The sequence below is a fragment of the Lepisosteus platostomus genome, chromosome 3 (genome assembly GCF_059453375.1).
Source record: "Lepisosteus platostomus isolate fLepPlt1 chromosome 3, fLepPlt1.hap1, whole genome shotgun sequence".
NCBI classification, from domain to species: domain Eukaryota; kingdom Metazoa; phylum Chordata; class Actinopteri; order Semionotiformes; family Lepisosteidae; genus Lepisosteus; species Lepisosteus platostomus.
In genome coordinates, this window is record NC_142613.1 from 2,226,585 (window position 1) to 2,795,443 (window position 568,859).

The 568,859-nt window shown below is 48.0% G+C and overlaps 23 protein-coding genes, 6 long non-coding RNA genes and 8 pseudogenes across 35 annotated transcripts; 9 read left to right on the plus strand and 28 right to left on the minus strand.

Moving 5' to 3' along the window:
- Positions 1-26,338: 26,338 nt before the first annotated feature.
- LOC148674045 (uncharacterized) lies at positions 26,339-46,603 on the minus strand. 2 transcript variants are annotated; one of them, XM_088623797.1, is made up of 4 exons: positions 45,965-46,603; positions 44,395-44,574; positions 43,838-44,063; positions 26,339-27,337 (listed from the first exon to the last, which is right to left on the minus strand). In XM_088623797.1, the coding sequence occupies exons 1-4, from the start codon at positions 46,442-46,444 to the stop codon at positions 27,120-27,122; spliced, it is 1,104 nt and encodes a 367-aa protein (XP_088479923.1). In that variant the 5' UTR covers positions 46,445-46,603; the 3' UTR covers positions 26,339-27,119. The 2 variants fall into 2 exon arrangements, with proteins under 2 accessions (XP_088479923.1, XP_088479924.1); XM_088623798.1 differs by lacking the exon at positions 26,339-27,337 and adding an exon at positions 39,114-41,531 and having other exon boundaries at positions 45,965-46,601.
- Positions 29,852-39,193, plus strand: idh3g (isocitrate dehydrogenase (NAD(+)) 3 non-catalytic subunit gamma). The gene is made up of 13 exons (XM_088623796.1): positions 29,852-29,985; positions 31,297-31,344; positions 32,501-32,598; positions 32,931-33,046; positions 34,181-34,241; positions 35,111-35,243; positions 35,412-35,545; positions 35,640-35,742; positions 36,434-36,580; positions 36,785-36,879; positions 37,603-37,663; positions 37,960-38,072; positions 38,206-39,193. The coding sequence occupies exons 1-12, from the start codon at positions 29,905-29,907 to the stop codon at positions 38,062-38,064; spliced, it is 1,182 nt and encodes a 393-aa protein (XP_088479922.1). The 5' UTR covers positions 29,852-29,904; the 3' UTR covers positions 38,065-38,072; positions 38,206-39,193.
- On the minus strand, positions 34,522-37,520 carry LOC148674047 (uncharacterized). Its single transcript, XR_015934018.1, has 2 exons — positions 37,341-37,520; positions 34,522-37,283 (listed from the first exon to the last, which is right to left on the minus strand). It is a non-coding gene; the product is annotated as an uncharacterized LOC148674047 (long non-coding RNA).
- Positions 46,604-59,938: 13,335 nt separating the features above from the next.
- Positions 59,939-152,774, plus strand: iqsec2a (IQ motif and Sec7 domain ArfGEF 2a). 4 transcript variants are annotated; one of them, XM_088623802.1, is made up of 15 exons: positions 59,939-62,539; positions 84,105-84,134; positions 133,224-133,473; positions 133,586-133,945; positions 135,224-136,296; positions 136,612-136,773; positions 137,021-137,143; positions 137,677-137,843; positions 137,998-138,137; positions 139,111-139,236; positions 140,486-140,585; positions 141,318-141,479; positions 142,153-142,341; positions 143,321-143,370; positions 143,855-152,774. In XM_088623802.1, the coding sequence occupies exons 1-15, from the start codon at positions 62,154-62,156 to the stop codon at positions 145,121-145,123; spliced, it is 4,587 nt and encodes a 1,528-aa protein (XP_088479928.1). In that variant the 5' UTR covers positions 59,939-62,153; the 3' UTR covers positions 145,124-152,774. The 4 variants fall into 4 exon arrangements, with proteins under 4 accessions (XP_088479928.1, XP_088479929.1, XP_088479931.1 ...); XM_088623803.1 differs by lacking the exons at positions 59,939-62,539; positions 84,105-84,134 and adding an exon at positions 112,376-112,956; XM_088623805.1 differs by lacking the exons at positions 59,939-62,539; positions 84,105-84,134 and adding an exon at positions 122,041-123,022.
- A 2,884-nt stretch (positions 152,775-155,658) lies between these two features.
- Positions 155,659-318,240, plus strand: kdm5c (lysine demethylase 5C). 3 transcript variants are annotated; one of them, XM_088623800.1, is made up of 29 exons: positions 155,659-157,195; positions 157,492-157,681; positions 160,704-160,781; positions 160,875-160,997; positions 161,085-161,255; positions 161,519-161,674; positions 163,287-163,346; positions 165,915-166,038; positions 166,484-166,662; positions 167,324-167,482; positions 167,638-167,757; positions 168,100-168,258; positions 168,794-168,975; positions 170,630-170,792; positions 171,274-171,393; positions 171,956-172,150; positions 172,412-172,593; positions 173,563-173,687; positions 173,938-174,085; positions 174,178-174,262; positions 174,405-174,784; positions 175,268-175,406; positions 175,698-175,877; positions 175,973-176,119; positions 176,776-177,564; positions 177,680-177,734; positions 178,033-178,232; positions 179,590-179,781; positions 318,102-318,240. In XM_088623800.1, the coding sequence occupies exons 2-29, from the start codon at positions 157,538-157,540 to the stop codon at positions 318,108-318,110; spliced, it is 4,764 nt and encodes a 1,587-aa protein (XP_088479926.1). In that variant the 5' UTR covers positions 155,659-157,195; positions 157,492-157,537; the 3' UTR covers positions 318,111-318,240. The 3 variants fall into 3 exon arrangements, with proteins under 3 accessions (XP_088479926.1, XP_088479925.1, XP_088479927.1); XM_088623799.1 differs by lacking the exon at positions 318,102-318,240 and adding an exon at positions 179,987-181,129; XM_088623801.1 differs by lacking the exon at positions 318,102-318,240 and adding an exon at positions 179,987-181,129 and having other exon boundaries at positions 155,660-157,195; positions 161,537-161,674; positions 174,405-174,772.
- Positions 186,260-191,066, minus strand: LOC148674050 (uncharacterized). The gene is made up of 2 exons (XM_088623819.1): positions 190,947-191,066; positions 186,260-189,978 (listed from the first exon to the last, which is right to left on the minus strand). The coding sequence occupies exons 1-2, from the start codon at positions 191,044-191,046 to the stop codon at positions 186,296-186,298; spliced, it is 3,783 nt and encodes a 1,260-aa protein (XP_088479945.1). The 5' UTR covers positions 191,047-191,066; the 3' UTR covers positions 186,260-186,295.
- On the minus strand, positions 200,780-231,129 carry LOC148674051 (uncharacterized). Its single transcript, XM_088627034.1, has 3 exons — positions 230,952-231,129; positions 227,406-229,983; positions 200,780-201,863 (listed from the first exon to the last, which is right to left on the minus strand). Exons 1-3 carry the CDS (start codon positions 231,049-231,051, stop codon positions 200,780-200,782), a joined length of 3,762 nt encoding a protein of 1,253 aa, XP_088483160.1. The 5' UTR covers positions 231,052-231,129.
- LOC148674052 (neoverrucotoxin subunit alpha pseudogene) lies at positions 202,187-205,434 on the minus strand (annotated as a pseudogene).
- Positions 211,028-222,096, plus strand: LOC148674053 (uncharacterized). The gene is made up of 2 exons (XR_015934121.1): positions 211,028-211,107; positions 220,952-222,096. It is a non-coding gene; the product is annotated as an uncharacterized LOC148674053 (long non-coding RNA).
- Positions 211,057-216,580, minus strand: LOC148674054 (SRSF protein kinase 3-like). Its single transcript, XM_088623811.1, has 6 exons — positions 216,340-216,580; positions 216,047-216,144; positions 215,844-215,951; positions 213,264-213,333; positions 213,034-213,126; positions 211,057-211,520 (listed from the first exon to the last, which is right to left on the minus strand). Exons 1-6 carry the CDS (start codon positions 216,467-216,469, stop codon positions 211,336-211,338), a joined length of 684 nt encoding a protein of 227 aa, XP_088479937.1. The 5' UTR covers positions 216,470-216,580; the 3' UTR covers positions 211,057-211,335.
- On the minus strand, positions 238,491-241,922 carry LOC148674055 (uncharacterized; annotated as a pseudogene).
- LOC148674056 (stonustoxin subunit beta pseudogene) lies at positions 242,980-245,546 on the minus strand (annotated as a pseudogene).
- On the minus strand, positions 254,367-258,440 carry LOC148674057 (uncharacterized; annotated as a pseudogene).
- On the minus strand, positions 260,321-261,996 carry LOC148674058 (verrucotoxin subunit beta-like). Its single transcript, XM_088627142.1, is given in 3 exon segments — positions 260,321-260,754; positions 260,757-261,126; positions 261,940-261,996. Coding segments are annotated over 3 exon segments (861 nt in total).
- On the minus strand, positions 270,868-274,948 carry LOC148674059 (uncharacterized; annotated as a pseudogene).
- On the minus strand, positions 276,829-278,504 carry LOC148674060 (verrucotoxin subunit beta-like). The gene is given in 3 exon segments (XM_088627143.1): positions 276,829-277,262; positions 277,265-277,634; positions 278,448-278,504. Coding segments are annotated over 3 exon segments (861 nt in total).
- On the minus strand, positions 287,362-291,441 carry LOC148674061 (uncharacterized; annotated as a pseudogene).
- LOC148674062 (verrucotoxin subunit beta-like) lies at positions 293,322-294,997 on the minus strand. The gene is given in 3 exon segments (XM_088627144.1): positions 293,322-293,755; positions 293,758-294,127; positions 294,941-294,997. Coding segments are annotated over 3 exon segments (861 nt in total).
- Positions 303,871-311,525, minus strand: LOC148674063 (uncharacterized). The gene is made up of 3 exons (XM_088627145.1): positions 311,448-311,525; positions 310,090-311,106; positions 303,871-308,696 (listed from the first exon to the last, which is right to left on the minus strand). The coding sequence occupies exons 1-3, from the start codon at positions 311,523-311,525 to the stop codon at positions 306,654-306,656; spliced, it is 3,138 nt and encodes a 1,045-aa protein (XP_088483271.1). The 3' UTR covers positions 303,871-306,653.
- LOC148674064 (uncharacterized) lies at positions 314,917-315,357 on the plus strand. Its single transcript, XR_015934139.1, has 2 exons — positions 314,917-315,059; positions 315,164-315,357. It is a non-coding gene; the product is annotated as an uncharacterized LOC148674064 (long non-coding RNA).
- Positions 317,023-434,443, minus strand: LOC148674065 (uncharacterized). The gene is made up of 2 exons (XM_088623812.1): positions 433,568-434,443; positions 317,023-317,913 (listed from the first exon to the last, which is right to left on the minus strand). Exons 1-2 carry the CDS (start codon positions 433,884-433,886, stop codon positions 317,780-317,782), a joined length of 453 nt encoding a protein of 150 aa, XP_088479938.1. The 5' UTR covers positions 433,887-434,443; the 3' UTR covers positions 317,023-317,779.
- On the minus strand, positions 323,019-328,402 carry LOC148674066 (uncharacterized). Its single transcript, XM_088623813.1, has 2 exons — positions 328,066-328,402; positions 323,019-327,315 (listed from the first exon to the last, which is right to left on the minus strand). The coding sequence occupies exons 1-2, from the start codon at positions 328,163-328,165 to the stop codon at positions 323,642-323,644; spliced, it is 3,774 nt and encodes a 1,257-aa protein (XP_088479939.1). The 5' UTR covers positions 328,166-328,402; the 3' UTR covers positions 323,019-323,641.
- LOC148674067 (lysine-specific demethylase 5C-like) lies at positions 337,388-344,325 on the plus strand. Its single transcript, XM_088627146.1, has 10 exons — positions 337,388-337,405; positions 338,702-338,772; positions 338,898-339,036; positions 339,329-339,508; positions 339,603-339,749; positions 340,412-341,194; positions 341,304-341,358; positions 341,657-341,856; positions 342,763-342,954; positions 343,172-344,325. The coding sequence occupies exons 1-10, from the start codon at positions 337,388-337,390 to the stop codon at positions 343,178-343,180; spliced, it is 1,794 nt and encodes a 597-aa protein (XP_088483272.1). The 3' UTR covers positions 343,181-344,325.
- On the minus strand, positions 352,915-358,275 carry LOC148674068 (uncharacterized; annotated as a pseudogene).
- Positions 375,177-376,360, minus strand: LOC148674069 (uncharacterized). Its single transcript, XM_088627148.1, has one exon. The coding sequence runs from the start codon at positions 376,358-376,360 to the stop codon at positions 375,704-375,706; it is 657 nt and encodes a 218-aa protein (XP_088483274.1). The 3' UTR covers positions 375,177-375,703.
- LOC148674070 (uncharacterized) lies at positions 377,941-382,580 on the minus strand. The gene is made up of 2 exons (XM_088623808.1): positions 380,731-382,580; positions 377,941-379,605 (listed from the first exon to the last, which is right to left on the minus strand). Exons 1-2 carry the CDS (start codon positions 381,965-381,967, stop codon positions 378,122-378,124), a joined length of 2,721 nt encoding a protein of 906 aa, XP_088479934.1. The 5' UTR covers positions 381,968-382,580; the 3' UTR covers positions 377,941-378,121.
- Positions 394,371-395,275, plus strand: LOC148674071 (uncharacterized). The gene is made up of 2 exons (XR_015934111.1): positions 394,371-394,860; positions 395,233-395,275. It is a non-coding gene; the product is annotated as an uncharacterized LOC148674071 (long non-coding RNA).
- Positions 397,242-404,428, minus strand: LOC148674072 (uncharacterized). Its single transcript, XM_088623807.1, has one exon. The coding sequence runs from the start codon at positions 403,962-403,964 to the stop codon at positions 400,755-400,757; it is 3,210 nt and encodes a 1,069-aa protein (XP_088479933.1). The 5' UTR covers positions 403,965-404,428; the 3' UTR covers positions 397,242-400,754.
- On the minus strand, positions 410,791-413,629 carry LOC148674073 (uncharacterized). The gene is made up of 2 exons (XR_015934128.1): positions 413,305-413,629; positions 410,791-412,398 (listed from the first exon to the last, which is right to left on the minus strand). It is a non-coding gene; the product is annotated as an uncharacterized LOC148674073 (long non-coding RNA).
- On the plus strand, positions 414,332-419,258 carry LOC148674074 (lysine-specific demethylase 5C-like). Its single transcript, XM_088623809.1, has 7 exons — positions 414,332-414,536; positions 414,637-414,783; positions 415,452-416,234; positions 416,343-416,397; positions 416,678-416,877; positions 417,728-417,919; positions 418,105-419,258. The coding sequence occupies exons 1-7, from the start codon at positions 414,429-414,431 to the stop codon at positions 418,111-418,113; spliced, it is 1,494 nt and encodes a 497-aa protein (XP_088479935.1). The 5' UTR covers positions 414,332-414,428; the 3' UTR covers positions 418,114-419,258.
- Positions 423,073-427,437, minus strand: LOC148674075 (stonustoxin subunit alpha-like). The gene is made up of 2 exons (XM_088627149.1): positions 427,368-427,437; positions 423,073-427,276 (listed from the first exon to the last, which is right to left on the minus strand). Exons 1-2 carry the CDS (start codon positions 427,435-427,437, stop codon positions 424,380-424,382), a joined length of 2,967 nt encoding a protein of 988 aa, XP_088483275.1. The 3' UTR covers positions 423,073-424,379.
- A 7,076-nt stretch (positions 434,444-441,519) lies between the features above and the next one.
- Positions 441,520-447,334, minus strand: LOC148674076 (uncharacterized; annotated as a pseudogene).
- A 26,814-nt stretch (positions 447,335-474,148) lies between these two features.
- Positions 474,149-476,885, minus strand: LOC148674077 (uncharacterized). Its single transcript, XM_088627169.1, has 2 exons — positions 476,204-476,885; positions 474,149-474,988 (listed from the first exon to the last, which is right to left on the minus strand). Exons 1-2 carry the CDS (start codon positions 476,382-476,384, stop codon positions 474,855-474,857), a joined length of 315 nt encoding a protein of 104 aa, XP_088483295.1. The 5' UTR covers positions 476,385-476,885; the 3' UTR covers positions 474,149-474,854.
- Positions 476,886-478,378: 1,493 nt separating this feature from the next.
- Positions 478,379-479,726, plus strand: LOC148674078 (uncharacterized). Its single transcript, XR_015934143.1, has 2 exons — positions 478,379-478,684; positions 478,814-479,726. It is a non-coding gene; the product is annotated as an uncharacterized LOC148674078 (long non-coding RNA).
- Positions 479,727-485,182: 5,456 nt separating this feature from the next.
- LOC148674079 (uncharacterized) lies at positions 485,183-490,427 on the minus strand. The gene is made up of 2 exons (XM_088627184.1): positions 490,320-490,427; positions 485,183-488,967 (listed from the first exon to the last, which is right to left on the minus strand). Exons 1-2 carry the CDS (start codon positions 490,417-490,419, stop codon positions 485,183-485,185), a joined length of 3,885 nt encoding a protein of 1,294 aa, XP_088483310.1. The 5' UTR covers positions 490,420-490,427.
- Positions 490,428-521,871: 31,444 nt separating this feature from the next.
- On the minus strand, positions 521,872-526,964 carry LOC148674080 (uncharacterized). Its single transcript, XM_088627185.1, has 2 exons — positions 526,857-526,964; positions 521,872-525,656 (listed from the first exon to the last, which is right to left on the minus strand). The coding sequence occupies exons 1-2, from the start codon at positions 526,954-526,956 to the stop codon at positions 521,872-521,874; spliced, it is 3,885 nt and encodes a 1,294-aa protein (XP_088483311.1). The 5' UTR covers positions 526,957-526,964.
- Positions 526,965-558,419: 31,455 nt separating this feature from the next.
- Positions 558,420-563,512, minus strand: LOC148674081 (uncharacterized). The gene is made up of 2 exons (XM_088627150.1): positions 563,405-563,512; positions 558,420-562,204 (listed from the first exon to the last, which is right to left on the minus strand). Exons 1-2 carry the CDS (start codon positions 563,502-563,504, stop codon positions 558,420-558,422), a joined length of 3,885 nt encoding a protein of 1,294 aa, XP_088483276.1. The 5' UTR covers positions 563,505-563,512.
- Between the last annotated feature and the right edge of the window lie 5,347 nt (positions 563,513-568,859).

Sequence of the window (568,859 nt, forward strand, 5' to 3'; positions counted from 1 at the left end):
GTTTTTAAGTACAGTTCACGCCAGGCTGTACTTAGAGACTAAATCTGGACGAAACCCAGGCCTGCGTGTATTTAAGGCTTGTAGCGGCATTTTAAAAATGCAGAATCCCGCCCAGTCACCGTGTTTTTAATGTTTGTTTCAAAATAAAGGTTTAAGCGCGGGGGGATGAATCCAAATGATCTCATACCCCTGCTAATGCGCGACTGTTGTTTTCTTTAGAGACAGAAATAATTATTTTCAAGTGTAATAAGTGTTTAGTCGGGATACTTGTTGAAAACGAGATATCATTTTTCTGAACGCACTCCCTTTTCTGTTGTTTTCGAGAGCTCCTCCGTTGTGAAACCCTAATTGTATTTATTCCTGGATTACGAAGGTGGCGTCTTTGTTCACTGCTGGTTAACATCATAATGACATCGCTCATAGCGGGACGGAATGGCTCAACTACAGTACGAATACATATTCACACTAATAGTGGGTAAAGACATTCCCACAAACTTTTGGAGTGGACTGAGAAAACAATTCACATTGGAAAAAAACCTACAGGGCGAGATTCTGAATGTCTAAGGAAACCACAAGTACTGTTCCAGACTGGTATTCCAGTTCCTGTAGCTCCAGAGAGAATTTATGACCATTCCGGATACCGCACAGTATATACTGTACTTAGGTGTTATGCATATTGCTATTGTAGTAACTATCCCGATAGCCGCTCATTTCCAGGCTGGGAGTCGCCCGTTTCCGAGGGGACACGGTGTGTGGCCAACAGCCTGCTGACAGAGAGGGATCTGCGGCGTGACGTCCAGCCAGCAGGTGGACCGGCCCTCGCGCCTTTCCCGTGACCGGGTGGTGCCGGTTCCGAACACGCGCCCGCAGGCTCGCAGGCTCGGTCACGAAATGGGAGGGAGAAGAAAAGGAGGGGAGGAGGGGGGGGGGGACCGGGGTTCGAATCCAAACGCGCACGTTATATTAACGTTGCAACACAGCTTTTCAGGGCTATTAAATGGAAGCGATTACGTCCAACTACAGAAGGAAATTTTTTTTTTTTCAGGTATCGCAGTGAGGCGCTCCCTTGTCTTTGCTCAACAGTTGGAAGTGAGCGGCTGCTTCTTTAAAATAATCAGAATAGTTGTGGCAGTAAGCGTGGCGAGGCGGTTAGCACCGTGCGAGGAGCACAACCACGCAGAGAATGCGGAGGCTCCGTCCTATTAATAACGTCCCCCCCCCCCCCCCCAGCCCGAGCGCGCAGACCCCCCACGCCTGGTCTGGAGGCTGTCTGCGGGGGCTCCACAGCCAGGGGACAGACGGCTATCCGGAGAGAGAGCCTGGGCTGCCGATGTCCCTGCCGGGTTACCCCCTCCCCATGTTGAACAAGGCTCTTCCTCTCTCCCGGCGCTCTCCCTAAGCTACACCCCCAGTGGAAGAGTGGTGGGGGCGATGCGGGGGGGAGGCAGGTTCCTGTTTTATATACCCGATCTGTATTACCGCCTCTCACACACACACAAGCTCAGGAACCGGCGCGCACACGCCGCGATTAGCTTGAACCCTGACACTTTGAAATACATCCCCGGCCCCTCCAGCAGGTCCCGAGCCATTTGTCTCCCGCGAGATACGACTTGACAGCTTAGCTGAACTCCTGCAGCCCAGGCAGGCTGGGGAGACACTGTGCCGCTCCGTCCCACCTCAGCGCGGCCGGTGCGGCCGGCGAGAGCCCTGGGCGAGGTCGGCCACGTCGATCCCGGTCAACGAGCCCGGCGCGTTTGTTAAATGGAACCCTCGCCTTTGAAACATGACGCCAAGCTAAAACTTCTCCGATCTTATCTAAGGTATGCCCTTTCGAGCCGCTCTCTGTTCAGATAAAACGCGTGGGGAGTGTTTTTTTGTTTTTCGTTCATCTGTGATATTCCTGCTACTATACAATTGAGGACGACTACAACAGCGCGGGCTGACACGTGTATTAGTGTTCTGACTGCAAGGCGCAGCCAGTGACGCGGCTGGTTCAGGTACTTCGTCGGATTTGTCAGTACTTCCCAGCCCGTGACTCTAACCAGAAGGATTTCTGCCGGTTGAGACGGTAGTTTTTCAGTTTTATTTCTGTAGCCCCAGGTCTCAATCTCGGAAAATCACTCACTTTCCTCTTTTTTTTTCTCGCTTTTCTCATTTTTTTTTCCCTTAGCGGACTGAAGTTATTCGTCTACATCCTGCCTCCGGATGGGAAGACGCTTAATCAATCAATCCCGCTGATCGATCGATAGGCCTATCCATCAAAGACCGCCGTCTCACCGGGTTAGGTCCTGCAGGAGAAGTGTTTCATTTCCAGTCGTGACGCGAGGACGGCCTGCAGACTGCGACAATTAAATTAAGTCGCAATTAATTAAGAGAAGACGCGAGAGGGGGGTGGGGTGGGAACAGGTTTTGCCCGTGGTGGGGGGTTCTCTGTGCAGACAGTCAGAAGCACAGTCTGAAAGTCTCCGTTCAACCGAAACCGACTCTCTTGTCTGAGACCCACCCGCCCGAGCGGGACACGGGCTCTGCTATCGTGACTTCACGATAGGATGAAAAGTTTAAGGGACCTCTTCTTTTCCCAATCAGCAAATACTTGTCTCCGCCTCCGATCACTCTGTAGCGTGCGCCTTAAGGTGTTTGTTTGTTTTCAATTAATTGTGCAGCCGTCCCGTATCGGCTACCGACACCGGGGTTGGCCGGACCCCCGGGGGCCGCCGTAGAGAGCGGCGCTCCGAGACAAACTCACCGACTCTCAGGGAGTTACAGGTTTTTGATGGTTAAGGTACTGTTTAACAAGCAGGTCGGGGAGGGGGGGTGGGGTGGGGTGCATCGATTTAATTCTGTCGCCAGTGGACAGAGACGTCGCAACAGATAAGCTGGCCTTATGCTGCAAACGCGACCGTAGAACTGCTCATCAGAGGAAGATTTGAGCCCGTGAAGGAAACTGAAGGAACGGCTGCGCGAACGGCTGCGCCACCTGGCGGCGATGCGTGGTACTGCATCCCTGCCGCTGCGATTATTACGGATCAACACAGCAGCAGGGACAATCACAACACACTCCAGATGTGGCCAGATGACCACCTCGAAGTGTTGCTGGTGTTAACAACATCACTAATGGGTCTTAATATTCGGGAACACCAAGTTTTGAGCCGAGTGGCATCACCCCCGGTTGCCATGGTGTTGTCACGCACGTTTCCCCACCTGCCCCCGCCGCGAGCCTCTCCTTGCCCCGGGGGGGCGAGTCCGAGAGCTGCGCAGAGGCAGAGACCGGCGGCCTGGCGGTACCTGCAGCTCCGCTGTCGACGCCTGCCCTCGGCTCGCCGTTTTCACGACGGCGTGTGGAAGCGCCGGATGAGCTTTGCTCCACCCCACAAAAGTGGCCCTGTTTTTTAATGCGTTTCACGTGACGCGCGTACGTTTCCAATTACCCTTGTAACCCCCAAATATGCGAGGGCGTATTTTAAGAAGTCTGCAATTTGCTCCACTCGGGTTTGAAACTGTGTAAACCGATACGGCGGCGCCCCGTGTCCTCGCCTAAATACAGGAGAGGACTGCATTTAAAATGTTCCCCGGGACGCGAAGTCAGGCCCGCGTTCGGCGCGAACGTGTAATTAACTGGCTGGCTGGTTAGAAAGTAAACAGTTTTGCTTTGCTTCGACCCTGTACTTAGCGTGAGAGGTCTGTTTGTCGAGCTCAAAGAAACTGATCAAGCAAAAAACGAAACCGTGGCGGCGGAATATATGGGTCTTGAGCGCTGAGGAGGCCCCACACGACAGCGCACAGCGTGTCCCGGCCCCTGTGTTAGAACTCTCTGGTTTAATAAACTTCAGATCTTCCTGCACCCAAAAAGTGTCTGTGCTTCATGATCTAGATGACTGTAGCTATCGATGCTACGGTAGGATGCTGAAGGAAATTCCTCACGCTATGATGTCGTGATGGGGGGGGGATGACACCAGCGTTACAATTTGCTACCGACGGCACCGGGAGAAGAGAACTCCGGTTCATGACGCAGTCCGCGCTCTCCTGCTCAAGAAGAGCCGACCAGGCTCGGCAATTCAACTTCAATCACTAACGTCATTACGGTGTTTTTACAGCTGGGGGAGCGCTCAGCACCACGGGGGGGTTGTTTTCTGGTCCTTTTCTATTGCTCTTTAGTTTTTGACTTAATTCGGTGTTTATTACTATTTATTCTAAAGCTTGTCACGACGCCCCAATGATATATATATATAATTGCAGACCCCCTATCTCAGTAGGGCGTTTGGCCAGTCTAAGACGTGAAATATCCGTTTTAAAATCAAAACCACGATGTGTCCAAAAACGTCTGCAAACGTCTTGATCCGCTATCTTCCACACCTGGCGTATAAAGGGGGGATTCGTGAACACGCCGGATTATGATTTAAATATTCTTTCTCCCCTTCCTCGTCCTCTCTTGTCTTGTAAGCCCAGACAGCTACAGAGATAGGATTCGAGCCTCGCGGCGCTGCCCCATTGTTCAACACCGAGAGCCGGAGAGATTTGCTCTTGTTCGGGAGTCGATAAGAGTCTTCAATTCTCAGCCATTGTGGAGAATGAAGGGCGCGGGGGGTGGTGGCGTTCTCGGAGCGTGCGGCTTCAAACACAAGCCGCTGGCTGTCACAGCTTCATTATCAAATAGCGCGCTTGGCAGCCAGAGAAAGGGAATTCGCTGCTGCAGTTTCCTTCCTAGAGCCTCCCCAGGGCGTGAAGCATTCCTCCTCCTCCGTCACCGCTGGGCTCCGGGCGCTGGGGGCAGACACCCCCAGTGTGCTGGCCTGATGGGATTCTGCAGGGGCGACTGGAACACGGCTCATGTACACCTCTCTGAGCAGTGCTCTATACAGAGTTTACACAGTGTCAGGCTCAATACAGAGTTCAAACAGTCTCAGTTTCAGTCCAGAGTTTACACAGTCTCAGTACAGAGTTTAGACAGTGTCAGTCTTATTACAGAGTTTAAAATGACTCAGTTTCAGTCTTAGTACAGAGTTTTAGCAGACTCAGTCTCAGTATAGAGTTTACACAGTCTCAGTCTCAATACAGAGTTTACACAGTCTCAGTCTCAGTACAGAGTTTACACACTCTCAGTCTTAGTACAGAGTTTACACAGTTTCAGTAAAACAATTACACAATAGTGCAATTTAGGGGTATTTGGATACTGTCAATGTGCTTTAAATAAAAACAAAAACAAAGAAGCACTGGCTATCAAAAAGACCTTTCATCTGAATTCCCTGTTTTGTGTGGTCTGAAACAAGTTTATTTTTTTTTATAATAGCTAACATGATGCACCAGAACTATAAAGGAGCAAACCGGCACAGTAAGGGAAATGCAGTCATGATAGCTGCACACTGAGCAACAAATCACCTTTGATCTAAACCCAGGAACTAGTTTTCCCTGTCTTGCTTCTATACAGAGGTAGAACTGTACCAAATAAGGGTATTTTTTATGGAGCCCTGTGATTTCATTCAATATTCAAATAACAGGTTTCCAATTTCAACAGTCAGTACTTGGAATATGTGGTTTTTAATTATAGCATGAGACCGGGCGCTCAGATGTGAGCGCACACACAGACGCAGACACACGCAGCAGAGATGCATATGCAGTTTGGTACACTGACGCCCTTGGCTTTTTGCTCTGCCTGCTGAATTTCTGAACTTGTACCGAGGAGTCATTTGCATCTGTCTGAGGTGGGATTCAGATGTCGAGCTGAAGGAGCGTTGTTTATCCCTGCAGTTCCTGTGACTTACTTGAAAGAAACCCCAAGAATAACGCAGGACACACAGGCTACAGCAGGAAAACTGCACTAGAGTTTAGTGAGCGAGAGAGTCTTTGCTTGCCGGTGATTTGAATTCTGTTTCTGACTTTCACGACTCTTCCTCGCTGAATAACATCTCCGTTCCTACTGTTAAACCCGCCAAAAACTCACACTGGGCCCTGTCCATCGCACACCCCCCGAAGCTAGCCAGTCAGCAGACCTTTTCACACTGTCAGTGCCCAGTCCAGCACGTCGTGACGTAAATCTCTGTGCCGTCTCTGCAGATCAGGCCTCGCTTGTCACTGAAGTGTGCGCAAGTCTGTTTTGTCTTTTTTAAATCGGGGACATGCCTTGGCAAAGCAGAGACTGCTGAAGCCGTGCTGACAGCTGCCTTGCTTGTGCAGTAAGGGTTCTGGAGTTCGGATTGTGCCCAGATGTGTGTGCAGATCTGCAGACAGCCCTGGACAAGGGAGCATTTATGGTATCCCTATACAATCTCCACAGTGTTCGTGTATTGATATTCACAAGGCTGGAGGACAAAATCTAAACCAAATTAAAGGCAATGAAAATATTATTCATCAGGAGGGCCCATCTTCTTTGCAGGAGTCAGGACTTATTAGGCGAGCCCTCTGTCATTTGCCGGTAATAAAGTTTGATGCAATCCACTCCAAAGAGGCGAAGCAATCCACTTATTCTAATCGCACGCCGGTAATTGCCTGTTTGGGAAAATGACACTCGCAATTCCCTGTCCAGCCCTTTTGATCCGCCAGCCACACTGGAGACGCATAATTTCGGATAAGGATTGTGTGTTTGGGGGGCGGTGTGCGCTCGGCAGGGGGGAGGGTAGCTGCGGGCAGGGGTAGATTTAAACTTCATAAATTTCTAATAGCTGTAATGGCAGGAGGGAGATTTGGGGTGAAGACACTCAGACTCCCTTGGTCTGTTGTGGGAAGAAACAGCAAGATCCTGCTGGCACCACTAGAGGAACATTGACTTTTTTTGCATCGCTATTTGTGGCAGTGACTAGCTTTCATTGAGGAATTAGAGCATTTTTTTCCTTAAAAAGATATTTAATATGAATCATTTACATTTGTATTTCCAGTATCTCAAAGTGCTTTATATGAAATGAAATGCAGCCCCCACCTGAGTGAGATCAGGGGCCAGATCAGGGGGGCAGCTGAGGAACTGCATCACCAGTTGAATTAAGGGGGGCCTTCAGGGGGGCCAAATGTGCATATCAAAGAGGAATTTAGCATAGGCACCAGCAGCTCTTAGCATCAGTTCCCTGGCATCCTTCATGATCTTAATTTAACATCTCAACAAAAGGATGGCACCTTCTAAAGCATCATTGGTCACCATAAGGGGGCACTGGTTTATAAATTCTGGTTCAGAAGAAAGAGCACCCCCTACTGGTCTACCAGCAGCACTTGCAGCAACCAGCTGGTTTTGCTAACATAGGAGCATTGCACAAATGGCCCAAGGCCCACATCTGATTGATGTGTTTGATCTGTGTGGCAGGTGTGCTCAGAGCCCTGGCCAGGATTCAATTCGCAGCTTGTCTGAGCGCACAAAGCTCACACACCACACCTAAGCCGTTTCGTACACACAGCTCTCTCGATGGTGCTCTACCTCCTTCCACTGGCGGTGTCCCCGTCTGATGATGTCACGGATCTAGTTAGACAAGGGGTGCGTCTTACACACAGGTGCTAATGCTTGTCCTGATACTGTCACCCAGGCTAAGAAGAAGGCGCCTGGGTCAGAGTGGGTTCCCACAGAACAGTGTGTTCACACGCAGCTCAGAACCCCAGAGTGACCAGTAGAAGCTGCCACTTGATGTCCAGAGTCGTTCCTGGAACTATAAACGCAAGCTAGAGAGAGAGAGAAACGTCCTGAAAGAAATAAAAAACGCCGTCGCACGCGCAGAGAAACCAGGGGGACGATGACTGTCTCTCCGTCTGTGATCCACCAGAGCAGTTCCACATTTGAAGGCAGCGCTAATTGCTCTCAGAGCTCTTTAATTGAAGCCACCTGGAGGGCCGGCCTCCCCCTGCAGGGCAGTCGACCACATCTCGGAGTAGTGCTTCTCCTGCGAGACGCTGGAGCAGAGGCTGGGGAGTAAGGGAGAGAGGGGGAGGGGGAGAGGGCGGGGGGCCTTGTGGGGTCTCCTGAGGGCACGGCCTCCAAGTGTGGCCCCCACCGTCCACCGCAGCCACTCCAACTGACCAGCTAACCCCCCAGCGGACAGGAGGTCCCTGATGGAAGAGCTAGAAGACTATTTAAGACTATTTGAAGGTCATGCTCACACCATGTAACACTGGAGCACAACCTCCTGTGGATTTATGCTCGTTCCTCGTCACCACATTAAAAGAACAATAGCAGGGCCCTGGAATTTAAACTGGAGCCTAAATTGTCCCAGTTGTGCAAACAGTGTCTGAAGCCTGGCTGGGTTCTTTTCTCCATAAGCTTTCGGTTTTAGAGAAAGACATCCTTGTGTGGCTTCTGAATCTACCCAGTCTCCACTCACACACCTCTCTCTGGGCTCCTTTAGAAGTGTCGAGTTTGAAATAACAACAGAAGAAAGGTGACAAACGAGAGGAGCCATTCGGCACAACTACCATGTTTAGTAGTTATTGGTTAATTGATCCCAAGATCTTATCCATCTGTTTCTCGATAGCCACCAGGGTATGGGCTTCGACCACATGGGCAGCTTGTTGCACGCTCCCACCACCCTCTGGGTAAAGAAGCTCTTCCTGTCCTAAAAAAAGGGCAAAGAAAGAACAACCACATGCCAAGCCTAAGAGTTAGGTTTCATGCCTACAGATTGTGACATGAGTTTTTAACAATTTTTGCATAATTGCAATATAACAGAAATATACAATCTAGAATTTCAAATTGTCCCCCACGTAGGAGGGAATGAGGCCTGTGGGCGCTCTCCTCCAGCACACCCACCTGTAGAGCCATTCGCTATTTAACACTCAAGGAGCTCCACAGCGCCCCTACAGGAAAAGAGGGTTACGCATCTCTTTCAGAAATAACTGCAAGTCAGCAGGTCCCTGGCAAGTCACAGGACACACAGTTTGTCAAAAATCCCAGAGAGCCACTGCTGACTCTACCCAACTCCCTCTACAACAGTGCCTAGCCAGCTGTGCACAGACACTTACGAATCCAGGTTACAGTCATTTAGCAGCCTGATCCAGGCTAGATCTCACAACATCTGGGCTGTAGGGCTCTATGGAGCTCTGACCGTGGGACTGTACTGGCTGAGTCCCCTGCGTGACCTTTTGAAAGCTTAAATGTTGCTCGTGTAGTTACTTCAATGTGCAGTCATCTTTATTTAAGATCAGATTAGCAAAAAAAAACGGACAGGTCTATGAGTCGCTCGATGCCGTTTGCATTACTGACTCATTCTATTGATTAAAAAAGCTGCCTTTGCATAGCAAAAAAACGGAGGTTTTGACCCACAAGGTCTCGTGTCAAAGCTAATTTGCGGATGGTTTGAAACGATTGAATGGTTTTTGGAGTGAGAATGGGGGGGTCCAACTGAGGTGTTCGCAGTTCTGTAAAGGAATTGACGAACTCTGCCCAGACCTCAACTGCTCAGCACAGGAAGCAAGTCCAGGGGGGCAATTCAGGGCAACTAACCCCAGCAATCAGGGTGCCCCTGTCCAGTCACTGACCAGTCACAATGCGGACAGCAGCGAGGCTTGTCAGTTCGGGAATCCTTGAGCTGCTGGCAAACTGGTAAGTGACTGTGATCTCTCTAATGTTCTTCTGATTGTTATTGTCAGTTTATTAGCCTGATACCTGCTCAAGAATATAGCAGACGGGGGATTCGTACCCACGACTCTCTCGCTTGGAGTTCAGAGTACTATCCTCACCACTTCTGATCAAACAGGGAAGAAACGCTAACACGTCCCGTACAAAACGCGCAACGACACAAACTGCACTTAAAGCGATTTGCGGTGCAATTGAACATCACCACTCGGTTCTAATTCATTGCCGTTCCACATGATAAATCTTCATTACTGAATATCAGAGGAGGTTGTTCAGCTCATCTCGCCTGTTTGGTCGTCAGTAGCTAATTGATCTGAGGATCTCATCCAGCTGTTGCTTGAAAGAAGCCGGGGTACTGGCCTGAACAGCACAGCTGCGTAGCTTGACCCAGACTCCCACCACCCTTTGGGTAAAGAAGATCCTCCTGTTCTCGGTCATGAATGTACTTCCAAGCATGTGATCACCCTCTATACAATACCTCACTGCTCTACTCCCACATGTCCATCTAACAGGTAGATATGAGGGCCGAGGCTTGGACACCAACACGTCCGCCTGTCAGGATGATTCAGAATTTGACTCTCAACAAGCTCCAGTAGCCCCAGTGGCTCCCCATCCTGGTCCTGGTGACCCACACCGGCTGGCCTTCCCTCCAGCCGAGCCCTGGGTGGACTTAAGGACAATACGATGGATCTGAAAATGTTTGTTTCCAGCTCTTAAAACATGTTGGAGCTTGAAGCGTTGTATATTCCGAAAACCTGTGACAAGAAACAAAATGCAAATATGCAATGGAAGCAGCTTCTTGGATCAATTAAGGCTTCAAATGATCTAATTAGGGTGGGATAGAATGAAAACCGGATGGATGGTGCTTCTCTTTGTGATGTGGCTGCTGCATGGCAACCTGAACACACTCAGCAACTATTACTAGTTCAGGTCTCACTCAGGGCTGATGCAGCCGAAAAGCAATATATCCAGCAGCTGTATCACCCTGCAGCTCACAGCTGGCAGCCCCCTGAAGCTCAGCAGGTGTGAGCCTGGCCAGTACCTGAATGGGAGACTCCTGGGAAAGCTGAGACTGCTGTTGGAAGAGGTGTTAGTGGGGCCAGCAGGGGGCGCTCACCCTGCGGTCTGTGTGGGTCCTAATGCCCTAGTATGGAGACCAGGACACTAGACTGTAAAAAGGCGCCATCCTTCGGATGAGAAGTAAAACCGAGCTCATGATTCTCTGTGGTTGTGAAAAATCCCAGGGCATTTCTTGAAAGGAGTAGGGGTGTAACCCCGGCGTCCTGGCCAAATTTCCCATTGGCCCTTATTAATCATGGCCTCCTACTTACCCCCCTGTCTGAACTGGCTCCATCACTCTGCTCTCATCCCCACTGAGAGCTGGTGTGTGGGGAGAGGACTGGCGCATCATCCAGGTGCTACACACTGGCGGTGGAGGGGATCCCCAATAACCTGTAAAGCGTTAAGTGTCCAGAACAGCGCTATATAGATGATCGCTATATAAATCATGATCAACTGCTGTAAACACTGAATATCATTCATGTCTGTGCATGGAGATTTAGTCAGGATAAGCCAAAAAAAAAAGCTTGAAATATGCAGCCCCGATAGCTGACTAACACAAGAGGTCTTAAATTTCACAGTGAAACCCAACAAGCATCAAAGGGCTGTGCAATGGCAGTCTGCTTCATTGCTCTGATCTAGTCAGTCACCCTGTTGCCCCACTGCCCACCTGGGTAGGCACTGTCATCTCTCCCTTTTCCAGGCATCCGAAGAGGCCCAGCCCGACCGCATCCCGGAGAGGAGCTGAGCTAATGAGCTAGTGCCTCCGGGGCGCTTTTCTGCAACAGGAGCCTTTTTTGATTATTTTGCAATGCTGGAAAAAAGGACATCTGATGCACGACTAATTGGCACAGTAGCGCCGCGTATCTGTGCTTAACCTTGCCTTCATTAACCCCAGCCCCCAGGCAGCAGAAAAACGGCTGCAGTTCTAATCCTCAGATCACGTGCACCAGCTCTGCGCTCCAGTGGCCAGGATCCCTCGTCAGGAGACACATTCCCATACACGGCTCCCGCTCCAGCGCGCTACTGCAGGATGGGATCCCCATCTGCAGCTGGCAGGCTCCTGCTCTGCCTGGATTGTCCCAGGAATGCAAGACGTTCAGTTCGATCCACAACACGCACAGTGCATCTCCCCCGTCTCTCTCCCATACAGCCGCCTCTGAACGCATTCACACCCAGCAGGAACAAAACGTGGACATTCGGCATTTTTCAAAAGAAATAAATCAGAAAGTGAAAACTCAGATATATCTTGAACATCTGTTAAAAACGGTGACATTCCATGCATCAACTTCGGTCCTCTAATCTTCACAGGAGTTGTGGCAAGACATATCTACAGGTATTTCCAAATGTATGGTGATCACATTTATTCACAACCTGGCAGTTAGGATTTTGTGAATCCACCTTTGTCTTTAATATGCTCCAAGATATGGAGACTTTTAATAGGTGCTTTGTGTTCCTCATTAAAGAACATTTGACCCCTCCCTGCTGTACAAATTCTCCAGCTCCACCTGGTTGCACAGTTTGCCCTTGTGATTGGCTCTCTGCAGATCACATCATCAAGGGGATGACCAATCAGGAACACCGATGTTAATTCAGTTTGACACAACACTTTCTAATCCATCTGTCTCTCCCCGCTGCAAAACCAGAGGACCCCAGAGGAGAACGGATGCATGTCTGTTTCTCACGGAATGGGTGGCACACGTCAAGATCAGCTTCACCTTCCTGTGTTAATCACACAGCTGTGGAGACCTTCTCCAGTATCTCAGTTTGTCCTTCACTCAACCACGTCATGAGGTCCCACTTGACTTTGGAGGTGATTAGTTCCTGTTTGACAGACTGATGTCATTTCCTCTGATGTTGCCGTGGAAACACCGATTCAGGAAGTTGGCCTCGGGGGCTGGTCTCGGAGACGTCGTGCCGCGATGATTCCAGAGCGTCTTGGAGGTTCTCAACGGCTGCCCTTGGCGTGAATTCTGGGTGACCCCTTCTCCTGTCCTCCTCCCAGCGGGGGAGTGACTGTGTCCTTCAGCCACGATCTTGCTGAAGTCAGGACTGGGGTGCCTTCGGGGTTTCTTACAGCCGCCCCTGGGGGTGTGGAGGAGCATCCTTTTCCTTCTCTGACCTCCCCCAGTGACGGGGGCCTGAGCCTTGCACCTGTGTGTCCTGGCTGTAGCATCCAGTGGTCGTCAAGGGAGGTGCTGTTGAAGTGTTCAGGATTTTTCATACTTCTATATCAGATTTTAAAAGGCAACTGCAATGCCATTTTTAGATTTTGGGGTTAGTAAAAATCAGCATTGATGAGTACATTTCAAATGAAAGTAGAACGTACACAGTAATGTGTAAAACCTCTGATTTATATCACAAAATAGATTCCCTGGTCCACGCAGGGCCATGTTCTGTAATACAGAACGAGGCAACAAAACCTCCAGTGACATGAAGTGCCCTTATTACACTGTAAACAAGCAGGCTTGTGACTACATCCCTTTTAATCCAATAGAGATATTGATCTCGACTTCAAGACGGTTCTGCCAACAAATACGACTTGATTGTTAATTCTGCATGCAGATCACGCTGGGATATTTCTGTGGCAAAACGTCTGCTGCACGACCTGTGCTTATCCGCTCGCTCATCCCATTCCATGAGTCAATACAGGGACTAGGGAGCAGGAAGGGCAGCTTCACAGTGCAATTTGTGCGAACTCTCGCTCTCGCCCATTGCAAGACTGGGGGTTTGCGAGAACAACGGCGAGTTTCACAAAGTTCAAATGACAGTGCTTTCACAAAGTTCCACAATTTTGTGCCTCATTCGGAATCTGTCAAATTTTGCCCTGCCGTCAAGTAATTTATTTTGCTGCCGAGATATAAGAACTGGTCTGAGAAACTGGGAGTGCAGTTCCTCTTTAATTTGCAAGCGTTGACACATCTTGGCACGCCTGCATTTTCCTTGGCCAATTGACATTTCGCTACAGTCCCTCCATCCGTTTGCACTAAGTGTTTCGTCGACAGGGGGTCACAGTGAGCCAGACCCCAAAGCAGGGGGCGCAGGGCACAAGGTGGTACCTCACCCAAGAGTTGAGCCACCCACTCACACGCTGGGCATGTTAGAGGTAACGGCCAGCTTGGTAAGCCTGCTGGGAGGAAGACAGAACTCCCAGACAAAACTCACCTGAAGGGGGGGGGAGAACATGCAAACTCCACACAGACCTCCGACCTTCCAACACAGGGCCCTGGCAATGAGAAACGCCACAGCACTACCCACTGCGGCGCCTCGTGCCCGTTACAGTCTCTCAGGGGCGTGAATACATTTCAGAGCACCTGGACATGGGGAGAAGAGGCATAGCAGGAGGTAGCAAAAGGAGGTGCAGTTTTTCTCAGAGGCTGGCAGTGCCAACGCGCACACTGGAATGCTAAAGCCTCCTCTCTCAGCCTCTCTCAAGCAAGACGGGTTCAGGTGTTTGAGCCATTTCTGCAGGAACTGTCCTGTGAACCATGGGCCTGAGGTCTCACAGTCCATTCTTCTGGTTTCTGTTCCAACCTGAGTCCTCAATTAAACAATTAACCCGATTATATTGGTAATTAGGCATGTGTAGGAGTCGTCTTAAGATTTTTCACAGTTGATTACTCAGAATTCACTTCCTCAAAGGTGCTGTTACAAACAGAATCCATGGTAGTCTGCTTAAAAGTATTAAATATGTAGCTCATTAATCAAGTCAGCTATGTAACAGCGAGGCTGTGTGGAGCAAACACAGCATGTACAGGATGTGCGAAAAGCACTCATTACATTAGCAGGCATCACAGTTCACACGGCTGAGCCTCTTACAATCTACCGCGCGTTTCCGAAGACCAAACAAAAGATTACAAACAAGAAAATCTACAGCTCCATCCCGACAGAAACATGCAGGAAAAACCCCCGATTAATCTCATTTGGCTTGTTTTCTTCTGGTAGGAAATACAGAAAATAACATTCAAGCATTAGGCTTTTGTTCCATTGCAAATTTGAAGGCGAGCCTCCTCACCCTGGCGTTTCTTTGTCGAGGCCCTTGCTGGTGCTCTGCTGGGTCCGTCTGTACTATATCAACTCTGATTCTTCCACTGGCACGCCGACGTCTCTGCTTGTTCACTGGGGGCTTTGAGAAGTCACACTGTGTGCTTGTATGCTTTAACATCTTGTTGTTCAGGTGATATTTATAGGGGCTCCAGTATGCATGTATGCCTCCATGCAAATACTTAATGGAGCCGCTGTGCATTAATTTGACCGCCTCTGTTACGCTAGTGAGAGAAAATCAAGCCGAAAGGGACATTATAGGTGTCTGTCAAATGAGCTTAAAACCCACAACCCACACAGATCCACCCTGCTGAAGACCCTGAGCAACATGCACCTGCTCTGGGAGATGTCTTCCAGGTTTTCCAGGTGGGTTTTCTCCAGCGCCGGGAACATTAGTAGCCGAAAGGTACGAGCTCTGTGTCTCTTCCTCTTCCACAGACGACACGGCGACAAGTTTGACTTGATGGGGAAGGGACTCTCTGCAGAAATAAAAAAAAAGTCAGATGAGGTAACTGGGAAACCAGAACCACGAGGAGGAAGTACAGCCGAGGAGGGGACCACCGGCTTAATGCGGTTTGTGTGGAAAGATTCTGGCCGTGGCAGAGTGACAGTGCGCTCAGGATTAAAGCCGGAGTGTTCTGGTACCAGTCTGCCCCTGCTGGGACTGTGAGTAGTACCAGAACACTCAGACATTCTCATTTTTCCTATTTATATGAGCATTTCTTACTCGGTTTTTAATACGCATTGCATATACATCAAATCTGATCTTTGACGTTTCTGGCTGTGCAAGGGGTTGTGGGACTATGGGAGCCTTGTTGTTGAAACTGATTCCCTGGTTTCTGTCAAGAAACAGCTGGCTGAGATCCCAGGACTGATTAACTACTACTACTAATGATAATTCCTTACACATATAGCACTTTCCTGGATACTCAATGCACTTTACAGGCAATGGGGAATCCCACTACCACCACCAGTGTGCAGCCCCACCTGGATGATGTGACAGCAGCCATAGTGCGCCAGAACGCTCCCCACACATCAGCTCTCAGTGGGGAGGAGAGCAGAGTGATGACGCCAATTCATAGAGGGGGATTATTAGGAGGCCATGATTGGTGGCAGGACCCCGGGGTAACACCCCCTACTCTTTTCTGAGAAACACCCTGTGATTTTTAATGACGATGGAGAGTCAGGACCTTCAAGGAGGAGATCAGAAGGATGAGGTATTCATATTCATAAAGTCATATTCATCCCTGTAATAAAGTGAGATGTCTAGCAAGGAACATTGTCCTAACACGGTCATTCTGCGGGTGTTTTCGTGTGTTACAAAAACAGGCTTTGAGAGAAAAAAAACTTGCTGAAACCCAACTGAAACGATTTCAGTTTCTGTTTCCTTAGTGTAGATTGTCCGGTTTTGGTTTTATAAAGAATCATTTTAGCGTGAGTCGCGGAAGAACTGACGCTGTTATGGATTGGACAGCTGCTGCGTACCCGTGAATTTCACTCCCCCAGAAAAAAAATAATAAAACTATAATAAAAATGTCAAATAAAATCGGGGGAGACGGGCCACGCCAATTAAAACTTTCAAGAATTATACAGCGAGTTATTCAGCGAAAAATATGCGTGGAAAACTCCTCTAAATGCGCTTTAATTCGCACAAATCACCGTGAAAATACCCCCAGCGCCAAGCGTGACGACACGCCCTCTCCGCTTTCGCGGCTGGTATCGGGAAGGCTTGAAGAAAATCGAGCCCCGTCTCCGTGTCAGCGGCACATCTGGCTCTTATAAACCCCTGCAGCTGTTCGTCGAGTTACATTTTAGAGGCTACCGACCGCAGCTGCTCGGGCGACACCCCCTTCCTCTGAAACCGCACGGGGGAGTGGTGCAACAGCGCCCCGGCTTCGGGCTCGCTGGGCTGCTGCTCAAGATCTGCTCACAAATCCGATCGCACCTCCAGGGCAACGCGGCACTGCCGGAGTCTCAGTCGTGTCGTTGTGCGTTCGGGTCCGGCTTCAGTAGCTCGTTTTCTCGGGAGTCGCTGTCACAGCGCTCCGTGCTCCCTGCGTTGGAGGTTGTGGCTCACGGCAGGCGGCCGCACTGCGGACAGCTCTCAGGAGCTGAGGGGGGGGACGTCGGAATTTCATGCTTATGGACGGGGTCCCCAGTCCTGATCCTGCAGGACCACACACCTGGCTTTTGCTCCAGTCATGCGTGGACTTAAAAACAGGACTAACGTGAACTTTTTAAGAGCTGAAACGTGTTGGAGGTCGCCTCCATTTTTCATGAATTAGAGAAAAAACGTACAAATAGTCCAATCAAGCAAGTTGTTAGTGCAATTACAGCTTCAGTTAGTTAAAAAAGCTCAGCTGAAATAAAGGGCACCAGGTGTGTGGACCTCCAGGACCAGAACTGGGGACCCCCGCAGTAGAGACAGCGCCCCCCACCTCAGAACCAGGATTGGGGACCCCCGCAGTACAGACAGCGCCCCCCCACCTCAGAACCAGGACTGGGGACCCCCACAGTGCCCCCCCCCCTCAGAACCAGGACTGGGGACCCCTGCTTTAAGCTACACTATATTTAAAGGGGGCTATGGAGCCAGGGCCTGAGGTTTCGTATTAAGTGACGAGGACTGAGTACATGGAGGGGGTCTCAAACCCCAGTCTGCCCAGTAGCTGCTATCCTCATGTCCAGTGTGACTGTCCTCTACAGCCCTTCAGCTGAAAGGCCCTTGGTACCCGATGGTCCAAAAGGAGGAGCCACTTTACTGAAACTGCAGTTTGACTTCATTTTACAAAGCAGTACTGAAACTGCAGAAGCCCAGGCTGTGAGAATACACATAAATATTTCCACTGCAGACACCCAATCTGCAAAAGCAGAACCTCTAATTCTCGGAGACTGGGGAGAAATTGCATTTTTCTGTAGTGTAATCACACACTCTCGTTCTGCTTCCCAGAATGCCTCCAGGCAAATTATCGATTGGCATTTGCTTCTCAGAGTTGGATTTCGGGCCTGGCTAATGGAGCTCTGCACCAGGGAGCAGCTGTTGCTGCAGGTTTTCGGCAGGAGGTCAAATCACCATCCTCACAAGCTCCACAACAGCGCAGAGCCACGCAAGCAAAATGACAAAGAAGGCAAGCTCCGTCCGCAGGGCACGCCCGAGGACGAAACAAGAGCTGGCCCTGGCACATCCTGGACCACAAGCGGACTTGTCCACTTGTATGTACGGTAGGTACATACCGCCGCCCTGGCATTCAAAAGTGAGCATCGCGGACAAGGTGGCGACAGAACACCTGGCGCTGTCCGGCACTATACATCATGCAGGGCCAGATGCAGACGATCAGGCAGGCCCTGCCTGTATTGTGTGGAGTTGTGCAGCTGTTGCGATCTCTTGCTCAAAGACCCAAGCAGCTTGTCGAGTGCAGCACCATCTTCTGAGCAGCCAGTGTTGCTCCACACCCTTCTTAATTAAACAGAATTTAAGCGTTTTAGCAATTACTGTCACCTAGCAACTGGAGAGAGGAGAGCCTGGGCCTCGCTGTGGAATCTACACTCCTCTGGTATCATGCCCAATGTCCACGGCGGAAGACACTGACAGTGCTGCTTGTGACATATTTACTCACTTCCTCATTTCCAATCACCTGTCATGGCCGCTGTGTGTTCTGGCAACAGATGGGGAAGAGATGTACTGTGTGGAGATTGTGTGGAAGGTACAATGGATAAAAGAAGAAGGAAAGAAAGAGAATAAAAAAGGTCTAATCCATTCCTATTTGACTTCAAAGCTTATGCAAAGCCCAGAAGGAAGAGTAATCGCTCACTGATTGCCCAGGAGGAAGCATAATCGCTCACTGATTGTAGGATGAGTGAAAACGCCATTCTTTGAAGGCTGAGAGGGGGCTGGGCAGCAGGACTCTGGGCAGCGACTGGCAAGTCTCAGTGTATCTGGGAAAGAGACTGTGCTTGCAGTCCCTCTGCCACGGAGCCCGGGGCCAGGTTTGTGCCATTGATATGCAAACACTTCCCACAGAACAAATGTCCCAGTGGCACCGGCTTCATTCCGAGCAGAGGAGACGAAACAAAACAAAAAAAGGAGAAGAGATTCGGATGAGGGCCGCAGTTACCCGATGAGTTTCTGCAGAACTTTCATTTCACCCCCAACCTCCCCAGCTCTGAGGGCACATCAGGCTGTACAGGCACATCCTCCCTCCCTGACATGCATGCTGGGATTGAGCGAATCCATGCCAACCCTCATCTAGAGACAGAGAGAGGGAGAGACCTGTCATCTGTGTTTATCTGCAGAGCAGGGATAGAGCACTACCACTGCAGAATAATAAGAATTCTTCTGATTATTGTTATACTTTCATAGTCCCAGGTAACGTCTGAGGTTATGGCTCTATGTAGCTCTTGCATTGTGCTCACTTTGACAGCTCTGTAATTGTTTCTAGCATGAGTTGTCTTGGATAAAGACATCAGCTAAATAATAACATCAAGAATAACAGCTTCCTCGCCGAGTTCGAAGCTGGTGTTTGGTTCATCTTCTCTACTCCTCGAAAATCTCATTCAAAACTCGCTTCTTCTAACCAGGCCTACCTGTTCTACACAAGAGAGCCTGAGCGCCTTTAGGATATGAGAACAAGAAAGGTTACGGATAAGAAGGTGCCATTGAGCCCACCTGGCTTTTTTGGTAGTTAGTAGCTAACTGATTCGAGGATCTCATGGCTGAGTCGCTTGTTCCAAACTCCTACAGCCCTTTGTGCAAAGACTGGCCTCCTGTTCATGATGTTAAATGCACAAGTGTCCACAGAAGAAGACATAAAGGAAATGCATTTTAGCGGAGGAGACTGATCTGTCTCCCAGCCTTCGGTCCTGCTGGCCAGGTCATCAGCTGTCCAGTCTTGGGATGTCAAGGAGGGGCTGTGCTTCACATGATTGCTGGAAAGTGTTGTGCTCGCCTCCACTGGAGCACTATAGAGAAAACAAGTGTTAAGCAGCCAGCCTCACCTCTGCTCACCTGTCACTTAGCGTCTGTTTCCTTGGGTACACAAACAGAGAGTAAGCCTGATTCACCTGTGGGCGATTGTGATCTCCCCTGTCTCAGGTGGAACAGACTACTTAAGGTCTGATCTGGCGTTGCTCTGTGCTACGTGCTCTGCGACAGTGTTTAATTCAGAGCCTTTCGAGTTCAACAGTTCCCCGTGCTTGGATTCTTGACCTTGCGTGGCTTTGACCTCGACTCCAGGAGATTCTCTTTTACTCCGGGGCTGCGATTCCCTTGGCTGCGAACCTTGCTTGCTTGCACCAACCCTGCCTTTTGGATTGACCTTTTGTGCTTTTGAACCCCGCTAGCTCTGACTGCGAATCGGGACTGTGCTTTGCCTGTTTCCCCTCTCCTGCTCTTGGGTTCATCTCACGACGTTCACCCCCGCATGATCAGCAGCCATTACAAGCAGACAAGAATGCACAGCACAAAGCAAGGTTCTTCTTTGAAGGTTTGACATCTTTTTCTGGCGCAAAGACACAAACCCGTTCACACGCCCTGATTGCGGCGGGGATAAAGAGACAGCAGGAAGAGGTGCCTTGCAGAGCCAGGGGCTAAATCGGGCTGGGGAGGGGGAGGGAGCATCCCCACTCTCTTGGCTGCGCGCTCGTGTAACCGTGGCGACGGCCCCAGCTGTTCTGCGATGGCGAGGAAATGTGGCGGTGTCTCTAATTGAGACGTGGGGCCTGGCACAGAGCGGAGGAGCCCTCTGTAGCTGACAGACGAGGGGCTGCTTGGCACTGCTGTCTAGCCACGCAGGGAGTAGCTGCCTGCAGATCCCAAACTGGGCTGGCAGGTGTCTCGGATCTCCTGTCTCGTGCTGCACAGAAGCGCTCCTCTCCGACGCTGGCATGACGGATCGTCCCGGGAACTGGAGAGCCTACTGGAAGACGGCTCACTTAGCGTGGTAGCGTGCTCAGACAGGAGCAGGCACCTCGTCATACTGAAGTAACAGGCAAAGGAATAGGACAGAACTAAATATACAGCGCTTTGTATGACAGGTCTCGATTAGAGACACAGTCTGGTTGGTAGAACCTGGTTTCAGGCCAAGCGGCCTCCTTCTTGGCAGGAAGTAAAGTTTCGTTTCAAGACTGTCATGAGCCTTCTGCCTTCAGCGGGCTTCCAATGGGCTTCGCTGATGATCAGGAACATGATTCATTTTCTGAGTGTACCTCCCGACTTTTACAGCTAATAGTTAGGTCTGTGATCTTGGGTTTCAACATCGTATTTAAGAGGGCAGAGCACAAGGCTGAGATCCAGTGACCTTAGTGAGCAGTGAGTCCAAGGCCAGACCCGCTCTTGAGCTGGGAGACTCCTGGTAACAGGGCCTGTACCGTACCCGAGCCACCTGTGTCCCTCTAGCCCAGACACCTTGCTTAAATCACCAAACCGAAAGACCCTCCAGTCTTCTGCTGTAGAGGTACAGAGGAGGGCCGGACTTGCTGCCTGACAGCTCAAGCCTTTTTAGGGTTTGCACTGGACTGTGGGCTCTGGTATATAAGCCTGTGCCAGGTGCTGGGGATTTTAAGCTCATTACCTTATGTTGTGTCAATTTGCACAGGCGGACATGTGGAATTGGAGTCATACCGGCTCTTCTGCTTTGTCAGCAATGAGCTCCTGGTGATAAAAGCCTGCTATGTACCAGCTAGATGAGCCGCACTTCAGGGGGTTATGAACTGAGTCCCCTTCTAACTCAATTGCACTTGGAGCTCCTGTGGGATAAAACAGGCTATACGGGCAGAAGCCGTCATCATTATTATTACTATTATTACAAGACCGTACAGGATGATGCAGCCAGAAAGGGATTCAATGACTCTGCCAGGGGAGATCTGTTGCTTTCGGAAGCGCACATAAAAAACCAGTTGATATCCCACCATGCAGATTTCAGAAAATGTAAAGAGTTCGAAGATGACGTCCAGCAAGCACGATTAAGACAGAGCCCCACCTCGCCGCTCGAGCTGACGCCCGGATGCGAGGAGCGCGGCTGAGCACATGCTGCACGTCCTCCTGCCAGAGAGGAGCCACGAGGGCTCAATTAGTGCAGCTGGACTAACGAGTGTCCGGGTGGGCAGCTGGCACTTCGGCGCGGCTCGTTTGGGAAGACCCCTCCAGCTCCTGGGCCTGCGTGCAGAGTCTCTTTATCTGGGGGGGGGGGGGCGCGATGCTCTTCACAACGAGCGCCATCAGAGCAGATGGGGAGAGAACTGGAGGGGGGGTGAGAGTTAGCAGCGGATCAATGGCGATGACCAGGAGACTCGCACCTCTCCCTCTCTCCGGCTCCTCTTATCTGGCCTGATCTGGCCTGGGGCCACGGGGAGACACCCCGAGGTCAGAAAATAGCCCAGAACATCTGCTGAACCACACCGCGGGGCAGCCTGCCAAGCGCTAACAGCCCAGGGTCCTAACAGCCGAGAGGGCTGGCCGGGGCCCCTAACAGGCTGTGCATATTCCCTGGGACACTTGAGGGCTTTCTATTGACACACAAACACACACACAGAAAGATATCAGGTTCCAGCAGAAATCATTTCTTTTGCGAGCATCGTACATCAGAGAAATCGTCAGGCAGTAGGGACGAGGGCACCGGATTCTAGACCACAGGGTTATGGGCTCAACTCCCAGGTGGGGCTCCTGGGCAATTTTTCACACAAAACTGCTCCAGCAAGGAGTCGTGCTGTAGGACGGGATATAATCTCCGGGCTGTCAGAGTAAGTGTGCTTTTCTTTATTGACTGAGCCGGTTAAATAAAGGATGAAATAAAGGTCTTTGAAGAGCGCTTGGGGGGTCATGGTTATTTCTAGATTGTGAATTTCTGTCCAGATGGGAAGGAAAGACCAAATTGCAGTCACATGGACTCCGAGCCGCGTCCCTGGGATCAGGGCTGTTTCGGGAAGAAGTCCGGCACCACGCCCCCGGAAAGACCCCCATCTTGAGCCACTTGTGGTTTTGTGCTCCCTTTTTTTTTTTTTTTTTTCGATTTTTAAGAACTTTATTTCCTTTTCACAAAAAAATACAGGACATCACAAATCAGAAAGCTTTACATTAATATACATACTTAAAACAGTATATATGATCACATCTCATTACATTTTGACACGGTAACAGTTACATAGCAACAATTTTCTTTTTTTCTGGTGCAAGTCACATTCTTTACTTAAACATGATCATGTTTTTCACAGTTTCTTGAGATATTGACCTATGCTCTCTATTTCCCACAGATTTTCTGCTTCCTCCCTCCCTTCTCTCCACAGATCTCTGAGGTAATAGTTCTCTCGGGTGATGGGCAGGGCCAGGCTACCTGCTGCCTTGACTGGGACCTCGATGCCTTTGAACAGCCCCATGTTCCTCACTCTCCACAGGGCGTCCTTCCCACTGTTCACCACGGCCCAGATCCTGTCAAACACGTCAGGAGGAAGTTTGACAGGAGAGATGCCGTATATGACGAAAGCAGCGGTCAGGGTAAATTGGGGCGAGAGAGCCTGCAACCAATCTTCAAACTGTGCCCAAAAAGCAGGACCACAGGAGATGGGTCACAGTCTCCTCCTCACCGCAGCCCACCCTAACGCAGTGAGGGTTTTGTGCTCCCTCTCTTTTCCCAGTGTCAATGAACTACACGTGTGTCCTCAACACCATCAGACTCCCCGAGGAACAGAGACACCACTGGTAGCCCTGCAGTCATGGAGTCATGGTGGAGAGACTTCGCCGAAACATCCAGTCTGAGCTCTGAGACTGAGACTTGAAATTAGCTAAAAAGATCAAAGTCAGCTGGATGATTAAAGCCCCATTGTAGCCAAAAATCGGCCCGTCCGCCCAGCAGCATATTGATCACTTATTGGCAATACCCATGCTGCCCTGCACTAGCCAGATCGGCAGCAGATACCAGGAACATGGGACCCAGGGCTTGGAGAAAGCAGGAGGGAAGTGTTTTGGGGATTTGTATCCAGGAAGAAAGAGCAGCTGCTTGGGAGAGACGGAGGCTCGGCTCAGCTCTCCGGCTCTGGTTTTGACAGCCGGATCGCGGAGGAGCCGGATCCGAGGGCGAGCGGACGTGGGTGCGTCTCCGCGGGCTCCCCCGGCCTCTTCAGCGCACGGCCCACTAGCTGCATTGCGCTTCTCTGGGCGCCGACCCCGCTCTCGGAGAGTCGGCCCTGGCGCAGGCCTGAGGAGCCACAGCAGACGGCCATTAGCATCTCGTTTCACATTAGCATCTGCTCAGTGGGATCGGCAGCCAGAGACAGCAGCACAGACGGGCTGCCATCGCATCACACAGGCTCTGGGGTCATGGCGCGGGGCAGGACATCAGCAGCACTGCTCCCCCACAGGCCACACAGGCACCCACTCACACAGCAGAACACACTCACACACACACACACACACACACAGTCACTCACACAGCAATACACACACACACTCACACAGCAGAACACACCAATACACACACACTCACACAGTCACTCACACAGCAGAACACACTCACACACACTCACACAGTCACTCACACAGCAGAACACACTCACACACACACTCACACAGTCACTCACACAGCAATACACACACACACTCACACAGTCACACACCAATACACACACACACTCACACAGTCACACACACAGCAATACACACACACACTCACATAGTCACACACACACACCAATACACACACACACCCACACACTCACACACACACCAATACACACACACCCACACAGTCACACAGCAGTACACACTCACACACACACTCACACAGTCACACACACAGCAATACACACACTCACACAGTCGCACACACAGCAATACACACGCACACTCACACACACCAATATACACACACCCACACACTCACACACACTGATACACACACACTCACACAGTCACACACACAGCAATACACACACACACTCACACAGTCGCACACACAGCAATACACACACTCACACAGTCACACACACATCAACATACACACTCACACAGTCTCCCACATACACTCCAAAACACAAACACTCACACAGTCTCCCACACACACACCAATACACACACACTCACACAGTCACACACACACCAATACACACACACCCACACAGTCACACACACACCAATACACACACTCACAGTCTCCCGCACACCGATACACACACACTCACACAATCACACACACACACCAATACACACACACTCACACAGTCACACACACACCAATACACACACACACTCACACAGTCTCCCACACACCAATACACACACACTCACACACACCAATATACACACACACCAATACACACACACCCACACACTCACACACACCGATACACACACACACTCACACAGTCACACACACACTCACACTGTCACCCACACACTCCAAAACACACACACTCACACAGTCACACACACACCAATACACACACTCACAGTCTCCCGCACACCGATACACACACACTCACACAGTCACACACACACACCAATACACACACCCCAGCACACACACACACCAACACAGATACTCATGCAATCACACACACACCCATCCACACACACATACTGACCCAACCACACACCCTCACACACCCATACTCACTCCCTCGCCCATACCCTCCCTGGAGCTCTCGCGGTTAGGACTCTCTCTGGTGATCTCACTGCTCGGGGTCGATCCCCGGTCAGGGAGGAGCGCGGCCAATTCTCCTGCTCTGTCCTGCAGCAAAATAGGGTTGTGGGGTTGTTCTCACATGCAGAGAGCAAACTACACAACCCACCCACCCGCCCCCAGGCACCTACACACACTGGCCCACTGCAGTGTTGCACTGCAGTCCAGCCACAAGCAGCCAGCCTGTGCTTCTATAAATCAGAGACAACAACGAGTCTCCCTTTGCTCTGCAGTTCCCTCCATCTCACGTTTTACAGCTTGCTGTCTGATTGTCTCAAGCTCGGGCTGAGCAATAGGACCACAAGGACACATCCCGCACTGAAGATGGCAAGCAAACAGGAATCTGCAAGCGTCCAGTAAGCTGATAAGATGATACTGCAATAAAAAACACATCCAGGCACTAATAAGAATCTGCGGTGCACAGATTGGACCCCGAGACCTACTTCTGAGGACAGATCTTCAATCTGGTTTTAAACACAGAAGCCATTTGACTGTTTCTAATGGGTTTGGGGGGTGAGTTCCAAGAAGAGCACATTATGTGCTGAATCCAAACTTTTCATTGCCAAAGGAGGCACTCTTCCAGCCAGGACCAAGAAAGAGGCTGTTCTCCCAGACTGACACAGCTCCCACGGTCCCTAATGCATGGAATGAGGCAGCCATCTGCTGGAGCACATGGACACTGGCGATCGGGAGCTCCGGGGGCAGATCGGAGTCCCCCCCACGGGCTGTGTGACGTGGGACACGACCGGGTAGTTCTGTGAGTCAAGGGTCAAGGGGGACACAAACAAGGGGTCACAGACAAGGGGTCACAGACAAGGAAAAACAAACAGGGGTGCTGTAGGGTATAGAGCAGTAAGCGCTGTAGTTGTTAAGAGCAGTAGGGTATAATGACAAAGGAACCGTAGGGAATAAGGCTGTAGGTGCTCTAAAGAAAATACCAGAGACTGGGATGAGCCATAATGACATTACAAGAATTGCTATTTAGATAGATCATAGTGAGATTACAAGAACTGCTATTTAGATAGATCGATTAGATAGACAGATACTTTATTGATCCCGTGAGGGAAATTGCAGTGCAACAGCACAGTCAACACAGCACAGTGTAACGCAATGCTACAACGATACAACAACACAATACAATCAGTACAGTCAGTGAGAAGTGCAGTAAAAAACTGAATATACAGAACCACACACAGTACAGAAGATACAAAACAAACCAGGATGCACAGTACACAAAAAGATGTACTGCACATTATGAATATACTGCACAAATTGCCATCACATATTGCACATCAGTTGTGAACAGAAAAACCTGTTTTTTGTTTTACAATTCGTACAGAGAACCTGTTTTATTCTCATCTGACTCGATTACACTTATCTGCGTGACTTAATTTAATGACGTCTGCCTTAATTTTATCTCCAAACACACTATAGATAGGATATAGACGGACCTGTAGCCTGCTCTCGTCAGGGAAGGTAGGGCCTGGTCAGACCTTGCACAGGACACATCCATGGAAATCCAGGCTGCTGCTGTAAGAGGTGCTGTCTGAGCAGTAGGTGGTGCTCTTCTAAATAAAAATATCTAAATCAGTGCCCTGCTATGGTAACCAGGGACACTGCGTGTGGATGACACCTTAACAGTTTTTGACCGGTCATAAAGACACATAGCACTATTCGGAAGAGTAGGGGTCTTTAGGCTAAGTTCTAGTCTGGGCTCGGACAACCTCCCAAACGTAGCCCCTTAATTCAGCAGGTGCAGCAGCTTCCCTGTCCTCCCCTGATCTGCTGTGCAGTGGGGCTGCTGAGTGTCACCCAGGAGGGGCTGCACCAGTGATGGATAAAGTGGGTTCCCTTCTATGCTCTTCTATAGGGTATATGGCTTGGGATCCTTTGGAATAGGCAGATCTCCCCTGGAAAAGGTTGCATCTCTCACAGGCTGTGAATAGAAAACCTGCACTGCTGGTCCTTGTTAAACAGCGGAAGCTGTCTCCCACGATCAATTCAGTTTCTGAAAGCGTGCATGACTCTGTTAAGAAATGCAAATGATAGGGTGAGAACAATTATTCAAGTGTTAATGTGTGAGCTTCAAAACTGAAAAAGGAAAGGGTTGATAATTATTATTCCAGTGCCTCTCTAAGGTGTTTCTGGAACGAGCTAAATACAAATTGTGCGTGCCGAAAATCTTTTTATCGCAAACGGAGTGCATGGTCTTTTGCAGACACCTTTGAATGCAGAAGCAGGTGTGTTAAAATACAGAGGTGTTTTTCAAAGCTATTTTTATAAAACTATTTTTAACACAGTGCAAATTTTACCAAACAATGAAACACCTGTGAAAGAATATGGGCAAAAAAAGGAAAAAATAAATGAAGGAAATAAACTTGGGCACTCCTGGGTAGATAGTTCCAGACACCCACAACCTGTTGTGTAAAAAACGGTTTCAATAAAATCATAGGAAAAGATCAAATCGCCTGCTTGATTTAGTTATCTGGTGATGATGGGCAACTTCTTAAACAGGACACCTGGGATGACATTTTGATCAATTCCAAATTGTCAGACATGGTCTAAAAGTGCTTATGGAACCAGCAGATGTTTTTTGATGTGGCGAACAATGTCACTCAAAGTTAACTTCATCTTGTTGTTGTGTTGTGATTGAAAATATAGTAGGACCTAGAACATCACTTCTCATCCCTCCACTATTGAACCGTTTTATCCAATACAGGCTCATGGGGGGGCTGGAGCCTATCCCAGCAAGCAATGGGTGCAAGGCAGGGTACACCCTGGACAGGACACCAGTCCTCACAGAGCACACACACACACATACACTCACAGCAGGGCCAGTTTTCCCAGAAGCCATTTAGCCTCCCCATATGCCTTTGGACTGTGGGAGAAACCCTCACGCAAACACTGGGAGAACCTACAAACTCCACACAGACAGCACCCCAGGACCCAGGACCTAGCGCAGCGAAGCAGTGCCGCCCACGCTTCACTTTCCAAATGTTTTTTTCTAAAACAAAGCACAGTGTTCACCATAAACAGGCCCCTGGCAGTCACCACCGCAAACAGGAAGTGTACATTTTCCAACAGGCCATCGTCACTGCAAAACTATTTCGGCCACCCCTGCGTAGCAATAACCATAAAATATCCTTTCCAATTCGTGTTGCAAATACACCCAAGAACACTATGCTGTAGTATCATGTGCAAAGCTAGTCAGACTTTGGTATACTGTAATGAGGTGAATGCGTTTTCCCACTAGAGGGAGCTGTTGCCTACGTTGTTAGTGGACATGTTCAAGACAGGTGCATCTGCAGACAGGACGCCTAGCAGAATGAAGGTACAAGGTACGTAAATTAGAGGCAAAGACAGGTAGATGTTAAGACCATGCTTCCCAAACTTTTTCAGCTCACGGCACACTTTTAACTTCCCAAATCTTTCCCTGCACACCAAATGATTTCAAACCAATCAGCACTAACACGCTAAGAAATAACATTGATTTCACAGGGGAACACTGAATACAATTTTAAAGACAAATATAGTACGATCATGTGGAGAAGAAGAATCTTCGGCTTTCGGCACACAGTTGCAGTGTGGGCTTGTTTCAAAGAACAGAGCTCTTTAATACTTGGTTATGTTTGGTAAAGAGCTACACAAAACACCTGGGCCACACCTTTTGAGTTCTGATTCCACAGCACACCTGAGACCTTTCCACAGAACACCAGTGGGCAGTGGTCCACACTTTGAGAAGCACTGTGTTCAGGTGCACATTTCCATCGAGTGACAGGATAAATCTTCAGTGAAGCTCTTGTTTGGCACAATCCACACACAAGTGATGTGACAAGTCAAGACAGAACAATAATAATTCCTTTCACTTATACAGCGCTTTTCTGGACACTCCACTCAAAGCACTTTACAGGTAATGGGGATCCCCTCCACCCCCACCAGTGTGCAGCCCCACCTGGATGATGCTCCAGTCCTCTCACACACACCAGCTCTCAGTGGGGAGGAGAGCAGAGGGATGAAGCCCGTTCAGAGAGGGGGATTATTAGGAGGCCATGATTGGTAAAGGCCAGGGTGGAAATTTAGCCAGGACACCGGGGTTACACCCCTCCTCTTTTCAAGAAACGCCCTGGGATTTTGAATGACCACGGAGAGTCAAGAATTCGGTTTTATGTCCCATCCAATGGACGAAGCCGTTTTTTTACAGTATGCTCCCCACACACCAGCTAACAAAGAACATATTTTCAGAGCCAGGACTCCTAGGAAATTAGTACAAAAGGATCTCAGTTAGAAAACTAGACAGAGCAGTGCCACCAGTCTGTGGGTGACAAAGAGTAAGTGTCCTCGGATAGTTTTGGTGGAGATGTTCATGAATTTTAGTTATATAAATAAGTATCTCTTACATTCATATATGTCCAGCAAAAATATGAAATATCGGTTCATAAACGTTAGCCCCCGTAGCGCTAGGTTCAGCTTCATATAATAATGCAGCCTCCCGGCGTCAGGGGGCGCTAGACTACCGGGGGCGCTGTTTTGTCACCGGCCTGCCCCGCTTGACGTTTGAAGACGCAAGAAGCCCAGTGTCTCCGCACTGTCAAGATGGCGCTCTGCTGCTCCGTGCTCGCTGCCTCAAAGCTGCTCAGACCCGCATTAACCGGGCGAGTGGGGGGCTCGGCGAGGGTAAGACGTTGCTCTTTTTCTCCGCCGCGCTTTGTGAGCCGGTGAACCGTGCCCGGGCAGGCGATGGAGCTCCCTGCGGTAGGATGCGACAGTGAAGGCAAGGTCAGGGAAGCGCTGAGGATGTGGGGGAGAAGGTAGAGGTTTAGTTTTAATTCAGCAGTCGTGTGGTGTTTCGGGAGTGACTTTCAAAATGCCAGCTGGCCACAGCGAAATTATACTTTATTTTTCTTCCCCCCAAGCGAACTAGAAACGCCTCCGGTGCCTTTCTGCGTGGGGCTGGGCTCTCGCTCTCGCTGCTTCTGCTGCGGTGTTGGAGCACGGTCCTCTGTGGTGCTTGGTGTTGTGTCAGTGCCTTTCCTCTCAAAAGCTTCTGTTCTGCGGTTGTGTCATTGTCTCTGTGATCGCGCTAGATCTGTGTGGTACTTTTTAGTGCTTCTTGAATCTGTTCTCTGTGTTTAATAACGCCACAGATGACATGTTTTTTTTATCGTGAACTGGGACTGCACTGAGACGGCAGGGGTGAGAGAGGAGCAGCTTTCTCTTGAGAGTTGATGCGCTCTGCTGTGGCGGAGGGGTTATTGACTCCTGCAAGGGAGTCAAGGGGAAGACATGGAGGAAGAGGGGCGGTGAAGGGACAGGTTGTCTCCGGTTCTTCGTCACGCTGACCCCTGACAGATTTGCTCGTTATTCTGTTCTACACTCGCCATGCTGGAGCTGCCCGTGTGCAGCTGTGCAGTCCGACTGTGGAGTGTCTTTATCGTGAGTTGCGTGTGGTGTTTCAGAGTGCAGTTGTAAGCGCACAGGGCCCTAGTAAAGTCACTGACAGAGCGGTACAGTATGATGTTCAAAGATGTGCCCAGGCTGCTTTGAATGCATAGAGACGTAAAAATGTGCTAGCTAGCTGCCTACCTGTTCATTATTAGCAATGGACCATCTCTTCCTTTACAGCCTGTGACAGTACAACCAGCACCGTTGTTCCCCTGAAGAGGATCGTGAACCTTTTTTCTCTCTCTTTAATTCTACTGTTCCTCTTGTCCAGTTTGTCTGTGGGACACCCATGCTGCGTCTTGCACGACGTTTCTGCGCAGCTCGTTGCTGTGGATTTGTCCTGCGGTTTGGTTGAGCGCTCTTTTCCGTTACCCTCCGTGGATTTCTGTGGTTGTCTGTTGAATCTGTGCAGTGTGTTGAGAGATGGCTGCTTGGCCTGTCCAGCCTGATCTGGTTCTGGTAGTTATCTGATCCTTGGGCTGAGGTGCTTTGTAGAAGTGAGTTATTAGTAATAACAGCCCGGTGGTTTCCTTGTCTTTGCAGGTGTTAGGAGCGGCGGTGACCAGTCAGAGGGAGAAGTCGACCTCCTCGGTGAGTAGTCTCTCTGCAGAGCTCCCTCTAGTGGACAGGGAGGGTATTAGCAGGACAAGGCTGTCCTGCCTGAAGGACAGCTGCTGTGTACTATATATACAGTACACGTTGATCCAGACTCGGCTAATGGCCCGTTTTCTGTCCAGCGCTTCTGAAATGTGTTGAACTTAAAATTTTGAATTTATTCTCTCTGTATCTCAATAAATAATTTCAGCAGACCCAGGGGGAATAAGACCCCCATTGTATAGCTGTTTGAGCCAGCAACCTTTAAAGATTTTCAGTCACTGAAGCACATTATGCTGACAAACTGGATCAGGAGGTGGTCTTTTCCACTTTTCACTCTTTGTCTGTGCCATAGGTCCTTTTTCTCAACAGGACTAATATACCTCTTACTTTAATATACCTTTTAACCTCATCTTGTCACATCTCAGAAACTAAGACTGAGGAAAACCAGGTTCCTGCTATAAGTGGTGCTGGTGGACCAGTAGGTGGCGCTCTGCGCTCTGGACTAGAATTCCAGTATCCCGGCATGGTGCTGCAGGAGATTCTGTCCTTTGGATGAGACGTTAAAATCAAGGTCCTGAACATCACGTGACACTGTTCCTTCTTTATCGTGTTGGTGAGGTCATTTCTCACTCCTCCCCCTGATCAACAGCTAACTGCGTCTCCTCTCTTATTCCCTGCCTCCTGCTTTCCTGCGCCCGCCCTGCGCTGCTGACCGGAGCCAGATCATAGTGAGTACGGTTCTTCCCTTGAGCCTGCCTGCCGTGCGGGGCTCAGCGTCGCACAAGCACACCCGCAGAATGCCTGCAGACACGGCGCTGTGCTGATCTGTCTCGCCCCGGCATGCCGAGCCACTTGGGCTCACGTCCTGTACTGAAACGGACGAGGACATCCGGGCTTTGAAATTGAAGGAAATGTTGGAATTGTGCTGTAGTGTAAAATGGCCAGCGCTGACAGTGTTCCTTGGTGATTCGGCATCTGTGACGTGTAAAAGACACAGAATAATTTAAGGAGCAGCAGAGCGATCTCGAGTGTGCGCTGGTACATCAGTGGCCTGCAGTGTTTTCGTTCACAGGGTTGCGTGTTTTAGAAATCACACCCATGCCCACGCAGAGCTGTCCTTGTGTGTCTCACTCGCCCGTCTCCTCTACAGCCCCCTCCAGCGAAGTATGGCGGCCGGCACACCGTGACGCTGATCCCAGGCGACGGCATCGGGCCCGAGCTGCTGAACCACGTCCGCGAGCTCTTCAGGTGCACAGACCTGCCTGTCGCCGCTGCAGGCACTGACCGTCCTGCAAATGTACTGTCTGATGCACGCGCAGACTGACGCTAATCTGCTCTCACTGCACAAAACCGCAGGCGTCGACTGACGATGTACTGCGCACTCTGTGTGACTGCTGGTATACACTATCGCTTTCAGACAGTGGCTGTGCTGTCAACAGTGATGCATGCACCCTGTGCTGCACACATTGACCTGTATGTACACCGCACGCAGTGTGTGACATTGGGCTGTAGACTGTTATGTAGAGAGGGGGCGTTGCACAGTGCGAACAGGAGGTTGTACCGTGTGTCTTGTTGCACAGGTTCTGCTGTGTGCCTGTGGATTTCGAGGTCGTCAATGTGAACTCGTCTCTCACCGAGGAGGATGACATCAACAACGCCATCACCGCCATCCGCCGCAACGGGGTGGCGCTGAAGGGTCAGTGTGCGTTTCCTGTTGCGCGGTGCATACAGGTATAGGCAGTATGAGTGTTCTGCATAGTTCGTGTATTCAGTCCAAGTAAATTTACAAAGGATTCCAATAAAGAGTAGAGTATGGCCAGCAGATATATCATCCTGGAACTCAAAACTGGCAGTCCGGGGAAAAACTAAGGCTGCTGCTGGAAGAGGTGTTAGTGGGGCCAGCAGGGGGCGCTCAGCCTACAGTCTGTGTGGGTCCTACTGCCCCAGTATAGTGCAGGGACACTATACTGTAAAACAGGCACCGTCCTTTGGATGAGACGTCGTCCCCGGCGTCCTGGCCAAATTTCCCATTGGCCCTTGCCAATCATGGCCTCCTAATAACCTCCAACTATGAATTGAGTGTACTGGTGCACTATGGCTGCCGTCACATCATCCAGGTGGGGCTGCACACTGGTGGTGGTGGAGGGGATCCCCATTACCTGTAAAGCGCTTTGAGTGGAGTGTCCAGAAAAGCGCTATGTAAGTGTAAGCAGTTATCATGAAGAGTACACTGAGGTAAAAACAACATGAATGGCTCAGTGACATGTGATATGCATTGTCAGCAGTGCAGAAACCCAGCCTGTAGAGGGCAATGTGAGTCTGTGGGGTGAGGGGGCAGGAGCACCAGTGTGTGCTTCAGAGCGGTCCTGACCGAGGAGGTTAACAGCCACACCTGAAGCACAGCTGAGAGAGTCTTGGTGATGAATTTTTGTACAACAACATTGCTGGGCTGTATTTACTGCTCCGGGTTAAAGGCCAACCTCAACGGAAACTGCAGTATTTCTCTCGGTCTCAGCCAGCGGGTGCTGAACACTCGCATGGTCCTGTTCCGTTTGTCCAGCTAATCCCACACTTGAACAGCGTGGGAGATCAGCTCTTTCTCCAGCTTGTCTGTCCCAGGACATGCAGACATAACCATTTTGCAGACCACCTTGCCTCTCCACACATCTAATGGAGATGTGACCTTTAGTTTAATCACATTCATTTTTTTGTTCTCCTTTGTGACTTTTCAGAAATTCCACGACACACCCATTTAATATCTAAAGGCACGCAGGTTGAGAGAGACTGAATAATCCAGCGACTCCGTTTCTTTGTGCGTCTGTCTCTCCAGGCAATATCGAGACCAACCACACCTTGCCTCCCTCCCACAAGTCCAGGAACAACCTGCTCCGGTGAGGCTGGTCCCGAGCCCTCTGTGGGTCTCCGAGAGTCCTGGGACAGCCGGGGCATGGCTCCCCACAGTGTGGGAGATTCAAGAAAGAGCCTGACACTGGGGGGCCCTGCCAGCGGTGGGGTACAGATCGCACTCCCAGTGCGCAGCAGACGGGTCCAGCGCAGGTCTTACTGAGAGCTGCGGGCTCAGTTAGGCTCGTTGATGAGCAAGGTGCCGTGAGTTTATCGTGTACGCATGCAGGAGTTGATCAGCCACAGAAGCAAAAGGCAGTTCAAAGCACCAGCTGGAACTCTTCTCACTTATATAGACAAGCAGTTACAAAAACAAGCACAAAAAGGAATAGATAACACATTTGTGCTGTAAAGGGTAAAGCAAAGATATCACAGGACAGCTCCAAACATCCACTCCCTACTCGTCTTTGAACATTATCTTTAAGTCCAGTGCAATTTCAGTTCAGTCTGTTGCTCCTGTTACTTCTCAGGCAGTCCAGACAGCTAAGAGCTACAATGCGCTCTTAACCTTTTCCTTCAGAAGTGAGCTATCAAGTGCTGGATGTCTCAGGCCTGTTGGTTGCTTTTGATTATGTTTGTAGGAACAGTGACTTGGGAGTTAAAGCAGTGTAAAAAATCTCTGGGGCTTCCTCGTTCCCGTTTGTGCAAGAGCTGTCTGTTAAGAGGCGAAACAGACTGAAAAGCTATCCAGGAGGCATGCCCCAGTGAGGCACAGCTACAGTTATGTCTGGTCTATTGTAGGATTTTATTTTTTGGTTATTCGGTCAAGAAAAAAGTTGTTTTTGCGCACTTCGTAGCAGGCGGCTGCCTGCCTGCGTGTGTCTCGGTGTTGATGTTGGCGTCACCCCCCCCGCAGCACCAGCCTGGACCTGTACGCCAACGTGATGCACTGCCAGAGCCTGCCAGGGGTGCAGACGCGACACCGCAACATCGACATCATGATCATCCGGGAGAACACTGAGGGGGAGTACAGCAGCCTGGAGCACGAGGTGAGAGGGGAGGAGGGAGGGAGGGAGAAGGAGGGTGGGAGAGCTAGAAGAGGAGGGAGGAGGGTGGGAGAGCCGGGGAGGGAGGGTGGGAGAGCTAGAAGAAGAGAGAGGGAGAGGTGTCGGTCAGTGTTGTCAGTATCCCTGTCCTTCCCTCTCCCCGTCTGGCAGAGTGTGCCGGGGGTTGTGGAGAGCCTGAAGATCATCACCAAGCTGAACTCGCTGCGCATCGCCGACTACGCCTTCAGCCAGGCGCGGCAGAAGGGTCGCCGCAAGGTCACCGCCGTGCACAAGGCCAACATCATGTGAGCCGACCGCGTGCCGCTACCACGGCGACCGGCGCGTGCGGCCCTGCGTGCACTCCCTCTGCACGCTGACCCGCTGACTCTGTCTCTGCAGGAAGCTGGGCGACGGCTTGTTCCTGCAGTGCTGCAGGGAGGTGGCGTCCGGGTATCCTGACATCACCTTTGACAGCATGATCGTGGACAACACCACAATGCAGGTAACGCGCTGCCGTCCTCCTTACGGAAAGCTGCACCCTGGCAGGGGCTGGCAGGGCATCGACATTCCTGTTGGGAATGGGGCATGTTACGCAGAGGGTGGTGGGAGTGTGGAACAAGCTGCCCGGCCATGTTGTTGAAGCTGTTCCCCTGTCTTCTTGAAGAAAACAGCTGGATGAGACCCTAGAATCAATTAACTACTGTAGACCAAATTGGCTAGGTAGGCTGAACGGCCTCCTCTTGTTGGTAAGCCTTCCCCAGCGGACTATCTTTGTAGAGCAGGGTCTCTGAATCCTGGTTCTCAGGTTGCATTGTCCTGTCGTGAAGTTGTGTGATGATGATGGAATATTTGAAACGGTGGAAATTCCTGTCTCCTTTTTTAACTTCTTAACCCCTCTGCCTCTCTCCCAGCCTCAGAGGGCAGCAATATGTGTGTGTATTAAGCCCTCTGCCTCTCTCCCAGCCTCAGAGGGAAGCAGTATGTGTGTGTATTAAGCCCTCTGCCTCTCTCCCAGCTTCGGAGGGCAGCAGTATGTGTGTGTATTAAGCCCTCTGCCTCTCTCCCAGCTTCGGAGGGCAGTACTCTGTGTGTGTGTGTATTAACCCCTCTGCCTCTCTCCCAGCTTCATTGCAGGCTTGCTGTGGAACAGTGTGTGTACTAACTCCTGCCTCTGTCTGCCTCTCTCCTCCCAGCTGGTCTCCAAGCCTCAGCAATTTGATGTCATGGTGATGCCCAATCTCTATGGCAACGTGGTGAGCAATGTGTGCGCGGGGCTGGTGGGCGGACCAGGCCTGGTGCCGGGGGCCAACTACGGGCGCGACTACGCCGTCTTCGAAACGGTGAGTCCGTCCCACTCGCAGGGGAGAGAGGGGCGCAGGGGTGGGGTGAGGCGGGACGGGGGGAAAACGAGAGGAAGAGAGTGATCGAGCTGGGGGTAGACCGAGAGAGGAGGAGAGAGAGCCTAGCCCACTGGGCTGAAGGAGTCTTTGGAGTCCTGACTGCCCAGTAACTGTCTGTCTCGTCTGTCTCTTCTTTTCACCAAGGCCACTAGGAACACAGGAAAGAGCATCGCCAACAAGAACATCGCCAACCCCACCGCCATGCTGCTGGCCAGCTGCATGATGCTGGACCACCTGAAGTGAGTCAGACGTTGTGGAGTGACTGCGCTGCCGCTCACTGCCCCGTGCTGTGTCTGAATGTACAGTGTACACTGCCTGCCCTGCCCTGCCCGGTGTCTGAATGTACAGTGTACACCGCCTGCCCTGCCCTGCCCTGCCCGGTGTCTGCATGTCCCGCAGGTCACTGCCTGCCCTGCCCTGCCCTGCCCGGTGTCTGCATGTCCCGCAGGTCACTGCCTGCCCTGCCCTGCCCTGTGTCTGCATGTCCCGCAGGTCACCGCCTGCCCTGTGCTGCCACTCCAGTGCACTTTACTATTTTTATACTATTTTGGTACTGGGTGAAACATCCTACTTCTGTGGCAGTGGAGAAGAGTGTCTCTTTAGCTGAGCTCTGTTCTACCCTTTAGGTAGAACAGATTAGGTTCTAATTAGGTAGTAAAGGTCACACCCCAATCTGCCCTGGGAGAAAGCCCTTTACTACCTAATTAGGTAGTAAAGGGCTTTCAGTCGCTTTCGACCAAATGGGACCAAAAGTTCAGATTTGTCCTTTTAGAGGCGTCTCCGGTAGTATGAAATGTGGCTCTTCCTCAGGTAGTCCTGAGGCCAGTGTTGAGGCGGGGCTGCTGGTCAGGGACTGGTTCAGGCGCAGGGCCAGTAAGGGGTTGGGGGTCACCGTCACTCACACAGAGTCTTGCTCTTTCTCCTCCTGCCTCGCCCCCCCCACCCCGCGGTTCTCGATCCAGCCTGCACACCTACGCGGCGATGATCCGAGGCGCCGTGCTCAAGACCATGAACGAGACCCGGGTAAGAGTCGCCCCAGTGCTGACCCTCGACCCCCATGTGGACTTGGGGGTCCGGGTCTGTTCCACTTCCTGTTTCCTGTGTTTTGTAGTGAAGGGCTGGCGGGCGGGGGGGGTGGCTGAGTGTCCAGGCAGGTGTCTCCGCAGCTCTGGGCTGCGCTCGCCGAAAGAGCGTCTCAGCCGTCCTGTGCTGGACTGCGCCCTGCTGGAAGAAGTGCTTCAGCTGAGCTGAAAGACTCCGGGCCCCCCGCGCGCTGACATCCGCACCCTGCTTTTGACTGTGGCCTGTTGTTTCCCCAGCTGCACACGGCGGATATCGGGGGTCAGGGCACGACCTTGGAGGTGGTCCAGTCCATCATGAGGCTGATTCAGAGCAACGGACCACAGACCACCCTAGCCTACTGAGTCCGCAGGTAACACTGAGCCTCCCTGACCACACAGGGGGCTCCACCTGAGCCTCCCTGACCAGGCTAGTGCTGCCCCCTGCACACAGGCCGGGAGTCCTGCCCCACTCCCTCACTCTGCACCTCTCCACTCTCCTTCCAGGAGGAGGGCTCTTCGACAGCAGTCTTCGGAAGACCCCGTCGCCCACAGCGTGTGTCTATTTCTCCTTGCTGCTCAAACCTGTTGTCTTCTAAAGTCGTCTCGGAGAGACGGGGCTACTGGGGGGGTTTGGGGCTCCCCCTTCCCCCCCACTCCCCTGCTCTCCCGGGCCTGGCTGCAGGAAGCACTTTGCCGATGAAATCCTTCGCTTCCTGTACCCAGACGGACGCTCTTCCCCTGCGCTGGGACTTGTGGCCTGTTTGGCTCCGGGAGTTCTGCTCCTCCCAGGGCGGGTCGGGGAGCGTGTTGGTCCAGCCCCCCGCCTCTCCTCGTCTCGGGCTGCAGGAGCGAAAGGAATTCTCCGGGAGCCGGAGGAGGTTTCCGTGCGTGCCTGCCTGCCTGCCTGGAGCGCCGGGGAGAGCGGCCGGCTCTTCTTGGTTTCACTGCGGAGCGACGGCAAATCCCGGGAGTCAGGAACTGCATCCCGTGTGGCTGAAGGCACGCAAGAGGAGAGGGGTCTCCCGTGGTCCGGCGCTGGAGCCCCACTGCTCGGCCGTGTCGGCCCTCGTGTGTACCTGTGTACTGACCGACACGCTGGCAGGTCGGTCCTGTTAGGGGATACTCCGAGACTTGTTTTCCATTCCTTACTGCCTTGGTTCCCTGTCTGTTTTGCTCCTATAATGTTTCTGCTGCAGACGTTTGGAGACAAACATCCCCAAGAACGTATGAACCCCACAACAGAACAGACCACACCAGCTGGGATGTGCTGTTCTGTTGAATGTTCATTTCTGTTTTCACAAATACTGTATGTGGCTGTTGAGAAGGGTTTTCCCCTGTTAGATGTTCTGACCATATGCTTCTGTGCCAGAATAAGATATTTATTGTGGGTTTGTGTTCATTATGAATGTTACTTCTCGCTGTTCCCTGTGCATGCTTCACGATTAAACAAGCCCTGCACTCTCCCGGCAAAGAGGAGAGTGGGCAAACCATCCATTTTGTCTCGTTTTTGCAGTAATACAAAGTCTGTTGTCCCTGCAGGAGGAGCAACTCTTAAATAGTTTTGAAAACCCTCCAGGAAATAAAGGTTAAGTAGCAGCTGTGCTTTAATGATGTGACCTTCTCCACCTCAGGGTCGTGCACTATAGTAACACTTGTAACAGCGTCACGGTGCACAGTACTGTCGCTTAGAGCTAAATTCAGACCATTGCAGTAGCTGAACTTTCTGTTTCGGTTCTTGTTGCATAATCGTTCGTGTTCGTAACACAACAGCGGGAGGAGTGCAGGGGTGTTGTGAGTTTCTCTTCCCTCACGGTGGCACCCCCTTTTGAGTTTCCAGAAATGTTGTGAGGATCACCACATCCCAGTGGCCAACTTTTACACTCGGCTCCAACCCGACAAGAACCGCGACCCTGTGAAATATCCATGATTTGTAAACAGTTTTAATGCACATGATTTTTTGACGTTCTTTTTCATTACCTCAATATATATAGACGAAGCCCAGGAGTGCCCGTATGCATGTAGTAGCTTCACGAGACCGCTGGTGTCGTTTCGCTGACTTCAAAGACAGAATGTCAGGTTACAGCTGTGACCGTTGTATCCTCAAACCTGATTCTGCCTTCCCTTTTCCTTGTCTGTGAACCCCTGTGCTGGTGTGTGACCGGGGTTTGTGATGTTTCCGGAGTGCTGTTGTGTGATGGAAGTATTTTGTACTTTTCAAAAATACCAAAAAGGACTGGAGCTCTTTAGAGTTACTGAGAGCAAAAGAATATCTGCGCTTTGTAAACTCTGTAGATCTTGATTTTATATTGGGTGACACCGTGGCACACTGGTTAGCATTGCTGTCTCACAGCGCTGGGGCCCCGGACTCGGCTGCTGCGGTGCTGTCTGTGTGGAGTCTGCATGTTCTCCCCATGTTCACATGGGTTTCCTCCCAGGTGCTCTGCTTTCCTCCCCCCAGTCCAAAGACATGCTGGTAGGTTAATTGTCTTCTGGAAAAGTTGGTCCTGGTGTGAGTGCGTCTCTGTCTGCCCTGTGTTGGACTGGCATCCCACCCAGGGTGTACCCTGCCTTGTGCCCATTGCTTTCTGGGATAGGCTTGGTCTCTCCCGCCACCCTGTACTGGACAGAGCCGTTAGAAGATGGATCAACGGATGAAATGTCCCTGTGAGCACATTCTACTCCGTCATCATGAAATGGGGCATGCACAGTACTACCAAGACTGCTAGCTCAGCTCGTCTTTCCAAACTGAGCAGCCAGGCAAACGGTACTGGTGACAGATGCAGCTGTGAGTCTAACAATAACAACGCTGGAAGAGCTACATGATCAAATGCAGGTTTCAAATGGAGTTACTGTACATACTAAGTGGTGTACTAGTTAGTACAGTGTTAAATCGCTTAGTCTACAGACTATGACCCAAGAATCAAAGAAATGTCACAGAATCTTTTTTTGGAGGCGGTTTCATAGCACCTAAAAGCTCCTAGAAGCCAAAGGAAGGATTAGCAGCACTCGAGCAGAGTGTGTGTCGTCAAGATTAAATGTGTCAAGACGAAAGTCACTTTTTATAAAAGAACATGTTTTTTGACAGGTTTTTTCTCGGCTCTGCTGCTGTGACACCCCAGCTAGTGGGAGCTGGCGGAGACCCAACTGCGCTCCTGGAGATTTCCGGCGGTGAACGGCGAGGCGGAGGGGCGTCGGAGACGGCGGAGGAAGAGGAACCGTGGCGGACAGGGCTCAAGCTGTGGGGAACAGCGGCCGGAGACCCCGCCGGAGTTCTGGGTCCAGACTGGCTTCGGCGCTCCTGGGAGAGGACGGCTCCCAGGTCAGGGCTTTCCGGATCTGTCTTTCTGGCTGCGGGCTGAGCCTCTTCACGGGACGGTCCTGGACTCGCACTGCTGTCAGAGCGCCGTTCCCGCGGCTGTGCGGGGCGTGCCGAGACCCCCGGGACGGATGCGATCACTCATGTGATCCTGCCTCCGTGTCCCGGGGAAGCGGAGACTGCCCGCTGCAGCCGGTGACTGCAGGGACATAGCTCCATCTCTCCATGTTGTCGCAACCCAGTAATAGAGACTGTCCTGCCCTTGGGGTGCAGGCATTCCCTCTGTCAGCGTCCCGAGAGGAGGCAAGGGTTCTGCTCTTTCAGAGTATCCCTCCTCAAGGGAAGCTCTTTACTGGGGTTCCCGAGGGATGACAACGAGCCCCCCCCCTCCTGCTCCCCCTCTCCCCTCTCTCCCAGTGCAGCTGGATCTCACCTACATGCTCAATAAAAGCTCCTTCAGTGCATCCAGCTCTTTGGATACGGTCCTTAAGTCGGACTCCCAAATCTGTCACACCTAAAATAATTGAAAAAATAAATATTTATTCCTATGAAGTTAATGTCACGATCGTTACTCCTCCTCTTAAGGGCGCTCCAGCCCTTCCTCGTTCTGTCCCATTCCCCACACCTGTTCTTATTCCAGCCCCTCTTTAGTTCCACCTTTAAAGCCAGACGCAGGCGTTTGCCCGGGGCTTCTCATTGAATCCCGTTTCGTGAGAGCCCGGGGTCCTGCTGCGTCTGGCTCCGTCATGGTTTTAGTTTCCTGTTCCTGATTTCCTGTCCCGCCGGTCCCGACCCGGTTCTGGTTTTTAGTTACTTCGGATGGATACCTTGGACTTTGCCTCCCGTTTTGGATTTCCCTTTTGGATTTATGCTTGGATTGTTTGCCCCGGACTCACTTCCCCTGCTCACCTTCCCCTGACACCTGCTCACCTCGGACACGCCCCCCTGTCTCCTGACCGACTCCTGCATGATATTTTTCCCTATTGTTTCTTCACCTTTCGGATCGTGTCGTCCGCATAGGGCCCGGAAAGAACTGTTTCCTGACAGTTAAATCAGTCGACCAAAGCTTGGCCAGTGTGTTCCCTGGATTCAGAATGTGGGGGAGAGGGGTTGGGACACTGCTTATCCACCTGGGGCATGCACCTTTCTGCTGGTGCTCCCCCTCTGGACACCCAGGAGTCTTCTTCATCCCTTCCGCGCAGTGCAGAAGCAACCTATTTTCCCCTTTAGTCTCCTCTTCCACTCTGCCACCCTCGTCTCTCAGCGTGAGACAGGTCTTTCAGGTCTGCTTCTGCCTCATTCAATGCACAGAAGACGGGCCACCATCTGTCTCTGGTGACGGGAGGTTCTCTTGTGACATCTTTCTCTCCTCAGGGAATCTTTGGGCTGCAAGTAGCATCTCCTTTGTCCAGTTAGAGTTGCCCTGCTCCTCATAGAGCCTTTGACACAGGATTTGTCCTTTGGCTTATTTTTATTTAATCGGTGAAGCTGCTCCTGTAGCTGCTTGACCATCTCCCTCCTCCGGAGCAGTACCCCGTGTGTGGTCTACAGTTCCACCGGGGTTTGACTCAGCTGAGACTGTAACTGCTTGAGCTCCATCCCTCTTGGTATCTTAACACCCATTCTATCCAGCATCTGGCTCAGGTGAGGTCAGACTCAAGCCAACTCCACACATTTTCTGGGCTTGTAGCCTGGCTATCCTTAACTGACTCCTAATCTTTGACAAGCCCTTCACCTGCATTTCTGTTTCAGGTTCGGCTGACTTGCTGGCTCCACAAACCAGCACCACACTCCTGCTAAGCATACTTTGAAGATGTGATGGCATCGCTGCTGAAATGCTGCTCAAAGAGACTTCATCAATCAAGAAAAGAACCACAGACTCAGACTGAGGAACTGTATTTTTCCTTTAAGAAATCTACCTGGGATGTTCATTTGTGATGTGAGTGGGCTGAAGGTTTCCCATGCTGACCAGGCTATCTTGTATACACACAGTATATTTATCATCTTCAGATTTGTTCTCACTGATGCGAAATGATTTTCACCAACTCCGGTAAAATCTATCTTTACTTCAATCACTCACAAACCATTCAGAAATTCTCCCTCTGTTGTCATGTCATTTTGTATTGTACCAGCAGTGTTAATTAGTAAAATGGGAACACAAACTACAATGCTAAATATTCGAAATCTTGTCATTTAAACTGTAGCAAAAAAAGTATGTTATTTGTTATAGCTGAAAAAGAAAGAGTAACAAAAAGGATAAGGTTATCATTTAATTTCAATACCTCAAAAATGCATCTTAAATTATTATGCTGATGTGATATTTGTCAAGATAACAATTCTGGTCCCCTGACAAACACAATTTGGCAAAGACTTGTATATTTGACTTTTCCACACACATTCTGCAAGTACTTGATTCACATTCTAATTGAACTCAATGCAGACATTTTGTATTGTGAAAAGCAGCTGTCTTTCAGCTGAAGAGGATGTTGTGGTTTGATGACTGTCAAGAATGTACAGTATGAGGTAGGCACTACACACTGAAAATGTTGATTGAGTATATGATTTAGGTGTACACTAACCGTCAATAACTCTTCTTATTTTATCAGCTCATTCAGTCCCATGCTGTATGACATTTTATGTTTTACAGAACGAATCTTACTAGCAGACATTTCTAGACTCTGGACTTCTCATATCTTCACCCAAGCCATCACTTTTCAAATCACAGTCTGCTGAAGTAGAGAAATGTGCCATTGGAACAGAACTCTTATCCAAAAAAAAAAAACACTGGTTTGTTTAAAATGATTATTCTTGAAGACATACCTCCTCTGCAGGCTTGAACGATGAAGACTTTAGGTTTCTTCCGAAGCTTAGGGCACTTGTCATTGTCAAAGAGCTTGATTATGCCATTCAGTTTCACTTTCTCTTCATCGCTGCCCACAATGATGCCAAGATTTCCATGACTAGCCGTGACAACAAAGCAGCAGCTGATGTCTTCCAGGGAGCTGCTGATCCTGTCTCTGAACCGCTGGACAGCCTCCAGGATTTCCTTCAGCAGAAACAAACTCACAGCTATAGGGATTATCCAAACCCGATTTTATACAAAGATGCAAAGTCCGCTGATAAGCACACCGCGCACTGCCACAAATATTTTCGCAGTTCAGGTTTTCACTTTCAGATTTGCAGGCTTGTGAGAATGAGAAACTGTTGAGCTCATGACATTAAATAATGGCGTATATGGAAGTTCCTAACTGACGTTCAGGAGGGATGATGACAGCCAAGCCTCTTGTGCTCCAGCTGTTAAAAATCCTCATCACTGCTGATGACATCTCTCCACTGGTGTGTATATATATAACTGATGCTCCCGGTGATGGACTTACCTTGGCTGTAGGGTTGATCTCAATGGTGTAATCAAACCCATACGACTGGAACAGGGTCCTCATTATTCGAATGTCATTCAAGGCTCCTTCCCTCCTGTTAAGGACGCACAGCATGAGAGCCAGGCGTTTTCCACTCATTTCATATTTGTGCGGGTCAGAGGAGACCAGCGGGTGCCCCCACTGCAACACAGGTACGGCACCATTAGAAACCAGTGCAGGTTTCACAGGGACGCACGAGTGCACAATTCTTCACTGAATCGTGTCTTGTCCACATGGCCTAGCTGTCACCCCTACAGCCAGGCAGGCTGAAGTAAAAGTAAAGACATGCTGCACACCAATCCAGAAGCCGTTATTTCTTAGATCCCATCTCTGAAGCACATTCTGTAAAGGATTTACTTCAGCAAAGACTTAGATCAACAGAAAAAGGGTCTCACACTTCTCTGAACTTCTCTTCTAAGCTGTCGCCTGAACAACTGTTGTCTAGCAACTGGTCAGGTGACTGAGGGTGACAGGGCCTTCTGGGAAATGTGCTTGTGGTCCGAGACTGCGGTTCCCTCACAGTTACTGAAATACTTTGTTGGATCTGCAGGTTATTTGGAAAGAGATAACAATGGAACTTTTCAAAACTCCAAGTAGATTATACATAAGCCTTAAATACTGAGCTCTAAATAGCTTTGAAATGCTTCGATGTAATCTGAAATGGCATATAATGGAGTTTGTAACAAACATTTGGGAGGGATGACAACAGCCAGGTTCAATCAGACTCAGCTGTCAGTAGTGTGCAATCACCCCTGAACTTTCCTGATGGGTCCTCACCAGAAACACTAAAAATACCGGGCGAGATCCCCTTCTCTTGTATACAACATCAGTTGTGGAAACTCCCTGCTGCTGGCAGCATGTTCTGAGGGCTTTGTGCCTTCTGCTTGGGGGATTGGAGGGATCCTGAGAACAAAACAGCTCGTTTCTCTGCATAACACTGACTTTTCTCTGCCGCCTGCCACAAGTGTTAGTCAAGAGTGTGAAACCATCAGAACAAAAAATATAAGAATACATGACTAACAAAACCAAAGTAAAATTTTCTTAGGTCCAAATATATGTTTGCATTTTCCTGACAAAATATTGTTCACCCAGTAAATTTATTAATAGAGCTTTTTAGATAAATGAAAGCTCTGTCGTATTGTGTAGTGATCACTTGAACACAGCGGATAAAAAAGTGGCTAGAGATATTTACAGGAAAACGTTTCAAGTAGAAGAATGCCCGTGAACCTCTGCTCGCTTAGCTGCTTCTGCAGGGGCTATGACTTCGGATCGTGTTTGAAGAGTGTGGAGATGTACTGGTTTCATAAATAAGACAAGCATCTCGTGTCGAAGTGGGAAAAAAAACCCGAGGAAGGACATTTGTGCTACACCGTTCCTATTGGTACAGCGTGTTGTTTTTAGTTTATTGACCTACACGAATGCGACACCGGCTCCCACACCTATTCGAGCTAGGCAGACCTCCTTTCGTCTAAAACCTTTATTCCGTCTGAAGTCGAAAAGATTTACCAGGACACGTGAATAAAGTACTTACTTGCGATGAATTATAAGACTGACCAATGGCCATCTTGGATAGTTGTTTTGCACATATTGCTGAAGACTTATCTACCAGAGCTCGTGATTTTATGTAGGTGTACTTTGACTTTAAAATCGGTATGATAGGAGTCTCGTAATGTTTCAAGCGGTCGCAGCAGATTTCCAGTAGCTTACACCGTTCCATGCACAGTTCCGCCAGTTCAGTCTCCAGGTCCGCAGACTCTCCTTCAGGCGTCTCTGGATTCAGTTTTGTCCGAAGGGAAGTGTATTCTTCTTTCAGGACGGAAGATTCATTTAGCAGACACTTGGTCCACTGTACATCATCGCCATTCCGTCTCCTTCTTTGCAGGTTTTCTAGTGTTTGACTCAGGAAAATCTCATCCTCGTCCATTATTTTCCATCTGACGTCTGTCCTTTCACTGTTCAGTAAAATTTCCCACTTTGATCTGATTTCTTGTTTGTCCTGCGCCGAACCCATTGAATCCAATTCCGCAGCAAGTGCAAGAGACGGGAAACAGTTCAGTATTCAAATCGGCTTTCAGGCGCCGGAAGAAAAGCACTTCGCCTGGCAAAGCCGGCGGGTGGCGGAAGAACCGGCGCATCTAGCAGCCTCGTCAGTGTTCAGAAAAGGCGTGTCATTTCTAGGAACCGAAATGCGAGTATGGTGCTTCCCCCCTTCATTAAAAGCTTACACTTTTGAGGTTGTTTTTGCATTTCTTTTAAATCTGTTTCTTATCTGCTATTTCAACCCTGATCGCTTTATCCTTGGTCATTTTTTTATTATAGCATTTTCACCTGTACTGTTAATTTCACCTGTCTTCTGTTTCCTTTTTGAGCGCTTTGGGTCCATTAATATGGAAGGACCTCTGTAAATGAATGAAGCAAATGATTTAAAGAGTGCCACAAATCTGATCTTAAACATAGAGATCAGTAGTTCGGGTGGGGAGCTGCGTCAGCATGCATTGGCTGCAAAGGAACAAGTAACAGGTTTATTCCCTGCTGAAAAGAGAAGAGAGAAAACAACGTTTCGGCCGTGGAGCCTTCTTCAGGAAGTGGCATGTCCAGAAGAGCGCTATATAACTGTTAGCAATTATTATTATGATTATTAGTCAAGCTGGACCGCAGTTCTGTCACAGCCTACACGAACCAGCAGTGCAGACTCCTCTCCATCGCCTGGTGTACGAGCAGATGGGTCAGAGATGAGAGGAGGAGGAGGCTGTTCGGCCCATCTGGCCTGTTTGGTAGTTAGTAGCTAATTAATCCGATCTTCTTCCCCAGCTGTTTCTTGAAAGATGTCAGGGTATCAGCTTCAACAGCATAGCGGGGCAGCCCATTCCACACTCCCACCACCCTTTGCGTAAAGATGCCCGCTTCTCTGTTGCAGAGGCAGTTCCAAGCTCTTCCAGTCTCCTGCCCGTGGCAGGTTCTGTCGGCTCAGGACAAGTCCGGGAGGCAGTACTTTCTGAGGACTGCAGAGTGCTTTTGAAATGGCTGTGCCAAAGGAATTGAAGCAGGTGGTGCAGCAATCTCCTTGATAAGTAATCAAGAAAGGTTACATTTGAGAAAAGACCATTCAGCCCATCTCCCTTTTTTGAAAGAAACCAGCATATCAGCTGCAACGAGTAGCTTGTTCCACACCCCCACAACCCTCTGTGTAAAGAACTGCATGTTTCACTGTTTATCCTGAAGAAAACGTCTAGGTTGACTTTGTCCATGCCTATACTGTGTTCACTTGGTTTGAAAGAGCCATCCAGGTTAATTACTGTCTCTTACAGTTGCACAGTTGAGAAAATAATAAATGTCAAGGCTCTGTGCGATAAAACAAACCAAAGAACCAGATTTACACATAGTAGAAAATTAAACAAGATTAAAGGCTGCAGTATGACATTGTTCAGAGTTCCCCATTCCCCAGCACTGGAGTAACAGAACAGAGAGTGCTCTCTTCCAGTGTTCAGAATCTTGTATTGGGAACTGAAGGAAAGACAGAGTCTGAAGAGAGTGTGTAAGCATATAGGAGGATAATAAGGCACTGATGTGTTCAGCAGCCAAACTGCTCAGCTCCTTAAATATGAGCAGCACTGTCTTGATTTTATATACTTAAATCCACAGGGAGCCAGTGCAAATAAGCGAAAATGGGTGATTTATGCTAATCTATTTTAATTGTGGTTAAAATCTGAGCCACAATGTCCTGTAAGTATGCTGTAATTTGTCAAGACTGTGTTTGGCTTAGAGATCGCACAGACTGAGGGGTACACCCAGTGTTACAAAGATGAAAAAAGAGAAATTTTCACAATGCTGTGAACGTCAGCCTCAGTACAGGACTTGGTTTATAAATGACCCCTAGACTCCTCGCGTCAGTACTTGGGATTGATTCCAGTACCAGCAAAAGCCAAAACAAGGCCGACAAATTTGCAGAGTTGATAAGGAAGGCCAAGCCACACAACATCGATCTTGGCAGAGTTCATATGTAAAATATTTTGTTGCATCCATTTTTATCATCGTGCAAGCAGTGTAAATTGGTTGTTAAAATGAATTGATGTCCAAACATTTTTAAAGTGCTCCCTGTGCCTGTGCTTCCAGGACCAGACTCTGGGATGTTGCCAGGAATATTTCAGGGAATGGCTGGGTAGATGTCTCAGGGCAGTTAACTAATATCTTCACTATCTGCGTCCCCAGACGAAGGGCAATTTCAGTTCAATGCAATGATGGCATTTGTCCAGCAGAGGACGCTATTGAACAAGGAAGGGTTTTTTCTCGTTCTCTTCTCATTCATTGCCAAACTGTACTCGGAACGCGTTGCAGAATATAGAGGAATATAGAGAAGGGAGTTGCCCCCAATGAAAGAGGTCCTGGCGTCTCTATCAGGCTCCAGCAGGATAAGAACATCGCCTGTCTTTCTGGATCACAAGCCACATGCCATCCTAGCATAAGCACGGGCAAATAAATGAAGGATCTGATGAGTTTGTAATTGCTTGTTAATCTTCTTTATGTAGTGTGGTTGGATCCCTTGAGTCTGCTTTCATATTACAGATGCAGAACTCCTTTTGGTCTGGGTAGCCCCCTGAGGACTTCCACTTGTTTGTGCATGAAGTTCCTGCCAGCAACCTTGAATTTCAGCCTGGTGTTACCCTGATGAAGTCTGGGTCACAAGATCAGGAGGAGATTGAGACCACCTGACATGACTTGAACAAGACCGTTCAGTTCATTGTTATATATTTTTATTCAGGGCCCCACACACGCTGGGAAAGAGCCAGGACATGTCAGACTGCGGACTGGCGGTGAGGTAGACCTACAGTGCGAAGCACAGCCAGGCTCTGGGGTGTTTTGTGAGTACGTCACCAAATCACGGAGGCTGCCTGGTACCCCTGTTCTGCAGTGGCAGCAAGGTTTCTGAAGAAGTGGGTCCAGGGACGACAGCGATGTATAATAGGATCTATATGTTAAATGACAGAGGAATTATTTAACAGCTTCACACCCACACAGACACCTACACACACCCACGCTGCAGCTCTGCTGCACAAGACTGGGTACCTCAGCAGAAGAGACAGACTGATAACACTACTCCTGCGCACCCATGAACCGTGCACACTCACACACACACACATGAAGCGTGCACACTCACACACACACACATGAAGCGTGCACACTCACACACACACAGCATGCACACTCACACACACACATGAAGCGTGCACACTCACACACACAAAGCGTGCACACTCCCACACACACACACGAAGCGTGCACACTCTCACACACACACACGAAGCGTGCACACTCCCACACACACACACGAAGCGTGCACTCTCACACACACACACACATGAAGCGTGCACACTCTCACACACACACGCACGCGCGCGAAGTGTGCACTCTCACAGACACACTCACATGCTCACACGCGGGCGTGCTCGGAGGGCTGCAGCCGGAGCCACCCTTCTCCGGCTTTGACACAGGCAGTAATTTCACCGCCGTTACGGCTGCTAATTGCTTTCTATTAATTACAGTTCTAAAAGGTCGCTGCTGGCTGAGAACGAAGGGGGATTTTGCAAGGAGCTAGGAGAGGATAAAAACGATAAAATAAAAGGCCCTTTCCTCTTTAGTTTTGTGAGCCGAAGAGGAGACGGCTGCTTGTCAGAGCCTTCTAAGGAACAGGGAGATTCTCAGCTCCGTGAACCCCTGTCAGAATCTCGAGAGGAGAACCTGCGAGCATCAGGGGTGCAGGAGAGCACAGGGAAATCAAGAAAACAGTCTGCTGAAGTGAAGACAGCGCTAGATTACCCTGCGCATCGCCGCAGTAGTGTGTCCATGGCACTGCAGTGTTGTTAAACCACAGACAATCACTGTGTTCAGGATGTGTGTCCCTGCCACCGTGTGCATCCACACTGACTGCAGACTCAATCAGAACTGGGAAAAAATACTTACACCAGCAAGTGTTTTCACAGCTGTGTCACCCAATATCTTTCCCTCTCTCTCGGCTCTACCCACTGTCCCACACTGCCTCCCTCCCTCTCTCTCAGCTCTACCCACTGTCCCACACTGCCTCCCTCTCTCTCAGCTCTACCCACTGTCCCACACTGCCTCCCTCTCTCTCTCTCTCAGCTCTACCCACTGTCCCACACTGCCTCCCTCTCTCTCTCAGCTCTACCCACTGTCCCACACTGCCTCCCTCTCTCTCTCTCTCAGGTCTACCCACTGTCCCACACTGCATCTCTCTCTCTCGGCTCTACCCACTGTCCCACACTGCCTCCCTCCTATCTCAGCTCTACCCACTGTCCCACACTGCCTCCCTCTCTCTCAGCTCTACCCACTGTCCCACACTGCCTCCCTCTCTCTCAGCTCTACCCACTGTCCCACACTGCCTCTCTCTCTCTCTCAGCTCTACCCACTGTCTCACACTGCCTCTCTCTCTCTCAGCTCTAACTACAGGCTCAGACCACCTCTCTCTCTGTGTTCTTACTTCCTCCAATCCCTCGTTTCTTGCCAGTAGCCCACAGCCCTCCCTCCCCCTCTCGCTGTAGCTAGAGAGGAGTGTAGGCACTGTGCACATTTGTTTAAATCGTCCTTGCTAGTGAGTCATGCTTGCCCATATTTACCCATGTAAATTTCTGACCTCTACCGCAGTGCTGATGGCTGAATGCTACAGGGCTGGGGAATGGTAGATCTTCTGTATGTTCCTACACAAAGACATACCAGAGGAATATTGTGCACTGACATCCTTTCCATATCCTGTTCCAGCCGCCTAATGGGATTGCCTGGTGTTCTTCATCGTATGAAACTAAACCTGCGTGACTGTGTCAGTCAGCCCCTGCGTGCTGTAAAACTATACCTCATGTAACTCAAGTTGGTCTCTCTCTCACACACACGGCAGTGGACAAAGGCAGCAGAAGAAGGGACAGAGACACCACAAAGAAATTTAAAGGGGCCAGCACTCTGAGAAACCACCCAATACCTTCTGACACAGTGTTCCTTTTCTTCAATGGCGCTAAATAGAAACGCACAGTAAACCACTCTCACACTGCCCAGAGGAGAAGCCTGGAGAGCAAAACTTCTCAGCGCAGCCCAGCTGTGCCTGTGGCAGTGTGGTCAGCTTCTCTAAGTGGTCATCAGTGGTGCAAGTCAGCCCCTCAGTCCCTTCAGCACTGTTCTTTTGTGTGTAGGGTTTATGAAGCAGCAGGTCAGTCACCTTGCATCACTGAGCTTCAGGCCCTGTCTGTCAAGCTACCCCTGACAAGCTACAGTCTGCCTGACTGTAATATATCCCAGTCCCCCTGTTTGACAGACTCCAGAAAGCAGGTGGAGGCTCCAGAGGAGCAGCACACTTAGCAAGACTGATGCTACAGGGGGCTAAAAACATTCCTTCCTTGCCATTCATTGGATGTGTCTGTCAATGAAAGAAAGAGTGCCCCCTGCTGGTCTGGCTGAGCAATGGCATTTTATCGTAAGTTAAGAGAACTGGCACGGCTGAGCTTTAGTGCTGGTGTGGTCAGTTAGAATGACCACACATTACCATCTCTTCACTAGTTTGCTGTCCTGCCGAGGAGTGGGTGTCTTCTTGTGATCTGTGTGCTGCACGGCAGGGCTTTGCATGACTGGTATCTCTAAGCACACACGTGCAAACTACAGTAGGGGATTCCTGTGGTCCGGGGTGTGTGTGGTGTGAAGTAACTGCATCCTCTGTGTGGGGTAACCACAGCCCTGACTGTAAGCATGGTGTGGGGTAAGGCTGTGTGTTGTGTGTGCGTAGTGTGGGGTGTAGGGTGTGTGTAGTGTGTGTGTAGTGTCTGTGCAGTGTGTGTGTAGTGTGTGTGCAGTATGGGGTGCAGTGTGTGTAGTGTCTGTGCAGTGTGTGTGTAGAGTGTGTGTAGTGTGGGGTGCAGTGTCTGTGCAGTGTGTGTGTAGTGTGTGCAGTATGGGGTGCAGAATGTGTGTAGTGTGGGGTGCAGTGTGTGTAGAGTGTGTGTAGTGTCTGTGCAGTGTGTGTGCAGTGTGTGTGTAGTGTCTGTGCAGTGTGTGTGCAGTGTGTGTAGTGTCTGTGCAGTGTGTGTAGAGTGTGTGTAGTGTGTGTGCAGTGTGTGTGCAGTGTGTGTAGTGTGTGTGCAGTGTGTGTGTAGTGTGTGTAGTGTCTGTGCAGTGTGTGTAGTGTGTGTGCAGTGTGTGTGTAGTGTCTGTGCAGTGTGTGTGCAGTGTGTGTGTAGTGTCTGTGCAGTGTGTGTGCAGTGTGTGTAGTGTCTGTGCAGTGTGTGTAGAGTGTGTGTAGTGTGTGTGCAGTGTGTGTAGTGTGTGTGCAGTGTGTGTGTAGTGTCTGTGCAGTGTGTGTGCAGTGTGTGTGTAGTGTCTGTGCAGTGTGTGTGCAGTGTGTGCAGTGTGTGTGCAGTGTGTGTGCAGTGTGTGTAGTGTGTGTGCAGTGTGTGTGCAGTGTGTGGTAGCTGCAGCCCCATATTTCCACTGTGTGTGTGAACACGTAGAGCAGCAGAGAGGAAAAGGGCAAACAGGACAGAGCACTCCTGCCACATCTCCCCGCTTGTGGAAATGAATTAAAAGTAAAAATATAATAAAAAATGTGTAGGAGTTTACAGAGGCTGAGCGCTACTGAAAGCAGATAGTTTGTGATACAGAAGCATTTTTCCAACAATTATCTTTGCGTTCTTTACCAGAGATGGCACCACGTGTTGCTACCCTGGAGATCTCCAGGGGCAACTGAGGGGTCTTTCTCCATGGCAACAGTGCGAAAGTTGCCCTCTCTACTAGCAAAAAACAGAGGTGTTTTCAACTCAGAATGTAGTTATTGTGTTTTATGTATTTTATTTCTTCCCCGTTTCTTCACTGACAGGAGAGAGACGAGATGCGAAGGCACCTGTTCTCTGACGCTCCGGGTCACATGTGACGAAACCAAACCTCGTGTCTCTGAAGACAGCGATCCGAGTCCCGCGCACAGCAGGGTGATGAATCCCAGGTCTTGCCATGGGCTGAGGGCTTCTGGGTACTAACTGAATTGCTTACATTCACAAACACAGACGCGAGGAATCCCGTCGCATTGACCTGCCCGTATTTTGCAGTCCGGATCGGACACCTGCTCAGGATCTGCTTCCTGCTCTGTGATCCTGGGTGTCTTATACGGAAGGGAGGGAATGCAAAATGCTTTTCAGCACAGGACTGCCTCATCTGGTATACAGTAATTGGTTGTTGTTTAGTGTAATCTAAAACCCAAGAGAAGAAGAAGCCAGGTTATTGCCTTCAAGAGCATGGCTTCATAGTTTGTTCCATACTCCCAAAACCCTTTATGTAAAAAGTACTGTACCTACAGAGCTCAGTTTTAAATGCACTTTTATATGGTTTCTTCTTGTGTCCTCTGGTTCATGACAAAGTTAACACATGGATCACCATTCCACTGGACCACCTAGCTTCAGTCTAATCAAAACCCCTCCCAACAGCTGTGTGTACAGCAGCCCTGTACTCATCAGAGAGTTCTGGTTTCCTGTACACAATGGAAAGCCACCATTGAGGACTGGGTTTGGGATCAGGGATTGGCTGTGCGAAGGATGATTTAATCTAGCCCCAGCCTGCTTATGATGTAGACTGCGTTTCACAGTTTCAGCGAGAGGTGTCTCAACACATTCTGCACCAGCGGTTTTGAAAGTCATGTGATGGGTGACGTGGGAGATGAGTCATGTGACGAGGGCTGAGTCAGCACTGTCACATGGCGTTAGGGCTCACTCTCCAGCCCAGGGCTGGCTCTCGCAGGGCTGTCTGTCTCACCTTCGGGAGAACCTGCAAAGAGTCTAATTGATCAGACTAATTGATCCAACGGTGAGCTCAAGTGGACATTTGTTAGAGCTGTGATTTTTTTTTGTTGGAGTAATAATCTGGTCTTGGTGTCTGGGGAATGCAAGGAGGCTTCTCCAGGAGTTGTGTTTGACCCTTAACCTCCATCAAGGGGACTGGCGTGACCCTAGTCCTGCTGTCTCCGGCCCCTGGTCCTGAGCGGCAGGCCTTTCTGATTTTCAATTAGCTTGATCTTTGATTTACCCATCAGAAAGGCAAGGCCTGGGGAGCTCAGGGTCAAAGGTCAGGCATGCTGTGCCATGAACAGGTGTTTTTTGCAGCCTGTGGCCATGAACTGCAGGACCTCTGTTCTACATAATACTGGAATTGCAACCCTGCTTATGAGAGACAAAAACACACACAATTCCTCGGAGGGGATCGACTCTCTCCTGTCAAGTGTCAATCCTGACGTTGTCCTAGAAGTGCCTTTTCAATGAGCGTGGAGCTCAGCAGTGTCTCTCTCTGTCTTTTCCCCTCTCTCTCCCTCTCCCTCTCCCTCCTCTCCTGGAGTCTGCTGTGAGCGGAGAGCGCCTTTGTAACTTCTGAATGTGAACCTGCGGGTGAATTGATGGAGCTAGCGCTTTTGCTAAACGTTCGCACTGATTTTCTTTCTTCCACTTCAGCTGTGTGACCCATGCAGAGAAGGAATGTACCGTGCCGATGGAAGAAAGGTCTTCTGAGAGTCGCGGGTCCCGGCTCTCTCCCGGCGTGTCTCTCAGCCGCGAGGAGGAAATTGTTTCTGAAGCGAGGCGGTGCAGCTGACTGGTGCGCGGTGTGGGAAGGGAGTGAGACTGTCACATCTTCCTCTCATTAAATAGGAGTGCCATATTATTCAGCACAGGAGAATAATATTTTGACATTTCTGGATGGCAAATTTGGAAAGCAGTGGTCCTTGGTGGAATGAAAAGGAATTGTCTTTAAAGGCTGCTTTAAATTGCTTTTCCGGGAGCGATTTTGTAAGGATTCTTTAATAAAGAGGCAATTTAAAAGTCAAAGCCCTTCTCCCCCACCTCCACCACACACTTTATTACTCTCCCTTTCTGCGGTTTACGCTCATTCTGTTATCTCTGCAGGCAGGGTTTCTCAGGCGGGTCTGGAACACAGAGAACTGGGATCTCGGATCCTCATCCAGCCACTGAACCTCACCTTGCTTGCTTTTCGCAGTGGGAGGGCAGGAGGAAATTTGCTTCCTTCGCAAGTGAGTCCTGCAACCCAGTCTGGGAACAAGCAGCCTATGCTCAGTGCCGGAGAAATGGTGACACAACACCAGTCACAAAAGGGAGCGGAATTAATACAGCAGGATCTGCTCTATGCAGTGAGCTGCCGTGATGTTCATGCTGAGGAGTGATATCTTTTTTATGGCTAAAAACGGGGGGGGGGTGGATTTATGTACATGTACTGTACATTTTGCTTATGGCTAGATTACAAAACATGTTTAAAATAAATACCGTAAGAAGACAAAATCCACACTGAAGCGATAAACGGACATTGGAGATGCAGAGAGAGAGAGACTGGGAGACCAGAGGAAAGACGGAGAGAGATCGTTTTGTAGCGAATGAATAATTAAGACCTGCTGGTGTGTTACACTGTGTGGGAGATCCGGAGACTGGCATCTCTCTCTCACTCCCCCTCGCGCGCTTGCTGTCTGTTGAGGCAGTATGTGCCGCATGAGCCCTGCTCTGCGCACGGTTTCCATCTCAGCTGGCTATCGCTCTTTGCAGAGTATTTATTACTAATTCATATTCGATTCTTCCGATTGTGATCTTTCATATTTTTTATTGCTGATCTTCGTTTAGCTGTCCCCGTTTACAGGACAGTTATGAGTCCCAGAGCCATGCACACTGTGCCACACTGATGCCCTGTGCTCTCAGTCTGCCATCACTGCACAGCTGCGCACAGCTGGAAGAAGACTTGGACGCCTAGCATCTGGTGCGATTCCCATGGACAGCCCTGCCGGACTCTGGGGTTGGAATCCCGACGTATTCCTCCACCTACCACACTCCCTTGAGAATCCTTTGTTTTGCCTCCAAAAGGATATGTGCCAGGATCTGTAAGGATTCTGCTTCCAAGATCCTGTGGGATTTGTATTTCATGCAGAACCTGCAGATTGATTGTTTGCATGTGGGTAGTGAATGCTTCAAACAAACAGGCATACGAAGCCCGTACAGTCAGTGAAACGCGCACACAGACCCTTCACACGCACGATGATGCAAACCCATTGATATTCTGTGCACACAGCAGCCCCGCCGCACATAAAACACCATCCCGTGCACAGCGCTGCGCGCTGACCCTCTCGCTGTGCAGCGCAGGGCAGTCGCACCCAGCGTGTGTTCAGTGCACCAGGTCCACCGAGCTGCAGTGCGCTGAACTCAGCTGGAATGATCTGACATTTGCAGAGCGCTGTGCTTTCAGCACAGAACACACACCTCCAGGTCAGGTGTCACCCAGGCTGCATTCAGAGAAAGTCATTTACACCAGAAGCACCCTCCTGCACCAGAGCTGCAGGCCTGATCACCCTGGGGTCCTGCGTGTTGTTCCAATACCAGAGTACGAAAAGCAACCAGGGCTCAGAGCATGAGAATACAATATATTCGCACACAGGGTGTTACGGATAAGTAGTGTGGATCCTGTGCAGAATCCTGAACGATATCCAGAGACGTTGTGGAGCGAGCAAGCCGAGGTCCATAAGCCGTAGGTAGTCGAGCCGGGTGGAAGCACCAAAGTAGGAGCAGAGCCGGAAGCCGTGAGGAAGCCGAGGGCCAAAACTGGAACAAACAGCAGAAAGCCCAAACCGAAACCAGGAGACGTAGCCGGGAGAAAAACCAGGGTCAGGAAGCCAAGATCCAAATAGAAAGTCACAGAGATTTAGGAGGAGTAGCTCTCGCCAGGGTAAACCCAATACTGAGCAGGGAGATGTGAGTAAAGTTGCCTTCAATAGGCCGAGGTTAATTGACTAATTAGGGACAGTACTGGAACCACGAGTCCTCCAGAGCCGTGGCGAAGCATGGGGGGCCGTTGGGCATATCTAGCTCGTTTGGTAGCTAGTGGCTAATTAATCCGAGGGTTTCATCCAGCCATTTCTGGAAAGAAGCCAGGGAACTAGCTTCAATCACATGGTGAGGACATCTTGCTCCTGACACCCCACCACCACCACCCTTTGTGTAAAGTCTGGACCAGACGGATTGGGTAGCCATGCCTTGCGATGCGGAACTTTACCGCGGTGAGTCGGTACGGTAACAGCCCTGGGATCACGCCGATTGACACTTCTCCCAGCATGCCAGCTGGGGGTTCTCCAGCACTGCGCTGGTGTCACGCCACGATGATCCCCATAGGCAGAGCCTGTCTGGGTTTATCTGTCCTGCCCTGGATTCTGCACCAAGCAGGGGACACTGAGAGCGTGTGGGTAGTCTCTAAGACAGGATGGCAATGCGGTAGACACAGGGAAACACACAGAGAATCATTCTGGAACATTGCAGGAGAAGTGCAGAATTCCTAAAATAATCTAATTTGGTAATATTTCTTTAGAAATATTTAATAGATTTCATAGAAAACCATTTTAAGTACAAATGACATTAGACAACCCATCATTTGCAACACAAATTTGCAAATACACTTCATACTGAGAATGTAGTCTATTCTTATCTGTTCCCTTATAATATTTTACAATTATTTTACTCACTCGTAACCAAACTATATGCATTCAACATAAGGAAGATGCAGATGTTATGATTATCAAGAGAGAAAAGCATGTGAATGTACATTCGTAACTCAAGCTTCAGTTGTTATGAATCTTGATAAATTCAGACTTTAAAGACTGAATGTACTCCACCCATCTAGACCAATATTTGACAAAATTATTCATCTCTAATTTAAGTGAAAGGGTTCATTTTTCCATTATATATATTTCATTTATTAACTTGACCTAATAATTCATTGTTGATAAATCTAGAAGCCACTTTCCTGTTACAGGCTTTCTACAGCAGCAATGTTTGTAAGGCTGCTGACAGTCATGTGCATGTTCTTCCCCATCCCTCGGCACTGCTGCTGGCTCCTGTGTGCAGCCTGCGCTCAGAGATGCCGTGTGCCCCAGCTCCCTCCTTGCTGCACGACACCGGCGCGCGTCGCCTCCGCACCTGCAAGCTCACGCCAGGCGGGGGCGCCGAGGGCAGGCCAGAGGCACACACCGGCCCGCGACAGGAGTAACGCTCACCTGGGGAGCACAGCAGGACTCACACAGCTGCCCCTCGCCCGCATCTCCGCCTTCTTCCGCCGTCTCAGCCAGTGGCGATCTGCCCGGATGAAACATTCTGGGGACCGGGGGGAGGAGGACCGCAGGGGTCCTGAAATCACCTGCATCCGTCATGGAGCCTTAGCGGAATTCATCCGATCTCAGATGATAAGAACAGTTACAAACGAGGGGAGCCATCCGGCCTGATTGCTAGTATAGTTGTTAATTGATCCCAGGATCTCATCCAGCTGGGTCCTGAAAAAATCCAGGGTATCAACTACAGCAACATGGCTGGTTAACTTGCTCCATGCCCCTACAACCCTTTGTGCACGGAAGTGCTTCCTGTTCTCAGGTTTAAATGCCCTTCCACAAGGTTCCCACTTGTGTGCTGAAGAAGTCCGACTGGCTGTTTTTACACAGGATGGGCTGAAGGTCCCCTTCTCGTTTGTAAACTGATGACGTAAACTTCTCTGACGTAAGCTGTTGACGTTTGAAAAGAAGTCGGGTTTCCTGCAGTCAGGCTGTCCTGCAGGATCTCCTCCACGGGATTTCCCAAAAACAAGGAGGATATTTGCAAGAAAGCAGGAGGAGTCTGTCCCCCAGAATCTGAAGATGCTGAAGGATTTGTGTTAGTGTGTATGTGGGGGGGTGCTATATAAGTGTCAGCAATGTAACTGCACTGCACAACCCATCACACCCCCTGACACAGAGCTGTCCCTGAGCGCACACACAACACAATGCACAACCAGGGCTTCATGATTCTCTCATTTACATGAACCCCAACTGAGAACAAGTGGCCCATTTTTATCCAAACAGCCCGTGTACTTGTATGAAGACTCACACCGCTGCCTCTCCCAGGAGGGAGTTGGGGACTGAGAGAAGAGGGATACTCCCCCGAACCCCGAACTTGTACTTCTGTGAAGTCATGCGCTGTACTACCTTGACTGGAGACAACTTATTAACCATGACGGGACAGACGAGCTCCAGAACCCGCCCGGCACGCTGCCTTGTAACTGGACCCACGGCATCACCCTCACGGGGCTGACTGCAGTGGCGGACCGTGCAGCTCAGACCCACGGAGCGTGCGGGCTGTTACATAACTCCAGCGCCGTGGGGCGAGCGTCGCTGCCGAGTCATGACAGTTACCCCGGCGCTGTGCGAGTGCGTGTGTGCGGTTCTTCTGCAGCGACAATGCAGCACAGAGCCGAGGAGTCTTTTTTTTCCCCTCTCTCTTCTCTAAAACAGTTGTTCGATTGCATGGGGAGGTGTGCGCGCGTGTTGGGATGGGGGGGCTGACACAAAGTGCTAAGCAGTCGCCATTTTGGCTCCGACTCCAGGGATGACAGGGCTCATTAGAACCCGTTGTACCTTAGAGCCAAAATGGCAGGGAAAGGTTCGGCCAGTTTCACGGTCTTTTTTTCCAGAGAGGTATTGAGTTGGTATTCAGCACCAGGCAAAAAAACACACACACACACACGCAGTTACCCTCACTGACACACAGGCTCTTAGATACAAGCGTCCACCTCCCCCTCTCTCCTCCCACCCCTCTCTCTCTCTCTGTAACTAGCTGAAGAGAAGGGGGGACGAGTCAATAAAAAAACGCATTTTAGTATTTTGCGGCGGTGCAGAATGGCGGAGGTGGACAGCGGGAGCCGTAGCCCGGCTGCCGCCAGCAGGGACTTATCCGCTTTCCTGCGTCGGTTCCGGGGATTGTACGGCAGAACCTGACCGGACCGGACGCGGATATGAACTGCGAGGCGGACGACGAGGTTGCTGCGGGAGAGGCTGTAAACTCGCGTCGGGGAAGACACCCGAATCATCTCACGATCAAGACAGGACTTCACTTGTGCTGAATCCGTAAGCGCTGGGCTCTCCGACATCCCTGCCTTGCCTACACGCTTCCCGGTCGACACGTCCCGATTCCGTGCCGTAATCTGTACGCTTTTATTTCTGAGAAGCGGGGAGAGACGGCCGAATTCACGTCCAGCACATCCAGAATCGATATGACTGTGCGTCTCGGAAGGGCTCCTCGACGTGTGTTGTAATTCTGGATCGACCGATGCATTTCGAGCGCAGTTAGCCGGCGGGTCTGGCGTCTCGGCCAGCGGGCAGGCGGGCTGGACAGTGCCCCCCGGTCCCGGGTTTCTCCGCGCAGCGTGAATCCGCAGACTGCGGGAGAAGTACCGCGGCGCCGCTCTCTCGCCCGGGAGCATGGAGACGGGCGCACCGGAGCGCAGGCGGCTTTCCTTCACGGCCCGGGGTTAAAAATTCACTAAATCGCTGAGTTGGCACCGAGACGCGACTGACAGGACGGAGTCCGCTCGCCAGTCCCGGGGCTGTTGTGGGATCGGCTCGGGGGTGCGGGTTTGGGGGTTTGGTGGAGAGGAGTGAGGGAGTCGAAAAATAAAAAGTATCAGCCGTACCCGGGGAAGAGACCTCTTCTCTCTCTCAACTGTGTTCTCGTTGACTGGCGTTCTGGTTTTGGGGGGGTTCTCGGTTATTTTTTTTTTAAAGAAAAAAAGGATCCGCATTCAGACAGCGTAAATTAAATACGACTGCAAAAATTAAGAAGTCCGTCCACCGCCACCACCCCCCCAAAAAAAGGGAAATTGGGGGGGGGGAGGAGGAGGTGGAGGAAGGCTGGACAGTGAAGAAGGGGGTTCATTGAAGGAACTTTTCAAATAGTCTTTTCTTGGACCGTCTCGCAAGTTTCTCCGAAGGCGCTCGGTGTGTGTCCGGCGGAGGAGATTACAGAGCCAACGGCGTCGGCGGGAGAGCATCCTCCCGGTATGGGAGGGGTGGCAGAGGGAGTTGGGGACTGAGAGAAGAGGGATACTCCCCCGAACCGCCCCCCCGACCTGTATGGGGTGAAGAAGAGACGGGGCTGCCGGACGGACGGACGGACTGTCCGCGAAGCGACTCTGGGGGCGAGGGAGCCGCGCCGCTCTCTCGTGAAATGCGGGGGTCCCGCCGCCTCCGCTCGAGCGCCGGGGAGAGAGCGCCTCCCGTGACCCCGGGGACCCCGGGCGGGACAGGTGACCGAGGAACCGCTTCTTAACCAGCAGGGCACCGGAGGAGCCCCGAGAATTACAGCGCACACGCACGGACTAACTGCCTCACCGGCCAGCTGACCGAGCGCTTCCTGTCCGCTCGCGGGGCCGTCTACACCCCCCCCCGCCCTTCCGGCGCCCCCGCTGCGGGAGGGGAGGGCAGGGCAGGGCGGGACGGGACAGGTGGGCTTCGGCTCCGGGACCCCGGGTCGGATTCGCCTGCCTGTCGCTTTGGGCTCTGGAGCAGCAGCGCCAAGGCGAACCGCCCACCTGATCTGGACCGGCTTGACCTTTGAACTCGCCCCCCACCCCACCCCCCCACCAGCTGTCTTTGAAGTGTCTTGCGAGTTACAGGACAGTTGGGGGGCCGAGAGGGGAGGGGGGAAGGAGTAATCGGGGACCCCCCCCCCACCCCTTTTTTCTGACTGATTTATTTTATTTTCTGTGATCGACAACTTACCGGCAGAGGCCAGCCAGGGCTCCCCTTCACCCTCCCGCCCCCCCCCCCCCCCCCCCCAACAACACCACCCCCTCACCCTTCCTCGCGGGGTGACCCTGGGGTGCGTGCCGGAAAGGGGGCGGCCATGGAAGGGGGCCAGGGGACCCCCGAGAGCCCCAACAGGGCCGTGGAGTACCTGCTGGAGCTCAACAACATCATCGAGAGCCAGCAGAAGCTGCTGGAGACCCAGCGGCGCCGCATCGAGGAGCTGGAGGGGCAGCTGGAGCGGCTCAGCCAGGAGAACAAGGACCTGCGGCTGGACCGGCACCAGCAGCAGCACCACCCCGGCCCGGCCCGCGCCGAGGCCCAGAGCGCGCCCCCTCCCCCGCCGCCCCCCGCCCCGCCCCGGGACCGCCGGGCCCATGCCCGCCTGACCAGGGGGCTGTCCTGCGGGTCGAACCCGGGGGCCGGGGACAGAGAGAGAGCGGACCGGGGAGACGGCACCAGCCCCGCTGCCACGCTGCACAGACAGTGAGTCCGGTCCCGGTTCCCCTCGCGCTCGGCCCTGCAGAGCCCCCGCCGTACGCACCCTGCCCGCTGGTGTCCGGCCTAGGCGACCCTCAGGACCGGCCCGCGGCTCGTTTCCAGCTCTGGGTGGGGGTGACGCGGCGAAGCGCGTCCTCAGGGGGTCAGAATGTGACCCCGCCTTCCTGTCCAGAAACGGGCAGCTGTCGGCTCCTGACAGGCCGCCTGCACCAGCGGTCATGAGGCCCTCCGGCCAGGTGCTGCAGTGTTTGTGTCCTCTCTGATGCGTGCTGCGTGTTTTCACGGTCAAGGCTGCTCATTTTAATATGGCGGGGGCTCTTGTGCAGGTGGCCGGGACGGTGTTGTCGTTGTTGCTCTGTGAGGTCGAATGCACTCGTTACTGCTCGGGGGCTGGAGCTCGATCTGAAAGTTAAAGGGCTACATTTTTTGTGTGCGTAGTTTGTGCACCTCGCTCGATCTGTGGGGAACCCCACATATTGGTGCCCTCATGAGGCAGCCGAGCTTGCAGGGAGGACATGTAGTTAGAGAGCGCCTCCTGCTGGTCAGAAGAGGCAGGGCAGCTGAGTGGCACAATAAGCAGCCACTAGTGGCACAATAAGAATCGCCTGATTCACCACCCCTTGCAGGCTGGTCTGGCCCCGGGGTGAAGTCCGCAGAGCCGTGGAGCAGAGTTCAGATGCTGGGGAAAACGTTTGTGTGTGGTAGGAAAGGCTTGCGCTGTTGCAGGGCACAGTTAGAGATCAAAGGGGCAGAAATCACACTCCTGTTGTGCAGCTGATTGTTCCAAGTGCAGGTCCCTGGGGCTACAAGCTCTTGCACAAGTGAGCGAAGCACAAACACAAACGCACTTGTGTGCTTAAGTGACCGTCAGTCCAGATTGATTCAAGATGAGCTAACGAGCGCAGGCTGTTCGTTTCCTGGTGCTGGCTTCCTGACAGCAGCCTGCGGCTCATAGTAAGATGTGGACTGGCTCAGCCTGCTGCTCAGTGGCAGAGTCCAGTTGCTATTGCCGGTCGATTGTGTTTATTTTAATGTGCCGCGTTGGTTGTGGTGCAGGATTTTGCTCCTGTCTGTCTTGTGGGTTATGATTTCTCAAGTATCGAGCCGTCGATGCCTGCAAAGCACCCCTCCCGTCAGAATGTTATAATTCATAGCTGACATGTAGCTCTTGTGCTCTTCAGTGTACAGGCTCCCGTTGCACAGCTGTCCGGTCCGTTTCAGGTTTTGCCGAAAGCTGCGCACTCCCGCACAACCTCCACAAGTCCGCCTACGTGCTCATTTCCTCCATGATAGTAGGTTTGTGAAATGCGGCTGCACCTGGTGTTGGCTTACAGGAAAGTGCCTGCCTGCAGCTCCCAGCAAAACCTGGAATGGATCACGCAGCTCTGCACTGGGAGAGGTGTTCCTCCAGCTGTCCGTCTGTCCTAGCTGGTGCTTTGTGCTGTGCTGCAGTGGAGGGGCTACAGCGTGCCACATGCCCACCTTGCAAGTTTGTGTGTGTGTGAGAGTGACAATGCATATGCCCTGATCTGCGTGGTGCTTCCTGTTTTGCACGGTGAATTTAACAGCCTCATCCAGTGAACCGGCTCGTGATTCAGTTTTCCCAGCGTTGATATATTGAACAAATTAGCCTAAATAGTCTGTTTATGTGCAGCTTAGAGTTAATGTATTCCTCATAGTGTTCAGGCAGGACCGGCACACAGCATAAGCAGAGCTCTCGCCTCCTGGAGTCTGGGCTGTACCGATGAACTGGCACAGCGGCAGTCCAGACGCAGGCTGAGTTTCCATTAAGGGTCTTAAGATAGACCAGTGTCAGGCTATATTAATACTGCACAGATAACCTCCAGATAGTTCAATAATCCTTGTGTTTTACTGGGGATTGTCACATTCAGAGAGTTTGTTCATGCGATTGTTAATGCGCTGTTTGCTTGATTGTTAGAGGGTTGGAAGTAAGACTCCCACTGCACAGCAGTCTGAGCCGTTCCAGGTTTTACAAGCTGCGTGGCTCTTGTACATAAGCCAGTACCAGTTGCTGGAGATTTCGAGCTTGTTAACCATATGTGGGTTCATGTACGTACTGTACCTAGGCAGGCAATGTTAAAGTACTGCTAATACAGTACGGTACATACAGTATTTGCCCCTTTTGTTTTTTATCACAGCAAATCTGAGCTAGAGCCCTCAGCTTGTGAAAGCTGAACTGGGTCTAAGCGGTATGCAGTGGGAGTCTCACTCCCAGATGGGCTGGAAAACGTCTTGCGAATCCCAAGCGCTGTGACTCACCGGTGGCTGTTACGAGCCAGTGTGAATTCGGTGTTGTTAATGGAGCCCTGGTGAACTAGGGGTTACAGATTTAAAGGTTTTTAAGCATCAGCCATGTCATAGAGAGAAATGAAAGGACCTGGTGTGAGAGAGGAAAGGGTTTCCTTATGTCGCAGTGTTTTCACTCTGTATCGATTCTAATGAGGAGCAAAGCTGTTTTTTAACTCAAACGGTCATTTCGCTTGTTCACATCAGAAATGCCCGACACTCGTACACAGGAAAATTGCTGTATTGTCTTTTCCTGTGCGTTGTTTTTATATGGTCTTTTATGCCCTGAAACCAGATAATCGTGCAGCTCTAACTAGTGAACTCTAGTTTAAAGTGTGAACGTGTGCAGTTTCAGTCCGCCCTGTCGTCCGGTCTGGGAACAAGCTCGTGGGGAGGACTTTTCGGGTCCACAACAGAATGATCTCACGAGAGTGCCAAACCGTCTTTCGTTTTGAAAGTCGAATTTGTTCCCTGGAAGTTGATTTTCCCACAGACGAACAAGCTCATTTTTTGTAGTAAACTTGTCTTTTCTTTGTGTGAGCTGTTCAGTCAAATCCCAGAAAATGACAGCTACGATCTACTCTTCAAAATCAAAAGGCAAAAACGTCTAGATTAATTTATAATGATGAGATTTTAGATTTTGGAAAATATGTGCAAGATATAAGCAGATATCCTAATTGTTTTGAAGGCTTTATCTGGTTAATGAAATAATGCTAACATATGGTCTGTAGCTCCTTCAAAGCTGCCGTTTTCTGAAAACCATCAATGAGGGTGTTTTATAGAGAGCAGGTCTCAAACACCAGGTGTAGTGAAAGTAATTGTCAGGATAAAACATTCAGGACAAGTTGCTGATTCCCACCTTTCGGGAAAATCCCGGATGAGATTTTGGGATCATGTTCCTATTAACAGCCATTAACTAAGATGGACTTCATTGACTTAGACAGTCGCCTTCAGTGTCCTCTGATGGTGAAGAGAACCATCCCATCCCAGACTGCTTCCAATAGGATTATCTCTGCTGTTCTGTGTGCCTCCACAGTTAGAATGAAGCACTTTACACCTCAGAGGACTCTGCTTCACATCGCACTTTCACATCACATCCCAGCTGGGTGACACACAGCTGCCGTTCTGCACAGCAGATCCAGATCAGGGCGCAGGAGTGAGAAATTACTTCCCCAGCTGAATTCAGGGGGAGCTTTTAGGGTACCAGAAGTGCATTTATCAGGAACCCCTACTCTCACTCCCAGGAGCCGGAGTGAACACCCCTACCCTTATGAACAGTGTCATGGTATCTTCAATGATTATATTGTCTAGTCAGGGCATCGGTTTAATGTCTCATTTGCAGGATATAGTCTCCTACAGCACAGTGTCATCCTATTTGAGCATTAGTTTGGGAATTCTGGTCCAGATGGAATAGTGCCACCTACTGGTGTACGTACACCACTTGCAACAGAAGCACGACTTTCTTGGAGGTCTTCCATCTGAGTACGAACCAGGCCCAGGCTGGCTTAGCTTCTGAGATCTGATGGGATCAGACTTCAGGGAGGTGCGGCCCATCCCACCTACTGTTAGATGAGACAGTGCTGTCTGCCACACCCAGCAGTGTTCAGACCCATAATTAATAATAATAATTACCTTCAAATAATAATAAAGACCCATGATGCTCTTTTGCTGCAGTACCGGCAGCTTCGAATCCTCTGTGGGCAGAAAAAAAACCACAGAGCACACTTTCTCTCTTGGTGCAGAGCTGTGCAGTTCTGGCCCCTTGTCATCAGAGCAGAAGAGCTAGGCGCTGAAACGCTTAAAAAAAATCCCAGCCTTCAGCACTTCCTTCTGATGTCTCAGCCAGCAGCAACTAGACAAGTTTAGGTTTGGAGGAATTGTCATATGGAGAAGCTTTACTGTGCTGCCATGGAATTAGACCATGATAATTCTGTAAAGGTTTTATCGTCTAATTTGATAAAAGACATTGGCCTTGTGCTGCCCTACACTTATGAACTGTTCCTACCAGAACTCAGTGTGCCAGATAGTCTGCAGTACAGCACAGGGCATGCTGGGAGTCCCGGGAGGGCATGCTGGGAACCAGCAGAAATGGGAAGAAGCTGGATGAAAAAGTCCTGCATGGTCTGGCCGATGGCTGGAAGTCTGAGCAGGGTCAGGTGTGAGTGAAGCCACGGTGGGGGGGTGGAGGGGTAATTCAGGGGGAGCTGTCTGGGCCTAGGGGGGCAGAATCGACTGGATTTCCGCCAGCGTATCTACACCTTCCGCAGTGGGGGGGTGTAAACTGTAGGCATTTTTTGTGAACGTGCCCGTAAAAAAAAACAGCCAGTCCTGCACAGCTCTGGCAGAAAATCCTGCAGGACTTGCAGAAAGATTCTCGTGCCAGAAATCCTCACAGATTTTCCTGCAAGAAAATCAATCTGTTATTTTTCACGTTACCAAAAAAGAGACCTGAAAGATCGTCCCTGTGGAATTCCTGAGGGGATTCTACAGGATATTTTACAGAAATCCTGCTGTGTTTGTGCATCTGTGTGTATGTGTGTGTGCATTGGTGCAGGAAGGCAGTGCTTTCTGTGTAGGAGATCTGTTTAACATGCCAGAGAGAGAGAGTGAGTGTGTGGGTGAGATACAGTAAGAGAGAGACCCTGCAAGTTAAATAAGTTCTTTTTTTTTTCAAATTGCAATAAGCCCAAGCCTCCTGTTTGCTCTAATAAATGAGGTGGTTTTTCTTCCTCTTAGGGCTTGCATTTTCTAATAGGCACCGACTCAGAGCTGCGTTTGAAATCCCCAGTCGTAGCTGCAACTTTAACCCCTTGGGTTCATTAAATATCCTATATAGCCGTATTAACAAAAAGAAATTGAAGGTGTTTTTTTTAGCTGCGCGATGAATGTTCTCCCATTCCCCCTCTGGTTAAAATAATCTCATCTTCAAACAAAGTCATCGTGAAACCAAGGCAACGTGCGTGTGAGGAGAGGATTCTGGGCCCAGTGAATTGGGCCAGTGCTCTGGGGTGGATGGGGCTAATTTTCAGGCCCCTGTGGCCCCTCCTGTCGCTGCCCCCAGCCGGACTCCACCTGCAAGAGCACCTGTGGAGGTGATGGACACAGGAGAGGGTTAAACAGAGGTGCAAAAAGATGTAAAATAATGTCGTTCGTGGGCAGCATGGTGGCACAGCAGTTAGCAGTGCTGGTGCCCTGTATTCAGTTCTGGACCTGGGGTGCTGTCTGCATGGAGTTTGCATGTTCATGGGAGTTTCCTCTGGATGCTCCAGTTTCCTCCCACAGTCCAAAGACAGGGATTCATTTTTTCCAGGCCCCACGATTGAGACGCCAAGACCTCATTCTCTTCTTGTACAGCCTATCTTAAGGGTGCGAGATGTTCTTCACACGAGCCAGCCAGGATCTGACGCTAGAATCTTCTGCTCCAAAGTCAGACGCCTTGTCCATTACGCCACTGGTCCCACAGTCCAGAGACTGACAGCTGGGAAAGCTGGCCCTAGGTGTGAGATTGTGAGCGTCTGTGTGTGTTTCCCATGCGATGGACTGGCGTCCCATCCGGGGTGTACCCCGCCTGCCTCCCATTGCCTGCTGGGATAGGCTCTGGCTCCCCCTCACCCCTGAACTGGAAGCAGTGGTTAGAAAATGAAAAACAAATCTTTCATTTGGGTTGAAGCGATTCTCCTTCCTGTATCTTCTTGCTGGTTTGGAGCTGTCAGACGTAACCCCGCTCATATTTCATGCCAGCTCGGGAGAACGCTGCCCCCCCCAGGGCTCCCCCACAGACGTTCACGCGTCAGTGACGTGTTCCTCCGACCGCCCTCACACAAGGGCCCCCAGGGTCTCTTTTCAGGGTAGACTGAGGATGCCCTGATACTGTCCCGTCAGTGTGCATCAGCCCTTGGGGAGTCCTGGTCCCCACTGGCCAGTGGCATCCTGCGGACTCGAGCGAGCGATGATCCAAACAGAGAAGCGCTGTTTAAGTGGCCTCGTATATCAGCACAAATTCAGGGCTGTAGAGGTAGTGGGAACATGGCTTTGCGGCTCTGTGTCATTCAACAAACTGCCCCACGGTCTGCTGAAGTACTGATAAGAACTGACTTTGTAAAAACAGCAGGAATTGGTTTGCGCCTAACGAGGTTGTTAAGGGTAGAAGTGGTCATCTTCAGGGAACAGGGTGAAAACGACCGGAGCCTGAAGCTCACGGACCTGTTCTGAAAGGCGGCACATGAGGCTCTACTGTATAAAAGGGTTCGAAAACTGTAGCAGTCAGTCTGCTCTGCAGGGCAGACCCAGCACAGCCCTGCTGAGTGCACTGAGCTCGCAGTGGCTGAATCTGCACAGAGCCAGATCCTGCTCCTCTATTGACGGGTTCATATTGCATGGAAGGCCATTCAGCTCGTCCTGTTTGTTGGCTTTATCTGGGTGTTCGTTCCAGAAACCCCTCCCTCTGTGTCAAGATATTCTCAATGCTTTCTTTATGTGCTTACATGTACTTGGGTCTTGATTTGAGTCATTATGGTTGACTTTATGAATATTGTATGGGATTTAAAATTTCTGTTGCTTTTGTACTTGACTTGGGGTCGGTATCAGTCCAGGATGGGACACAGACACTGGGACTGGGGTATCAGTCCAATACTGGACACAGACACTGGGAGTTGGGTATCAGTCCAGTACAGGACACAGACACTGGGAGTGGGGTATCAGTCCAATACTGGACACAGACACTGGGAGTTGGGTATCAGTCCAGTACAGGACACAGACACTGGGAGTGGGGTATCAGTCCAATACTGGACACAGACACTGGGAGTTGGGTATCAGTCCAGTACAGGACACAGACACTGGGAGTGGGGTATCAGTCCAATACTGGACACAGACACTGGGAGTTGGGTATCAGTCCAGTACAGGACACAGACACTGGGAGTGGGGTATCAGTCCAGTACAGGACACAGACACTGGGAGTGGGGTATCAGTCCAGTACTGGACACAGACACTGGGAGTGGGGTATCAGTCCAGTACTGGACACAGACACTGGGAGTTGGGTATCAGTCCAGTACTGGACACAGACACTGGGAGTGGGGTATCAGTCCAGTACTGGACACAGACACTGGGAGTTGGGTATCAGTCCAGTACAGGACACAGACACTGGGAGTGGGGTATCAGTCCAGTACTGGACACAGACACTGGGAGTGGGGTATCAGTCCAGTACAGGATACAGACACTGGGAGTGGGGTATCAGTCCAGTACAGGACACAGACATTGGGAGTGGGGTATCAGTCCAGTACTGGACACAGACACTGGGAGTGGGGTATCAGTCCAGTACTGGACACAGACACTGGCAGCTGATCTGGCATTTAGTTGCTTTTGTCTGTACGTCTTCAGCTGTGAAGAGTGAGTTCAATCTAATCTCCATCAAGGCTGAGAAGACTGTCTTTATTTTTAGACGTACTAGAAAAGCAAGCAGAAAGCACAACACTTCACACAGACAGGGGATTGAGGTGTAAACAGCTGAGAGCCACTGGAGGAGGGGGTGGAGTGGAGAGAGCCTGGAATGGGCGAGATGTGTGTGTGCATACAGTATGTGCGTTTGTGCAAGTGTATGTGTGCGCATGCGTGTGTGTGTGCGTTTGTGTGTGTGTGTGCGCATGCGTGTGTGTGCGTGTGCGAGCGTGCGTGTGCATGTGCATGTGTGTGTGTGCGTGTGTGTGTGTGCGTGCCTGTGTGCGTGTGTGTGTGTGTGTGTGCGTGTGTGTGTGTGTGTGCGTGCCTGTGTGCGTGTGTGTGTGTGCCTGTGTGCGTGTGTGTGCTTGTGTGTGTGTGCGTGTGCGTGTGTGTGTGTGTGTGTGTGTGCCTGTGTGCGTGTGTGTGGTTGTGTGTGTGCATGCATGTGCACGCACGTGTGTGTGCTCCCCTGCCCTGTGGTTGGACAGACTGGCCTCCACAGTGTCCAGCACCGTGGTGTCTGCAGGAGCAGTATTAACCTGCTGGAGGTTTCATGTTAGAAGGTTGTGTGGAGACGGTGCTGGAGCCGGGCTGAGAGGCAGAGACAGGCGTCGCTGTCGGAGACGGTGACATCGGTTCTCAGCACTGCGCCCGGCTGTGGGTCCAGCTGTCTCTCCAGCGAGCTGCGGGACATCACTGTCCCCTTTCCCGCTGGGAAGAGAGCGAGTGTGTGTGAATGTGTTTGTACGTGCGTGATTGTGTGAGAGACGATTGTGGTCGAAGAGTGAAAGTGTGTGACTGCTCAGATAAGTGAGTGTATGTAAGGGTGTGTAAGTCACTGTGTGGGAGTGAACCTACATGTATGTATATTTGTATGAGAGCTTATGTATGTCTGAGTGTGTGACTGCATTTTTAGGTGTGCGTATGTGTATGAGAGACTAAATGTTTGTGCAACAGTGTGTGAGACCGAATATGTGTCTGTTGTGTTTCAGCTTGTGTGACTGTGAGTGTATATGCTTGTGACTGCCTAAGTCATGGTGTGTGTAAGAGTGCGTGTGTGTGAGTATATATTTGTGTGCACTATTGAGTGATTATAAGTGTGTCTTTTGTGCTGTTTTGGTTTCACATCTGTGAAGGTTTTGAACTTTATTTTTTTTAAATAAAAAGTGGGTTTTTCTATAGAGCTGTTGACAGAATGACGGTCGTTCTGTTCAGGGGTTGTCAGAAGTCGCTGGAACGTATTGGTTGTACTCTCTAACGCTGGTAGTCGGTTCTCCTCCTTTCCCAATGTAAAGGTTTTACGAACCTGCCCGGGAACATTAGGATTGTCCCAGGTCCGTACTCTCTCTGTGCTGAGGGTGGGATCCCTCTGGAAGTGCCTGGATAAGGTCCTGGGCTCACTGAGCTACTGAGGCACCTGGCGAAGCCGAGACTGGCTGAGTCGAGCTCCCGTCATCCGGCACTTTTCAGCTCTTCCAATTTTCCGGTTTCTTCAGCTGGGGAGCTTTGTGTCGGCGCTTAGTTTGAGATGGAAACGGTGAGAGAGGGAGGGGAGAGGAGGAGATGAGATGAGGGAGAGAGGAGGAACTGCGGCAGGGAACCAAGTGGGACGCTGTGCTTCTTTAATTAATGTATTAATGGAAATTAAATACAAGTGGAACGAGGCTGGAGAATAGGAGGCTGCTCCTCTTTAAAGGGAGGGTGAGAGAGCTGTGTGGGAGCACATTGCAGAACAAATTGTCCGGCTCTGCTTTTGATGGGAAAGCTCCTGTGCCACACAGATCCACGCACAAGTGTTTAGGGATGGCTCTGGGACCGACAGTGCTTGCGAAATGGAGTCAAGGTGAAGAGAACAAGGCAGAGTTCTTCATTCCCTGGGCATTTCACCTGTTTGACCACGAGCCTGTAGAAAGAGAAACTGGGCAGGTGAAGGATAAAATAGATTTCAGGCTTGTTTTAACCGCGCACATCTGTCTATGCAAATCTACTTAATACGAGGAAGCAAGCATGAAATCAAAAGACCCACTGTGCTGGCTCGTGCCCAAGGCTGAGCAGGGGAACCTGGGGTTTCTGGGCAATTATTTAAGTTTAGCTTGTCTTCCGCAGCAACTGTCAGTAAGCTTCAACCCCCCTGAATTTCTGCTGCTGCTTCATTACTGCTCTGTGCTGGTGCAGGGAGGTAGTAGGACTCCCGTTGCATAATAATAGTATACTGGCATATACTTACAGACAGAAGCAGAGCTGCCAGGTGTCCGAAACAAGGCTGTTCACCAGTTTCTTAACTGCGAGAAATATTGTTAAACAGGAGCACAGTGACAGAGAGCGTGGGGTGGGTGTGTGTGTGGTGTGTGTGTGAGGAGCAAGGAGTGTGGTGTGTGAGGAGTGAGGTGTGTGTGTGGGGTGTGCAGTGTGTGAGGAGCAAGGAGTGTGGTGTGTGAGGAGTGAGGTGTGTGTGTGGTGTGTGAGGAGTGAGGTGTGTGTGTGGGGTGTGAGGAGTGAGGTGTGTGTGTGGGGTGTGAGGAGTGAGGTGTGTGTGTGGGGTGTGCCGAGTGTGAGGAGTGAGGTGTGTGTGTGGTGTGTGAGGAGTGAGGTGTGTGTGTGGGGTGTGAGGAGTGAGGTGTGTGTGTGGTGTGTGAGGAGTGAGGAGTGTGTGTGGTGTGTGTGAGGAGTGTGTGTGGTATGTGAGGAGTGTGTGTGAGGAGTGTGACGGGTGAGGAGTGTATGATGATGTGTGTGTTGTGTGTGAGCAGTGAGGAGTGTGTGTGGTGTGAAGCGAGAAGTGTGGTGTGTGTGAGGAATAAGGAGTGTGAGGAGTGTGTGAGGTGTGTGTGTGAGGTGTGCAGTGTGTGAGGAGTGAGGTGTGTGTGTGAGGTGTGCAGTGTGTGAGGAGTGAGGTGTGCAGTGTGTGAGGAGTGAGGTGTGTGTGTGAGGTGTGCAGTGTGTGAGGAGTGAGGTGTGTGTGTGAGGTGTGCAGTGTGTGAGGAGTGAGGTGTGCAGTGTGTGAGGTGTGCAGTGTGTGAGGAGTGAGGGGTGTGGGGAACGAGGAGTGTTTGGGGTTCCCACAGAGCAAATACCCCTCCCTCGTTTTCTCTTGCCCTCGCCAGGCCCACCTCTCCCTCCCTCGGCCCGCTGCCTCTGCCTCTCTGTCCCTTCAGCCCTCCTGCTCGCCCCCTCTCCCGCTGCGTCTGTGGAAAGCGGCCAAATGTTTTTAAAGGCAGTCCGCTGTGCGTGTGTCGTTCCAGCCCACCTCCTCTCTCCCATCAGCCCTCCTGAGCCAGCGCCCCGCTGCCCCCCTCTCTCCCTCCCGCGCTCGCCCTCCTCGGAGCGGACAGATGGCGTGTCAGCGTGCGCGCGCTCCTCCCCCTCCGCCGCACCTGCGCGGCCTGGCGCTCGGGTCAGGTGAAGAGGGGATGGAGGGGGGCGGAGAGGAGAGCGTCACTGGCCAGCAGGGGGCCGGCCATCTCTCCTCCGCTGACCGGCCCCTGCCAGGGTGCGATTCATTAACGGGCGCTGTGAGAATTACTGTTCCTGGCTCCTGAAAAAAAGCACCCTGTCTCAGCCGCTGTTGACTGTAAGCTGTGTGTGCTGGCTCAGTGCACGCAGTTCAGACTGCGGCTCGTTAGCGGCTTCTGTTTGTCGGTTAAGAACATGAGAAGGTTTAAAGAATGAGAAGAGGCCAGTCAGCCCTTCGAGCCTGTGTGGTCATTAATAATTGATCCAGGATCTCACCCAGCTGTTTCTTGAAATAACCCAGGGCATCGGCTTCAACAACACGGCTGGGCAGCTTGTTCCACACCCCCACCTCCCTTTGGGTAAAGACGCGCTGCCTCCTGTTCTTGGTTTTAAATCCACCCCCACGAAGTTTCCACCTGTGCCTTTGTCAGTGCGTTTGGTTAGCATTATTTATGCGTTGTGGCTGACGTCTTTATCCGAGATGAATGATGAGGCTTGCAGGGGATATATCCGGTGCATTTTGATTCCGTGATTACAAATCATTGAAGTGTCATACGCCCACATGGTCCAGAAAGCTAGGCAGGCACACACATACACAGCTGGAGTGCGAACACAAATGCAGCGATAACGTGTGGCGCAGGGGCACAGCGGGGGTCATCAGGAGGGCCCACCGCTGTCAGAGTGAGCTGGGGAGTGTCGAGGAGGTGGGGGCTGCTTCCCAAGGGCACCTCACCAGGGAGCAGGAGAATATACGAAAGGGGCACCACTTGGCTCGTCTTGCTCGTGGTTGGCTTGGAGGTTATTGGTCTGGCCTCTTCAGGAAGGATCCCAGCGGCTCTTCTTCCAGCGGGGTAACTTGTTTCAGACCCCCGCAACCCTTAGCGCACAGACGTGCCCCCCCCCCGATCGCAGTCGTAAACGAATCTTCCCGATGTGTCTCTTGTGCCCTTGGTTGCCTGTCTCACCGCCGGCTCCGGTGTGATTCTGGGGTGTTGATTTCGTTGATATTTTAAGTACTTGCCCCGCTTGCCCTTGCGGGAGGGGCAGGGGCAGGAGAGCGTGGGGCAGATATAGAGGGGTGAGTTCTGGAGGGGGAGCAGGCTAGGACACAGGAAAGTAATGAAGGAAGTGCATCCTGTCACAGAACGTATATCCACACCACGTGCCTTAAGAACAGGGCTGCACCAGTGAGTTTCATATGTAGCGTTTAAATCGTCAATATCTAAAGGCCTGGAGCAATTTAACTGTGACCAGTTAAACATGTAACAGGTGTCATGCTCAATTAAGTGCTTTAGACACTATGTGGAACAAAAAGCACAATATCCTTCAGTCCTCAATGGACCAGTGTTCCCTTCGTTGAAATATTACAGTACTTGCGACTTGATCAATTTGCCTAAAAAAGTGTTCCTACTCCCTAAGTAACAGGTGATTTAGGGTGGCCACTTAGAATAACTGGATTGGGGCTCTAATGGGATCAGGGTCGGAGACGCCTGCACTAGAATTGTCTGCCACTTTCTAGGAGTATTGAATACAAAGTCATTTATATGCTGTATATGATTATAAAGCCATACAGCTGCCAGATGTGTACAGAGTTTGACATACTATTATTCTAAGCAAGGAACTGTTGCTGAAGGAGGATACTTCTCTTTCTCTGAGAATTGATATGCAGCTATGAACAGCTTTACTGCATTCCTCTCACGAGGTCATGTAGTATGGTACTGGTCTCTCTGAGACACCAGCAAGTTCCCCCCTGTCCTAGGAAGCAGGATAAAGTGGACAGCCCCAGAGCATTGTGGGAGCATGACCACACACATGGTATTTCCTCAGAGAGCCCTGCCCCCAGGGCATGGGGCTGGGAACCTGAGCCCCAGTGGGTTATTGATTTCAGCTGACATGAATGCAGGAGCTGTCCTGGGTTTCGTATTGACGTATTGATTTGTTGGCTCTGTGGAGTGACTTCCTCAGGAGCCTGGGAGCATAGCTCTCATTCGAAGACGATCTGGGGTGCTGTAGTCCTCAGATGTGTCCCAGATCTGGGCACCCCTCCTGTCTGTACACACACATCTGTTATCTGTTGAAACTGCGGCTCTGTCCCACTTAAGCTGATGCGGTTGTCTAGTCTGAGCACCAGCGCCAAACCACCGTTCCCTGTCTGCATATTCCGGGTCTGGGAGGCTCCCACTAAATGGAATTAGCCTAATTTTTAATTGATCTTTTTATCTCAAACCGCATTTTTTTTTCCCCGAGAAACAAACAAGTAAATTAGTGCTCCACTTGAAAGAATAGCGATTCATTCAAATGAGTGGAAGAGGGACAGAGAGAGTGGAGGAGAGAGACAGAGACGCAGAAAGAGTGGGGGATGAGGAGAAGGTTAAGAGGGGGTGGAGGGATGAAAAGAAATGAATGTACAGAGGTATCGATGGAGAGAGCGAGAGAGTGAAGAGACCGGTTTGGAGGAGGTGGCTGAGAGAGGAAGCTGCACAGAATGTCAAATACGGGAACGATGGGCGAGAGGAGGAAAGAGCAGGAGAGGGAGGTGGACGGTACAGCGAGGGCGGTCATGCCCACCAATGTCCAGTCTTCGCGTCGCGTCCAGTCGGAAGGATGGACAGCTGCGAGGGCTTGGTCATTTCTGCCGTCTCTGTCTCCTGCTCTTCATGTCTCTGTCTTTCCGTTTCCACCTCTCTCCCCCTCCTCCGTGTCCCCCTCCCCACCTCTGTCTCCCTGTAGCTGCCAGTGTCATGAATCAGTCCCCCGGCCTGTTCAGAGATTGATGTCCTTAAACAAAGAGCCCCTCTCTCCTCCCACCTCTCCACTCTCTCTCCTCCCGATCTCCAGCCCTCCACTCCGTGGATAATGACCACACTGCCGCGACCCCTGCTCTGATAATGATGTCAGCCCCCCTAGCACATCCTGTCAGGCAGTGTGAGTAAATATGCAGGGCTGTCTTTAGAAGAAACAGCCTTCCTGTTATTGAAGAAACAGTGGGTCACGTTTCTCCGTGTTGCTTCAGTGCTGTTTGCAAATGCTGAACTAGTGTTACCCCAGTGGAAAAGGAACAGTGGCCCACTGCCTCCTGGGACCTGCATTTGTGTGCTGTAGACACCGCGGTACAACTGTGAACAGAGAGTGTCAGTGTGAGACACTGCAGTACAACTGTGTACAGACTGTGTCAGTGTGAGACACTGCAGTACAACTGCACTGACACTGTACTGCAGTACAACTGTGTACAGACAGTGTCAGTGTGAGACACTGCAGTACAACTGCACTGACACTGTACTGCAGTACAACTGTGTACAGACAGTGTCAGTGTGAGACACTGCAGTACAACTGTGTACAGACAGTGTCAGTGTGAGACACTGCAGTACAACTGTGTACAGTGTCAGTGTGAGACACTGCAGTACAACTGTGTACAGACAGTGACACTGGAGACTTTGCAGTATAACTCTATACAGACAGTGTCAGTGTGAGACACTGCAGTGTAACTGTATACAGACAGTGTAGGTGTGAGACACTGCAGTACAACTGTATACAGACAATGACACCAGAGTCACTGCGGAACAACTGTATACAGACAGTGACACTGGAGACACTGCAGTACAACTGTATTCAAACAATGACATTGGAGACACTCCAGGGTAACTGTATACAGACAGTGTCAGTGTGAGACCATGCAGTACAACTGTATACAGACAGTGTCAGTGTGAGACACTGCAGTATAACTGTATTTAGACAATGACATTGGAGACACTGCAGTAAAACTCTATACAGACAGTGTCAGTGTGAGACACTGCAGTACAACTGTATACAGATAGTGACACTACAGACACTGCAGTATAACTGTATTCAGACAATGACACTGGAGACACTGCAGGGTAACTATACAGACAGTGCCAGTGTGAGACACTGCAGTACAACTGTATACAGACAGTGACACTAGAGACACTGCAGTACAACTGTATACAGACAGTGTCAGTGTGAGACACTGCAGTATAACTGTATTTAGACAATGACATTGGAGACACTGCAGTAAAACTCTATACAGACAGTGTCAGTGTGAGACACTGCAGTACAACTGTATACAGATAGTGACACTACAGACACTGCAGTATAACTGTATTCAGACAATGACACTGGAGACACTGCAGGGTAACTGTATACAGACAGTGCCAGTGTGAGACACTGCAGTACAACTGTATACAGACAGTGACACTAGAGACACTGCAGTACAACTGTATACAGACAGTGTCAGTGTGAGACACTGCAGTATAACTGTATTCAGACAATGACATTGGAGACACTGCAGGGTAACTGTAGAGTATTTGCCAGTGAGTGACGCTAGTAACTACAGTATACAAATGCAATTTTTATGGAAGAGTAGATTACTGGAGTGGGTGACATTAGGTCAGAAGTGCATCTAGCAGCACCAGCATGAATTGTACGAGTTATACTGCCAGTTTTCCAATCCCAATTTCAGAGTGTGCGACTTCAATACCCAATCCCTTTTTCTCCTCTGTTGTTGACGATACGCTTCATTTGTTTAGCCTGGGATTAATTAGTATCACCTGAGTTTAATTACACATGCTCCAGGAGCTGTATTAATTACTATTAGCCACATGGCTTCACAGTGGGAGCTTTGCCAGTCCTCCTGGGGGAGAACTTACCTACGTCTGTGAGGCTGGAGCCGTGTGACAAAAAGCATTATTAATACGAATTAGAGGGCTGGTCAGACGAAAAGGCCAGTCTGGCACAAAAAGGCTTTAAGTCTGAGCGACAGAGACAGGACATCGGCAGATCACTGTTTTTCTTTACACAAAGCGGTGAACATGTCAAATCTTCGATGACTAAGAGGCTGGTTTTGCATGGAAGCTGCCAGCAGGACTCTGTTTGATAGCACCCCTGAAGGACAGAGCACAGGGGGAGCAGTAACACACCCAGGGTGATGGGGCAGAGCTAGGATGTGAACCGGGAACCTCCCAGTGTAATGGAAAGGCCTCTTTTATAGGCATGTGTGAGGTCACATTCCCAACAGGGCTGGGTAGCTTGTTCCATTCTCCCACAACCCTTTGCATCAGGAAGTGCCTCCTGTTCTTGCTTTGTGCCCTCTGGTTCGTGTCGGGCTGTTCCTTGACTTTGTCAGCGCCAGGAGATTGAATACTTGTAACAGGTGTGCCCAAGACTAAACAGGGGAAGGTCAAAAAACTGAAAGTTCAGTTCCTTCAGCCAGTCAGTGAAGGACATTCCTTTAAGTACTGGAAGTTACCATAGCTGATTATGATGGTAAGCATAATTCAGCTTTCACATTTTTAAGGTTATACTGCTTTACCACTTTAAGACATCATCTTATTATAGTCTACTGAAAGAGATGCTCAGTAAACGCATGGAATTCAGTTAACTTGAGAGGGCAGGCATGGTAAAAATGCCAAATCAATGCATGTTGCAGATGCAGTGTTATTGAATCAATATTACTGATGCAGTGTATGTTATAGATACAGTGTTATAGCCCCAGTGTTACAGGCACAACATTATAGACCCATTGTGACACTGACTCAGTGTGTGTTATAGATACAGTGTTATAGAAGTGTTATAGACCCAGTGTGTTACAGACGTAGTGTGTGTTATAGATACAGTGTGTGTTATAGGTACAGTGTTATAGAAGTGTTATAGATCCAGTGTGTTACAGACCTAGTGTGTGTTATAGATACAGTGTGTGTTATAGATACAGTGTAGATAACTGTGTGTCATACAGTGTAATAGAAGTGTTATAGACCCAGTGTGTTACAGACCTAGTGTGTGTTACAGATACAGTGTGTTACAGATACAGTGTGTGTTATAGATACAGTGTTATAGAAGTGTTATAGATCCAGTGTGTTACAGACCTAGTGTGTGTTTTAGATACAGTAAAGATAACTGTGTGTCATACAGTGTAATAGAAGTGTTATAGACCCAGTGTGTTAGAGACTTAGTGTGTGTTACAGATACAGTGTGTGTTATAGATACAGTGTTACAGACACAGTGAATGTTAAAAAGGCAGTGTGTGCTGACAAACAGTTTGTGTCACAGATATAGCATTGTGGACAAAGTGTGTTTTAGAGACACATAACACTGTAGCTGTGCTGCGCTAGCCCTAATACTCTCTGCAGCTCTATTGCTCTCTGAATGCAGTGTTTGTTACAGATAGGGTATTATAGACACTGCGTGTTGCAGGCACAGTGTGTGTTGAAGATGCAGTTTTAGGGACACAGTGTTATGGATGCAGGGTTGTGTGCTCTGATCAGATAATAGTTCTCAGCCTCTCTGGGCTGCTCCGCAGTCATTTTGTGTCCCTTTTGCTGCAGATATGAGTCAGTGTTGCTGCTGTAATTAGATCGGTGTCCTTCCGCCAGAGCTGTAGAAAGGAATGCGTCCCCCGTCCTCACCCCTCCTGTGCCGGCTCTCCCTGGTCCTCCTGGGCCACACCGAATCCGCAGGAAGGGACGTGGCGGCACAGCCCGAGGTCTCACTTCACACCACTGTCCCCCGAGTCAGAGTTCCGCTATGTGTCAGCTGTAGCCGACAATATTTCTTTAGGAATTTAAACACAATTAAACCTTCCGTACAGGTTGTCAGCTGATGACAGGATACAGTCTATAAGATACGGTGTGTGTTATAGATACAGTATTGATATTTGTGTCATAGATACAGTGTTACAGAATAAGAATAATGATGGTGATATTATTATCAAAGTACTATATCTTATTATTATATGAGGTGTTGTAATTATTGTAATAGCATAGTATTAACAATAGGCAATAATATTAAAAGTAATCTTTTAATAAGTCTTATAGTAACAGTAATTGTTGCTACTAATATGTGTAGTGTAATGGCCGTTACAAATACAGTTGTAAGACCAATTTGTCCTTTTTTTTGCTGCGATTTCAGCGTACTTCACTCCTTACCCTGATCGGGGCTAAATTAATTCTTACCATCTGAATTGGATGACGACTAATATCTATTGACGTTTTTTCGTAGGTTTATATTAAGATGCGATGATGTGAACTCTATGCCAATTAATAATCCCGCCACTCACGCAATACAGACTCCTTTCTTGACAGGCAGAATAAACGCTGCAGCCCTCTTCCTGCAGTGAGTTTAAATTACCCAGAATGTGCACCTTGGGGGCAGAACAGTGGGTATTTGTGCCAGAATGGAGAGGCATCTCGAACACGAGGGCGTCCCGACATTTTGGGCTCAGTCAGTGTCTGTGAGAGGACATCTGTTCCCACCCTCACACCGGCCCGTCTCCCAGAATAGAAGAGCCAGACCCTGCGGCGTGCACACACGCATACGCCCGAGCGCACGCGCGCAGGCACCAAGCACCCGCTGGTGCAGACGACTGCTCACGTGCACGCGCGCACAGCCGCAGGAACACACGCACACACACGCTCACACCTGCACACACGCACACGCACACACCCGCACACGCGCAAGCACACACACACGCTCACACCTACACGCACACGCACACGTGCAGGAGCACACACAGACACACACGCACACATGCAGGAGCACACTCACACACATGCACACACCCGCACACAGACAGACGCACACACACACATATGCTCACACCCGCAGGCACACGCGCAGACACGCGCAAACACACACGCGCACACACTCACACACACACGCACAGGCACACACATGCACACACTCAACAACACACGCAGCTGCCAGGGCCTGTTTGTGAGCGAGAGCCCTGTCAGCACAGAGGACACGTCCCCTAACAAGGATGCTTCTGGGTGTCTGTCCTCATTCCAGGGGTCTCTCTCAGCCTCACCCCGCAGTGACAGCATGTCAGAAAGGCAGATCGTCACATGCTCACACGTGTCCCTGACTGTCTGTTAGGAGGCAGTCTTCCTGTATGTCTGGAGCCCTTCCTGAGTAGCACAGGAAGTGAGGCAGGTAGTGTGCTGTCACCCGTGCTGTTTGAGAAGGAAGTGTTTCCGCACTGTTCTATCCACCTGCGCTGCGTGGAGTGGCTGGGCATTCCTCCTGTTTCTACACCCTCACCAAGGTGGTCCAAGGGTGTTTCAAATGATGCTCCAGCCACTCCTTGCAGCCCTGTTGACTGCTGTCAAGAGAGAGACTTACAACCCCCCCACCCCCTCCTGTCCAGCTCGTGTGTGAATCTGAGGACCCTGAGCTGGGTGCTGGAAACTGCTCAGTCTCACATTGGGCTGACAGATATGCACCAGTCGTAAATCGCTTAGCAGACATTTTTTATCAGAAGTGCTTTAAACCGTGAACTAGTGCAGGTTCAGTGCTCGCTGACAGCAGGACCACGGTTTTCTGTCTGATCAGGAGGACAGAGCCCAGGGAGGGCCAGTATCTCACCAAGGCTCTGTCCTCCTGATTATCTCACCAGTGTCTCACCAAGGCTGGTAATGTGCCGAGAGAGTGGCACAGCTGGGCTTCGAACCCACAAACCTGCTGAACGACCTGGCGCTCGGCATGTTCCTGCATGTCTCCTGTTGCTTTGCTGTTCTCCTGCCAGGGTTGTGAGTGCCGGGGTTGTGAGTGGAGCGTGATGGTACAGCAGAACTTCTGTGTGGGAGTTTTCTGTCTCTTATTTCCTCCCACAGTGCAGGCCATGTGTGTGTGTGCGTGTGCACGTCTGTGTGTGCGCGCGTGCGTCTGTGTGTGTGGACTCTTGGCAACTGCAGCAGCGAACTTCACGCCAAATTAAACATTCAACAGTTCCATTTCTTTGACATGCATTCTTAAATTACTTCTATTCCTTCTGTGTCTCCTTTCCCTGTGTGTGTGTTCATTACTGAGAGACTGTCACTGTGTCACCTGTCCTGTTGTGTGTTCATTGCTGACTGATTCTCATTGTCTCTCCTTTCCCTGTGTGCATTCAGTACTGAGAGATTCTCACTGTGTCTCCTTTCGAGGTGTGCATTCAGTACTGAGAGACTCTCACTGTGTCTCCTTTCCCTGTGTGCATTCAGTACTGAGAGATTCTCACTGTGTCTCCTTTCCCGGTGTGTGTTCATTACCGAGAGACCCTCACTGTGTCTCTTTTCCCAGTGTGTATGTTCATTACTGAGAGACTTTCATTGTGTCTCCTTTCCCAGTGTGTGTTAATTACCGAGAGACTCTCACTGTGTCTCCTTTCCCAGTGTGTGTGCTCATTACTGAGAGACTCTCACTGTGTCTCCTTTCCCTGTGTGCATTCAGTACTGAGAGACTCTCACTGTGTCTCCTTTCCCAGTGTGTGTGTTCATTACCGAGAGACTCTCACTGTGTCTCCTGTCCTGCTGCGTGTTCATTGCTGACTGATTCTCTGTTGCAGTTTGTGCTGAGGTTGTCATTTGCCCCCTGCTGCTTACTAATAAAAATCTACTTCTGAAGAGACTCTTGAACTCTGTGAGTCGGGACGCCTGCAGGGAGCTAATTTGCTGTGCAGAATGAGCTCTATTGTAGTGTCGTGTTCTTCCCTGCACTGGGCTGCTGTCAGGGCTCTGGACTTGTGGCTGAAATGCTGTGGGTGCAGATCACATGGGCACACACACACGCACACGCGTCTCAGATCGCTCACTTGTATTAACAGGCACAAGCGCAAGTCACTTTGAATAAAAACATCAGCCAAAATAATGTTAATGCTCTACTCTGAACCATGCCTGCTCGCTAGCTAGGAATTGAGAGGCAGTTCTCAACTTTTAACGGTTCATTAGGCTTTACTTACTGTAAGGTGTTTGCTGGAGCCTATTGTGTCATTGTACTGCCATACTGGGCTATGCTGTGCTCTCCTGGTGGAAATTCCAGTAAAAATGTCATGTTAGGTACTGGTGACAAGTATCATCCAGTTCAGCAGGTTTCCAAACCCAGGAAACCCAGTTTCTTACAGCATCGCTTGTAAAGATCACGAGATTGCCGGCATGGATACTGGCAGAAGGTAACTGGTGAACAGTTTAAACCAGTTAAAGTACCAATGAATACCAGTTCAGATCACTAGAAACCAGTTGCTAATTTCTGCAGGAACCAAATGTATGTTCCTCTCGGGATGTCTTCCTGGGACATTCTTCTTTACAGCTTCTTGACAACAGGAAGGGACACATTTTGGGGTTACACAGTCGGAGTGCGCTGAATATTGTTTGTGTAATGTCACAAAATGACGTAATAGCTCGAGCTGACTGTGAAATGCCCTTCCCAAAAGAGGTGAAAATCAGAAAGCAATGCTCTTTTTGCGTTTCGTTCCAGCTGTGCATTTGGGATAATGAGCTGTGAGGCAGGATTGGTTTTGTCTGTGTCAGATGTTTTGAGATTAAACTAATGACCCCCCTCTCTCTCTCTCTCTGTTCATTCCCAGGTCAGATGGGGACACGCCCAACCAGGGGAGGTCTGTAACTCTTTATTCCTTTTTTATCTTTAATCCACACATCAAATTCTCGGGGACTGAGGTCCGCTGGGCTTGTTTTCAAAGGGAAAAGGAGGGGAGGTGGAAAACACGTTGAGCAAATTGGTGCAGAAATAATGGATAAACCACCCGTTTTCAACAGTTGCATGAAAAATATTTTTTTAAATTAATTTTACTTGTGCTGGTTATCACATTGCGATCTGCTCTGATTTCTGTTGTGCAGTACTTGACTTCAGAAGCTTGGGGCTGTCTGTGTTGATCTGTTTTTGATGCCCTGAGAAACTGCTTTGTAACGCTGCCAGAAGACTAAATAAGTCCGGTCCTTCATGGGCCTTACCTGCACAACACTCTTCCCAACCTGCTGATGCCCTAGCAGTTGCCTGGCAACGCGGTCCTCCTCCGAGTACACAACCCAGCTCCAGGCAGTGTCCAATCAGCGTGCGCACAGGTGTCACATGACCCCGCCAGCTCCGGTCAAACATGAAGGCGCAGGTTTGCGGGCTGGTGCTGGTCGCTCTCGGGAGTTTAGAGGCCGGGAAGATGTGTTCCGGTTTCGTAGAGAATTAGAGCTGTGAAGATCAATGGCAGATTTTGTTTTGTTTTTTTTTTTTCCCAAAAGAGACCTCTCTGAGCCCGCTACGTCGTTGATCTATAAGCGATAGCTTGCTGACACAAACAGAAAAAAGTAGAAAAGTGCCGTCGTGGGGGGGGGGGGGTTGTGTCGTGTACGTGCCCGCGACTTTACTCGGGCGAGCGGGGGTCTGTCGTGCGGAGGGGGGCGGCGGCGGCGAGCCCTTCGATGACGTCACGGGTAGCGGCAGCGCGTTGCTGCGGCTGCGCAGTGACCCTTGTGACCTCCGCAGACGGGACAGGCACTGACCGCTGCTGTGGTCACTGGCAGCACTGGGATGACGGTCGTTCCTGTTACTGTCATCGTCCTTCCTGCAGTGAGGTGGCTGTTCCTCCTGGCGGAGGGGGTTGGAGGGTTATTGTGAGGGCCGTGGTCGCTATGGAAACTGTAAATCTTCCCCCCCTCTGGCTATTCCATCCAGTGAACCTCCCCCTCCCTCCCACACTCTCACCCCTGGGGGGGGCTCTTCTGTGGCTGAGCCCACTCCCAACACTATTCGCTTTCTGCTAAAACCTCTGGCAGCTCAGTGCCTTTGCGCCTGTGCCTGCTGGAGCTGCAGCTAAACACTTCAGCACTTTCACACTGCATCCAAATCACGTGTGTAACACAGTGCTGCCACAGCCCCAGTTAGCACTTGTTGGTAGGGGGTGGGTGTTTATAGTGTCTAGCTAATTATACAGCAGTTTCTCCTGGATTTCTGCTCTTGCTGGTGTCGCTACAGCAGCACGAGGGAAAGGAGAGGCCGATTCGGAGTTTTCTAATGTCGCTGTTGGGCTAGAAAACCAGACATTTCACTGGTGACGCTGGGAACTACCCGGTAGAGGGACAGTTCGGGGTAGCCAGTCAGACCTGGCCGGCAGGTCACCGAGAGGACAACGGGAACACCCTGTGCGAGCACACAAGCACATGCAAACTCCACACGCACAGGTGGACTCAAGCCCTGGACTTGTGAGGCTGAAGTGCTCACCTCCACACCGCTGTGCCGCCTCTTGAAATAGATAGCATTTCTGTGTGCATACAGATGTGGACCAGATGAATGCCACAGCGGGTGTGAATGGCAGGAGTACAGGAGCAGGGTGCCGTTTTTCTCCAGTACAGCAATCACTCAGTCATTACGTCGGCGCAGGTCCACTCTGTCTTGATGGGACCGTGCCTCTGGGCTCTCGCTGGCCCCTTCAGGGCGGGGGGAAGCTGGCGCCCCTCAGTAGCTGGGGGAGGGAAAGTACCCCCGCGCCCCTCCCGGTGGCCCTCGCCTCCCCCAGTCACCCCCCCGGGGTGGACCTGCAGCCCTCATGTCCGTAGGGCTGCTGGGGTTCGCTGTGTCCGGTCAGAGGAAGGCTTGTGCTCGTGCCCGAGGGGCTTCAAGCGACTGGCTGAGCTGTGTGGTGTCGGCTGTGTCTCATGGGTGGGGGCTCATTTGGTGTTTTCTGACCGCTCCTTTCTGACACCCACGACCTGCGTCAAGGTTTCTGAGTCTGCAGGGAGTGAGGGGATGGAGGAGCAGAGGTCAGCCACACACTGTAGAACGTCTGACTTTCCAGGAGCTCTTTCCATTCCCTATATAGCGCCTTACTGCCCAGTTGCTCTGCTTGTTCCCTATATAGCGCCTTACAGCCCCAGTGCTCTGCCTGACCCCTATATAGTGCCTTACAGCCCAGGTGCTCTGCCTGTTCCCTATATAGCGCCTTACCGCCCAGTTGCTCTGCCTGTTCCCTATATAGCGCCTTACTGCCCAGGTGCTCTGCCTGTTCCATATATAGCGCCTTACCACCCAGGTCCTGTTCCCTGTGTATCTCCTCAGAGCATCAGACCAGATACTAACGAGAGGAGAGATTGGCTGATAGTAGTTGATTGGTCCAGGGATCCCATCCAGCTGGCTCTAGAAACGGGGTGTCAGCTTCAGGAACATACTGTAGCTGGGCTCCCACGAACTTTTGTGTGCAGACGTGCCTCTGGGGTGTTTGGTGTTCCTTGGAGAGATACCGCACTGGGGTCAGGACTCGTGACCCTGGTCCCCACGATTGTGTTGGAAAACTATCAGAATGGGCGCCCCTCTGGGCCGTAGCTGGGGAGTAAAAGACAGGGGTTTTTAAGAGGTGCTGAGGTGTGGTTTCTGTTCTGCTCCACTTGAGAAGCGAATTGACATTTCTGGTTTTAGAGCAGAGCTCTCCTGTCACAGCAGTTGTCAGGCACATGCACCAGATGTTTATCTTTTTGTATGTGGTTAAATTGCATTTTAATTCTATACTTTCATTTCACTCATTTTCACTTAACTTACCTACGACCCTCTTGGTGAAAAAACTTTCTTATTAATATTATAATGATATACAGTAGATGATGACAAGCACTGTTTCTCTTTATGGCGTTAAGTTTGAATTCTTCAGGCCTGGCCTGTCTCCTGTTGTTACTTCTGCTCTATTTGTATGTCTGCTGCAAATGATAAAAATAAGCCACAAAACTTGTATCCCTCTTGGCAGCACTTGGGCTTTCTCGTTAAGAGCCTGCAATTGCGTCTGTTACCGGAGCAACCAGTGGCATCATCTGTATAAGATTGCTTTAAGCAACAGTGTGCAAGGAGCTTTTTCAGAAGGAAGTGAACAAGACAACAGCAATAAAGTCATGTCATCTCACAGACCTGGGGGGCTCAGTGTGAAGCTCGGGGGAGTCTGGGCGTGAGGGGGGGGGGGGCGTGCTGATCCGCTGTCGCTCCAGAACTAATGGCTCAGCCTCCTGGGAGACGGTTAAGACATTCCACAACCCTTTGCGTGGGTCTTGGCCGGCTGTGCTTTACTCTCTCCCCAGGCTCAGTCTTCCCAAGCGGGATGTTTCCCAGGTCCCGCTCTGGAGTTCTGGGTCTTTCCCCTCCCCTGCGCAGGGCTGCAGCTCTCGCAGCCGCAGGGGTCTGAGCTGCGCAGGACTGCGCAGGAGAGGCACGCGCACTGCGGCACTGCCTTCCCAGGAGCCGCTGCGCAGAGAGCCGACTCCGCTGTCCAACTGACTGCCGCGATTCTGTCAGCTCCCCGGCTGAATTCCTCCTGTTCCACATGCTGCCCTCACCGGAGACCTAAACCTATGTGTTTGTGAGGTGGGCTGACACGGCTAACATGCAGACTCCACACGGACAGGTGCCCCAGCCCAGACTTGGTCCCCAGTGCCCCGTGAGTCAGCAGCGCTAACATGCAAACTCCACCCAGACAGGTGTCCCAGCCTGGACTCAACTCCGGAGCAGTGCTAACATGCAGACTCCACACGGACAGGTGCCCCAGAACCCAGTGAGTCAGAAGTCCGGTGTCTGACCCTCTGGAGAGAAGGAAACTGGGGGCCCTTCCATCACGTCTGCCCCCTGTGGGCAGCACAGGGCTTTAGCCCCGCTCAGTGAGAGCTGGGCCCCCCCACTCTCTGCGGGGGGAGGCGGGGGGAGGCGGGGGTCACGCTCTCCCCGTCTGGTGTGTTGGGGTCAGATGAAGCCCTGGGCAGGAAGGGGTTAACGTCAAAGAAGGGCCGGGGCGCTCGTGCGCGCGCTCTGCTCTGGCGCGGCGCGGGAGCGCGGTTGCCGTGGGAACGCGGCGATTTATCACAAGTGTGCATGTGGAGAACAGAGTGGGCGTGAGGGAGAGCAGGAGAGAGGGAGAGAGGGAGAGAGGAAAGGGAATCGGAGGAGGAGGAGGAGAGGGGCTGGCTGGGGAGGTCGAGGGGCGAAGAGAGAGGAGGGCAAGGGGAGAGACCGAGGGGCGCACGTCGTGGGCTGTGCGAGGGAGGAAGAGCGCGGAGGCCCGGCGGCCCGGCTTGCCTGCTTGTGAAAACACTGCGGAGGAACCTGCCGGCAGCGGTCCGGCCCGGCGCTGACCTCTGCACCGGGCCGTCAGTTCCTGACCTCTGGGACGCCCCTCAGTGGGGCGCCGGGAGCACAGCAGCCTCCTGACTCGACGGCCCGGCGCAGGGCCTGACGCGGACGCTCAAGTGCACACAGTTGCACGGCAGTAGCGCACACTCTTGAAAGCTATAATCTGTCCTCGTCAGGTCCTCTCCACCCCCAGCTGGCAGGAGAAATCTGCTGAACCCTGACGTGCCGCCATCGTTTTCTCCTCTCCCTGTTAGCCCTCATCTCACCAGGAATCACCACACACAAGAAATAAGGCTGGAGGGCCACCCACTGAACCCACCTGGCTGAGGGCCGGAGGACGAGCAGGCTGGGACCCCCTGCGGACTGAGGGGGGCCCAGGGGCGGCTGCAGGGGGAGGTGGGGAGGAGGAGGGGTGCAGGAGGCGTGTGTGAGGGAGAGGGGGGGACCTCGTCCGGTCTTTATAGTGCTTCAGGAGAGGAAACGACATCAGGAGCGATCGCACTCTTCGGGAACGGTTGAGCTCTGGCGTTGTCATCCCTCCTGAACCTTCACTGTGAATTCCGTTTGGAACGAAACGGAGTGGAGTCCCTTCGGAGTGGAGTCCCAGTCTGCGGCTGTGCAGCTGCTGTGGTCAGCAGTGAGGACCTGGAGGGGCTCCGTGTGCAGGCAGGGCGGCGCTCTCGTGGGCTGTAAGTCAGGATGGAAGTGTCAAGCCAGAGATACGGTACCTTCTGCACACCTGGCCGTGGAGCTGCGGTTGAGCCCGTTTCTCCAGGGGGACTGGGGTCAGAGAGGGGTTCTCTCTCGCCCCCTCAACTCTGTGACCCCAGTGCCGGTTGTGCATGCCCTTCCCGCATACGCAGTGACGGAAAAGTCGATCCCCGTCTTCCAGAACGCTTGGGCAACATTCCTCGACCTTGGATGGCCCCAGCGGATGGGCAGGTCTCACTGGGGTATTTTGCCATCTTCCATTTTCATATTTCCGGAGCACATTCCTCTGGATGGCCACTGCGGTGATGCGCCTCGAAACTAAACAGAGAGAAAAGGAAAACAACGAAGAAAAACGCTCGAACGAGGACCAGAAGACTCCCATACTGCCTCTCCCCTACAGCTGCCTCAGCCCCCGCCTGACTCGCACACACGCACAGCCTCCTCCTCTCCTCCAGTCAGAGGCCAGCTCTGACAGCAGAGCCCGCCCACTCTCCATGCAGTCCACACACCCCTGCCTCACCCCTCTGTCCTCCTCTGTCAGTGCCTGCCTCTCCTCTCTCCGCTCTCTCTCCCTCTCTGGTTTCTGTGTGTCCTCTGCTGTGCTGTGGCTGTTGTACTGTAGCAGTGCGGCGCTGTTCTGATGTGATTTGGCTGTTGTATTTGCTCAGTGTTGTCGTTGGTGTGAGCCATCGTGTGTGCAGTGGTCGGCGCTGGGGCCCAGGGTGGATGGCAGTAACTGCACTGTGAATCAGAGAGCAGAGCTATTGGTTAGACTCCTGTTGTACAGCAGTTTGATCCATTCCAGGCTTTCCTGTGAGCTGTATGTTCTCAGGTACAAGCCAATGTATGGCGCTGACTGCACCTTGCAGGCTGGTCAGCAATATTAAATATATTTACAGCAATATTAAATATATTTGCTTTTGTAGAAGAACGTGCAGCTCAGAGTAAAACTTGAAAGAGTCAAACTGCAGTCCTTTTGTTTCAGGGGGCCCACGGCTTGCATCCCAGCTTTAAAATTGTAGAAATATCAGAGGTTACGTCTTCTAGACAATATTAAACGTCATAAAAAGTGTGTGTGTTTCACAGAGAATAGTCTGTAAACAAATGCAATGCTATTTCATTTTTATAACAAATTCCTCTTAGTTGTGCAGTAAGTCTGTGCACAGTTCTGGCGTATTACCATCGACAGCCTTGACACGGGGCGTGTAAATGTGGAGTCACAACACAGAGAGCAAAGTGAAGCAGCAGGGCTGTGTCTGGTGTGCCTTCGTCCCGTGCAGGGCCTGACGCAGACGCTCATGCGGAAGGAGGCCAGCTGAAGATGCGCTGTACTGTGTTCCTTTTAACGAGCCTCCGAATGTGAGCACGGCTCTGGATTGGCTTCAGACACGCGCCTCGTGGTTTTTAAATCCGCTCTTGATTAATGGCACTGATGTTCAAGCATGGACCCCCTGTGCAGAGAGGTGCTGGGGGAGAGATTTTCTTTGCATGTGAGACACAGTCCTCTGGATCCTCTGGTGCTCCTGAAACACAGCAGAGGGGCCTGCCTCAAGTGTCTTCTCTCTGTCAGTGTATCAGTCGTCAAGACGTTGCATGAGATACACGTTGAGCCCCATGTCAGCAAACATCCTCTTAATTAAGCCACTGAATGGGCTTGACTGACTGATTTATAACACTCCCAAGTCTCCAGCCTCTCTTGTGTTCTTGCTTTTTTATAAGTAGCGTCATTTGTCCCCCAGAAACATTGCACAAAAGGGGGAGAATAGAGCAGAGAAACGTAGCCCTATTTATTCACAATTGAAAAACCACAACTCAGGCTCGTCCATCACTTCGGACTGTCCATCATTGGACCCGAACCACACCAAAGCCAACGTTCAGAAGCTGGGTGAACGAGAGAGAGGGAAAGAGAGGGCTGTGCCTTATTGAAGTGAGCTGCCTCAACACACAGATTGTATAACGGCACCAGGCACAAAAGGGAGCAGGCACAAACACCAGACGTCACCGCAGGGCTTGACGCACATGGTCACACAAAAGGCTGATAGTTCCTGTCCTGCCAGGGCCTCAGAGGTGTTGTGAGAAAGAGGCGGGGCTGTCCCGTTACAGTTACAGTCTAATAATGATAATAATAATTGCTTACACTTATATAGCGCTTTTCTGGACACTCCACTCAAAGTGCTTTACAGGTAATGGGGATCCCCTCCACCACCACCAAATGTGCAGCCCCACCTGGATGATGCGACGGCAGCCATAGTGCGCCAGAACGCTCACCACACATCAGCTATCAGTGGGGAGGAAAGCAGACTAATGAAGCCAATTCATAGAGGGGGATTATTAGCCATGATTGGTAAGGGCCAATGGGAAATTTGGCCCCTACTCTTTTCGAGAAATGCCCTGGGATTTTTAATGACCACAGAGAGTCAGGACCTCGGTTTTATGTCTCATCTGAAGGACGGCGCCTGTTTACAGTCTAGTGTCCCCGTCACTGTACTGGGGCATTAGGACCCACACAGACCACAGGGTGAGCGCCCCCTGCTGGCCCCACTTACACCACTTCCAGCAGCAGCCTGAGCTTTCCCAGGAGTCTCCCATCCAGGTACTGGCCAGGCTCACACCTGCTGAGCTCCAGTGGAGGCTGCCAGCTGTGAGTTGCAGGGTGATATGGCTGCTGAATACTAGACAGTCTAGACAGACTGTAGGTCGGTAACGATAGCCCCTCGCCCGGTGAAGAAGAGGCCTGGAAGGGACCACACAGTTTGGTGCTCGCTAGAGCAGCGCAGCTGTCGCGCAGGGGAACAGAGCCAGGTGTTCGCCCGAGGCAGCTGTACCTCTTGTCCATTCCATGTGCCTGAGCTTTTCTGATGTCAATGTTTTCTTTTTTTTTTTTTTAGTTTACATTTTATTTCCTCTGCTTTTGTGTGCTTTCCTTGTTGTCGTATTTTTTTCTTTCTTGACTTTTTTTTCTTTCTTTTTTCTCTATCTGTTTTCTATCTATCTCTATCTCTCTCTCTCTGTCAGGTCTCCTCCTAACTCCACCTCTACTACTACTACTACTACTACTCCTACCAATCCTAGCACCACCACAACTACTACTCCTGCTTCTACCTCCCTCCACACCAGCCTGCCTGCAGCTCACAGCCACTCGACCCAACACCAGTACTGCTGCCCCGTCCGGCTGCTGCTGCCCCAGCTGCCCAACTCCCTCCCCACAGCCAGGCACTCCGAGCTGGCAAGGTAAGGGCCAGAGAGACCCCTCCTCCCTCACTCTCACCCCCTCACCGCCATCGCTGCCATCTCTCGCCCGCTCCCCGGCATCTCTCTCCCCCAGGGCCTGGACGGACACCCCCCTCACGAGGCAGCCCTGCTCCCTCGCTCTCCCACCCCCCCCCCCGCCAGACAGCGCCCCCTCTCCTCTGGCCGCCCCCTCCTCCACGCACCCCGCTGGTCCTCGCTGCCTGGCCCGTTCCCGGCGGGAAGCTCTGGGAGTCGGGATCTGGGCTTGAGGTTTTCCGGTTTCACACCTCCCTGTTTTCAAAGCAGAAGAATTAACGGCACCGGGGTCCGGGCTCCGGGCTCTCTCCTGCGGCCGGCGAGCAGGGCCCAGGGCCCAGGTCTGGGGGGACAGTCCCTGGGGAGGAGGGGGGGCGTGGGCTCGGACACGAGGTCAGCGTCACATGTCCGCCACGCTCCCACTGCGGGTGAAACAACCCGCTCTTCCGTTTCAAGGAGGGCGGTTTTCAGGGATTGGAATTCTTCAACCCAAACGGAGCAACAGTTCTCAAAATAAACACAGAACTCCAAGCCCCAGTTTTGACACCGTACCGTCCAGAGTACAAAGATAATTGGACGGCGGTCTGCTGAGTTAAAATGACTGCTCAAAGTAACGCAGTTGCTGCCTGGCGGGAGTCTGTACAGTTCAGGCCTGCTCCGGATCTGCCATTTTACCATGGCGCCCCCTGCTGCTCAGGATGTTGAATGACAGAACAGGGAACAGCACACCTGTCCTGAGAGTGTGTCATCTGTCCAGCAGATGTGCCAGTCTGTCCTGAGAGTGTGTCATCTGTCCAGCAGGTGTGTCAGTCTGTCCTGAGAGTTTGTCAGTCTGTCCAGCAGGTGTGTCAGTCTGTCCTGAGAGTGTGTCAGTCTGTCCAGCAGGTGTGTCAGTCTGTCCTGAGAGTGTGTCATCCGTCCAGCAGATGTGCCAGTCTGTACTGAGAGTGTGTCACCTGTCCAGCAGGTGTGTCAGTCTGTCCTGAGAGTTTGTCAGTCTGTCCAGCAGGTGTATCAGTCTGTCCTGAGAGTTTGTCAGTCTGTCCTGAGAGTGTGTCATCTGTCCAGCAGGTGTATCAGTCTGTCCTGAGAGTTTGTCACCTGTCCAGCAGATGTGTCAGTCTGTCCTGAGAGTTTGTCAGTCTGTCCTGAGAGTGTGTCATCTGTCCAGCAGGTGTATCAGTCTGTCCTGAGAGTGTGTCATCTGTCCAGCAGGTGTGTCAGTCTGTCCTGAGAGTGTGTCACCTGTCCAGCAGATGTGTCAGTCTGTCCTGAGAGTTTGTCAGTCTGTCCTGAGAGTGTGTCATCTGTCCAGCAGGTGTATCAGTCTGTCCTGAGAGTGTGTCATCTGTCCAGCAGGTGTGTCAGTCTGTCCTGAGAGTGTGTCACCTGTCCAGCAGATGTGTCAGTCTGTCCTGAGAGTGTGTCAGTCTATCCTGAGAGTGTCATCTGTCCAGCAGATGTGTCAGTCTGTCCTGAGAGTTTGTCAGTCTGTCCTGAGAGTGTGTCATCTGTCCAGCAGATGTGTCAGTCTGTCCTGAGAGTTTGTCAGTCTGTCCTGAGAGTGTGTCACCTGTCCAGCAGATGTGTCAGTCTGTCCTGAGAGTGTGTCAGTCTATCCAGGGAGTGTGCCAGTCTGTCCTGAGAGTGTGTCAGTCTGTGCAGCAGGTGTGTCAGTCTGTCCAGCAGGTGAATCAGTCTGTCCAGCAGGTGTCTGTCAGTCTGTGCAACAGGTGTGTCAGTCTGTCCAGCAGGTGTGTGTCAGTCTGTCCAGCAGGTGTGTCAGGTGTGCTGTTGCTGTTGGTCAGGTGCACTGTGCAGTATCAGCTGATAGAGGCAGTGGTGCCGCAGGGAGGTGCTGCAGTTGCTCCTGGGTCACATGAATGTGGTTTCAGCTCTTGCACTCGCACACCGGTCCACTGCACACACTGTCCTACCTCGCCTCACCCCATCCTCTCCCTCTCCCCCTCAGCTCCCTGTCTCTCGCCGTGTTCCTCCGCTCGCCCGTGCCCTCTGCTCTCTCCGTCTCCTTCTGTCTCTCTCTTCCTCTCTCCATCCGCCCGCTGCTCTCTCCTCCTCCTCCTCCTCAGGCTGTCACTCGCTCCAGAGACGCACTGAGCTGGCCGCAGCCCCACTGCCCCGACTCCGCGGTCAGAGAGATGCCAGCCCCCCAGGGCATCGACACTCACAGCCACATCTGCCACATGAAAACGCTCGCCTCCTCGGGCAAATTGTTTCGTTCAGGCTGACTTTGACACCCCGCTAATGACTTTCTTGGCCTGACTGGCGGCTGGGGAGCGTCTCGGTTTGAAGAGATAACTGTCCATTGATTAGCTGTTCAGCTTTTCTCCCTGCGTTAATAGCTTGTCAATGCCCAGCTCCCGGTGCTGAGCCTGCACCGCTGTGCTGTGTCTGCTCTGCAAACTCCCTTCTTCCCGCAGAGCGCACTTCTTAGCCACGCTCTCCTGCTGAGATGTCCCCTGTCTCGTTTCAAGCTCACCCTGACTTGACCCTGGCGGATCTGCTTCGTCCTGCGGACGTGAAGTCCGATGTCGAGGAGCGCCCGACGGCGCGTTCGTTAGATCGCACTGCTGAAGGCGTCGGAGGGACTGCTCCGCCTCTTCCCATCGGCTGCCCCTGCGCAGATGGGCCTTGAGCTGTGGCTCGGAAAGCAGCATAAATCTGCATAGCCTCTTTGCAGCTCAGTGCGCCCCCTGAGAAACATCATGCCCCAAAATAAAATAAGATAAAGGACACATAACCTTTAAAAGGTGTCTCAACACAGTACTGTACAGCAGTGCACTGGAGTTGTAACTGTGCACAGAGAGAAGTGACCACTCGCAGGCTGACCCCACGTCGCTGTCCGCACAGTTCACACCTCGCCCCTCCTAGCAGTGCACGCTTGATGCTGCTCCCCAAGGCCTGGGAACATCCCTGCAATGTGGCACAGGAAAAGAGCAAAAATCACCTTTCCTCTCAATCTGAGTTCCTTCAGTTTCCCTAACCTCCTGGAGACAGTTCATGCACGAGGGTGCAACTGGGCGGCACTGTCTGCCATCTTGGCTCGAGTTGGCTTGGCGGTGCTGATGGAGGAAAGCTGTGTGAGGCTCTTGTCTTAGTGCTGCAGTGGCGCTAGGTTCTGCTGCTGCGGGCTCTGCAGTGGGCTCCAACTACGGTATCTGTGGGCTAAGGCTGACACCTGCTGGACAAGTGCTGCATTGACAGCTTACATCTTGATCTAGTATCAAAGCGTACAATGCTCCCAATCCGTCTGAATGATGTGGCGAAGTGTCAGGTGACAACACTGTGAGGCAGAGACATTCACAAATGATTGGTTATTATTACAGATGATTGCAAATGGAAGGAGTGCATTTGACCCCTCTAGTTTCTGATTGGTCTCAGTATCCCATACAGCTGTGTCTGACAGGACTCCAGGGCTCCTTGTTCCAGGCTCCCACATCTCTATGTGTAGGTCAGTGAGCCCTGTTACCAGTCTTCAGTTCTACTGCTCTTGGTCTCTGCTTGTGTCCTGAAGATTTCCTCGGGTTGTCTTCATCAGTCTGTTCAAGACTGAAAAGATTCAGTTCTTTTAACCTGTCATGGGAGGTCTTTACTTCAGCCCAGGGCAGTGTCTGCAGCTCTTCTTTCTGGTCTGGGCCCAGAGCAGTTATCTCTTCTCCTGTGTGGTGGGTCTTCTGCTCGACAACTGGCTGTTTCTGCTGTAAAATTTCCCCTTCGCTTGCTTTGAATTACTTCACCTGATTTCAGTCCTGTGCTTTTCTGTAGGCTTTATCCATTTTATTCTCCTTTTTTATTGCTTTCGTACTGTGGAGATATTTAGATATACTGTATAGTCTATGAAAAACATCAATAATTAGATTGATATCTCAGGGAAGACATGAAGAGCCCTCGTGGAGAAGGTGAATCTGAGTGTGTACGACTAGCAGCTTCTACAGGACCACCTGTGTAAAACACCCACCCCTTTTCTGGGACCTCTGTAACCCACACAGCGTGCAGGACTGACACATGTCCTGAACGGGACACCAGTCCGTCACAGGACATTCTGGGAATGTTGCTCAGGAAAAAGTAGTAGTTGTAGAAAAAGCAGTAACAGCAGTAGTGACAGTAGTAGTAACAGTAACACTAACAGTGACAGTAGTACTAACAGTAATACTGGCAGTCACAGTAACAGTAGCAGTAACAGTCATACAGTGACTGTAGTGGTAAAAGTAACAGTAACAGTAACAGCAGTACTAACAGTGACAGCAGTACTAACAGTGACAGCAGTACTAACAGTAACAGCAGTACTAACAGTGACAGCAGTACTAACAGTGACAGCAGTACTAACAGTGACAGCAGTACTAACAGTAACAATAGTACTAACAGTAATAGTAAGACTGTCCGTAACCGTAGCAATAGTAGTAACAGTAACAGTACCGGTTCCAACAATTATAAGACAATGGTACATTCAGTGTTTGCTGTCTAAATAAATAACCACATGGAAATGTTAAGGCTATCAGTATTGAATATAGAATAAACAAATCTGTCCAAAATAATGTATTTTTCCTATAAAAATGAACTTTTCACCCCCAAACCCTTGGACTTCTTCACAATCTGTAAAGTGATTGAAATGAAAACTGCTACAGATGTACTCCTGTAATGTGTCTCTGTCACCTGGGAGGCTGTGATATATCCAGATGATTTACAGAAGCTACTGGAGGTCACCTTGGTCACCACTAAGCACAAGTGTTATATTAAAGAGCCACAGGCACAGGGCTCGGGCCCCCGTCACTGGGGGAAGTCAGAGAAGGAAAAGGATGCTCCTCCACACCCCCAGGGGCAGCTGTAAGAAACCCCGAAGGCACCCCAGTCCTGACTTCAGCAAGATCGCGGCTGAAGGACACAGTCACTCCCCCGCTGGGAGGAGGACAGGAGAAGGGGTCATCCAGAATTCACGCCAAGGGCAGCCGTTGAGAACCTCCAAGACGCTCTGGAATCATCGCGGCACGACGTCTCCGAGACCAGCCCCTGAGGCCAACTTCCTGAATCGGTGTTTCCACGGCAACATGACAGGAAATGACATCAGTCTGTCAAACAGGAACTAATGGACTCCAGGGTCAAGTGGGACCTCGTGACGCACACACGTGTTCAGACATCTTCACCCTTGGGGTATCGGGGACAGTCCCCACAGCGGTGTGAGTGACGCAGGAAAGCGAAGGGTGTGTTGAAAAGCACTCTTCCATCCCTCCAGTGAACTGGGGAGAAATGCGAAATGAGAACCCAACATACAGCAGGATACTTTGTCTCAAAACCTGGTTTGAACAACTAAGGAGCTCAGATGTGGTCGCGAATGTGGCGGCTCTCCAGCAGGATGGCGACTCGGAGCACAGCTCCAGTCAGCTGCCACATGAAAAGGTGAAAATAAACCAGTCCACTATGGTCCATCTTTTCCTCCAGACTTCAGGCCAATAGGATATGTTTGCCCCGGTCTGAGGTGAAGAAAGGGGTTGAGTCGAGCAGCAGCTGGAGGAGCTCTGCCTGCAGGTCCCTGCTGGGAGGTGTTTGTAGGTCACAGGACCTGCCCTCTTTCCAGCTGTCGGAGCCTCTCGCTGGGGTGGTGAATGATTCTGAACACCATGAACGTGCGGGAATCATCGATTACTTTGGACAGATTTGTTTTGGATGTTCTTGCAGTTTTTCGTGTTTTCGTTTGCCTGTACAAATACTGCGTTTTTTTCCGCTAAAATCAAATTTCACTCAGATCCTGTGAATGGTCTGAATGACCCACTGTAGTTACTGCTCGTAGGAGTCTTAAACAGCAGCACGTGAGACCAGAAGCAGTTCTGAAGCAGGAGCTTGTGTGTCTGGGTGTGTTGGGGTCCTGTAGTCTCGATAATTCTGCCTGGCCTGAATTACCCTGCTTCTGTTTACCCCTGGAGGTTAATCTTCTCTGAATTGGGAGTAAGAGCTGGTTCCTGTGCACAGAGTCCTTCATCACTGGGAACAGAATCCATATCCTCGAAAAAAGAGAAAATGACCTTCAAGCTGCCACATTCCCCCGCCTTCAGCTCTGACTCACACACACAACACTCACTCTCGCTCTCTCACTCCTGTCCTGTCCTGGCAGCTCACTCATTGGTTCTGGAGCGAAGGACAGACCTCCACCCTCTCTTCCCCCTCTCTGTGTCTCTGCCCTCTCCCTCTGCTTCTGCCTCTCTCCCCTTCTCACAGCCCTGCCTTCTCTCTGTCTCTAGCTCACTCTCTCTGTACATCCATCCCTGTCTTCATACCTGTTGTCAAAATCTGCTTTTTTAAAAAAAATTCTCCTTTCTTCAATCTTTTTTCCTTCTCCCTAAACCTCCCTTCCCTTTTGCTCCCTGTGATTGTTCTTGCTCTGACGTCTCCCTGTCTCCATCCCGTTTTCCCTCTTTCCCCCTCTTTCCTCTTCTGCCCCCTCCTCCTCTATCTCCCCTCCCCCTCTCTGACTGTCTCTCTCTCTGTCCTTCCTCCTTCCCCCTCTCTCAGAGAAGACGAGGACGATGACATCGCCCACCAGTTTTGTTGCCCCGCCTCTGAGTGCAGTAGCCCCTCCTCCAGGTAACCTGGAGACGATGCCCCACCCTCCTCCAGATCCCTCCCCTTGACCTCTGACTGACCCCCATGGGCAGAACGGAAGGGGGCCAATCGGAGACCAGCAGCTTCTCAGAACGTTCCGAATGTGGAGCACGGAGGTGCAGAGAGACAGTGAAGAGAAAGAAGTGAACGCATAAAAAACAGAAGTTAAAATTAGGATTGCAAGCTATGTCCATGAGTTAACCTCAAACCTCAGCATGCACAGAGATGCCTACCGCCATCACTTTTTTCCTATTCGAACTCGATGACCTCTTCTCAAGTGTCTGGGGTGGAGATGGGATAACTGTGGAGGGAGTACCCCGTTCTATGCTGTCCCCCGAAAGCAATGGCAGAGACTGTGGGCAGAGACCTGTAGAGATTTCTGTGCAGGAGGGGGAGAAAGTATCGGGGTCACCCTGCCCCGTCACCTCTATGTACCTGCCGATCGGCGCTGCACTGCTGCTTGTAGGAGCCTGTCACTGGACGACGGACCGACGGACATGCTCCCCCCTGCCGGTCCCTTCGCTCGTGGCGCCTGTACCCTCAGACTCACTCAGCCACCTTCTGCGGCCGGATCGCACCCTAGACAGCGCAACGCCGGCGCGCTGCACTCCCGAGCCTCGCGTGTGTGCGTGCTCTTCGGCGGGCGCGTCTTCGGACCTCTCCGCCCCCCCGCTCTTCCTCGCAGCGCCGCGGTGTCAATGGGAGACTGTGTTAACCGGACACCGGGACTGGAGCGTGCTCCCCGCAGGGTGTGTGTCTCGGCGTGGCGGGGCTGTGTGTCTAGGGGTCAGGGGTCAAGGTGTGGTGCGGGTGTGTCTGTGACCGATGGCCCCGTTGGCACGGCGGTGTCTGTAGTGGCGCCCCGCCTCCCAGGCCAGGGTCAAGAGCTCTTCCCCCCGCGGGGCATCCTCGACTGAACTATCCGACGTGCTCTGGAGCGCGCTGGCCCTCGGAAAAGCTGTGGTATTCCGTAAAGAAAGCGGAGTAAAAGTGTTGTAAAACAGGGTGGAAGCGTGCTAAAGGCCTGGTCAAAACAGAGGTGTGTGGAAATCATTAGGAAAACCTGAGACTCATGGCAGAGTAGAGTTAAATGCATGTTAGAATCAAGATACAGTTGTGAGAAATCGACAGAAATGTAGTCAAATCGGCTTGACGGTGGTGGTCAGGGCAGTAGCTTGGCCATCTGGACGGCGCGCAGTGCCCAGGTATGAGACACACACAGGGAGCTGGCCGTGTTCAGGATGACACTGAGCTGGCTCTGTAGCTCTGCCAGCATGTCGTCCGTCAGTCGGCCCTGCTGGCGGGCATCGCTGTGCTGTGGCCTGGCAGTCCAGCAGTGTGAGAGCAAGCTCGGTCGCAGCATGGCCAATGACCCAGCCAAGCCCTGTGTGCTGCAGTGGAGAGTCATTGCTGCTTTGCAACAGAGGGGTGTGGGTGGGCGGAACGAACTGCCCAGTCCCGTTGAGGGTGCTGAGTCACAGTGGAGGCCCTGCACAGAGAGCCTTCAGGGTGATGCATCAGAACAGCCCCCTCGTGAGCTTGCTCACAGTTCCCGCTGCCCCCCTCCGTCCTGGTGTGCTCAGTTCAGCCAGCTCACCCAGACGTGCTGAGACGCGCAGAAAGCCCTGAGGAGCGGGTTCCTGCCTCTCTCCTCCTGCGCCGCCGGGCCGCCAGGGGCTGTCAGGGCTTGTGGTCGGAGAGAGGGCGATTGTGATTTCCGGACAATGGATGTCAGTGGTGGCGGTGATGAAGGAGGCGCAGGCACAGGCGACGAGGGGGAGGATGGTGGCCAGACAGGTGCCTAGGTGGGCTGCAGTCGGTCCTGCCAGGCTGGTCGCCCTCGTCTGCCAGCTGTGTTCGTCGGCACCTGTTCGGCCTGTGGCCATTGCTCACGCCACCGTGCTCTTTCTGCGAACCTGTTAAAGAGTTCAAGAGTTCAAGAGTTCAAGAGTACCGGAGAGGATCTGCACCGCAGTGCTCGTCTCCAGCTCCCCGCCTCTGTCCGAGCTCCTCACGCTGCCCAGCTGGAGGGGCGGCGCTGAGAGAGCCCACAGCGAGGGCCGGTGTACGTGCAGGAGTTATGCGTTATGGAGTTGTGCTGGAATGTTGCGTTCTGATCACCTGAAGCAAGCTGCAAGCGAAGCACGTTTCTCTCAGGAGCCCCGGGCCAGAAAGACACGGCGGCATCCGGCCCGTGTCTGCAGCTGAGCCCTGACTTCAGTGGGTCGGTGAATTCGTTTCCTTATCAGGGCAAGGGCAGGAAATCCCACTTGTCAAGCCCAGGCTCCTGCAGGAGAGGGGCCCAGCAGGGAGGGGGGCCCAGGCTGTGGTCATCACGTCCCGGCCGACCCCACTGGGCCTGGGGACAGTGCTGCAGCTGGACAAGGAGCTGCCAGGGAAGAAGACTCTCTCCTCCGCTGTCTCGTCCTCCGACAGTCCCCGCTGGAATTATGTCATTCAAGCCCTCTCGACACAAAGGCACCTCCTGTTCTGAAAAACACAGTGAAAGAAAAATGAGATCTATAATGTGATTACGGAAATATCGAAAATTATATTATACATACAAAAAGGGAGCTGTGTTCCACGAAAGAATGTTTCTTTGATATGTGATGATGATGATGGTGATGATGATGATGAAATGGAGGCTAGGAAAAAATGGGATGAATAAAGTATTCTGGGATTCTGATCAATGGCTGTGTGTCGTGAGGTCTGTGTCTGAATGCCGGTGTCTGTCAGTGACTCGTTCACACTGCTGGAGTAACAGAGCCCCCCAGACTGAGACCTCCCACCCCGCCTCTGGCCTGGCTTCTCTGTATCCGCCGGCCTTGCCCACCGCTGTCTGAGCGGGGGTCCCCCTGAAGAGGGGGCGATCCCGGTTCACTTCCGAACCCTGCGGAATCCCGCAGGCGCTCACTGCTCCTGAATGAGCCTCATCCAGCCCTGCTCGGGGCACGGTGCGACAGACACCGATTTCCACGATCGCGATGTAGAAAGAGCGGCACAGATCCGAGCAGGCCGCCCGAGCCCGGAATTCCGGGCGACTCTTCTCCGGGTTCTGGAATCGGAGCCTGCCGAGAGCGGCAGACAGCGAGAACAATTCCGCGAGTTATTGTAAATCAGTTTAGACGTGGAGCAGCACCTGTTGGCTCATGAAGGGTGCGGAGGAGGAGCTTGTCTGTGGCTGAGTCCTGGGCTTACAGTGTCCGCCCGCCCTAGAGCTCCCCCTCGTTCACCTGGGACAGCAGCTTCTCCCATATCACACTTCAGCGTGGAGTTCCTGAATTAAAAGTGCTATATAAATGTAAGGAATTCTTCATTCTGTCACTCACGGTCTTATAATATACTTGCTTTGGTGCCCCTTTTTTGCTTGTCTGTTATTGCACTTTTAGGCCACTAGGTGATGATATCTACACTCCTAAAACGTGCTCATTCACTGAGTCAGCCATGGCCTCCCTGATTTAATATAACATGATCGAGTCACTTAAAATATTTGTTGTTGTTTTTTTGTGGGAATCGAACACCTACTAATGTTGCTGTCCTGGATGTAAAATAGTAGGCTGGAATTGTTTCAAGACGTGGAGTGTTGTGATGTATGTAACTTCAGTATCGATATTTAATTGTGTGATTGTCTTTTAGCTTCTCAGAGATCAGCCTCAGGTCAGTGTTTTCAGCAGCAGGGCAGGGGACAGAGGTGGGCCTCCAGGGTGTGGGGATGGGGCAGGTGTGTGCAGTGGAAGCTCTAGAGAGTGTGAAAGGACAGGCCGGTCAGGCTCAGGCCCTGCGTGCTGAGAGAGCTGATGACGCAGGGAACGGCACCCCTCAGCACTGCCCAGCATTCAGCTGAGCTGCAGGCAATCCGTCCCTTTGGCACAAGTCTTTTAGTTTCGTTTTCTGTGATTGGACTTCCTGACAGCATTACCAACCAGCCCAAGTGCTCAGAAACAAGTGGACACTCCCTCCCCTTCCTAAGAAGGGTGAAAAGTTCGTCGTCCACTCAGCTGTCTTCTCTGGGCCTCCTGTCCTGAGGGTTTATCTCGGGGTGCAGATTGATTGAATAGGCGCTCTAGCAAGGATGCGCTTCAAACTCTTCAATCTACAATAATCGCAATCAGGTATGATTAACATCTAACACAATCAGACAGTCCAGGACACATCAACACAATCAGACAGGCTTGGACACATCAACACAATAAGACAGGCTTGGACACATCAACACAATCAGACAGGCTTGGACACATCAACACAATCAGACAGTCCAAGACACATCAACACAATCAGACAGGCTTGGACACATCAACACAATAAGACAGGCTTGGACACATCAACACAAACAGACAGGCTTGGACACATCAACACAATCAGACAGTCCAGGACACATCAACACAATAAGACAGGCTTGGACACATCAACACAATCAGACAGGCTTGGACACATCAACACAATCAGACAGGCTTGGACACGCTGGCACAGTGCCTGTCACTAGGGTGCATTGAAATGCCCTTCATTGCCTTGACTTGACTGAAAATTTCGTCTCATTATTTGTTGAACCCAGTACTGTTGTTTACGGTCTCAGGAGGTTTGAGGGTGGCGCTGATAGCGCAGCTGCTGGAGGAAGGATCTAGGTGGCCTGGCTGGTTGGTTATGGGCCCACACCTGCGTGTAGAGGTGTGTGCGCTCGTCTGTGCTCACGCCTGTACAGATGTGCACACCAGCTGCTGCACAGACAGCGGCGCAGGGCTCCGGCCCCGGCGGAGTGCTTCTCCATCAGACAGTCACAGATGGTCTGAGAGCAGGGACGAAGCACTGGAGCTTAGAGAATGAGCACGATGGTGCTGCAGCATGAGTGGGGGGGCAGGCCCACTACTCCTTTCTCTGGAGAGAACCTGGAGCACCAGAGGTAGCACAGCTGCTTTTAGGCATCATTCAAGATGGCAAGAAAGCATCATTCCAGTTTGTTTTTGCATTTTTTGGTTATCTCAGTGATTAGGAGGGGGGCTCAGTCACTGCGACTGGCATGAGGCATGGAACTGGGTGCCAAGCGTGTGGGTTACCTGGCACTCACTCGTCATCCCCAGTGCTTCTGCCGGAGGATTCCTGAGCAAGCTCCAGCTGCCATATCACCCTGCAACTCACAGCTGGCAGCCCCCTGGAGCTCAGCAGGCGTGAGCCTGGTCAGTACCTGGATGGGAGACTCCTGGGAAAAACTAAGGCTGCTGCTGGAAGAGGTGTGAGTGGGGCCAGCAGGGGGCGCTCACCCTGCGGTCCATGTGCGTCCTAATGCCCCAGTATAGTGACGGGGACACTAGACTGTAAACAGACGCCGTCTTTTTGATGAGACGTAACACCGAGGTCCTGACTCTCTGTGGTCATTAAAAATCCCAGGGTGTGTCTTGAAAAAAGAGTAGGGGTGTTACCCCAGTGTCCTGGCCACATTTCCCCCCTGGCCTTTACCAATCATGGCTTCCTGATAACCTCCAACTATGAATCGAGTGTTCTGGCGCACTATGGCTGCTGTCACATCATCCAGGTGGGGCTGCACACTGGTGGGGGTGGAGGGGATCCCCATTACCTGTAAAGCGCTTTGAGTGGAGTGTCCAGAAAAGCGCTATAGAAGTGTAAGTTGAATTATTATTATTATTAAACGTTTTTTGCGTCGTGAGCTGCGATCAGGAGAGCCGCCGATGGCGGGGCGCGTTCTTCCGGAGCTGTGGATTAGCCGGAGGGAGCAGGGATTTGTTCCGGTGGGGGCCGAGGTAAAGCCGGGACACAGAGACTGAGCCGGTGAAGAGATTATTCAATTAAGATATCAGGGAGAGAGGGGGGGATGGTGGGATTGAGAGGGCTGGTGTGTGTTTATGTGGTGCAGCGGTCGGCAGACGGCGAGAGGACCGGACAGGTGGGCAGACAGAGGGACAGCCAGGAGGGTGGAATTTGCTCCTCAGCCTGGGGGATGACCTCTGCCCTTTGATCACTGGTTTTGCAGTTCCAGTGTTTGACAGACTGGGCCTCTCAGAGGGCATCTCTGTACTTTTTCTTTATTCAGGAATACACTTCTTCAAGATCCGTGTTGTAGCAGTGCTGTGTTTTGCGGAAGCATCGCTGTCTCTAGACTTGAAACCTAACTGCAGTATGGGCGTGAGATAGTAGCTGAAGCAGGTTTAATGATAACCTTTTTCAAATGGAACTACCCTTTTCATCTGAAAGACCGGTGGCATCTTCTGCTGCACAGCTCCCCCTCCTGCCACAGGGGGGAGCTGTTCTGGAACTTGTGCATTAGAGGAAAAAGACCGTGAAGGACAGTGTCCTCTACTGGTCCACAGCAGACAGGAGCTCTGTGATTGGATCATTCTCTTTTTCCCCTTGAGGGCCGCTCTTGAGCTGCTCTTGAGTCTGACAGCCACCAGGGGGCACTATGACTTTTTCACTACATTGCTTTTGCCCGGACTACTGGCCCTTCTTCTGCTTGAAGCCTGCGGGTGCCTGGTATCGCAGGTAGGGGGCACTGTGGGACCAGGGGACCTCATGATCACAGCCAAAATGATTATTTACTACCTTAGCCAGGACCTATTTTTTTAATCTCTGACCTTAACTCTAAACCTAACCCTAACACCACACCTAAGCATTAGTCCTAAATATTTTCCGAGTAATTTGTTTTCTTAAAAAAAGTTATTTTAAAAGTTGACCTCCCAACTCTGGGAAAGCTATACAGCTGGGGATGGTATATGATAAACAAGATTCTTATTTTTATGTGCTGTCAAATACGAATCCTCCCATAAATAATGCAAGATTTGGGATTTCCGTGCCTGGACAGTGGAGCACTAAAAGGAAGTGACTCTCCTAGCCACGAGTGAGAAGAGACACTGCCGCTTTGCTGGAAATTGGAAATAAACATGTTTATTTAATAAGCGCGGCATTAAGACGACCACTGTGGTGACAGGAGGTCCTGAGACATTTGGAGTGGGCTGCAGGTTCTGGGAATAGCCCAGCACATTAAACACGGAGGTCGGGGGGGTGGGATTTTAACTGCGCACTCTCACTTCCCCGCGCATGACACCAGCCTGGCTGCACAATGCTTCTAGCGCCCCCCTCTGCCCCCGCAGCGCCACTGCAGCTCTCTCCCCGGGCTCATACTGCACGAGTGGGGGGGGGCGGATCTCCGGCCAGCGCTGTCACTCCCTCTGCCGGTCCCCAGCGCGCCCCTCCCGTGGGAGTCCGGCCGGACAGCGGGGAGCAGGGGGGAGCGGAGCACGCGGAGGACTGGCGGGGACAGGCAGCAGAAGGGGGGTGCCCGCCCGCCAGCGTGGCGAGGGGCTGGGCACATGCCAGCCCTGCTGCTAGCTCGGGGGGCTCTGGAGAAACCCACTGGGCCCAGTTAACAGGCACTGGAGCTGCTCACTTAGCCTACAGCCGAGCTGGTCCACGTGACACAGCTCTGCTGCTGCCGGCTCTCCGACTGTGGAATTGCTAACCTGCAGGATCGGTACAGGAGCTGAGGAGGCGGCTGTAAGGAGGGGCTGGGAGGGACTGGACTCGCCGGTTGAGTAGCCCAGCCTTCATTTTCACAAGGTTTTCACCAGGTTTCTGCGCCTGTGCACCTGCTGTGAGCGGGCGCCCGGATTCGTTCCGGGTTCGAAGGTTTAAGATGACCCCACGCGGCCCCCTCCGCTCTGGTGACCCTGTTGGCGTCAACGGGTGCGTGCGCTGACCGGAGGGCCAGCCGCTGACCGCTGGGTCTGCCCTCTGACGCAACAAGCTCACACGAGCAGGAGTGACCGCAGGCTGTGCAGCAGCAGCAAACTCAGGGCATCACTGATATTTCAGAGCTGAGGCTGAAGTGCAGGTAATGCTTTAGATTTGAGGTTGCAAGTGACATTTCCGAATATTTTGTCATTGAAATATATTAATGAAGTGCTCATTGCATGACATAAATATCCTGATAACCATTCTTTACTGTAGATTAATGGCATGCTAGCAACAAAACCCTCATCCAGACCATAACCTGAGCTCTAGCCCTGACCCTGACTCTGGAGCTATTTGCAGAAGCTAGCTTGTTGCATCTATACATCTTTGTAATGTATTAACAGCTGACTTGTTAAACATTAAGAAAGTGGAGTTTCGCAACAGCTGAACTGAAGTGTGGCCCAGTTCTTGATACTGAAAGGTTTCTGTAAAAACACAGATTCTCACCTTTTCTCAGTTTTTCTTCAGTGAATGAATGATTTCTGGGAGAAGCTTGGAAAGGATTGGAAGAAAGTGTTCAGCGAGACTAATAAACAGTACATATTTCATGTGCAGCCATTGTACCTTAAGTTGAATGGACAGGCAGCAAGAGGACCTGCTGCACTGCCCCCATGCTTAGACACCAGTGTCTGAAGTGTGTGATCAGACACCTCTGTTCTGCGGTGCAGATGGTCGTGAATCTAAGGATTACAGATTAATGAGCAGTACTGCACTGCCCTCCAGCCTCTCTGTGCATGGTACTTCCAGTCTTGTGAGTGGCGCTGTAACTGTCCATGTGTGTGCGTTATCTGAGCGTGTGCGAGCAGAATAATCAGGGTGTCACCTCGCCTCCACCCAGCACATCTCTGCACCACGAGCCCTGCCAGTGGAGCCCTGCCTGTGCGCCGCCTGGCTTTCCAAACAAGCTTCCAGCCGCCTGGACAAAACTCCAGTTTTTTACCACTCAGCTTTGTTGTTGCTGTCGTGTTGACAACAGAGTTTATAAACACCCCTGCCTGCAAGGATGCAGTTTTTAATGATTGTACAGAGAGGGCAAACAGACTCCCATTGCATATTAGTTTGATCCATTCCGGGGTTTACTGGGAGCTGCAGCTTCCTGTGCTGAAGACCGAACCAGGCGCCAGAGATTCTGAGTGAACTTGCACAGGGAGACTCGTGCAGATACAACACTGATAGTGAGAAAGACACCTTAGAGAGGGAGGAAGGCCCAAGCCAGGTGAAGTCCATTTTTTAGTTGTATAAGAATTTGTTTGCCAGAGAGCAATTACTGTAGCCTCTGTTTACCCTTAAACAAAAGTAATTTACCTCATTTCACCGATTGATGATCAGTAAACAGGGTTGCAAGTGAGTGTCACAGTTGAGAGATGAAATGGTGTTAATTGTAGTGGGGCCAATTATAAATAATTTCTCTGTCTGGGATCAGTTTATCCCAAGTGACACACGTTTATACCCATCCGTGCAGTTGGGTATTTTCCTGGAGCAATCTCAGTGTGGTGGCTCACTCAACAGCAGTATCTCACCTGGAATTCAAACCCACAACCTTCCAGAGATTAGAGACTTGATCCCTACGCAGTGCACAGTACATCAGGGTACAATCAGTGCTGGTGCAGGTTAAAGGCTGGCCCAGCGGTAGGAGAGTACAGGAGAGGACAGACGTTCCACTGGCCTGTGTGCTGGGCTGTCGTCGGGCCTGCCCGGCCCGTTTCCTCTCTTCCAAGTACCTGCAGAAAGAGGAAGCAGCAAGCGATGAGGAGAGCTGAGGACCGGAAGAGCAGAGAAACAGAACTGTGCATCTTTTTCAAACAGGAAGCTACACAGGGCAGGACCGTGAGAGCAGGGGGAGAGGGAGAGAGCAGACATGCCACCACGCATCAGCATAAGCAATGAGCCCCTGTCCACCGGCAGTACCCACAAAACTGGGTCTGCCTCTGGAGTCGGGGGCACGCCAGCTTCACTGTGAAAAGCTTTTCTCCATATCTGAGATCTGAGATCACCATCCTGGGGCTGTGTGTGCAGTGACTGTGTCGATCTCTGCACAGTGCTGTAGGCTGCCAGCACCGGTGCACCTGACACCTGTGTGTCAGTGTGTCAGAGGATCTTTCTGAGAGGATCAGTGTCAGAGTGTCACTGTTGTAGTACTGGTGTCGTTAGGTCGGTGTAACAGTGTGTCTGTTGTTGTACCGGTGTTGTGAGGTCAGTGTTTCAGTGTGTCTGTTGTCGTCCCCCTGTAGCTGTGTGCTGTTGTGGTGCCGGTGTTGTCGTCCCCCTGTAGCTGTGTGCTGTTGTGGTGCCGGTGTTGTTGTCCCCCTGTAGCTGTGTGCTGGTGTGGTGCCGGTGTTGTCGTCCCCCTGTAGCTGTGTGCTGTTGTGGTGCCGGTGTTGTCGTCCCCCTGTAGCTGTGTGCTGGTGTGGTGCCGGTGTTGTCGTCCCCCTGTAGCTGTGTGCTGTTGTGGTGCCGGTGTTGTCGTCCCCCTGTAGCTGTGTGCTGGTGTGTGAATGAAGAGCTGCAGTGGAGGAGCTCATTCTGTACTTGAGGGCAGGGCCACTTCCTGGACACTTCTCCTTCTGTCACTCTGTCGCTCTGTTGCTCTCTCTCTCTGTCACACCACACCCAGCCTCACTCTTCAGGCTGCCGGTCCCTGATCCACACGCTGTTCATCTTCATCCGGTGAGTCTGACGTTTCGCCACTTTTCTCTTTTATTTAAAGTTTAGTGTAAATAATTTTAGCAAAAACCCTCACAACATTTAGTCCTAGGAGTTTCGGTAAAGAGAGAGTGGGGTACTGTACAGTAACAATGTGATACAGCACAGGGACAGAGTGACACAGCACAGTGACAGAATGATACAGCACAGGGACAGAGTGATACAGCACAGGGACAGAGTGATACAGCACAGTGACAGAATGATACAGCACAGGGACAGAGTGACACAGCACAGGGACAGAGTGACACAGCACAGGGACAGAGTGATACAGCACAGTGACAGAATGATACAGCACAGGGACAGAGTGACAGCACAGGGACAGAGTGACACAGCACAGTGACAGAATGATACAGCACAGGGACAGAGTGATACAGCACTGTTAAATGCTCTTACAGTAGGGACAGAGTGACACAGCACAGTGACAGAATGATACAGCACAGGGACAGAGTGACAGCACAGGGACAGAATGATACAGCACAGGGACAGAGTGATACAGCACTGTTAAATGCTCTTACAATAGGGACAGAGTGACAGAGCACAGTGACAGAATGATACAGCACAGGGACAGAGTGACACAGCACACTAACGTGCTCTTACAGTACTGGGAAAGAGTGATACAGCAGTGACAGTGCGGTATAGTATAGGAACAGAGTGACACACCATAGTAACAGTTTGATACAGGACAGTGACAGTGTGACATAGTACAGGGACAGAGCGATACAGGACAGTGACGGTGTGATATAGTACAGGGACAGAGTGATACAGGACATAGACAGTGTGATATAGTACAGGGACAGAGCGATACAGGACAGTGATGGTGTGATATAGTACAGGGACAGAGCGATACAGGACAGTGATGGTGTGATATAGTACAGGGACAGAGCGATACAGGACAGTGATGGTGTGATACAGTACAGGGTGGCACTCAACCAGCTGTGCGCCCTTGCTTGGGGAATCCTAGTCGCAGTCAGCTAGTGACATGACCTGGGCTCGAACCCGTGACCATTGCACTCATCCTGTGTTTTGGTGGGTGACTGGCTGAGCCACTCGTGAGGCCGCAGGACCATGGGAAGTTATGCTAAAACCGTGGTAGTGAGACCTCCGTCCGTTCGGAATATCGTGGGCAGTTCTAGTCAGCGGTACAAAGCAGGTGTTGCTGTTCAGTCCACAGAAGGGCAACCGGAAACTCCTGGGATCAAAGGAATGTCCTACACAGGCTCAGGTGTCCCGAAAGGCCTCCCCCCACTTGCTTTTCTTGACCAAAGTCTCTTCCTTGATGCTTTAGCGTGTCTTTCTATCGAGGCCACGGCGCCTGACGTCTGTCCCTTATCCCAAGACCCCTTCCTCCCTGCTCTGCGTCTCTCCTCGCTCACGGTCGCTTCCACACCTGCTCCTCTCCGGAATCATCCCGGCCAGCGGCTTCCTCGGCTCTCGCAGTTCTGCAGCGTCGTTCTGCGCGTCACCTGGGTGTAGTAAACGTCGGGGGAGGCTGCTGTGCTGCCCTCCTGAATCTCAGGAGTGTTTCCCGCGGTGTGGGATCAGTTGAGCAGTAGAGGCTGGGCGAAGGGGCCTGGTCACGCGCCATGGGATCAGCGCGAGAGCTGCAGGCAGGCTGATGACAGGAGGCCCCCGAGCAGGGCGTCGCTGGGGACAGAAAGTGAAAGCCCTGGACTGCGGTCTGCCCACATTCCTTGACAGCGAGGGCGCTCACAGGGGTGGAGCACTTCCTCCTGCGCGGCGCGGCGCATCGCGGTATGTGAGCTCTCGGCGTGTCGGCCCGCGAGGAATGCTGCCCTGCCACTCTGCCCGGGCGCAGCAGGAGCGAGTCTCCCGCCTGCGGGTGTTTCCAACAGGACGCGGACGTGGCAGACAGGCAGACCTTGTGGCGTCCATCTTCCGATACCGAGCCCTGGAGCCAAGCTCAAGCAGTGACAGGAAAGTAGGAGACAGGTGCGCGTCATGAGGAAACTAAAATACTAAAAGGTCGGAGCGCCCTCTGGAGGAGGGATGAGGACCGTGACAAAAAGGACCTGGTTTTAAAATTCTCCCTGTTGGTCCAGGGGTTAGGAGCCGGTGGTCCAGGTCCAACATCCAGTCAGGGAAGAGGGAAAGCTTTGTTTCGCCAGATGGGTTAGAGGCACCTGAAGGACCCCTCTTGTTAATGAGCAGACCTGGCAGGTGCCTCGTGAGGGAGCAGCTGCTGCAGGCTCAGAGGCTGGTCCCTGTTGTTCGTTCGTTCAGAGGTGACGTCACCGAAACGCGATGAGGCCCAGAGGCGAAGGAAGCAGAGCAAAGTGCGGGGAGTGGCTTTGCCTGCAGCCCCTCTGCTCTGTGGCTGCTCCCTAGGAACCCCTGTTTCCAGACCGCTGTGTTAGCGGCCGCTGCTGAGTGGTCTTTGACCTTTTCTCTAGTGGAAGAAATCGGCGCACGAAGAGTTAAGGCGAACCTGCCTGGGGCTGAGAGACGGGAGCGGGGCTCCCTGGGGAGGGGGGGGAGGAGGGAGGGGTTGGCGCTAGCGGGGACGTGGAGGGGGGGAGGGGGTGACATGTCGTGGCCGGTCACCTACCTGGCCTGCCAGGAGCAGGGCGAACCTGTGAGAGCAGAGAGCTGTCCTCCGCAGAGCCAGAGAGCAGGGCAGGAGCACAGCGAGGGGGGGGGGGCGGCCAGGAGCGTCGCCGAGCTGCCACCCGGGGGGCACAGAGGGGGGCTGAGCTCGGCTGACACGCTCGCGCCTGGGGGGAGGCCACACGCGCCCACTGCAGCGCTGCGTGTGTGTGGAGCCCCGGCGAGCGCACACACACACACACACACCAGCGTTCCTGCTCAGGCTCACACAGGCATGCAGCCGCCCAGGAATGCACACACACACACATGCGCGCGCGCACACACTCACACACACGCCGTCACAGCCACGCGCTCCCTCCGACAGGAGCACACACCGGGACACCTGCGGGGCCGGCCGGGACAAGGCCAGGAAGAGTGCCGGGCCGGAGCGCGGGAGAGGGAGGGAGAGAGGGCAGCCCCACTCAGTCGCGAGTGTGGAAGGAGGCAGCAGGCTGGAGGGAGCGCTCCGGAGCGGCGGAGCCGGCGGGGGGCGTCGCAGGGACAGTGGGAAGGAGGGAGCGGCGAGGTGCTCCACTGGCGTGAGGAGCAAGCGGCAGGAGAGAGAGAGAGAGAGAGGAGCAGGGGAGGCGTGGTGTCTGAAGGATGGTGGGATTCTTGGCTTTTATCCGGGATTTCAGCTGCAGCTGCCACTTCCTCTGGGTCCTGCTACGCAAGCTTTCCTCTTCCCGGTAAATACGTGACCTCACTTCCTCTCTGGGTCTCGGGGTGTATTGGTAGTTGGGGGGGGGCAGGACTTTCTAACCAGCTGAACTGTGTCTGGCAGAAAAGCACGTTAACCTGAGGCTGCAGCTCCGGCTACAAGGCTGCCGACTGAGGGAAACATCCCGATTTCTGGTGTTTTCCTGTGATTTTTGCTGTCATAAAGGCCTTAGCAGCAAACTTACTAGATGCTGAGAAGAGCTACATCACAATGAGTAAATGTTGTGGCTTCTGCTGTGTTTTTCATCACAGCACCTGCAGGACAAAACTTCTTCGAGACCTTCTGTATCCTCCGTAGTCAGTGAAGCTGCATTTAGAATGCATTTAGAAGGTCAATTTGAACCCAGGTAAATGTGCTCAATGTGAAAGCAGGTGCCCCCGAGTCTGCCCGTGCCACTAACCTAGCATTGTGGGATTGAGCCTGGGCCGTGCAGCTAGCCTAGCATTGTGGGATTGAGCCTGGGCCGTGCAGCTAGCCTAGCATTGTGGGATTGAGCCTGGGCCGTGCAGCTAGCCTAGCATTGTGGGATTGAGCCTGGGCTGTGCAGCTAGCCTAGCATTGTGGGATTGAGCCTGGGCCGTGCAGCTAGCCTAGCATTGTGGGATTGAGCCTGGGCCGTGCCACTGGGGTTCTCAAAGAGCGGTGTGTGATCAGTGTGGGGAACAGTCGTGTCGATGCCCAGGCCCCAGGCTCCAGCAGGCTTGCAGTGGCATTAGGCAGAGACGTGCCCTTCTCCAGTCGGTGCCGAGCCTTGTCCCGCCTCTCCAGAGTGAGCCACGTTGCCACAGATGATCGTCTCGGTGGCCTGGTGGTCTCTCAGAATGTTCTGTGAGAGGATGTGAACCGTACCGAAGGCTCACTGGAGCTCCAGAACCCCAATCCCAGTGGACTCGTTTCAACACGCAGGCACGTTTCATCTTGCTCCGAGTGGACGGGCCTGCAGTGGCCACCAGACTCTGTGTCAGTTTGATCAACAGAATAAGGACCCTTATTATTGTATGCTTGTTTAGAATAACCGTGACCCGCCGCTCCACCATACCTCGCAGTGCGTGCAGGTGTGGGGGTGCCCGAGGTGTCTGAGCCTGGCGGGAGAGACAGGGCAGGCCTGGCGCAGTGTGGTCCAGGCAGGGCACAGTCTCACCGTCTCCCGAGGTGCTGGCCTCCCGGTTTCCGAAGGCAGAACGTTTCGCACGGCGCAAATATAGCAACGCAGACAGCGGAGGTCTGGAGGTTCTGTGGCGGCTGTCAGGCAGGGGGTCAGCGCTGGCAGCAAGCAGGCTGAGGGTTCGAGTCCCAGGACAGACAGTGTTGAGGAGCCCACTTCTGAATTACTACAGTAAAACTCCCAGCTTCATGCTTAGATGTTTGGGGTGGGGGCTGCAGGCGAGAGGGCAGGGGGTGCTCTGTGGAGTCTAGGTGTTGGGGCTGGGCTCGGGGCGAGAGGGCAGGGGGTGCTCTGTGGAGTCTAGGGTGGGGGCTGGGCTCGGGGCGAGAGGGCAGGGGGTGCTCTGTGGAGTCTAGGGTGGGGGCTGGGCTCGGGGCGAGAGGGCAGGGGGTGCTCTGTGGAGTCTAGGGTGGGGGCTGGGCTCCAGGCGAGAGGGCAGGGGGTGCTCTGTGGAGTCTAGGGTGGGGGCTGGGCTCGGGGCGAGAGGGCAGGGGGTGCTCTGTGGAGTCTAGGTGTTGGGGCTGGGCTCGGGGCGAGAGGGCAGGGGGTGCTCTGTGGAGTCTAGGGTGGGGGCTGGGCTCGGGGCGAGAGGGCAGGGGGTGCTCTGTGGAGTCTAGGTGTTGGGGCTGGGCTCGGGGCGAGAGGGCAGGGGGTGCTCTGTGGAGTCTAGGGTGGGGGCTGGGCTCGGGGCGAGAGGGCAGGGGGTGCTCTGTGGAGTCTAGGGTGGGGGCTGGGGTCCGGGCGAGAGGGCAGGGGGTGCTCTGTGGAGTCTAGGTGTTGGGGCTGGGCTCGGGGCGAGAGGGCAGGGGGTGCTCTGTGGAGTCTAGGGTGGGGGCTGGGCTCGGGGCGAGAGGGCAGGGGGTGCTCTGTGGAGTCTAGGTGTTGGGGCTGGGCTCGGGGCGAGAGGGCAGGGGGTGCTCTGTGGAGTCTAGGGTGGGGGCTGGGCTCGGGGCGAGAGGGCAGGGGGTGCTCTGTGGAGTCTAGGGTGGGGGCTGGGGTCCGGGCGAGAGGGCAGGGGGTGCTCTGTGGAGTCTAGGGTGGGGGCTGGGGTCCGGGCGAGAGGGCAGGAGGTGCTCTGTGGAGTCTAGGGTGGGGGCTGGGGTCCGGGCCAGAGGGTGGAGTCCTGCGGTTCGGCTGCGCTCTCGGGAGATCTTATCTGCGCTCTGCGTCAGCAGAGGTTTCGACGCCTCCTGTTGTAGCGCTTTTATCGGCTTCCTGCCGGCCCCCACCTTCCTCCCCCGCCACTGCGGCCTCAGTGCTGAGCGGCTCCGTAGGGCGCGGAGCTGCTCCCTCGCACGGCCGCGGACACGGGTTCGACAGGGGCGACAGTGGCATCTACCCGGAGGTCGTGGGACAGGAAAAAAAAAACGTTTTGGAAACCAAAAGTTCCCAATCTGCTCAGAGGGAGACGGAGGGAGAACGCCTGGCAGAGCGAGCCGGTGTGGGCTCACGGGAGCGTCCCAGATCCCCCTCGCGGGCTTGCGGAAGAGGGGGGCTCTTCCCGGAGCCCCGGGCAGGGCAGGGCGGAGGGCTGGGCGCCGACGGGCCCGGAGACTCGTCACCGCGCGACGCAGGAGGCCAGGGGAGACTGTTCGCGCCATCTGGCTGGTTTGGCACCGGCGGCGCCTTGATGGGCAGCTCCGGTGTCCGCGGGGGGCTGGGCCTGCCTGGGGATTGTGGGCAGCAGCGTGGTGCAGGACCGAGGGCTCTCGACTGCCTCACTGAGAGGAGGCCGGAGCGCCAGGGCCCTAGTCCAGCCCAGACTGCTGGCGCTCGGTGAACGGAGAACATGGTTTCCTGTTTGTGTTTGTGTTTCCTGATTATTTATCATCAGGATCAACATTCAGCTGCTTCCCTAACCTCCTCACCTGCACCCAGTCTGCTCTCTGACTGGTGAGGGGAATTAGGGTTGACACCACAGACACAGGCTCTTGTGTGTGTCGTGACTAGTCAAGAATGACTCATTAGTCAAAACGATAATGACAAAAACATTTCAGAGGTGTCCAGCAGACTGTATAGCTTATTTTAACGGAAACATACATAAACAGAGTGATCGATGTTCAGTATAGGTTAGGTGGATTAAGTACAGTATGTGAATATATCAGAATGTCAGTGAGTGTGACTTTGTCACTGCTGTGTAGGAAACTTTGTGGGAGTGTGCTTAAAACCAAGAGCAGTAGGTACTTCTTTACACAAAGGGTAGTGGGAGTCTGGAACAAGTTGCCCAGTCATGTTGTTGACGCGGACACTCTGGTTTCTTTGAAAAAACAGCTGGCCTCAGCTCAATTAACTAACGCCTACCGAAGGGGCAAGATGGGCCCTCTGCGTTTGTGACTGCTCTCCTGTTCTTGCGTACGGAGCCTGACTGTTTCCGTCCCGCGGTGAGGTCGCGTGTGGGCTGTGAGGTGAGCGCGCCGAGCTGGGTGTAAGAAGCTCTCGGGGGAACCTGTCGGACCAGTGCGGACTGCATTCCTGGGCGCATGGCCGGAGAGGGGGAGAAAGCGGGAAGGCCGAGGAGGAAGCCGTGGAGACGGAGGGCGGTGAAAGCAGGGGCAGAGGCGGGGCGTTGCCTCCAGGGGGCGCAGGACGCGAGAGTGAGAGTGGGGGGGGTGAGAGGGGGGGGGGGGAGCGTTGCCACAGCCTGCGTTCCTGACCGCATTGTTTTCCGAACAGTTCCGCCGACTGTGTGCTGGACAGAAAGGAATTGCGCTGTGCTTCCCTCCTCCTTGCCTGCTCTCCTGCAGTGAGGTGTACACTGGTGTGCCCAGTCCTGCCCTGCACTGCTCTGCCCTGTGGACTGACCTACACTGGACTGATCTGTCCTACACTATATTGTGCTGTACTGTCCTGCTGTAGACTGCACTGGACTGACCTGTCCTGCTCTGTATTGTACTGTCCTGTCCTACACTATACTGTACTTTTCTGTCCTCCACTGTTGTATCCTGTCCTGCACTATACTGTATTCCCATGTCCTACGCTGTACTGTCCTGTCTGCTCATGTACCATGCTATACTCTTATTCTTTACTGTGCTGTGCTATACACTGTACCGCAGTCTGTTTTGCTGCGCAGTACTGGGGACACTGTGATGAGGAGTGTGCTGTCCCTCCCTCAACGAGACCACACCAGAGCTGGTCTGCTCTCGGGGACGGCTCTCTCTCCCTCCCCTGACCCCTGCCTTCCTTTCCAGCCTGGACTTGTCTCTGCCTTCTTTCCAAGTTTGCAAGATCGGGTTTAAATATTTCATTGGCTTGGCGGGTTGAACAAGTATTGCCGGCGATGCCCCTATCTGTGTCTCTCCCTCTTTTCGCTTTCTGTTTCTGAGTCCCTCTGCCAGTCTATCCTTCTCTCTGCTCTGTCAGGCTGTGCCAGAAGAAGGAGTGTCTTAATTATGTAACAGTACTGCAGGGAGGAGAAGTCAATTTAGGATTTCTATTTCTTTTTTTTAATCTTTCCATCAGGCACTGTTGTGGATGTGGGGTAAAGAGGAGAGAGCGGAGAGAGAATCTTTGTGTATAGTGTGTAGCATGAGCCTGTGCATGTGTGTGATTTTTACTATGGTGGTCTTTCAGATTAAAATGAGAATTCCCAAAGACATTGGAAGTTGTTTATTTTTCCCAGAGCAGTTCGCGGTTCAGTTGTGCACATATCCATCTGGATGGGCATCTGCATCAGGCCATGCTTGATGCACAAAGACTAACATATCCCGTACCATCTTATAACCATCTCTTTGTGCCAGTCACTGTGGAAGCTCAGTGCTGTGATATGCCATTGATCTCTGTCAAGACCACTCGTGTTAATATGCCAGCGCTCTGTCTGTCGCTCTGGGTATTTTTTTTATTTATTTCTACAGTAGTCACTCCCTTTTTTATCCCACTGAGCCCACAGTCGCCGAGGAATTTCGGTAACCACGGCAACCGCTGCTCTGTACTCCATCAGCTGGTCTCCACGGCAACAGCCTCTCCTCCACTCCCACACCGGTTTCCATAGTGACACAGGACCGCCCCCCCCTCGGGTCTGTCGCTAGGCAACCTCCTCCCCCTCTCGCTCTCGGAGTATTTCTTTCCCCAGATAAAGGCAGTATGGCGGGAGAAAGGGAGAGTAAGCCAGAAGTGCTTGAGAATAAATAATACATCTCTGAAAAGGGCTGAACACGCGAAGGAGGGGAAGGAGGGCTTTCTTTTATTATTGATGAGTCCTGCTTATTCCGCCAGGCGTGGGCCTGCTCCCTGTGCCTGACTCAGAGCAGAGGATGAAGTCTTCTTTCAGTCCTCAGCTGGGCTCCCCCTGGTCCTTTGTGAGCGGAGCCAGTGTGCCTGCACACGTCCCCCCTCCGGCCCCCTCGCAGGCCCAGGCCTCCTCTCCCAGCCCGCGTGTCGGGGTGTGTGCGTGGCCGGCCGGCTTCATGCTGCTCGAATCTGGTGGAGAGGCCACGGTCACTGCGGACAGCCACCGCTGTGTGCTGCATTGTTGTGACTGATTGACTGACAGCGGGAGAGGGGGCGCTGGCTCCTGGGACACTGCGCGGTGACCCCAGGGCCACGCCCTCGGAGAGCCCACGCACAGGAGCCTCACGCGCTGAGTGCTCAAGCGGCGCTTATGTTCCGCCAGGTGTGTGAGTGTGTGTGCGTGTGATTAGGAGCATGCATGTGGAGAGGTGTGTGTACATGTGTGTGCAAGTGTGTATGCACGCAGGTGTGCGTCTGTGTGTGAGTACACATGCACGTGTGAGTGTGCGCGGGTCTGTTTGCACGTGTGTGCGAGTGTGTGTACGTCTGTGTGTGTGAGTGTGTGAGTACACCTGTGTGTCTGCGCGTATGTACGAGTGTGTGACTGCACCAGAGCGCGCGTGTGTGTGTGTGCATGCGTGTGGAGAGGTGTTTGTGCATGTGTGTGTGTGTGTGTGAGTGTGTGCGCATGTGTTTGCGTGCGTGTCCGAGTGTGTGTGTGCGTGTCCCTGCCTGCGCTGCCCTCGAGGCTCGCCTGACTGTTGGGCCTGGGGTCTGGGATCAGCTGCAGAAAGCTGTTGTGGATCAATAATGCAGGGGTGCCTGGGAGGCAGAGGGGGCCCTGGGGATGAGGGGGGGGTGTCAGGCTACGGTGGGGGGGAGACAGCTCATTCATCTCTCCCCTAGTGCTGGGGGGTACAGTCACAGACATCGGCGGGGGGACAAACTTTGAGAACGAGGTCTGTTCCCAGTCTCAGGAGGACGTCTCCACTGTGTGAAGAGCCCTTCGGTTGCTGAAAATGGTGCTGATTAAAATCTGCTAAAATGAGTAACCGGGACTCGCAGCTTGTACCACACAGTCAGCACTAAGGACATCAGAAAGGTTACAGATGAGAGGAGCTATTTCCACGTCAAACCCATTCGATAGTCAGCAGTTAAGTGGTTCAACGGTCTAATTCGTCTGTTTCTTGAATGTCAGCCACATGGCTGGGTGGCTTGTTCCAGACTCCCGCAACCCTTTGTGTATGGAAGTGACTTTTTTAAATGCGCTTTCCACTTGTGTTCTCTGGTACGTCGACAGAGCAGATCAGAGTGTGCGTACAGTATGTGGTCACTCAGCCTGTCCTGTGTCAGGGTCTGCTTCTCCTTCTTGTCTCTGACCCTGCTGTGATACTGTCAGTGAGCACTGTCATTCGAGTGTGTGCCAGTGCCCACGGACAAAACACACTGACCGAGCACCTGACCAGGGTCAGAACCAACAAGAACAAGCAGCCACAGAAACTAGGCAACATAAACAACCTGGCTGCCCGGAGAGGACAGGCTCAGTGACCACAGCCTGGCCAGAGAAACTGGACACAGACAGACCTGGCTGCCCAGAGAGGACAGGCTCAGTGCCCACAGCCTGGACATAGACACTGGACACAGACAGACCTGGCTGTCCAGAGAGGACAGGCTCAGTGACCACAGCCTGGACATAGACACTGGACACAGACAGGCCTGGCTGTCCAGAGAGGACAGGCTTAGTGACCACAGCCTGGACATAGACACTGGACACATACAGACCTGGCTGTCCAGAGAGGACAGGCTCAGTGACCACAGCCTGGACATAGACACTGGACACAGACAGACCTGGCTGTCTAGAGAGGACAGGCTCAGTGACCACAGCCTGGACATAGAAACTGGACACAGACAGACCTGGCTGTCTAGAGAGGACAGGCTCAGTGACCACAGCCTGGACATAGACACTGGACACAGACAGACCTGGCTGTCCAGAGAGGACAGGCTCAGTGACCACAGCCTGGCCAGAGAAACTGGACACAGGCAGACCTGCCTGTCCGAAGAGGCCAGGAGAGAGTAGCAGAGGCAGAGATGCTCTTTTTGCTGTACAGCGAGAAATACACTGGGGCTGGACAAACATTCCTCCCTAAAGCAACAGACCTAATCTGAGATTCCCCACACCCGCCAGAGTCAGAACAGGTCCCCGTCCCTCTGGAGAGGAGACTCAGCAGAGCTGCAGCCCAGCGTGCGATCTCCGGTCCCAGCCGAGGGGGACAGAGACAGCCTGTCGAGTCATAATATTATTCTAAAAGTAGTAAATGTTGTGCTCATATCTATTGCTTTGGCAACACTGTAATTCATCTGTCATGCCAAGAAAGCTCCTTGCATTTGAATTGTTCCAGGAGAGAAGTGCTGTGACTTCAGCTAATGTGCATTTAGCTTCTTCAGAGATGAAGCTACTGTGCCAGCACACTGCCTACCAGTGTCACAGAAACGACTGCGCTGGCTTGGCGATTGTGAGGGATCTCCTGGACTGTTCAGAGGCTGTTGTCTCCAGGACTCCTTCATCTCAGTTTGTGTCTATTGTTATTGTAGTTTTGAAGTGGAAAGTCTGGTTCTTTAATTTTCTCATTGAAGTCAGCAGCATCCGTGCCCACAGGGAGAGCACACGAGAGAGAGAGAGAGAGAGCCTTGTGCTGCTGATGTAGGAAGAGGGAGAGAGTACAGTAGCTCTTTGTGCCTCTGTCACAGTGAGAGCAGGAGAGAGAGGAAGGGCGGAGGAGGAGGAGGAGGAGTACACTGGTCATCAGTGCTGTCACACACCCTGCAGGTCCAGCTCTCTGACGCGGGTCTGAGAGCCGTGTGCACTGGCTGACTCATGCCCTGCGACCGCTCAGAGTGATCAAGCTAGCGGTGTTGGAGCACCCCGTGCCCCGTCGCCTGCAGATGAGCACAGGACCCTCGCAGCGCTCCCCTCGACACTTCAGAGCCCCGAGTTGTGCATCGCAAGGCCCCGCTACTAGTGCTTGTGTCTGCTCAGTGGTGTCTCTTTCTGTCAGATTGACTGTGTTTAATGTTGGTTGATGGTTCAGAAGTTGTTGAAGTTTCAGGAAACGATGATGGCTGTTGGGGGTTCACATAGTGACAGTAGTTGGGGTTCAGGTAGTGACAGTTGTTGGGGTTCAGCCAGTGATGACAGTAGTTGGGGTTCAGGCAGTGACAGTTGTTGGGGTTCAGGCAGTGATGACAGTAGGTGTGGGTTCAGGCAGTGACAGTTGTTGGGGTTCAGACAGCGATGCTGGTGAGTGGGGGGGGGTTGTGTTTTTCATTGCTGGTGTGACAGGTATGATTATCAGTGTAAAAGGAGTGTCTGTACTGGGGCTAGCCCACCCCTGCTTTTGAAAATACATCTTTCATACAACAGTGTAATTATTCTCAGCATTTAAACTAATGTAAAGCCAGCAATTTATTTACAGCAAGGCCAGGAACCTCTTAATAACCATTGGCAACAACTCCAAGACGTCAAAATAATGATGATAATGTATGATGCAGCTGTTCCTTAGGCGCGTGAGCAGCTCAGTCTCCATGGTAACCAGATGTATTATTGTACCGTCACGTGCGCGATGCGAAAGAGGGGGGCAGCCTTCGCGAGGCATTGTGGGAAACGTAGTTTTTCCACTTTAACAGCGCCACACTGCGCTGTCAGTTATTCTTCGTATTTTTGCGGTTAGGATTACATGCATATCCTTTAAAAACACCACGGGTTGATTTATGTGTTATACTCGGGCGCGATTGCTTTCGTAGGACTGGAATCGGTACAGATTTGCAACAGAGATGAAGATGTCACTCAGACCTTTGAGCAAATTCCCATTTGCACAACGATGCGGCGCTTTTTCCTTTTTTTTTTCTTAAAGAGGTTCCTAACAGCAAATGATACCGATACGTGGCGGAAATTATTCCACCACACGCGCCGGCTCCTGGGGTGACCTTGTTGCGTGTTGTGCTTAATTGGAGTAACTTTCACTTCACTGCCATCGCAGTTCAGTTAGAAAACGAGAGGACCCTTGAACGGCAGGCTTACGCGCGTCTGTAAAACCAAACACCGCAGCAGCCGAGACCAGAATCAAAGCAGACGCCGAGAACATCAGGAGCACTTCCAGCGTTCCCAGAAGTCCGCGTCCGAGCCCGTGCGGCCGGCGTGGAGCGAGCGAGCGAGCGAGCGCGCGGGCGTCGAGTCGCGGCTCCCGCGCGCTCCTGCCGGGGCGGCTCGCGCGCGGCGCGGCGCGCAAGGGGTTAAGGCGAGTGGGCTCGCGACTGTGTGTTGTGTTGCCGTGACTGCCGTGTCACACGGGCTCGAGCAGCCCGGAGACGGGGGGGGGGAATCAAACCGCCGCGCTGGTGTGGATCCGCGAGACCGGGAGAGCGCGAGGAGGAGGAGACGGGCTCTCCGCCGTTCCGTCGTCACGGAGAGAGTCAAGAGACACGGATTGTTATTATTATTATTATTACAAGGAAATAAAAAACAGACACTCACTGAAATAATCATCTACTGAAACAAGCAGCCAAAACAGGGAGGCAGAATGTGGTGTATTAACTGCGCGTCTGACAAGACTCCGGCAATCCTCCATAACAAGCTGGTATACTGGTAAGACAGTGTTTTCGTTTTTGTTGTTGTTGTTGTAAGGTAGAGTAAGTGCTTTATTCCCTAAACCTACACGTCCCTCTCCGCTCCTCTCTCCCTCTTCTCCACCTTTCTGCTCTGCCACGTCTGTCCTTTCCCTCTCCGTGTTTTCTGGCGATGGTTTTCTCCCAAAGTCTGCGGCTGAAACTTGTGGACCAACTGGGGGGTCTGGTTTGGTCGTCTTGCGCTGCCGAGAGGAGCCCCCGTTTGTACTTCTCCCCCTCCACCTCCCCAAGCATGATCTTTTTAAACCCTGGCCAGTTCACCACAGCACAGGGGAGGAGTGTGCCGCGATGTTAACGACAAGCGCCCTTTCGGTACAAGTAGAAGCTTTTCTGGCGCTCCGGCGCTTCAGAAGACGGTAGAATAAGGACTGGTGGGTGGGAAGGGGGGGATAACACGACATCTCAAATAACGCGCGCACACACGCCGCGAACACGCAGGAACTGCGCTGGTGTCACTTCGTGTTAGGCTGAGGGAAGACGCCTACGGTACTGGCGCAGAAAACACGCGGGGAGGCTCTGCATACAGTACGTACAGTACAGCAGCAGTGTGGTCGGGGGGTGGCCGCTCGCCTTGCCCTGCTGGCCGGTGATTTCTGGGCGCAGGCTGGCGCTTCTGCGCGTCGGTGTCCGTCAGGCTCGGTTTCTGACCACGATTAGCCGAGGTGGTAGTACAGTAGCAGCAGCAGCAGCCGTTGTAAGTCGTGCAGGTTGTGTGTATCTTGCCTGCCTGTAAACAAAGGCACCTGCTGGCCTTGTGGTGTCTTTCAGCATCAACCCCCCCCCCTCTTGGGGACCTCGTGACTCTCACTCAGGGCACCAGCCCGTTTTGGCCGCGGCTTTTCCGAAATGGAACCTTTTTCCCAGTCTTCCGAGACTCCTCCGTGCTTCCAGCCCTGCTGACTAACCCTCTCCGCTTCCCTGAGCTGCCAAGCCAGGGGTGACCCTCCTGCCTGTGATTGGACCCGGCTGAGCTGCCTAGGAGCACGACTCTTCAGTTCCAGGAGGAGCTGCTTAAGAGTGACCGTGTTAACTTCACATCCTGGCTTTTGGCAGTGTCTCTAGAAGCTGTTCCCTCTGAAGAGCCGGTAATGATATATAATTACATGCCATTCGGATTGTTAGCTTGTGTGCCATCCCAGTTTTGCACATGTATACATACGAATGCTCCCATGCACCTCTGCATGGCCCGTGGCAGGAGGACACGTTGTGGAGCCCGCTGGTGAAGCTGGGTGCCGCTGGGAAGCGGACGTGCGTCCGAGTTCTTCAGGGTTGTTGTCAGTGTAAAAAGAAAACCATAAGGAATCAGACTGAGTGGGCTGCTCGGTGTGATTGCTTTGTTGCGGTGCGCAAGTGTGGGAGAGAGAGAGAGACTCCTAGTTCTCCTCAAACCTGCGGTGGCTGAAGAGCCTGAGACTGTGACATCAGAGACATCTGGGCTCCGCTAATTAACTCCGCTAATTCAGTCTGGTACCTGAGGAGGCTGTGCCAGAAGACGAGACTGTGTGAATTCTAAGGACTGTAGGTGGCCGCCCCCTTGCGGGGACAAAGACTTTGTTCTGTGCCCTTTTACTCTGTGTGCGTCTGCGTACCTGCATTATTCATCAAGAGCCCCGTCACTGGCGCAGGGGTTCGGGGAGTTCGATTTGCTCCTGGACAAGGCTCGCCGGGTTTCCAAAGGCCTGTGTCAAACGTTGCGGGGAAGTCAATGAAGCTTGAAGCAAGGAGGGATAAGACAAAGACAAAGTGTAATCCTTGTTTTCCTCTTGTTATGACCGGAATCCAGCCTTTTAGGAATTAGTCTTGAGTTCGTGGAAGTGGGCGGCGATGGGCTGGCGTCCCATCCAGGGTTACCCGGCCTGGTGCCTGTTGCTCGCCGGGACGGGCTCGGTGCCGTACCGGAGAAAGTGGACAGGAAATGGATGGATGGGTGGATAGAAGAAGTGGGACAGGTTTTGCGCTGAAGGAAAACAGCCTGGAAAATCTCCTCATAATTGTCATTTCCTGAGCCCACAGCCTAATTTGTTGTGCAGCTTTGGCAGGAGTGATATAATAGTTGGGAGGGGGGTGAGAGCAATTAAGAGAAATGACAGATGGAAGATGAAGAAAGCTGCCTGGACGGCGTCTTGCGTCCGTTTCCTTTATCAGAAGCACGAGTGGGAGAACGGCTTGCTGGGTCCACCTGTGGCTTTTCCCCTGAAAGAGTCGCAGGGTGGGGTTCGGGTCGAACCTCGGCGGCTTTTGGTTCCGGACCGCGGCGACCGGAAAAGCGATCGGAAAGCGGCACCGCAGGAGGTCCCCCTCGCCCGCGCGAGCCCCGGACGCGGGCGCTCGTGGTCGAGCACGCCCCCGTGTTGCCGCTGTCCCCCGAGGGTGCCCTGCGGCCCGCCGATCCGTCCTGTTGCGGGCGGGGAGGCCCCGAGGGCCCGAGGGACAGGCCCGGCCGGAATGCGTGCTGCTCGTGTCAGGGGCCCCGACAGGCCTGGGGCTGTCGCCACCTTTAAACCTTTCTCACACCTCTGCCTGTAGTCGGGAAGGCCACGAGACTGGCTGTTGCCTCGAACTGTCGATCTCTCTTCAGGGGCAAATCGCAGGTGAGGCACTGCTGTCGTACCCCTGAGCAAGGCGCTATCTCAGTACCACAGGCGCAGCAGTACCCAGACTGCTCCAGGGCTCTGAATGGGTGTCAGTGGGAGTAAACTCGGAATGAAGTGTCAGTCAAATACGTAGGTAGTAACGAGACCTGGGTTTTCGACCTTATGAGCAAAAGAAGGCTCGTGTAACACACCGAGCCACTGGACCGTCTTTTATTCCTGCTATTAAGCACTGGGCTTATTCCCTGTATCGGTTTAGATCGGTTTGAGGTCCCAAAAATTGAAATTGCAGCAAGCTGAGCAGTGCCACCCAAATCAGGATGCTAATCTAATTGTTAATGATTTTCATTCGACAACGTTTGATGTGTTTTTTTTTCCCCAAATTAAGTATCATACAATAAGGCCTATTCTGTTCTAACAGCCAGGCTGTGTGCACAGCTGTCCCGGGACGCTTCCTGTCAGGCCAGTGCTTCACATCAATATTCTTCCCCCAGACGCTTCCTGTCAGTCCACTGTGAGGAGTCTGTTTCCAGGCTGTTTGTACCAGAGCAGGACTGAGAGCAGCCCTGGCAGGAGCACGTTTCAATTGATACAGAACAGGCGCCTGGGGCGCACATTAACCGGCGAACCCAGTCAGCCATCCCTCAGAGCCCTGGGGCCACATCTGAACGGGAGAAAACTAGCCATGTGTGCCACTGCATCTCTCAGAATGAATACTGCAGCAACGTCTGAAACACAGCAGGACGTCCCTGAATTTATGAATTACGATTTAACCCATGTACTTGGAGAGCCTGTCTGATGGCCTTACAGCTCAGAGTTGAGTAAAAGAGTCTCTTGAAATACGAGCTTGTCTTGCCAAATTGGTAGAGGACACTGCGAACCCAGACTAGTTAAGGAATCCCAGATTCTCCCATCTGGCCCTGACTAACATAGCATCAGCAGTGCTAGAGTGCGGTTTGTTAACTTTTTTTACACGCTGTACAGAGCCTGAATTCCTTTCTCCCTCATTGTCTGGTGTCACTGTTTTCAGTACCGATTTACACAGGAAACAGTTGTTGTAAACAGCAGCCAGGAGTAATTTATGTTTCCAAAAACACAAAATGCTGGATTTCCTCCACAGATTCTGTGCCAAAAACCCCCCTTGTGCTTTTTTCACCCTTGTAGTTGTTTTCTTTTTTATTTCAACTCTGAGCAAAATTAGAACTGTCCTTTTTCCGAAGGAGCCCCCGGGAGGTTGCCTAGACTGTGGCATGGTTGCAGCTGGCCCCCAGTCTCACTCTGCCGACCTGGAGCCAGGCCCCTGTCTGTCGCGGGGGTCCGGCTTGGGGCCCCTTGTTTGTGGGAGGGTTTGATGAAAGTGCCATGACTTGCAGAAAGGAACAGAAAGCTCTGCCCGGCTCCGTCACAAACCCCTATGAGCCCGTTTCTCCGGCGCTCCAGTATTCCTGAAGAGGCCTTCGCCGGCAGAGGAATGGGCTTTCCCAAGGTGATGATCTGGTTCCTGGGCTTCCCGATTCCTCCTGGCCAGGGTGGCGAAGGAGCAGTGTCCGCCCGGAAATGTCACGGAAAGACACGCAGACACACTGGCAGCATGTGTGGTTTTCATGACAGTACAGCAGGAGAATAGGAGAATACAGCAGGACTACAAGAGGCAGTCCTCAGTCAGTATGGCTAGAGTGACACGTTCTATAGAAAGCATGACTTTGTTTTTAAAGTATTGCCACCGGTGTCCCTTGCAGTTCCAACATAAAAAGGCGGTGATCACTGTAACCTCTGTATCTCTCGGTTCAAGTTCAGTGCAAAATGGAGTCCTTTAATCCTTAGGGGGACTTCAATGTGTGACCCCTCGCTTACAGAGAGCTGCGGGGCGCAGAAACGCAGTCACAGACAGTCGCAGAAGAGGATCCTAGGTTTCATTTTAATTACATCTATAAAAATCAGACAGTAAAAGTCAAGTACAGCGCCAGCTGACCTCCGTTCTCCACACCAATTCTATTATAGATGCCCCTTTTGTTTTCCCTAATTGACTTGTCTGTTCGCGAGTGCTAAAATGAGATTGCAGTGCACTGCCAACTTATCTCGGGAGAGTAATTTTTCTTAAAAGGCAGCTGGAGACACGCAGCGAAGTGAAGGCGCTCTGATTAAAGAGGCTGTCGGTCGTGTTTTAAATTCATGGCTCTGATGCCTGCACTGTGGGACAAAGCCTGGGAGATAAAAAAAAAAAAGTGGGATCCTGCTTTCGAATGTTTTTTCGGGGAACAGTTTATGTCTCGGGGTTCTGGTTCTGGGGTTCTGCGTGGGGCTGACCACTCCCCAGAATCTTGTCTGAACCCCTTGTCGTTCTACAGTGTCACAAAACCAGCTAGTGGCTGCTGGTGAGGCATTAACTTTTAATAGTTTCTCCATCTTTCCATGTGGGATCTCTGCCTCTCTTATGTAACTGTGGTTGAAATGCTGAGATCATTCAGCCTTAAAGGGAACAGTTGTTAGCAGTCACGATACAGAAATGCTTTGGAAAAGCATTTTTTCCGGTGTCTTATTACTTAAATTTAAGGACGTAAAATGTAATACATTATGCATAGGAATGAAGCAAGCTGTTCCTACAGGAGTAATAGCTTAGAGGGGATTAGTAAGGCTTTGAGCTTCCAGCATGAGGTCCCAGAATCTGAGCTGGGCCTAATGTCTGCCTCTTCAGTGTATTACAATGTGTTACATTTTATGTTCTAGCACTGGTCCCGAAGAGCCACGGGACCTTCTGATATTCATCTGAACCAGCTTCCAATTGGCTTTTGTAGTCCAATTCTGTAGTGACTGTCTCTAGAAGACACCTATAGTATCAACCAAAATGACTGTGGCTCTCGTAACCGGGGCTTAGAGAACTTGCTAGAACGGACTAGCGTGCCCGGTAGAGGTCTCTTTACCTACAGACTCCACTCTCAGGAAGCTTATTGTGATGTACCTCAGTAAACGTATGATAATCTGAGACAGATCACAGTGAAAACATGGGAAACATGTTAAAATACAATACTCCTGTCTTCCAATGTCCCTCCCTGTATTGGGAGACTGTTGTAAAGCAAAGTAAACAGTATATGGACGAGGAAAGAAATGTTTTAGTAAACTGTAGTATTATTGTGTGCTCCTTGGGAGAGGCCTGACTGTGTCACACGCGAGCCCTGCTCTGCCCTTCCACGGGTGATTATACCAAGCGCTCTTGACTTCCCCTGCAGTGTTTGTGTCTGTTTTGTACAAGAATAACCAGCTCAGGAGTTTTGAAGATTGCAGCGGTCAGAACGAGTCTGTCCCGAGGTCAGACCAGCACGCTCTGTGTACGGAGTCAGAGTGTGTCGGGACTGAGTTGCGTGGGGCTGTGTGTGTGTGTGCGCGCGTGTGCGAACAGTATACAGTACATATACTGTATCACGGCCTCCCCCTGGTGTGACCTGACTAATCAGCTGCTGCCCGTCCTTCCTCCTGGCCTCTTAGTGCTGCTGTCAGATTCAGTCTGGACCAGTTATCGGAACAGGCAGTTCACGCACAGATAAACAATCAATGAGCTCCCCCTGGGCCACACAGCCAGACTACGGAGCTCCCAGGGCCGGAAGCGCAGACTTCTGGCTGCTTTGTAAAAGAAAAAAATGTTGTTGTTGTTGTTGTTGTTGCTTTTCCAGTTAAACATGGAAATGGTTTGGACTTTCGGCTGGGCCTTTCTTGGAAGTGGAAAGCACGATTTGCACTGGAGCATATAGTTTCAGAAGCTGTTCTGCGCTCTTCTGTGCAAACACGGAGCTTCAAGATGGCTCAGAGCTAATACACAGCAACTGTTCAGATTGGCACGGTAGCACCAGGATTAAAATCTGTAGCTCCCAGAATGTAAAACTCGGGTGTTACATTGACGCTACTGAAGCACTTTGTTCACCTTGGCTGTGGGAGAGCTGTTTCTCTGCTCAAGCGCAGTTAAAGCGCTTTTACATGAGCTTAAACTTTTTTTCCAAGTAAACACTGAAGGTCGGCGATGCTTTCTGCCTCCCGTTTGTGTAATGTCGTAGTCAACGTGTTTTACAGCAGGAGTGAGAGGGAAGATCTAGGTGCAAGAAGCCGAACTGGCAGTCGAGCAATATGTGTGAGATTTGCTTTTTTTGGCACGGTTGACCTTTTCAAGTTGCACATGAAAAGTCTGGTTATTCTGTGCAGTAAATAAAATTCAGAATGACGAGGCTCGTCATGAGTGAGTGTCCGCTTGTCTTGTTAGGGTCCTGTTGCTCTGGTGTGGCTCTTTTCCACTTGTGTTAATTAAACAGCATTTTCCCTGGGACTCAGATAACAAGGCTGTGTGTGTCCAGACTTTTACTGATATTTAATTAACACTCGTTCAATTAATCACACTACATTATCAAGCGTGTTGCATCCTGCAGCACTTGTTTGAAAGCTGCTGGGTGAAATATCAAAGACGCATGACCCAGATCTGCGGAAATTAAGCCTGCCTGGGCTTGGCCTTCATGTCCTGTGTAGAGCACTGTGTTCGGTAACGGCGCACGGTTCAGATACTGAAAATAACGGCCTGACAGGTTTGTGTCTGAAGTGTCATGGCTGCCAGTGCTTTGTTCTGGGCCTAAGTACAGGACTTGTACGCGGGCCTGGAGCCTGTGTAGGGCTTCTATACATGTGCCTGTGTTCACTTAAGTGCTTGGGCAAACTGCTTTACACATACAAGCTTTGGAGCCTCAGCGTGTGGGTCCTGTGTTGTGGACAGATCTTCTGCAGATATTGAACATTCGGTATCTGGCTTGTGGGGACGCAAAACCCTTTCTGACATGGATGGACAGGCTTATCTGAGGATCGGGGATTACCGCAAAATAAATCCTGAATAGTAAACGTTTTTTTTTTTCCTGTATCCTTTTGAAAACAATACAAAAATGTATAATGTGTGAAGGGGTTTGTAAGAAGACTGGGGGTAGGGATGTTCTCCAGCTATAGAAGTGTATCTGTCTTTCATGCTCATCTTTTTTGAGCTGGCGTGTCCGCGTTTCTGTTACCGCGAGCAGTCGTGCCATAGTTGCCGTCTGCTGTACAGTAGCTGCGCTTCGCTCTGCTGTATTATCTACACCCCAAGCGTCTGTGTCTCCCTTCCCTTTTCGTCTTCTCCCTGTCACATTCCTTTCCCCTCCCTGCCTCCCTCGCTTCAGCTGAGCCCGGACTCAGGAAATCGCAGCTGCGTGGTGATGAGAGCCCTAGGAAGAGAGACGAGAGGCAGGAGAGGGAGTGAGGGCGAGAGGGGAGAGACTGGGACTGGGGAGATTTGACAGAGAGGCAGTCTGACTGCTTTGAAAAAGTTTCTGTCACTTTTTTCTTGACTGATCTTTCTTGCTGTCTTTTTTTTTTTGTGGTGGGAATTAATTTGCCACTCTGCCTAGCTGGAGTTCTGCAAGAAACGTCAAGGCCTGCACCCTCATCTCTCACTCCTACGTACTGCAGGTTCTCTCCTCCTCTTCCTTCCCTGAAAGCAGACAGCTATGCCTGAGCTGTGCTCTCTTTGTGGCACAACTTCCAGCCGTAACAGAAAATATCCAGATCGGTCTCTTTGAAGAGCCAAAAAATAAATAAAACCAGTTTAAAGTTCATTCTCAAACTGCTGACCACACTGCTCATAGACCTCCAGCGGGGATTGTCATGGCAAGGCCAGGATATTAGAACCCTGAGTAATGTTCCTTAATAACTGCGAGACGTGGTGGCAGATGGACTGAGTGGGGCTATGTCCCTGAGGTGTAGCCTTGATAAATAGCAAGATATGTTTTTAAAATGTTTTTTTTTATTTAAATACCGCTTATTTCATCTTTCCCTCGTATTGCAGGATATGTAGCTTTTGGAAAATTTCGGTTTCCTTAGAAAATATTTGTTGTTGTAGTGCTTGAGGTTAGTGGAAAGTCCGTAGGGATAGTGCAGAACCTCCCAGAGAGATTAATACAGGTGAAATGTGTTGTTGCCAGGCTGGCGTTACTCATCGTTATCTCTGGAAGCGACAGGGAGAGGGACACAAGCAGACTGCTGCATCTCCATACGGTATCCCTTCCCTGTGCCGCTTGTGGCACGGGCCTTGAGCCCGCAGCAGCCCTGAAGCAGGCAGGGAGGGGCTGAGAGCGAGGAAGGGAGGGAGGGGACAGAGGGGCTCGAGGGAGGAAGAGAGAGAGGGGGAGAGCAGTGGGCAGGAGTGCCTGTCTTTGCTCTTTCATTTCGTTTTGGTTTAAATTATTGAGGGAAAGGGGGGGAAAAAAAAAGAAAGAAAGAGAGAGCCTGGGCGAGATGGACACGTCGGTAATTTCTCTGGCTGCGGGTGCTGCTGTTTCCTCGAGGGGAATGAAGAGGCTGAGAGAGAAAACGGAGAGTGCAGGGAGGATTAAGTAAACGAGAGTGACAAAAAGGCGGCGTACCCAGGAGGGGCAGATTCTGTCACTGTCTGTTGTCGCTGTGTGGGGTGATCTGTTTTGTTTTTCTGGGAGAGACTTAGTGGAGCTGTTGCCACTGAATTTGTTTGTAGTTACCAGCTCCCCGCTGTGAATAGATGTGTTCTGCCTCCTCCCAGGGAGCAGGGAGAGAGAGCGGACGGCTGTGTTGTTTCTGAGTGCTGGTGTGTGTGTTTTTCCTGTGCCACTGCCGCTGTTGGGGCTGCTGTCCCAAACTCCGGACTTTGGCTTCTGAGAGGCTTCCCCTGGCCATCCCAGGGACATGTGACCTGAGCACACAGACAGGCAGGAGGGCCGGGCAGGGCCGGGCAGGGCAGGGCAGGTGTGTGTGTGTCAGTATGTCTGTGGCAGACCGTGTGTGACGGGCTGTTCTTCCGACTCTGCGCTGTACCCTGCCTCGCCATGTGGACGTCTAGGAGATGCAGACTACCTCGGAGGGCACGACTGTACATGTGAGTGAGAGACCAACAGGAAAGGGCAGAGGGAGGGAGAGGGGGAGGTGATACTCAGAGGGAATGGGTTTTGAAAAGTCTGTCTCTCTGAGCTAACTGTGTGCGTACCGGAAGTGATTTACAGGAATGTGGTAAATACAAACTGAGGAAGCACAAAGTTGTTCACCGATTACGTAAAGTCCATGAGTTTTGGACCCTTTTGCAATGCTGAAAATTAACCTCAAAAACAGACGCTCTGCAAGAGCTCGATTGGTTGCCTGGCTTCTATCTGATTTTCCGTGACTGCTTTCATCTTTTTTTTGTCAATCTGACCAAAAGGCTTGTAACGGCGCTACAGGCCTTTTTCCAGGAGGTGCTTTCCAGCTGACTGACGCCCTGGGAGCTGCAGCGAACTGTTGCTCTTGAGGCTCACTGTTCCCGGTGTTTATTTTTGACTGATGATTCACTGGCCTCCGGATCTGTTAAAGAAAGCCTGTCGGGCTCTCGGCTGTCCTCTCTCAGATTGCTGTAGCCGAACCAGCTCAATTCTGACCAAAAATGTGTTGTTATCCAGCTTAAATGAAATGGTATTCATGTGTGTTTTGGTCTTTTACCACGTGGTGTGTTAAACGGATGACTCTTCCCCCCCCTCCTTATCCCCTCTCTCCCTGTGACTGCAGCGTGGAGGGGGAGCCCCAGAGCGCAGAGCCGGGCAGTTTCTCCGACAGCCCGTGCAGCCAGGGCCCGTACCGCGGCGAGCGCTACGACAGCGGGCCCCCGGCAGCCCCCAGCCCCAGCCTGACCTGGGCCCAGCGCACCCGGCACCAGCCCGCCAGCCTGGCCCTGCGCAAGCAGGAGGAGGAGGAGAACAAGCGGTGCAAGGCCCTGTCCGACAGCTATGAGCTCTCCACCGACCTGCAGGACAAGAAGGTGACGCGGCCGCTCCCCCCCGCGCGGCGCGGGCCGCCAGCCCCACGCCCGGCCCGGCCCGGCCCGGCCCGCGGCCTGAGTGTGTTCACCCGCCCTCTCTCCCTCGCCGCAGGTGGAGATGCTGGAGAGGAAGTACGGCGGGTACTTCCTGAGCCGGCGGGCAGCGCGCACCATCCAGACGGCGTTCCGGCAGTACCGCATGAACAAGAACTTCCAGCGCCTGCGCAGCTCGGCCTCCGAGAGCCGCATGTCCCGCCGCATCATCCTGTCCAACATGCGGCTGCAGTACTCGTTCGACGACCGCGAGCAGCAGCGGCAGGCGCAGGGCTACCATGCCCACCCGCACGCGCACCCGCACCCCCTGGCCTCCTCCAACCCCGAGCTCGACAGCTGCAGCCCCCCCTGCGCACAGGGGGGCGCCGGCGAGTACCGCGGGGAGCCCACCGACCTGGAGGACTCCTTTTCCAAACAGGTGAGGAGAGGGAGGGAGGAGAAGAGGAGGGAGAGAGAGAAGGGAGGGGGTGGAGAAAAAGACAGGGAAGGAGAAGGGGGGCGAATGAAGTAAACAGATACAGGTGGTCCCCAAAATATGATGGGGTTAGGGTCCAGATATGTGCAACGTATAGCAAAACAAAACCTGAAAGGGATTTTTTCCCCTTAAGAATAATGTAAATATGGAGGGTTCAGGACCTTAAGAGTAAAAGATTTACTCAGTGACTTATAGTTGGGGGTTTTCTCATAAGACATGATAGAATAGAGTCAGGTGAGGGACAATGAGTTAGATTGTGTGCTTCACTTGTAGGTAACAAAATATACTTCAGAGGGTCCCATTACAAGTCCAGGTTACGTGTCCGAAATAATGCAACTTAGGGGAGTTAATATTCATAAGGAATAAGGTGATCAGCTTGAGATGAGTTCCCAACAGTTCAGACATGGGTATGTACATTTAAAGTGCCTATAACCCATAAAAAAGCAATAGCAATAAATAGCTTTCCACCTCCTTTGGAAATTGTGGTCTCGTGAAAATCAGCCATTCTCTGCTTGGGGGCAGATTTTTTCCACACGTGGGTCGTGCAGTTCAAGGGATCGATCAGACCCTGATCCACTGGTTGGATCAGCGACGTACTGCTGGGGCCTAACGATCCACAGTCTGAGTCGAGGGTAACAGCACTGTCTACAAGCAGAAGAATGTCTGATGTTAGATTTTGCTCTTCACGGTATTTATTAATTTCTGGAACAAAATCGCCCATAGACCACCTACGTTGCCGGCTTTTAAAAACGATATAATTGTGGGGATTTCCTATGGCCTTAGTTCCTTAGTTCATCAACGGCATAAGTGTGAAATAAATGGGACAACTTATTACAGGGATCGCTTGTTTACAGAGGGGGGAGACCTGGGGGATCCTCGACATTTCATTCGGAGTTTATTTAACTCATTTACTGTATTTAAGTTACTTTCTGAGCGTGTAAATACGGTGCTAGCTGTGTTAACGACTGCTGCAGTATCGCTAAAACAGGAATAAAAATCAAACGGGCTTCTCTGCTCAACCGAAATCCCCCCTGGAGTGTTTCAAATGAAATTGCCTGCGTCGCTGTGGAAGCACTCGATGAAGAGGCATCAGGCATCAATGGGCCGGACCGGACTGGACCCGTCTTGCTTTCTCCCGGTCAGTCTTTCTGTTTTCACTGACCCCATCTCTCTCCCCCTCTCCCCCTGTCCTCCTCTCCCCCTCCCTCTCTCTCTCTCCAGGTGAAGTCTCTGGCCGACTCCATCGATGACGCCCTCACCTGCCGCCCGAGCCGCCCGGACTCCCACGAGGGCAGTGGGGACGGGGGCCTGGAGGGCGAGGATTTTGGGGAGTGCATGTGGGGAGGGGGAGGGGGCAGCACCCCCTCGTCCCGGAGAGGAGGGCCCGGCGGGGAGCGGGGCGTGGGGGGCGGGCCCCTGGCTATGCACGAGGACAGCACGGCCACCTCCTACAGCGACGTCACGCTCTACATGGACGACGGCCTGCCCTCCTCGCCCCTGTCCCTGGACCGAGCCCCCAGCAGCACCGACACGGAGTACTGGGGGATGGGGGGGGGCGTGGGGGGCCGCGAGGACAGCCGGGACACGGAGGGGGGCGGCAGCAACAACAGCCGGCGCAGCACCCCCTGCACGGAGTGCCGGGACTACCGCCTGCGCGGGGCGCACCTCCCCCTGCTCACCATCGAGCCCCCCAGCGACAGCTCCGTGGACATGAGCGACCGCTCCGACCGCGGCTCGCTCAGCCGCCAGCTCATCTACGAGCAGGAGCCCGGGGGGGCCGGAGGCGGGGGAGGGGGCGGCGGGGGCGGGGGGGGCTCCCCTCAGGGAACCCTCAAACACAACCCCAACAACAGTGGGGTGCGCCCGTCCGCGGCCCAGGGCCAGACCCGGACCCAGGGCCGCCCGCATCCCCACCCGCACCCCCACCACCACCCCCACCATCACCACCAGTACCCCGACCCGCCCTCTTCCGCGGGGCCCCAGCCCCCCACCCCCGTCGCCGCGGCGCCGCCGGGAGGGGGCCTGGGGAACAGCATGTCGGCCCTGAACTCGGGATCGGGGGAGCCGTGCTGCTCCGACGGGGATAACGACTCCCTCAACAGCACCACCAACTCCAACGAGACCATCAACTGCAGCTCCGGCTCGTCGTCCCGGGACAGCCTGCGCGAGCCCATGCCCCCGCTGGGCAAGCAGACCTACCAGCGGGAGAGCCGGCACAGCTGGGACTCGCCCGCCTTCAACAACGACGTGGTGCAGAGGAGGCAGTACCGCATCGGGCTCAACCTCTTCAACAAGTCAGTGCGGGCCGGGCCGGGCCGGGCGGGGGGGCAGAGTGTGTGCGCTCAGGGCGGGGGCAGCTCCACGGGCAGCCCCCTCAAATGAGAGGCAGGGAGGAGTATGATTGGGTGTTTTGAAGGCAGTCGTTCTGTTGAATTCCCTGGGTCTGAGGCTAGCGAGGGCGCATGTCTGTGTACGTCCGTTTGTGTGCTCTCAGTGGAGTAGCAGCGCACAGTAACACGGCAAGTTCGCCGGGTGTGTGTATTAACCCCACACCGCCTTTCTCTCCCCTCTTCTGTCTCGCTCTCTTGTCTGCCCCCCGCCGCGCGCAGGAAGCCGGAGAAGGGGATCCAGTACCTCATCGAGAGGGGCTTTGTGTCGGACACCCCCGTGGGGATCGCCCGCTTCATCCTGGAGAGGAAGGGCTTGAGCCGGCAGATGATCGGGGAATTCCTGGGCAACAGGCAGAAACAGTTCAACAAGGATGTGCTGGAGTGAGTGACGAAGAGAGGGGGATATTGTGTTGTAATCTAAGCGTCTTCTGCACACTGTGAATGCAGAACACAAGTGCTTTGGCAATGCCTGTGTAGCATTACCTGTCTTGCTGGAGAAGCTGGTTTGAGGGAATGTGAGAGGTGAAACGGGGGATGGAAGGGAGGGAGAGTGAGAGAGGGATGGAGGACATTAACCGCATCATATTCCTGTGTTTCTCCATGCCACGCCCCTCTCCCCTGTGCTCAGATGTGTGGTAGATGAGATGGATTTCTCTGGGATGGACCTGGACGATGCCCTCAGGAAGTTCCAGGCTCAGATCCGAGTGCAGGGGGAGGCGCAGAAGGTGGAGCGGCTCATCGAGGCCTTCAGGTCGGTCAGCGCTGTTGTGCGTGTCTGCCTGTGCGTGTCTGTTTGTCTGTCCATATGTCTGTGTGTGTGTGTCATTGCGTGTCTGTCTGTCTGAGTATGTTTGTATGCTTAGTTGTCTCTTCTGTCTGTCTTGTCTCTGTGGTTTTCTCTGCTTCTGTGCAGCTTTCTGCCGGACTATCATTCGCCTTTCTGTCGTCTTTTCCTTCCTGTTTGCCTGTTTCTGATGTTTTGCCTCTATTTGTGTGTCTCTGTCCACCTGTATAGTCTTGCCTCTGTCTTTCTTTTTCTTTTTTCTCTGTCTGAATGTCTTTTCCCTAATTTTTTGTCTCGGAATGCTTGCTTCTATAATCTCCTTTGTACCACGGAGGAGCAGCACCAGCGTCAGTGCTGCTGTCTCTGACCCACTCTCTCCGAGTATAACACCGCGTCTAGTGTGTTTTTCAGCTCTGCGCCTTTACCTGTTGCTGCCTGTCTCTCTCTCTGTCCCAGTCAGCCGTGCTGAGTCAAGCCCCAGTCTCTCCCTCTCTCTGCAGCCAGCGGTACTGCGTGTGTAACCCAGCCTTGGTGCGGCAGTTCCAGAACCCAGACACCATCTTCATCCTCGCCTTCGCCATCATCCTCCTGAACACCGACATGTACAGCCCGAACGTCAAGGCGGAGCGCAAGATGAAGCTAGAAGACTTCATCAAGAACCTCAGGGGTCAGTTCGCATTGTAATCAGAACCCTTCCTCCCTGACCAGCTCACTCTCTTTCTCAGATTTTAGACTGATCCAGTCCTCGCTCCTCCTCCGTCTCACTCTCTCTTCCTCTGTGACCTCCACTCTTCAACCTCCGTCTGTTTCTCTCTCTCCAGGTGTTGACAACGGCCAGGATATTCCCCGGGATATGTTAGTGGGAATCTACCAACGAATCCAGAAGTGGGAGCTGCGTACCAATGATGACCATGTGTCCCAGGTCCAGGCTGTGGAGAGAGTCATTGTGGGCAAGAAACCTGTGAGTCTCCACTGCAGCAAACACTCAGTCATACACTATACTCTGTTATACTCACTCTCTGCTGTAATACACTCACTGTCATACACTATACTTTGCTATACTCACTCTATGCTGTAGTACACTCACTGTCATACACTATACTCTGTTATACTCACTCTCTGCTGTAATACACTCACTGTCATACACTATACTCTGTCATACTCACTGATGTAATACTATCACTGTCATACACTATACACTGTTATGCTCACTCTCTGCTGTAATACACTCACTGTCATACACTATACTCTGCTAAACTCACTCAGCGACTATACTGTTATATGACATGACAGTGACTATACTCTGTTATACTCGCTCTCTGCTGTAATACACTCAGTCATACACTATACTCTGTTATACTCACTCTCTGCTGTAATACACTCACTGTCATACACTATACTCTGTTGTACTCACTCTCTGCTGTAGTACACTCACTGTCATACACTGCACTCTGTTATACTCACTCTCTGCTGTAGTACACTCACTGTCATACACTATACTCTGTTGTACTCACTCTCTGCTGTAATACACTCACTGTCATACACTATACTCTGCTAAACTCACTCAGCGACTATACTCTGTTATATGACATGACAGTGACTATACTCTGTTATACTCACTCTCTGCTGTAATACACTCAGCCATACACTATACTCTGTTATACTCACTCTCTGCTGTAATACACTCACTGTCATACACTATACTCTGTTGTACTCACTCTCTGCTGTAGTACACTCACTGTCATACACTATACTCTGTTGTACTCACTCTCTGCTGTAATACACTCACTGTCATACACTATACTCTGTTATACTCACTCTAGTGCGTCAGTGACTGAGGCGAGGTGCGTCTCTCGTGTGGTGTGGGTATTACTGTGACGGTGACTGAGGCGAGGTGTGGGCATTAATGAGTTTCTGCCCGTGTGTGAGTCCAGGTGCTGTCCCTGCCCCACCGCCGGCTGGTGTGCTGCTGTCAGCTGTATGAGGTTCCTGATCCCAACAGGCCCCAGCGGAGTGGCGTTCACCAGAGAGAAGTCTTCCTCTTCAATGACCTGCTCGTGGTGAGAATCACTGTGCCATTTACCTGACTGCACACTCTCCTCCTAGGTACTCCTGGGTGAGCTGTGGGAGCTGCACACTCTCCCTGGCTGAACTGTGAGAGCTGCACACTCTCCCTGGGTGAGCTGTGAGTACTGCACACTCTCCCTGGGTGAGCTGTGAGTACTGCACACTCTCCCTGGGTGAGCTGTGAGTACTGCACACTCTCCCTGGGTGAGCTGTGAGTACTGCACACTCTCCCTGGGTGAGCTGTGAGTACTGCACACTCTCCCTGGGTGAGCTGTGAGTACTGCACACTCTCCCTGGGTGAGCTGTGAGAGCTACACACTCTCCCTGGGTGAGCTGTGGGAGCTGCACACTCTCCCTGGGTGAGCTGTGAGTACTGCACACTCTCCCTGGCTGAGCTGTGAGTACTGCACACTCTCCCTGGCTGAGCTGTGAGTACTGCACACTCTCCCTGGCTGAGCTGTGAGTACTGCACACTCTCCCTGGCTGAGCTGTGAGTACTGCACACTCTCCCTGGCTGAGCTGTGAGTACTGCACACTCTCCCTGGCTGAGCTGTGTGTGACATTTTTAGGGCCTATGAAGGAGGGAAACACTAGTGACTAACAAAAAGACGAGCTGAAACAACATGCTTGCGATCGACTCTAGGAGCTCCAGATCAATAATCATACGCCCTCTAGCGGCTGTTCTGGAAACTAGAAGTATCGAAGTGATGGCTGCTCGACTCGCTCCATCAATCACGGGGTTCAGCATTAGAATAGTGGGGCGCCCACACTGGTCTCTTTAGCGGCTGCACCTCCCCTTAACTATGCACCCGCAAGGCAGGCTGGGGGCAGCAGCCATGGGGCTGGACTTGAGGTCAGCCTGTCGACCAAAGATTGACCTGGCAGTGTAAATAGCTAGAGAGTTTATGAGCAGCCATTGTAAATAATTGTCAGTGTTAAATCCTCCCTAATCCTTACCCTGTGTGTGTGTAACCCCTTCAAGGAGTTTCAGTCTCTGTCTGTCAAAGTCTGGGCAGAGGTAAATAAACCTGTTGTTGCTGGCACATCAGGGGAGTGCGAGCTTCATTCTGTGCAAATTCCCTGGTCAGCATCATGTCGATCGACGTAATTCAGTTGGCGTTGACCCCTCTTTTTGTACACTTCGGAGTGAAAGTGCCTAGGGCCCATGAACACCAAACCTTCAGCTTTTCCCCCTGGCCCATTGTCTCACTAGACACTGTCTCTTTCTCTCCTGTTGTCCAGGTGACTAAGATCTTTCAGAAGAAGAAGACCTCAGTGACATACAGCTTCAGGCAGTCATTTCCTCTAGTGGAGATGCAGGTGCACCTGTTCCAGAACTCCTGTAAGAGACAACACAACTTTGATTTCTCTCACCTGTAGATAAATCTATCGTGTTAATGTTTTGATCATTTCCTACACACCTGAGCACTGCCACAGGTGCCTTTGTATGCATGGGATAAGATAGAAGAGGAAGGAAAGACAGAATGGAACAGAAGTACCTTAAAGTCACACAGTTTTTCTGCATGTATGCATATTGGTCTGGGTGCATAACACTTCTCAAGACCTTCTGCAGCAAGACTACAAGCTGATTTTTATCGGAGTCCATCCTATAATGAGTATGTGCAAGATTGTGTAAAGATTTGTAATCTAGCCAGTTGTACTTGAAAGGAAATTAGGCAGAAGCTCATGGGTGTCTGGGTGCTGAAACCGCACCTGATCTAATAGCTTGAGAGTTTGCACCTCTGAAAGTTCTGTTGCACAGCTGCGTCAGAATTTCTCTATGTGTTAGTATTAAAGAATGAGCAAAGGATGCCGTTCAGTAAAATGAAGTTTTAACCCCTGTTTGGTCATGCAACATCTTCTGCGGTATCTAAATCAAAGCGTTTTCAGTTCTGTGGGAGTTGGAGCATATTTAGTTTGTAGGTCTTTTACACCAAAGTCAGATCTTGGAGAATTGAAAGTTAGGAAGTATAGTACAGGGCACCTGCTCTGTGTTTTTGTTCAAACGCTGGCTAACGAACCCCCTGTGTGTGTGCGTGCCTGTGCGGTACGGCGTGCTTTCCCGTGTCCTCAGACTACCCCCACGGAATCCGGCTGACCTCGGCGATCCCAGGCGGGGAGAGGAAGGTGCTTATTGTCTTCAACGCCCCCAGCCAGCAGGACCGCACACGCTTCTCCAGCGACCTGCGGGAGAGCATCGCCGAGGTGCAGGAGATGGAGAAATACAGAGTGGAGTGTGAGTCTCTCTGCGGTTAGGAACTGGAAACTCGGGACTCGGTCCTGGTAGTGATACAGGGGGGCTTGCAGTGCTGTTCGTATGGCTCAGATTATTCTGTGTTTGTATTAGTTCTTCTCTAAACTCAGTCAGTGCTTGAAATTTCACTGTCCACAGCCTGCACAGTTACACTGCCAGTCTCGCTCACGACATGCACACTTTCCCCTCGAAATTGTTTTTAAATTACTCTACGGGTAAATGTCTTTTCACCTTAAACTACTGGTTCAATGAATTGAGATAAGTGAGACTCTTGTGCGTTTGTATTGTGGGTTAGCAGGAAATCGTGCTCTCACATTGTGGTTTAGGACAGCAGAGAGAAAGAGAGAGAAAGGAGTTTACTTGCCATATGTGCGCGTACTGTACACTGGGATTTTTATTTGTGCCGTTCTCTCGGGACATGCAAAGTACAAGAGACAAAACCACACAATGTGCACCGTATATTACAAAACACGAAATAATGACAGTATAGTCACAGGCCGGTGTAATAGCTCTGGAGTGTGTGTGCACAACACTCAGGACTCTCAGTCTCCTTTTTATCTCTCTTGTTAGTACACTGTCCCTCTTTTGTGTCCTCTGTGATTTAACGCATTTGGTCTCGGGGGGGGGTGATGCTCTCCCTGCTCTCCCTCTGTAGCGGAACTGGAGAAGCAGAAGGGTGTGATGAGGCCCAGCCTGGTGAGCAGTGGTCCCGTGGGAGGGGGTGTGAAGAGCGAGGCTGTGAACGGCACCCTGGGAAGGCCCAGCCTGGATGACAGCTACACGGCCGGAGAGGGCCTGAAGCGCACCGCGCTCAGCTCTTCCCTGCGAGACCTCTCCGAGACAGGTGAGGGCGACGCACTCGCACCAGCCCCCCCCCCCCTCCGGCCCTGACAGGCAGGAGCCACGATTCAACATCTCTGCCTGCAGCAGAGAAGCAGGACTGTGCTCTGGCTCCACCTGGTGTGTGGTGGCAGTACTGCAGAGCACAGCAGTGAAAGAAGGGTGTATTTCTGACAACTAAAAATTCAACTGTGTGTTTTCATACAGAATCATTCTCATTTAACTGGTGGGCCTTTTGTTTTTTGGCGTGTTACAAAAACCTTTACAATCCTTGTTTTGAAACACTCATGATCAGGGGGGGTCCATCGTGAAAATTCGGTAGTTGGCAGAAAAAGTTTGCAATTCACAGTAAACCGAAGCTGGGATGACAATACTTTATATTCTTCTGTGTGCCTGCTGTCTGCGCGTTCTCCCTGCGAGTGAGTGGGGATTCAGGGAGTTCTCCGTTTTCTTCCTCAAATCCGAAAACATGCTGCCTGGACTAACTGGTGCCTCTAAATTGTCCAGTGTGTGTGTTTGTGAGTGCCCCGTAATGGACTGAAATCCCAGTCTGGGCGTATCCGGCCTTGTGCCCACACTCTGCCGAGTTAAGCTCTGGCGTACAGTGACCCCATATGGGACGAAGTGGATATTGGAAGAGGACGGTATATTAGGCCTCACGCTCCTCCTGGAGAGCTGCAAACGTACCGCGCTGTCGTGGAAACGTCAAGGAAAGTAGAACTGACAAAAGGGAGACCTCTGTACCCGAGGCGGAGCTGGAGAGATCTCCCGTGGGAACGCTGGCGCAGGGTTCAGTCGCAGGGTGGGCGCGCGGGACGGGAGGTGAAGGGCCGAAATGGAGCAGGACAGCGGCGGCTCGCTTCAGGCCGCTGTGACAGCTCAGGAGGGCGCGCGCGCGTGTGTGAGAGTGGTCAGTGTTGGCCGGTCAGCTGTGGCCCTAGAGGGCCCCGTATCCTAACCTGGTTCTCCCTGGTTGGGTGCAGGGAAGCGCGGCCGCCGGAACAGCGTGGGATCCCTGGACAGTACCATTGAAGTAAGTGGGGGGGTCCTGTCTCCCCCCCCCCTGCACCACCATAAACAGGAGCCTCCATGTTCCCAGCATGCCGTCTGGCCTGTGTCAGTGTCACTGTGCACTAGTGGTGTGGAATGACTCTGCATGCTCTTACAGCGTCTTCATTTGATTGCTGTCGGGGTTTCTGTTTCATTTGTTGTTTTTTTTTGGTTTGATAATTAACTGATGAGCCGTTGTTTTACCAGTGGTTGCCGTGGTGCTGTGATGGCTGGTGTCGAAGCTGTGGTTTGGTGTGGCATGTGTTCACCCTGTGTCTTCTTTAAAACGATTCCAGCCCACTGTGTATTCTGTGGCGGTGTCTGGGGTGGTGTTCAGGTCTGTGGGTATTAACCCTCGTTTTCCTCCTTCTCTCCCTCTTTCTTCTTCTCTAACCTTCCCGTTATGCCCTTCAACCTCTCCCTCATGTTGCTCTCTCTCTCTCTCTCTCTCGCTCCCTCGCTCGCAGGGCTCCATTATTAGCAGCCCCCGCCCTCACCAGAGGCTGCCGGTGGGGGGCGTGCCCGGCTGCTTTGGACTCGAGGAATACCGGCCTCACCGCCCCATCCTGAGCCCCGGAGTGGGGGTGGGGGGTGGGCCGGGGCAACAGTCCGCTGCTGGGGGGACCAGCAGCAGCAACAACAACAGCGGAGGGGGTGGGGGGAGCGGAACTGGGGTCAGCAGTTCGGGCTCCTTCCTGGGCTCTCTCTTTGGGACGAAACGTTCCAAACCGGGGCCCATTATCCCCCCGGGGCCACACTACCCCGCCCCCGTGCCTCCACCGACTACTGGAGGACCCCCTCCTCACTCCCCGTCCTCGCTCAGCCAGAGCGAGGGCGGCCAGTCCAAGATCCAGGCCCTGCACGCGCAGTACTGCCACAGTGGCACAGGGGGCGCTGGGGGACAGTCGGCCAACTCCAGTCAACCACCCCCACCCTACCATCATCACCACCGCTACCACGTGCAAACCATCCCCTCCGGACCCCCTCCTGGCCAGGCGCCACCTCCCCCTCTGCATCACACTATTCAAAGAGGTTCTTTGCCCAAGCGGCCCCCCCAAACGCAGCTCCAGCAGCAGCAGCAGCAGCAGTTAGCACAACTCTCCCAGCTGGCTCAGCTTTCCCAGCATGCAATGCAAGGTCGCTACGCCAACCTGGCTATGGCCAACCTGGCCGGCATGGGCCCCCCCCCCCTTTCTCCTCACTCCCCTCATTCTCCCCTCCCACAGTACACTGCCGTGTACCCCGTAGCACATTCGCAACACTCTCCACACCCCGCTGCCCTGCAGCAGCAGCAGCAGCAGCAGCAGCAGAGAGGCAAGCCGCCTCAGCCACTGGCTCACTCCCACCCCCACGCACACACCCACCCGCATGCGCACACACACCCCCACGCTCACGCACACACCCCCCACCCCCACACGCCCCAGCAACACTTCGTATTTACCTCCGCCAGCGGCCCACCCCGGCACCTGCCCCAAGCCGCCCAGCAGCACCAGTACATGCCACAGTATCCTCCTCTGTCCTCCATCCCCCCTCCCCCCCCCCACTCCCCTTTACCCCCCCCTTCCTCCCCCCTTACCCCTCTTACCCCTCTCTCCCCTCTCCCCCCCCAACACCCAGGGCAGCCCCAGCCAGGGGGGCCCCAGGGCGGGCAGGCGGTCGGGGTAGGGGGTGGGGGCACCGGCACAGGGGGCAGCTCCAAGTCCAAACCTATCAACCGCATCAGCACTGTGGTGTGAGGGGGGTGCGGAGCTGGAGCCGGGGGGGTCGGAGAGGCAGGCTGGTGGGGCCGGGGGGAGGAGGCTTGGGGTCGCTGGTCAGGGCGGAGGAAGCCCCTTCGGGAGGAGGCCGAGTTCGGAGGGGCCATTCCCAGCTCTGCCACAGCGCCGGGAGGAAGCGCCGCAGCTTGCTGAGGCTCTGCTACTTTCACATCCGCTTCCCCCAGGTGTAGAGCCAGGCCCCCGGCATCCCAGACACACGCCCACAGACAGACTCTCAGAGCCTGGCTGCTATACAGAGGGACAGAGGCTGAGAAAGAGACGCACGCAGGTGGAGAACTAGCCGTGTACAGGCATCGCTCTCCCAACAGATGTTGGCAGCGGTCACCGTCAAAAGTCCTGCGAAACGGACGTCCTGGGAGCCCTGCTCTCAGCGGATGAAGTCGCTGTCACTGTAGTCAGCTCGGAGCACACACTCACGTCGGCCGGCAGATCTGCTGGAGGTGTTGAGGGCTCAGCACGGACACATGTCGAGGCGAAGTAGGAGTCGCCATTGCAGAATGGTGCAGCGGGGGGGCAGTGTGCAAGCGGCAGCATTTCAGTGCTCTGCAGACCACAAAAGGGGTCTGTAAAACAGGTGATGCATGTGGTCAGCTGCAGTGCCTCTTGCGCTCTCTACAAACCTAGTGACCTTCAGTTTGTCTAGGTGCACTAAGTGTAGAGTACATACAGGGTATTTACAGTACTTCAGTGGACAGTGTGCAATTATAGGTTTGTGGGAAAAAAAGTGTGAGGGAGGGAAGCACTATGTGCAGGTGGTAAGACCTTCTTGAGTATAAAATGAGGCAGTGTGGGCCAATGGTTAGAGCTGAGGGAGGGAGGCACTAAGAGGCAAATTAGATGCAGCTGATGGAGGAGTCAGTTTTGCTGCTAGTGGTCAGTGCTAATTATTTTTGCTTCTTTACCTGTTTAAGCATGGGGAGGGTGAAGGATACCACACAAACATTTGTATCAAACATTGTGCCAAACCTGGAGCTCCAAGCGCGGAGGACAGACCAGTATTGAGAGCGATAAGGACAGAGAACAAGGACTCCTCTCTTCACTACCCCTGAGAGACATGCAGAGGAGGGAGAGAGAGAAAAACTTATTTTAACCGAGTTTTGGACTGTCCACCGAGGGGAAGCGATTTCTCTCCCTCTTTCTTTATTATTATAAGGACCAAAAAATGGACAAAGAGGAGTTTACAGACTTTGGGAAGAAAAAGGACGCAAAAGGAGAAAAGCGAAGCGAAGGGGTTTTTCTGGTTTTCCTCGCTGTTGCTGCGAGGGACCGTGCGGCAGCCGGTGGGACTGCATCGCTGAGCCAGCGAAGGGAACGGGGCTGTTCCGCGCACCAGACGACGCACATGGCCAGACCCGCTTGCCCTGAGCGTACCTGAGGCGGGAGGGCTGGTGCTGAGGCAGATACACCACTGAGCCACAAAGACGACAATCACACACTGACTGACGGGCGCACGTGCGAGCAGTCAGAGACGGATCCCAGCAATATGGACAGACACACAGAGAAACCCTATACGTGCACAGTCAGACACGAGGATCTGAGGCGCGCCTGCTCTTTTAGATGTCAATGCTTGAGAGAGGGATTGAACACCTTGCCTATTGAATGAGTCTAAGGGAGCAGTGAGCCTCTTTAGGGTCTGTTGGAGGCCTCCTCTCATCCCTGACGCAGAAAGACTGACAGTTGGAAGTTTTTGGCAGGGTGCAGAGGCTGCTCACACACTGAAGGAATTGGCAAACGCTTGAAAAACACACAGACCCATAGACAAAGCCATCGGACAGACACAAACAGGGAACTAACCAGCGAACAAACAGACCTACAGACTCTGTCTCTGCTGACAGACAGACTGAGACGCTTCAAAGACACAAACGCAGAGAGCAGAAAGAACAGAGCATAGCCAATCTGAAGATCACAGCCAATCTCCTTTCTCTCTGCCCCACTTCTCCCAGTTTCACTGAAGGAGAATATCCTCATTGTGCGGGGATATCTGTGGGAGAATATCCCAGATTGCTGTGCACAGAGGGGCGGCAGTACAGGTGAGAAGCCCTGAGGGACCAGAAGTGCTTTTATTTAAAAATCTGTATAAATAATGCAGAAGATCATGTTTTATTTACCTTAATGAATTTATGCTTTTCGAGTTATGAAGATTATTACTGCACAGTGTTTTTGCTGCTATGTGTCTGCTCTGCTCTGTGCACAACACTTGAATGTGAGGTTTGGCTGCTGTGCTTCACCCTTATGAACGTTTGCCATTGTAATTTTACACTGTTCAGATGTCCCCATTTATCTTGATTTTCACTCTGCTCCCCCGGATTTTGATAACACCGTGACTTTGCTGTGTTGAATGCCTACAACAGCAGAGTCACATAGGTGTGACCGGCATTTATAAGGGTTAATTACAGTGTTGTAGTCCGGTGTGGGAAAGCACCGTGAAAACACAGAGTCATAGGAAAGTAAGGTACAATCAGAAGGGTGAACCACAGTGAACATGCGCATTTACCATGTGGGCCTACCTAGGACTTTCCCAGGAGTGCTTTTGTGAACAAGCAGTGAGGGGTGTCTGTGCACTTCCCGGTTGCCCCAGGCTGCTCCATTTGCAGTGCTGATGAATGGCCTCAACACTGCGCTGCTTGCGTGGGCATTTCCCTCATAGTGGCCCATCACCAACTATCCCTGTTTATGATCCAGTCAGTGCTTCATTACAATACTTTTAAAATACTTTGCATTGCTTTTTCAAACACCGTGTTCAGGGCCTGGATCCCAGGGAGGGGACTTATTCTTTGTGCTCCCGGTTTTTTAGAAATAAAAAAAACAAACTTTTCTGTATTTTTGTTCCCCCCCCAAGTGAATCAATCTGTTCTGAGAAACTGGGTTTGGCCTGTAGTAAGTTCATTTTAGTTTTAATCATGTAAGTTACTAGCCCTTTAACCAGAGTCTGGTGAGCTCTGATGGTGTACCTCTACAGCAGGTTTCCTAATCCTTTGAAAGGGCTGGTTCTAAGACTTGTGTTGCTTAAAGTTTAATATGCCATGGTTTTAGTCACAAGCTGCAGGCACATGTACAACTTTTTACCTTGCTGTTAGTAAATTTACATAGCCAGACCTGTGGAATGAGTTTTTTTTTGCTTTACTGGTACAATGCACAAGCCAGCATCTCCCAGAAAAGCCTTGAACAGCCCAGAAGGTTGGGAGTCCTTCTTTTGTCCTTTGTAGCAGTATTAATACTCCAGTTAGTGTCTGGGGTGAGTTAATGTTGCTGTGCTGAGGGAGTGTACACACTGATAACTTTCAGTGGTGTCCTTGAAACCAAGGATGTCTCCATCAGAGTCCCTGTGATCCATCGTCTGCTAGCTGTCTTTCCAGCTGAGCTCCCGATCACTTTATCAAGCCTTTACCCACTGATGGTGAAAGTTCCTGAAGTAGACTATAACTGGACCTTTATTCTTGCCTATAACATTTTAAAGGTAGATCGGAGTTATATCTGCACATTGTAGGAGCTGAAAAATATTTTTTTAATTAAACGTAGATGCAGGGTTGACACGGTTACTGATGCACTCAGCTGGACTGGACTAAACACAATCCCCTCTTTTACTCTTCCCCTGCTGGTCAGCATTCCCGTGTGCCAGCACATCAGCCACATGTCCAGTGTGCCCTGCTGACATGGTCATTACCGGCAATCCTCTCTTTTTTTCCTGAAGCTGTTCCTGCTTCACAAAGCAGATGGACAGGAAGAGCGTTAGAGGTCACCTATTGTTGCTGTGCACAGGAAAACGCTGAAAGGCTGTGTGGGACACTAGCGCCTCTTCCACCTTCACCTTCGATTCTCTCATCATGTTCTGAGTCTCCCTTTTAGGAGCTTGTTAACTGACTGATGAGTGAATTGATTAAACGATCTGTTTGCTGCTGTTGGCAAGACAAAGTGAGGGTCTCAGCCTGCTGCTTCAGTCTTTTACCTGCTCCAGCTTGTGGTGCTTGATTAGCTACTTCTCTAAATTGTTGTGCTCAGACGAAGTTCTCCTTTGCCCTGGAATTGTGGTATAAGTCAGACCTGATGGGTGCTACAATTACAGGCCTGGCTCTGAACGATGTGCACCTAAAGAATCACAAACAAGGATTTGACGGCCCTAGGTTTTTTTATATCTGGAAATGGCATTTTCCAGGTTTAGAAAAGAGCAGTGTGCCACTGCAGGCCTCATGGCTTATGACGAAGGTAGTGCAGCCATTCCTCCAAGCCCAAGGCTGCCAGAGAAATCTTACTGTTCCCTTCCTGTGAGCCGCACTTCAGTTGCCCAGCCCTGCGCTCCTGCATGGGAGGATGGCCCTTCTCACAGTTGGCCAAAGACCTTGTCCAGAGCGGAGCAGACAAAGATTCATTTTCCTAGCTCACCGTTCGGGCAACGCTGCGTTTATTTCCTGTCCAGCCCAGGGCCTCGGAAGTCAAGCCGTGCAGCTTCAGGATTTGGAAAAATTGGGTGGTCTGGGAGAATGTGGTCCAAATTTCCTGGTCGTTAGAGTTTGTCCAGTTCCGCCCCCAAACCCAGGCGTGCATCAGACCTCCGCCGCCTCCTGCAAACAGCTTCCCACTGCCTTGGGTCCTCAGGAAATCATTCCAGCATTTAAGACCAAGAGACGTAATTCAGGAGATCAACACCCTCATTATGAGTCATTAGCTTTGTTCTCAACTCCCTGACCAAAGTAATTGAGGTTCTGTTAGCTATTATAGCCCGTCCCTGTTGAAAGCAAAAGCTTGAGAATCTACCCCTTTCCCACCCTCCAGCCCAAAGCAGGCAATACCAGGCCTCCGAAGTGAAAGGAGCCTCGGAGAGAGAGCCCTCGAGCCCAGCGAGAGTCTGGGGTGGCAGGGCTGTCTGGGGCCTGAGCAGGAACCACGCAGACACTCCTGCAGAAAGGCAGCAGAACCAGAGCAGTGAACCGTCAGGGTATCCTCGAACCTTTGCCATGGCCTTTTCCGCCTTTCACACTGGTTAACCTTCCAGTGTCCGGGGCGAGCCCATTCGGCCCGTGCCCTCTGCCGTCCCGGACCACTCTGATGCCATCCCTTGTCATGGCGTGGGTCCGCTGGGGTGGCAGAGCTCGGTTCTGGTCAGTGTTGACGGGGGAGGGTTGGGGCGTTTTGGGAAGGCATGGTGAGGAAGAAAGTCAGACGAGCGAGGAATGCAGGGGGAACTGTGGGAACGGCCAGAGGTTACAGTGCTTTCTGGAGAAGGGCTGGCTGGCTGGCTGGCTGGGGCCGGTATGCGCTGCTGCTTTAACCCCAGTGGAAGAATCAGGCCAGTTCCTTCATGTTTCATTCTTTCAAAGCAGGGGATGTGGGGGCAGGGAATTGCTGTATTACAGGGTTCAGAGATTGATATGCATTAGATACAGGTGTTTCTAAACTTATTTTCTTTTTGGAGACCTGAGTCTATTTTTTGCTGGTATATCAGTGTTACTACAATGATTATTAATATTAATATTAAGATTGAGAAAATGACTTCTTACTGCTGAACAATATATATAACTATACATATATTATATATAGATATTCTCGAACATTGATTGTACATGAGAGCCTGACGATGTGTGTGGTTGCAGTGTGAAATCTTTGGATTATTATTATTACGATGATGAAGATTATTATTATTATTGTTATTATTATTACTATTGTTGTAACTATTATCATTATTGTTTCTAGCGATGTTCTGTAATTGGTTTTATTTTTTATTTTGTCTTGAAATTTCTGGTATGTACGTACAAGAAGTGTGTATATATATACCAGACGGATATATAAAGTCTTTTTTTTTATAGCAGCCATCTCTGTTTGCGAGATGCGGTTTTAATGAGGTTTTGTGACTTTGCACAGGATGACGATGTTGGCCGTGCCCGCAGCGACGCTGCCCCATCATGCTTTGTGATTTTTCTTTATTTCTCGATGATGTGCTCTACTTTGCGAAGCAGACAGATGTGTTACATCATATATATATATAATAAACAGTATATATTCCTCATTCAGTGAAGAGACCCAGGGAGAAATACCTGACTGAAAACTGCAAGACTGCTGCTACTGTGTGCACTCCTGCACGTCAGGACCTCTTCCTCGCTGTGCCTCTCGCTTTCTACTGCCCTCTCCCTGTTCCAGGATTCACTTGTTTCTAGAGGGAGAGAGAGAGAGACTGCTGGTCTTTAGTGGACATGTTTCTAAAGGGAGAGAGAATGTGTTGGTCTTTAGTGGACATGTTTCTAAAGGGAGAGAGAGAGACTGTGCTGGTCTTTAGTGGACATGTTTCTAAAGGGAGAGAGAGAGACTGTGCTGGTCTTTAGTGGATATGTTTCTGAAGGGAGAGAGAGAGACTGCTGGTGTTTATTGGAAATGTTTCTAAAGGGAGAGTGAGGGAGACAGTGTGCTGGTCTTTAGTGGTCATGTTTCTAAAGGGAGAGAGGGAGACTGTGCTGGTCTTTAGTGGACATGTTTCTAAAGGGAGAGAGAGAGACTGCTGGTCTTTAGTGGACACGTTTCTAAAGGGAGAGAGAGAGACTGTGCTGGTCTTTAGTGGAAATGTTTCTGGAGGGAGAGGGAGAGACTGTGCTGGTCTTTAGTGGACATGTTTCTGGAGGGAGAGAAAGGGAGACAGTGTGCTGGTCTTTAGTGGACATGTTTCTGGAGGGAGAGAGAGAGACAGTGTGCTGGTCTTTAGTGGACATGTTTCTGGAGGGAGAGAAAGGGAGACAGTGTGCTGGTCTTTAGTGGACATGTTTCTGGAGGGAGAGAAAGGGAGACAGTGTGCTGGTCTTTAGTGGACATGTTTCTGGAGGGAGAGAGAGAGACAGTGTGCTGGTCTTTAGTGGACATGTTTCTGGAGGGAGAGAAAGGGAGACAGTGTGCTGGTCTTTAGTGGACATATTTCTGGAGGGAGAGAGAGAGACTGTGCTGATCTTTAGTGGACATGTTTCTGGAGGGAGAGAAAGGGAGACAGTGTGCTGGTCTTTAGTGGACATGTTTCTGGAGGGAGAGAAAGGGAGACAGTGCTGGTCTTTAGTGGACATGTTTCTGGAGGGAGAAAGGGAGACAGTCTGCTGGTCTTTAGTGGACACGTTGCTGAAGGGAGAGAGTAACAGGAGAAGGAGACGTGGAGAGACATGGGTAGCAGCAGTTTGCTGTATTTTGTTTCTATTCCTGAGTCACTTTGATCATAATTTTGAAATGTCTTCCCATTGTGACCCCCAGCATGTATCCCCTTTAGTATCTGCACTTACTGAATGAAGATGTATAGACATGAATGTAAATATTATATAGTATAAATAATGAATATTGACTATGGAATGGACCGTACCATGTCTTTGTTATTCAGGGGTGTGTATGTGTGTGCGTGTGACTGGGCGTGTGTGTCAGATGGGGGGGTTCAGGGCAGAACCTTTAGTCTTTTTATTTTGTTTTCTCTCATTTACATGAGGGGCAAGAATGAATTGTTATTGTAAAGTTCTATGTGTAAGAGGAGTTATTAATATTATTTTAAAAAGAAATATATATGGAATTTTATTTGTATATATGAAGTTTAAAAAGAAAAATGTGAATATTTATTGCTTCTGACAATATAAAAAATGTTCTTGCTGTGAAACATGAGGCTGTCAAGTTTGTTTATTTTATAAAAAGACACTTTATTGAGTCAGCAGCTATATCACCCTGCAGCTCTCAACAGGTTACCCACTGAGGCTGAGCCTGGCCAGTACCTGGATGGGAGACTCCTGGGAAGCTCAGGCTGCTGCTGGAAGTGGTGTGAGTGGGACCAGCAGGGGGCGCTCACCCTGCGGTCTGTGTGGGTCCTAATGCTCCAGTATACTGTAGCGGGCGCCATCTTTCGGATGAGACGTAAAACCGAGGTCCTGACTCCCCGGGCGTTTCTCAGCAAGAGTAGGGAGTTATCCCGGTGTCCAGGCCAAATGTCCTCCCTCAGCCTTCACCGTGGCCTCCACACTGTCCCCATGTATGGCTGGCTTGCACCTGCCCTTTGATGGACTGGCGCCCCCTACAGGGTGCACCCTGCCTTGTGCTCGCTGCTTGCTGGGTAGGCTCCGGCTTCCCGCGACACCGTGTGGTATATAGTGCAGTTTGGCAAATGACATGACACTTAAATATTGAGTCCAAACGTTTTCAAAGCTCTGATGCAAAATGGCACTCCATTTTCTTTCTAACACTGAATACATTCCCAGACCTATTGGATGAAAAGGTACATTTCTCTTTTCTACAGCTGTGCTGTCTCTTGCTAGATTTGCATTTTTTTCATAAATGGGAACCCAGTCGTGCTCACGTGACAGGGAACACACAACTCCCAGGGGCCAGAATTAAGGATGCTTGAGGAGTTTGCTTCTCCCCCACAGTACCAGCCTGGCCAAGGCTGCGCCCGGGCCTCTGTGGTCCACACCCACGCCTGCTCCTGTTGTCAGCTGGGTGACCGAGCTTGCCTGCCCCTTGTTAATCGCCCCCCCCCGCCCCTGCCAGCTCGCAGACAATGTGGTATCCTGTTTTCAACGGCGCTGATCTTAATCTGATCGGAACACGCCACCGCATCGGCGTCGAAGGCACGGCTGCGCGGCCCGTCCGGCAGAACTCGGAACACGCGGCCCACGCCGAGGCGGGCTTGCAGGAGGGCGCCCCTTGACTGGAGCCACTCGGCCCCGCAGACCGAAACAGGGCCAGACTGAAAGCTCCAGGTCAGAGCCCTGCAGGTCCAGTAGGCATCTTTCAATGAGCAGTGCCTCAGGAACTGGGGGGGGGGGGGCAGTTTAACGGCTGTAATTATGCTAAGACTTCCCAACAGCTGGTTTCATAAGCGCTTGTAAGGGAAACTGCCGTTGCCAGACTGGAGTTTTGCTGCCCTGACAGGTCGTCTAAAACCTCCCACTGCAGTACAGCCGCCCGGGCTGCGACTTAAAAAAACACAGCGTGGACAGACGGCCCGAACTCCGGCTTCTTCACGGGTCTGCAGGACCGGCAGGTACTGAACCTGCTCCCGGAGTCGCCTCCTGCCGGCACGTACCGATCCTCACTGCACCCTCCCCCGCTCTCCGCGTCACTGGGGGGTGTACATCGGGGGGCCCTGTCCCCCAGGCAGCATGTCTCGGGTGGGAAGGACTTGCCAGGTCACGTCTGGTCCCTTTGTTAAGGTAAACACGAGCATGCCCACGTGTCCTGGTAGCAAACATGACCAGACCTCCGAGGAGAAGCGCTGCACAAGTACTTCACTACAGCAAGAAGCGCGCCACTTTTTACTTACTCCAAATGACACGCTACAAATTTGATCAATGCTTTTAAAAATAAAAACTCCCCCCCCCCCGGTGGTCCTGCTCTGTTTTTCTCGATTTGCACCTTGATACTGTTGCATTTGTAGCAGTGAATTGTGTCCTTAAAGAGAAAAGAGTCAGTTGTGCTCTGTTAATTAGGGCCTCTCACACACTTGTCCCTTGCAAATGAGTTTCTTTTCTGGGAAGAAGGAAGAAACGATTGATAGACCGGTACATGCTGGCCGCAGGCGGGGGGCTGTCGATCAGTCCGACATGCTGAATATCTTACAAAGGAAACAGGAATTCAGATCATGTCCGCGGTCGCACTGGCTGGTTCACAATAAGGCCACACGGGGGCGTGATTCTCGGACAGAAAGGGTGGCGTTTTCCCCTAATTCATCTTTATCAACGGGACTAGCTCATAAAAGTTTCACCCGTGCGTGGGCATCGGTAGTCAAAATGTGTAGATTATTGCAAAGTAAACAATAAAACAATACTGCAGACATCGCTTCGCAGCGAAACAGGGGGATCCTGCGACAACCGGCCATCGTAGATTGAATGAGAAAAAAAACTTCAATGAGAAAAAGAGCGGGCGGACAGCATTTAAAATAAACAAATAATACATTCGTTAAAGAGACGTAGCCGCTAGTCAAATGTTTATTTTTAATTTGGAGCGATGACGATAAAGGTGGATTTTTTTAAAGTTTATGTATCTGGCGGCTTTCGCCGTGCTAGACTAATGAACAGATGTGAACACATATATAACAAGCTAGCAATGATGACTACATAATTACGGGTTAAACAATTTAACGGCTAACCTCCCGATTTGAAGTCGAGGATTAATTTATAATTCAATATTTTTGTTATAGCTGAGGCAGCAGTGATTCCAGTATGTATTGCCATTATATGTGACTTTAATAATTGCGCGGCCTGTGCTGATTTCTTCTAGTGGAGCTTTATAAAATGAGGTACTTAATTATCATAATGACCATGCAAAAGATGGTCTTCTTCAGAAGCACATTGTGCAGCTGGGACGCCATTATCGCACACCGCCGAGGTCACGCTCCTCATGGAGAGGGGAGGAGGAGAGGGGCGGTGACGTCACACAACTTCCTCTGTCCACACAGTGATGTCACTACGCAGGTGGCTGCGTGGGACCCGCCGCCGCGGGCCGGCACTACTTCCCTCGCCAAAAGCCTTAGCGGTGTGTATCATTCCCCGTCACGTCTCCACCTCCCAGCACAATAGACACCACCAGCCCCTACTAACATTCCTAAAACAACACGAATCGAGTGCTCTTTTCCAATCAACCCCTCCCACCCGATAGGTTTATTGTAAAAGCAGCGAGCAAGCCCGTGAACAGCTGGGACTACTTTGTGCCGGCGGAGGGAGGAGACGCAGGCACCGCTCCAGGAGGCTGGGGGTTGTGCTGAGGTCGTGATGGAATCAAGATGGCGGCTCGTCAAGGCGAGGGGAGCTGAGAGGAGTGACAACGATGAGCAGGGAAACCCGGCGGGGCCGCAGTTTAAAACAAAAAAAGAAGCACTCTCGCACGTTCGGGCCTGAGAGGGGCGGGAGGAGAGGCGACGGGTCCTCTGGGCGTCGGGAAAGGGGGGCGAGAGGGAACGTGACTCCTCTGTCGGAAAGTACGGGAGAGAAAGAGACAGTCTGAGGAACTGACCCCAAACAACAACAACACCGGGGACCAGACAACATCCTGAGAGGGGGAGGTGGGGGTGCGCACGACCCGCTCGCAGGACCACACGCCGAAAACGGCACCAGCGGGGGGAGATCAACGAGCCACCGGTCTGAAAAACACACACACAAAAAAGAAAAAACCCAGAAAGAAAGAAGAAGAAATCAACCCGCCGAGCGATCTGGCGACCCGGCCGCGTCTGGGGGCGCTGTGATGGGCTGAACTGTTCCAGGCCGCGGCGCTCTGGACTACAGCGATCCGGGACGCCCTCGCCCCCGAACAAAGAGGCGCCTATTCCGGCACGGCCGCCCTCTTAGCGAGCCGGCAGGGGGCCTTGGCGCCGTCCCTGCGAGCAGCACCGCGGGGGGAGAGGGTTCAGAACAGCCGGACACCTGCGGCCGGGCGGCCGGGCGGTTTTTTTTTTCCGCAAACGCTGCGGCCGACGGCCCTGGAAGTCCAGCCCGTTTCCTCCGGGCGGACAGTCCCACCTCCTCAGTATTCCGGACCCGAGGGGATCTGATGCCCGTTTGTTTGTGTTTTTGTTTTTGGGTGTTTTGTTTTTTTTTTTGTACATGACCGCTTTCAGTTGTTGTTTTTTTTTTTGACAGGCGATAAGCTTTTTGACCCAGATTTCGCGAGAGTCCTGTCGGAGATAAACTCGCACTTCTGTCGGGAGCGCTTTCAGACTTTGGGGCGGCGGGGGGGTGTCTTGAAGTCGACCTGGTCTGTATAATATATATATAAAAGAGCACGCAACTCCACGAAGTTACCCTCTGAAACGACTTCGGTGGTCACTGGTGTCAGCGTTTCGCCCGGACGATTTCACGAAACCGAAAACGGCAGCTGCCCCTCGGCCGGGCTGTGCGTCGGTGTTTTTTCTCTCCTCCCTAACTTCCCCTCCTCCTCCTCCTCTCATCTCTCGGATTACAAACATCGTCTTGGGAAGTTATTTGACGTTTCCCTTCGCCCTCGACCTCAACCTCGACCTGCACCCGTCCCGGGGGGGGGGTCCGACAGTGTACCGGGGACTGTGACCGACACCGCCGGACCGGCGTGAAGGAGGTAGAGATGGCGGGGCGGGCTGATCTCGCAGGGTATGGGGGGGGTCCCCCCTCTCGGCCCAGGCCGGTTCCCACGTCTGGGGGGCGCCACTGAGCGGTGTGACGGGGGATAAATGGGTGAAAAGTGTAGTGAATTTGGTGTGTGGTGGTGGTGGTGAGGAGGAGGAGGGGGGTCTGCTTGTATTTGAAGGGCTCTGCTGAAAAAATCAACTTTTATTTCGGCCCGCGAGTTCCGGCTGTCAGGGAGGCCGGACAGGCCGGGGCGCCCAGCTCACCCGGTCCCCTCTCCCTCTCCAGCCTCCCGACCCGGACCCTGGACCCGCTCGGCACCGCCGCCGCCGCCATGGAGAGCGACGAGTTCGTCCCGCCGCCCGAGTGCCCGGTGTTCGAGCCCACCTGGGAGGAGTTCGCCGACCCGCTGGGCTACATCGCCAAGATCCGCCCGATCGCCGAGAAGTCCGGCATCTGCAAGATCCGGCCGCCCGTGGTGAGAGCGGGGTGGGCCCGGCCCGGCCCGGGGATGGGGGGGGGTTGTGCGAGGCGGCTGGCGGGCTGTCGTGATCGGGCAGGGCGAGGTGTGTTTTGTCGTGGGGGGGTACCACTGACACCCCCCCCCTCGGAGGCCCGGCCAGGCCGCAGCCCCGCCGCCGAGGCGCTGGAGGCGAGCGCGTCGCGTTGAGCTGGGAGCAGCTAGTATCCGCGGAGCCGGGTCGGAGGAGTTTGGGGCACCGAGAGGGAGGGGAGGGACGTGGGGCCCCAGTCTCGCCATGCTGGAGGGGTGGAGGAGGAGGGGGAGACCGACCCCCCCCCCCCGCTGCCCTCTCCAGTACACTCAGGCCACAACAGATGAGACGACAGATCCGTCAGACCGCAGCGGAGATCAGACACGTCATCTCGTCTTCCTTTGTATCTCCGAGATGCCTCCTCGCCAGAAACGGATCATCAAGGCCCGTTTTCTTCCAGCCGGCTGCGCTGGGGCGCGGGGGGCCCGGAGCGGGTCTGGACTGGGCCCCTGTACCGAGCGGACCCAACCAGAGCGGCCCGGAGCCTCTCTTACTCGGGGAGACCTTAAACTCAGAGGTGTCGGCACCGCGGGGTGGTCTGTGGTCTCACCACAGACTGAGGTCTGTGATCTCGAAGAATTAAAAAAAAAAATACGGTTAGCGTTTTTTTTTTTACCCTCAACTTCACACACATTGCCTGAGCCGTACGACTTCTGGACTACAGCCACGGTCTCTGATTTGCTGCTCTGGCCTTTGCCTGGAGCTCTGCCCGGCGCAGGAAAACCGTCGGGCTCAGCGAGTTTCAGGGCATCCTCCCAGGAACGTCCATCCTCAGCAGGTCCGGCAGAAGTAAAAACAGCCCTTGTCTGTGTCTCGGTGCGGCCTCGTCTCTGCTGGTGTGGCGTTCGGTTTGGGGTCTCCTCAGGAGGGTGAGGCTGTTGGCCCTTGGTCATTCATGGGGGGGTGGGGGGCGGCACACTGGTGATGGACCCCTCCAGGGCCTCTGGGACTCGGCCACAAGGGGGCGTGCTCACCCCCGAGGGGCTCCTGGCTGTGTTCGGTTCTGTCACCTGCTCATTGACACGTGCTGTGGATCGTGAGAAATTGAACACGCCGTCTCAGAAGGCACCAGATGTGTCATGAAAAACCGGAAGCTCGTTGTTATTTATTTAAGCGATCCAGATGTGTTCAATTCAGCACTTTTACAGATTACTTCCCCGCTTGTCATTCGGGTGTGTCATAAACTGTTTGCGTCTGTGAAAAGCATGGTCTCTAGACCCTTCTTAATGTGGAGATGACATTTCCATAAGAATGGGCAGGAAATTCCCTCTCAGTCCACTGAGTTCTGACAAAAAACATCTTTTTACCCTTTTCTGACTTGCATTTGATGTGAATCTCATCATCATTATCACCACCACTGACGGGTTGAAGAAGAGGCAGTTGAATGATCACAAGTGAAGGACAGGAACTCTAGATCAGGGGTTCCCAGTACTGGCCCGGGGGACCCCCACACACCTGCTGGTTTTTGTTCTACTGAAGCACCCAGTTAAATAACTGGGCCCTTAACAGGCCCATTACCAGGTTTAGTTCAGACTCTGTGAAGGGTTTTAATTCCTTTCTTCAATAACTTTAAATCTCTACCCTCTGGGTGGGGAGAAAAATCTCAGAGGTTCTAACCAAGCAAGCTGCTGGTTCAGTTAAGGGCTCCTGTAAAGCTGCAGTGAAACCCAGCAGATGTGGGGGTCCCCCAGACCAGGAGTCTGAGCCCCTGTTCTGGAGTGGTACACGTCAGAGCCTTTTAGGGGTCACCCTTAAGACATCCGCCTCTAAACACTAGGAACACGTCCGATTTCACCTCGTGAGCAGGCGGTTTGTGCTGTAGTGCGTTTCAAAGACCGCGAGGAATTGAAATGCAGCATCCGCTAGGACCTCAGCTGGCCGTTCGTGACTTCATTGGATCGATCCATTTATTAGATCGATCGGAACGCGTGTTCCCGGTCCTCGCGCATGGATTTCGGGCGGAATGAGGACGGAGATGTACCGATGTGGGGTCAGAGACCAGAGGGTCTCTCGCCTGCTCCTCCACATCCCGCGTGCGCGCCCCAGTACTGTTCACACCCTCCGGTGCCCAGCATTTCTGCACGCCAGGGGGAGAATTGGTGTCGGCAGTGGGATGTGCGCGAGAGTCGTGGTGTGATCCGTTCACATGGGCGTGTGATCGGTTCAGTCTGAAGTGGGTTCCACTTCCTTGAAACCGGGGGTACTCAGATTTGCGAGTTTCTTCTCTTAACATTATCGGCAGACAGCAGACATCTGGTTCTGATGATCAGTAGGTGTGTTGTGGCAGCAGAGATGGCCTCTGTGTGCAGCCACAGCATTGGGGTGGATGTGAAGGGCCGGTCTTCACATATGGGCGGTTCTGGCTACTGACACGAGCGCATGTGTATCTATAGACGGGTTCCAGCGAATAATTGTTATATTTAGTGCAGACGTCCTCACTAGCGTTTAATTATTAAGCACGTAAAAAAGATTACAAAGAGAAAAGGTCGTTCAGTCCATCCAACTCCTTAATCCACCTGATCCTTAGTTTCCGATGCTCTTCCACATAGTTTCGCCGGTGTCCTCTGGATCGTGTTTCACTGTTCATCCAGAGGAAATCTTCTGGAGAGACATTGTAGATGCCTGCGAGGGTCTTACATGCAGGATTCGGGTCCCCTTGTTGTCTTCTGTGTTCAACAGTAAAGTGACTCAGTTCTTCATGCCCACCGGAAGAGCGCATTGCTTTGTTCCCAGACAAATGGAAGTGTTTATTTTCACAATATTTTGAATATGTTGAATCTCAAACACGAGACTTGCGTGTGAAGCCGCTTATCAATGAGGGACTGTGGATTTTTATCCAGGCCTCACATTTGTAAGGTTTTATTTTGATTGGGCCCTGACGTTGTGCGCTTGTCTTTGTGAATATTCTGGTGCTGATTATTTCCATCTCTGCGCTGTCTCCCTCAGGACTGGCAGCCCCCCTTTGCAGTGGAGGTGGACAACTTTCGCTTCACACCTCGGATCCAGAGACTGAACGAGCTGGAGGTCAGTCCGTCCGTCGGTCTCTGTCCGGTGATCACATCGCTAGCAGCAGCAGCAGCAGCCGCCTGTGTATTAACCCTCCTCTCCCTCTGTCAGGCCGAGACGCGTGTGAAATTGAACTATCTCGACCGGATCGCCAAGTTCTGGGAGATCCAGGGCTCGTCTCTGAAGCTCCCCAACATCGAGAGGCGCATCCTTGACCTCTACAGCCTGGCCAAGGTACTGTCCAGTCGCCTGCCCTGGGCTGAGACCCTTCACTGACCCGGCCTGGGCTCACCGTCCTGTGTGTGTGTGTGCCGTTTCCAGATAGTGGCGGACGAGGGCGGGTTCGAGGCCGTGAGCAAGGACCGGCGCTGGGCCCGTGTGGCCCAGCGGCTGGGCTACCCGCCGGGGAAGAACATCGGCTCCCTGCTGCGCTCGCACTACGAGAGGATCGTCTACCCCTTCGAGATGTTCCACTCCGGGGCCAGCCTCATGGTAACCCCCCCGTCTGAGCCTGTCTCGCTGGTGCTGTCTGCCCCAGTCAGCCACCTAGTGCATTGGTTCAGCTCAAGGTGCTTCATTGATTAATTAGAAATAGCAGTATTGTCAGAGGAATTGCCCATCACATATGATAGTTGTGTGATTTGTTTCCTCTCTTAAGCAGCATCTGCCCTTTCCTGTTGCCGTCTCCCTCTGTGTCTCCCAGCAGCGTCTCTGTGTCTCACAGCAGTGTCTCTCTGTCTCTCTCTCTCACGCAGTCTGTCTCTGTGTCACAGCAGTGTAAGCCCAGGCAGCCCTACGACAGCGAGGAGGTGGACAAGGAGTACAAGCCCCACTCCATCCCCCTGCGGCAGTCAGTGCAGCCCTCGAAGACCATCAGCTACGGTCGCCGTGCCAACCGCCTCCAGCCAGACGTGAGTAAAGAGCACCCCTAGAATTCACCGTGCGCCCCAGAATGCCCTCTATTTCCAAACTTACGGGACCTGTATACACTGTACTTCAAAATGCGTACTGCAGCCCTGCGTGAGACTGAATCAGCCAGATACACTGTGATTGTAATAGAACAATATAAATATTTTGTCCACTGTGCCTTGTCCACTACAACCACATAGTATCTTCCCAAACATACTGTATTACCAGACTTTAGCCCCCTTATAGCATGATGTTGTATCCCCGAACATACTGTGATTCTGTATGCTGGTGTAGTGTATTCCCATGTACGGATAAACTGTTGTCCACATATTAATAAGTCACAGTTCGACGGTATGGCACCACACTCTGACACCATGTGACTGTACTCCAGTGCACTGCCAATCCCAGCAAGCCTCCTGTGTGGTCAGTGTGAATGTATAGTAGGAAGTAGAATACTAATACTGCGCCATCACCCAGCTTGTTCTACCTCCAGGATAAGTATATGCAGGTATAGGAAACAACAGAATACTCTGTCGTGCTGATTGTTATAGTGTTCCAAACACAGATGTGTTGAAACTCCCTCATTCTAATGGGAGTTTGAACGCTACAGTGCTCATCTGCTATGAGCCCATATTGCAACACTGAGCATTTTCATCAGTATTTGTAAGTGTACTTGTAGCCCCATATGTTAGAATCTGAGAATGATCCCTGCTAGGGTAAGACTGATTGTGTCTGTAGCTTTGAGCCCCAATACATTTCTGTTTGGAACCCCGTTCACAAAGTGCTGCACCCTACTACCGTGGTGCATGAAGTCTCCTCAGTATGAGAGGGTGGGGGCTCTGGGACTCCCAGGATGAAGACGATCCCCTGCGCCTGTGCACTGAAGTTCCGTCCCCTGTGTGGCAGATGTGTCCTGTTATGACTGTATCAGGACTGCCCCACCATGGCCCACAAACACTGCCTTTCAGAACCTCTCTCCCGTCTCTCCCTGCCCATCCCTCTCTCCATCGTCCTCTCCTTCCTCCCACCCTCTCCCCCCTCTGTCCTCTGGCCTCTGCGCTGTCTCCTCCTCGCTCCCTGTCCCCGTATGTACCACTCTGGCTGGGCAGGCTGCCTCAGGGTAGGAATGGCGTCTCCTAATGTGTGGGCTTCATCAGGTGTTTTTGTTTAACCGTTGTTTATATAATTTGCTGATTTGCGTTCGTGCAATTAAATTAGCTTAATTCCCCTCCTCTCGAGTTAATTGGTTAATTAGTGAACCCCCTGGTGTGTTTGTGCTCTGGAGGACTCCCAGCATGCTCTGTGTCTTGTGTGTGGCTTTATAATGGCTTTTGCAATGCACACCTGCGCTCGCTTGCTCGCTCCCCAGTCTAATTGCACTCACACATTCTTCTCTCCCCTATTCACTCTCATCCTCACACATTCATCCATTCTCCCTCTCCTCCCTCTTTCCCCCTTCTCCCACATTCACCCCATTCTCTCTCTCCTCACATCTTCTCCTCCTCACACATTAACCCCCTCCTTCTCTCCCTCCCCCGTCTGTTGTTCAGTACATCTCTCTCCGTGTCCTGTCTGTACTCTCCTGTCCATTGGTCTGTTCTTGTCTCCATGCAGGACCCCGACGGCTCGCCTCCCTTCCCCCACAGCACCGCCCTCAACCCCCACCACACTGCGGTACTGTCTGTCTGTCTGCCTGCCTGACTGCCTGTCCGTCTGTCTGTCTGTCCTGCATACACATCCCTGTCCATCGGTGGATCTGTCATCGCCCATATCTGTCTGTCAACTCGTGACCCATCTCTGTCTCACTGCTCATCTTTACCTGTCTGGCCACTTGTCTTTCTGTGCTCCTCACCGAGTCTCTACATCTGTCTCTGTGTCCATCTGCCTCTGCCTCTCGTCTGTCTCTGTTGGTCACTGCGCAGTCCTGTCTGGATTGGTTCTGTCTCACCTGTCTGTGTTCCACACCTGACCCGGCGTCATGCATCTGTCTCTCTCTCTGTCTGTCCGACTCTGACATGACCCGTTTACTGTCTCTGTCCCCGCCTGTCGGCTGACCTGTCTGTGTCTGTCTGCGAGTCTCTGTCTGACTGACGTGACCCATGTACTGTCTCTATCCCTGCCTGTGTCTGTCTGCGAGTCTCTGTCTGACCCTGATGTGACCCGTGTACTGTCTCTGTCCCTGCCTGTGTCTGTCTGACCCTGATGTGACCCGTGTACTGTCTCTGTCCCCGCCTGTGTCTGTCTGGGAGTCTCTGTCTGACCCTGACGTGACCCGTGTACTGTCTCTGTCCCCGCCTGTGTCTGTCTGCGAGTCTCTGTCTGACCCTGATGTGACCCGTGTACTGTCTCTGTCCCTGCCCGTGTCTGTCTGCGAGTCTCTGTCTGACCCTGATGTGACCTGTGTACTGTCTCTGTCCCTGCCTGGGAGTCTCTGTCACTGCGGTTCTGATCTAGGGTTGGGAATCCTCCAGCTGCTGAACCAATATGAAAAAATCCCTGAGAGCAACAGAAAGGAAAAGAATCCGAAGGAGAGGGAGGGAGATGGAGGTGTTTGTGTTCGCCTGCCCAGAGCCGTCTTTTAAAGTCCGCTCAGTCCCTGGGGAGCCACACTGGGGCTCTCGTATTACCCAAGAGATCATTCTGCAGTTTGCTGATCACATTGGCCAATTTCACCATTTAATCATAAGAATAATTCCATACACTTCTATAGCGCTTTTCTGGACACTCCACTCAAAGAAAACACTGTACAGGTAATGGGGATCCCCTCCACCACCAGTGTGCAGCCCCACCTGGATGATGCGATGGCAGCCAGAGTGCGCCAGAACGCTCACCACACACCAGCTATCAGTGGGGAGGAGAACAGAGTGATGAAGCCAGTTCAGAGATGGTGGATTATTAGGAGGCCATGATTGGTAAAGGCCAGGGAGAAATTTGGCCAGGACACTGGGGTTACACCCCTACTCTTATTGAGAAATGACCTGGGATTTTTATTGGTCATGGAGAGTCAGGACTTCGGTTTTAGTTCACATCCGAAGGACGGCGCCTTTTTTACAGTATACTGTGCCCGTCACTATACTGGAGCAGTAGGACCCACACAGACCGCAGGGTGAGCGCCCCCTGCTGGCCCCACGAACACCTCTTCCAGCAGCAGCCTCAGCTTTCCCAGGAGTCTCCTGTGGGCTGCCAGCTGTGAGTTGCAGGTGATGTAGCTGCTGGCTATATAACTGGTTGTATGATCCTCTTGCACATCTAACTGCAGTTTACCATCCTTTCACTGCTGCTGGAGTAGTGCCTCATAAAGTTGTTTTTTTATAGAAGTTTATGACTGATTACCACAGTAATTGTTCACAGTAGTTAGGGTTGCACAGCCCACAAAACCATTTAGAGTGGTAGGCAACTCTTGTCATATAGCAGTACAGGATAAAACCACAAGGACAGTCACTGGGCGACAAGTTGGGATGAGTCAGGTACTGTCGATTCACTGCGACACAGAGAGCCCCCTCAGCTCTCCAGTTGCTCTTATCCTCTTCCTGAGTAACACTGTAGCAAGGTAGGGTGGGTTATTTAATCAAAAAGAGGGTTGACGCAGGGCCTGGGATTTCTGTCACATGAGCAGGTTCAGTAACGCCACCAGGGCAACACAGTGACTCAACAGCCTGTAGCAGGAGCTGCTCCGAAAATCAGCCCTTTACCTCAACCACCTGGCCAGCGAGCTGCGAGATGCCTGGCGGCTCTTCGGCTGCAGTGTGGGTGTACCAGGCGGCTCAGTGCTTGGAGTGGTGAAGTAGTCCTGAGGGGGTGGAGTCCTGCAGTGCTGAGGGGCAGAGTTTCCCAGGCATGCTTGCAGGGTAACGGCAGTCGAGGCTGTACTTCTCGAAAAACACTGACACCGGAGCCAGAGCCTCTGGAGAACACTGTGTAATCTCTCCTGCTCTGTCCGCTATTGTTTCGTCTTTCCTTCTTCCTCCAGCTTTTTCTTCCTTGCTTACTACCTTTCCCTTGTCTTCCAGTGTCCCCCCCCCCCCCAAAACTGTAGTCTCTGGCCTACTGCTGTAGTGTCTCACCCCTGTGTCTCTGTCCTGCTGTAGTGTCTCACCCCTGTGTCTCTGTCCTGCTGCGCAGTCAGCACTCGCCTCTCTGTGCTTCTGCAGGGCTGTGCAGTAGTGTCTCACCCCTCTGTCTCTGCGCAGCTCTGCTGCAGAACAGTCAGTGCTCACCTCTGCGTCTCTCTCTCTCTCTCAGCCGGAGCCCACAGAGGAGGACATAGAGAAGAACCCAGAGCTGAAGAAACTGCAGATTTATGGTGCTGGACCCAAGATGCTCGGGCTGGGACTGGTTCCCCGGGACAAGGGCCCCCGCAAGAAAGGTGACACCACTCGGGCCCGGAGCTGTGTTGGTGATCTGTCCGCTGGTGCTGAGGCACTGGGCTGCACTGTCCCCTAGGGATGAGAGACAGTACTGCGCTGTCTGTGCATGCCAAGACACTACATTGTACAGCACTGTACACGAGTGCCAAGACACGGCACTGTACGCTAGTGCTGAGATGCTGTATTGTCCTGTCCTTTAGTGCCAAGGCTGAACTGGTGTCTTTGTGCTGAGGAGGTTTAGCATTCTGTACACTAGAGTTCACTCTCTCTTTCCTGCAAGGAATTATATAACCAAACGTTGTTTGTCGTGGAAATTCTGATTTTACAGTAGACAACTCTTTTCTTTGTAGCCACAATATTTCACAAACTAATTTTTGACTTTTGTCATTGACTCTTCCTTTCTTCGTATTGCTCATTGTTCGTTACGGGACGCGGCGCCTCCAGACGAGCTGCCCCAGACGGTGATCGTGCGGGACAGCGTGGTGCCGGTGAAGGAGGAGGACGCCGAGCAGGAAGGGGCGCCCCCTGCTGTCCAGGTGAAGAAGGAGGAGGAGCTCGCCGAGGACGAGCCCTGCACCAAGATGACCATGAGGCTGCGGCGCAACCAGAGCAACACGCAGTTTGTGAGTCTCGCGGGGGGAGAGCGTGTCAGTGTGAACCCCCCCAGAGCTATAATAATAATTGCTTACACTTATATAGCGCTTTTCTGGACACTCCACTCAAAGCACTTTACAGGTAATGGGTCTCCCCTCCACCACCACCAACGTGCAGCCCCACCTGGATGAGCGCCAGAACGCTCACCACACACCAGGTCTCAGTGGGGAGGAGAGCAGAGTAATGAAGCCAATTCATAGATGGGGATTATTAGGAGGCCATGATTGGTAAGGGCCAATGGGAATTTGGCCAGAACGCCGGGGTTACACCCCTACTCTTTTCGAGAAACGCCCTGGGATTTTTAATGACCGCAGAGAGTCAGGACCTCGGTTTTACGTCTCATCTGAAGGACGGTGCCTGTTTTACAGTACAGTGTCCCCGTCACTATACTGGGGCATTAGGACCCACATGGACCGCAGGGTGAGCGTCCCCTGCTGGCCCCACTAACACCTCTTCCAGCAGCAGCCTTAGTTTTTCCCAGGAGTCTCCCATCCAGGTACTGACCAGGCTCACACCTGCTGAGCTCCAGTGGGCTGCCAGCTGTGGTTCTTCAGCAGCTGGGGCCTGTGTCTGTCTGTGGGTTTCAGAGGCCTGATCGCCTCTCCCCTTCTCTCCCTCTCCCTCCGCCAGGTGGACTCCTTCGTGTGCCGGATGTGCGGCCGGGGGGACGAGGACGAGAAGCTGCTGTTGTGCGACGGCTGTGACGATAACTACCACACCTTCTGCCTGCTGCCCCCCCTGACCGACCCCCCCAAGGGCGACTGGCGCTGCCCCAAGTGTGTGGCTGAGGTGAGCCGGGTCGAGGGGGGGAGCGGCTGGCAGCGTGTGGATCGCCGTGCGCGGCTCTGTCCCGGGGGTCTCGCCTGTCACGGCGGATGCGTGAATGTGCACCGGGGCGCCTCTCACTCTTCGTCTTTCTCCTCCTGTCCCCCCCGTGTTCTCAGGAGTGTAAGCGGCCGACGGAGGCGTTTGGTTTCGAGCAGGCCACTCGGGAGTACACGCTGCAGAGCTTCGGGGAGATGGCCGACACCTTCAAGTCCGACTACTTCAACATGCCTGTGCACGTCAGTAGCCTTGACAGAGCAGTCTGTGCATGTGTGGTAGTGTGACGACACTCTGCTGTTGACGGTCGTCACTGAATTCTGTTGTTCTTGTGTTCTGTTAAGTCGCATCGGACTTCTGCCATATTTCTGCGTGTATTTACGAAGTGTGTAGATGGTGCCCACAGTGTTTTGTGTACTGATGTGTTGCTTGTTAGTGCGGTGTTTGAGAGACAAGAGGAATTGAAAAAAAACAATTTTGTCTTGTGTACTTATGGATGTGTTAATGCAGTGCCGTGTGTACTGATGCGCCGTGTGTGCCGTGCAGTGTTGTGTGTGTCCTGATGCGTTGCGTGTGCCGTACAGATGGTGCCCACAGAGCTGGTGGAACGGGAGTTCTGGCGCCTGGTCAGCAGTATTGAGGAGGACGTGACAGTGGAGTACGGAGCTGATATTCACTCGAAAGAATTCGGCAGCGGCTTCCCTGTCAACGATGGCAAGAGAAAGCTCACACCCGAGGAGGAGGTGAGGCAGGGAGGTCAGAGGGCAGGAGGAAGGCTGCACTGCTAGAGGCAGGATGAGGCAGGGAGGTCAGAGGGCAGGAGGAAGGCTGCACTGCTAGAGGCAGGATGAGGCAGGGAGGTCAGAGGGCAGGAGGAAGGCTGCACTGCTAGAGGCAGGATGAGGCAGGGAGGTCAGAGGGCAGAAGGAAGGCTGCACTGCTAGAGGCAGGATGAGGCAGGGAGGTCAGAGGGCAGGAGGAAGGCTGCACTGCTAGAGGGAGGATATAAGGCAGGGAGGTCAGAGGGCAGGAGGAAGGCTGCACTGCTAGAGGCAGGATGAGGCAGGGAGGTCATGGGACAGGAGTGGGGCTGCACTGCTAGAGGCAGCTCATGAGAAGAGTGAGGGTGAAGCCAGCAGGGAGGGAGGAGGGAGGAGGGAGGGAGAAGGAAAGATAGAATTGCAAGCTTACCGCCATGTTTGAGGCTCATGTTACTGCACGACACTTAATAAAAGTTAATAACTGTATGTATTAACTCGCTCTCCCTTTCTTCGTCAGGAATACGCTCGCAGTGGCTGGAACCTCAATGTGATGCCAGTGTTGGAACAGTCAGTTCTCTGCCACATCAACGCTGACATCTCAGGCATGAAGGTGCCCTGGCTGTACGTGGGCATGGTGTTTTCTGCCTTCTGCTGGCACATCGAGGACCACTGGAGCTACTCCATCAACTACCTGCACTGGTAACTTTCATACTGTAGACACACTGAGCTGCTCCATCAACTACCTGCACTGGTGTCTCTCACACTGTAGACACACACTGAGCTGCTCCATCAACTACCTGCACTGGTGTCTCTCACACTGTAGACACACACTGAGCTGCTCCATCAACTACCTGCACTGGTGACTCTCACACTGTAGACACACACTGAGCTGCTCCATCAACTACCTGCACTGGTGACTCTCACACTGTAGACACACACTGAGCTGCTCCATCAACTACCTGCACTGGTGACTCTCACACTGTAGACACACACTGAGCTGCTCCATCAACTACCTGCACTGGTGACTCTCACACTGTAGACACACACTGAGCTGCTCCATCAACTACCTGCACTGGTGACTCTCACACTGTAGACACACACTGAGCTGCTCCATCAACTACCTGCACTGGTGACTCTCACACTGTAGACACACACTGAGCTGCTCCATCAACTACCTGCACTGGTGACTCTCACACTGTAGACACACACTGAGCTGCTCCATCAACTACCTGCACTGGTGACTCTTCACTGTAGACACACTGAGCTGCTCCATCAGCTACCTGCACTGGTGACTCTCACACTGTAGACACACACTGAGCTGCTCCATCAGCTACCTGCACTGGTGACTCTCACACTGTAGACACACACTGAGCTGCTCCATCAGCTACCTGCACTGGTGACTCTCACACTGTAGACACACACTGAGCTGCTCCATCAGCTACCTGCACTGGTGTCTCTCACACTGTAGACACACACTGAGCTGCTCCATCAGCTACCTGCACTGGTGACTCTCACACTGTAGACACACACTGAGCTGCTCCATCAGCTACCTGCACTGGTGTCTCTCACACTGTAGACACACTGAGCTGCTCCATCAGCTACCTGCACTGGTGTCTCTCACACTGTAGACACACACTGAGCTGCTCCATCAGCTACCTGCACTGGTGTCTCTCACACTGTAGAGACACTGAGCTGCTCCATCAGCTACCTGCACTGGTGTCTCTCGCACTGTAGACACACACTGAGCTGCTCCATCAACTACCTGCACTGGTGACTCTCACACTGTAGACACACACTGAGCTGCTCCATCAACTACCTGCACTGGTGTCTCTCACACTGTAGACACACTGAGCTGCTCCATCAGCTACCTGCACTGGTGTCTCTCACACTGTAGACACACACTGAGCTGCTCCATCAGCTACCTGCACTGGTGTCTCTCACACTGTAGACACACTGGAGCTGCTCCATCAGCTACCTGCACTGGTGTCTCTCACACTGTAGACACACTGGAGCTGCTCCATCAGCTACCTGCACTGGTGTCTCTCACACTGTAGACACACTGAGCTGCTCCATCAGCTACCTGCACTGGTGACTCTCACACTGTAGACACACTGGAGCTGCTCCATCAGCTACCTGCACTGGTGTCTCTCACACTGTAGACACACTGAGCTGCTCCATCAGCTACCTGCACTGGTGACTCTCACACTGTAGACACACTGAGCTGCTCCATCAGCTACCTGCACTGGTGTCTCTCACACTGTAGACACACACTGAGCTGCTCCATCAGCTACCTGCACTGGTATTACTCTGTTATATAAGCTAAGCCTGACAGCGGCCTCTCCACTCCCCCCAGGGGTGAGCCGAAGACGTGGTACGGGGTCCCCTCGTTTGCCGCGGAGCACCTGGAGGAGGTGATGAAGAAGCTGACCCCCGAGCTGTTCGAGAGCCAGCCCGACCTGCTGCACCAGCTGGTCACCATCATGAACCCCAACATCCTCATGGCCCACGGCGTGCCGGTCAGTCTCGCCGTCTGCCGGCGCTAGTTCAAGTGACAGACTGGCAGAGTGTGGGGGGGGGGGGTGCCCTGCACAACGGCTACCCCAAAGAATTTGTTCAAGCACCCTCAACCTTGTGGTGGAGCCAGAGGGATTGTCCTGACTTCTCGTCTGTTTGCCCCACACCCCTGATTGAAGTTCTGGCACCATCACAGATGGGGTTGTTAACTTTCTGTCCTTCTGTGTGTAATTGGCGTCTGTCATTTCTGGACAGTGTGCGCTGCTGAGAAATCGGTGCTGCCTTCGCAGACCACCATCTGCGTCTGTGAAGTGACTTTGCTTGGGTGTGTGTGTGTGTGAAGAGAATAAGCCATCGGGAGTTTTATTTCATCTTCGTTGCAACGCCTGTCAGTTGTGCCTCGGCTGCCCCGCCCCCTCTCCCCATCGCCTGGTCCAGCAGTTGTCCTGACCTGCCCCTCTGTGGGCTGCTGTCCTCCCCCAGGTGGTGCGAACCAATCAGTGTGCGGGGGAGTTCGTCATCACCTTCCCCCGCGCCTACCACAGTGGTTTCAACCAGGGCTACAACTTCGCGGAAGCCGTCAACTTCTGTACGGCCGACTGGGTGAGTACGCTCTGCTCGGGCGCCGGGATGTGCGCTACGCTGGCCGGATACGTACGGCGGGTGTCCTGCTCTCCTTCGTTATGTCCGTCCATTCACTTTCTAACCACTTCTTCCAAGCCGGACCCTATCACAGCAGTCAGCAAGCGCAGGCAGGACGCACCCCGGACCAGCCAGCAGTCCCTCGCAGGGCACACACACACACACACACACACACACACACACACACACACACACACACACACACTCCCACCAGGGCCAGTGTTCCCAGAAGCCCATTAACCCACCAGCATGTCTTTGGGCTCTGGGAGGAAACCCCCGTGAGCACAGGGAGACCATGCAAACTCCACACAGACAGCACCCCAGGAATTGACCCTGGGGCCCCAGTGCTGTGAGAGCACAGCTGACCACTGACCACAGCTGATGTACCGCCCTACATCCATTCTATGCATTACCTGTTTTTTGGGATACTGCAGTGTCCAGATTTTGTGCATGAACCGTTGTCCATCTTCCCCCCCCCCCCCCTTCTGCTTCTCTTCTGCCCCCCCCTCCCCCTCCGCTCCAGCTGCCCGCCGGGCGCTCCTGCATCGAGCACTACCGCCGCCTGCGCCGCTACTGCGTGTTCTCCCACGAGGAGCTGACCTGCAAGATGGCCGCCTGCCCCGAGAGGCTGGATCTCAACCTGGCCGCCGCCACGCACCGGGAGATGTTCATCATCGTGCAGGAGGAGCGGAAGCTGAGGAAGGGCCTGCTGGAGAGGGTGAGGGAGCCGCGGGCGGGACCGGTCAGGATGGAGGAGGAAGCCTGACGGGGTGGGGGGGGATTCAGACTCGGGGGGGGGGGGGGGGGGGTGCGTTCCTGATCCCCGCAGACGGTAGTTTCATGCCCCCCTGAGCCAGCAGGGTTGTTACGCAGCAGGAGCCTGCTGGAGGAAGAGGTGAGGGGGCGGGGGGGGGCAGCACGGGCGTGATCTTTAATAAGTCCTCCCTGCCTGAGCGCCGCCGTCTCCGCGTGTGTCCAGGGCATCACCGAGGCAGAGCGCGAGGCCTTCGAGCTCCTGCCTGATGACGAGCGGCAGTGCGACAAGTGCAAGACCACCTGCTTCCTGTCCGCGCTGGCCTGCTACACCTGCACCGAGCGGCTGGTCTGCCTGTACCACACGCAGGACCTGTGCGCCTGCGCCACCGACAAACACTACCTCAGGTACGGCTGCCCCCCTGCTCTCTCCCCCTGCCTGACACCTACCTGTCCACTGGGCCCCTGCCTGCCTGTCCGTCTCCATCCTCTCCGTTCTGCATCTTTAAGATAATTCAGAGTGTGTATCTCAGTGTGTATCTCAGAGTGTTGTGTGTGTTGACCCTTCTCAATTCGATTTTCAATTCGATGCTTTGTTGGCATGTCCGATGAGTACAATCAGTGTTGCCAAAGCACATACAAAATTAAATTAACGTAAACACAAAACCCCCCCCCCAAATCTACAGATGTTTACAACAAAGACATAATATATTTACATATACTGTAAACATATGGAGCATTATTGGGAGACAGGCTCACTGTTCCTCAAGCTGGAGCAAGAGATCACATACTGGGCTGCCAGTTCAACTGAGTTCCCTCCTCCCTCTCCCAGCAGGATTGGGATTAGATTTCTGAATTTAAGAAGAATGTTTCTCTAATCCCAGAGTATCTGTCACAGTGCAGTAGGAAGTGCACCTCTGTCTCTGTTTCTCCCTGCTGGCAGTGGGAGCACAGCCTGTCCTCTCTGGGCAGCCAGGTCTGCCTGTGTCGCCCAGTTTCTATGGCCAGGCTGTGGTCATTGAGCCTGTACTTCATCAGGGTCTTTTTCTGTTTGCTGGTATTTAGCTTGGTTAGATATTCAGCTAGTGTGTATTGTCTGTTCAGGGTTCTGTAGCATTCCGGTTTGTGTTTGTGTGTGTCCCAGTGTGTGAGATATTGCTGTTTGATCTGTGCTGGGATGTGGTGAGTTGTGGTGCTCTAGCTGTATGTCCTGAGACTGACTGGTCCTTTTTGGACTCTGCTCTTGGGTCAGCAGGGCTTTGTGGTGGTAGGAATTTTGCTCACTGTTTTTTAGCTGTAGCTCTCTCTCTCTCTCAGTGGAGTGTTGTGTGTTGAGTGTGTATAAATTGGCTCCTCTTTGTCTCTGTCCGTCTGCAGGTACAGGTACACTCTGGATGAGCTCCTGGCCATGCTGCACCGGCTGAAGGTTCGAGCCGAGTCCTTTGACTCTTGGGCCAGCAGAGTGAAGGAGGCTCTGGAGCTGGAGGAGGGCAACAAGAGAGGTGAGGGGGAAGCTGACAGGGAGCAGCGCTCCTCGCTCCTGGCCCTGCGGCTCTTGAGGACCGGGAGTGCGATCACTGCTTTACATCCAGCTTTCCAATCCTTTCTGCTCCCGGGCAGAATTTGACCAGCGTTTCTGTCCGCAAATATCTTTGCACTAATTCTCTAAAACTGTTCAAAACGAACCTGGCCTTGCTTCCGCGCGCGCCTCCGGACGTACGAGTGAGCCCGCTGTCTCGTGTGCACGCGCAGGTGTGGAGGAGCTGCAGGCCCTGCGCGACGAGGCGACCGAGAGGAAGTTCCCCGACAACGAGCTGCTGCAGAGGCTGAACACGACCATCGCGGACACCGAGCACTCGGTCACCGTCTGCGGCGAGCTGCTGACCCACACGCACAGCAGGTAACGCCGCCCGCCGCGGCCCGGCGCGCGCGCTCTGCACCGGGGGGTGCGGGCGGGCTGCCCGAAGTCTGAACGGAGGCCGTCTCTTGCAGGAGAATGACGTTGGACGAGCTGAAGGCATTTGTGGATCGGATGCACAGCCTGCCGTGCGTCATCAGCCAGCTCGACGAGGTCAAGGTGAGAGGAGGCGCCGAGACGTGCCGTTCGCCGCCGCTTGTGAAAACGGGAAATCCGTGGCAGGACTGTAGCTCCCCCTGCAGGACTCTTGCGGTTCTTGTCCTGGACGGTCTGCGGATTGACGCCTCTCCCTCTCTCGCAGGCCCTCTTGGAGACCGTGGAGCAGTTCCAGCGCAGTGCCCGGTCCGTCCTGAAGGGGGCGGAGTTGAGCCCGGCCTGCCCCGAGGAGCTGGAGGCCCTGCTGGAGCAAGGGAGCCGCCTGGCGGCCGAGCCCCCCGAGTGCGCCCTGCTGCGGGGGCTGCAGGAGCAGGGCCGCTGGCTGGAGGAGGTGCGGCGGACGCTGGGCGCCGGGGGGCAGGGCGTGACGCTGGGGGTGCTGCGCGGCCTGATGGAAGCCGGCTGCAACATCCCGCAGAGCGTTGCCGTGGAGACCGCCATGGCGGAGCTGCAGGAGCTGCTGACCATCGCCGAGCGCTGGGAGGAGAAGGCCCAGATCTGCCTGGAGGACAGGTACAGTGCCCAGTGAGTTTCACTGTACACTACCTCAGGTGTGGCTGCTGTACTGTAGCACCTTGTAGACTAGTTCAGCCTGCAGAGAACACTACAGCAGTACAGTGAGCACTGTGTGAAAGCCCAGATCTGCCTGCAGGACAGGTACACAGTGCCCAGGCTGTTCCTGTAGCACCTTGTTCTCTGCAGGCTGAACTAGTCTACACTACAGCAGTACAGAGAGCACTGTGTGAAAGCCCAGATCTGCCTGCAGGACAGGTACAGTGCCCAGGCTGTTCCTGTAGCACCTTGTAGACTAGTTCAGCCTGCAGAGAACACTACAGCAGTACAGAGAGCACTGTGTGAAAGCCCAGATCTGCCTGCAGGACAGGTACAGTGCCCAGGCTGTTCCTGTAGCACCTTGTAGACTAGTTCAGCCTGCAGAGAACACTACAGCAGTACAGAGAGCACTGTGTGAAAGCCCCTGCATGGCTGTTTTTTGATTTGTCATTCCAGGCAGAAACACCCTCTGTCCACACTGGAGGCGATCGTGAATGAGGCCCAGCTCATCCCTGTCCAGCTCCCCAACATCCTGGCGCTGCAGTCCAGCCTGGCCCGGGCGCGAGAGTGGGTCACCGACCTGGAGGAGATACAGGTCAGTACGCTGACCACTGCAGTCCGGCCCGTAGCAGGAATACTGGGCCAGATAGCCAGTGCTTTACCTCTGACTGACTGTGATTAACCAGCGGTGCGTCGGTCTCCTATCTTCAGCATCACAGGCACACGGGGCCAGTCTGAATGTTTCTCACTCCCTGGTCTGAATTAAAAAATGTCATGTTTTGAACCAGAGCTGATCCTTTGGGTTGGCTTTTCAATTTCTAACCCCCAAGAGGGGCAGTTACGGCCCCTCTACAGCTGATGTCTGCCCCTCCTCCCCCCTGTGCAGAACGGAGAGCACTGCCCCTGCCTGGATGACCTGGAGGGGCTGGTGGCGGTGGGCCGGGACCTGCCCGTGAGGATGGAGGAGCTCAGGCACCTGGAGCTGCAGGTGGCCAGCGCCCACTCCTGGCGGGAGAAGGCCAGCAAGACCTTCCTGAAGAAGAACACCACCTACAGCCTGCTGGAGGTGAGGCGGGGGGCTGGTGTCGCCGGTGGGGGGGGACCTCGCCCCCGCGAGGGGACCGGTCTCTGACTCTCGCTCGGCCGCGGCCCCCCTTGCAGGTGCTGTGCCCCTGCGTGGAGGTGGACGCGGACGGCGCCCCGCGGGGACGGAGGGGCCACAGGAGGGAGAGCGAGGGCCGGCTGTACCGCTCCGACACGGACAGCCTGGGGCTGTCGGCCCAGGACCTGAGGGACCCCGGCGCCATAGTGAGTCTCTCTCTGTCCAGCTGATGGCCGGAGCGCTCCCGTGTTCCCCCTCTCAAGCTGCTCTAAACCGGAGGACGTTAGTGTAGGCTTGTGGAATCGGCGTTGTGACGCGCTGAGGAGACGCTCTCCTGTGGCGGACAGGCAGTCCTGACCCCAGGATACGCTTCCAGACGTAAGGTGAAGCTGTAAGGTGATTCGGCCAATCACATGGTTTGATCATTGGCGGAAGAGTGAACCACTGATAGCTGATGTGTGGGGAGCGTTCTGGCGCACTATGGCTGCCGTCGCATCATCCAGGTGGGGCTGCACACTGGTGGGGGTGGAGGGGATCCCCATTACCTGTAAAGCGCTTTGAGTGGAGTGTCCAGAAAAAGCGCTATATAAGTGTAAGCAATTATTATTATTAATAATAATATTATTATAACCGCTGATCTGTATTTATATACAGCAGAGGTGAAGCCGATCAATCGCCTGATCAGGAAGGTTTTTAACCGATGTGAGTCTGATCGTTTGTGAGAGGGAGTCTTTGTTGTGAAACGCAGTTTGTGTTGATAGGTGTCGGGGGGGATGCGGGGCCGTATGGTCACCCCGCCCGTGGGCCGATTCGGGGGCTCGGCTTCCCTCTCAGCCCCTCCCGCTCCCTGTCTCCCGGCCAGGTGGCGGCGTTCAAAGAGGGCGAGAAGCGGGAGAAGGAGGCCATGCGCCGGCTGCAGGAGGCCAACCTGGCCAAGCCGGGAGCCGCGGAGGCCAACGGCGGCCCCCCCGGCGCGGCGGAGCGGGCGGAGCCGGGCCGCGGCGACAGCCCCCCGCCCCCCAGTCCCGGTCCCGGCCCGGGAGTCTGCGTGTGCGGCACGCCCCCCCGGCCGCCCCTGGCGCGCTGCGACCTCTGCAAGGACTGGTTTCACGGGGGCTGCGTCCCCTTCCCCAGCCTGCTGCCGCCGGGCGGCCCCCCTCACGCCAACGCCAACGGCGGCGGCGCCAGCGCTGACCCCCAGCACGGCCCCGACGGCGCCACCTGCTGGTGGGACTGGGACTCCAAATTCCTGTGCCCGCTGTGCCAGAGGAGCCGGCGGCCGCGGCTGGAGACCATCCTCGCCCTCCTGGTGGCGCTGCAGCGCCTGCCCGTGCGGCTGCCCGAAGGGGAGGCCCTGCAGTGCCTGACGGAGCGCGCCATGAACTGGCAGGGCCGCGCCCGGCAGGCGCTGGCCAGCCCCGAGCTGCGGGGGGCGCTGGAGAAGCTGCAGGCGCTGAGGTGGCGGCTGGAGCCCCCCGGAGCGCCCGTGGAGGGCGGGGGGCCGGGGAAGGAGGAGGAGGAGGAGGATTCGGTGATCGTGCTGTCGGACACCGAGGGGGTCATCGACCTCACGGAGGACAGCAGCCCCTCCAAGTCTGGGAAGAAGGACGGGGCGCCCCCGTGCAAGGGCCAGGAAGGGAGCGAGGCCAAGGTGGGTGCGGCCGTGCGTGAAGGAGTGAGAATGCGTGTACCCGGGGGGGGGGGGGGTCTTGTGCAGGGGAAGTGGTGCCCCTCGGTGTGTGACCCTGTGTTCGTCCGTGTTGCAGGCTGGCTGCGAGAATGGACACAGCAGGACAGCGCCCCCCGTCTCCACGGCGTCAGGTCAGTCTCCCGCACGCTCGCACGGGTCGGCCCGCTGGCCTCGGGGAGCGGATTCAGAATTGAAGGGCTGCGTGTCGCTTCTTGTTTCGACTCGTGCGCCGGCTGCCTTCCGCATCGCTCGCGCGGGCAGGTTTTTGCTGCCTCCGTTGTCCCCCTGCTCGGCGCTCGTGAGCACAGGCCCTCGGTCACCAGTAACCCTCGCCGGTCTCTCTGGCCGTGCTGGGTTGGTCCGCTCAGCCGGTGGGGTGGCAGCGGCTGAGTGTCGGCGTGTGGATTATCCCCTCTCTGTCTCTGCCAGGCGTGGAGGGGCTGCGGGCTCTGCTGCCCCAGCTGAAGGGTCCCGTGATCGGGCTGTCGCCGGCGGCCCGGGCCGAGCTCGAGGAGCTGCAGCTGGAGGGGGACCTGCTGGAGGTCACGCTGGACCAGGGGGCCATCATTCGCCGGGTCCTGCTGGCAGCCGGCCGGCCGCCCCTGCAGCAGCTGGAGCAGCTCATTCAGGTGAGGGAGGGAAGGAGGGGGGAGATGGAGAGGAAGGGAGAAGGGGGTTGGGGGTGAGGTGGAGGAGGTTGGGGGTGAGGTGGAGGAGGTTGGGGGTGAGGTGGAGGAGGTTGAGAGGGTTGGGGGTGAGGTGGAGGGGGTTGAGGAGGTTGGGGGTGAGGTGGAGGGGGTTGAGGAGGTTGGGGGTGAGGTGGAGAGGGTTGGGGGTGAGGAGGTTGGGGGTGAGGTGGAGGGGGTTGGGGGTGAGGTGGAGAGGGTTGAGGAGGTTGGGGGTGAGCTGGAGGGGGTTGAGGGGGTTGGGGGCGAGGTGGAGGAGGTGGAGGGGGTTGGGGGTGAGCTGGAGGGGGTTGAGAGGGTTGGGGGTGAGGTGGAGAGGGTTGGGGGTGAGGTGGAGAGGGTTGAGGAGGTTGGGGGTGAGGTGGAGAGGGTTGAGGAGGTTGGGGGTGAGGTGGAGAGGGTTGAGGGGGTTGGGGGTGAGGTGGAGGGGGTTGAGGAGGTGGAGGGGGTTGAGGAGGTTGGGGGTGAGGTGGAGAAGGTTGAGGAGGTTGGGGGTGAGGTGGAGGGGGTTGAGGAGGTTGGGGGTGAGGTGGAGGGGGTTGAGGAGGTTGGGGGTGAGGTGGAGGAGGTGGAGGGGGTTGGGGGTGAGCTGGAGGGGGTGGAGGGGGTTGGGGGTGAGGTGGAGGGGGTTGGGGGTGAGCTGGAGGGGGTTGAGAGGGTTGGGGGTGAGGTGGAGAGGGTTGGGGGTGAGGTGGAGAGGGTTGAGGAGGTTGGGGGTGAGGTGGAGAGGGTTGAGGGGGTTGGGGGTGAGGTGGAGGGGGTTGAGGAGGTGGAGGGGGTTGAGGAGGTTGGGGGTGAGGTGGAGAAGGTTGAGGAGGTTGGGGGTGAGGTGGAGGGGGTTGAGGAGGTTGGGGGTGAGGTGGAGGGGGTTGAGGAGGTTGGGGGTGAGGTGGAGGAGGTGGAGGGGGTTGGGGGTGAGCTGGAGGGGGTGGAGGGGGTTGGGGGCAAGGTGGAGGAGGTGGAGGGGGTTGGGGGCGAGCTGGAGGGGGTTGAGGAGGTTGGGGGTGAGGTGGAGAGGGTTGAGGAGGTTGGGGGTGAGGTGGAGAGGGTTGGGGGTGAGCAGAAGGATGGGGACAGCTGGTACTGAGCTGGGGGGGTTGTGGAGATGGAGAGACACAAAGGGGGTTCAGGTTAAGATATAGGCCTGTCTTATACACGGGAGGGAGACGGATAACGGATCACTCAGGGAGAATAGTGATCTTTTTAGAAGAAGGTTTTCTAGGGAGGATCTCCAGGCAACCTCTTGTGCTCACATGGATGCCCGTTTCTCTCTTCCCTTGTCCGTCTCGTTCGACCTCAGATCGAGCTGCAGGAGCAGCGCAGCATGGGCCGGGGGGGCCGAACCCGGGACTCGCGGAGGAAGAGGAAGAGCGAGAGGGGAGGAGGGGGTCTGGGGGGGGAGCTGTCACTGTCCCAGGATGCCTCGGAGTCCAAGAAAACCCGGCCTGTGAGCCAGCAGCAGCCCCCCTCCACAAACACAGAGACCACGGAGGTACGGGACCACACTGCGTGACCACCCCGATGAATCTGCACACTCGTAGGCTTCAGCTCCGTCGCGGTTAATGTTTTTGACCGAGTCTCCCACTCGTGCCCCTCGTGTGCTCTTAACCGGTAGTGGGCAGTATCTGTCAGCTTGCTCTGTGCGCTGCTTCTGTGCCCAGCGTCTGTGCTGACCTCCCTCTCCCTCTCTCTCTCAGGTCTTGTGATGGAGTGGAAGAGGCTGCCCTGTTGGGACTGTACTGGAGACTCCAGCAGGCAGCAGACGGGCCTGAAGACGGGCGCGTCACTCCGGGGCCGAGGGGGGGGTGGGGGTTGCGGACGGACTGGCAGACCAAGGACACAGCCGGCCTCCCTCTCTCCTTCCGGCCCCTCGCCTCTCCAGCGCTCTCCTCCCTCCATCTGACTCTCAAGGGCCTTGCAGACCGGCGGAGGAGCAGCCCGGCAGGGTCCAGATCCCTTCGGATTCAGACGGAAACACGTGGAGACAAACCGCAGACGCTCGGACTCTCCCCCTCCTCCGTTTTTCCCCGTTAGTTTCCTTTCCCCATCTTCCCACCTCTCTCGCTCTCCTCTCACCTCTTCGTCTTGCCCGGCTCTCTCACCCTTTTCCGAACGGATTTCTTGCCTGACCGGCTGGAGGGCAGTAGCTCCGCTGCCCTGGTCCGTCTCTCTCCCTCTGTCCCCTGGCCCCCGCGAGAGGGAGTGCGTCTCTCCGTCTTAATCCAGTGCACCCCCTCTCTCCGTGTGCTGTGGGGAGGGGAGTCTGAACTTCGCCCTCCTGTCTCCCGTGATGAAAGGGGTCTGGAGGGGTTTTTTTGTGAACAGGCAGCAGAAACCCGCCGCTCATCGCAGCTGGCTCCTCGCGCACTCAGAATCTGCTCTTTTTGTTTCATGGACACACATTTGGAAGCGAGACCCCACATGCCATGTTTCTGTTTCTATTGTATCTGCTTCTGGTGTGTGTGTTCTGGACGGAGAAGAAGGAGAAGGGACTGTAGGCGACACGGGTGGTTGGAAAAGGTCGACAGGCTTGGTTTCTTGGTGCTACTTATTCCCCGACAGGTATATTTCTCTTTCTCTCTGTCCCTGTCCTCCTCACTCTCCTCCTAACTCCCTCCTCCAAAGCCCAGACTTTCTCACTGTCCCCTGCTCCTTGATTTGATTATTTCCAGCTCTGGGTTCTGATAATGATGGTTATTATTATATTATTATTATTGGTATTGTTATTATTACAGACACACAGTTCTCGTGGGTTTGTGTTCAATCTTTTCATTTCAAAGTTGCCTTTTTGGTTTCTTTTCCTCTTGATAGAAATAAAGGTTCAGGAATTGTTTTAGGAACTTTCAGCTGTGTGTTGGTATCCGTGTTGGTGGAGGGGGGTGGCGGGGGCAGTGTGTGTGTTTGAAGGGGGGATGATTGGGTGTGTGTGTGAGGGGAGAACAGTCTGGTATACTGATAAGAGTGATCCCGGGTGAGATTTGTATGTGTCCTTGATTTCACAGCCGACAGGAATTCAAGTTGCTGTTGAGTGACATGTGCTGGAAGTTCCAGCGACGGCCACACGGTGGCAGCATCGTTGCGCAATCACGCTGTCTGCAGCTGAACATTAAACTCGTGAAGGCGGACCCTTCTGCACGCATTCAATAGAGCTGTGCGTGGACTGCCAGTGGTCCGCTCTCCTGCCCCCGCGCTGAGGTGCCCCCTCGCCTCACCCTGACCCCGAGTTCCTCCAGGCACGTCAGCCCTGGAGCCTGGAGACCTGTTACTGCACCTCGCAGGGTTGAACACACCAAGCATGGTTTTTCCTTGCAAAGGAACAAGTAATAGGTTTATTCCATGCTGAAGAAATGAAGAAAGAGAACACAACGTTTCGGCCGTGGAGCCTTCTTCAGGTGTCAATTGTTTTTCCTTAGCGACACGCATGTGGCGACACACCACATGCGTGTCGCTACACGTTGGTGTATGTTTTAAAAGTAAGATAGTGTAACGCAACAGGGGTTCAGGCGGGCGCCCTTGCCGCATCAGGTCGGCCCCACACCGTCGGGGGCTCGAACCCGGGACTCCTGCGTCACTCAACAGGGACACAGCCCGGTGATCTAAAGAGAGATCTCTCTATAGTCCAGTGGCTGTAGTCCTGATATTACAGGGAAGGGCAGAGTGGTAAGCCGGCTCTAAAAAAAATAGGGGCTGAACTGAGTTCATCGGCTCTTTTCCTTTGCGCTGGTGGTTTTCAGTCCAGGGCGGTACTGGTAGCAGTATATGTAGCCACTAGAGGGCGCCGGTCTACTTCTTTCGGGAGGCTGCTAATCGTGTCGTGTTGCAAGAAACAGGCGGCAGTTTCGCCGTTTAATCAGCGCTCATATGGTGCAAGTAGCTCTACCAGCCCGCAGCTCCCGGCTACCTGGATGGGAGACTCCTGGGAAACTCAGGCTGCTGCTGGAAGAGGTGTTAGTGGGGCCAGCAGGGGGCGCTCACCCTGCGGTCTGTGTGGGTCCTCATGCCCCAGTATAGTGACGGGGACACTACAATGTAAAAAGCTGCCCTCCTTCTGATGAGACGTAAAACTGAGGTCCTGACTCTGTGGTCATTAAAAATCCCAGGGCGTTTCTCGAAAAGAGTAGGGGTGTTACCCCAGTGTCCTGGCGGGGTTACCTGCGGTCAAGGCCGCCGGACACGCTCTCCTGATTACCGGTTCGGTTCTCCTGCGCCGTTGTGTGTCGGGGGGGCGGAGTGACTTCTCCCCCCGCGAAAAAACAAGGCGCTATATCCCGGGAACCAGAGCAGCACAGCGGTCACTACGCATCGGCACAAACCGCCCAAGCGCAGCACCAACTCGCCGTCTGTGCCGTCCGCGGGGAGGCCAACCTCTTCAAACTGCCCTGAGGCGAGAGAGAAGGGACAGGTCACCCCTGTTATTACGTCATTACGGGTGGAAATGAGCGGGAACGCAGCGCCCCGCGAGTGGCGGCAGACGCGCCTCGCCGCAAGCTCGAGGGTTTTCAAAACTGCCTGTGAGTGATTGGCACCAGCACGCAGCCAATCACCTGTCTCGGCGGGTACCTGGGGCCCCGCCTACACTGGAGAGAAGCGACGGTGATTGGCCCGCAGGTTTGCCGTTTTAGCGGTGGCTCCGCCTCCCGTTGCTCGAGATTCCCGTTTGCGCGTGAGCTGTGTAACGTCTCAGGCCGGTTGTTGTGCTGAGGTCGGGCGTCACAGGTTAGTCAAAATAACTTCTAATATTTGACATAAATTGTGGATATAGTCACCTGTCATGTGTTAAATACTCATTGTAACATGTCTACCGTTTTGTTCGAAGGTTGTTTTAACTATACAAAGGACAAGTTAGCCATTTGGGTCAATAATCTTGCTTTGAGGTAAACTTCTAGAAACAGCTTGTACGAGTTTAGGGGTGTGTGACAGACAGTACAGGGGGACCCTGTTAATAAAGGCAGGAAAGGCTCCTGCAGGGCTCCAGACGGCCACGGGGAGGAGATCATCTTCAGAGTTTAAAAGGTGTAAACTGGACAGCGATAACCCTGTTTCTCCAGTGTGTTTTATGGCGCTTAGCCGGGGGAAGTCAGGATTTGACCGGTCAGTCACATGCTGTGCTTTGGTCTAATTGAGGTGCTCATGTCCCTATTTCAGTGTCTCTTCGTATGAAGCTTATTTAAAAACACAGAGATTATTTCTACAAGCAAGACTAACATGTGTCCATGTGGTTCGGTTGATGGATCTGCAGTGTTGTCAGCCTGTCTCTCTGGTAATTTGTAAAGACTTGGTATGAAACAGGTCTAAGTTCAGTGCAGGTGTTTCCTTTCTACTTGAGAGGAATCCCTATTGGAAAAATGGACATTTCTGACAGAAGAGTTGACAGTTGTTCCAAGAGGGAGCTTTTCTTACCTTACATCCGCTTTCAGCAACAGCTCAGTCTTTAGTGGAGCCCAGCCCCGCAGACACAGGGCTCTCGACTGGACCACAGCCTGGACAGGACGCCAGCCCATCGCAGGGCAGTGACACTCTCCAGCAGACTCCTAGTCTACCTAGAGAGCTGTGAGTGCACTGCTCATGAGGTTAGACCAGACTGGGGGGCAGTAAAAGACACCCACTCTACTAGCAAATAAAGGTGTTCGTGCTTATACTGACAGACCTGTGTGGGGTACTATTGGTGTTCTTTGAAACCAAAGTTTGCAGTCAGGTAGTGTCTTATGCTGGCGTTACACTACACGACTGTTCCTAGGATTTCCAGTCGTGGCCTTCCTTTACAAGATCGTAAGAGTTGTAGAGAGTCGCATTGCGCGCCCATTACTGTCAGTTGTGTAGTGTGACATCCCCAGAGACTCAGTCATATTGCTCTTAATAGCCCCTACAACTCTCTGCGACTGGCTGCGACAAACTCAGACAGGTTTGATTTTCTCGTAGCCAGTCGCCAGTCGCAGGGGTGGGCTCTTGTGTCTGCGACAGTCACAGCCAATGAGCGCGCAAGTGGAAGTACAGCGCGGCTGCAAGGAAAGAGGGAAAGCGAGTGTGTTGGACTGGGCAAATGGAGGAGAGGCTCGTCGAACTCTGCAGCCAGCACAGATGTCTGTTCGGCGTTTCGTGTTTGTGTACTTTGTGTGCTGCTCCTCCTCTTATTCCGGGGTGCTTCACGGTGATTGGCTACCAAAATGAGGCGACCTTGTGGTAGTTTCGCGGCGCGATACGAGATGTGGAACCGGGATGAAAAGTCGTGAGGGAATCGTGTGATTAGTCACCCCTGCGATTCCTAGTGAATCTCCCACACTCCATACTGTACCTTTTCACGGTACACACTTTGGTTTCTCTGTTCTCACACACTGTCGCACACTTGTAGGCCCCCTCACACTTAACTCCCTATTGCCTTTCTAATAAACACTCAGCACTGTGCTGTCAGACAGGCAGCTCCTGCTCCTCTTCTAGTACAGAGATGGGGTTCACGTCAATCAGCTGCTGGTTCCTAGTTTGGTGAGTGGTTCCTTACACCACCACATTCACGCCCCATAGTAAACACCAATCCCACAGCCTGCACACCCAGACCCCAGCCTGGCGTGCTCTGACCCCTTTCAGATCCCTCCTCTGTCCCTGCAGTAAAGTCACAGCAGATGCCAGACAGCCTCCCTCTACCACACTTCACGTGCAGAGCTGGGATCCTTCCAGCAATACCCCTGCCCTCTGGTCTTCAGTCACTTGTTACTATCACTTGGGCATGACATCAGGTGAGAAGACCCCAGCACCTTGTCAGCCCTGTTCCAGCTGAGCATCTCCAGAGCCTCTGGCTGTCATTGTGTGCTTGCAGGTGGAACCCCTCAGGGTATATTTTATCGTTATGTTCTATAATTTATTTCACCTTATGTTGGAAGGTTGAGAAGACCATTCCAGGTCCTGTCTTCTTAAAAATCCATGCAGAATTGTTTATATTTGTTCAATCTCTACTTTTATCCAAGGCAGGCGATAAAAGTAGTCAGTAAAAGCAGTGTGGTAAAGCACCACAGCCGATTTATCCAGGTATCGGCAAAGCTCAGAAATATGTTGAAATTGACCTGACTTGTTGCTTTGCAGCTTGTGTGCTAACACAGCTCTCCACTTGAAACTTTATTGTTTTGAGGTAATTTCCAACAAAATATCTCTCCAACTTTATTAGTGTTCCTGTTTGCCTTTGGTTTCTTATTCCTTTACCAAGAGCTGTGCCAGATCTCACATTCCTCAAATTAGGTATACCACTCATTTATTTTTTAATGATTTAAATTAGTTCCAGTTATTTTCCTGACACCCTCTATTAAATTAATCAAGCCTTTATAATGTATGAGACATACCTGTAAGTGTTAGTATTAGATAGGTAACGTTTTCATACTGGCCTGCAGCATTCTAGGAAGTGAGAGATATTGACCTTCAGTGGTTTAATATTTCCTTTTCACACGTTTTCTCTTCTTCTGAAAGTAGAATCTCTCCTCTGGCCACTTGTTGCACAATTACAGCTCCCCCTCTGAGTTGTGGTTACTCTGTTTTCTTGAACCCTGGATTAGCTTGACTGTTTCAGTTTTATCAGTTTTATTTTTTTGTATTCTTTCTGAAGTTCTCTTTCTGAAGACTATTTACTCAGCCCTCAACTCTTTCCCCTTTTTGGATGAGGAATAAAAGTTTCCAAAACGCCAGATTCCTTGAAGGTGTATTTATTTGGCAAATAAGGTGGTGTAATTTTTCATTAAAGCTTACCATACATTAATAGTTTAAAGTCGACATAGGTAGCATCAAAGTTGGCTTATGAAAAAAACTTAAATCAGAACAGGAAAAGAATGTCAGACATGGAAAATATTTACTATTAGTTTATAATTCATAATTTAAGTTTATATTAGTTTACTATTAGTTTAAGATTTTTGTAACAAAAAAGACATCTTTTAAGTTTTAAAACAAAGCAGAAAAAAACATGATTAAGGTGTGAAATGGTGAAATGCTAGATATGACATTTTCCATACTTTTCAGCTGTTGTTTATTTACATTCTATTTTTTTTTTTACCAAACAGATAGTTAAAGAAATCTGAGGCACTGTCCTTTACCCACTCTTTCCAAGTCTTCTCTTCCTGTGGAAGCAGACTCTCTCCTCTGGCCACCTTCTGCACTATCACAGCTCCTTCTCTGACTTGCTGTAGTTCTCTGATGCGATCCAGGTATCCAGGCTTGGCTTCGTGCTCCTCAGCCAGTATCATCAGGTCAATGTAATCTGGGGTCCTGAGAGGGTCGGGCCGCAGAGCGATCTCTTTCAGACGCTTCAGAGTGCGACTCAATTTTTCAATTAATTGTAAGACCTCTTTCTGTACCTCTTTGTATTTCTTCTGAAGCTGTTTGACAACTTCCTCTGCATTCATCTTTTTCCCCTTTGCTACCTCAAACTGCCTTTTCAGATCCTCATATGTTCTTTTCTCTTTTCTCGTTATGTATTCCCATCTGTACTTCTGATTAAAATGTACATTCCAGACACATTTGTTTTTACAAATCCTGCAGTTTCCTTTTTTATCTATTGCCCAACAGCCTTTCTTATCATCATCATTAGGAATTTGACAGGGATAGTGACAGGTGATATGACACACTTGGCAGTTGGTGATGTAGTTTCCAGTCTCAGAGATATCTTCCTTTACTGCCTCTGTGACCTCTACTTCATACTCAAAGTTCTTGTTTTTCTCTATACAGTGTTTGTGACGTTCCACTGCTTCTTGTGTCTGTTCCAATTCATTGAGTGTCGTCAGTCCGACTTTGATCTTGGGCTGCAGCCCCTCCACTGTCACCTCCAGTCGATTGCGCTCCTCTAGGACCTCCTTTGTCAGCTGCAGACTTCGGGTTTGCATGGTGTCCAAAAATCTAAAGAATGCATCCATGCTTTCTGAACCCATCTGCCAAAACATTTGGTCAAACTTACTCTGATGTGAACTTCCTGTTGATCCCTCATTGGTAGCAAACATGACTGAGTTGTTGAATTTGAAATGGCAGGGGTTGCCATTTTTCAGTTTGGCACAAGAGACATCAGCAGCTTTGATGGCCTCTAAAACAGGTGGAGCCTGCCCATCAGCAAAGGTGACCAGAACTACAATATTGTCTGCAACGTCTTTTCCAAATATCGAGAGAATTGAGTCAAAGATGTACTTCTGTGTGTGTGTGAGACGTGCTAAAGCAGACTGGACCACAAAACACACTGCGTCAAGACAACCGATACCATTCTTATCAGAAAAGAAGTCTCTGATCTTCTGGGTGATGGTTTTGTCCTGTCCGATCCCTCTGGTGTCCCCAAACCCTGGAGTGTCCACAATAGTGAGAGAGTAGGGAACCCTGAACCCTTCACTGTGGTGGATCTGATAGCCTGTGATCTCAGAGGTCTGACTCTCAGCCTGTGTCCTGTTGGTCTCTTCATGTATCAGTTTGAACCTGCTCTCATCTTCCCACTCCACTCCCAGGATGTAGTTGATCATCCCGTTGATGAGGGTGGTCTTCCCTGAGCCCGTCGCTCCCAGGAGCATGATCGTTCTGTTTTTACTGTTCACTGTTGGTTTTCCAAAGCTGAGTTTGGGACAGGTACTGCGTTTATCTTTAGACAGATTAAGCCTGTAAATCGAAGGTTTGCCCTTGTTCATTAAAGTGCACTTCTCGGGGTCGCCTGTAATTCGCTTCACAGGTGTGGTATCTGCTGTTGTGATCACCACTTCATCACTCGGTGCGCTGGTCCCAAGATACCCACAGTCACACCGGACTCTGATTCTGTAGGATGTTTTCTTTGTCAAGCCTTCAATAGAAAATGAATTCTGTTCTTTGTTTGTTTTCTTCTCCAGCCACTGATCAGATGTTTCCTTACTGCCTTGTACTCCTTTCTCTCTGTATTCAATGATATATCCCAGTATGCTGACCCCCTCTCCAACAGCGGAAGGATTTTCCCATTTTATTGTGAAGGAAGTTGGAGACACCTGGGGAGCTGAAGGTTTTCCAGGGGGGCTTGTTGGCAGAGTCTTCACTCTGATGATGTCACTGCTCACTATGTATCCCAGCTGGCCCACTGCTGTGGATCTGAGCTCATACTCGGTGTGAGGCTGCAGCCCTGACACAGTGACAGTGTCCTGGGTGTCTGTGACAGTGACAGATTCCCACTCTACCTGCTTCTTGGGTTTATATCCCACCCTGTGCTCCAGTGTAGCAGAGCTGGCGGGGGACATCTGTACTATCAAACTGTTGTGTGTCACTGTGTGAACCTCAGGGGTGCCAGGCTTTGATGGGGTCTCAAAATACACACCTTGATAATCCCTACCCTCATACAGGAAGATACACGCTCCTGGACACTGGTCATCTTGTTTAGAATCAGCAAAGAATTTAGTTTCCTTCTGGGCCTTGTTAATATTCACTAACTCAAGGAAAACCTGCATCTTCTGAACAGACTCTCTCTTTACCCATCCTGTACTGGCCTGTTGTGTGTCAGTGTCAGTGTTCCTGCTCTCTGGGTGTCTGAGGTAGCTGGTCAGCTCTGACAGATACGGCTCAGGCTGGCTGAGTGAGGTGAAGCTGAAACAAACCACATTCTCAGTGTCTGGATCAGACAGCACCTGGTCCAGTTCCTCCTGTGTGGACAGCACATTTATACCACTGTCTTTCAGTTTAGTAAGATATCCATTGACTGCCTTCATTTCTCTTTCTTTATTCTGCAGCCACAGTTGAAGCCTGTCTAATTTGAAAGGCGAGTCTTCATGATGTTTCATCAGCTCTTTGAACTCTTCTTCATCTTTCTCACCTCCCCTTACAGCTGGCAGGACACAGGCTAATCTATCCATGAAATTCCGTTTGTACTGAAGGACCAGTTGTTTCAGATTTTCTATTTTTCCTTTGACGTCAGGAAAGGTTTGGGAAACTGTGTGTTTCTGCAAGTCGTTACATCTCATTTCATTCACATCCAGGTTCTCCACTGCAGTCTGTGCCTGTGTGACAAAACGGTTGCTTATGTGTCTGACCAGCTTAGCAGCCCTGAAGTCCAGCTTGACCAGCGGGTACAGCCAGACCCTGATGGGCACAGCGTGTTCTCCTCCTTCTCCGAGCAGAGTCGGGAGGGCTCTGTAGACCTCAATGGCCTCTTTAAAAGTGGACGGGTTTGTCGCCAGCTGAACATCCCCATGAAATGTGCAGCTGAACTTTTCTCCAGCGGCCTTTTCCTGTTCTGTCATTTCCAGAGAGCCTTTGTCACTAATTGAGATTCCTTTCAGCTTTTCAATCGTGAGTTTCAGTTTTCCCTCGATCTCCTGCTTGTTCTCTCCTTCAGACACCTCTCTGTCAAACACAAAGTAGGCCTGAGCCCCGTACAGCACAGCTATGACCAAATGGGTGGCCGTGTCGTCCTCAAACACACTGGGATGGGTCACCTGCCCTCGGCCCAGGTGACTCATGGTCAGCTGCTCGTACCTGACAGTGGTGTGGTACTGCAGAGTGACTCTGGCCTGGCTGTGGGATTTCTTCTTGTCATTGAAGTACTTGGCGGCTCCTCCCACTTCTACAAGACCCCCCAGCAGACTGGCCTTCAGTGAGGCGTCCACCTGCAGGGCCGAAGCTTTGTCATCAATGGAGTCTGAGGCAGAGACCCTGAGCTCAGTTTTATTCTGGGAGCGCACACTGGTTTTCTTCTGTAGCTCCTTATGGTCCCACAGCGTGATGGCTGCAATAGAAACAGGGTTGATTACCTAATGCTCCTGACACACTGGACAATGCCAAAGAGGTTTGTTCAGTACTAAGCTTCATATAGAGAGACACTGATGTGATAAAGAAGTTCATTAATCTTGTGGGCGGAGCAGTGGCTCTGTGGCTCAGGATCTGCGTCTGTGACTGGAAGGTTGCCGGTTCAAATCCCATGGCCGGCAGAGGAATCCTACTTCGTTGGGCCCCTGAGCAAGGCCCTTAACCCCAACTGCTCCAGGGGCGCCGTACAATGGCAGACCCTGCGCTCTGACCCCAGGCTTTTCTCCCTGTCTGTGTGTTTGTGTCTCCTTGGAGAAAAGCTGGGGTATGCGAAAAGACGAATTCCTAATGCAAGAAATTGTATAGGGCTAATAAAGAAACATTATTATTATTATGATTCAACAGCTTCAGTGATAGAATTAACTGTATCATGAACTGAGAAGCTTAAAAAGACCTGTGAGGAGAGTTTAGGACATGTCAATGAAATTCAAATAAGATTGAAATTGTATTCTGTAATCCTATATTGTATATTGGCACTAAATTAATAGATTTCATCTGGAATGTTTACCTGGGATCAGTGTGTCAGTCATACAGCAGTCCAGCTGGAACAGTGTGTAGTTGTGTCCGCTGTGCTGTGGATGTATCTGGGATCAGTGTGTCAGTCATACAGCAGCCCAGCTGGAACAGTGTGTAGTTGTGTCTGCTGTGCTGTGGGTGTATCTGGGATCAGTGTGTCAGTCATACAGCAGCCCAGCTGGAACAGTGTGTAGTTGTGTCTGCTGTGCTGTGGGTGTATCTGGGATCAGTGTGTCAGTCATACAGCAGCCCAGCTGGAACAGTGTGTAGTTGTGTCTGCTGTGCTGTGGGTGTATCTGGGATCAGTGTGTCAGTCATACAGCAGCCCAGCTGGAACAGTGTGTAGTTGTGTCTGCTGTGCTGTGGGTTTACCTGGGATCAGTGCGTCCCTGCGGCAGTCATACAGCATCCCCAGCTGGAAGGGTCTGCCCAGAGCTGCCATCTCAATGGGAGCAATTCTTATAGATGACATGGCTGGTGGTGGACTGGATACTGTAGAAAGAAGGTTTAAAGTCAACAGTTATATATGTTTGTATCTTTACATATATAATTTAGGTTTTACATTAATGGATGTAGCTGTGAATCTGGGTATCCAGATAGATTAAATTCCTGGTCGATGAAGCTTGGCTCTGGGAACCTTCACTAATCTACTACTTGGATTTCTGTCACTATTAAGCTATAAAAATTCTTCAATCTTAAAAAAACGGCATGGGCACTAAGTTGTTGAAAACTATATGTATAGAGAATCCTGGTTTGTATCCACCTGGTTACCACCACCCTGAAGTACTGCTTTGAAATATTACAGGAGTTACCCAGTGGAGACGCACTTTCTTTCCCCTATACAGCACCCAAGCAGCTCTTTTACAAAGTGAAACCCAACCGTTGCCTTATTTTATAAGAGATGGTGAGCTGTTGCATGTTTTTAGACCTATTTGTTTCTATTGTCATGACATTACTGCTGTCTATAATATTGTTTGTCTGCTGTTTCAACTGTGCTTATCAGTCAATACCCAGTTAAAACTTCCATGTTCATATATGCAATACTTTGATCACCCCCTGAAAATCAGGTAAAATATCTCATAACTACCTGGTTCAACTAAATCAGTTTTTTTCCCCTCTTCTTTTAAACTGTTGCCAGCTATGGTGTCACTGTTGAAAAGGCTGTGTGTCATACAAGAATCGCTTCCAGATAGAGTTAAAATACAGTTGTGTCCTTCAGCCAGCTGGGGTGTAGGGCCAGTCAGGTCTATAGCGACACCTTCACCTGGAACATGAATAATCAGTGGTGGAATCAGAGCAGCTCTGTGACAGGCGGTCAACTGGGCCTCCACCTGAGTGGAGCCGGCAGGTAGTCTTCATGGTCATGACACCTGACAGCCAGGTTCCACTGTGTTTACACATTTGCCTCCTTTCAGGGATGTGAGGCAGCCGTGAAGGGCTGGACGTGCTGTGCAGCTGAGCTCTGCTGCTGAAAGAGGGAGAGAGAGAAAGAGACTCCAACCACTGGAGACGATCGAGCCACTGAGAGAGCGTTGATGCTTTTTCTCCTTGTGAGACTCAGTATAAAAGAGTCCAGCCATGTGACGTTTCCTCACAGCCCAGTTGCAGTGAAACTTTTTCCTCCAGACTGTGACAAGTGGAGCCTCGTCTGTGGCTTTGGGCAAATTTTCAAAGACTGAACCCAGAGAAAAGTCAGGATGGATAGTGAGCCTTCACACCCAACACCAGCCTGTTCTGGAGCAGCAGCTGAGGTGGAGCAATCAGACTGTGCTTCCCTGGTCCAGTGGAACTCCTGCTCCTGCTTCTCCTTCTGGGCATCTTGGCTCCTCTGGTCTTCACTCCTTGTCTTCCGGCTCCTCTGGTTCTGTATTTTGAATTCTGGTCTCTTTTTTGCTCTATTTATTAGCCAGAGAGATAGTCTGGTCTGCCACAGTTCTGCTTGGTCAGTTCAAATCTGGGATTAAAATATCTCACCTACAGGAATTTTGGTTTCCTTCAGGAGATCTTGGCAAAATGTCCTATATTTGTTAAAACCTATGACTATTCAGGTGTGATTCTCACAGGTTTTAAATTTTAGAGTTCTTAACTCATGTTTTTGCCATTCATTTGACATTAACAAGCAGAGCACAGTTTTTACTTGAATGCATACGACACCTAGTGTTGTCATTTAATGTTAATTAAATTTTCTGTTTACACTTTTGTAAAGAAATTAAGTAAGTGATGGGGAAACACATCCAGTGCTTTGTACATTCTTTTTCCAATAAGGAATAACGGATGTTAGTTTATTAGTTGAAAATTTTAACTTTCTATGCAAGCAATGGTGAGTGTCATACCTGATATTGCCACTAGGGGGACCACTCGGTATTATAAGCGGGACCTGTCCAAGATAAATCCTGAGCTGTTTTCTTGCTGGAAGCAAGTTGCTACCACAGTGTGCAGGACCCTCAGCAATGACCTCTGTCCACAGACCTCACAATTTCCTCTCAGAGACATCAGGACAGTTCAGCCCTCTGTTTCTCAAAGATGGATTCTGGTGCTGGGCGCTGGTGCTGGCTTTCCTTCAAGAACACCCCCTTGTTGAAACGTTGTCTACTAGAGCTGTCAGCTTTCAGAGGAAATGGAAACAGGCGGAGCCCCCTCCTGAGCTTTCGATCTTTGTAAACTTAAATTTTGTGGTTGTTCAGTACGTGCTGTGCCTCTCACTGAACAGGTTTCCAAAAATGTTACTCTGGAGAAGCAGTGTTATAACTCTTATCACAGCCCTTTTATTCAGCAGGTATGACTCCGCTAAAGTGTTTTTTATTTCAAGAAATTGAAATTTAATCGAGTACTATAAAGTGCTGCAATGTGGCATTTGGGCACAAGATTCATCAGAAAAAAGCAAATACATTCTTTAAACATTTTGAACAGCTCAGATTTAGTCTTAATGGAACTTGTGTGCAAGTGTTATTGGCTCTGGTACCAAGAGAACATAGTGATTCTTATTACTGTTGTTCAGTCATAATGTTCACAGATGTGTGGTGTAGCTGATCATGTTCAGGGTATTTTAACAAGTGATCCTATTTCCACAAAATCACTATTTGATTAAGCTTTATCCAGCCATACACTATGGAGCAAGAAACTCAATCTGGCTATGATTAAGAACAAAGACAATAAAGACCTTCAGATAAAGACCTTTCTTTTCACCCGTACTGACAATATCCTTGCACATCAAAAACAGAAAGACAAGAAATCTAGACTGAGACATCTAGTCACAGCACCTGAGTTCCATCGGCCAACCTGCTTGTTCTGTACAGGTCCTGGGGGTGAGACATGAAGGATGAGCTACTGTACTCGGCCCTGACAGCAGATCCAAGACTCCCGTGAAGACGTCCTGCTCACGCCATCCCCACTAGACCAGCCCTCGGACACTTACACTGCTCTCGCTATTGGACACCAGCAAGGTCAGTGCTTCACTTATAGAAAGCTGCTTTGTGGAGGAATTTTATGAGAAGTTTTTTGAACCAAGTGTGAAAATGTGCACCTACAGTAGTGTGACACAGTGGAAGGGATCTTCTCCTGTTCACCACTAGAGGGCCCCTAACACCACCAAGGCAGCCCTTTAAACTGTTCTCTCTCCCTAACACGCATGAGAATGTCTATCGGGACCACTGGGGCTCCTAATTAGAAACCCTGTATTACATTCTCACGTGATTCCCCTGTGTTCGTCCTAGAACTATGCCATTGGCTGTAAAGCTACGGAACAAACTTTATATCTCTGCATGTCTACACACCATCTCTCTACCTGCTCTCGAGGTATCAGCCTTCCAGCCTGTGAGAAGGCAGTCCGGAAAGCCCACAGTGTCACATTATCTAAACTATTTCAGCCCTCAGACTGGTCCAGTTCCCAAGACTGCAGCACCAGTCAGGTAACCTTGTCCAGAAACATCACTATCGGAGAGCGACTCCACAGATCTCATGCAGGTACAGCCTGCTTGAATCCCAGAAACACACACTTCAGCTTTACATTAAAAACACCTACCTGTGAATTTTATATTAATAAAGTGTTTTCAGTGATTAAGATACAAGTATTTTATCTGGTAAAAGAGAACATGTCTTTTCCCCAGTTATCATTATTTAATTTATATGTGTCTGTTTCTGCCCTCAAGATCCATTCTGCTTTCCAAACTATAACTACTACAGCAGCATGAAGTTGCAAATTTACAAAAAGGGTCAAGTTTTATAATTGCACATCACAGTTGTATTATTGTGTTTCTATATGTTTTGAAAATAATCACCAGTTATAAATTCTGATCCTATCATCAATGCCTAGCTCATTTGTACTCATTTGTTAATCTTTTATTATTTCTGGATATTAGCAACAAAGTTCAGAGACTGTATTATGTGCTAGCAGTTTTTAAATATTTAAAGAAGAGATAGAACAATAGCCACTACATCAATATTTTTTTAATCCCTGAGTAAAAACTTTAATTTAAAATATTTTTTACTTAAAAATCTATTTGCTCATTAAGTTACAGTATGTACTGAATAATTTCCAAATGACATTTTGGTACTCACCCAAAGACAGAGAACGTGGAGACACCTGTAAATTGAGGATGTGGATTAGACCGACTCTGCACTTTCTCACACTTATATCCTGACCTAGGAGTCACTCCCCCTGCTGCTGAAGTCTTTTTCTCAGAAATGACTGCAGTTACAAGAAGTCAGTTACAGAAAGAGGTCCAAAGTCCCAGCAGCTTGGATGGTACTATTATCTGCGAAGGTAGGTACTGTACAATATTGTAGCTGCTGCAGGTTATCATCATCTAAAGGTCAGAGGTTGTTTGTGATCGGAACTGGAGCTGTTGGTTGTCCACCTTTTCGTGTTAGGGAAGTGAGTGTAAGCAAGTAAACTGCATTGCTGTTTGAGAAGTTTTTTCTTAAGATCAGATCACTTTATTGGCCATATACAATTTCTCGCATTAGGAATTTGTCTTTTCACAAACCCCAGCTTGCTCTCTATGAGACACACAGACAGGGAAAGAAGCTGGGGGTCAGACCACAGGATGAGTCATTTATACAGCGCCCCTGGAGCAGTTTGGGTGCAGGGTCTTGCTCAGGGGCCCAACGGAGTAGGATTCCTCTGCCAGCCACAGGATTTGAACTTATAACCTTCCTGCCACAGGCACAGATCCTGAGCCACAGAGGCACTGCTCCGCCCTCTTCTTAACTGTTCTTAACTGTTCGTTAGAATACAGTAAAGAGCGTTGAAGTTCATCAAAGCGTGCACATTGGAAGTTACCACATCTTTAGCGACGAGGATAAACATTGAAGCTAGCGAGTGGGAGGAGCAGCGACGAGGCTGGAGTTGGCTTCTTATTCGTGTTTTTCGTTCCACCTTAAATGCTGCTGCAGTGATGTTATATCGCCTCTCACATGTAGATGGCTCTCTTCGGTCAGTACAGATCCGGATGGAGTACCGTAGACATCCTCAGTGAAAGGGAATAGCCAAATAAATAGCGACTGTCCAAAATGTGTTTTTGTATGGAATATATTTTTTTAAATCGCAAAACAATTTTAAAAGCTCAGTATAACTCGAACTTATACTGGGAAAAGGTGATTGCCCTTTCTGCTTATTACTATGGCCCTCCTCCCCAATGATAAAAACGTCTCACAATTCTGACACTGAGGTGTGAGAGACAATGTGATCCTTCACATTGTATACAATGTATACTTCAGACTATCAAAATCCTGAAGTATAAGAAAATTTACTGTACCGTTTTTTAAATACGACCCTCTGAACACAGCATGTGAGAAGACATTGGCAAACGGTGATGGCACTTTCTGCTGTATTGCTATGGCCCTCCCTCCTGATTATAAAAACAACAAAACTTACTTATTAAAACTATTTGCATAAATTGGCACAGGGCTACAACAAGTATAGATTTCAGCTTCTGTTTCGTTAGACATTCTTTAGATACATATTCAGCACTGTGAGAACAGTATCATTTGTTGGGTTCAATCCTCAAATTTCAGGTGAGCATAAGCACGGAGACAAATGGTTGACAGGTGTTTCTGATTTCTCGGGCGTACATTGCTGTATAAGTAATGTGAATTGATTCTAAGTCACAGACCACAGGGCTGTGACTCGTAAAACTACTGAACAAACTAAGAGCAGGAACACCAAATGTTCTAAGTTCTAATAATAGTGACAGTTCAAGAGACAGTGAACGGGGAAGACAAAGAACAGCATCCAAATCCAAATGGGTCCAAAGGCAGGTCAGGGCACAGTCTGAGAGTCCATCAGCGAATAATAAATCCTGGGACGCGACAAGGTTAAAATCCCCCAGGAGGGGGGAACACACGGACAAACAAAACATGGAGGTCCAAGGGTGACGGGGCCAGGTCCTCCAGACCCCGGGCTCAGGGAGCGGGAGGTGTCGGGGATGAGGCCTGTGCCCTCAGGAAACGGACGTAGGGTTTCCTGGTGCCCGGCGGGCATCGCGACATCCTTACTGTAATGATGAGCCCCGAGGACTGGAGGAGCTAGTCTATAAATAATGAAGCTAAGAGGGTTCACCTGGGGAGGTTAACAATCACAGGAACAATAATGGAGCAGTGGAGCGCCCTCTAGGGAGGGATGTCGGGCGTGACACATACGTGGATTTCCTTTTCAATAATGATTCCAAATACATATACAGAAGTGGGGGACAACTAGGGGTGGAGGAGCATTCAGAAGGGAAAACCATTTATGTCAGCTGACCTGATGAAGACCTGCTAAGCCTACTAGGCACAGGAACAATAATTCGAAGTATTGATTCCTCAGGACAGTAGACTTTCACAGTGTCTAGTGTTGAAGGAACAGCTGCCAAAGTCAAGCTTCTGTTTGAACTGCAGGTCACAGTTTGCAGTTTTTTTTTATCAGGACTCACTTATGATCTGTAATCTTATATTGCAGAAGGAGTCGCAGTCTGTTGTCTGAATACTGAGCGACTTAAGAGGGAAGTGAGCCGTTATCTGTACTACAGTTTGATAGAGCAGCAGTGGAAAGAGGGCTGTAAAGCAGCTCACTGTGTCCAACAAGCAGGGTGGCAGGTTGAGAGTTTAGTTTTCACAGACAGTAATTTAGGTTAATAAATAATTTGATGGCAATAACAGCTCTTACGTTAACAGAACCCCAGTGTGCGGATATTCACTCCGACAGAAACACGACGACTCAGAAATGATATTGCTCATATCAAATTTGTAGTTATTTATTTTGAATCTAAATATTACAGTATATAGAGATTACAATCTTATTTTATCTGCTAAATTAAGTCAAGATCAAAGCAATTAAATCTAAGTCACAATTAAAGCAATTAAAACTCCTTTAACATACAAGAAATGTATCTAATAGATCGATAGTTCTGTGCTGTAGAAAAACACCTTAACTCTTGTTGTTAATGTTAATTCATGAGATATACACCGTATCAAACATGCAGATATAAATGGCAATATAGCAAGTAAACTAACTTTACAGTGCAAGTGACAACTGGAAGTCAAAAGGCATGACCAGTCTAAACCTGAACACCAGTAATTTAGTATTGTAAATATGAAAAATTAGTTTAATACTTTAAAAATATTTAGACACTTCAGGGCACTTAAGTAGAATTCAACCACATCTGTGGAAACAAAGTCACAAGGCTCTCCACAGACCGGCTCTTGTCAGGTGCCCGTCACACATTTAAAGGTCACCTATTATTGTGTTAAAATCTGAACTTGTGACCTCTGTTCCCTTCTTTAACTGGTTTACTTACGAAACCAAGTACTCACATCAAATAATAGAAATCGTATCTGGAGTGCACATGTTCGTACAAAAGACGAAGGTGGGTTTTGCCCTTTTTAGAAAAGTACCTTAAAACTAGACAATTCAATTTCACTGTTTTAAACGTTCACTCAAAACAAAGTGATTATAGTAGTATAGTCTCACTAAAGTTACATTTGAACAAAGTCAACATTTGAAAAAGCAATAGGTTCAAAAAATATTCTCAAGCACTAGCAAATTTAGCAAAATGTATTTTTTAAACTTTTTTTGTAAAAAAATATTTGGTATACGCAACAAAATTTTTGAATACATGAAATTATAAAACAAAAAGAAAGCATAGGGATTTTACATACTGTAGGATAGGGATAGAGAATAGGAAGCACAGGGATTTTATTGTGGATAAACCAGGATGGGGGACACACACACACATTATTCATTTTATATATAACTGTCACATATAATGCTAGTATTCTTTGGAAAAGTGAGGAATACTGGAGAAAACCCATCTGGAGAAAGGGAGAAGACAAATTCTTCACAGTATTTTAAGAAACGCTTGTGCAGATTCGTGTGCTCTCAATGGCTTTGATATCTGCTCGCAGTGAAGACTGTCGTCATCAGCAGGTTTACATCTTTTGCAGGGAATGTCAGACCTCAGACACTCAAGGCCTGACGGTGGCTTCAGCCCCTCCACCTCAGTCCAGCAATAAGTTTTTCTCAGTGGACTCCAGCAAACACATCAAAACACAGTTGCTGCAAAAGATAAACTTCAAAGAACATTTCTACTTCTGTGTGATGTCAGTGGTGTGTCCTTGGGCCATGATAGCCACCTGTTCTGTAAATTGTATTCATTGACAAGGCACAGCTGGCCTGAGGTTTCAGCGCTCAGAAGGAGATGGATTCCAAGTGAGGGAATGGAGCTGTGGTGGAAATGGATGGAAATAGCCAATTCTCTTGGGCTAATTAAGAAGTTCATTAAACCAATTGAGGAAAAAGGTTTTAGTCTGTATCTGAGCTCCATAATGGAAGGAGAGAGAATGAGAGCTCCAGGGGAGAGTCTCATCAGTGATGCATTGGGCCGTCTTACAGGCCTTTGGCACTCAGTGGGCTGCAAGGTAGCTTGAAGGGATAGAAATGATGCTCTTCTATGGGGTAACGTGGGTCCCTGTTGGGCTACATGGAGCTTGTTCACAATTCCCAGTGGAGATGCAGTGTTTAATCCTGAGGACCGCTGTTGACTGTCTGAGCCAGGGCTGGAGACATTAGCACCAGGAGTGGGGCAGGAGAACATTGCCTGGCAAGATGGCACTGTCTCTTCTCCCCATAGCTGAGAAAGAAGAACCTGGATGGCATGGGCTGAGCCTTGAGTACCCCCTGTGCCTGAAGAGCTGCAGACTGACAAGCTGCCTCACAATGTAGGAATAAGCATGAATAAGGAAACGGCAAACTGGGCTGCTGCTGTGACAGGGACAGAAGAGTCTGGCACGGAGAAGCTTCCTTGGCAACACAGGATCACCCAGGAGGAGAGAGTGATGAGTGAAGGAGAGCCCATGTGGATGTTTTGAATTCTGGTGATTACTGATTTGAAAATAACAGAAGATTAGCAGAAGGAAGAGGTCCGTGCTTCACTTCTGAGAGTCAGAAACAGTATGTAGGTCCGGAGACAGGCCACTTAATCAGGAAATGGCAAGGTGACCAGAGGACCAGTGTTGTCACATTCTGACATCAGAGATGTCAGCCCTCTCTCCAGTGTGATGCAGCTCTGAGACATTCGAAGCAAGGGAGGTGTCTGAAAGGAAGTAATCCCTGTGGTCCTTGTCCCATGGGATTTTGTGTTTGTGGAATATGACCTTGCTGCAGTCCCATGTCTGGTTTTGAGGCAATATTTCTACTGCAGTCGACTTCATCCCTGGCAAGGGGAACTGAAGTGAAGAGTGAATTGATCTCAGTCGAGAGGGGACAGAAAGGGAACGGAGGTGGAATGAAAGTTGAAAGTTACAGATGGGTCTGTTTTTGAGTGGGGGTTGAGTGTATTGTACTTGAGTAATCAAGAGAATTGGGAAGCAGTAGATAAAGGAGCATTACTTCTTGTACTATTTGTGTGGATGCAGCACAGGTAAAATAATCAGAGGAAGTGTGTAGCTCTAGCAGTTTTGTCGAAGATGGAACTGCAGTCTTGTGCGACTAAGAATTTGAGAGACTGGGTTTCAAGTGGAAATTTGGCATGTATACATCCATCACTCCAGTAGCTTTAACTTTAAAATCAAAATCTTCAGATTAAAAAACGTGACTATTAAGTACACTGCAGGTTTAGTCAGCCAACGTCACTGCTTTATTTTGTTTTCTTGTTTTTTTTCTTAGATGTTGTATCAGGCTGTGATACCTCATCATTTTTTTTTTTTTATTTGCTGCAGCTGACATTTTACTAGTCTCTGCTGTGTTTTTTTTTAATCCAGTTGCACATATCTGTAAACAACCCTTTTACCTGATCAAATCCCTTTTCTAACCAGCCCTTCTGCTCCTCTGGCAGCAGTTTCTCTCCTCTGGCCACACGTTGCACTATCACAGCTCCTTCTCTGACTCGCTGTAACTCAGCTATGCGCTGCTTGAACCCAGGCTTGGCCTCCTGCTCCTCAGACTGTATCAGCAGGTCTATGTAATCAGGGGTTGCCAGGGGGTTGGGCCGGAGGGCGATCTCTTTCAGACGCTTCAGACTGTGACTCAGTTTCTCAGTTAGTTCTAACACTTGGCTTTGTACACAACTGTACTCGTTTTCAAGTTGTGTCACAATTTTTTCTGCACTCATCTTTTCCCCCAAGGCATCTTCATACTGCCTTTTCAGCTTTTCATAGGTTCTCTTTTCTTTAGTAACTTTATATTCCCATTTGTACTTCATGTTAGAGTGTAAACTCCAGATGCATTTCTTTGGGCAGACTGTGCAGTTGCCATCTGAGCCCATTGCACAACAATCTTTCTTATCCTTGTCATTGACATATGCACAGTTATCATGACAGGTGAAATGACACACTTGGCAGTTAGTGATGAAGATTCCAGTTCCAGAGATGTCTGTCTTTATTGGCACTGTCATTTCCACCTCATACTCAAAGTCCTTGTTGGCCTCTATGCAGTCCTGGTGGCATTTCAGTGCCTCCTGTGTCTTTCTGATTTCATCCAGCTTCATCAGTCCAGCTCTGATCATGGGCTGCAGCCCCTCCACAGTTGCCTCCAGCTGTTGGCGCTCAGCAAGAACTTCCTTTGTCAGCTGCAGGCTTTGAGTCTGCATTGTATTTAAATGGATGAAGAATGTCTTCATGCTGACTGATCCCATCCTCCAGAACATTTTGTCAAAGTCATCCTGATCTGAAACTCCTGTTCCTCCATTATTGGAGGCAAACAAGACTGAGTTATTGAATTTAAAATGAAGAGGATTGTCATTTTTATCTTTAGCACACAAAATATCTGCCTCTCTGATGGCCTCTAAAACTGGTGGTGACTTACCATCAGCAAACGTAACAAGAACTACAATGTTTCCTGCAATGACTTTTCCAAATATCGAGATAATTGATTCAAAGATGTACTTCTGTGTGTGTGAGAGACGTGCTGAACCAGACTGGACCACAAAACACACTGCGTCAAGACTAATGATACCATTCTTATCATAAAAGAAGTCACTGATCTTCTGGGTGATGATTTTGTCCTGTCCGATTCCTCTGGTGTCCCCAAACCCTGGAGTGTCCACAATAGTGAGAGAATAGGGAACCCTGAACCCTTCACTGTGGTGGATCTGATAGGCTGTGATCTCAGAGGTCTGACTCTCAGTATGTGTCTTGTTGGTCTCTTCATGTATCAGTTTGAACCTGCTCTCATCCTCCCACTCCACTCCCAGGATGTAGTTGATCATCCCGTTGATGAGGGTGGTCTTCCCTGAGCCCGTCGCTCCCAGGAGCATGATCGTTCTGTTTCTACTGTTCACTGCTGCTTTTCCAAAGCTGAGTTTGGGACAGGTACTGCCTTTATCTTTAGACAGATTAAGCCTGTAAATCGAAGGTTTGCCCTTGTTCATTAAAGTGCACTTCTTGCGGTCGCCTGTAATTCGCTTCACAGGTGTTGTTTCTGCTGTTGTGATCACCACTTCATCACTCGGTGCGCTGGTCCCAAGATCCCCACAGTCACACCGGACTCTGATTCTGTAGGATGTTTTCTTTGTCAAGTCTTCCATAGAAAATGAATACTGTTCTTTGTTCGTTTTCTTCTTCAGCCACTGATCAGATGTTTCCTTACTGCCTTGTATTCCTTCCTCTCTGTATTCAATGATATATCCTAGTATGCTGACCCCCTCTCCAACAGCAGAAGGATTTTCCCAGGTTATTGTGATGGAAGTTGGAGACACCTGGAGAGGTGAGGGTTTTCCAGGGGGACGTAAGTTTATCACAGTGTTGAACGTTTTGATGTTACTGCTCACGGGGTATCCCAGCTTGCCCTCTGCTGTGGATCTGAGCTCATACTCCATGTGAGGCTGCAGCCCAGATTCCCACTTGTCCTGCTGCTTGGGTTTATATCCCACCCTGTGCTCCAGTGTGGCGGAGCTGGGGGGGGACATCTGTTCTGTCGCAGTGTTGTGTGTCACTGTGTGAACCTCAGGGGTGCCAGACTTTGACAGGGGCTCAAATACACACCTTCATTATCCCCACCCTCATACAGGAAAATACACGCTCCGGGACGCTGGTCATCTTGTTTAGCACCAACAAAGAATTTAGTTTTCTCTTTGATAATATTCACTAACTCAAGGAAATCCTTCAGACACAGTTTCATCTTCTGAACAGACTCTCTCTTTACCCATCCTGTACTGGCCTGTTGTGTGTCAGTGTCTGTGTTCCTGCTCTCTGGGTGTCTGAGGTAGCTGGTCAGCTCTGACAGATACGGCTCAGGCTGGCTGAGTGAGGTGAAGCTGAAACAAACCACATTCTCAGTGTCTGGATCAGACAGCACCTGGTCCAGTTCCTCCTGTGTGGACAGCACATTTATACCACTGTCTATCAGTTTAGTAAGATATCCATTGACTGCCTTCATTTCTCTTTCTTTATTCTGCAGCCACAGTTGAAACCTGTCTAATTTGAAAGGTGAGTCTTCATGATGTTTCATCAGCTCTCTGAACTCTTCTTCATCTTTCTCACCTCCCCTTACAGCTGGCAGGACACAGGCTAATCTATCCATGAAATTCCGTTTGTACTGAAGGACCAGTTGTTTCAGATTTTCTATTTTTCCTTTGACGTCAGGAAAGGTTTGGGAAACTGTGTGTTTCTGCAAATCGCTGCATCGCATTTCAGTCACATCAAGGTTCTCCACTGCAGTCTGTGCCTGTGTGACAAAACAGTTGCTTATGTGTCTGACCAGCTTAGCAGCCTTGGAGTCCAGCTTGACCAGCGGGTACAGCCAGACCCTGATGGGCACAGCGTGTTCTCCTCCTTCTCCAAGCAGAGTCGGGAGGGCTCTGTAGACCTCAGTGGCCTCTTTAAAAGTGGACGGGTTTGTCGCCGGCTGAACATCCCCGTGAAATGTGCAGCTGAACTTTTCTCCAGCGGCCTTTTCCTGTTCTGTCATTTCCAGAGAGGCTTTGCCACTAATTGAGATTCCTTTCAGCTTTTCAATCGTGAGTTTCAGTTTTCCCTCGATCTCCTGCTTGTTCTCTTCTTCAGACACCTCTCTGTCAAACACAAAGTAGGCCTGAGCCCCGTACAGCACAGTTGTGACCACATGGGTGGCCGTGTCGTCCTCAAACACACTGGGATGGGTCACCTGCCCTCGGCCCAGGTGACTCATGGTCAGCTGCTCGTACCTGACAGTGGTGTGGTACTGCAGAGTGACTCTGGCCTGGCTGTGGGATTTCTTCTTGTCATTGAAGTACTTGGCGGCTCCTCCCACTTCTACAAGACCCCCCAGCAGACTGGCCTTCAGTGAGGCGTCCACCTGCAGGGCCGAAGCTTTGTCATCAATGGAGTCTGAGGCAGAGACGCTGAGCTCAGTTTTATTCTGGGAGCGCACACTGGTATATTGGCACTAAATTAATAGATTTCATCTGGAATGTTTACCTGGGATCAGTGTGTCAGTCATACAGCAGCCCAGCTGGAACAGTGTGTAGTTGTATTCGCTGTGCTGTGAGTGTATCTGGGATCAGTGTGTCAGTCATGCAGCAGCCCAGCTGGAACAGTGTGTAGTTGTCTGCTGTGCTGCAGGTTTACCTGGGATCAGTGTGTCAGTCATACAGCAGCCCAGCTGGAACAGTGTGTAGTTGTGTCTGCTGTGCTGTGGGTTTATCTGGGATCAGTGTGTTAGTCATACAGCAGCCCAGCTGGAACAGTGTGTAGTTGTGTCTGCTGTGCTGTGGGTTTACCTGGGATCAGTGTGTCAGTCATACAGCAGCCCAGCTGGAACAGTGTGTAGTTGTCTGTTCTGCTACAGGTTTACCTGGGATCAGTGTGTCAGTCAAACAGCAGCCCAGCTGGAACAGTGTGTAGTTGTGTCTGCTGTGCTACAGGTTTACCTGGGATCAGTGTGTCAGTCATACAGCAGCCCAGCTGGAACAGTGTGTAGTTGTGTCTGCTGTGCTGCAGGTTTACCTGGGATCAGTGCGTCCCTGCGGCAGTCATACAGCATCCCCAGCTGGAAGGGTCTGCCCAGAGCTGCCATCTCAATGGGAACAGTTCCTACAGATGACATGGCTGGTGGTGGACTGGATACTGTAGAAAGAAGGTTTAAAGTCAACAGTTATATATGTTTGTATCTTTACATATATAAGTTAGGTTTTACATTAATGGATGTAGCTGTGAATCTGGGTATCCAGATAGATTAAATTCCTGGTCGATGAAGCTTGGCTCTGGGAACCTTCACTTATCTACTGCTTGGATTTCTGTCACTATTAAGCTATAAAAATTCTTCAATCTTAAAAAAACGGCATGGGCACTAAGTTGTTGAAAAATATATGTATAGAGAATCCTGGTTTGTATCCACCTGGTTACCACCACCCTGAAGTACTGCTTTGAAATATTACAGGAGTTACCCAGTGGAGACGCACTTTCTTTCCCCTAGACAGCACCCAAGCAGCTCTTTAACAAAGTGAATCCCAACCGTTGCCTTATTTTATACAAAGAGATGGTGAGCTGTTGCATGTTTTTAGACCTATTTGTTTCTATTGTCATGACATTACTGCTGTCTATAATATTGTTTGTCCGCTGTTTCAACTGTACTTATCAGTCAATACCCAGTTAAAACTTCCATGTTCATATATGCAATACTTTGATCACCCCCTGAAAATCAGGTAAAATATCTCATTACTACCTGGTTCAACTAAATCAGTTTTTTTCCCCTCTTCTTTTAAACTGTTGCCAGCTATGGTGTCACTGTTGAAAAGGCTGTGTGTCATACAAGAATCGCTTCCAGATAGAGTTAAAATACAGTTGTGTCCTTCAGCCAGCTGGGGTGTAGGGCCAGTCAGGTCTATAGCGACACCTTCACCTGGAACATGAATAATCAGTGGTGGAATCAGAGCAGCTCTGTGACAGGCGGTCAACTGGGCCTCCACCTGAGTGGAGCCGGCAGGTAGTCTTCATGGTCATGACCCCTGACAGCCAGGTTCCACTGTGTTTACACATTTGCCTCCTTTCAGGGATGTGAGGCAGCCGTGAAGGGCTGGACGTGCTGTGCAGCTGAGCTCTGCTGCTGAAAGAGGGAGAGAGAGAAAGAGACTCCAACCACTGGAGACGATCGAGCCACTGAGAGAGCGTTGATGCTTTTTCTCCTTGTGAGACTCAGTATAAAAGAGTCCAGCCATGTGACGTTTCCTCACAGCCCAGTTGCAGTGAAACTTTTTCCTTCAGACTGTGACAAGTGGAGCCCCGTCTGTGGCTTTGGGCAAATTTTCAAAGACTGAACCCAGAGAAAAGTCCGGATGGATAGCGAGCCTTCACACCCAACACCAGCCTGTTCTGGAGCAGCAGCTGAGGTGGAGCCGAGTATCAGACTGTGCTTCCCTGGTCCAGTGGAGCTCCTGCTCCTGCTTCTCCTTCTGGGCATCCTGGCTCCCTCTGGTCTTCACTCCTTGTCTTCCGGCTCCTCTGGTCTTCACTCCTTGTCTTCCGGCTCCTCTGGTCTTCACTCCTTGTCTTCCGGCTCCTCTGGTCTTCACTCCTTGTCTTCAGGCTCCTCTGGTCTTCACTCCTTGTCTTCCTGCTTCCCTCTGGTCTTCACTCCTTGTCTTCCTGCTTCCCTCTGGTCTTCACTCCTTGTCTTCCTGCTCCTCTGGTCTTCACTCCTTGTCTTCTGGCTCCTCTGGTCCTGACTTCTAAATTCTGGTGTCTTTCTTGCTCTATTTATTAGCCATAGAGAAAGTCTGGTCTGCCACAGTTCTGCTTGGTCAGTTCAAATCTGGGATTAAAATATCTCACCTACAGGAATTTTGTGTTTTTCAGGAGATCTTGGCAAAATGTCCTATATTTGTTAAATCCTGTGACTATTCAGGTGTGATTCTCACAGGTTTGATATTTTAGAGTTCTTAACTCATGTTTTTGCCATTCATTTGACATTTACAAGCAGAGCACAGTTCTTACTTGAATGGGTATGACACCTAGTATTGTAATTTAATGTTATTTATTTAATTAAATATTTTGTGTTTTTGTAAGGAAATGAAGTAAGAATGTGTGGAAACACAGCCAGTGCTTTGCACATTCTTTTTCCAATAAGGAATGACGGATGTTAGTTTATTAGTTCAAAATTTTAACTTTCTGTACAAGCAATGGTGAGTGTCATATCTGATATTGCCACTAGGGGGACCACTCGGTATTATAAGCATGACCCTCAATCCATGGGTTTTGAATTTCGAGTAAAAAAACTTGCTGTAGGTCTTCTGCACAGTTTTTTAACACTTCACTAATATCGTACTGATACTGTTTTTCTGCTTTCCTGTTTAAGCACTGTTATCTGTTTAGCTGCACTTTCCCCATGTACAGTAAGAGTCATGCATTCAGCCTGTTCTCCTTCTGTCTGAGTTGTACACTTGTTTCTAGGCCATCCAGGTCCTCCACTAATAGAACTGTCTCATGTAAATACAAAACCATGCGCCTACAATACAGACACAGAATTGGTGTGACCCCGAGCAGCAGATTAAAAATGAGATTTGTCCCAACCCAAGGTGTGGATCACCCAGGCATTTATATACCTGTCCAGGATCAATCCTGAGCTGTTTTCTTGCTGGAAGCAAGTTGCTACCACAGTGTGCAGGACCCTCAGCAATGACCTCTGTCCACAGACCTCACAGTTTCCTCTCAGAGACATCAGGACAGTTCAGCCCTCTGTTTCTCAAAGATGGATTCTGGTGCTGGGCGCTGGTGCTGGCTTTCCTTCAAGAACACCCCCTTGTTGAAACATTGTATACTAGAGCTGTCAGCTTTCAGAGGAAATGGAAACAGGCGGAGCCCCCTCCTGAGCTTTCGATCTTTGCAAACTTAAATTTTGTGGTTGTTCAGTACGTGCTGTGCCTCGCACTGAACAGGTTTCTAAAATGTTACTCTGGAGAAGCAGTATTGTAACTTATCACACCCCTTTATTCTTTGTCAGCAAGTATAACTCCATTAATGTGTTCTTCATTTTCAAACCTGAAATTTAATAGGGTATTATGTAAAGTGCTGTAATGTGGCATTATGGCATAAGATTTGTTAAGAGAAAAAAGCAATTCCATTCTTTAAAACATTTTGAAAAAAAGGTCTTAATGGAACTTGTGTGCAAGTGTTATTGGCTCTGGTTCCAAGAGAGCATAGTGATTCTTCTTACTGTTGTTCAGTCATAATGTTCACAGATGTGTGGTGTAGCTGATCAGGTCCAGGGTATTTTAACAAGTGATCCTATTTCCACAAAATCACTATTCGATTAACTATGGAGTAAGAAACTCAATCTGGCTATGATTAAGAACAAAGACAATAAAGACCTTCAGATAAAGAGCTTTCTTTTCACCCAGACTGACAATATCCTTGCACATCAAAAACAGAAAGACAAGAAATCTAGACTGAGACATCTAGTCACAGCACCTGAGTTCCATCGGCCAACCTGCTTGTTCTGTACAGGTCCTGGGGGTGAGACATGAAGGAAGAGCTGCTGTACTCGGCACTGACAGCAGATCCAAGACTCCCGTGAAGACGTCCTGCTCACGCCATCCCCACTAGACCAGCCCTCGGACACTTCCACTGCTCTCGCTATTGGACACCAGCAAGGTCAGTGCTTCACTTACAAAAATCTGCTTTGTGGAGGAATTTTATGAGACTTTTTTTTTAACTGAGTGTGAAAGCGTGCACCTATGATACCTAAACTATTTCAGCCCTCAGACTGGTCCAGTTCTCAAGACTGCAGCACCAGTCAGGTAATCTTGTCCAGAAACATCACTATCGGAGAACGACTCCACAGATCTCATGCAGGTACAGCCTGCTTGAATCCCAGAAACGCACACTTCAGCTTTACATTAAAAATACCTACATGTGAATTTTATATTAATAAAGTGTTTTCAGTTAATAAGATGCATGTATTTTATCTGCTAAAAGAGAACATGTCTTTGCCCCAATTATCATTATTACATTATTGTGTGTCTGTCTCTGCCCTCAAGATCCAGTCTGCTTTCCAAACTATAACTACTACAGCAGCATGAAGTTGCGATTTTTTTTTGTTTTATAATTGTAAATCACAACAATGAAAATTGTATGTTTCTAAATATTTTGAAAAAAACTCATAAATTCTGACCCACTCATCAATGCCTCACTCATTTGTACACATTAAATTAAACAGACCACAAACGTGTGAGTACTTCTGTATCTATTAATCCTGAGTTAAGGATTGTGAAGGAGGTAAAAAAAAGCCTAAATTTATTTTTTTTTTTTCTGGGTATTACCAACCATTTTAAGACACTGTATCACGTGCTAGCAGTTTATTTTAATACTTCATATAAGAGACCAGTAGCCATTACCTGAATATTGTCTTAAAACATCCCCAAGCATAACCTTGTATTTAAAATATATATTTTTTTAAATTTATTTGCTTATTAAGTTACAGTATATACTGAACAATTTCCAAATGACATTTTAGTACTCACCCAAAGACAGAGAACGTGGGGACACCTGTAAGTTGAGGATGTGGTTTAGACCGACTCTGCACTTTCTCACACTTATATACTGACCTGGGAGTCACTCCCCCTGCTGCTGAAGTCTTTTTCTCAGAAATGACTGCAGTTACAAGAAGTCAATTACAGAGGAGGTCCAGGGCCCCGGCAGCTCGGATGATACTATTACCTGCGCAGGTAGGTACACCATCAGTACAGCATTAGAAAACCGCTCCCCAGCATTCATGCCAACACTCTGCCCGAATCCCAGAAACATACACCTGAAATTGCCATTAATGAAGGGTGTGCAGCTGAGCACTGCAGCCTCACAGCGCTGGGGCCCTGGGTTCAATCACTGGGGTCTATCTGTGTGGAGTTTGCATGGTCTCCATGTGTCTGTGTGGGTTGTCTGTGCTCCTTTTTCCTCCCACAGTCCACAGACATGCTGGTACTGTAAGTTAAACAGCCCTGGTGTATGAGTGTCCTGCAATGGCCTGGCATCCTGCCCAGGGTTACCCTGCCTTGAGCCCATTGCTTGCTGGAATAGACTCCAGCTCCCCTGGGTCCTTAGTGTTTGTCCAGTGAAAACACCAACATTGATCTGTCCTGTACAGCTCGTTTCAGTGCCGGTTTGTCTATTTCATCTCTCCCTCCAGCATTCACAATTCAGCAGGGTTAGAACACAGCTGCAGAGCACCAGGCTGAGGAAGATACAGCTACAGGCCCTTGGGCTGGAGTCCAGCCTCTGGTGTCTGTCTGTGTGGAGTCTGCATGTTTGGAGGTTATTTGCAGGGAGATCCAGCCCTGCTGAAGACATGCTGGCTGGGCCAGTTTGCTCTGTGCACCAGAGAGGAGCTCTGAGCTCTCAGTCCCACCTTCGTTCTGCAAAGAGGAACAAGGATGAGCTGAGTTCTGCTCGCAGGTGGATGAATGACTCAAGTACGGATCTTGAACTCAGAGGAGGAGAGGAGACTGGCCTTGGGGGAGCAGGTCTGCTGTCCCCCTCACTGCAGCCTGATTTTCACATCAGCACGACCCCAGAACACAGCCCAGACGAGACATTTACCAAAAACATGGCGTCTTTATTTCAGCTTCACTTGTACTGCGCTTGGTTTCTTTTTTTGCAAGGATTTACTTTTCTTTATAGAAAATACAATTCATACAGGCTCTGAAGACCCATTTCTGTGCTAAAGCAAAACTTTGCTTCTTTCCCCCCCAAACTGTTCTTCTTCAAGGCACTGAAAACAAGCTCTTGTTAAGGTTCTGGGATAGAAGAACGAAAAAGCCCAAATAAAATCATTACAGAATAAACAGGTTCAAAGACAAACTGAGCAATACATCTCCATAAAAATAACTTCAGATTATTTTAACAAAGGGTTAATCTTGGGAAAACGCTTGTGCTAGCCAAACTTGCCTTCCTTCACTCCTCGACTGCCAGTGAAATAAAGTGACAAATCACACCCAGCAATGTGCCTTCCCTACTGCAGCTGAGCACACTGGTGAGGAGCAGTGCTGTGTGGGTGCAGACGGGGCGCTGGGCCTGCCTGTGCATTTACTCCTGAACCCCTGTCCGGGCTGAAGGAAACTGGGAGTGGGGGTGCTGGCCAAGAGAGTGAGGGGTAAGCCTGGACATGGGGAGTGATTTAACTGCAGGGGTGGGACTGTACTCATTGTGTTGTGCTCAAGAGCTCAGAACAAACTGCCTTAACCAACAGAGAAGTTGTATGAGTATAAATCTGCCCCAGAGAGGTCACCAACACTCACATTGGGACCGTAGGGCTGAATTCAAGAGCTAGTGTATTGAGAGGGGACAGTGCTCAGGGGCTGCTCCAGGGCTGGGACAGTGCTCAGGAGTTCAGCCAGGGATGCTGCAAGCACTGTGCAGCTGTTGCCCTCCTCTCAGGGATGTACTCCAGCATGGTGAGGAGGAAGTCACTGAACTGGGCAGCCTGCTCCAGTGGCCACTCGTACTTCTCCAGCAGCACTTCATACAAGGCCCACGGCTTCAGGTTCGAGATGTGCCTGAGCTCACCTGCAGGGGGCGCCACACAACAACACGGCTTCACTCTCAGATTCAGCCCGCACTGTTTTTTTGCCAATGTAGTGTGCAGTGTGAGGGTGTGGTGTGTGGGTGGGGGCAGTGTGAGGGTGTGGTGTGTGGGTGGGGGCAGTGTGAGGGTGTGGCGTGTGGGTGGGGGCAGTGTGAGGGTGTGGCGTGTGGGTGGGGGCACTGTGAGGGTGCGGCGTGTGGGTGGGGGCAGTGTGAGGGTGCGGGGTGTGGGTGGGGGCAGTATGAGGGTGTGGCGTGTGGGTGGGGGCAGTGTGAGGGTGTGGCGTGTGGGTGGGGGCAGTACGAGGGTGTGGCGTGTGGGTATCTGCAGTACGAGGGTGTGGCGTGTGGGTGGGGGCAGTGTGAGGGTGTGGCGTGTGGGTGGGGGCAGTGTGAGGGTGTGGCGTGTGGGTGGGGGCAGTATGAGGGTGTGGCGTGTGGGTGGGGGCAGTGTGAGGGTGTGGCGTGTGGGTATCTGCAGTACGAGGGTGTGGCGTGTGGGTGGGGGCAGTACGAGGGTGTGGCGTGTGGGTGGGGGCAGTACGAGGGCGTGGCGTGTGGGTGGGGGCAGTGTGAGGGTGTGGCGTGTGGGTGGGGGCAGTGTGAGGGTGTGGGTGGGGGCAGTGTGAGGGTGTGGCGTATGGGTGGGGGCAGTACGAGGGTGTGGCGTGTGGGTGGGGGCAGTGTGAGGGTGTGGCGTGTGGGTGAGAGCTGTGTGAGGGTGTGGCGTGTGGGTGGGGGCAGTTCGAGGGTGTGGCGTGTGGGTGGGGGCAGTTCGAGGGTGTGGCGTGCGGGTGAGAGCAGTACGAGGGCGTGGCGTGTGGGTGGGGGCAGTGTGAGGGTGTGGCGTGTGGGTGGGGGCAGTGTGAGGGTGTGGCGTGTGGGTGGGGGCAGTATGAGGGTGTGGCGTGTGGGTGGGGGCAGTGTGAGGGTGTGGCGTGTGGGTGGGGGCAGTATGAGGGTGTGGCGTGTGGGTGGGGGCAGTGTGAGGGTGTGGCGTGTGGGTGGGGGCAGTGTGAGGGTGTGGCGTGTGGGTGGGGGCAGTACGAGGGCGTGGCGTATGGGTGGGGGCAGTGTGAGGGCGTGGCGTGTGGGTGGGGGCAGTGTGAGGGCGTGGCGTGTGGGTGGGGGCAGTGTGAGGGCGTGGCGTGTGGGTGGGGGCAGTACGAGGGTGTGGCGTGTGGGTGGGGGCAGTGTGAGGGTGTGGCGTGTGGGTGGGGGCAGTGTGAGGGTGTGGCGTGTGGGTGACAGCAGTGTGAAGGCGTGGCGTGTGGGTGGGTGCAGGGTGAGGGCGTGGCGTGAGAGTGAGAGCAGTACGAGGGCGTGGCGTGTGGGTGGGGGCAGGGTGAGGGCGTGTGGGTGAGAGCAGTGTGAGGGCGTGGCGTTTGGGTGGGGGCAGTGTGAGGGTGTGGCGTGTGGGTGGGGGCAGTACGAGGGCGTGGCGTGTGGGTATCTGCAGTACGAGGGCGTGGCGTGTGGGTGCTCAGTGTGTTACCTCTGCGGTTGAAGTATTCCCGGGAGTACCGTCCCGACAGGGCGAAGTGGGGGGTGATGGGCCCCAGCAGCTCGATGATGTGGGCGATGTGATCTGGGCGAGACACACACACACACACAGATATTACAACACGTTACACAACACTGACAACCACAACAGCAAGGCAAGGAGGGAACACAGCCAGGGAAGGAGAAAAGACACAGAGACCCAGAGCCTCCTGGCAGCCTGACCTTCATCGCGGGTGTAGTCCTCTCCGGAGTGCGGCTCGAACAGGTAGTCGCCTGTGGCCAGCTCAAACGCCTGCCACACAACCCACAAGAGTCAACACTCCCAGAGACCGCACGCTGGAGCAATACACATTGGTCAACAAACAGTTCATCAGTGAACTCAAACCAGACACTTCTTACACTCATTTTCTTTCATCACTGAATAGTCTTTATACTTCTATAGCACTTTTGTGGACACTCCACCCAAAGCGCTTTACAGGTACTGGGGATCCCCTCCACCCCCACCAGTGTGCAGCCCCACCTGGGTGATGCACCAGTACTCTCCCCACACAGCAGCTCTCAGTGGGGAGGAGAGCAGAGTGATGAAGCCCGTTCAGAAAGGGGGATTATCAGGAGGCCATGATTGGTAAAGGACAGGGGGAAATTTCACCAGGACTCCAGGGTAACACCCCTACTCTTTTCAAGAAACGCGCCGGGATTTTTAGTTACCACAAAGAGTCAGGACTATAGTTTTATGTCTCAGCTGAAGGATGGTGCATTTTTAAAGTATACCTTTTCCGTCACTATACTGGGGCATTAAGACCCACACAGGCGGTAGGGTGAGCGCCCCCTGCTGGTTCAGCCACTTTAGCCTTCCCAGGAGTCCCCCATCCAGGTACTGGCCAGGCCCACACCTGCTGAGCTCCAGTGGGCTGCCAGCTGTGAGGTGCAGGGCGATATGGCTGCTGTCAAAACTGCGATATAGCTGAATTCTGTAGTTCCGTAAATCTGTAGCCTGGGTTTATGCAGTATGGTTTCCCTTCTTCCTTTATCCTCTTCTACACATTCCTTTTGTTTTATATTCTTCTCCTCCATCATTTCAATCAATCTTCTCTCTGCTCTCTCTCCACTGACCCCCTGTCCCCTCTCTCTGCTCTCTCTCCACTGACCCCCCGTCCCCTCTCTCTTACTCTCTCTCCACTGATCCCCCGTCCCCTCTCTCTTACTCTCTCTCCACTGACCCCCCGTCCCCTCTCTCTTACAATTCAATTCAAGGTGCTTTATTAGCATGACCGATGGGTACAATCAGTGTTGCCAAAGCAAATAAAAATAATAAAATTAACATAGAACAAAACAAAAAATAGAAGTAAAATAAAATCTACAGACATGTTACAGACATTTACAACAAAGACATATTATATAATATTGACATCTACTGTAGGCGGCTGGAGCATTATTGGGAGACGGACTCACTGTTCCTCAGGCTGTGACAGGAGATCACATACTGGGCTGCCAGATCAACTGAGTTCCCTCCTCCCTCTCCGAGTAGGATTGGGACCTGTTGTGGTTTTGGCAGGTGTGGGAACTCTGGGATTAGATTTCTGAATTTCGGGAAGAATGTTTCTCTAATCCCAGAGTATCTGTCACAGTGCAGTAGGAAGTGCACCTCTGTCTCTATTTCTCCCCGCTGGCAGTGGGAGCACAGCCTGTCCTCTCTGAGCAGCCAGGTCTGCCTGTGTCGCCCAGTTTCTATGGCCAGGTTGTGGTCACTGAGCCTGTACTTCGTCAGGGTCTGTTTCTGTTTGTTATTTTTTATTTTGGTCAAATATTCAGCTAGTGTGTATTGTCTGTTTAAGGTTCTGTAGCATTCCAGTTTATGTTGTGTTTGTGTGTGTCTGTCCCAGTGTGTGAGATATTGCTGTTTGATCTGTGCTGTGATGTGGTTGAGTCTGGGTTGTGGTGCTCTAGCAGTACTGTCCTGAGGCTGGTTAGTGTTGGTGTGGCTCAGGTCGGTGAGCCTCAGGACCAGCTGGCTCAGGGGGCTCTGTTTTGGGCTCAGCTCTTGGCTCAGCAGGGCTTTGTGGTGGTAGGAATTTTGGTCACTGTTTTTTAGGTGTAGCCAATACTTTAATATTCTTTTCTGTATGTTTATCAATAGTGGGTACTGGCCTAATTCGGCCCTGCACCCGTTGTTAGGAGTTTTTCTCTGCACACGGAGTATGATTCTACAGATCTCCATGTGCAGAGTTTCTGTGGGGTGTTTGTCCCATTGGGTGTAATCCTGGTCTGTGAGGGGACCCCACACTTCACTGCCGTATAGGGCAATGGGTTGGATTACACTTTCAAATATTTGGAGCCAGATTCTTGTTGGTGGGTTGATGTTGAAGAGCCTCCTTCTTTTTGCGTAGAAAGCCCTGAGTGCCTTCTCCCTCAGTGCCTTCACTGCCAGGTCAAAACTCCCGGAAGAGCTGATGGTGAGACTGAGATATGTGTAGCTGGATGTGTGCTCTCTCTTACTCTCTCTCCACTGACCCCCTGTCCCCTCTCTCTTACTCTCTCTCCACTGACCCCCTGTCCCCTCTCTCTTACTCTCTCTCCACTGACCCCCTGTCCCCTCTCTCTTACTCTCTCTCCACTGACCCCCCGTCCCCTCTCTCTCTCTGCTCTCTCTCCACTGACCCCCCGTCCCCTCTCTCTCTCTGCTCTCTCTCCACTGACCCCCCGTCCCCTCTCTCTCTCTCTTACTCTCTCTCCACTGACCCCCTGTCCCCTCTCTCTTACTCTCTCCACTGACCCCCTGTCCCCTCTCTCTGCTCATCTCACCATGCAGGCGGTGCTCCACATGTCCGCTGGAGTGCCGTACCCCGCGCCGATCAGCACCTCCAGAGAGCGGTACTGCCGGGTCTGGATGTCTTCTGTGAAGTGCTTGTGCTGGGACACAAAAAGAGCGAGTTCAGGTTACAGGTGAGCAGGTGAGGAGGAAGAGTCAGGGTTCAGGGCGACGAAGAAGCCTGTGTGTCTCTTACCACCCAGCAGGCGTTGCCCAGGTCTGCGATCTTGATTTGGATTTTATCTGCGTTCTGGGGCTCCAGGGGGTTCACCAGGAAATCAGCAGCACTGAACACTGACAGAGCAGGGTAGAGAGACGGGGTCACCAGAGAAATCCACTCATAATACTAGCAAGTACAGCATTGTAAAAAAAAATAAACCACCATTTATCAAAGTCTGGAACATTCATATTGAATTCCTGAGGATGCAAAGGCAAACACTGGACCTGCCAGATCAGCTGACGTGGCCACAGTCAGACCGAGCGACTCACTGTGTGGGGACAGCAGGTGGCTGCGGCAGTCTCTCTCCGTGGAGTATCCGGACAGAGCCGAGTCCGAGGTCGGGGAGAAGACGGAGCCCGACAGAGCCGAGTCCGGGCTGGTGAACCGGGCCCCGCCCATCCATTGCAAGGGCCATTGCAGCCCTCCAACCAGGAGGAGGAGGAGGCGGGGCTGGAGGGGCTGCAGGCCACACCCACATCCACCCTCCCATTGGTATGGCAACCACCATTGACCAGGCAGGTGGTCCCACTGCTGCTGTTCTGCACCACTGCGGAGAGGGAAGGGGGAAGGGGAAAGAGGGATGGAGCAGGAGAGCATGACGGAGAGGTGAGAGACATACAGGGAGAGAAGAGGCAAGGGAGACACAGAGTCATTTACACATTCAGTAAGTGGACAGTGTCCAGTAACACATTAGCACTGCCCTGAAGCTGAATGGGACAGAAAATATATAAGAATGCTTCTCAACAGTCTCCACAATTCAACTAAGGTGCAAACAAATCATGTTTCAAATCACTCAATCAAAGGAAATCATTTTTTTATCTAAATAATTCATGATCCTAACTGTACAAGTACATAAGGCAAAGTTTACATGGAGAGCAATGCAGTTGTCGGGGTGAAACATTTTGAAGACTTATTTTGTACATATTCGTTACTTGCCATGAACTAGAACAGAAACTGTAGAAACTGAATGACAAGAAATAAGTGCACAGAGCTACTTGAAAGCAATATGTTTATATGCATACTTATATTTATCTGCATACATGAAGAATTTTATTACAGTTATGATCTTTTTGACTATTTTCAATAAATGTTTAATGAATGAAACATGCAATGTAAAATAAATTCTATTAATTCTAGACAGGGAGGGTCAAGGGGAGGTCATAAGACAACAGGAAGAATTAACAGCTCTGAGTAGCTGAGAAACAACTCCTTATTTGGAGGACGCTAGCAACTGCAAAACTAGCCTAAACTGGTTAGGGTTAGATTCCATTTAGAACTGGAAGTAAGATTCTGGCCCCACCTCTATCTGGCACTTTAAGAGAATAAAAGCAGACGAGGTAGAGAAGAGAGTTGAGTTGCAGGGTTCTGGAGCGAACTGTAACTTATGTGCGTGTAATATAGAAGACCTTTGGTGCTGCAGAGGTTACAGTATTTACATCCCATAAAGGGAAGAAAGAAAACTTTACCAGCACAGTTTACAGCTCCACACTGACGACATTGAGCAGCACATGGACTGTTTGCAGCAGGGAGAGCTGTAGGCCCTTGTGTTCTCCAAATACACTGCTCAGTGTCTCAGGCTGCTACTGCTGCACACAGACACACAGACACACAGACAAGCCATTCCACACACATGCACCATGCACACACACGGACACACACAAACAGGCACAAGCCATTTACACACACAGATACAGAGGCCACACACACACGCAGACAGTTTGCTGTCCCTTGCGATGCGCAGACAGCAGACAGCCCCCTGTGCGCTAGGCCGCACAGCCCAGCCTGGCCACTCACAGTGCTGGGGGCGGCTGAGGGGGTCCCCCCCGTCCTCCAGCAGCAGGCTCTGTCTCCAGGGGGAGCAGACAGGCCCTGGGGGGGCCGCGGGGTCTGTGGGGGGGTTGAGCTCCTCCATCCTGGCCAGGTCCTGCAGCCTCTCCTCCAGCAGCCGCTGCTGCCTCTTCTCCTTCCTCTTCATCTTCTTCTTCTTGTTCTTGGACACCTTCCCTGTCTGCACACAGCGTGGGGTCAGAGGGTCAGAGGGCAAAGGACGAGCAGCACTGTACAGCAGCGTCTCAGGGGCAGTATGTGGGCATGTCTGTGTCTCCACACTCATTCTCTGTATCCAGTCTCTCTCAAGCCCAGTTTAGTCTCAGCTCCATTCCCTATATCCAGCCTCAATGCCAGTTTACAGTCTCAGATCCATTCTCTATATCCAGCCTCAATGCCAGTTTACAGTCTCAGATCCATTCTCTATATCCAGCCTCAATGCCAGCTTACAGTCTCAGATCCATTCTCTGCATCCAGCCCCTCCTTTCCCTGAATGCAGTCTTTCTCAATACCAGTCTACAGTCTTGGTTCCACTCCTTACTGTAATCCAGTCTCTCTCAATCCCGGCAGGTTTAAACAGTTATTCACTACTTTCAAAGGGTACTTAAGGGTAATATAAAGTTAGCCAATAGTTCCCCTTCCAGTAGGAAAACCTATTCATTCTATCGTACCGTAGTTCGGACATTCTCCAGGTACCTTTGTGCATTAAAGGGGAGATGAAAGGCTATTTTCATATTTCAGGGCTCGAATCAGCACTAATGAGTGCATTTCAAACCACAATGAAAGTAAAATGTACACAGTAACTTGTAAAACCTCCAATTTACATCACAAAATAGACTACATTTCCAGGTGTGTGCAGTACCATGTTCTGCGATTTAAGACTAGACAACAAAACGTCCAGTATTGTGTGCGGCCCTATGACATTGTATACAAGCAAGCTTGTGTGCTCATTCACTCGTACATCACAGTACAGTACATCAGTCATCATGGTGACTTTGAGCAGGAAGGGCCGCATCACATCACAATTTGGGGGAACTTCAATGTGAGTTTGCGACAACATGTCGACTTACAGGACTCTCACAAAGTTCACGATTTTGTGTTTAATTTAAATGTGTACGTTTTTTCTATATCAATGAATTTTATCACTGTGTGAACAGTCTGAACTGCAGCCCCTTTCATCAATTTAACACACAGGTTCCAACAGTCAGGTCTTAACTGGTGGCTTGCAATGAATAACCCCAGAATGAAGTCTGGGGTCGCTCAACGTGTGTTTTTAATTCAGCATGAAGGAACGAGTACTTTTATTTGTTTTTCTGGATCATGGGACCAGATTTTCAGCGAAAGACTCGTCTCACCACCGTACAGAGCCAGTGCTGCCACTCCAGCACCCAGCCCACGGGACTAAGAGGAGCCTACAGCCTAAATTTCCCATTGGCCCTTACCAATCATGGCCTCCTAATAATCCCCCTCTATGAACTGGCTACATCACTCTGTTCTCCTCCACACTAATAACTGCTGTGTGGGGAGCGTTCTGGCGCACTATGGCTGCCGTCGCATCATCCAGGTGGGGCTGCACACTGGTGGTGGTGGAGGGGAGTCCCCATTTCCTGTAAAGCGCTTTGAGTGGAGTGTCCAGAAAAAGCGCCATATAAGTGTACGCAATTATTATTATTATTATTATTATTATTATTATTATTATTATTATTATTATTATTACAGTACTTCACCCCCCGTATGCTGCTGATGGATGAGCCTTTCAGCTGCCTCTACAGAGCCCAGACACAGAGGTTCTGTAGACTTGACACCAGCACAGCAGGGTCTGTAGATTGGTTCTATTTATGTGGCAGGGCCTGACACAGACGCTTATACAGAAGGCAGATATTTGGATCAGGAGGAATAAGGCTACTGGAGCAAAACTAGTTTGGGCCACGAATTTCATAACGATGGGGTTCTGGATTTCAGTGTCTATCTCTGGTCTTCAAATTAAACTCGCAGACAAAGTTGTGCAGTACCATGTTCTGTGATTTAAGACTAGACAACAAAACGTCCAATACTGTGTGCGGCATTATGACACTGTACACAAGCAAGCTTTGACAGTTTGACAGTTTTTCTTGGCTCTTCTGGTGTTGCAGCTGTAAGCAGACTTCGAAAACCTAGAAACCAGCTGCAGACACAGCGACCCACCCTGGACACCGCTGACTTAAAGGAAGGGGATTTAGCCATTTCTTTCACAAAAAGGAGACTCTAATTCATTCAAGGAGACAAAGCAACACTCCCGAGAGATACTGTAATTAAAATGCAAACTTTACTCTGGAGACGAGCTCCCACTAGCAAGACCCAAACAGAAACACACTCTTCCGCACTGTGAGGGGTCGTCACTTCTTCGCTGGAGAATCTCCTGTGTTGCCTTCCACATTTTCAGAGTTTGTTTCCAACATGCCTCCCATTACAATGCTAGAAGCACCCAACGGATGTTCCCAAAATCCCAGTGTAACACAGCCTGTTCATTGACCTCACAGCACACAGTAGGGCACTTCTTATCCCTGCCTGTGCATTTACCCCTGAACCCCGCTGGCCAGGCAGAATGAAACTGGGAGTGGGGGGGTGCTGGCCAAGAGAGGGAGGGGTAAGCCTGGGTATGGAGGGTGACTGATATCCGGATAGCGCCGAGTCCGAGGTCGGGGAGAAGACGGAGCCGAGTCCTGGCTGGTGAACCGGCCCCCGCCCATCCTCAGGGCGTGGCCATTGCAGCCCTCCAACCAGGGGGAGGAGGTGGGGCTGGAGGGGCTACAAGCCACGCCCCCCGCCCCCATTGGTATGGCAACCACCATTGACCAGGCAGGTGGTCCCTCTGCTGCTGTTCTGCACCACTGCGGAGAGGGAAGGGGGAAGGGGAAAGAGGGATGGAGCAGGAGAGCATGACGGAGAGGTGAGAGACAGGGAGAGAAGAGGCAAGGGAGACACAGAGTCATTTACACATTCAGTAAGTGGACAGTGTCCAGTAACACATTAACACTGCCCTGAAGCTGACCTCCCTCTCCCTCTCTCTCTCAGGTCTTGTGATGGAGTGGAAGAGGCTGCCCTGTTGGGGCTGTTCTGGAGACTCCAGCAGGCAGCAGACGGGCCTGAAGACGGGCGCGTCACTCCGGGGCCGAGGGGGGGTGGGGGTTGCGGACGGACTGGCAGACCAAGGACACAGCCGGCCTCCCTCTCTCCTTCCGGCCCCTCGCCTCTCCAGCGCTCTCCTCCCTCCATCTGACTCTCAAGGGCCTTGCAGACCGGCGGAGGAGCAGCCCGGCAGGGTCCAGATCCCTTCGGATTCAGACGGAAACACGTGGAGACAAACCGCAGACGCTCGGACTCTCCCCCTCCTCCGTTTTTCCCCGTTAGTTTCCTTTCCCCATCTTCCCACCTCTCTCGCTCTCCTCTCACCTCTTCGTCTTGCCCGGCTCTCTCACCCTTTTCCCAACGGATTTCTTGCCTGACCGGCTGGAGGGCAGTAGCTCCGCTGCCCTGGTCCGTCTCTCTCCCTCTGTCCCCTGGCCCCCGCGAGAGGGAGTGCGTCTCTCCGTCTTAATCCAGTGCACCTCCTCTCTCCGTGTGCTGTGGGGAGGGGAGTCTGAACTTCGCCCTCCTGTCTCCCGTGATGAAAGGGTCTGGAGGGGTTTTTTTGTGAACAGGCAGCAGAAACCCGCCGCTCATCGCAGCTGGCTCCTCGCGCACTCAGAATCTGCTCTTTTTGTTTCATGGACACACATTTGGAAGCGAGACCCCACATGCCATGTTTCTGTTTCTATTGTATCTGCTTCTGGTGTGTGTGTTCTGGACGGAGAAGAAGGAGAAGGGACTGTAGGCGACACGGGTGGTTGGAAAAGGTCGACAGGCTTGGTTTCTTGGTGCTACTTATTCCCCGACAGGTATATTTCTCTTTCTCTCTGTCCCTGTCCTCCTCACTCTCCTCCTAACTCCCTCCTCCAAAGCCCAGACTTTCTCACTGTCCCCTGCTCCTTGATTTGATTATTTCCAGCTCTGGGTTCTGATAATGATGGTTATTATTATATTATTGTTATATTATTATTGGTATTGTTATTATTACAGACACACAGTTCTCGTGGGTTTGTGTTCAATCTTTTCATTTCAAAGTTGCCTTTTTGGTTTCTTTTCCTCTTGATAGAAATAAAGGTTCAGGAATTGTTTTAGGAGCTTTCAGCTGTGTGTTGGTGTCCGTGTTGGTGGAGGGGGGTGGCGGGGGCAGTGTGTGTGTTTGAAGGGGGGATGATTGGGTGTGTGTGTGAGGGGAGAACAGTCTGGTATACTGATAAGAGTGATCCCGGGTGAGATTTGTATGTGTTCTTGATTTCACAGCCGACAGGAATTCAAGTTGCTGATGAGTGACGTGTGCTGGAAGTTCCAGCGACGGCCGCATGGTGGCAGCATCGTTGCGCAATCACGCTGTCTGCAGCTGAACATTAAACTCGTAAAGGCGGACCCTTCTGCACGCATTCAATAGAGCTGTGCGTGGACTGCCAGTGGTCCGCTCTCCTGCCCCCTCGCCTCCCCCTGACCCCGAGTTCCTCCAGGCACGTCAGCCCTGGAGCCTGGAGACCTGTTGCTGCACCCCGGAGGGTTGAACACACCAAGCATGGTTTTTCCTTGCAAAGGAACAAGTAATAGGTTTATTCCATGCTGAAAAAATGAAGAAAGAGAACACAACGTTTCGGCCGTGGAGCCTTCTTCAGGTGTCAATTGTTTTTCCTTAGCGACACGCATGTGGCGACATTTTTTAAAAGTAAGATCTTGTAACGCAACAGGGGCTCAGGCGGGCGCCCTTGCCGCATCAGGTCGGCCCCGCACCGTTGGGGGCTCGAACCCAGGACTCCCGCGTCACTCAACAGGGACCCAGCCCAGTGAGCTAAAGAGAACTCTCTATAGCCCAGTGGCTGTAGTCCTGATATTACAGGGAAGGGCAGAGCGGTAAGCTGGCTCTTACACACCATCGACGGCCAGAAGCGTTACAATATAAACTCGTATCTTTAAAAAAAAAATAGGGGCTGAACTGAGTTCATCGGCTCTTTTCCTTTGCGCTGGTGGTTTTCAGTCCAGGGCGGTACTGGTAGCAGTATATGTAGCCACTAGAGGACGCCGGTCTACTGTTGTCGTGTCGTGTTGCAAGAAACAGGCGGCAGTTTCGCCGTTTAATCAGCGCTCATATGGTGCAAGTAGCTCTACCAGCCCGCAGCTCCCAGCTACCTGGATGGGAGACTCCTGGGAAACTCAGGCTGCTGCTGGAAGAGGTGTTAGTGGGGCCAGCAGGGGGCGCTCAACCTCCAGTATAGCGACGGGGACCCTACAATGTAAAAAGCCGCCATCCTTCTGATGAGACGTCAAACCGAGGTCCTGACTCTCTGTGGTCATTAAAAATCCCAGGGCGTTTCTCGAAAAGAGTGGGGGTGTTACCCCAAAGTCCTGGCGGGGTTACCTGCGGTCAAGGCCGCCGGACACGCTCTCCTGATTACCGGTTCGGTTCTCCTGCGCCGTTGTGTGTCGGGGGGGCAGAGTGACTTCTCTCCCCCCGCGAAAAAACAAGGCGCTATATCCCGGGAACCAGAGCAGCACAGCGGTCACTACGCATCGGCACGAACCGCCCAAGCGCAGCACCAACTCGCCGTCTGTGCCGTCCGCGGGGAGGCCAACCTCTTCAAACTGCCCTGAGGCGAGAGAGAAGGGACAGGTCACCCCTGTTATTACGTCATTACGGGTGGAAATGAGCGGGAACGCAGCGCCCCGCGAGTGGCGGCAGACGCGCCTCGCCGCAAGCTCGAGGGTTTTCAAAACTGCCTGTGAGTGATTGGCACCAGCACGAAGCCAATCACCTGTCTCGGCGGGTGCCTGGGGGCCCCGCCTACACTGCAGAGAAGCGACGATGATTGGCCCGCAGATTTGCCGCTTTCGCGGTGGCTCCGCCTCCCGTAGCGCGAGATTCCCGTTTGCGCGTGAGCTGTGTAACGTCTCTGGCCGGTTATTGTGCTGAGGTCGGGCGTCACAGGTTAGTCAAAATAACTGATAATATTTGACATAAATTGTGGATATAGTCACCTGTCATGTGTTAAATACTCATTGTAACATGTCTACCGTTTTGTTCGAAGGTTGTTTTAACTATACAAAGGACAAGTTAGTCATTTGGGTCAATAATCTTGCTTGGAGGTAAACTTTTAAAAACAGCTTGTACGAGTTTAGGGGTGTGTGACAGACAGTACAGGGGGACCCTGTTAATAAAGGCAGGAAAGGCTCCTGCAGGGCTCCAGACGGCCACAGGGCGGAGATCATCTTCAGATTTTAAAAGATGTAAACTGGACAGCGATAACCCTGTTTCTCCAGAGTGTTTTATGGCGCTTAGCCGGGGGAAGTCAGGATTTGAGCAGTCAGTCACATGCTGTGCTTTGGTCTAATTGAGGTGCTCATGTCCATATTTCAGTGTCTCTTCGTATGAAGCTTATTTAAAAACACAGAGATTATTTCTACAAGCATGACTAACATGTGTCCATGTGGTTCGGTTGATGGATCTGCAGTGTTGTCAGCCTGTCTCTCTGGTAATTTGTAAAGACTGGGTATGAAACAGGTCTAAGTTCAGTGCAGGTGTTTCCTTTCTACTTGAGAGGAATCCCTATTGGAAAAATGGACATTTCTGACAGAAGAGTTGACAGTTGTTCCAAGAGGGAGCTTTTCTTACCGTACCTCCGCTTTCAGTAACAGCTCAGTCTTTAGTGGAGCCCAGCCCCGCAGACACAGGGCTCTCGACTGGACCACAGCCTGGACAGGACGCCAGCCCATCGCAGGGCAGTGACACTCTCCAGCAGACTCCTAGTCTACCTAGAGAGCTGTGAGTGCACTGCTCATGAGGTTAGACCAGACTGGGGGGCAGTAAAAGACACCCACTCTACTAGCAAATAAAGGTGTTCATGCTTATACTGACAGACCTGTGTGGGGTACTATTGGTGTTCTTTGAAACCAAAGTTTGCAGTCAGGTAGTGTCTCATGCTGGCGTTACACTACACGACTGTTCCTAGGATTTCCAGTCGTGGCCTTCATTTACAAGATCGTAAGAAATCCACAGCGAGTTGTAGAGAGTCGCATCGCGCGCCCATTACTGTCAGTTGTGTAGTGTGACATCCCCAGAGACTCAGTCATATTGCTCTTAATAGCCCCTACAACTCTCTGCGACTGGCTGCGACAAACTCAGACAGGTTTGATTTTCTCGTAGCCAGTCGCCAGTCGCAGGGGTGGGCTCTTGTGTCTGCGACAGTCACAGCCAATGAGTGCGCAAGTGGAAGTACAGTGCGGCTGCAAGGAAAGAGGGAAAGCGAGTGTGTTGGACTGGGCAAATGGAGGAGAGGCTCGTCGAACTGTGGAGCCAGCACAGATGTCTGTTCGGCGTTTCGTGTTTGTGTACTTTGTGTGTTGCTCCTCCTCTTATTCCGGGGTGCTTCACGGTGATTGGCTGCCAAAATGAGGCGACCTTGTGGTACCTTCGCGGCGCGATACGAGATGTGGAACCGGGATGAAAAGTCATGAGGGAATCGTGTGATTAGTCACCCCTGCGATTCCTAGTCGTATCATTTGACACCCTCTGGGACAGAAAAGGCAGCCAGACTTAGCAGCTGCAGTCGTTAATTTTGACATGCTCTCTGACTAGAGGTCGTGTCGAGTCCTGTAGCCCGACGCCGGCTTAAGGGACGACAGTAACGTGTCAAGAGCATTCTGGAGACAGTGGGCCAAGCAGAGAGGGGGTGCAGTGACTCTCCTGCACAGTGAGGGGTGCTGGGGGAGCCTTTCCCTAAACTGAATCATAGGAACCTGAGAGGCTCTTTAAAGGTTGTTCGGGAGACAGACTGGATGAGAAGTATAAAATATTGCATTGCTCAAGTTTCACTGAGACTGTATTTATTTAAAACCACTGAGCACAAAGAAGGTTACTTGTGCTGTTCTTCATGAAAAGTTATATAAAGGTTATATCTCTTTAAAGACAGTACAAGAAACATGAAATCAGGCCAATGAATGAAAATTGTCTTTGAATTCAATACAGAAAAAGGGTCACAGAGAACACAATATGCATTAATGTTTTATAGAAAACAAAAGAAAACACATTTCAGAAATGCTCTTTCACTCCCTTGTCAGATCATCAGTGTAACAATTAAACAGTATCCCAGTAAAATTATTTTACATCTGTCAAACATTTGAACAAAATGAGTTTCTTGTGGTGTATTCACTAACATGTACTTGCATGGTGCCAAAACGTATATGGAACAATAACTTTTATTTGCTGCTTTTCAGTTTAATAATATCTTTATCAGAATGTTAGAAAGGGGACATGTATATGGTAACATCAGTCAGTCCTGTATTTCTCACTTAATATGCACTTAATTTTATTTGTATAGTATGCTTTCAACCTATCTTATTTTTTACTTTTTGTAAAATCTCTGAGGCACTGTCCTTTACCCACTCTTTCCAAGTCTTCTCTTCCTGTGGAAGCAGACTCTCTCCACTGTCCACCTTCTGCACTATCACAGCTCCTTCTCTGACTTGCTGTAGTTCTCTGATGCGATCCAGGTATCCAGGCTTGGCTTCATGCTCCTCAGCCTGTATCATCAGGTCAATGTAATCTGGGGTCCTGAGAGGGTCGGGCCGCAGAGCGATCTCTTTCAGATGCTTCAGAGTGCGACTCAATTTTTCAATTAATTGAAAGACGTCTTTCTGTACCTCTTTGTATGTCTTCTGAAGCTGTTTGACAACTTCCTCTGCACTCATCTTTTTCCCCTTTGCGTCCTCAAACTGCCTTTTCAGATCCTCATATGTTCTTTTCTCTTTTCTCGTTATGTATTCCCATCTGTACTTCTGATTAAAATGTACATTCCAGACACATTTCCCAGGACAAATCCTGCAGTTTCCTTTATTATCCATTGCCAAACAATCTTTTTTATCATCATCATTAGGAATTTGACAGGGATAGTGACAGGTGCTATGACACACTTGGCAGTTGGTGATGTAGTTTCCAGTCTCAGAGATATCTTCCTTTACTGGCTCTGTGACCTCTACTACATACTCAAAGTTCTTGTTTTTCTCTATACAGTGTTTGTGACGTTTCAGTGCTTCTTGTGTCTGTTCCAATTCACTGAGTGTCGTCAGTCCGACTTTGATCTTGGGCTGCAGCCCCTCCACTGTCACCTCCAGTCGATTGCGCTCCTCTAGGACCTCCTTTGTCAGCTGCAGACTTCGGGTTTGCATGGTGTCCAAAAAGCTAAAGAATGTATCCATGCTTTCTGAACCCATCTGCCAGAACATTTTATCAAACTTACTCTGATGTGAACTTCCTGTTGATCCCTCATTAGTAGCAAACAAGACTGAGTTGTTGAATTTGAAATGGCGAGGGGTGCCATTTTTCTCTTTGGCACAAGAGACATCAGCAGCTTTGATGGCCTCTAAAACAGGTGGAGCCTGCCCATCAGCAAAGGTGACCAGAACTACAATATTGTCTGCAACGTCTTTTCCAAATATCGAGAGAATTGAGTCAAAGATGTACTTCTGTGTGTGTGTGAGACGTGCTAAAGCAGACTGGACCACAAAACACACTGCGTCAAGACAACCGATACCATTCTTATCAGAAAAGAAGTCTCTGATCTTCTGGGTGATGGTTTTGTCCTGTCCGATCCCTCTGGTGTCCCCAAACCCTGGAGTGTCCACAATAGTGAGAGAGTAGGGAACCCTGAACCCTTCACTGTGGTGGATCTGATAGCCTGTGATCTCAGAGGTCTGACTCTCAGCCTGTGTCTTGTTGGTCTCTTCATGTATCAGTTTGAACCTGCTCTCATCCTCCCACTCCACTCCCAGGATGTAGTTGATCATCCCGTTGATGAGGGTGGTCTTCCCTGAGCCCGTCGCTCCCAGGAGCATGATCGTTCTGTATTTACTGTTCACTGCTGGTTTTCCAAAGCTGAGTTTGGGACAGGTACTGCGTTTATCTTTAGACAGATTAAGCCTGTAAATCAAAGGTTTGCCCTTGTTCATTAAAGTGCACTTCTTGGGGTCGCCTGTAATTCGCTTCACAGGTGTTGTTTCTGCTGTTGTGATCACCACTTCATCACTCGGTGTGCTGGTCCCAAGATCCCCACAGTCACACCGGACTCTGATTCTGTAGGATGTTTTCTTTGTCAAGCCTTCCATAGAAAATGAATACTGTTCTTTGTTCGTTTTCTTCTTCAGCCACTGATCAGATGTTTCCTTACTGCCTTGTATTCCTTCCTCTCTGTATTCAATGATATATCCTAGTATGCTGACCCCCTCTCCAACAGCAGAAGGATTTTCCCATGTTATTGTGATGGAAGTTGGAGACACCTGGAGAGGTGAGGGTTTTCCAGGGGGACGTAAGTTTATCACAGTGTTTAACATTTTGATGTTACTGCTCACGGGGTATCCCAGTTTGCCCTCTGCTGTGGATCTGAGCTCATACTCCATGTGTGGCTGCAGCCCAGATTCCCACTCTTTCTGCTGCTTGGGTTTATATCCCACCTTGTGCTCCAGTGTGGCGGAGCTGGGGGGGGACATCTGTTCTGTCACAGTGTTGTGTGTCACTGTGTGAACCTCAGGGGTGCCAGACTTTGACAGGGGCTCAAAATACACACCTTCATTATCCCCACCCTCATACAGGAAAATACACGCTCCGGGACGCTTGTCATCTTGTTTAGCACCAACAAAGAATTTAGTTTTCTCTTTGTTAATATTCACTAACTCAAGGAAATCCTTCAGACACAGTTTCATCTTCTGACCAGACTCTCTCTTTACCCATCCTGTACTGGCCTGTTGTGTGTCAGTGTCAGTGTTCCTGCTCTCTGGGTGTCTGAGGTAGCTGGTCAGCTCTGACAGATACGGCTCAGGCTGGCTGAGTGAGGTGAAGCTGAAACAAACCACATTCTCAGTGTCTGGATCAAACAGCACCTGGTCCAGTTCCTCCTGGGTGGACAGCACATTTATACCACTGTCTTTCAGTTTAGTAAGATATCCATTGACTGCCTTCATTTCTCTTTCTTTATTCTGCAGCCACAGTTGAAGCCTGTCTAAGTTGAAAGGCGAGTCTTCATGATGTTTCATCAGCTCTCTGAACTCTTCTTCATCTTTCTCACCTCCCCTAATAGCTGGCAGGACACAGGCTAATCTATCCATGAAATTCAGTTTGTACTGAAGGACCAGTTGTTTCAGATTTTCTATTTTTCCTTTGACGTCAGGAAAGGTTTGGGAAACTGTGTGTTTCTGCAAATCGCTGCATCGCATTTCAGTCACATCCAGGTTCTCCACTGCAGTCTGTGCCCATATGACAAAACAGTTGCTTATGTGTCTGACCAGCTTAGCAGCCTTGGAGTCCAGTTTGACCAGCGGGTACAGCCAGACCCTGATGGGCACAGCGTGTTCTCCTCCTTCTCCGAGCAGAGTCGGGAGGGCTCTGTAGACCTCAATGGCCTCTTTAAAAGTGGACGGGTTTGTCGCCAGCTGAACATCCCCGTGAAATGTGCAGCTGAACTTTTCTCCAGCGGCCTTTTCCTGTTCTGTCATTTCCAGAGAGGCTTTGCCACTAATTGAGATTCCTTTCAGCTTTTCAATCGTGAGTTTCAGTTTTCCCTCAATCTCCTGCTTGTTCTCTTCTTCAGACACCTCTCTGTCAAACACAAAGTAGGCCTGAGCCCCGTACAGCACGGCTATGACCAAATGGGTGGCCGTGTCGTCCTCAAACACACTGGGATGGGTCACCTGCCCTCGGCCCAGGTGACTCATGGTCAGCTGCTCGTACCTGACAGTGGTGTGGTACTGCAGAGTGACTCTGGCCTGGCTGTGGGATTTCTTCTTGTCATTGAAGTACTTGGCGGCTCCTCCCACTTCTACAAGACCCCCCAGCAGACTGGCCTTCAGTGAGGCGTCCACCTGCAGGGCCGAAGCTTTGTCATCAATGGAGTCTGAGGCAGAGACGCTGAGCTCAGTTTTATTCTGGGAGCGCACACTGGTTTTCTTCTGTAGCTCCTCATGGTCCCACAGCGTGATGGCTGCAATAGAATCAGGGTTGATTACCTAATGCTCCTGACACACTGGACAATGCCAAAGAGGTTTGTTCAGTACTAAGCTTCATATAGAGAGACACTGATGTGATAAAGAAGTTCATTAATCTTGTGGGCGGAGCAGTGGCTCTGTGGCTCAGGATCTGCATCTGTGACTGGAAGGTTGCCGGTTCAAATCCTGTGGCCGGCAGAGGAATCCTACTTTGTTGGGCCCCTGAGCAAGGCCCTTAACCCCAACTGCTCCAGGGGCGCCGTACAATGGCAGACCCTGCGCTCTGACCCTAGGCTTCTCTCCCTGTCTGTGTGTTTGTGTCTCCTTGGAGAAAAGCTGGGGTATGCGAAAAGACGAATTCCTAATGCAAGAAATTGTATAGGGCTAATAAAGAAACATTATTATTATTATGATTCAACAGCTTCAGTGATAGAATTAACTGTTTCATGAACTGAGAAGCTTAAAAAGACCTGTGAGGAGAGTTTAGGACATGTCAATGAAATTCAAATAAGATTGAAATTGTATTCTGTAATCCTATATTGTATATTGGCACTAAATTAATAGATTTCATCTGGAATGTTTACCTGGGATCAGTGTGTCAGTCATACAGCAGTCCAGCTGGAACAGTGTGTAGTTGTGTCCGCTGTGCTGTGGGTGTATCTGGGATCAGTGTGTCAGTCATACAGCAGCCCAGCTGGAACAGTGTGTAGTTGTGTCTGCTGTGCTGTGGGTGTATCTGGGATCAGTGTGTCAATCATACAGCAGCCCAGCTGGAACAGTGTGTAGTTGTGTCTGCTGTGCTGTGGGTGTATCTGGGATCAGTGTGTCAGTCATACAGCAGCCCAGCTGGAACAGTGTGTAGTTGTGTCTGCTGTGCTGTGGGTGTATCTGGGATCAGTGTGTCAGTCATACAGCAGCCCAGCTGGAACAGTGTGTAGTTGTGTCTGCTGTGCTGTGGGTTTACCTGGGATCAGTGCGTCCCTGCGGCAGTCATACAGCATCCCCAGCTGGAAGGGTCTGCCCAGAGCTGCCATCTCAATGGGAACAGTTCCTACAGATGACATGGCTGGTGGTGGACTGGATACTGTAGAAAGAAGGTTTAAAGTCAACAGTTATATATGTTTGTATCTTTACATATATAATTTAGGTTTTACATTAATGGATGTAGCTGTGAATCTGGGTATCCAGTTAGATTAAATTCCTGGTCGATGAAGCTTGGCTCTGGAACCTTCACTTATCTACTACTTGGATTTCTGTCCGTATTAAGCTATAAAAATTCTTCAATCTTAAAAAAACGGCATGGGCACTAAGTTGTTGAAAACTATATGTATAGAGAATCCTGGTTTGTATCCACCTGGTTACCACCACCCTGAAGTACTGCTTTGAAATAATACAGGAGTTACCCAGTGGAGATGCACTTTCTTTCCCCTAGACAACACCCAAGCAGCTCTTTAAAAAAGTGAAACCCAACCGTTGCCTTATTTTATACAAAGAGATGGTGAGCTGTTGCATGTTTTTAGACCTATTTGTTTCTATTGTCATGACGTTACTGCTGTCTATAATATTGTTTGTCCGCTGTTTCAACTGTACTTATCATTCAATACCCAGTTAAAACTTCCATGTTCATATATGCAATACTTTGATCACCCCCTGAAAATCAGGTAAAATATCTCATTACTACCTGGTTCAACGAAATCAGTTTTTTTGCCAGGTATGGTGTCACTGTTGAAAAGGCTGTGTGTCATACAAGGATCTCTTCCAGATAGAGTTAAAATACAGTCGTGTCCTTCAGCCAGCTGGGGTGTAGGGCCAGTCAGGTCTATAGTGACACCTTCACCTGGAACATGAATAATCGGTGGTGGAATCAGAGCAGCTCTGTGACAGGCGGTCAGCTGGGCCTCCACCTGAGTGGAGCCGGCAGGTAGTCTTCATGGTCATGACACCTGACAGCCAGGTTCCACTGTGTTTACACATTTGCCTCCTTTCAGGGATGTGAGGCAGCCGTGAAGGGCTGGACGTGCTGTGCAGCTGAGCTCTGCTGCTCAAAGAGGGAGAGAGAGAAAGAGACTCCAACCACTGGAGACGATCAAGCCACTGAGAGAGCGTTGATGCTTTTTCTCCTTGTGAGACTCAGTATAAAAGAGTCCAGCCATGTGACGTTTCCTCACAGCCCAGTTGCAGTGAAACTTTTTCCTTCAGACTGTGACAAGTGGAGCCTCGTCTGTGGCTTTGGGCAAATTTTCAAAGACTGAACCCAGAGAAAAGTCAGGATGGATAGTGAGCCTTCACACCCAACACCAGCCTGTTCTGGAGCAGCAGCTGAGGTGGAGCCGAGTATCAGACTGTGCTTCCCTGGTCCAGTGGAACTCCTGCTCCTGCTTCTCCTTCTGGGCATTTTGGCTCCTCTGGTCTTCACTCCTTGTCTTCCGGCTCCTCTGGTTCTGTATTTTGAATTCTGGTCTCTTTTTTGCTCTATTTATTAGCCAGAGAGATAGTCTGGTCTGCCACAGTTCTGCTTGGTCAGTTCAAATCTGGGATTAAAATATCTCACCTACAGGAATTTTGGTTTCCTTCAGGAGATCTTGGCAAAATGTCCTATATTTGTTAAAACCTATGACTATTCAGGTGTGATTCTCACAGGTTTTAAATTTTAGAGTTCTTAACTCATGTTTTTGCCATTCATTTGACATTAACAAGCAGAGCACAGTTTTTACTTGAATGCATACGACACCTAGTGTTGTCATTTAATGTTAATTAAATTTTCTGTTTACACTTTTGTAAAGAAATTAAGTAAGTGATGGGGAAACACATCCAGTGCTTTGTACATTCTTTTTCCAATAAGGAATAACGGATGTTAGTTTATTAGTTGAAAATTTTAACTTTCTATGCAAGCAATGGTGAGTGTCATACCTGATATTGCCACTAGGGGGACCACTCGGTATTATAAGCGGGACCTGTCCAAGATAAATCCTGAGCTGTTTTCTTGCTGGAAGCAAGTTGCTACCACAGTGTGCAGGACCCTCAGCAATGACCTCTGTCCACAGACCTCACAATTTCCTCTCAGAGACATCAGGACAGTTCAGCCCTCTGTTTCTCAAAGATGGATTCTGGTGCTGGGCGCTGGCTTTCCTTCAAGAACACCCCCTTGTTGAAACATTGTCTACTAGAGCTGTCAGCTTTCAGAGGAAATGGAAACAGGCGGAGCCCCCTCCTGAGCTTTCGATCTTTGCAAACTTAAATTTTGTGGTTGTTCAGTGCGTGCTGTGCCTCTCACTGAACAGGTTTCCAAAAATGTTACTCTGGAGAAGCAGTGTTATAACTCTTATCACACCCCTTTTATTCAGCAGGTATGACTCCGCTAAAGTGTTTTTTATTTCAAGAAATTGAAATTTAATCGAGTACTATAAAGTGCTGCAATGTGGCATTTGGGCACAAGATTCATCAGAAAAAAGCAAATACATTCTTTAAACATTTTGAACTGCTCAGATTTAGTCTTAATGGAACTTGTGTGCAAGTGTTATTGGCTCTGGTACCAAGAGAACATAGTGATTCTTATTACTGTTGTTCAGTCCTAATGTTCACAGATGTGTGGTGTAGCTGATCATGTTCAGGGTATTTTAACAAGTGATCCTATTTCCACAAAATCACTATTTGATTAAGCTTTATCCAGCCATACACTATGGAGCAAGAAACTCAATCTGGCTATGATTAAGAACAAAGACAATAAAGACCTTCAGATAAAGACCTTTCTTTTCACCCGTACTGACAATATCCTTGCACATCAAAAACAGAAAGACAAGAAATCTAGACTGAGACATCAAGTCACAGCACCTGAGTTCCATCGGCCAACCTGCTTGTTCTGTACAGGTCCTGGGGGTGAGACATGAAGGAAGAGCTACTGTACTCGGCACTGACAGCAGATCCAAGACTCCCGTGAAGACGTTCTGCTCACGCCATCCCCACTAGACCAGCCCTCGGACACAACCACTGCTCTCGCTTTTGGACACCAGCAAGGTCAGTGCTTCACCTTTCTGTCCATTGCAGTTTGACGAGGTTTCGTGCCTAATTACAGGGCAGTTATCATCGTGGCCGTCAGGCTAAAGAAGAAACAGCAGCAGCAGCCGATGCCAATGATAATTGGATCCGCTGGGTAAAAACCTAGAAAGGATTATTTCATCACTGTTATTTTAAAAATAATCTCTTTACCTTTAATAGAAGCCACCTTTATCCCTAACCCATCAAGGGCTGTTTCTTTAAAGGTACCAGCCAGTTCTCACAATACCCAATTAATCCTAGACAAAAATCTGCTTTGTGGAGGAATTTTATGAGAATTTTTTTGAACCAAGTGTGAAAATGTGCACCTACAGTAGTGTGACACAGTGGAAGGGATCTTCTCCTGTTCACCACTAGAGGGCCCCTAACACCACCAAGGCAGCCCTTTAAACTGTTCTCTCTCCCGAACTCGCATGAGAATGTCTATCAGCACCACTGGGCCTCCTAATTAGAAACCCTGTATTACATTCTCACGTGATTCCCCTGTGTTCATCCTAGAACTATGCCATTGGCTGTAAAGCTACGGAGCAAACTTTATATCTCTGCATGTCTACACACCATCTCTCTACCTGCTCTCGAGGTATCAGCCTTCCAGCCTGTGAGAAGGCAGTCCGGAAAGCCCACAGTGTCACATTATCTAAACTATTTCAGCCCTCAGACTGGTCCAGTTCCCAAGACTGCAGCACCAGTCAGGTAACCTTGTCCAGAAACATCACTATCGGAGAGCGACTCCACAGATCTCATGCAGGTACAGCCTGCTTGAATCCCAGAAACACACACTTCAGCTTTACATTAAAAACACCTACCTGTGAATTTTATATTAATAAAGTGTTTTCAGTGATTAAGATACAAGTATTTTATCTGGTAAAAGAGAACATGTCTTTGCCCCAGTTACCATTATTTCATTTATATGTGTCTGTTTCTGACCTCAAGATCCATTCTGCTTTCCAAACTATAACTACTACAGCAGCATGAAGTTGCAAATTTACAAAAAGGGTCAAGTTTTATAATTGCACATCACAGTTGTATTATTGTGTTTCTATATGTTTTGAAAATAATCACCAGTTATAAATTCTGATCCACTCATCAATGCCTAGCTCATTTGTACTCATTTGTTAATCTTTTATTATTTCTGGATATTAGCAACAAAGTTCAGAGACTGTATTATGTGCTAGCAGTTTTTAAATATTTAAAGAAGAGATAGAACAATAGCCACTACATCAATATTTTTTTAATCCCTGAGTAAAATCTTTAATTTAAAATATTTTTTACTTAAAAATCTATTTGCTCATTAAGTTACAGTATGTACTGAATAATTTCCAAATGACATTTTGGTACTCACCCAAAGACAGAGAACGTGGAGACACCTGTAAGTTGAGGATGTGGATTAGACCGACTCTGCACTTTCTCACACTTATATCCTGACCTAGGAGTCACTCCCCCTGCTGCTGAAGTCTTTTTCTCAGAAATGACTGCAGTTACAAGAAGTCAGTTACGGAAAGAGGTCCAAAGTCCCAGCAGCTGGGATGGTACGATTATCTGTGCAGGAAGGTACTGTACAATATTATAGTTTCTGCAGGTTATCATCATCTATAGGTCAGAGGTTGTTTGTGATCGAAACTGGAGCTGTTGGTTGTCCACCTTCTCGTGTTAGCGAAGTGTGTGTAAGCAAGTAAACTGCATTGCTGTTTGAGAAGTTTTTTCTTAAGATCAGATCACTTTATTGGCCATATACAATTTCTCGCATTAGGAATTTGTCTTTTCACAGACCCCAGCTTGCTCTCTATGAGACACACAGACCGGGAAAGAAGCTGGGGGTCAGACCACAGGGTGAGTCATTTATACAGCACCCCTGGAGCAGTTTGGGTGAAGGGTCTTGCTCAGGGGCCCAACGGAGTAGGATTCCTCTGCCAGCCACAGGATTTGAACTTATAACCTTCCTGCCACAGGCACAGATCCTGAGCCACAGAGGCACCGCTCCGCCCTCTTCTTAACTGTTCTTAACTGTTCGTTAGAATACAGTAAAGAGCGTTGAAGTTCATCAAAGCGTGCACATTGGAAGTTACCACATCTTTAGCGACGAGGATAAACATTGAAGCTAGCGAGTGGGAGGAGCAGCGACGAGGCTGGAGTTGGCTTCTTATTCGTGTTTTTCGTTCCACCTTAAATGCTGCTGCAGTGATGTTATATCGCCTCTCACATGTAGATGGCTCTCTTCGGTCAGTACTGATCCAGATGGAGTACCGTAGACATCCTCAGTGAAAGGGAATAGCCAAATAAATAGCGACTATCCAAAATGTGTTTTTGTATGGAATATATTTTTTTAAATCGCAAAACAATTTTAAAAGCTCAGTATAACTTGAACTTATACTGGGAAAAGGTGATTGCCCTTTCTGCTTATTACTATGGCCCTCCTCCCCAATGATAAAAACGTCTCACAATTCTGACACTGAGGTGTGAGAGACAATGTGATACTTCACATTGTATACAATGTATACTTCAGACTATCAAAATCCTGAAGTATAAGAAAATTTACTGTACCGTTTTTTAAATACGACCCTCTGAACACAGCATGTGAGAAGACATTGGCAAACGGTGATGGCACTTTCTGCTGTATTGCTATGGCCCTCCCTCCTGATTATAAAAACAAAAGAACTTACTTATTAAAACTATTTGCATGAATTGGCACAGGGCTACAACAAGTATAGATTTCAGCTTCTGTTTCGTTAGACATTCTTTAGATACATATTCAGCACTGTGAGAACAGTATCATTTGTTGGGTTCAATCCTCAAATTTCAGGTGAGCATAAGCACGGAGACAAATGGTTGACAGGTGTTTCTGATTTCTCGGGCGTACATTGCTGTATAAGTAATGTGAATTGATTCTAAGTCACAGACCACAGGGCTGTGACTCGTAAAACTACTGAACAAACTAAGAGCAGGAACACCAAATGTTCTAAGTTCTAATAATAGTGACAGTTCAAGTCCTCCAGACCCCGGGCTCAGGGAGCAGGAGGTGTCGGGGATGAGCCCTGTGCCCTCAGGAGACGGACGTAGGGTTTCCTGGTGCCCGGCGGGCCTCGCGACATCCTTGCTGTAATAATGAGCCCCGAGGACTGGAGGAGCTAGTCTATAAATAATGAAGCTAAGAGGGTTCACCTGGGGAGCTTAACAATCACAGGAACAATAATGGAGCAGTGGAGCGCCCTCTAGGGAGGGATGTCGGGCGTGACACATACGTGGATTTCCTTTTCAATAATGATTCCAAATATATATACAGAAGTGGGGGACAACTAGGGGTGGAGGAGCAATCAGAAGGGAAAACCATTTATGTCAGCTGACCTGATGAAGACCTGCTAAGCCTACTAGGCACAGGAACAATAATTCGAAGTATTGATTCCTCAGGACAGTAGACTTTCACAGTGTCTAGTGTTGAAGGAACAGCTGCCAAAGTCAAGCTTCTGCTTGAACTGCAGGTCACAGTTTGCAGTTTTTTTTTATCAGGACTCACTTATGATCTGTAATCTTATATTGCAGAAGGAGTCGCAGTCTGCTGTCTGAATACTGAGCGACTTAAGAGGGAAGTGAGCCGTTATCTGTACTACAGTTTGACAGAGCAGCAGTGGAAAGAGGGCTGTAAAGCAGCTCACTGTGTCCAACAAGCAGGGTGGCAGGTTGAGAGTTTAGTTTTCACAGACAGTAATTTAGGTTAATAAATAATTTGATGGCAATAATAGCTCTTACGTTAACAGAACCCCAGTGTGCAGATATTCACTCCGACAAAAACACGATGACTCAGAAATGATATTGCTCATATCAAATTTGTAGTTATTTATTTTGAATCTAAATATTACAGTATATAGAGATTACAATCTTATTTTATCTGCTAAATTAAGTCAAGATCAAAGCAATTAAATCTAAGTCACAATTAAAGCAATTAAAACTCCTTTAACATACAAGAAATGTATCTAATAGATCAATAGTTCTGTGCTGTAGAAAAACACCTTAACTCTTGTTGTTAATGTTAATTCATGAGATATACACCGTATCAAACATGCAGATATAAATGGCAATATAGCAAGTAAACTAAATTTACAGTGCAAGTGATAACTGGAAGTCAAAAGGCATGACCAGTCTAAACCTGAATACCAGTAATTTAGTATTGTAAATATGAAAAATTAGTGTAATACTTTAAAAATATTTAGACACTTCAGGGCACTTAAGTAGAATTCAACCACATCTGTAGAAACAAAGTCACAAGGCTCTCCACAGACCGGCTCTTGTCTGGTGCCCGTCACACATTTAAAGGTCACCTATTATTATGTTAAAATCTGAACTTGTGACCTCTGTTCCCTTCTTTAACTGGTTTACTTACGAAACCAAGTACTCACATCAAACAATAGAAATCGTATCTGGAGTGCACATGTTCGTACAAAAGATGAAGGTGGGTTTTGCCCTTTTTAGAAAAGTACCTTAAAACTAGACAATTCAATTTCACTGTTTTAAACGTTCACTCAAAACAAAGTGATTATAGTAGTATAGTCTCACTAAAGTTACATTTGAACAAAGTCAACATTTGAAAAAGCAATAGTTCAAACCCTGATTATTCATTTTATATATAACTTTCACATATAATGCTAGTATTCTTTGGAAAAGTGAGGAATACTGGAGAAAGGGAGAAGACAAATTCTTCACAGTATTTTAAGAAACGCTTGTGCAGATTCGTGTGCTCGCAATGGCTTTGATATCTGCTCGCAGTGAAGACTGTCGTCATCAGCAGGTTTACATCTTTTGCAGGGAATGTCAGACCTCAGACACTCAAGGCCTGACGGTGGCTTCAGCCCCTCCACCTCAGTCCAGCAATAAGTATTTCTCGGTGGACTCCAGCAAACACATCAAAACACAGTTGCTGCAAAAGAGAAACTTCAAAGAACATTTCTACTTCTGTGTGATGTCAGTGGTGTGTCCTTGGGCCACGATAGCCAACTGTAAATTGTATTCATTGACAAGGCACAGCTGGCCTGAGGTTTCAGTGCTCAGAAGGAGATGGATTCCAAGAGAGGGAATGGAGCTGTGGTGGAAATGGGTGGAAATAGCCAATTCTCTTGGGCTAATTAAGAGGTTCATTAAACCAATTGAGGAAAAAGGTTTTAGTCTGTATCTGAGCTCCATAATGGAAGGAGAGAGAATGAGAGCCCCAGGGGAGAGTCTCATCAGTGATGCATTGGGCCGTCTTACAGGCCTTTGGCACTCAGTGGGCTGCAAAGTAGCTTGAAGGGATAGAAATGATGCTCTTCTATGGGGTAACATGGGTCCCTGTTGGGCTACATGGAGCTTGTTCACAATTCCCAGTGGAGATGCAGTGTTTAATCCTGAGGACCGCTGTTGACTGTCTGAGCCAGGGCTGGAGACATTAGCACCAGGAGTGGGGCAGGAGAACATTGCCTGGCAAGATGGCACTGTCTCTTCTCCCCATAGCTGAGAAAGAAGAACCTGGATGGCATGGGCTGAGCCTTGAGTACCCCCTGTACCTGAAGAGCTGCAGACTGACAAGCTGCCTCACAATGTAGGAATAAGCATGAATAAGGAAACAGCAAACTGGGCTGCTGCTGTGACAGGGACAGAAGAGTCTGGCACGGAGAAGCTTCCTTGGCAACACAGGATCACCCAGGAGGAGAGAGTGATGAGTGAAGGAGAGCCCATGTTGATGTTTTGAATTCTGGTGATTACTGATTTGAAAATAACAGAAGATTAGCAGAAGGAAGAGGTCCGTGCTTCACTTCTGAGAGTCAGAAACAGTATGTAGGTCCGGAGACAGGCCACTTAATCAGGAAATGGCAAGGTGACCAGAGGACCAGTGTTGTCACATTCTGACATCAGAGATGTCAGCCCTCTCTCCAGTGTGATGCAGCTCTGAGACATTCGAAGCAAGGGAGGTGTCTGAAAGGAAGTAATCCCTGAGGTCCTTCCCCCGTGGGATTCTGTGTTTGTGGAATATGACCTTGCTGCAGTCCCATGTCTGGTTTTGAGGCAATACTTCTACTGCAGTCGACTTCATCCCTGGCAAGGGGAACTGAAGTGAAGAGTGAATTGATCTCGGCCGAGAGGGGACAGAAAGGGAACGGAGGTGGAATGAAAGTTGAAAGTTACAGATGGGTCTGTTTTTGAGTGGGGGTTGAGTGTATTGTACTTGAGTAAACAAGAGAATTGGGAAGCAGTAGATAAAGGAGCGTTACTTCTTGTACTATTTGTGTGGACGCAGCACAGGTAAAATAATCAGAGGAAGTGTGTAGCTCTAGCAGTTTTGTCGAAGATGGAACTGCAGTCTTGTGCGACTAAGAATTTGAGAGACTGGGTTTCAAGTGGAAATTTGGCATGTGTACATCCATCACTCCAGTAGTTTTTACTTTAAAATCAAAATCTTCAGATTAAAAAACGTGACTATTAAATACACTGCAGGTTTAGTCAGCCAACGTCACTGCTTTATTTTGTTTTCTTGTTTTTTTTCTTAGATGTTGTATCAGGCTGTGAGACCTCATCACCGTTGTTTTCTTTATTTGCTGCAGCTGACATTTTACTAGTCTCTGCTGTGTTATTTTTTTAAATCCAGTTGCACATATCTGTAAACAACCCTTTTACCTGATCAAGTCCCTTTTCTAACCAGCCCTTCTGCTCCCCTGGCAGAAGTTTCTCTCCTCTGGCCACACGTTGCACTATCACAGCTCCTTCTCTGACTCGCTGTAACTCAGCTATGCGCTGCTTGAACCCAGGCTTGGCCTCCTGCTCCTCAGACTGTATCAGCAGGTCTATGTAATCAGGGGTTGCCAGGGGGTTGGGCCAGAGGGCGATCTCTTTCAGACGCTTCAGACTGTGACTCAGTTTCTCAATTAGCGCTAACACTTGGTTCTGCACTTGACAGTATTCTTTTGCAAGTTGTGTTACAATTCCCTCTGCATCCATTTTTTCCCCAAGGCTTCTTCATACTGATTCTTCAGGTTCTCATAGGTTCTCTTTTCTTTAGTAACTTTATATTCCCATTTGTACTTCATGTTAGAGTGTAAACTCCAGAAGCATTTCTTTGGGCAGACTGTGCAGTTGCCATCTGAGCCCATTGCACAACAATCTTTCTTATCCTTGTCATCGGCATATGCACAGCTATCATGACAGGTGAAATGACACACTTGGCAGTTAGTGATGAAGATTCCAGTTCCAGAGATGTCTGTCTTTATTGGCACTGTCATTTCCACCTCATACTCAAAGTCCTTGTTGGCCTCTATGCAGTCCTGGTGGCATTTCAGTGCCTCCTGTGTCTTTCTGATTTCATCCAGCTTCATCAGTCCAGCTCTGATCATGGGCTGCAGCCCCTCCACAGTTGCCTCCAGCTGTTGGCGCTCAGCAAGAACTTCCTTTGTCAGCTGCAGGCTTTGAGTCTGCATTGTATTTAAATGGATGAAGAATGTCTTCATGCTGACTGATCCCATCCTCCAGAACATTTTGTCAAAGTCATCCTGATCTGAAACTCCTGTTCCTCCATTATTGGAGGCAAACAAGACTGAGTTATTGAATTTAAAATGAAGAGGATTGTCATTTTTATCTTTAGCACACAAAATATCTGCCTCTCTGATGGCCTCTAAAACTGGTGGTGACTTACCATCAGCAAAAGTAACAAGAACTACAATGTTTCCTGCAATGTCTTTTCCAAATATCGAGAGAATTGATTCAAAGATGTACTTTTGTGTGTGTGTGTGAGACGTGCTAAAGCAGACTGGACCACAAAACACACTGCGTCAAGACTAATGATACCATTCTTATCAGAAAAGAAGTCTCTGATCTTCTGGGTGATGATTTTGTCCTGTCCGATCCCTCTGGTGTCCCCAAACCCTGGAGTGTCCACAATAGTGAGAGAGTAGGGAACCCTGAACCCTTCACTGGGGTGGATCTGATAGGCTCTGATCTCAGAGGTCTGACTCTCAGCCTGTGTCCTGTTGGTCTCTTCATGTATCAGTTTGAACCTGCTCTCATCCTCCCACTCCACTCCCAGGATGTAGTTGATCATCCCGTTGATGAGGGTGGTCTTCCCTGAGCCCGTCGCTCCCAGGAGCATGATCGTTCTGTTTCTACTGTTCACTGCTGCTTTTCCAAAGCTGAGTTTGGGACAGGTACTGCGTTTATCTTTAGACAGATTAAGCCTGTAAATCGAAGGTTTGCCCTTGTTCAATAAAGTGCACTTCTTGGGGTCGCCTGTAATTGGCTTCACAGGTGTTGTTTCTGCTGTTGTGATCACCACTTCACCACTCGGTGCGCTGGTCCCAAGATCCCCACAGTCACACAGGAGTCTGATTCTTTAGGATGTTTTCTTTGTCAAGCCTTCCATAGAAAATGAATACTGTTCTTTGTTTGTTTTCTTCTTCAGCCACTGATCAGATGTGTCCTCTCTGCTCTGTTCTCTTTCCTCTCTGTATTCAATGATGTATCCCAGAATACTGACCCCCTCTCCAAAAGCAGAAGGATTTTCCCAGGTTATTGTGATGGAAGTTGGAGACACCTGGAGAGGTGAGGGTTTTCCAGGGGGACGTAAGTTTATCACAGTGTTTAACGTTTTGATGTTACTGCTCACGGGGTATCCCAGCTTGCCCTCTGCTGTGGATCTGAGCTCATACTCCATGTGAGGCTGCAGCCCAGATTCCCACTTGTCCTGCTGCTTGGGTTTATATCCCACCCTGTACTCCAGTGTGGCGGAGCTGGGGGGGGACGCCTGTACTGTCACACTGTTGTGTGTCACTGTGTGAACCTCAGGGGTGCCAGACTTTGACAGGGGCTCAAAATACACACCTTCATTATCCCCACCCTCATACAGGAAAATACACGCTCTGGGACGCTTGTCATCTTGTTTAGCACCAACAAAGAATTTAGTTTTCTCTTTGCTAATATTCACTAACTCAAGGAAATGGATCAAACAGCACCTGGTCCAGTTCCTCCTGGGTGGACAGCACATTTATACCACTGTCTTTCAGTTTAGTAAGATATCCATTGACTGCCTTCATTTCTCTTTCTTTATTCTGCAGCCACAGTTGAAACCTGTCTAATTTGAAAGGTGAGTCTTCATGATGTTTCATCAGCTCTCTGAACTCTTCCTCATCTTTCTCACCTCCCCTTACAGCTGGCAGGACACAGGCTAATCTATCCATGAAATTCAGTTTGTACTGAAGGACCAGTTGTTTCAGATTTTCTATTTTTCCTTTGACGTCAGGAAAGGTTTGGGAATCTGTGTGTTTCTGCAAGTCGTTACATCGCATTTGTAACGAACAGTTCTTTCCGGACCCTATGCGGACGACACAGTCCGACGGAGTGGGGGAACACTAGGGAAACGTCATGCAGGAAAACGGGGCTGAAGACAAGGGGGCGTGTCCAAGGTGCGCTGGTGCACGGGGGAGGTGTGGCCGAGGCGAACAATCCAAGAGTAATCCTTAGGGAAAATCCAAAACACACGAGTAAGTCCAAAACCAGGAGATCCATCAGAACAAGAATTAAAAACCACGAAGGCCGGGTCGGAACCGGCGGACGGGGAACAGGAACGGGAACCGAGGTTAAAACCTTAACGGGACAAGGCGCTTCCTGGTCCCGGACTCGCACGATATGGAAATCAGATGCAGAGCCCGGAAGAGCGTCAGCGCCTGGCTTTTAAGGTGGGCAGGGAATAGGGCGCAGGTGCATAGAATAAAGTCTTGAGTGATAGGGCTGGAGCACCCTTAAGGAGGGGGAACTAATATCGTAACAGCATTTCAATCACATCCAGGTTCTCCACTGCAGTCTGTGCCTGTGTGACAAAACAGTTGCTTATGTGTCTGACCAGCTTAGCAGCCCTGGAGTCCAGCTTGACCAGCGGGTACAGCCAGACCCTGATGGGCACAGCGTGTTCTCCTCCTTCTCCAAGCAGAGTCGGGAGGGCTCTGTAGACCTCAGTGGCCTCTTTAAAAGTGGACGGGTTTGTCGCCGGCTGAACATCCCCGTGAAATGTGCAGCTGAACTTTTCTCCAGCGGCCTTTTCCTGTTCTGTCATTTCCAGAGAGCCTTTGCCACTAATTGAGATTCCTTTCAGCTTTTCAATCGTGAGTTTCAGTTTTCCCTCGATCTCCTGCTTGTCCTCTCCTTCAGACACCTCTCTGTCAAACACAAAGTAGGCCTGAGCCCCGTAAGCACAGCTGTGACCAAATGGGTGGCCATGTCGTCCTCAAACACACTGGGATGGGTCACCTGCCCTCGGCCCAGGTGACTCATGGTCAGCTGCTCGTACCTGACAGTGGTGTTGTACTGCAGAGTGACTCTGGCCTGGCTGTGGGATTTCTTCTTGTCATTGAAGTACTTGGCGGCTCCTCCCACTTCTACAAGACCCCCCAGCAGACTGGCCTTCAGTGAGGCGTCCACCTGCAGGGCCGAAGCTTTGTCATCAATGGAGTCTGAGGCAGAGACGCTGAGCTCAGTTTTATTCTGGGAGCGCACACTGGTGTTCTTCTGTAGCTCCTCATGGTCCCACAGCGTGATGGCTGCAATAGAATCAGGGTTGATTACCTAATGCTCCTGACACACTGGACAATGCCAAAGAGGTTTGTTCAGTACTAAGCTTCATATAGAGAGACACTGATGTAATAAAGAAGTTCATTAATCTTGTGATTCAACAGCTTCAGTGATAGAATTAACTGTATCATGAATTGAGAAGCTTAAAAAGACCTGTGAGGAGAGTTTAGGACATGTCAATGAAATTCAAATAAGATTGAAATTGTAATTTGTAATCCTATATTGTATATTGGCACTAAATTAATAGATTTCATCTGGAATGTTTACCTGGGATCAGTGTGTCAGTCATACAGCAGCCCAGCTGGAACAGTGTGTAGTTGTCTGCTGTGCTACAGTTTTACCTGGGATCAGTGTGTCAGTCATACAGCAGCCCAGCTGGAACAGTGTGTAGTTGTCTGCTGTGCTACAGGTTTACCTGGGATCAGTTTGTCAGTCATACAGCAGTCCAGCTGGACAGTGTGTAGTTGTGTCTGCTGTGCTGTGGGTGTATCTGGGATCAGTGCGTCAGTCATACAGCAGCCCAGCTGGAACAGTGTGTATTTGTTTCTGCTGTGCTGTGGGTTTACCTGGGATCAGTGTGTCAGTCATACAGCAGCCCAGCTGGAACAGTGTGTATTTGTTTCTGCTGTGCTGTGGGTTTACCTGGGATCAGTGTGTCAGTCATACAGCAGCCCAGCTGGAACAGTGTGTTGTTGTGTCTGCTGTGCTGTGGGTGTATCTGGGATCAGTGTGTCAGTCATACAGCAGCCCAGCTGGAACAGTGTGTAGTTGTGTCTGCTGTGCTGTGGGTTTACCTGGGATCAGTGCGTCCCTGTGGCAGTCATACAGCATCCCCAGCTGGAAGGGTCTGCCCAGAGCTGCCATCTCAATGGGAACAGTTCCTACAGATGACATGGCTGGTGGTGGACTGGATACTGTAGAAAGAAGGTTTAAAGTCAACAGTTACATATGTTTGTATCTTTACATATATAATTTAGGTTTTACATTAATGGATGTAGCTCTGAATCTGGGTATCCAGATAGATTAAATTCCTGGTCGATGAAGCTTGGCTCATGGAACCTTCACATATCTACTACTTGGATTTCTGTCAGTATTAAGCTATAGAAATTCTTCAATCTTAAAGAGAATCCTGGTTTGTATCCACCTGGTTACCACCACCCTGAAGTACTGCTTTGAAATAATACAGGAGTTACCCAGTGGAGACGCACTTTCATTCCCCTAGACAACACCCAAGCAGCTCTTTAACAAAGTGAAACCCAACAGTTGCCTTATTTTATACAAAGAGATGGTGAGCTGTTGCATGTTTTTAGACCTATTTGTTTCTATTGTCATGACGTTACTGCTGTCTATAATATTGTTTGTCCGCTGTTTCAACTGTACTTATCATTCAATACCCAGTTAAAACTTCCATGTTCATATATGCAATACTTTGATCACCCCCTGAAAAGCAGGTAAAATATCTCATTACTACCTGGTTCAACGAAATCAGTTTTTTTGCCAGGTATGGTGTCACTGTTGAAAAGGCTGTGTGTCATACAAGGATCTCTTCCAGATAGAGTTAAAATACAGTCGTGTCCTTCAGCCAGCTGGGGTGTAGGGCCAGTCAGGTCTATAGTGACACCTTCACCTGGAACATGAATAATCGGTGGTGGAATCAGAGCAGCTCTGTGACAGGCGGTCAACTGGACCTCCACCTGAGTGGAGCCGGCAGGTAGTCTTCATGGTCATGACACCTGACAGCCAGGTTCCACTGTGTTTACACATTTGCCTCCTTTCAGGGATGTGAGGCAGCCGTGAAGGGCTGGACGTGCTGTGCAGCTGAGCTCTGCTGCTGAAAGAGGAAGAGAGAGAAAGAGACTCCAACCACTGGAGACGATCGAGCCACTGAGAGAGCGTTGATGCTTTTTCTCCTAGTGAGACTCAGTATAAGAGTCCAGCCATGTGACGTTTCCTCACAGCCCAGTTGCAGTGACGCTTTTTCCACCAGACTGTGACAGGTGGAGCCTCGTCTTTGGCTTTGGGCAAATTTCCGAAGTCTGAACCAAGAGAAAAGTCCGGATGGATAGCGAGCCTTCACGCCCAACACCAGCCTGTTCTGGAGCAGCAGCTGAGGTGGAGCCGAGTATCAGACTGTGCTTCCCTGGTCCAGTGGAGCTCCTGCTCCTGCTTCTCCTTCTGGGCATCCTGGCTCCCTCTGGTCTTCACTCCTTGTCTTCCTGCTTCCCTCTGGTCTTCACTCCTTGTCTTCCTGCTCCTCTGGTCTTCACTCCTTGTCTTCCTGCTCCTCTGGTCTTCACTTCTTGTCTTCCGGCTCCTCTGGTCCTGACTTCTAAATTCTGGTCTCTTTCTTGCTCTATTTATTAGCCATAGAGATAGTCTGGTCTGCCACAGTTCTGCTTGGCTAGTTCAAATCTGGGATTAAAATATCTCACCTACAGGAGTACAAGAAATCTAGACTGAGACATCTAGTCAAAGCACCTGAGTTCCATCGGCCAACCTGCTTGTTCTGTACAGGTCCTGGGGGCGAGACATGAAGGAAGAGCTGCTGTACTCGGCACTGACAGCAGATCCAAGACTCCCGTGAAGACGTCCTGCTCACGCCATCCCCACTAGACCAGCCCTCGGACACTTACACTGCTCTCGCTATTGGACACCAGCAAGGTCAGTGCTTCACTTACAAAAATCTGCTTTGTGGAGGAATTTTATGAGAATTTTTTTTAACTGAGTGTGAAAGCGTGCACCTATGATATCTAAACTATTTCAGCCCTCAGACTGGTCCAGTTCTCAAGACTGCAGCACCAGTCAGGTAATCTTGTCCAGAAACATCACTATCGGAGAGCGACTCCACAGATCTCATGTGGGTACAGCCTGCTTGAATCCCAGAAACATACACTTCAGCTTTACATTAAAAACACCTACATGTGAATTTTATATTAATAAAGTGTTTTCAGTGATTAAGATGCATGTATTTTATCTGCTAAAAGAGAAAATGTCTTTGCCCCTGTAGCGGCAATGCTTGTTAATAAGACAGAATTAAGCGTTGGTTTTCTGTCCTAAAGGAGGCCCCATCTCACCCTCCATCTCTGTGGTGCAGCCACAGAGAAAGTATTCATGCAGGCTGATTTAAGATGTTTTCTTTTGATAAGGAACAAGCTCCCAAAGGGGGATGCACTTAGCTAAGCCTGGCTATCATGATCAATGGTCATCCATTGGCGCCTATCTGTCTAGGGAGTGCCAGATGGACATGTGGACTGCATTCCTAGGTGTCAGGAGTAAATGACTCATATCTCACCTTGATCAACCAATCAGGGACTGGTAGGGCCGAGTAACCCACGTGGGACTCTGATGCCCATGAAACTTTCAGCCAATGAATGAGCTGAAGTTCCTCCAGGTTAAAACAGGCAACACAGAGGGCCTGTGGTGAGAATTCTATGGACTTTTCTAAAGGGAATTCAAAGGAGAATTCCAGGGCAGGATGGCCCAGGAGCAGAAGGCTCCCATGGGCAGGACATTCTCGCAGCGCGCCCACTGACCATCCTGAGACTCAGCCCGGACAACCACGGAACGGCCAGTGTGTCCGAGTGCCAGAACTTTGCTTTGTTCTAAGAGTCTAGAGCGGAGGTTGCCAGAGAGTAACCAGAGGATCCACCTGAGGTTAGCATCAGCAGCAAGCCTCGTGAACAGGTTGGAACTGTGGACAGCTGAATCACTATTCAGAACTAGCCCTTCATCAGGAACGAACCTGTCCTCTTCCTGACTTGCTGGGACCCACAGTAACTTTTCTCCTGAGCACAACTTTGCTAGTTAAAGCCAACACTAACTAGCCGGTCAGTGAGCATCAGCAGCGCACCGTCGCAAGCCACACAGCACAGCCTGGCGCGGAGCCAGAGAGCCCGCAGGAGATCTGAATCCCCAGAGATTGGATGAGTATTCAACTTCAATGCATTACAGCTCGAGAATTCAATTGTTATCCCAACCAGTTGATATCAATTTGATTCCTAAGAGTTATGTACTTGTTTTGAGTATCTAATGTAGAAGTTGTAACCAAGTTCAATTATGAAACGGTCTAAATGAATGATATACCGAACATATGTCCTCTTGATGTGTAACACTTCGTAACTGATTGAATATATACCTTTTGTATTCTGATAACCCTCTCGATAAGATCTGTTAGGTTTATATGCATATTCTATGTATTAATAAATGTATCCTCGTGTATTAGTACCTGTGTGTGTGCGTTGTTTGAGTTATATCGCATGGTTGGATTCTAAAGCCATCAAAAGAATCAATTTTGTGATTTACTGGTACAATTAATAATTGTCCCAGTAAATGCCCAAACCCTACAGAACTGGTGCCTTCAGAGAGCACACTACACCCCCAATTATCATTATTGCAATATTATGTCTGTCTCTGCCCTCAAGATCCATTCTGTTTTCCAAACTATAACTACAACTATTTTTTACTTAAGAATGTATTTGCTCATTAAGTAACAGTATGTAGTGAATAATTTCCAAAGAACATTTTGGTACTTCCCCAAAGACAGAGAATGTGGGGACACCTGTAAGTTGACGATATAGTTTTAGACCGACTGCACTTTCTCACACTTATATCCTGACCTAGGAGTCACTCCCCCTGCTGCTGAAGTCTTTTTCTCAGAAATGACTGCAGTTACAAGAAGTCAGTTACAGAAAGAGGTCCAAAGTCCCAGCAGCTGGGATGGTACTATTATCTGTGCAGGAAGGTACTGTACAATATTATAATTGCTGCAGGTTATCATCATCTAAAGGTCAGAGGTTGTTTGTGATCGGAACTGGAGCTGTTGGTTGTCCACCTTTTCGTGTTAGCGAAGTGAGTGTAAGCAAGTAAACTGCACTGCTGTTTGAGAAATTCTTCTTAAGATAAGATAAGATCACTTTATTAACCATATACAATTTCACCAGCTGCATGAAGTTGCAAATTTACAAAAAGGGTTAAGTTTTATAATTGCACATCACAATTGTATTATTGTGTTTCTATATGTTTTGAAAATAATAACCAGTTTTAAATTCTGAACCGCTCATCAATGCCTCACTCATTTGTACACATGAAAACAAAGAGACCGCAAACATTTGAGTACTTCTGTATCTATTAATCGTGAGCTAAGGATTGTGAAGGAGGAAAAAAGGAAAATGTAATCTTTTATTCTTTCTGGGTATTGGCAACAATTTTCAGAGACTGTATTATGTGCTAGCAGTTGTTTTAAAATATTTAAAGAAGAGATAGAACAATAGCCACTATCTGAATATTTTTTTAATCCCTGAGTAAAACCTTTTGTTTAAAATATTTTTTACTTAAGAATGTATTTGCTCATTAAGTTACAGTATGTAGTTAATAATTTCCAAAGAACATTTTGGTACTTCCCCAAAGACAGAGAATGTGGGGACACCTGTAAGTTGACGATATAGTTTTAGACCGACTGCACTTTCTCACACTTATATACTGACCTAGGAGTCACTCCCTCTGATGCTTTTCCAGAAATGACTGCAGTTACAAGAAGTCAGTTACAGAAAGAGGTCCAAAGTCCCAGCAGCTGGGATGGTACTATTATCTGTGCAGGAAGGTACTGTACAATATTGTAGCTGCTGCAGGTTATCATCATCTAAAGGTCAGAGGTTGTTTGTGATCGGAACTTGAGCTGTTGGTTTTCCACCTTTTCGTGTTAGCGAAGTGAGTGTAAACAAGTAAACTGCATTGCTGTTTGAGAAATTCTTCTTAAGATAAGATAAGATCACTTTATTAACCATATACAATTTCACCAGCAGCATGAAGTTGCAAATTTACAAAAAGGGTTAAGTTTTATAATTGCACATCACAATTGTATTATTGTGTTTCTATATGTTTTGAAAATAATAACCAGTTTTCAATTCTGAACCGCTCATCAATGCCTCACTCATTTGTACACATGAAAACAAAGAGACCGCAAACATTTGAGTACTTCTGTATCTATTAATCGTGAGCTAAGGATTGTGAAGGAGGAAAAAAGGAAAATGTAATCTTTTATTCTTTCTGGGTATTGGCAACATTTTCAGAGACTGTATTATGTGCTAGCAGTTGTTTTAAAATATTTAAAGAGGAGCTAGAACAATAGCCACTACCTGAATATTTTTTTTAATCCCTGAGTTAAACCTTTTATTTAAAATATTTTTTACTTAAGAATGTATTTGCTCATTATGTTACAGTATGTAGTGAATAATTTCCAAAGAACATTTTGGTACTTCCCCAAAGACAGAGAACGTGGGGACACCTGTAAGTTGACGAAATAGTTTTAGACCGACTGCACTTTCTCACACTTATATACTGACCTAGGAGTCACTCCCTCTGATGCTTTTCCAGAAATGACTGCAGTTACAAGAAGTCAGTTACAGAAAGAGGTCCAAAGTCCCAGCAGCTGGGATGGTACTATTATCTGTGCAGGAAGGTACTGTACAATATAGTAGCTGCTGCAGGTTATCATCATCTAAAGGTCAGAGGTTGTTTGTGATCGGAACTGGAGCTGTTGGTTGTCCACCTTATCGTGTTAGAGTGTAAACAAGTAAACTGCACTGCTGTTTGAGAAATTCTTCTTAAGATAAGATAAGATCACTTTATTAACCATATACAATTTCACCAGCTGCATGAAGTTGCAAATTTACAAAAAGGGTTAAGTTTTATAATTGCACATCACAATTGTATTATTGTGTTTCTATATGTTTTGAAAATAATAACCAGTTTTAAATTTTGAACCGCTCATCAATGCCTCACTCATTTGTACACATGAAAATAAACAGACCGCAAACATTTGAGTACTTCTGTATCTATTAATCGTGAGCTAAGGATTGTGAAGGAGGAAAAAAGGAAAATGTAATCTTTTATTCTTTCTGGGTATTGGCAACATTTTCAGAGACTGTATTATGTGCTAGCAGTTGTTTTAAAATATTTAAAGAAGAGCTAGAACAATAGCCACTACCTGAATATTTTTTTTAATCCCTGAGTTAAACCTTTTATTTAAAATATTTTTTACTTAAGAATGTATTTGCTCATTATGTTACAGTATGTAGTGAATAATTTCTAAAGAACATTTTGGTACTTCCCCAAAGACAGAGAACGTGGGGACACCTGTAAGTTGACGATATAGTTTTAGACCAACTGCACTTTCTCACACTTATATACTGACCTAGGAGTCACTCCCTCTGATGCTTTTCCAGAAATGACTGCAGTTACAAGAAGTCAGTTACAGAAAGAGGTCCAAAGTCCCAGAAGCTTGGATGGTACTATTATCTGCGAAGGTAGGTACTGTACAATATTGTAGCTGCTGCAGGTTATCATCATCTAAAGGTCAGAGGTTGTTTGTGATCGGAACTGAAGCTGTTGGTTGTCCACCTATTCGTGTTAGCGAAGTGAGTGTAAGCAAGTAAACTGCATTGCTGTTTGAGAAGTTTTTTCTTAAGATCAGATCACTTTATTGGCCATATACAATTTCTCGCATTAGGAATTTGTCTTTTCACATACCCCAGCTTGCTCTCTATGAGACACACAGACAGGGAAAGAAGCTGGGGGTCAGACCACAGGGTGAGTCATTTATACAGCACCCCTGGAGCAGTTTGGGTGAAGGGTCTTGCTCAGGGGCCCAACGGAGTAGGATTCCTCTGCCAGCCACAGGATTTGAACTTATAACCTTCCTGCCACAGGCACAGATCCTGAGCCACAGAGGCACCGCTCCGCCCTCTTCTTAACTGTTCTTAACTGTTCGTTAGAATACAGTAAACAGCATTGAAGTTCATCAAAGCATGCACATTGGAAGTTACCACATCTTTAGCGACGAGGATAAACATTGAAGCTAGCGAGTGGGAGGAGCAGCGACGAGGCTGGAGTTGGCTTCTTATTCGTGTTTTTCGTTCCACCTTAAATGCTGCTGCAGTGATGTTATATCGCCTTTCACCTGTAGATGGCTCTCTTCGGTCAGTACTGATCCGGATGGAGTACCGTAGACATCCTCAGTGAAAGGGAATAGCCAAATAAATAGCGACTGTCCAAAATGTGTTTTTGTATGGAATATATTTTTTAAAATCGCAAAACAGTTTTAAAAGCTCAGTATAACTTGAACTTACACTGGGAAAAGGTGATTGCCCTTTCTGCTTATTACTATGGCCCTCCCCCCCGATGATAAAAACGTCTCACAATTCTGACACTGAGGTGTGAGAGACAATGTGATACTTCACATTGTATACAATGTATACTTCAGACTATCAAAATCCTGAAGTATAAGAAAATTTACTGTACCGTTTTTTAAATACGACCCTCTGAACACAGCATGTGAGAAGACATTGGCAAACGGTGATGGCACTTTCTGCTGTATTGCTATGGCCCTCCCTCCTGATTATAAAAACAACAAAACTTACTTATTAAAACTATTTGCATGAATTGGCACAGGGTTACAACAAGTATAGATTTCAGCTTCTGTTTCGTTAGACATTCTTTAGATACATATTCAGCACTGTGAGAACAGTATCATTTGTTGGGTTCAATCCTCAAATTTCAGGTGAGCATAAGCACGGAGACAAATGGTTGACAGGTGTTTCTGATTTCTCGGGCGTACATTGCTGTATAAGTAATGTGAATTGATTCTAAGTCACAGACCACAGGGCTGTGACTCGTAAAACTACTGAACAAACTAAGAGCAGGAACACCAAATGTTCTAAGTTCTAATAATAGTTCAAGAGACAGTGAACGGGGAAGACAAAGAACAGCATCCAAATCCAAATGGGTCCAAAGGCAGGTCAGGGCACAGTCTGAGAGTCCATCAGCGAATAATACATCCTGGGACACAAGAAGGTTAAAATCCCCCGGGAGGGGGGAACACACGGACAGACAAAACATGGAGGTCCAAGGGTGACGGGGCCAGGTCCTCCAGACCCCGGGCTCAGGGAGCGGGAGGTGTCGGGGATGAGGCCTGTGCCCTCAGGAGACGGACGTAGGGTTTCCTGGTGCCCGGCGGGCCTCGCGACATCCTTGCTGTAATAATGAGCCCCGAGGACTGGAGGAGCTAGTCTATAAATAATGAAGCTAAGAGGGTTCACCTGGGGAGCTTAACAATCACAGGAACAACAATGGAGCAGTGGAGCGCCCTCTAGGGAGGGATGTCGGGCGTGACACATACGTGGATTTCCTTTTCAATAATGATTCCAAATACATATACAGAAGTGGGGGACAACTAGGGGTGGAGGAGCAATCAGAAGGGAAAACCATTTATGTCAGCTGACCTGATGAAGACCTGCTAAGCCTACTAGGCACAGGAACAATAATTCGAAGTATTGATTCCTCAGGACAGTAGACTTTCACAGTGTCTAGTGTTGAAGGAACAGCTGCCAAAGTCAAGCTTCTGCTTGAACTACAGGTCACAGTTTGCAGTTTTTTTTATCAGGACTCACTTATGATCTGTAATCTTATATTGCAGATGGAGTCGCAGTCTGCTGTCTGAATACTGAGCGACTTAAGAGGGAAGTGAGCCGTTATCTGTACTACAGTTTGACAGAGCAGCAGTGGAAAGAGGGCTGTAAAGCAGCTCACTGTGTCCAACAAGCAGGGTGGCAGGTTGAGAGTTTAGTTTTCACAGACAGTAATTTAGGTTAATAAATAATTTGATGGCAATAATAGCTCTTACGTTAACAGAACCCCAGTGTGCGGATATTCACTCCGACAAAAACACGATGACTCAGAAATGATATTGCTCATATCAAATTTGTAGTTATTTATTTTGAATCTAAATATTACAGTATATAGAGATTACAATCTTATTTTATCTGCTAAATTAAGTCAAGATCAAAGCAATTAAATCTAAGTCACAATTAAAGCAATTAAAACTCCTTTAACATACAAGAAATGTATCTAATAGATCAATAGTTCTGTGCTGTAGAAAAACACCTTAACTCTTGTTGTTAATGTTAATTCATGAGATATACACCGTATCAAACATGCAGATATAAATGGCAATATAGCAAGTAAACTAAATTTACAGTGCAAGTGATAACTGGAAGTCAAAAGGCATGACCAGTCTAAACCTGAATACCAGTAATTTAGTATTGTAAATATGAAAAATTAGTGTAATACTTTAAAAATATTTAGACACTTCAGGGCACTTAAGTAGAATTCAACCACATCTGTAGAAACAAAGTCACAAGGCTCTCCACAGACCGGCTCTTGTCTGGTGCCCGTCACACATTTAAAGGTCACCTATTATTATGTTAAAATCTGAACTTGTGACCTCTGTTCCCTTCTTTAACTGGTTTACTTACGAAACCAAGTACTCACATCAAACAATAGAAATCGTATCTGGAGTGCACATGTTCGTACAAAAGATGAAGGTGGGTTTTGCCCTTTTTAGAAAAGTACCTTAAAACTAGACAATTCAATTTCACTGTTTTAAACGTTCACTCAAAACAAAGTGATTATAGTAGTATAGTCTCACTAAAGTTACATTTGAACAAAGTCAACATTTGAAAAAGCAATAGTTCAAACCCTGATTATTCATTTTATATATAACTTTCACATATAATGCTAGTATTCTTTGGAAAAGTGAGGAATACTGGAGAAAGGGAGAAGACAAATTCTTCACAGTATTTTAAGAAACGCTTGTGCAGATTCGTGTGCTCGCAATGGCTTTGATATCTGCTCGCAGTGAAGACTGTCGTCATCAGCAGGTTTACATCTTTTGCAGGGAATGTCAGACCTCAGACACTCAAGGCCTGACGGTGGCTTCAGCCCCTCCACCTCAGTCCAGCAATAAGTATTTCTCGGTGGACTCCAGCAAACACATCAAAACACAGTTGCTGCAAAAGAGAAACTTCAAAGAACATTTCTACTTCTGTGTGATGTCAGTGGTGTGTCCTTGGGCCACGATAGCCAACTGTAAATTGTATTCATTGACAAGGCACAGCTGGCCTGAGGTTTCAGTGCTCAGAAGGAGATGGATTCCAAGAGAGGGAATGGAGCTGTGGTGGAAATGGGTGGAAATAGCCAATTCTCTTGGGCTAATTAAGAGGTTCATTAAACCAATTGAGGAAAAAGGTTTTAGTCTGTATCTGAGCTCCATAATGGAAGGAGAGAGAATGAGAGCCCCAGGGGAGAGTCTCATCAGTGATGCATTGGGCCGTCTTACAGGCCTTTGGCACTCAGTGGGCTGCAAAGTAGCTTGAAGGGATAGAAATGATGCTCTTCTATGGGGTAACATGGGTCCCTGTTGGGCTACATGGAGCTTGTTCACAATTCCCAGTGGAGATGCAGTGTTTAATCCTGAGGACCGCTGTTGACTGTCTGAGCCAGGGCTGGAGACATTAGCACCAGGAGTGGGGCAGGAGAACATTGCCCGGCAAGATGGCACTGTCTCTTCTCCCCATAGCTGAGAAAGAAGAACCTGGATGGCATGGGCTGAGCCTTGAGTACCCCCTGTACCTGAAGAGCTGCAGACTGACAAGCTGCCTCACAATGTAGGAATAAGCATGAATAAGGAAACAGCAAACTGGGCTGCTGCTGTGACAGGGACAGAAGAGTCTGGCACGGAGAAGCTTCCTTGGCAACACAGGATCACCCAGGAGGAGAGAGTGATGAGTGAAGGAGAGCCCATGTTGATGTTTTGAATTCTGGTGATTACTGATTTGAAAATAACAGAAGATTAGCAGAAGGAAGAGGTCCGTGCTTCACTTCTGAGAGTCAGAAACAGTATGTAGGTCCGGAGACAGGCCACTTAATCAGGAAATGGCAAGGTGACCAGAGGACCAGTGTTGTCACATTCTGACATCAGAGATGTCAGCCCTCTCTCCAGTGTGATGCAGCTCTGAGACATTCGAAGCAAGGGAGGTGTCTGAAAGGAAGTAATCCCTGAGGTCCTTCCCCCGTGGGATTCTGTGTTTGTGGAATATGACCTTGCTGCAGTCCCATGTCTGGTTTTGAGGCAATACTTCTACTGCAGTCGACTTCATCCCTGGCAAGGGGAACTGAAGTGAAGAGTGAATTGATCTCAGTCGAGAGGGGACAGAAAGGGAACGGAGGTGGAATGAAAGTTGAAAGTTGAAAGTTACAGATGGGTCTGTTTTTGAGTGGGGGTTGAGTGTATTGTACTTGAGTAAACAAGAGAATTGGGAAGCAGTAGATAAAGGAGCGTTACTTCTTGTACTATTTGTGTGGACGCAGCACAGGTAAAATAATCAGAGGAAGTGTGTAGCTCTAGCAGTTTTGTCGAAGATGGAACTGCAGTCTTGTGCGACTAAGAATTTGAGAGACTGGGTTTCAAGTGGAAATTTGGCATGTGTACATCCATCACTCCAGTAGTTTTTACTTTAAAATCAAAATCTTCAGATTAAAAAACGTGACTATTAAATACACTGCAGGTTTAGTCAGCCAACGTCACTGCTTTATTTTGTTTTCTTGTTTTTTTTCTTAGATGTTGTATCAGGCTGTGAGACCTCATCACCGTTGTTTTCTTTATTTGCTGCAGCTGACATTTTACTAGTCTCTGCTGTGTTATTTTTTTAAATCCAGTTGCACATATCTGTAAACAACCCTTTTACCTGATCAAGTCCCTTTTCTAACCAGCCCTTCTGCTCCCCTGGCAGAAGTTTCTCTCCTCTGGCCACACGTTGCACTATCACAGCTCCTTCTCTGACTCGCTGTAACTTCGCTATGCGCTTCTTGAACCCAGGCTTGGCCTCCTGCTCCTCAGACTGTATCAGCAGGTCTATGTAATCAGGGGTTGCCAGGGGGTTGGGCCAGAGGGCGATCTCTTTCAGACGCTTCAGACTGTGACTCAGTTTCTCAATTAGCGCTAACACTTGGTTCTGCACTTGACAGTATTCTTTTGCAAGTTGTGTTACAATTCCCTCTGCATCCATTTTTTCCCCAAGGCTTCTTCATACTGATTCTTCAGGTTCTCATAGGTTCTCTTTTCTTTAGTAACTTTATATTCCCATTTGTACTTCATGTTAGAGTGTAAACTCCAGAAGCATTTCTTTGGGCAGACTGTGCAGTTGCCATCTGAGCCCATTGCACAACAATCTTTCTTATCCTTGTCATCGGCATATGCACAGCTATCATGACAGGTGAAATGACACACTTGGCAGTTAGTGATGAAGATTCCAGTTCCAGAGATGTCTGTCTTTATTGGCACTGTCATTTCCACCTCATACTCAAAGTCCTTGTTGGCCTCTATGCAGTCCTGGTGGCATTTCAGTGCCTCCTGTGTCTTTCTGATTTCATCCAGCTTCATCAGTCCAGCTCTGATCATGGGCTGCAGCCCCTCCACAGTTGCCTCCAGCTGTTGGCGCTCAGCAAGAACTTCCTTTGTCAGCTGCAGGCTTTGAGTCTGCATTGTATTTAAATGGATGAAGAATGTCTTCATGCTGACTGATCCCATCCTCCAGAACATTTTGTCAAAGTCATCCTGATCTGAAACTCCTGTTCCTCCATTATTGGAGGCAAACAAGACTGAGTTATTGAATTTAAAATGAAGAGGATTGTCATTTTTATCTTTAGCACACAAAATATCTGCCTCTCTGATGGCCTCTAAAACTGGTGGTGACTTACCATCAGCAAAAGTAACAAGAACTACAATGTTTCCTGCAATGTCTTTTCCAAATATCGAGAGAATTGATTCAAAGATGTACTTTTGTGTGTGTGTGTGAGACGTGCTAAAGCAGACTGGACCACAAAACACACTGCGTCAAGACTAATGATACCATTCTTATCAGAAAAGAAGTCTCTGATCTTCTGGGTGATGATTTTGTCCTGTCCGATCCCTCTGGTGTCCCCAAACCCTGGAGTGTCCACAATAGTGAGAGAGTAGGGAACCCTGAACCCTTCACTGGGGTGGATCTGATAGGCTCTGATCTCAGAGGTCTGACTCTCAGCCTGTGTCCTGTTGGTCTCTTCATGTATCAGTTTGAACCTGCTCTCATCCTCCCACTCCACTCCCAGGATGTAGTTGATCATCCCGTTGATGAGGGTGGTCTTCCCTGAGCCCGTCGCTCCCAGGAGCATGATCGTTCTGTTTCTACTGTTCACTGCTGCTTTTCCAAAGCTGAGTTTGGGACAGGTACTGCGTTTATCTTTAGACAGATTAAGCCTGTAAATCGAAGGTTTGCCCTTGTTCAATAAAGTGCACTTCTTGGGGTCGCCTGTAATTGGCTTCACAGGTGTTGTTTCTGCTGTTGTGATCACCACTTCACCACTCGGTGCGCTGGTCCCAAGATCCCCACAGTCACACAGGAGTCTGATTCTTTAGGATGTTTTCTTTGTCAAGCCTTCCATAGAAAATGAATACTGTTCTTTGTTTGTTTTCTTCTTCAGCCACTGATCAGATGTGTCCTCTCTGCTCTGTTCTCTTTCCTCTCTGTATTCAATGATGTATCCCAGAATACTGACCCCCTCTCCAAAAGCAGAAGGATTTTCCCAGGTTATTGTGATGGAAGTTGGAGACACCTGGAGAGGTGAGGGTTTTCCAGGGGGACGTAAGTTTATCACAGTGTTTAACGTTTTGATGTTACTGCTCACGGGGTATCCCAGCTTGCCCTCTGCTGTGGATCTGAGCTCATACTCCATGTGAGGCTGCAGCCCAGATTCCCACTTGTCCTGCTGCTTGGGTTTATATCCCACCCTGTACTCCAGTGTGGCGGAGCTGGGGGGGGACGCCTGTACTGTCACACTGTTGTGTGTCACTGTGTGAACCTCAGGGGTGCCAGACTTTGACAGGGGCTCAAAATACACACCTTCATTATCCCCACCCTCATACAGGAAAATACACGCTCTGGGACGCTTGTCATCTTGTTTAGCACCAACAAAGAATTTAGTTTTCTCTTTGCTAATATTCACTAACTCAAGGAAATGGATCAAACAGCACCTGGTCCAGTTCCTCCTGGGTGGACAGCACATTTATACCACTGTCTTTCAGTTTAGTAAGATATCCATTGACTGCCTTCATTTCTCTTTCTTTATTCTGCAGCCACAGTTGAAACCTGTCTAATTTGAAAGGTGAGTCTTCATGATGTTTCATCAGCTCTCTGAACTCTTCCTCATCTTTCTCACCTCCCCTTACAGCTGGCAGGACACAGGCTAATCTATCCATGAAATTCAGTTTGTACTGAAGGACCAGTTGTTTCAGATTTTCTATTTTTCCTTTGACGTCAGGAAAGGTTTGGGAATCTGTGTGTTTCTGCAAGTCGTTACATCGCATTTGTAACGAACAGTTCTTTCCGGACCCTATGCGGACGACACAGTCCGACGGAGTGGGGGAACACTAGGGAAACGTCATGCAGGAAAACGGGGCTGAAGACAAGGGGGCGTGTCCAAGGTGCGCTGGTGCACGGGGGAGGTGTGGCCGAGGCGAACAATCCAAGAGTAATCCTTAGGGAAAATCCAAAACACACGAGTAAGTCCAAAACCAGGAGATCCATCAGAACAAGAATTAAAAACCACGAAGGCCGGGTCGGAACCGGCGGACGGGGAACAGGAACGGGAACCGAGGTTAAAACCTTAACGGGACAAGGCGCTTCCTGGTCCCGGACTCGCACGATATGGAAATCAGATGCAGAGCCCGGAAGAGCGTCAGCGCCTGGCTTTTAAGGTGGGCAGGGAATAGGGCGCAGGTGCATAGAATAAAGTCTTGAGTGATAGGGCTGGAGCACCCTTAAGGAGGGGGAACTAATATCGTAACAGCATTTCAATCACATCCAGGTTCTCCACTGCAGTCTGTGCCTGTGTGACAAAACAGTTGCTTATGTGTCTGACCAGCTTAGCAGCCCTGGAGTCCAGCTTGACCAGCGGGTACAGCCAGACCCTGATGGGCACAGCGTGTTCTCCTCCTTCTCCAAGCAGAGTCGGGAGGGCTCTGTAGACCTCAGTGGCCTCTTTAAAAGTGGACGGGTTTGTCGCCGGCTGAACATCCCCGTGAAATGTGCAGCTGAACTTTTCTCCAGCGGCCTTTTCCTGTTCTGTCATTTCCAGAGAGCCTTTGCCACTAATTGAGATTCCTTTCAGCTTTTCAATCGTGAGTTTCAGTTTTCCCTCGATCTCCTGCTTGTCCTCTCCTTCAGACACCTCTCTGTCAAACACAAAGTAGGCCTGAGCCCCGTAAGCACAGCTGTGACCAAATGGGTGGCCATGTCGTCCTCAAACACACTGGGATGGGTCACCTGCCCTCGGCCCAGGTGACTCATGGTCAGCTGCTCGTACCTGACAGTGGTGTTGTACTGCAGAGTGACTCTGGCCTGGCTGTGGGATTTCTTCTTGTCATTGAAGTACTTGGCGGCTCCTCCCACTTCTACAAGACCCCCCAGCAGACTGGCCTTCAGTGAGGCGTCCACCTGCAGGGCCGAAGCTTTGTCATCAATGGAGTCTGAGGCAGAGACGCTGAGCTCAGTTTTATTCTGGGAGCGCACACTGGTGTTCTTCTGTAGCTCCTCATGGTCCCACAGCGTGATGGCTGCAATAGAATCAGGGTTGATTACCTAATGCTCCTGACACACTGGACAATGCCAAAGAGGTTTGTTCAGTACTAAGCTTCATATAGAGAGACACTGATGTAATAAAGAAGTTCATTAATCTTGTGATTCAACAGCTTCAGTGATAGAATTAACTGTATCATGAATTGAGAAGCTTAAAAAGACCTGTGAGGAGAGTTTAGGACATGTCAATGAAATTCAAATAAGATTGAAATTGTAATTTGTAATCCTATATTGTATATTGGCACTAAATTAATAGATTTCATCTGGAATGTTTACCTGGGATCAGTGTGTCAGTCATACAGCAGCCCAGCTGGAACAGTGTGTAGTTGTCTGCTGTGCTACAGTTTTACCTGGGATCAGTGTGTCAGTCATACAGCAGCCCAGCTGGAACAGTGTGTAGTTGTCTGCTGTGCTACAGGTTTACCTGGGATCAGTTTGTCAGTCATACAGCAGTCCAGCTGGACAGTGTGTAGTTGTGTCTGCTGTGCTGTGGGTGTATCTGGGATCAGTGCGTCAGTCATACAGCAGCCCAGCTGGAACAGTGTGTATTTGTTTCTGCTGTGCTGTGGGTTTACCTGGGATCAGTGTGTCAGTCATACAGCAGCCCAGCTGGAACAGTGTGTATTTGTTTCTGCTGTGCTGTGGGTTTACCTGGGATCAGTGTGTCAGTCATACAGCAGCCCAGCTGGAACAGTGTGTTGTTGTGTCTGCTGTGCTGTGGGTGTATCTGGGATCAGTGTGTCAGTCATACAGCAGCCCAGCTGGAACAGTGTGTAGTTGTGTCTGCTGTGCTGTGGGTTTACCTGGGATCAGTGCGTCCCTGTGGCAGTCATACAGCATCCCCAGCTGGAAGGGTCTGCCCAGAGCTGCCATCTCAATGGGAACAGTTCCTACAGATGACATGGCTGGTGGTGGACTGGATACTGTAGAAAGAAGGTTTAAAGTCAACAGTTACATATGTTTGTATCTTTACATATATAATTTAGGTTTTACATTAATGGATGTAGCTCTGAATCTGGGTATCCAGATAGATTAAATTCCTGGTCGATGAAGCTTGGCTCATGGAACCTTCACATATCTACTACTTGGATTTCTGTCAGTATTAAGCTATAGAAATTCTTCAATCTTAAAGAGAATCCTGGTTTGTATCCACCTGGTTACCACCACCCTGAAGTACTGCTTTGAAATAATACAGGAGTTACCCAGTGGAGACGCACTTTCATTCCCCTAGACAACACCCAAGCAGCTCTTTAACAAAGTGAAACCCAACAGTTGCCTTATTTTATACAAAGAGATGGTGAGCTGTTGCATGTTTTTAGACCTATTTGTTTCTATTGTCATGACGTTACTGCTGTCTATAATATTGTTTGTCCGCTGTTTCAACTGTACTTATCATTCAATACCCAGTTAAAACTTCCATGTTCATATATGCAATACTTTGATCACCCCCTGAAAATCAGGTAAAATATCTCATTACTACCTGGTTCAACGAAATCAGTTTTTTTGCCAGGTATGGTGTCACTGTTGAAAAGGCTGTGTGTCATACAAGGATCTCTTCCAGATAGAGTTAAAATACAGTCGTGTCCTTCAGCCAGCTGGGGTGTAGGGCCAGTCAGGTCTATAGTGACACCTTCACCTGGAACATGAATAATCGGTGGTGGAATCAGAGCAGCTCTGTGACAGGCGGTCAACTGGACCTCCACCTGAGTGGAGCCGGCAGGTAGTCTTCATGGTCATGACACCTGACAGCCAGGTTCCACTGTGTTTACACATTTGCCTCCTTTCAGGGATGTGAGGCAGCCGTGAAGGGCTGGACGTGCTGTGCAGCTGAGCTCTGCTGCTGAAAGAGGAAGAGAGAGAAAGAGACTCCAACCACTGGAGACGATCGAGCCACTGAGAGAGCGTTGATGCTTTTTCTCCTAGTGAGACTCAGTATAAGAGTCCAGCCATGTGACGTTTCCTCACAGCCCAGTTGCAGTGACGCTTTTTCCACCAGACTGTGACAGGTGGAGCCTCGTCTTTGGCTTTGGGCAAATTTCCGAAGTCTGAACCAAGAGAAAAGTCCGGATGGATAGCGAGCCTTCACGCCCAACACCAGCCTGTTCTGGAGCAGCAGCTGAGGTGGAGCCGAGTATCAGACTGTGCTTCCCTGGTCCAGTGGAGCTCCTGCTCCTGCTTCTCCTTCTGGGCATCCTGGCTCCCTCTGGTCTTCACTCCTTGTCTTCCTGCTTCCCTCTGGTCTTCACTCCTTGTCTTCCTGCTCCTCTGGTCTTCACTCCTTGTCTTCCTGCTCCTCTGGTCTTCACTTCTTGTCTTCCGGCTCCTCTGGTCCTGACTTCTAAATTCTGGTCTCTTTCTTGCTCTATTTATTAGCCATAGAGATAGTCTGGTCTGCCACAGTTCTGCTTGGCTAGTTCAAATCTGGGATTAAAATATCTCACCTACAGGAGTACAAGAAATCTAGACTGAGACATCTAGTCAAAGCACCTGAGTTCCATCGGCCAACCTGCTTGTTCTGTACAGGTCCTGGGGGCGAGACATGAAGGAAGAGCTGCTGTACTCGGCACTGACAGCAGATCCAAGACTCCCGTGAAGACGTCCTGCTCACGCCATCCCCACTAGACCAGCCCTCGGACACTTACACTGCTCTCGCTATTGGACACCAGCAAGGTCAGTGCTTCACTTACAAAAATCTGCTTTGTGGAGGAATTTTATGAGAATTTTTTTTAACTGAGTGTGAAAGCGTGCACCTATGATATCTAAACTATTTCAGCCCTCAGACTGGTCCAGTTCTCAAGACTGCAGCACCAGTCAGGTAATCTTGTCCAGAAACATCACTATCGGAGAGCGACTCCACAGATCTCATGTGGGTACAGCCTGCTTGAATCCCAGAAACATACACTTCAGCTTTACATTAAAAACACCTACATGTGAATTTTATATTAATAAAGTGTTTTCAGTGATTAAGATGCATGTATTTTATCTGCTAAAAGAGAAAATGTCTTTGCCCCTGTAGCGGCAATGCTTGTTAATAAGACAGAATTAAGCGTTGGTTTTCTGTCCTAAAGGAGGCCCCATCTCACCCTCCATCTCTGTGGTGCAGCCACAGAGAAAGTATTCATGCAGGCTGATTTAAGATGTTTTCTTTTGATAAGGAACAAGCTCCCAAAGGGGGATGCACTTAGCTAAGCCTGGCTATCATGATCAATGGTCATCCATTGGCGCCTATCTGTCTAGGGAGTGCCAGATGGACATGTGGACTGCATTCCTAGGTGTCAGGAGTAAATGACTCATATCTCACCTTGATCAACCAATCAGGGACTGGTAGGGCCGAGTAACCCACGTGGGACTCTGATGCCCATGAAACTTTCAGCCAATGAATGAGCTGAAGTTCCTCCAGGTTAAAACAGGCAACACAGAGGGCCTGTGGTGAGAATTCTATGGACTTTTCTAAAGGGAATTCAAAGGAGAATTCCAGGGCAGGATGGCCCAGGAGCAGAAGGCTCCCATGGGCAGGACATTCTCGCAGCGCGCCCACTGACCATCCTGAGACTCAGCCCGGACAACCACGGAACGGCCAGTGTGTCCGAGTGCCAGAACTTTGCTTTGTTCTAAGAGTCTAGAGCGGAGGTTGCCAGAGAGTAACCAGAGGATCCACCTGAGGTTAGCATCAGCAGCAAGCCTCGTGAACAGGTTGGAACTGTGGACAGCTGAATCACTATTCAGAACTAGCCCTTCATCAGGAACGAACCTGTCCTCTTCCTGACTTGCTGGGACCCACAGTAACTTTTCTCCTGAGCACAACTTTGCTAGTTAAAGCCAACACTAACTAGCCGGTCAGTGAGCATCAGCAGCGCACCGTCGCAAGCCACACAGCACAGCCTGGCGCGGAGCCAGAGAGCCCGCAGGAGATCTGAATCCCCAGAGATTGGATGAGTATTCAACTTCAATGCATTACAGCTCGAGAATTCAATTGTTATCCCAACCAGTTGATATCAATTTGATTCCTAAGAGTTATGTACTTGTTTTGAGTATCTAATGTAGAAGTTGTAACCAAGTTCAATTATGAAACGGTCTAAATGAATGATATACCGAACATATGTCCTCTTGATGTGTAACACTTCGTAACTGATTGAATATATACCTTTTGTATTCTGATAACCCTCTCGATAAGATCTGTTAGGTTTATATGCATATTCTATGTATTAATAAATGTATCCTCGTGTATTAGTACCTGTGTGTGTGCGTTGTTTGAGTTATATCGCATGGTTGGATTCTAAAGCCATCAAAAGAATCAATTTTGTGATTTACTGGTACAATTAATAATTGTCCCAGTAAATGCCCAAACCCTACAGAACTGGTGCCTTCAGAGAGCACACTACACCCCCAATTATCATTATTGCAATATTATGTCTGTCTCTGCCCTCAAGATCCATTCTGTTTTCCAAACTATAACTACAACTATTTTTTACTTAAGAATGTATTTGCTCATTAAGTAACAGTATGTAGTGAATAATTTCCAAAGAACATTTTGGTACTTCCCCAAAGACAGAGAATGTGGGGACACCTGTAAGTTGACGATATAGTTTTAGACCGACTGCACTTTCTCACACTTATATCCTGACCTAGGAGTCACTCCCCCTGCTGCTGAAGTCTTTTTCTCAGAAATGACTGCAGTTACAAGAAGTCAGTTACAGAAAGAGGTCCAAAGTCCCAGCAGCTGGGATGGTACTATTATCTGTGCAGGAAGGTACTGTACAATATTATAATTGCTGCAGGTTATCATCATCTAAAGGTCAGAGGTTGTTTGTGATCGGAACTGGAGCTGTTGGTTGTCCACCTTTTCGTGTTAGCGAAGTGAGTGTAAGCAAGTAAACTGCACTGCTGTTTGAGAAATTCTTCTTAAGATAAGATAAGATCACTTTATTAACCATATACAATTTCACCAGCTGCATGAAGTTGCAAATTTACAAAAAGGGTTAAGTTTTATAATTGCACATCACAATTGTATTATTGTGTTTCTATATGTTTTGAAAATAATAACCAGTTTTAAATTCTGAACCGCTCATCAATGCCTCACTCATTTGTACACATGAAAACAAAGAGACCGCAAACATTTGAGTACTTCTGTATCTATTAATCGTGAGCTAAGGATTGTGAAGGAGGAAAAAAGGAAAATGTAATCTTTTATTCTTTCTGGGTATTGGCAACAATTTTCAGAGACTGTATTATGTGCTAGCAGTTGTTTTAAAATATTTAAAGAAGAGATAGAACAATAGCCACTATCTGAATATTTTTTTAATCCCTGAGTAAAACCTTTTGTTTAAAATATTTTTTACTTAAGAATGTATTTGCTCATTAAGTTACAGTATGTAGTTAATAATTTCCAAAGAACATTTTGGTACTTCCCCAAAGACAGAGAATGTGGGGGCACCTGTAAGTTGACGATATAGTTTTAGACCGACTGCACTTTCTCACACTTATATACTGACCTAGGAGTCACTCCCTCTGATGCTTTTCCAGAAATGACTGCAGTTACAAGAAGTCAGTTACAGAAAGAGGTCCAAAGTCCCAGCAGCTGGGATGGTACTATTATCTGTGCAGGAAGGTACTGTACAATATTGTAGCTGCTGCAGGTTATCATCATCTAAAGGTCAGAGGTTGTTTGTGATCGGAACTTGAGCTGTTGGTTTTCCACCTTTTCGTGTTAGCGAAGTGAGTGTAAACAAGTAAACTGCATTGCTGTTTGAGAAATTCTTCTTAAGATAAGATAAGATCACTTTATTAACCATATACAATTTCACCAGCAGCATGAAGTTGCAAATTTACAAAAAGGGTTAAGTTTTATAATTGCACATCACAATTGTATTATTGTGTTTCTATATGTTTTGAAAATAATAACCAGTTTTCAATTCTGAACCGCTCATCAATGCCTCACTCATTTGTACACATGAAAACAAAGAGACCGCAAACATTTGAGTACTTCTGTATCTATTAATCGTGAGCTAAGGATTGTGAAGGAGGAAAAAAGGAAAATGTAATCTTTTATTCTTTCTGGGTATTGGCAACATTTTCAGAGACTGTATTATGTGCTAGCAGTTGTTTTAAAATATTTAAAGAGGAGCTAGAACAATAGCCACTACCTGAATATTTTTTTTAATCCCTGAGTTAAACCTTTTATTTAAAATATTTTTTACTTAAGAATGTATTTGCTCATTATGTTACAGTATGTAGTGAATAATTTCCAAAGAACATTTTGGTACTTCCCCAAAGACAGAGAACGTGGGGACACCTGTAAGTTGACGAAATAGTTTTAGACCGACTGCACTTTCTCACACTTATATACTGACCTAGGAGTCACTCCCTCTGATGCTTTTCCAGAAATGACTGCAGTTACAAGAAGTCAGTTACAGAAAGAGGTCCAAAGTCCCAGCAGCTGGGATGGTACTATTATCTGTGCAGGAAGGTACTGTACAATATAGTAGCTGCTGCAGGTTATCATCATCTAAAGGTCAGAGGTTGTTTGTGATCGGAACTGGAGCTGTTGGTTGTCCACCTTATCGTGTTAGAGTGTAAACAAGTAAACTGCACTGCTGTTTGAGAAATTCTTCTTAAGATAAGATAAGATCACTTTATTAACCATATACAATTTCACCAGCTGCATGAAGTTGCAAATTTACAAAAAGGGTTAAGTTTTATAATTGCACATCACAATTGTATTATTGTGTTTCTATATGTTTTGAAAATAATAACCAGTTTTAAATTTTGAACCGCTCATCAATGCCTCACTCATTTGTACACATGAAAATAAACAGACCGCAAACATTTGAGTACTTCTGTATCTATTAATCGTGAGCTAAGGATTGTGAAGGAGGAAAAAAGGAAAATGTAATCTTTTATTCTTTCTGGGTATTGGCAACATTTTCAGAGACTGTATTATGTGCTAGCAGTTGTTTTAAAATATTTAAAGAAGAGCTAGAACAATAGCCACTACCTGAATATTTTTTTTAATCCCTGAGTTAAACCTTTTATTTAAAATATTTTTTACTTAAGAATGTATTTGCTCATTATGTTACAGTATGTAGTGAATAATTTCTAAAGAACATTTTGGTACTTCCCCAAAGACAGAGAACGTGGGGACACCTGTAAGTTGACGATATAGTTTTAGACCAACTGCACTTTCTCACACTTATATACTGACCTAGGAGTCACTCCCTCTGATGCTTTTCCAGAAATGACTGCAGTTACAAGAAGTCAGTTACAGAAAGAGGTCCAAAGTCCCAGAAGCTTGGATGGTACTATTATCTGCGAAGGTAGGTACTGTACAATATTGTAGCTGCTGCAGGTTATCATCATCTAAAGGTCAGAGGTTGTTTGTGATCGGAACTGAAGCTGTTGGTTGTCCACCTATTCGTGTTAGCGAAGTGAGTGTAAGCAAGTAAACTGCATTGCTGTTTGAGAAGTTTTTTCTTAAGATCAGATGACTTTATTGGCCATATACAATTTCTCGCATTAGGAATTTGTCTTTTCACAAACCCCAGCTTGCTCTCTATGAGACACACAGACAGGGAAAGAGGCTGGGGGTCAGACCACAGGGTGAGTCATTTATACAGCACCCCTGGAGCAGTTTGGGTGAAGGGTCTTGCTCAGGGGCCCAACGGAGTAGGATTCCTCTGCCAGCCACAGGATTTGAACTTATAACCTTCCTGCCACAGGCACAGATCCTGAGCCAGAGGCACCGCTCCGCCCTCTTCTTAACTGTTCTTAACTGTTCGTTAGAATACAGTAAACAGCATTGAAGTTCATCAAAGCATGCACATTGGAAGTTACCACATCTTTAGCGACGAGGATAAACATTGAAGCTAGCGAGTGGGAGGAGCAGCGACGAGGCTGGAGTTGGCTTCTTATTCGTGTTTTTCGTTCCACCTTAAATGCTGCTGCAGTGATGTTATATCGCCTTTCACCTGTAGATGGCTCTCTTCGGTCAGTACTGATCCGGATGGAGTACCGTAGACATCCTCAGTGAAAGGGAATAGCCAAATAAATAGCGACTGTCCAAAATGTGTTTTTGTATGGAATATATTTTTTAAAATCGCAAAACAGTTTTAAAAGCTCAGTATAACTTGAACTTACACTGGGAAAAGGTGATTGCCCTTTCTGCTTATTACTATGGCCCTCCCCCCCGATGATAAAAACGTCTCACAATTCTGACACTGAGGTGTGAGAGACAATGTGATACTTCACATTGTATACAATGTATACTTCAGACTATCAAAATCCTGAAGTATAAGAAAATTTACTGTACCGTTTTTTAAATACGACCCTCTGAACACAGCATGTGAGAAGACATTGGCAAACGGTGATGGCACTTTCTGCTGTATTGCTATGGCCCTCCCTCCTGATTATAAAAACAACAAAACTTACTTATTAAAACTATTTGCATGAATTGGCACAGGGTTACAACAAGTATAGATTTCAGCTTCTGTTTCGTTAGACATTCTTTAGATACATATTCAGCACTGTGAGAACAGTATCATTTGTTGGGTTCAATCCTCAAATTTCAGGTGAGCATAAGCACGGAGACAAATGGTTGACAGGTGTTTCTGATTTCTCGGGCGTACATTGCTGTATAAGTAATGTGAATTGATTCTAAGTCACAGACCACAGGGCTGTGACTCGTAAAACTACTGAACAAACTAAGAGCAGGAACACCAAATGTTCTAAGTTCTAATAATAGTTCAAGAGACAGTGAACGGGGAAGACAAAGAACAGCATCCAAATCCAAATGGGTCCAAAGGCAGGTCAGGGCACAGTCTGAGAGTCCATCAGCGAATAATACATCCTGGGACACAAGAAGGTTAAAATCCCCCGGGAGGGGGGAACACACGGACAGACAAAACATGGAGGTCCAAGGGTGACGGGGCCAGGTCCTCCAGACCCCGGGCTCAGGGAGCGGGTAGTGTCGGGGATGAGGCCTGTGCCCTCAGGAGACGGACGTAGGGTTTCCTGGTGCCCGGCGGGCCTCGCAACATCCTTACTGTAATGATGAGCCCCAAGGACTGGAGGAGCTAGTCTATAAATAATGAAGCTAAGAGGGTTCACCTGGGGAGCTTAACAATCACAGGAACAACAATGGAGCAGTGGAGCGCCCTCTAGGGAGGGATGTCGGGCGTGACACATACGTGGATTTCCTTTTCAATAATGATTCCAAATACATATACAGAAGTGGGGGACAACTAGGGGTGGAGGAGCAATCAGAAGGGAAAACCATTTATGTCAGCTGACCTGATGAAGACCTGCTAAGCCTACTAGGCACAGGAACAATAATTCGAAGTATTGATTCCTCAGGACAGTAGACTTTCACAGTGTCTAGTGTTGAAGGAACAGCTGCCAAAGTCAAGCTTCTGCTTGAACTACAGGTCACAGTTTGCAGTTTTTTTTATCAGGACTCACTTATGATCTGTAATCTTATATTGCAGATGGAGTCGCAGTCTGCTGTCTGAATACTGAGCGACTTAAGAGGGAAGTGAGCCGTTATCTGTACTACAGTTTGACAGAGCAGCAGTGGAAAGAGGGCTGTAAAGCAGCTCACTGTGTCCAACAAGCAGGGTGGCAGGTTGAGAGTTTAGTTTTCACAGACAGTAATTTAGGTTAATAAATAATTTGATGGCAATAACAGGTCTTACATTAACAGAACCCCAGTGTGCGGATATTCACTCCGACAGAAACACGACGACTCAGAAATGATATTGCTCATATCAAATTTGTAGTAATTTATTTTGAATCTAAATATTACAGTATATAGAGATTACAATCTTATTTTATCTGCTAAATTAAGTCAAGATCAAAGCAATTAAATCTAAGTCACAATTAAAGCAATTAAAACTCCTTTAACATACAAGAAATGTATCGAATAGGTCGATAGTTCTGTGCTGTAGAAAAACACCTTAACTCTTGTTGTTAATGTTAATTCATGAGATATACACCGTATCAAACATGCAGATATAAATGGCAATATAGCAAGTAAACTAAATTTACAGTTCAAGTGATAACTGGAAGTCAAAAGGCATGACCAGTCTAAACCTGAACACCAGTAATTTAGTATTGTAAATATGAAAAATTAGTGTAATACTTTAAAAATATTTAGACACTTCAGGGCACTTAAGTAGAATTCAACCACATCTGTGGAAACAAAGTCACAAGGCTCTCCACAGACCGGCTCTTGTCTGGTGCCCGTCACACATTTAAAGGTCACCTATTATTGTGTTAAAATCTGAACTTGTGACCTCTGTTCCCTTCTTTAACTGGTTTACTTACGAAACCAAGTACTCACATCAAACAATAGAAATCGTATCTGGAGTGCACATGTTCGTACAAAAGACGAAGGTGGGTTTTGCCCTTTTTAGAAAAGTACCTTAAAACTAGACAATTCAATTTCACTGTTTTAAACGTTCACTCAAAACAAAGTGATTATAGTAGTATAGTCTCACTAAAGTTACATTTGAACAAAGTCAACATTTGAAAAAGCAATAGTTCAAACCCTGATTATTCATTTTATATATAACTTTCACATATAATGCTAGTATTCTTTGGAAAAGTGAGGAATACTGGAGAAAGGGAGAAGACAAATTCTTCACAGTATTTTAAGAAACGCTTGTGCAGATTCGTGTGCTCGCAATGGCTTTGATATCTGCTCGCAGTGAAGACTGTCGTCATCAGCAGGTTTACATCTTTTGCAGGGAATGTCAGACCTCAGACACTCAAGGCCTGACGGTGGCTTCAGCCCCTCCACCTCAGTCCAGCAATAAGTATTTCTCGGTGGACTCCAGCAAACACATCAAAACACATTTGCTGCAAAAGAGAAACTTCAAAGAACATTTCTACTTCTGTGTGATGTCAGTGGTGTGTCCTTGGGCCACGATAGCCAACTGTAAATTGTATTCATTGACAAGGCACAGCTGGCCTGAGTTTTCAGCGCTCAGAAGGAGATGGATTCCAAGAGAGGGAATGGAGCTGTGGTGGAAATGGGTGGAAATAGCCAATTCTCTTGGGCTAATTAAGAGGTTCATTAAACCAATTGAGGAAAAAGGTTTTAGTCTGTATCTGAGCTCCATAATGGAAGGAGAGAGAATGAGAGCTCCAGGGGAGAGTCTCATCAGTGATGCATTGGGCCGTCTTACAGGCCTTTGGCACTCAGTGGGCTGCAAGGTAGCTTGAAGGGATAGAAATGATGCTCTTCTATGGGGTAACATGGGTCCCTGTTGGGCTACATGGAGCTTGTTCACAATTCCCAGTGGAGATGCAGTGTTTAATCCTGAGGACCGCTGTTGACTGTCTGAGCCAGGGCTGGAGACATTAGCACCAGGAGTGGGGCAGGAGAACATTGCCCGGCAAGATGGCACTGTCTCTTCTCCCCATAGCTGAGAAAGAAGAACCTGGATGGCATGGGCTGAGCCTTGAGTACCCCCTGTACCTGAAGAGCTGCAGACTGACAGGCTGCCTCACAATGTAGGAATAAGCATGAATAAGGAAACAGCAAACTGGGCTGCTGCTGTGACAGGGACAGAAGAGTCTGGCACGGAGAAGCTTCCTTGGCAACACAGGATCACCCAGGAGGAGAGAGTGATGAGTGAAGGAGAGCCCATGTGGATGTTTTGAATTCTGGTGATTACTGATTTGAAAATAACAGAAGATTAGCAGAAGGAAGAGGTCCGTGCTTCACTTCTGAGAGTCAGAAACAGTATGTAGGTCCGGAGACAGGCCACTTAATCAGGAAATGGCAAGGTGACCAGAGGACCAGTGTTGTCACATTCTGACATCAGAGATGTCAGCCCTCTCTCCAGTGTGATGCAGCTCTGAGACATTCGAAGCAAGGGAGGTGTCTGAAAGGAAGTAATCCCTGAGGTCCTTCCCCCGTGGGATTCTGTGTTTGTGGAATATGACCTTGCTGCAGTCCCATGTCTGGTTTTGAGGCAATACTTCTACTGCAGTCGACTTCATCCCTGGCAAGGGGAACTGAAGTGAAGAGTGAATTGATCTCGGCCGAGAGGGGACAGAAAGGGAACGGAGGTGGAATGAAAGTTGAAAGTTACAGATGGGTCTGTTTTTGAGTGGGGGTTGAGTGTATTGTACTTGAGTAAACAAGAGAATTGGGAAGCAGTAGATAAAGGAGCGTTACTTCTTGTACTATTTGTGTGGACGCAGCACAGGTAAAATAATCAGAGGAAGTGTGTAGCTCTAGCAGTTTTGTCGAAGATGGAACTGCAGTCTTGTGCGACTAAGAATTTGAGAGACTGGGTTTCAAGTGGAAATTTGGCATGTGTACATCCATCACTCCAGTAGTTTTTACTTTAAAATCAAAATCTTCAGATTAAAAAACGTGACTATTAAATACACTGCAGGTTTAGTCAGCCAACGTCACTGCTTTATTTTGTTTTCTTGTTTTTTTTCTTAGATGTTGTATCAGGCTGTGAGACCTCATCACCGTTGTTTTCTTTATTTGCTGCAGCTGACATTTTACTAGTCTCTGCTGTGTTATTTTTTTAAATCCAGTTGCACATATCTGTAAACAACCCTTTTACCTGATCAAGTCCCTTTTCTAACCAGCCCTTCTGCTCCCCTGGCAGAAGTTTCTCTCCTCTGGCCACACGTTGCACTATCACAGCTCCTTCTCTGACTCGCTGTAACTTCGCTATGCGCTTCTTGAACCCAGGCTTGGCCTCCTGCTCCTCAGACTGTATCAGCAGGTCTATGTAATCAGGGGTTGCCAGGGGGTTGGGCCAGAGGGCGATCTCTTTCAGACGCTTCAGACTGTGACTCAGTTTCTCAATTAGCGCTAACACTTGGTTCTGCACTTGACAGTATTCTTTTGCAAGTTGTGTTACAATTCCCTCTGCATCCATTTTTTCCCCAAGGCTTCTTCATACTGATTCTTCAGGTTCTCATAGGTTCTCTTTTCTTTAGTAACTTTATATTCCCATTTGTACTTCATGTTAGAGTGTAAACTCCAGAAGCATTTCTTTGGGCAGACTGTGCAGTTGCCATCTGAGCCCATTGCACAACAATCTTTCTTATCCTTGTCATCGGCATATGCACAGCTATCATGACAGGTGAAATGACACACTTGGCAGTTAGTGATGAAGATTCCAGTTCCAGAGATGTCTGTCTTTATTGGCACTGTCATTTCCACCTCATACTCAAAGTCCTTGTTGGCCTCTATGCAGTCCTGGTGGCATTTCAGTGCCTCCTGTGTCTTTCTGATTTCATCCAGCTTCATCAGTCCAGCTCTGATCATGGGCTGCAGCCCCTCCACAGTTGCCTCCAGCTGTTGGCGCTCAGCAAGAACTTCCTTTGTCAGCTGCAGGCTTTGAGTCTGCATTGTATTTAAATGGATGAAGAATGTCTTCATGCTGACTGATCCCATCCTCCAGAACATTTTGTCAAAGTCATCCTGATCTGAAACTCCTGTTCCTCCATTATTGGAGGCAAACAAGACTGAGTTATTGAATTTAAAATGAAGAGGATTGTCATTTTTATCTTTAGCACACAAAATATCTGCCTCTCTGATGGCCTCTAAAACTGGTGGTGACTTACCATCAGCAAAAGTAACAAGAACTACAATGTTTCCTGCAATGTCTTTTCCAAATATCGAGAGAATTGATTCAAAGATGTACTTTTGTGTGTGTGTGTGAGACGTGCTAAAGCAGACTGGACCACAAAACACACTGCGTCAAGACTAATGATACCATTCTTATCAGAAAAGAAGTCTCTGATCTTCTGGGTGATGATTTTGTCCTGTCCGATCCCTCTGGTGTCCCCAAACCCTGGAGTGTCCACAATAGTGAGAGAGTAGGGAACCCTGAACCCTTCACTGGGGTGGATCTGATAGGCTCTGATCTCAGAGGTCTGACTCTCAGCCTGTGTCCTGTTGGTCTCTTCATGTATCAGTTTGAACCTGCTCTCATCCTCCCACTCCACTCCCAGGATGTAGTTGATCATCCCGTTGATGAGGGTGGTCTTCCCTGAGCCCGTCGCTCCCAGGAGCATGATCGTTCTGTTTCTACTGTTCACTGCTGCTTTTCCAAAGCTGAGTTTGGGACAGGTACTGCGTTTATCTTTAGACAGATTAAGCCTGTAAATCGAAGGTTTGCCCTTGTTCAATAAAGTGCACTTCTTGGGGTCGCCTGTAATTGGCTTCACAGGTGTTGTTTCTGCTGTTGTGATCACCACTTCACCACTCGGTGCGCTGGTCCCAAGATCCCCACAGTCACACAGGAGTCTGATTCTTTAGGATGTTTTCTTTGTCAAGCCTTCCATAGAAAATGAATACTGTTCTTTGTTTGTTTTCTTCTTCAGCCACTGATCAGATGTGTCCTCTCTGCTCTGTTCTCTTTCCTCTCTGTATTCAATGATGTATCCCAGAATACTGACCCCCTCTCCAAAAGCAGAAGGATTTTCCCAGGTTATTGTGATGGAAGTTGGAGACACCTGGAGAGGTGAGGGTTTTCCAGGGGGACGTAAGTTTATCACAGTGTTTAACGTTTTGATGTTACTGCTCACGGGGTATCCCAGCTTGCCCTCTGCTGTGGATCTGAGCTCATACTCCATGTGAGGCTGCAGCCCAGATTCCCACTTGTCCTGCTGCTTGGGTTTATATCCCACCCTGTACTCCAGTGTGGCGGAGCTGGGGGGGGACGCCTGTACTGTCACACTGTTGTGTGTCACTGTGTGAACCTCAGGGGTGCCAGACTTTGACAGGGGCTCAAAATACACACCTTCATTATCCCCACCCTCATACAGGAAAATACACGCTCTGGGACGCTTGTCATCTTGTTTAGCACCAACAAAGAATTTAGTTTTCTCTTTGCTAATATTCACTAACTCAAGGAAATGGATCAAACAGCACCTGGTCCAGTTCCTCCTGGGTGGACAGCACATTTATACCACTGTCTTTCAGTTTAGTAAGATATCCATTGACTGCCTTCATTTCTCTTTCTTTATTCTGCAGCCACAGTTGAAACCTGTCTAATTTGAAAGGTGAGTCTTCATGATGTTTCATCAGCTCTCTGAACTCTTCCTCATCTTTCTCACCTCCCCTTACAGCTGGCAGGACACAGGCTAATCTATCCATGAAATTCAGTTTGTACTGAAGGACCAGTTGTTTCAGATTTTCTATTTTTCCTTTGACGTCAGGAAAGGTTTGGGAATCTGTGTGTTTCTGCAAGTCGTTACATCGCATTTGTAACGAACAGTTCTTTCCGGACCCTATGCGGACGACACAGTCCGACGGAGTGGGGGAACACTAGGGAAACGTCATGCAGGAAAACGGGGCTGAAGACAAGGGGGCGTGTCCAAGGTGCGCTGGTGCACGGGGGAGGTGTGGCCGAGGCGAACAATCCAAGAGTAATCCTTAGGGAAAATCCAAAACACACGAGTAAGTCCAAAACCAGGAGATCCATCAGAACAAGAATTAAAAACCACGAAGGCCGGGTCGGAACCGGCGGACGGGGAACAGGAACGGGAACCGAGGTTAAAACCTTAACGGGACAAGGCGCTTCCTGGTCCCGGACTCGCACGATATGGAAATCAGATGCAGAGCCCGGAAGAGCGTCAGCGCCTGGCTTTTAAGGTGGGCAGGGAATAGGGCGCAGGTGCATAGAATAAAGTCTTGAGTGATAGGGCTGGAGCACCCTTAAGGAGGGGGAACTAATATCGTAACAGCATTTCAATCACATCCAGGTTCTCCACTGCAGTCTGTGCCTGTGTGACAAAACAGTTGCTTATGTGTCTGACCAGCTTAGCAGCCCTGGAGTCCAGCTTGACCAGCGGGTACAGCCAGACCCTGATGGGCACAGCGTGTTCTCCTCCTTCTCCAAGCAGAGTCGGGAGGGCTCTGTAGACCTCAGTGGCCTCTTTAAAAGTGGACGGGTTTGTCGCCGGCTGAACATCCCCGTGAAATGTGCAGCTGAACTTTTCTCCAGCGGCCTTTTCCTGTTCTGTCATTTCCAGAGAGCCTTTGCCACTAATTGAGATTCCTTTCAGCTTTTCAATCGTGAGTTTCAGTTTTCCCTCGATCTCCTGCTTGTCCTCTCCTTCAGACACCTCTCTGTCAAACACAAAGTAGGCCTGAGCCCCGTAAGCACAGCTGTGACCAAATGGGTGGCCATGTCGTCCTCAAACACACTGGGATGGGTCACCTGCCCTCGGCCCAGGTGACTCATGGTCAGCTGCTCGTACCTGACAGTGGTGTTGTACTGCAGAGTGACTCTGGCCTGGCTGTGGGATTTCTTCTTGTCATTGAAGTACTTGGCGGCTCCTCCCACTTCTACAAGACCCCCCAGCAGACTGGCCTTCAGTGAGGCGTCCACCTGCAGGGCCGAAGCTTTGTCATCAATGGAGTCTGAGGCAGAGACGCTGAGCTCAGTTTTATTCTGGGAGCGCACACTGGTGTTCTTCTGTAGCTCCTCATGGTCCCACAGCGTGATGGCTGCAATAGAATCAGGGTTGATTACCTAATGCTCCTGACACACTGGACAATGCCAAAGAGGTTTGTTCAGTACTAAGCTTCATATAGAGAGACACTGATGTAATAAAGAAGTTCATTAATCTTGTGATTCAACAGCTTCAGTGATAGAATTAACTGTATCATGAATTGAGAAGCTTAAAAAGACCTGTGAGGAGAGTTTAGGACATGTCAATGAAATTCAAATAAGATTGAAATTGTAATTTGTAATCCTATATTGTATATTGGCACTAAATTAATAGATTTCATCTGGAATGTTTACCTGGGATCAGTGTGTCAGTCATACAGCAGCCCAGCTGGAACAGTGTGTAGTTGTCTGCTGTGCTACAGTTTTACCTGGGATCAGTGTGTCAGTCATACAGCAGCCCAGCTGGAACAGTGTGTAGTTGTCTGCTGTGCTACAGGTTTACCTGGGATCAGTTTGTCAGTCATACAGCAGTCCAGCTGGACAGTGTGTAGTTGTGTCTGCTGTGCTGTGGGTGTATCTGGGATCAGTGCGTCAGTCATACAGCAGCCCAGCTGGAACAGTGTGTATTTGTTTCTGCTGTGCTGTGGGTTTACCTGGGATCAGTGTGTCAGTCATACAGCAGCCCAGCTGGAACAGTGTGTATTTGTTTCTGCTGTGCTGTGGGTTTACCTGGGATCAGTGTGTCAGTCATACAGCAGCCCAGCTGGAACAGTGTGTTGTTGTGTCTGCTGTGCTGTGGGTGTATCTGGGATCAGTGTGTCAGTCATACAGCAGCCCAGCTGGAACAGTGTGTAGTTGTGTCTGCTGTGCTGTGGGTTTACCTGGGATCAGTGCGTCCCTGTGGCAGTCATACAGCATCCCCAGCTGGAAGGGTCTGCCCAGAGCTGCCATCTCAATGGGAACAGTTCCTACAGATGACATGGCTGGTGGTGGACTGGATACTGTAGAAAGAAGGTTTAAAGTCAACAGTTACATATGTTTGTATCTTTACATATATAATTTAGGTTTTACATTAATGGATGTAGCTCTGAATCTGGGTATCCAGATAGATTAAATTCCTGGTCGATGAAGCTTGGCTCATGGAACCTTCACATATCTACTACTTGGATTTCTGTCAGTATTAAGCTATAGAAATTCTTCAATCTTAAAGAGAATCCTGGTTTGTATCCACCTGGTTACCACCACCCTGAAGTACTGCTTTGAAATAATACAGGAGTTACCCAGTGGAGACGCACTTTCATTCCCCTAGACAACACCCAAGCAGCTCTTTAACAAAGTGAAACCCAACAGTTGCCTTATTTTATACAAAGAGATGGTGAGCTGTTGCATGTTTTTAGACCTATTTGTTTCTATTGTCATGACGTTACTGCTGTCTATAATATTGTTTGTCCGCTGTTTCAACTGTACTTATCATTCAATACCCAGTTAAAACTTCCATGTTCATATATGCAATACTTTGATCACCCCCTGAAAAGCAGGTAAAATATCTCATTACTACCTGGTTCAACGAAATCAGTTTTTTTGCCAGGTATGGTGTCACTGTTGAAAAGGCTGTGTGTCATACAAGGATCTCTTCCAGATAGAGTTAAAATACAGTCGTGTCCTTCAGCCAGCTGGGGTGTAGGGCCAGTCAGGTCTATAGTGACACCTTCACCTGGAACATGAATAATCGGTGGTGGAATCAGAGCAGCTCTGTGACAGGCGGTCAACTGGACCTCCACCTGAGTGGAGCCGGCAGGTAGTCTTCATGGTCATGACACCTGACAGCCAGGTTCCACTGTGTTTACACATTTGCCTCCTTTCAGGGATGTGAGGCAGCCGTGAAGGGCTGGACGTGCTGTGCAGCTGAGCTCTGCTGCTGAAAGAGGAAGAGAGAGAAAGAGACTCCAACCACTGGAGACGATCGAGCCACTGAGAGAGCGTTGATGCTTTTTCTCCTAGTGAGACTCAGTATAAGAGTCCAGCCATGTGACGTTTCCTCACAGCCCAGTTGCAGTGACGCTTTTTCCACCAGACTGTGACAGGTGGAGCCTCGTCTTTGGCTTTGGGCAAATTTCCGAAGTCTGAACCAAGAGAAAAGTCCGGATGGATAGCGAGCCTTCACGCCCAACACCAGCCTGTTCTGGAGCAGCAGCTGAGGTGGAGCCGAGTATCAGACTGTGCTTCCCTGGTCCAGTGGAGCTCCTGCTCCTGCTTCTCCTTCTGGGCATCCTGGCTCCCTCTGGTCTTCACTCCTTGTCTTCCTGCTTCCCTCTGGTCTTCACTCCTTGTCTTCCTGCTCCTCTGGTCTTCACTCCTTGTCTTCCTGCTCCTCTGGTCTTCACTTCTTGTCTTCCGGCTCCTCTGGTCCTGACTTCTAAATTCTGGTCTCTTTCTTGCTCTATTTATTAGCCATAGAGATAGTCTGGTCTGCCACAGTTCTGCTTGGCTAGTTCAAATCTGGGATTAAAATATCTCACCTACAGGAGTACAAGAAATCTAGACTGAGACATCTAGTCAAAGCACCTGAGTTCCATCGGCCAACCTGCTTGTTCTGTACAGGTCCTAGGGGTGAGACATGAAGGAAGAGCTGCTGTACTCGGCACTGACAGCAGATCCAAGACTCCCGTGAAGACGTCCTGCTCACGCCATCCCCACTAGACCAGCCCTCGGACACTTACACTGCTCTCGCTATTGGACACCAGCAAGGTCAGTGCTTCACTTACAAAAATCTGCTTTGTGGAGGAATTTTATGAGAATTTTTTTTAACTGAGTGTGAAAGCGTGCACCTATGATATCTAAACTATTTCAGCCCTCAGACTGGTCCAGTTCTCAAGACTGCAGCACCAGTCAGGTAATCTTGTCCAGAAACATCACTATCGGAGAGCGACTCCACAGATCTCATGTGGGTACAGCCTGCTTGAATCCCAGAAACATACACTTCAGCTTTACATTAAAAACACCTACATGTGAATTTTATATTAATAAAGTGTTTTCAGTGATTAAGATGCATGTATTTTATCTGCTAAAAGAGAAAATGTCTTTGCCCCTGTAGCGGCAATGCTTGTTAATAAGACAGAATTAAGCGTTGGTTTTCTGTCCTAAAGGAGGCCCCATCTCACCCTCCATCTCTGTGGTGCAGCCACAGAGAAAGTATTCATGCAGGCTGATTTAAGATGTTTTCTTTTGATAAGGAACAAGCTCCCAAAGGGGGATGCACTTAGCTAAGCCTGGCTATCATGATCAATGGTCATCCATTGGCGCCTATCTGTCTAGGGAGTGCCAGATGGACATGTGGACTGCATTCCTAGGTGTCAGGAGTAAATGACTCATATCTCACCTTGATCAACCAATCAGGGACTGGTAGGGCCGAGTAACCCACGTGGGACTCTGATGCCAATGAATGAGCTGAAGTTCCTCCAGGTTAAAACAGGCAACACAGAGGGCCTGTGGTGAGAATTCTATGGACTTTTCTAAAGGGAATTCAAAGGAGAATTCCAGGGCAGGATGGCCCAGGAGCAGAAGGCTCCCATGGGCAGGACATTCTCGCAGCGCGCCCACTGACCATCCTGAGACTCAGCCCGGACAACCACGGAACGGCCAGTGTGTCCGAGTGCCAGAACTTTGCTTTGTTCTAAGAGTCTAGAGCGGAGGTTGCCAGAGAGTAACCAGAGGATCCACCTGAGGTTAGCATCAGCAGCAAGCCTCGTGAACAGGTTGGAACTGTGGACAGCTGAATCACTATTCAGAACTAGCCCTTCATCAGGAACGAACCTGTCCTCTTCCTGACTTGCTGGGACCCACAGTAACTTTTCTCCTGAGCACAACTTTGCTAGTTAAAGCCAACACTAACTAGCCGGTCAGTGAGCATCAGCAGCGCACCGTCGCAAGCCACACAGCACAGCCTGGCGCGGAGCCAGAGAGCCCGCAGGAGATCTGAATCCCCAGAGATTGGATGAGTATTCAACTTCAATGCATTACAGCTCGAGAATTCAATTGTTATCCCAACCAGTTGATATCAATTTGATTCCTAAGAGTTATGTACTTGTTTTGAGTATCTAATGTAGAAGTTGTAACCAAGTTCAATTATGAAACGGTCTAAATGAATGATATACCGAACATATGTCCTCTTGATGTGTAACACTTCGTAACTGATTGAATATATACCTTTTGTATTCTGATAACCCTCTCGATAAGATCTGTTAGGTTTATATGCATATTCTATGTATTAATAAATGTATCCTCGTGTATTAGTACCTGTGTGTGTGCGTTGTTTGAGTTATATCGCATGGTTGGATTCTAAAGCCATCAAAAGAATCAATTTTGTGATTTACTGGTACAATTAATAATTGTCCCAGTAAATGCCCAAACCCTACAGAACTGGTGCCTTCAGAGAGCACACTACACCCCCAATTATCATTATTGCAATATTATGTCTGTCTCTGCCCTCAAGATCCATTCTGTTTTCCAAACTATAACTACAACTATTTTTTACTTAAGAATGTATTTGCTCATTAAGTAACAGTATGTAGTGAATAATTTCCAAAGAACATTTTGGTACTTCCCCAAAGACAGAGAATGTGGGGACACCTGTAAGTTGACGATATAGTTTTAGACCGACTGCACTTTCTCACACTTATATCCTGACCTAGGAGTCACTCCCCCTGCTGCTGAAGTCTTTTTCTCAGAAATGACTGCAGTTACAAGAAGTCAGTTACAGAAAGAGGTCCAAAGTCCCAGCAGCTGGGATGGTACTATTATCTGTGCAGGAAGGTACTGTACAATATTATAATTGCTGCAGGTTATCATCATCTAAAGGTCAGAGGTTGTTTGTGATCGGAACTGGAGCTGTTGGTTGTCCACCTTTTCGTGTTAGCGAAGTGAGTGTAAGCAAGTAAACTGCACTGCTGTTTGAGAAATTCTTCTTAAGATAAGATAAGATCACTTTATTAACCATATACAATTTCACCAGCTGCATGAAGTTGCAAATTTACAAAAAGGGTTAAGTTTTATAATTGCACATCACAATTGTATTATTGTGTTTCTATATGTTTTGAAAATAATAACCAGTTTTAAATTCTGAACCGCTCATCAATGCCTCACTCATTTGTACACATGAAAACAAAGAGACCGCAAACATTTGAGTACTTCTGTATCTATTAATCGTGAGCTAAGGATTGTGAAGGAGGAAAAAAGGAAAATGTAATCTTTTATTCTTTCTGGGTATTGGCAACAATTTTCAGAGACTGTATTATGTGCTAGCAGTTGTTTTAAAATATTTAAAGAAGAGATAGAACAATAGCCACTATCTGAATATTTTTTTAATCCCTGAGTAAAACCTTTTGTTTAAAATATTTTTTACTTAAGAATGTATTTGCTCATTAAGTTACAGTATGTAGTTAATAATTTCCAAAGAACATTTTGGTACTTCCCCAAAGACAGAGAATGTGGGGACACCTGTAAGTTGACGATATAGTTTTAGACCGACTGCACTTTCTCACACTTATATACTGACCTAGGAGTCACTCCCTCTGATGCTTTTCCAGAAATGACTGCAGTTACAAGAAGTCAGTTACAGAAAGAGGTCCAAAGTCCCAGCAGCTGGGATGGTACTATTATCTGTGCAGGAAGGTACTGTACAATATTGTAGCTGCTGCAGGTTATCATCATCTAAAGGTCAGAGGTTGTTTGTGATCGGAACTTGAGCTGTTGGTTTTCCACCTTTTCGTGTTAGCGAAGTGAGTGTAAACAAGTAAACTGCATTGCTGTTTGAGAAATTCTTCTTAAGATAAGATAAGATCACTTTATTAACCATATACAATTTCACCAGCAGCATGAAGTTGCAAATTTACAAAAAGGGTTAAGTTTTATAATTGCACATCACAATTGTATTATTGTGTTTCTATATGTTTTGAAAATAATAACCAGTTTTCAATTCTGAACCGCTCATCAATGCCTCACTCATTTGTACACATGAAAACAAAGAGACCGCAAACATTTGAGTACTTCTGTATCTATTAATCGTGAGCTAAGGATTGTGAAGGAGGAAAAAAGGAAAATGTAATCTTTTATTCTTTCTGGGTATTGGCAACATTTTCAGAGACTGTATTATGTGCTAGCAGTTGTTTTAAAATATTTAAAGAGGAGCTAGAACAATAGCCACTACCTGAATATTTTTTTTAATCCCTGAGTTAAACCTTTTATTTAAAATATTTTTTACTTAAGAATGTATTTGCTCATTATGTTACAGTATGTAGTGAATAATTTCCAAAGAACATTTTGGTACTTCCCCAAAGACAGAGAACGTGGGGACACCTGTAAGTTGACGAAATAGTTTTAGACCGACTGCACTTTCTCACACTTATATACTGACCTAGGAGTCACTCCCTCTGATGCTTTTCCAGAAATGACTGCAGTTACAAGAAGTCAGTTACAGAAAGAGGTCCAAAGTCCCAGCAGCTGGGATGGTACTATTATCTGTGCAGGAAGGTACTGTACAATATAGTAGCTGCTGCAGGTTATCATCATCTAAAGGTCAGAGGTTGTTTGTGATCGGAACTGGAGCTGTTGGTTGTCCACCTTATCGTGTTAGAGTGTAAACAAGTAAACTGCACTGCTGTTTGAGAAATTCTTCTTAAGATAAGATAAGATCACTTTATTAACCATATACAATTTCACCAGCTGCATGAAGTTGCAAATTTACAAAAAGGGTTAAGTTTTATAATTGCACATCACAATTGTATTATTGTGTTTCTATATGTTTTGAAAATAATAACCAGTTTTAAATTTTGAACCGCTCATCAATGCCTCACTCATTTGTACACATGAAAATAAACAGACCGCAAACATTTGAGTACTTCTGTATCTATTAATCGTGAGCTAAGGATTGTGAAGGAGGAAAAAAGGAAAATGTAATCTTTTATTCTTTCTGGGTATTGGCAACATTTTCAGAGACTGTATTATGTGCTAGCAGTTGTTTTAAAATATTTAAAGAAGAGCTAGAACAATAGCCACTACCTGAATATTTTTTTTAATCCCTGAGTTAAACCTTTTATTTAAAATATTTTTTACTTAAGAATGTATTTGCTCATTATGTTACAGTATGTAGTGAATAATTTCTAAAGAACATTTTGGTACTTCCCCAAAGACAGAGAACGTGGGGACACCTGTAAGTTGACGATATAGTTTTAGACCAACTGCACTTTCTCACACTTATATACTGACCTAGGAGTCACTCCCTCTGATGCTTTTCCAGAAATGACTGCAGTTACAAGAAGTCAGTTACAGAAAGAGGTCCAAAGTCCCAGAAGCTTGGATGGTACTATTATCTGCGAAGGTAGGTACTGTACAATATTGTAGCTGCTGCAGGTTATCATCATCTAAAGGTCAGAGGTTGTTTGTGATCGGAACTGAAGCTGTTGGTTGTCCACCTATTCGTGTTAGCGAAGTGAGTGTAAGCAAGTAAACTGCATTGCTGTTTGAGAAGTTTTTTCTTAAGATCAGATGACTTTATTGGCCATATACAATTTCTCGCATTAGGAATTTGTCTTTTCACAAACCCCAGCTTGCTCTCTATGAGACACACAGACAGGGAAAGAAGCTTGGGGTCAGACCACAGGGTGAGTCATTTATACAGCGCCCCTGGAGCAGTTTGGGTGAAGGGTCTTGCTCAGGGGCCCAACGGAGTAGGATTCCTCTGCCAGCCGCGGGATTTGAACTTATAACCTTCCTGCCACAGGCACAGATCCTGAGCCACAGAGGCACTGCTCCGCCCTCTTCTTAACTGTTCTTAACTGTTCGTTAGAATACAGTAAACAGCATTGAAGTTCATCAAAGCATGCACATTGGAAGTTACCACATCTTTAGCGACGAGGATAAACATTGAAGCTAGCGAGTGGGAGGAGCAGCGACGAGGCTGGAGTTGGCTTCTTATTCGTGTTTTTCGTTCCACCTTAAATGCTGCTGCAGTGATGTTATATCGCCTTTCACCTGTAGATGGCTCTCTTCGGTCAGTACTGATCCGGATGGAGTACCGTAGACATCCTCAGTGAAAGGGAATAGCCAAATAAATAGCGACTGTCCAAAATGTGTTTTTGTATGGAATATATTTTTTAAAATCGCAAAACAGTTTTAAAAGCTCAGTATAACTTGAACTTACACTGGGAAAAGGTGATTGCCCTTTCTGCTTATTACTATGGCCCTCCCCCCCGATGATAAAAACGTCTCACAATTCTGACACTGAGGTGTGAGAGACAATGTGATACTTCACATTGTATACAATGTATACTTCAGACTATCAAAATCCTGAAGTATAAGAAAATTTACTGTACCGTTTTTTAAATACGACCCTCTGAACACAGCATGTGAGAAGACATTGGCAAACGGTGATGGCACTTTCTGCTGTATTGCTATGGCCCTCCCTCCTGATTATAAAAACAACAAAACTTACTTATTAAAACTATTTGCATGAATTGGCACAGGGTTACAACAAGTATAGATTTCAGCTTCTGTTTCGTTAGACATTCTTTAGATACATATTCAGCACTGTGAGAACAGTATCATTTGTTGGGTTCAATCCTCAAATTTCAGGTGAGCATAAGCACGGAGACAAATGGTTGACAGGTGTTTCTGATTTCTCGGGCGTACATTGCTGTATAAGTAATGTGAATTGATTCTAAGTCACAGACCACAGGGCTGTGACTCGTAAAACTACTGAACAAACTAAGAGCAGGAACACCAAATGTTCTAAGTTCTAATAATAGTTCAAGAGACAGTGAACGGGGAAGACAAAGAACAGCATCCAAATCCAAATGGGTCCAAAGGCAGGTCAGGGCACAGTCTGAGAGTCCATCAGCGAATAATACATCCTGGGACACAAGAAGGTTAAAATCCCCCGGGAGGGGGGAACACACGGACAGACAAAACATGGAGGTCCAAGGGTGACGGGGCCAGGTCCTCCAGACCCCGGGCTCAGGGAGCGGGAGGTGTCGGGGATGAGGCCTGTGCCCTCAGGAGACGGACGTAGGGTTTCCTGGTGCCCGGCGGGCCTCGCAACATCCTTACTGTAATGATGAGCCCCAAGGACTGGAGGAGCTAGTCTATAAATAATGAAGCTAAGAGGGTTCACCTGGGGAGCTTAACAATCACAGGAACAACAATGGAGCAGTGGAGCGCCCTCTAGGGAGGGATGTCGGGCGTGACACATACGTGGATTTCCTTTTCAATAATGATTCCAAATACATATACAGAAGTGGGGGACAACTAGGGGTGGAGGAGCAATCAGAAGGGAAAACCATTTATGTCAGCTGACCTGATGAAGACCTGCTAAGCCTACTAGGCACAGGAACAATAATTCGAAGTATTGATTCCTCAGGACAGTAGACTTTCACAGTGTCTAGTGTTGAAGGAACAGCTGCCAAAGTCAAGCTTCTGCTTGAACTACAGGTCACAGTTTGCAGTTTTTTTTATCAGGACTCACTTATGATCTGTAATCTTATATTGCAGATGGAGTCGCAGTCTGCTGTCTGAATACTGAGCGACTTAAGAGGGAAGTGAGCCGTTATCTGTACTACAGTTTGACAGAGCAGCAGTGGAAAGAGGGCTGTAAAGCAGCTCACTGTGTCCAACAAGCAGGGTGGCAGGTTGAGAGTTTAGTTTTCACAGACAGTAATTTAGGTTAATAAATAATTTGATGGCAATAACAGGTCTTACATTAACAGAACCCCAGTGTGCGGATATTCACTCCGACAGAAACACGACGACTCAGAAATGATATTGCTCATATCAAATTTGTAGTAATTTATTTTGAATCTAAATATTACAGTATATAGAGATTACAATCTTATTTTATCTGCTAAATTAAGTCAAGATCAAAGCAATTAAATCTAAGTCACAATTAAAGCAATTAAAACTCCTTTAACATACAAGAAATGTATCGAATAGGTCGATAGTTCTGTGCTGTAGAAAAACACCTTAACTCTTGTTGTTAATGTTAATTCATGAGATATACACCGTATCAAACATGCAGATATAAATGGCAATATAGCAAGTAAACTAAATTTACAGTTCAAGTGATAACTGGAAGTCAAAAGGCATGACCAGTCTAAACCTGAACACCAGTAATTTAGTATTGTAAATATGAAAAATTAGTGTAATACTTTAAAAATATTTAGACACTTCAGGGCACTTAAGTAGAATTCAACCACATCTGTGGAAACAAAGTCACAAGGCTCTCCACAGACCGGCTCTTGTCTGGTGCCCGTCACACATTTAAAGGTCACCTATTATTGTGTTAAAATCTGAACTTGTGACCTCTGTTCCCTTCTTTAACTGGTTTACTTACGAAACCAAGTACTCACATCAAACAATAGAAATCGTATCTGGAGTGCACATGTTCGTACAAAAGACGAAGGTGGGTTTTGCCCTTTTTAGAAAAGTACCTTAAAACTAGACAATTCAATTTCACTGTTTTAAACGTTCACTCAAAACAAAGTGATTATAGTAGTATAGTCTCACTAAAGTTACATTTGAACAAAGTCAACATTTGAAAAAGCAATAGTTCAAACCCTGATTATTCATTTTATATATAACTTTCACATATAATGCTAGTATTCTTTGGAAAAGTGAGGAATACTGGAGAAAGGGAGAAGACAAATTCTTCACAGTATTTTAAGAAACGCTTGTGCAGATTCGTGTGCTCGCAATGGCTTTGATATCTGCTCGCAGTGAAGACTGTCGTCATCAGCAGGTTTACATCTTTTGCAGGGAATGTCAGACCTCAGACACTCAAGGCCTGACGGTGGCTTCAGCCCCTCCACCTCAGTCCAGCAATAAGTATTTCTCGGTGGACTCCAGCAAACACATCAAAACACATTTGCTGCAAAAGAGAAACTTCAAAGAACATTTCTACTTCTGTGTGATGTCAGTGGTGTGTCCTTGGGCCACGATAGCCAACTGTAAATTGTATTCATTGACAAGGCACAGCTGGCCTGAGTTTTCAGCGCTCAGAAGGAGATGGATTCCAAGAGAGGGAATGGAGCTGTGGTGGAAATGGGTGGAAATAGCCAATTCTCTTGGGCTAATTAAGAGGTTCATTAAACCAATTGAGGAAAAAGGTTTTAGTCTGTATCTGAGCTCCATAATGGAAGGAGAGAGAATGAGAGCTCCAGGGGAGAGTCTCATCAGTGATGCATTGGGCCGTCTTACAGGCCTTTGGCACTCAGTGGGCTGCAAGGTAGCTTGAAGGGATAGAAATGATGCTCTTCTATGGGGTAACATGGGTCCCTGTTGGGCTACATGGAGCTTGTTCACAATTCCCAGTGGAGATGCAGTGTTTAATCCTGAGGACCGCTGTTGACTGTCTGAGCCAGGGCTGGAGACATTAGCACCAGGAGTGGGGCAGGAGAACATTGCCCGGCAAGATGGCACTGTCTCTTCTCCCCATAGCTGAGAAAGAAGAACCTGGATGGCATGGGCTGAGCCTTGAGTACCCCCTGTACCTGAAGAGCTGCAGACTGACAGGCTGCCTCACAATGTAGGAATAAGCATGAATAAGGAAACAGCAAACTGGGCTGCTGCTGTGACAGGGACAGAAGAGTCTGGCACGGAGAAGCTTCCTTGGCAACACAGGATCACCCAGGAGGAGAGAGTGATGAGTGAAGGAGAGCCCATGTGGATGTTTTGAATTCTGGTGATTACTGATTTGAAAATAACAGAAGATTAGCAGAAGGAAGAGGTCCGTGCTTCACTTCTGAGAGTCAGAAACAGTATGTAGGTCCGGAGACAGGCCACTTAATCAGGAAATGGCAAGGTGACCAGAGGACCAGTGTTGTCACATTCTGACATCAGAGATGTCAGCCCTCTCTCCAGTGTGATGCAGCTCTGACACATTAGAAGCAAAGGAGGTGTCTGAAAGGAAGTAATCCCGAGGTCCTTCTCCCGTGGGATTCTGTGTTTGTGGAATATGACCTTGCTGCAGTCCCATGTCTGGTTTTGAGGCAATACTTCTACTGCAGTCGACTTCATCCCTGGCAAGGGGAACTGAAGTGAAGAGTGAATTGATCTCGGCCGAGAGGGGACAGAAAGGGAACGGAGGTGGAATGAAAGTTGAAAGTTACAGATGGGTCTGTTTTTGAGTGGGGGTTGAGTGTATTGTACTTGAGTAAACAAGAGAATTGGGAAGCAGTAGATAAAGGAGCGTTACTTCTTGTACTATTTGTGTGGACGCAGCACAGGTAAAATAATCAGAGGAAGTGTGTAGCTCTAGCAGTTTTGTCGAAGATGGAACTGCAGTCTTGTGCGACTAAGAATTTGAGAGACTGGGTTTCAAGTGGAAATTTGGCATGTGTACATCCATCACTCCAGTAGTTTTTACTTTAAAATCAAAATCTTCAGATTAAAAAACGTGACTATTAAATACACTGCAGGTTTAGTCAGCCAACGTCACTGCTTTATTTTGTTTTCTTGTTTTTTTTCTTAGATGTTGTATCAGGCTGTGAGACCTCATCACCGTTGTTTTCTTTATTTGCTGCAGCTGACATTTTACTAGTCTCTGCTGTGTTATTTTTTTAAATCCAGTTGCACATATCTGTAAACAACCCTTTTACCTGATCAAGTCCCTTTTCTAACCAGCCCTTCTGCTCCCCTGGCAGAAGTTTCTCTCCTCTGGCCACACGTTGCACTATCACAGCTCCTTCTCTGACTCGCTGTAACTTCGCTATGCGCTTCTTGAACCCAGGCTTGGCCTCCTGCTCCTCAGACTGTATCAGCAGGTCTATGTAATCAGGGGTTGCCAGGGGGTTGGGCCAGAGGGCGATCTCTTTCAGACGCTTCAGACTGTGACTCAGTTTCTCAATTAGCGCTAACACTTGGTTCTGCACTTGACAGTATTCTTTTGCAAGTTGTGTTACAATTCCCTCTGCATCCATTTTTTCCCCAAGGCTTCTTCATACTGATTCTTCAGGTTCTCATAGGTTCTCTTTTCTTTAGTAACTTTATATTCCCATTTGTACTTCATGTTAGAGTGTAAACTCCAGAAGCATTTCTTTGGGCAGACTGTGCAGTTGCCATCTGAGCCCATTGCACAACAATCTTTCTTATCCTTGTCATCGGCATATGCACAGCTATCATGACAGGTGAAATGACACACTTGGCAGTTAGTGATGAAGATTCCAGTTCCAGAGATGTCTGTCTTTATTGGCACTGTCATTTCCACCTCATACTCAAAGTCCTTGTTGGCCTCTATGCAGTCCTGGTGGCATTTCAGTGCCTCCTGTGTCTTTCTGATTTCATCCAGCTTCATCAGTCCAGCTCTGATCATGGGCTGCAGCCCCTCCACAGTTGCCTCCAGCTGTTGGCGCTCAGCAAGAACTTCCTTTGTCAGCTGCAGGCTTTGAGTCTGCATTGTATTTAAATGGATGAAGAATGTCTTCATGCTGACTGATCCCATCCTCCAGAACATTTTGTCAAAGTCATCCTGATCTGAAACTCCTGTTCCTCCATTATTGGAGGCAAACAAGACTGAGTTATTGAATTTAAAATGAAGAGGATTGTCATTTTTATCTTTAGCACACAAAATATCTGCCTCTCTGATGGCCTCTAAAACTGGTGGTGACTTACCATCAGCAAAAGTAACAAGAACTACAATGTTTCCTGCAATGTCTTTTCCAAATATCGAGAGAATTGATTCAAAGATGTACTTTTGTGTGTGTGTGTGAGACGTGCTAAAGCAGACTGGACCACAAAACACACTGCGTCAAGACTAATGATACCATTCTTATCAGAAAAGAAGTCTCTGATCTTCTGGGTGATGATTTTGTCCTGTCCGATCCCTCTGGTGTCCCCAAACCCTGGAGTGTCCACAATAGTGAGAGAGTAGGGAACCCTGAACCCTTCACTGGGGTGGATCTGATAGGCTCTGATCTCAGAGGTCTGACTCTCAGCCTGTGTCCTGTTGGTCTCTTCATGTATCAGTTTGAACCTGCTCTCATCCTCCCACTCCACTCCCAGGATGTAGTTGATCATCCCGTTGATGAGGGTGGTCTTCCCTGAGCCCGTCGCTCCCAGGAGCATGATCGTTCTGTTTCTACTGTTCACTGCTGCTTTTCCAAAGCTGAGTTTGGGACAGGTACTGCGTTTATCTTTAGACAGATTAAGCCTGTAAATCGAAGGTTTGCCCTTGTTCAATAAAGTGCACTTCTTGGGGTCGCCTGTAATTGGCTTCACAGGTGTTGTTTCTGCTGTTGTGATCACCACTTCACCACTCGGTGCGCTGGTCCCAAGATCCCCACAGTCACACAGGAGTCTGATTCTTTAGGATGTTTTCTTTGTCAAGCCTTCCATAGAAAATGAATACTGTTCTTTGTTTGTTTTCTTCTTCAGCCACTGATCAGATGTGTCCTCTCTGCTCTGTTCTCTTTCCTCTCTGTATTCAATGATGTATCCCAGAATACTGACCCCCTCTCCAAAAGCAGAAGGATTTTCCCAGGTTATTGTGATGGAAGTTGGAGACACCTGGAGAGGTGAGGGTTTTCCAGGGGGACGTAAGTTTATCACAGTGTTTAACGTTTTGATGTTACTGCTCACGGGGTATCCCAGCTTGCCCTCTGCTGTGGATCTGAGCTCATACTCCATGTGAGGCTGCAGCCCAGATTCCCACTTGTCCTGCTGCTTGGGTTTATATCCCACCCTGTACTCCAGTGTGGCGGAGCTGGGGGGGGACGCCTGTACTGTCACACTGTTGTGTGTCACTGTGTGAACCTCAGGGGTGCCAGACTTTGACAGGGGCTCAAAATACACACCTTCATTATCCCCACCCTCATACAGGAAAATACACGCTCTGGGACGCTTGTCATCTTGTTTAGCACCAACAAAGAATTTAGTTTTCTCTTTGCTAATATTCACTAACTCAAGGAAATGGATCAAACAGCACCTGGTCCAGTTCCTCCTGGGTGGACAGCACATTTATACCACTGTCTTTCAGTTTAGTAAGATATCCATTGACTGCCTTCATTTCTCTTTCTTTATTCTGCAGCCACAGTTGAAACCTGTCTAATTTGAAAGGTGAGTCTTCATGATGTTTCATCAGCTCTCTGAACTCTTCCTCATCTTTCTCACCTCCCCTTACAGCTGGCAGGACACAGGCTAATCTATCCATGAAATTCAGTTTGTACTGAAGGACCAGTTGTTTCAGATTTTCTATTTTTCCTTTGACGTCAGGAAAGGTTTGGGAATCTGTGTGTTTCTGCAAGTCGTTACATCGCATTTGTAACGAACAGTTCTTTCCGGACCCTATGCGGACGACACAGTCCGACGGAGTGGGGGAACACTAGGGAAACGTCATGCAGGAAAACGGGGCTGAAGACAAGGGGGCGTGTCCAAGGTGCGCTGGTGCACGGGGGAGGTGTGGCCGAGGCGAACAATCCAAGAGTAATCCTTAGGGAAAATCCAAAACACACGAGTAAGTCCAAAACCAGGAGATCCATCAGAACAAGAATTAAAAACCACGAAGGCCGGGTCGGAACCGGCGGACGGGGAACAGGAACGGGAACCGAGGTTAAAACCTTAACGGGACAAGGCGCTTCCTGGTCCCGGACTCGCACGATATGGAAATCAGATGCAGAGCCCGGAAGAGCGTCAGCGCCTGGCTTTTAAGGTGGGCAGGGAATAGGGCGCAGGTGCATAGAATAAAGTCTTGAGTGATAGGGCTGGAGCACCCTTAAGGAGGGGGAACTAATATCGTAACAGCATTTCAATCACATCCAGGTTCTCCACTGCAGTCTGTGCCTGTGTGACAAAACAGTTGCTTATGTGTCTGACCAGCTTAGCAGCCCTGGAGTCCAGCTTGACCAGCGGGTACAGCCAGACCCTGATGGGCACAGCGTGTTCTCCTCCTTCTCCAAGCAGAGTCGGGAGGGCTCTGTAGACCTCAGTGGCCTCTTTAAAAGTGGACGGGTTTGTCGCCGGCTGAACATCCCCGTGAAATGTGCAGCTGAACTTTTCTCCAGCGGCCTTTTCCTGTTCTGTCATTTCCAGAGAGCCTTTGCCACTAATTGAGATTCCTTTCAGCTTTTCAATCGTGAGTTTCAGTTTTCCCTCGATCTCCTGCTTGTCCTCTCCTTCAGACACCTCTCTGTCAAACACAAAGTAGGCCTGAGCCCCGTAAGCACAGCTGTGACCAAATGGGTGGCCATGTCGTCCTCAAACACACTGGGATGGGTCACCTGCCCTCGGCCCAGGTGACTCATGGTCAGCTGCTCGTACCTGACAGTGGTGTTGTACTGCAGAGTGACTCTGGCCTGGCTGTGGGATTTCTTCTTGTCATTGAAGTACTTGGCGGCTCCTCCCACTTCTACAAGACCCCCCAGCAGACTGGCCTTCAGTGAGGCGTCCACCTGCAGGGCCGAAGCTTTGTCATCAATGGAGTCTGAGGCAGAGACGCTGAGCTCAGTTTTATTCTGGGAGCGCACACTGGTGTTCTTCTGTAGCTCCTCATGGTCCCACAGCGTGATGGCTGCAATAGAATCAGGGTTGATTACCTAATGCTCCTGACACACTGGACAATGCCAAAGAGGTTTGTTCAGTACTAAGCTTCATATAGAGAGACACTGATGTAATAAAGAAGTTCATTAATCTTGTGATTCAACAGCTTCAGTGATAGAATTAACTGTATCATGAATTGAGAAGCTTAAAAAGACCTGTGAGGAGAGTTTAGGACATGTCAATGAAATTCAAATAAGATTGAAATTGTAATTTGTAATCCTATATTGTATATTGGCACTAAATTAATAGATTTCATCTGGAATGTTTACCTGGGATCAGTGTGTCAGTCATACAGCAGCCCAGCTGGAACAGTGTGTAGTTGTCTGCTGTGCTACAGTTTTACCTGGGATCAGTGTGTCAGTCATACAGCAGCCCAGCTGGAACAGTGTGTAGTTGTCTGCTGTGCTACAGGTTTACCTGGGATCAGTTTGTCAGTCATACAGCAGTCCAGCTGGACAGTGTGTAGTTGTGTCTGCTGTGCTGTGGGTGTATCTGGGATCAGTGCGTCAGTCATACAGCAGCCCAGCTGGAACAGTGTGTATTTGTTTCTGCTGTGCTGTGGGTTTACCTGGGATCAGTGTGTCAGTCATACAGCAGCCCAGCTGGAACAGTGTGTATTTGTTTCTGCTGTGCTGTGGGTTTACCTGGGATCAGTGTGTCAGTCATACAGCAGCCCAGCTGGAACAGTGTGTTGTTGTGTCTGCTGTGCTGTGGGTGTATCTGGGATCAGTGTGTCAGTCATACAGCAGCCCAGCTGGAACAGTGTGTAGTTGTGTCTGCTGTGCTGTGGGTTTACCTGGGATCAGTGCGTCCCTGTGGCAGTCATACAGCATCCCCAGCTGGAAGGGTCTGCCCAGAGCTGCCATCTCAATGGGAACAGTTCCTACAGATGACATGGCTGGTGGTGGACTGGATACTGTAGAAAGAAGGTTTAAAGTCAACAGTTACATATGTTTGTATCTTTACATATATAATTTAGGTTTTACATTAATGGATGTAGCTCTGAATCTGGGTATCCAGATAGATTAAATTCCTGGTCGATGAAGCTTGGCTCATGGAACCTTCACATATCTACTACTTGGATTTCTGTCAGTATTAAGCTATAGAAATTCTTCAATCTTAAAGAGAATCCTGGTTTGTATCCACCTGGTTACCACCACCCTGAAGTACTGCTTTGAAATAATACAGGAGTTACCCAGTGGAGACGCACTTTCATTCCCCTAGACAACACCCAAGCAGCTCTTTAACAAAGTGAAACCCAACAGTTGCCTTATTTTATACAAAGAGATGGTGAGCTGTTGCATGTTTTTAGACCTATTTGTTTCTATTGTCATGACGTTACTGCTGTCTATAATATTGTTTGTCCGCTGTTTCAACTGTACTTATCATTCAATACCCAGTTAAAACTTCCATGTTCATATATGCAATACTTTGATCACCCCCTGAAAATCAGGTAAAATATCTCATTACTACCTGGTTCAACGAAATCAGTTTTTTTGCCAGGTATGGTGTCACTGTTGAAAAGGCTGTGTGTCATACAAGGATCTCTTCCAGATAGAGTTAAAATACAGTCGTGTCCTTCAGCCAGCTGGGGTGTAGGGCCAGTCAGGTCTATAGTGACACCTTCACATGGAACATGAATAATCGGTGGTGGAATCAGAGCAGCTCTGTGACAGGCGGTCAACTGGACCTCCACCTGAGTGGAGCCGGCAGGTAGTCTTCATGGTCATGACACCTGACAGCCAGGTTCCACTGTGTTTACACATTTGCCTCCTTTCAGGGATGTGAGGCAGCCGTGAAGGGCTGGACGTGCTGTGCAGCTGAGCTCTGCTGCTGAAAGAGGAAGAGAGAGAAAGAGACTCCAACCACTGGAGACGATCGAGCCACTGAGAGAGCGTTGATGCTTTTTCTCCTAGTGAGACTCAGTATAAGAGTCCAGCCATGTGACGTTTCCTCACAGCCCAGTTGCAGTGACGCTTTTTCCACCAGACTGTGACAGGTGGAGCCTCGTCTTTGGCTTTGGGCAAATTTCCGAAGTCTGAACCAAGAGAAAAGTCCGGATGGATAGCGAGCCTTCACGCCCAACACCAGCCTGTTCTGGAGCAGCAGCTGAGGTGGAGCCGAGTATCAGACTGTGCTTCCCTGGTCCAGTGGAGCTCCTGCTCCTGCTTCTCCTTCTGGGCATCCTGGCTCCCTCTGGTCTTCACTCCTTGTCTTCCTGCTTCCCTCTGGTCTTCACTCCTTGTCTTCCTGCTCCTCTGGTCTTCACTCCTTGTCTTCCTGCTCCTCTGGTCTTCACTTCTTGTCTTCCGGCTCCTCTGGTCCTGACTTCTAAATTCTGGTCTCTTTCTTGCTCTATTTATTAGCCATAGAGATAGTCTGGTCTGCCACAGTTCTGCTTGGCTAGTTCAAATCTGGGATTAAAATATCTCACCTACAGGAGTACAAGAAATCTAGACTGAGACATCTAGTCAAAGCACCTGAGTTCCATCGGCCAACCTGCTTGTTCTGTACAGGTCCTAGGGGTGAGACATGAAGGAAGAGCTGCTGTACTCGGCACTGACAGCAGATCCAAGACTCCCGTGAAGACGTCCTGCTCACGCCATCCCCACTAGACCAGCCCTCGGACACTTACACTGCTCTCGCTATTGGACACCAGCAAGGTCAGTGCTTCACTTACAAAAATCTGCTTTGTGGAGGAATTTTATGAGAATTTTTTTTAACTGAGTGTGAAAGCGTGCACCTATGATATCTAAACTATTTCAGCCCTCAGACTGGTCCAGTTCTCAAGACTGCAGCACCAGTCAGGTAATCTTGTCCAGAAACATCACTATCGGAGAGCGACTCCACAGATCTCATGTGGGTACAGCCTGCTTGAATCCCAGAAACATACACTTCAGCTTTACATTAAAAACACCTACATGTGAATTTTATATTAATAAAGTGTTTTCAGTGATTAAGATGCATGTATTTTATCTGCTAAAAGAGAAAATGTCTTTGCCCCTGTAGCGGCAATGCTTGTTAATAAGACAGAATTAAGCGTTGGTTTTCTGTCCTAAAGGAGGCCCCATCTCACCCTCCATCTCTGTGGTGCAGCCACAGAGAAAGTATTCATGCAGGCTGATTTAAGATGTTTTCTTTTGATAAGGAACAAGCTCCCAAAGGGGGATGCACTTAGCTAAGCCTGGCTATCATGATCAATGGTCATCCATTGGCGCCTATCTGTCTAGGGAGTGCCAGATGGACATGTGGACTGCATTCCTAGGTGTCAGGAGTAAATGACTCATATCTCACCTTGATCAACCAATCAGGGACTGGTAGGGCCGAGTAACCCACGTGGGACTCTGATGCCCATGAAACTTTCAGCCAATGAATGAGCTGAAGTTCCTCCAGGTTAAAACAGGCAACACAGAGGGCCTGTGGTGAGAATTCTATGGACTTTTCTAAAGGGAATTCAAAGGAGAATTCCAGGGCAGGATGGCCCAGGAGCAGAAGGCTCCCATGGGCAGGACATTCTCGCAGCGCGCCCACTGACCATCCTGAGACTCAGCCCGGACAACCACGGAACGGCCAGTGTGTCCGAGTGCCAGAACTTTGCTTTGTTCTAAGAGTCTAGAGCGGAGGTTGCCAGAGAGTAACCAGAGGATCCACCTGAGGTTAGCATCAGCAGCAAGCCTCGTGAACAGGTTGGAACTGTGGACAGCTGAATCACTATTCAGAACTAGCCCTTCATCAGGAACGAACCTGTCCTCTTCCTGACTTGCTGGGACCCACAGTAACTTTTCTCCTGAGCACAACTTTGCTAGTTAAAGCCAACACTAACTAGCCGGTCAGTGAGCATCAGCAGCGCACCGTCGCAAGCCACACAGCACAGCCTGGCGCGGAGCCAGAGAGCCCGCAGGAGATCTGAATCCCCAGAGATTGGATGAGTATTCAACTTCAATGCATTACAGCTCGAGAATTCAATTGTTATCCCAACCAGTTGATATCAATTTGATTCCTAAGAGTTATGTACTTGTTTTGAGTATCTAATGTAGAAGTTGTAACCAAGTTCAATTATGAAACGGTCTAAATGAATGATATACCGAACATATGTCCTCTTGATGTGTAACACTTCGTAACTGATTGAATATATACCTTTTGTATTCTGATAACCCTCTCGATAAGATCTGTTAGGTTTATATGCATATTCTATGTATTAATAAATGTATCCTCGTGTATTAGTACCTGTGTGTGTGCGTTGTTTGAGTTATATCGCATGGTTGGACTCTAAAGCCATCAAAAGAATCAATTTTGTGATTTACTGGTACAATTAATAATTGTCCCAGTAAATGCCCAAACCCTACAGAACTGGTGCCTTCAGAGAGCACACTACACCCCCAATTATCATTATTGCAATATTATGTCTGTCTCTGCCCTCAAGATCCATTCTGTTTTCCAAACTATAACTACAACTATTTTTTACTTAAGAATGTATTTGCTCATTAAGTAACAGTATGTAGTGAATAATTTCCAAAGAACATTTTGGTACTTCCCCAAAGACAGAGAATGTGGGGACACCTGTAAGTTGACGATATAGTTTTAGACCGACTGCACTTTCTCACACTTATATCCTGACCTAGGAGTCACTCCCCCTGCTGCTGAAGTCTTTTTCTCAGAAATGACTGCAGTTACAAGAAGTCAGTTACAGAAAGAGGTCCAAAGTCCCAGCAGCTGGGATGGTACTATTATCTGTGCAGGAAGGTACTGTACAATATTATAATTGCTGCAGGTTATCATCATCTAAAGGTCAGAGGTTGTTTGTGATCGGAACTGGAGCTGTTGGTTGTCCACCTTTTCGTGTTAGCGAAGTGAGTGTAAGCAAGTAAACTGCACTGCTGTTTGAGAAATTCTTCTTAAGATAAGATAAGATCACTTTATTAACCATATACAATTTCACCAGCTGCATGAAGTTGCAAATTTACAAAAAGGGTTAAGTTTTATAATTGCACATCACAATTGTATTATTGTGTTTCTATATGTTTTGAAAATAATAACCAGTTTTAAATTCTGAACCGCTCATCAATGCCTCACTCATTTGTACACATGAAAACAAAGAGACCGCAAACATTTGAGTACTTCTGTATCTATTAATCGTGAGCTAAGGATTGTGAAGGAGGAAAAAAGGAAAATGTAATCTTTTATTCTTTCTGGGTATTGGCAACAATTTTCAGAGACTGTATTATGTGCTAGCAGTTGTTTTAAAATATTTAAAGAAGAGATAGAACAATAGCCACTATCTGAATATTTTTTTAATCCCTGAGTAAAACCTTTTGTTTAAAATATTTTTTACTTAAGAATGTATTTGCTCATTAAGTTACAGTATGTAGTTAATAATTTCCAAAGAACATTTTGGTACTTCCCCAAAGACAGAGAATGTGGGGACACCTGTAAGTTGACGATATAGTTTTAGACCGACTGCACTTTCTCACACTTATATACTGACCTAGGAGTCACTCCCTCTGATGCTTTTCCAGAAATGACTGCAGTTACAAGAAGTCAGTTACAGAAAGAGGTCCAAAGTCCCAGCAGCTGGGATGGTACTATTATCTGTGCAGGAAGGTACTGTACAATATTGTAGCTGCTGCAGGTTATCATCATCTAAAGGTCAGAGGTTGTTTGTGATCGGAACTTGAGCTGTTGGTTTTCCACCTTTTCGTGTTAGCGAAGTGAGTGTAAACAAGTAAACTGCATTGCTGTTTGAGAAATTCTTCTTAAGATAAGATAAGATCACTTTATTAACCATATACAATTTCACCAGCAGCATGAAGTTGCAAATTTACAAAAAGGGTTAAGTTTTATAATTGCACATCACAATTGTATTATTGTGTTTCTATATGTTTTGAAAATAATAACCAGTTTTCAATTCTGAACCGCTCATCAATGCCTCACTCATTTGTACACATGAAAACAAAGAGACCGCAAACATTTGAGTACTTCTGTATCTATTAATCGTGAGCTAAGGATTGTGAAGGAGGAAAAAAGGAAAATGTAATCTTTTATTCTTTCTGGGTATTGGCAACATTTTCAGAGACTGTATTATGTGCTAGCAGTTGTTTTAAAATATTTAAAGAGGAGCTAGAACAATAGCCACTACCTGAATATTTTTTTTAATCCCTGAGTTAAACCTTTTATTTAAAATATTTTTTACTTAAGAATGTATTTGCTCATTATGTTACAGTATGTAGTGAATAATTTCCAAAGAACATTTTGGTACTTCCCCAAAGACAGAGAACGTGGGGACACCTGTAAGTTGACGAAATAGTTTTAGACCGACTGCACTTTCTCACACTTATATACTGACCTAGGAGTCACTCCCTCTGATGCTTTTCCAGAAATGACTGCAGTTACAAGAAGTCAGTTACAGAAAGAGGTCCAAAGTCCCAGCAGCTGGGATGGTACTATTATCTGTGCAGGAAGGTACTGTACAATATAGTAGCTGCTGCAGGTTATCATCATCTAAAGGTCAGAGGTTGTTTGTGATCGGAACTGGAGCTGTTGGTTGTCCACCTTATCGTGTTAGAGTGTAAACAAGTAAACTGCACTGCTGTTTGAGAAATTCTTCTTAAGATAAGATAAGATCACTTTATTAACCATATACAATTTCACCAGCTGCATGAAGTTGCAAATTTACAAAAAGGGTTAAGTTTTATAATTGCACATCACAATTGTATTATTGTGTTTCTATATGTTTTGAAAATAATAACCAGTTTTAAATTTTGAACCGCTCATCAATGCCTCACTCATTTGTACACATGAAAATAAACAGACCGCAAACATTTGAGTACTTCTGTATCTATTAATCGTGAGCTAAGGATTGTGAAGGAGGAAAAAAGGAAAATGTAATCTTTTATTCTTTCTGGGTATTGGCAACATTTTCAGAGACTGTATTATGTGCTAGCAGTTGTTTTAAAATATTTAAAGAAGAGCTAGAACAATAGCCACTACCTGAATATTTTTTTTAATCCCTGAGTTAAACCTTTTATTTAAAATATTTTTTACTTAAGAATGTATTTGCTCATTATGTTACAGTATGTAGTGAATAATTTCTAAAGAACATTTTGGTACTTCCCCAAAGACAGAGAACGTGGGGACACCTGTAAGTTGACGATATAGTTTTAGACCAACTGCACTTTCTCACACTTATATACTGACCTAGGAGTCACTCCCTCTGATGCTTTTCCAGAAATGACTGCAGTTACAAGAAGTCAGTTACAGAAAGAGGTCCAAAGTCCCAGAAGCTTGGATGGTACTATTATCTGCGAAGGTAGGTACTGTACAATATTGTAGCTGCTGCAGGTTATCATCATCTAAAGGTCAGAGGTTGTTTGTGATCGGAACTGAAGCTGTTGGTTGTCCACCTATTCGTGTTAGCGAAGTGAGTGTAAGCAAGTAAACTGCATTGCTGTTTGAGAAGTTTTTTCTTAAGATCAGATGACTTTATTGGCCATATACAATTTCTCGCATTAGGAATTTGTCTTTTCACAAACCCCAGCTTGCTCTCTATGAGACACACAGACAGGGAAAGAAGCTGGGGGTCAGACCACAGGGTGAGTCATTTATACAGCACCCCTGGAGCAGTTTGGGTGAAGGGTCTTGCTCAGGGGCCCAACGGAGTAGGATTCCTCTGCCAGCCGCGGGATTTGAACTTATAACCTTCCTGCCACAGGCACAGATCCTGAGCCACAGAGGCACTGCTCCGCCCTCTTCTTAACTGTTCTTAACTGTTCGTTAGAATACAGTAAACAGCATTGAAGTTCATCAAAGCATGCACATTGGAAGTTACCACATCTTTAGCGACGAGGATAAACATTGAAGCTAGCGAGTGGGAGGAGCAGCGACGAGGCTGGAGTTGGCTTCTTATTCGTGTTTTTCGTTCCACCTTAAATGCTGCTGCAGTGATGTTATATCGCCTTTCACCTGTAGATGGCTCTCTTCGGTCAGTACTGATCCGGATGGAGTACCGTAGACATCCTCAGTGAAAGGGAATAGCCAAATAAATAGCGACTGTCCAAAATGTGTTTTTGTATGGAATATATTTTTTAAAATCGCAAAACAGTTTTAAAAGCTCAGTATAACTTGAACTTACACTGGGAAAAGGTGATTGCCCTTTCTGCTTATTACTATGGCCCTCCCCCCCGATGATAAAAACGTCTCACAATTCTGACACTGAGGTGTGAGAGACAATGTGATACTTCACATTGTATACAATGTATACTTCAGACTATCAAAATCCTGAAGTATAAGAAAATTTACTGTACCGTTTTTTAAATACGACCCTCTGAACACAGCATGTGAGAAGACATTGGCAAACGGTGATGGCACTTTCTGCTGTATTGCTATGGCCCTCCCTCCTGATTATAAAAACAACAAAACTTACTTATTAAAACTATTTGCATGAATTGGCACAGGGTTACAACAAGTATAGATTTCAGCTTCTGTTTCGTTAGACATTCTTTAGATACATATTCAGCACTGTGAGAACAGTATCATTTGTTGGGTTCAATCCTCAAATTTCAGGTGAGCATAAGCACGGAGACAAATGGTTGACAGGTGTTTCTGATTTCTCGGGCGTACATTGCTGTATAAGTAATGTGAATTGATTCTAAGTCACAGACCACAGGGCTGTGACTCGTAAAACTACTGAACAAACTAAGAGCAGGAACACCAAATGTTCTAAGTTCTAATAATAGTTCAAGAGACAGTGAACGGGGAAGACAAAGAACAGCATCCAAATCCAAATGGGTCCAAAGGCAGGTCAGGGCACAGTCTGAGAGTCCATCAGCGAATAATACATCCTGGGACACAAGAAGGTTAAAATCCCCCGGGAGGGGGGAACACACGGACAGACAAAACATGGAGGTCCAAGGGTGACGGGGCCAGGTCCTCCAGACCCCGGGCTCAGGGAGCGGGAGGTGTCGGGGATGAGGCCTGTGCCCTCAGGAGACGGACGTAGGGTTTCCTGGTGCCCGGCGGGCCTCGCAACATCCTTACTGTAATGATGAGCCCCAAGGACTGGAGGAGCTAGTCTATAAATAATGAAGCTAAGAGGGTTCACCTGGGGAGCTTAACAATCACAGGAACAACAATGGAGCAGTGGAGCGCCCTCTAGGGAGGGATGTCGGGCGTGACACATACGTGGATTTCCTTTTCAATAATGATTCCAAATACATATACAGAAGTGGGGGACAACTAGGGGTGGAGGAGCAATCAGAAGGGAAAACCATTTATGTCAGCTGACCTGATGAAGACCTGCTAAGCCTACTAGGCACAGGAACAATAATTCGAAGTATTGATTCCTCAGGACAGTAGACTTTCACAGTGTCTAGTGTTGAAGGAACAGCTGCCAAAGTCAAGCTTCTGCTTGAACTACAGGTCACAGTTTGCAGTTTTTTTTATCAGGACTCACTTATGATCTGTAATCTTATATTGCAGATGGAGTCGCAGTCTGCTGTCTGAATACTGAGCGACTTAAGAGGGAAGTGAGCCGTTATCTGTACTACAGTTTGACAGAGCAGCAGTGGAAAGAGGGCTGTAAAGCAGCTCACTGTGTCCAACAAGCAGGGTGGCAGGTTGAGAGTTTAGTTTTCACAGACAGTAATTTAGGTTAATAAATAATTTGATGGCAATAACAGGTCTTACATTAACAGAACCCCAGTGTGCGGATATTCACTCCGACAGAAACACGACGACTCAGAAATGATATTGCTCATATCAAATTTGTAGTAATTTATTTTGAATCTAAATATTACAGTATATAGAGATTACAATCTTATTTTATCTGCTAAATTAAGTCAAGATCAAAGCAATTAAATCTAAGTCACAATTAAAGCAATTAAAACTCCTTTAACATACAAGAAATGTATCGAATAGGTCGATAGTTCTGTGCTGTAGAAAAACACCTTAACTCTTGTTGTTAATGTTAATTCATGAGATATACACCGTATCAAACATGCAGATATAAATGGCAATATAGCAAGTAAACTAAATTTACAGTTCAAGTGATAACTGGAAGTCAAAAGGCATGACCAGTCTAAACCTGAACACCAGTAATTTAGTATTGTAAATATGAAAAATTAGTGTAATACTTTAAAAATATTTAGACACTTCAGGGCACTTAAGTAGAATTCAACCACATCTGTGGAAACAAAGTCACAAGGCTCTCCACAGACCGGCTCTTGTCTGGTGCCCGTCACACATTTAAAGGTCACCTATTATTGTGTTAAAATCTGAACTTGTGACCTCTGTTCCCTTCTTTAACTGGTTTACTTACGAAACCAAGTACTCACATCAAACAATAGAAATCGTATCTGGAGTGCACATGTTCGTACAAAAGACGAAGGTGGGTTTTGCCCTTTTTAGAAAAGTACCTTAAAACTAGACAATTCAATTTCACTGTTTTAAACGTTCACTCAAAACAAAGTGATTATAGTAGTATAGTCTCACTAAAGTTACATTTGAACAAAGTCAACATTTGAAAAAGCAATAGTTCAAACCCTGATTATTCATTTTATATATAACTTTCACATATAATGCTAGTATTCTTTGGAAAAGTGAGGAATACTGGAGAAAGGGAGAAGACAAATTCTTCACAGTATTTTAAGAAACGCTTGTGCAGATTCGTGTGCTCGCAATGGCTTTGATATCTGCTCGCAGTGAAGACTGTCGTCATCAGCAGGTTTACATCTTTTGCAGGGAATGTCAGACCTCAGACACTCAAGGCCTGACGGTGGCTTCAGCCCCTCCACCTCAGTCCAGCAATAAGTATTTCTCGGTGGACTCCAGCAAACACATCAAAACACATTTGCTGCAAAAGAGAAACTTCAAAGAACATTTCTACTTCTGTGTGATGTCAGTGGTGTGTCCTTGGGCCACGATAGCCAACTGTAAATTGTATTCATTGACAAGGCACAGCTGGCCTGAGTTTTCAGCGCTCAGAAGGAGATGGATTCCAAGAGAGGGAATGGAGCTGTGGTGGAAATGGGTGGAAATAGCCAATTCTCTTGGGCTAATTAAGAGGTTCATTAAACCAATTGAGGAAAAAGGTTTTAGTCTGTATCTGAGCTCCATAATGGAAGGAGAGAGAATGAGAGCTCCAGGGGAGAGTCTCATCAGTGATGCATTGGGCCGTCTTACAGGCCTTTGGCACTCAGTGGGCTGCAAGGTAGCTTGAAGGGATAGAAATGATGCTCTTCTATGGGGTAACATGGGTCCCTGTTGGGCTACATGGAGCTTGTTCACAATTCCCAGTGGAGATGCAGTGTTTAATCCTGAGGACCGCTGTTGACTGTCTGAGCCAGGGCTGGAGACATTAGCACCAGGAGTGGGGCAGGAGAACATTGCCCGGCAAGATGGCACTGTCTCTTCTCCCCATAGCTGAGAAAGAAGAACCTGGATGGCATGGGCTGAGCCTTGAGTACCCCCTGTACCTGAAGAGCTGCAGACTGACAGGCTGCCTCACAATGTAGGAATAAGCATGAATAAGGAAACAGCAAACTGGGCTGCTGCTGTGACAGGGACAGAAGAGTCTGGCACGGAGAAGCTTCCTTGGCAACACAGGATCACCCAGGAGGAGAGAGTGATGAGTGAAGGAGAGCCCATGTGGATGTTTTGAATTCTGGTGATTACTGATTTGAAAATAACAGAAGATTAGCAGAAGGAAGAGGTCCGTGCTTCACTTCTGAGAGTCAGAAACAGTATGTAGGTCCGGAGACAGGCCACTTAATCAGGAAATGGCAAGGTGACCAGAGGACCAGTGTTGTCACATTCTGACATCAGAGATGTCAGCCCTCTCTCCAGTGTGATGCAGCTCTGAGACATTCGAAGCAAGGGAGGTGTCTGAAAGGAAGTAATCCCTGACGTCCTTCTCCTTGTGGAATATGACCTTGCTGCAGTCCCATGTCTGGTTTTGAGGCAATACTTCTACTGCAGTCGACTTCATCCCTGGCAAGGGGAACTGAAGTGAAGAGTGAATTGATCTCGGCCGAGAGGGGACAGAAAGGGAACGGAGGTGGAATGAAAGTTGAAAGTTACAGATGGGTCTGTTTTTGAGTGGGGGTTGAGTGTATTGTACTTGAGTAAACAAGAGAATTGGGAAGCAGTAGATAAAGGAGCGTTACTTCTTGTACTATTTGTGTGGACGCAGCACAGGTAAAATAATCAGAGGAAGTGTGTAGCTCTAGCAGTTTTGTCGAAGATGGAACTGCAGTCTTGTGCGACTAAGAATTTGAGAGACTGGGTTTCAAGTGGAAATTTGGCATGTGTACATCCATCACTCCAGTAGTTTTTACTTTAAAATCAAAATCTTCAGATTAAAAAACGTGACTATTAAATACACTGCAGGTTTAGTCAGCCAACGTCACTGCTTTATTTTGTTTTCTTGTTTTTTTTCTTAGATGTTGTATCAGGCTGTGAGACCTCATCACCGTTGTTTTCTTTATTTGCTGCAGCTGACATTTTACTAGTCTCTGCTGTGTTATTTTTTTAAATCCAGTTGCACATATCTGTAAACAACCCTTTTACCTGATCAAGTCCCTTTTCTAACCAGCCCTTCTGCTCCCCTGGCAGAAGTTTCTCTCCTCTGGCCACACGTTGCACTATCACAGCTCCTTCTCTGACTCGCTGTAACTCCGCTATGCGCTGCTTGAACCCAGGCTTGGCCTCCTGCTCCTCAGACTGAATCAGCAGGTCTATGTAATCAGGGGTTGCCAGGGGGTTGGGCCGGAGGGCGATCTCTTTCAGACGCTTCAGACTGTGACTCAGTTTCTCAATTAGCGCTAACACTTGGTTCTGCACTTGACAGTATTCTTTTGCAAGTTGTGTTACAATTCCCGCTGCATCCATTTTTTTCCCCAAGGCTTCTTCATACTGATTCTTCAGGTTCTCATAGGTTCTCTTTTCTTTAGTAACTTTATATTCCCATTTGTACTTCATGTTAGAGTGTAAACTCCAGAAGCATTTCTTTGGGCAGACTGTGCAGTTGCCATCTGAGCCCATTGCACAACAATCTTTCTTATCCTTGTCATCGGCATAGGCACAGCTATCATGACAGGTGAAATGACACACTTGGCAGTAAGTGATGAAGATTCCAGTTCCAGAGATGTCTGTCTTTATTGGCACTGTCATTTCCACCTCATACTCAAAGTCCTTGTTGGCCTCTATGCAGTCCTGGTGGCATTTCAGTGCCTCCTGTGTCTTTCTGATTTCATCCAGCTTCATCAGTCCAGCTCTGATCATGGGCTGCAGCCCCTCCACAGTTGCCTCCAGCTGTTGGCGCTCAGCAAGAACTTCCTTTGTCAGCTGCAGGCTTTGGGTCTGCATTGTATTTAAATGGATGAAGAATGTCTTCATGCTGACTGATCCCATCCTCCAGAACATTTTGTCAAAGTCATCCTGATCTGAAACTCCTGTTCCTCCATTATTGGAGGCAAACAAGACTGAGTTATTGAATTTAAAATGAAGAGGATTGTCATTTTTATCTTTAGCACACAAAATATCTGCCTCTCTGATGGCCTCTAAAACTGGTGGTGACTTACAATCAGCAAAAGTAACAAGAACTGCAATGTTTCCTGCAATGTCTTTTCCAAATATCGAGAGAATTGAGTCAAAGATGTACTTCTGTGTGTGTGTGAGACGTGCTAAAGCAGACTGGACCACAAAACACACTGCGTCAAGACTAATGATACCATTCTTATCAGAAAAGAAGTCTCTGATCTTCTGGGTGATGATTTTGTCCTGTCCGATCCCTCTGGTGTCCCCAAACCCTGGAGTGTCCACAATAGTAAGAGAGTAGGGAACCCTGAACCCTTCACTGTGGTGGATCTGATAGGCTGTGATCTCAGAGGTCTTACTCTCAGCCTGTGTCTTGTTGGTCTCTTCATGTATCAGTTTGAACCTGCTCTCATCCTCCCACTCCACTCCCAGGATGTAGTTGATCATCCCGTTGATGAGGGTGGTCTTCCCTGAGCCCGTCGCTCCCAGGAGCATGATCGTTCTGTTTCTACTGTTCACTGCTGGTTTTCCAAAGCTGAGTTTGGGACAGGTACTGCGTTTATCTTTAGACAGATTAAGCCTGTAAATCGAAGGTTCGCCCTTGTTCATTAAAGTGCACTTCTTGGGGTCGCCTGTAATTGGCTTCACAGGTGTTGTTTCTGCTGTTGTGATCACCACTTCACCACTCGGTGCGCTGGTCCCAAGATCCCCACAGTCACACAGGAGTCTGATTCTGTAGGATGTTTTCTTTGTCAAGCCTTCCATAGAAAATGAATACTGTTCTTTGTTTGTTTTCTTCTTCAGCCACTGATCAGATGTGTCCTCTCTGCTCTGTACTCTTTCCTCTCTGTATTCAATGATGTATCCCAGAATACTGACCCCCTCTCCAACAGCAGAAGGATTTCCCCATGTTATTGTGATGGAAGTTGGAGACACCTGGAGAGCTGAGGGGTTTCTGGGGGGGCTTGCTGGCAGAGTCTCCACACTGATGATGTCACTGCTCACTATGTATCCCAGCTGGCCCACTGCTGTGGATCAGAGCTCATACTCAGTGTGAGGCTTCAGCCCTGACACAGGGACAGTGTCCTGAGTGTCTTTGACAGTGACAGATTCCCACTCTTCCTGCTTCTTGGGTTTATATTCCACCCTGTGCTCCAGTGTGGCGGAGCTGGGGGGGGACACCTGTACTGTCACACTGTTGTGTGTCACTGTGTGAGCCTCAGGGGTGCCAGGCTTTGATGGGGGCTCAAAATGCACACCTTGATAATCCCCACCCTCATACAGGAAGATACACGCTCCGGGACGCTGGTCATCTTGTTTAGAATCAGCAAAGAATTTAGTTTCCTTCTGGGCCTTGTTAATATTCACTAACTCAAAGAAAACCTTCAGATACAGTTTCATCTTCTGAACAGACTCTCTCTTTACCCATCCTGTACTGGCCTGTTGTGTGTCAGTGTCTGTGTTCCTGCTCTCTGGGTGTCTGAGGTAGCTGGTCAGCTCTGACAGATACGGCTCAGGCTGGCTGAGTGAGGTGAAGCTGAAACAAACCACATTCTCAGTGTCTGGATCAGACAGCACCTGGTTAAACTCCTTGTCTAAAGACAGCACATTTATACCACTGTGTTTCAGTTTAGTAAGATATCCACTGACTGTGAAAAACATCTTTTTTTCACCTTAGAAATATCGCAAGACTACGCCCTATGCTATCATTAACTGTGGCTGAAAAGCTGATCAACATATTTGTATTCTCTCGAATTGACTACTGCAATGCTCTGCTCCCTGGGGTATCTAAATCTACTCTGAACAAGCTGCAGTATGTCCAAAATTCAGCAGCCAGAATCCTGACCAGATCTAGTGCAAGTGTTCACATTACTCCTATCCTGGAGTCCTTGCACTGGCTTCCGGTCAAATTCCGCATAGACTTTAAAATCCTCATGCTCACCTACAAGGCTTTACATGGCTTGGCACCTCAATACCTGTCTGAACTTTTATCGCCCTACTCCCCACCTCGCAACCTCCGCTCTTCAAATTCTGCCCTCCTTACTGTCCCCCAAGCCCGTCTACATTGTATGGGCGACAGGGCCTTCTCCTGCTATGCCCCCAAGCTCTGGAACTCCTTGCCCAAGGATATTAGAGAGTCACCTTCTCTAAACTCCTTCAAATCCAGACTCAAAACCCTCCTTTTCAGAAAAGCCTTTACTTAACTGCTTCCATTCTTCACCCCTCTGCTCTTCTTAATACCATCTTCCACGGTCTCCTCTATTGTTATTGTTGTATTGTTGTAATTATAATTGTGTCCTGTCTTGTGAAATTTTCTTATTTATTGTTGTAGTCTTCTTATTTATTGTTATTGTCATCCTATAAAGCGCTTTGAGAAGCCACCTTTAAAGGCGCTATATAAAATAAAGTTTATTATTATTATTATTATTATTATTTCTTGTTCTTTATTCTGCAGCCACAGTTGAAGCCTGTGAAATTTGAAAGGTGAGTCTTCATGATGTTTTATCAGCTCTCTGAACTCTTCTTCATCTTTCCCACCTCCCCTTACAGCTGGCAGGACACTGGCTAATCTATCCATGAAATTCAGTTTGTACTGAAGGACCAGTTGTTTCAGATTTTCTATTTTTCCTTTGACGCCAGGAAAGGTTTGGGAAACTGTGTGTTTCTGCAAATCGCTGCATCGCATTTCAGTCACATCCAGGTTCTCCACTGCAGTCTGTGCCTGTGTGACAAAACAGTTGCTTATGTGTCTGACCAGCTTAGTAGCCTTGGAGTCCAGCTTGACCAGCGGGTACAGCCAGAGCCTGATGGGCACAGCGTGTTCTCCTCCTTCTCCGAGCAGAGTCGGGAGGGCTCTGTAGACCTCAATGGCCTCTTTAAAAGTGGACGGGTTTGTCGCCAGATGAACATCCCCATGAAATGTGCAGCTGAACTTTTCTCCAGCGGCCTTTTCCTGTTCTGTCATTTCCAGAGAGCCTTTGCCACTAATTGAGATTCCTTTCAGCTTTTCAATCGTGAGTTTCAGTTTTCCCTCGATCTCCTGCTTGTTCTCTTCTTCAGACACCTCTCTGTCAAACACAAAGTAGGCCTGAGCCCCATACAGCACAGCTGTGACCACATGGGTGGCCATGTCGTCCTCAAACACTCTGGGATGGGTCACCTGCTCGTACCTGACAGTGGTGTTGTACTGCAGAGTGACTCTGGCCTGGCTGTGGGATTTCTTCTTGTCATTGAAGTACTTGGCGGCTCCTCCCACTTCTACAAGACCCCCCAGCAGACTGGCCTTCAGTGAGGCGTCCACCTGCAGGGCCGAAGCTTTGTCATCAATGGAGTCTGAGGCAGAGACGGTGAGCTCAGTTTTATTCTGGGAGCGCACACTGGTTTTCTTCTGTAGCTCCTCATGGTCCCACAGCGTGATGGCTGCAATAGAATCAGGGTTGATTACCTAATGCTCCTGACACACTGGACAATGCCAAAGAGGTTTGTTCAGTACTAAGCTTCATATAGAGAGACACTGATGTGATAAAGAAGTTCATTAATCTTGTGATTCAACAGCTTCAGTGATAGAATTAACTGTATCATGAACCGAGAAGCTTAAAAAGACCTGTGAGGAGAGTTTAGGACATGTCAATAAAATTCAAATAAGATTGAAATTGTATTCTGTAATCCTATATTGTATATTGGCACTAAATTAATAGATTTCATCTGGAATGTTTACCTGGGATCAGTGTGTCAGTCATACAGCAGCCCAGCTGGATCAGTGTGTAGTTGTGTCTGCTGTGCTACAGGTTTATCTGGGATCAGTGCGTCCCTGCGGCAGTCATACAGCATCCCCAGCTGGAAGGGTCTGCCCAGAGCTGCCATCTCAATGGGAACAGTTCCTACAGATGACATGGCTGGTGGTGGACTGGATACTGTAGAAAGAAGGTTTAAAGTCAACAGTTATATATGTTTGTATCTTTACATATATAATTTAGGTTTTACATTAATGGATGTAGCTGTGAATCTGGGTATCCAGATAGATTAAATTCCTGGTCGATGAAGCTTGGCTCTGGATCCTTCACTTATCTACTGCTTGGATTTCTGTCCGTATTAAGCTATAAAAATTCTTCAATCTTAAAAAAACGGCATGGGCACTAAGTTGTTGAAAAATATATGTATAGAGAATCCTGGTTTGTATCCACCTGGTTACCACCACCCTGAAGTCCTGCTTTGAAATATTACAGGAGTTACCCAGTGGAGACGCACTTTCTTTCCCCTAGACAGCACCCAAGCAGCTCTTTAACAAAGTGAAACCCTACCGTTGCCTTATTTTATACAAAGAGATGGTGAGCTGTTGCATGTTTTTAGACCTATTTGTTTCTATTGTCATGACATTACTGCTGTCTATAATATTGTTTGTCCGCTGTTTCAACTGTACTTATCAGTCAATACCCAGTTAAAACTTCCATGTTCATATATGCAATACTTTGATCACCCCCTGAAAATCAGGTAAAATATCTCATTACTACCTGGTTCAACGAAATCAGTTTTTTTCCTCTTCTTTTAAACTGTTGCCAGCTATGGTGTCACTGTTGAAAAGGCTGTGTTTCATGCAAGGATCTCTTCCAGATAGAGTTAAAATACAGTCGTGTCCTTCAGCCAGCTGGGGTGTAGGGCCAGTCAGGTCTATAGTGACACCTTCACCTGGAACATGAATAATCGGTGGTGGAATCAGAGCAGCTCTGTGACAGGCGGTCAACTGGACCTCCACCTGAGTGGAGCCGGCAGGTAGTCTTCATGGTCATGACACCTGACAGCCAGGTTCCACTGTGTTTACACATTTGCCTCCTTTCAGGGATGTGAGGCAGCCGTGAAGGGCTGGGCGTGCTGTGCAGCTGAGCTCTGCTGCTGAAAGAGGGAGAGAGAGAAAGAGACTCCAACCACTGGAGACGATCAAGCCACTGAGAGAGCGTTGATGCTTTTTCTCCTAGTGAGACTCAGTATAAAAGAGTCCAGCCATGTGACGTTTCCTCACAGCCCAGTTGCAGTGACGCTTTTTCCACCAGACTGAGACAGGTGGAGCCTCGTCTGTGGCTTTGGGCAAATTTCCGAAGCCTGAACCCAGAGAAAAGTCCGGATGGATAGCGAGCCTTCACACCCAACACCAGCCTGTTCTGGAGCAGCAGCTGAGGTGGAGCCGAGTATCAGACTGTGCTTCCCTGGTCCAGTGGAGCTCCTGCTCCTGCTTCTCCTTCTGGGCATCCTGGCTCCCTCTGGTCTTCACTCCTTGTCTTCCTGCTTCCCTCTGGTCTTCACTCCTTGTCTTCCTGCTCCTCTGGTCTTCACTCCTTGTCTTCCGGCTCCTCTGGTCTTCACTCCTTGTCTTCAGGCTCCTCTGGTCTTCACTCCTTGTCTTCCTGCTTCCCTCTGGTCTTCACTCCTTGTCTTCCTCCTCCTCTGGTCTTCACTCCTTGTCTTCCGGCTCCTCTGGTCCTGACTTCTAAATTCTGGTCTCTTTCTTGCTCTATTTGTTAGCCATAGAGAAAGTCTGGTCTGCCACAGTTCTGCTTGGTCAGTTCAAATCTGGGATTAAAATATCTCACCTACAGGAATTTTGTGTTTTTCAGGAGATCTTGGCAAAATGTCCTATATTTGTTAAATCCTGTGACTATTCAGGTGTGATTCTCACAGGTTTGATATTTTAGAGTTCTTAACTCATGTTTTTGCCATTCATTTGACATTAACAAGCAGAGCACAGTTCTTACTTGAATGGGTATGACACCTAGTATTGTAATTTAATGTTATTTATTTAATTAAATATTTTGTGTTTTTGTAAGGAAATGAAGTAAGAATGTGTGGAAACACATCCAGTGCTTTGCACATTCTTTTTCCAATAAGGAATGACGGATGTTAGTTTATTAGTTCAAAATTTTAACTTTCTGTACAAGCAATGGTGAGTGTCATACCTGATATTGCCACTAGGGGGACCACTCGGTATTATAAGCATGACCCTCAATCCATGGGTTTTGAATTTCGAGTAAAAAAACTTGCTGTAGGTCTTCTGCACAGTTTTTTAACGACTTCACTAATATTGTACTGATACTGTTTTTCTGCTTTCCTGTTTAAGCACTGTTATCTGTTAAGCTGCACTTTCCCCATGTACAGTAAGAGTCATGCATTCAGCCTGTTCTCCTTCTGTCTGAGTTGTACACTTGTTTCTAGGCCATCCAGGTCCTCCACTAATAGAACTGTCTCATGTAAATACAAAACCATGCGCCTACAATACAGACACAGAATTGGTGTGACCCCGAGCAGCAGATTAAAAATGAGATTTGTCCCAACCCAAGGTGTGGATCACCCAGGCATTTATATACCTGTCCAGGATCAATCCTGAGCTGTTTTCTTGCTGGAAGCAAGTTGCTACCACAGTGTGCAGGACCCTCAGCAATGACCTCTGTCCACAGACCTCACAGTTTCCTCTCAGAGACATCAGGACAGTTCAGCCCTCTGTTTCTCAAAGATGGATTCTGGTGCTGGGCGCTGGCTTTCCTTCAAGAACACCCCCTTGTTGAAACGTTGTCTACTAGAGCTGTCAGCTTTCAGAGGAAACGGAAACAGGCGGAGCCCCCTCCTGAGCCTTCGATCTTTGCAAACTTAAATTTTGTGGTTGTTCAGTACATGCTGTGCCTCGCACTGAACAGGTTTCTAAAATGTTACTCTGGAGAAGCAGTATTGTAACTCTTATCACACCCCTTTATTCTTTGTCAGCAAGTATAACTCCATTAATGTGTTCTTCATTTTCAAACCTGAAATTTAATAGGGTATTATGTAAAGTGCTGTAATGTGGCATTATGGCATAAGATTTGTTAAGAGAAAAAAGCAATTCCATTCTTTAAAACATTTTGAAAATAAGGTCTTAATGGAACTTGTGTGCAAGTGTTATTGGCTCTGGTTCCAAGAGAGCATAGTGATTCTTCTTACTGTTGTTCAGTCATAATGTTCACAGATGTGTGGTGTAGCTGATCAGGTCCAGGGTATTTTAACAAGTGATCCTATTTCCACAAAATCACTATTCGATTAACTATGGAGTAAGAAACTCAATCTGGCTATGATTAAGAACAAAGACAATAAAGACCTTCAGATAAAGAGCTTTCTTTTCACCCAGACTGACAATATCCTTGCACATCAAAAACAGAAAGACAAGAAATCTAGACAGACATCTAGTCACAGCACCTGAGTTCCATCGGCCAACCTGCTTGTTCTGTACAGGTCCTGGGGGTGAGACATGAAGGAAGAGCTGCTGTACTCGGCACTGACAGCAGATCCAAGACTCCCGTGAAGACGTCCTGCTCACGCCATCCCCACTAGACCAGCCCTCGGACACTTACACTGCTCTCGCTATTGGACACCAGCAAGGTCAGTGCTTCACTTACAAAAATCTGCTTTGTGGAGGAATTTTATGAGACTTTTTTTTTAACTGAGTGTGAAAGCGTGCACCTATGATACCTAAACTATTTCAGCCCTCAGACTGGTCCAGTTCTCAAGACTGCAGCACCAGTCAGGTAATCTTGTCCAGAAACATCACTATCGGAGAGCGACTCCACAGATCTCATGTGGGTACAGCCTGCTTGAATCCCAGAAACGCACACTTCAGCTTTACATTAAAAATACCTACATGTGAATTTTATATTAATAAAGTGTTTTCAGTTAATAAGATGCATGTATTTTATCTGCTAAAAGAGAACGTCTTTGCCCCAATTATCATTATTACATTATTGTGTGTCTGTCTCTGCCCTCAAGATCCAGTCTGCTTTCCAAACTATAACTACTACAGCAGCATGAAGTTGCGATTTTTTTTGGTTTTATAATTGTAAATCACAACAATGAAAATTGTATGTTTCTAAATATTTTGAAAAAAACTCATAAATTCTGACCCACTCATCAATGCCTCACTCATTTGTACACATTAAATTAAACAGACCACAAACGTGTGAGTACTTCTGTATCTATTAATCCTGAGTTAAGGATTGTGAAGGAGGTAAAAAAAAAGCCTAAATTCATTTTTTTTTCTTTCTGGGTATTACCAACAATTTTAAGACACTGTATCACGTGCTAGCAGTTTATTTTAATACTTCATTTAAGAGACCAATAGCCATTACCTGAATATTGTCTTAAAACATCCCCAAGCAAACCTTGTATTTAAAATATATATTTTTTTAAATTTATTTGCTTATTAAGTTACAGTATATACTGAACAATTTCCAAATGACATTTTAGTACTCACCCAAAGACAGAGAACGTGGGGACACCTGTAAGTTGAGGATGTGGATTAGACCGACTCTGCACTTTCTCACACTTATATCCTGACCTGGGAGTCACTCCCCCTGCTGCTGAAGTCTTTTTCTCAGAAATGACTGCAGTTACAAGAAGTCAATTACAGAAGAGGTCCAGGGCCCCGGCAGCTCGGATGATACTATTACCTGCGCAGGTAGGTACACCATCAGTACAGTATTAGAAAACCGCTCCCCAGCATTCATGCCAACACTCTGCCCGAATCCCAGAAATATACACCTGAAATTGCCATTAATGAAGGTTGTGGTGTGCAGCTGAGCACTGCAGCCTCACAGCGCTGGGGCCCTGGGTTCAGTCACTGGGGTCTATCTGTGTGGAGTTTGCATGGTCTCCATGTGTCTGTGTGGGTTTTCTCTGGATGCTCCCGTTTCCTCCCACAGTCCACAGATATGCTGGTACTGTAGGTTAAACAGCCCTGGTGTATGAGTGTCCTGCAATGGCCTGGCATCCTGTCCAGGGTTACCCTGCCTTGAGCCCATTGCTTGCTGGAATAGACTCCAGCTCCCCTGGGTCCTTAGTGTTTGTCCAGTGAAAACACCAACATTGATCTGTCCTGTACAGCTCGCAGCAGGACCCACGGCCCGTCTCAGTGCCGGTTTGTCTATTTCATCCCTCCCTCCAGCAATCACAATTCAGCAGGGTTAGAACACAGCTGCAGAGCACCAGGCTGAGGAAGATACAGCTACAGGCTCCTGGGCTGGAGTCCAGCCTCTGGTGTCTGTCTGTGTGGAGTCTGCATGTTTGGAGGTTATTTGCAGGGAGATCCAGCCCTGCTGAAGACATGCTGGCTGGGCCAGTTTGCTCTGTGCACCAGAGAGGAGCTCTGAGCTCTCAGTCCCCCCTTCAGTCTGCAAAGAGGAACAAGGATGAGCTGAGTTCTACTCGCAGGTGGATGAATGACTCAAGTACGGATCTTGAACTCAGAGGAGGAGAGGAGACTGGCCTTGGGGGAGCAGGTCTGCTGCCCCCCTCACTGCAGCCTGATTTTCACATCAGCACGACCCCAGAACACAGCCCAGACGAGACATTTACCCAAAACATGGCGTCTTTATTTCAGCTTCACTTCTACTTCGCTTGGTTTCTTTTTTGCAAGGATTTACTTTTCTTTACAGAAAATACAATTCATACAGGCTCTGAAAAACCCATTTTTGTGCTAAAGCAAAACTTTGCTTCTTTCCCCCCCAAACTGCTCTTCTTCAAGGCACTGAAAACAAGCTCTTGTTAAGGTTCTGGGATAGAAGAACGAAAAAGCCCAAATAAAATCATTACAGAAAAAACAGGTTCAAAGACACACTGAGCAATACATCTCCATAAAAATAACTTCAGATTATTTTAACAAAGGGTTAATCTTGGGAAAACGCTTGTGCTAGCCAAACTTGCCTTCCTTCACTCCTAGACTGCCAGCGAAATAAAGTGACAAATCACCCCCAGCGATGTGCCTTCCCTACTGCAGCTGAGCACACTGGTGAGGAGCAGTGCTGTGTGGGTGCAGACGGGGCGCTGGGCCTGCCTGTGCATTTACTCCTGAACCCTGCTGTCTGGGCAGAAGGAAACTGGGAGTGGGGGTGCTGGCCAAGAGAGGGAGGGGTAAGCCTGGACATGGGGAGTGATTTAACTGCAGGGGTGGGACTGTACTCATTGTGTTGTGCTCACAGCTCAGAACAAACTGCCTTAAGCAACAGAGGAGTTGTATGAGTATAAATCTGCCCCAGAGAGGTCACCAACACTCACATTGGGACCGTAGGGCTGAATTCAAGAGCTAGTGTATTGAGAGGGGACAGTGCTCAGGGGCTGCTCCAGGGCTGGGACAGTGCACAGTAGCTGGAGGGGCTGCAGGCCACACCCACTTCCACCCCCCCATTGGTATGGCAACCACCATTGACCAGGCAGGTGGTCCCACTGCTGCTGTTCTGCACCACTGCGGAGAGGGAAGGGGGAAGGGGAAAGAGGGATGAAGCAGGAGAGCATGACGGAGAGGTGAGAGACATACAGGGAGGGAAGAGGCAAGGGAGACACAGAGTCATTTACACATTCAGTACGTGGACAGTGTCCAGTAACACATTAACACTGCCCTGAAGCTGACCTCCCTCTCCCTCTCTCTCTCAGGTCTTGTGATGGAGTGGAAGAGGCTGCCCTGTTGGGGCTGTTCTGGAGACTCCAGCAGGCAGCAGACGGGCCTGAAGACGGCGCGTCACTCCGGGGCCGAGGGCGGGTGGGGGTTGCGGACGGACTGGCAGACCAAGGACACAGCCGGCCTCCCTCTCTCCTTCCGGCCCCTCGCCTCTCCAGCGCTCTCCTCCCTCCATCTGACTCTCAAGGGCCTTGCAGACCGGCGGAGGAGCAGCCCGGCAGGGTCCAGATCCCTTCGGATTCAGACGGAAACACGTGGAGACAAACCGCAGACGCTCGGACTCTCCCCCTCCTCCGTTTTTCCCCGTTAGTTTCCTTTCCCCATCTTCCCACCTCTCTCGCTCTCCTCTCACTTCGTCGTCTTGCCCGGCTCCCTCACCCTTTTCCGAACGGATTTCTTGCCTGACCGGCTGGAGGGCAGTAGCTCCGCTGCCCTGGTCCGTCTCTCTCCCTCTGTCCCCTGGCCCCCGCGAGAGGGAGTGCGTCTCTCCGTCTTAATCCAGTGCACCCCCTCTCTCCGTGTGCTGTGGGGAGGGGAGTCTGAACTTCGCCCTCCTGTCTCCCGTGATGAAAGGGTCTGGAGGGGTTTTTTTGTGAACAGGCAGCAGAAACCCGCCGCTCATCGCAGCTGGCTCCTCGCGCACTCAGAATCTGCTCTTTTTGTTTCATGGACACACATTTGGAAGCAAGACCCCACATGCCATGTTTCTGTTTCTATTGTATCTGCTTCTGGTGTGTGTGTTCTGGACGGAGAAGAAGGAGAAGGGACTGTAGGCGACACGGGTGGTTGGAAAAGGTCGACAGGCTTGGTTTCTTGGTGCTACTTATTCCCCGACAGGTATATTTCTCTTTCTCTCTGTCCCTGTCCTCCTCACTCTCCTCCTAACTCCCTCCTCCAAAGCCCAGACTTTCTCACTGTCCCCTGCTCCTTGATTTGATTATTTCCAGCTCTGGGTTCTGATAATGATGGTTATTATTATATTATTGTTATATTATTATTATTGGTATTGTTATTATTACAGACACACAGTTCTCGTGGGTTTGTGTTCAATCTTTTCATTTCAAAGTTGCCTTTTTGGTTTCTTTTCCTCTTGATAGAAATAAAGGTTCAGGAATTGTTTTAGGAACTTTCAGCTGTGTGTTGGTGTCCGTGTTGGGGGCAGTGTGTGTGTTTGAAGGGGGGATGATTGGGTGTGTGTGTGAGGGGAGAACAGTCTGGTACACTGATAAGAGTGATCCCGGGTGAGATTTGTATGTGTCCTTGATTTCACAGCCGACAGGAATTCAAGTTGCTGTTGAGTGACATGTGCTGGAAGTTCCAGCGACGGCCACACGGTGGCAGCATCGTTGCGCAATCACGCTGTCTGCAGCTGAACATTAAACTCGTAAAGGCGGACCCTTCTGCACGCATTCAATAGAGCTGTGCGTGGACTGCCAGTGGTCCGCTCTCCTGCCCCAGCACTGAGGTGCCCCCTCGCCTCACCCTGACCCCGAGTTCCTCCAGGCACGTCAGCCCTGGAGCCTGGAGACCTGTTACTGCACCTCGGAGGGTTGAACACACCAAGCATGGTTTTTCCTTGCAAAGGAACAAGTAATAGGTTTATTCCATGCTGAAAAAATGAAGAAAGAGAACACAACGTTTCGGCCGTGGAGCCTTCTTCAGGTGTCAATTGTTTTTCCTTGGCGACACGCATGTGGCGACACACCACATGCGTGTCGCTACACGTTGGTGTATTTTTTAAAAGTAAGATATTGTAACGCAACAGGGGTTCAGGCGGGCGCCCTTGCCGCGTCAGGTCGGCCCCGCACCGTCAGGGGCTCGAACCCAGGACTCCCGCGTCACTCAACAGGGACACAGCCCGGTGAACTAAAGAGAGATTTCTCTATAGGCCGGTGAGCTGTGGTCCTGATATTACAGGGAAGGGCAGAGCAGTAAGCCGGCTCTTACACACCACTGACGGCCGTAAGCGTTACAATATAAACTCGTATCTTTAAAAAAAAAAATACGGGCTGAACTGAGTTCATCGGCTCTTTTCCTTTGCGCTGGTGGTTTTCAGTCCAGGGCGGTACTGGTAGCAGTATATGTAGCCACTAGAGGGCGCCGGTCTACTTCTTTCGGGAGGCTGCTAATCGTGTCGTGTTGCAAGAAACAGGCGGCAGTTTCGCCGTTTAATCAGCGCTCATATGGTGCAAGTAGCTCTACCAGCCCGCAGCTCCCGGCTACCTGGATGGGAGACTCCTGGGAAACTCAGGCTGCTGCTGGAAGAGGTGTTAGTGGGGCCAGCAGGGGGCGCTCACCCTGCGGCCTGTGTGGGTCCTCATGCCCCAGTATAGTGACGGGGACACTAGACCGTAAACAGGCACCGTCCTTCGGATGAGACAATACCGAGGTCCTGACTCTCCGTGGTCATTAAAAATCCCAGGGCGTTTCTCGAAAAGAGTAGGGGTGTTACCCCAGTGTCCTGGCGGGGTTACCTGCGGTCAAGGCCGCCGGACACGCTCTCCTGATTACCGGTTCGGTTCTCCTGTTCCGTTGTGTGTCGGAGGGGGGGCGGAGTGACTTCTCTCCCCCCGCGAAAAAACAAGGCGCTATATCCCGGGAACCTGAGCAGCACAGCGGTCACTACGCATCGGCACAAACCGCCCAAGCGCAGCACCAACTCGTCGGCTGTGCCGTCCGCGGGGAGGCCAACCTCTTCAAACTGACCTGAGGCGAGAGAGAAGGGACAGGTCACCCTTGTTATTACGTCATTACGGGTGGAAATGAGCGGGAACGCAGCGCCCCGCGAGTGGCGGCGGACGCGCCTCGCCGCAAGCTCGAGGGTTTTCAAAACTGCCTGTGAGTGATTGGCACCAGCAGGCAGCCAATCAGCTGTGTCAGCGGGTGCTTGGGGCCCCGCCTACACTGGAGAAAAGCGACGGTGATTGGCCCGCAGGTTTGCCGCTTTCGCGGTGGCTCCGCCTCCCGTTGCTCGAGATTCCCGTTTGCGCGTGAGCTGTGTAACGTCTCTGGCCGGTTATTGTGCTGAGGTCGGGCGTCACAGGTTAGTCAAAATAACTTCTAATATTTGACATAAATTGTGGATATAGTCACCTATGTCCACTCATTGTAACATGTCTACCGTTTTGTTCGAAGGTTGTTTTAACTATACAAAGGACAAGTTAGCCATTTGGGTCAATAATCTTGCTTGGAGGTAAACTTCTAGAAACAGCTTGTGCGAGTTTAGGGGTGTGTGACAGACAGTACAGGGGGACCCTGTTAATAAAGGCAGGAAAGGCTCCTGCAGGGCTCCCAGACGGCCACAGGGCGGAGATCATCTTCAGATTTTAAAAGATGTAAACTGGACAGCGATAACCCTGTTTCTCCAGAGTGTTTTATGGCGCTTAGCCGGGGGAAGTCAGGATTTGACCAGTCAGTCACATGCTGTGCTTTGGTCTAATTGAGGTGCTCATGTCCCTATTTCAGTGTCTCTTCGTATGAAGCTTATTTAAAAACACAGAGATTATTTCTACAAGCATGACTAACATGTGTCCATGTGGTTCGGTTGATGGATCTGCAGTGTTGTCAGCCTGTCTCTCTGGTAATTTGTAAAGACTTGGTATGAAACAGGTCTAAGTTCAGTGCAGGTGTTTCCTTTCTACTTGAGAGGAATCCCTATTGGAAAAATGGACATTTCTGACAGAAGAGTTGACAGTTGTTCCAAGTGGGAGCTTTTCTTACCGTACCTCCGCTTTCAGTAACAGCTCAGTCTTTAGTGGAGCCCAGCCCCGCAGACACAGGGCTCTCAACTGGACCACAGCCTGGACAGGACGCCAGCCCATCGCAGGGCAGTGACACTCTCCAGCAGACTCTACCTAGAGAGCTGTGAGTGCACTGCTCATGAGGTTAGACCAGACTGGGGGGCAGTAAAAGACACCCACTCTACTAGCAAATAAAGGTGTTCATGCTTATACTGACAGACCTGTGTGGGGTACTATTGGTGTTCTTTGAAACCAAAGTTTGTAGTCAGGTAGTGTCTTATGCCGGCGTTACACTACACGACTTCCTAGGATTTCCAGTCGTGGCCTTCATTTACATGATCGTAAGAAATCCACAGCGAGTTGTAGAGAGTCGCATCGCGCGCCCATTACTGTCAGTTGTGTAGTGTGACATCCCCAGAGACTCATATTGCTCTTAATAGCCCCTACAACTCTCTGCGACTCACTACGACAAACTCAGACAGGTTTGATTTTCTCGTAGCCAGTCGCCAGTCGCAGGGGTGGGCTCTTGTGTCTGCGACAGTCACAGCCAATGAGAGCGGAAGTGGAAGTACAGTGCAGCTGCAAGGAAAGAGGGAAAGCGAGTGTGTTGGACTGGGCAAATGGAGGAGAGGCTCGTCGAACTGTGGAGCCAGCACAGATGTCTGTTCGGCGTTTCGTGTTTGTGTACTTTGTGTGCTGCTCCTCCTCTTGCTCCATGTTGATTGGCTGACAAAATGAGGCGACCTCGCGGTACTTTCGCGGCGCGATACGAGATGTGGAACCGGGATGAAAAGTCGTGAGGGAATCGTGTGATTAGTCACCCCTGCGATTCCTAGTCGTATGATTTGACACCCTCTGGGACAGAAAAGGCAGCCAGACTCAGCAGCTGCAGTCGTTAATTTTGACATGCTCTCTGACTAGAGGTCGTGTCGAGTCCTGTAGCCCGACGCCGGCTTAAGGGACGACAGTAACGTGTCAAGAGCATTCTGGAGACAGTGGGCCAAGCAGAGAGGGGGTGCAGTGACTCTCCTGCACAGTGAGGGGTGCTGGGGGAGCCTTTCCCTAAACTGAATCATAGGAACCTGAGAGGCTCTTTAAAGGTGGTTCAGGAGACAGACTGGATGAGAAGTATAAAAGATTGCATTGCTCAAGTTTCACTGAGACTGTATTTATTTAAAACCACTGAGCACAAAGAAGGTTACTTGTGCTGTCCTTCATGAAAAGTTATATAAAGGTTATATCTCTTTAAAGACAGTACAAGAAACATGAAATCAGGCTAATGAATGAAAATTGTCTATGAAATCAATACAGAAAAAGGATCACAGAGAACACAGTATGCATCTATGTTTTATAGAAAACAGGAAAACAAAGGAAAACACATTTCAGAAATGCTCTTTCATTCCCTTGTCAGATCATCAGTGTAACAATTCAGTAGTATCCTAGTACAATTATTTTACATATGTCAAACATTTGAACAAAATGAGTATCTTGTGGTGTATTCACTAACATGTACTTGGTGCCAAAGCGTATATGGAACAATAACTTTTATTTGCTGCTTTTCAATTTAATAATATCTTTATCAGAATGTTAGAAAGGGGACATTTATATGGTAACATGTTTATCAGTCAATCCTGTATTTCTCTAATTTTCAATCCAGCAATCCATGTTGGTGATATCCACTTAATTCTCATTTGTATAGTATGCTTTCAAACTATCTTATCTTTTACTTTTTGTAAAATCTCTGAGGCACCGTCCTTTTGTTGTTTATTTCCATTCTATTTTTTTTTACCAAACAGATGGTTAAAGAAGTCTGAGGCACTGTCCTTTACCCACTCTTTCGAAGTCTTCTCTTCCTGTGGAAGCAGACTCTCTCCACTGGCCACCTTCTGCACTATCACAGCTCCTTCTCTGACTCTCTGTAGTTCTCTGATGCGATCCAGATATCCAGGCTTGGCTTCCTGCTCCTCAGCCTGTATCATCAGGTCAACGTAATCTGGGGCCCTGAGAGGGTCTGGCCGCAGAGCGATCGCTTTCAGACGCTTCAGAGTGCGACTCAAGTTTTCAGTTAATTGTAAGACCTCTTTCTGTACATCTTTGTATGTCTTCTGAAGCTGTTTGATGACTTCCTCTGCTTTCATCTTTTTCCCCTTTGCGTCCTCAAACTGCCTTTTCAGATCCTCATATGTTCTTTTCTCTTTTCTGGTTCTGTATTCCCATCTGTACTTCTGATTAAAATGTACATTCCAGACACATTTGTTTTTACAAATCCTGCAGTTTCCTTTTTTATCCATTGCCCAACAACCTTTCATACCATCCTCATTAGGAATTTGACAGGGATAGTGACAGGTGGTATGACACACTTGGCAGTTGGTGATGTAGTTTCCAGTCTCAGAGATATCTTCCTTTACTGGCTCTGTGACCTCTACTTCATACTCAAAGTTCTTGTTTTTCTCTATACAGTGTTTGTGACGTTCCAGTGCTTTCTGTGTCTGTTCCAATTCATTGAGTGTCGTCAGTCCGACTTTGATCTTGGGCTGCAGCCCCTCCACTGTCACCTCCAGTCGATTGCGCTCCTCCAGGACCTCCTTTGTCAGCTGCAGACTTCGGGTTTGCATTGTATTTAAATGGTTGAAGAATGTCTTCATGCTGACTGATCCCATCCTCCAGAACATTCTGTCAAAGTCATCCTGATCTGAAACTCCTTTTCCTCCATTATTGGAGGCAAACAAGACTGAGTTATTGAATTTAAAATGAAGAGGATTGTCGATTTTATCTTTAGCACATGAAATATCTGCCTCTCTGATGGCCTCTAAAGCTGGTGCTGATTTACCATCAGCAAAGGTGACCAGAACTACAATATTGTCTTCAATGTCTTTTCCAAATATCGAGAGAATTGAGTCAAAGATGTACTTCTGTGTGTGTGTGAGACATGCTAAAGCAGACTGGACCACAAAACACACTGCGTCAAGACTAATGATACCATTCTTATCAGAAAAGAAGTCTCTGATCTTCTGGGTGTTGATTTTGTCCTGTCCAATCCCTCTGGTGTCCCCAAACCCTGGAGTGTCCACAATAGTGAGAGAGTAGCAAACTCTGAGCCCTTCACTGTAGTGGATCTGATAGGCTGTGATCTCAGAGGTCTGTGTCTTGTTGGTCTCTTCATGCATCAGTTTGAACCTGCTCTCATCCTCCCACTCCACTCCCAGGATGTAGTTGATCATCCCGTTGATGAGGGTGGTCTTCCCTGAGCCCGTCGCTCCCAGGAGCATGATCGTTCTGTTTCTACTGTTCACTGCTGGCTTTCCAAAGCTGAGTTTGGAACAGGTACTGCCTTTATGTTTAGACAGATTAAGCCTGTAAATCGAAGGTTTGCCCTTGTTTATTAAAGTGCAGTTCTTGGGGTCGCCTGTAATTCGCTTAACAGGTGTTGTTTCTGCTGTTGTGATCACCACTTCACCACTCGGTGCGCTGGTCCCAAGATCCCCACAGTCACACCGGACTCTGATTCTGTAGGATGTTTTCTTTGTCAAGCCTTCCACAGAAAATGAATTCTGTTCTTTGTTCGTTTTCTTCTTCAGCCACTGATCAGATGTGTCCTCTCTGCTCTGTACTCTTTCCTCTCTATATTCAATGATGTATCCCAGTATGCTGACCCCCCTCCCAACAGGAGAAGGATTTTCCCATGTTATTGTGATGGAAGTTGGAGACACCTGGAGAGCTGAGGGTTTTCCAGGGGGGCTTGTTGGCAGAGTCTTCACTCTGATGATGTCACTGCTCACTATGTATCCCAGCTTGCCCACTGCTGTGGATCTGAGCTCATACTCAGTGTGAGGCTTCAGCCCTGACACAGTGACAGAGTCCTGAGTGTCTGTGACAGTGACAGATTCCCACTCTTCCTGCTTTTTGGGTTTATATTCCACCCTGTGCTGCAGTGTGGCGGAGCTGGGGGGAGACACCTGTACTGTCACACTGTTGTGTGTCAATGTGTGAGCCTCAGGGGGGGCAGGCTTTGATGGGGTCTCAAAATGCACACCTTGATAATCCCCACCCTCATACAGGAAGATACACGCTCCTGGACACTGGTCATCTTGTTTAGAATCAGCAAAGAATTTAGTTTCCTTCTGGGCCTTGTTAATATTCACTAACTCAAGGAAATTCTTCAGACACAGTTTCATCTTCTGAACAGACTCTCTCTTTACCCATCCTGTACTGGCCTGTTGTGTGTCAGTGTCAGTGTTCCTGCTCTCTGGGTGTCTGAGGTAGCTGGTCAGCTCTGACAGATACGGCTCAGGCTGGCTGAGTGAGGTGAAGCTGAAACAAACAACATTCTCAGTGTCTGGATCACACAGCACCTGGTTAAACTCCCTGTGTAAAGACAGTACTTTTATACCACTGTCTTTCAGTTTAGTAAGATATCCACTGACTATGTCCATTTCTTGTTCTTTATTCTGCTGCCACAGTTGAAGCCTGTGAAAGTTGAAAGGTGAGTCTTCATGATGTTTTATCAGCTCTCTGAACTCTTCTTCATCTTTCCCACCTCCCCTTACAGCTGGCAGGACACAGGCTAATCTATCCATGAAATTCAGTTTGTACTGAAGGACCAGTTTTTTCAGATTTTCTATTTTTCCTTTGACGTCAGGAAAGGTTTGGGAAACTGTGTGTTTCTGCAAATCGCTGCATCGCATTTCAGTCACATCCAGGTTCTCCAATGCAGTCTGTGCCTGTGTGACAAAACAGTTGCTTATGTGTCTGACCAGCTTAGCAGCCTTGGAGTCCAGCTTGACCAGCGGGTACAGCCAGACCCTGATGGGCACAGCGTGTTCTCCTCCTTCTCCGAGCAGAGTCGGGAGGGCTCTGTAGACCTCAATGGCCTCTTTAAAAGTGGACGGGTTTGTCGCCAGCTGAACATCCCCGTGAAATGTGCAGCTGAACGTTTCTCCAGCGGCCTTTTCCTGTTCTGTCATTTCCAGAGAGGCTTTGCCACTAATTGAGATTCCTTTCAGCTTTTCAATCGCGAGTTTCAGTTTTCCCTCGATCTCCTGCTTGTCCTCTCCTTCAGACACCTCTCTGTCAAACACAAAGTAGGCCTGAGCCCCGTACAGCACAGCTGTGACCACATGGGTGGCCGTGTCGTCCTTAAACACACTAGGATGGGTCACCTGCTCTTGGCCCAGGTGACTCATGGTCAGCTGCTCGTACCTGACAGTGGTGTGGTACTGCAGAGTGACTCTGGCCTGGCTGTGGGATTTCTTCTTGTTATTGAAGTACTTGGCGGCTCCTCCCACTTCTACAAGACCCCCCAGCAGACTGGCCTTCAGTGAGGCGTCCACCTGCAGGGCCGAAGCTTTGTCATCAATGGAGTCTGAGGCAGAGACGCTGAGCTCAGTTTTATTCTGGGAGCGCTCACTGGTTTTCTTCTGTAGCTCCTCATGGTCCCACAGCGTGATGGCTGCAATAGATTCAGGGTTGATTACCTAATGCTCCTGACACACTGGACGATGCCAAAGAGGTTTGTTCAGTACTAAGCTTCATATAGAGAGACACTGATGTAATAAAGAAGTTCATTAATCTTGTGATTCAACAGCTTCAGTGATAGAATTAACTGTATCATGAACCGAGAAGCTTAAAAAGACCTGTGAGGAGAGTTTAGGACATGTCAATGAAATTCAAATAAGATTGAAGTTGTATTCTGTAATCCTATATTGTATATTGGCACTAAATTAATAGATTTCATCTGGAATGTTTACCTGGGATCAGTGTGTCAGTCATACAGCAGCCCAGCTGGAACAGTGTGTAGTTGTCTGCTGTGCTACAGGTTTACCTGGGATCAGTGTGTCAGTCATACAGCAGCCCAGCTGGAACAGTGTGTAGTTGTGTCTGCTGTGCTGTGGGTGTATCTGGGATCAGTGTGTCAGTCATACAGCAGCCCAGCTGGAACAGTGTGTAGTTGTCTGCTGTGCTACAGGTTTACCTGGGATCAGTGTGTCAGTCATACAGCAGCCCAGCTGGAACAGTGTGTAGTTGTGTCTGCTGTGCTGTGGGTGTATCTGGGATCAGTGTGTCAGTCATACAGCAGCCCAGCTGGAACAGTGTGTAGTTATGTCTGCTGTGCTGTGGGTGTATCTGGGATCAGTGTGTCAGTCATACAGCAGCCCAGCTGGAACAGTGTGTAGTTGTGTCTGCTGTGCTGTGGGTTTACCCGGGATCAGTGCGTCCCTGCGGCAGTCATACAGCATCCCCAGCTGGAAGGGTCTGCCCAGAGCTGCCATCTCAATGGGAACAGTTCCTACAGATGACATGGCTGGTGGTGGACTGGATACTGTAGAAAGAAGGTTTAAAGTCAACAGTTATATATGTTTGTATCTTTACATATATAAGTTAGGTTTTACATTAATGGATGTAGCTGTGAATCTGGGTATCCAGATAGATTAAATTCCTGGTCGATGAAGCTTGGCTCTGGGAACCTTCACTTATCTACTGCTTGGATTTCTGTCACTATTAAGCTATAAAAATTCTTCAATCTTAAAAAAACGGCATGGGCACTAAGTTGTTGAAAAATATATGTATAGAAAATCCTGGTTTGTATCCACCTGGTTACCACCACCCTGAAGTACTGCTTTGAAATATTACAGGAGTTACCCAGTGGAGATGCACTTTCTTTCCCCTAGACAACACCCAAGCAGCTCTTTTACAAAGTGAAACCCAACTGTTGCCTTATGTTATACAAAGAGATGGTGAGCTGTTGCATGTTTTTAGACCTATTTGTTTCTATTGTCATGACATTACTGCTGTCTATAATATTGTTTGTCCGCTGTTTCAACTGTACTTATCATTCAATACCCAGTTAAAACTTCCATGTTCATATATGCAATACTTTGATCACCCCCTGAAAATCGGGTAAAATATCTCATTACTACCTGGTTCAACTAAATCAGTTTTCTCTTCTTTTAAACTGTTGCCAGCTATGGTGTCACTGTTGAAAAGGCTGTGTGTCATACAAGGATCGCTTCCAGATAGAGTTAAAATACAGTCGTGTCCTTCAGCCAGCTGGGGTGTAGGGCCAGTCAGGTCTATAGCGACACCTTCACCTGGAACATGAAAAATCGATGGTGGAATCAGAGCAGCTCTGTGACAGGCGGTCAGCTGGGCCTCCACCTGAGTGGAGCCGGCAGGTAGTCTTCATGGTCATGACACCTGACAGCCAGGTTCCACTGTGTTTACACATTTGCCTCCTTTCAGGGATGTGAGGCAGCCGTGAAGGGCTGGACGTGCTGTGCAGCTGAGCTCTGCTGCTGAAAGAGGGAGAGAGAGAAAGACTCCAACCACTGGACACGATCGAGCCACTGAGAGAGCGTTGTTGCTCTTTCTCCTTGTGAGACTCAGTATAAAAGAGTCCAACCATGTGACGTTTCCTCACAGCCCAGTTGCAGTGGCGCTTTTTCCTCCAGACTGTGACAGGTGGAGCCTCGTCTGTGGCTTTGGGCAAATTTTCAAAGACTGAACCCAGAGAAAAGTCCGGATGGATAGTGAGCCTTCACACCCAACACCAGCCTGTTCTGGAGCAGCAGTTGAGGTGGAGCAGAGTATCAGACTGTGCTTCCCTGGTCCAGTGGAGCTCCTGCTCCTGCTTCTCCTTCTGGGCATCTTGGCTCCTCTGGTCTTCACTCCTTGTCTTCCGGCTCCTCTGGTTCTGACTTTTAAATTCTGGTCTCTTTTTTGCTCTATTTATTAGCCAGAGAGATAGTCTGGTCTGCCACAGTTCTGCTTGGTCAGTTCAAATCTGGGATTAAAATATCTCACCTACAGGAATTTTGGTTTCCTTCAGGAGATCTTGGCAAAATGTCCTATATTTGTTAAAACCTATGACTATTCATAGATTCTCACAGGTTTTAAATATTAGAGTTCTTAACTCATGTTTTTGCCATTCATTTGACATTAACAAGCAGAGCACAGTTTTTACTTGAATGCATACGACACCTAGTGTTGTCATTTAATGTTAATTAAATTTTCTGTTTACACTTTTGTAAAGAAATTAAGTAAGTGATGGGGAAACATCCAGTGCTTTGTACATTCTTTTTCCAATAAGGAATAACGGATGTTAGTTTATTAGTTGAAAATTTTAACTTTCTATGCAAGCAATGGTGAGTGTCATACCTGATATTGCCACTAGGGACCACTCGGTATTATAAGCGGGACCTGTCCAAGATAAATTCTGAGCTGTTTTCTTGCTGGAAGCAAGTTGCTACCACAGTGTGCAGGACCCTCAGCAATGACCTCTGTCCACAGACCTCACAGTTTCCTCTCAGAGACATCAGGACAGTTCAGCCCTCTGTTTCTCAAAGATGGATTCTGGTGCTGGGCGCTGGTGCTGGCTTTCCTTCAAGAACACCCCCTTGTTGAAACATTGTCTACTAGAGCTGTCAGCTTTCAGAGGAAATGGAAACAGGCGGAGCCCCCTCCTGAGCTTTCGATCTTTGCAAACTTAAATTTTGTGGTTGTTCAGTGCGTGCTGTGCCTCTCACTGAACAGGTTTCCAAAAATGTTACTCTGGAGAAGCAGTGTTATAACTCTTATCACACCCCTTTTATTCAGCAGGTATGACTCCGCTAAAGTGTTTTTTATTTCAAGAAATTGAAATTTAATCGAGTACTATAAAGTGCTGCAATGTGGCATTTGGGCACAAAATTCATCAGAAAAAAGCAAATACATTCTTTAAACGTTTTGAACAGCTCAGATTTAGTCTTAATGGAACTTGTGTGCAAGTGTTATTGGGCTCTGGTACCAAGAGAACATAGTGATTCTTATTACTGTTCTTCAGTCATAATGTTCACAGATGTGTGGTGTAGCTGATCATGTTCAGGGTATTTTAACAAGTGATCCTATTTCCACAAAATCACTATTTGATTAAGCTTTATCCAGCCATACACTATGGAGCAAGAAACTCAATCTGGCTATGATTAAGAACAAAGACAATAAAGACCTTCAGATAAAGACCTTTCTTTTCACCCGTACTGACAATATCCTTGCACATCAAAAACAGAAAGACAAGAAATATAGACTGAGACATCTAGTCACAGCACCTGAGTTCCATCGGCCAACCTGCTTGTTCTGTACAGGTCCTGGGGGTGAGACATGAAGGAAGAGCTACTGTACTCGGCCCTGACAGCAGATCCAAGACTCCCGTGAAGACGTCCTGCTCACGCCATCCCCACTAGACCAGCCCTCGGACACTTCCACTGCTCTCGCTATTGGACACCAGCAAGGTCAGTGCTTCACTTACAAAAATCTGCTTTGTGGAGGAATTTTTTTGAACCAAGTGTGAAAATGTGCATCTACAGTAGTGTGACACAGTGGAAGGGATCTTCTCCTGTTCACCACTAGAGGGCCCCTAACACCACCAAGGCAGCCCTTTAAACTGTTCTCTCTCCCTAACTCGCATGAGAATGTCTATCGGCACCACTGGGGCTCCTAATTAGAAACCCTGTATTACATTCTCACGTGATTCCCCTGTGTTCATCCTAGAACTATGCCATTGGCTGTAAAGCTACGGAGCAAACTTTATATCTCTGCATGTCTACACACCATCTGTCTACCTGCTCTCGAGGTATCAGCCCTCCAGCCTGTGAGAAGGCAGTCCGGAAAGCCCACAGTGTCACATTATCTAAACTATTTCAGCCCTCAGACTGGTCCAGTTCCCAAGACTGCAGCACCAGTCAGGTAATCTTGTCCAGAAACATCACTATCGGAGAGCGACTCCACAGATCTCATGCAGGTACAGCCTGCTTGAATCCTAGAAACACACACTTCAGCTTTACATTAAAAACACCTACCTGTGAATTTTATATTAATAAAGTGTTTTCAGTGATTAAGATACAAGTATTTTATCTGGTAAAAGAGAACATGTCTTTGCCCCAGTTACCATTATTTCATTTATATGTGTCTGTTTCTGCCCTCAAGATCCAGTCTGCTTTCCAAACTATAACTACTACAGCAGCATGAAGTTGCAAATTTACAAAAAGGGTCAAGTTTGATAATTGCACATCACAGTTGTATTATTGTGTTTCTATATGTTTTGAAAATAATCACCAGTTATAAATTCTGATCCACTCATCAATGCCTAGCTCATTTGTACTCATTTGTTAATCTTTTATCATTTCTGGATATTAGCAACAAAGTTCAGAGACTGTATTATGTGCTAGCAGTTTTTAAATATTTAAAGAAGAGATAGAACAATAGCCACTACATCAATATTTTTTTAATCCCTGAGTAAAACCTTTAATTTTAAAATATTTTTTACTTAAAAATCTATTTGCTCATTAAGTTACAGTATGTACTGAATAATTTCCAAATGACATTTTGGTACTCACCCAAAGACAGAGAACGTGGAGACACCTGTAAGTTGAGGATGTGGTTTAGACCGACTCTGCACTTTCTCACACTTATATCCTGACCTAGGAGTCACTCCCCCTGCTGCTGAAGTCTTTTTCTCAGAAATGACTGCAGTTACAAGAAGTCAGTTACGGAAAGAGGTCCAAAGTCCCAGCAGCTGGGATGGTACTATTATCTGTGCAGGAAGGTACTGTACAATATTATAGTTTCTGCAGGTTATCATCATCTATATGTCAGAGGTTGTTTGTGATCGGAACTGGAGCTGTTGGTTGTCCACCTTTTCGTGTTAGCGAAGTGAGTGTAAGCAAGTAAACTGCATTGCTGTTTGAGAAGTTTTTTCTTAAGATCAGATCACTTTATTGGCCATATACAATTTTTCGCATTAGGAATTTGTCTTTTCACAAACCCCAGCTTGCTGTCTATGAGACACACAGACAGGGAAAGAAGCTGGGGGTCAGACCACAGGGTGAGTCATTTATACAGCACCCCTGGAGCAGTTTGGGTGAAGGGTCTTGCTCAGGGGCCCAACGGAGTAGGATTCCTCTGCCAGCCGCGGGATTTGAACTTATAACCTTCCTGCCACAGGCACAGATCCTGAGCCACAGAGGCACCGCTCCGCCCTCTTCTTAACTGTTCTTAACTGTTCGTTAGAATACAGTAAAGAGCGTTGAAGTTCATCAAAGCATGCACATTGGAAGTTACCACATCTTTAGCGACGAGGATAAACATTGAAGCTAGCGAGTGGGAGGAGCAGCGACGAGGCTGGAGTTGGCTTCTTATTCGTGTTTTTCGTTCCACCTTAAATGCTGCTGCAGTGATGTTATATCGCCTCTCACATGTAGATGGCTCTCTTCGGTCAGTACTGATCCGGATGGAGTACCGTAGACATCCTCAGTGAAAGGGAATAGCTTAATAAATAGCGACTGTCCAAAATGTATTTTTGTACGGAATATATTTTTTAAAATTGCAAAACAATTTTAAAAGCTCAGTATAACTCGAACTTACACTGGGAAAAGGTGATTGCCCTTTCTGCTTATTTCTATGGCCCTCCGCCCCCCCCGATGATAGAAATGTCTCACAATTCTGACACTGAGGTGTGAGAGACAATGTGATCCTTCACATTGTATACAATGTATACTTCAGACTATCAAAATCCTGAAGTATAAGAAAATTTACTGTACCGTTTTTTAAATATGACCCTCTGAACACAGCATGTGAGAAGACATTGGCAAACGGTGATGGCACTTTCTGCTGTATTGCTATGGCCCTCCCTCCTGATTATAAAAACAACAAAACTTACTTATTAAAACTATTTGCATGAATTGGCACAGGGCTACAACAAGTATAGATTTCAGCTTCTGTTCGTTAGACATTCTTTAGATACATATTCAGCACTGTGAGAACAGTATCATTTGTTGGGTTCAATCCTCAGATTTCAGGTGAGCATAAGCACGGAGACAAATGGTTGACAGGTGTTTCTGATTTCTCGGGTGTACATTGCTGTATAAGTAATGTGGATTGATTCTAAGTCACAGACCACAGGGCTGTGACTCGTAAAACTACTGAACAAACTAAGAGCAGGCACACCAAATGTTCTAAGTTCTAATACTCAGAACTGTTACAAGCAACAAGTGAAACTTAGCTCTTGCAGCTTTTCTTTAGCTTAAGACAAAGTCCTCATATGAGAGACCTTTGCAAACTAGTTCTCATTTGAACGGGAATTGGCCGACTCTCTAGATAATTATCGCCATATTCAATTCCAAACCCCGACGCCTGCGTCTGGTCAAGAAGGGCAAAACCTCACCACAGAGGTAGGCACTGATTGTTTTTGTGTGTGTGTCCGCCGTGGCACAGTAGCGTTCGGCAGCCTAGGTAATTGTTGCTTAGCCTGTGTGTGTGAGAGAGAGACAGTATGTATATATATAAGATTCCACTTATTCTGCTGTAAGATTATACCGCTTGAGGATTGCATTGTAAATTGGAGGGGTGCCCCTATGCTGGCAGGGCGGTCATTTAGAGCACGGTCACCCCACTTTTGCACAGGCCCACCCAAAAATCAATTCCTGGCTACACCCCTGCAAGCAGCTGGAAGAACACGAACCTCCATATTACCTGACTTTACATGATGAAGGTGATGATGAGGTGATAAATGGTTTACAGACTGACAGACCAACGAGACATGTGGTTGTGATTTCAGGATGTGTACAGAGGGTGAGTGTCCTTTCTGAAAAGGTAAACTGCAATGATATTCTCATAGTGGATATACTGTCACGGACACGGTCTGGGATCCGTGTCAGGTCTTGAAGTAGACCCTGTGCGATGCAGGTTAGAGTTGACATGGTAAAAGGAAACACACAGGGGTTTAATAGTGCACAGAATAATAGTGACAGTTCAAGAGACAGTGAACGGGGAAGACAAAGAACAGCATCCAAATCCAAACGGGTCCAAAGGCAGGTCAGGGCACAGTCTGAGAGTCCATCAGCGAATAATACATCCTGGGACACAACAAGGTTAAAATCCCCCGGGAGGGGGGAACACGCGGACAGACAAAACATGGAGGTCCAAGGGTGACGGGGCCAGGTCCTCCAGACCCCGGGCTCAGGGAGCGGGAGGTGTCGGGGATGAGGCCTGTGCCCTCAGGAGACGGACGTAGGGTTTCCTGGTGCCCGGCGGGCCTCGCAACATCCTTACTGTAATGATGAGCCCCAAGGACTGGAGGAGCTAGTCTATAAATAATGAAGCTAAGAGGGTTCACCTGGGGAGCTTAACAATCACAGGAACAATAATGGAGCAGTGGAGCGCCCTCTAGGGAGGGATGTCGGGCGTGACACATACGTGGATTTCCTTTTCAATAATGATTCCAAATATATATACAGAAGTGGGGGACAACTAGGGGTGGAGGAGCAATCAGAAGGGAAAACCATTTATGTCAGCTGACCTGATGAAGACCTGCTAAGCCTACTAGGCACAGTAACAATAATTCGAAGTATTGATTCCTCAGGACAGTAGACTTTCACAGTGTCTAGTGTTGAAGGAACAGCTGCCAAAGTCAAGCTTCTGCTTGAACTGCAGGTCACAGTTTGCAGTTTTTTTTTATCAGGACTCACTTATGATCTGTAATCTTATATTGCAGAAGGAGTCGCAGTCTGCTGTCTGAATACTGAGCGACTTAAGAGGGAAGTGAGCCGTTATCTGTACTACAGTTTGACAGAGCAGCAGTGGAAAGAGGGCTGTAAAGCAGCTCACTGTGTCCAACAAGCAGGGTGGCAGGTTGAGAGTTTAGTTTTCACAGACAGTAATTTAGATTAATAAATAATTTGATGGCAATAACAGCTCTTACGTTAACAGAACCCCAGTGTGCGGATATTCACTCCGACAGAAACACGACGACTCAGAAATGATATTGCTCATATCAAATTTGTAGTAATTTATTTTGAATCTAAATATTACAGTATATAGAGATTACAATCTTATTTTATCTGCTAAATTAAGTCAAGATCAAAGCAATTAAATCTAAGTCACAATTAAAGCAATTAAAACTCCTTTAACATACAAGAAATGTATCTAATAGATCGATAGTTCTGTGCTGTAGAAAAACACCTTAACTCTTGTTGTTAATGTTAATTCATGACATATACACCGTATCAAACATGCAGATATAAATGGCAATATAGCAAGTAAACTAACTTTACAGTGCAAGTGACAACTGGAAGTCAAAAGGCATGACCAGTCTAAACCTGAACACCAGTAATTTAGTATTGTAAATATGAAAAATTAGTTTAATACTTTAAAAATATTTAGACACTTCAGGGCACTTAAGTAGAATTCAACCACATCTGTAGAAACAAAGTCACAAGGCTCTCCACAGACCGGTTCTGGTGCCCGTCACACATTTAAAGGTCACCTATTATTGTGTTAAAATCTGAACTTGTGACCTCTGTTCCCTTCTTTAACTGGTTTACTTACGAAACCAAGTACTCACATCAAATAATAGAAATCGTATCTGGAGTGCACATGTTTGTACAAGAGACGAAGGTGGGTTTTGCCCTTTTTAGAAAAGTACATTAAAACTAGACAATTCAATTTCACTGTTTTAAACGTTCATTCAAAACAAAGTGATTATAGTAGTATAGTCTCACTAAAGTTACATTTGAACAAAGTCAACATTTGAAAAAGCAATAGGTTCAAAAAATATTCTCAAGCACTAGCAAATTTAGCAAAATGTATTTTTTAAACTTTTTTTGTAAAAAATATTTGGTATATGCAACAAAACTTTTGAATACATGAAGTTATAAAACAAAAAAAAAAGCATAGGGATTTTACATACTGTAGGATAGGGATAGAGAATAGGAAGCACAGGGATTGTATTGTGGACAAACCAGGATGAGGGACACACACAGAAGCACACAGGGACTGTTTAGAAACCCTGATTATTCATTTTATATATAACTGTCACATATAATGCTAGTTTTCTTTGGAAAAGTGAGGAATACTGGAGAAAACCCATCTGGAGAAAGGGAGAAGACAAATTCTTCACAGTATTTTAAGAAACGCTTGTGCAGATTCATGTGCTAGGAATGGCTTTGATATCTGCTCGCAGTGAAGACTGTCGTCATCAGCAGGTTTACATCTTTTGCAGGGAATGTCAGACCTCAGACACTCAAGGCCTGACGGTGGCTTCAGCCCCTCCACCTCAATCCAGCAATAAGTATTTCTCAGTGGACTCCAGCAAACACATCAAAACACAGTTGTTGCAAAAGAGAAACTTAAAAGAACATTTCTACTTCTGTGTGATGTCAGTGGTGTGTCCTTGGGCCACCAGAGCCACCTGTTCTGTAAATTGTAATCATTGACAAGGCACAGCTGGCCTGAGTTTTCAGCGCTCAGAAGGAGATGGATTCCAAGTGAGGGAATGGAGTTGTAGTGGAAATGGATGGAAATAGCCAATTCTCTTGGGCTAATTAAGAAGTTCATTAAACCAATTGAGGAAAAAGGTTTTAGTCTGTATCTGAGCTCCATAATGGAAGGAGAGAGAATGAGAGCTCCAGGGGAGAGTCTCATCAGTGATGCATTGGGCCATCTTACAGGCCTTTGGCACTCAGTGGGCTGCAAGGTAGCTTGAAGGGATAGAAATGATGCTCTTCTATGGGGTAACGTGGGTCCCTGTTGGGCTACATGGAGCTTGTTCACAATTCCCAGTGGAGATGCAGTGTTTAATCCTGAGGACCGCTGTTGACTGTCTGAGCCAGGGCTGGAGACATTAGCACCAGGAGTGGGGCAGGGTAGCAGGAGAACATTGCCTGGCAAGATGGCACTGTCTCTTCTCCCCATAGCTGAGAAAGAAGAACCTGGATGGCATGGGTTGAGCCTTGAGTACCCCCTGTGCCTGAAGAGCTGCAGACTGACAGGCTGCCTCACAATGTAGGAATAAGCATGAATAAGGAAACAGCAAACTGGGCTGCTGCTGTGTCAGGGACAGAAGAGTCTGGCATGGAGAAGCTTCCTTGGCAACACAGGATCACCCAGGAGGAGAGAGTGATGAGTGAAGGAGAGCCCATGTGGATGTTTTGAATTCTGGTGATTACTGATTTGAAAATAACAGAAGATTAGCAGAAGGAAGAGGTCCGTGCTTCACTTCTGAGAGTCAGAAACAGTATGTAGGTCCGGAGACAGGCCACTTAATCAGGAAATGGCAAGGTGACCAGAGGACCAGTGTTGTCACATTCTGACATCAGAGATGTCAGCCCTCTCTCCAGTGTGATGCAGCTCTGAGACATTCGAAGCAAGGGAGGTGTCTGAAAGGAAGTAATCCCTGAGGTCCTTCCCCCGTGGGATTCTGTGTTTGTGGAATATGACCTTGCTGCAGTCCCATGTCTGGTTTTGAGGCAATACTTCTACTGCTGTCGACTTCATCCCTGGCAAGGGGAACTGAAGTGAAGAGTGAATTGATCTCGGCCGAGAGGGGACAGAAAGGGAACTGAGGTGGAATGAAAGTTGAAAGTTACAGATGGGTCTGTTTTTGAGTGGGGGTTGAGTGTATTGTACTTGAGTAAACAAGAGAATTGGGAAGCAGTAGATAAAGGAGCGTTACTTCTTGTACTATTTGTGTGGACGCAGCACAGGTAAAATAATCAGAGGAAGTGTGTAGCTCTAGCAGATTTGTCGAAGATGGAACTGCAGTCTTGTGCGACTAAGAATTTGAGAGACTGGGTTTCAAGTGGAAATTTGGCATGTATACATCCATCACTCCAGTAGTTTTTACTTTAAAATCAAAATCTTCAGATTAAAAAACGTGACTATTAAGGCTGTTCCTGTAGCACCTTGTAGACTAGTTCAGCCTGCAGAGAACACTACAGCAGTACAGTGAGCACTGTGTGAAAGCCCAGATCTGCCTGCAGGACAGGTACACAGTGCCCAGGCTGTTCCTGTAGCACCTTGTAGACTAGTTCAGCCTGCAGAGAACACTACAGCAGTACAGAGAGCACTGTGTGAAAGCCCAGATCTGCCTGCAGGACAGGTACAGTGCCCAGGCTGTTCCTGTAGCACCTTGTAGACTACTTCAGCCTGCAGAGAACACTACAGCAGTACGGAGAGCACTGTGTGAAAGCCCCTGCATGGCTGTTTTTTGATTTGTCATTCCAGGCAGAAACACCCTCTGTCCACACTGGAGGCGATCGTGAACGAGGCCCAGCTCATCCCTGTCCAGCTCCCCAACATCCTGGCGCTGCAGTCCAGCCTGGCCCGGGCGCGAGAGTGGGTCACCGACCTGGAGGAGATACAGGTCAGTACGCTGACCACTGCAGTCCGGCCCGTAGCAGGAATACTGGGCCAGATAGCCAGTGCTTTACCTCTGACTGACTGTGATTAACCAGCGGTGCGTCGGTCTCCTATCTTCAGCATCACAGGCACACGGGGCCAGTCTGAATGTTTCTCACTCCCTGGTCTGAATTAAAAAAATGTCATGTTTTGAACCAGAGCTGATCCTTTGGGTTGGCTTTTCAATTTCTAACCCCCAAGAGGGACTGTTACGGCCCCTCTACAGCTGATGTCTGCCCCCCCTCCCCCCTGTGCAGAACGGAGAGCACTGCCCCTGCCTGGATGACCTGGAGGGGCTGGTGGCGGTGGGCCGGGACCTGCCCGTGAGGATGGAGGAGCTCAGGCACCTAGAGCTGCAGGTGGCCAGCGCCCACTCCTGGCGGGAGAAGGCCAGCAAGACCTTCCTGAAGAAGAACACCACCTACAGCCTGCTGGAGGTGAGGCGGGGGGCTGGTGACGCCGGTGGGGGGGGACCTCGCCCCCGCGAGGGGACCGGTCTCTGACTCTCGCTCGGCCGCGGCCCCCTTGCAGGTGCTGTGCCCCTGCGTGGAGGTGGACGCGGACGGCGCCCCGCGGGGACGGAGGGGCCACAGGAGGGAGAGCGAGGGCCGGCTGTACCGCTCCGACACGGACAGCCTGGGGCTGTCGGCCCAGGACCTGAGGGACCCCGGCGCCATAGTGAGTCTCTCTCTGTCCAGCTGGTGGCCGGAGCGCTCCCGTGTTCCCCCTCTCAAGCTGCTCTAAACCGGAGGACGTTAGTGTAGGCTTGTGGAATCGGCGTTGTGACGCGCCGAGGAGACGCTCTCCTGTGGCGGACAGGCAGTCCTGACCCCAGGATACGCTTCCAGACGTAAGGTGAAGCTGTAAGGTGATTCGGCCAATCACATGGTTTGATCATTGGCGGAAGAGTGAACCACTGAGAGCTGGTGTGTGGTGAGCGTTCTGGCGCACTATGGCTGCCGTCGCATCATCCAGGTGGGGCTGCACACTGGTGGTGGTGGAGGGGAGTCCCCATTACCTGTAAAGCGCTTTGAGTGGAGTGTCCAGAAAAAGCGCTATATAAGTGTAAGCAATTATTATTATTAATAATAATAATAATATTATTATAACCGCTGATCTGTATTTATATACAGCAGAGGTGAAGTCGATCAATCGCCTGATCAGGAAGGTTTTTAACCGATGTGAGTCTGATAGTTTGTGAGAGGGAGTCTTTGTTGTGAAACGCAGTTTGTGTTGATAGGTGTTGGGGGGGTGCGGGGCCGTATGGTCACCCCGCCCGTGGGCCGATTCGGGGGCTCGGCTTCCCTCTCAGCCCCTCCCGCTCCCTGTCTCCCGGCCAGGTGGCGGCGTTCAAAGAGGGCGAGAAGCGGGAGAAGGAGGCCATGCGCCGGCTGCAGGAGGCCAACCTGGCCAAGCCGGGAGCCGCGGAGGCCAACGGCGGCCCCCCCGGCGCGGCGGAGCGGGCGGAGCCGGGCCGCGGCGACAGCCCCCCGCCCCCCAGTCCCGGTCCCGGCCCGGGAGTCTGCGTGTGCGGCACGCCCCCCCGGCCGCCCCTGGCGCGCTGCGACCTCTGCAAGGACTGGTTTCACGGGGGCTGCGTCCCCTTCCCCAGCCTGCTGCCGCCGGGCGGCCCCCCTCACGCCAACGCCAACGGCGGCGCCAGCGCTGACCCCCAGCACGGCCCCGACGGCGCCACCTGCTGGTGGGACTGGGACTCCAAATTCCTGTGCCCGCTGTGCCAGAGGAGCCGGCGGCCGCGGCTGGAGACCATCCTCGCCCTCCTGGTGGCGCTGCAGCGCCTGCCCGTGCGGCTGCCCGAAGGGGAGGCCCTGCAGTGCCTGACGGAGCGCGCCATGAACTGGCAGGGCCGCGCCCGGCAGGCGCTGGCCAGCCCCGAGCTGCGGGGGGCGCTGGAGAAGCTGCAGGCGCTGAGGTGGCGGCTGGAGCCCCCCGGAGCGCCCGGGGAGGGCGGGGGGCCGGGGAAGGAGGAGGAGGAGGATTCGGTGATCGTGCTGTCGGACACCGAGGGGGTCATCGACCTCACGGAGGACAGCAGCCCCTCCAAGTCTGGGAAGAAGGACGGGGCGCCCCCGTGCAAGGGCCAGGAAGGGAGCGAGGCCAAGGTGGGTGTGGCCGTGCGTGAAGGAGTGAGAATGCGTGTACCCGGGGGGGGTCTTGTGCAGGGGAAGTGGTGCCCCTCGGTGTGTGACCCTGTGTTCGTCCGTGTTGCAGGCTGGCTGCGAGAATGGACACAGCAGAACAGCGCCCCCCGTCTCCACGGCGTCAGGTCAGTCTCCCGCACGCTCGCACGGGACGGCCCGCTGGCCTCGGGGAGCGGATTCAGAATTGAAGGGCTGCGTGTCGGTTCTTGTTTCGACTCGTGCGCCGGCTGCCTTCCGCATCGCTCGCGCGGGCAGGCTTTTGCTGCCTCCGTTGTCCCCCTGCGCGGCGCTCGTGAGCACAGGCCCTCGGTCACCAGTAACCCTCGCCGGTCTCTCTGGCCGTGCTGGGTTGGTCCGCTCAGCCGGTGGGGTGGCAGCGGCTGAGTGTCGGCGTGTGGATTATCCCCTCTCTGTCTCTGCCAGGCATGGAGGGGCTGCGGGCTCTGCTGCCCCAGCTGAAGGGTCCCGTGATCGGGCTGTCGCCGGCGGCCCGGGCCGAGCTCGAGGAGCTGCAGCTGGAGGGGGACCTGCTGGAGGTCACGCTGGACCAGGGGGCCATCATTCGCCGGGTCCTGCTGGCAGCCGGCCGGCCGCCCCTGCAGCAGCTGGAGCAGCTCATTCAGGTGAGGGAGGGAAGGAGGGGTGAGCTGGAGAGGGTTGGGGGTGAGGTGGAGAGGGTTGAGGAGGTTGGGGGGTGAGGTGGAGGGGGTTGGGGGCGAGGTGGAGGGGGTTGGGGGTGAGCAGAAGGATGGGGACAGCTGGTACTGAGCTGGGGGGGTTGGGGGTGAGCTGGAGGGGGTTGAGGAGGTTGGGGGCGAGCTGGAGGGGGTTGAGGGGGTTGAGGGGGTTGGGGGTGAGGTGGAGGAGGTTGGGGGTGAGGTGGAGGAGGTTGGGGGTGAGGTGGGGAGGGTTGGGGGTGAGCTGGAGGGGGTTGAGGAGGTTGGGGGTGAGGTGGAGGGGGTTGAGGAGGTTGGGGGTGAGGTGGAGGGGGTTGAGGAGGTTGGGGGTGAGGTGGAGAGGGTTGGGGGTGAGCTGGAGGGGGTTGAGGAGGTTGGGGGTGAGCTGGAGGGGGTTGAGGAGGTTGGGGGTGAGGTGGAGGGGGTTGGGGGTGAGGTGGAGAGGGTTGAGGGGGTTGGGGGTGAGGTGGAGGGGGTTGGGGGTGAGGTGGAGGGGGTTGGGGGTGAGGTGGAGGGGGTTGGGGGTGAGGTGGAGAGGGTTGAGGAGGTTGGGGGTGAGCTGGAGGGGGTTGAGGAGGTTGGGGGTGAGGTGGAGGGGGTTGGGGGTGAGCAGAAGGATGGGGACAGCTGGTACTGAGCTGGGGGGGTTGTGGAGATGGAGAGACACAAAGGGGGTTCAGGTAAAGATATAGGCCCGTCTTATACACGGGAGGGAGACGGATAACGGATCACTCAGGGAGAATAGTGATCTTTTTAGAAGAAGGTTTTCTAGGGAGGATCTCCAGGCAACCTCTTGTGCTCACATGGATGCCCCCGTTTCTCTCTTCCCTTGTCCGTCTCGTTCGACCTCAGATCGAGCTGCAGGAGCAGCGCAGCATGGGCCGGGGGGGCCGAACCCGGGACTCGCGGAGGAAGAGGAAGAGCGAGAGGGGAGGAGGGGGGCTGGGGGGGGAGCTGTCACTGTCCCAGGATGCCTCGGAGTCCAAGAAAACCCGGCCTGTGAGCCAGCAGCAGCCCCCCTCCACAAACACAGAGACCACGGAGGTACGGGTACACACTGCGTGACCACCCCGATGAATCTGCACACTCGTAGGCTTCAGCTCCGTCGCGGTTAATGTTTTTGACCGAGTCTCCCACTCGTGCCACTCGTGTGCTCTTAACCAGTAGTGGGCAGTATCTGTCAGCTTGCTCTGCGCGCTGCTTCGGTGCCCAGTGTCTGTGCTGACCTCCCTCTCCCTCTCTCTCTCCCTCTCTCTCTCAGGTCTTGTGATGGAGTGGAAGAGGCTGCCCTGTTGGGGCTGTTCTGGAGACTCCAGCAGGCAGCAGACGGGCCTGAAGACGGCGCGTCACTCCGGGGCCGAGGGGGGGGGTGGGGGTTGCGTACGGACTGGCAGACCAAGGACACAGCCGGCCTCCCTCTCTCCTTCCGGCCCCTCGCCTCTCCAGCGCTCTCCTCCCTCCATCTGATTTTCAAGGGCCTTGCAGACCGGCGGAGGAGCAGCCCGGCAGGGTCCAGATCCCTTCGGATTCAGACGGAAACACGTGGAGACAAACCGCAGACGCTCGGACTCTCCCCCTCCTCCGTTTTTCCCCGTTAGTTTCCTTTCCCCATCTTCCCACCTCTCTCGCTCTCCTCTCACCTCTTCGTCTTGCCCGGCTCTCTCACCCTTTTCCGAACGGATTTCTTGCCTGACCGGCTGGAGGGCAGTAGCTCCGCTGCCCTGGTCCGTCTCTCTCCCTCTGTCCCCTGGCCACCGCGAGAGGGAGTGCGTCTCTCCGTCTTAATCCAGTGCACCCCCTCTCTCCGTGTGCTGTGGGGAGGGGAGTCTGAACTTCGCCCTCCTGTCTCCCGTGATGAAAGGGGTCTGGAGGGGTTTTTTTGTGAACAGGCAGCAGAAACCCGCCGCTCATCGCAGCTGGCTCCTCGCGCACTCAGAATCTGCTCTTTTTGTTTCATGGACACACATTTGGAAGCGAGACCCCACATGCCATGTTTCTGTTTCTATTGTATCTGCTTCTGGTGTGTGTGTTCTGGACGGAGAAGAAGGAGAAGGGACTGTAGGCGACACGGGTGGTTGGAAAAGGTCGACAGGCTTGGTTTCTTGGTGCTACTTATTCCCCGACAGGTATATTTCTCTTTCTCTCTGTCCCTGTCCTCCTCACTCTCCTCCTAACTCCCTCCTCCAAAGCCCAGACTTTCTCACTGTCCCCTGCTCCTTGATTTGATTATTTCCAGCTCTGGGTTCTGATAATGATGGTTATTATTATATTATTGTTATATTATTATTATTGGTATTGTTATTATTACAGACACACAGTTCTCGTGGGTTTGTGTTCAATCTTTTCATTTCAAAGTTGCCTTTTTGGTTTCTTTTCCTCTTGATAGAAATAAAGGTTCAGGAATTGTTTTAGGAACTTTCAGCTGCGTGTTGGTATCCGTGTTGGGGGCAGTGTGTGTGTTTGAAGGGGGGATGATTGGGTGTGTGTGTGGGGGGAGAACAGTCTGGTATACTGATAAGAGTGATCCCGGGTGAGATTTGTATGTGTCCTTGATTTCACAGCCGACAGGAATTCAAGTTGCTGTTGAGTGACATGTGCTGGAAGTTCCAGCGACGGCCACACGGTGGCAGCATCGTTGCGCAATCACGCTGTCTGCAGCTGAACATTAAACTCGTAAAGGCGGACCCTTCTGCACGCATTCAATAGAGCTGTGCGTGGACTGCCAGTGGTCCGCTCTCCTGCCCCTGCGCTGAGGTGCCCCCTCGCCTCACCCTGACCCCGAGTTCCTCCAGGCACGTCAGCCCTGGAGCCTGGAGACCTGTTACTGCACCTCGGAGGGTTGAACACACCAAGCATGGTTTTTCCTTGCAAAGGAACAAGTAATAGGTTTATTCCATGCCGAAGAAATGAAGAAAGAGAACACAACGTTTCGGCCGTGGAGCCTTCTTCAGGTGTCAATTGTTTTTCCTTAGTAAGATATTGTAACGCAACAGGGGTTCAGGCGGGCGCCCTTGCCGCATCAGGTTGGCCCCGCACTGTTGGGGGCTCGAACCCGGGACTCTCGCGTCACTCAACAGGTACACAGCCCGGTGAGCTAAAGAGAGATCTCTCTATAGTCCAGTGGCTGTAGTCCTGATATTACAGGGAAGGGCAGAGCAGTAAGCCGGCTCTTACACACCACTGACGGCCATAAGCGTTACAATATAAACTCGTATCTTTAAAAAAATACGGGCTGAACTGAGTTCATCGGCTCTTTTCCTTTGCGCTGGTGGTTTTCAGTCCAGGGCGGTACTGGTAGCAGTATATGTAGCCACTAGAGGGCGCCGGTCTACTTCTTTCGGGAGGCTGCTAATCGTGTCGTGTTGCAAGAAACAGGCGGCAGTTTCGCCGTTTAATCAGCGCTCATATGGTGCAAGTAGCTCTACCAGCCCGCAGCTCCCGGCTACCTGGATGGGAGACTCCTGGGAAACTCAGGCTGCTGCTGGAAGAGGTGTTAGTGGGGCCAGCAGGGGGCGCTCACCCTGCGGTCTGTGTGGGTCCTAATGCCCCAGTGTAGTGACGGGGACACTATACTGTAAACAGGCACCGTCCTTCGGATTAGATGAAAAACCGAGGTTCTGACTCTCTGTGGTCATTAAAAATACCAGGGCGTTTCTCGAAAAGAGTAGGGGTGTTACCCCAGTGTCCTGGCGGGGTTACCTGCGGTCAAGGCCGCAGACACGGTCTCCTGATTACCGGTTCGGTTCTCCTGCGCCGTTGTGTGTCGGGGGGGCGGAGTGACTTCTCCCCCCGCGAAAAAACAAGGCGCTATATCCCGGGAACCAGAGCAGCACAGCGGTCACTACGCATCGGCACAAACCGCCCAAGCGCAGCACCAACTCGCCGTCTGTGCCGTCCGCGGGGAGGCCAACCTCTTCAAACTGCCCTGAGGCGAGAGAGAAGGGACAGGTCACCCCTGTTATTACGTCATTACGGGTGGAAATGAGCGGGAACGCAGCGCCCCGCGAGTGGCGGCAGACGCGCCTCGCCGCAAGCTCGAGGGTTTTCAAATCTGCCTGTGAGTGATTGGCACCAGCACGCAGCCAATCACCTGTCTCGGCGGGTGCCTGGGGGCCCCGCCTACACTGCAGAGAAGCGACGATGATTGGCCCGCAGGTTTGTTGTGTAACGTCTCTGGCCGGTTGTTGGGCTGAGGTCGGGCGTCACAGGTTAGTCAAAATAACTGATAATATTTGACATAAATTGTGGATATAGTCACCTGTTATTTGTTAAATACTAATTGTAGCATGTCTACCGTTTTGTTCGAAGGTTGTTTTAACTATACAAAGGACAAGTTAGTCATTTGGGTCAATAATCTTGCTTTGAGGTAAACTTCTAGAAACAGCTTGTGCGAGTTTAGGGGTGTGTGACAGACAGTACAGGGGGACCCTGTTAATAAAGGCAGGAAAGGCTCCTGCAGGGCTCCAGACGGCCACAGGGAGGAGATCATCTTCAGAGTTTAAAAGATGTAAACTGGACAGCGATAACCCTGTTTCTCCAGTGTGTTTTATGGCGCTTAGCCGGGGGAAGTCAGGATTTGACCGGTCAGTCACATGCTGTGCTTTGGTCTAATTGAGCTGCTCATGTCCCTATTTCAGTGTCTCTTCGTATGAAGCTTATTTAAAAACACAGAGATTATTTCTACAAGCAAGACTAAAATGTGTCCATGTGGTTCGGTTGATGGATCTGCAATGTTGTCAGCCTGTCTCTCTGGTAATTTGTAAAGACTTGGTATGAAACAGGTCTCAGTTCAGTGCAGGTGTTTCCTTTCTACTTGAGAGGAATCCCTATTGGAAAAATGGACATTTCTGACAGAAGAGTTGACAGTTGTTCCAAGTGGGAGCTTTTCTTACCGTACCTCCGCTTTCAGTGACAGCTCAGTCTTTAGTGGAGCCCAGCCCCGCAGACACAGGGCTCTCGACTGGACCACAGCCTGGACAGGACGCCAGCCCATCGCAGGGCAGTGACGCTCTCCAGCAGACTCTACCTAGAGAGCTGTGAGTGCACTGCTCATGAGGTTAGACCAGACTGGGGGGCAGTAAAAGACACCCACTCTACTAGCAAATAAAGGTGTTCGTGCTTATACTGACAGACCTGTGTGGGGTACTATTGGTGTTCTTTGAAACCAAAGTTTGCAGTCAGGTAGTGTCTTATACTGGCGTTACACTACACGACTGTTCCTAGGATTTCCAGTCGTGGCCTTCATTTACACGATCGTAAGAAAACCACAGCGAGTTGTAGAGAGTCGCATCGCGCGCCCATTACCGTCAGTTGTGTAGTGTGACATCCCCAGGGACTCAGTCATATTGCTCTTAATAGCCCCTACAACTCTCTGCGACTGGCTACGACAAACTCAGACAGGTTTGATTTTCTCGTAGCCAGTCGCCAGTCGCAGGGGTGGGCTCTTGTGTCTGCGACAGTCACAGCCAATGAGCGCGCAAGTGGAAGTACAGTGCGGCTGCAAGGAAAGAGGGAAAGCGAGTGTGTTGGACTGGGCAAATGGAGGAGAGGCTCGTCGAACTGTGGAGCCAGCACAGATGTCTGTTCGGCGTTTCGTGTTTGTGTACTTTGTGTGCTGCTCCTCCTCTTGCTCCAGGTTGATTGGCTGACAAAATGAGGTGACCTTGCGGTACTTTCGCGGCGCGATACGAGATGTGGAACCGGGATGAAAAGTCATGAGGGAATCGTGTGATTAGTCACCCCTGCGATTCCTAGTCGTATCATTTGACACACTCTAGGACAGAAAAGGCAGCCAGACTCAGCAACTGCAGTCGTTAAATTTGACATGCTCTCCGACTAGAGGTCGTGTCGAGTCCTGTAGCCCGACGCCGGCTTAAGGGACGACAGTATTGTGTCAAGAGCATTCTGGAGACAGTGGGCCAGCAGAGAGGGGGTGCAGTGACTCTCCTGCACAGTGAGAGGTGCTGGGGGAGCCTTTCCCTAAACTGAATCATAGGAACCTGAGAGACTCTTTAAAGGTGGTTCAGGAGACAGACTGGATGAGAAGTATAAAAGATTGCATTGCTCAAGTTTCACTGAGACTGTATTTATTTAAAACCACTGAGCACAAAGAAGGTTACTTGTGCTGTTCTTCATGAAAGGTTATATCTCTTTAAAGACAGTACAAGAAACATAAAATCAGGCTAATGAATGAAAATTGTCTATGAAATCAATACAGAAAAAGGGTCACAGAGAACACAATATGCATCAATGTTTTATAGAAAACAGGAAAACAAAGGAAAACACATTTCAGAAATGCTTTTTCACTCCCTTGTCAGATCATCAGTGTAACAATTCAACAGTATCCCAGTAAAATTATTTGACATATGTCAAACATTTGAACAAAATCTTGTGGTGTATTCACTAACATGTACTTGCATGGTGCCAAAACCTATATGGAACAATAACCTTTATTTGCTGCTTTTCGATTTAGTAATATCTTATCAGAATGTTAGAAAGGGGACATGTAGATTAGTCAAATGGAACGTGTATAGTATCATCTTTATCAGTTAATCCTGTATTTCTCTAATTTTAAATCCAGCAATTTCAGCTTTGACAACACTGAGAGAGAAACCCATGGTGGTGATATGCACTTAATTCTCATTTGTAAAGTATGCTTTCAAACTATCTTATCTTTTACTTTTTGTAAAATCTGAGGCACTGTCCTTTACCCACTCTTTCCAAGTCTTCTCTTCCTGTGGAAGCAGACTCTCTCCACTGGCCACCTTCTGCACTATCACAGCTCCTTCTCTGACTCGCTGTAGTTCTCTGATGCGATCCAGGTATCCAGGCTTGGCTTCGTGCTCCTCAGCCTGTATCATCAGGTCAATGTAATCTGGGGCCCTGAGAGGGTCAGGCCGCAGAGCGATCTCTTTCAGACGCTTCAGAGTGCAACTCAGTTTTTCAATTAATTGTAAGACGTCTTTCTGTACCTCTTTGTATGTCTTCTGAAGCTGTTTGACAACTTCCTCTGCAGTCATCTTTTTCCCCTTTGCATCCTCAAACTAAGTTTGCAGATCCTCATATGTTCTTTTCTCTTTTCTGGTTCTGTATTCTTCGTTAGACATTCTTTAGATACATTTTCAGCACTGTGAGAACAGTATTATTTGTTGGGTTCAGTCCTCAAATTTCAGGTGAGCATAAGCACGGAGACAAATGGTTGACAGGTGTTTCTGATTTCTCAGGTGTACATTCACAAGTAATGTGAATTGATTCTAAGTCACAGACCACAGGGCTTTGACTCGTAAAACTCCTGAACAAACTAAGAGCAGGCACACCAAATGTTCTAAGTTCTAATACTCAGAACTGTTACAAGCAACAAGTGAAAATTAGGTCTTGCAGCTTTTCTTTAGCTTAAGACAAAGTCCTCATATGACAGACCTTTGCAAACTAGTTGTCATTTGAACGGGAATTGGCCGACTTTAGATAATTATCGCCATATTCAATTCCAAACCCGACACCTGTGTCTGGTCAAGAAGGGCAAAACCTCACCACAGAGGTAGGCACTGATTGTTTTTGTGTGTGTGTCCGCCGTGGCACAGTAGCGTTCGGCAGCCTAGGTAATTGTTGCTTAGCCTGTGTGTGTGAGAGAGAGACAGTATGTATATATATAAGATTCCACTTATTCTGCTGTAAGATTATACCACTTGAGGATTGCACTGTAAATTGGAGGAGTGCCCCTATGCTGGCAGGGCGGTCATTTAGAGCACGGTCACCCCACTTTTGCACAGGCCCACCCAAAAATCAATTCCTGGCTACACCCCTGCAAGCAGCTGGAAGAACACGAACCTCCATATTACCTGACACATTACACGATGAAGGTGATGATGAGGTGATAAATGGTTTACAGACTGACAGACCAACGAGAGACGTGGTTGTGATTTCAGGATTCTCATAGTGGATATACTGTCACGGACACGGTCTGGGATCCGTGTCAGGTCTTGAAGTAGACCCTGTGCGATGCAGGTTAGAGTTGGCATGGTAAAAGGAAACACACAGGGGTTTAATAGTGCAAAACATAATAGTGACAGTTCAAGAGACAGTGAACGGGGAAGACAAAGAACAGCATCCAAATCCAAACGGGTCCAAAGGCAGGTCAGGGCACAGTCTGAGAGTCCATCAGCGAATAATACATCCTGGGACACAAGAAGGTTAAAATCCCCCGGGAGGGGGGAACACACGGACAGACAAAACATGGAGGTCCAAGGGTGACGGGGCCAGGTCCTCCAGACCCCGGGCTCAGGGAGCGGGAGGTGTCGGGGATGAGGCCTGTGCCCTCAGGAGACGGACGTAGGGTTTCCTGGTGCCCGGCGGGCCTCGCAACATCCTTACTGTAATGATGAGCCCCAAGGACTGGAGGAGCTAGTCTATAAATAATGAAGCTAATAGGGTTCACCTGGGGAGCTTAACAATCACAGGAACAACAATGGAGCAGTGGAGCGCCCTCTAGGGAGGGATGTCGGGCGTGACACATACGTGGATTTCCTTTTCAATAATGATTCCAAATATATATACAGAAGTGGGGGACAACTAGGGGTGGAGGAGCAATCAGAAGGGAAAACCATTTATGTCAGCTGACCTGATGAAGACCTGCTAAGCCTACTAGGCACAGTAACAATAATTCGAAGTATTGATTCCTCAGGACAGTAGACTTTCACAGTGTCTAGTGTTGAAGGAACAGCTGCCAAAGTCAAGCTTCTGCTTGAACTGCAGGTCACAGTTTGCAGTTTTTTTTATCAGGACTCACTTATGATCTGTAATCTTATATTGCAGAAGGAGTCGCAGTCTGCTGTCTGAATACTGAGCGACTTAAGAGGGAAGTGAGCCGTTATCTGTACTACAGTTTGACAGAGCAGCAGTGGAAAGAGGGCTGTAAAGCAGCTCACTGTGTCCAACAAGCAGGGTGGCAGGTTGAGAGTTTAGTTTTCACAGACAGTAATTTAGGTTAATAAATAATTTGATGGCAATAATAGCTCTTACGTTAACAGAACCCCAGTGTGCGGATATTCACTCCGACAGAAACACGACGACTCAGAAATGATATTGCTCATATCAAATTTGTAGTTATTTATTTTGAATCTAAATATTACAGTATATAGAGATTACAATCTTATTTTATCTGCTAAATTAAGTCAAGATCAAAGCAATTAAATCTATGTCACAATTAAAGCAATTAAAACTCCTTTAACATACAAGAAATGTATCTAATAGATCAATAGTTCTGTGCTGTAGAAAAACACCTTAACTCTTGTTGTTAATGTTAATTCATGAGATATACACCGTATCAAACATGCAGATATAAATGGCAATATAGCAAGTAGACTAACTTTACAGTGCAAGTGACAACTGGAAGTCAAAAGGCATGACCAGTCTAAACCTGAACACCAGTAATTTAGTATTGTAAATATGAAAAATTAGTTTAATACTTTAAAAATATTTAGACACTTCAGGGCACTTAAGTAGAATTCAACCACATCTGTAGAAACAAAGTCACAAGGCTCTCCACAGACCGGTTCTTGTCTGGTGCCCGTCACACATTTAAAGGTCACCTATTATTGTGTTAAAATCTGAACTTGTGACCTCTGTTCCCTTCTTTAACTGGTTTACTTACGAAACCAAGTACTCACATCAAATAATAGAAATCGTATCTGGAGTGCACATGTTCGTACAAGAGACGAAGGTGGGTTTTGCCCTTTTTAGAAAAGTACCTTAAAACTAGACAATTCAATTTCACTGTTTTAAACGTTCACTCAAAACAAAGTGATTATAGTAGTATAGTCTCACTAAAGTTAAATTTGAACAAAGTCAACATTTGAAAAAGCAATAGGTTCAAAAAATATTCTCAAGCACTAGCAAATTTTCCAAATGTATTTTTTAAACTTTTTTTGTAAAAAATATTTGGTATATGCAACAAAACTTTTGAATACATGAAGTTATAAAACAAAAAAAAAGCATAGGGATTTTACATACTGTAGGATAGGGATAGAGAATAGGAAGCACAGGGATTGTATTGTGGACAAACCAGGATGAGGGACACACACAGAAGCACACAGGGACTGTTTAGAAACCCTGATTATTCATTTTATATATAACTGTCACATATAATGCTAGTATTCTTTGGAAAAGTGAGGAATACTGGAGAAAACCCATCTGGAGAAAGGGAGAAGACAAATTCTTCACAGTATTTTAAGAAACGCTTGTGCAGATTCATGTGCTAGGAATGGCTTTGATATCTGCTCGCAGTGAAGACTGTCGTCATCAGCAGGTTTACATCTTTTGCAGGGAATGTCAGACCTCAGACACTCAAGGCCTGACGGTGGCTTCAGCCCCTCCACCTCAGTCCAGCAATAAGTATTTCTCAGTGGACTCCAGCAAACACATCAAAACACAGTTGCTGCAAAAGAGAAACTTAAAAGAACATTTCTACTTCTGTGTGATGTCAGTGGTGTGTCCTTGGGCCACCAGAGCCACCTGTTCTGTAAATTGTATTCATTGACAAGGCACAGCTGGCCTGAGTTTTCAGCGCTCAGAAGGAGATGGATTCCAAGTGAGGGAATGGAGCTGTAGTGGAAATGGATGGAAATAGCCAATTCTCTTGGGCTAATTAAGAAGTTCATTAAACCAATTGAGGAAAAAGGTTTTAGTCTGTATCTGAGCTCCATAATGGAAGGAGAGAGAATGAGAGCTCCAGGGGAGAGTCTCATCAGTGATGCATTGGGCCGTCTTACAGGCCTTTGGCACTCAGTGGGCTGCAAGGTAGCTTGAAGGGATAGAAATGATGCTCTTCTATGGGGTAACGTGGGTCCCTGTTGGGCTACATGGAGCTTGTTCACAATTCCCAGTGGAGATGCAGTGTTTAATCCTGAGGACCGCTGTTGACTGTCTGAGCCAGGGCTGGAGACATTAGCACCAGGAGTGGGGCAGGGTAGCAGGAGCCTGGCAAGATGGCACTGTCTCTTCTCTCCATAGCTGAGAAAGAAGAACCTGGATGGCATTGGTTGAGCCTTGAGTACCCCCTGTGCCTGAAGAGCTGCAGACTGACAGGCTGCCTCACAATGTAGGAATAAGCATGAATAAGGAAACAGCAAACTGGGCTGCTGCTGTGTCAGGGACAGAAGAGTCTGGCACGGAGAAGCTTCCTTGGCAACACAGGATCACCCAGGAGGAGAGAGTGATGAGTAAAGGAGAGCCCATGTGGATGTTTTGAATTCTGGTGATTACTGATTTGAAAATAACAGAAGATTAGCAGAAGGAAGAGGTCCGTGCTTCACTTCTGAGAGTCAGAAACAGTATGTAGGTCCGGAGACAGGCCACTTAATCAGGAAATGGCAAGGTGACCAGAGGACCAGTGTTGTCACATTCTGACATCAGAGATGTCAGCCCTCTCTCCAGTGTGATGCAGCTCTGACACATTAGAAGCAAAGGAGGTGTCTGAAAGGAAGTAATCCCGAGGTCCTTCTCCCGTGGGATTCTGTGTTTGTGGAATATGACCTTGCTGCAGTCCCATGTCTGGTTTTGAGGCAATACTTCTACTGCAGTCGACTTCATCCCTGGCAAGGGGAACTGAAGTGAAGAGTGAATTGATCTTGGCCGAGAGGGGACAGAAAGGGAACGGAGGTGGAATGAAAGTTGAAAGTTACAGATGGGTCTGTTTTTGAGTGGGGGTTGAGTGTATTGTACTTGAGTAAACAATTGGGAAGCATTAGATAAAGAAGCATTACTTCTTGTACTATTTGTGTGGACACAGCACAGGTAAAATAATCAGAGGAAGTGTGTAGCTATAGCAGTTTTGTCGAAGATGGAACTGCAGTCTTGTGCGACTAAGGATTTGAGAGACTGGGTTTCAAGTGGAAATTTGGCATGTGTACATCCATCACTCCAGTAGTTTTTACTTTAAAATCAAAATCTTCAGATTAAAAAACGTGACTATTAAGTACACTGCAGGTTTAGTCAGCCAACGTCACTGCTTTATTTTGTTTTCTTGTTTTTTTTCTTAGATGTTGTATCAGGCTGTGAGACCTCATCACCGTTGTTTTCTTTATTTGCTGCAGCTGACATCTTACTAGTCTCTGCTGTGTTATTTTTTTTAATCCAGTTTCATGTATCTGTAAACAACCCTTTTACCTGCTCAAATCCCTTTTCTAACCAGCCCTCCTGCTCCCCTGGCAGCAGTTTCTCTCCTCTGGCCACACGTTGCACTATCACAGCTCCTTCTCTGACTCGCTGTAACTCCGCTACGCGCTGCTTGAACCCAGGCTTGGCCTCCTGCTCCTCAGACTTTATCAGCAGGTCTATGTAATCAGGGGCTGCCAGGGGGTTGGGCCGGAGGGCGATCTCTTTCAGACGGGTCAGACTGTGACTCAGTTTCTCAATTAGCGCTAACACTTGGTTCTGCACTTGCCAGTATTCTTTTGCAAGTTGTGTTACAATTCCCTCTGCATCCATTTTTTTCCCCAAGGCTTCTTCATACTGATTCTTCAGGTTCTCATAGGTTCTCTTTTCTTTAGTAACTTTATATTCCCATTTGTACTTCATGTTAGAGTGTAAACTCCAGAAGCATTTCTTTGGGCAGACTGTGCAGTTGCCATCTGAGCCCATTGCACAACAATCTTTCTTATCCTTGTCATTGGCATATGCACAGCTATCATGACAGGTGAAATGACACACTTGGCAGTTAGTGATGAAGATTCCAGTCCCAGAGATGTTTGTCTTTATTTGAACTGTGATATCCACCTCATACTCAAAGTCCTTGTTGGCCTCTATGCAGTCCTGGTGGCATTTCAGTGCCTCCTGTGTCTTTCTGATTTCATCCAGCTTCATCAGTTCAGCTCTGATCATGGGCTGCAGCCCCTCCACAGTTGCCTCCAGCTGTTGGCGCTCAGCAAGAACTTCCTTTGTCAGCTGCAGGCTTTGAGTCTGCATTGTATTTAAATGGATGAAGAATGTCTTCATGCTGACTTATCCCCACCTTCCAGAACATTTTGTCAAAGTCATCCTGATCTGAAACTCCTGTTCCTCCATTATTGGAGGCAAACAAGACTGAGTTATTGAATTTAAAATGAAGAGGATTGTCGTTTTTATCTTTAGCACACAGAATATCTGCCTCTCTGATGGCCTCTAAAACTGGTGGTGATTTACCATCAACAAAAGTAACAAGAACTACAATGTTTCCTGCACTGTCTTTTCCAAATATCGAGATAATTGATTCAAAGATGTACTTCTGTGTGTGTGTGAGACGTGCTAAAGCAGACTGGACCACAAAACACACTGCGTCAAGACTAATGATACCATTCTTATCAGAAAAGAAGTCTCTGATCTTCTGGGTGAAGATTTGGTCCTGTCCGATCCCTCTGGTGTCCCCAAACCCTGGAGTGTCCACAATAGTGAGAGAGTAGGGAACCCTGAACCCTTCACTGTGGTGGATCTGATAGGCTGTGATCTCAGAGGTCTGACTCTCAGCCTGTGTCCTGTTGGTCTCTTCAGGTATCAGTTTGAACCTGCTCTCATCCTCCCACTCCACTCCCAGGATGTAGTTGATCATCCCGTTGATGAGGGTGGTCTTCCCTGAGCCCGTCGCTCCCAGGAGCATGATCGTTCTGTTTCTACTGTTCACTGCTGGTATTCCAAAGCTGAGTTTGGGACAGGTACTGCCTTTATCTTTAGACAGATTAAGCCTGTAAATCAAAGGTTTGCCCTCGTTCATTAAAGTGCACTTCTTGGGGTCGCCTGTAATTCGCTTCACAGGTGTTGTTTCTGCTGTTGTGATCACCACTTCATCACTCGGTACGCTGGTCCCAAGATCCCCACAGTCACACCGGACTCTGATTCTGTAGGATGTTTTCTTTGTCAAGCCTTCCATAGAAAATGAATTCTGTTCTTTGTTCGTTTTCTTCTTCAGCCACTGATCAGATGTGTCCTCTCTGCTCTGTACTCCTTCCTCTCTGTATTCAATGATGTATCCCAGTATGCTGACCCCCTCTCCAACAGCAGAAGGATTTTCCCAGGTTATTGTGATGGAAGTTGGAGACACCTGGAGAGCTGAGGGTTTTCCAGGGGGGCTTGTTGGCAGAGTCTTCACTCTGATGATGTCACTGCTCACGGGGTATCCCAGCTTGCCCACTGCTGTGGATCTGAGCTCATACTCCGTGTGAGGCTGCAGCTCAGATTCCCACTCTTCCTGCTGCTTGGGTTTATATCCCACCTTGTGCTCCAGTGTGGCAGAGCTGGGGGGAGACATCTGTTCTGTCACAATGTTGTGTGTCACTGTGTGAACCTCAGAGGTGCCAGACTTTGACAGGGGCTCAAAATACACACCTTCATTATCCCCACCCTCATACAGAAAGATACACACTCCGGGACGCTGGTCATCTTGTTTAGCACCAACAAAGAATTTTGTTTCCTTCTGGGCCTTGTTAATTTTCACGAACTCAAGGAAAACCTCCAGACACAGTTTCATCTTCTGAACAGACTCTCTCTTTACCCATCCTGTACTGGCCTGTTGTGTGTCAGTGTCTGTGTTCCTGCTCTCTGGGTGTCTGAGGTAGCTGGTCAGCTCTGACAGATATGGCTCAGGCTGGCTGAGTGAGGTGAAGCTGAAACAAACCACATTCTCAGTGTCTGGATCAAACAGCACCTGGTCCAGTTCCTCTTGTGTGGACAGCACATTTATACTGTACCACTGTCTTTCAGTTTAGTAAGATATCCACTATGTCCATTTCTTGTTCTTTATTCTGCAGCCACAGTTGAAGCCTGTGAAAGTTGAAAGGTGAGTCTTCATGATGTTTCATCAGCTCTCTGAACTCTTCTTCATCTTTCTCACCACCTCTAACAGCTAGCAGGACACAGGCTAATCTATCCATGAAATTCAGTTTGTACTGAAGGACCAGTTGTTTCAGATTTTCTATTTTTCCTTTGACGTCAGGAAAGGTTTGGGAAACTGTGTGTTTCTGCAAGTCGTTACATCGCATTTCAATCACATCCAGGTTCTCCAATGCAGTCTGTGCCTGTGTGACAAAACAGTTGCTTATGTGTCTGACCAGCTTAGCAGCCCTGGAGTCCAGCTTGACCAGCGGGTACAGCCAGACCCTGATGGGCACAGCGTGTTCTCCTCCTTCTCCGAGCAGAGTCGGGAGGGCTCTGTAGACCTCAATGGCTTCTTTAAAAGTGGACGGGTTTGTCGCCAGCTGAACATCCCCGTGAAATGTGCAGCTGAACTTTTCTTCAGCGGCCTTTTCCTGTTCTGTCATTTCCAGAGAGCCTTTACCACTAATTGAGATTCCTTTCAGCTTTTCAATCGTGAGTTTCAGTTTTCCCTCGATCTCCTGCTTGTTCTCTTCTTCAGACACCTCTCTGTCAAACACAAAGTAGGCCTGAGCCCCGTACAGCACAGCTGTGACCACATGGGTGGCTGTGTCGTCCTCAAACACACTGGGATGGGTCACCTGCCCTCGGCCCAGGTGACTCATGGTCAGCTGCTCGTACCTGACAGTGGTGTTGTACTGCAGAGTGACTCTGGCCTGGCTATGGGATTTCTTCTTGTCATTGAAGTACTTGGCGGCTCCTCCCACTTCTACTAGACCCCCCAGCAGACTGGCCTTCAGTGAGGCGTCCACCTGCAGGGCCGAAGCTTTGTCATCAATGGAGTCTGAGGCAGAGACGCTGAGCTCAGTTTTATTCTGGGAGTGCACACTGGTTTTCTTCTGTAGCTCCTCATGGTCCCACAGCGTGATGGCTGCAATAGAGTCAGGGTTGATTACCTAATGCTCCTGACACACTGGACAATGCCAAAGAGGTTTGTTCAGTACTAAGCTTCATATAGAGAGACACTGATGTAATAAAAAAGTTCATTAATCTTGTGATTCAACAGCTTCTGTGATAGAATTAACTGTGTCATGAACTGAGAAGCTTAAAAAGACCTGTGAGGAGAGTTTAGGACATGTCAATGAAATTCAAATAAGATTGAAATTGTAATTTGTAATCCTATATTGTATATTGGCACTAAATTAATAGATTTCATCTGGAATGTTTACCTGGGATCAGTGTGTCAGTCATACAGCAGCCCAGCTGGAACAGTGTGTAGTTGTGTCTGCTGTGCTGTGGGTGTATCTGGGATCAGTGTGTCAGTCATACAGCAGCCCAGCTGGAACAGTGTGTAGTTGTGTCTGCTGTGCTGTGGGTGTATCTGGGATCAGTGTGTTAGTCATACAGCAGCCCAGCTGGAACAGTGCGTAGTTGTGTCTGCTGTGCTGTGGGTTTACCTGGGATCAGTGCGTCCCTGCGGCAGTCATACAGCATCCCCAGCTGGAATGGTCTGCCCAGAGCTGCCATCTCAATGGGAACAGTTCCTACAGATGACATGGCTGGTGGTGGACTGGATACTGTAGAAAGAAGGTTTAAAGTCAACAGTTATATATGTTTGTATCTTTACATATATAATTTAGGTTTTACATTAATGGATGTAGCTGTGAATCTGGGTATCCAGATAGATTAAATTCTAAATTCTAATTCGATGAAGCTTGGCTCTGGGAACCTTCACTTATCTACTACTTGGATTTCTGTCCGTATTAAGCTATAAAAATTCTTCAATCTTAAAAAAACGGCATGGGCACTAAGTTGTTGAAAAATATATGTATAGAGAATCCTGGTTTGTATCCACCTGGTTACCACCACCCTGAAGTACTGCTTTGAAATAATACAGGAGTTACCCAGTGGAGACGCACTTTCTTTCCCCTAGACAACACCCAAGCAGCTCTTTTACAAAGTGAAACCCAACTGTTGCCTTATTTTATACAAAGAGATGGTGAGCTGTTGCATGTTTTTAGACCTATTTTTTTCTATTGTCATGACATTACTGCTGTCTATAATATTGTTTGTCCGCTGTTTCAACTGTTCTTATCATTCAATACCCAGTTAAAACTTCCATGTTCATATATGCAATACTTTGATCACCCCCTGAAAATCAGGTAAAATATCTCATTACTACCTGGTTCAACTAAATCAGTTTTTTTCCTCTTCTTTTAAACTGTTGCCAGCTATGGTGTCACTGTTGAAAAGGCTGTGTGTCACACAAGGATCTCTTCCAGATAGAGTTAAAATACAGTCGTGTCCTTCAGCCAGCTGGGGTGTAGGGCCAGTCAGGTCTATAGTGACACCTGCACCTGGAACATGAATAATCGGTGGTGGAATCAGAGCAGCTCTGTGACAGGCGGTCAGCTGGGCCTCTACCTGAGTGGAGCCGGCAGGTAGTCTTCATGGTCATGACACCTGACAGCCAGGTTCCACTGTGTTTACACATTTGCCTCCTTTCATGGATGTGAGGCAGCCGTGAAGGGCTGGATGTGCTGTGCAGCTGAGCTCTGCTGCTGAAAGAGGGAAAGAGAGAAAGAGACTCCAACCACTGGACACGATTGAGCCACTGAGAGAGCGTTGTTGCTTTTTCTCCTTGTGAGATGCAGTATAAAAGAGTCCAGCCATGTGACGTTTCCTCACAGCCCAGTTGCAGTGGCGCTTTTTCCTCCAGACTGTGACAAGTGGAGCCTTGTCTGTGGCTTTGGACAAATTTTCAAAGACTGAACCCAGAGAAAAGTCCGGATGGATAGTGAGCCTTCACGCCCAACACCAGCCTGTTCTGGAGCAGCAGCTGAGGTGGAGCAGAGTATCAGACTGTGCTTCCCTGGTCCAGTGGAGCTCCTGCTCCTGCTTCTCCTTCTGGGCATCCTGGCTCCCTCTGGTCTTCACTCCTTGTCTTCCTGCTTCCCTCTGGTCTTCACTCCTTGTCTTCCTGCTCCTCTGGTCCTGACTTCTAAATTCTGGTCTCTTTCTTGCTCTATTTATTAGCCATGGAGATAGTCTGGTCTGTCACAGTTCTGCTTGGTCAGTTCAAATCTGGGATTAAAATATCTCACCTACAGGAATTTTGTTTTTTTCAGGAGATCTTGGCAAAATGTCCTATATTTGTTAAATCCTGTGACTATTCAGGTGTGATTCTCACAGGTTTGATATTTTAGAGTTCTTAACTCATGTTTTTGCCATTCATTTGACATTAACAAGCAGAGCACAGTTCTTACTTGAATGGGTATGACACCTAGTATTGTAATTTAATGTTATTTATTTAATTAAATATTTTGTGTTTTTCTAAGGAAATGAAGTAAGAATGTGTGGAAACACATACAGTGCTTTGCACATTCTTTTTCCAATAAGGAATGACGGATGTTAGTTTATTAGTTCAAAATTTTAACTTTCTGTACAAGCAATGGTGAGTGTCATACCTGATATTGCCACTAGGGGGACCACTCGGTATTATAAGCATGACCCTCAATCCATGGGTTTTGAATTTCGAGTAAAAAAACTTGCTGTAGGTCTTCTGCACAGTTTTTTTTACGACTTCACTAATATCGTACTGATACTGTTTTTCTGCTTTCCTGTTTAAGCACTGTTATCTGTTTAGCTGCACTTTCCCCATGTACAGTAAGAGTCATGCATTCAGCCTGTTCTCCTTCTGTCTGAGTTGTACACTTGTTTCTTGGCCATCCAGGTCCTCCACTAATAGAACTGTCTCATGTAAATACAAAACCATGCGCTTACAATACGGACACAGAATTGGTGTGACCCCGAGCAGCAGATGATTAAAAATGAGATTTGTCCCAACCCAAGGTGTGGATCACCCAGGCATTTATATACCTGTCCAGGATGAATCCTGAGCTGTTTTCTTGCTGGAAGCAAGTTGCTACCACAGTGTGCAGGACCCTCAGCAATGACCTCTGTCCACAGACCTCACAGTTTCCTCTCAGAGACATCAGGACAGTTCAGCCCTCTGTTTCTCAAAGATGGATTCTGGTGCTGGGCGCTGGTGCTGGCTTTCCTTCAAAAACACCCCCTTGTTGAAATGTTGTCTACTAGAGCTGTCAGCTTTTAGAGGAAACGGAAACAGGCGGAGCCCCCCTCCTGAGCTTTCGATCTTTGCAAACTTAAATTTTGTGGTTGTTCAGTACATGCTGTGCCTCGCACTGAACAGGTTTCTAAAATGTTACTCTGGGGAAGCAGTATTGTAACTCTTATCACACCCCTTTATTCTTTGTCAGCAAGTATAACTCCATTAATGTGTTCTTCATTTTAAAACCTGAAATTTAATAGGGTATTATGTAAAGTGCTATAATGTGGCATTATGGCATAAGATTTGTTAAGAGAAAAAAGCAATTCCATTCTTTAAAACATTTTGGAAAAAAAGGTCTTAATGGAACTTGTGTGCAAGTGTTATTGGCTCTGGTACCAAGAGAGCATAGTGATTCTTATTACTGTTGTTCAGTCATAATGTTCACAGATGTGTGGTGTAGCTGATCAGGCTTAGGGTATTTTAACAAGTGATCCTATTTCCACAAAATCACTATTCGATTAAGCTTTGTCCAGCCATACACTATGGAGCAAGAAACTCAATCTGGCTATGATTGAGAACAAAGACAATAAAGACCTTCAGATAAAGACCTTTCTTTTCACCCCTACTGACAATATCCTTGCACATCAAAAACAGAAAGACAAGAAATCTAGACTGAGACATTTAGGCACAGCACCTGAGTTCCATCGGCCAACATGCTTGTTCTGTACAGGTCCTGGGGGTGAGACATGAAGGAAGAGCTGCTGTACTCGGCACTGACAGCAGATCCGAGACTCCCGTGAAGACGTCCTGCTCACGCCATCCCCACTAGACCAGCCCTCGGACACTTACACTGCTCTCGCTATTGGACACCAGCAAGGTCAGTGCTTCACTTACAAAAATCTGCTTTGTGGAGGAATTTTCTGATAATTTTTTTGAACCGAGTGTGAAAGCGTGCACCTATGATACCTAAACTATTTCAGCCCTCAGACTGGTCCAGTTCTCAAGACTGCAGCACCAGTCAGGTAATCTTGTCCAGAAACATCACTATCGGAGAGCGACTCCACAGATCTCCTGCAGGTACAGCCTGCTTGAATCCCAGAAACACACACTTCAGCTTTACATTAAAAACACCTACCTGTGAATTTTATATTAATAAAGTGTTTTCAGTTAATAAGATGCATGTATTTTATCTGCTAAAAGAGAAAATGTCTTTGCCCCAATTATCATTATTACATTATTGTGTCTGTCTCTGCCCTCAAGATCCATTCTGCTTTCCAAACTATAAGTACTACAGCAGCATGAAGTTGCGATTTTTTTTGGTTTTATAATTTTAAATCACAACAATGAAAATTGTGTTATGTTTCTAAATATTTTGAAAAAAAATCAAAGTTATAAATTCTGACCCACTCATCAATGCCTCACTTATTTGTACACATTAAATTAAACAGACCACAAACATGTGAGTACTTCTTTATCAATCGTGAGCTAAGGATTGTGAAGGAGGTAAAAAAAAAAAAGCTAAGTTTAAATTTTTTTCTTTCTGGGTATTAGCAACAATTTTAAGACACTGTATTCCGTGCTAGCAGTTTTTTTTAAATACTTCATATAAGAGACCAATAGCCATTACCTGATTATTGTCTTAAAACATCCCTAAGTATAACCTTTTATTTAAAATATTTTATTTAAAAATGTATGTGCTAATTAACATACAGTATATACTGAACAATTTCCAAATGACGTTTTAGTACTCACCCGAAGACAGAGAACGTGGGGACACCTGTAGGTTGAGGATGTGGTTCAGACCGACTCTGCACTTTCTCACACTTATATACTGACCTAGGAGTCACTCCCCCTGCTGCTGAAGTCATTTCCCAGCAATGACTGCAGTTACAAGAAGTCAGGTACAGAAGAGGTCCAGGGCCCCAGCAATGGGATGATACTATTACCTGCACAGGTAGTACACCATCAGTACAGTATTAGAAAACCGCTCCCCAGCATTCATGCCAACACTCTGCCTGAATCCCAGAAACAAACACCTGAAATTGCCATTAATGAAGGGTGTGGTGTGCAGCTGAGTACTGCAGCCTCACAGCGCTGGGGCCCTGGGTTCAGTCACTGGGGTCTATCTGTGTGGAGTTTGCATGGTCTCCATGTGTCTGTGTGGGTTTTCTCTGGGTGCTCCTGTTTCCTCCCACAGTCCACAGACATGCTGGCACTGTAGGTTAATCAGCTTCCCATTTCCCATTTCTATGCTAAAGCAAAATTTTGCTTCCCCCCCCACAAACTGTTCTTCTTCAATGCACTGAAAACAAGCTCTTTATATACGGTATATACAGTACTTTGATCACCCCCTGAAAATCAGATAAAATATCTCATTACTATTGTAAAGAGCGGAGCGGTGGCTCTGTGGCTAAGGATCTGCGCCTGTAACTGGAAGGTTGCCTGTTCAAATCCTGCGGCCGGCAGAGAAATCCTACTCCGTTGGGCCCCTGAGCAAGTAGAAACAGTCTTTCGCCATTTTGTTTGAGGTTGTGTTTCATACAAGGATCACTTCCAGATAGAGTCAAAATACAGTCGTGTCCTTTAGCCAGCTGGGGTGTAGGGCCAGTCAGGTCTATAGTGACACCTTCACCTGGAACATGAATAATCAGTGGTGGAATCAGAGCAGCTCTGTGACAGGCGGTCAACTGGGCCTCCACCTGAGTGGAGCCGGCAGGTAGTCTTCATGGTCATGACACCTGACAGCCAGGTTCCACTGTGTTTACACATTTGCCTCCTTTCAGGGATGTGAGGCAGCCGTGAAGGGCTGGACGTGCTGTGCAGCTGAGCTCTGCTGCTGAAAGAGGGAGAGAGAGAAAGAGACTCCAACCACTGGACACGATTTCGCCACTGAGAGACCGTTGATGCTTTTTCTCCTTGTGAGACTCAGTATAAAAGAGTCCATCCATGTGACGTTTCCTCACATCCCAGTTGCAGTGAAGCTTTTTCCTCCAGACTGTGACAGGTGGAGCCTCGTCTGTGGCTTTGGGCAACTTTCTGAAGCCTGAACCCAGAGAAAAGTCCGGATGGATAGTGAGCCTTCACGCCCAACACCAGACTGTTCTGGAGCAGCAGCTGAGGTGGAGCAGAGTATCAGACTGTGCTTCCCTGGTCCAGTGGAGCTCCTGCTCCTGCTCCTGCTTCTGGGCATCCTGGCTCCTCTGGTCTTCACTCCTTGTCTTCCTGCTCCTCTGGTCTTCACTCCTTGTCTTCCTGCTCCTCTGGTCTTCACTCCTTGTCTTCCTGCTCCTCTGGTCTTCACTTCTTGTCTTCAGGCTCCCTCTGGTCTTCACTCCTTGTCTTCCTGCTCCTCTGGTCTTCACTCCTTGTCTTCAGGCTCCCTCTGGTCTTCACTCCTTGTCTTCAGGCTCCCTCTGGTCTTCACTCCTTGTCTTCCGGCTCCTCTGGTCTTCACTCCTTGTCTTCCAGCTCCTCTGGTCTTCACTCCTTGTCTTCCGGCTCCCTCTGGTCTTCACTCCTTGTCTTCCAGCTCCTCTGGTCTTCACTCCTTGTCTTCCGGCTCCCTCTGGTCTTCACTCCTTGTCTTCCGGCTCCCCCTGGTCTTCACTCCTTGTCTCCTTTCTTCCCTCTAGTCTTCACTCCTTGTCTTCCGGCTCCTCTGCTCTTCACTCCTTGTCTTCTAGCTCCTCTGGTCTTCACTTCTAAATTCTGGTCTCTTTCTTGCTCTATTTATTAGCCATAGAGATAGTCTGGTCTGCCACAGTTCTGCTTGGTCAGTTCAAATCTGGGATTAAAATATCTCACCTACAGGAATTTTGGTTTCCTTCAGGAGATCTTGGCAAAATGTCCTATATTTGTTAAAACCTGTTACTATTCAGGTGTGATTCTCACAGGTTTAAAATTTTAGAGTTCTTAACTCATGTTTTTGCCATTCATTTGACATTAACAAGCAGAGCACAGTTTTTACTTGAATGCATACGACACCTAGTGTTGTGATTTAATGTGAATTCAATTTTCTGTTTACACTTTTGTAAAGAAATTAAGTAAGTGATGGGGAAACACATCCAGTGCTTTTTACATTCTTTTTCCAATAAGGAATAACGGATGTTAGTTTATTAGTTGAAAATTTTAACTTTCTATGCAAGCAATGGTGAGTGTCATACCTGATATTGCCACTAGGGGGACCACTCGGTATTATAAGCGGGACCTGTCCAAGATCAATCCTGAGCTGTTTTCTTGCTGGAAGCAAGTTGCTACCACAGTGTGCAGGACCCTCAGCAATGACCTCTGTCCACAGACCTCACAGTTTCCTCTCAGAGACATCAGGACAGTTCAGCCCTCTGTTTCTCAAAGATGGATTCTGGTGCTGGGCGCTGGTGCTGGCTTTCCTTCAAGAACACCCCCTTGTTGAAACGTTGTCTACTAGAGCTGTCAGCTTTCAGAGGAAACGGAAACAGGCGGAGCCCCCTCCTGAGCTTTCGATCTTGATCTTTGCAAACTGTTATTTTTTTAATTTTGTGGTTGTTCAGTACGTGCTGTGCCTCTCACTGAACAGGTTTCCAAAAATGTTTCTCTGGAGAAGCAGTGTTATAACTCTTATCACACCCCTTTTATTCAGCAGGTATGACTCCACTAAAGTGTTTTTTATTTCAAGAAATTGAAATTTAACCGAGTACTATAAAGTGCTGCAATGTGGCATTTGGGCACAAGATTAATCAGAAAAAAGCAAATCCATTCTTTAAATTTTTTGAAAAGCTCAGATTTACAGTCTTAATGGAACTTGTGTGCAAGTGTTATTGGGTTCTGGTACCAAGAGAGCATAGTGATTCTTATTACTGTTGTTCAGTCATAATGTTCACAGATGTGTGGTGCAGCTGATCATGTTCAGGGTATTTTAACAAGTGATCCTATTAACACAAAATCACTATTCGATTAAGCTTTATCCAGCCATACACTATGGAGCAAGAAACTCAATCTGGCTATGATTAAGAACAAAGACAATAAGGACCTTCAGATAAAGACCTTTCTTTTCACCCAGTGTGACAATATCCTTGCACATCAAAAACAGAAAGACAAGAAATCTAGACTGAGACATCTAGTCAAAGCACCTGAGTTCCATCGGCCAACCTGCTTGTTCTGTACAGGTCCTGGGGGTGAGACATGAAGGAAGAGCTACTGTACTCGGCACTGACAGCAGATCCAAGACTCCCATGAAGACGTCCTGCTCACGCCATCCCCACTAGACCAGCCCTCGGACACTTACACTGCTCTCGCTATTGGACACCAGCAAGGTCAGTGCTTCACTTACAAAAATCTGCTTTGTGGAGGAATTTTATGAGAATTTTTTTTTAACCAAGTGTAAAAGTGTGGACCTACGATACTTAAACTATTTCCGCCCTCAGACTGGTCCAGTTCTCAAGACTGCAGCACCAGTCAGGTAATCTTGTCCAGAAACATCACTATCGGAGAGCGACTCCACAGATCTCATGCAGGTACAGCCTGCTTGAATCCCAGAAACACACACTTCAGCTTTACATTAAAAACACCTACCTGTGAATTTTATATTTATAATAAAGTGTTTTCAGTGATTTAGATGCATGTATTTTACCTGCTAAAAGAGAACGTCTTTGCCCCAATTATCATTATTTCATTATTATGTGTCTGTCTCTGCCCTCAAGATCCAGTCTGCTTTCCAAACTATAACTACTACTACAGCAGCAGCATGAAGTTGGTTTTTTTTTTGTTTTATAATTGTAAATCACAACAATGAAAATTGTGTTATGTTTCTAAATATTATGAAAAAAGTTATAAATTCTGACCCACTCATCAATGCCTCACTTATTTGTACACATTAAATTAAACAGACCACAAACATGTGAGTACTTCTGTATCAATTGTGAGCTAAGGATTGTGAAGGAGGTAAAAAAAAAGCTAAATTTAATGTTTTTTCTTTCTGGGTATTAGCAACAATTTTAAGACACTGTATTACGTGCGTATTACGAGGATGTGGTTCAGACCGACTCTGCACTTTCTCACACTTATATACTGACCTGGGAGTCACTCCCCCTGCTGCTCAGAAATGACTGCAGTTACAAGAAGTCAATTACAGAAGAGGTCCAGGGCCCCGGCAGCTGGGATGATACTACTACCTGCACAGGTAGGTACACTATCAGTACAGCATTAGAAAACCGCTCCCCAGCATTCATGCCAACACTCTGCCTGAATCCCAGAAACAAACACCTGAAATTGCCATTAATGAAGGGTGTGGTGTGCAGCTGAGTACTGCAGCCTCACAGCGCTGGGGCCCTGGGTTCAGTCACTGGGGTCTATCTGTGTGGAGTTTGCATGGTCTCCATGTGTCTGTGTGGGTTTTCTCTGGGTGCTCCTGTTTCCTCCCACAGTCCACAGACATGCTGGTACTGTAGGTTAAACAGCCCTGGTGTAAGAGTGTCCTGCAATGGCCTGGCATCCTGCCCAGGGTTACCCTGCCTTGAGCCCATTGCTTGCTGGAATAGACTCCAGCTCCCCTGGGTTCTTAGTGTTTGTCCAGTGAAAACACCAACATTGATCTGTCCTGTACAGCTTGCAGCAGGACCCACGGCCCGTATCAAAATTTCCTGTTTCAGTGCTGGTTTGTCCATTTCATCCTTCCAACATGCACAATTCAGCAGGGTTAGAAAATAGCTGCAGAGCACCAGGCTGAGGAAGGTACAGATACAGGCTCTTGGGCTGTAGCTGTACACTGTCTGTGTGGAGTCTGCATGTTTGCATCACATTGATGGAGGTTATTTGCAGGGAGGTCCAGCCCCACTGGCTGGGTCAGTTTGCTCTGTGCACCAGAGAGGAGCTCTGAGCTCTCAGTCCCCCCTTCAGTCTGCAAAGAGGAACAAGGATGAGCTGAGTTCTACTCGCAGGTGGATGAATCACTCAAGTACGGATCTTGAACTCAGAGGAGGAGAGGAGACTGGCCTTGGGGGAGCAGGTCTGCTGTCCCCCTCACTGCAGCCTGATTCTCACATCAGCACGACCCCAGAACACAGCCCAGACGAGACATTTACCAAAAACATGGCGTCTTTATTTCAGCTTCACTTCTACTGCGCTTGGTTTCTTTTTTGCAAGGATTAACTTTTCTTTACAGAAAATACAATTCATACAGGCTCTGAAAAACCCATTTTTGTGCTAAAGCAAAACTTTGCTTCTTTCCCCCCCAAACTGCTCTTCTTCAAGGCACTGAAAACAAGCTCTTGTTAAGGTTCTGGGATAGAAGAACGAAAAAGCCCAAATAAAATCATTACAGAATAAACAGGTTCAAAGACAAACTGAGCAATACATCTCCATAAAAATAACTTCAGATTATTTTAACAAAGGGTTAATCTTGGGAAAACGCTTGTGCTAGCCAAACTTGCCTTCCTTCAGTCCTCGACTGCCAGTGAAATAAAGTGACAAATCACCCCCAGCGATGTGCCTTCCCTACTGCAGCTGAGCACACTGGTGAGGAGCAGTGCTGTGTGGGTGCAGACGGGGCGCTGGGCCTGCCTGTGCATTTACTCCTGAACCCTGCTGTCTGGGCAGAAGGAAACTGGAAGTGGGGGTGCTGGCCAAGAGAGTGAGGGGTAAGCCTGGATATGGGGGGTGACTGATATCTGGATAGCGCCGAGTCCGAGGTCGGGGAGAAGACAGAGCCTTCCCGAGGGAAGGAGAAAGAGAGGGATGGAGCAGGAGAGCATGACAGAGGTGAGAGATGTACAAGGAGACACAGAGTCATTTACACATTCAGTACGTGGACAGTGTCCATTAACACATTAACACTGCCCTGAAGCTACAGTGCCTTGCGAAAGTATTCGGCCCCCTTGAACTTTTCAACCTTTTGCCACATTTCAGGCTTCAAACATAAAGATATAATTTTTTTATTTTATGTGAAGAATCACCAACAAGTGGGACACAATTGTGAAGTGGAACGAAATCTATTGGATTTTTGAAACTTTTTTAACTAATAAAAAAATGAAAAGTGGGGCGTGCAAAATTATTCGGCCCCTTTACTTTCAGTGCAGCAAACTCACTCCAGAAGTTCAGCGAGGATCTCTGAATGATCCAATGTTGTCCTGAATGACTGATGGTGATAAATAGAATCCACCTGTGTGTAATCAAGTCTCTGTATAAATGCACCTGCTCTGTGATAGTCTCAAGGTTCTGTTGAAAGCGCAGAGAGCATCATGAAGACCAAGGAACACACCAGGCAGGTCCGTAATACTGTTGTGGAGAAGTTTAAAGCCGGATTTGGATACAAAAAGATTTCCCAAGCTTCAAACATCCCAAGGAGCACTGTGCAAGCGATCATCTTGAAATGGAAGGAGTATCAGACGACTGCAAATCTACCAAGACCTGGCCGTCCCTCTAAACTTTCAGCTCAGACAGGGAGAAGACTGAGCAGAGATGCAGCCAAGAGGCCCATGATCACTCTGGATGAACTGCAGAGAACTACAGCTGAGGTGGGAGAGTCTGTCCATAGGACAACAATCAGTCTTACACTGCACAAATCTGGCCTTTATGGAAGAGTGGCAAGAAGAAAGCCATTTCTCAAAGATATCCATAAAAAGTCTCGTCTAAAGTTTGCCACAAGCCACCTGGGAGACACCCCAAACATGTGGAAGAAGGTGCTCTGGTCAGATGAAACCAAAATCGAACTTTTTGGCCACAATGCAAAACGATATGTTTGGCGTAAAAGCAACACAGCTCATCACCCTCAACACACCATCCCCACTGTCAAACATGGTGGTGGCAGCATCATGGTTTGGGCCTGCTTTTCTTCAGCAGGGACAGGGAAGATGGTTAAAATTGAGGGGAAGATGGATGCAGCCAAATACAGGACCATTCTGGATGAAAACCTGTTGGAGTCTGCAAAAGACCTGAAACTGGGACGGAGATTTATCTTCCAACAAGACAATGATCCCAAACATACAGCAAAATCTACAAAGGAATGGTTCACAAATAAACGTATCCAGGTGTTTGAATGGCCAAGTCAAAGTCCAGACCTGAATCCAATCGAGAATCTGTGGAAAGAGCTGAAAACTGCTGTTCACAAACGCTCTCCATCCAACCTCACTGAGCTCGAGCTGTTTTGCAAGGAAGAATGGGCAAGAATTTCAGTCTCTCGATGTGCAAAACTGATAGAGACATACCCCAAGCGACTTGCAGCTGTAATCGCAGCAAAAGGTGGCTCTACAAAGTATTAACGCAAGGGGGCCGAATAATTTTGCACGCCCCACTTTTCATTTTTTTATTAGTTAAAAAAGTTTCAAAAATCCAATAGATTTCGTTCCACTTCACAATTGTGTCCCACTTGTTGGTGATTCTTCACATAAAATAAAAAATTTATATCTTTATGTTTGAAGCCTGAAATGTGGCAAAAGGTTGAAAAGTTCAAGGGGGTCGAATACTTTCGCAAGGCACTGTACCTCCCTCTCCCTCTCTCTCTCACGTCTTGTGATGGAGTGGAAGAGGCTGCCCTGTTGGGGCTGTTCTGGAGACTTCAGCAGGCAGCAGACGGGCCTGAAGATGGGCGCGTCACTCCGGGGCCAAGGGGGGGGTGGGGGTTGCGGACAGACTGGCAGACCAAGGACACAGCCGGCCTCCCTCTCTCCTTCCGGCCCCTCGCCTCTCCAGCGCTCTCCTCCCTCCATTCTGACTCTCAAGGGCCTTGCAGACCGGCGGAGGAGCAGCCCGGCAGGGTCCAGATCCCTTCGGATTCAGACGGAAACACGTGGAGACAAACCGCAGACGCTCTGACTCTCCCCCTCCTCCGTTTTTCCCCGTTAGTTTCCTTTCCCCATCTTCCCACCTCTCTCGCTCTCCTCTCACCTCTTCGTCTTGCCCGGCTCTCTCACCCTTTTCCGAACGGATTTCTTGCCTGACCGGCTGGAGGGCAGTAGCTCCGCTGCCCTGGTCCGTCTCTCTCCCTCTGTCCCCTGGCCCCCGCGAGAGGGAGTGCGTCTCTCCGTCTTAATCCAGTGCACCCCCTCTCTCCGTGTGCTGTGGGGAGGGGAGTCTGAACTTCGCCCTCCTGTCTCCCGTGATGAAAGGGTCTGGAGGGGTTTTTTTGTGAACAGGCAGCAGAAACCCGCCGCTCATCGCAGCTGGCTCCTCGCGCACTCAGAATCTGCTCTTTTTGTTTCATGGACACACATTTGGAAGCGAGACCCCACATGCCATGTTTCTGTTTCTATTGTATCTGCTTCTGGTGTGTGTGTTCTGGACGGAGAAGAAGGAGAAGGGACTGTAGGCGACACGGGTGGTTGGAAAAGGTCGACAGGCTTGGTTTCTTGGTGCTACTTATTCCCCGACAGGTATATTTCTCTTTCTCTCTGTCCCTGTCCTCCTCACTCTCCTCCTAACTCCCTCCTCCAAAGCCCAGACTTTCTCACTGTCCCCTGCTCCTTGATTTGATTATTTCCAGCTCTGGGTTCTGATAATGATGGTTATTATTATATTATTGTTATATTATTATTATTATTATTATTATTATTATTGGTATTGTTATTATTATAGACACACATTTCTCTCGTGGGTTTGTGGTCAATCTTTTCATTTCAAAGTTGCCTTTTTGGTTTCTTTTCCTCTTGATAGAAATAAAGGTTCAGGAATTGTTTTAGGAACTTTCAGCTGCGTGTTGGTATCCGTGTTGGGGGCAGTGTGTGTGTTTGAAGGGGGGATGATTGGGTGTGTGTGTGTGTGAGGGGAGAACAGTCTGGTATACTGATAAGAGTGACCCCGGGTGAGATTTGTATGTGTCCTTGATTTCACAGCCGACAGGAATTCAAGTTGCTGTTCAGTGACATGTGCTGGAAGTTCCAGCGACGGCCGCACGGTGGCAGCATCGTTGCGCAATCACGCTGTCTGCAGCTGAACATTAAACTCGTGAAGGCGGACCCTTCTGCACGCATTCAATAGAGCTGTGCGTGGACTGCCAGTGGTCCGCTCTCCTGCCCCTGCGCTGAGGTGCCCCCTCGCCTCACCCTGACCCCGAGTTCCTCCAGGCACGTCAGCCCTGGAGCCTGGAGACCTGTTACTGCACCTCGGAGGGTTGAACACACCAAGCATTGTTTTTCCTTGCAAAGGAACAAGTAATAGGTTTATTCCATGCTGAAAAAATGAAGAAAGAGAACACAACGTTTCGGCCGTGGAGCCTTCTTCAGGTGTCAATTGTTTTTCCTTAGCGACACGCATGTGGCGACATTTTAAGATAAGATATTGTAACGCAACAGCGGTTCAGGCGGGCGCCCTTGCCGCATCAGGTCGGCCCGGCACCGTCGGGGGCTCGAACCCAGGACTCCCGCGTCACTTAACAGGGACACAGCCCGGTGAGCTAAAGAGGGATCTCTATGTATCCCAGTGGCTGTAATCCTGTTATTACAGGGAAGGGCAGAGCGGTAAGCCGGCTCTTACACACCACTGACGGCCATAAGCGTTACAATATAAACTCGTATCTTTAAAAAAAAATACGGGCTGAACTGAGTTCATCGGCTCTTTTCCTTTGCGCTGGTGGTTTTCAGGCCAGGGCGGTACTGGTAGCAGTATATGTAGCCACTAGAGGGCGCCGGTCTAATTCTTTCGGGAGGCTGCTAATCGTGTCGTGTTGCAAGAAACAGGCGGCAGTTTCGCCGTTTAATCAGCGCTCATATGGTGCAAGTAGCTCTACCAGCCCGCAGCTCCCGGCTACCTGGATGGGAGACTCCTGGGAAACTCAGGCTGCTGCTGGAAGAGGTGTTAGTGGGGCCAGCAGGGGGCGCTCACCCCGTGGTCCATGTGGGTCCTAATGCCCCAGTATAGTGACGGGGACACTATACTGTAAACAGGCACCGTCCTTCGGATTAGATGAAAAACCGAGGTTCTGACTCTCTGTGGTCATTAAAAATACCAGGGCGTTTCTCGAAAAGAGTAGGGGTGTTACCCCAGTGTCCTGGCGGGGTTACCTGCGGTCAAGGCCGCAGACACGGTCTCCTGATTACCGGTTCGGTTCTCCTGCGCCGTTGTGTGTCGGGGGGGCGGAGTGACTTCTCCCCCCGCGAAAAAACAAGGCGCTATATCCCGGGAACCAGAGCAGCACAGCGGTCACTACGCATCGGCACGAACCGCCCAAGCGCAGCACCAACTCGCCGTCTGTGCCGTCCGCGGGGAGGCCAACCTCTTCAAACTGCCCTGAGGCGAGAGAGAAGGGACAGGTCACCCCTGTTATTACGTCATTACGGGTGGAAATGAGCGGGAACGCAGCGCCCCGCGAGTGGCGGCAGACGCGCCTCGCCGCAAGCTCGAGGGTTTTCAAATCTGCCTGTGAGTGATTGGCACCAGCACGCAGCCAATCACCTGTCTCGGCGGGTGCCTGGGGGCCCCGCCTACACTGCAGAGAAGCGACGATGATTGGCCCGCAGGTTTGTTGTGTAACGTCTCTGGCCGGTTGTTGGGCTGAGGTCGGGCGTCACAGGTTAGTCAAAATAACTGATAATATTTGACATAAATTGTGGATATAGTCACCTGTTATTTGTTAAATACTAATTGTAGCATGTCTACCGTTTTGTTCGAAGGTTGTTTTAACTATACAAAGGACAAGTTAGTCATTTGGGTCAATAATCTTGCTTTGAGGTAAACTTCTAGAAACAGCTTGTACGAGTTTAGGGGTGTGTGACAGACAGTACAGGGGGACCCTGTTAATAAAGGCAGGAAAGGCTCCTGCAGGGCTCCAAACGGCCACAGGGAGGAGATCATCTTCAGAGTTTAAAAGATGTAAACTGGACAGCGATAACCCTGTTTCTCCAGTGTGTTTTATGGCGCTTAGCCGGGGGAAGTCAGGATTTGACCGGTCAGTCACATGCTGTGCTTTGGTCTAATTGAGCTGCTCATGTCCCTATTTCAGTGTCTCTTCGTATGAAGCTTATTTAAAAACACAGAGATTATTTCTACAAGCAAGACTAAAATGTGTCCATGTGGTTCGGTTGATGGATCTGCAATGTTGTCAGCCTGTCTCTCTGGTAATTTGTAAAGACTTGGTATGAAACAGGTCTCAGTTCAGTGCAGGTGTTTCCTTTCTACTTGAGAGGAATCCCTATTGGAAAAATGGACATTTCTGACAGAAGAGTTGACAGTTGTTCCAAGTGGGAGCTTTTCTTACCGTACCTCCGCTTTCAGCAACAGCTCAGTCTTAAGAGGGTCATGGTGAAGTGGAGCCCAGCCCCGCAGACACAGGGCTCTCGACTGGACCACAGCCTGGACAGGACGCCAGCCCATCGCAGGGCAGTGACGCTCTCCAGCAGACTCTACCTAGAGAGCTGTGAGTGCACTGCTCATGAGGTTAGACCAGACTGGGGGGCAGTAAAAGACACCCACTCTACTAGCAAATAAAGGTGTTCGTGCTTATACTGACAGACCTGTGTGGGGTACTATTGGTGTTCTTTGAAACCAAAGTTTGCAGTCAGGTAGTGTCTTATACTGGCGTTACACTACACGACTGTTCCTAGGATTTCCAGTCGTGGCCTTCATTTACACGATCGTAAGAAAACCACAGCGAGTTGTAGAGAGTCGCATCGCGCGCCCATTACCGTCAGTTGTGTAGTGTGACATCCCCAGGGACTCAGTCATATTGCTCTTAATAGCCCCTACAACTCTCTGCGACTGGCTACGACAAACTCAGACAGGTTTGATTTTCTCGTAGCCAGTCGCCAGTCGCAGGGGTGGGCTCTTGTGTCTGCGACAGTCACAGCCAATGAGCGCGCAAGTGGAAGTACAGTGCGGCTGCAAGGAAAGAGGGAAAGCGAGTGTGTTGGACTGGGCAAATGGAGGAGAGGCTCGTCGAACTGTGGAGCCAGCACAGATGTCTGTTCGGCGTTTCGTGTTTGTTCACTTTTGTGCGCTGCTCCTCCTCTTGCTCCACGTTGATTGGCTGACAAAATGAGGTGACCTTGCGGTACTTTCGCGGCGCGATACGAGATGTGGAACCGGGATGAAAAGTCATGAGGGAATCGTGTGATTAGTCACCCCCTGCGATTCCTAGTCGTATCATTTGACACACTCTAGGACAGAAAAGGCAGCCAGACTCAGCAACTGCAGTCGTTAAATTTGACATGCTCTCCGACTAGAGGTCGTGTCGAGTCCTGTAGCCAGACGCCGGCTTAAGGGACGACAGTATTGTGTCAAGAGCATTCTGGAGACAGTGGGCCAGCAGAGAGGGGGTGCAGTGACTCTCCTGCACAGTGAGAGGTGCTGGGGGAGCCTTTCCCTAAACTGAATCATAGGAACCTGAGAGACTCTTTAAAGGTGGTTCAGGAGACAGACTGGATGAGAAGTATAAAAGATTGCATTGCTCAAGTTTCACTGAGACTCTATTTATTTAAAACCACTGAGCACAAAGAAGGTTACTTGTGCTGTTCTTCGTGAAAAGTTATATAAAGGTTATATCTCTTTAAAGACAGTACAAGAAACATGAAATCAGGCCAATGAATGAAAATTGTCTATGAATTCAATACAGAAAAAGGGTCACAGAGAACACAATATACATCAATGTTTTATAGAAAACAGGAAAATAAAAGAAAACACATTTCAGAAATGCTCTTTAACTCCCTTGTCAGATCATCAGTGTAACAATTCAATAGTATCCCAGTAAAATTATTTTACATCTGTCAAAAATTTGAACAAAATGAGTTTCTTGTGGTGTATTCACTAACATGTACTTGCATGGTGCCAAAACTTATATGGAACAATAACTTTTATTTGCTGCTTTTCAGTTTAATAATATCTTTATCAGAATGTTAGAAAGGGGACATGTATATGGTAACATCAGTCAGTCCTGTATGTCTCACTTAATATGCACTTAATTCTCATTTGTATAGTATGCTTTCAACCTATCTTATTTTTTACTTTTTGTAAAATCTCTGAGGCACTGTCCTTTACCCACTCTTTCCAAGTCTTCTCTTCCTGTGGAAGCAGACTCTCTCCACTGGCCACCTTCTGCACTATCACAGCTCCTTCTCTGACTCGCTGTAGTTCTCTGATGCGCTCCAGGTATCCAGGCTTGGCTTCGTGCTCCTCAGCCAGTATCATCAGGTCAATGTAATCTGGGGTCCTGAGAGGGTCAGGCCGCAGAGCGATCTCTTTCAGACGCTTCAGAGTGCAACTCAGTTTTTCAATTAATTGTAAGACGTCTTTCTGTACCTCTTTGTATGTCTTCTGAAGCTGTTTGACAACTTCCTCTGCACTCATCTTTTTCCCCTTTGCTACCTCAAACTGAGTTTTCAGATCCTCATATGTTCTTTTCTCTTTTCTCGTTATGTATTCCCATCTGTACTTCTGATTAAAATGTACATTCCAGACACATTTCTTTTTACAAATCCTACAGTTTCCTTTTTTATCCATTGCCCAACAACCTTTCTTATCATTATCATTAGGAATTTGACAGGAATAGTGACAGGTGGTATGACACACTTGGCAGTTGGTGATGTACAGTGCCTTGCGAAAGTATTCGGCCCCCTTGAACTTTTCAACCTTTTGCCACATTTCAGGCTTCAAACATAAAGATATAATTTTTTTATTTTATGTGAAGAATCACCAACAAGTGGGACACAATTGTGAAGTGGAACGAAATCTATTGGATTTTTGAAACTTTTTTAACTAATAAAAAAATGAAAAGTGGGGCGTGCAAAATTATTCGGCCCCCTTGCGTTAATACTTTGTAGAGCCACCTTTTGCTGCGATTACAGCTGCAAGTCGCTTGGGGTATGTCTCTATCAGTTTTGCACATCGAGAGACTGAAATTCTTGCCCATTCTTCCTTGCAAAACAGCTCGAGCTCAGTGAGGTTGGATGGAGAGCGTTTGTGAACAGCAGTTTTCAGCTCTTTCCACAGATTCTCGATTGGATTCAGGTCTGGACTTTGACTTGGCCATTCAAACACCTGGATACGTTTATTTGTGAACCATTCCTTTGTAGATTTTGCTGTATGTTTGGGATCATTGTCTTGTTGGAAGATAAATCTCCGTCCCAGTTTCAGGTCTTTTGCAGACTCCAACAGGTTTTCATCCAGAATGGTCCTGTATTTGGCTGCATCCATCTTCCCCTCAATTTTAACCATCTTCCCTGTCCCTGCTGAAGAAAAGCAGGCCCAAACCATGATGCTGCCACCACCATGTTTGACAGTGGGGATGGTGTGTTGAGGGTGATGAGCTGTGTTGCTTTTACGCCAAACATATCGTTTTGCATTGTGGCCAAAAAGTTCGATTTTGGTTTCATCTGACCAGAGCACCTTCTTCCACATGTTTGGGGTGTCTCCCAGGTGGCTTGTAGCAAACTTTAGACGAGACTTTTTATGGATATCTTTGAGAAATGGCTTTCTTCTTGCCACTCTTCCATAAAGGCCAGATTTGTGCAGTGTAAGACTGATTGTTGTCCTATGGACAGACTCTCCCACCTCAGCTGTAGTTCTCTGCAGTTCATCCAGAGTGATCATGGGCCTCTTGGCTGCATCTCTGATCAGTCTTCTCCTTGTCTGAGCTGAAAGTTTAGAGGGAAGGCCAGGTCTTGGTAGATTTGCAGTGGTCTGATACTCCTTCCATTTCAAGATGATCGCTTGCACAGTGCTCCTTGGGATGTTTGAAGCTTGGGAAATCTTTTTGTATCCAAATCCGGCTTTAAACTTCTCCACAACAGTATTACGGACCTGCCTGGTGTGTTCCTTGGTCTTCATGATGCTCTCTGCGCTTTCAACAGAACCTTGAGACTATCACAGAGCAGGTGCATTTATACAGAGACTTGATTACACACAGGTGGATTCTATTTATCACCATCAGTCATTTAGGACAACATTGGATCATTCAGAGATCCTCGCTGAACTTCTGGAGTGAGTTTGCTGCACTGAAAGTAAAGGGGCCGAATAATTTTGCACGCCCCACTTTTCATTTTTTTATTAGTTAAAAAAGTTTCAAAAATCCAATAGATTTCGTTCCACTTCACAATTGTGTCCCACTTGTTGGTGATTCTTCACATAAAATAAAAAATTTATATCTTTATGTTTGAAGCCTGAAATGTGGCAAAAGGTTGAAAAGTTCAAGGGGGCCGAATACTTTCGCAAGGCACTGTAGTTTCCAGTCTCAGAGATATCTTCCTTTACTGCCTCTGTGACCTCTACTTCATACTCAAAGTTCTTGTTTTGCTCTATACAGTGTTTGTGACGTTCCAGTGCTTCTTGTGTCTGTTCCAATTCATTGAGTGTCGTCAGTCTGACTCTGATCTTGGGCTGCAGCCCCTCCACTGTCACCTCCAGTCAATTGCGCTCCTCCAGGACCTCCTTTGTCAGCTGCAGACTTCTGGTTTGCATGGTGTTCAAATAGTTAAAGAATGTAGTCATGCTTTCTGAACCCATCTGCCAGAACATTTTGTCAAACATACTCTGATGTGAACTTCCTGTTGATCCCTTATTAGAAGCAAACAAGACTGAGTTGTTGAATTTGAAATGGCGAGGAGTGCCATTTTTCTCTTTGGCACAACAGACATCAGCAGCTTTGATGGCCTCTAAAACAGGTGGAGCCTGCCCGTCAGCAAAGGTGACCAGAACTACAATATTGTCTGCAACGTCTTTTCCAAATATCGAGAGAATTGAGTCAAAGATGTACTTCTGTGTGTGTGTGAGACGTGCTAAAGCAGACTGGACCACAAAACACACTGCGTCAAGACTAAAGATACCATTCTTATCAGAAAAGAAGTCTCTGATCTTCTGGGTGATTATTTTGTCCTGTCCAATCCCTCTGGTGTCCCCAAACCCTGGAGTGTCCACAATAGTGAGAGAGTAGGGAACCCTGAACCCTTCACTGTGGTGGATCTGATAGGCTGTGATCTCAGAGGTCTGACTCTCAGCCTGTGTCCTGTTGGTCTCTTCATGTATCAGTTTGAACCTGCTCTCATCCTCCCACTCCACTCCCAGGATGTAGTTGATCATCCCGTTGATGAGGGTGGTCTTCCCCGAGCCCGTCGCTCCCAGGAGCACGATCGTTCTGTTTCTACTGTTCACTGCTGGTTTTCCAAAGCTGAGTTTGGAACAGGTACTGCCTTTATCTTTAGACAGATTAAGCCTGTAAATTGAAGGTTTGCCCTTGTTTATTAAAGTGCACTTCTTGGGGTCGCCTGTAATTCGCTTCACAGGTGTTGTTTCTGCTGTTGTGATCACCACTTCATCACTCGGTACGCTGGTCCCAAGATCCCCACAGTCACACAGGACTCTGATTCTGTAGGATGTTTTCTTTGTCAAGCCTTCCATAGAAAATGAATTCTGTTCTTTGTTCGTTTTCTTCTTCAGCCACTGATCAGATGTGTCCTTTCTGCTCTGTACTCCTTCCTCTCTGTATTCAATGATGTATCCCAGAATACTGACCCCCTCTCCAACAGCAGAAGGATTTTCCCATGTTATTGTGATGGAAGTTGGAAACACCTGGAGAGCTGAGGGGTTTCTGGGGGGGCTTGTTGGCAGAGTCTCCACACTGATGATGTCACTGCTCACTATGTATCCCAGCTTGCCCACTGCTGTGGATCTGAGCTCATACTCAGTGTGAGGCTGCAGCCCTGACACGGTGACAGAGTCCTGAGTGTCTTTGACAGTGACAGATTCCCACTCTACCTGCTGCTTGGGTTTATATCCCACCCTGTGCTGCAGTGTAGCAGAGCTGGCGGGGGACACCTGTACTGTCACACTGTTGTGTGTCACTGTGTGAACCTCAGGGGTGCCAGGCTTTGATGGGGGCTCAAAATGCACACCTTCATTATCCCCACTCTCATACAGAAAGATACACGCTCCTGGACACTGGTCATCTTGTTTAGCACCAACAAAGAATTTAGTTTCCTTCTGGGCCTTGTTAATATTCACTAACTCAAGGAAAACCTTCAGACACAGTTGCATCTTCTGAACAGACTCTCTCTTTACCCATCCTGTACTGGCCTGTTGTGTGTCAGTGTCTGTGTTCCTGCTCTCTGGGTGTCTGAGGTAGCTGGTCAGCTCTGACAGATATGGCTCAGGCTGGCTGAGTGAGGTGAAGCTGAAACAAACCACATTCTCAGTGTCTGGATCAAACAGCACCTGGTCCAGTTCCTCTTGTGTGGACAGCACATTTATACCACTGATCGTTCTGTTAGTCATCTTCGTTGCTGCTTTTCCAAAGCTGAGTTTGGAACAGGTACTACCTTCATCTTTAGACAGATTAAGCCTGTAAATCGAAGGTTTGCCCTTGTTTATTAAAGTGCAGTTCTTGCGGTCGCCTGTAATTCGCTTCACAGGTGTGGTATCTGCTGTTGTGATCACCACTTCACAACTCGGTGCGCTGGTCCCAAGATCCCCACAGTCACACCGGACTCTGATTCTGTAGGATGTTTTCTTTGTCAAGCCTTCAATAGAAAATGAATTCTGTTCTTTGTTCGTTTTCTTCTTCAGCCACTGATCAGATGTGTCCTCTCTGCTCTGTACTCCTTCCTCTCTGTATTCAATGATGTATCCCAGAATACTGACCCCCTCTCCAACAGCAGAAGGATTTTCCCATGTTATTGTGATGGAAGTTGGAGACACCTGGAGAGCTGAGGGTTTTCCAGGGGGGCTTGTTGGCAGAGTCTTCACTCTGATGATGTCACTGCTCACGGGGTATCCCAGCTTGCCCACTGCTGTGGATCTGAGCTCATACTCAGTGTGAGGCTGCAGCCCTGACACAGTGACAGAGTCCTGAGTGTCTTTGACAGTGACAGATTCCCACTCTTCCTGCTTCTTGGGTTTATATTCCACCCTGTGCTCCAGTGTGGCGGAGCTGGGGGGGGACATCTGTACTATCACACTGTTGTGTGTCACTGTGTGAACCTCAGGGGGGGCAGGCTTTGATGGGGTCTCAAAATACACACCTTGATAATCCCCACCCTCATACAGGAAGATACACGCTCCCGGACACTGGTCATCTTGTTTAGAATCAGCAAAGAATTTAGTTTCCTTCTGGGCCTTGTTAATATTCACTAACTCAAGGAAAACCTTCAGACACAATTTAATCTTCTGATTAGTCTCTTGGCCTAACCAGCATCCTTTGCGCTGCATACTAGAACCACTACTTTCTTCTTTGCCCCTTCTGAAATTAAGGAAGTCAAAGATTAGTTTCAGAATACCGATAATTCCATGAAATAAAACTATCCATGGCCATCCTGTGCTAGTCTGCTGTGTAAGGTAGCTGGTCAGCTCTGACAGATACGGCTCAGGCTGGCTGAGTGAGGTGAAGCTGAAACAAACCACATTCTCAGTGTCTGGATCAAACAGCACCTGGTTAAGCTCCCTGTGTAAAGACAGTACTTTTATACCACTGTCTTTCAGTTTAGTAAGATATCCACTGACTATGTCCATTTCTTGTTCTTTATTCTGCAGCCACAGTTGAAGCCTGTGAAAGTTGAAAGGTGAGTCTTCATGATGTTTTATCAGCTCTCTGAACTCTTCTTCATCTTTCCCACCACCTCTAACAGCTGGCAGGACACTGGCTAATCTATTCATGAAATTTAGTTTGTACTGAAGGACCAGTTGTTTCAGATTTTCAGTTTTTCTTTTGACTTCAGGAAAGGTTTGGGAAACTGTATGTTTCTGCAAATCGCTGCATCGTATTTCAATCACATCCAGGTTCTCCAATGCAGTCTGTGCCTGTGTGACAAAACAGTTGCTTATGTGTCTGACCAGCTTAGCAGCCTTGGAGTCCAGCTTGACCAGCGGGTACAGCCAGACCCTGATGGGCACAGCGTGTTCTCCTCCTTCTCCGAGCAGAGTCGGGAGGGCTCTGTAGACCTCAATGGCCTCTTTAAAAGTGGACGGGTTTGTCGCCAGCTGAATATCCCCATGAAATGTGCAGCTGAACTTTTCTCCAGCGGCCTTTTCCTGTTCTGTCATTTCCAGAGAGCCTTTGTCACTAATTGAGATTCCTTTCAGCTTTTCAATCGTGAGTTTCAGTTTTCCCTCGATCTCCTGCTTGTTCTCTTCTTCAGATACCTCTCTGTCAAACACAAAGTAGGCCTGAGCCCCGTACAGCACAGCTGTGACCACATGGGTGGCTGTGTCGTCCTCAAACACACTGGGATGGGTCACCTGCCCTCGGCCCAGGTGACTCATGGTCAGCTGCTCGTACCTGACAGTGGTGTTGTACTGCAGAGTGACTCTGGCCTGGCTATGGGATTTCTTCTTGTCATTGAAGTACTTGGCGGCTCCTCCCACTTCTACTAGACCCCCCAGCAGACTGGCCTTCAGTGAGGCGTCCACCTGCAGGGCCGAAGCTTTGTCATCAATGGAGTCTGAGGCAGAGACGCTGAGCTCAGTTTTATTCTGGGAGCGCACACTGGTTTTCTTCTGTAGCTCCTCATGGTCCCACAGCGTGATGGCTGCAATAGAATCAGGGTTGATTACCTAATGCTCCTGACACACTGGACAATGCCAAAGAGGTTTGTTCAGTACTAAGCTTCATATAGAGAGACACTGATGTAATAAAGAAGTTCATTAATCTTGTGATTCAACAGCTTCAGTGATAGAATTAACTGTATCATGAACCGAGAAGCTTAAAAAGACCTGTGAGGAGAGTTTAGGACATGTCAATGAAATTCAAATAAGATTGAAATTGTATTCTGTTATCCTATATTGTATATTGGCACTAAATTAATAGATTTCATCTGGAATGTTTACATGGGATCAGTGTGTCAGTCATACAGCAGCCCAGCTGGAACAGTGTGTAGTTGTGTCTGCTGTGCTGTGGGTGTATCTGGGATCAGTGTGTCAGTCATACAGCAGTCCAGCTGGAACAGTGTGTAGTTGTCTGCTGTGCTACAGGTTTACCTGGGATCAGTGTGTCAGTCATACAGCAGCCCAGCTGGAACAGTGTGTAGTTGTGTCTGCTGTGCTACAGGTTTACCTGGGATCAGTGTATCAGTCATACAGCAGCCCAGCTGGAACAGTGTGTAGTTGTCTGCTGTGCTACAGGTTTACCTGGGATCAGTGTGTCAGTCATACAGCAGCCCAGCTGGAACAGTGTGTAGTTGTGTCTGCTGTGCTGTGGGTGTATCTGGGATCAGTGTGTCAGTCATACAGCAGCCCAGCTGGAACAGTGTGTAGTTGTGTCTGCTGTGCTGTGGGTGTATCTGGGATCAGTGTGTCAGTCATACAGCAGCCCAGCTGGAACAGTGTGTAGTTGTGTCTGCTGTGCTGTGGGTTTACCTGGGATCAGTGCGTCCCTGCGGCAGTCATACAGCATCCCCAGCTGGAAGGGTCTGCCCAGAGCTGCCATCTCAATGGGAACAGTTCCTACAGATGACATGGCTGGTGGTGGACTGGATACTGTAGAAAGAAGGTTTAAAGTCAACAGTTATATATGTTTGTATCTTTACATATATAATTTAGGTTTTACATTAATGGATGTAGCTGTGAATCTGGGTATCCAGATAGATTAAATTCCTGGTCGATGAAGCTTGGCTCTGGGAACCTTCACTTATCTACTGCTTGGATTTCTGTCACTATTAAGCTATAAAAATTCTTTAATCTTAAAAAAACGGCATGGGCACTAAGTTGTTGAAAAATATATGTATAGAGAATCCTGGTTTGTATCCACCTGGTTACCACCACCCTGAAGTACTGCTTTGAAATAATACAGGAGTTACCCAGTGGAGATGCACTTTCTTTCCCCTATACAGCACCCAAGCAGCTCTTTTACAAAGTGAAACCCAACTGTTGCCTTATTTTATACAAAGAGATGGTGAGCTGTTGCATGTTTTTAGACCTATTTGTTTCTATTGTCATGACATTACTGCTGTCTATAATATTGTTTGTCCGCTGTTTCAACTGTACTTATCATTCAATACCCAGTTAAAACTTCCATGTTCATATATGCAATACTTTGATCACCCCCTGAAAATCAGGTAAAATATCTCATTACTACCTGGTTCAACTAAATCAGTTTTTTTCCTCTTCTTTTAAACTGTTGCCAGCTTTGGTGTCACTGTTGAAAAGGCTGTGTGTCACACAAGGATCTCTTCCAGATAGAGTTAAAATACAGTCGTGTCCTTCAGCCAGCTGGGGTGTAGGGCCAGTCAGGTCTATAGTGACACCTGCACCTGGAACATGAATAATCGGTGGTGGAATCAGAGCAGCTCCGTGACAGGCGGTCAGCTGAGCCTCCACCTGAGTGGAGCCGGCAGGTAGTCTTCATGGTCATGACACCTGACAGCCAGGTTCCACTGTGTTTACACATTTGCCTCCTTTCAGGGATGTGGGCAGCCGTGAAGGGCTGGACGTGCTGTGCAGCTGAGCTCTGCTGCTGAAAGAGGGAGAGAGAGAAAGAGACTCCAACCACTGGAGACGATCGAGCCACTGAGAGAGCGTTGATGCTTTTTCTCCTAGTGAGACTCAGTATAAAAGAGTCCAGCCATGTGACGTTTCCTCACAGCCTAGTCGCAGTGGAGCTTTTTCCACCAGACTGTGACAGGTGGAGCCTCGTCTGTGGCTTTGGGCAAAATTCCGAAGCCTGAACCCAGAGAAAAGTCCGGATGGATAGTGAGCCTTCACACCCAACACCAGCCTGTTCTGGAGTAGCAGCTGAGGTGGAGCCGAGTATCAGACTGTGCTTCCCTGGTCCAGTGGAGCTCCTGCTCCTGCTTCTCCTTCTGGGCATCCTGGCTCCCTCTGGTCTTCACTCCTTGTCTTCCTGCTCCCCTGGTCTTCACTCCTTGTCTTCCGGCTCCTCTGGTCCTGACTTCTAATTTCTGGTCTCTCTCTTGCTCTATTTATTAGCCATAGAGAAAGTCTGGTCTGCCACAGTTCTGCTTGTTCAGTTCAAATCTGGGATTAAAATATCTCACCTACAGGAATTTTGTTTTTTTCAGGAGATCTTGGCAAAATGTCCTATATTTGTTAAATCCTGTGACTATTCAGGTGTGATTCTCACAGATTTGATATTTTAGAGTTCTTAACTCATGTTTTTGCCATTCATTTGACATTAACAAGCAGAGCACAGTTCTTACTTGAATGGGTATGACACCTAGTATTGTAATTTAATGTTATTTATTTAATTAAATATTTTGTGTTTTTGTAAGGAAATGAAGTAAGAATGTGTGGAAACACATCCAGTGCTTTGCACATTCTTTTTCCAATAAGGAATGACGGATGTTAGTTTATTAGTTCAAAATTTTAACTTTCTGTACAAGCAATGGTGAGTGTCATACCTGATATTGCCACTAGGGGGACCACTCGGTATTATAAGCATGACCCTCAATCCATGGGTTTTGAATTTCGAGTAAAAAAACTTGCTGTAGGTCTTCTGCACAGTTTTTTTTACGACTTCACTAATATCGTACTGATATTGTTTTTCTGCTTTCCTGTTTAAGCACTGTTATCTGTTTAGCTGCACTTTCCCCATGTACAGTAAGAGTCATGCATTCAGCCTGTTCTCCTTCTGTCTGAGTTGTACACTTGTTTCTTGGCCATCCAGGTCCTCCACTAATAGAACTGTCTCATGTAAATACAAAACCATGCGCTTACAATACGGACACAGAATTGGTGTGACCCCGAGCAGCAGATTAAAAATGAGATTTGTCCCAACCCAAGGTGTGGATCACCCAGGCATTTATATACCTGTCCAGGATGAATCCTGAGCTGTTTTCTTGCTGGAAGCAAGTTGCTACCACAGTGTGCAGGACCCTCAGCAATGACCTCTGTCCACAGACCTCACAGTTTCCTCTCAGAGACATCAGGACAGTTCAGCCCTCTGTTTCTCAAAGATGGATTCTGGTGCTGGGCGCTGGTGCTGGCTTTCCTTCAAAAACACCCCCTTGTTGAAATGTTGTCTACTAGAGCTGTCAGCTTTTAGAGGAAACGGAAACAGGCGGAGCCCCCCTCCTGAGCTTTCGATCTTTGCAAACTTAAATTTTGTGGTTGTTCAGTACATGCTGTGCCTCGCACTGAACAGGTTTCTAAAATGTTACTCTGGGGAAGCAGTATTGTAACTCTTATCACACCCCTTTATTCTTTGTCAGCAAGTATAACTCCATTAATGTGTTCTTCATTTTAAAACCTGAAATTTAATAGGGTATTATGTAAAGTGCTATAATGTGGCATTATGGCATAAGATTTGTTAAGAGAAAAAAGCAATTCCATTCTTTAAAACATTTTGGAAAAAAAGGTCTTAATGGAACTTGTGTGCAAGTGTTATTGGCTCTGGTACCAAGAGAGCATAGTGATTCTTATTACTGTTGTTCAGTCATAATGTTCACAGATGTGTGGTGTAGCTGATCAGGCTTAGGGTATTTTAACAAGTGATCCTATTTCCACAAAATCACTATTCGATTAAGCTTTGTCCAGCCATACACTATGGAGCAAGAAACTCAATCTGGCTATGATTGAGAACAAAGACAATAAAGACCTTCAGATAAAGACCTTTCTTTTCACCCCTACTGACAATATCCTTGCACATCAAAAACAGAAAGACAAGAAATCTAGACTGAGACATTTAGGCACAGCACCTGAGTTCCATCGGCCAACATGCTTGTTCTGTACAGGTCCTGGGGGTGAGACATGAAGGAAGAGCTGCTGTACTCGGCACTGACAGCAGATCCGAGACTCCCGTGAAGACGTCCTGCTCACGCCATCCCCACTAGACCAGCCCTCGGACACTTCCACTGCTCTCGCTATTGGACACCAGCAAGGTCAGTGCTTCACTTACAAAAATCTGCTTTGTGGAGGAATTTTCTGATAATTTTTTTGAACCGAGTGTGAAAGCGTGCACCTATGATACCTAAACTATTTCAGCCCTCAGACTGGTCCAGTTCTCAAGACTGCAGCACCAGTCAGGTAATCTTGTCCAGAAACATCACTATCGGAGAGCGACTCCACAGATCTCCTGCAGGTACAGCCTGCTTGAATCCCAGAAACACACACTTCAGCTTTACATTAAAAACACCTACCTGTGAATTTTATATTAATAAAGTGTTTTCAGTTAATAAGATGCATGTATTTTATCTGCTAAAAGAGAAAATGTCTTTGCCCCAATTATCATTATTACATTATTGTGTCTGTCTCTGCCCTCAAGATCCATTCTGCTTTCCAAACTATAAGTACTACAGCAGCATGAAGTTGCGATTTTTTTTGGTTTTATAATTTTAAATCACAACAATGAAAATTGTGTTATGTTTCTAAATATTTTGAAAAAAAATCAAAGTTATAAATTCTGACCCACTCATCAATGCCTCACTTATTTGTACACATTAAATTAAACAGACCACAAACATGTGAGTACTTCTTTATCAATCGTGAGCTAAGGATTGTGAAGGAGGTAAAAAAAAAAAAGCTAAGTTTAAATTTTTTTCTTTCTGGGTATTAGCAACAATTTTAAGACACTGTATTCCGTGCTAGCAGTTTTTTTTAAATACTTCATATAAGAGACCAATAGCCATTACCTGATTATTGTCTTAAAACATCCCTAAGTATAACCTTTTATTTAAAATATTTTATTTAAAAATGTATGTGCTAATTAACATACAGTATATACTGAACAATTTCCAAATGACGTTTTAGTACTCACCCGAAGACAGAGAACGTGGGGACACCTGTAGGTTGAGGATGTGGTTCAGACCGACTCTGCACTTTCTCACACTTATATACTGACCTAGGAGTCACTCCCCCTGCTGCTGAAGTCATTTCCCAGCAATGACTGCAGTTACAAGAAGTCAGGTACAGAAGAGGTCCAGGGCCCCAGCAATGGGATGATACTATTACCTGCACAGGTAGTACACCATCAGTACAGTATTAGAAAACCGCTCCCCAGCATTCATGCCAACACTCTGCCTGAATCCCAGAAACAAACACCTGAAATTGCCATTAATGAAGGGTGTGGTGTGCAGCTGAGTACTGCAGCCTCACAGCGCTGGGGCCCTGGGTTCAGTCACTGGGGTCTATCTGTGTGGAGTTTGCATGGTCTCCATGTGTCTGTGTGGGTTTTCTCTGGGTGCTCCTGTTTCCTCCCACAGTCCACAGACATGCTGGTACTGTAGGTTAAACAGCCCTGGTGTAAGAGTGTCCTGCAATGGCCTGGCATCCTGCCCAGGGTTACCCTGCCTTGAGCCCATTGCTTGCTGGAATAGACTCCAGCTCCCCTGGGTTCTTAGTGTTTGTCCAGTGAAAACACCAACATTGATCTGTCCTGTACAGCTTGCAGCAGGACCCACGGCCCGTATCAAAATTTCCTGTTTCAGTGCTGGTTTGTCCATTTCATCCTTCCAACATGCACAATTCAGCAGGGTTAGAAAATAGCTGCAGAGCACCAGGCTGAGGAAGGTACAGATACAGGCTCTTGGGCTGTAGCTGTACACTGTCTGTGTGGAGTCTGCATGTTTGCATCACATTGATGGAGGTTATTTGCAGGGAGGTCCAGCCCCACTGGCTGGGTCAGTTTGCTCTGTGCACCAGAGAGGAGCTCTGAGCTCTCAGTCCCCCCTTCAGTCTGCAAAGAGGAACAAGGATGAGCTGAGTTCTACTCGCAGGTGGATGAATCACTCAAGTACGGATCTTGAACTCAGAGGAGGAGAGGAGACTGGCCTTGGGGGAGCAGGTCTGCTGTCCCCCTCACTGCAGCCTGATTCTCACATCAGCACGACCCCAGAACACAGCCCAGACGAGACATTTACCCAAAACATGGGGTCTTTATTTCAGCTTCACTTGTACTGCGCTTGGTTTCTTTTTTGCAAGGATTAACTTTTCTTTACAGAAAATACAATTAATACAGGCTCTGAAAAACCCATTTTTGTGCTAAAGCAAAACTTTGCTTCTTTCCCCCCCAAACTGTTCTTCTTCAAGGCACTGAAAACAAGCTCTTGTTAAGGTTCTGGGATAGAAGAACAAAAAAGCCCAAATAAAATCATTACAGAATAAACAGGTTCAAAGACACACTGAGCAATACATCTCCATAAAAATAACTTCAGATTATTTTAACAAAGGGTTAATCTTGGGAAAACGCTTGTGCTAGCCAAACTTGCCTTCCTTCAGTCCTCGACTGCCAGTGAAATAAAGTGACAAATCACCCCCAGCGATGTGCCTTCCCTACTGCAGCTGAGCACACTGGTGAGGAGCAGTGCTGTGTGGGTGCAGACGGGGCGCTGGGCCTGCCTGTGCATTTACTCCTGAACCCTGCTGTCTGGGCAGAAGGAAACTGGAAGTGGGGGTGCTGGCCAAGAGAGTGAGGGGTAAGCCTGGATATGGGGGGTGACTGATATCTGGATAGCGCCGAGTCCGAGGTCGGGGAGAAGACAGAGCCTTCCCGAGGGAAGGAGAAAGAGAGGGATGGAGCAGGAGAGCATGACAGAGGTGAGAGATGTACAAGGAGACACAGAGTCATTTACACATTCAGTACGTGGACAGTGTCCATTAACACATTAACACTGCCCTGAAGCTACAGTGCCTTGCGAAAGTATTCGGCCCCCTTGAACTTTTCAACCTTTTGCCACATTTCAGGCTTCAAACATAAAGATATAATTTTTTTATTTTATGTGAAGAATCACCAACAAGTGGGACACAATTGTGAAGTGGAACGAAATCTATTGGATTTTTGAAACTTTTTTAACTAATAAAAAAATGAAAAGTGGGGCGTGCAAAATTATTCGGCCCCTTTACTTTCAGTGCAGCAAACTCACTCCAGAAGTTCAGCGAGGATCTCTGAATGATCCAATGTTGTCCTGAATGACTGATGGTGATAAATAGAATCCACCTGTGTGTAATCAAGTCTCTGTATAAATGCACCTGCTCTGTGATAGTCTCAAGGTTCTGTTGAAAGCGCAGAGAGCATCATGAAGACCAAGGAACACACCAGGCAGGTCCGTAATACTGTTGTGGAGAAGTTTAAAGCCGGATTTGGATACAAAAAGATTTCCCAAGCTTCAAACATCCCAAGGAGCACTGTGCAAGCGATCATCTTGAAATGGAAGGAGTATCAGACGACTGCAAATCTACCAAGACCTGGCCGTCCCTCTAAACTTTCAGCTCAGACAGGGAGAAGACTGAGCAGAGATGCAGCCAAGAGGCCCATGATCACTCTGGATGAACTGCAGAGAACTACAGCTGAGGTGGGAGAGTCTGTCCATAGGACAACAATCAGTCTTACACTGCACAAATCTGGCCTTTATGGAAGAGTGGCAAGAAGAAAGCCATTTCTCAAAGATATCCATAAAAAGTCTAGTCTAAAGTTTGCCACAAGCCACCTGGGAGACACCCCAAACATGTGGAAGAAGGTGCTCTGGTCAGATGAAACCAAAATCGAACTTTTTGGCCACAATGCAAAACGATATGTTTGGCGTAAAAGCAACACAGCTCATCACCCTCAACACACCATCCCCACTGTCAAACATGGTGGTGGCAGCATCATGGTTTGGGCCTGCTTTTCTTCAGCAGGGACAGGGAAGATGGTTAAAATTGAGGGGAAGATGGATGCAGCCAAATACAGGACCATTCTGGATGAAAACCTGTTGGAGTCTGCAAAAGACCTGAAACTGGGACGGAGATTTATCTTCCAACAAGACAATGATCCCAAACATACAGCAAAATCTACAAAGGAATGGTTCACAAATAAACGTATCCAGGTGTTTGAATGGCCAAGTCAAAGTCCAGACCTGAATCCAATCGAGAATCTGTGGAAAGAACTGAAAACTGCTGTTCACAAACGCTCTCCATCCAACCTCACTGAGCTCGAGCTGTTTTGCAAGGAAGAATGGGCAAGAATTTCAGTCTCTCGATGTGCAAAACTGATAGAGACATACCCCAAGCGACTTGCAGCTGTAATCGCAGCAAAAGGTGGCTCTACAAAGTATTAACGCAAGGGGGCCGAATAATTTTGCACGCCCCACTTTTCATTTTTTTATTAGTTAAAAAAGTTTCAAAAATCCAATAGATTTCGTTCCACTTCACAATTGTGTCCCACTTGTTGGTGATTCTTCACATAAAATAAAAAATTTATATCTTTATGTTTGAAGCCTGAAATGTGGCAAAAGGTTGAAAAGTTCAAGGGGGTCGAATACTTTCGCAAGGCACTGTACCTCCCTCTCCCTCTCTCTCTCACGTCTTGTGATGGAGTGGAAGAGGCTGCCCTGTTGGGGCTGTTCTGGAGACTTCAGCAGGCAGCAGACGGGCCTGAAGATGGGCGCGTCACTCCGGGGCCAAGGGGGGGGTGGGGGTTGCGGACAGACTGGCAGACCAAGGACACAGCCGGCCTCCCTCTCTCCTTCCGGCCCCTCGCCTCTCCAGCGCTCTCCTCCCTCCATTCTGACTCTCAAGGGCCTTGCAGACCGGCGGAGGAGCAGCCCGGCAGGGTCCAGATCCCTTCGGATTCAGACGGAAACACGTGGAGACAAACCGCAGACGCTCTGACTCTCCCCCTCCTCCGTTTTTCCCCGTTAGTTTCCTTTCCCCATCTTCCCACCTCTCTCGCTCTCCTCTCACCTCTTCGTCTTGCCCGGCTCTCTCACCCTTTTCCGAACGGATTTCTTGCCTGACCGGCTGGAGGGCAGTAGCTCCGCTGCCCTGGTCCGTCTCTCTCCCTCTGTCCCCTGGCCCCCGCGAGAGGGAGTGCGTCTCTCCGTCTTAATCCAGTGCACCCCCTCTCTCCGTGTGCTGTGGGGAGGGGAGTCTGAACTTCGCCCTCCTGTCTCCCGTGATGAAAGGGTCTGGAGGGGTTTTTTTGTGAACAGGCAGCAGAAACCCGCCGCTCATCGCAGCTGGCTCCTCGCGCACTCAGAATCTGCTCTTTTTGTTTCATGGACACACATTTGGAAGCGAGACCCCACATGCCATGTTTCTGTTTCTATTGTATCTGCTTCTGGTGTGTGTGTTCTGGACGGAGAAGAAGGAGAAGGGACTGTAGGCGACACGGGTGGTTGGAAAGGTCGACAGGCTTGGTTTCTTGGTGCTACTTATTCCCCGACAGGTACATTTCTCTTTCTCTCTGTCCCTGTCCTCCTCACTCTCCTCCTAACTCCCTCCTCCAAAGCCCAGACTTTCTCACTGTCCCCTGCTCCTTGATTTGATTATTTCCAGCTCTGGGTTCTGATAATGATGGTTATTATTATATTATTGTTATATTATTATTATTATTGGTATTGTTATTATTATAGACACACATTTCTCTCGTGGGTTTGTGGTCAATCTTTTCATTTCAAAGTTGCCTTTTTGGTTTCTTTTCCTCTTGATAGAAATAAAGGTTCAGGAATTGTTTTAGGAACTTTCAGCTGTGTGTTGGTGTCCGTGTGGGTGGAGGGGGGTGGCGGGGGCAGTGTGTGTGTTTGAAGGGGGGATGATTGGGTGTGTGTGTGGGGGGAGAACAGTCTGGTATACTGATAAGAGTGATCCCGGGTGAGATTTGTGTGTCCTTGATTTCACAGCCGACAGGAATTCAAGTTGCTGTTCAGTGACATGTGCTGGAAGTTCCAGCGACGGCCGCACGGTGGCAGCATCGTTGCGCAATCACGCTGTCTGCAGCTGAACATTAAACTCGTGAAGGCGGACCCTTCTGCACGCATTCAATAGAGCTGTGCGTGGACTGCCAGTGGTCCGCTCTCCTGCCCCTGCGCTGAGGTGCCCCCTCGCCTCACCCTGACCCCGAGTTCCTCCAGGCACGTCAGCCCTGGAGCCTGGAGACCTGTTACTGCACCTCGGAGGGTTGAACACACCAAGCATTGTTTTTCCTTGCAAAGGAACAAGTAATAGGTTTATTCCATGCTGAAAAAATGAAGAAAGAGAACACAACGTTTCGGCCGTGGAGCCTTCTTCAGGTGTCAATTGTTTTTCCTTAGCGACACGCATGTGGCGACATTTTTTAAAAGTAAGATATTGTAACGCAACAGCGGTTCAGGCGGGCGCCCTTGCCGCATCAGGTCGGCCCGGCACCGTCGGGGGCTCGAACCCAGGACTCCCGCGTCACTTAACAGGGACACAGCCCGGTGAGCTAAAGAGGGATCTCTATGTATCCCAGTGGCTGTAATCCTGTTATTACAGGGAAGGGCAGAGCGGTAAGCCGGCTCTTACACACCACTGACGGCCATAAGCGTTACAATATAAACTCGTATCTTTAAAAAAAAATACGGGCTGAACTGAGTTCATCGGCTCTTTTCCTTTGCGCTGGTGGTTTTCAGTCCAGGGCGGTACTGGTAGCAGTATATGTAGCCACTAGAGGGCGCCGGTCTAATTCTTTCGGGAGGCTGCTAATCGTGTCGTGTTGCAAGAAACAGGCGGCAGTTTCGCCGTTTAATCAGCGCTCATATGGTGCAAGTAGCTCTACCAGCCCGCAGCTCCCGGCTACCTGGATGGGAGACTCCTGGGAAACTCAGGCTGCTGCTGGAAGAGGTGTTAGTGGGGCCAGCAGGGGGCGCTCACCCTGCGGTCTGTGTGGGTCCTAATGCCCCAGTGTAGTGACGGGGACACTATACTGTAAACAGGCACCGTCCTTCGGATTAGATGAAAAACCGAGGTTCTGACTCTCTGTGGTCATTAAAAATACCAGGGCGTTTCTCGAAAAGAGTAGGGGTGTTACCCCAGTGTCCTGGCGGGGTTACCTGCGGTCAAGGCCGCAGACACGGTCTCCTGATTACCGGTTCGGTTCTCCTGCGCCGTTGTGTGTCGGGGGGGCGGAGTGACTTCTCCCCCCGCGAAAAAACAAGGCGCTATATCCCGGGAACCAGAGCAGCACAGCGGTCACTACGCATCGGCACGAACCGCCCAAGCGCAGCACCAACTCGCCGTCTGTGCCGTCCGCGGGGAGGCCAACCTCTTCAAACTGCCCTGAGGCGAGAGAGAAGGGACAGGTCACCCCTGTTATTACGTCATTACGGGTGGAAATGAGCGGGAACGCAGCGCCCCGCGAGTGGCGGCAGACGCGCCTCGCCGCAAGCTCGAGGGTTTTCAAAACTGCCTGTGAGTGATTGGCACCAGCACGCAGCCAATCACCTGTCTCGGCGTGTGCCTGGGGCCCCGCCTACACTGGAGAGAAGCGACGGTGATTGGCCCGCAGGTTTGCCGCTTTCGCGGTGGCTCCGCCTCCCGTAGCGCGAGATTCCCGTTTGCTCGTGAGCTGTGTAACGTCTCTTGCCGGTTGTCGGGCGTCACAGGTTAGTCAAAATAACTTTTAATATTTGACATAAATTGTGGATATAGTCACCTGTTATGTGTTAAACACTCATTATAACATGTCTACCGTTTTGTTCGAAGGTTGTTTTAACTATACAAAGGACAAGTTAGCCATTTGGGTCAATAATCTTGCTTTGAGGTAAACTTTTAGAAACAGCTTGTGCGAGTTTAGGGGTGTGTGACAGACAGTACAGGGGGACCCTGTTAATAAAGGCAGGAAAGGCTCCTGCAGGGCTCCAGACGGCCACAGGGAGGAGATCATCTTCAGATTTTAAAAGATGTCAACTGGACAGCGATAACCCTGTTTCTCCAGTGTGTTTTATGGCGCTTAGCCGGGGGAAGTCAGGATTTGACCAGTCACATGCTGTGCTTTGGTCTAATTGAGGTGCTCATGTCCCTATTTCAGTGTCTCTTCGTATGAAGCTTATTTAAAAACACAGAGATTATTTCTACAAGCAAGACTAAAATGTGTCCATGTGGTTCGGTTGATGGATCTGCAGTGTTGTCAGCCTGTCTCTCTGGTAATTTGTAAAGACTTGGTATGAAACAGGTCTAAGTTATAATAATAATAATAATAAACTTTATTTTATATAGCGCCTTTAAAGGTGGCTTCTCAAAGCGCTTTACAGGATGACAATAACAATAAATAAGAAGACTACAACAATAAATAAGAAAATTTCACAAGACAGGACATAATTATAATTACAACAATACAACAATAACAATAGAGGAGACCGTGGAAGATGGTATTAAGAAGAGCAGAGGGGTGAAGAATGGAACCAGTTAAGTAAAGGCTTTACTGAAGAAGAAAGTTTTGAGTCTGGATTTGAAAGAGTTTAGAGAAGGTGACTCTCTAATATCCTTGGGTAAAGAGTTCCAGAGCTTGGGGGCATAGCAGGAGAAGGCCCTGTCGCCCATACAATGTAGACGGGCTTGGGGGACAGTAAGGAGGGCAGAATTTGAAGAGCGGAGGTTGCGAGGTGGGGAGTAGGGCGATAAAAGTTCAGACAGGTATTGAGGTGCCAAGCCATGTAAAGCCTTGTAGGTGAGCATGAGGATTTTAAAGTCTACGCGGAATTTGACCGGAAGCCAGTGCAAGGACTCCAGGATAGGAGTAATGTGAACACTTGTACTAGACCTGGTCAGAATTCTGGCTGCTGAATTTTGGACATACTGCAGCTTGTTCAGAGTAGATTTAGATACACCAGGGAGCAGAGCATTGCAGTAGTCAATTCGAGAGAATACAAATATGTTGATCAGCTTTTCAGCCACAGTTAATGATAGCATAGGGCGTAGTCTTGCGATATTTCTAAGGTGAAAAAAAGATGTTTTGACAGTATGCTGTACATGTGGGTCGAATGTTAAGCCAGAATCGAATATAACCCCAAGGTTTTTCAATTTTGATTGAAGCTCAAGTACAGAGCCATCTACAGACAGGGTTACAGGACTGGCTTTACGAAGTTGATGGGGGGTACCAATAAGCATGACTTCAGTCTTGTCACAGTTAAGATGAAGGAAGTTTTGAGTCATCCAAATTTTTATGTCAGAGATGCAATTAGATAGGATAGAGACAGCCACGTCAGTGTCGGGTTTGGTATGGATGTATATTTGAGTATCGTCAGCGTAAAAATGAAAGCTGAGGCCATGTGATCTTAAAAGCTGACCAAGTGGGAACATGTAAATGCTGAAGAGCAAGGGGCCCAGTATTGAGCCCTGGGGGACACCAGACTTGACAAGACCGATTTCAGACCTGTACCCATTGAGAGAGACAAAGTGACAGCGATCAGTGAGGTAAGACTTAAACCATTTGAGGGCAGTGTCAGAGACTCCAAACACAGTCTCGAGACGAGAAAGCAAGATGTTATGGTCAACAGTGTCAAAGCGGAGTTCAGTCAAAGTTCAGTTCAGTCAGTTCAGTCACCTGCACTGAACTGTCAAAGTTCAGTGCAGGTGTTTCCTTTCTACTTGAGAGGAATCCCTATTGGAAAAATGGACATTTCTGACAGAAGAGTTGACAGTTGTTCCAAGTGGGAGCTTTTCTTACCGTACCTCCGCTTTCAGCAACAGCTCAGTCTTTAGAGGGTCGTGGTGAAGTGGAGCCCAGCCCCGCAGACACAGGGCTCTCGACTGGACCACAGCCTGGACAGGACGCCAGCCCATCGCAGGGCAGTGACACTCTCCAGCAGACTCTACCTAGAGAGCTGTGAGTGCACTGCTCATGAGGTTAGACCAGACTGGGGGGCAGTAAAAGACACCCACTCTACTAGCAAATAAAGGTGTTCATGCTTATACTGACAGACCTGTGTGGGGTACTATTGGTCTTCTTTGAAACCAAAGTTTGCAGTCAGGTAGTGTCTTATGTCGGCGTTACACTACACGACTGTTCCTAGGATTTCCAGTCGTGGCCTTCCTTTACATGATCGTAAGAAAACCACAGCGAGTTGTAGAGAGTCGCATCGCGCGCCCATTACTGTCAGTTGTGTAGTGTGACATCCCCAGAGACTCAGTCATATTGCTCTTAATAGCCCCTACAACTCTCTGCGACTGGCTACGACAAACTCAGACAGGTTTGATTTTCTCGTAGCCAGTCGCCAGTCGCAGGGGTGGGCTCTTGTGTCTGCGACAGTCACAGCCAATGAGCGCCCAAGTGGAAGTACAATGCAGACAATGCAGCTTCAAGGAAAGAGGGAAAGCGAGTGTGTTGGACTGGGCAAATGGAGGAGAGGCTCGTCGAACTGTGGAGCCAGCACAGATGTCTGTTCGGCGTTTCGTGTTTGTTTACTTTCGTGCGCTGCTCCTCCTCTTGCTCCACGTTGATTGGCTGACAAAATGAGGCGACCTCGCGGTACTTTCGCGGCGCGATATGAGATGTGGAACCGGGATGAAAAGTCATGAGGGAATCGTGTGATTAGTCACCCCCTGCGATTCCTAGTCGTATGATTTGACACCCTCTGGGACAGAAAAGGCAGCCAGACTCAGCAGCTGCAGTCGTTAATTTTGACATGCTCTCTGACTAGAGGTCGTGTCGAGTCCTGTAGCCCGACGCCGGATTAAGGGACGACAGTAACGTGTCAAGAGCATTCTGGAGACAGTGGGCCAGCAGAGAGGGGGTGCAGTGACTCTCCTGCACAGTGAGAGGTGCTGGGGGAGCCTTTCCCTAAACTGAATCATAGGAACCTGAGAGACTCTTTAAAGGTGGTTCAGGAGACAGAGAGGATGAGAAGTATAAAAGATTGCATTGCTCAAGTTTCACTGAGACTGTATTTATTTAAAACCACTGAGCACAAAGAAGGTTACTTGTGCTGTTCTTCGTGAAAAGTTATATAAAGGTTATATCTCTTTAAAGACAGTACAAGAAACATGAAATCAGGCTAATGAATGAAAATTGTCTATGAATTCAATACAGAAAAAGGATCACAGAGAACACAGTATGCATCAATGTTTTATAGAAAACAGGAAAACAAAGGAAAACACATTTCAGAAATGATTTTTACTCCCTTGTCAGATCATCAGTGTAACAATTCAACAGTATCCCAGTACAATTATTTGACATATGTCAAACATTTGAACAAAACGAGTATCTATCTTGTGTATTCACTAACATGTATTTGCATGGTGCCAAAACCTATATGGAACAATAACTTTCATTTGCTGCTTTTCAATTTAGTAATTCTTTATCAGAATGTTAGAAAGGGGACATGTAGATTAGTCAAATGGAACATGTATAGTATCATCTTCATCAGTCAATCCTGTATTTCTCTAATTTTAAATCCAGCAATTTCAGCTTTGACAACAGTGAGAGAGAAACCCATGGTGGTGATATGCACTTAATTCTCATTTTTTAAAGTATGCTTTCAAACTATCTTATTTTTCACTTTTGTAAACTGTCCTTTACCCACTCTTTCCAAGTCTTCTCTTCCTGTGGAAGCAGACTCTCTCCTCTGGCCACCTTCTGCACTATCACAGCTCCTTCTCTGACTTGCTGTAGTTCTCTGATGCGCTCCAGGTATCCAGGCTTGGCTTCGTGCTCCTCAGCCAGTATCATCAGGTCAATGTAATCTGGGGTCCTGAGAGGGTCAGGCCGCAGAGCGATCTCTTTCAGACACTTCAGAGTGCGACTCAGTTTTTCAGTTAATTTTAAAACCTCTTTCTGTACATCTTTGTATTTCTTCTGAAGCTGTTTGACGACTTCCTTTGCAGTCATCTTTTTCCCCTTTGCGTCCTCAAACTGCTTTTTCAGATCCTCATATGTTCTTTTCTCTTTTCTGATTTTGTATTCCCATTTGTACTTCTGATTAAAATTTACATTCCAGACACATTTCCCAGGACAAATCCTGCAGTTTCCTTTATTATCCATTGCCCAACAACCTTTCTTACCATCATCATTAGGAATTTGACAGGGATAGTGACAGGTGGTATGACACACTTGGCAGTTGGTGATGTAGTTTCCAGTCTCAGAGATATCTTCCTTTACTGCCTCTGTGACCTCTACTTCATACTCAAAGTTCTTGTTTTTCTCTATACAGTGTTTGTGACGTTCCAGTGCTTCTTGTGTCTGTTCCAATTCACTGAGTGTCGTCAGTCCGACTTTGATCTTGGGCTGCAGCCCCTCCACTGTCACCTCCAGTTGATTGCGCTCTTCCAGGACCTCCTTTGTCAGCTGCAGACTTCGGGTTTGCATGGTGTTTAAATAGCTAAAGAATGTATCCATGCTTTCTGAACCCATCTGCCAGGTCATTTTGGCAAACATACCCTGATGTGAACTTCCTGTTGATCCCTCATTAGAAGCAAATAAGACTGAGTTGTTGAATTTGAAATGGCGAGGGGTGTCATTTTTCTCTTTGGCACAAGAGACATTAGCCAAGCTCTCGAGCTGCTGCAGCGATTAAGAAATTTGAAAGCCTGCAGGCACTGCGGACCTCCAGGACCCCACTGGTCGGGTCCAGGACTCACCACAGGTGGGGACTGTTATATCTGTATCAGCCACTGACCCACTCCAGTGAAAGAGCTCATTGCAGGCCTGCTCTTTCACAAACACTGAAACTCCCACACTCAATACTGTAGTATATTTCCTTTTCACGGTACACACTTTGGTTTCTCTGTTCTCACACACTGTCGCACACTTGTAGGCCCCCTCACACTTAACTCCCTATTGCCTTTCTAATAAGCACTCAGCACTGTGCTGTCAGACAGGCAGCTCCTGCTCCTCTTCTAGTACAGAGATGGGGTTCACGTCAATCAGCTGCTGGTTCCTAGTTTGGTGAGTGGTTCCTTACACCACCACATTCACGCCCCATAGTAAACACCAATCCCACAGCCTGCACACCCAGACCCCAGCCTGGCGTGCTCTGACCCCTGTCAGATCCCTCCTCTGTCCCTGCAGTGAAGTCACAGCAGATGCCAGACAGCCTCCCTCTACCACACTTCACGTGCAGAGCTGGGATCCTTCCAGCAATACCCCTGCCCTCTGGTCTTCAGTCACTTGTTACTATCACTTGGGCATGACAGCAGGTGAGAAGACCCCAGCACCTTGTCAGCCCTGTTCCAGCTGAGCATCTCCAGAGCCTCTGGCTGTCATTGTGTGCTTGCAGGTGGAACCCCTCAGGGTATATTTTATCGTTATGTTCTATAATTTATTTCACCTTATGTTGGAAGGCAGAGAAGACCATTCCAGGTCCTGTCTTCATAAAAATCCATGCAGAATTTTTTATATTTGTTCAATCTCTACTTTTATCCAAGGCAGGCGATAAAAGTAGTCAGTAAAAGCAGTGTGGTAAAGCACCACAGCCGATTTATCCAGGTATCGGCAAAGCTCAGAAATGTGTTGAAATTGACCTGTCTTGTTGCTTTGCAGCTTGTGTGCTAACACAGCTCTCCACTTGAAACTTTATTGTTTTGAGGTCATTTCCAACTAAATATCTCTCCAACTTTATTAGTGTTCCTGTTTGCCTTTGGTTTATTATTCCTTTACCAAGAGCTGTGCCAGATCTCACATTCCTCAAATTAGGTATACCACTCATTTATTTTTTAATGATTTAAATTATTTCCAGTTATTTTCCTGACACCCTCTATTAAATTAATCAAGCCTTCATAATGTATGAGACATACCTGTAAGTGTTAGTATTAGATAGGTAACTTTTTCATACTGGCCTGCAGCATTCTAGGAAGTGAGAGATATTGACCTTCAGAGGTTTAATATTTCCTTTTCACACGTTTTCTCGTCTTCTGGAAGTAGAATCTCTCCTCTGGCCACTTGTTGCACAATTACAGCTCCCTCTCTGAGTCGTGGTTACTCTGTTTTCTTGAACCCTGGATTAGCTTGACTGTTTAAGTTTTATCAGTTTTATTTTTTTGTATTCTTTCTGAAGTTCTCTTTCTGAAGACTATTTACTCAGCCCTCAACTCTTTCCCCTTTTTGGATGAGGAATAAAAGTTTCCAAAACGCCAGATTCCTTGAAGGTGTATTTATTTGGCAAATAAGATTAAAGGTGGTGTAATTTTTCATTAAAGCTTACCATACTGTACATTAATAGTTTAAAGTCGACACAGATAGCATCAAATTTGGCTTATGAAAAAAACTTAAATCAGAACAGGAAAAGAATGTCAGACACAAAAATCTTATTAAATAAACTATTAGTAAATATTTTCCATAACAAAAAAGACATCTTTTAAATTTTAAAACAAAGCAGAAAAAAACATGATTAAGGTGTGAAATGGTGAAATGCTAGATATTACATTTTCCATACTTTTCAGCTGTTGTTTATTTCCATTCTATTTTTTTTTTACCAAACAGACATTTAAAGAAATCTGAGGTCCCGTCCTTTGCCCACTCTTTCCAAGTCTTCTCTTCCTGTGGAAGCAGACTCTCTCCACTGGCCACCTTCTGCACTATCACAGCTCCTTCTCTGACTCGCTGTAGTTCTCTGATGCGCTCCAGGTATCCAGGCTTGGCTTCATGCTCCTCAGCCTGTATCATCAGGTCAATGTAATCTGGGGTCCTGAGAGGGTCGGGCCGCAGAGCGATCTCTTTCAGATGCTTCAGAGTGCGACTCAATTTTTCAATTAATTTTAAGACCTCTTTCTGTACATCTTTGTATTTCTTCTGAAGCTGTTTGACAACTTCCTCTGCACTCATCTTTTTCCCCTTTGCGTCCTCAAACTGCCTTTTCAGATCCTCATATGTTCTTTTCTCTTTTCTGGTTTTGTATTCCCATCTGTACTTCTGATTAAAATGTACACTCCAGACACATTTCCCAGGACAAATCCTGCAGTTTCCTTTATTATCCATTGCCCAACAACCTTTCTTACCATCATCATTAGGAATTCCACAGGGATAGTGACAGGTGGTATGACACGTTTGGCAGTTGGTGATGTAGTTTCTAGTCCCAGAGATATCTTCCATTACTGCCTCTGTGACCTCTACTTCATACTCAAAGTTCTTGTTTTTCTCTATACAGTGTTTGTGACGTTTCAGTGCTTCCTGTGTCTGTTCCAATTCATTGAGTGTCGTCAGTCCGACTTTGATCTTGGGCTGCAGCCCCTCCACTGTCACCTCCAGTCGATTGCGCTCCTCCAGGACCTCCTTTGTCAGCTGCAGACTTCGGGTTTGCATGGTGTTCAAATAGCTAAAGAATGTTTCCATGCTTTCTGAACCCATCTGCCAAAACATTTGGTCAAACTTACTCTGATGTGAACTTCCTGTTGATCCCTCATTAGAAGCAAACAGGACTGAGTTGTTGAATTTGAAATGGCGAGGGGTGTCATTTTTCAGTTTGGCACAAGAGACATTAGCAGCTTTGATGGCCTCTAAAACAGGTGGAGCCTGCCCATCAGCAAAGGTGACCAGAACTACAATATTGTCTGCAATGTCTTTTCCAAATATCGAGAGAATTGAGTCAAAGATGTACTTCTGTGTGTGTGTGAGACGTGCTAAAGCAGACTGGACCACAAAACACACTGCGTCAAGACTAACGATACCATTCTTATCAGAAAAGAAGTCTCTGATCTTCTGGGTGATGATTTTGTCCTGTCCGATTCCTCTGGTGTCCCCAAACCCTGGAGTGTCCACAATAGTGAGAGAGTAGCGAACCCTGAACCCTTCACTGTAGTGGATCTGATAGGCTGTGATCTCAGAGGTCTGACTCTCAGCCTGTGTCTTGTTGGTCTCTTCATGTATCAGTTTGAACCTGCTCTCATCCTCCCACTCCACTCCCAGGATGTAGTTGATCATCCCGTTGATGAGGGTGGTCTTCCCTGAGCCCGTTGCTCCCAGAAGCATGATTGTTCTGTTAGTCATCTTCATTGCTGGTATTCCAAAGCTGAGTTTGGGACAGGTACTGCCTTTATCTTTAGACAGATTAAGCCCGTAAATCGAAGGTTTGCCCTTGTTCATTAAAGTGCACCTCTTGGGGTCGCCTGTAATTCGCTTCACAGGTGTGGTTTCTGCTGTTGTGATCACCACTTCATCACTCGGTGCGCTGGTCCCACGATCCCCACAGTCACACCGGACTCTGATTCTGTAGGATGTTTTCTTTGTCAAGCCTTCCATAGAAAATGAATACTGTTCTTTGTTCGTTTTCTTCTTCAGCCACTGATCAGATGTGTCCTTACTGCCTTGTATTCCTTCCTCTCTGTATTCAATGATATATCCTAGTATGCTGACCCCCTCTCCAACAGCAGAAGGATTTTCCCATGTTATTGTGATGGAAGTTGGAGACACCTGGGGAGCTGAGGGGTTTCTGGGGGGGCTTGCTGGCAGAGTCTCCACACTGATGATGTCACTGCTCACTATGTATCCCAGCTGGCCCACTGCTTTGGATCTGAGCTCATACTCAGTGTGAGGCTTCAGCCCTGACACAGGGACAGTGTCCTGAGTGTCTTTGACAGTGACAGATTCCCACTCTTCCTGCTTCTTGGGTTTATATTCCACCCTGTACTCCAGTGTGGCGGAGCTGGGGGGGGACACCTGTACTGTCACACTGTTGTGTGTCACTGTGTGAGCCTCAGGGTTGCCAGGCTTTGATGGGGGCTCAAAATGCACACCTTGATAATCCCCACCCTCATACAGGAAGATACACGCTCCTGTGCACTGGTCATCTTGTTTAGAATCAGCAAAGAATTTAGTTTCCTTCTGGGCCTTGTTAATTTTCAGTAACTCAAGGAAAACCTTCAGACACAGTTTCATGTTCAGAACAGACTCTCTCTTTACCCATCCTGTACTGGCCTGTGTGTCAGTGTCTGTGTTCCTGCTCTCTGGGTGTCTGAGGTAGCTGGTCAGCTCTGACAGATACGGCTCAGGCTGGCTGAGTGAGGTGAAGCTGAAACAAACCACATTCTCAATGTCTGGATCAAACAGCACCTGGTTAAGCTCCCTGTGTAAAGACAGTACTTTTATACCACTGTGTTTCAGTTTAGTAAGATATCCACTGACTATGTCCATTTCTTGTTCTTTATTCTGCTGCCACAGTTGAAGCCTGTGAAAGTTGAAAGGTGAGTCTTCATGATGTTTTATCAGCTCTCTGAACTCTTCTTCATCCTTCCCACCTCCCCTTACAGCTGGCAGGACACAGGCTAATCTATCCATGAAATTCAGTTTGTACTGAAGGACCAGTTGTTTCAGATTTTCTATTTTTCTTTTGACGCCAGGAAAGGTTTGGGAAACTGTGTGTTTCTGCAAATCGCCGCATCGCATTTCAGTCACATCCAGGTTCTCCAATGCAGTCTGTGCCTGTGTGACAAAACAGTTGCTTATGTGTCTGACCAGCTTAGCAGCCTTGGAGTCCAGCTTGACCAGCGGGTACAGCCAGACCCTGATGGGCACAGCGTGTTCTCCTCCTTCTCCGAGCAGAGTCGGGAGGGCTCTGTAGACCTCAATGGCCTCTTTAAAAGTGGACGGGTTTGTCGCCAGCTGAACATCCCCATGAAATGTGCAGCTGAACGTTTCTCCAGCGGCCTTTTCCTGTTCTGTCATTTCTGTTCTGTCAGGCCAGAGAGCCTTTGCCACTAATTGAGATTACTTTCAGCTTTTCAATCGTGAGTTTCAGTTTTCCCTCGATCTCCTGCTTGTCCTCTCCTTCAGACACCTCTCTGTCAAACACAAAGTAGGCCTGAGCCCCGTACAGCACGGCTGTGACCACATGGGTGGCCGTGTCGTCCTCAAACACACTGGGATGGGTCACCTTCTTTTGGCCCAGGTGACTCATGGTCAGCTGCTCGTACCTGACAGTGGTGTTGTACTGCAGAGTGACTCTGGCCTGGCTGTGGGATTTCTTCTTGTCATTGAAGTACTTGGCGGCTCCTCCCACTTCTACAAGACCCCCCAGCAGACTGGCCTTCAGTGAGGCGTCCACCTGCAGGGCCGAAGCTTTGTCATCAATGGAGTCTGAGGCAGAGACGCTGAGCTCAGTTTTATTCTGGGAGCGCTCACTGGTGTTCTTCTGTAGCTTCTCATGGTCCCACAGCGTGATGGCTGCAATAGAATCAGGGTTGATTACCTAATGCTCCTGACACACTGGACAATGCCAAAGAGGTGTGTTCAGTACTAAGCTTCATATAGAGAGACACTGATGTAATAAAGAAGTTCATTAATCTTGTGATTCAACAGCTTCAGTGATAGAATTAACTGTATCATGAACTGAGAAGCTTAAAAAGACCTGTGAAGAGAGTTTAGGACATGTCAATGAAATTCAAATAAGATTGAAATTGTATTCTGTAATCCTATATTGTATATTGGCACTAAATTAATAGATTTCATCTGGAATGTTTACCTGGGATCAGTGTGTCAGTCATACAGCAGCCCAGCTGGAACAGTGTGTAGTTGTGTCTGCTGTGCTACAGGTTTACCTGGGATCAGTGTGTCAGTCATACAGCAGCCCAGCTGGAACAGTGTGTAGTTGTTTCTGCTGTGCTGCGGGTTTACCTGGGATCAGTGTGTCAATCATACAGCAGCCCAGCTGGAACAGTGTGTAGTTGTGTCTGCTGTGCTGCGGGTTTACCTGGGATCAGTGTGTCAATCATACAGCAGCCCAGCTGGAACAGTGTGTAGTTGTTTCTGCTGTGCTACAGGTTTACCTGGGATCAGTGTGTCAGTCATACAGCAGCCCAGCTGGAACAGTGTGTAGTAGTGTCTGCTGTGCTGTGGGTGTATCTGGGATCAGTGTGTCAGTCATACAGCAGCCCAGCTGGAACAGTGTGTAGTTGTGTCTGCTGTGCTGCAGGTTTACCTGGGATCAGTGTGTCCCTGCGGCAGTCATACAGCATCCCCAGCTGGAAGGGTCTGCCCAGAGCTGCCATCTCAATGGGAACAGTTCCTACAGATGACATGGCTGGTGGTGGACTGGATACTGTTGAAAGAAGGTTTAAAGTCAACAGTTATATATGTTTGTATCTTTACATATATAATTTAGGTTTTACATTAATGGATGTAGCTGTGAATCTGGGTATCCAGATAGATTAAATTCCTGGTCGATGAAGCTTGGCTCTGGGAACCTTCACTTATCTACTACTCGGACACTTACACTGCTCTCGCTATTGGACACCAGCAAGGTCAGTGCTTCACTTACAAAAATCTGCTTTGTGGAGGAATTTTATGAGAATGTTTTTGAACCAAGTGTGAAAATGTGCACCTACAGTAGTGTGACACAGTGGAAGGGATCTTCTCCTGTTCACCACTAGAGGGCCCCTAACACCACCAAGGCAGCCCTTTAAACTGTTCTCTCTCCCTAACTCGCATGAGAATGTCTATCGGCACCACTCGGCCTCCTAATTAGAAACCCTGTATTACATTATCACGTAATTCCCCTGTGTTCGTCCTAGAACTATGCCATTGGCTGTAAAGCTACGGAACAAACTTTATATCTCTGCATGTCTACACACCATCTCTCTACCTGCTCTCGAGGTATCAGCCCTCCAGCCTGTGAGAAGGCAGTCCGGAAAGCCCACAGTGTCACATTATCTAAACTATTTCAGCCCTCAGACTGGTCCAGTTCCCAAGACTGCAGCACCAGTCAGGTAATCATGTCCAGAAACATCACTATCGGAGAGCGACTCCACAGATCTCATGCAGGTACTGTCACGACCACCAGCCAGCGGAGATCAACACGTAAGCGAGCCAATCAGCACCAGCAGCGGATTACTACTAACAAGCGCCGCCGCACGAGTTAACACACCTGCAATTGCTCTACCGTGCGGCACGCCGGGTTATTTATACCATTCGTACCTGATTCCCGTTGCTCGGTATTGAGTTCTCTACTTGTTGCTCAGCCTAGCGTTCTTACCCCTCTTTTGCCTTCCTGGAATTCTGCCTGCACCTTTTGCCTTCGGACTTCGGATCTCGTCTCGCCCCTTGGATTGTTTGCTATCATTGCCTGTTTTGGATTTGACCCTGTAGCTCTCTTTTCGACTACGATTCTGTCTCACGTTTTGGATTGTTCGCCACCAGTGCCTTTACCGGATCTCGACTTACCTTCGCCTTCGGACTACGACTCAGCTCCTGGATTTGCTCGGTACGTTTACTTACCTCCCTGCGACTCCTGCATCTGCATCGGATCCTTTTCACCTCTACAGAGCAGCGTTACAGGTACAGCCTGCTTGAATCCCAGAAACGCACACTTCAGCTTTACATTAAAAACACCTACCTGTGAATTTTATATTAATAAAGTGTTTTCAGTTAATAAGATACAAGTATTTTATCTGGTAAAAGAGCACATGTCTTTGCCCCAGTTATCATTATTTCATTTATATGTGTCTGTTTCTGCCCTCAAGATCCAGTCTGCTTTCCAAACTATAACTACTACAGCAGCATGAAGTTGCAAATTTACAAAAAGGGTCAAGTTTTATAATTGCACATCACAGTTGTATTATTGTGTTTCTATATGTTTTGAAAATAATCACCAGTTATAAATTCTGACCCACTCATCAATGCCTCACTCATTTGTACTCATTTGTTAATCTTTTATTCTTTCTGGATATTAGCAACAAAGTTCAGAGACTGTATTATGTGCTAGCAGTTGTTTTTAAATATTTAAAGAAGAGCTAGAACAATAGCCACTACATCAATATTTTTTTAATCCCTGAGTAAAACCTTTAATTTAAAATATTTTTTACTTAAAAATCTATTTGCTCATTAAGTTACAGTATATACTGAACAATTTCCAAATGACATTTTAGTACTCACCCAAAGACAGAGAATGTGGAGACACCTGTAAGTTGACACCGGGGCGGAGCGGTGGCTCTGTGGCTAAGGATCTGTGTCTGTGACCGGAAGGTTGCCGGTTCAAATCCCGCGGCCGGCAGAGGAATCCTACTCCGTTGGGCCCCTGAGCAAGGCCCTTAACCCCAACTGCTCCAGGGGCGCCGTACAATGGCAGACCCTGCGCTCTGACCCCAAGCTTCTCTCCCTGTCTCTGTGTCTGTGTCTCCCTGGAGAAAAAGCTGGGGTATGCGAAAAGACGCATTCCTAATGCAAGAAATTGTATAGGGCTAATAAAGAAACATTATTATTATTATGTGGTTCAGACCGACTCTGCACTTTCTCACACTTATATACTGACCTGGGAGTCACTCCCCCTGCTGCTGAAGTCATTTCCCAGCGATGACTGCAGTTACAAGAAGTCAGTTAAGGAAAGAGGTCCAAAGTCCCAGCAGCTGGGATGGTACTATTATCTGTGCAGGAAGGTACTGTACAATATTATAGTTTCTGCAGGTTATCATCATCTATAGGTCAGAGGTTGTTTGTGATCGGAACTGGAGCTGTTGGTTGCCCACCTTTTCGTGTTAGCGAAGTGTGTGTAAGCAAGTAAACTGCATTACTGTTTGAGAAGTTTTTTCTTAAGATCAGATCACTTTATTGGCCATATAAAATTTTTCGCATTAGGAATTTGTCTTTTCACAAACCCCAGCTTGCTCTCTATGAGACACACAGAGAGGGAAAGAAGCTTGGGGTCAGACCACAGGGTGAGTCATTTATACAGCGCCCCTGGAGCAGTTTGGGTGAAGGGTCTTGCTCAGGGGCCCAACGGAGTAGGATTCCTCTGCCAGCCGCGGGATTTGAACTTATAACCTTCCTGCCACAGGCACAGATCCTGAGCCACAGAGGCACTGCTCCGCCCTCTTCTTAACTGTTCTTAACTGTTCGTTAGAAGACAGTAAAGAGCGTTGAAGTTCATCAAAGCGTGCACATTGGAAGTTACCACATCTTTAGTGACGAGGATAAACATTGAAGCTAGTGAGTGGGAGGAGCAGCGATGAGGCTGGAGTTGGCTTCTTATTCGTAGACATCCTCAGTGAAAGGGAAATAGCCAAATAAATAGCGACTGTCCAAAATGTATTTTTGTATGGAATATATTTTTTAAAATCGCAAAACAGTTTTAAAAGCTCAGTATAACTCGAACTTACACTGGGAAAAGGTGATTGCCCTTTCTGCTTATTTCTATGGCCCTCCGCCCCCCCCGATGATAAAAATGTCTCACAATTCTGACACTGAGGTGTGAGAGACAATGTGATCCTTCACATTGTATACAATGTATACTTCAGACTATCAAAATCCTGAAGTATAAGAAAATTTACTGTACCGTTTTTTAAATACGACCCTCTGAACACAGCATGTGAGAAGACATTGGCAAACGGTGATGGCACTTTCTGCTGTATTGCTACAGTATGGCCCTCCCTCCTGATTATAAAAACAACAAAACTTACTTATTAAAACTATTTGCATGAATTGGCACAGGGCTACAACAAGTATAGATTTCAGCTTCTGTTTTTTTAGACATTCTTTAGATACATATTCAGCACTGTGAGAACAGTATCATTTGTTGGGTTCAATCCTCAAATTTCAGGTGAGCATAAGCACGGAGACAAATGGTTGACAGGTGTTTCTGATTTCTCAGGTGTACATTGCTGTATAGGTAATGTGAATTGATTCTAAGTCACAGACCACAGGGCTGGGACTCGTAAAACTACTGAACAAACTAAGAGCAGGCACACCAAATGTTCTAAGTTCTAATACTCAGAACTGTTACAAGCAACAAGTGAAACTTAGCTCTTGCAGCTTTTCTTTAGCTTAAGACAAAGTCCTCATATGAGAGACCTTTGCAAACTAGTTCTCATTTGAACGGGAATTGGCCAACTCTCTAGATAATTATCGCCATATTCAATTCCAAACCCCGACACCTGCGTCTGGTCAAGAAGGGCAAAACCTCACCAGGCACAGGTAGGCACTGATTGTTTTTGTGTGTGTGTCCGCCGTGGCACAGTAGCGTTTGGCAGCCTAGGTAATTGTTGCTTAGCCTGTGTGTGTGAGAGAGAGACAGTATGTATATATATAAGATTCCACTTATTCTGCTGTAAGATTATACCGCTTGAGGATTGCACTGTAAATTGGAGGGGTGCCCCTATGCTGGCAGGGCGGTCATTTAGAGCACGGTCACCCCACTTTTGCACAGGCCCACCCAAAAATCAATTCCTGGCTACACCCCTGCAAGCAGCTGGAAGAACACGAACCTCCATATTACCTGACTTTACATGATGAAGGTGATGATGAGGTGATAAATGGTTTACAGACTGACAGACCAACGAGACATGTGGTTGTGATTTCAGGATGTGTACAGAGGGTGAGTGTCCTTTCTGAAAAGGTAAACTGCAATGATATTCTCATAGTGGATATACTGTCACGGACACGGTCTGGGATCCGTGTCAGGTCTTGAAGTAGACCCTATGCGATGCAGGTTCGAGTTGGCATGGTAAAAGGAAACACACAGGGGTTTAATAGTGCACAGAATAATAGTGACAGTTCAAGAGACAGTGAACGGGGAAGACAAAGAACAGCATCCAAATCCAAACGGGTCCAAAGGCAGGTCAGGGCACAGTCTGAGAGTCCATCAGCGAATAATACATCCTGGGACACAACAAGGTTAAAATCCCCCGGGAGGGGGGAACACGCGGACAGACAAAACATGGAGGTCCAAGGGTGACGGGGCCAGGTCCTCCAGCCCCCGGGCTCAGGGAGCGGGAGGTGTCGGGGATGAGGCCTGTGCCCTCAGGAGACGGACGTAGGGTTTCCTGGTGCCCGGCGGGCCTCACGACATCCTTACTGTAATGATGAGCCCCAAGGACTGGAGGAGCTAGTCTATAAATAATGAAGCTAAGAGGGTTCACCTGGGGAGCTTAACAATCACAGGAACAATAATGGAGCAGTGGAGCGCCCTCTAGGGAGGGATGTCGGGTGTGACACATACGTGGATTTCCTTTTCAATAATGATTCCAAATATATATACAGAAGTGGGGGACAACTAGGGGTGGAGGAGCAATCAGAAGGGAAAACCATTTATGTCAGCTGACCTGATGAAGACCTGCTAAGCCTACTAGGCACAGTAACAATAATTCGAAGTATTGATTCCTCAGGACAGTAGACTTTCACAGTGTCTAGTGTTGAAGGAACAGCTGCCAAAGTCAAGCTTCTGCTTGAACTGCAGGTCACAGTTTGCAGTTTTTTTTTTATCAGGACTCACTTATGATCTGTAATCTTATATTGCAGAAGGAGTCGCAGTCTGCTGTCTGAATACTGAGCGATTTAAGAGGGAAGTGAGCCGTTATCTGTACTACAGTTTGACAGAGCAGGAGTGGAAAGAGGGCTGTAAAGCAGCTCACTGTGTCCAACAAGCAGGGTGGCAGGTTGAGAGTTTAGTTTTCACAGACAGTAATTTAGGTTAATAAATAATTTGATGGCAATAATAGCTCTTACGTTAACAGAACCCCAGTGTGCGGATATTCACTCCGACAGAAACACGACGACTCAGAAATGATATTGCTCATATCAAATTTGTAGTAATTTATTTTGAATCTAAATATTACAGTATATAGAGATTACAATCTTATTTTATCTGCTAAATTAAATCAAGATCAAAGCAATTAAATCTAAGTCACAATTAAAGCAATTAAAACTCCTTTAACATACAAGAAATGTATCTAATAGATCGATAGTTCTGTGCTGTAGAAAAACACCTTAACTCTTGTTGTTAATGTTAATTCATGAGATATACACCGTATCAAACATGCAGATATAAATGGCAATATAGCAAGTAAACTAACTTTACAGTGCAAGTGACAACTGGAAGTCAAAAGGCATGACCAGTCTAAACCTGAACACCAGTAATTTAGTATTGTAAATATGAAAAATTAGTTTAATACTTTAAAAATATTTAGACACTTCAGGGCACTTAAGTAGAATTCAACCACATCTGTAGAAACAAAGTCACAAGGCTCTCCACAGACCGGCTCTTGTCTGGTGCCCGTCACACATTTAAAGGTCACCTATTATTGTGTTAAAATCTGAACTTGTGACCTCTGTTCCCTTCTTTAACTGGTTTACTTACGAAACCAAGTACTCACATCAAATAATAGAAATCGTATCTGGAGTGCACATGTTCGTACAAGAGACGAAGGTGGGTTTTGCCCTTTTTAGAAAAGTACCTTAAAACTAGACAATTCAATTTCACTGTTTTAAACGTTCACTCAAAACAAAGTGATTATAGTAGTATAGTCTCACTAAAGTTACATTTGAACAAAGTCAACATTTGAAAAAGCAATAGGTTCAAAAAATATTCTCAAGCACTAGCAAATTTTGCAAAATGTATTTTTTAAACTTTTTTTGTAAAAAATATTTGGTATATGCAACAAAACTTTTGAATACATGAAGTTATAAAACAAAAAAAAAGCATAGGGATTTTACATACTGTAGGATAGGGATAGAGAATAGGAAGCACAGGGATTGTATTGTGGACAAACCAGGATGAGGGACACACACAGAAGCACACAGGGACTGTTTAGAAACCCTGATTATTCATTTTATATATAACTGTCACATATAATGCTAGTATTCTTTGGAAAAGTGAGGAATACTGGAGAAAACCCATCTGGAGAAAGGGAGAAGACAAATTCTTCACAGTATTTTAAGAAACGCTTGTGCAGATTCATGTGCTAGGAATGGCTTTGATATCTGCTCGCAGTGAAGACTGTCGTCATCAGCAGGTTTACATCTTTTGCAGGGAATGTCAGACCTCAGACACTCAAGGCCTGACGGTGGCTTCAGCCCCTCCACCTCAGTCCAGCAATAAGTATTTCTCAGTGGACTCCAGCAAACACATCAAAACACAGTTGCTGCAAAAGAGAAACTTAAAAGAACATTTCTACTTCTGTGTGATGTCAGTGGTGTGTCCTTGGGCCATGATAGCCACCTGTTCTGTAAATTGTAATCATTGACAAGGCACAGCTGGCCTGAGTTTTCAGCGCTCAGAAGGAGATGGATTCCAAGTGAGGGAATGGAGCTGTGGTGGAAATGGATGGAAATAGCCAATTCTCTTGGGCTAATTAAGAAGTTCATTAAACCAATTGAGGAAAAAGGTTTTAGTCTGTATCTGAGCTCCATAATGGAAGGAGAGAAAATGAGAGCTCCAGGGGAGAGTCTCATCAGTGATGCATTGGGCCATCTTACAGGCCTTTGGCACTCAGTGGGCTGCAAGGTAGCTTGAAGGGATAGAAATGATGCTCTTCTATGGGGTAACGTGGGTCCCTGTTGGGCTACATGGAGCTTGTTCACAATTCCCAGTGGAGATGCAGTGTTTAATCCTGAGGACCGCTGTTGACTGTCTGAGCCAGGGCTGGAGACATTAGCACCAGGAGTGGGGCAGGGTAGCAGGAGAACATTGCCTGGCAAGATGGCACTGTCTCTTCTCCCCATAGCTGAGAAAGAAGAACCTGGATGGCATGGGTTGAGCCTTGAGTACCCCCTGTGCCTGAAGAGCTGCAGACTGACGGGCTGCCTCACAATGTAGGAATAAGCATGAATAAGGAAACAGCAAACTGGGCTGCTGCTGTGACAGGGACAGAAGAGTCTGGCACGGAGAAGCTTCCTTGGCAACACAGGATCACCCAGGAGGAGAGAGTGATGAGTGAAGGAGAGCCCATGTGGATGTTTTGAATTCTGGCGATTACTGATTTGAAAATAACAGAAGATTAGCAGAAGGAAGAGGTCCGTGCTTCACTTCTGAGAGTCAGAAACAGTATGTAGGTCCGGAGACAGGGCACTTAATCAGGAAATGGCAAGGTGACCAGAGGACCAGTGTTGTCACATTCTGACATCAGAGATGTCAGCCCTCTCTCCAGTGTGATGCAGCTCTGAGACATTCGAAGCAAGGGAGGTGTCTGAAAGGAAGTAATCCCTGAGGTCCTTCTCCCATGGGATTCTGTGTTTGTGGAATATGACCTTGCTGCAGTCCCATGTCTGGTTTTGAGGCAATACTTCTACTGCAGTCGACTTCATCCCTGGCAAGGGGAACTGAAGTGAAGAGTGAATTGATCTCGGCCGAGAGGGGACAGAAAGGGAACGGAGGTGGAATGAAAGTTGAAAGTTACAGATGGGTCTGTTTTTGAGTGGGGGTTGAGTGTATTGTACTTGAGTAAACAAGAGAATTGGGAAGCAGTAGATAAAGGAGCGTTACTTCTTGTACTATTTGTGTGGACGCAGCACAGGTAAAATAATCAGAGGAAGTGTGTAGCTCTAGCAGTTTTCTCGAAGATGGAACTGCAGTCTTGTGCGACTAAGAATTTGAAAGACTGGGTTTCAAGTGGAAATTTGGCATGTGTACATCCATCACTCCAGTAGTTTTTACTTTAAAATCAAAATCTTCAGATTAAAAAACGTGACTATTAAGGCTGTTCCTGTAGCACCTTGTAGACTAGTTCAGCCTGCAGAGAACACTACAGCAGTACAGTGAGCACTGTGTGAAAGCCCAGATCTGCCTGCAGGACAGGTACACAGTGCCCAGGCTGTTCCTGTAGCACCTTGTAGACTAGTTCAGCCTGCAGAGAACACTACGGCAGTACGGAAAGCACTGTGTGAAAGCCCCTGCATGGCTGTTTTTTGATTTGTCATTCCAGGCAGAAACACCCTCTGTCCACACTGGAGGCGATCGTGAACGAGGCCCAGCTCATCCCTGTCCAGCTCTCCAACATCCTGGCGCTGCAGTCCAGCCTGGCCCGGGCGCGAGAGTGGGTCACCGACCTGGAGGAGATATAGGTCAGTACGCTGACCACTGCAGTCCGGCCCGTAGCAGGAATACTGGGCCAGATAGCCAGTGCTTTACCTCTGACTGACTGTGATTAACCAGCGGTGCGTCGGTCTCCTATCTTCAGCATCACAGGCACACGGGGCCAGTCTGAATGTTTCTCACTCCCTGGTCTGAATTAAAAAATGTCATGTTTTGAACCAGAGCTGATCCTTTGGGTTGGCTTTTCAATTTCTAACCCCCAAGAGGGGCAGTTACGGCCCCTCTACAGCTGATGTCTGCCCCCCCTCCCCCCTGTGCAGAACGGAGAGCACTGCCCCTGCCTGGATGACCTGGAGGGGCTGGTGGCGGTGGGCCGGGACCTGCCCGTGAGGATGGAGGAGCTCAGGCACCTGGAGCTGCAGGTGGCCAGCGCCCACTCCTGGCGGGAGAAGGCCAGCAAGACCTTCCTGAAGAAGAACACCACCTACAGCCTGCTGGAGGTGAGGCGGGGGGCTGGTGTCGCCGGTGGGGGAGGGGGGGGACCTCGCCCCCGCAAGGGGACCGGTCTCTGACTCTCGCTCGGCCGCGGCCCCCTTGCAGGTGCTGTGCCCCTGCGTGGAGGTGGACGCGGACGGCGCCCCGCGGGGACGGAGGGGCCACAGGAGGGAGAGCGAGGGCCGGCTGTACCGCTCCGACACGGACAGCCTGGGGCTGTCGGCCCAGGACCTGAGGGACCCCGGCGCCATAGTGAGTCTCTCTCTGTCCGGCTGTTGGGAGCGCTCCCGTGTTCCCCCATTCAAGCTGCCCTAAACCGGAGGACGTTAGTGTAGGCTTGTGGAATCGGCGTTGTGACGCGCTGAGGAGACGCTCTCCTGTGGCGGACAGGCAGTCCTGACCCCAGGATACGCTTCCAGACGTAAGGTGATTCGGCCAATTGCATGGTTTGATCATTGGCGGAAGAGTGAACCACTGAGAGCTGATGTGTGGTGAGCGTTCTGGCGCACTATGGCTGCCGTCGCATCATCCAGGTAGGGCTGCACATTGGTGGTGGTGGAGGGGATCCCCATTACCTGTAAAGCCCTTTGAGTGGAGTGTCCAGAAAAAGCGCTATATAAGTGTAAGCAATTATTATTATTATTATTATTATTATTATTATTATTAATAATAATATTATTATAACCGCTGATCTGTATTTATACAGAGGTGCAGAGGTGAAGCCGATCAGTCGCCTGATCAGGAAGGTTTTTAACCGATGTGAGTCTGATCGTTTGTGAGAGGGAGTCTTTGTTGTGAAACGCAGTTTGTGTTGATAGGTGTCGGGGGGGAATGCGGGGCCGTATGGTCACCCCGCCCGTGGGCCGATTCGGGGGCTCGGCTTCCCTCTCAGCCCCTCCCGCTCCCTGTCTCCCGGCCAGGTGGCGGCGTTCAAAGAGGGCGAGAAGCGGGAGAAGGAGGCCATGCGCCGGCTGCAGGAGGCCAACCTGGCCAAGCCGGGAGCCGCGGAGGCCAACGGCGGCCCCCCCGGCGCGGCGGAGCGGGCGGAGCCGAGCCGCGGCGACAGCCCCCCGCCCCCCAGTCCCGGTCCCGGCCCGGGAGTCTGCGTGTGCGGCACGCCCCCCCGGCCGCCCCTGGCGCGCTGCGACCTCTGCAAGGACTGGTTTCACGGGGGCTGCGTCCCCTTCCCCAGCCTGCTGCCGCCGGGCGGCCCCCCTCACGCCAACGGCGGCGGCGCCAGCGCTGACCCCCAGCACGGCCCCGACGGCGCCACCTGCTGGTGGGACTGGGACTCCAAATTCCTGTGCCCGCTGTGCCAGAGGAGCCGGCGGCCGCGGCTGGAGACCATCCTCGCCCTCCTGGTGGCGCTGCAGCGCCTGCCCGTGCGGCTGCCCGAAGGGGAGGCCCTGCAGTGCCTGACGGAGCGCGCCATGAACTGGCAGGGCCGCGCCCGGCAGGCGCTGGCCAGCCCCGAGCTGCGGGGGGCGCTGGAGAAGCTGCAAGCGCTGAGGTGGCGGCTGGAGCCCCCCGGAGCGCCCGCGGAGGGCGGGGGGCCGGGGAAGGAGGAGGAGGAGGAGGATTCGGTGATCGTGCTGTCGGACACCGAGGGGGTCATCGACCTCACGGAGGACAGCAGCCCCTCCAAGTCTGGGAAGAAGGACGGGGCGCCCCCGTGCAAGGGCCAGGAAGGGAGCGAGGCCAAGGTGGGTGCGGCCGTGCGTGAAGGAGTGAGAATGCGTGTACCCGGGGGGGTGTTGTGCAGGGGAAGTGGTGCCCCTCGGTGTGTGACCCTGTGTTCGTCCGTGTTGCAGGCTGGCTGCGAGAATAGACACAGCAGGACAGCGCCCCCCGTCTCCACGGCGTCAGGTCAGTCTCCCGCACGCTCGCACGGGACGGCCCGCTGGCCTCGGGGAGCGGATTCAGAATGAAGTGTTTCGACTCGTGCGCCGGCTGCCTTCCGCATCGCTCGCGCGGGCAGGTTTTCGCTGCCTCCGTTGTCCCCCTGCGCGGCGCTCGTGAGCACAGGCCCTCGGTCACCAGTAACCCTCGCCGGTCTCTCTGGCCGTGCTGGGTTGGTCCGCTCAGCCGGTGGGGTGGCAGCGGCTGAGTGTCGGCGTGTGGATTATCCCCTCTCTGTCTCTGCCAGGCGTGGAGGGGCTGCGGGCTCTGCTGCCCCAGCTGAAGGGTCCCGTGATCGGGCTGTCGCCGGCGGCCCGGGCCGAGCTCGAGGAGCTGCAGCTGGAGGGGGACCTGCTGGAGGTCACGCTGGACCAGGGGGCCATCATTCGCCGGGTCCTGCTGGCAGCCGGCCGGCCGCCCCTGCAGCAGCTGGAGCAGCTCATTCAGGTGAGGGAGGGAAGGAGGAGTGAGGTGGAGAGGAAGGGAGATGGGGGTTGGGGGTGAGGTGGAGGGGGTTGGGGGTGAGGTGGAGGGGGTTGGGGGTGAGGTGGAGGGGGTTGAGGAGGTTGGGGGTGAGGTGGAGAGGGTTGGGGGCGAGGTGGAGAGGGTTGAGGAGGTTGGGGGTGAGCTGGAGAGGGTTGGGGGCGAGCTGGAGGGGGTTGGGGGCGAGGTGGAGAGGGTTGAGGAGGTTGGGGGTGAGGTGGAGAGGGTTGGGGGCGAGCTGGAGGGGGTTGAGGGGGTTGGGGGTGAGGTGGAGGGGGTTGAGGGGGTTGGGGGCGAGCTGGAGGGGGTTGGGGGCGAGCTGGAGGGGGTTGGGGGCGAGGTGGAGAGGGTTGGGGGCGAGCTGGAGGGGGTTGGGGGCGAGGTGGAGAGGGTTGAGGAGGTTGGGGGTGAGGTGGAGAGGGTTGGGGGCGAGCTGGAGGGGGTTGAGGGGGTTGGGGGCGAGCTGGAGGGGGTTGAGGGGGTTGGGGGTGAGGTGGAGAGGGTTGGGGGTGAGGTGGAGAGGGTTGAGGAGGTTGGGGGTGAGGTGGAGGGGGTTGGGGGTGAGCAGAAGGATGGGGACAGCTGGTACTGAGCTGGGGGGGTTGTGGAGATGGAGAGACACAAAGGGGGTTCAGGTAAAGAGATAGGCCTGTCTTATACACGGGAGGGAGACGGATAACAGATCACTCAGGGAGAATAGTGATCTTTTTAGAAGAAGATTTTCTAGGGAGGATCTCCAGGCAACCTCTTGTGCTCACATGGATGCCCCTGTTTCTCTCTCCTGCTTTCCCTTGTCCATCTCGTACGACATCAGATCGAGCTGCAGGAGCAGCGCAGCATGGGCCGGGGGGGCCGAACCCGGGACTCGCGGAGGAAGAGGAAGAGCGAGAGGGGAGGAGGGGGTCTGGGGGGGGAGCTGTCACTGTCCCAGGATGCCTCGGAGTCCAAGAAAACCCGGCCTGTGAGCCAGCAGCAGCCCCCCTCCACAAACACAGAGACCACGGAGGTACGGGACCACACTGCGTGACCACCCCGATGAATCTGCACACTCGTAGGCTTCAGCTCCGTCGCGGTTAATGTTTTTGACCGAGTCTCCCACTCGTGCCCCTCGTGTGCTCTTAACCAGTAGTGGGCAGTATCTGTGCCCAGTGTCTGTGCTGACCTCCCTCTCCCTCTCCCTCTCTCTCTCAGGTCTTGTGATGGAGTGGAAGAGGCTGCCCTGTTGGGGCTGTTCTGGAGACTCCAGCAGGCAGCAGACGGGCCTGAAGACGGCGCGTCACTCCGGGGCCGAGGGGGGGGGTGGGGGTTGCGGACGGACTGGCAGACCAAGGACACAGCCGGCCTCCCTCTCTCCTTCCGGCCCCTCGCCTCTCCAGCGCTCTCCTCCCTCCATCTGACTCTCAAGGGCCTTGCAGACCGGCGGAGGAGCAGCCCGGCAGGGTCCAGATCCCTTCGGATTCAGACGGAAACACGTGGAGACAAACCGCAGACGCTCGGACTCTCCCCCTCCTCCGTTTTTCCGCGTTAGTTTCCTTTCCCCATCTTCCCACCTCTCTCGCTCTCCTCTCACCTCTTCGTCTTGCCCGGCTCTCTCACCCTTTTCCGAACGGATTTCTTGCCTGACCGGCTGGAGGGCAGTAGCTCCGCTGCCCTGGTCCGTCTCTCTCCCTCTGTCCCCTGGCCCCCGCGAGAGGGAGTGCGTCTCTCCGTCTTAATCCAGTGCACCCCCTCTCTCCGTGTGCTGTGGGGAGGGGAGTCTGAACTTCGCCCTCCTGTCTCCCGTGATGAAAGGGGTCTGGAGGGGTTTTTTTGTGAACAGGCAGCAGAAACCCGCCGCTCATCGCAGCTGGCTCCTCGCGCACTCAGAATCTGCTCTTTTTGTTTCATGGACACACATTTGGAAGCAAGACCCCACATGCCATGTTTCTGTTTCTATTGTATCTGCTTCTGGTGTGTGTGTTCTGGACGGAGAAGAAGGAGAAGGGACTGTAGGCGACACGGGTGGTTGGAAAAGGTCGACAGGCTTGGTTTCTTGGTGCTACTTATTCCCCGACAGGTATATTTCTCTTTCTCTCTGTCCCTGTCCTCCTCACTCTCCTCCTAACTCCCTCCTCCAAAGCCCAGACTTTCTCACTGTCCCCTGCTCCTTGATTTGATTATTTCCAGCTCTGGGTTCTGATAATGATGGTTATTATTATATTATTGTTATATTATTATTATTGGTATTGTTATTATTACAGACACACAGTTCTCGTGGGTTTGTGTTCAATCTTTTCATTTCAAAGTTGCCTTTTTGGTTTCTTTTCCTCTTGATAGAAATAAAGGTTCAGGAATTGTTTTAGGAACTTTCAGCTGTGTGTTGGTGTCCGTGTTGGGGGCAGTGTGTGTGTTTGAAGGGGGGATGATTGGGTGTGTGTGTGTGAGGGGAGAACAGTCTGGTACACTGATAAGAGTGATCCTGGGTGAGATTTGTATGTGTCCTTGATTTCACAGCCGACAGGAATTCAAGTTGCTGTTGAGTGACATGTGCTGGAAGTTCCAGCGACGGCCGCGCGGTGGCAGCATCGGTGCGCAATCACGCTGCCTGCAGCTGAACATTAAACTCGTAAAGGCGGACCCTTCTGCACGCATTCAATAGAGCTGTGCGTGGACTGCCAGTGGTCCGCTCTCCTGCCCCCGCGCTGAGGTGCCCCCTCGCCTCCCCCTGACCCCGAGTTCCTCCAGGCACGTCAGCCCTGGAGCCTGGAGACCTGTTACTGCACCTCGGAGGGTTGAACACACCAAGCATTGTTTTTCCTTGCAAAGGAACAAGTAATAGGTTTATTCCATGCTGAAAAAATGAAGGAAGAGAACACAACGTTTCGGCCGTGGAGCCTTCTTCAGGTGTCAATTGTTTTTCCTTAGCGACACGCATGTGGCGACACACCACATGCGTGTCGCTACACGTTGGTGTATGTTTTAAAAGTAAGATATTGTAACACAACAGGGGTTCAGGTGGGCGCCCTTGCCGCGTCAGGTCGGCCCCGCACCGTCGGGGGCTCGAACCCGGGACACAGCCCGGTGAGCTAAAGAGAGATCTCTCTATAGCCCAGTGGCTGTAGTCCCGATATTACAGGGAAGGGCAGAGCGGTAAGCCGGCTCTTACACACCACTGATGGCCATAAGCGTTACAATATAAACTTGTATCTAAAAAAAAATAGGGGCTGAACTGAGTTCATCGGCTCTTTTCCTTTGCGCTGGTGGTTTTCAGTCCAGGGCGGTACTGGTAGCAGTATATGTAGCCACTAGAGGGCGCCGGTCTACTTCTTTCGGGAGGCTGCTAGTTGTGTCGTGTTGCAAGAAACAGGCGGCAGTTTCGCCGTTTAATCAGCGCTCATATGGTGCAAGTAGCTCTACCAGCCCGCAGCTCCCAGCTACCTGGATGGGAGACTCCTGGGAAACTCAGGCTGCTGCTGGAAGAGGTGTTAGTGGGGCCAATAGGGGGCGCTCACCCTGCGGTCTGTGTGGGTCCTCATGCCCCAGTATAGTGACGGGGGACACTAAAACTGAGGTTCTGACTCTCTGTGGTCATTAATAATAATAATAATTAAAAATTAAAAATCCCAGGGCGTTTCTCGAAAAGAGTAGGGGTGTTACCCCAAAGTCCTGGCGGGGTTACCTGCGGTCAAGGCCGCCGGACACGCTCTCCTGATTACCGGTTCGGTTCTCCTGCGCCGTTGTGTGTCGGGGGGGCAGAGTGACTTCTCTCCCCCCGCGAAAAAACAAGGCGCTATATCCCGGGAACCAGAGCAGCACAGCGGTCACTACGCATCGGCACAAACCGCCCAAGCGCAGCGCCAACTCGTCGTCTGTGCCGTCCGCGGGGAGGCCAACCTCTTCAAACTGCCCTGAGGCGAGAGAGAAGGGACAGGTCACCCCTGTTATTACGTCATTACGGGTGGAAATGAGCGGGAACGCAGCGCCCCGCGAGAGAGAAGGGACAGGTCACCCTTGTTATTACGTCATTACGGGTGGAAATGAGCGGGAACGCAGCGCCCCGCGAGTGGAGGCAGACGCGCCTCGCCGCAAGCTCGAGGGTTTTCAAAACTGCCTGTGAGTGATTGGCACCAGCACGCAGCCAATCACCTGTCTCGGCGGGTGCCTGGGGGCCCCGCCTATACTGCAGAGAAGCGACGGTGATTGGCCCGCAGGTTTGCCGCCTTCGCGGTGGCTCCGCCTCCCGTTGCTCGAGATTCCCGTTTGCGCGTGAGCTGTGTAACGTCTCTGGCCGGTTGTTGTGCTGAGGTCGGGCGTCACAGGTTAGTCAAAATAACTGATAATATTTGACATAAATTGTGGATATAGTCACCTGTCATGTGTTAAATACTCATTGTAACATGTCTACCGTTTTGTTCGAAGGTTGTTTTAACTATACAAAGGACAAGTTAGCCATTTGGGTCAATAATCTTGCTTTGAGGTAAACTTTTAGAAACAGCTTGTACGAGTTTAGGGGTGTGTGACAGACAGTACAGGGGGACCCTGTTAATAAAGGCAGGAAAGGCTCCTGCAGGGATCCCAGACGGCCACAGGGCGGAGATCATCTTCAGAGTTTAAAAGATGTAAACTGGACAGCGATAACCCTGTTTCTCCAGTGTGTTTTATGGCGCTTAGCCGGGGGAAGTCAGGATTTGACCAGTCAGTCACATGCTGTGCTTTGGTCTAATTGAGGTGCTCATGTCCCTATTTCAGTGTCTCTTCGTATGAAGCTTATTTAAAAACACAGAGATTATTTCTACAAGCAAGATTAAAATGTATCCATGTGGTTCGGTTGATGGATCTGCAGTGTTGTCAGCCTCTCTCTCTGGTAATTTGTAAAGACTTGGTATGAAACAGGTCTCAGTTCAGTGCAGGTGTTTCCTTTCTACTTGAGAGGAATCCCTGTTGGAAAAATGGACATTTCTGACAGAAGAGTTGACAGTTGTTCCAAGAGGGAGCTTTTCTTACCTTACATCCGCTTTCAGCAACAGCTCAGTCTTTAGAGGGTCGTGGTGAAGTGGAGCCCAGCCCCGCAGACACAGGGCTCTCGACTGGACCACAGCCTGGACAGGACGCCAGCCCATCGCAGGGCAGTGACACTCTCCAGCAGACTCTACCTAGAGAGCTGTGAGTGCACTGCTCATGAGGTTAGACCAGACTGGGGGGCAGTAAAAGACACCCACTCTACTAGCAAATAAAGGTGTTCGTGCTTATACTGACAGACCTGTGTGGGGTACTATTGGTGTTCTTTGAAACCAAAGTTTGCAGTCAGGTAGTGTCTTATGCCGGCGTTACACTACTCGACTGTTCCTAGGATTTCCAGTCGTGGCCTTCCTTTACATGATCGTAAGAAAACCACAGCGAGTTGTAGAGAGTCGCATTGCGCGCCCGTTACCGTCAGTTGTGTAGTGTGACATCCCCAGGGACTCAGTCATATTGCTCGTAATAGCCCCTACAACTCTCTGCGACTGGCTACGACAAACTCAGACAGGTTTGATTTTCTCGTAGCCAGTCGCCAGTCGCAGGGGTGGGCTCTTGTGTCTGCGACAGTCACAGCCAATGAGCGCGCAAGTGGAAGTACAGTGCGGCTGCAAGGAAAGAGGGAAAGCGAGTGTGTTGGACTGGGCAAATGGAGGAGAGGCTTGTCGAACTGTGGAGCCAGCACAGATGTCTGTTCGGCGTTTCGTGTTTGTGTACTTTCGTGCGCTGCTCCTCCTCTTGCTCCACGTTGATTGGCTGACAAAATGAGGTGACCTCGCGGTACTTTCGCGGTGCGATACGAGATGTGGAACCGGGATGAAAAGTCATGAGGGAATCGTGTGATTAGTCACCCCTGCGATTCCTAGTCGTATCATTTGACACCCTCTGGGACAGAAAAGGCAGCCAGACTCCGCAGCTGCAGTCGTTAATTTTGACATGCTCTCTGACTAGAGGTCGTGTCGAGTCCTGTAGCCCGACGCGGCTTAAGGGACGACAGTAACGTGTCAAGAGCATTCTGGAGACAGTGGGCCAGCAGAGAGGGGGTGCAGTGACTCTCCTGCACAGTGAGAGGTGCTGGGGGAGCCTTTCCCTAAATAGAATCATAGGAACCTGAGAGACTCTTTAAAGGTGGTTCGGGAGACAGACTGGATGAGAAGTATAAAATATTGCATTGCTCCAGTTTCACTGAGACTGGATTTATTGAAAACCACTGAGCACAAAGAAGGTTACTTGTGCTGTTCTTCGTGAAAAGTTATATAAAGGTTATATCTCTTTAAAGACAGTACAAGAAACATGAAATCAGGCTAATGAATGAAAATTGTCTATGAATTCAATACAGAAAAAGGGCACAGAGAACACAATATGTGTCAGTGTTTTATAGAAAACAGGAAAACACATTTCAGAAATGCTCTTTCATTCCCTTGTTAGATCATCAGTGTAACAATTCAATAGTATCCCAGTAAAATTATTTTACATATGTCAAACATTTGAACAAAATGAGTATCTAGTGTATTCACTAACATGTACTTGCATGGTGCCAAAACCTATATGGAACAATAACTTTTATTTGCTGCTTTTCAGTTTAATAATATCTTTATCAGAATGTTAGAAAGGGGACATGTATATGGTAACATCAGTCAGTCCTGTATTTCTCACTTAATATGCACTTAATTCTCATTTGTATAGTATGCTTTCAACCTATCTTATTTTTTACTTTTTGTAACATCCCTGAGGCACCGTCCTTTACCCACTCTGTCCAAGTCTTCTCTTCCTGTGGAAGCAGACTCTCCACTGGCCACCTTCTGCACTATCACAGCTCCTTCTCTGACTCTCTGTAGTTCTCTGATGCGCTCCAGGTATCCAGGCTTGGCTTCGTGCTCCTCAGCCAGTATCATCAGGTCAGTGTAATCTGGGGTCCTGAGAGGGTCGGGCCGCAGAGCGATCTCTTTCAGACGCTTTAGAGTGCGACACAAGTTTTCAATTAATTTTAAGACCTCTTTCTGTTCATCTTTGTATCTCTTCTGAAGCTGTTTGACAACTTCCTCTGCACTCATCTTTTTCCCCTTTGCGTCCTCAAACTGCTTTTTCAGATCCTCATATGTTCTTTTCTCTTTTCTGATTTTGTATTCCCATCTGTACTTCTGATTAAAATGTACACTCCAGACACATTTCCCAGGACAAATCCTGCAGTTTCCTTTATTATCCATTGCCCAACAACCTTTCTTATCATTATCATTAGGAATTTGACAGGGATAGTGACAGATGATATGACACGCTTGGCAGTTGGTGATGTAGTTTCCAGTCCCAGAGATATCTTCCATTACTGCCTCTGTGACCTCTACTTCATACTCAAAGTTCTTGTTTTGCTCTATACAGAGTTTGTGACGTTCCAGTGCTTCTTGCGTCTGTTCCAATTCATTGAGTGTCGTCAGTCCGACTCTGATCTTGGTCTGCAGCCCCTCCACTGTCACCTAAAGTAGATTACACTCCTCCTTTGTCAGCTGCAGACTTCGGGTTTGCATGGTGTTCAAAAAGCTAAAGAATGTATCCATGCTTTCTGAACCCATCTGCCAGAACAAATTGTCAAACTTACTCTGATGTGAACTTCCTGTTGATCCCTCATTAGAAGCAAACAAGACTGAGTTGTTGAATTTGAAATGGCGAGGGGTGCCATTTTTCAGTTTGGCACAAGAGACATTAGCAGCTTTGATGGCCTCTAAAACAGGTGGAGCCTGCCCGTCAGCAAAGGTGACCAGAACTACAATATTGTCTGCAATGTCTTTTCCAAATATCGAGAGAATTGAGTCAAAGATGTACTTCTGTATGTGTGTGAGACGTGCTAAAGCAGACTGGACCACGAAACACACTGCGTCAAGACTTATGATACCATTCTTATCAGAAAGGAAGTCTCTGATCTTCTTGGTGACGATAAAGCCCTGTTTGAACCTTTTGGTGTCCCTAAACCCTGGAGTGTCCACAATAGTGAGAGAGTAGGGAACCCTGAACCCTTCACTGTGGTGGATCTGATAGGCTGTGATCTCAAAGGGCTGGCTCTCAGCCTGTGTCCTGTTGGTCTCTTCATGTATCAGTTTGAACCTGCTCTCATCCTCCCACTCCACTCCCAGGATGTAGTTGATCATCCCGTTGATGAGGGTGGTCTTCCCTGAGCCCGTCGCTCCCAGGAGCATGATCGTTCTGTTTCTACTGTTCACTGTTGGTTTTCCAAAGCTGAGTTTGGGACAGGTACTGCCTTTATCTTTAGACAGATTAAGCCTGTAAATCGAAGGTTTGCCCTTGTTTATTAAAGTGCACTTCTTGGGGTCGCCTGTAATTTGCTTCACGGGTGTTGTTTCTTCTGTTGTGATCACCACTTCACCACTCGGTGCGCTGGTCCCAAGATCTCCACAGTCACACAGGAGTCTGATTCTGTAGGATGTTTTCTTTGTCAAGCCTTCCATAGAAAATGAATTCTGTTCTTTGTTAGTTTTCTTCTTCAGCCACTGATCAGATGTTTCCTTACTGCCTTGTACTCCTTCCTCTCTGTATTCAATGATATATCCTAGTATGTTGACCCCCTCTCCAACAGCAGAAGGATTTTCCCATATTATTGTGATGGAAGTTGGAGACACCTGGGGAGCTGAGGGTTTTCCAGGAGGGCTTGCTGGCAGAGTCTTCACTCTGATGATGTCACTGCTCATGGGGTATCCCAGCTTGCCCACTGCTGTGGATCTGAGCTCATACTCAGTGTGAGGCTTCAGCCCTGACACAGTGACAGTGTCCTGAGTGTCTGTGACAGTGACAGATTCCCACTCCTCCTGCTTCTTGGGTTTATCTTCCACCCTGTGCTCCAGTGTGGCGGAGCTGGGGGGAGACACCTGTACTGTCACACTGTTGTGTGTCACTGTGTGAACCTCAGGGGGGGCAGGCTTTGATGGGGGCTCAAAATGCACACCTTGATAATCCCCATCCTCATACAGGAAGATACACGCTCCTGGACACTGGTCATCTTGTTTAGAATCAGCAAAGAATTTAGTTTCCTTCTGGGCCTTGTTAATTTTCAGTAACTCAAGGAAAACCTTCAGACACAGTTTCATCTTCTGAACAGACTCTCTCTTTACCCATCCTGTACTGGCCTGTTGTGTGTCAGTGTCTGTGTTCCTGCTCTCTGGGTGTCTGAGGTAGCTGGACAGCTCTGACAGATACGGCTCAGGCTGGCTGAGTGAGGTGAAGCTGAAACAAACCACATTCTCAGTGTCTGGATCAAACAGCACCTGGTTAAGTTCCCTGTGTAAAGACAGTACTTTTATACCACTGTCTTTCAGTTTAGTAATATATCCACTGACTATGTCCATTTCTTGTTCTTTATTCTGCTGCCACAGTTGAAGCCTGTGAAATTTGAAAGGTGAGTCTTCATGATGTTTCATCAGCTCTCTGAACTCTTCTTCATCTTTCTTACCACCTCTAACAGCTGGCAGGACACAGGCTAATCTATCCTTGAAATTCAGTTTGTACTGAAGGACCAGTTGTTTCAGATTTTCTATTTTTCCTTTGACGTCAGGAAAGGTTTGGGAAACTGTGTGTTTCTGCAAATCGCTGCATCGCATTTCAATCACATCCAGGTTCTCCAATGCAGTCTGTGCCTGTGTGACAAAACAGTTGCTTATGTGTCTGACCAGCTTAGCAGCCTTGGAGTCCAGGTTGACCAGCGGGTACAGCCAGACCCTGATGGGCACAGCGTGTTCTCCTCCTCCTCCGAGCAGAGTCGGGAGGGCTCTGTAGACCTCAATGGCGTCTTTAAAAGTGGACGGGTTTGTCGCCAGCTGAACATCCCCGTGAAATGTGCAGCTGAACTTTTCTCCAGCAGCCTTTTCCTGTTCTGTCATTTCCAGAGAGGCTTTGCCACTAATTGAGATTCCTTTCAGCTTTTCAATCGTGAGTTTCAGTTTTCCCTCGATCTCCTGCTTGTTCTCTTCTTCAGACACCTCTCTGTCAAACACAAAGTAGGCCTGAGCCCCATACAGCACAGCTGTGACCACATGGGTGGCCATGTCGTCCTCAAACACACTGGGATGGGTCACCTGCCCTCGGCCCAGGTGACTCATGGTCAGTTGCTCGTACCTGACAGTGGTGTTGTACTGCAGAGTGACTCTGGCCTGGCTGTGGGATTTCTTCTTGTCATTGAAGTACTTGGCGGCTCCTCCCACTTCTACAAGACCCCCCAGCAGACTGGCCTTCAGTGAGGCGTCCACCTGCAGGGCCGAAGCTTTGTCATCAATGGAGTCTGAGGCAGAGACGCTGAGCTCAGTTTTATTCTGGGAGCGCACGCTGATGTTCTTCTGTAGCTCCTCATGGTCCCACAGCGTGATGGCTGCAATAGAATCAGGGTTGATTACCTAATGCTCCTGACACACTGGACAATGCCAAAGAGGTTTGTTGTGTCTGCTGTGCTGTGGGTTTACTTGGGATCAGTGCGTCCCTGCGGCAGTCATACAGCATCCCCAGCAGGAAGGGTCTGCCCAGAGCTGCCATCTCAATGGGAACAGTTCCTACAGATGACATGGCTGGTGGTGGACTGGATACTGTAGAAAGAAGGTTTAAAGTCAACAGTTATATATGTTTGTACCTTTACATATATAATTTCGGTTTTACATTAATGGATGTATCTGGGGATCCAGATAGATTAAATCCCTGGTCGATGAAGCTTCGCTCTGGGAACCTTCACTTATCTACTGCTTGGATTTCTGTCAGTAATAAGGTATAAAAATTCTTCAATCTTAAAAAAACGGCATGGGCACTAAGTTGTTGAAAAATGTATGTATAGAGAATCCTGGTTTGTATCCACCTGGTTACCACCACCCTGAAGTACTGCTTTGAAATAATACAGGAGTTACCCAGTGGAGATGCACTTTCTTTCCCCTAGACAACACCCAAGCAGCTCTTTAACAAAGTGAAACCCTACCGTTGCCTTATTTTATACAAAGAGATGGTGAGCTGTTGCATGTTTTTAGACCTATTTGTTTCTATTGTCATGACATTACTGCTGTCTATAATATTGTTTGTCCGCTGTTTCAACTGTACTTATCAGACAATACCCAGTTAAAACTTCCATGTTCATATATGCAATACTTTGATCACCCCCTGAAAATCAGGTAAAAAATCTCATTACTACCTGGTTCAACTAAATCAGTTTTTTTCCTCTTCTTTTAAACTGTTGCCAGCTATGGTGTCACTGTTGAGAAGGCTGTGTTTCATACAAGGATCGCTTCCAGATAGAGTTAAAATACAGTCGTGTCCTTCAGCCAGCTGGGGTGTAGGGCCAGTCAGGTCTATATTGACACCTTCACCTGGAACATGAATAATCGATGGTGGAATCAGAGCAGCTCTGTGACAGGCAGTCAACTGGGCCTCCACCTGAGTGGAGCCGGCAGGTAGTCTTCATGGTCATGACACCTGACAGCCAGGTTCCACTGTGTTTACACATTTGCCTCCTTTCAGGGATGTGAGGCAGCCGTGAAGGGCTGGACGTGCTGTGCAGCTGAGCTCTGCTGCTGAAAGAGGGAGAGAGAGAGAAAGAGACTCCAACCACTGGAGACAGTCGAGCCACTGAGAGAGCGTTGATGCTTTTTCTCCTTGTGAGATGCAGTATAAAAGAGTCCAGCCATGTGACGTTTCCTCACAGCCCAGTTGCAGTGGCGCTTTTTCCTCCAGACTGTGACAGGTGGAGCCTCGTCTGTGGCTTTGGGCAAATTTCAGAAGCCTGAACCCAGAGAAAAGTCCGGATGGATAGTGAGCCTTCACACCCAACAGCAGCCTGTTCTGGAGCAGCAGCTGAGGTGGAGCAGAGTATCAGACTGTGCTTCCCTGGTCCAGTGGAGCTCCTGCTCCTGCTTCTCCTTCTGGGCATCCTGGCTCCTCTGGTCTTCACTCCTTGTCTTCCTGCTTCCCTCTGGTCTTCACTCCTTGTCTCCCGGCTCCTCTGGTCTTCACTCCTTGTCTTCCTGCTTCCCTCTGGTCTTCACTCCTTGTCTTCCTGCTTCCCTCTGGTCTTCACTCCTTGTCTTCCAGCTCCTCTGGTCTTCACTCCTTGTCTTCGGCTCTCTCTGGTCTTCACTCCTTGTCTTCCGGCTCTCTCTGGTCTTCACTCCTTGTCTTCCGGCTCTTCTGGTCTTCACTCCTTGTCTTCCGGCTCTTCTGGTCTTCACTCCTTGTCTTTCTGCTCCTCTGGTCCTGACTTCTAAATTCTGGTCTCTTTCTTGCTCTATTTATTAGCCATAGAGATAGTCTGGTCTGCCACAGTTCTGCTTGGTCAGTTCAAATCTGGGATTAAAATATCTCACCTACAGGAATTTTGTTTTTTTCAGGAGATCTTGGCAAAATGTCCTGTATTTGTTAAATCCTGTGACTATTCAGGTGTGATTCTCACAGGTTTGATATTTTAGAGTTCTTAACTCATGTTTTTGCCATTCATTTGACATTAACAAGCAGAGCACAGTTCTTACTTGAATGGGTAGGACACCTAGTATTGTAAGTTAATGTTATTTATTTAATTAAATATTTTGTGTTTTTGTAAGGAAATGAAGTAAGAATGTGTGGAAACACATCCAGTGCTTTGCACATTCTTTTTCCAATAAGGAATGACGGATGTTAGTTTATTAGTTCAAAATTTTAACTTTCTGTACAAGCAATGGTGAGTGTCATACCTGATATTGCCACTAGGGGGACCACTCGGTATTATAAGCATGACCCTCAATCCATGGGTTTTGAATTTTGAGTAAAAAAAACTTGCTGTAGGTCTTCTGCACAGTTTTTTTAACGACTTCACTAATATTGTACTGATACTGTTTTTCTGCTTTCCTGTTTAAGCACTGTTATCTGTTTAGCTGCACTTTCCCCATGTACAGTAAGAGTCATGCATTCAGCCTGTTCTCCTTCTGTCTGAGTTGTACCCTTGTTTCTAGGCCATCCAGGTCCTCCACTAATAGAACTGTCTCATGTAAATACAAAACCACATGCCTACAATACAGACACAGAATTGGTGTGACCCCGAGCAGCAGATTAAAAATGAGATTTGTCCCAGCCCAAGGTGTGGATCACCCAGGCTTTTATATACCTGTCCAGGATCAATCCTGAGCTGTTTTCTTGCTGGAAGCAAGTTGCTACCACAGTGTGCAGGACCCTCAGCAATGACCTCTGTCCACAGACCTCACAGTTTCCTCTCAGAGACATCAGGACAGTTCAGCCCTCTGTTTCTCAAAGATGGATTCTGGTGCTGGGCGCTGGCTTTTCTTCAAGAACACCCCCTTGTTGAAACGTTGTCTACTAGAGCTGTCAGCTTTCAGAGGAAACGGAAACAGGCGGAGCCCCCTCCTGAGCTTTCGATCTTTGCAAACTTAAATTTTGTGGTTGTTCAGTACGTGCTGTGCCTCTCACTGAACAGGTTTCTAAAATGTTACTCTGGAGAAGCAGTATTGTAACTCTTATCACACCCCTTTATTCTTTGTCAGCAAGAATAACTCCATTAATGTGTTGTTCATTTTCAAACCTGAAATTTAATAGGGTATTATGTAAAGTGCTGTAAGAAAACCGGCTCAGGGACGCCAAATATGTAATACAGCCACTCAGAGACGCCATAAATGTAACGTTGCCATAGCCAAAATGTAAATGTAGTGGCTCTCTGAAGGCACCAGTTCTGTAGGGTTTGGGCATTTACTAAGACAATTATTAATTGTAGCAGTAAATCACAAAGTTGATTCTTTTGATGGCTTTAGAGTCCAACCATGCGACATAACTCAAACGCACACACACAGGTACTAATACACGAGGATACATTTATTAATACATAGAATATGCATTAGACCTAACAGATCTTATCGAGAGGGTTATCAGAATACAAAAGGTATATATTCAGTCAGTTACAATGAGTTACACATATCAAGAGGACATACGTTCAGTATATCATTCATTAAGACCGTTTCGTAAATGAACTTGGTTACAACTTCTACATTAGATACTCAAAACAAGTACATAACTCTTAGGAATTAAATTGATATCAACTGGTTGGGATAACAATTGAATTCTCGAGCTGTAATGCATTGAAGTTGAATACTCATCCAATCTTTGGGGATTCAGATCTCCTGCGGGCACAAAGAAACAGTTGCAGGCTGTTGCTGTCCAATCCGCGCTCTCTGGCTCGGTGCCAGGCTGTGCTGTGCGGCTTGTGACAGTGCGCTGCTGATGCTCACTGACCGGCTAGTTAGTGTTGGCTTTAACTAGCACAGTTTGTGCACAGGAGAAAAGATGACTGTGGGTCCCTGCAAGTCAGGAAGAGGACCGGTTCGTTCCTGATGAAGAGCTAGTTCTGAATAGTGATTCAGCTGTCCACAGTCCCGACCTGTTCACGAGGCCTGCTGCTGGTGCTAACCTCGGGTGGATCCTCTGGTTACTCTCTGGCAACCTCCGCTCTAGACTCTTAGAACAAAGGAAAGTTCTGGCACTCGGAAACACTGGCCGTTCCGTGGTTGTCCGGGCTGAGTCTCAGGATGGTCAGGAGGCGCGCTGCGAGAATGTCCTGCCCTTGGGAGCCTTCTGCTCCTGGGCCGTCGTGCCCTGGAATTCTCCTTTGAATTCCCTTTAGAAAAGTCCACAGAATTCTCTCCTGAATCTTACTGAATCTCTGTGTTGCCTGTTTTTACCTGGAGGAACTTCAGCTCGTTGATTGGCTGAAAGTTCCATGGGCATCAGAGTCCCACGTGGGTTACTCGGCCCTACCAGTCCCTGATTGGTTGATCAGGATGAGATATGAGTCACTTACTCCTGACACTTAGGAATGCAGTCCAGATGTCCATCTCGCACTCCCTAGACAGATAGGCGCCAATGGATGACCATTGATCATGATAGCCAGGTTTAGCTAAGTGCATCCCCCTTTGGGAGCTGTCCTTATCAAAGGAACCTTAAATCAGCCTGCATGAATAGTTTCTCTGTGGCTGCACCACAGAGATGAACAGAGAAATGAGGCCTAATTTGGGAAAGCTCAGAAACACTTCATTCTGCCTTATTAATAAGCCTCACCGCTACATATCCCCCCTTTTTGAAGGCCACGAGGTCCTGAGGCGTTGTTGCCTTCAAAACAAAACAGAGTTAAGTGATGTCCCTTGCCATTAGAACATTAACCTTAAATGTCCATATTACTCCTCGAGAATTCATACCGGAACCAGCATTGGATACAAACAGGATGAATAACATCTGGAGTATGTATAAACACGGTAGGAGACATTATCTAAGTCTAGGAATTACACATCAGAAAGTTCACTGTCAATATCTGATACCTCTGTAGGCAGATATTGGGGAAGAAGTAACTTCCTTTCTTTTGACATGCTACCTTTGACTCATTCGTGTTACCCGGAGTACATCTTGATGTAAGAGTACATCATTCAGAGTACTGTATAACTACTACAGCAGCATGAAGTTGCGATTTTTTTTGTTTTATAATTGTAAATCACAACAATGAAAATTGTATGTTTCTAAATATTTTGAAAAAAACTCAGTTATTAATTCTGACCAACTCATCAATGCCTCACTTATTTGTACACATTAAATTAAACAGACCACAAACGTGTGAGTACTTCTGTATCTATTAATCGTGAGTTAAGGATTGTGCAGGAGGTAAAAAAAAGCTAAATTTATTTTTTTTCTTTCTGGGTATTACCAACAATTTTAAGACACTGTATTACGTGCTAGCAGTTTTTTTTAATACTTCATTTAAGAGACCAATAGCCATTACCTGAATATTGTCTTAAAACATCCCCAAGCATAACCTTGTATTTAAAATATATTTTTTTAAATGTATTTGCTTATTAAGTTACAGTATATACTGAACAATTTCCAAATGACGTTTTAGTACTCACCCGAAGATAGAGAACGTGGGGACACCAGTAAGTTCAGGATGTGGTTTAGACCGACTGCACTTTCTCACACTTATATACTGACTCGGGTGTCACACCCCCTGCTGCTGAAGTCATTTCCCAGAAAATTACTTCAGTCATTCCCATTCCCATTCCCATTCTGCACCACTGCGGAGGGGGAAGGGGGAAGGGGAAAGAGGGATGGAGCAGGAGAGCATGTTAACAGCCCTGAGTAGCTGAAAAACAACTCCTTATTTGGAGGACGCTAGCAACTGCAAAACTAGCCTAAACTGGTTAGGGTTAGATTCCATTTAGAACTGGAAGTAAGATTCTGGCCCCACCTCTGTCTGGCACTTTAAGAGAATAAAAGCAGACAAGTTAGAGAACAGAGTTGAGCTGCAGGGTTTTGGGGCAAACTGTAACTCCTGTGCGTATAATATAGAAGACCTTTGGTGCTGCAAAGGTTACAGTATTTACATCCCATAGAGGGAAGAAAGAAAACTTTACCAACACAGTTTACAGCTCTGACCACACTGACGACATTGAGCAGCACATGGACTGTTTGCAGCAGGGAGAGCAGTAGGCCCTTGTGTTCTCCAAATACACTGCTCAGTGTCTCAGGCTACTGCTGCACGCACGCAATCACAAGCCATTTCCACACAGATACAGAGGCCACACACACACACAGTTTGCTGTCCCGTGCGATGCGCAGACAGCCCCCTGGGCGCTAGGCCGCACAGCCCAGCCTGGCCACTCACAGTGCTGGGGGCGGCTGTGGGGGTCCCCCCCGTCCTCCAGCAGCAGGCTCTGTCTCCAGGGGGAGCAGACAGGCCCTGGGGGGGCCGCAGGGTCTGTGGGGGGGTTGAGCTCCTCCATCCTGGCCAGGTCCTGCAGCCTCTCCTCCAGCAGCCGCTGCTGCCTCTTCTCCTTCCTCTTCATCTTCTTCTTCTTGTTCTTGGACACCTTCCCTGTCTGCACACAGCGTGGGGTCAGAGGGTCAGAGGGCAAAGAACGAGCAGCACTGTACAGCAGCGTCTCAGGGGCAGTATGTGAGCATGTCTGTGTCTCCACATTCATTCTCTGTATCCAGTCTCTCTCAAGCCCAGCAACTTGTAAAACCTCCAATTTACATCACAAAATAGACTACATTTCCAGGTGTGCGCAGTACCATGTTCTGCGATTTAAGACTAGACAACAAAACGTCCAGTATTGTGTGCGGCCCTATGACATTGTACACAAGCAAGCTTGTGTGCTCATTCACTCGTACATCACAGTACATCAGTCATCATGGTGACTTTGAGCAGGAAGGGCCGCATCACATCACAATTTGGGGGAACTTTAATGTGAGTTTGCGACAACATGTCGACTTACAGGACTTTCACAAAGTTCACGATTTTGTGTTTAATTTAAATGTGTACGTTTTTTCTGTATCAATGAATTTTATCACTGTGTGAACAGTCTGAACTGCAGCCCCTTTCATCAATTTAACACACAGGTTCCAACAGTCAGGTCTTGACTGGTGGCTTGCAATGAATAACCCCAGAATGAAGTCTGGGGTCGCTCAACGTGTGTTTTTAATTCAGCATGAAGGAACGAGTACTTTTATTTGTTTTTCTGGATCATGGGACCAGATCTTCAGCGAAAGACTCGTCTCACCACCGTACAGAGCCAGTGCTGCCACTCCAGCACCCAGCCCACGGGACTAAGAGGAGCCTACAGCCTAAATTTCCCATTGGCCCTTACCAATCATGGCCTCCTAATAATCCCCCTCTATGAATTGGCTTCATTACTCTGCTCTCCTCCCCACTGATAGCTGGTGTGTGGGGAGCGTTCTGGCGCACTATGGCTGCCGTCGCATCATCCAGGTGGGGCTGCAAACTGGTGGGGGTGGAGGGGAGTCCCCATTACCTGTAAAGCGCTTTGAGTGGAGTGTCCAGAAAAGTGCCATATAAGTGTAAGCAATTATTATTATTATTATTATTATTATTACAGTACTTCACACCCCGTATGCTGCTGATGGGTGAGCCTTTCAGCTGCCTCTACAGAGCCCAGACACAGAGGTTCTGTAGACTTGACACCAGCACAGCAGGGTCTGTAGATTGGTTCTATTTATGTGGCAGGGCCTCACACAGACGCTTATACAGAAGGCAGATATTTGGATCAGGAGGAATAAGGCTACTGGAGCAAAACTAGTTTGGGCCACGAATTTCATAACGATGGGGTTCTGGATTTCAGTGTTTATCTCTGGTCTTCAAATTAAACTCGCAGACAAAGTTGTGCAGTACCATGTTCTGTGATTTAAGACTAGACAACAAAACGTCCGGTACTGTGTGCGGCATTATGACACTGTACACGAGCAAGCTTTGACAGTTTGACAGTTTTTCTTGGCTCTTCTGGTGTTGCAGCTGTAAGCAGACTTCGAAAACCTAGAAACTAGCTGCAGACACAGCGACCCACCCTGGACACCGCTGACTTAAAGGAAGGGGATTTAGCCATTTCTTTCACAAAAAGGAGACTCTAATTCATTCAGGGAGACAAAGCAACACTCCCGAGAGATACTGAAATTAAAATGCAAACTTTACTCTGGAGACGAACTCCCACTAGCAAGACCCAAACAGAAACACACTCTTCCGCACTGTGAGGGGTCGTCACTTCTTCGCTGGAGAATCTCCTGTGCTGCTTTCCACATTTTCAGAGTTTGTTTCCAACATGCCTCCCATTACAATGCTAGAAGCACCCAATGGATGTTCCCGAAATCCCAGTGTAACACAGCCTGTTCATTGACCTCACAGCACACAGTAGGGCACTTCTTATCCCTGCCTGTGCATTTACCCCTGAACCCTGCTGGCCAGGCAGAATGAAACTGGGAGTGGGGGTGCTGGCCAAGAGAGGGAGGGGTAAGCCTGGGTATGGAGGGTGACTGATATCCGGATAGCGCCGAGTCCGAGGTCGGGGAGAAGACGGAGCCGAGTCCTGGCTGGTGATTGCAGCCCTCCAACCAGGGGGAGGAGGTGGGGCTGGAGGGGCTACAAGCCACGCCCCCCACCCCCATTGGTATGGCAACCACCATTGACCAGGCAGGTGGTCCCTCTGCTGCTGTTCTGCACCACTGCGGAGAGGGAAGGGGAAAGAGGGATGGAGCAAGAGAGCATGACGGAGAGGTGAGAGACATACAGGGAGAGAAGAGGCAAGGGAGACACAGAGTCATTTACACATTCAGTAAGTGGACAGTGTCCAGTAACACATTAACACTGCCCTGAAGCTGACCTCCCTCTCCCTCTCTCTCTCAGGTCTTGTGATGGAGTGGAAGAGGCTGCCCTGTTGGGGCTGTTCTGGAGACTCCAGCAGGCAGCAGACGGGCCTGAAGACGGCGCGTCACTCCGGGGCTGAGGGGGGGTGGGGGTTGGGGACGGACTGGCAGACCAAGGACACAGCCGGCCTCCCTCTCTCCTTCCGGCCCCTCGCCTCTCCAGCGCTCTCCTCCCTCCATCTGATTCTCAAGGGCCTTGCAGACCGGCGGAGGAGCAGCCCGGCAGGGTCCAGATCCCTTCGGATTCAGACGAAAACACGTGGAGACAAACCGCAGATGCTCGGACTCTCCCCCTCCTCCGTTTTTCCCCGTTAGTTTCCTTTCCCCATCTTCCCACCTCTCTCGCTCTCCTCTCACCTCTTCGTCTTGCCCGGCTCTCACCCTTTTCCGAACGGATTTCTTGCCTGACCGGCTGGAGGGCAGTAGCTCCGCTGCCCTGGTCCGTCTCTCTCCCTCTGTCCCCTGGCCCCCGCGAGAGGGAGTGCGTCTCTCCGTCTTAATCCAGTGCACCCCCTCTCTCCGTGTGCTGTGGGGAGGGGAGTCTGAACTTCGCCCTCCTGTCTCCCGTGATGAAAGGGGTCTGGAGGGGTTTTTTTGTGAACAGGCAGCAGAAACCCGCCGCTCATCGCAGCTGGCTCCTCGCGCACTCAGAATCTGCTCTTTTTGTTTCATGGACACACATTTGGAAGCAAGACCCCACATGCCATGTTTCTGTTTCTATTGTATCTGCTTCTGGTGTGTGTGTTCTGGACGGAGAAGAAGGAGAAGGGACTGTAGGCGACACGGGTGGTTGGAAAAGGTCGACAGGCTTGGTTTCTTGGTGCTACTTATTCCCCGACAGGTATATTTCTCTTTCTCTCTGTCCCTGTCCTCCTCACTCTCCTCCTAACTCCCTCCTCCAAAGCCCAGACTTTCTCACTGTCCCCTGCTCCTTGATTTGATTATTTCCAGCTCTGGGTTCTGATAATGATGGTTATTATTATATTATTGTTATATTATTATTATTGGTATTGTTATTATTACAGACACACAGTTCTCGTGGGTTTGTGTTCAATCTTTTCATTTCAAAGTTGCCTTTTTGGTTTCTTTTCCTCTTGATAGAAATAAAGGTTCAGGAATTGTTTTAGGAACTTTCAGCTGTGTGTTGGTGTCCGTGTTGGGGGCAGTGTGTGTGTTTGAAGGGGGGATGATTGGGTGTGTGTGAAGGGGAGAACAGTCTGGTACACTGATAAGAGTGATCCCGGGTGAGATTTGTATGTGTCCTTGATTTCAGAGCCGACAGGAATTCAAGTTGCTGTTGAGTGACATGTGCTGGAAGTTCCAGCGACGGCCGCACGGTGGCAGCATCGTTGCGCAATCACGCTGTCCGCAGCTGAACATTAAACTCGTAAAGGCGGACCCTTCTGCACGCATTCAATAGAGCTGTGCGTGGACTGCCAGTGGTCCGCTCTCCTGCCCCCGCGCTGAGGTGCCCCCTCGCCTCCCCCTGACCCCGAGTTCCTCCAGGCACGTCAGCCCTGGAGCCTGGAGACCTGTTACTGCACCTCGGAGGGTTGAACACACCAAGCATGGTTTTTCCTTGCAAAGGAACAAGTAATAGGTTTATTCCATGCTGAAAAAATGAAGAAAGAGAACACAACGTTTCGGCCGTGGAGCCTTCTTCAGGTGTCAATTGTTTTTCCTTGGCGACACGCATGTGGCGACACACCACATGTGTGTCGCTACACGTTGGTGTATGTTTTAAAAGTAAGATATTGTAACGCAACAGGGGTTCAGGCGGGCGCCCTTGCCGCATCAGGTCGGACCCGCACCGTCGGGGGCTCAAACCCGGGACTCCTGCGTCACTCAACAGGGACACAGCCCGGTGAGCTAAAGAGAGATCACTCTATAGCCCAGTGGCTGTAGTCCTGATATTACAGGGAAGGGCAGAGTGGTAAGCCGGCTCTAAAAAAAATACGGGCTGAACTGAGTTCATCGGCTCTTTTCCTTTGCGCTGGTGGTTTTCAGTCCAGGGCGGTACTGGTAGCAGTATATGTAGCCACTAGAGGGCGCCGGTCTACTTCTTTCGGGAGGCTGGTAATCGTGTTGCAAGAAACAGGCGGCAGTTTCGCCGTTTAATCAGCGCTCATATGGTGCAAGTAGCTCTACCAGCCCGCAGCTCCCAGCTACCTGGATGGGAGACTCCTGGGAAACTCAGGCTGCTGCTGGAAGAGGTGTTAGTGGGGCCAGCAGGGGGCGCTCAACCTCCAGTATAGTGACGGGGACACTACAATGTAAAAAGCCGCCCTCCTTCTGATGAGACGTCAAACCGAGGTCCTGACTCTCTGTGGTCATTAAAAATCCCAGGGCGTTTCTCGAAAAGAGTAGGGGTGTTACCCCAAAGTCCTGGCGGGGTTACCTGCGGTCAAGGCCGCCGGACACGCTCTCCTGATTACCGGTTCGGTTCTCCTGCGCCGTTGTGTGTCGGGGGGGCAGAGTGACTTCTCTCCCCCCGCGAAAAAACAAGGCGCTATATCCCGGGAACCAGAGCAGCACAGCGGTCACTACGCATCGGCACGAACCGCCCAAGCGCAGCGCCAACTCGTCGTCTGTGCCGTCCGCGGGGAGGCCAACCTCTTCAAACTGCCCTGAGGCGAGAGAGAAGGGACAGGTCACCCCTGTTATTACGTCATTACGGGTGGAAATGAGCGGGAACGCAGCGCCCCGCGAGTGGAGGCAGACGCGCCTCGCCGCAAGCTCGAGGGTTTTCAAAACTGTAGTAGTTCAGGTGGGGAGCTGCGTCAGCATGCGTAGGCTGCAAAGGAACAAGTAACAGGTTTATTCCATGCTGAAAAAAAGAAGAAAGAAAACAACGTTTCGGCCGTGGAGCCTTCTTCAGGTGTGAGAGAGACAGGGCAGTAGGCAAAGGTAAAGTAGCGGGAGAACAAAGGTTGGGAGAGAGGAGGAGTGAGAGGCGGGAGCAGGGGACAGAAAGAGAGGCCAATCAAGAGGTGTGAAGTCAGAATGGGTGCAGAGAGGTGTGAAATGAAACTTCCAATGAATGGAGAAAATTTAAAAGAACAGTAATCTGTCGTTAAGGGAAGGGAGAATGTGTGATCCTAGCTGCAGAATAATTTTAGTTTCGGTGGTCTTTCTGATGTATGAGTTCGGAAACCGTCTTTGAGAACACAGACGGAGAGATTAGAGTGGTCGTGGCCGTCAGAGGTGAAATGAGAAACAATGGGCTTGGAGAGATCTTTAATCTTCACAGCCCTGACGTGTTCTCTGAAGCGGTCTCCGAGTCTCCTTCCTGTTTCCCCAATGTAGATGGCTGGGCATTTACTGCAAGAGATACAGTAAATAAGGTTGCTGGAGGTACAAGATGCTGTCTGGGTGATCCGGAATTGTCCTGAGGGGCCTTGAATGAGTGTGGTGGTGGCTGTGTACTTGCAGGTGATGCAGCGAGCTCTGTTGCAAGGGAAAGTGCCTGGTGTGGATGGTTGCTGAGGGCGGTCAAGGGAGCTGTGAACAAGGAGGTTACGCAGATTAGGTGGTCGGCGATATGAGGTTTTCAAAACTGCCTGTGAGTGATTGGCACCAGCACGCAGCCAATCACCTGTCTCGGCGGGTGCCCGGGGGCCCCGCCTACACTGCAGAGAAGCGACGGTGATTGGCCCGCAGGTTTGCCGCTTTCGCGGTGGCTCCGCCTCCCGTTGCTCGAGATTCCCGTTTGCGCGTGAGCTGTGTAACGTCTCTGGCCGGTTGTTGTGCTGAGGTCGGGCGTCACAGGTTAGTCAAAATAACTGATAATATTTGACATAAATTGTAGATATAGTCACCTGTCATGTGTTAAATACTCATTGTAACATGTCTACCGTTTTGTTCGAAGGTTGTTTTAACTATACAAAGGACAAGTTAGCCATTTGGGTCATTAATCTTGCTTTGAGGTAAACTTTTAAAAACAGCTTGTACGAGTTTAGGGGTGTGTGACAGTACAGGGGGACCCCGTTAATAAAGGCAGGAAAGGCTCCTGCAGGGCTCCAGACGGCCACGGGGAGGAGATCATCTTCAGATTTTAAAAGGTGTAAACTGGACAGCGATAACCCTGTTTCTCCAGTGTGGTATGAAACAGGTCTCAGTTCAGTGCAGGTGTTTCCTTTCTACTTGAGAGGAATCCCTATTGGAAAAATGGACATTTCTGACAGAAGAGTTGACAGTTGTTCCAAGTGGGAGCTTTTCTTACCTTACATCCGCTTTCAGCAACAGCTCAGTCTTTAGTGGAGCCCAGCCCCGCAGACACAGGGCTCTCGACTGGACCACAGCCTGGACAGGACGCCAGCCCATCGCAGGGCAGTGACACTCTCCAGCAGACTCTACCTAGAGAGCTGTGAGTGCACTGCTCATGAGGTTAGACCAGACTGGGGGGCAGTAAAAGACACCCACTCTACTAGCAAATAAAGGTGTTCGTGCTTATACTGACAGACCTGTGTGGGGTACTATTGGTGTTCTTTGAAACCAAAGTTTGCAGTCAGGTAGTGTCTTATGCCAGCGTTACACTACACGACTGTTCCTAGGATTTCCAGTCGTGGCCTTCCTTTACATGATCGTAAGAAAACCACAGAGAGTTGTAGAGAGTCACAGTGCACGCCCGTTACTGTCAGTTGTGTAGTGTGACATCCCCAGGGACTCAGTCATATTGCTCTTAATAGCCCCTACAACTCTCTGCGACTGGCTACGACAAACTCAGACAGGTTTGATTTTCTCGTAGCCAGTCGCCAGTCGCAGGGGTGGGCTCTTGTGTCTGCGACAGTCACAGCCAATGAGTGCGCAAGTGGAAGTACAGTGCGGCTGCAAGGAAAGAGGGAAAGCGAGTGTGTTGGACTGGGCAAATGGAGGAGAGGCTCGTCGAACTGTGGAGCCAGCACAGATGTCTGTTCGGCGTTTCGTGTTTGTGTACTTTCGTGCGCTGCTCCTCCTCTTGCTCCACGTTGATTGGCTGACAAAATGAGGCGACCTCGCGGTACTTTCGCGGCGCGATACGAGATGTGGAACCGGGATGAAAAGTCATGAGGGAATCGTGTGATTAGTCACCCCTGTGATTCCTAGTCCTATCATTTGACACCCTCTGGGACAGAAAAGGCAGCCAGACTCCGCAGCTGCAGTCGTTAATTTTGACATGCTCTCTGACTAGAGGTCGTGTCGAGTCCTGTAGCCCGACGCCGGCTTAAGGGACGACAGTAACGTGTCAAGAGCATTCTGGAGACAGTGGGCCAGCAGAGAGGGGGTGCAGTGACTCTCCTGCACAGTGAGAGGTGCTGGGGGAGCCTTTCCCTAAATAGAATCATAGGAACCTGAGAGACTCTTTAAAGGTGGTTCGGGAGACAGACTGGATGAGAAGTATAAAAGATTGCATTACTCCAGTTTCACTGAGACTGTATTTATTTAAAACCACTGAGCACAAAGAAGGTTACTTGTGCTGTTCTTCGTGAAAGGTTACATCTCTTTAAAGACAGTACAAGAAACATGAAATCAGGCTAATGAATGAAAATTGTCTATGAAATCAATACAGAAAAAGGATCACAGAGAACACAATATGCATCAATGTTTTATAGAAAACAGGAAATTAAAAGAAAACACATTTCAGAAATGCTCTTTAACTCCCTTGTCAGATCATCAGTGTAACAATTCAATAGTATCCCAGTAAAATTATTTTACACCTGTCAAGCATTTGAACAAAATGAGTTTCTTGTGGTGTATTCACTAACATGTACTTGCATGGTGCCAAAACCTATATGGAACAATAACTTTCATTTGCTGCTTTTCAGTTTAATAATATCTTTATCAGAATGTTAGAAAGGGGACATGTATATGGTAACATCAGTCAGTCCTGTATTTCTCACTTAATATGCACTTAATTCTCATTTGTATAGTATGCTTTCAACCTATCTTATTTTTTACTTTTTGTAACATCCCTGAGGCACCGTCCTTTACCCACTCTGTCCAAGTCTTCTCTTCCTGTGGAAGCAGAATCTCTCCACTGGCCACCTTCTGCACTATCACAGCTCCTTCTCTGACTCTCTGTAGTTCTCTGATGCGATCCAGGTATCCAGGCTTGGCTTCGTGCTCCTCAGCCTGTATCATCAGGTCAATGTAATCTGGGGTCCTGAGAGGGTCGGGCCGCAGAGCGATCTCTTTCAGACGCTTCAGAGTGCGACTCAATTTGTCAATTAATTGTAAGACCTCTTTCTGTACCTCTTTGTATGTCTTCTGAAGCTGTTTGACAACTTCCTCTGCACTCATCTTTTTCCCCTTTGCGTCCTCAAACTGAGTTTTCAGATCCTCATATGTTCTTTTCTCTTTTCTGGTCCTGTATTCCCATCTGTACTTCTGATTAAAATGTACATTCCAGACACATTTCTTTTTACAAATCCTGCAGTTTCCTTTTTTATCCATTGCCAAACAACCTTTCTTATCATTATCATTAGGAATTTGACAGGGATAGTGACAGGTGGTATGACACGCTTGGCAGTTGGTGATGTAGTTTCCATTCTCAGAGATATCTTCCTTTACTGCCTCTGTGACCTCTACTTCATACTCAAAGTTCTGGTTTTGCTCTATACAGTGTTTGTGACGTTCCAGTGCTTCTTGTGTCTGTTCCAATTCATTGAGTGTCGTCAGTCTGACTCTGATCTTGGGCTGCAGCCCCTGCACTGTCACCTCCAGTCGATTGCGCTCCTCCAGGACCTCCTTTGTCAGCTGCAGACTTCTGGTTTGCATGGTGTTTAAATAGTTAAAGAATGTATCCATGTTTTCTGAGCCCATCTGCCAGAACATTTTGTCAAACATACTCTGATGTGAACTTCCTGTTGATCCCTCATTAGAAGCAAACAAGCTTGAGTTGTTGAATTTGAAATAGTGAGGGGTGTCATTTTTCAGTTTGGCACAAGAGACATCAGCAGCTTTGATGGCCTCTAAAACAGGTGGAGGCTGCCCATCAGCAAATGTGACCAGAACTACAATATTGTCTGCAATGTCTTTTCCAAATATCGAGAGAATTGAGTCAAAGATGTACTTCTGTGTGTGTGTGAGACGTGCTAAAGCAGACTGGACCACAAAACACACTGCGTCAAGACTAATGATACCATTCTTATCAGAAAAGAAGTCTCTGATCTTCTGGGTGATGATTTTGTCCTGTCCGATCCCTCTGGTGTCCCCAAACCCTGGAGTGTCCACAATAGTGAGAGAGTAGGGAACCCTGAACCCTTCACTGTGGTGGATCTGATAGGCTGTGATCTCAGAGGTCTGACTCTCAGCCTGTGTCCTGTTGGTCTCTTCATGTATCAGTTTGAACCTGCTCTCATCCTCCCACTCCACTCCCAGGATATAGTTGATCATCCCGTTGATGAGGGTGGTCTTCCCTGAGCCCGTCGCTCCCAGGAGCATGATCGTTCTGTTTTTGCAGTTCAATGGTGGTTTTCCAAAGCTGAGTTTGGGACAGGTACTGCGTTTATCTTTAGACAGATTAAGCCTGTAAATCGAAGGTTTGCCCTTGTTCATTAAAGTGCACTTCTTGGGGTCGCCTGTAATTCGCTTTACAGGTGTTTCTGCTGTTGTGATCACCACTTCATCACTCGGTGCGCTGGTCCCACGATCCCCACAGTCACACCGGACTCTGATTCTGTAGGATGTTTTCTTTGTCAAGCCTTCAATAGAAAATGAATTCTGTTCTTTGTTAGTTTTCTTCTTCAGCCACTGATCAGATGTTTCCTTACTGCCTTGTACTCCTTCCTCTCTGTATTCAATGATGTATCCTAGTATGCTGACCCCCTCTTCATCAGCAGAAGGATTTTCCCAGGTTATTTTGATGGAAGTTGGAGACACCTGGAGAGCTGAGGGTTTTCCAGGGGTACATAAGTTTATCACAGTGTTGAACGTTTTGATGTCACTGCTCACGGGGTATCCCAGCTTGCCCTCTGCTGTGGATCTGAGCTCATACTCAGTGTGAGGCTGCAGCCCTGACACAGGGACAGTGTCCTGAGTGTCTTTGACAGTGACAGATTCCCACTCTTCCTGCTGCTTGGGTTTATATCCCACCCTGTGCTCCAGTGTGGCAGAGCTGTGGGGGGACATCTGTTCTGTCACAGTGTTGTGTGTCACTGTGTGAACCTCAGGGTTGCCAGACTTTGATGGGGGCTCAAAATACACACCTTCATTATCCCCACTCTCATACAGGAAGATACATGCTCCAGGATGCTGGTCATCTTGTTTAGCACCAACAAAGAATTTAGTTTTCTCATCCTTAATATTCACTAACTCAAGGAAAGCCTTCAGACACAGTTTCATCTTCTGAACAGACTCTCTCTTTACCCATCCTGTACTGGCCTGTTGTGTGTCAGTGTCTGTGTTCCTGCTCTCTGGGTGTCTGAGGTAGCTGGTCAGCTCTGACAGATACGGCTCAGGCTGGCTGAGTGAGGTGAAGCTGAAACAAACCACATTCTCAGTGTCTGGATCAAACAGCACCCGGTCCAGTTCCTCTTGTGTGGACAGCACATTTATACCACTGTCTTTCAGTTTAGTAAGATATCCATTGACTGCCTTCATTTCTCTTTCTTTATTCTGCAGCCACAGTTGAAACCTGTCTAATTTGAAAGGCGAGTCTTCATGATGTTTCATCAGCTCTCTGAACTCTTCTTCATCTTTCTCACCTCCCCTAATAGCTGGCAGGACACTGGCTAATCTATCCATGAAATTCAGTTTGTACTGAAGGACCAGTTGTTTCAGATTTTCTATTTTTCCTTTAACGTCAGGAAAGGTTTGGGAAACTGTGTGTTTCTGCAAGTCGTTACATCGCATTTCAATCACATCCAGGTTCTCCACTGCAGTCTGTGCCTGTGTGACAAAATGGTTGCTTATGTGTCTGACCAGCTTAGCAGCCTTGGAGTCCAGGTTGACCAGCGGGTACAGCCAGACCCTGATGGGCACAGCGTGTTCTCCTCCTTCTCCGAGCAGAGTCGGGAGGGCTCTGTAGACCTCAATGGCCTCTTTAAAAGTGGACGGGTTTGTCGCCAGCTGAACATCCCCGTGAAATGTGTAGCTGAACTTTTCTCCAGCGGTCTTTTCCTGTTCTGTCATTTCCAGAGAGGCTTTGCCACTAATTGAGATTCGTTTCAGCTTTTCAATGGTGAGTTTCAGTTTCGCCTCGATCTCCTGCTTGTTCTCTCCCTCAGACACCTCTCTGTCAAACACAAAGTAGGCCTGAGCCCCGTACAGCACACCTGTGACCACATGGGTGGGCATTTCGTCCTCAAACACACTGGGATGGGTCACCTGCCCTCGGCCCAGGTGACTCATGGTCAGCTGCTCTTTCCTGACAGTGGTGTGGTAGTGCAGAGTGACTCTGGCCTGGCTGTGGGATTTCTTCTTGTCATTGAAGTACTTGGCGGCTCCTCCCACTTCCACAAGACCCCCCAGAAGACTGGCCTTCAGTGAGGCGTCCACCTGCAGGGCCGAAGCTTTGTCATCAATGGAGTCTGAGGCAGAGACCCTGAGCTCAGTTTTATTCTGGGAGCGCACACTGGTGTTCTTCTGTAGCTCCTTATGGTCCCACAGCGTGATGGCTGCAATAGAGTCAGGGTTGATTACCTAATGCTCCTGACACACTGGACAATGTCAAAGAGGTTTGCTCAGTACTAAGCTTCATATAGAGAGATACTGATGTAATAAAGAAGTTCATTAATCCTGTGATTCGACAGCTTCTGTGATAGAATTAACTGTCATGAAGCGAGAAGCTTAAAAAGACCTGTGAGGAGAGTTTAGGACATGTCAATGAAATTCAGATAAGATTAAAATTGTGTTCTGTAATCCTATATTATATATTGGCACTAAATTAATAGATTTCATCTGGAATGTTTACCTGGGATCAGTGTGTCAGTCATACAGCAGCCCAGCTGGAACAGTGTGTAGTTGTGTCTGCTGTGCTACAGGTTTACCTGGGATCAGTGTGTCAATCATACAGCAGCCCAGCTGGAACAGTGTGTAGTTGTGTCTGCTGTGCTACAGGTTTACCTGGGATCAGTGTGTCAGTCATACAGCAGCCCAGCTGGAACAGTGTGTAGTTGTGTCTGCTGTGCTGTGGGTGTATCTGGGATCAGTGTGTCAGTCATACAGCAGCCCAGCTGGAACAGTGTGTAGTTGTCTGCTGTGCTACAGGTTTACCTGGGATCAGTGTGTCAGTCATACAGCAGCCCAGCTGGAACAGTGTGTAGTTGTGTCTGCTGTGCTGTGGGTGTATCTGGGATCAGTGTGTCAGTCATACAGCAGCCCAGCTGGAACAGTGTGTAGTTGTCTGCTGTGCTACAGGTTTACCTCGGATCAGTGTGTCAGTCATACAGCAGCCCAGCTGGAACAGTGTGTAGTAGTGTCTGCTGTGCTGTGGGTGTATCTGGGATCAGTGTGTCAGTCATACAGCAGCCCAGCTGGAACAGTGTGTAGTTGTGTCTGCTGTGCTGTGGGTGTATCTGGGATCAGTGTGTCAGTCATACAGCAGCCCAGCTGGAACAGTGTGTAGTTGTGTCTGCTGTGCTGTGGGTGTATCTGGGATCAGTGTGTCAGTCATACAGCAGCCCAGCTGGAACAGTGTGTAGTTGTCTGCTGTGCTACAGGTTTACCTGGGATCAGTGTGTCAGTCATACAGCAGCCCAGCTGGAACAGTGTGTAGTTGTGTCTGCTGTGCTGTGGGAATGTCTGGGATCAGTGTGTCAGTCATACAGCAGCCCAGCTGGAACAGTGTGTAGTTGTCTGCTGTGCTACAGGTTTACCTGGGATCAGTGTGTCAGTCATACAGCAGCCCAGCTGGAACAGTGTGTATTTGTTTCTGCTGTGCTGTGGGTTTACCTGGGATCAGTGTGTCAGTCATACAGCAGCCCAGCTGGAACAGTGTGTAGTTGTGTCTGCTGTGCTACAGGTTTACCTGGGATCAGTGTGTCAGTCATACAGCAGCCCAGCTGGAACAGTGTGTAGTTGTGTCTGCTGTGCTGTGGGAATGTCTGGGATCAGTGTGTCAGTCATACAGCAGCCCAGCTGGAACAGTGTGTAGTTGTGTCTGCTGTGCTGTAGGTTTACCTGGGATCAGTGCGTCTCTGCGGCAGTCATACAGCATCCCCAGCTGGAAGGGTCTGCCCAGAGCTGCCATCTCAATGGGAACAGTTCCTACAGATGACATGGCTGGTGGTGGACTGGATACTGCAGAAAGAAGGTTTAAAGTCAACAGTTATATATGTTTGTATTTTTACATATCTAATTTAGGTTTTACATTAATGGATGGAGCTGTGAATCTGGGGATTCAGGTAGATTACATCCCTGGTCGATGAAGCTTGGCTCAGGGAACTTCGCTTATCTACTACTTGATTTCTGTCACTAATAAGCAATAAAAATTCTTCAATCTTAAAAAATGGCATGGGCGCTAAGGTGTTGAAAAATATATGTATAGAGAAACCTGGTTTGTATCCACCTGGTTACCACCCTGAAGTAGTACTTTGAAATATTACAGGAGTTACCCAGTGGAGACGCACTTTCTTTCCCCTAGACAACACCCAAGCAGCTCTTTTACAAAGTGAAACCCTACCGTCGCTTTTTTATTACAAAGAGATAGTGGGCTGTTGCATGTTTTTAGACCTATTTGTTTCTCTTGTCGTGGCATTACTGCTGTCTATAATATTGTTTGTCCCCACTTTCAGCTGTACTTATCAGTCATTACTCAGTTAAAACTTTCCTCTTCGTATATACAGTACTTTGATCATCCCCTGAAAATCGGATAAAATATCCGTCACAGTTCAGCTTGGTCAGTTCAAATCTGGGATTAAAATATCTCACCTACAGGAATTTTGGTTTCTTTCAGGAGATCTTGGCAAAATGTCCTATATTTGTTAAAACCTGTGACTATTTAGGAGTGATTCTCACAGGTTTGATGTTTAGAGTTCTTAACTTATGATTTTGCCATTCTTTTGACATTAACAAGCAGAGCACAGTTTTTACTTGAATGCATACGACACCTAGTGTTGTAATTTAATGTTAATTAAATTTTCTGTTTACACTTTTGTAAAGAAGTAAGTGATGGGGAAACGCATCCAGTGCTTTGCACATTCTTTTTCCAATAAGGAATGATGGATGTTAGTTTATTAGTTCAAAATTTGGCCAGCAGCCATATCACTCTGCAGCTCATAACTGGCAGCCCACTGAAGATCAGCAGGTGTGAGCCTGGCCAGTACCTGGATGGGAGATTCCTGGGAAAAACTAAGGTTGCTGCTGGAAGAGGTGTTAGTGGGGCCAGCAGGGGGTGCTCACCTTGTGGTCCATGTGGGTCCTAATGCCCCAGAATAGTGACGGGGACACTATACTGTAAACAGGGGCTGTCCTTCGGATGAGATGTAAAACCGAGGTCCTGACTCTCTGTGGTCGTTTCTCGAAAAAAGTAGGGGTGTAACCCCGGCGTCCTGGCCAAATTTCCCACTGGCCCTTAAGAATCATGGCCTCCTAATAATCCCCATCTATGAATTGGCTTCATTAGTCTGCTCTCCTCCCCACTGATTGCTGATGTGTGGTGAGCGTTCTGGCGCACTATGGCTGCCGTCGCATCATCCAGGTGGATGCTGCACATTGGTGGTGGTGGAGGGGATCCCCATTACCTGTAAAGCGCTATTTAAGTGTAAGCTATTTATTATATTATCATACAATTTTAACTTTCTATGCAAGCAATGGTGTCATACCTCATGTTGCCACTAGGGAGACCACTAAGTATTATAAGCATGACCCTCAATCCATGGGTTTTGAATTTTGAGTGAAGAAACTTGCTGTGGATCTTCTACAGTTTTTTAACAACTGCACTAATATCATACTGATACTGTTTTTCTGCTTTCATGTTCTGTTTAGCTGCACTTTCCCCATGTACAGTAAGAGTTGTGCATTCAGCCTGTTCTCCTTGCTGTCTGAGTTGTACACTTGTTTCTTGGCCATCCAGGTCCTCCACTAATAGAACTGTTTCATGTAAATACAAAACCATGCGCCTACAATACAGACACAGAATTGGTGTGACCCCGAGCAGCAGATTAAAAATGAGATTTGTCCCAACCCAAGGTGTGGATCACCCAGGCTTTTATATACCTGTCCAGGATCAATCCTGAGCTGTTTTCTTGCTGGAAGCAAGTTGCTACCACAGTGTGCAGGACCCTCAGCAATGACCTCTGCCCACAGACCTCACAGTTTCCTCTCAGAGACATCAGGACAGTTCAGCCCTCTGTTTCTCAAAGATGGATTCTGGTGCTGGGCGCTGGTGCTGGCTTTCCTTCAAGAACACCCCCTTGTTGAAACGTTGTCTACTAGAGCTGTCAGCTTTCAGAGGAAACGGAAACATCCTCTCCTGAGCTTTCAATTTTGATCTTTGCAAACTGTTATTTTTTAAATTGTGGTTGTTCAGTACGTGTTGTGCCTCTCACTGAACAGGTTTCTAAAAATGGAGAAGCAGTATTGAAACTCTTATCAGACCCCTTTTATTCTTTGTCAGCATGTATAACTCCATTAATGTGTTCTTCATTTTAAAACCTGAAATAGGTATTTATAGGGTACTATATAAAATGCTACAATGTGGCATTATGGCATAAGATTTGTTATGAGAAAAAAGCAATTCCATTCTTTAAAACATTGTGAAAAAAAAGTCTTAAAAGAACTTGTGTGCAAGTGTTATTGGCTCTGGTACCAAGAGAGCATAGTGATTCTTATTACTGTTGTTCAGTCATAATGTTCACAGATGTGTGGTGTAGCTGATCACGTTCAGGGTATTTTAACAAGTGATCCTATTTCTACAAAATCACTATTCGATTAAGCTTTGTCCAGCCATACACTATGGAGCAAGAAACTCAATCTGGCTATGATTAAGAACAAAGACAATAAAGACCTTCAGATAAAGACCTTTCTTTTCACCCAGACTGACAATATCCTTGCACATCAAAAACAGAAAGACAAGAAATCTAGACTGAGACATCTAGTCACAGCACCTGAGTTCCATCGGCCAACCTGCTTGTTCTGTACAGGTCCTGGGGGTGAGACATGAAGGAAGAGCTGCTGTACTCGGCACTGACAGCAGATCCAAGACTCCCGTGAAGACGTCCTGCTCACGCCATCCCCACTAGACCAGCCCTCGGACACTTCCACTGCTCTCGCTATTGGACACCAGCAAGGTCAGTGCTTCACTTACAAAAATCTGCTTTGTGGAGGAATTTTCTGAGAATTTTTTTGAACCGAGTGAAAATGTGCAAGTACAGTAGCTAATAGTGATGCGCGGGTTGACTCACACCCGCAGGTAGGTGCAGGTTTACCCGTGGGATGGGCCTGTCAAAGAAACATTTTCTATCGTGTCGGGCAGATGCTGGTTCGTTTCTCACAACTGCGGGCGGCCATGGGTAAAAAGAAAAGCCGACCAGCACATCACTAGTAGCTAAACTATTTCAGCCCTCAGACTGGTCCAGTTCCCAAGACTGCAGCACCAGTCAGGTAATCTTGTCCAGAAACATCACTATCGGAGAGCGACTCCACAGATCTCATGCAGGTACAGCCTGCTTGAGTCCCAGAAACACACACTTCAGCTTTACAGTAAAAAACACCTACCTGTGAATTTTATATTTATAATAAAGTGTTTTCAGTGATTTAGATGCATGTATTTTATCTGCTAAAAGAGAACATGTCTTTGCCCCAATTATCATTATTACATTATTGAGTCTGTCTCTGCCCTCAAGATCCATTCTGCTTTCCAAGCTATAACTACTACAGCAGCACGAAGTTGCGATTTTTTTTGTTTTGTAATTGTAAATCACAACAATGAAAATTGTGTTATGTTTCTAAATATTTTGAAAAAAGCTCAAAGTTATAAATTCTGACCCACTCATCAATGCCTCACTTATTTGTACACATTATTTTAAACAGACCACAAACGTGTGAGTACTTCTGTATCAGTCATTAGCTAAGGATTGTGATGGAGGTAAAAAAAAAGCTAAATTTATTTTTTCATTCTGGGTATTAGCAACAATTTTAAGACACTGTATTACGTGCTAGGAGTTTTTTTAAAAATACTTCATATAAGAGACCAATAGCCATTACCTGGATATTGTCTTAAAACATCCCTAAGTATAACCTTGTATTTAAAATATTTTGTTTAAAAATGTATTTGCTAATTATTATACACAATATATTGAACAATTTCCAAATGACGTTTTAGTACTCACCCAAAGACAGAGAACGTGGGGACACCTGTAGGTTGAGGATGTGGTTCAGACCGACTCTGCGCTTTCTCACACTTATATACTGACTCGGGAGTCACCCCCCCTGCTGCTGAAGTCATTTCCCAGCAATGACTGCAGTTACAAGAAGTCAGGTACAGAAGAGGTCCAGGGCCCCAGCAATGGGATGATACTGCGCAGGTAGGTACACCATCAGTACAGTATTAGAAAACCGCTCCCCAGCATTCATGCCAACACTCTGCCCGAAACAAACACCTGAAATTGCCATTAATGAAGGGTGTGGTGTGCAGCTGTTAGCACTGCAGCCTCACAGCGCTGGGGCCCTGGGTTCAATCACTGGGGTCTATCTGTGTGGAGTTTGCATGGTCTCCATGTGTCTGTGTGGGTTTTCTCTGGGTGCTCCTGTTTCCTCCCACAGGCCACAGACATGCTGGTACTGTAGGTTAAACAGCCCTGGTGTGTGAGTGTGTGAGTGTCCTGCAATGGCCTGGCATCCTGCCCAGGGTTGCCCTGCCTTGAGCCCATTGCTTGCTGGAATAGACTCCAGCTCCCCTGGGTCCTTAGTGTTTGTCCAGTGAAAACACCAACATTGATCTGTCCTGTACAGCTCGCAGCAGGACCCACGGCCCGTCTCAGCCAGATTTCCTGTTTCAGTGCTAGTTTGTCCATTTCATCCTTCCAACATGCACAATTCAGCAGGGTTAGAAAATAGCTGCAGAGCACCAGGCTGAGGAAGATACAGCTACAGGCTCCTGGGCTGGAGTCCAGCCTCTGGTGTCTGTCTGTGTGGAGTCTGCATGTTTGGAGGTTATTTGCAGGGAGATCCAGCCCTGCTGAAGACATGCTGGCTGGGCCAGTTTGCTCTGTGCACCAGAGAGGAGCTCTGAGCTCTCAGTCCCACCTTCAGTCTGCAAAGAGGAACAAGGATGAGCTGAGTTCTGCTCGCAGGTGGATGAATCACTCAAGTACGGATCTTGAACTCAGGGGAGGAGAGGAGACTGGCCTTGGGGGAGCAGGTCTGCTGCCCCCCTCACTGCAGCCTGATTCTCACATCAGCACGACCCCAGAACACAGCCCAGCCGAGACATTTACCCAAAACATGGCGTCTTTATTTCAGCTTCACTTCTACTGCGCTTGGTTTCTTTTTTGCAAGGATTTACTTTTCTTTACAGAAAATACAATTAATACGGGCTCTGAAAAACCCATTTTTGTGCTAAAGCAAAATTTTGCTTCCCCCCCTCACACACAAACTGTTCTTCAATGCACTGAAAACAAGCTCTTTATATACGGTATATACAGTACTTTGATCACCTCCTGAAAATCGGATAAAATATCTCATTACTACAGTACCTGAATCATCTAAGCCAGTTTTTTTCTTCATCTTTTAAACTGATTTGCCAGCTATGTCACATTGGATAATCCTACTCTATAAAACAGTAGAAACAGTCTTTCGCCATTTTGTTTGAGGTTGTGTTTCATACAAGGATCGCTTCCAGATAGAGCCTAAGTACAGTCGTGTCCTTCAGCCAGCTGGGGTGTAGGGCCAGTCAGGTCTGTAGCGACACCTTCACCTGGAACATGAATAATCGGTGGTGGAATCAGAGCAGCTCTGTGACAGGCGGTCAGCTGAGCCTCCACCTGAGTGGAGCCGGCAGGTAGTCTTCATGGTCATGACACCTGACAGCCAGGTTCCACTGTGTTTACACATTTGCCTCCTTTCAGGGATGTGAGGCAGCCGTGAAGGGCTGGACGTGCTGTGCAGCTGAGCTCTGCTGCTGAAAGAGGGAGAGAGAGAAAGAGACTCCAACCACTGGAGACAGTCGAGCCACTGAGAGAGCGTTGTTGCTCTTTCTCCTAGTGAGACTCAGTATAAAAGAGTCCAGCCATGTGACGTTTCCTCACAGCCCAGTTGCAGTGGCGCTTTTTCCTCCAGACTGTGACAAGTGGAGCCTCGTCTGTGGCTTTGGACAAATTTCCGAAGCCTGATTCCGGAGAAAAGTCCGGATGGATAGTGAGCCTTCACACCCAACACCAGCCTGTTCTGGAGCAGCAGTTGAGGTGGAGCAGAGTATCAGACTGTGCTTCCCTGGTCCAGTGGAGCTCCTGCTCCTGCTTCTCCTTCTGGGTATCCTGGCTCCTCTGGTCTTCACTCCTTGTCTTCCTGCTCCTCTGGTCTTCACTCCTTGTCTTCCGGCTCCTCTGGTCTTCACTCCTTGTCTTCAGGCTCCTCTGGTCTTCACTCCTTGTCTTCGGCTCTCTCTGGTCTTCACTCCTTGTCTTCCAGCTCCTCTAGTCTTCACTCCTTATCTTCCGGCTCCTCTGGTCTTCACTCCTTATCTTCCTGCTCCTCTGGTCTTCACTCCTTGTCTTCTGGCTCCTCTGGTCCTGATTTCTAAATTCTGGTCTCTTTCTTGCTCTATTTATTAGCCATAGAGAAAGTCTGGTCTGCCACAGTTCTGCTTAGTCAGTTCAAATCTGGGATTAAAATATCTCACCTACAGGAATTTTGGTTTCCTTCAGGAGATCTTGGCAAAATGTCCTATATTTGTTAAAACCTGTGACTATTCAGGTGTGATTCTCACAGGTTTTAAATTTTAGAGTTCTTAACTCATGTTTTTGCCATTCATTCGACATCAACACGCAGAGCACAGTTTTTACTTGAATGCATACGACACCTAGTGTTGTCATTTAATGTTAATTAAGTTTTCTGTTTACACTTTTGTAAAGAAATTAAGTAAGTTATGGGGAAACACATCCAGTGCTTTGTACATTCATTTTCCAATAAGGAATAACGGATGTTAGTTTATTAGTTGAAAATTTTAACTTTCTATGCAAGCAATGTTGAGTGTCATACCTGATATTGCCACTAGGGGGGACCACTCGGTATTATAAGCGGGACCTGTCCAAGATCAATCCTGAGCTGTTTTCTTGCTGGAAGCAAGTTGCTACCACAGTGTGCAGGACCCTCAGCAATGACCTCTGTCCACAGACCTCACAGTTTCCTCTCAGAGACATCAGGACAGTTCAGCCCTCTGTTTCTCAAAGATGGATTCTGGTGCTGGGCGCTGGTGCTGGCTTTCCTTCAAGAACACCCCCTTGTTGAAATGTTGTATACTAGAGCTGTCAGCTTTCAGAGGAAACGGAAACAGGCGGAGCCCCCTCCTGAGCTTTCGATTTTGATCTTTGCAAACTGTTATTTTTTTAATTTTGTGGTTGTTCAGTACGTGCTGTGCCTCTCACTGAACAGGTTTCCAAAAATATTACTCTGGAGAAGCAGTGTTATAACTCTTATCACACCCCTTTTATTCAGCAGGTAGAACTCCACTAAAGTGTTTTTTATTTCAAGAAATTGAAATTTAATCGAGTACTATAAAGTGCTGCAATGTGGCATTTGGGCACAAGATTCATCAGAAAAAAGCAAATCCATTCTTTAAATTTTTTGAAAAGCTCAGATTTACAGTCTTAATGGAACTTGTGTCCAAGTGTTATTGGGCTCTGGTACCAAGAGAGCATAGTGATTCTTATTACTGTTGTTCAGTCATAATGTTCACAGATGTGTGGTGTAGCTGATCACGTTCAGGGTATTTTAACAAGTGATCCTATTTCTACAAAATCACTATTCGATAAAGCTTTGTCCAGCCATACACTATGGAGCAAGAAACTCAATCTGGCTATGATTGAGAACAAAGACAATAAAGACCTTTCTTTTCACCCGTACTGACAATATCCTTGCACATCAAAAACAGAAAGACAAGAAATCTAGACTGAGACATCTAGTCACAGCACCTGAGTTCCATCGGCCAACCTGCTTGTTCTGTACAGGTCCTGGGGGTGAGACATGAAGGAAGAGCTGCTGTACTCGGCCCTGACAGCAGATCCAAGACTCCCGTGAAGACGTCCTGCTCACGCCATCCCCACTAGACCAGCCCTCGGACACTTCCACTGCTCTCGCTATTGGACACCAGCAAGGTCAGTGCTTCACTTACAAAAATTGCTTTGTGGAGGAATTTTCTGATATTTTTTTTTTTGATCCGAGTGTGAAAGTGTGCACCTATGATACCTAAACTATTTCAGCCCTCAGACTGGTCCAGTTCCCAAGAGTGCAGCACCAGTCAGGTAATCTTGTCCAGAAACATCACTATCGGAGAGCGACTCCACAGAACTGAATCCCAGAAACGCACACTTCAGCTTTACAGTAAAAAACACCTACCTGTGAATTTTATATTAATAAAGTGTTTTCAGTGATTTAGATGCATGTATTTTACCTGCTAAAAGAGAACGTCTTTGCCCCAGTTATCATTATTTCATTATTATGTGTCTGTCTCTGCCCTCAAGATCCAGTCTGCTTTCCAAACTATACTACAGCAGCAGCATGAAGTAGCGATTTTTTTTTTGTAATTGTAAATCACAACAATGAAAATTGTATTATGTTTCTAAATATTTTGAAAAAAAATCAGTTATAAATTCTGACCCACTCATCAATGCCTCACTTATATGTACACATTAAATTAAACATACCACAAACATGTGAGTACTTCTGTATCAATCATTAGCTAAGGATTGTGAAAAAGGTAAAAAAAAAAAGCTAAATTTAATGTTTTCTTTCTGGGTGTTAGCAACAATTTTAAGACACGGTATTACGTGCGTATTAGGAGGATGTGGTTTTAGACCGGCTCTGCGCTTTCTCGCACTGATATACTGGCCTGGGAGTCACTCCCCCTGCTGCTGAAGTCTTTTTCTCAGAAATGACTGCAGTTACAAGAAGTCAGGTACAGAAGAGGTCCAGGGCCCCAGCAATGGGATGATACTATTACCTGCACAGGTAGGTACACCATCAGTACAGTATTAGAAAACCGCTCCCCAGCATTCATGCCAACACTCTGCCAGAAACAAACACCTGAAATTGCCATTAATGAAGGGTGTGGTGTGCAGTCCCACACCCTTCAAAGAAGACCCACAAAGAAGACCAAGGATGAGCTGAGTTCTGCTCACAGGTGGATGAATCACTTAATTATGGAGCTTGAACTCAGAGGAGGAGAGGAGACTGGCCTTGGGGGAGCAGGTCTGCTGCCCCCCTCACTGCAGCCTGATTCTCACATCAGCACGACCCCAGAACACACCCCAGGCGAGACATTTACCCAAAACATGGCGTCTTTATTTCAGCTTCACTTCTACTGCGCTTGGTTTCTTTTTTATTTTATACAAAGAGATGGTGAGCTGTTGCATGTTTTTAGACCTATTTGTTTCTATTGTCTTGACATTACTGCTGTCTATAATATTGTTCGTCCCCAGTTTCAGCTGTACTTATCAGTCAATACCCAGTTAAATCTTCCATGTTCATATATACAATACTTTGATCACCCCCTAAAAATCAGTTAAAATATCTCATTACTACCTGGTTCAACTAAATCAGTTTTTTTCCTCTTCTTTTAAACTGTTGCCAGCTACGGTGTCACTGTTGAAAAGGCTGTTTTTCATACAAGAATCGCTTCCAGATAGAGTTAAAATACAGTCGTGTCCTTCAGCCAGCTGGGGTGTAGGGCCAGTCAGGTCTGTAGCGACACCTTCACCTGGAACATGAATAATCAGTGGTGGAATCAGAGCAGCTCTGTGACAGGCGGTCAGCTGAGCCTCCACCTGAGTGGAGCCGGCAGGTAGTCTTCATGGTCATGACACCTGACAGCCAGGTTCCACTGTGTTTACACATTTGCCTCCTTTCAGGGATGTGAGGCAGCCGTGAAGGGCTGGACGTGCTGTGCAGCTGAGCTCTGCTGCTGAAAGAGGGAGAGAGAGAAAGAGACTCCAACCACTGGAGACGATCGAGCCACTGAGAGAGCGTTGCTGCTTTTTCTCCTTGTGAGACTCAGTATAAAAGAGTCCAGCCATGTGACGTTTCCTCACAGCCCAGTTGCAGTGGCGCTTTTTCCTCCAGACTGTGACAAGTGGAGCCTCGTCTGTGGCTTTGGGCAAATTTCCGAAGCCTGATTCCGGAGAAAAGTCCGGATGGATAGTGAGCCTTCACGCCCAACACCAGCCTGTTCTGGAGCAGCAGCTGAGGTGGAGCAGAGTATCAGACTGTGCTTCCCTGGTCCAGTGGAGCTCCTGCTCCTGCTTCTCCTTCTGGGCATCCTGGCTCCTCTGGTCTTCACTCCTTGTCTTCCTGCTCCTCTGGTCTTCACTCTTTGTCTTCCTGCTGCTCTGGTCCTGACTTCTAATTTCTGGTCTCTTTCTTGCTCTATTTATTAGCCATAGAGAAAGTCTGGTCTGCCACAGTTCTGCTTGGTCAGTTCAAATCTGGGATTAAAATATCTCACCTACAGGAATTTTGTTTTTTTCAGGAGATCTTGGCAAAATGTCCTATATTTGTTAAATACTGTGACTATTCAGGTGTGATTCTCACAGGTTTGATATTTAGAGTTCTTAACTCATGTTTTTGCCATTCATTTGAGATTAACAAGCAAAGCACAGTTCTTCCTTGAATGGGTACGACACCTAGTATTGTAATTTAATGTTATTTATTTAATTAAATATTTTGTGTTTTTGTAAGGAAATGAAGTAAGAATGTGTGGAAACACATCCAGTGCTTTGCACATTCTTTTTCCAATAAGGAATGACGGATGTTAGTTTATTAGGGTGAGAGATGTATGGAGCAGCATGAGAGAGATCACTGGCTTCAAACAGGCTGGGGTTGCAACAGAAGGGAACCTGGAGATGGCCAACAAGTTGAACCAGTTCTTTAACAGGTTTGATTCTGGGTCCTCTGTGGCGCAACACCCATCCCCCCACAGCCACACGCTCCCTAACCCTTCACAGCTGCAACTGCCCAACACCTCCTCCATCCCCCCACAAACATGGCCGCCTACAGCTACAACCCCCGACGGCTGCTCACCCACCCATCCCCCACAGCTGCCACTCTCCAACACCTCCGCCATTAACACCTCCAGCCGGCACTGAAAGCACTATGAGCATCATCCCCCGGGCCAGGCTGACCATCACAGCTGACCAGGTGAAGAAGGAGCTGAAGAGGCTGCACGGGGGTAAGGCCACAGGACCAGATAACATCTGTCCCAGAGTTCTGAGGGCCTGTGCTGATCAGCTGAGCGGAGTGCTCCAGCGACTGTTCAACCTGAGCCTGCGCTTGGAGAGAGTCCCGGTGCTCTGGAAGACATCATGCCTGGTCCCGGTACCAAAGAAAGGGCGCCCCTCTGTCCTCAACGACTACAGACCAGTTGCACTGACTTCTCACATCATGAAGACACTGGAGAGGCTGGTCTTATCCCACCTGAGACCCATGGTCAGCTCATCACTGGACACCCTACAGTTTGCCTACCAGCCCAGTGTTGGTGTGGAGGATGCGATCATCTACATGCTGCAAAGGGCCTACTCACACCTGGACAGGGCTGGCAACACTGTAAGGATCATGTTTTTCGACTTCTCCAGTGCCTTCAATACCATCCAGCCCTTACTTCTAAGGAGGAAGCTGGAGGAGATGCAAGTCGATGCCTCCATGACCTCGTGGATCACTGACTACCTGACGGGCAGACCACAGTCTGTGAGACTTCAGAACTGCTTGTCTGAACTGGTAGTGAGTAACACAGGGGCACCTCAAGGGACAGTTCTTTCTCCATTCCTCTTCACCCTCTATACTTCGGACTTTAAGTACAACTCAAAGTCATGCCACCTGCAAAAGTTCTCAGATGACTCTGCAATTGTGGGATGTATCAAGGGTGAGCAGGAGGAGGAGTACAGAGGACTGGTCAGCAGCTTTGTGGAGTGGTGTGGGGTGAACCACTTGGAACTGAATGTTACAAAGACAAAGGAACTGGTGGTAGATTTCAGGAGGAAAAAGGTCAAACCTACTCCTGTCTACATCCATGGGAGTGGCGTGGAGATGGTGGACTCGTACAAGTACCTGGGAGTGCACATCGACGATAGACTGGAATGGTCTAAGAACATCGAGGCCATCTATAAGAACGGACAGAGCCGACTTTACTTCTTGAGGAGGCTCAGGTCCTTCAATGTGTGTAGTAAGATGCTACACATGTTTTATCAGTCGGTGGTAGCGAGTGCCATTTTCTACGCAGTGGTGTGCTGGGGCTCTGGGATTAGAGCAGTAGATTCCAAAAGGCTGAACAAGCTCATCAGGAGAGCGAGCTCTGTCATTGGGTCTGACCTGGACCCCTTGGAGGTAGTGGCTGAGAGGAGAATGATGTCCAAACTGGAGGCCATCATGGACAACTTCTCCCATCCCCTCTATGACAGGCTTGCAGGAATGAAGAGCACGTTCAGCAATAGACTGATTCATCCACGGTGCGACAGGGAGCGCTACAGGAGGTCATTCTTGCCGTCTGCCATAAGATTGTACAACGCATCCACCTTGCGTCTTGGCAGAGGCAACAGCGACAGTGACCTGTTTCTGGACTAAACGCATATACACATATACTGCTACATCTGTTCTCTTTCTTTTTCTTTTTCTTTTTCCTGTTTACAACCACTTTTGTGCAATATATGCCAGGGACCTGTGCAATACATTTATATTTATATTTATATCTATGGTTACATCTATATTTATATTCATACGTGTGATACGATTTTCTGTGTACTGTTCTGTTCTAGTTTCCTCTTGTGTGTCCGGACTGTGAGTAACTCTTGTATTGTATTGTATGTATTGTACTATTAGTATATAATTCGTTACACTGTGGCTGTGTTGTGTGTGTTAAGCTGCTGTTGCACTGCAATTTCCCTCACGGGATCAATAAAGTATCTATCTATCTATTAGTTCAAAATTTTAACTTTCTGTTCAAGCAATGGTGAGTGTCATACCTGATATTGCCACTAGGGGGACCACTCGGTATTATAAGCATGACCCTCAATCCATGGGTTTTGAATTTCGAGTAAAAAAACTTGCTGTAGGTCTTCTGCACAGTTCTTTAACGACTTCACTAATATCGTACTGATACTGTTTTTCTGCTTTCCTGTTTAAGCACTGTTATGTGTTTAGCTGCACTTTCCCCATGTACAGTAAGAGTCATGCATTCAGCCTGTTCTCCTTCTGTCTGAGTTGTACACTTGTTTCTAGGCTATCCAGGTCCTCCACTAATAGAACTGTCTCATGTGAATACAAAACCATGTGCCTACAATACGGACACAGAATTGGTGTGACCCCGAGCAGCAGATTAAAAATGAGATTTGTCCCAACCCAAGGTGTGGATCACCCAGGCATTTATATACCTGTCCAGGATCAATCCTGAGCTGTTTTCTTGCTGGAAGCAAGTTGCTACCGCAGTGTGCAGGACCCTCAGCAATGACCTCTGTCCACAGACCTCACAGTTTCCTCTCAGAGACATCAGGACAGTTCAGCCCTCTGTTTCTCAAAGATGGATTCTGGTGCTGGGCGCTGGTGCTGGCTTTCCTTCAAGAACACCCCCTTGTTGAAACGTTGTCTACTAGAGCTGTCAGCTTTCAGAGGAAACGGAAACAGGCGGAGCCCCCTCCTGAGGTTTCGATCTTTGCAAACTTAAATTTTGTGGTTGTTCAGTACATGCTGTGCCTCGCACTGAACAGGTTTCTAAAATGTTACTCTGGAGAAGCAGTATTGTAACTCTTATCACACCCCTTTATTCTTTGTCAGCAAGTATAACTCCATTAATGTGTTCTTCATTTTAAAACCTGAAATTTAATAGGGTATAATGTGGCATTATGGCATAAGATTTGTTAAGAGAAAAAAGCAATTCCATTTTTTAAAACATTTTGAAAAAAAGGTCTTAATGGAACTTGTGTGCAAATGTTATTGGCTCTGGTTCCAAGAGAGCATAGTGATTCTTATTACTGTTGTTCAGTCATAATGTTCACAGATGTGTGGTGTAGCTGATCACGTTCAGGGTATTTTAACAAGTGATCCTATTTCTTATGATTAAGAACAAAGACAATAAGGACCTTCAGATAAAGACCTTTCTTTTCACCCAGACTGACAATATCCTTGCACATCAAAAACAGAAAGACAAGAAATCTAGACTGAGACATCTAGTCACAGCACCTGAGTTCCATCGGCCAACCTGCTTGTTCTGTACAGGTCCTGGGGGTGAGACATGAAGGAAGAGCTGCTGTACTCGGCACTGACAGCAGATCCAAGACTCCCGTGAAGACGTCCTGCTCACGCCATCCCCACTAGACCAGCCCTCGGACACTTCCACTGCTCTCGCTATTGGACACCAGCAAGGTCAGTGCTTCACTTACAAAAATCTGCTTTGTGGAGGAATTTTATGAGATTTTTTTTTAACCAAGTGTGAAAGTGTGGACCTACGATACCTAAACTATTTCAGCCCTCAGACTGGTCCAGTTCTCAAGACTGCAGCACCAGTCAGGTAATCTTGTCCAGAAACATCACTATCGGAGAGCGACTCCACAGATCTCATGCAGGTACAGCCTGCTTGAGTCCCAGAAACACACACTTCAGCTTTACAGTAAAAAACACCTACCTGTGAATTTTATATTTATAATAAAGTGTTTTCAGTTAATAAGATGCATTTTATCTGCTAAAAGAGAACATGTCTTTGCCCCAATTATCATTATTACATTATGTGTCTGTCTCTGCCCTCAAGATCCAGTCTGCTTTCCAAACTATAACTACTACAGCAGCATGAAGTTGCGATTTTTTTTTGTTTTATAATTGTAAATCACAACAATGAAAATTGTGTTATGTTTCTAAATATTTTGAAAAAAAAAATAGTTATAAATTCTGACCCATTTATCAATGCCTCACTCATTTGTACACATTAAACAGACCACAAACATGTGAGTATTTCTGTATCAATCGTGAGCTAAGGATTGTGAAGGAGGTAAAACAAGAAAAGCTAAGTTTAATTTTTTTCTTTCTGGGTATTAGCAACAATTTTAAGACACTGTATTACGTGCTAGCAGTTTTTTAAAATACTTCATATATGAAACCAATAGCCATTACCTGATTATTGTCTTGAAACATCCCTAAGTATAACCTTTTATTTAAAATATTTTATTTAAAAATGTATGTGCTAATTTACATACAGTATATAGTGAACAATTTCCAAATGACGTTTTAGTACTCATCCAAAGACAGAGAACGTGGGGACACCTGTACAGATGCAGCCATTCAAAGGGCGCGGTACAGACACGTACCAGTGGTAATTGGCTACGGCGTCGCGCATTGTGACGCAAGATGACGCGCGGTACCGCGGAAGTGATTGGTTGACCGACAGGGGCACTCGTTGGTCTGTCGTAGAAAGATTTACAGTAAACGTCTTTACTGTGCCCGTTGTAGTATTGAATATTCATATGGAATTTTACCACTGAAGGGAAATCTTAGTAGCTGAGCATAAAAAGAATAGGAGCATACTGTAACGCGTGTGAAGGCCATAAACGATATTAATTTTGGAACTTAAACATACAGTATATGGCTGGTCTCGGTACTTTAAAGAAAACATACACACCAGTATTCCATTTCTCCCTAAACATTTTAAGCATCGAAGTCTTTAACTAAAGAGATACCGGAGTCAACAAGTATACTTTTAGAATTTGATTAAAAGGGAATATGATATGGAATCGCGTATATAAAGAAATTAATAACGATATAATTATATTCATGTACCGCAACACAAGAATAGTACACGCTGTACATTGTCTGTCGATAATGTTTCTGTAGGGCTTTTTCAGCACACTACACGTGACCTTGCTGGTGGCGCTGTGGGTTAGGTTCCTGACTCCTATGTCACACGGTCTGTGATCGAATCCCATTGGAACTATGACTTTTTTTTAACAAACATTTCTTTGAAAAAATGAAACGTTTCCCTTGGTCAGAGATTAAATAAAACCTCACTCGCACCAAACAAATTTATATTTCTAAATATCACAACATGATCGAATTTAAGTCTTTTTAATAACAATGAATAGTCACCTATGCGTTACAAAATAAACATTTATATTGATTTGAATCCCGTTTTGATTTAAATCGTAAACGCGTGTTTAAATATATGTGTTTAAAGGCGATATATAAAAGCGCTGATTCTTATGGAATGTGTTCCGCCGGGGATTCAAAAAAAATATTTTTTTTAATCGCGTATCTAAGGAAAGTAGCAGTATAAGTTTGTTCATGCATATCATTATATCTCATTTTGTATTTCTATAAAATAAGTAGTTTGCCCAGCCACTATTGTTGTTATTGTTTTATCCTGTAAAGCGCTTTGAGGAGCACAGCTTTCTCACCACTTAGATTACTTTTTGATACCATCCTTACACAAAGCAGAAACTTCTTGTATTTTCCGATGACATACAAGTGGAAAGATTATTATTTTAATCTTTTTTCTGAACCAGGGAAAATCTGATCATGTTTCTCTATAACAATAATAAAAAACTTTATTTTACATATCACCTTTAAAAGTGGCATCTCAAAACAATACAGTAGATGTAAACCACAGATTACAAAGTAAATACCCAGACAAACGCAAACGCGTTTTTAATAAAATGCTTTCATTCATTCAGCAGAGAGAGAGCGTAAAACCTGTGTGTAACAGCTGTTCCTTTTTCTGATCACTCGCTCTCTGGATAAACGTCTCGCCTGTCCTGTTCTTTGTTTTCCTAATTTGCTGATTATGCCTGCTGCGATCCACTCCTACCCTCACACCTAAAGAAGTCCATTGTGCAATTAACCCTTGTTTGTGCTGTCCTTAAGGTGATATGTAAAATAATGTTTTTTATTATTGTTATAGAGAAACATGATCAGATTTTCCCCGGTTCAGAAAAAAAGATCTAAAGTATACTATTTAAGAAAAATAAATCTAAACGGGGAGAAAGCTATGCTGAAAGTTTATTAAGATACTTAGAAGACAAAGATATCAATTTATTTTAGTTAAAATTTTATATATCACCTTTAAAAGTGGAATCTCAAAGCAAAGTAAATACCCAACACTGATTGTACCCATCTGTCATGCTAATAAAACACCTTGATTTGAATTGAATTGAGGGAGAGAGGGGGGGAGAGCGAGTGAGATAACCAGAACGTAAGGCAAATAAGATACACTCCAGAGGCATTCACAACAGCGACATATAAAACGTTTGCACATATAGTTACGTTATTACTTGGTTTTCAAAGTGCAATGAAATACAATATTGTTGTTGTTGCTGTTCTTGTTGTTTTTATCCTGTAAAGCGTTTTGAGAAGCCACCTTTAAAGGCGATATATACTGTAAAAGCGCTGATTCTTATGGAATGTGTTCCGCCGGGGATTCAAAATTTTTTTTTAATCGCGTATCTAAGGAAATCTCAGTATAACTTTGTTCATGCACAAACAGTGGCATGTTACATTATTAATTTGGGTGCCTCCTCTTGCCAGAAAGCTCTAAATTGCATTTTGAGTGCGGTTTTTGACTTTTTCTAAATTGCAACCCATGAATAAACTGCGACACTTTAAACTGCGACAATTATCATTCAACCAGAGCTGGAAATATCACAAGGACCCTCAAGAGCACAGCAAAGACTGTATTAAAAGAATCGCGTATCTAAAGAAATTAATAAGATATAATTATATTTGTGTACTGCGACAGGGCTGTGTAGGGCTGTTTCACCTCTCTCTTCATGTGACTCTATTCAAAAGCCATTTAGCAGAGAGGGGATGAGAAGAGTGACAAACTAGTACAGCAATATGTATAGTATAGCAGTCAAGCAATATGAAACATCTCCTTTTACTTTTAAGTCCCTTAAATACATTGAGCACAGCTTTCTCACCACTTAGATTACTTTTTGATACCATCCTTACACAAAGCAGAAACTTCTTGTATTTTCCGATGACATACAGTACAAGTGGAAAGATTACAGATTTTAATCGTCTTTAATTTTGTTACGTTTTAGGAACGTTTCATCTATACAAAAACCACCAAAACTATTCTCGATTGTATTTCTGAATGTTATGTTACACCTACAGTAGTTCACTGCTTTAAATACATCGAATTAAGAAAGTTAGGTGTAGCACTTTAGATCTTTTTTTCTGAACCGGGGAAAATCTGATCATGTTTCTCTATAACAATAATAAAATACATTATTTTACATATCACCTTTAAAAGTGGCATCTCAAAGCAATAAAGAAGATGGAAAAACAGTTAAAAGGGACCAAAGTAAATACCAGACAAACATTCATTCAGCAGAGAGTGAGAGGGACATCCAGCAGAGAGAGACAAACACACCGGTTTCCATTGACAAAAGTCTGCATTTTCAGGAGTGTCTCTAGCCTCCCAGTCCTCCCCAGTAATGCGTCGTACTGCTCCCGCTGCTGCCGAAAAGTCTCCACACAGGTGGTGCTTCTACAGGTTGGCACCCTGGCCAGTGGCCGAGAGCAGAGACCCACGGCCTGTGGCAAAATAACATAATTCATGTAAGAAATAAAGTCACACAGTAGTACTCATCAGATTTCGAAGATCGTTTCGCCCGTGCGGTGTTTTCTTGAAGAACAGGCTACGAAGAAATAATTATAATTGAATTTAAAATTCAAAACGGCAATAATACCTTGTAATATGCGCTGTAATCGCATATTTCAGATGAAGTCTGCTGTATTTGCTTACCCTTCGCTCTTTGGAAGCTGGGGCTGCAGAAGCACCCCGTCTCTTCCCGTAAAAGGTCTTGGTCTCCATACTGTACTGTGGTCGCTGTAGTGCAGGTTCGCAGTTTTTTTTGTGATGGGAGCTCACCCAATCCCTTGGTGTATTTATGCTATATTCACATGTACGGCTAGAGTGTGTTCATTGTCTTCCAATGAAAGGCGGGTGCCTTTTGCCGAAGTCGGGAGACATTAGAGGCTTGCCACACCCGGACTGTTAAACCAACGCATTAGCACATCAAAGCCCATTGAGGAGCCGTTGTTTTGTCCCTTAATTTACTGATCTGCATTAATTATGGAAATCGAGTTCCTGCTCTTTGCAGACGACCTGGTCCTGCTGTCGCCCACAGAACAGAGGCTGCGCCAGAACCTGGCACTGCTGGAGCAGCACTGTCAGACCTGGGCGCTGACAGTCAATCTGGACAAGACCAGAGTTATGGTTTTCCAGAAAAAAAGCCAGACCTCAGGGAAACAGGTACAAATTCACACTTAACACATTAACACCTAACAACGGGAGCAGGGACGAATTGGGCCAGTACCCACTGTTGTTAAACATACAGAAAAGAATATTAAAGTATTGAAGTATTGGCTTTAGTATTAGCCATACAGAACATTAAAGTGCCCCTTTTCCATTCAGCAGGTGCCTGAGCCGCTGTGTCCTATCTTCTGACAGTCGCCGTTGTGAATGTCTGTAGAGTGTATCTTATTTTTAGTACTATATTTTTGTATTATATTCCCTATTAATCAAACTCTAAGAGTATGTATCGGCTTGTCCCCTCCTCCCGCCCCTCTCTGTGTACAGTAGAGCCTCCTGTCCAGCCAGCACATGTCCACAGACATTCACAACAGCGACATATCGTAAAACGTTTGCACATATAGTTAAATTATTAGTTGTTTTTCAGGAAGTAAAAAAAAAACACTTGAATTACTTATCCAGTCTCTCAAAATAAAGTTATTTTTCAAGCAATGCAACAGACGTCGGGCAATGTGTTTTTTTTTAATCCAACATTGACAGCCACATCTTAAATCTTGTCAGTCAGCTCTTTTTTCTCTATTTGAATTGTGGCTTACACATCGCACGACTTTAAAAGCTAGAAAAACAGGTTTTGATTCACATTAGCTGGCGAGCCTTGTTTTGTCAAAGGACAGCACAAAAAAACAGACAATACACAGGGAGAGAGAGAGTTTTTTACCCTCTGTCAAAAAACCCAAATAACCCGGGGCAGAGACTCTGGGGGGATCATTGCGTGGTACAGAGCGGAGCTCAGTCAATTCTTATGGAATGTGTTTTCTTTCTTCTTTTTTTTCAGCATGGAATAAACCTGTTACTTGATTCATATGGATGCCCGGTTCCGCCGGGGATTCAAAACATTTTTTATATTTTTTTTAATCGTGTATCTAAGGGAATAGCAGTATAACCCTGTTCATGCACAAACAGTGGCATGTTACATTATTAATTTGGGTGTCTCCTCTTGCCAGAAAGCTCTAAATTGCATTTTGAGCGCGGTTTTTGACTTTTTTTAAATTGCAACCCATAAATAAGGCGGATTGCAAAAATGCACTTGGAATCTGTCCAAGCCCTACACTGTCAGGCATTTTCTTTTACTGTAACAGACACAAAAACCCCCTTGCTTTTAACAGAGCGTTTCATAATTTCCAACACCGAAAATTATTTAAACTGCTACACTTATCATCCAACCAGAGCTCGAAATATCACAAGGATCCCCAAGAGCACAGCAAAGACTGTATTAAAAGTATACTAGTATAGTGACTAGTATACTTTAGATCTTTTTTTTCTGAACCGGGGAAAATCTGATCATGTTTCTCTATAACAATAATAAAAAACATTATTTTACATATCACCTTTATGTGATATCACCTTAAGGACAGCACATACAAGGGTTAATTGCACAATGAACCGCGCAAAGAAATTTAAAATAGTCTTCTTTAGGTGTGAGGGTAGGAGTGGATCGCAGCAGGCATAATCAGCAAACCAGGAAAACAAAGAACAGGACAGGTGAGACGTGTATCCAGAAAGCGAGTGATCAGAAAAAGGAAATGGTGTTACGCCCAGGTTTTGATTAAAAAAAAACACATATAATTAAACACACGTTTGCGATTTAAACAAAACACGATTTAAATCAATATAAATGTTTATATTGTAACGCATACTGTCCAGCCTCCATTTCTCTATAAAAATGTACTCTATTACAAATTTACAATTTGTTGATAATAGAAATGTTAGGTTCTCTAAAGCTTTGTGATAGTTGACCCACCCAGGCATCAAAAGATCAGCTGCACTGGTAAGATGCGACACCGAAGATATGATTAATAACCTTTTAAATCTGAAGGGATCCCCCCCCACACACACACACAATAGAAGCAGGAAGCAGACGCAGGGACCGTTGTCAGAAGGGAAGAAGGCGACTATTCATTGCTATCAAAAATGACTTAGAATCAATCATGTTGTGATATTTTGAAATATAAAAGTCAATTGATTGTCCATAATATTGCTATTCTATTTTTTCGAAGAAATGTTTGTTAAAAGAAAAGTCACAGCACCAGCTGGATTTGAACACACAACCCGTGAGTTGGTAATCGGTCACGTAGACCAGTGGGCTACAAGGGAAGTCGCATGAAGAGAGAGGCGAAACAGCCTACACAGCCCTGTCGCAGTACACGAATATAATCATATAGTTATTAATTTCTTTAGATACGCGATTCCATATTATATTCCCTTTTAATCAAATTCTAAAAGTATGCTTGTTGACTCCGGTTAGTTAAAGACTTCGATGCTTAAAATGTTTAGGGAGAAATGGAATACTGGTGTGTATGTTTTCTTTAAAGTACCGAGACCAGCCATATACTGTATGTTTAAGTTCCAAAATTAATATCGTTTATGGCCTTCACACGTGTTGCAGTATGCTCTTATTCTTTTTATGCTCAGGCACTAAGATTTCCCTTCAGTGGTAAAATTCCATATAAATATTGAATACTTAAACGGGCACAGTTCAGACATTAAATATACATATACATACTGTATACAGTACAGTTTGCATAAGGTAATATGTTTATGTTCCTAAATCAATCTCTTTTATGAGCATGTGAAAGGCATGGTGAATCGATTCACAAAAATGACTGTACTTTGCATGATTGGAAACAAACGCGTGATTGCGAAATGCTGCGGTGTTACTTTTACAAAGACAGTCAATGAAAAAAAGAATGTGGACCAGGGCAATACTTTGTGTTTACAGCTTGTCCAAGGTCATTCATTATTAATACTATTAGTAAAATCTTCGTTAAAGACTTTGATGGCGACAGCTCAAACATGAGAGGTTGAGCTTTATTAGCTCCACCTTGCGGGAATTCCAGATACTATTATTTTGCTTGCGGTATTATAGGAGAATTTACGGTAACTAGCGGTAGACTGCGTACAGCGCACTGGAAAATAATGCGGTATCGCCCGCACATTTTGAATGGCTGCATCTGTAAGTTGAGGATGTGGTTCAGACCGACTCTGCACTTTCTCACACTTATATACTGACTCGGGAGTCACCCCCCCTGCTGCTGAAGTCATTTCCCAGCAATGACTGCAGTTACAAGAAGTCAGGTACAGAAGAGGTCCAGGGCCCCAGCAGCTGGGATGGTACTATTACCTGCACAGGTAGGTACACCATCAGTACAGTATTAGAAAACCGCTCCCCAGCATTCATGCCAACACTCTGCCCGAATCCCAGAAACATACACCTGAAATTGCCATTAATGAAGGGTGTGGTGTGCAGCTGAGCACTGCAGCCTCACAGCGCTGGGGCCCTGGGTTCAATCACTGGGGTCTATCTGTGTGGAGTTTGCATGGTCTCCATGTGTCTGTGTGGGTTTTCTCTGGGTGCTCCTGTTTCCTCCCACAGGCCACAGACATGCTGGTACTGTAGGTTAATCAGCTTCCCATTTCCCATTTCTGTGCTAAAGCAAAACTTTGCTCCCCCCCCCACAAACTGTTCTTCTTCAATGCACTGAAAACAAGCTCTTTATATACGGTATATATTGTACTTTGATCACCTCCTGAAAATCGGATAAAATATCTCATTACTACAGTACCTGAATCATCTAAGCCAGTTTTTTTCTTCATCTTTTAAACTGATTTGCCAGCTATGTCACATTGGATAATCCTACTCTATAAAACAGTAGAAACAGTCTTTCGCCATTTTGTTTGAGGTTGTGTTTCATACAAGGATCGCTTCCAGATAGAGCCTAAGTACAGTCGTGTCCTTCAGCCAGCTGGGGTGTAGGGCCAGTCAGGTCTATAGTGACACCTTCACCTGGGACATGAATAATCGGTGGTGGAATCAGAGCAGCTCTGTGACAGGCAGTCAGCTGGGCCTCCACCTATGTGGAGCCGGCAGGTAGTCTTCATGGTCATGACACCTGACAGCCAGGTTCCACTGTGTTTACACATTTGCCTCCTTTCAGGGATGTGAGGCAGCCGTGAAGGGCTGGACGTGCTGTGCAGCTGAGCTCTGCTGCTGAAAGAGGGAGAGAGAGAGAGAGAGAGAGAGAGAGAGAGAGAGAGAGACTCCAACCACTGGAGACGATCGAGCCACTGAGAGAGCGTTGATGCTTTTTCTCCTAGTGAGACTCAGTATAAAAGAGTCCAGCCATGTGACGTTTCCTCACAGCCCAGTTGCAGTGGCGCTTTTTCCTCCAGACTGTGACAAGTGGAGCCTCGTCTGTGGCTTTGGACAAATTTCCGAAGCCTGATTCCGGAGAAAAGTCCGGATGGATAGTGAGCCTTCACACCCAACAGCAGCCTGTTCTGGAGCAGCAGTTGAGGTGGAGCAGAGTATCAGACTGTGCTTCCCTGGTCCAGTGGAGCTCCTGCTCCTGCTTCTCCTTCTGGGCATCCTGGCTCCTCTGGTCTTCACTCCTTGTCTTCCTGCTTCCCTCTGGTCTTCACTCCTTGTCTTCCTGCTCCTCTGGTCTTCACTCCTTGTCTTCAGGCTCCTCTGGTCTTCACTCCTTATCTTCCGGCTCCTCTGGTCTTCACTCCTTGTCTTCCTGCTCCTCTGGTCCTGATTTCTAAATTCTGGTCTCTTTCTTGCTCTATTTATTAGCCATAGAGAAAGTCTGGTCTGCCACAGTTCTGCTTGGTCAGTTCAAATCTGGGATTAAAATATCTCACCTAGAGGAATTTTGGTTTCCTTCAGGAGATCTTGGCAAAATGTCCTATATTTGTTAAAACCTGTGACTATTCAGGTGTGATTCTCACAGGTTTTAAATTTTAGAGTTCTTAACTCATGTTTTTGCCATTCATTTGACATTAACAAGCAGAGCACAGTTTTTACTTGAATGCATACGACACCTAGTGTTGTCAACTGTCCACAGACCTCACAGTTTCCTCTCAGAGACATCAGGACAGTTCAGCCCTCTGTTTCTAAAGGATGGGATTCTGGTGCTGGGCGCTGGTGCTGGCTTTCCTTCAAGAACACCCCCTTGTTGAAACATTGTATACTAGAGCTGTCAGCTTTCAGAGGTGACAGAAACAGGCGGAGCCCCCTCCTGAGCTTTCGATCTTTGCAAACTTAAATTTTGTGGTTGTTCAGTACGTGCTGTGCCTCTCACTGAACAGGTTTCTAAAATGTTACTCTGGAGAAGAAGTATTGTAACTCTTATCACACCCCTTTATTCTTTGTCAGCAAGTATAACTCCATTAATGTGTTCTTCATTTTAAAACCTGAAATTTAATAGGGTATTATGTAAAGTGCTATAATGTGGCATTATGGCATAAGATTTGTTAAGAGAAAAAAGCAATTCCATTCTTTAAAACATTTTGAAAAAAAGGTCTTAATGGAACTTGTGTGCAAGTGTTATTCACTCTGGTTCCAAGAGAGCATAGTGATTCTTATTACTGTTGTTCAGTCATAATGTTCACAGATGTGTGGTGTAGCTGATCACGTTCAGGGTATTTTAACAAGTGATCCTATTTCTACAAAATCACTATTCGATTAAGCTTTGTCCAGCCATACACTATGGAGCAAGAAACTCAATCTGGCTATGATTGAGAACAAAGACAATAAAGACCTTCAGATAAAGACCTTTCTTTTCACCCAGACTGACAATATCCTTGCACATCAAAAACAGAAAGACAAGAAATCTAGACTGAGACATCTAGGCACAGCACCTGAGTTCCATCGGCCAACCTGCTTGTTCTGTACAGGTCCTGGGGGTGAGACATGAAGGAAGAGCTGCTGTACTCGGCCCTGACAGCAGATCCAAGACTCCCGTGAAGACGTCCTGCTCACGCCATCCCCACTAGACCAGCCCTCGGACACTTCCACTGCTCTCGCTATTGGACACCAGCAAGGTCAGTGCTTCACTTACAAAAATTGCTTTGTGGAGGAATTTTCTGATATTTTTTTTTGATCCGAGTCTGAAAGCGTGCACCTATGATACCTAAACTATTTCAGCCCTCAGACTGGTCCAGTTCCCAAGAGTGCAGCACCAGTCAGGTAATCTTGTCCAGAAACATCACTATCGGAGAGCAACTCCACAGAACTGAATCCCAGAAACGCACACTTCAGCTTTACAGTAAAAAACACCTACCTGTGAATTTTATATTAATAAAGTGTTTTCAGTGATTTAGATGCATGTATTTTACCTGCTAAAAGAGAACGTCTTTGCCCCAGTTATCATTATTTCATTATTATGTGTCTGTCGCTGCCCTCAAGATCCAGTCTGCTTTCCAAACTATACTACAGCAGCAGCATGAAGTTGCGATTTTTTTGGTTTTGTAATTGTAAATCACAACAATGAAAATTGTATTATGTTTCTAAATATTTTGAAAAAAAATCAGTTATAAATTCTGACCCACTCATCAATGCCTCACTTATTTGTACACATTAAATTAAACAGACCACAAACATGCGAGTACTTCTGTATCAATCGTTAGCTAAGGATTGTGAAGGAGGTAAAAAAAAAGCTAAATTTAATGTTTTTTCTTTCTGGGTGTTAGCAACAATTTTAAGACACGGTATTACGTGCGTATTAGGAGGATGTGGTTTTAGACGAGCTCTGCACTTTCTCACACTGATATACTGACCTGGGAGTCACTCCCCCTGCTGCTGAAGTCATTTCCCAGCAATGACTGCAGTTACAAGAAGTCAGGTACAGAAGAGGTCCAGGGCCCCAGCAATGGGATGATACTGTTACCTGCACAGGTAGGTACACCATCAGTACAGTATTAGAAAACCGCTCCCTAGCATTCATGCCAACACTCTGCCCGAAACAAACACCTGAAATTGCCATTAATGAAGGGTGTGGTGTGCAGCTGTTAGCATTGCAGCCTCACAGCGCTGGGGCCCTGGGTTCAATCACTGGGGTCTATCTGTGTGGAGTTTGCATGGTCTCCATGTGTCTGTGTGGGTTTTCTCTGGGTGCTCCTGTTTCCTCCCACAGGCCACAGACATGCTGGTACTGTAGGTTAAACAGCCCTGGTGTGTGAGTGTGTGAGTGTCCTGCAATGGCCTGGCATCCTGCCCAGGGTTGCCCTGCCTTGAGCCCATTGCTTGCTGGAATAGACTGCAGCTCCCCTGGGTCCTTAGTGTTTGTCCAGTGAAAACACCAACATTGATCTGTCCTGTACAGCTCGCAGCAGGACCCACGGCCAGTCTCAGCCAGATTTCCTGTTTCAGTGCCGTTTGCCTATTTCATCCCTCCCTCCAGTATCCAGAATTCAGCAGGGTTAGAACATAGCTGCAGAGCTCCTGCAGGAGTGAACCAGGCTGAGGAAGATACAGCTACAGGCTCCTGGGCTGGAGTCCAGCCTCTGGTGTCTGTCTGTGTGGAGTCTGCATGTTTGCATCACATTGATGGAGGTTATTTGCAGGGAGATCCAGCCCTGCTGAAGACATGCTGGCTGGGCCAGTTTGCTCTGTGCACCAGAGAGGAGCTCTGAGCTCTCAGTCCCACCTTCAGTCTGCAAAGAGGAACAAGGATGAGCTGAGTTCTGCTCGCAGGTGGATGAATGACTCAAGTACGGATCTTGAACTCAGGGGAGGAGAGGAGACTGGCCTTGGGGGAGCAGGTCTGCTGCCCCCCTCACTGCAGCCTGATTTTCACATCACAGCTTCACTTCTACTGCGCTTGGTTTCTTTTTTGCAAGGATTTACTTTTCTTTACAGAAAATACAATTCATACGGGCTCTGAAAAACCCATTTTTGTGCTAAAGCAAAACTTTGCTTCTTTTCCCCCCCAAACTGCTCTTCTTCAAGGCACTGAAAACAAGCTCTTGTTAAGGTTCTGGGATCAGAAGAACGAAAAAGCCCAAATAAAATCATTACAGAAAAAAACAGGTTCAAAGACGAACAGAGCAATACTCCATAAAAATAACTTCAGATTATTTTAACAAAGGGTTAATCTTGGGAAAACGCTTGTGCTAGCCAAACTCGCCTTCCTTCGCTCCTCGACTGCCAGTGAAATAAAGTGACAAATCACACCCAGCGATGTGCCTTCCCTACTGCAGCTGAGCACACTGGTGAGGAGCAGTGCTGTGTGGGTGCAGACGGGGCGCTGGGCCTGCCTGTGCATTTACCCCTGAACCCCGCTGTCCGGGCTGAAGGAAACTGGAAGTGGGGGTGCTGGCCAAGAGAGGGAGGGGTAAGCCTGGACATGGGGAGTGATTTAACTGCAGGGGTGGGACTGTACTCATTGTGTTGTGCTCAGAGCTCAGAACAAACTGCCTTCACCAACAGAGAAGTTGTATGAGTATAAATCCGCCCCAGAGAGGTCACCAACACTCACATTGGGACTGTAGGGCTGAATTCAAGAGCTAGCGTATTGAGAGGGGACAGTGCTCAGGGGCTGCTCCAGGGCTGGGACAGTGCACAGTAGCTGGAGGGGCTGCAGGCCACACCCACTTCCACCCCCCCATTGGTATGGCAACCACCATTGACCAGGCAGGTGGTCCCACTGCTGCTGTTCTGCACCACTGCGGGAGAGGGAAGGGGAAAGAGGGATGGAGCAGGAGAGCATGACGGAGAGGTGAGAGACATACAGGGAGAGAAGAGGCAAGGGAGACAGAGTCATTCACACATTCAGTAAGTGGACAGTGTCCAGTAACACATTAGCACTGCCCTGAAGCTGAATGGGACAGAAAATATATAAGAATGCTTCTCAACAGTCTCCACAATTCAACTAAGGTGCAAGAAAAGCATGTTTCAAATCACTCAATCAAAGGAAATCATTTTTTTGTCTAAATAATTCAAGATCCTAACTGTACAAGTACACAAGGCAAAGTTTACATGGAGAGCAATGCAGACTTATTTTGTACGTATCCGTTACTTGCCATGAACTACTGTAGAACAGAAACTGTAGAAACTGAATGCCAAGAAACAAGTGCACAGAGCTACCTGAAAGCAAAATGTTAATATGCATACTTATATTTATCTGCACACATGAAGAATTTTATTACAGTTATGATCTTTTAGACAATTTTTAATAAATGTTTAATGAATGACACTTTCAATGTAAGAGACATTATAATACTAGACAGGGAGGGTCAAGGGGAGGTCATAAGACAACAGGAAGAATTAACAGCCCTGAGTAGCTGAAAAACAGCTCCTTATTTGGAGGACGCTAGCAACTGCAAAACTAGCCTAAACTGGTTAGGGTGAGATTCCATTTATAACTGGAAGTAAGATTCTGGCCCCACCTCTATCTGGCACTTTAAGAGAATAAAAGCAGATAAGGTAGAGAACAGAGTTGAGTTGCAGGGTTTTGGGGCAAACTGTAACTCCTGTGCGTGTAATATAGAAGACCTTTGCTGCTGCAAAGGTTACAGTATTTACATCCCATAGAGGGAAGAAAGAAAACTTTACCAGCACAGTTTACAGCTCTGACCACACTGACGACATTGAGCAGCACATGGACTGTTTGCAGCAGGGAGAGCAGTAGGCCCTTGTGTTCTCCAAATACACTGCTCAGTGTCTCAGGCTACTGCTGCACGCACGCACGCACGCACGCACGCACGCACGCACGCACGCACGCACGCACGCACGCACGCACAGACAAGCCATTTACACACACAGATACAGAGGACACACACGAAGATACACAGGCCACACACACACACAGTTTGCTGTCCCGTGCGATGCGCAGACAGCCCCCTGGGCGCTAGGCCGCACAGCCCAGCCTGGCCACTCACAGTGCTGGGGGCGGCTGTGGGGGTCCCCCCTGTCCTCCAGCAGCAGGCTCTGTCTCCAGGGGGAGCAGACAGGCCCTGGGGGGGCCGCAGGGTCTGTGGGGGGGTTGAGCTCCTCCATCCTGGCCAGGTCCTGCAGCCTCTCCTCCAGCAGCCGCTGCTGCCTCTTCTCCTTCCTCTTCATCTTCTTCTTCTTGTTCTTGGACACCTTCCCTGTCTGCACACAGCGTGGGGTCAGAGGGTCAGAGGGCAAAGGTCAGTGCACGAGCAGCACTGTACAGCAGCGTCTCAGGGGCAGTATGTGAGCATGTCTGTGTCTCCACACTCATTCTCTGTATCCAGTCTCTCTCAAGCCCAGCAACTTGTAAAACCTCCAATTTACATCACAAAATAGACTACATTTCCAGGTGTGCGAAGTACCATGTTCTGCGATGTAAGACTAGACAACAAAACAAAAATTGTGTGCGGCCCTATGACATTGTACACAAGCAAGCTTGTGTGCTCATTCACTCGTACATCACAGTACATCAGTCATCATGGTGACTTTGAGCAGGAAGGGCCGCATCACATCACAATTTGGGGGAACTTTAATGTGAGTTTGCGACAACATGTCGACTTACAGGACTTTCACAAAGTTCACGATTTTGTGTTTAATTCGAATTGTGTACGTTTTTTCTATATCAATGAATTTTATCACTGGGTGAACAGTCTGAACTGCAGCCCCTTTCATCAATTTAACACACAGGTTCCAACAGTCAGGTCTTGACTGGTGGCTTACAATGAATAACCCCAGAATGAAGTCTGGGGTCGCTCAACGTGTGTTTTCAATTCAGCATGAAGGAACGAGTACTTTTATTTGTTTTTCTGGATCATGGGACCAGATCTTCAGCGAAAGACTCGTCTCACCACCGTACAGAGCCAGTGCTGCCACTCCAGCACCCAGCCCACGGGACTAAGAGGAGCCTACAGCCTAAATTTCCCATTGGCCCTTACCTATCATGGCCTCCTAATAATCCCCCTCTATGAATTGGCTTCATCACTCTGCTCTCCTCCCCACTGATAGCTGATGTGTGGGGAGCGTTCTGGCGCACTATGGCTGCCGTCACATCATCCAGGTGGGGCTGCAAACTGGTGGGGGTAGAGGGGAGTCCCCATTACCTGTAAAGCGCTTTGAGTGGAGTGTCCAGAAAAGTGCCATATAAGTGTAAGCAATTATTATTATTATTATTATTATTATTATTATTATTATTATTATTATTATTATTACAGTACTTCAGCCCCCGTATGCTGCTGATGGGTGAGCCTTTCAGCTGCCTCTACAGAGCCCAGACACAGAGGTTCTGTAGACTTGACACCAGCACAGCAGGGTCTGTAGATTGGTTCTATTTATGTGGCAGGGCCTCACACAGACGCTTATACAGAAGGCAGATATTTGGATCAGGAGGAATAAGGCTACTGGAGCAAAACTAGTTTGGGCCACGAATTTCATAACGATGGGGTTCTGGATTTCAGTGTTTATCTCTGGTCTTCAAATTAAACTCGCAGACAAAGTTGTGCAGTACCATGTTCTGTGATTTAAGACTAGACAACAAAACGTCCGGTACTGTGTGCGGCATTATGACACTGTACACAAGCAAGCTTTGACAGTTTGACAGTTTTTCTTGGCTCTTCTGGTGTTGCAGCTGTAAGCAGACTTCGAAAACCTAGAAACCAGCTGCAGACACAGCGACCCACCCTGGACACCGCTGACTTAAAGGAAGGGGATTTAGCCATTTCTTTCACAAAAAGGAGACTCTAATTCATTCAGGGAGACAAAGCAACACTCCCGAGAGATACTGTAATTAAAATGCAAACTTTACTCTGGAGACGAACTCCCACTAGCAAGACCCAAACAGAAACACAATCTTCCGCACTGTGAGGGGTCGTCACTTCTTCGCTGGAGAATCTCCTGTGCTGCTTTCCACATTTTCAGAGTTTGTTTCCAACATGCCTCCCATTACAATGCTAGAAGCACCCAACGGATGTTCCCGAAATCCCAGTGTAACACAGCCTGTTCATTGACCTCACAGCACACAGTAGGGCACTTCTTATCCCTGCCTGTGCATTTACCCCTGAACCCCACTGGCCAGGCAGAATGAAACTGGGAGTGGGGGGGGGTGCTGGCCAAGAGAGGGAGGGGTAAGCCTGGGTATGGAGGGTGACTGATATCCGGATAGCGCAGAGTCCGAGGTCGGGGAGAAGACGGAGCCCGACAGAGCCGAGTCCGGGCTGGTGAACCGGCCCCCGCCCATCCTCAGGGCGTGGCCATTGCAGCCCTCCAACCAGGGGAAGGAGGTGGGGCTGGAGGGGCTACAAGCCACGCCCCCCGCCCCCATTGGTATGGCAACCACCATTGACCAGGCAGGTGGCCCCTCTGCTGCTGTTCTGCACCACTGCGGAGAGGGAAGGGGAAAGAGGGATGGAGCAAGAGAGCATGACGGAGAGGTGAGAGACATACAGGGAGAGAAGAGGCAAGGGAGACACAGAGTCATTTACACATTCAGTAAGTGGACAGTGTCCAGTAACACATTAACACTGCCCTGAAGCTGACCTCCCTGTCCCTCTCTCTCTCAGGTCTTGTGATGGAGTGGAAGAGGCTGCCCTGTTGGGGCTGTTCTGGAGACTCCAGCAGGCAGCAGACGGGCCTGAAGACGGCGCGTCACTCCGGGGCCGAGGGGGGGTGGGGGTTGGGGACGGACTGGCAGACCAAGGACACAGCTGGCCTCCCTCTCTCCTTCCGGCCCCTCGCCTCTCCAGCGCTCTCCTCCCTCCATCTGACTCTCAAGGGCCTTGCAGACCTGGTCCGTCTCTCTCCCTCTGTCCCCTGGCCCCCGCGAGAGGGAGTGCGTCTCTCCGTCTTAATCCAGTGCACCCCCTCTCTCCGTGTGCTGTGGGGAGGGGAGTCTGAACTTCGCCCTCCTGTCTCCCGTGATGAAAGGGTCTGGAGGGGTTTTTTTGTGAACAGGCAGCAGAAACCCGCCGCTCATCGCAGCTGGCTCCTCGCGCACTCAGAATCTGCTCTTTTTGTTTCATGGACACACATTTGGAAGCAAGACCCCACATGCCATGTTTCTGTTTCTATTGTATCTGCTTCTGGTGTGTGTGTTCTGGACGGAGAAGAAGGAGAAGGGACTGTAGGCGACACGGGTGGTTGGAAAAGGTCGACAGGCTTGGTTTCTTGGTGCTACTTATTCCCCGACAGGTATATTTCTCTTTCTGTCCCTGTCCTCCTCACTCTCCTCCTAACTCCCTCCTCCAAAGCCCAGACTTTCTCACTGTCCCCTGCTCCTTGATTTGATTATTTCCAGCTCTGGGTTCTGATAATGATGGTTATTATTATATTATTGTTATATTATTATTATTGGTATTGTTATTATTACAGACACACAGTTCTCGTGGGTTTGTGTTCAATCTTTTCATTTCAAAGTTGCCTTTTTGGTTTCTTTTCCTCTTGATAGAAATAAAGGTTCAGGAATTGTTTTAGGAACTTTCAGCTGTGTGTTGGTGTCCGTGTTGGGGGCAGTGTGTGTGTTTGAAGGGGGGATGATTGGGTGTGTGTGTGTGTGAGGGGAGAACAGTCTGGTATACTGATAAGAGTGACCCCGGGTGAGATTTGTATGTGTCCTTGATTTCACAGCCGACAGGAATTCAAGTTGCTGTTGAGTGACATGTGCTGGAAGTTCCAGCGACGGCCGCACGGTGGCAGCATCGTTGCGCAATCACGCTGTCTGCAGCTGAACATTAAACTCGTAAAGGCGGACCCTTCTGCACGCATTCAATAGAGCTGTCTCCTGCCCCCGCGCTGAGGTGCCCCCTCGCCTCACCCTGACCCCGAGTTCCTCCAGGCACGTCAGCCCTGGAGCCTGGAGACCTGTTACTGCACCTCGGAGGTCTCCAGGCATGTGGGACACAGCCCGTTGAGCTAAAGAGAGATCTCTCTACAGCCCACTGGCTGTAGTCCTGCTATCACAGGGAAGGGCAGAGCGGTAAGCCGGTTCTTACACACCACTGACGGCCATAAGCGTTGCAATATAAACTTGTATCTAAAAAAAAAATAGGGGCTGAATTGAGTTCATCGGCTCTTTTCCTTTGCGCTGGTGGTTTTCAGCCCAGGGCAGTACTGGTAGCAGTATATGTAGCCACTAGAGGGCGCCGGTCTACTTCTTTCGGGAGGCTGCTAATCGTGTCGTGTTGCAAGAAACAGGCGGCAGTTTCGCCGTTTAATCAGCGCTCATATGGTGCAAGTAGCTCTACCAGCCGGCAGCTCCCGGCTACCTGGATGGGAGACTCCTGGGAAACTCAGGCTGCTGCTGGAAGAGGTGTTAGTGGGGCCAGCAGGGGGCGCTCACCCTGCGGTCTGTGTGGGTCCTAATGCCCCAGTATAGTGACGGGGGACACTAAAACTGAGGTTCTGACTCTCTGTGGTCATTAATAATAATAATAATTAAAAATTAAAAATCCCAGGGCGTTTCTCGAAAAGAGTAGGGGTGTTACCCCAAAGTCCTGGCGGGGTTACCTGCGTTCAAGGCCGCCGGACACGCTCTCCTGATTACCGGTTCGGTTCTCCTGCGCCGTTGTGTGTCGGGGGGGGGGGGCAGAGTGACTTCTCTCCCCCCGCGAAAAAACAAGGCGCTATATCCCGGGAACCAGAGCAGCACAGCGGTCACTACACATCGGCACGAACCGCCCAAGCGCAGCGCCAACTCGTCGTCTGTGCCGTCCGCGGGGAGGCCAACCTCTTCAAACTGCCCTGAGGCGAGAGAGAAGGGACAGGTCACCCCTGTTATTACGTCATTACGGGTGGAAATGAGCGGGAACGCAGCGCCCCGCGAGTGGAGGCAGACGCGCCTCGCCGCAAGCTCGAGGGTTTTCAAAACTGCCTGTGAGTGATTGGCACCAGCACGCAGCCAATCACCTGTCTCGGCGGGTGCCTGGGGCCTCGCCTACACTGGAGAGAAGCGACGATGATTGGCCCGCAGGTTTGCCGCTCTAGCGTTGGCTCCGCCTCCCGTTGCTCGAGATTCCCGTTTGCGCGTGAGCTGTGTAACGTCTCTGGCCGGTTGTTGTGCTGAGGTCGGGCGTCACAGGTTAGTCAAAATAACTTCTAATATTTGACATAAATTGTGGATATAGTCACCTGTCATGTGTTAAATACTCATTGTAACATGTCTACCGTTTTGTTCGAAGGTTGTTTTAACTATACAAAGGACAAGTTAGCCATTTGGGTCAATAATCTTGCTTTGAGGTAAACTTCTAGAAACAGCTTGTGCGAGTTTAGGGGTGTGTGACAGACAGTACAGGGGGACCCTGTTAATAAAGGCAGGAAAGGCTCCTGCAGGGATCCCAGACGGCCACAGGGCGGAGATCATCTTCAGAGTTTAAAAGATGTAAACTGGACAGCGATAACCCTGTTTCTCCAGTGTGTTTTATGGCGCTTAGCCGGGGGAAGTCAGGATTTGACCAGTCAGTCACATGCTGTGCTTTGGTCTAATTGAGGTGCTCATGTCCCTATTTCAGTGTCTCTTCGTATGAAGCTTATTTAAAAACACAGAGATTATTTCTACAAGCAAGACTAAAATGTGTCCATGTGGTTCGGTTGATGGATCTGCAGTGTTGTCAGCCTGTCTCTCTGGTAATTTGTAAAGACTTGGTATGAAACAGGTCTCAGTTTAGTACAGGTGTTTCCTTTCTACTTGTGAGGAATCCCTATTGGAAAAATGGATATTTCTGACAGAAGAGTTGACAGTTGTTCCAAGTGGGAGGTTTTCTTACCGTACCTCCGCTTTCAGCAACAGCTCAGTCTTTAGTGGAGCCCAGCCCCGCAGACACAGGGCTCTCGACTGGACCACAGCCTGGACAGGACGCCAGCCCATCGCAGGGCAGTGACACTCTCCAGCAGACTCTACCTAGAGAGCTGTGAGTGCACTGCTCATGAGGTTAGACCAGACTGGGGGGCAGTAAAAGACACCCACTCTACTAGCAAATAAAGGTGTTCGTGCTTATACTGACAGACCTGTGTGGGGTACTATTGGTGTTCTTTGAAAGCAAAGTTTGCAGTCAGGTAGTGTCTTATGCCGGCGTTACACTACACGACTGTTCCTAGGATTTCCAGTCGTGGCCTTCCTTTACATGATCGTAAGAAAACCACAGAGAGTTGTAGAGAGTCGCATTGCGCGCCCGTTACCGTCAGTTGTGTAGTGTGACATCCCCAGGGACTCAGTCATATTGCTCTTAATAGCCCCTACAACTCTCTGCGACTGGCTACGACAAACTCAGACAGGTTTGATTTTCTCGTAGCCAGTCGCCAGTCGCAGGGGTGGGCTCTTGTGTCTGCGACAGTCACAGCCAATGAGCGCGCAAGTGGAAGTACAGTGCGGCTGCAAGGAAAGAGGGAAAGCGAGTGTGTTGGACTGGGCAAATGGAGGAGAGGCTCGTCGAACTGTGGAGCCAGCACGGATGTCTGTTCGGCGTTTCGTGTTTGTGTACTTTCGTGCGCTGCTCCTCCTCTTGCTCCACGTTGATTGGCTGACAAAATGAGGAGACCTTGTGGTAGCTTCGCGGTGCGATACGAGATGTGGAACCGGGATGAAAAGTCGTGAGGGAATCGTGTGATTAGTCACCCCTGCGATTCCTAGTCGTATGATTTGACACCCTCTGGGACAGAAAAGGCAGCCAGACTCCGCAGCTGCAGTCGTTAATTTTGACATGCTCTCCAACTAGAGGTCGTGTCGAGTCCTGTAGCCCGACGCCGGCTTAAGGGACGACAGTATTGTGTCACTGAGCATTCTGGAGACAGTGGGCCAGCAGAGAGGGGGTGCAGTGACTCTCCTGCACAGTGAGGGGTGCTGGGGGAGCCTTTCCCTAAATAGAATCATAGGAACCTGAGAGACTCTTTAAAGGTGGTTCGGGAGACAGACTGGATGAGAAGTATAAAAGATTGCATTACTCCAGTTTCACTGAGACTGGATTTATTTAAAACCACTGAGCACAAAGAAGGTTACTTGTGCTGTTCTTCGTGAAAGGTTACATCTCTTTAAAGACAGTACAAGAAACATGAAATCAGGCTAATGAATGAAAATTGTCTATGAAATCAATACAGAAAAAGGATCACAGAGAACACAATATGCATCAATGTTTTATAGAAAACAGGAAAATAAAAGAAAACACATTTCAGAAATGCTCTTTAACTCCGTTGTCAGATAATCAGTGTAACAATTCAATAGTATCCCAGTAAAATTATTTTACATCTGTCAAGCATTTGAACAAAATGAGTTTCTTGTGGTGTATTCACTAACATGTACTTGCATGGTGCCAAAACTTATATGGAACAATAACTTTCATTTGCTGCTTTTCAGTTTAATAATATCTTTATCAGAATGTTAGAAAGGGGACATGTATATGGTAACATCAGTCAGTCCTGTATTTCTCACTTAATATGCACTTAATTCTAATTTCTATAGTATGCTTTCAACCTATCTTATTTTTTACTTTTTGTAATGTAAGAAAACCAGCTCAGGGACGCCAAATATGTAATCATAGTGGCTCTCTGAAGGCACCAGTTCTGTAGGGTCTGGGCATTTACTGAAACAATTATTAATTGTAGCAGTAAATCACAAAGTTGATTCTTTTGATGGCTTTAGAATCCAACCATGCGACATAACTCAAACAACGCACACACACAGGTACTAATACAAGAGGATACATTTATTAATACATAAAATATGCATGTAAACCTAACAGATCTTATCGAGAGGGTTATCAGAATACAAAAGATATATATTCACGAAGTTACGAAGTGTTACACATATCAAGAGGACATACGTTCAGTATATCATTCATTAAGACCGTTTCATAAATGAACTTGGTTATAACTTCTACATTAGATACTCAAAACAAGTACATAACTCTTAGGAATTAAATTGATATCAACTGGTTGCGATAACAATTGAATTCTCGAGCAGTAATGCATTGAAGTTGAATACTCATCCAATTTCTGGGGATTCAGATCTCCTGCGGGCACAAAGAAACAGTTGCAGGCTGTTGCTGTCCAATCCGCGCTCTCTGGCTAGGTGCCAGGCTGTGCTGTGCGGCTTGTGACAGTGCGCTGCTGATGCTCACTGTTGGCTTAAACTAGCAAAGTTTGTGCACAGGAGAAAAGATGACTGTGGGTCCCAGCAAGTCAGGAAGAGGACCGGTTCGTTCCTGATGAAGAGCTAGTTCTGAATAGTGATTCAGCTGTTCACAGTTCCGACCTGTTCACGAGGCCTGCTGCTGGTTACTCTCTGGCAACCTCCACTCTAGACTCTTAGAACAAAGGAAAGTTCTGGCACTAGGACACGGTCCGTGGTTGTCCGGGCTGAGTCTCAGGATGGTCAGGAGGCGCGCTGCGAGAATGTCCTGCCCTTGGGAGCCTTCTGCTCTTGGGCCGTCCTGCCCTGGAATTCTCCTTTGAATTCCCTTTAGAACAGTCCACAGAATCCTCCTGAATCCCTTCTGAATCTTACTGAATCTCCCTGAATCTCTCTGAATCTCTCAGGCTCTCTGTGTTGCCTGTTTTTACCTGGAGGAACTTCAGCTCGTTGATTGGCTGAAAGTTCCATGGGCATCAGAGTCCCACGTGGGTTACTCGGCCCTACCAGTCCCTGATTGGTTGATCAAGGTGAGATATGAGTCACTTACTCCTGACACTTAGTAATGCAGTCCAGATGTCCAACTGGCACTCCCTAGACAGATAGGCGCCAATGGATGACCATTGATCATGATAGCCAGGCTTAGCTAAGTGCATCCCCCTTTGGGAGCTTGTTTCTTATCAAAAGAAAACATCTTAAATCAGCCTGCATGAATAGTTTCTCTGTGGCTGCACCACAGAGATGAACAGAGAAATGGGGCCTCATTTGGGAAAGCCCAGAACACTTAATTCTTTCTTATTATTAAGCCTCGCCGTTACAGTAACATCCCTGAGGCACCGTCCTTTACCCACTCTTTCAAAGTCTTCTCTTCCTGTGGAAGCAGAATCTCTCCACTGGCCACCTTCTGCACTATCACAGCTCCTTCTCTGACTTGCTGTAGTTCTCTGATGCGATCCAGGTATCCAGGCTTGGCTTCGTGCTCCTCAGCCTGTATCATCAGGTCAATGTAATCTGGGGTCCTGAGAGGGTCGGGCCGCAGAGCGATCTCTTTCAGACGCTTCAGAGTGCGACTCAATTTGTCAATTAATTGTAAGACCTCTTTCTGTACCTCTCTGTATGTCTTCTGAAGCTGTTTGACAACTTCCTCTGCACTCATCTTTTTCCCCTGTGCGTCCTCAAACTGCCTTTTCAGATCCTCATATGTTCTTTTCTCTTTTCTGGTTCTGTATTCCCATCTGTACTTCTGATTAAAATGTACACTCCAGACACATTTCTTTTCACAAATCCTGCAGTTTCCTTCATTATCCATTGCCCAACAACCTTTCTTATCATTATCATCAGGAATTTGACAGGGATAGTGACAGGTGATATGACACGCTTGGCAGTTGGTGATGTAGTTTCCAGTCTCAGAGATATCTTCCTTTACTGCCTCTGTGACCCCTACTTCATACTCAAAGTTCTTGTTTTTCTCTATACAGTGTTTGTGACGTTCCAGTGCTTCTTGTGTCTGTTCCAATTCATTGAGTGTCGTCAGTCCGACTTTGATCTTGGGCTGCAGCCCCTCCACTGTCACCTCCAGTCGATTGCGCTCCTCCAGGACCTCCTTTGTCAGCTGCAGACTTCGGGTTTGCATGGTGTTCAAATAGCTAAAGAATGTATCCATGTTTTCTGAACCCATCTGCCATAACATTTTGTCAAACATACTCTGATGTGAACTTCCTGTTGATCCCTCATTAGAAGCAAACAAGACTGAGTTGTTGAATTTGAAATAGTGAGGGGTGTCATTTTTCAGTTTGGCACAAGAGACATCAGCAGCTTTGATGGCCTCTAAAACAGGTGGAGGCTGCCCGTCAGCAAAGGTGACCAGAACTACAATATTGTCTGCAATGTCTTTTCCAAATATCGAGAGAATTGAGTCAAAGATGTACTTCTGTGTGTGTGTGAGACGTGCTAAAGCAGACTGGACCACAAAACACACTGCGTCAAGACTAATGATACCATTCTTATCAGAAAAGAAGTCTCTGATCTTCTGGGTGATGATTTTGTCCTGTCCGATTCCTCTGGTGTCCCCAAACCCTGGAGTGTCCACAATAGTGAGAGAGTAGCTAACCCTGAACCCTTCACTGTGGTGGATCTGATAGGCTGTGATCTCAGAGGTCTGACTCTCAGCCTGTGTCTTGTTGGTCTCTTCATGTATCAGTTTGAACCTGCTCTCATCCTCCCACTCCACTCCCAGGATGTAGTTGATCATCCCGTTGATGAGGGTGGTCTTCCCTGAGCCCGTCGCTCCCAGGAGCATGATTGTTCTGTTAGTCGTCTTCACTGCTGGTTTTCCAAAGCTGAGTTTGGGACAGGTACTGTGTTTATCTTTAGACAGATTAAGCCTGTAAATCAAAGGTTTGCCCTTGTTTATTAAAGTGCACCTCTTGGGGTCGCCTGTAATTCGCTTTACAGGTGTTTCTGCTGTTGTGATCACCACTTCATCACTCGGTGCGCTGGTCCCATGATCCCCACAGTCACACCGGACTCTGATTCTGTAGGATGTTTCCTTTGTCAAGCCTTCAATAGAAAATGAATTCTGTTCTTTGTTAGTTTTCTTCTTCAGCCACTGATCAGATGTTTCCTTACTGCCTTGTACTCCTTCCTCTCTGTATTCAATGATGTATCCTAGTATGCTGACCCCCTCTCCATCAGCAGATGGATTTTCCCAGGTTATTTTGATGGAAGTTGGAGACGCCTGGAGAGCTGAGGGTTTTCCAGGGGTACATAAGTTTATCACAGTGTTGAACGTTTTGATGTCACTGCTCACGGGGTATCCCAGCTTGCCCTCTGCTGTGGATCTGAGCTCATACTCCGTGTGAGGCTGCAGCCCTGACACAGTGACAGTGTCCTGAGTGTCTTTGACAGTGACAGATTCCCACTCTTCCTGCTGCTTGGGTTTATATCCCACCCTGTGCTCCAGTGTGGCAGAGCTGTGGGGGGACATCTGTTCTGTCACAGTGTTATGTGTCACTGTGTGAACCTCAGGGTTGCCAGACTTTGATGGGGGCTCAAAATACACACCTTCATTATCCCCACCCTCATACAGGAAGATACACGCTCCGGGACGCTGGTCATCTTGTTTAGCATCAACAAAGAATTTAGTTTCCTTCTGGGCCTTGTTAATTTTCACTAACTCAAGGAAAACCTTCAGACACAATTTAATCTTCTGATTAGTCTCTTGGCCTAACCAGCATCCTTTGTGCTCCATACTAGAACCACTACTTTCTTCTTTGCCCCTTCTGAAATTAAGGAAGTCAAAGATTAGTTTCAGAAAACTGATAATTCCATGAAATAAAACTATCCATGACCATCCTGTGCTAGTCTGTTGTGTGTCAGTGTCTGTGTTCCTGCTCTCTGGGTGTCTGAGGTAGCTGGTCAGCTCTGACAGATACGGCTCAGGCTGGCTGAGTGAGGTGAAGCTGAAACAAACCACATTCTCAGTGTCTGGATCAAACAGCACCCGGTCCAGTTCCTCTTGTGTGGACAGCACATTTATACCACTGTCTTTCAGTTTAGTAAGATATCCATTGACTGCCTTCATTTCTCTTTCTTTATTCTGCAGCCACAGTTGAAACCTGTCTAATTTGAAAGGCGAGTCTTCATGATGTTTCATCAGCTCTCTGAACTCTTCTTCATCTTTCTCACCTCCCCTAATAGCTGGCAGGACACTGGCTAATCTATCCATGAAATTCAGTTTGTACTGAAGGACCAGTTGTTTCAGATTTTCTATTTTTCCTTTAACGTCAGGAAAGGTTTGGGAAACTGTGTGTTTCTGCAAGTCGTTACATCGCATTTCAATCACATCCAGGTTCTCCACTGCAGTCTGTGCCTGTGTGACAAAATGGTTGCTTATGTGTCTGACCAGCTTAGCAGCCTTGGAGTCCAGGTTGACCAGCGGGTACAGCCAGACCCTGATGGGCACAGCGTGTTCTCCTCCTTCTCCGAGCAGAGTCGGGAGGGCTCTGTAGACCTCAATGGCCTCTTTAAAAGTGGACGGGTTTGTCGCCAGCTGAACATCCCCGTGAAATGTGTAGCTGAACTTTTCTCCAGCGGTCTTTTCCTGTTCTGTCATTTCCAGAGAGGCTTTGCCACTAATTGAGATTCGTTTCAGCTTTTCAATGGTGAGTTTCAGTTTCGCCTCGATCTCCTGCTTGTTCTCTCCCTCAGACACCTCTCTGTCAAACACAAAGTAGGCCTGAGCCCCGTACAGCACACCTGTGACCACATGGGTGGGCATTTCGTCCTCAAACACACTGGGATGGGTCACCTGCCCTCGGCCCAGGTGACTCATGGTCAGCTGCTCTTTCCTGACAGTGGTGTGGTAGTGCAGAGTGACTCTGGCCTGGCTGTGGGATTTCTTCTTGTCATTGAAGTACTTGGCGGCTCCTCCCACTTCCACAAGACCCCCCAGAAGACTGGCCTTCAGTGAGGCGTCCACCTGCAGGGCCGAAGCTTTGTCATCAATGGAGTCTGAGGCAGAGACCCTGAGCTCAGTTTTATTCTGGGAGCGCACACTGGTGTTCTTCTGTAGCTCCTTATGGTCCCACAGCGTGATGGCTGCAATAGAGTCAGGGTTGATTACCTAATGCTCCTGACACACTGGACAATGTCAAAGAGGTTTGCTCAGTACTAAGCTTCATATAGAGAGATACTGATGTAATAAAGAAGTTCATTAATCCTGTGATTCGACAGCTTCTGTGATAGAATTAACTGTCATGAAGCGAGAAGCTTAAAAAGACCTGTGAGGAGAGTTTAGGACATGTCAATGAAATTCAGATAAGATTAAAATTGTGTTCTGTAATCCTATATTATATATTGGCACTAAATTAATAGATTTCATCTGGAATGTTTACCTGGGATCAGTGTGTCAGTCATACAGCAGCCCAGCTGGAACAGTGTGTAGTTGTGTCTGCTGTGCTACAGGTTTACCTGGGATCAGTGTGTCAATCATACAGCAGCCCAGCTGGAACAGTGTGTAGTTGTGTCTGCTGTGCTACAGGTTTACCTGGGATCAGTGTGTCAATCATATAGCAGCCCAGCTGGAACAGTGTGTAGTTGTGTCTGCTGTGCTGTGGGTGTATCTGGGATCAGTGTGTCAGTCATACAGCAGCCCAGCTGGAACAGTGTGTAGTTGTCTGCTGTGCTACAGGTTTACCTGGGATCAGTGTGTCAGTCATACAGCAGCCCAGCTGGAACAGTGTGTAGTTGTGTCTGCTGTGCTGTGGGTGTATCTGGGATCAGTGTGTCAGTCATACAGCAGCCCAGCTGGAACAGTGTGTAGTTGTCTGCTGTGCTACAGGTTTACCTGGGATCAGTGTGTCAGTCATACAGCAGCCCAGCTGGAACAGTGTGTAGTTGTGTCTGCTGTGCTGTGGGTGTATCTGGGATCAGTGTGTCAGTCATACAGCAGCCCAGCTGGAACAGTGTGTAGTTGTCTGCTGTGCTACAGGTTTACCTCGGATCAGTGTGTCAGTCATACAGCAGCCCAGCTGGAACAGTGTGTAGTAGTGTCTGCTGTGCTGTGGGTGTATCTGGGATCAGTGTGTCAGTCATACAGCAGCCCAGCTGGAACAGTGTGTAGTTGTGTCTGCTGTGCTGTGGGTGTATCTGGGATCAGTGTGTCAGTCATACAGCAGCCCAGCTGGAACAGTGTGTAGTTGTGTCTGCTGTGCTGTGGGTGTATCTGGGATCAGTGTGTCAGTCATACAGCAGCCCAGCTGGAACAGTGTGTAGTTGTCTGCTGTGCTACAGGTTTACCTGGGATCAGTGTGTCAGTCATACAGCAGCCCAGCTGGAACAGTGTGTAGTTGTGTCTGCTGTGCTGTGGGAATGTCTGGGATCAGTGTGTCAGTCATACAGCAGCCCAGCTGGAACAGTGTGTAGTTGTGTCTGCTGTGCTGTAGGTTTACCTGGGATCAGTGCGTCTCTGCGGCAGTCATACAGCATCCCCAGCTGGAAGGGTCTGCCCAGAGCTGCCATCTCAATGGGAACAGTTCCTACAGATGACATGGCTGGTGGTGGACTGGATACTGCAGAAAGAAGGTTTAAAGTCAACAGTTATATATGTTTGTATTTTTACATATCTAATTTAGGTTTTACATTAATGGATGGAGCTGTGAATCTGGGGATTCAGGTAGATTACATCCCTGGTCGATGAAGCTTGGCTCAGGGAACTTCGCTTATCTACTACTTGATTTCTGTCACTAATAAGCAATAAAAATTCTTCAATCTTAAAAAATGGCATGGGCGCTAAGGTGTTGAAAAATATATGTATAGAGAAACCTGGTTTGTATCCACCTGGTTACCACCCTGAAGTAGTACTTTGAAATATTACAGGAGTTACCCAGTGGAGACGCACTTTCTTTCCCCTAGACAACACCCAAGCAGCTCTTTTACAAAGTGAAACCCTACCGTCGCTTTTTTATTACAAAGAGATAGTGGGCTGTTGCATGTTTTTAGACCTATTTGTTTCTCTTGTCGTGGCATTACTGCTGTCTATAATATTGTTTGTCCCCACTTTCAGCTGTACTTATCAGTCATTACTCAGTTAAAACTTTCCTCTTCGTATATACAGTACTTTGATCATCCCCTGAAAATCGGATAAAATATCCGTCACAGTTCAGCTTGGTCAGTTCAAATCTGGGATTAAAATATCTCACCTACAGGAATTTTGGTTTCTTTCAGGAGATCTTGGCAAAATGTCCTATATTTGTTAAAACCTGTGACTATTTAGGAGTGATTCTCACAGGTTTGATGTTTAGAGTTCTTAACTTATGATTTTGCCATTCTTTTGACATTAACAAGCAGAGCACAGTTTTTACTTGAATGCATACGACACCTAGTGTTGTAATTTAATGTTAATTAAATTTTCTGTTTACACTTTTGTAAAGAAGTAAGTGATGGGGAAACGCATCCAGTGCTTTGCACATTCTTTTTCCAATAAGGAATGACGGATGTTAGTTTATTAGTTCAAAATTTGGCCAGCAGCCATATCACTCTGCAGCTCATAACTGGCAGCCCACTGAAGATCAGCAGGTGTGAGCCTGGCCAGTACCTGGATGGGAGATTCCTGGGAAAAACTAAGGTTGCTGCTGGAAGAGGTGTTAGTGGGGCCAGCAGGGGGTGCTCACCTTGTGGTCCATGTGGGTCCTAATGCCCCAGAATAGTGACGGGGACACTATACTGTAAACAGGGGCTGTCCTTCGGATGAGATGTAAAACCGAGGTCCTGACTCTCTGTGGTCGTTTCTCGAAAAAAGTAGGGGTGTAACCCCGGCGTCCTGGCCAAATTTCCCACTGGCCCTTAAGAATCATGGCCTCCTAATAATCCCCATCTATGAATTGGCTTCATTAGTCTGCTCTCCTCCCCACTGATTGCTGATGTGTGGTGAGCGTTCTGGCGCACTATGGCTGCCGTCGCATCATCCAGGTGGATGCTGCACATTGGTGGTGGTGGAGGGGATCCCCATTACCTGTAAAGCGCTATTTAAGTGTAAGCTATTTATTATATTATCATACAATTTTAACTTTCTATGCAAGCAATGGTGTCATACCTCATGTTGCCACTAGGGAGACCACTAAGTATTATAAGCATGACCCTCAATCCATGGGTTTTGAATTTTGAGTGAAGAAACTTGCTGTGGATCTTCTACAGTTTTTTAACAACTGCACTAATATCATACTGATACTGTTTTTCTGCTTTCATGTTCTGTTTTGCTGCACTTTCCCCATGTACAGTAAGAGTTGTGCATTCAGCCTGTTTTCCTTGCTGTCTGAGTTGTACACTTGTTTCTTGGCCATCCAGGTCCTCCACTAATAGAACTGTTTCATGTAAATACAAAACCATGCGCCTACAATACAGACACAGAATTGGTGTGACCCCGAGCAGCAGATTAAAAATGAGATTTGTCCCAACCCAAGGTGTGGATCACCCAGGCTTTTATATACCTGTCCAGGATCAATCCTGAGCTGTTTTCTTGCTGGAAGCAAGTTGCTACCACAGTGTGCAGGACCCTCAGCAATGACCTCTGCCCACAGACCTCACAGTTTCCTCTCAGAGACATCAGGACAGTTCAGCCCTCTGTTTCTCAAAGATGGATTCTGGTGCTGGGCGCTGGTGCTGGCTTTCCTTCAAGAACACCCCCTTGTTGAAACGTTGTCTACTAGAGCTGTCAGCTTTCAGAGGAAACGGAAACATCCTCTCCTGAGCTTTCAATTTTGATCTTTGCAAACTGTTATTTTTTAAATTGTGGTTGTTCAGTACGTGTTGTGCCTCTCACTGAACAGGTTTCTAAAAATGGAGAAGCAGTATTGAAACTCTTATCAGACCCCTTTTATTCTTTGTCAGCATGTATAACTCCATTAATGTGTTCTTCATTTTAAAACCTGAAATAGGTATTTATAGGGTACTATATAAAATGCTACAATGTGGCATTATGGCATAAGATTTGTTATGAGAAAAAAGCAATTCCATTCTTTAAAACATTGTGAAAAAAAAGTCTTAAAAGAACTTGTGTGCAAGTGTTATTGGCTCTGGTACCAAGAGAGCATAGTGATTCTTATTACTGTTGTTCAGTCATAATGTTCACAGATGTGTGGTGTAGCTGATCACGTTCAGGGTATTTTAACAAGTGATCCTATTTCTACAAAATCACTATTCGATTAAGCTTTGTCCAGCCATACACTATGGAGCAAGAAACTCAATCTGGCTATGATTAAGAACAAAGACAATAAAGACCTTCAGATAAAGACCTTTCTTTTCACCCAGACTGACAATATCCTTGCACATCAAAAACAGAAAGACAAGAAATCTAGACTGAGACATCTAGTCACAGCACCTGAGTTCCATCGGCCAACCTGCTTGTTCTGTACAGGTCCTGGGGGTGAGACATGAAGGAAGAGCTGCTGTACTCGGCCCTGACAGCAGATCCAAGACTCCCGTGAAGACGTCCTGCTCACGCCATCCCCACTAGACCAGCCCTCGGACACTTCCACTGCTCTCGCTATTGGACACCAGCAAGGTCAGTGCTTCACTTACAAAAATCTGCTTTGTGGAGGAATTTTCTGAGAATTTTTTTGAACCGAGTGAAAATGTGCAAGTACAGTAGCTAATAGTGATGCGCGGGTTGACTCACACCCGCAGGTAGGTGCAGGTTTACCCGTGGGATGGGCCTGTCAAAGAAACATTTTCTATCGTGTCGGGCAGATGCTGGTTCGTTTCTCACAACTGCGGGCGGCCATGGGTAAAAAGAAAAGCCGACCAGCACATCACTAGTAGCTAAACTATTTCAGCCCTCAGACTGGTCCAGTTCCCAAGACTGCAGCACCAGTCAGGTAATCTTGTCCAGAAACATCACTATCGGAGAGCGACTCCACAGATCTCATGCAGGTACAGCCTGCTTGAATCCCAGAAACACACACTTCAGCTTTACAGTAAAAAACACCTACCTGTGAATTTTATATTTATAATAAAGTGTTTTCAGTGATTTAGATGCATGTATTTTATCTGCTAAAAGAGAACATGTCTTTGCCCCAATTATCATTATTACATTATTGAGTCTGTCTCTGCCCTCAAGATCCATTCTGCTTTCCAAGCTATAACTACTACAGCAGCACGAAGTTGCGATTTTTTTTGTTTTGTAATTGTAAATCACAACAATGAAAATTGTGTTATGTTTCTAAATATTTTGAAAAAAGCTCAAAGTTATAAATTCTGACCCACTCATCAATGCCTCACTTATTTGTACACATTATTTTAAACAGACCACAAACGTGTGAGTACTTCTGTATCAGTCATTAGCTAAGGATTGTGATGGAGGTAAAAAAAAAGCTAAATTTATTTTTTCATTCTGGGTATTAGCAACAATTTTAAGACACTGTATTACGTGCTAGGAGTTTTTTTAAAAATACTTCATATAAGAGACCAATAGCCATTACCTGGATATTGTCTTAAAACATCCCTAAGTATAACCTTGTATTTAAAATATTTTGTTTAAAAATGTATTTGCTAATTATTATACACAATATATTGAACAATTTCCAAATGACGTTTTAGTACTCACCCAAAGACAGAGAACGTGGGGACACCTGTAGGTTGAGGATGTGGTTCAGACCGACTCTGCGCTTTCTCACACTTATATACTGACTCGGGAGTCACCCCCCCTGCTGCTGAAGTCATTTCCCAGCAATGACTGCAGTTACAAGAAGTCAGGTACAGAAGAGGTCCAGGGCCCCAGCAGCTGGGATGGTACTATTACCTGCACAGGTAGGTACACCATCAGTACAGTATTAGAAAACCGCTCCCCAGCATTCATGCCAACACTCTGCCCGAAACAAACACCTGAAATTGCCATTAATGAAGGGTGTGGTGTGCAGCTGTTAGCACTGCAGCCTCACAGCGCTGGGGCCCTGGGTTCAATCACTGGGGTCTATCTGTGTGGAGTTTGCATGGTCTCCATGTGTCTGTGTGGGTTTTCTCTGGGTGCTCCTGTTTCCTCCCACAGGCCACAGACATGCTGGTACTGTAGGTTAAACAGCCCTGGTGTGTGAGTGTGTGAGTGTCCTGCAATGGCCTGGCATCCTGCCCGGGGTTGCCCTGCCTTGAGCCCATTGCTTGCTGGAATAGACTCCAGCTCCCCTGGGTCCTTAGTGTTTGTCCAGTGAAAACACCAACATTGATCTGTCCTGTACAGCTCGCAGCAGGACCCACGGCCAGTCTCAGCCAGATTTCCTGTTTCAGTGCTAGTTTGTCCATTTCATCCTTCCAACATGCACAATTCAGCAGGGTTAGAAAATAGCTGCAGAGCACCAGGCTGAGGAAGATACAGCTACAGGCTCCTGGGCTGGAGTCCAGCCTCTGGTGTCTGTCTGTGTGGAGTCTGCATGTTTGGAGGTTATTTGCAGGGAGATCCAGCCCTGCTGAAGACATGCTGGCTGGGCCAGTTTGCTCTGTGCACCAGAGAGGAGCTCTGAGCTCTCAGTCCCACCTTCAGTCTGCAAAGAGGAACAAGGATGAGCTGAGTTCTGCTCGCAGGTGGATGAATCACTCAAGTACGGATCTTGAACTCAGGGGAGGAGAGGAGACTGGCCTTGGGGGAGCAGGTCTGCTGCCCCCCTCACTGCAGCCTGATTCTCACATCAGCACGACCCCAGAACACAGCCCAGCCGAGACATTTACCCAAAACATGGCGTCTTTATTTCAGCTTCACTTCTACTGCGCTTGGTTTCTTTTTTGCAAGGATTTACTTTTCTTTACAGAAAATACAATTAATACGGGCTCTGAAAAACCCATTTTTGTGCTAAAGCAAAACTTTGCTTCCCCCCCTCACACACAAACTGTTCTTCAATGCACTGAAAACAAGCTCTTTATATACGGTATATACAGTACTTTGATCACCTCCTGAAAATCGGATAAAATATCTCATTACTACAGTACCTGAATCATCTAAGCCAGTTTTTTTCTTCATCTTTTAAACTGATTTGCCAGCTATGTCACATTGGATAATCCTACTCTATAAAACAGTAGAAACAGTCTTTCGCCATTTTGTTTGAGGTTGTGTTTCATACAAGGATCGCTTCCAGATAGAGCCTAAGTACAGTCGTGTCCTTCAGCCAGCTGGGGTGTAGGGCCAGTCAGGTCTGTAGCGACACCCTGGAACATGAATAATCGGTGGTGGAATCAGAGCAGCTCTGTGACAGGCGGTCAGCTGAGCCTCCACCTGAGTGGAGCCGGCAGGTAGTCTTCATGGTCATGACACCTGACAGCCAGGTTCCACTGTGTTTACACATTTGCCTCCTTTCAGGGATGTGAGGCAGCCGTGAGGGGCTGGACGTGCTGTGCAGCTGAGCTCTGCTGCTGAGAGGGAGAGAGAGAGAAAGAGACTCCAACCACTGGAGACAGTCGAGCCACTGAGAGAGCGTTGATGCTTTTTCTCCTAGTGAGACTCAGTATAAAAGAGTCCAGCCATGTGACGTTTCCTCACAGCCCAGTTGCAGTGGCGCTTTTTCCTCCAGACTGTGACAAGTGGAGCCTCGTCTGTGTCTTTGGGCAAATTTCCAAAGCCTGAACCCAGAGAAAAGTCCGGATGGATAGTGAGCCTTCACACCCAACAGCAGCCTGTTCTGGAGCAGCAGTTGAGGTGGAGCAGAGTATCAGACTGTGCTTCCCTGGTCCAGTGGAGCTCCTGCTCCTGCTTCTGGGCATCCTGGCTCCTCTGGTCTTCACTCCTTGTCTTCCTGCTCCTCTGGTCTTCACTCCTTGTCTTCCGGCTCCTCTGGTCTTCACTCCTTGTCTTCAGGCTCCTCTGGTCTTCACTCCTTGTCTTCGGCTCTCTCTGGTCTTCACTCCTTGTCTTCCAGCTCCTCTAGTCTTCACTCCTTATCTTCCGGCTCCTCTGGTCTTCACTCCTTATCTTCCTGCTCCTCTGGTCTTCACTCCTTGTCTTCTGGCTCCTCTGGTCCTGATTTCTAAATTCTGGTCTCTTTCTTGCTCTATTTATTAGCCATAGAGAAAGTCTGGTCTGCCAAAGTTCTGCTTAGTCAGTTCAAATCTGGGATTAAAATATCTCACCTACAGGAATTTTGGTTTCCTTCAGGAGATCTTGGCAAAATGTCCTATATTTGTTAAAACCTGTGACTATTCAGGTGTGATTCTCACAGGTTTTAAATTTTAGAGTTCTTAACTCATGTTTTTGCCATTCATTCGACATCAACACGCAGAGCACAGTTTTTACTTGAATGCATACGACACCTAGTGTTGTCATTTAATGTTAATTAAGTTTTCTGTTTACACTTTTGTAAAGAAATTAAGTAAGTTATGGGTAAACACATACAGTGCTTTGTACATTCATTTTCCAATAAGGAATAACGGATGTTAGTTTATTAGTTGAAAATTTTAACTTTCTATGCAAGCAATGTTGAGTGTCATACCTGATATTGCCACTAGGGGGGACCACTGGGTATTATAAGCGGGATCTGTCCAGGATCAATCCTGAGCTGTTTTCTTGCTGGAAGCAAGTTGCTACCACAGTGTGCAGGACCCTCAGCAATGACCTCTTTCCACAGACCTCACAGTTTCCTCTCAGAGACATCAGGACAGTTCAGCCCTCTGTTCTCAAAGATGGATTCTGGTGCTGGGCGCTGGTGCTGGCTTTCCTTCAAGAACACCCCCTTGTTGAAACGTTGTCTACTACAGCTGTCAGCTTTCAGAGGTGACAGAAACAGGCGTAGCCCCCTCCTGAGCTTTCGATCTTTGCAAACTTAAATTTTGTGGTTGTTCAGTACGTGCTGTGCCTCTCACTGAACAGGTTTCTAAAATGTTACTCTGGAGAAGCAGTATTGAAACTCTTATCACACCCCTTTATTCTTTGTCAGCAAGTATAACTCCATTAATGTGTTCTTCATTTTAAAACCTGAAATTTATTAGGGTATTATGTAAAGTGCTATAATGTGGCATTATGGCATAAGATTTGTTAAGAGAAAAAAGCAATTCCATTCTTTAAAACATTTTGAAAAAAAGGTCTTAATGGAACTTGTGTGCAAATGTTATTCGCTCTGGTTCCAAGAGAGCATAGTGATTCTTATTACTGTCGCTCAGTCATAATGTTCACAGATGTGTGGTGTAGCTGATCACGTTCAGGGTATTTTAACAAGTGATCCTATTTCTTATGATTAAGAACAAAGACAATAAGGACCTTCAGATAAAGACCTTTCTTTTCACCCAGACTGACAATATCCTTGCACATCAAAAACAGAAAGACAAGAAATCTAGACTGAGACATCTAGTCACAGCACCTGAGTTCCATCGGCCAACCTGCTTGTTCTGTACAGGTCCTGGGGGTGAGACATGAAGGAAGAGCTGCTGTACTCGGCCCTGACAGCAGATCCAAGACTCCCGTGAAGACGTCCTGCTCACGCCATCCCCACTAGACCAGCCCTCGGACACTTACACTGCTCTCGCTATTGGACACCAGCAAGGTCAGTGCTTCACTTACAAAAATCTGCTTTGTGGAGGAATTTTCTGAGGATTTGTTTTGAACCAAGTGTGAAAGTGTGCACCTATGATACCTAAACTATTTCAGCCCTCAGACTGGTCCAGTTCTCAAGACTGCAGCACCAGTCAGGTAATCTTGTCCAGAAACATCACTATCGGAGAGCGACTCCACAGATCTCATGCAGGTACAGCCTGCTTGAGTCCCAGAAACACACACTTCAGCTTTACAGTAAAAAACACCTACCTGTGAATTTTATATTTATAATAAAGTGTTTTCAGTTAATAAGATGCATTTTATCTGCTAAAAGAGAACATGTCTTTGCCCCAATTATCATTATTACATTATGTGTCTGTCTCTGCCCTCAAGATCCAGTCTGCTTTCCAAACTATAACTACTACAGCAGCATGAAGTTGCGATTTTTTTTTGTTTTATAATTGTAAATCACAACAATGAAAATTGTGTTATGTTTCTAAATATTTTGAAAAAAAAATAGTTATAAATTCTGACCCATTTATCAATGCCTCACTCATTTGTACACATTAAACAGACCACAAACATGTGAGTATTTCTGTATCAATCGTGAGCTAAGGATTGTGAAGGAGGTAAAACAAGAAAAGCTAAGTTTAATTTTTTTCTTTCTGGGTATTAGCAACAATTTTAAGACACTGTATTACGTGCTAGCAGTTTTTTAAAATACTTCATATATGAAACCAATAGTCATTACCTGATTATTGTCTTGAAACATCCCTAAGTATAACCTTTTATTTAAAATATTTTATTTAAAAATGTATGTGCTAATTTACATACAGTATATAGTGAACAATTTCCAAATGACGTTTTAGTACTCATCCAAAGACAGAGAACGTGGGGACACCTGTACAGATGCAGCCATTCAAAGGGCGCGGTACAGACACGTACCAGTGGTAATTGGCTACGGCGTCGCGCATTGTGACGCAAGATGACGCGCGGTACCGCGGAAGTGATTGGTTGACCGACAGGGGCACTCGTTGGTCTGTCGTAGAAAGATTTACAGTAAACGTCTTTACTGTGCCCGTTGTAGTATTGAATATTCATATGGAATTTTACCACTGAAGGGAAATCTTAGTAGCTGAGCATAAAAAGAATAGGAGCATACTGTAACGCGTGTGAAGGCCATAAACGATATTAATTTTGGAACTTAAACATACAGTATATGGCTGGTCTCGGTACTTTAAAGAAAACATACACACCAGTATTCCATTTCTCCCTAAACATTTTAAGCATCGAAGTCTTTAACTAAAGAGATACCGGAGTCAACAAGTATACTTTTAGAATTTGATTAAAAGGGAATATGATATGGAATCGCGTATATAAAGAAATTAATAACGATATAATTATATTCATGTACCGCAACACAAGAATAGTACACGCTGTACATTGTCTGTCGATAATGTTTCTGTAGGGCTTTTTCAGCACACTACACGTGACCTTGCTGGTGGCGCTGTGGGTTAGGTTCCTGACTCCCATGTCACACGGTCTGTGATCGAATCCCATTGGAACTATGACTTTTTTTTAACAAACATTTCTTTGAAAAAATGAAACGTTTCCCTTGGTCAGAGATTAAATAAAACCTCACTCGCACCAAACAAATTTATATTTCTAAATATCACAACATGATCGAATTTAAGTCTTTTTAATAACAATGAATAGTCACCTATGCGTTACAAAATAAACATTTATATTGATTTGAATCCCGTTTTGATTTAAATCGTAAACGCGTGTTTAAATATATGTGTTTAAAGGCGATATATAAAAGCGCTGATTCTTATGGAATGTGTTCCGCCGGGGATTCAAAAAAAATATTTTTTTTAATCGCGTATCTAAGGAAAATAGCAGTATAACTTTGTTCATGCATATCATTATATCTCATTTTGTATTTCTATAAAATAAGTAGTTTGCCCAGCCACTATTGTTGTTATTGTTTTATCCTGTAAAGCGCTTTGAGGAGCACAGCTTTCTCACCACTTAGATTACTTTTTGATACCATCCTTACACAAAGCAGAAACTTCTTGTATTTTCCGATGACATACAAGTGGAAAGATTATTATTTTAATCTTTTTTCTGAACCAGGGAAAATCTGATCATGTTTCTCTATAACAATAATAAAAAACTTTATTTTACATATCACCTTTAAAAGTGGCATCTCAAAACAATACAGTAGATGTAAACCACAGATTACAAAGTAAATACCCAGACAAACGCAAACGCGTTTTTAATAAAATGCTTTCATTCATTCAGCAGAGAGAGAGCGTAAAACCTGTGTGTAACAGCTGTTCCTTTTTCTGATCACTCGCTCTCTGGATAAACGTCTCGCCTGTCCTGTTCTTTGTTTTCCTAATTTGCTGATTATGCCTGCTGCGATCCACTCCTACCCTCACACCTAAAGAAGTCCATTGTGCAATTAACCCTTGTTTGTGCTGTCCTTAAGGTGATATGTAAAATAATGTTTTTTATTATTGTTATAGAGAAACATGATCAGATTTTCCCCGGTTCAGAAAAAAAGATCTAAAGTATACTATTTAAGAAAAATAAATCTAAACGGGGAGAAAGCTATGCTGAAAGTTTATTAAGATACTTAGAAGACAAAGATATCAATTTATTTTAGTTAAAATTTTATATATCACCTTTAAAAGTGGAATCTCAAAGCAAAGTAAATACCCAACACTGATTGTACCCATCTGTCATGCTAATAAAACACCTTGATTTGAATTGAATTGAGGGAGAGAGGGGGGGAGAGCGAGTGAGATAACCAGAACGTAAGGCAAATAAGATACACTCCAGAGGCATTCACAACAGCGACATATAAAACGTTTGCACATATAGTTACGTTATTACTTGGTTTTCAAAGTGCAATGAAATACAATATTGTTGTTGTTGCTGTTCTTGTTGTTTTTATCCTGTAAAGCGTTTTGAGAAGCCACCTTTAAAGGCGATATATACTGTAAAAGCGCTGATTCTTATGGAATGTGTTCCGCCGGGGATTCAAAATTTTTTTTTAATCGCGTATCTAAGGAAATCTCAGTATAACTTTGTTCATGCACAAACAGTGGCATGTTACATTATTAATTTGGGTGCCTCCTCTTGCCAGAAAGCTCTAAATTGCATTTTGAGTGCGGTTTTTGACTTTTTCTAAATTGCAACCCATGAATAAACTGCGACACTTTAAACTGCGACAATTATCATTCAACCAGAGCTGGAAATATCACAAGGACCCTCAAGAGCACAGCAAAGACTGTATTAAAAGAATCGCGTATCTAAAGAAATTAATAAGATATAATTATATTTGTGTACTGCGACAGGGCTGTGTAGGGCTGTTTCACCTCTCTCTTCATGTGACTCTATTCAAAAGCCATTTAGCAGAGAGGGGATGAGAAGAGTGACAAACTAGTACAGCAATATGTATAGTATAGCAGTCAAGCAATATGAAACATCTCCTTTTACTTTTAAGTCCCTTAAATACATTGAGCACAGCTTTCTCACCACTTAGATTACTTTTTGATACCATCCTTACACAAAGCAGAAACTTCTTGTATTTTCCGATGACATACAGTACAAGTGGAAAGATTACAGATTTTAATCGTCTTTAATTTTGTTACGTTTTAGGAACGTTTCATCTATACAAACACCACAAAACTATTCTCGATTGTATTTCTGAATGTTATGTTACACCTACAGTAGTTCACTGCTTTAAATACATCGAATTAAGAAAGTTAGGTGTAGCACTTTAGATCTTTTTTTCTGAACCGGGGAAAATCTGATCATGTTTCTCTATAACAATAATAAAATACATTATTTTACATATCACCTTTAAAAGTGGCATCTCAAAGCAATAAAGAAGATGGAAAAACAGTTAAAAGGGACCAAAGTAAATACCAGACAAACATTCATTCAGCAGAGAGTGAGAGGGACATCCAGCAGAGAGAGACAAACACACCGGTTTCCATTGACAAAAGTCTGCATTTTCAGGAGTGTCTCTAGCCTCCCAGTCCTCCCCAGTAATGCGTCGTACTGCTCCCGCTGCTGCCGAAAAGTCTCCACACAGGTGGTGCTTCTACAGGTTGGCACCCTGGCCAGTGGCCGAGAGCAGAGACCCACGGCCTGTGGCAAAATAACATAATTCATGTAAGAAATAAAGTCACACAGTAGTACTCATCAGATTTCGAAGATCGTTTCGCCCGTGCGGTGTTTTCTTGAAGAACAGGCTACGAAGAAATAATTATAATTGAATTTAAAATTCAAAACGGCAATAATACCTTGTAATATGCGCTGTAATCGCATATTTCAGATGAAGTCTGCTGTATTTGCTTACCCTTCGCTCTTTGGAAGCTGGGGCTGCAGAAGCACCCCGTCTCTTCCCGTAAAAGGTCTTGGTCTCCATACTGTACTGTGGTCGCTGTAGTGCAGGTTCGCAGTTTTTTTTGTGATGGGAGCTCACCCAATCCCTTGGTGTATTTATGCTATATTCACATGTACGGCTAGAGTGTGTTCATTGTCTTCCAATGAAAGGCGGGTGCCTTTTGCCGAAGTCGGGAGACATTAGAGGCTTGCCACACCCGGACTGTTAAACCAACGCATTAGCACATCAAAGCCCATTGAGGAGCCGTTGTTTTGTCCCTTAATTTACTGATCTGCATTAATTATGGAAATCGAGTTCCTGCTCTTTGCAGACGACCTGGTCCTGCTGTCGCCCACAGAACAGAGGCTGCGCCAGAACCTGGCACTGCTGGAGCAGCACTGTCAGACCTGGGCGCTGACAGTCAATCTGGACAAGACCAGAGTTATGGTTTTCCAGAAAAAAAGCCAGACCTCAGGGAAACAGGTACAAATTCACACTTAACACATTAACACCTAACAACGGGAGCAGGGACGAATTGGGCCAGTACCCACTGTTGTTAAACATACAGAAAAGAATATTAAAGTATTGAAGTATTGGCTTTAGTATTAGCCATACAGAACATTAAAGTGCCCCTTTTCCATTCAGCAGGTGCCTGAGCCGCTGTGTCCTATCTTCTGACAGTCGCCGTTGTGAATGTCTGTAGAGTGTATCTTATTTTTAGTACTATATTTTTGTATTATATTCCCTATTAATCAAACTCTAAGAGTATGTATCGGCTTGTCCCCTCCTCCCGCCCCTCTCTGTGTACAGTAGAGCCTCCTGTCCAGCCAGCACATGTCCACAGACATTCACAACAGCGACATATCGTAAAACGTTTGCACATATAGTTAAATTATTAGTTGTTTTTCAGGAAGTAAAAAAAAAACACTTGAATTACTTATCCAGTCTCTCAAAATAAAGTTATTTTTCAAGCAATGCAACAGACGTCGGGCAATGTGTTTTTTTTTAATCCAACATTGACAGCCACATCTTAAATCTTGTCAGTCAGCTCTTTTTTCTCTATTTGAATTGTGGCTTACACATCGCACGACTTTAAAAGCTAGAAAAACAGGTTTTGATTCACATTAGCTGGCGAGCCTTGTTTTGTCAAAGGACAGCACAAAAAAACAGACAATACACAGGGAGAGAGAGAGTTTTTTACCCTCTGTCAAAAAACCCAAATAACCCGGGGCAGAGACTCTGGGGGGATCATTGCGTGGTACAGAGCGGAGCTCAGTCAATTCTTATGGAATGTGTTTTCTTTCTTCTTTTTTTTCAGCATGGAATAAACCTGTTACTTGATTCATATGGATGCCCGGTTCCGCCAGGGATTCAAAACATTTTTTATATTTTTTTTAATCGTGTATCTAAGGGAATAGCAGTATAACCCTGTTCATGCACAAACAGTGGCATGTTACATTATTAATTTGGGTGTCTCCTCTTGCCAGAAAGCTCTAAATTGCATTTTGAGCGCGGTTTTTGACTTTTTTTAAATTGCAACCCATAAATAAGGCGGATTGCAAAAATGCACTTGGAATCTGTCCAAGCCCTACACTGTCAGGCATTTTCTTTTACTGTAACAGACACAAAAACCCCCTTGCTTTTAACAGAGCGTTTCATAATTTCCAACACCGAAAATTATTTAAACTGCTACACTTATCATCCAACCAGAGCTCGAAATATCACAAGGATCCCCAAGAGCACAGCAAAGACTGTATTAAAAGTATACTAGTATAGTGACTAGTATACTTTAGATCTTTTTTTTCTGAACCGGGGAAAATCTGATCATGTTTCTCTATAACAATAATAAAAAACATTATTTTACATATCACCTTTATGTGATATCACCTTAAGGACAGCACATACAAGGGTTAATTGCACAATGAACCGCGCAAAGAAATCTAAAATAGTCTTCTTTAGGTGTGAGGGTAGGAGTGGATCGCAGCAGGCATAATCAGCAAACCAGGAAAACAAAGAACAGGACAGGTGAGACGTGTATCCAGAAAGCGAGTGATCAGAAAAAGGAAATGGTGTTACGCCCAGGTTTTGATTAAAAAAAAACACATATAATTAAACACACGTTTGCGATTTAAACAAAACACGATTTAAATCAATATAAATGTTTATATTGTAACGCATACTGTCCAGCCTCCATTTCTCTATAAAAATGTACTCTATTACAAATTTACAATTTGTTGATAATAGAAATGTTAGGTTCTCTAAAGCTTTGTGATAGTTGACCCACCCAGGCATCAAAAGATCAGCTGCACTGGTAAGATGCGACACCGAAGATATGATTAATAACCTTTTAAATCTGAAGGGATCCCCCCCCACACACACACACAATAGAAGCAGGAAGCAGACGCAGGGACCGTTGTCAGAAGGGAAGAAGGCGACTATTCATTGCTATCAAAAATGACTTAGAATCAATCATGTTGTGATATTTTGAAATATAAAAGTCAATTGATTGTCCATAATATTGCTATTCTATTTTTTCGAAGAAATGTTTGTTAAAAGAAAAGTCACAGCACCAGCTGGATTTGAACACACAACCCGTGAGTTGGTAATCGGTCACGTAGACCAGTGGGCTACAAGGGAAGTCGCATGAAGAGAGAGGCGAAACAGCCTACACAGCCCTGTCGCAGTACACGAATATAATCATATAGTTATTAATTTCTTTAGATACGCGATTCCATATTATATTCCCTTTTAATCAAATTCTAAAAGTATGCTTGTTGACTCCGGTTAGTTAAAGACTTCGATGCTTAAAATGTTTAGGGAGAAATGGAATACTGGTGTGTATGTTTTCTTTAAAGTACCGAGACCAGCCATATACTGTATGTTTAAGTTCCAAAATTAATATCGTTTATGGCCTTCACACGTGTTGCAGTATGCTCTTATTCTTTTTATGCTCAGGCACTAAGATTTCCCTTCAGTGGTAAAATTCCATATAAATATTGAATACTTAAACGGGCACAGTTCAGACATTAAATATACATATACATACTGTATACAGTACAGTTTGCATAAGGTAATATGTTTATGTTCCTAAATCAATCTCTTTTATGAGCATGTGAAAGGCATGGTGAATCGATTCACAAAAATGACTGTACTTTGCATGATTGGAAACAAACGCGTGATTGCGAAATGCTGCGGTGTTACTTTTACAAAGACAGTCAATGAAAAAAAGAATGTGGACCAGGGCAATACTTTGAGTTTACAGCTTGTCCAAGGTCATTCATTATTAATACTATTAGTAAAATCTTCGTTAAAGACTTTGATGGCGACAGCTCAAACATGAGAGGTTGAGCTTTATTAGCTCCACCTTGCGGGAATTCCAGATACTATTATTTTGCTTGCGGTATTATAGGAGAATTTACGGTAACTAGCGGTAGACTGCGTACAGCGCACTGGAAAATAATGCGGTATCGCCCGCACATTTTGAATGGCTGCATCTGTAAGTTGAGGATGTGGTTAAGACCGACTCTGCACTTTCTCACACTTATATACTGACTCGGGAGTCACCCCCCCTGCTGCTGAAGTCATTTCCCAGCAATGACTGCAGTTACAAGAAGTCAGGTACAGAAGAGGTCCAGGGCCCCAGCAGCTGGGATGGTACTATTACCTGCACAGGTAGGTACACCATCAGTACAGTATTAGAAAACCGCTCCCCAGCATTCATGCCAACACTCTGCCCGAAACAAACACCTGAAATTGCCATTAATGAAGGGTGTGGTGTGCAGCTGTTAGCATTGCAGCCTCACAGCGCTGGGGCCCTGGGTTCAATCACTGGGGTCTATCTGTGTGGAGTTTGCATGGTCTCCATGTGTCTGTGTGGGTTTTCTCTGGGTGCTTCTGTTTCCTCCCACAGGCCACAGACATGCTGGTACTGTAGGTTAATCAGCTTCCCATTTCCCATTTCTGTGCTAAAGCAAAACTTTGCTCCCCCCCCCACAAACTGTTCTTCTTCAATGCACTGAAAACAAGCTCTTTATATACGGTATATATTGTACTTTGATCACCTCCTGAAAATCAGGTAAAATATCTCATTACTACAGTACCTGAATCATCTAAGCCAGTTTTTTTCTTCATCTTTTAAACTGATTTGCCAGCTATGTCACATTGGCTAATCCCACTCTAGAAAACAGTAGAAACACTCTTACGCCATTTTGTTTGAGGTTGTGTTTCATACAAGGATCGCTTCCAGATAGAGCCTAAGTACAGTCGTGTCCTTCAGCCAGCTGGGGTGTAGGGCCAGTCAGGTCTATAGTGACACCTTCACCTGGAACATGAATAATCGGTGGTGGAATCAGAGCAGCTCTGTGACAGGCGGTCAGCTGGGCCTCCACCTGAGTGGAGCCGGCAGGTAGTCTTCATGGTCATGACACCTGACAGCCAGGTTCCACTGTGTTTACACATTTGCCTCCTTTCAGGGATGTGAGGCAGCCGTGAAGGGCTGGACGTGCTGTGCAGCTGAGCTCTGCTGCTGAAAGAGGGAGAGAGAGAGAAAGAGACTCCAACCACTGGAGACGATCGAGCCACTGAGAGAGCGTTGCTGCTTTTTCTCCTTGTGAGACTCAGTATAAAAGAGTCCAGCCATGTGACATTTCCTCACAGCCCAGTTGCAGTGGCGCTTTTTCCTCCAGACTGTGACAGGTGGAGCCTCGTCTGTGTCTTTGGGCAAATTTCCAAAGCCTGAACCCAGAGAAAAGTCCGGATGGATAGTGAGTCTTCACGCCCAACACCAGCCTGTTCTGGAGCAGCAGCTGAGGTGGAGAACAGTATCAGACTGTGCTTCCCTGGTCCAGTGGAGCTCCTGCTCCTGCTTCTGGGCATCCTGGCTCCTCTGGTCTTCACTCCTTGTCTTCCTGCTTCCCTCTGGACTTCACTCCTTGTCTTCCTGCTCCTCTGGTCCTGATTTCTAAATTCTGGTCTCTTTCTTGCTCTATTTATTAGCCATAGAGAAAGTCTGGTCTGCCACAGTTCTGCTTGGTCAGTTCAAATCTGGGATTAAAATATCTCACCTAGAGGAATTTTGGTTTCCTTCAGGAGATCTTGGCAAAATGTCCTATATTTGTTAAAACCTGTGACTATTCAGGTGTGATTCTCACAGGTTTTAAATTTTAGAGTTCTTAACTCATGTTTTTGCCATTCATTTGACATTAACAAGCAGAGCACAGTTTTTACTTGAATGCATACGACACCTAGTGTTGTCAACTGTCCACAGACCTCACAGTTTCCTCTCAGAGACATCAGGACAGTTCAGCCCTCTGTTTCTAAAGGATGGGATTCTGGTGCTGGGCGCTGGTGCTGGCTTTCCTTCAAGAACACCCCCTTGTTGAAACATTGTATACTAGAGCTGTCAGCTTTCAGAGGTGACAGAAACAGGCGGAGCCCCCTCCTGAGCTTTCGATCTTTGCAAACTTAAATTTTGAGGTTGTTCAGTACGTGCTGTGCCTCTCACTGAACAGGTTTCTAAAATGTTACTCTGGAGAAGAAGTATTGTAACTCTTATCACACCCCTTTATTCTTTGTCAGCAAGTATAACTCCATTAATGTGTTCTTCATTTTAAAACCTGAAATTTAATAGGGTATTATGTAAAGTGCTATAATGTGGCATTATGGCATAAGATTTGTTAAGAGAAAAAAGCAATTCCATTCTTTAAAACATTTTGAAAAAAAGGTCTTAATGGAACTTGTGTGCAAGTGTTATTGGCTCTGGTACCAAGAGAGCATAGTGATTCTTATTACTGTTGTTCAGTCATAATGTTCACAGATGTGTGGTGTAGCTGATCACGTTCAGGGTATTTTAACAAGTGATCCTATTTCTACAAAATCACTATTCGATAAAGCTTTGTCCAGCCATACACTATGGAGCAAGAAACTCAATCTGGCTATGATTAAGAACAAAGACAATAAGGACCTTCAGATAAAGACCTTTCTTTTCACCCGTACTGACAATATCCTTGCACATGAAAAACAGAAAGACAAGAAATCTAGACTGAGACATCTAGTCACAGCACCTGAGTTCCATCGGCCAACCTGCTTGTTCTGTACAGGTCCTGGGGGTGAGACATGAAGGAAGAGCTGCTGTACTCGGCCCTGACAGCAGATCCAAGACTCCCGTGAAGACGTCCTGCTCACGCCATCCCCACTAGACCAGCCCTCGGACACTTCCACTGCTCTCGCCATTGGACACCAGCAAGGTCAGTGCTTCACTTACAAAAATTGCTTTGTGGAGGAATTTTCTGATATTTTTTTTTTGATCCGAGTCTGAAAGCGTGCACCTATGATACCTAAACTATTTCAGCCCTCAGACTGGTCCAGTTCCCAAGAGTGCAGCACCAGTCAGGTAATCTTGTCCAGAAACATCACTATCGGAGAGCGACTCCACAGAACTGAATCCCAGAAACGCACACTTCAGCTTTACAGTAAAAAACACCTACCTGTGAATTTTATATTAATAAAGTGTTTTCAGTGATTTAGATGCATGTATTTTACCTGCTAAAAGAGAACGTCTTTGCCCCAGTTATCATTATTTCATTATTATGTGTCTGTCGCTGCCCTCAAGATCCAGTCTGCTTTCCAAACTATACTACAGCAGCAGCATGAAGTAGCGATTTTTTTGGTTTTGTAATTGTAAATCACAACAATGAAAATTGTATTATGTTTCTAAATATTTTGAAAAAAAATCAGTTATAAATTCTGACCCACTCATCAATGCCTCACTTATTTGTACACATTAAATTAAACAGACCACAAACATGTGAGTACTTCTGTATCAATCGTTAGCTAAGGATTGTGAAGGAGGTAAAAAAAAAGCTAAATTTAATGTTTTTTCTTTCTGGGTGTTAGCAACAATTTTAAGACACGGTATTACGTGCGTATTAGGAGGATGTGGTTTTAGACGAGCTCTGCACTTTCTCACACTGATATACTGACCTGGGAGTCACTCCCCCTGCTGCTGAAGTCATTTCCCAGCAATGACTGCAGTTACAAGAAGTCAGGTACAGAAGAGGTCCAGGGCCCCAGCAATGGGATGATACTGTTACCTGCACAGGTAGGTACACCATCAGTACAGTATTAGAAAACCGCTCCCTAGCATTCATGCCAACACTCTGCCCGAAACAAACACCTGAAATTGCCATTAATGAAGGGTGTGGTGTGCAGCTGTTAGCACTGCAGCCTCACAGCGCTGGGGCCCTGGGTTCAATCACTGGGGTCTATCTGTGTGGAGTTTGCATGGTCTCCATGTGTCTGTGTGGGTTTTCTCTGGGTGCTCCTGTTTCCTCCCACAGGCCACAGACATGCTGGTACTGTAGGTTAAACAGCCCTGGTGTGTGAGTGTGTGAGTGTCCTGCAATGGCCTGGCATCCTGCCCAGGGTTGCCCTGCCTTGAGCCCATTGCTTGCTGGAATAGACTGCAGCTCCCCTGGGTCCTTAGTGTTTGTCCAGTGAAAACACCAACATTGATCTGTCCTGTACAGCTCGCAGCAGGACCCACGGCCCGTCTCAGCCAGATTTCCTGTTTCAGTGCCGTTTGCCTATTTCATCCCTCCCTCCAGTATCCAGAATTCAGCAGGGTTAGAACATAGCTGCAGAGCTCCTGCAGGAGTGAACCAGGCTGAGGAAGATACAGCTACAGGCTCCTGGGCTGGAGTCCAGCCTCTGGTGTCTGTCTGTGTGGAGTCTGCATGTTTGCATCACATTGATGGAGGTTATTTGCAGGGAGATCCAGCCCTGCTGAAGACATGCTGGCTGGGTCAGTTTGCTCTGTGCACCAGAGAGGAGCTCTGAGCTCTCAGTCCCACCTTCAGTCTGCAAAGAGGAACAAGGATGAGCTGAGTTCTGCTCGCAGGTGGATGAATGACTCAAGTACGGATCTTGAACTCAGGGGAGGAGAGGAGACTGGCCTTGGGGGAGCAGGTCTGCTGCCCCCCTCACTGCAGCCTGATTTTCACATCACAGCTTCACTTCTACTGCGCTTGGTTTCTTTTTTGCAAGGATTTACTTTTCTTTACAGAAAATACAATTCATACGGGCTCTGAAAAACCCATTTTTGTGCTAAAGCAAAACTTTGCTTCTTTTCCCCCCCAAACTGCTCTTCTTCAAGGCACTGAAAACAAGCTCTTGTTAAGGTTCTGGGATCAGAAGAACGAAAAAGCCCAAATAAAATCATTACAGAAAAAAACAGGTTCAAAGACGAACAGAGCAATACTCCATAAAAATAACTTCAGATTATTTTAACAAAGGGTTAATCTTGGGAAAACGCTTGTGCTAGCCAAACTCGCCTTCCTTCGCTCCTTGACTGCCAGTGAAATAAAGTGACAAATCACACCCAGCGATGTGCCTTCCCTACTGCAGCTGAGCACACTGGTGAGGAGCAGTGCTGTGTGGGTGCAGACAGGGGGAGCTGGGCCTGCCTGTGCATTTACCCCTGAACCCCGCTGTCCCGGCAGAAGGAAACTGGGAGTGGGAGTGCTGGCCAAGAGAGTGAGGGGTAAGCCTGGACATGGGGAGTGATTTAACTGCAGGGGTGGGACTGTACTCATTGTGTTGTGCTCAGAGCTCAGAACAAACTGCCTTAACCAACAGAGAAGTTGTATGAGTATAAATCCACCCCAGAGAGGTCACCAACACTCACATTGGGACTGTAGGGCTGAATTCAAGAGCTAGTGTATTGAGAGGGGACAGTGCTCAGGGGCTGCTCCAGGGCTGGGACAGTGCACAGTAGCTGGAGGGGCTGCAGGCCACACCCACTTCCACCCCCCCATTGGTATGGCAACCACCATTGACCAGGCAGGTGGTCCCACTGCTGCTGTTCTGCACCACTGCTGAGAGGGAAGGGGAAAAAGGGATGGAGAAGGAGAGCATGACGGAGAGGTGAGAGACATACAGGGAGAGAAGAGGCAAGGGAGACACAGAGTCATTTACACATTCAGTAAGTGGACAGTGTCCAGTAACACATTAGCACTGCCCTGAAGCTGAATGGGACAGAAAATATATAAGAATGCTTCTCAGCAGTCTCCACAATTCAACTAAGGTGCAAGAAAAGCATGTTTCAAATCACTCAATCAAAGGAAATCATTTTTTTTGTCTAAATAATTCAAGATCCTAACTGTACAAGTACACAAGGCAAAGTTTACATGGAGAGCAATGCAGACTTATTTTGTACGTATCCGTTACTTGCCATGAACTACTGTAGAACAGAAACTGTAGAAACTGAATGCCAAGAAACAAGTGCACAGAGCTACCTGAAAGCAAAATGTTAATATGCATACTTATATTTATCTGCACACATGAAGAATTTTATTACAGTTATGATCTTTTAGACAATTTTTAATAAATGTTTAATGAATGACACTTTCAATGTAAGAGACATTATAATACTAGACAGGGAGGGTCAAGGGGAGGTCATAAGACAACAGGAAGAATTAACAGCCCTGAGTAGCTGAAAAACAGCTCCTTATTTGGAGGACGCTAGCAACTGCAAAACTAGCCTAAACTGGTTAGGGTGAGATTCCATTTATAACTGGAAGTAAGATTCTGGCCCCACCTCTATCTGGCACTTTAAGAGAATAAAAGCAGATAAGGTAGAGAACAGAGTTGAGTTGCAGGGTTTTGGGGCAAACTGTAACTCCTGTGCGTGTAATATAGAAGACCTTTGCTGCTGCAAAGGTTACAGTATTTACATCCCATAGAGGGAAGAAAGAAAACTTTACCAGCACAGTTTACAGCTCTGACCACACTGACGACATTGAGCAGCACATGGACTGTTTGCAGCAGGGAGAGCAGTAGGCCCTTGTGTTCTCCAAATACACTGCTCAGTGTCTCAGGCTACTGCTGCACGCACGCACGCACGCACGCACGCACGCACGCACGCACGCACGCACGCACGCACGCACGCACGCACGCACGCACGCACGCACGCACGCACAGACAAGCCATTTACACACACAGATACAGAGGACACACACGAAGATACACAGGCCACACACACACACAGTTTGCTGTCCCGTGCGATGCGCAGACAGCCCCCTGGGCGCTAGGCCGCACAGCCCAGCCTGGCCACTCACAGTGCTGGGGGCGGCTGTGGGGGTCCCCCCTGTCCTCCAGCAGCAGGCTCTGTCTCCAGGGGGAGCAGACAGGCCCTGGGGGGGCCGCAGGGTCTGTGGGGGGGTTGAGCTCCTCCATCCTGGCCAGGTCCTGCAGCCTCTCCTCCAGCAGCCGCTGCTGCCTCTTCTCCTTCCTCTTCATCTTCTTCTTCTTGTTCTTGGACACCTTCCCTGTCTGCACACAGCGTGGGGTCAGAGGGTCAGAGGGCAAAGGTCAGTGCACGAGCAGCACTGTACAGCAGCGTCTCAGGGGCAGTATGTAAGCGTGTCTGTGTCTCCACACTCATTCTCTGTATCCAGTCTCTCTCAAGCCCAGCAACTTGTAAAACCTCCAATTTACATCACAAAATAGACTACATTTCCAGGTGTGCGCAGTACCATGTTCTGCGATGTAAGACTAGACAACAAAACAAAAATTGTGTGCGGCCCTATGACATTGTACACAAGCAAGCTTGTGTGCTCATTCACTCGTACATCACAGTACATCAGTCATCATGGTGACTTTGAGCAGGAAGGGCCGCATCACATCACAATTTGGGGGAACTTTAATGTGAGTTTGCGACAACATGTCGACTTACAGGACTTTCACAAAGTTCACGATTTTGTGTTTAATTCGAATTGTGTACGTTTTTTCTATATCAATGAATTTTATCACTGGGTGAACAGTCTGAACTGCAGCCCCTTTCATCAATTTAACACACAGGTTCCAACAGTCAGGTCTTGACTGGTGGCTTACAATGAATAACCCCAGAATGAAGTCTGGGGTCGCTCAACGTGTGTTTTCAATTCAGCATGAAGGAACGAGTACTTTTATTTGTTTTTCTGGATCATGGGACCAGATCTTCAGCGAAAGACTCGTCTCACCACCGTACAGAGCCAGTGCTGCCACTCCAGCACCCAGCCCACGGGACTAAGAGGAGCCTACAGCCTAAATTTCCCATTGGCCCTTACCTATCATGGCCTCCTAATAATCCCCCTCTATGAATTGGCTTCATCACTCTGCTCTCCTCCCCACTGATAGCTGATGTGTGGGGAGCGTTCTGGCGCACTATGGCTGCCGTCACATCATCCAGGTGGGGCTGCAAACTGGTGGGGGTGGAGGGGAGTCCCCATTACCTGTAAAGCGCTTTGAGTGGAGTGTCCAGAAAAGTGCCATATAAGTGTAAGCAATTATTATTATTATTATTATTATTATTATTATTATTATTATTATTATTATTATTATTATTATTATTACAGTACTTCAGCCCCCGTATGCTGCTGATGGGTGAGCCTTTCAGCTGCCTCTACAGAGCCCAGACACAGAGGTTCTGTAGACTTGACACCAGCACAGCAGGGTCTGTAGATTGGTTCTATTTATGTGGCAGGGCCTCACACAGACGCTTATACAGAAGGCAGATATTTGGATCAGGAGGAATAAGGCTACTGGAGCAAAACTAGTTTGGGCCACGAATTTCATAACGATGGGGTTCTGGATTTCAGTGTTTATCTCTGGTCTTCAAATTAAACTCGCAGACAAAGTTGTGCAGTACCATGTTCTGTGATTTAAGACTAGACAACAAAACGTCCGGTACTGTGTGCGGCATTATGACACTGTACACAAGCAAGCTTTGACAGTTTGACAGTTTTTCTTGGCTCTTCTGGTGTTGCAGCTGTAAGCAGACTTCGAAAACCTAGAAACCAGCTGCAGACACAGCGACCCACCCTGGACACCGCTGACTTAAAGGAAGGGGATTTAGCCATTTCTTTCACAAAAAGGAGACTCTAATTCATTCAGGGAGACAAAGCAACACTCCCGAGAGATACTGTAATTAAAATGCAAACTTTACTCTGGAGACGAACTCCCACTAGCAAGACCCAAACAGAAACACAATCTTCCGCACTGTGAGGGGTCGTCACTTCTTCGCTGGAGAATCTCCTGTGCTGCTTTCCACATTTTCAGAGTTTGTTTCCAACATGCCTCCCATTACAATGCTAGAAGCACCCAACGGATGTTCCCGAAATCCCAGTGTAACACAGCCTGTTCATTGACCTCACAGCACACAGTAGGGCACTTCTTATCCCTGCCTGTGCATTTACCCCTGAACCCCACTGGCCAGGCAGAATGAAACTGGGAGTGGGGGTGCTGGCCAAGAGAGGGAGGGGTAAGCCTGGGTATGGAGGGTGACTGATATCCGGATAGCGCAGAGTCCGAGGTCGGGGAGAAGACGGAGCCCGACAGAGCCGAGTCCGGGCTGGTGAACCGGCCCCCGCCCATCCTCAGGGCGTGGCCATTGCAGCCCTCCAACCAGGGGAAGGAGGTGGGGCTGGAGGGGCTACAAGCCACGCCCCCCGCCCCCATTGGTATGGCAACCACCATTGACCAGGCAGGTGGCCCCTCTGCTGCTGTTCTGCACCACTGCGGAGAGGGAAGGGGAAAGAGGGATGGAGCAAGAGAGCATGACGGAGAGGTGAGAGACATACAGGGAGAGAAGAGGCAAGGGAGACACAGAGTCATTTACACATTCAGTAAGTGGACAGTGTCCAGTAACACATTAACACTGCCCTGAAGCTGACCTCCCTGTCCCTCTCTCTCTCAGGTCTTGTGATGGAGTGGAAGAGGCTGCCCTGTTGGGGCTGTTCTGGAGACTCCAGCAGGCAGCAGACGGGCCTGAAGACGGCGCGTCACTCCGGGGCCGAGGGGGGGTGGGGGTTGGGGACGGACTGGCAGACCAAGGACACAGCTGGCCTCCCTCTCTCCTTCCGGCCCCTCGCCTCTCCAGCGCTCTCCTCCCTCCATCTGACTCTCAAGGGCCTTGCAGACCTGGTCCGTCTCTCTCCCTCTGTCCCCTGGCCCCCGCGAGAGGGAGTGCGTCTCTCCGTCTTAATCCAGTGCACCCCCTCTCTCCGTGTGCTGTGGGGAGGGGAGTCTGAACTTCGCCCTCCTGTCTCCCGTGATGAAAGGGTCTGAAGGGGTTTTTTTGTGAACAGGCAGCAGAAACCCGCCGCTCATCGCAGCTGGCTCCTCGCGCACTCAGAATCTGCTCTTTTTGTTTCATGGACACACATTTGGAAGCAAGACCCCACATGCCATGTTTCTGTTTCTATTGTATCTGCTTCTGGTGTGTGTGTTCTGGACGGAGAAGAAGGAGAAGGGACTGTAGGCGACACGGGTGGTTGGAAAAGGTCGACAGGCTTGGTTTCTTGGTGCTACTTATTCCCCGACAGGTATATTTCTCTTTCTGTCCCTGTCCTCCTCACTCTCCTCCTAACTCCCTCCTCCAAAGCCCAGACTTTCTCACTGTCCCCTGCTCCTTGATTTGATTATTTCCAGCTCTGGGTTCTGATAATGATGGTTATTATTATATTATTGTTATATTATTATTATTGGTATTGTTATTATTACAGACACACAGTTCTCGTGGGTTTGTGTTCAATCTTTTCATTTCAAAGTTGCCTTTTTGGTTTCTTTTCCTCTTGATAGAAATAAAGGTTCAGGAATTGTTTTAGGAACTTTCAGCTGTGTGTTGGTGTCCGTGTTGGGGGCAGTGTGTGTGTTTGAAGGGGGGATGATTGGGTGTGTGTGTGAGGGGAGAACAGTCTGGTATACTGATAAGAGTGACCCCGGGTGAGATTTGTATGTGTCCTTGATTTCACAGCCGACAGGAATTCAAGTTGCTGTTGAGTGACATGTGCTGGAAGTTCCAGCGACGGCCGCGCGGTGGCAGCATCGTTGCGCAATCACGCTGTCTGCAGCTGAACATTAAACTCGTAAAGGCGGACCCTTCTGCACGCATTCAATAGAGCTGTCTCCTGCCCCCGCGCTGAGGTGCCCCCTCGCCTCACCCTGACCCCGAGTTCCTCCAGGCACGTCAGCCCTGGAGCCTGGAGACCTGTTACTGCACCTCGGAGGTCTCCAGGCATGTGGGACACAGCCCGTTGAGCTAAAGAGAGATCTCTCTACAGCCCACTGGCTGTAGTCCTGCTATCACAGGGAAGGGAAGAGCGGTAAGCCGGTTCTTACACACCACTGACGGCCATAAGCGTTGCAATATAAACTTGTATCTAAAAAAAAAATAGGGGCTGAATTGAGTTCATCGGCTCTTTTCCTTTGCGCTGGTGGTTTTCAGCCCAGGGCAGTACTGGTAGCAGTATATGTAGCCACTAGAGGGCGCCGGTCTACTTCTTTCGGGAGGCTGCTAATCGTGTCGTGTTGCAAGAAACAGGCGGCAGTTTCGCCGTTTAATCAGCGCTCATATGGTGCAAGTAGCTCTACCAGCCGGCAGCTCCCGGCTACCTGGATGGGAGACTCCTGGGAAACTCAGGCTGCTGCTGGAAGAGGTGTTAGTGGGGCCAGCAGGGGGCGCTCACCCTGCGGTCTGTGTGGGTCCTAATGCCCCAGTATAGTGACGGGGGACACTAAAACTGAGGTTCTGACTCTCTGTGGTCATTAATAATAATAATAATTAAAAATTAAAAATCCCAGGGCGTTTCTCGAAAAGAGTAGGGGTGTTACCCCAAAGTCCTGGCGGGGTTACCTGCGTTCAAGGCCGCCGGACACGCTCTCCTGATTACCGGTTCAGTTCTCCTGCGCCGTTGTGTGTCGGGGGGGGGGGGCAGAGTGACTTCTCTCCCCCCGCGAAAAAACAAGGCGCTATATCCCGGGAACCAGAGCAGCACAGCGGTCACTACACATCGGCACGAACCGCCCAAGCGCAGCGCCAACTCGTCGTCTGTGCCGTCCGCGGGGAGGCCAACCTCTTCAAACTGCCCTGAGGCGAGAGAGAAGGGACAGGTCACCCCTGTTATTACGTCATTACGGGTGGAAATGAGCGGGAACGCAGCGCCCCGCGAGTGGAGGCAGACGCGCCTCGCCGCAAGCTCGAGGGTTTTCAAAACTGCCTGTGAGTGATTGGCACCAGCACGCAGCCAATCACCTGTCTCGGCGGGTGCCTGGGGCCTCGCCTACACTGGAGAGAAGCGACGATGATTGGCCCGCAGGTTTGCCGCTCTAGCGTTGGCTCCGCCTCCCGTTGCTCGAGATTCCCGTTTGCGCGTGAGCTGTGTAACGTCTCTGGCCGGTTGTTGTGCTGAGGTCGGGCGTCACAGGTTAGTCAAAATAACTTCTAATATTTGACATAAATTGTGGATATAGTCACCTGTCATGTGTTAAATACTCATTGTAACATGTCTACCGTTTTGTTCGAAGGTTGTTTTAACTATACAAAGGACAAGTTAGCCATTTGGGTCAATAATCTTGCTTTGAGGTAAACTTCTAGAAACAGCTTGTGCGAGTTTAGGGGTGTGTGACAGACAGTACAGGGGGACCCTGTTAATAAAGGCAGGAAAGGCTCCTGCAGGGATCCCAGACGGCCACAGGGCGGAGATCATCTTCAGAGTTTAAAAGATGTAAACTGGACAGCGATAACCCTGTTTCTCCAGTGTGTTTTATGGCGCTTAGCCGGGGGAAGTCAGGATTTGACCAGTCAGTCACATGCTGTGCTTTGGTCTAATTGAGGTGCTCATGTCCCTATTTCAGTGTCTCTTCGTATGAAGCTTATTTAAAAACACAGAGATTATTTCTACAAGCAAGACTAAAATGTGTCCATGTGGTTCGGTTGATGGATCTGCAGTGTTGTCAGCCTGTCTCTCTGGTAATTTGTAAAGACTTGGTATGAAACAGGTCTCAGTTTAGTACAGGTGTTTCCTTTCTACTTGTGAGGAATCCCTATTGGAAAAATGGATATTTCTGACAGAAGAGTTGACAGTTGTTCCAAGTGGGAGGTTTTCTTACCGTACCTCCGCTTTCAGCAACAGCTCAGTCTTTAGTGGAGCCCAGCCCCGCAGACACAGGGCTCTCGACTGGACCACAGCCTGGACAGGACGCCAGCCCATCGCAGGGCAGTGACACTCTCCAGCAGACTCTACCTAGAGAGCTGTGAGTGCACTGCTCATGAGGTTAGACCAGACTGGGGGGCAGTAAAAGACACCCACTCTACTAGCAAATAAAGGTGTTCGTGCTTATACTGACAGACCTGTGTGGGGTACTATTGGTGTTCTTTGAAAGCAAAGTTTGCAGTCAGGTAGTGTCTTATGCCGGCGTTACACTACACGACTGTTCCTAGGATTTCCAGTCGTGGCCTTCCTTTACATGATCGTAAGAAAACCACAGAGAGTTGTAGAGAGTCACAGTGCACGCCCGTTACCGTCAGTTGTGTAGTGTGACATCCCCAGGGACTCAGTCATATTGCTCTTAATAGCCCCTACAACTCTCTGCGACTGGCTACGACAAACTCAGACAGGTTTGATTTTCTCGTAGCCAGTCGCCAGTCGCAGGGGTGGGCTCTTGTGTCTGCGACAGTCACAGCCAATGAGCGCGCAAGTGGAAGTACAGTGCGGCTGCAAGGAAAGAGGGAAAGCGAGTGTGTTGGACTGGGCAAATGGAGGAGAGGCTCGTCGAACTGTGGAGCCAGCACAGATGTCTGTTCGGCGTTTCGTGTTTGTGTACTTTGTGTGCTGCTCCTCCTCTTGCTCCACGTTGATTGGCTGACAAAATGAGGAGACCTTGTGGTAGCTTCGCGGTGCGATACGAGATGTGGAACCGGGATGAAAAGTCGTGAGGGAATCGTGTGATTAGTCACCCCTGCGATTCCTAGTCGTATGATTTGACACCCTCTGGGACAGAAAAGGCAGCCAGACTCCGCAGCTGCAGTCGTTAATTTTGACATGCTCTCTGACTAGAGGTCGTGTCGAGTCCTGTAGCCCGACGCGGCTTAAGGGACGACAGTATTGTGTCACTGAGCATTCTGGAGACAGTGGGCCAGCAGAGAGGGGGTGCAGTGACTCTCCTGCACAGTGAGGGGTGCTGGGGGAGCCTTTCCCTAAATAGAATCATAGGAACCTGAGAGACTCTTTAAAGGTGGTTCGGGAGACAGACTGGATGAGAAGTATAAAAGATTGCATTACTCCAGTTTCACTGAGACTGGATTTATTTAAAACCACTGAGCACAAAGAAGGTTACTTGTGCTGTTCTTCGTGAAAGGTTACATCTCTTTAAAGACAGTACAAGAAACATGAAATCAGGCTAATGAATGAAAATTGTCTATGAAATCAATACAGAAAAAGGATCACAGAGAACACAATATGCATCAATGTTTTATAGAAAACAGGAAAATAAAAGAAAACACATTTCAGAAATGCTCTTTAACTCCGTTGTCAGATAATCAGTGTAACAATTCAATAGTATCCCAGTAAAATTATTTTACATCTGTCAAGCATTTGAACAAAATGAGTTTCTTGTGGTGTATTCACTAACATGTACTTGCATGGTGCCAAAACTTATATGGAACAATAACTTTCATTTGCTGCTTTTCAGTTTAATAATATCTTTATCAGAATGTTAGAAAGGGGACATGTATATGGTAACATCAGTCAGTCCTGTATTTCTCACTTAATATGCACTTAATTCTAATTTCTATAGTATGCTTTCAACCTATCTTATTTTTTACTTTTTGTAATGTAAGAAAACCAGCTCAGGGACGCCAAATATGTAATCATAGTGGCTCTCTGAAGGCACCAGTTCTGTAGGGTCTGGGCATTTACTGAAACAATTATTAATTGTAGCAGTAAATCACAAAGTTGATTCTTTTGATGGCTTTAGAATCCAACCATGCGACATAACTCAAACAACGCACACACACAGGTACTAATACAAGAGGATACATTTATTAATACATAAAATATGCATGTAAACCTAACAGATCTTATCGAGAGGGTTATCAGAATACAAAAGATATATATTCACGAAGTTACGAAGTGTTACACATATCAAGAGGACATACGTTCAGTATATCATTCATTAAGACCGTTTCATAAATGAACTTGGTTATAACTTCTACATTAGATACTCAAAACAAGTACATAACTCTTAGGAATTAAATTGATATCAACTGGTTGCGATAACAATTGAATTCTCGAGCAGTAATGCATTGAAGTTGAATACTCATCCAATTTCTGGGGATTCAGATCTCCTGCGGGCACAAAGAAACAGTTGCAGGCTGTTGCTGTCCAATCCGCGCTCTCTGGCTAGGTGCCAGGCTGTGCTGTGCGGCTTGCGACGGTGCACTGCTGATGCTCACTGTTGGCTTAAACTAGCAAAGTTTGTGCACAGGAGAAAAGATGACTGTGGGTCCCAGCAAGTCAGGAAGAGGACCGGTTCGTTCCTGATGAAGAGCTAGTTCTGAATAGTGATTCAGCTGTTCACAGTTCCGACCTGTTCACGAGGCCTGCTGCTGGTTACTCTCTGGCAACCTCCACTCTAGACTCTTAGAACAAAGGAAAGTTCTGGCACTAGGACACGGTCCGTGGTTGTCCGGGCTGAGTCTCAGGATGGTCAGGAGGCGCGCTGCGAGAATGTCCTGCCCTTGGGAGCCTTCTGCTCTTGGGCCGTCCTGCCCTGGAATTCTCCTTTGAATTCCCTTTAGAACAGTCCACAGAATCCTCCTGAATCCCTTCTGAATCTTACTGAATCTCCCTGAATCTCTCTGAATCTCTCAGGCTCTCTGTGTTGCCTGTTTTTACCTGGAGGAACTTCAGCTCGTTGATTGGCTGAAAGTTCCATGGGCATCAGAGTCCCACGTGGGTTACTCGGCCCTACCAGTCCCTGATTGGTTGATCAAGGTGAGATATGAGTCACTTACTCCTGACACTTAGTAATGCAGTCCAGATGTCCAACTGGCACTCCCTAGACAGATAGGCGCCAATGGATGACCATTGATCATGATAGCCAGGCTTAGCTAAGTGCATCCCCCTTTGGGAGCTTGTTTCTTATCAAAAGAAAACATCTTAAATCAGCCTGCATGAATAGTTTCTCTGTGGCTGCACCACAGAGATGAACAGAGAAATGGGGCCTCATTTGGGAAAGCCCAGAACACTTAATTCTTTCTTATTATTAAGCCTCGCCGTTACAGTAACATCCCTGAGGCACCGTCCTTTACCCACTCTTTCAAAGTCTTCTCTTCCTGTGGAAGCAGAATCTCTCCACTGGCCACCTTCTGCACTATCACAGCTCCTTCTCTGACTCGCTGTAGTTCTCTGATGCGATCCAGGTATCCAGGCTTGGCTTCGTGCTCCTCAGCCTGTATCATCAGGTCAATGTAATCTGGGGTCCTGAGAGGGTCGGGCCGCAGAGCGATCTCTTTCAGACGCTTCAGAGTGCGACTCAATTTGTCAATTAATTGTAAGACCTCTTTCTGTACCTCTCTGTATGTCTTCTGAAGCTGTTTGACAACTTCCTCTGCACTCATCTTTTTCCCCTTTGCGTCCTCAAACTGCCTTTTCAGATCCTCATATGTTCTTTTCTCTTTTCTGGTTCTGTATTCCCATCTGTACTTCTGATTAAAATGTACACTCCAGACACATTTCTTTTTACAAATCCTGCAGTTTCCTTCATTATCCATTGCCAAACAACCTTTCTTATCATTATCATCAGGAATTTGACAGGGATAGTGACAGGTGATATGACACGCTTGGCAGTTGGTGATGTAGTTTCCAGTCTCAGAGATATCTTCCTTTACTGCCTCTGTGACCCCTACTTCATACTCAAAGTTCTTGTTTTGCTCTATACAGTGTTTGTGACGTTCCAATGCTTCTTGTGTCTGTTCCAATTCATTGAGTGTCGTCAGTCCGACTTTGATCTTGGGCTGCAGCCCCTCCACTGTCACCTCCAGTCGATTGCGCTCCTCCAGGACCTCCTTTGTCAGCTGCAGACTTCGGGTTTGCATGGTGTTCAAATAGCTAAAGAATGTATCCATGTTTTCTGAACCCATCTGCCATAACATTTTGTCAAACATACTCTGATGTGAACTTCCTGTTGATCCCTCATTAGAAGCAAACAAGACTGAGTTGTTGAATTTGAAATAGTGAGGGGTGTCATTTTTCAGTTTGGCACAAGAGACATCAGCAGCTTTGATGGCCTCTAAAACAGGTGGAGGCTGCCCGTCAGCAAAGGTGACCAGAACTACAATATTGTCTGCAATGTCTTTTCCAAATATCGAGAGAATTGAGTCAAAGATGTACTTCTGTGTGTGTGTGAGACGTGCTAAAGCAGACTGGACCACAAAACACACTGCGTCAAGACTAATGATACCATTCTTATCAGAAAAGAAGTCTCTGATCTTCTGGGTGATGATTTTGTCCTGTCCGATCCCTCTGGTGTCCCCAAACCCTGGAGTGTCCACAATAGTGAGAGAGTAGCTAACCCTGAACCCTTCACTGTGGTGGATCTGATAGGCTGTGATCTCAGAGGTCTGACTCTCAGCCTGTGTCTTGTTGGTCTCTTCATGTATCAGTTTGAACCTGCTCTCATCCTCCCACTCCACTCCCAGGATGTAGTTGATCATCCCGTTGATGAGGGTGGTCTTCCCTGAGCCCGTCGCTCCCAGGAGCATGATCGTTCTGTTTCTACTGTTCACTGCTGGCTTTCCAAAGCTGAGTTTGGGACAGGTACTGCGTTTATCTTTAGACAGATTAAGCCTGTAAATCGAAGGTTTGCCCTTGTTCATTAAAGTGCACTTCTTGGGGTCGCCTGTAATTCGCTTTACAGGTGTTTCTGCTGTTGTGATCACCACTTCATCACTCGGTGCGCTGGTCCCACGATCCCCACAGTCACACCGGACTCTGATTCTGTAGGATGTTTTCTTTGTCAAGCCTTCAATAGAAAATGAATTCTGTTCTTTGTTAGTTTTCTTCTTCAGCCACTGATCAGATGTTTCCTTACTGCCTTGTACTCCTTCCTCTCTGTATTCAATGATGTATCCTAGTATGCTGACCCCCTCTCCATCAGCAGAAGGATTTTCCCAGGTTATTTTGATGGAAGTTGGAGACACCTGGAGAGCTGAGGGTTTTCCAGGGGTACATAAGTTTATCACAGTGTTGAACGTTTTGATGTCACTGCTCACGGGGTATCCCAGCTTGCCCTCTCCTGTGGATCTGAGCTCATACTCAGTGTGAGGCTGCAGCCCTGACACAGGGACAGTGTCCTGAGTGTCTTTGACAGTGACAGATTCCCACTCTTCCTGCTGCTTGGGTTTATATCCCACCCTGTGCTCCAGTGTGGCAGAGCTGTGGGGGGACATCTGTTCTGTCACAGTGTTATGTGTCACTGTGTGAACCTCAGGGTTGCCAGACTTTGATGGGGGCTCAAAATACACACCTTCATTATCCCCACCCTCATACAGGAAGATACACGCTCCGGGACGCTGGTCATCTTGTTTAGCATCAACAAAGAATTTAGTTTCCTTCTGGGCCTTGTTAATTTTCACTAACTCAAGGAAAGCCTTCAGACACAATTTAATCTTCTGATTAGTCTCTTGGCCTAACCAGCATCCTTTGTGCTCCATACTAGAACCACTACTTTCTTCTTTGCCCCTTCTGAAATTAAGGAAGTCAAAGATTAGTTTCAGAAAACTGATAATTCCATGAAATAAAACTATCCATGACCATCCTGTGCTAGTCTGTTGTGTGTCAGTGTCTGTGTTCCTGCTCTCTGGGTGTCTGAGGTAGCTGGTCAGCTCTGACAGATACGGCTCAGGCTGGCTGAGTGAGGTGAAGCTGAAACAAACCACATTCTCAGTGTCTGGATCAAACAGCACCCGGTCCAGTTCCTCTTGTGTGGACAGCACATTTATACCACTGTCTTTCAGTTTAGTAAGATATCCATTGACTGCCTTCATTTCTCTTTCTTTATTCTGCAGCCACAGTTGAAGCCTGTCTAATTTGAAAGGCGAGTCTTCATGATGTTTCATCAGCTCTCTGAACTCTTCTTCATCTTTCTCACCTCCCCTAATAGCTGGCAGTACACTGGCTAATCTATCCATGAAATTCAGTTTGTACTGAAGGACCAGTTGTTTCAGATTTTCTATTTTTCCTTTGACGTCAGGAAAGGTTTGGGAAACTGTGTGTTTCTGCAAGTCGTTACATCGCATTTCAATCACATCCAGGTTCTCCACTGCAGTCTGTGCCTGTGTGACAAAATGGTTGCTTATGTGTCTGACCAGCTTAGCAGCCTTGGAGTCCAGGTTGACCAGCGGGTACAGCCAGACCCTGATGGGCACAGCGTGTTCTCCTCCTTCTCCGAGCAGAGTCGGGAGGGCTCTGTAGACCTCAATGGCCTCTTTAAAAGTGGACGGGTTTGTCGCCAGCTGAACATCCCCGTGAAATGTGTAGCTGAACTTTTCTCCAGCGGTCTTTTCCTGTTCTGTCATTTCCAGAGAGGCTTTGCCACTAATTGAGATTCGTTTCAGCTTTTCAATGGTGAGTTTCAGTTTCGCCTCGATCTCCTGCTTGTTCTCTCCCTCAGACACCTCTCTGTCAAACACAAAGTAGGCCTGAGCCCCGTACAGCACACCTGTGACCACATGGGTGGGCATTTCGTCCTCAAACACACTGGGATGGGTCACCTGCCCTCGGCCCAGGTGACTCATGGTCAGCTGCTCTTTCCTGACAGTGGTGTGGTAGTGCAGAGTGACTCTGGCCTGGCTGTGGGATTTCTTCTTGTCATTGAAGTACTTGGCGGCTCCTCCCACTTCCACAAGACCCCCCAGAAGACTGGCCTTCAGTGAGGCGTCCACCTGCAGGGCCGAAGCTTTGTCATCAATGGAGTCTGAGGCAGAGACCCTGAGCTCAGTTTTATTCTGGGAGCGCACACTGGTGTTCTTCTGTAGCTCCTTATGGTCCCACAGCGTGATGGCTGCAATAGAGTCAGGGTTGATTACCTAATGCTCCTGACACTGGACAATGTCAAAGAGGTTTGCTCAGTACTAAGCTTCATATAGAGAGATACTGATGTAATAAAGAAGTTCATTAATCCTGTGATTCGACAGCTTCTGTGAAAGAATTAACTGTCATGAAGCGAGAAGCTTAAAAAGACCTGTGAGGAGAGTTTAGGACATGTCAATGAAATTCAGATAAGATTAAAATTGTGTTCTGTAATCCTATATTATATATTGGCACTAAATTAATAGATTTCATCTGGAATGTTTACCTGGGATCAGTGTGTCAGTCATACAGCAGCCCAGCTGGAACAGTGTGTAGTTGTGTCTGCTGTGCTACAGGTTTACCTGGGATCAGTGTGTCAATCATACAGCAGCCCAGCTGGAACAGTGTGTAGTTGTGTCTGCTGTGCTACAGGTTTACCTGGGATCAGTGTGTCAATCATACAGCAGCCCAGCTGGAACAGTGTGTAGTTGTGTCTGCTGTGCTGTGGGTGTATCTGGGATCAGTGTGTCAGTCATACAGCAGCCCAGCTGGAACAGTGTGTAGTTGTCTGCTGTGCTACAGGTTTACCTGGGATCAGTGTGTCAGTCATACAGCAGCCCAGCTGGAACAGTGTGTAGTTGTGTCTGCTGTGCTACAGGTTTACCTGGGATCAGTGTGTCAGTCATACAGCAGCCCAGCTGGAACAGTGTGTAGTTGTGTCTGCTGTGCTGTGGGTGTATCTGGGATCAGTGTGTCAGTCATACAGCAGCCCAGCTGGAACAGTGTGTAGTTGTGTCTGCTGTGCTGTGGGTGTATCTGGGATCAGTGTGTCAGTCATACAGCAGCCCAGCTGGAACAGTGTGTAGTTGTCTGCTGTGCTACAGGTTTACCTGGGATCAGTGTGTCAGTCATACAGCAGCCCAGCTGGAACAGTGTGTATTTGTTTCTGCTGTGCTGTGGGTTTACCCTGGATCAGTGTGTCAGTCATACAGCAGCCCAGCTGGAACAGTGTGTAGTTGTCTGCTGTGCTACAGGTTTACCTGGGATCAGTGTGTCAGTCATACAGCAGCCCAGCTGGAACAGTGTGTAGTTGTGTCTGCTGTGCTGTGGGAATGTCTGGGATCAGTGTGTCAGTCATACAGCAGCCCAGCTGGAACAGTGCGTAGTTGTGTCTGCTGTGCTGTAGGTTTACCTGGGATCAGTGCGTCTCTGCGGCAGTCATACAGCATCCCCAGCTGGAAGGGTCTGCCCAGAGCTGCCATCTCAATGGGAACAGTTCCTACAGATGACATGGCTGGTGGTGGACTGGATACTGCAGAAAGAAGGTTTAAAGTCAACAGTTATATATGTTTGTATTTTTACATATCTAATTTAGGTTTTACATTAATGGATGGAGCTGTGAATCTGGGGATTCAGGTAGATTACATCCCTGGTCGATGAAGCTTGGCTCAGGGAACTTCGCTTATCTACTACTTGATTTCTGTCACTAATAAGCAATAAAAATTCTTCAATCTTAAAAAATGGCATGGGCGCTAAGGTGTTGAAAAATATATGTATAGAGAAACCTGGTTTGTATCCACCTGGTTACCACCCTGAAGTAGTACTTTGAAATATTACAGGAGTTACCCAGTGGAGACGCACTTTCTTTCCCCTAGACAACACCCAAGCAGCTCTTTTACAAAGTGAAACCCTACCGTCGCTTTTTTATTACAAAGAGATAGTGGGCTGTTGCATGTTTTTAGACCTATTTGTTTCTCTTGTCGTGGCATTACTGCTGTCTATAATATTGTTTGTCCCCACTTTCAGCTGTACTTATCAGTCATTACTCAGTTAAAACTTTCCTCTTCGTATATACAGTACTTTGATCATCCCCTGAAAATCGGATAAAATATCCGTCACAGTTCAGCTTGGTCAGTTCAAATCTGGGATTAAAATATCTCACCTACAGGAATTTTGGTTTCTTTCAGGAGATCTTGGCAAAATGTCCTATATTTGTTAAAACCTGTGACTATTTAGGAGTGATTCTCACAGGTTTGATGTTTAGAGTTCTTAACTTATGATTTTGCCATTCTTTTGACATTAACAAGCAGAGCACAGTTTTTACTTGAATGCATACGACACCTAGTGTTGTAATTTAATGTTAATTAAATTTTCTGTTTACACTTTTGTAAAGAAGTAAGTGATGGGGAAACGCATCCAGTGCTTTGCACATTCTTTTTCCAATAAGGAATGACGGATGTTAGTTTATTAGTTCAAAATTTGGCCAGCAGCCATATCACTCTGCAGCTCATAACTGGCAGCCCACTGAAGATCAGCAGGTGTGAGCCTGGCCAGTACCTGGATGGGAGATTCCTGGGAAAAACTAAGGTTGCTGCTGGAAGAGGTGTTAGTGGGGCCAGCAGGGGGTGCTCACCTTGTGGTCCATGTGGGTCCTAATGCCCCAGAATAGTGACGGGGACACTATACTGTAAACAGGGGCTGTCCTTCGGATGAGATGTAAAACCGAGGTCCTGACTCTCTGTGGTCGTTTCTCGAAAAAAGTAGGGGTGTAACCCCGGCGTCCTGGCCAAATTTCCCACTGGCCCTTAAGAATCATGGCCTCCTAATAATCCCCATCTATGAATTGGCTTCATTAGTCTGCTCTCCTCCCCACTGATTGCTGATGTGTGGTGAGCGTTCTGGCGCACTATGGCTGCCGTCGCATCATCCAGGTGGATGCTGCACATTGGTGGTGGTGGAGGGGATCCCCATTACCTGTAAAGCGCTATTTAAGTGTAAGCTATTTATTATATTATCATACAATTTTAACTTTCTATGCAAGCAATGGTGTCATACCTCATGTTGCCACTAGGGAGACCACTAAGTATTATAAGCATGACCCTCAATCCATGGGTTTTGAATTTTGAGTGAAGAAACTTGCTGTGGATCTTCTACAGTTTTTTAACAACTGCACTAATATCATACTGATACTGTTTTTCTGCTTTCATGTTCTGTTTTGCTGCACTTTCCCCATGTACAGTAAGAGTTGTGCATTCAGCCTGTTTTCCTTGCTGTCTGAGTTGTACACTTGTTTCTTGGCCATCCAGGTCCTCCACTAATAGAACTGTTTCATGTAAATACAAAACCATGCGCCTACAATACAGACACAGAATTGGTGTGACCCCGAGCAGCAGATTAAAAATGAGATTTGTCCCAACCCAAGGTGTGGATCACCCAGGCTTTTATATACCTGTCCAGGATCAATCCTGAGCTGTTTTCTTGCTGGAAGCAAGTTGCTACCACAGTGTGCAGGACCCTCAGCAATGACCTCTGCCCACAGACCTCACAGTTTCCTCTCAGAGACATCAGGACAGTTCAGCCCTCTGTTTCTCAAAGATGGATTCTGGTGCTGGGCGCTGGTGCTGGCTTTCCTTCAAGAACACCCCCTTGTTGAAACGTTGTCTACTAGAGCTGTCAGCTTTCAGAGGAAACGGAAACATCCTCTCCTGAGCTTTCAATTTTGATCTTTGCAAACTGTTATTTTTTAAATTGTGGTTGTTCAGTACGTGTTGTGCCTCTCACTGAACAGGTTTCTAAAAATGGAGAAGCAGTATTGAAACTCTTATCAGACCCCTTTTATTCTTTGTCAGCATGTATAACTCCATTAATGTGTTCTTCATTTTAAAACCTGAAATAGGTATTTATAGGGTACTATATAAAATGCTACAATGTGGCATTATGGCATAAGATTTGTTATGAGAAAAAAGCAATTCCATTCTTTAAAACATTGTGAAAAAAAAGTCTTAAAAGAACTTGTGTGCAAGTGTTATTGGCTCTGGTACCAAGAGAGCATAGTGATTCTTATTACTGTTGTTCAGTCATAATGTTCACAGATGTGTGGTGTAGCTGATCACGTTCAGGGTATTTTAACAAGTGATCCTATTTCTACAAAATCACTATTCGATTAAGCTTTGTCCAGCCATACACTATGGAGCAAGAAACTCAATCTGGCTATGATTAAGAACAAAGACAATAAAGACCTTCAGATAAAGACCTTTCTTTTCACCCAGACTGACAATATCCTTGCACATCAAAAACAGAAAGACAAGAAATCTAGACTGAGACATCTAGTCACAGCACCTGAGTTCCATCGGCCAACCTGCTTGTTCTGTACAGGTCCTGGGGGTGAGACATGAAGGAAGAGCTGCTGTACTCGGCCCTGACAGCAGATCCAAGACTCCCGTGAAGACGTCCTGCTCACGCCATCCCCACTAGACCAGCCCTCGGACACTTCCACTGCTCTCGCTATTGGACACCAGCAAGGTCAGTGCTTCACTTACAAAAATCTGCTTTGTGGAGGAATTTTCTGAGAATTTTTTTGAACCGAGTGAAAATGTGCAAGTACAGTAGCTAATAGTGATGCGCGGGTTGACTCACACCCGCAGGTAGGTGCAGGTTTACCCGTGGGATGGGCCTGTCAAAGAAACATTTTCTATCGTGTCGGGCAGATGCTGGTTCGTTTCTCACAACTGCGGGCGGCCATGGGTAAAAAGAAAAGCCGACCAGCACATCACTAGTAGCTAAACTATTTCAGCCCTCAGACTGGTCCAGTTCCCAAGACTGCAGCACCAGTCAGGTAATCTTGTCCAGAAACATCACTATCGGAGAGCGACTCCACAGATCTCATGCAGGTACAGCCTGCTTGAATCCCAGAAACACACACTTCAGCTTTACAGTAAAAAACACCTACCTGTGAATTTTATATTTATAATAAAGTGTTTTCAGTGATTTAGATGCATGTATTTTATCTGCTAAAAGAGAACATGTCTTTGCCCCAATTATCATTATTACATTATTGAGTCTGTCTCTGCCCTCAAGATCCATTCTGCTTTCCAAGCTATAACTACTACAGCAGCACGAAGTTGCGATTTTTTTTGTTTTGTAATTGTAAATCACAACAATGAAAATTGTGTTATGTTTCTAAATATTTTGAAAAAAGCTCAAAGTTATAAATTCTGACCCACTCATCAATGCCTCACTTATTTGTACACATTATTTTAAACAGACCACAAACGTGTGAGTACTTCTGTATCAGTCATTAGCTAAGGATTGTGATGGAGGTAAAAAAAAAGCTAAATTTATTTTTTCATTCTGGGTATTAGCAACAATTTTAAGACACTGTATTACGTGCTAGGAGTTTTTTTAAAAATACTTCATATAAGAGACCAATAGCCATTACCTGGATATTGTCTTAAAACATCCCTAAGTATAACCTTGTATTTAAAATATTTTGTTTAAAAATGTATTTGCTAATTATTATACACAATATATTGAACAATTTCCAAATGACGTTTTAGTACTCACCCAAAGACAGAGAACGTGGGGACACCTGTAGGTTGAGGATGTGGTTCAGACCGACTCTGCGCTTTCTCACACTTATATACTGACTCGGGAGTCACCCCCCCTGCTGCTGAAGTCATTTCCCAGCAATGACTGCAGTTACAAGAAGTCAGGTACAGAAGAGGTCCAGGGCCCCAGCAGCTGGGATGGTACTATTACCTGCACAGGTAGGTACACCATCAGTACAGTATTAGAAAACCGCTCCCCAGCATTCATGCCAACACTCTGCCCGAATCCCAGACACAAACACCTGAAATTGCCATTAATGAAGGGTGTGGTGTGCAGCTGAGCACTGCAGCCTCACAGCGCTGGGGCCCTGGGTTCAATCACTGGGGTCTATCTGTGTGGAGTTTGCATGGTCTCCATGTGTCTGTGTGGGTTTTCTCTGGGTGCTCCTGTTTCCTCCCACAGGCCACAGACATGCTGGTACTGTAGGTTAAACAGCCCTGGTGTGTGAGTGTGTGAGTGTCCTGCAATGGCCTGGCATCCTGCCCGGGGTTGCCCTGCCTTGAGCCCATTGCTTGCTGGAATAGACTCCAGCTCCCCTGGGTCCTTAGTGTTTGTCCAGTGAAAACACCAACATTGATCTGTCCTGTACAGCTCGCAGCAGGACCCACGGCCAGTCTCAGCCAGATTTCCTGTTTCAGTGCTAGTTTGTCCATTTCATCCTTCCAACATGCACAATTCAGCAGGGTTAGAAAATAGCTGCAGAGCACCAGGCTGAGGAAGATACAGCTACAGGCTCCTGGGCTGGAGTCCAGCCTCTGGTGTCTGTCTGTGTGGAGTCTGCATGTTTGGAGGTTATTTGCAGGGAGATCCAGCCCTGCTGAAGACATGCTGGCTGGGCCAGTTTGCTCTGTGCACCAGAGAGGAGCTCTGAGCTCTCAGTCCCACCTTCAGTCTGCAAAGAGGAACAAGGATGAGCTGAGTTCTGCTCGCAGGTGGATGAATCACTCAAGTACGGATCTTGAACTCAGGGGAGGAGAGGAGACTGGCCTTGGGGGAGCAGGTCTGCTGCCCCCCTCACTGCAGCCTGATTCTCACATCAGCACGACCCCAGAACACAGCCCAGCCGAGACATTTACCCAAAACATGGCGTCTTTATTTCAGCTTCACTTCTACTGCGCTTGGTTTCTTTTTTGCAAGGATTTACTTTTCTTTACAGAAAATACAATTAATACGGGCTCTGAAAAACCCATTTTTGTGCTAAAGCAAAACTTTGCTTCCCCCCCTCACACACAAACTGTTCTTCAATGCACTGAAAACAAGCTCTTTATATACGGTATATACAGTACTTTGATCACCTCCTGAAAATCGGATAAAATATCTCATTACTACAGTACCTGAATCATCTAAGCCAGTTTTTTTCTTCATCTTTTAAACTGATTTGCCAGCTATGTCACATTGGATAATCCTACTCTATAAAACAGTAGAAACAGTCTTTCGCCATTTTGTTTGAGGTTGTGTTTCATACAAGGATCGCTTCCAGATAGAGCCTAAGTACAGTCGTGTCCTTCAGCCAGCTGGGGTGTAGGGCCAGTCAGGTCTATATTGACACCTTCACCTGGAACATGAATAATCGATGGTGGAATCAGAGCAGCTCTGTGACAGGCGGTCAGCTGAGCCTCCACCTGAGTGGAGCCGGCAGGTAGTCTTCATGGTCATGACACCTGACAGCCAGGTTCCACTGTGTTTACACATTTGCCTCCTTTCAGGGATGTGAGGCAGCCGTGAGGGGCTGGACGTGCTGTGCAGCTGAGCTCTGCTGCTGAGAGGGAGAGAGAGAGAAAGAGACTCCAACCACTGGAGACAGTCGAGCCACTGAGAGAGCGTTGATGCTTTTTCTCCTAGTGAGACTCAGTATAAAAGAGTCCAGCCATGTGACGTTTCCTCACAGCCCAGTTGCAGTGGCGCTTTTTCCTCCAGACTGTGACAAGTGGAGCCTCGTCTGTGTCTTTGGGCAAATTTCCAAAGCCTGAACCCAGAGAAAAGTCCGGATGGATAGTGAGCCTTCACACCCAACAGCAGCCTGTTCTGGAGCAGCAGTTGAGGTGGAGCAGAGTATCAGACTGTGCTTCCCTGGTCCAGTGGAGCTCCTGCTCCTGCTTCTGGGCATCCTGGCTCCTCTGGTCTTCACTCCTTGTCTTCCTGCTCCTCTGGTCTTCACTCCTTGTCTTCCGGCTCCTCTGGTCTTCACTCCTTGTCTTCAGGCTCCTCTGGTCTTCACTCCTTGTCTTCGGCTCTCTCTGGTCTTCACTCCTTGTCTTCCAGCTCCTCTAGTCTTCACTCCTTATCTTCCGGCTCCTCTGGTCTTCACTCCTTATCTTCCTGCTCCTCTGGTCTTCACTCCTTGTCTTCTGGCTCCTCTGGTCCTGATTTCTAAATTCTGGTCTCTTTCTTGCTCTATTTATTAGCCATAGAGAAAGTCTGGTCTGCCAAAGTTCTGCTTAGTCAGTTCAAATCTGGGATTAAAATATCTCACCTACAGGAATTTTGGTTTCCTTCAGGAGATCTTGGCAAAATGTCCTATATTTGTTAAAACCTGTGACTATTCAGGTGTGATTCTCACAGGTTTTAAATTTTAGAGTTCTTAACTCATGTTTTTGCCATTCATTCGACATCAACACGCAGAGCACAGTTTTTACTTGAATGCATACGACACCTAGTGTTGTCATTTAATGTTAATTAAGTTTTCTGTTTACACTTTTGTAAAGAAATTAAGTAAGTTATGGGTAAACACATACAGTGCTTTGTACATTCATTTTCCAATAAGGAATAACGGATGTTAGTTTATTAGTTGAAAATTTTAACTTTCTATGCAAGCAATGTTGAGTGTCATACCTGATATTGCCACTAGGGGGGACCACTGGGTATTATAAGCGGGATCTGTCCAGGATCAATCCTGAGCTGTTTTCTTGCTGGAAGCAAGTTGCTACCACAGTGTGCAGGACCCTCAGCAATGACCTCTTTCCACAGACCTCACAGTTTCCTCTCAGAGACATCAGGACAGTTCAGCCCTCTGTTCTCAAAGATGGATTCTGGTGCTGGGCGCTGGTGCTGGCTTTCCTTCAAGAACACCCCCTTGTTGAAACGTTGTCTACTACAGCTGTCAGCTTTCAGAGGTGACAGAAACAGGCGTAGCCCCCTCCTGAGCTTTCGATCTTTGCAAACTTAAATTTTGTGGTTGTTCAGTACGTGCTGTGCCTCTCACTGAACAGGTTTCTAAAATGTTACTCTGGAGAAGCAGTATTGAAACTCTTATCACACCCCTTTATTCTTTGTCAGCAAGTATAACTCCATTAATGTGTTCTTCATTTTAAAACCTGAAATTTATTAGGGTATTATGTAAAGTGCTATAATGTGGCATTATGGCATAAGATTTGTTAAGAGAAAAAAGCAATTCCATTCTTTAAAACATTTTGAAAAAAAGGTCTTAATGGAACTTGTGTGCAAATGTTATTCGCTCTGGTTCCAAGAGAGCATAGTGATTCTTATTACTGTCGCTCAGTCATAATGTTCACAGATGTGTGGTGTAGCTGATCACGTTCAGGGTATTTTAACAAGTGATCCTATTTCTTATGATTAAGAACAAAGACAATAAGGACCTTCAGATAAAGACCTTTCTTTTCACCCAGACTGACAATATCCTTGCACATCAAAAACAGAAAGACAAGAAATCTAGACTGAGACATCTAGTCACAGCACCTGAGTTCCATCGGCCAACCTGCTTGTTCTGTACAGGTCCTGGGGGTGAGACATGAAGGAAGAGCTGCTGTACTCGGCCCTGACAGCAGATCCAAGACTCCCGTGAAGACGTCCTGCTCACGCCATCCCCACTAGACCAGCCCTCGGACACTTACACTGCTCTCGCTATTGGACACCAGCAAGGTCAGTGCTTCACTTACAAAAATCTGCTTTGTGGAGGAATTTTCTGAGGATTTGTTTTGAACCAAGTGTGAAAGTGTGCACCTATGATACCTAAACTATTTCAGCCCTCAGACTGGTCCAGTTCTCAAGACTGCAGCACCAGTCAGGTAATCTTGTCCAGAAACATCACTATCGGAGAGCGACTCCACAGATCTCATGCAGGTACAGCCTGCTTGAGTCCCAGAAACACACACTTCAGCTTTACAGTAAAAAACACCTACCTGTGAATTTTATATTTATAATAAAGTGTTTTCAGTTAATAAGATGCATTTTATCTGCTAAAAGAGAACATGTCTTTGCCCCAATTATCATTATTACATTATGTGTCTGTCTCTGCCCTCAAGATCCAGTCTGCTTTCCAAACTATAACTACTACAGCAGCATGAAGTTGCGATTTTTTTTTGTTTTATAATTGTAAATCACAACAATGAAAATTGTGTTATGTTTCTAAATATTTTGAAAAAAAAATAGTTATAAATTCTGACCCATTTATCAATGCCTCACTCATTTGTACACATTAAACAGACCACAAACATGTGAGTATTTCTGTATCAATCGTGAGCTAAGGATTGTGAAGGAGGTAAAACAAGAAAAGCTAAGTTTAATTTTTTTCTTTCTGGGTATTAGCAACAATTTTAAGACACTGTATTACGTGCTAGCAGTTTTTTAAAATACTTCATATATGAAACCAATAGTCATTACCTGATTATTGTCTTGAAACATCCCTAAGTATAACCTTTTATTTAAAATATTTTATTTAAAAATGTATGTGCTAATTTACATACAGTATATAGTGAACAATTTCCAAATGACGTTTTAGTACTCATCCAAAGACAGAGAACGTGGGGACACCTGTACAGATGCAGCCATTCAAAGGGCGCGGTACAGACACGTACCAGTGGTAATTGGCTACGGCGTCGCGCATTGTGACGCAAGATGACGCGCGGTACCGCGGAAGTGATTGGTTGACCGACAGGGGCACTCGTTGGTCTGTCGTAGAAAGATTTACAGTAAACGTCTTTACTGTGCCCGTTGTAGTATTGAATATTCATATGGAATTTTACCACTGAAGGGAAATCTTAGTAGCTGAGCATAAAAAGAATAGGAGCATACTGTAACGCGTGTGAAGGCCATAAACGATATTAATTTTGGAACTTAAACATACAGTATATGGCTGGTCTCGGTACTTTAAAGAAAACATACACACCAGTATTCCATTTCTCCCTAAACATTTTAAGCATCGAAGTCTTTAACTAAAGAGATACCGGAGTCAACAAGTATACTTTTAGAATTTGATTAAAAGGGAATATGATATGGAATCGCGTATATAAAGAAATTAATAACGATATAATTATATTCATGTACCGCAACACAAGAATAGTACACGCTGTACATTGTCTGTCGATAATGTTTCTGTAGGGCTTTTTCAGCACACTACACGTGACCTTGCTGGTGGCGCTGTGGGTTAGGTTCCTGACTCCCATGTCACACGGTCTGTGATCGAATCCCATTGGAACTATGACTTTTTTTTAACAAACATTTCTTTGAAAAAATGAAACGTTTCCCTTGGTCAGAGATTAAATAAAACCTCACTCGCACCAAACAAATTTATATTTCTAAATATCACAACATGATCGAATTTAAGTCTTTTTAATAACAATGAATAGTCACCTATGCGTTACAAAATAAACATTTATATTGATTTGAATCCCGTTTTGATTTAAATCGTAAACGCGTGTTTAAATATATGTGTTTAAAGGCGATATATAAAAGCGCTGATTCTTATGGAATGTGTTCCGCCGGGGATTCAAAAAAAATATTTTTTTTAATCGCGTATCTAAGGAAAATAGCAGTATAACTTTGTTCATGCATATCATTATATCTCATTTTGTATTTCTATAAAATAAGTAGTTTGCCCAGCCACTATTGTTGTTATTGTTTTATCCTGTAAAGCGCTTTGAGGAGCACAGCTTTCTCACCACTTAGATTACTTTTTGATACCATCCTTACACAAAGCAGAAACTTCTTGTATTTTCCGATGACATACAAGTGGAAAGATTATTATTTTAATCTTTTTTCTGAACCAGGGAAAATCTGATCATGTTTCTCTATAACAATAATAAAAAACTTTATTTTACATATCACCTTTAAAAGTGGCATCTCAAAACAATACAGTAGATGTAAACCACAGATTACAAAGTAAATACCCAGACAAACGCAAACGCGTTTTTAATAAAATGCTTTCATTCATTCAGCAGAGAGAGAGCGTAAAACCTGTGTGTAACAGCTGTTCCTTTTTCTGATCACTCGCTCTCTGGATAAACGTCTCGCCTGTCCTGTTCTTTGTTTTCCTAATTTGCTGATTATGCCTGCTGCGATCCACTCCTACCCTCACACCTAAAGAAGTCCATTGTGCAATTAACCCTTGTTTGTGCTGTCCTTAAGGTGATATGTAAAATAATGTTTTTTATTATTGTTATAGAGAAACATGATCAGATTTTCCCCGGTTCAGAAAAAAAGATCTAAAGTATACTATTTAAGAAAAATAAATCTAAACGGGGAGAAAGCTATGCTGAAAGTTTATTAAGATACTTAGAAGACAAAGATATCAATTTATTTTAGTTAAAATTTTATATATCACCTTTAAAAGTGGAATCTCAAAGCAAAGTAAATACCCAACACTGATTGTACCCATCTGTCATGCTAATAAAACACCTTGATTTGAATTGAATTGAGGGAGAGAGGGGGGGAGAGCGAGTGAGATAACCAGAACGTAAGGCAAATAAGATACACTCCAGAGGCATTCACAACAGCGACATATAAAACGTTTGCACATATAGTTACGTTATTACTTGGTTTTCAAAGTGCAATGAAATACAATATTGTTGTTGTTGCTGTTCTTGTTGTTTTTATCCTGTAAAGCGTTTTGAGAAGCCACCTTTAAAGGCGATATATACTGTAAAAGCGCTGATTCTTATGGAATGTGTTCCGCCGGGGATTCAAAATTTTTTTTTAATCGCGTATCTAAGGAAATCTCAGTATAACTTTGTTCATGCACAAACAGTGGCATGTTACATTATTAATTTGGGTGCCTCCTCTTGCCAGAAAGCTCTAAATTGCATTTTGAGTGCGGTTTTTGACTTTTTCTAAATTGCAACCCATGAATAAACTGCGACACTTTAAACTGCGACAATTATCATTCAACCAGAGCTGGAAATATCACAAGGACCCTCAAGAGCACAGCAAAGACTGTATTAAAAGAATCGCGTATCTAAAGAAATTAATAAGATATAATTATATTTGTGTACTGCGACAGGGCTGTGTAGGGCTGTTTCACCTCTCTCTTCATGTGACTCTATTCAAAAGCCATTTAGCAGAGAGGGGATGAGAAGAGTGACAAACTAGTACAGCAATATGTATAGTATAGCAGTCAAGCAATATGAAACATCTCCTTTTACTTTTAAGTCCCTTAAATACATTGAGCACAGCTTTCTCACCACTTAGATTACTTTTTGATACCATCCTTACACAAAGCAGAAACTTCTTGTATTTTCCGATGACATACAGTACAAGTGGAAAGATTACAGATTTTAATCGTCTTTAATTTTGTTACGTTTTAGGAACGTTTCATCTATACAAACACCACAAAACTATTCTCGATTGTATTTCTGAATGTTATGTTACACCTACAGTAGTTCACTGCTTTAAATACATCGAATTAAGAAAGTTAGGTGTAGCACTTTAGATCTTTTTTTCTGAACCGGGGAAAATCTGATCATGTTTCTCTATAACAATAATAAAATACATTATTTTACATATCACCTTTAAAAGTGGCATCTCAAAGCAATAAAGAAGATGGAAAAACAGTTAAAAGGGACCAAAGTAAATACCAGACAAACATTCATTCAGCAGAGAGTGAGAGGGACATCCAGCAGAGAGAGACAAACACACCGGTTTCCATTGACAAAAGTCTGCATTTTCAGGAGTGTCTCTAGCCTCCCAGTCCTCCCCAGTAATGCGTCGTACTGCTCCCGCTGCTGCCGAAAAGTCTCCACACAGGTGGTGCTTCTACAGGTTGGCACCCTGGCCAGTGGCCGAGAGCAGAGACCCACGGCCTGTGGCAAAATAACATAATTCATGTAAGAAATAAAGTCACACAGTAGTACTCATCAGATTTCGAAGATCGTTTCGCCCGTGCGGTGTTTTCTTGAAGAACAGGCTACGAAGAAATAATTATAATTGAATTTAAAATTCAAAACGGCAATAATACCTTGTAATATGCGCTGTAATCGCATATTTCAGATGAAGTCTGCTGTATTTGCTTACCCTTCGCTCTTTGGAAGCTGGGGCTGCAGAAGCACCCCGTCTCTTCCCGTAAAAGGTCTTGGTCTCCATACTGTACTGTGGTCGCTGTAGTGCAGGTTCGCAGTTTTTTTTGTGATGGGAGCTCACCCAATCCCTTGGTGTATTTATGCTATATTCACATGTACGGCTAGAGTGTGTTCATTGTCTTCCAATGAAAGGCGGGTGCCTTTTGCCGAAGTCGGGAGACATTAGAGGCTTGCCACACCCGGACTGTTAAACCAACGCATTAGCACATCAAAGCCCATTGAGGAGCCGTTGTTTTGTCCCTTAATTTACTGATCTGCATTAATTATGGAAATCGAGTTCCTGCTCTTTGCAGACGACCTGGTCCTGCTGTCGCCCACAGAACAGAGGCTGCGCCAGAACCTGGCACTGCTGGAGCAGCACTGTCAGACCTGGGCGCTGACAGTCAATCTGGACAAGACCAGAGTTATGGTTTTCCAGAAAAAAAGCCAGACCTCAGGGAAACAGGTACAAATTCACACTTAACACATTAACACCTAACAACGGGAGCAGGGACGAATTGGGCCAGTACCCACTGTTGTTAAACATACAGAAAAGAATATTAAAGTATTGAAGTATTGGCTTTAGTATTAGCCATACAGAACATTAAAGTGCCCCTTTTCCATTCAGCAGGTGCCTGAGCCGCTGTGTCCTATCTTCTGACAGTCGCCGTTGTGAATGTCTGTAGAGTGTATCTTATTTTTAGTACTATATTTTTGTATTATATTCCCTATTAATCAAACTCTAAGAGTATGTATCGGCTTGTCCCCTCCTCCCGCCCCTCTCTGTGTACAGTAGAGCCTCCTGTCCAGCCAGCACATGTCCACAGACATTCACAACAGCGACATATCGTAAAACGTTTGCACATATAGTTAAATTATTAGTTGTTTTTCAGGAAGTAAAAAAAAAACACTTGAATTACTTATCCAGTCTCTCAAAATAAAGTTATTTTTCAAGCAATGCAACAGACGTCGGGCAATGTGTTTTTTTTTAATCCAACATTGACAGCCACATCTTAAATCTTGTCAGTCAGCTCTTTTTTCTCTATTTGAATTGTGGCTTACACATCGCACGACTTTAAAAGCTAGAAAAACAGGTTTTGATTCACATTAGCTGGCGAGCCTTGTTTTGTCAAAGGACAGCACAAAAAAACAGACAATACACAGGGAGAGAGAGAGTTTTTTACCCTCTGTCAAAAAACCCAAATAACCCGGGGCAGAGACTCTGGGGGGATCATTGCGTGGTACAGAGCGGAGCTCAGTCAATTCTTATGGAATGTGTTTTCTTTCTTCTTTTTTTTCAGCATGGAATAAACCTGTTACTTGATTCATATGGATGCCCGGTTCCGCCAGGGATTCAAAACATTTTTTATATTTTTTTTAATCGTGTATCTAAGGGAATAGCAGTATAACCCTGTTCATGCACAAACAGTGGCATGTTACATTATTAATTTGGGTGTCTCCTCTTGCCAGAAAGCTCTAAATTGCATTTTGAGCGCGGTTTTTGACTTTTTTTAAATTGCAACCCATAAATAAGGCGGATTGCAAAAATGCACTTGGAATCTGTCCAAGCCCTACACTGTCAGGCATTTTCTTTTACTGTAACAGACACAAAAACCCCCTTGCTTTTAACAGAGCGTTTCATAATTTCCAACACCGAAAATTATTTAAACTGCTACACTTATCATCCAACCAGAGCTCGAAATATCACAAGGATCCCCAAGAGCACAGCAAAGACTGTATTAAAAGTATACTAGTATAGTGACTAGTATACTTTAGATCTTTTTTTTCTGAACCGGGGAAAATCTGATCATGTTTCTCTATAACAATAATAAAAAACATTATTTTACATATCACCTTTATGTGATATCACCTTAAGGACAGCACATACAAGGGTTAATTGCACAATGAACCGCGCAAAGAAATCTAAAATAGTCTTCTTTAGGTGTGAGGGTAGGAGTGGATCGCAGCAGGCATAATCAGCAAACCAGGAAAACAAAGAACAGGACAGGTGAGACGTGTATCCAGAAAGCGAGTGATCAGAAAAAGGAAATGGTGTTACGCCCAGGTTTTGATTAAAAAAAAACACATATAATTAAACACACGTTTGCGATTTAAACAAAACACGATTTAAATCAATATAAATGTTTATATTGTAACGCATACTGTCCAGCCTCCATTTCTCTATAAAAATGTACTCTATTACAAATTTACAATTTGTTGATAATAGAAATGTTAGGTTCTCTAAAGCTTTGTGATAGTTGACCCACCCAGGCATCAAAAGATCAGCTGCACTGGTAAGATGCGACACCGAAGATATGATTAATAACCTTTTAAATCTGAAGGGATCCCCCCCCACACACACACACAATAGAAGCAGGAAGCAGACGCAGGGACCGTTGTCAGAAGGGAAGAAGGCGACTATTCATTGCTATCAAAAATGACTTAGAATCAATCATGTTGTGATATTTTGAAATATAAAAGTCAATTGATTGTCCATAATATTGCTATTCTATTTTTTCGAAGAAATGTTTGTTAAAAGAAAAGTCACAGCACCAGCTGGATTTGAACACACAACCCGTGAGTTGGTAATCGGTCACGTAGACCAGTGGGCTACAAGGGAAGTCGCATGAAGAGAGAGGCGAAACAGCCTACACAGCCCTGTCGCAGTACACGAATATAATCATATAGTTATTAATTTCTTTAGATACGCGATTCCATATTATATTCCCTTTTAATCAAATTCTAAAAGTATGCTTGTTGACTCCGGTTAGTTAAAGACTTCGATGCTTAAAATGTTTAGGGAGAAATGGAATACTGGTGTGTATGTTTTCTTTAAAGTACCGAGACCAGCCATATACTGTATGTTTAAGTTCCAAAATTAATATCGTTTATGGCCTTCACACGTGTTGCAGTATGCTCTTATTCTTTTTATGCTCAGGCACTAAGATTTCCCTTCAGTGGTAAAATTCCATATAAATATTGAATACTTAAACGGGCACAGTTCAGACATTAAATATACATATACATACTGTATACAGTACAGTTTGCATAAGGTAATATGTTTATGTTCCTAAATCAATCTCTTTTATGAGCATGTGAAAGGCATGGTGAATCGATTCACAAAAATGACTGTACTTTGCATGATTGGAAACAAACGCGTGATTGCGAAATGCTGCGGTGTTACTTTTACAAAGACAGTCAATGAAAAAAAGAATGTGGACCAGGGCAATACTTTGAGTTTACAGCTTGTCCAAGGTCATTCATTATTAATACTATTAGTAAAATCTTCGTTAAAGACTTTGATGGCGACAGCTCAAACATGAGAGGTTGAGCTTTATTAGCTCCACCTTGCGGGAATTCCAGATACTATTATTTTGCTTGCGGTATTATAGGAGAATTTACGGTAACTAGCGGTAGACTGCGTACAGCGCACTGGAAAATAATGCGGTATCGCCCGCACATTTTGAATGGCTGCATCTGTAAGTTGAGGATGTGGTTAAGACCGACTCTGCACTTTCTCACACTTATATACTGACTCGGGAGTCACCCCCCCTGCTGCTGAAGTCATTTCCCAGCAATGACTGCAGTTACAAGAAGTCAGGTACAGAAGAGGTCCAGGGCCCCAGCAGCTGGGATGGTACTATTACCTGCACAGGTAGGTACACCATCAGTACAGTATTAGAAAACCGCTCCCCAGCATTCATGCCAACACTCTGCCCGAAACAAACACCTGAAATTGCCATTAATGAAGGGTGTGGTGTGCAGCTGTTAGCATTGCAGCCTCACAGCGCTGGGGCCCTGGGTTCAATCACTGGGGTCTATCTGTGTGGAGTTTGCATGGTCTCCATGTGTCTGTGTGGGTTTTCTCTGGGTGCTTCTGTTTCCTCCCACAGGCCACAGACATGCTGGTACTGTAGGTTAATCAGCTTCCCATTTCCCATTTCTGTGCTAAAGCAAAACTTTGCTCCCCCCCCCACAAACTGTTCTTCTTCAATGCACTGAAAACAAGCTCTTTATATACGGTATATATTGTACTTTGATCACCTCCTGAAAATCAGGTAAAATATCTCATTACTACAGTACCTGAATCATCTAAGCCAGTTTTTTTCTTCATCTTTTAAACTGATTTGCCAGCTATGTCACATTGGCTAATCCCACTCTAGAAAACAGTAGAAACACTCTTACGCCATTTTGTTTGAGGTTGTGTTTCATACAAGGATCGCTTCCAGATAGAGCCTAAGTACAGTCGTGTCCTTCAGCCAGCTGGGGTGTAGGGCCAGTCAGGTCTATAGTGACACCTTCACCTGGAACATGAATAATCGGTGGTGGAATCAGAGCAGCTCTGTGACAGGCGGTCAGCTGGGCCTCCACCTGAGTGGAGCCGGCAGGTAGTCTTCATGGTCATGACACCTGACAGCCAGGTTCCACTGTGTTTACACATTTGCCTCCTTTCAGGGATGTGAGGCAGCCGTGAAGGGCTGGACGTGCTGTGCAGCTGAGCTCTGCTGCTGAAAGAGGGAGAGAGAGAGAAAGAGACTCCAACCACTGGAGACGATCGAGCCACTGAGAGAGCGTTGCTGCTTTTTCTCCTTGTGAGACTCAGTATAAAAGAGTCCAGCCATGTGACATTTCCTCACAGCCCAGTTGCAGTGGCGCTTTTTCCTCCAGACTGTGACAGGTGGAGCCTCGTCTGTGTCTTTGGGCAAATTTCCAAAGCCTGAACCCAGAGAAAAGTCCGGATGGATAGTGAGTCTTCACGCCCAACACCAGCCTGTTCTGGAGCAGCAGCTGAGGTGGAGAACAGTATCAGACTGTGCTTCCCTGGTCCAGTGGAGCTCCTGCTCCTGCTTCTGGGCATCCTGGCTCCTCTGGTCTTCACTCCTTGTCTTCCTGCTTCCCTCTGGACTTCACTCCTTGTCTTCCTGCTCCTCTGGTCCTGATTTCTAAATTCTGGTCTCTTTCTTGCTCTATTTATTAGCCATAGAGAAAGTCTGGTCTGCCACAGTTCTGCTTGGTCAGTTCAAATCTGGGATTAAAATATCTCACCTAGAGGAATTTTGGTTTCCTTCAGGAGATCTTGGCAAAATGTCCTATATTTGTTAAAACCTGTGACTATTCAGGTGTGATTCTCACAGGTTTTAAATTTTAGAGTTCTTAACTCATGTTTTTGCCATTCATTTGACATTAACAAGCAGAGCACAGTTTTTACTTGAATGCATACGACACCTAGTGTTGTCAACTGTCCACAGACCTCACAGTTTCCTCTCAGAGACATCAGGACAGTTCAGCCCTCTGTTTCTAAAGGATGGGATTCTGGTGCTGGGCGCTGGTGCTGGCTTTCCTTCAAGAACACCCCCTTGTTGAAACATTGTATACTAGAGCTGTCAGCTTTCAGAGGTGACAGAAACAGGCGGAGCCCCCTCCTGAGCTTTCGATCTTTGCAAACTTAAATTTTGAGGTTGTTCAGTACGTGCTGTGCCTCTCACTGAACAGGTTTCTAAAATGTTACTCTGGAGAAGAAGTATTGTAACTCTTATCACACCCCTTTATTCTTTGTCAGCAAGTATAACTCCATTAATGTGTTCTTCATTTTAAAACCTGAAATTTAATAGGGTATTATGTAAAGTGCTATAATGTGGCATTATGGCATAAGATTTGTTAAGAGAAAAAAGCAATTCCATTCTTTAAAACATTTTGAAAAAAAGGTCTTAATGGAACTTGTGTGCAAGTGTTATTGGCTCTGGTACCAAGAGAGCATAGTGATTCTTATTACTGTTGTTCAGTCATAATGTTCACAGATGTGTGGTGTAGCTGATCACGTTCAGGGTATTTTAACAAGTGATCCTATTTCTACAAAATCACTATTCGATAAAGCTTTGTCCAGCCATACACTATGGAGCAAGAAACTCAATCTGGCTATGATTAAGAACAAAGACAATAAGGACCTTCAGATAAAGACCTTTCTTTTCACCCGTACTGACAATATCCTTGCACATGAAAAACAGAAAGACAAGAAATCTAGACTGAGACATCTAGTCACAGCACCTGAGTTCCATCGGCCAACCTGCTTGTTCTGTACAGGTCCTGGGGGTGAGACATGAAGGAAGAGCTGCTGTACTCGGCCCTGACAGCAGATCCAAGACTCCCGTGAAGACGTCCTGCTCACGCCATCCCCACTAGACCAGCCCTCGGACACTTCCACTGCTCTCGCCATTGGACACCAGCAAGGTCAGTGCTTCACTTACAAAAATTGCTTTGTGGAGGAATTTTCTGATATTTTTTTTTTGATCCGAGTCTGAAAGCGTGCACCTATGATACCTAAACTATTTCAGCCCTCAGACTGGTCCAGTTCCCAAGAGTGCAGCACCAGTCAGGTAATCTTGTCCAGAAACATCACTATCGGAGAGCGACTCCACAGAACTGAATCCCAGAAACGCACACTTCAGCTTTACAGTAAAAAACACCTACCTGTGAATTTTATATTAATAAAGTGTTTTCAGTGATTTAGATGCATGTATTTTACCTGCTAAAAGAGAACGTCTTTGCCCCAGTTATCATTATTTCATTATTATGTGTCTGTCGCTGCCCTCAAGATCCAGTCTGCTTTCCAAACTATACTACAGCAGCAGCATGAAGTAGCGATTTTTTTGGTTTTGTAATTGTAAATCACAACAATGAAAATTGTATTATGTTTCTAAATATTTTGAAAAAAAATCAGTTATAAATTCTGACCCACTCATCAATGCCTCACTTATTTGTACACATTAAATTAAACAGACCACAAACATGTGAGTACTTCTGTATCAATCGTTAGCTAAGGATTGTGAAGGAGGTAAAAAAAAAGCTAAATTTAATGTTTTTTCTTTCTGGGTGTTAGCAACAATTTTAAGACACGGTATTACGTGCGTATTAGGAGGATGTGGTTTTAGACGAGCTCTGCACTTTCTCACACTGATATACTGACCTGGGAGTCACTCCCCCTGCTGCTGAAGTCATTTCCCAGCAATGACTGCAGTTACAAGAAGTCAGGTACAGAAGAGGTCCAGGGCCCCAGCAATGGGATGATACTGTTACCTGCACAGGTAGGTACACCATCAGTACAGTATTAGAAAACCGCTCCCTAGCATTCATGCCAACACTCTGCCCGAAACAAACACCTGAAATTGCCATTAATGAAGGGTGTGGTGTGCAGCTGTTAGCACTGCAGCCTCACAGCGCTGGGGCCCTGGGTTCAATCACTGGGGTCTATCTGTGTGGAGTTTGCATGGTCTCCATGTGTCTGTGTGGGTTTTCTCTGGGTGCTCCTGTTTCCTCCCACAGGCCACAGACATGCTGGTACTGTAGGTTAAACAGCCCTGGTGTGTGAGTGTGTGAGTGTCCTGCAATGGCCTGGCATCCTGCCCAGGGTTGCCCTGCCTTGAGCCCATTGCTTGCTGGAATAGACTGCAGCTCCCCTGGGTCCTTAGTGTTTGTCCAGTGAAAACACCAACATTGATCTGTCCTGTACAGCTCGCAGCAGGACCCACGGCCCGTCTCAGCCAGATTTCCTGTTTCAGTGCCGTTTGCCTATTTCATCCCTCCCTCCAGTATCCAGAATTCAGCAGGGTTAGAACATAGCTGCAGAGCTCCTGCAGGAGTGAACCAGGCTGAGGAAGATACAGCTACAGGCTCCTGGGCTGGAGTCCAGCCTCTGGTGTCTGTCTGTGTGGAGTCTGCATGTTTGCATCACATTGATGGAGGTTATTTGCAGGGAGATCCAGCCCTGCTGAAGACATGCTGGCTGGGTCAGTTTGCTCTGTGCACCAGAGAGGAGCTCTGAGCTCTCAGTCCCACCTTCAGTCTGCAAAGAGGAACAAGGATGAGCTGAGTTCTGCTCGCAGGTGGATGAATGACTCAAGTACGGATCTTGAACTCAGGGGAGGAGAGGAGACTGGCCTTGGGGGAGCAGGTCTGCTGCCCCCCTCACTGCAGCCTGATTTTCACATCACAGCTTCACTTCTACTGCGCTTGGTTTCTTTTTTGCAAGGATTTACTTTTCTTTACAGAAAATACAATTCATACGGGCTCTGAAAAACCCATTTTTGTGCTAAAGCAAAACTTTGCTTCTTTTCCCCCCCAAACTGCTCTTCTTCAAGGCACTGAAAACAAGCTCTTGTTAAGGTTCTGGGATCAGAAGAACGAAAAAGCCCAAATAAAATCATTACAGAAAAAAACAGGTTCAAAGACGAACAGAGCAATACTCCATAAAAATAACTTCAGATTATTTTAACAAAGGGTTAATCTTGGGAAAACGCTTGTGCTAGCCAAACTCGCCTTCCTTCGCTCCTTGACTGCCAGTGAAATAAAGTGACAAATCACACCCAGCGATGTGCCTTCCCTACTGCAGCTGAGCACACTGGTGAGGAGCAGTGCTGTGTGGGTGCAGACAGGGGGAGCTGGGCCTGCCTGTGCATTTACCCCTGAACCCCGCTGTCCCGGCAGAAGGAAACTGGGAGTGGGAGTGCTGGCCAAGAGAGTGAGGGGTAAGCCTGGACATGGGGAGTGATTTAACTGCAGGGGTGGGACTGTACTCATTGTGTTGTGCTCAGAGCTCAGAACAAACTGCCTTAACCAACAGAGAAGTTGTATGAGTATAAATCCACCCCAGAGAGGTCACCAACACTCACATTGGGACTGTAGGGCTGAATTCAAGAGCTAGTGTATTGAGAGGGGACAGTGCTCAGGGGCTGCTCCAGGGCTGGGACAGTGCACAGTAGCTGGAGGGGCTGCAGGCCACACCCACTTCCACCCCCCCATTGGTATGGCAACCACCATTGACCAGGCAGGTGGTCCCACTGCTGCTGTTCTGCACCACTGCTGAGAGGGAAGGGGAAAAAGGGATGGAGAAGGAGAGCATGACGGAGAGGTGAGAGACATACAGGGAGAGAAGAGGCAAGGGAGACACAGAGTCATTTACACATTCAGTAAGTGGACAGTGTCCAGTAACACATTAGCACTGCCCTGAAGCTGAATGGGACAGAAAATATATAAGAATGCTTCTCAGCAGTCTCCACAATTCAACTAAGGTGCAAGAAAAGCATGTTTCAAATCACTCAATCAAAGGAAATCATTTTTTTTGTCTAAATAATTCAAGATCCTAACTGTACAAGTACACAAGGCAAAGTTTACATGGAGAGCAATGCAGACTTATTTTGTACGTATCCGTTACTTGCCATGAACTACTGTAGAACAGAAACTGTAGAAACTGAATGCCAAGAAACAAGTGCACAGAGCTACCTGAAAGCAAAATGTTAATATGCATACTTATATTTATCTGCACACATGAAGAATTTTATTACAGTTATGATCTTTTAGACAATTTTTAATAAATGTTTAATGAATGACACTTTCAATGTAAGAGACATTATAATACTAGACAGGGAGGGTCAAGGGGAGGTCATAAGACAACAGGAAGAATTAACAGCCCTGAGTAGCTGAAAAACAGCTCCTTATTTGGAGGACGCTAGCAACTGCAAAACTAGCCTAAACTGGTTAGGGTGAGATTCCATTTATAACTGGAAGTAAAATTCTGGCCCCACCTCTATCTGGCACTTTAAGAGAATAAAAGCAGATAAGGTAGAGAACAGAGTTGAGTTGCAGGGTTTTGGGGCAAACTGTAACTCCTGTGCGTGTAATATAGAAGACCTTTGCTGCTGCAAAGGTTACAGTATTTACATCCCATAGAGGGAAGAAAGAAAACTTTACCAGCACAGTTTACAGCTCTGACCACACTGACGACATTGAGCAGCACATGGACTGTTTGCAGCAGGGAGAGCAGTAGGCCCTTGTGTTCTCCAAATACACTGCTCAGTGTCTCAGGCTACTGCTGCACGCACGCACGCACGCACGCACGCACGCACGCACGCACGCACGCACGCACGCACGCACGCACGCACGCACGCACAGACAAGCCATTTACACACACAGATACAGAGGACACACACGAAGATACACAGGCCACACACACACACAGTTTGCTGTCCCGTGCGATGCGCAGACAGCCCCCTGGGCGCTAGGCCGCACAGCCCAGCCTGGCCACTCACAGTGCTGGGGGCGGCTGTGGGGGTCCCCCCTGTCCTCCAGCAGCAGGCTCTGTCTCCAGGGGGAGCAGACAGGCCCTGGGGGGGCCGCAGGGTCTGTGGGGGGGTTGAGCTCCTCCATCCTGGCCAGGTCCTGCAGCCTCTCCTCCAGCAGCCGCTGCTGCCTCTTCTCCTTCCTCTTCATCTTCTTCTTCTTGTTCTTGGACACCTTCCCTGTCTGCACACAGCGTGGGGTCAGAGGGTCAGAGGGCAAAGGTCAGTGCACGAGCAGCACTGTACAGCAGCGTCTCAGGGGCAGTATGTAAGCGTGTCTGTGTCTCCACACTCATTCTCTGTATCCAGTCTCTCTCAAGCCCAGCAACTTGTAAAACCTCCAATTTACATCACAAAATAGACTACATTTCCAGGTGTGCGCAGTACCATGTTCTGCGATGTAAGACTAGACAACAAAACAAAAATTGTGTGCGGCCCTATGACATTGTACACAAGCAAGCTTGTGTGCTCATTCACTCGTACATCACAGTACATCAGTCATCATGGTGACTTTGAGCAGGAAGGGCCGCATCACATCACAATTTGGGGGAACTTTAATGTGAGTTTGCGACAACATGTCGACTTACAGGACTTTCACAAAGTTCACGATTTTGTGTTTAATTCGAATTGTGTACGTTTTTTCTATATCAATGAATTTTATCACTGGGTGAACAGTCTGAACTGCAGCCCCTTTCATCAATTTAACACACAGGTTCCAACAGTCAGGTCTTGACTGGTGGCTTACAATGAATAACCCCAGAATGAAGTCTGGGGTCGCTCAACGTGTGTTTTCAATTCAGCATGAAGGAACGAGTACTTTTATTTGTTTTTCTGGATCATGGGACCAGATCTTCAGCGAAAGACTCGTCTCACCACCGTACAGAGCCAGTGCTGCCACTCCAGCACCCAGCCCACGGGACTAAGAGGAGCCTACAGCCTAAATTTCCCATTGGCCCTTACCTATCATGGCCTCCTAATAATCCCCCTCTATGAATTGGCTTCATCACTCTGCTCTCCTCCCCACTGATAGCTGATGTGTGGGGAGCGTTCTGGCGCACTATGGCTGCCGTCACATCATCCAGGTGGGGCTGCAAACTGGTGGGGGTGGAGGGGAGTCCCCATTACCTGTAAAGCGCTTTGAGTGGAGTGTCCAGAAAAGTGCCATATAAGTGTAAGCAATTATTATTATTATTATTATTATTATTATTATTATTATTATTATTATTATTATTATTATTATTATTATTATTATTATTACAGTACTTCAGCCCCCGTATGCTGCTGATGGGTGAGCCTTTCAGCTGCCTCTACAGAGCCCAGACACAGAGGTTCTGTAGACTTGACACCAGCACAGCAGGGTCTGTAGATTGGTTCTATTTATGTGGCAGGGCCTCACACAGACGCTTATACAGAAGGCAGATATTTGGATCAGGAGGAATAAGGCTACTGGAGCAAAACTAGTTTGGGCCACGAATTTCATAACGATGGGGTTCTGGATTTCAGTGTTTATCTCTGGTCTTCAAATTAAACTCGCAGACAAAGTTGTGCAGTACCATGTTCTGTGATTTAAGACTAGACAACAAAACGTCCGGTACTGTGTGCGGCATTATGACACTGTACACAAGCAAGCTTTGACAGTTTGACAGTTTTTCTTGGCTCTTCTGGTGTTGCAGCTGTAAGCAGACTTCGAAAACCTAGAAACCAGCTGCAGACACAGCGACCCACCCTGGACACCGCTGACTTAAAGGAAGGGGATTTAGCCATTTCTTTCACAAAAAGGAGACTCTAATTCATTCAGGGAGACAAAGCAACACTCCCGAGAGATACTGTAATTAAAATGCAAACTTTACTCTGGAGACGAACTCCCACTAGCAAGACCCAAACAGAAACACAATCTTCCGCACTGTGAGGGGTCGTCACTTCTTCGCTGGAGAATCTCCTGTGCTGCTTTCCACATTTTCAGAGTTTGTTTCCAACATGCCTCCCATTACAATGCTAGAAGCACCCAACGGATGTTCCCGAAATCCCAGTGTAACACAGCCTGTTCATTGACCTCACAGCACACAGTAGGGCACTTCTTATCCCTGCCTGTGCATTTACCCCTGAACCCCACTGGCCAGGCAGAATGAAACTGGGAGTGGGGGTGCTGGCCAAGAGAGGGAGGGGTAAGCCTGGGTATGGAGGGTGACTGATATCCGGATAGCGCAGAGTCCGAGGTCGGGGAGAAGACGGAGCCCGACAGAGCCGAGTCCGGGCTGGTGAACCGGCCCCCGCCCATCCTCAGGGCGTGGCCATTGCAGCCCTCCAACCAGGGGAAGGAGGTGGGGCTGGAGGGGCTACAAGCCACGCCCCCCGCCCCCATTGGTATGGCAACCACCATTGACCAGGCAGGTGGCCCCTCTGCTGCTGTTCTGCACCACTGCGGAGAGGGAAGGGGAAAGAGGGATGGAGCAAGAGAGCATGACGGAGAGGTGAGAGACATACAGGGAGAGAAGAGGCAAGGGAGACACAGAGTCATTTACACATTCAGTAAGTGGACAGTGTCCAGTAACACATTAACACTGCCCTGAAGCTGACCTCCCTGTCCCTCTCTCTCTCAGGTCTTGTGATGGAGTGGAAGAGGCTGCCCTGTTGGGGCTGTTCTGGAGACTCCAGCAGGCAGCAGACGGGCCTGAAGACGGCGCGTCACTCCGGGGCCGAGGGGGGGTGGGGGTTGGGGACGGACTGGCAGACCAAGGACACAGCTGGCCTCCCTCTCTCCTTCCGGCCCCTCGCCTCTCCAGCGCTCTCCTCCCTCCATCTGACTCTCAAGGGCCTTGCAGACCTGGTCCGTCTCTCTCCCTCTGTCCCCTGGCCCCCGCGAGAGGGAGTGCGTCTCTCCGTCTTAATCCAGTGCACCCCCTCTCTCCGTGTGCTGTGGGGAGGGGAGTCTGAACTTCGCCCTCCTGTCTCCCGTGATGAAAGGGTCTGAAGGGGTTTTTTTGTGAACAGGCAGCAGAAACCCGCCGCTCATCGCAGCTGGCTCCTCGCGCACTCAGAATCTGCTCTTTTTGTTTCATGGACACACATTTGGAAGCAAGACCCCACATGCCATGTTTCTGTTTCTATTGTATCTGCTTCTGGTGTGTGTGTTCTGGACGGAGAAGAAGGAGAAGGGACTGTAGGCGACACGGGTGGTTGGAAAAGGTCGACAGGCTTGGTTTCTTGGTGCTACTTATTCCCCGACAGGTATATTTCTCTTTCTGTCCCTGTCCTCCTCACTCTCCTCCTAACTCCCTCCTCCAAAGCCCAGACTTTCTCACTGTCCCCTGCTCCTTGATTTGATTATTTCCAGCTCTGGGTTCTGATAATGATGGTTATTATTATATTATTGTTATATTATTATTATTGGTATTGTTATTATTACAGACACACAGTTCTCGTGGGTTTGTGTTCAATCTTTTCATTTCAAAGTTGCCTTTTTGGTTTCTTTTCCTCTTGATAGAAATAAAGGTTCAGGAATTGTTTTAGGAACTTTCAGCTGTGTGTTGGTGTCCGTGTTGGGGGCAGTGTGTGTGTTTGAAGGGGGGATGATTGGGTGTGTGTGTGTGTGAGGGGAGAACAGTCTGGTATACTGATAAGAGTGACCCCGGGTGAGATTTGTATGTGTCCTTGATTTCACAGCCGACAGGAATTCAAGTTGCTGTTGAGTGACATGTGCTGGAAGTTCCAGCGACGGCCGCGCGGTGGCAGCATCGTTGCGCAATCACGCTGTCTGCAGCTGAACATTAAACTCGTAAAGGCGGACCCTTCTGCACGCATTCAATAGAGCTGTCTCCTGCCCCCGCGCTGAGGTGCCCCCTCGCCTCACCCTGACCCCGAGTTCCTCCAGGCACGTCAGCCCTGGAGCCTGGAGACCTGTTACTGCACCTCGGAGGTCTCCAGGCATGTGGGACACAGCCCGTTGAGCTAAAGAGAGATCTCTCTACAGCCCACTGGCTGTAGTCCTGCTATCACAGGGAAGGGAAGAGCGGTAAGCCGGTTCTTACACACCACTGACGGCCATAAGCGTTGCAATATAAACTTGTATCTAAAAAAAAAATAGGGGCTGAATTGAGTTCATCGGCTCTTTTCCTTTGCGCTGGTGGTTTTCAGCCCAGGGCAGTACTGGTAGCAGTATATGTAGCCACTAGAGGGCGCCGGTCTACTTCTTTCGGGAGGCTGCTAATCGTGTCGTGTTGCAAGAAACAGGCGGCAGTTTCGCCGTTTAATCAGCGCTCATATGGTGCAAGTAGCTCTACCAGCCGGCAGCTCCCGGCTACCTGGATGGGAGACTCCTGGGAAACTCAGGCTGCTGCTGGAAGAGGTGTTAGTGGGGCCAGCAGGGGGCGCTCACCCTGCGGTCTGTGTGGGTCCTAATGCCCCAGTATAGTGACGGGGGACACTAAAACTGAGGTTCTGACTCTCTGTGGTCATTAATAATAATAATAATTAAAAATTAAAAATCCCAGGGCGTTTCTCGAAAAGAGTAGGGGTGTTACCCCAAAGTCCTGGCGGGGTTACCTGCGTTCAAGGCCGCCGGACACGCTCTCCTGATTACCGGTTCAGTTCTCCTGCGCCGTTGTGTGTCGGGGGGGGGGGGCAGAGTGACTTCTCTCCCCCCGCGAAAAAACAAGGCGCTATATCCCGGGAACCAGAGCAGCACAGCGGTCACTACACATCGGCACGAACCGCCCAAGCGCAGCGCCAACTCGTCGTCTGTGCCGTCCGCGGGGAGGCCAACCTCTTCAAACTGCCCTGAGGCGAGAGAGAAGGGACAGGTCACCCCTGTTATTACGTCATTACGGGTGGAAATGAGCGGGAACGCAGCGCCCCGCGAGTGGAGGCAGACGCGCCTCGCCGCAAGCTCGAGGGTTTTCAAAACTGCCTGTGAGTGATTGGCACCAGCACGCAGCCAATCACCTGTCTCGGCGGGTGCCTGGGGCCTCGCCTACACTGGAGAGAAGCGACGATGATTGGCCCGCAGGTTTGCCGCTCTAGCGTTGGCTCCGCCTCCCGTTGCTCGAGATTCCCGTTTGCGCGTGAGCTGTGTAACGTCTCTGGCCGGTTGTTGTGCTGAGGTCGGGCGTCACAGGTTAGTCAAAATAACTTCTAATATTTGACATAAATTGTGGATATAGTCACCTGTCATGTGTTAAATACTCATTGTAACATGTCTACCGTTTTGTTCGAAGGTTGTTTTAACTATACAAAGGACAAGTTAGCCATTTGGGTCAATAATCTTGCTTTGAGGTAAACTTCTAGAAACAGCTTGTGCGAGTTTAGGGGTGTGTGACAGACAGTACAGGGGGACCCTGTTAATAAAGGCAGGAAAGGCTCCTGCAGGGATCCCAGACGGCCACAGGGCGGAGATCATCTTCAGAGTTTAAAAGATGTAAACTGGACAGCGATAACCCTGTTTCTCCAGTGTGTTTTATGGCGCTTAGCCGGGGGAAGTCAGGATTTGACCAGTCAGTCACATGCTGTGCTTTGGTCTAATTGAGGTGCTCATGTCCCTATTTCAGTGTCTCTTCGTATGAAGCTTATTTAAAAACACAGAGATTATTTCTACAAGCAAGACTAAAATGTGTCCATGTGGTTCGGTTGATGGATCTGCAGTGTTGTCAGCCTGTCTCTCTGGTAATTTGTAAAGACTTGGTATGAAACAGGTCTCAGTTTAGTACAGGTGTTTCCTTTCTACTTGTGAGGAATCCCTATTGGAAAAATGGATATTTCTGACAGAAGAGTTGACAGTTGTTCCAAGTGGGAGGTTTTCTTACCGTACCTCCGCTTTCAGCAACAGCTCAGTCTTTAGTGGAGCCCAGCCCCGCAGACACAGGGCTCTCGACTGGACCACAGCCTGGACAGGACGCCAGCCCATCGCAGGGCAGTGACACTCTCCAGCAGACTCTACCTAGAGAGCTGTGAGTGCACTGCTCATGAGGTTAGACCAGACTGGGGGGCAGTAAAAGACACCCACTCTACTAGCAAATAAAGGTGTTCGTGCTTATACTGACAGACCTGTGTGGGGTACTATTGGTGTTCTTTGAAAGCAAAGTTTGCAGTCAGGTAGTGTCTTATGCCGGCGTTACACTACACGACTGTTCCTAGGATTTCCAGTCGTGGCCTTCCTTTACATGATCGTAAGAAAACCACAGAGAGTTGTAGAGAGTCACAGTGCACGCCCGTTACCGTCAGTTGTGTAGTGTGACATCCCCAGGGACTCAGTCATATTGCTCTTAATAGCCCCTACAACTCTCTGCGACTGGCTACGACAAACTCAGACAGGTTTGATTTTCTCGTAGCCAGTCGCCAGTCGCAGGGGTGGGCTCTTGTGTCTGCGACAGTCACAGCCAATGAGCGCGCAAGTGGAAGTACAGTGCGGCTGCAAGGAAAGAGGGAAAGCGAGTGTGTTGGACTGGGCAAATGGAGGAGAGGCTCGTCGAACTGTGGAGCCAGCACAGATGTCTGTTCGGCGTTTCGTGTTTGTGTACTTTGTGTGCTGCTCCTCCTCTTGCTCCACGTTGATTGGCTGACAAAATGAGGAGACCTTGTGGTAGCTTCGCGGTGCGATACGAGATGTGGAACCGGGATGAAAAGTCGTGAGGGAATCGTGTGATTAGTCACCCCTGCGATTCCTAGTCGTATGATTTGACACCCTCTGGGACAGAAAAGGCAGCCAGACTCCGCAGCTGCAGTCGTTAATTTTGACATGCTCTCTGACTAGAGGTCGTGTCGAGTCCTGTAGCCCGACGCGGCTTAAGGGACGACAGTATTGTGTCACTGAGCATTCTGGAGACAGTGGGCCAGCAGAGAGGGGGTGCAGTGACTCTCCTGCACAGTGAGGGGTGCTGGGGGAGCCTTTCCCTAAATAGAATCATAGGAACCTGAGAGACTCTTTAAAGGTGGTTCGGGAGACAGACTGGATGAGAAGTATAAAAGATTGCATTACTCCAGTTTCACTGAGACTGGATTTATTTAAAACCACTGAGCACAAAGAAGGTTACTTGTGCTGTTCTTCGTGAAAGGTTACATCTCTTTAAAGACAGTACAAGAAACATGAAATCAGGCTAATGAATGAAAATTGTCTATGAAATCAATACAGAAAAAGGATCACAGAGAACACAATATGCATCAATGTTTTATAGAAAACAGGAAAATAAAAGAAAACACATTTCAGAAATGCTCTTTAACTCCGTTGTCAGATAATCAGTGTAACAATTCAATAGTATCCCAGTAAAATTATTTTACATCTGTCAAGCATTTGAACAAAATGAGTTTCTTGTGGTGTATTCACTAACATGTACTTGCATGGTGCCAAAACTTATATGGAACAATAACTTTCATTTGCTGCTTTTCAGTTTAATAATATCTTTATCAGAATGTTAGAAAGGGGACATGTATATGGTAACATCAGTCAGTCCTGTATTTCTCACTTAATATGCACTTAATTCTAATTTCTATAGTATGCTTTCAACCTATCTTATTTTTTACTTTTTGTAATGTAAGAAAACCAGCTCAGGGACGCCAAATATGTAATCATAGTGGCTCTCTGAAGGCACCAGTTCTGTAGGGTCTGGGCATTTACTGAAACAATTATTAATTGTAGCAGTAAATCACAAAGTTGATTCTTTTGATGGCTTTAGAATCCAACCATGCGACATAACTCAAACAACGCACACACACAGGTACTAATACAAGAGGATACATTTATTAATACATAAAATATGCATGTAAACCTAACAGATCTTATCGAGAGGGTTATCAGAATACAAAAGATATATATTCACGAAGTTACGAAGTGTTACACATATCAAGAGGACATACGTTCAGTATATCATTCATTAAGACCGTTTCATAAATGAACTTGGTTATAACTTCTACATTAGATACTCAAAACAAGTACATAACTCTTAGGAATTAAATTGATATCAACTGGTTGCGATAACAATTGAATTCTCGAGCAGTAATGCATTGAAGTTGAATACTCATCCAATTTCTGGGGATTCAGATCTCCTGCGGGCACAAAGAAACAGTTGCAGGCTGTTGCTGTCCAATCCGCGCTCTCTGGCTAGGTGCCAGGCTGTGCTGTGCGGCTTGCGACGGTGCACTGCTGATGCTCACTGTTGGCTTAAACTAGCAAAGTTTGTGCACAGGAGAAAAGATGACTGTGGGTCCCAGCAAGTCAGGAAGAGGACCGGTTCGTTCCTGATGAAGAGCTAGTTCTGAATAGTGATTCAGCTGTTCACAGTTCCGACCTGTTCACGAGGCCTGCTGCTGGTTACTCTCTGGCAACCTCCACTCTAGACTCTTAGAACAAAGGAAAGTTCTGGCACTAGGACACGGTCCGTGGTTGTCCGGGCTGAGTCTCAGGATGGTCAGGAGGCGCGCTGCGAGAATGTCCTGCCCTTGGGAGCCTTCTGCTCTTGGGCCGTCCTGCCCTGGAATTCTCCTTTGAATTCCCTTTAGAACAGTCCACAGAATCCTCCTGAATCCCTTCTGAATCTTACTGAATCTCCCTGAATCTCTCTGAATCTCTCAGGCTCTCTGTGTTGCCTGTTTTTACCTGGAGGAACTTCAGCTCGTTGATTGGCTGAAAGTTCCATGGGCATCAGAGTCCCACGTGGGTTACTCGGCCCTACCAGTCCCTGATTGGTTGATCAAGGTGAGATATGAGTCACTTACTCCTGACACTTAGTAATGCAGTCCAGATGTCCAACTGGCACTCCCTAGACAGATAGGCGCCAATGGATGACCATTGATCATGATAGCCAGGCTTAGCTAAGTGCATCCCCCTTTGGGAGCTTGTTTCTTATCAAAAGAAAACATCTTAAATCAGCCTGCATGAATAGTTTCTCTGTGGCTGCACCACAGAGATGAACAGAGAAATGGGGCCTCATTTGGGAAAGCCCAGAACACTTAATTCTTTCTTATTATTAAGCCTCGCCGTTACAGTAACATCCCTGAGGCACCGTCCTTTACCCACTCTTTCAAAGTCTTCTCTTCCTGTGGAAGCAGAATCTCTCCACTGGCCACCTTCTGCACTATCACAGCTCCTTCTCTGACTCGCTGTAGTTCTCTGATGCGATCCAGGTATCCAGGCTTGGCTTCGTGCTCCTCAGCCTGTATCATCAGGTCAATGTAATCTGGGGTCCTGAGAGGGTCGGGCCGCAGAGCGATCTCTTTCAGACGCTTCAGAGTGCGACTCAATTTGTCAATTAATTGTAAGACCTCTTTCTGTACCTCTCTGTATGTCTTCTGAAGCTGTTTGACAACTTCCTCTGCACTCATCTTTTTCCCCTTTGCGTCCTCAAACTGCCTTTTCAGATCCTCATATGTTCTTTTCTCTTTTCTGGTTCTGTATTCCCATCTGTACTTCTGATTAAAATGTACACTCCAGACACATTTCTTTTTACAAATCCTGCAGTTTCCTTCATTATCCATTGCCAAACAACCTTTCTTATCATTATCATCAGGAATTTGACAGGGATAGTGACAGGTGATATGACACGCTTGGCAGTTGGTGATGTAGTTTCCAGTCTCAGAGATATCTTCCTTTACTGCCTCTGTGACCCCTACTTCATACTCAAAGTTCTTGTTTTGCTCTATACAGTGTTTGTGACGTTCCAATGCTTCTTGTGTCTGTTCCAATTCATTGAGTGTCGTCAGTCCGACTTTGATCTTGGGCTGCAGCCCCTCCACTGTCACCTCCAGTCGATTGCGCTCCTCCAGGACCTCCTTTGTCAGCTGCAGACTTCGGGTTTGCATGGTGTTCAAATAGCTAAAGAATGTATCCATGTTTTCTGAACCCATCTGCCATAACATTTTGTCAAACATACTCTGATGTGAACTTCCTGTTGATCCCTCATTAGAAGCAAACAAGACTGAGTTGTTGAATTTGAAATAGTGAGGGGTGTCATTTTTCAGTTTGGCACAAGAGACATCAGCAGCTTTGATGGCCTCTAAAACAGGTGGAGGCTGCCCGTCAGCAAAGGTGACCAGAACTACAATATTGTCTGCAATGTCTTTTCCAAATATCGAGAGAATTGAGTCAAAGATGTACTTCTGTGTGTGTGTGAGACGTGCTAAAGCAGACTGGACCACAAAACACACTGCGTCAAGACTAATGATACCATTCTTATCAGAAAAGAAGTCTCTGATCTTCTGGGTGATGATTTTGTCCTGTCCGATCCCTCTGGTGTCCCCAAACCCTGGAGTGTCCACAATAGTGAGAGAGTAGCTAACCCTGAACCCTTCACTGTGGTGGATCTGATAGGCTGTGATCTCAGAGGTCTGACTCTCAGCCTGTGTCTTGTTGGTCTCTTCATGTATCAGTTTGAACCTGCTCTCATCCTCCCACTCCACTCCCAGGATGTAGTTGATCATCCCGTTGATGAGGGTGGTCTTCCCTGAGCCCGTCGCTCCCAGGAGCATGATCGTTCTGTTTCTACTGTTCACTGCTGGCTTTCCAAAGCTGAGTTTGGGACAGGTACTGCGTTTATCTTTAGACAGATTAAGCCTGTAAATCGAAGGTTTGCCCTTGTTCATTAAAGTGCACTTCTTGGGGTCGCCTGTAATTCGCTTTACAGGTGTTTCTGCTGTTGTGATCACCACTTCATCACTCGGTGCGCTGGTCCCACGATCCCCACAGTCACACCGGACTCTGATTCTGTAGGATGTTTTCTTTGTCAAGCCTTCAATAGAAAATGAATTCTGTTCTTTGTTAGTTTTCTTCTTCAGCCACTGATCAGATGTTTCCTTACTGCCTTGTACTCCTTCCTCTCTGTATTCAATGATGTATCCTAGTATGCTGACCCCCTCTCCATCAGCAGAAGGATTTTCCCAGGTTATTTTGATGGAAGTTGGAGACACCTGGAGAGCTGAGGGTTTTCCAGGGGTACATAAGTTTATCACAGTGTTGAACGTTTTGATGTCACTGCTCACGGGGTATCCCAGCTTGCCCTCTCCTGTGGATCTGAGCTCATACTCAGTGTGAGGCTGCAGCCCTGACACAGGGACAGTGTCCTGAGTGTCTTTGACAGTGACAGATTCCCACTCTTCCTGCTGCTTGGGTTTATATCCCACCCTGTGCTCCAGTGTGGCAGAGCTGTGGGGGGACATCTGTTCTGTCACAGTGTTATGTGTCACTGTGTGAACCTCAGGGTTGCCAGACTTTGATGGGGGCTCAAAATACACACCTTCATTATCCCCACCCTCATACAGGAAGATACACGCTCCGGGACGCTGGTCATCTTGTTTAGCATCAACAAAGAATTTAGTTTCCTTCTGGGCCTTGTTAATTTTCACTAACTCAAGGAAAGCCTTCAGACACAATTTAATCTTCTGATTAGTCTCTTGGCCTAACCAGCATCCTTTGTGCTCCATACTAGAACCACTACTTTCTTCTTTGCCCCTTCTGAAATTAAGGAAGTCAAAGATTAGTTTCAGAAAACTGATAATTCCATGAAATAAAACTATCCATGACCATCCTGTGCTAGTCTGTTGTGTGTCAGTGTCTGTGTTCCTGCTCTCTGGGTGTCTGAGGTAGCTGGTCAGCTCTGACAGATACGGCTCAGGCTGGCTGAGTGAGGTGAAGCTGAAACAAACCACATTCTCAGTGTCTGGATCAAACAGCACCCGGTCCAGTTCCTCTTGTGTGGACAGCACATTTATACCACTGTCTTTCAGTTTAGTAAGATATCCATTGACTGCCTTCATTTCTCTTTCTTTATTCTGCAGCCACAGTTGAAGCCTGTCTAATTTGAAAGGCGAGTCTTCATGATGTTTCATCAGCTCTCTGAACTCTTCTTCATCTTTCTCACCTCCCCTAATAGCTGGCAGTACACTGGCTAATCTATCCATGAAATTCAGTTTGTACTGAAGGACCAGTTGTTTCAGATTTTCTATTTTTCCTTTGACGTCAGGAAAGGTTTGGGAAACTGTGTGTTTCTGCAAGTCGTTACATCGCATTTCAATCACATCCAGGTTCTCCACTGCAGTCTGTGCCTGTGTGACAAAATGGTTGCTTATGTGTCTGACCAGCTTAGCAGCCTTGGAGTCCAGGTTGACCAGCGGGTACAGCCAGACCCTGATGGGCACAGCGTGTTCTCCTCCTTCTCCGAGCAGAGTCGGGAGGGCTCTGTAGACCTCAATGGCCTCTTTAAAAGTGGACGGGTTTGTCGCCAGCTGAACATCCCCGTGAAATGTGTAGCTGAACTTTTCTCCAGCGGTCTTTTCCTGTTCTGTCATTTCCAGAGAGGCTTTGCCACTAATTGAGATTCGTTTCAGCTTTTCAATGGTGAGTTTCAGTTTCGCCTCGATCTCCTGCTTGTTCTCTCCCTCAGACACCTCTCTGTCAAACACAAAGTAGGCCTGAGCCCCGTACAGCACACCTGTGACCACATGGGTGGGCATTTCGTCCTCAAACACACTGGGATGGGTCACCTGCCCTCGGCCCAGGTGACTCATGGTCAGCTGCTCTTTCCTGACAGTGGTGTGGTAGTGCAGAGTGACTCTGGCCTGGCTGTGGGATTTCTTCTTGTCATTGAAGTACTTGGCGGCTCCTCCCACTTCCACAAGACCCCCCAGAAGACTGGCCTTCAGTGAGGCGTCCACCTGCAGGGCCGAAGCTTTGTCATCAATGGAGTCTGAGGCAGAGACCCTGAGCTCAGTTTTATTCTGGGAGCGCACACTGGTGTTCTTCTGTAGCTCCTTATGGTCCCACAGCGTGATGGCTGCAATAGAGTCAGGGTTGATTACCTAATGCTCCTGACACTGGACAATGTCAAAGAGGTTTGCTCAGTACTAAGCTTCATATAGAGAGATACTGATGTAATAAAGAAGTTCATTAATCCTGTGATTCGACAGCTTCTGTGAAAGAATTAACTGTCATGAAGCGAGAAGCTTAAAAAGACCTGTGAGGAGAGTTTAGGACATGTCAATGAAATTCAGATAAGATTAAAATTGTGTTCTGTAATCCTATATTATATATTGGCACTAAATTAATAGATTTCATCTGGAATGTTTACCTGGGATCAGTGTGTCAGTCATACAGCAGCCCAGCTGGAACAGTGTGTAGTTGTGTCTGCTGTGCTACAGGTTTACCTGGGATCAGTGTGTCAATCATACAGCAGCCCAGCTGGAACAGTGTGTAGTTGTGTCTGCTGTGCTACAGGTTTACCTGGGATCAGTGTGTCAATCATACAGCAGCCCAGCTGGAACAGTGTGTAGTTGTGTCTGCTGTGCTGTGGGTGTATCTGGGATCAGTGTGTCAGTCATACAGCAGCCCAGCTGGAACAGTGTGTAGTTGTCTGCTGTGCTACAGGTTTACCTGGGATCAGTGTGTCAGTCATACAGCAGCCCAGCTGGAACAGTGTGTAGTTGTGTCTGCTGTGCTACAGGTTTACCTGGGATCAGTGTGTCAGTCATACAGCAGCCCAGCTGGAACAGTGTGTAGTTGTGTCTGCTGTGCTGTGGGTGTATCTGGGATCAGTGTGTCAGTCATACAGCAGCCCAGCTGGAACAGTGTGTAGTTGTGTCTGCTGTGCTGTGGGTGTATCTGGGATCAGTGTGTCAGTCATACAGCAGCCCAGCTGGAACAGTGTGTAGTTGTCTGCTGTGCTACAGGTTTACCTGGGATCAGTGTGTCAGTCATACAGCAGCCCAGCTGGAACAGTGTGTATTTGTTTCTGCTGTGCTGTGGGTTTACCCTGGATCAGTGTGTCAGTCATACAGCAGCCCAGCTGGAACAGTGTGTAGTTGTCTGCTGTGCTACAGGTTTACCTGGGATCAGTGTGTCAGTCATACAGCAGCCCAGCTGGAACAGTGTGTAGTTGTGTCTGCTGTGCTGTGGGAATGTCTGGGATCAGTGTGTCAGTCATACAGCAGCCCAGCTGGAACAGTGCGTAGTTGTGTCTGCTGTGCTGTAGGTTTACCTGGGATCAGTGCGTCTCTGCGGCAGTCATACAGCATCCCCAGCTGGAAGGGTCTGCCCAGAGCTGCCATCTCAATGGGAACAGTTCCTACAGATGACATGGCTGGTGGTGGACTGGATACTGCAGAAAGAAGGTTTAAAGTCAACAGTTATATATGTTTGTATTTTTACATATCTAATTTAGGTTTTACATTAATGGATGGAGCTGTGAATCTGGGGATTCAGGTAGATTACATCCCTGGTCGATGAAGCTTGGCTCAGGGAACTTCGCTTATCTACTACTTGATTTCTGTCACTAATAAGCAATAAAAATTCTTCAATCTTAAAAAATGGCATGGGCGCTAAGGTGTTGAAAAATATATGTATAGAGAAACCTGGTTTGTATCCACCTGGTTACCACCCTGAAGTAGTACTTTGAAATATTACAGGAGTTACCCAGTGGAGACGCACTTTCTTTCCCCTAGACAACACCCAAGCAGCTCTTTTACAAAGTGAAACCCTACCGTCGCTTTTTTATTACAAAGAGATAGTGGGCTGTTGCATGTTTTTAGACCTATTTGTTTCTCTTGTCGTGGCATTACTGCTGTCTATAATATTGTTTGTCCCCACTTTCAGCTGTACTTATCAGTCATTACTCAGTTAAAACTTTCCTCTTCGTATATACAGTACTTTGATCATCCCCTGAAAATCGGATAAAATATCCGTCACAGTTCAGCTTGGTCAGTTCAAATCTGGGATTAAAATATCTCACCTACAGGAATTTTGGTTTCCTTCAGGAGATCTTGGCAAAACGTCCTATATTTGTTAAAACCTGTGACTATTTAGGAGTGATTCTCACAGGTTTGATGTTTAGAGTTCTTAACTTATGATTTTGCCATTCTTTTGACATTAACAAGCAGAGCACAGTTTTTACTTGAATGCATACGACACCTAGTGTTGTAATTTAATGTTAATTAAATTTTCTGTTTACACTTTTGTAAAGAAGTAAGTGATGGGGAAACGCATCCAGTGCTTTGCACATTCTTTTTCCAATAAGGAATGACGGATGTTAGTTTATTAGTTCAAAATTTGGCCAGCAGCCATATCACTCTGCAGCTCATAACTGGCAGCCCACTGAAGATCAGCAGGTGTGAGCCTGGCCAGTACCTGGATGGGAGATTCCTGGGAAAAACTAAGGTTGCTGCTGGAAGAGGTGTTAGTGGGGCCAGCAGGGGGTGCTCACCCTGTGGTCCATGTGGGTCCTAATGCCCCAGAATAGTGACGGGGACACTATACTGTAAACAGGGGCTGTCCTTCGGATGAGATGTAAAACCGAGGTCCTGACTCTCTGTGGTCGTTTCTCGAAAAAAGTAGGGGTGTAACCCCGGCGTCCTGGCCAAATTTCCCACTGGCCCTTAAGAATCATGGCCTCCTAATAATCCCCATCTATGAATTGGCTTCATTAGTCTGCTCTCCTCCCCACTGATTGCTGATGTGTGGTGAGCGTTCTGGCGCACTATGGCTGCCGTCGCATCATCCAGGTGGATGCTGCACATTGGTGGTGGTGGAGGGGATCCCCATTACCTGTAAAGCGCTATTTAAGTGTAAGCTATTTATTATATTATCATACAATTTTAACTTTCTATGCAAGCAATGGTGTCATACCTCATGTTGCCACTAGGGGGACCACTAAGTATTATAAGCATGACCCTCAATCCATGGGTTTTGAATTTTGAGTGAAGAAACTTGCTGTGGATCTTCTACAGTTTTTTAACAACTGCACTAATATCATACTGATACTGTTTTTCTGCTTTCATGTTCTGTTTTGCTGCACTTTCCCCATGTACAGTAAGAGTTGTGCATTCAGCCTGTTTTCCTTGCTGTCTGAGTTGTACACTTGTTTCTTGGCCATCCAGGTCCTCCACTAATAGAACTGTTTCATGTAAATACAAAACCATGCGCCTACAATATGGACACAGAATTGGTGTGACCCCGAGCAGCAGATTAAAAATGAGATTTGTCCCAACCCAAGGTGTGGATCACCCAGGCTTTTATATACCTGTCCAGGATCAATCCTGAGCTGTTTTCTTGCTGGAAGCAAGTTGCTACCACAGTGTGCAGGACCCTCAGCAATGACCTCTGCCCACAGACCTCACAGTTTCCTCTCAGAGACATCAGGACAGTTCAGCCCTCTGTTTCTCAAAGATGGATTCTGGTGCTGGGCGCTGGTGCTGGCTTTCCTTCAAGAACACCCCCTTGTTGAAACGTTGTCTACTAGAGCTGTCAGCTTTCAGAGGAAACGGAAACATCCTCTCCTGAGCTTTCAATTTTGATCTTTGCAAACTGTTATTTTTTAAATTGTGGTTGTTCAGTACGTGTTGTGCCTCTCACTGAACAGGTTTCTAAAAATGGAGAAGCAGTATTGAAACTCTTATCAGACCCCTTTTATTCTTTGTCAGCATGTATAACTCCATTAATGTGTTCTTCATTTTAAAACCTGAAATAGGTATTTATAGGGCATTATATAAAATGCTACAATGTGGCATTATGGCATAAGATTTGTTATGAGAAAAAAGCAATTCCATTCTTTAAAACATTGTGAAAAAAAAGTCTTAAAAGAACTTGTGTGCAAGTGTTATTGGCTCTGGTACCAAGAGAGCATAGTGATTCTTATTACTGTTGTTCAGTCATAATGTTCACAGATGTGTGGTGTAGCTGATCACGTTCAGGGTATTTTAACAAGTGATCCTATTTCTACAAAATCACTATTCGATTAAGCTTTGTCCAGCCATACACTATGGAGCAAGAAACTCAATCTGGCTATGATTAAGAACAAAGACAATAAAGACCTTCAGATAAAGACCTTTCTTTTCACCCAGACTGACAATATCCTTGCACATCAAAAACAGAAAGACAAGAAATCTGTATTGAGACTTCTAGTCACAGCACCTGAGTTCCATGGGCCAACCTGCTTGTTCTGTACAGGTCCTGGGGGTGAGACATGAAGGAAGAGCTGCTGTACTCGGCCCTGACAGCAGATCCAAGACTCCCGTGAAGACGTCCTGCTCACGCCATCCCCACTAGACCAGCCCTCGGACACTTCCACTGCTCTCGCTATTGGACACCAGCAAGGTCAGTGCCTCACTTACAAAAATCTGGTTTGTGGAGGAATTTTCTGAGAATTTTTTTGAACCGAGTGAAAATGTGCAAGTACAGTAGCTAATAGTGATGCGCGGGTTGACTCACACCCGCAGGTAGGTGCAGGTTTACCCGTGGGATGGGCCTGTCAAAGAAACATTTTCTATCGTGTCGGGCAGATGCTGGTTCGTTTCTCACAACTGCGGGCGGCCATGGGTAAAAAGAAAAGCCGACCAGCACATCACTAGTAGCTAAACTATTTCAGCCCTCAGACTGGTCCAGTTCCCAAGACTGCAGCACCAGTCAGGTAATCTTGTCCAGAAACATCACTATCGGAGAGCGACTCCACAGATCTCATGCAGGTACAGCCTGCTTGAATCCCAGAAACACACACTTCAGCTTTACAGTAAAAAACACCTACCTGTGAATTTTATATTTATAATAAAGTGTTTTCAGTGATTTAGATGCATGTATTTTATCTGCTAAAAGAGAACATGTCTTTGCCCCAATTATCATTATTACATTATTGAGTCTGTCTCTGCCCTCAAGATCCATTCTGCTTTCCAAGCTATAACTACTACAGCAGCACGAAGTTGTGATTTTTTTTGTTTTGTAATTGTAAATCACAACAATGAAAATTGTGTTATGTTTCTAAATATTTTGAAAAAAGCTCAAAGTTATAAATTCTGACCCACTCATCAATGCCTCACTTATTTGTACACATTATTTTAAACAGACCACAAACGTGTGAGTACTTCTGTATCAGTCATTAGCTAAGGATTGTGATGGAGGTAAAAAAAAAGCTAAATTTATTTTTTCATTCTGGGTATTAGCAACAATTTTAAGACACTGTATTACGTGCTAGGAGTTTTTTTTAAAATACTTCATATAAGAGACCAATAGCCATTACCTGGATATTGTCTTAAAACATCCCTAAGTATAACCTTGTATTTAAAATATTTTGTTTAAAAATGTATTTGCTAATTATTATACACAATATATTGAACAATTTCCAAATGACGTTTTAGTACTCACCCAAAGACAGAGAACGTGGGGACACCTGTAAGTTGAGGATGTGGTTCAGACCGACTCTGCACTTTCTCACACTTATATACTGACTCGGGAGTCACCCCCCCTGCTGCTGAAGTCATTTCCCAGCAATGACTGCAGTTACAAGAAGTCAGGTACAGAAGAGGTCCAGGGCCCCAGCAGCTGGGATGGTACTATTACCTGCACAGGTAGGTACACCATCAGTACAGTATTAGAAAACCGCTCCCCAGCATTCATGCCAACACTCTGCCCGAAACAAACACCTGAAATTGCCATTAATGAAGGGTGTGGTGTGCAGCTGTTAGCACTGCAGCCTCACAGCGCTGGGGCCCTGGGTTCAATCACTGGGGTCTATCTGTGTGGAGTTTGCATGGTCTCCATGTGTCTGTGTGGGTTTTCTCTGGGTGCTCCTGTTTCCTCCCACAGGCCACAGACATGCTGGTACTGTAGGTTAAACAGCCCTGGTGTGTGAGTGTGTGAGTGTCCTGCAATGGCCTGGCATCCTGCCCAGGGTCCCCTGCCTTGAGCCCATTGCTTGCTGGAATAGACTCCAGCTCCCCTGGGTCCTTAGTGTTTGTCCAGTGAAAACACCAACATTGATCTGTCCTGTACAGCTCGCAGCAGGACCCACGGCCCGTCTCAGCCAGATTTCCTGTTTCAGTGCTAGTTTGTCCATTTCATCCTTCCAACATGCACAATTCAGCAGGGTTAGAAAATAGCTGCAGAGCACCAGGCTGAGGAAGATACAGCTACAGGCTCCTGGGCTGGAGTCCAGCCTCTGGTGTCTGTCTGTGTGGAGTCTGCATGTTTGGAGGTTATTTGCAGGGAGATCCAGCCCTGCTGAAGACATGCTGGCTGGGCCAGTTTGCTCTGTGCACCAGAGAGGAGCTCTGAGCTCTCAGTCCCACCTTCAGTCTGCAAAGAGGAACAAGGATGAGCTGAGTTCTGCTCGCAGGTGGATGAATCACTCAAGTACGGATCTTGAACTCAGGGGAGGAGAGGAGACTGGCCTTGGGGGAGCAGGTCTGCTGCCCCCCTCACTGCAGCCTGATTCTCACATCAGCACGACCCCAGAACACAGCCCAGCCGAGACATTTACCCAAAACATGGCGTCTTTATTTCAGCTTCACTTCTACTGCGCTTGGTTTCTTTTTTGCAAGGATTTACTTTTCTTTACAGAAAATACAATTAATACGGGCTCTGAAAAACCCATTTTTGTGCTAAAGCAAAACTTTGCTTCCCCCCCTCACACACAAACTGTTCTTCAATGCACTGAAAACAAGCTCTTT

Coding starts and splice junctions, on each gene's coding strand:
- LOC148674051 (XM_088627034.1), bottom strand. CDS start 231,051: ATGTCATCTGTAGGAACTGTTCCCATTGAGATGGCAGCTCTGGGCAGA. Junction 229,984..230,951: donor CAGGGACGCACTGATCCCAG/GTAAACCCACAG, acceptor ATTCTATTGCAG/CCATCACGCTGTGGGACCAT. Junction 201,864..227,405: donor AATATTGTAGTTCTGGTCAC/CTTTGCTGATGG, acceptor AGTTCTTGTTAC/GTTTGCTGATGGTAAGTCAC.
- LOC148674075 (XM_088627149.1), bottom strand. CDS start 427,437: ATGGCAGCTCTGGGCAGACCCTTCCTGCTGGGGATGCTGTATGACTGC. Junction 427,277..427,367: donor CAGGGACGCACTGATCCCAA/GTAAACCCACAG, acceptor ATTCTATTGCAG/CCATCACGCTGTGGGACCAT.
- LOC148674069 (XM_088627148.1), bottom strand. CDS start 376,360: ATGTGGCAAAAGGTTGAAAAGTTCAAGGGGGCCGAATACTTTCGCAAG.
- LOC148674066 (XM_088623813.1), bottom strand. CDS start 328,165: ATGTCATCTGTAGGAACTGTTCCCATTGAGATGGCAGCTCTGGGCAGA. Junction 327,316..328,065: donor CAGGGACGCACTGATCCCGG/GTAAACCCACAG, acceptor AATCTATTGCAG/CCATCACGCTGTGGGACCAT.
- iqsec2a (XM_088623802.1), top strand. CDS start 62,154: ATGGAAGGGGGCCAGGGGACCCCCGAGAGCCCCAACAGGGCCGTGGAG. Junction 142,342..143,320: donor GCGAGACCTCTCCGAGACAG/GTGAGGGCGACG, acceptor GGTTGGGTGCAG/GGAAGCGCGGCCGCCGGAAC. Junction 143,371..143,854: donor CCCTGGACAGTACCATTGAA/GTAAGTGGGGGG, acceptor CCTCGCTCGCAG/GGCTCCATTATTAGCAGCCC.
- LOC148674077 (XM_088627169.1), bottom strand. CDS start 476,384: ATGAAGAGGAAGGAGAAGAGGCAGCAGCGGCTGCTGGAGGAGAGGCTG. Junction 474,989..476,203: donor CCACAGCCGCCCCCAGCACT/GTGAGTGGCCAG, acceptor CCTCTCCCGCAG/TGGTGCAGAACAGCAGCAGT.
- LOC148674074 (XM_088623809.1), top strand. CDS start 414,429: ATGGAGGAGCTCAGGCACCTGGAGCTGCAGGTGGCCAGCGCCCACTCC. Junction 416,235..416,342: donor AGGAAGGGAGCGAGGCCAAG/GTGGGTGCGGCC, acceptor TCCGTGTTGCAG/GCTGGCTGCGAGAATAGACA. Junction 416,878..417,727: donor AGCTGGAGCAGCTCATTCAG/GTGAGGGAGGGA, acceptor GTACGACATCAG/ATCGAGCTGCAGGAGCAGCG.
- LOC148674045 (XM_088623797.1), bottom strand. CDS start 46,444: ATGGGTTCGGCGCAGGACAAACAAGAAATCAGATCAAAGTGGGAAATT. Junction 44,575..45,964: donor AGTCTTATAATTCATCGCAA/GTAAGTACTTTA, acceptor CCTGTGTTGCAG/TGGGGGCACCCGCTGGTCTC. Junction 27,338..43,837: donor CGTTCAAGCCTGCAGAGGAG/GTATGTCTTCAA, acceptor ATTTCTTAACAG/AGTCATGCACGCTTTCAGAA.
- LOC148674054 (XM_088623811.1), bottom strand. CDS start 216,469: ATGGGCGGGGCCCGGTTCACCAGCCCGGACTCGGCTCTGTCGGGCTCC. Junction 216,145..216,339: donor CCACCTGCTGTCCCCACACA/GTGAGTCGCTCG, acceptor CTGCTCTGTCAG/TGTTCAGTGCTGCTGATTTC. Junction 211,521..213,033: donor GGAATACTTCAACCGCAGAG/GTAACACACTGA, acceptor CGCCCCCTGCAG/GTGAGCTCAGGCACATCTCG.
- LOC148674072 (XM_088623807.1), bottom strand. CDS start 403,964: ATGACAGAACAGGAAAAGGCCGCTGGAGAAACGTTCAGCTGCACATTT.
- LOC148674081 (XM_088627150.1), bottom strand. CDS start 563,504: ATGTCATCTGTAGGAACTGTTCCCATTGAGATGGCAGCTCTGGGCAGA. Junction 562,205..563,404: donor CAGAGACGCACTGATCCCAG/GTAAACCTACAG, acceptor ACTCTATTGCAG/CCATCACGCTGTGGGACCAT.
- LOC148674063 (XM_088627145.1), bottom strand. CDS start 311,525: ATGGCAGCTCTGGGCAGACCCTTCCAGCTGGGGATGCTGTATGACTGC. Junction 311,107..311,447: donor CACTGATCCCAGATAAACCT/GTAGCACAGCAG, acceptor CAGGAGCATTAG/GTAATCAACCCTGATTCTAT. Junction 308,697..310,089: donor ATAAAGAACAAGAAATAATA/ATAATAATAATA, acceptor TATGAGCTCTGA/TCCACAGCAGTGGGCCAGCT.
- LOC148674065 (XM_088623812.1), bottom strand. CDS start 433,886: ATGAATGTGGAGACACAGACATGCTCACATACTGCCCCTGAGACGCTG. Junction 317,914..433,567: donor CCACAGCCGCCCCCAGCACT/GTGAGTGGCCAG, acceptor CCCTCTCCGCAG/TGGTGCAGAACAGCAGCAGT.
- idh3g (XM_088623796.1), top strand. CDS start 29,905: ATGGCGCTCTGCTGCTCCGTGCTCGCTGCCTCAAAGCTGCTCAGACCC. Junction 29,986..31,296: donor GAGTGGGGGGCTCGGCGAGG/GTAAGACGTTGC, acceptor TTGTCTTTGCAG/GTGTTAGGAGCGGCGGTGAC. Junction 35,546..35,639: donor GTGCACAAGGCCAACATCAT/GTGAGCCGACCG, acceptor CTGTCTCTGCAG/GAAGCTGGGCGACGGCTTGT.
- LOC148674067 (XM_088627146.1), top strand. Junction 339,509..339,602: donor CCACCTACAGCCTGCTGGAG/GTGAGGCGGGGG, acceptor GCCCCCTTGCAG/GTGCTGTGCCCCTGCGTGGA. Junction 341,359..341,656: donor CCCCGTCTCCACGGCGTCAG/GTCAGTCTCCCG, acceptor TGTCTCTGCCAG/GCATGGAGGGGCTGCGGGCT.
- LOC148674050 (XM_088623819.1), bottom strand. CDS start 191,046: ATGTCATCTATAAGAATTGCTCCCATTGAGATGGCAGCTCTGGGCAGA. Junction 189,979..190,946: donor CAGGGACGCACTGATCCCAG/GTAAACCCACAG, acceptor TTTCTATTGCAG/CCATCACGCTGTGGGACCAT.
- LOC148674079 (XM_088627184.1), bottom strand. CDS start 490,419: ATGTCATCTGTAGGAACTGTTCCCATTGAGATGGCAGCTCTGGGCAGA. Junction 488,968..490,319: donor CAGAGACGCACTGATCCCAG/GTAAACCTACAG, acceptor ACTCTATTGCAG/CCATCACGCTGTGGGACCAT.
- LOC148674070 (XM_088623808.1), bottom strand. CDS start 381,967: ATGAGTCACCTGGGCCGAGGGCAGGTGACCCATCCCAGTGTGTTTGAG. Junction 379,606..380,730: donor TGAGGGTGGGGATTATCAAG/GTGTGTATTTTG, acceptor GGGATAATGAAG/GTGTGCATTTTGAGCCCCCA.
- kdm5c (XM_088623800.1), top strand. CDS start 157,538: ATGGAGAGCGACGAGTTCGTCCCGCCGCCCGAGTGCCCGGTGTTCGAG. Junction 167,483..167,637: donor GCCCCAAGTGTGTGGCTGAG/GTGAGCCGGGTC, acceptor CCGTGTTCTCAG/GAGTGTAAGCGGCCGACGGA. Junction 175,407..175,697: donor CCGACCTGGAGGAGATACAG/GTCAGTACGCTG, acceptor CCCCCTGTGCAG/AACGGAGAGCACTGCCCCTG.
- LOC148674080 (XM_088627185.1), bottom strand. CDS start 526,956: ATGTCATCTGTAGGAACTGTTCCCATTGAGATGGCAGCTCTGGGCAGA. Junction 525,657..526,856: donor CAGAGACGCACTGATCCCAG/GTAAACCTACAG, acceptor ACTCTATTGCAG/CCATCACGCTGTGGGACCAT.